This window comes from Corythoichthys intestinalis, chromosome 12, assembly GCF_030265065.1.
Source record: "Corythoichthys intestinalis isolate RoL2023-P3 chromosome 12, ASM3026506v1, whole genome shotgun sequence".
In the NCBI taxonomy this organism is placed as follows: Eukaryota; Metazoa; Chordata; class Actinopteri; order Syngnathiformes; family Syngnathidae; genus Corythoichthys; species Corythoichthys intestinalis.
In genome coordinates, this window is record NC_080406.1 from 38,011,798 (window position 1) to 38,587,939 (window position 576,142).

The 576,142-nt window shown below is 39.0% G+C and overlaps 12 protein-coding genes and 2 long non-coding RNA genes across 38 annotated transcripts; 7 read left to right on the forward strand and 7 right to left on the reverse strand.

Moving 5' to 3' along the window:
- Positions 1-50,968: 50,968 nt before the first annotated feature.
- epb41l5 (erythrocyte membrane protein band 4.1 like 5) lies at positions 50,969-120,798 on the reverse strand. The gene is made up of 26 exons (XM_057852049.1): positions 120,601-120,798; positions 113,681-113,892; positions 102,884-102,988; positions 99,618-99,660; positions 99,377-99,455; positions 95,339-95,383; positions 95,166-95,218; positions 93,998-94,118; positions 90,479-90,566; positions 90,268-90,356; positions 90,092-90,161; positions 80,976-81,145; positions 80,507-80,613; positions 80,160-80,178; positions 77,995-78,040; positions 77,791-77,909; positions 67,807-67,958; positions 67,521-67,612; positions 67,306-67,440; positions 64,721-64,788; positions 64,416-64,538; positions 62,483-62,564; positions 62,316-62,399; positions 57,822-57,884; positions 57,555-57,700; positions 50,969-52,598 (listed from the first exon to the last, which is right to left on the reverse strand). The coding sequence occupies exons 2-26, from the start codon at positions 113,858-113,860 to the stop codon at positions 52,529-52,531; spliced, it is 2,349 nt and encodes a 782-aa protein (XP_057708032.1). The 5' UTR covers positions 113,861-113,892; positions 120,601-120,798; the 3' UTR covers positions 50,969-52,528.
- Positions 120,799-121,469: 671 nt separating this feature from the next.
- On the reverse strand, positions 121,470-262,021 carry ptpn4a (protein tyrosine phosphatase non-receptor type 4a). Its single transcript, XM_057853196.1, has 27 exons — positions 261,535-262,021; positions 218,701-218,855; positions 200,147-200,254; positions 196,251-196,293; positions 195,396-195,474; positions 193,824-193,868; positions 193,495-193,547; positions 180,013-180,133; positions 179,657-179,744; positions 176,663-176,751; positions 164,414-164,477; positions 164,098-164,270; positions 162,552-162,620; positions 162,325-162,459; positions 159,160-159,321; positions 154,306-154,465; positions 148,264-148,347; positions 145,817-145,873; positions 145,561-145,717; positions 143,445-143,611; positions 143,288-143,378; positions 143,132-143,193; positions 141,150-141,296; positions 140,606-140,734; positions 137,328-137,476; positions 133,341-133,476; positions 121,470-133,047 (listed from the first exon to the last, which is right to left on the reverse strand). The coding sequence occupies exons 2-27, from the start codon at positions 218,836-218,838 to the stop codon at positions 132,703-132,705; spliced, it is 3,051 nt and encodes a 1,016-aa protein (XP_057709179.1). The 5' UTR covers positions 218,839-218,855; positions 261,535-262,021; the 3' UTR covers positions 121,470-132,702.
- Positions 170,965-174,374, forward strand: LOC130927391 (uncharacterized). Of its 18 annotated transcripts, XR_009066403.1 has the most exons (10): positions 170,978-171,114; positions 171,525-171,558; positions 171,636-171,734; positions 171,799-171,905; positions 173,124-173,184; positions 173,272-173,307; positions 173,507-173,575; positions 173,687-173,795; positions 173,879-173,948; positions 174,083-174,370. It is a non-coding gene; the product is annotated as an uncharacterized LOC130927391 (long non-coding RNA). The 18 variants fall into 18 exon arrangements; XR_009066410.1 differs by lacking the exon at positions 171,525-171,558 and having other exon boundaries at positions 170,965-171,114; XR_009066412.1 differs by lacking the exon at positions 170,978-171,114 and adding an exon at positions 172,242-172,289 and having other exon boundaries at positions 171,121-171,734; positions 173,124-173,196.
- A 1,812-nt stretch (positions 262,022-263,833) lies between the features above and the next one.
- Positions 263,834-269,650, reverse strand: tmem177 (transmembrane protein 177). The gene is made up of 3 exons (XM_057852862.1): positions 269,474-269,650; positions 268,858-269,095; positions 263,834-264,657 (listed from the first exon to the last, which is right to left on the reverse strand). Exons 2-3 carry the CDS (start codon positions 269,056-269,058, stop codon positions 263,926-263,928), a joined length of 933 nt encoding a protein of 310 aa, XP_057708845.1. The 5' UTR covers positions 269,059-269,095; positions 269,474-269,650; the 3' UTR covers positions 263,834-263,925.
- An 8,018-nt stretch (positions 269,651-277,668) lies between these two features.
- Positions 277,669-310,255, forward strand: mrasa (muscle RAS oncogene homolog a). Its single transcript, XM_057852142.1, has 6 exons — positions 277,669-277,827; positions 289,101-289,295; positions 289,433-289,586; positions 293,476-293,575; positions 294,129-294,208; positions 301,346-310,255. The coding sequence occupies exons 2-6, from the start codon at positions 289,103-289,105 to the stop codon at positions 301,443-301,445; spliced, it is 627 nt and encodes a 208-aa protein (XP_057708125.1). The 5' UTR covers positions 277,669-277,827; positions 289,101-289,102; the 3' UTR covers positions 301,446-310,255.
- Positions 310,256-312,816: 2,561 nt separating this feature from the next.
- Positions 312,817-374,022, reverse strand: LOC130927087 (alsin-like). 4 transcript variants are annotated; one of them, XM_057852625.1, is made up of 41 exons: positions 373,826-374,022; positions 373,303-373,438; positions 367,116-367,276; positions 361,540-361,764; positions 361,256-361,446; positions 360,182-360,214; positions 359,922-360,095; positions 359,728-359,834; positions 359,421-359,656; positions 359,260-359,332; positions 356,804-356,961; positions 354,569-354,707; positions 354,345-354,441; positions 354,106-354,183; positions 350,773-351,000; positions 350,237-350,408; positions 349,066-349,261; positions 348,924-348,989; positions 347,348-347,507; positions 346,995-347,126; positions 343,269-343,397; positions 343,018-343,041; positions 339,979-340,049; positions 337,972-338,038; positions 337,584-337,762; positions 334,688-334,753; positions 334,520-334,618; positions 334,276-334,440; positions 332,754-332,865; positions 332,606-332,683; positions 332,341-332,477; positions 329,307-329,462; positions 329,117-329,231; positions 328,884-329,041; positions 324,498-324,596; positions 324,223-324,405; positions 320,740-320,785; positions 320,548-320,609; positions 317,208-317,357; positions 316,924-317,020; positions 312,820-314,387 (listed from the first exon to the last, which is right to left on the reverse strand). In XM_057852625.1, the coding sequence occupies exons 2-41, from the start codon at positions 373,320-373,322 to the stop codon at positions 314,349-314,351; spliced, it is 4,878 nt and encodes a 1,625-aa protein (XP_057708608.1). In that variant the 5' UTR covers positions 373,323-373,438; positions 373,826-374,022; the 3' UTR covers positions 312,820-314,348. The 4 variants fall into 4 exon arrangements, with proteins under 4 accessions (XP_057708611.1, XP_057708608.1, XP_057708609.1 ...); XM_057852626.1 differs by lacking the exon at positions 343,018-343,041; XM_057852627.1 differs by lacking the exons at positions 343,018-343,041; positions 343,269-343,397.
- A 56,871-nt stretch (positions 374,023-430,893) lies between these two features.
- On the forward strand, positions 430,894-431,981 carry LOC130927041 (frizzled-7-A-like). The gene is made up of 2 exons (XM_057852521.1): positions 430,894-430,940; positions 431,003-431,981. Exon 2 carries the CDS (start codon positions 431,005-431,007, stop codon positions 431,452-431,454), a length of 450 nt encoding a protein of 149 aa, XP_057708504.1. The 5' UTR covers positions 430,894-430,940; positions 431,003-431,004; the 3' UTR covers positions 431,455-431,981.
- Positions 431,982-433,543: 1,562 nt separating this feature from the next.
- LOC130927039 (frizzled-7-A-like) lies at positions 433,544-437,858 on the forward strand. The gene has a single exon (XM_057852518.1). It carries the CDS (start codon positions 434,070-434,072, stop codon positions 435,768-435,770), a length of 1,701 nt encoding a protein of 566 aa, XP_057708501.1. The 5' UTR covers positions 433,544-434,069; the 3' UTR covers positions 435,771-437,858.
- Positions 437,859-466,002: 28,144 nt separating this feature from the next.
- On the forward strand, positions 466,003-467,678 carry LOC130927040 (olfactory receptor 13D1-like). Its single transcript, XM_057852519.1, has 2 exons — positions 466,003-466,251; positions 466,352-467,678. Exon 2 carries the CDS (start codon positions 466,363-466,365, stop codon positions 467,239-467,241), a length of 879 nt encoding a protein of 292 aa, XP_057708502.1. The 5' UTR covers positions 466,003-466,251; positions 466,352-466,362; the 3' UTR covers positions 467,242-467,678.
- A 205-nt stretch (positions 467,679-467,883) lies between these two features.
- On the reverse strand, positions 467,884-472,912 carry LOC130927042 (uncharacterized). Its single transcript, XR_009066341.1, has 3 exons — positions 472,692-472,912; positions 471,497-471,615; positions 467,884-470,248 (listed from the first exon to the last, which is right to left on the reverse strand). It is a non-coding gene; the product is annotated as an uncharacterized LOC130927042 (long non-coding RNA).
- Positions 472,913-475,839: 2,927 nt separating this feature from the next.
- LOC130927061 (putative gustatory receptor clone PTE03) lies at positions 475,840-476,748 on the forward strand. Its single transcript, XM_057852565.1, has one exon. It carries the CDS (start codon positions 475,840-475,842, stop codon positions 476,746-476,748), a length of 909 nt encoding a protein of 302 aa, XP_057708548.1.
- Positions 476,749-479,421: 2,673 nt separating this feature from the next.
- On the reverse strand, positions 479,422-532,969 carry agpat3 (1-acylglycerol-3-phosphate O-acyltransferase 3). 4 transcript variants are annotated; one of them, XM_057852078.1, is made up of 10 exons: positions 532,605-532,969; positions 508,370-508,427; positions 508,058-508,289; positions 507,223-507,392; positions 506,979-507,140; positions 489,986-490,139; positions 489,813-489,915; positions 486,216-486,291; positions 485,928-486,126; positions 479,422-482,720 (listed from the first exon to the last, which is right to left on the reverse strand). In XM_057852078.1, the coding sequence occupies exons 3-10, from the start codon at positions 508,233-508,235 to the stop codon at positions 482,629-482,631; spliced, it is 1,134 nt and encodes a 377-aa protein (XP_057708061.1). In that variant the 5' UTR covers positions 508,236-508,289; positions 508,370-508,427; positions 532,605-532,969; the 3' UTR covers positions 479,422-482,628. The 4 variants fall into 4 exon arrangements, with proteins under 4 accessions (XP_057708061.1, XP_057708062.1, XP_057708063.1 ...); XM_057852079.1 differs by lacking the exon at positions 532,605-532,969 and adding an exon at positions 520,522-520,920; XM_057852080.1 differs by lacking the exon at positions 532,605-532,969 and adding an exon at positions 519,114-519,274.
- A 2,745-nt stretch (positions 532,970-535,714) lies between these two features.
- LOC130927574 (pyridoxal kinase-like) lies at positions 535,715-546,132 on the reverse strand. 2 transcript variants are annotated; one of them, XM_057853511.1, is made up of 12 exons: positions 545,807-546,132; positions 544,310-544,364; positions 540,307-540,360; positions 539,910-540,014; positions 539,729-539,812; positions 539,614-539,648; positions 537,750-537,835; positions 537,586-537,631; positions 537,398-537,509; positions 537,168-537,304; positions 536,999-537,065; positions 535,715-536,858 (listed from the first exon to the last, which is right to left on the reverse strand). In XM_057853511.1, the coding sequence occupies exons 1-12, from the start codon at positions 545,885-545,887 to the stop codon at positions 536,737-536,739; spliced, it is 984 nt and encodes a 327-aa protein (XP_057709494.1). In that variant the 5' UTR covers positions 545,888-546,132; the 3' UTR covers positions 535,715-536,736. The 2 variants fall into 2 exon arrangements, with proteins under 2 accessions (XP_057709494.1, XP_057709495.1); XM_057853512.1 differs by lacking the exon at positions 540,307-540,360.
- Positions 546,133-555,496: 9,364 nt separating this feature from the next.
- chpfa (chondroitin polymerizing factor a) lies at positions 555,497-570,191 on the forward strand. The gene is made up of 4 exons (XM_057853258.1): positions 555,497-555,955; positions 561,040-561,604; positions 565,047-565,229; positions 565,350-570,191. Exons 1-4 carry the CDS (start codon positions 555,678-555,680, stop codon positions 566,610-566,612), a joined length of 2,289 nt encoding a protein of 762 aa, XP_057709241.1. The 5' UTR covers positions 555,497-555,677; the 3' UTR covers positions 566,613-570,191.
- The last annotated feature ends 5,951 nt before the right edge of the window (positions 570,192-576,142 follow it).

A 576,142-nucleotide genomic window follows, 5' to 3' on the forward strand; every position in this document is an offset into this window, starting at 1 on the left:
GCACTGCAGTAACAAATAAAAGGGAGGGCAAGAGGGTGAAACAGCTGGAAATTATAATGAGTACAGATACAAAATTGCATCCCAAAGGTAGGCAATTAATTCATACGGATCGATTCTATTCATTTTGGTCATATAAACAACTAGCAATAAATAGGATCAGTATTGATACAGTTCAAACACCAAATATTATATTAACACAATATTAGACAAAGCTCTTGAGAGCCACTCACTCAAATCGCATTAGCCAGTTAGCTAAAAGACAGCAGCTAATCTGTGACATTAATTTGCGATCAGAGTAGTTTACCGCAGTTAACTCATTCACTCCCAGCCATTTTCACCGGAGCAAGGCCCTTCGCTCCCGGCCATCTCACTGGATTTTGACTGATTTTGCAAGGCCCACAGAAAATTCTGTTCTATTGCTATATATACATGGAACCCAACAAAAGAAAGATTAGACTCTCTTCTTTCAGCAGAAAAAAAAGATTTTTCATTCTTTAGAAATCAGCATTAGAAAATAGCTTAGTTCGAGCAATTTTCCAATTTCTGATGAAAAAACTGAGAAATTGAGCTTTTTGTGAAAGCATACATTTCAAACATAACTTTGACTTTAGCACAGCTATTTTTTGCTTATGTGACATCCCAAACATCTGAATAATGTTTTCGTTCTACGAAATAACAAACAACAAGACAAATAGAGCTTTTGATCGCTAAGTAACAATTTATTTACGCGTAACTAAACTATTGAACTGTTGAACTATTTGAGCACATAACAACGGGGAAGGCTGTCAGCTGCTCCCGTGGCTAATCTGATGAGTCCGGATCAAGATCGGTCTCACTTTTTTCATCATCTTCATCGTTGGTTTCAACCTTTGACTAAGGAGTAACGCGACGTGAGCTCCGCAGAACGCGTGTGGAACTTGAGGCTGTTGTGGACGTCACCGAGTCTCATCATGATAGATTTTTTTGAATGCTTCTTTGACAATGGTTTCGTTTTCTTTTCAAAACACTCATCCAGTGTCGTTTGCCTTTTTTTCCCGATCCTTCTCCACATTTTTCTCAAATTCTCACGTGTCTTCACAAGGTCCCTCCAACTTCCGTTTCCTGACTATTTTTCTTCACTTCCTTTCTAGGCCCGAGATGAGTTCTTACCAAATGCGCTACTGACCTCCAGTGGCCAGTTTTATTGCTTTAAAATGGGTTTTGAGCTTTGTGCATTGTACCTTAGATACATAGGAACCTATGGATGCCTCTTGTAAAAAAAAAAAAAAAAAATGCAAAAGACGTATACATACGTTTCTGGGACACTGAAGCAATAAAAAAAATAGAACGTATTTATACGTTTTTGGGAGCAAATGAGTTAACTGCCTGATGCGTAAAGAGTACAATTGAACCATTTAAATACAACGTGTTGTTGGAGTAATTCCAAAAAATGATTCTCTATTACATGGTAAAAGGCACCAGTCACTCAACTTCTGATGTATCATTGAAGTATTAAAATAGGCTAATCTACATTGTAGCAATCATATTTTTATCCCACATTACGGCTTTACAACGCATCAGAACAATTTTCCAACTTGGGAACTCAGATTTCCTGACATACATGAATGCAACACATCACCCAAAGGTGCTTCGCGGAAGTGTCAACTCATATGCCAAAGTTACGTGTATAAATTACCATATTAAGGAGCTATGTGCAGAGTTTTTGTATATGGAGTCAATAGAGTAATATGACTAGGAGTGGGAACCTCTTGGTACCTCACGATACGATACAATTTGAGATACAAAGCTCATGATAACGATGATCTGACAATATGGCGATACAACGATTATTGATACATTGGTCAGAAAATCATTCTAGGATATTCTACAAACTAATAAACGGAAAAACAAGCTTCTGCTGTGAGTTGGAAAGAGTTTATAACTAGTAGACGTCCAATCCATTTGAACTGGGAGGGACATTCGTTCATTCGCTGCCATCCCTCCCATTTCCAACAGATTGAACGTCTATGGCCGGTAGTGGCAGCCAATGCCAGGCAGTGTGGTAATTTTGGGCCATTAAAGGTCATTTACCTGCTCATTTTCAGTTACAGAACAGGAAATGATGTGGGAATCACCCAAATGAATAGGCAGTGACTCAAACTCAACAGAAAAGGACCTGTAAATGCTCTAAAATGAACAGCAAGTGACCTGTAAATGCCCTGAAAATCAGACAGAATGACTGCGAATGCTCTGGTTTCGAATGAACGAACGTTCCCAGTCTAAATGGATTGGGCGTCGAGCACTATCAATGTAGCCTTCGAGTTAACTGAGACACTATTATGGTGGAAGATTTAGGTAGCAACTTGTTGGTTCATTTTTATTTTATTTTTTTTAGATATTGACACCTTTTTTAGACATTGACACCTTTTTAAAACGATATTTCGATTCTTGGCTGGAGCATATCAATAACCCTTCGGGATACAAAGTATCACGATATATCACCATTTCAATATTTTGTCACACTCCAAAATATGACCATATTTTATAGGCACATTCTGTAGATTATGTTATGTAGATTTAAAACTCCATTCTTACATCATGTACCACTTAATCCGGGGACGGGTCGCAGCGGCAGCAGCTTTAGCAGGGAAGCCTAGACTTTCTTTCCCCCAGCCACTTCAACTAGCTCCTCCGGCGGGATCCTGAGGCGTTCCCAGGCCAGCCGAGAGACAGCATCTCTCCAGCGCGTCCTGGGTCGGCCCCGGGGCCTCCCGCCGGTGGGACATGCCCAGAAAACCTCTCCGGGGAGGAGTCCAGTAGGCATCCGAACCAGATGCTCGAGTCACCTCAACTGGCTCCTTTCAACGCGGAGGAGTAGAGGCTCGACACAGAGTCCCTCCTGGATGACTGAGCTTCTCACCCTATCGCTAAGGGAGAGCACGGACACTCTGCGGAGGAAGCACATTTTGGCCGCTTGTATCCGGGATCGTGTTCTTTCATGCACAACCAGCAGATCTTAACCATAGGAGAGGGAACGAACGTAGATCAACTGATGAATCGAGAGCTTCGCTTTTAGGCTCAGCTTCAACACGACGGACCAGTGCAGAGTCCACATCAATCGAGACGCTGCACCAATCTGCCTATCGATCTCCCGTTCCTCCTTGCCTGGCACGGCCAGACTGTTCTCGCTGTATTTTTCAAACACCGGGAGAACAGTCTGGGACCCAGCTCCTCATTGGCCTCTGGAGCCCGAAATAAAGTAACCGTGCAATCAGATTTGTTTATTTGCGTGACGTATTCTTAACGAGCAACGTCTTGCGCGTCGGAAGTCGTCTCCACAACAACACATATGGCGAAAGGGATAGCCGAGAATATGTTCCAATCTGCGGTAAATGCGGTAAAGTTTTAAATGACCAAAAACACATCGAGTGGCTAAAACCCCAGCAACTGACAGCAATGGAAGCATTTCTTTTAAAAGAAGATGTGCTTCCTCACCCTAGAGTTTCTTGTCGCTTACACGTCACGTCTGCCCGTCGCTGATAGGTCCACTCTGCTGTCTGTTTGCTGTGGCTTGCTCCGCCCTGGGAATTTGATCCACGGAACAGTCGCCAGACTCTATCGCTGGAACAGTGGTGAGTTCTGGAGTTCCAGGCAAGCTTCCTCCTACCTTCACTCGTGAACAACACCCCAAGATACTTAAACTCCTCCACTTGGGGCAGAATCTCATCCCGGACCCGGAGAGGGTATGCCACCCTTTTCTGACTGAGGACCATGGTCTCAGACTTGGAGGTGCTGATCTTCATTCCAACCGCGTCACACCCGGGTGCGAACCGCTGCAGTGAGAGTTGGACGTCACGGCTTTATGAAGCCAACAGCACCACATCATCTGCAAAAAGCAGAGATGCAATGCCGAGGCCACCAACCCGGAACCTCTCAAAGCTTTGGCTGCGCCTAGAAATTCTGTCCATAAAAATTATGAACAGAATCTCTAAAGCACCAAAGTTTGTTTTTTTTTTAACCAGTGAAATTTATACTGGGGCACTGCAGACTAATACTTGGGTACGTGCCTCAGTGAAATATGTCTAGCGACGCCCATGTGCATGAGTGATAGGTTTGTGTGTGTTAAATATTTTCAGCTGCTGTTACGTCCCACGGACAGCTCGCTAAGGGCATAACATAAAACGAGCCACACAAGTTCACAAGTGGCACAAATTTATTTACACAGTCAAACTCGCAATGAACAATACATACAAAATGTGGAAGCGCGGCTTCAGGGTAAGCCCAGGCCAAAACAACAAACAAAAGGAACCTACACTTCAACCCCACCCGCTAACTAAACCCTGATCATAAAAAGGAAAGAACAAAAAGACAGCCACTACCCTAGCTTTTTACTCTGAACAAAACAGGTGAAAACGGGTTGAACAGAAATGGCGGCTTACCCCTACTGCTTCAGTGCTCTTATTTACTGTGGTGAACAAAAACGATCCAAAAATGGCAAAACACAAAAGACCTCACCCAAAAAGCGGGAGTGTATCAAACTAGCGATCAAAGCACCCGAGAGTGGATGGTTCACAGGTGCCTATGTGACATTTTGTTAAAGGAAGTTTTTTTTTGTTTATAACTTAGTGTGAATAGTTTTTGGGTACATCGTGTTTTTTTATGTGTCACAAGTTAACAATGTGAAGGAGGGTTTTTTATGTTTGGGGGTTTTTTGGGGGGGGCGGGGGGGTTTAGATGTGTGTGAAAGGGTTTTTGTGTGTTAGAGAGGTTTTGGATGTAGCAGTGCACTCACTGTTAAGGCCGAGTTATGCTTCCGCGTCAGACCTGCGCTGTCAAAGAAGACCCGATTGACAACCCTGCACCATAGCTTCTCTGGGTCCTTCTTTTTTTTTCCTGACTTCGCGTCGCATCAACATGTTTGACGTGGTGGAAATGGACCATGATTGGTCCGCTCAGACTGTTAATTGCGGTTCAGCGCGAAATCACCACCATTCTCAAACATTATTTTTCTACACGCAAAAATGGACCAAGCCGGCGAGAGTATCAACAAAGAGCAACTACGACAACTTCTACAATGGCTCATCAAGACATTATGAAGATTGCCCAGTGGCAAGCAATTCGTGGGAGTAGATTGCTGAAAATACGGGGCTGGAGGTTAGCCAACGACTGAATAAAAGAATGGAAGGACCACACAAGTATGTGTGTGTGTTCGGAATCGAATGGCCACACGAAGCGGTGACCCACTCGGCCAAAAACTGCCAGCTTTGTATCACTTTATGTCGCACTTCATCATTTATTGTGTACATATGTTTGCTGTGAGTCTGTGACTTATTTACATGTCACACTTAAAGTTTATGAAAAATAAAGCACAAGTTTGGTGTCAAAAGAGTTGTTTTGATGTTAATTTTCCACAACTGACAGTTCACACTCGATACATCATCACTGATTGAGAGTGCCTCGGTGCTTTTATGATAACGTTACGTTAACAACAAGGCTTCAAACGCAATTTGGGAAGTTCCATAGCCGCCATAAATATGCTATGGTTTCCCACTGGCTGGTTGTAGGACACGGCAAAAAAATCGGGCTGGAGGTCTTTGCAGACCTTGGACGCAGTGTTCGACGCCAGTTTGAAGCTAGCCGCCACAGCTAGCTGGTCTCCACCAGAGTCTAGAACTCTCTGTGCGGCATCAAAAGTCAGCCAGACCGCCTCGAAACCGTCTTCTGCGTCGCCTGCCCCTCAACATTTGTATGATCAACATTTATTCAATGTTGATGAGCTGAAGATTTACATTCATGCATTTTGCATTGTTTATTTTTTCTCCGTTAAACTAGACTAGCAGCAAAACCGTACAAACATAACGCCACACCCCTCTAGTGGCTTGGCGGTGAATTACAGAGCAACGCGTTCCTTCACCGCAGAACTATCGAATGCTCATTGACGCCATAGTCACTTCGCCGTCACAGCAACACAGGAGCATTGGTCAGGCTTTACATCCAAAACCTCTGAAGGAAAGAAAAGTATTTTTGGTGGGGTACATCCTGATTTTTTTTGTTTTTGTTTTTTGTGAGTGCTGTTGCCACCAGCACTGTAGACCAGTATAGTCACTGGCGTGAGGTTGCCGGGGCAACAGCAAGGTCCCCGCTCTGCTTATCAGCCGGTGTGTATTATCCAAATGGAGTTTTTTTTTCTTGCCAGCCCAATCATTACACATTGTTGCAGCAATAGAAAAAGGATTGTTTATTCTTTAACAGAATGCATGTCCCCAATCAACTGTCCCATTTTTAGCTTGCTTTATAATTAACTGGCTGCAACCCTACACATACTGTGTGTGTATGTGTCAAAGTTTGGTTCAAGCCCACTAATTAGCTTCCAAGGCCATTATCACTGATCTCTCACTGCATCAGCGTTTTATACTCCTCTTTCTTCTTCTTTTTCTTCATTCCATCACTCCTTAATTATTCATCACTTGTTCATTTCTCCGTTTCCTCCTCCTTAGGTGACTGGCCTCATTCTCACACTTCCCCTGACAGGAAAACACAAATCTACACACAGGTGCGAACACACACTCGCGCGCACATAGCGGAACCGAAATGAAGCATGTCAATGGGGGTCTCCCGAGGTTGGTGTTTGCTCAAAGTGTAACCTACTAACACTCATTTTAACTCGACAACTAAGCACTAATCACTGCGCACACATCACTTTCTTCCAAAGGATAATAAGAGTGTCGGGGGTCTCGATCTTTCTAGGTCGTGGGGCCCCCTGCAGGGGAGAATTTCTTTAAAGGACTCTACTAATAATTCATCAATCAAAAACAGTCTTAACAACTATGTGTACCACTAAACACTATCGGAATTATTTAATTAAAAAAAAAAAAAAAAAAAGTTTCTACAACATTTAACATATAGTTCTACATACAGTACTTTGCATTTAAAGAACTTTTGCAAATAACTTCCTCAATTTGGATTGGATGTCAATCTATTGCAAATTCACTAGGGAGAAATTTGAAAAATCTTTTACATTTTGTTTCTGATTGAAACTAAAATTGGCAAGCTAACTCCAAAATTGCGGCGTCTTTTTTTAAGTAGGTCTAGTTTTTTTCCTCTACAACTTACTTACTTTCCTAAAATTCTAAGCTAAAAATGATAGACATTTCGAATAATAAATTTCATTACTTACCTTCATTTTATGGCTGGGTTGAAACAAAAGCGGTTGTGCGATGTCTGTAAACGGGGGTCTCCAGGGTAAAATGGACAAATTAAAAATATTTTGGGGGCTTAATGTGCCAGGAAACTGTTATGGCAGCATATACTGTAGACATATTGTCCTATAAAACAACAGTTCTTATGGCTTAAAATACAGCAGTTTATTTTAACGAGGGGTGCAAGAGCAGAAACTGCTTTTTCAGCCATGCCTGTGTTGTCCGCCATATATCTAGTCCTTCTCAAAAAATTAGCATATTGTGATAAAGTTTATTATTTTCTGTAATGTACTGATAAACATTAGACTTTCATATATTTTAGATTCTTTACACACAACTGAAGTAGGTCAAGCCTTTTATTGTTTTAATATTGATGATTTTGGCAAAAAAAGTCAAGAAAAACCAAATATCCCTGTCTCAACAAATTAGCATATCATGAAAAAGTACTGTAATGCCCCTTTCCCACTGAAACTAGTGGGTCAACGCGCGTTTTTTCCAAGCCGATGCAACCCACTAGAAATTGGCATCTGGCACCTTTCCCATTGACAAAAAAAAGGCCGTGTCTTTTTTTTTTTTTTTCACCTGTCTAACCCCCCACCCCTCCTCAGCCGTGCGTAAGGTCACGTGACGTCACCACGCTAAGATCAATGTCGACAAGTGCGTTTGTGTTCTCTGTTTTCATGCTTTTTACTGCCCTCAAAATGGTCGAAATGCGGGAAAGGATCAATACTCTGCTTGTGCCTGGGCAACGTAGGCGACGTGAATTCTTCTTTTTCTACTAGCTTTGTTGTTAGCATCGATGTAACTACGGTTGTGGGGAGTGTTAAATGGGAGGCGACTGGCATGTTGTTATGATGCATCACGTAAGAGCCTACGCCACCACGTAGATTAGGGTGTTGACTGTTGACTCGGGGTTTTGCTTTCACACTGCATGACGATCAGAGCCGAGGTGATTTTAACGCGGGTCGCTTGGCGGGTTGATTGACACGGGTCGAGGCGGGTCGCCGCACCTTTCCCGCTGCCACCAAAAGCCGATTGTTAGTGGGTTGACACGGGTTTTTTGGCCAGTGGGAAAGGGGTACAGTGCCTTGCAAAAGTATTCGGCCCCCTTGAACCTTGCAACCTTTCGCCACATTTCGGGCTTCAAACATAAAGATATAAAATTTTAATTTTTTGTCAAGAATCAACAACAAGTGGGACACAATCGTGAAGTGGAACAAAATTTATTGGATAATTTAAACTTTTTTAACAAATAAAAAACTGAAAAGTGGGGCGTGCAATATTATTCGGCCCCCTTGCGTTAATACTTTGTAGCGCCACCTTTTGCTCCAATTACAGCTGCAAGTCGCTTGGGGTATGTTTCTATCAGTTTTGCACATCGAGAGACTGACATTCTTGCCCATTCTTCCTTGCAAAACAGCTCGAGCTCAGTGAGGTTGGATGGAGAGTGTTTGTGAACAGCAGTCTTCAGCTCTTTCCACAGATTCTCCATTGGATTCAGGTCTGGACTTTGACTTGGCCATTCTAACACCTGGGTACGTTTATTTTTTAACCATTCCATTGTAGATTTGGCTTTATGTTTTGGATCATTGTCCTGTTGGAAGATAAATCTCCGTCCCAGTCTCAGGTCTTGTGCAGATACCAACAGGTTTTCTTCCAGAATGTTCCTATATTTGGCTGCATCCATCTTCCCGTCAATTTTAACCATCTTCCCTGTCCCTGCTGAAGAAAAGCAGGCCCAAACCATGATGCTGCCACCACCATGTTTGACAGTGGGGATGGTGTGTTCAGGGTGATGAGCTGTGTTGCTTTTACGCCAAACATATCGTTTTGCATTGTGGCCAAAAAGTTCAATTTTGGTTTCATCTGACCAGAGCACCTTCTTCCACATGTTTGGTGTGTCTCCCAGGTGGCTTGTGGGAAACTTTAAACGAGACTTTTTATAGATATCTTTGAGAAATGGCTTTCTTCTTGCCACTCTTCCATAAAGGCCAGATTTGTGCAGTGTACGACTGATTGTTGTCCTATGGACAGACTCTCCCACCTCAGCTGTAGATCTCTGCAGTTCATCCAGAGTGATCATGGGCCTCTTGGCTGCATCTCTGATCAGTTTTCTCCTTGTTTGAGAAGAAAGTTTGGAAGGACGGCCGGGTCTTGGTAGATTTGCAGTGGTCTGATGCTCCTTCCATTTCAATATGATGGCTTGCACAGTGCTCCTTGAGATGTTTAAAGCTTGGGAAATCTTTTTGTATCCAAATCCGGCTTTAAACTTCTCCACAACAGTATCTCGGACATGCCTGGTGTGTTCCTTGGTTTTCATAATGCTCTCTGCACTTTAAACAGAACCCTGAGACTATCACAGAGCAGGTGCATTTATACGGAGACTTGATTACACACATTTGGATTCTATTTATCATCATCGGTCATTTAGGACAACATTGGATCATTCAGAGATCCTCACTGAACTTCTGGAGTGAGTTTGCTGCACTGAAAGTAAAGGGGCCGAATAATATTGCACGCCCCACTTTTCAGTTTTTTGTTTGTTAAAAAAGTTTAAATTATCCAATAAATGTTGTTCCACTTCACGATTGTGTCCCACATGTTGTTGATTCTTGACAAAAAAATTAAATTTAATATCTTTATGTTTGAAGCCTGAAATGTGGCGAAAGGTTGCAAGATTCAAGGGGGCCGAATACTTTTGCAAGGCACTGTATAAAGAACCTACTAACCTAATCATCTGAATCAAATAATTAACTCAAAACCCCTGCGAAAGATTCCTGAGGCTTTTAAAAACTCCCAGCCTTGTTCATTATTCCAAACCGCAATCATAGGCAAGACAGCCGCCTGACTGCTGTCCAGAGGCCATCATGACACCCTCAAGCAAGAGGCTAAGACACAGAAGGAAATTTTTGAGCAAATAGGCTGTTCCCAAAGTGCTGTATCAAGGCACCTCAGTGGGAAGTCTGTGGGAAGGAAAAAGTGTGCAGGAAACTCTGCACAACCAGAAGAGGTGACCGCACCCTGAGAAAGATTGTGGAGGAGGGACGATTCCAGACCTGGGGGGACCTGCAGAAACAGTGGACTGAGTCTGGAGTTGAAACATCCAGAGCCACCGTGCACAGGCGTGTGCTGGAAATGGGCTACAGGTGCCGCATTCCCTAGGTCAAGCCACTTTTGAACCTGAAACAGCGGCAAAAGCGCCTGACCTGGGCTACAGAGAAGCAGCACTGGACTGCTCAGTGGTCCAAAGTACTTTTTTCAGACGAAAGCAAATTTTGCATGTCGTTCGGAAATCAAGGTGCCAGAGTTTGGTGGAAGACTGGGGAGAAGGAAATGCCAAAATGCCTGTATCCAGTACCCACAGTCAGTGATGGTCTGGGGTGCCATGCCAGCTGCTGGTGTTGGTCTACTGTGTTTTATCAAAGGCAGGGTCAATGCAGCTAGCTATCAAGAGATGTTGGAGCACTTCATGCTTCTATCTGCTGAAAATCTTTATGGAGATGAAGATTTCATTTTTCAGCACGACCTGGCACCTGATCATAGTGCTAAAACCACTGGTAAATGGTTTACTGACCATGGCATTTCTGTGCTCAATTGGCCTGCCAACTCTCCTGACCTGAACCCCATAGAGAATCTGTAGGACATTGTGAAGAGGAAGTTGAGAGACACCAGACCCAACACTGTGGATGAGCTTAAGGCCGCTATCGAAGCATCCTGGGCCTCCATAACACTTCAGCAATGCCACAGGCTGATTGCCTCCATGCCACGCCGAATTGAAGCAGTCATTTCTGCAAAAGGATTCCCAACCAAGTAGTGAGTGCATAGCCGATATAATAAATTGAAGTTTGACTTTTTTTTTTGTATTAAAAAACACTTTTTTTGTATTGGTCGGATGAAATATGCTAATTTCTTTAGATCGGGATTTTTGTTTTTTCTTGACTTTTTTTGCCAAAATCATCAATATTAAAACAATAAAAGGCTTGAACTACTTCAGTTGTGTCTAATGAATCTAAAATATATGAATGTGTAATGTTTATCAGTACACACTACTGAAACAAACTTTGCAGACAAAGAGAAAATTTCCAGCGACAGCCCAAAAAAATCCCTATATCAAACGTGAGATCCAGCTCAATTTATCACATTGTATTTTTTTAATATAAATTGTATTTGTCAAAGAAAATATTTAAATTCTACGGTTTCGAACATTGATTTCAACTTGTCAGGTTTTGACCCCTGAGGCACTGTTCGAGTGACAAGCTCCATCTCGTGCCCCAGTTTGGACACCCCTGCTGCCAGTCATTTTTGATCGTCGTTCAAGATTTGTTTTTCAGTCTTCCGTCATTGTCTCCCTATAGGCTAAGCAGGCGTCTGTAGCTCTTTTATGAGCCGCCTCCATCTCGCTGGCAGTATAACGGACCCGCAATATTGTGCCATTTGTCACTACGCACGCAGCTGGAGGCGGCGCGTAGCTCAACGGACACCAAACTAAATTTACTTGGGCGTGTGCCGCAGAAGGACGGATGAATGATGACGGAAACGCAAAGTTGGAAAAGTTGTTTTGGGGAATAACAGGATGAAGCAAAGGGAGATGCGAGAGCGGGAAAATAAGCAGAGTGAAAGATTGATGAAGTGAACGTGAAGGCTAATGAGTCTTACTGATTGAAAGTGGAGTGCGCGCGTGTGAGAGACTAGCGCTTAAAGGCTAGCCGCGTGTCCATTAGGTGTTTAGTAATGCAATGTAATGAGTGAGCCTCAACGGTCGCCTTCGATAATCACGTGTCAGCGTGACTGATGCTGATCGCGTGGACTGTTTAAACATTTACAATCTTTCTGGATGTGTGAACATTTGGAGAGGAATGCAGACACGTTAAATATGCCCACATTTCATGTCATTCATCAAACTGAGAGATGCGCTTAATATTTTAGAGCAGTGCGTGAAATTCATTGAGTTTAAGCAAAATCTAAGGAATAGATCTTCGTGTGATCTCTTGTGGTAATATACCACTGCAAGTTACAATAATGAAAAGGAACGTTTTATAGACAGTAGCTGCGTTTCCATTACCCCTAGTAATTCGCAAAACTGAAAATTCACAATGAAAACCTGGTAATAGAAACAAAAGAGTATTGCAAAATATGAGGTTTTTCCAGATGTTACAATAATATAATATATCGCAAGAGCGCAACGGAAACACTTTTTTCAAATTCCTATGCCACAGGGCGCGATGTACCAAGTAACATGATCATTTCTCCACAGACAACAGTTTTGGGTAAAGTTGTCCAATAAAGACGCTGCCACAACTAAAAATGTCATTCTCTATAAAAGAAATGTTACTACAGTAAGATTGTTGGCAAAATCAGCACATTTTTGCCGAAAAAACTCAAGTGGCTTATGACCGCAGTTGGCGTGTAATATCTTTTTAAGACCAAATGTGAAGTAAGTTCAAAAATAGACCCTTAGGTAGACATTTGTAAAATTACCCAAAAATAAGGAGAGAAGACACTCAGTTTTCTTGGCCAAGGAGAGCAAGGAGGGACTAGACAGAGAAATGCTAGATTACGCTGTATAGTCACCAAAATTGATCTAAAGAAAAAACGTCCTTGCTCTTTTTATTAGGGGTTTGTCCTAACACAGAAGGGTGCCGCCCTAAAGGGAGGGGGAAAGCAAGCTGGAGACACCCATGTGATTTTGGTTGGCTATGTGTAAGCATGTTGGTGGAACTAACTAAATACGCGTGTGTAAGCAAGGGCACTTAGGTAAAATGGTCAGAATGACCCAGACACTTCAGTTATGCAACGCTGCGGCCATGGAAAATGTCCTCGAATGGAAAATTGTCCTCGAAAGTCTAGACAAAAGTCCAGACGTGAGATGCTGAAGATGTCCTAGAAGGTCTAGTTATGCAATGTTGCGGCCATGAAGCAAGGCAGTTGTCACACCGACCCTTTTTAACACTTTGTAACACAAACATTATACCTAGTATAGCAAGCAATAATCATATACTGGTTATATCAAATAAGAACAAATATGGCAATATGTATTATGTATGTATTAGGTATATATGAACACAAGCAAATATTCAATCAATCAAGCAAACATTCAATCAACCCTCGATAATTAACTCAACAGTTGGCCAACCATGCTTTTGAATAATATCAATGGCTAAACAATTATAAGTAGGGTTGCTCTGATCATGTTTTTTTGCTCCCGATCCGATCCTGATCGTTTTAGTTTGAGTATCTGCCGATCCCATTATTTCCCGATCCGATTGTTTTTTTTTTTATGCTACCGATTCAATTCCAATCATTCCCGATAATTTTTCCCGATCATATACATTTTGGCAATGCATTAAGAAAAAAATGAATAAAACTCGGACGAATATATACATTCAACATGCAGTATATAAGTACTGTATTTGTTTATTATGACAATAAATCCTCAAGATGGCATATACATTATAAACATTCTTTCTGTGAGAGGGATCCACGGATAGAAAGACTTGTGACTTTGTATATTGTGACTAAATATTGCCATCTAGTGTATTTGTTGAGCTTTCAGTAAATGATACTGTAGCCATGCCCAAATGCGTGATGGGAAGTAGAACCATGACTGTGCGTAGTGCTACCAATTGATATATCTTCTCTGCGTTGGGAAATAACATAAGGTGTTAAGAAAAAGATCACTCGCTACCTTGCTTCCCCACATTGCTTCCCATGATATTTCTAATCGTAGGGAGAGGGATTGTAAGACTTTAGCCAATTAAAAAAAAAGGCTTCAAATGCTGCCAAAATTCACTCTACTCATCTTACGCTGCCTTTTATCTCTCGATATAGGTAAAACAGTGCCATTACAGATTGAGCGCGACAATGCGTGAGTGGGTTGTGCAGCGCATGCATTAATTGCGTTAAATATTTTAACGTGATACTTTTTTTTTAAATTAATTATCGCCGTTATCGGGATATATTTGATAACCCTACCTTAAGCCTAAACTAAAGACTCTGGATGAGGGTAACATATTATGTTTGTAACGTTAAATACAATAAGAAAACGGTTTAATTAAAAAAAAAAATATATATATATATATATATATATATATATTTAAAAAAGGCATGGCCGATATCTTTTTTGCCGATTCCGATACTTTGAAAATGATGTGATCGGACCCGATCGATCGGTGACATCTCTAATTATATTTTCGTTATTTTTTTAACGCAACCCTTCCAGATTCTTTGTTTAACCCATAGCAATGCCCTTGACACAAAAATGCTTTTCTTCGACAATCTTCAGAAATTATGTCACACAGAGAACTGCGAGGGAAGTCCGCCATAGAACAGTATTGTTGCATTGCTTCTCGGTAAGATGCCACGGCGGTGTGTGGCGATGTATTGTTCTCAATCTAAAGAAAAGTTGTATGAGTGGCCAAAGGATAGCAGGGCACGTAATGGACATCTTTTGTTCGCACGAAGCGAATGAATTTCACGCCATCATCAAGTAGTGTTCTCTGCTACAAACACTTTGACGATGCCTGCTTCCTCAACCGGTCTGCTTATGATCAAGGATTTGCAAAAAAGTAAGTGTGATTTTTGGATAGATGACTGATTACTTTGTCAAAGCAGAGCTGCCAACTGTTGTGGAATGAACAGTAGAAGGTAGCGACGTTAGCCAAAAGGTAACTTGAGGCAAAACCCCGATCATGTTGTTGAATGAACAGTAGAAGCTAGCGGCGTTAGCCGAAAACTAACGCGTGGAAATCCCCGATCATAGTTGTATTGAGTTCATTTTGCCTACATTTATAAATTCATCAAAACTTTTCTTTTATCCCAGGCAATAGTAGGTGGTTTATTTACCTGACATGTTTCGGCGAACACTTCCGCCTTCGTCACAGGGTCCAAAGGCGGAGGTGTTCGGCGAAACATGTCAGGTAAATAAAAGCTAACGTCGCAAGCTTCTACTGTTCATTATACAATATGATCGGGGATTCCTCAAAACTTTTCTTTTATCCCAGGCAAAAGTAGGTGGTTTATTTACCTGACATGCTCCAAATCATAAAAATAATAACAGCCTATATCTTACCAATCTTGCAATCTCGATGGGTCTTGTTTCCATTCCATGTCAGGTAGTCTGGGCACATTGTGTGCATCCTGATTGGCATCTGGCTAATACATGTACGGTCCAACATAAAATTCCAACCTCCCCCTCTTCCTCCAACTCTTCAAAAACTTGGATCTCCTCACTTGTGTACGATCTATCGCTCATATCGCTGTTTGAATCATTGTTTGAAGGGCTTTGTATGGCGGCCGTATGTATGGAGCTGCCATCGCTGTTCCCGGTGTGACGTATCACTTCCGGGTTCATCCCCTTTCAGGCTCGAACTTCGGAAACGCGATTATTTTGTCAAATATACAACATATATATTATTTTTTCATGCTTTATTTGTTGGACAATGTTTAATTACATTAATTGTGACCCTATTTACATTTTATGAAATTACTTCACATTTGGTCTTTAAGTAATGCCTTGTCTGTCGGAAATGTTCTCATCTCCCATCATAGTCACAGTGAAGCATAGCATATGTGCACTTCCCCATGTTTTCTGGTCTTAGCTACTACTTAGCTACATACTTTCCTTTTAATCATTATTGCCATCACTCTCCACCGTTTTTACAGTGCATCACAAAAGTGAGTACACCCCTCGCATTTCTGCAGATATCTAAGTACATCTTTCATGGGACAACACCGCCCGTCTCATCAAACCATAGGACATGGTTCCAGTAATCCAAGTTCTTTGTTGACATGTCTTCAGCAAACTGCTTGCGGGCTTTCTTGTATACAGTCTTCAGAAGAGGCTTCCTCCTGGGGTGACAGCCATGCACACCAATTTAATGTAGAATGCGGCGTATGGTTTGAGCACTAACAGGCTGACCCCCCACCTCTTCAATCTCTGCAGCAATGCTGACAGCACCCCTGTAACGAGTCACATGACATTTTGGAGGGAAAATGACAAGCAGTACTCAATTTGGACATTTAGGGATGTACGTAGTTTCTATGGGGTGTACTCACTTTTGTTGCTAGGGGTTTAGATATTAATGGCTATATTTTGAGTTATTTTGAGGGGAAAAACTATTATATAAGCTGCACACAGACTACTTTTCATTGTGTCAAAGTGTCATTTCGTCAGTGTTGTCCCATGAAAAGATATAAATATCTGCAGAAATGCAAGGGGTGTACTCACTTTTGTGATACACTGTAATTTCTTTTCTAAATATTTCGAAACATGCTCATTATCCCAGAAGGATCCATAAATAAACTGCTTCGTTATTAAAGCCGCAGGCATCAAATGGAGAGAAGTAACGACTTATTCAGGAAAATATAGTATATGATCAATATGTTGGGAATTACAACAGATTCCCTAATGGAAGAACTGCATCCCCTTACACTGCCCAGTATATTAAACAAAGTTATTATGGAGGAAAATATTGATCTCACATCACACACTTTAGATTGCATACGTGTGTATAAAACACTGACTGCTACAGTCTGGATACCATCTTGTTCTCAGGCTTGACTTAAGCAAGTGGTTCCGCTATGTCAAGTTTAAAAATGAGCTGCCACACCTCCTAATAAGGGCGTCGTGGGCGCTCAGAGGGATTATTATGTCCACACTGAACTGAGAAAAGAGATTATTCATGCCATTAAGACGAAAACTTTTCCATTTCCAATAATCTCTGTCTATACAGCTCAAACGCGAGACACGCTTTTGGAGCGGATGAATAGAAGCGGCACAAAGAGCGGCGAAGGAGACGGACAAGCAGCAGAAAGGAGTCGGAGTGTGGAGCAGACACGCCCCGTCACCCAACAACGGGCTCCAGACATCCTCCATTCTCTCCATCTGTGCCGACACTGCAGCTGGCCTCTTCACTTTCTCTGCCTCTTTTACCCCGCTCGTAATTCCTCTTCCTTCTTTCTTGGCTCATCTCCTGCTTATTTTCTGAATCTGAATAGTTCTTTCTCTCTTCACTCTGCTTCTCGATAGATTCCATCTGTACTTGTGGCTCTTTTCACTTTCACTTTGTATGGGCTTGTTCTTGTTAGAGTGGTGTATGAGCTTGGGTCTTTATCAGATGATTTCAGACGAAAGAAGTGGGTACACCACGGACCCCTCGTCACCCTCATGCCCAAAATTGGGCAATTTAGTGTCACCTTTGAATCGAATGCAAATTTTCTGGACTAAATGTCGCACAAAGTTAACAGGAACGTCAATGAGCTGCAATAGCGGTTCCTGGCACGGTCGGGTTGGGCGGTCACCCAGGACGCAAATTTCTCAGGGCGCATGCACACGACTGATTGTCTACTATTATAATTGGCACCCCTAGCTGTAACATACTTATGTCACACTGCTGTTGCCATAGTTGTGCACTCCCTGTTGTTGCGGTATTACAATAAAAAGAAACCTAAGTGATGAGTCGTGTGCACATGTGATGAGAAGCACACTGAATAAATACAGTGGGGTAAATAAGTATTTAGTCAACCACTCATTGTGCAAGATCTCCCACTTGAAAATATTAGAGAGGCCTGTAATTGTCAACATGGGTAAACCTCAACCATGAGAAACAGAATGTGGAAAAAAACAACAGAAAATCACATTGCTTGATTTTTAAAGGATTTATTTGCAAATCATGGTGGAAAATAAGTATTTGGTCAATACCAAAAGTTCATCTCAATACTTTGTTATGTACCCTCAATAACGGAGGCCAAACATTTTCTGTAACTCTTCACAAGCTTTTCAAACACTGTTGCTGGTATTTTGGCCCATTACTCCATGCAGATCTCCTCTAGAGCAGTGATATTTTGGTGCTGTCGTTGGGCAACACGGACTTTCAACTCCCTCCACAGATTTTCTATGGGGTTGAGATCTGGAGACTGGCTAGGCCACTCCAGGACCTTGAAATCCTTCTTACGAAGCCACTCCTTTGTTGCCCTGGCTGTGTGTTTGGGATCATTGTCATGCTGAAAGACCCAGCCACGTCTCATCTTCAATACCCTTGCTGATGGAAGGAGAGTTTTTACTCAAAATCTGTCGATACATGGCCCCATTCATTCTTTCCTTTACACAGATCAGCCGTCCTGGTCCCTTTGCAGAAAAACAGCCCCAAAGCATGATGTTTTTACCCCCATGCTTCACAGTGAGTATGGTGTTCTTCGGATGCAATTCAGTAATCTTTCTCCTCCAAACACAAGAACCTGTGTTTCTACCAAAAAGTTCTATTTTGGTTTCATCTGACTCGCAGTCCTCTTCTGGATCATCCAAATACTCTCTAGCTAACCGCTGACGGGCCTGGACATGTACTTTCTTCAACAGGGGGACACGTCTAGCAGTGAAGGATTTGAGTCCCTGGCGGCGCATTGTGTTACTGACAGTAGCCTTTGTTAATGTAGTCCCAGCTCTCTGTAGGTCATTCACTAGGTCCCCCCGTGTAGTTCTGGGATTTTTGCTCACCGTTCTTGTTATCATTTTGATGCCACGGGGTGAGATCTTGCCTGGAGCCCCAGATCGAGGGAGATTATCAGTGGCCTTGTATGTCTTCTATTTTCTAATAATTGCTCCCACAGTTGATTTCATTACACCAAGCGTTTTACCTATTGCAGATTATTCGGTCTTCCCAGCCTGGTGCAGGTCTACAATTTTGTCTCTGGTGTCCTTCGACAGCTCTTTGGTCTTGGCCATAGTGGTGTTTGGAGTGTGACTGACTGAGCTTGTGGACAAGTGTCTTTTATACCGATAATGAGTTAAAACAGGTGCCATTAATACAGGTAACGAGTGGAGCCTCGTTAGACCTCGTTAGAAGTTATGTGACCAAATACTTATTTTCCACTCTAATTTGGTAATAAATTCTTTTCTGTTTTTTTTTCCACATTCTGTCTCTCATGGTTGAGGTTTACCCATGTTGACAATTACAGGCCTGTCTAATCTTTTCAAGTAGGAGAACTTGCACACTTGGTGGTTGACTAAATACTGTACTTATTTGCCTTACTGTAAGTGTTGTTCCACTTGTGTCGGCCTTAAATGGACTTCACACATACCTGAACACCGTTTAAATCCCGGGATTTAAACGGGTAGCCTCTATGTGTGAAAGCAATTTCCCGGGTGGACTGACATAGAGATTATGCGGACATTTATCAGGTCAGGTCCTTGGATAATGTCCAGGACTTACTCGGGACGCGGCATGTGTGGAAAAAGGGTTTTGAATTCCCGGGTCACAACGCAAAGTCTAATGACGTAAATATCATGGTGGGCCGATCGTCATTTCCTCTTTCTTCGCAGTAAGACGAAAAGCGGTAAACAAACATCCCAATTATAAACATAGCAAACTGAAATAGCAAAATCAAACTGGAAACTTAACGAAATTAAATTGCTACCGGATCGTTGAGCCGAAGAAGAGCCAGTCCATCGTCCATTTATGCAAATTGTCATGTGCCTGGCCCCCCTCTACTAATTGTCAGCATATTCCATCAAAGCCATGCGTCACCAAGACAGCATCAGAAAGACTGTGTGCTCCTTAAAGTGTCACAGAGAACACAAGCATGTCACAAAGAATAAAAAAAACGACAGTTACCAGCTCTGTATATAAGGCACGGACGCATATTATTCAGTGTCAGGACATCAGCGATTTAGCACACTCCTCCATGTTGACTGTCCATTACCACTTGACCTGATTGTATTATTTGCCTGCCAACATCAATAACAACCTGTGTTCGCGATACGCAACTGGTTCCTCCGTCTCGTACCTGAAAGTACAACCTGACCAACATGGAACCAGCGTACGAACCCTCCCTCGGAAGGGGAGGTCTCCCGGATGTCTGGCGACATCGCATCTTTAATCCAAATCAGCCACCAACACCAGCAACTACTCCAGCAACAGCAACAACAACTGACTCAGGTGATCCAGGCTCTCCACAACCTGGCAACCTCATCCTCACCACTCCCTCCAGAACCCAATCCTCTGGTCCCAGAAGCCCCGGTTCTGGTGACCCCAGCCTCAGCTATTGATGCCACAGAGCGCAAGATTGGAAACCCCGAACTATTTAATAGAGATCCAACGCAGGTGTGAGCCTTTTTGACAAGTTGCAAAGTCCAATTTTCCCTGCAACCTCGGACCTTTGCAACCGAGGGTGCCAAAGTTGGGTACGTAATCACCCACCTGACCGGTTGGGCTCGGCTTTGCGGAACAGCGGAATTTTAGAGGCAAACGCCAGCCTCTAGCACCTTCAATGCCTTTGCCGACGAAATGATTTCTAACTCCGAGACATCCCGCGCACTCATGACCATCCGTCAAGGCAATCGGACAGTGTCGGACTATTCGATTGACTTCCGAACCCTGGTGAGGCGCAGCAACTGGAACACGAAAGCTGTGATCGATTGCCTGGTACACCAGACTCGCCGCTGTTCCAGCTATTGAGTCTGGCCATCATTCAGCGGATACAATTTCCAGGGCGGAGCAAGCCACAGCAAACAGACAGCGGAGTGGACCAATCAGCGACGGGCAGACGTGACGTTAGTAAAACAATGAGTGCAGGACGAGGGACTTGCGCGCGAAAGGAAACATACGAGGAGAGCGGAGTTTATTCGACATGGCTAGCGCGAGACAGACTGTTGTCAATGACACGTGTCGATGTGTCTTTGGTAATTTAAAACAGATTTTACCGTGGATTGGAACATATTCTCGGCTCTCCTGTTCACCGTCTGTGTTGTTGTGAAGACGACTTCCGACGCGCAAGAGTGACGTTGCTCGTTAAGAACACGTCACGCAAATAAACGAATCTGATTTGTCGATTGATTTTGTACCTGCTCGAGAGGCCGTTAATGGGATGGTTCCCAGACTTTTCTCTCGGTGTTTGAAAAATACAGGGAGAACAGTCTGGCCGTGCCAGGCAAGTGATCGACGCATTTTATCACAGCCTGGCGGACTACATCAAAGATGAGCTCGTCTCCCATGATCTACCCAGCACCCTTGACGAAGCCATTGGCTTTGCAACCAGCATCGACCATCGGATTCAGACTCGACGGCAAGAAGGGGGACGCCAGAGCCAGCATGCCGCCCCTGGTCGGAGTGCAACTTCTGCCTCTCAGCCTTTTCCAGTTTTTGCTCCCGCCCAGTTAAACCAGCCTAAGCCCATGGAGACTGGCCGTGCTACCCTCACTCCTGAAGAGCGCCAGAGGCGTTTCACTTCTAACCTGTGCCTGTACTGCAGGGGTGAGAGTCATCAAGCCAGAGCTCACCAGGTGCCGGGGAGATCCGGGTGAGCTCAACGTGTCTTCAGCCTCCCCCCATTCGTAAACCCTTGCTCCAGATTTGCCCTCTGCTGAGCGACGCCCCCCATACCCTGGCCGCTCTCATCAGCTCTGGAGCGGAGGCCAACATCATGGATGTGGATCTTGCCCAGTGGCTCGACATACAGGGTCACCAACTGTCCCCACCTGTTCCTGCACAAGCTCTGGATGGAGATCACTTGGCACAGTGACCCACATCTCAGTCCCAGTAACCATGCTTCTTTCCGGAAACCACCACGAGTCCATCCAGTTCCATCCGCTCCGCTCACCAGGTCAGCCCCTCATCCTTGGTTATCCGTGGCTGCGCCAGCACAACCCCAACCTCTACTGGGAGACTGGAGTGGTATGAGAATGGGGCAGGAGATGCCACTAGACCTGTCTGAGGGAGGCGGTCATGCCCACCAACCCTGAACCTGCCAGTCCTGTCCCAGACATTTCCAACGTGCCTGCCTGCTACCATGTATTCACTGATGTCTTTAACAAATCCAAGGCCACTTCGCTGCCACTCACCGGCCATGTGACTGCGCTATAGACCTCCTGCCTGCACAGGGCCACCAAAGGGCCGTCTGTACTCTTATCTGCACCAGAAATAAGGGCCATGGTGAAGTACAATAACGAATGCCTAGCTGCCGGATTAATCCGTCCATCATTGTCGCCTGCTGGAGCTGGATTCTTCTTTGTCGGGAAGAAGGATGGCTCTCCGCCCATGCGTAGATTACCGTGGACTCAATGACACAACCATCATGAACCGCTACCCCCTGCCGCTCATGTCGTCTGCTTTTGAGCTTCTCCAAGGTGCCACCGTGTTCACTAAACTGGACCTGAGGAATGCTTATCACCTGGTTCGCATTAGAGAAGGCGATGAGTGGAAGACGGCATTCAACACACCCTCCGGACACTATGAATACCTGGTCATGCCTTTTGACCTAAGCAACGCTCCTGCTGTATTTCAGGCCCTGGTGAATGACATCCTGCGAGACATGCTCAACATCTTTGTGTTTGTGTATTTAGATGACATCCTGATATTTTCTAAAACCATGTCAAACCATATAAATCATTTCCAGCTGGTTCTGCACAGTCTCCTGGAAAACTCCCTGTTTGTCAAAGCAGAGAAATGTGAATTCCACACCAGATCGGTACCATTCCTTGGATAGATAGTGGCAGAGGGAAGCCTTCCGATGGACCCTGCAAAAGTGACGGCAGTTACATCCTCGCCTGTACCGGAGAACTGCAAAAACCTGCAACAATTCCTGGGCTTTGCCAACTTCTACAGACGATTCATCAGGAATTACAGCACAGTGGCATCTCCTGTCACTGCTCTTACCAGCACCAAGGTTCCCTTCAGGTGGACTCCAGCAGCCGACAAGGCCCTCCAGATGCTTAAGGTGCGCTTCACTTCTGCCCCAATCCTCTAAATGACTGACTCAGAGCGACAATTTGTGGTAGAGGTGGATGCGTCCAAAGTGGGGGTCGGGGCTGTGCTTTCACAGCGTGCCGCATCAGACGGCAAGTTACATCTGTGTGCCTTCTATTCTCAGTACTCTACAGTAAATTACATTTTTCTTAAAAAAAAAAAAAAAAAAATGATTTTCAAAAATTTGTTGAAGCATATCCAACATTAGTATGAAAATCATTCTTTTTAATAAAACGACTAATCTAAAGGATGACAATATGTTGCATGTTTTGCATTTTGATTGATTTCCATTCAATTGTGCTTAACCAATAGATACAGTGGGGCAAATAAGTATTTAGTCAACCACCAATTGTGCAAGTTCTCCTACTTGAAAAGATTAGACAGGCCTGTAGTTGTCAACATGGGTAAACCTCAACCATGAGAGACTGAACGTAGAAAAAAAAAAAAAACAGAAAATCACATTGTTTAATTTTTGAAGAATTCATTTCCAAATTAGACTGGAAAATAAGTATTTGGTCACCGACAAATAAGCAAGATTTCTGGCTGTCAAAGAGGTCTAACTTCTTCTAACGAGGTCTAACGAGGTTCCACTCATTACCTGTATTAATGGCACCTGTTTTAATTCATTATCGGTATAAAAGAAACCTGTCCACAACTTCAGTCAGTCACACTCCAAACTCCACTATGCCGGAGACCAAAGAGCTGTCGAAGGACACCAGAGACAAAATTGTAGACCTGCACCAGGCTGGGAAGACTGAATCTACAATAGGTAAAACGGTTGGTGTAAAGCAGACATGTCCAAAGTCCGTCCCGGGGGCCAAATGCGGCCCGTGGTCAAATTTCATCCGGCCCCCAGCCTCTGTCATAAAATCAATAATGTCTGGCCCGCACACACTTAATGAATTGGTCAGCAGTACTGCTACCAGCAAATGAAGTAGTTTACACACTAAATGCTGCTCCTCATTTACCCACTAAAAGGCAGCAGCACTCTAAGCAACATTACCCCGTGTGACCCTTTACTTACAATTTTCTAAAATGGCGACAATCAACAAAAAAAAAGTTGACTGCGACAGCCAACGCTTCAAGGATAAGTGGAAATTGGACTATTTCTTCACTAAAATATGCAACAACTGTGTCTGTCTCTTTTGCAAAGAGACAGTCGCTTTTTTTAAAAGTTCAATGTGAGGTGATATTACCAAACATGACACGCTGACATGTGTGACAAGATTACAGGGAAGCTACGCGGCGAGAAAAGAAGCAACTTGAAGCTAGTTTTTCACAGCAGTAGTATTTTCGAGTTCGAGAGTCGAAAGAGAGCGCTACAAAGGCTAGTTGCGAGATTGTTGAAATTATTAATTAAAAAAAAAAAAAAAAAAAAAGCAAATGTGACACATAGAATGGGTTGCTAAAATTTGCTTAAATATATTCTTCTTCCTAAAAGACGTCAGCCAAGGTCGGCCCCCCACATTTTTACCAGACCAAATCTGGCCCCCTTTGCAAAAAGTTTGGACACCCCTGGTGTAAAGAAATCAACTGTGGGAGCAATTATTAGGAAATGGAAGACATACAAGACCTCTGATAATCTCCCTCGATCTGGGGCTCCAGGCAAGATCTCACCCCGTGGCATCAAAATGATAACAAGAACGGTTAGCAAAAATCCCAGAACCACACGGGGAGACCTGGTGAATGACCTACAGAGAGCTGGGACCACAGTAACAAAGGCTACTATCAGTAACACAATGCGCTGCCAGGGACTCAAATCCTGCACTGTCACACGTGTCCCCCTGCTGAAGCCAGTACACGTCCAGGACCGTCTGCGGTTCGCTAGAGAGCATTTGGATGATCTAGAAGAGGACTGGGAGAATGTGTTATGGTCAGATGAAACCAAAATAGAACTTTTTGGTAGAAACACAGGTTCTCGTGTTTGGAGGAGAAAGATTACTGAACTGCATCTGAAGAACACCATACCCACTGTGAAGCATGGGGGTGGAAACATCATGCTTTGGGGCTGTTTTTCTGCAAAGGGAACAGGACGACTGATCTGTGTAAAGGAAAGAATAAATGGGGGGCATGTATCGAGAGATTTGAGTGAAAATCTCCTTCCATCAGCGAGGGCATTGAAGATGAGACGTGGCTGGGTCTTTCAGCATGACAATGATGCCAAACACTCAGCCAGGGCAACAAAGGAGTGGCTTCGTAGGAAGCATTTCAAGGTCCTGGAGTGGCTTAGCCAGTCTCCAGAGCTCAACCCCATAGAAAATCTATGGAGGGAGTTGAAAGTCCGTGTTGCCCAACGACAGCCCCAAAACATCACTGCTGTCGAGGAGATCTGCATGGAGCAATGGGCCAAAATACCACCAACAGTGTGTAAAAAGCTTGTGAAGAGTAACAGAGAACGTTTGGCCTCCGTTATTGTCAACAAAGGGTACATAACAAAGTATTGAGATGAACTTTTGGTATTGACCAAATACTTATTTTCCACCATGTTTTGCAAATAAATTCTTTAAAAATCAAACAATGTGATTTTTTGGTTTTTTTTCCACATTCTGTCTCTCATGGTTGAGGTTTACCCATGTTGACAATTACAGGCCTCTCTAATATTTTCAAGCGGGAGAACTTACACAATTAGTGGTTGACTAAATACTTATTTACCCCACTGTACATGAGACAAGATTGATGGATTGTTACCCCTCTACTATTGACTGTAGTAGCAACTTGGCGAAGACAAATAGCAGACGACATACATTTTCCGCAAAAATTGCGACTTATGGCCTGACATTTTTAATTTTTTTTCACGTGACGTTTTAACTAGTACGACAAACTAGGACGACTTGGAAAATACACAATAGTTAAAAAGTGGGAGAAATTTGTGAACAAGCAGCCTCTTGTCCAGTAAAGACATTTTACTTTCATGCTGAAAAAGTAAAAGTGAAGATCTTCAACGTTCCCAGAACGTTTGCTCCTTTCTCCTTCCTTTTTTGTTTCCATTGCTGTTTCCTCCTATATCAGAGACAGTCACTCTGGCTTGCTCGAGTGAGTCCGGTCTGCTCACACAATGTCAGGACCACTCGGGGACCTTTTGAAAAATTCCCGGAGGGGTCCTACGCAGAGGCCATATGGCAAGGCATTGAGCGGGCAGCTCAGCACAAGCAGACGGAAGACAAACACAAGTTTGTGCGCGGGAATAGATGGTGACCCCGGATGGCTGCGGGCGAGTCCGACGCTCATTAGTTTCCCATGGCGAATTGATATTGTTCTCGCTAGCTTTTGGCTCACAACACAACACATGGCTGACTGCATGAATAGGTCACTCAAATGTGTGTGTGCGTGGAGGAGTTGGGCGGGGGTGCGAGAGCAGGATTTAGGGTCCGTTTGCTTTTGGCAACAAAAAACAGTTATGTTTGTTTGCGGTCCTGTTGCACTAGCGTGCTAACGTACAACAACAACACATGTTAACTCATTAGCTGCCATTGACAGCGATGGACGTTCAATCCATTTTGATTAGGAGGGCTGACCGCTATAATTGCCGATAAAACTAGATCAGTTTTCCACAAAAGCTTCACAACAGATTACTGAAAATTTGACCCAGAAAGATAAAAGGTAATTTGCCAGACTGTGTTAAATTTATTTACTTGTTTTTTTTTTTGTGTGAAGAATTAGGCCATGGTTTTGTTGTTTCCATACACAAATACTGATCGTGTTTGTATTTGGCCCTGATGCCTCTGACGTTCCGAGTTGAAATTGTAATGATTTCAATGTGACTTTATTTTGTGATGTCTCCTGATACAAAGACCACATTGTGTTAACCCCAAATTTTGTAACATTCCCTTAATGAAATGAACAAGTAAACATAAGTTCTAAAACAATTACACGTCAATCTGTAGACTTGGTAAACAACACTTTTCGTTATTCAATGACAAAAGCATTTACCATATTTTCGCACTGTAAGTCTCAGTTTTTCATAGTTTGGCAGAGGTTGTGCCTTATACTCTTACTTATGTGTGATTATTTACGGTCGGGTCGGGCCGACTTCTCTCTCGCTTTTTTTTTAATACATATATATTCATATATTTATATTAAAACGATGTATGGATGTTAAATAAAATAAATAATTTGGATAAAGCAGAGAAGGCACTGTGCATGCCTGCGCACGTGAACGCCGTGGCCCCGGTCTATTTTCAAACTTCACCTCCACGAGCATCCTGGTATTTCCTTTTAGATATGGAGCAGCTATAGGAGTGAAAAACAAACTAAAGACGGGGGAATTGAAAAGCAAACAACTGCGGTAGGAATGGGATATGGAAAGGATTCAAATTGATTGTTGAAGAATATACGGAAACCTGTGTCGGCTTCGCTGAATGTGAACGAATGTGGCGCTTTGGTCCCATACGAGAAATATACTTAACAAACTTTTACAGCGTTATTTCGTTGTGTAAATGCATTTATAATGATCATAAAAAATATGTACTATTTAAACATTGAGAAAACTTGCGTTTTTTTTCTGCCTACTCGAGAATAAAATAAATGTCAAATCCACTACCCACCTTTTAAAACAGATACGCAAATATAAAAGATGTTTATTGTTATTGTTTATTATTAAAATGTTTATTGGATATCCATCTTACAGTCTTGTTAAACTCATTCACTCCCATCCATTTTCACCGTTGCAACCCGCTTCGCTTCCGGCTGTTTTACTGGATTTTGACTGATTTTGCAAGGCCCACAGAAAATTCTGTTGTTTTGCTATATAAACATGGAACCCACCAATAGAAAGATTAGACTCTATTCTTTCAGCATGAAAAATTTTAGTTCATTTCTTTTTCCATTCTTTAGAAATCAGCATTAGAAAATAGTTTGAGAAATTTTCCAATTTCTGATGAAAAAACATAGAAATTGAGCTTTTTGTAAACACATACATTGAAAACATAACTTTGACTTTAACACAGCTATGTTTTGAATATTGTTTTCCTTTTACAAAATAACAAACAACAAGACAAATAGAGCTTCTGATAGCAAAGTAACATTTTATTTACATATAACTAACTGAGAGATGACGCTGTTCTGGCTGCGACAGCCAGGGTAAACTTTTCCCTCATCACCGCCTGTCTCTCATAAAGATGGATTTTTTTTTTGTCTTTCTTTTGTGGTGACCACTGCCTCATGGCGGAGTTGGCCTGGGGAACTTGTGTTCCTGTGGGGGAACTGGTTTTGCCGTGTGCGTGTTTCCGGCTGAGTCGCGGGACACCGGAGGGTGCGGGGGACACGAGCGGCCTAGGACGGCGGCGCGGGCTTTGCTCGGCGAGCAGCATGGACTCAACGGCATCGTCCGCTGCACTGGTGGTCCCGGTCGTTCTGCTCGGTCGTCCGCCGACTGGCATCCCAGACATCCATTCGGTCGTCTTCCGCCAGCTCCCCGGCCGTGCGGCCCAGCTGTTCGTTCCGTTGAATCGGGTTGCAGGTCTTATCAAATGCGCTACTGCCCTCCAGTGGCCAGGTTTATTGCTTTAAAATGGATTTTCAGCATTGTGCTTTGGAGCTAAGTTGAATCAGAACCTAGAGATGTCTCTTGTGAAAAAAAACGTAAAAGACGTATGAATACGTCTTTGGGACACTGAAATAATTAAAAATAGAACGTATTTACATGTTTTTGGGAGCAAATGAGTTAACTGGGAGAATTCGTTACAAAAGACAGGCTGAAATTTGTTATCATTATGCATGTAGGCACCGGCATCGTCACAAAGTGATCACACAAAACGTAACCACGCATCGCATCCCCGCATTTCCTCCTTCTCCTGATTCCCCACAAATAAAACATAAAATTTTGTTTTTTTTCGGGCTCGGGCAACCAAATCAAGTTAATTGATCGGGCCGGTCGGGTCGGGCTGGATTTTTTAGGCCCAGTCTTCTAGCGTCATGTAATGTTAGCATACCATACACCTATTCAGCCAGTTTTTTTCTATTGTATTTTAATTTGCCTTTCAAGATGACATGTCTGTTCTTGGTGGTGGATTCTATCAAATAAATTTCCCCCCAAAAATGCGACTTATACTCCGGTGTGACTAATATATGTTTTTTTCCTTTTCATTGCGCATTGTTTGGCTGGTGCGACTTATACTCAGGTGCGACGTAAAGTCCGAAAAATACGGCATGTAACTTTTTATTTATTATTTATTTATATATATATATATATTTTTTTTTTTGTATTTCGGTTATTGAATTTCTTTTTTGCTTCCACTACTGCAATGACTGCTCTTATTGCAGCTCATTCCACATTTCCCGCAATATGTTGCGGCCACTTAAATAATTGCAGTTCCAAGGCTTTTGATGAATATGGCTATTATGAATTTCATGAATATTACTGCGCAAAAAGAAGCAATGTAACGAGCTGAAGTCAATCTTTTTGAATGTCCCACTCAGTGTGAGCTCAGTGCTGAAGAGCTACGCGGTAATGACCGATGACAATTGCACGAAAGGGGGGCATATGCCAACTTTTATTACCTCCAAACTGCAACTGCCCAAAGGAGAACTATTGCTGAAACATAATATGGACTGTACATATGCTCACTGGACGCAATTTCAGCTCCAGTTGCACAGACCAATAGAAGAGAGAAATGTGTCACAACATTAGCCTCTTGAAGCCTAAGCGGGGTGCGCGTATGACAATAATCGAGCCTAATTTTAGCATTTCAATCAAAGCTGACAAAGGCTTTTTTTCCTTAACCTGCTCGCAGCAAAGTTGGGAATGATCATTTGCAAATGTCAGAATTGTTTGATTCATTAAAGCTGACTATGACTAACTCATGGGCATCTTTTCCGTACATGCAGTAATTTTGCAAACACCATGCACACTCGCAGCACTAGGGATGTATAATTTTTTTTTCTTTTCTGTCGCTGCTCTCACAAATACAGTTTGAATATTTAAATTGTGCAAAGTGGTGCTGCCACAATTAATCAACAACTAATCAAATTACTAGACAAAAACATTGATAGTTATCATAGATTATCTATTAATAGACTCAAACCGCAGAAATTTTCATTTCAATATTTACATTAGAATTTGAACAGCTTTTGCATCAGCTATGCAATATGCAAATGTAACACCCTGGTTTTCCATAAATTATCAATAATCACATTTTTTGGGCCATTTTCTCACATTTTATGATCTTAAACCTTGAATTTTAAGGAGAATAGTTTTAAGTTTTAATATTTATGCCGTTTTGGAAAGCTCATCAGGCATGGAAAGTACAAAAATCATATCACTTTCCCTCCTTTTTGTCCTCGGCTATCGAGCCCCCACTTGGTGTCCACCATATATAGAATTAGCTAACGATAGCACCACTATAATGTAATAAATAATATATATCTAGTTGTTGTTTGTTCTTCTCCTCTTCTGTCTGCTCCCTTCCTTTCTGTTCCCCCAAAACATATTACTGTTAATGAACAACCACAATGGGATTATATCAAACTAACATGAGATACATGAAAACTGTTCAGACTATAAGGACACTCACATTCCTATTCTCCGTGTCAAGGCAGCTGAACAGGAGACAGAAAAAAAAAACCAACACCAACACTATGCAGCACTACGTAACTTTTCAGTTTAGTTCGATTTTAGCGACACCGGTGGACAAAAGCGGTAGTGTTTTGCCTTAGGGAAGACTGCATTTCCCATGAGGACCTTGTCTGGCTCTGCCAGACTATTCTCCCTGTATTTTTCAAACACTGAGAGAAATAGTCTGGGAACCATCCCATTAACGGCCTTTCGAGCAGGTACAAAATCAATCGACAAATCAGATTCGTTTATTTGCGTGACGTGTTCTTCACGAGCAACGTCACTCTTGCGCGTCGAAAGTCGTCTCTTCAACAACACAGATGGTGAACGGGAGAGCCGAGAATATGTTCCAATCCACGGTAAAATCAGTTTTAAATGACCAAAAACACATCGACACGAGTCATTGACCACAGTCTGTCTCGCGCTAGCCAGAATAAACTCCGCTCTCTTCGTATGTTTACTTCCGCGCGCAAGTCCCTCGTCCTGCCCTCGCCATTTTACCAACGTCACGTCTGCCCGTCGCTGATTGGTCCACTCCGCTGTCCGTTGGCTGTGGCTTGCTCCACCCTGGAAATTGTATCCGCATGAATGGTGGCCAGACTCAATAGCTGGAACAGCGGTGAGTCTGGTGTACCAGGCAAATGAGGACCAACCCACACCCGCACAATGTCATAAAATCATGATTTCCCGGTAGCCTGCAGATGGATTAAACAACATTTCTGTTACAAGTGGCTGTGTGATGGATGAATAGTAATAAGGTAATGAATCCAGTGTGGCTTAACAATAGCATATGACTGTTAGCAACAGTGGGGCTTAGCATGGCTAACCCCAGGGTTTCCCCAACATAAAAAAGATTGTGGGGCACAGCCACACCAAAATAAAAGCCGCCACGCCCTGCAATTGAGATTTTTTTTGTTTGTTTTTTTAGGCCGTTTCAAACTAGCGGCTGCCTAGTGTGAAGCGTTCAGCGGTAACCTATTCATTGTGTATTGTAATGTCCGTAACCAAGCGTGGCCCCATTAAGAGACGATTGGACTGGGGAGCTGGGACGTAGGTGGAAGAGACTAGAAAGAATGGGAGAACAGGCGAGATAGCGACTGCATGTCGCGGCAGCCCGCTGTCATTTTGTTATTCTTTTTCTTTATTATTGTTGTCACAATAAAGTGGGTAAACCAATACAGACCCCCCCCCCCCCCCCCCCCCCATCCGGGGCATTACAGTATTTTGGATCAGACTTTTCGGTGAAAGTGAGTGGTGGACGGCCGTCTTGGACGGAAAGGCAAGTTTGAATGAATTTGCGCCAAGAGGCGGTGCCCTTACTCTATTTTCAGAGCACCACCACGCTAACGTCAACAACGCATCCAATAGCAGAGGAGCAGGCATACTTATATCTGTGCTGTCAGGCTGTTTCGGCAGGCGGATATACGTAATCAAGGCTGACCAAACCTTGATAAATGCGCTTTTTTTCCAAGTTTCGCGAGCTCTGTGAGACTCGAAAAATGACTCTCATACCTCTCCTTTCCAAGTTAAATGGTACCTCAATGTGTGTTTGTGTGGAAATGTATTTCATGAACAACAACAAAAAACTATTCACCTTCTCACCGAAACTAGTAAAACTCTTTACACGGCTAATAGAATTTTCCCCCTACTCCTTGAAATGGGTCAGTTAACAGAAGGACTATTAATGTGGTATGTATAGTACGTATTAGGGCCAGATAAAAGGAAAAACAAGGGCTACGAGACGTAAGTCATACTATTACGTAGGGTAATGTAGCTGTAATCAGCAACGCATTTTACGTACATGTACCGCAGCTAAGTGCTACGACATTGGCCTAGCTAATGAAATATTTCAAATAGATCTTTGTTATGGTTCTTCTTGGGAATTTTTTTTTTTTTTAAATTCTCATTTGTCATGATATTGTCATGACAATTTCGCCGTGGCTGTCCGACGCCGATGCAGCCCACCACCACAGCTTCAAAAAATCCTAGGGGAAAACCTGAACCCCCACACCACCCGAACTTGTCAGTGCTGACAAGTGCAGTTGGGGTGGGGGGCGAACACACGTAATATAATTAACCAGGGAATAGTATCATTTCTCATATTTACTGTAGGACTGCACTACTCTAACACACCTAATGTAAAATAAATAGCACACCATTCTTTAAAGAAACAGAATAGATACACAACGCCATCTTATCACAGAAGCCCAACGTGTGCGTGACGAGCAAGATTGACGCACTAACTCTGGCAATCAGCTCTCCCGACAACGAACAAGGACAAAGACCAGCGCGCTTTGTCCTAAAACAAGTAGCGCCAGCCCGGATAACAAAGTTGATAGCGGGCGCTTGGGACGTCAAGACCAGCGTCGGTCGCTGTGGTAACCACGTCCCATCCGCGCACGAACCAAAACCACCCAAGGCCGGCCACAGAGGGATGGTCCCGAAACAACACGCAGTCACACCTTCGGCCCGGCCCTCCTACACCACGGACTTAAAAAACACTGGACACTGAGATAAGACAGATTTGCTGCTTGGAAACATTTTCTATGTAGCCTTTGGATCCGGAATGGTCCCTCCGTCGTCTGTTTTTGCCTTGTTTTTGACCATTGTCGACGTATAAATTGTCAACCTGCTTTCGGCGAGTCTTTTTCAAACTTTTGGAACATTGAGTCAGTACAAAGGGTTAACATCAGAGATGAACGCGCGAAATTCCGCCTTCCCGGTTGGCGCGCGCATGGCAGCATCGGCAGAGCGGCACTTTGTTTGGCTGTCGCTGTTTCTGTGCGGCTTAACTGGGGAGCCGAATTTCAACACCAGTTTGCATTATTTATTGCAGTGTTTTTCCTTATTCAGATTTGTTTCAAGACTACAGTTACAGTTAGATTTCACTTTGATGGTTAATGCAGTTATTGCAATTTAGTTTTTTTATAACAATAGATTGGTTTATTTACATTTCAAAAACCAGAAGCCATTCATTTACGAATGTGATTGCACTTTACATATTTAAATGTTCAGATATTAAGATTTGAATGAGGCAAAATAACATGCTTTTTCTCTCAAATATATTGTTATAATAATTTGTTTCGGATGTACTGTAATTATTTTCTGTATAAAAATTAATTTGGTGTTCGAAAAGTCTTTTTTCAAACTTGAGTCTTGAAAAAGAGCGCAGTCTTATATTCGGGCCAATACGGTATTTTTGTGTGGCAGGGTTCCTGCCACCCTCCTTAAAGTTAATTAGTGCTGGTGAAAGCAATACAGACCCCCTCAAGATATAAAAGAGGTGTCATTCAACTAGTTGTCAGTCGGCATATCACACAAATGTCATGAAAATATTTTATAAAGGTTGAAAAGTTAACTAGTGTTGCTTTAAGATCATACATTTCACTTTCCAAGCATTTGGTTACTGCGTCAAAGTGTTAAAAATCAACATTTATTGCTCGTTTCGGTGCAAGTGCCAAATGGATGGGCATCAATGGCAGCCAGGGAGTTAAAATTACGCATTTCGTGCTCATTTTCCAGTGCCATTGACATCACTGTTTAACTCATCGGCTGGACTTCACAACAAAAGACCTAAAATCTGTTTTCACTTCATCTGATCATTTTATCCATTTTTAACTGACATATACTGTACACAACATACACTGTGGCTCACAATATAGTGCTACTTTCAAAGTTCACTTGCACAAAGTTATGTCTTGTAGGGAGCGATTTCACTTGGAAAGTCATAATTATGTGTTATTTTCCTTCCGGATAAAACTTAAGACGCAGACATAAACACGATATATTTTCCTAATTAGCTGTCTTCGGAGCAGATGGTCTCCGCGGCGGATTCGGAGACCCTTCTCTTGACACACTTTGTGATCTACTGCTATCATTCAATGTGTGTGAGAGATAAAAAGGCATGGAAATGAGTAACTTAGCTCTATTTTACGTTTGAATTGGAATGCAGTATTCAGTTGACCTACACTGTCATTGAAAATTTTACTCTATATGCATGCGGTATTTGCAAGGAAGGTGTGTGCGTCCGTCAATGGCCGTGTGTGTGCGTTTTTGCCTTTCTAGGGAATTGACTATCCACACAAAAAGTACTTGCCTGTCACAATAACGGTTGTTATGGTAACGACGTTTGTCGCAAAAGATGTGTTTGTGGCAATTGGGACGGGATGAAAAAGCACAGATAAGAGAATAAAAACAATTGAATGTACACGGCTGGCGAACGCATTCATTTCAACAAAAACGAAGGATTTCGTGTCTTAATTGTCTTGTGAAAAATGTGTTGAGCTGCATTGTGATTTTAATGTGTTTAGAGAAAGAGACTTAATTAAAGATAAATGTCATGTTATCAGCTGAGCATTCCCTGTTGAGAGGAATTGAAATTCCAAGCGTGACAAACACTTTGCACTGTATTAAGAGTACTTTGAGACGTTTGGAACCAGATGAGTAAATAGCAGCAAAGTCGCATATGAGACCGCTTCCAAATGTGCCATCTGGCTTCTGCAGGTCATGCTAGCTTCACGATGCTAAACTTTTTGTGATCTTACTGCCCTGGTTCCTGGTCCCGGCTCTTTTTCAATTGCAGCAAGTGTGTCATTGTCATTAGTAATTTGCCAGTTGCCACATTTGATCTGAAAACATTTCAATGCACTTCATTTTACTTTAAATGTGTGGCTACCCTACTATCAGGAATCTAGACAGAGGTCCTCCAGGAGGCCATTCATGAGCATAACACTACATACTCTTACTGTAAAGTAAGTAAACCCTAGCTGAATGGCATTCATTGATTGAAAAGACGCTTTGTCGAGATGATAATGCAGTCCAATGGTTGCCCAAGGTGTTCAATTGCTTTAACTGAGGTGTCTGTGTCTCTTTACTTTAACTTCAAGAACCTATTATCTGCTTAGGTGTTTTTATTTTCTTCTCCGAATCCCAAAAAAATAAAAATTTGGGGAGGGGGGAAAAAAAAACAATTTTGTGAGGCTACCCTACTTTAGCTTGGACTACTTCAGTCTGTGGCACAGACGTATTTAAGAATATTTGCTTTAATTTGTTACATAGGTGTTTGAGCTATGTTTCTTATACGATTTAACAGAGTTGTTTGATTGGTTAGAGTGAGTACGCATTTCTAAAGATTAAATATGTCGCTTATAGTCAGGGGTGAAAGTGGTTAGAATTTCTTGCCGGAACTCCCCGAAGTGAAGGGCACCACAGAGCCAGAAATTTTATTTATGTATTTATTGGGGGGTTTAAAAACTACTGAAATGCAAAGAAAACTGTTTTGGTCAGTTATTTCTATAACACATACAAGCAGTGATTTTCATTCAAAATTGTATTTTTTTCAATGATTTGCAAAATAAAACTTAACAAAAACAGCTATAACCCCAACCTCCATCTCCTAATTTCTATTTTCCTTCATTTCTTCACATACTACATGCCAAATCTCAATTTTAATTACTTAAGAACATAAGATGTATATTGAAATTGAAGAAAATGTAAACATTTACTTTTTGTTGTGTTTTTAATAATAAAGATATAAGCATACATTCAGAAAAAATAAGTACAAATGACTTATATTAGCAGAGTGAAATGGAATATACTTTGAAGATCGCACAAACATTTACTTTTTTTAAATCATCAGGAAATGAATAGGTAGCCTAACACAAATTAACAAATATAATTTCAACGTGCACATTGACAGCTAAGATGTTCTGAAGCTCCCCATCAGAGCAAATAAAACAAAATATGATAAATAAGCAGGGGTCGCGTTAACCGAATATTTTCCGTCGTTGACCGGTTTTTTAAAACGGTGACGGAAAAAACTGAAGTCCATCCGTCATTTTGACAGGTTGCAATTCACACCCCAGACCACAGGGTGGCGGCGAGTGAGCATATTAATTAGCTATTGTCTCTCTTGATGCATTACGTCGTTGGCCTTACTCGGAAAAATGTCAAGGCAACTGAGTGTTTGCCTAGCACGGCCAGACTGTTCTCCCTGTATTTTTCAAACACTGAGAGAAGTCTGGGACACAGCCTCTAGAGTAGGTACAAAATCGATCGACAAATCAGATTTGTTTATTTGCGTGACGTGTTCTTCACGAGCAACGTTACTCTCGCGCGCCGAAAGTCGTCTCTAGAACAACACGGATGGCGAACGGGAGAGCCGAGAATGTTTCAATCCGCGGTAAATTCAGTTTTAAATGAGCTAAAACACATCGACACGAATCATTGACAACAGTCTGTCTCGCGCTAGCCATGTTGAATAAACTCCGTTCTCCTCGTATGTTTACTTCCGCGCGCAAGTCCCTCGTCCTGCCCTCGTCGCTTTGCTAACGGCACGTCTGCCCGTCGCTGATTGGTGCACTCCGCTGTCTGTTTGCCTCTTGTTAAGCTTGTCCGGACAGAATATTAATTTTAAAAAATGAAAACTAAATACTATTGAATATGTCATTATTATCATTTTAAAAATGTAAGTGACGGGTAAAAATAGATTATGACCGGATTTTTATGACACTGTCAGTCAAAATGACAGACAACGAAAAAGTCTAGCGCAACCTATGTAAATAAGCCACCTTAGCTTTTTCCTTGCTCTTAAAGATTTGATCCATTTTCTGTTGTATTGCCCTATTTATTTATTTATTTTGCTTTTTCAGAAAAATTGCACATCTGAACCAATCAGAGCTAACTATCTCTGGTGATCACATGTCAGTATGTCAGCCAATTGAACAGATAAATGAGTCCAGGCATTTTGCTTTGCTGTGTGGATTCGTCACTCAGATAACTGCAGCAGCTGGGGAAACCTCCATGCCGTCCGTTGAATAAAATAAATAATAAATATCGGTGGAAACTGATTACCCTACACAGCACTTTATTATGCTTGTTGTTAACATTTGTGTATGTAAATTTGATGTTGGTAGATTGTTTTCTTCTTGGAGATGAAATGCATGTGTGGCAGCTTTGTATTTTTCTTTTTACATAGCGTTTTGACAGTTGCTGTCATATTTTCAGACTCAAAGCACCGTATACCGGAACAGCGTTCCTGCCCTAAATCTTTTCTTATCTTATCTGCGTTCCTGACCGTTCCCGCTCACTTTCACCCCTGCTTATAGTGAATGCTTTTACTTTGTACATGGTTTGTTGTTTCAGGTAATAATAATTTCAGGTTTGTCTGTTTTTTTTTTTTAAACTTTATTTCCTAGTTCTCAGCAACATGTCCGTTAAATTGTTTAAAAAAAAAAAAAAAAAAAAAAGCTTTAAAAGTGTTATTATATATATACATACTACCGTAATGTATAGCCTAAAATAAGTGTCAATCCTATTTTCAGTTTAAGCTATTTTAATTTTTTTTGAAGTCAAGCTATTTTTCTTAAGAAATATAATTTACTAAAATTGACTTAAAGCACTGGTAGATAATTTCCCTTAAGTAGATTTACACTAAGAATGAGCAAATTTATCGAAGTAGATTTACACTAAGAACAAGCAAATTTATCTAGTTTTAAGGAGGCCTGTTTTTTATTTATTTAAATATGTTTGCCACTTACAAAAGTCGACGTTCATTTAAACTGGGAGGACTGGCTATGAATGTTCCTCTTTCAGTGCCATTGATGGTGCTAGAGAAGGGGTCGGGAACCTTTTTGGATGAGAGAGCCATGAACACCAGATATTGTTAAATGTAATTTCGTGATAGCCATTCAATATGTTTAAAACTAAAAATACAAGTAATGTGTGCACTTTATGTAATGTCAACACTTTTAAAATACAACAGGTCTCAGAATTCTTTGTAATAACATTGTTATGCTGTTGCTAATCAATGATGAGTATTTCTTACCATTAATGCGACGTCTGGTGCTGCGTGGTTTTGCTGACGGCTTTGTAGTCTGGTTGATACTTGGTGTGGTTAAGCTTCATGCAGGCGTTGAGAAACTTAGCGTCTCTTTTCATGTTCACGGAAAACCGCCATGTATCCTCTGTTTGGCCCACTATGCATGGACCACCATCAGTGCACACCGAAACAAGTTTATCTATTGGTAGATTTTTTTTATTTAGCGCACTTAGTGAAGGACTTGAATAAATCCTCCCCTCTTGTTGTTCATAGTCAAAACCTTGCAATCACGCTAAACTGGGATGAATTGCTTACATCTGTTGACTCATCCAAAGGAGAGAAAAAAACGCTGCCGCATTTATGTCCTTCACTTGCCTTGCTTCAATTTGATTTGACATCATGATGGTACGATCGTGAACAGTTCTTGCCGACAGAGGCATGTCTTTTATACGTTTGTCTTTATCCGAAAAGTTGTCAAAATGTTCATTGGCAACATCAAGCATGAATGCTTTGGCATACTCCCCATCCGTGAATGGCTTCCCGTTTCTCACAATTGTTAAAGCGCCAGCAAAGCAAGTCGAATTCCAGTCACCTTGTTGGGTTCAAACACGGAGTTGCTGCTGACTACCTTGCACTTTTGATAGTAGCTCTTGACATGCTTTCTTCCTGCTGTCCCCCGCAGGATATTTCGATGCAAATGCAGTATCGCGGGTGTCGAAGTGCCGCTTTATATTTGACCTTTTCATAGATGCGATTTTATCATTGCATATTAGACACGCCGCAGAACCTGCTCTCTCCACAAAGGCAAATTCCTCTGTCCATTCCTGCTGAAAAGTACGATACTCCTCGACTGTTTTTCTTTTTTCCATCTTCTCAAAACGGTTTCTATAATTAGCTGACAACGCAGAAAACGAAACTAAAAATCAGGGAAGTGTACTTCACGCACATGCGCACATCAGCCACAAAATACGGCACCACCACTTGAACAGTGTCTCTGCCTTATCTGCGTTACCTATGCGATTGATAGATAGATATACAACGACATTTATGTTTGCCACTTTCCCGCTAAAATTACTGCGAACCGGCTATCTGGTCGCCGGTGACCATCGCTGTTTCGCGCAATGCGCAAAGGAGTATAATAAAGCTTTTGCTTTTTTTTTTTAAATAATTAAAAATTTGTCTGCAAGCCAGATGCAGCCTTCAAAAGAGCCATAGGTTCCCGACCATTGTACTAGAGCCTCCCCCTGTCAAAACAGATCAGACATCTACGACCGTCCGTCAATGAACAAAATGAGTGCCCTAGAACGGGTTAAATTTGCCACTGCAGCTTCTGTTAGCATGATTACACTGTACAAATAACTGACAGGTAAATTAGGAGCTGCTGCTAAAGATGGACACAATGCAAATTGCCAATTAACAATTGCAGTCGGCGTGTGCGAGTTCTCCTCTGAATAATGAGGCTTTTTTTCGAACCTGGCACATCCCCATCTCACCTGGCACGTACTCGAGCATGTCCACGTACACACATAGTGTTAAAACGCAGCCCTTTAGGGATCAATTACCTCTCACTCACAATTGTATCATCCCAAAGCTTTGATTATGAATGCATACTCTAACACACACACACGTCGGGGATATAAAGCCATTTTTACAGTTGAGATGTCTCAAGCTCCTTTTCAAAGCCACCTGTCAGAGAGTGTTATCTCTGACAACAGCTAGCCAGACAGCACAAAAGCTTTGAATGTGATGACGATGACAGAGTTTACCTCCACGCTTCTGAATCGCCCTGATACGAGCTGCTTCACGGCAACAGGAAAGAAGATTTTTTTTTTTTTTTTTTAAATCTTTTTTATTGGGGTCCTAAGCCTCTGATAGTTGTGAAGTAGAATGAACAGTGGATATAAAAAGTCTACATACCCTTGCTTGTATGCTAAGTTTGAAATAGTGTGCTGCACCGATATCATGGACGATGGCAAAATGCATGCGCCGGTATCGGCTAGAATTACGAAATAGTGCGCCAATACTCTTCGAGATTTCGTGTTCAACCGCCAGTCGCCATTCCAAAGATGGCCGCTAATCACAAATACTGACTAAGAAGTAGAAGAAGAGGCAAATTCAATTTATTTATTTTTTTAGCCTTGTAGAGTTATTATTCTGGTAAGATATAATGAATGTGCTCAGTCATATTTTCCTCAGTGATCCCTCGTTTTTCACGGTTAGTAGGGACCGGAACCCGACGAGATAAGTGAAATACCGAGATAGGACCCCCCCCCCCCCCCCCAAAAAAAAATTATTTGTGTGTTCAATATATTTTTTAGATTTTGCATTAGAAAGAGACACATATAAGAAATGTTTCTTCACTTTTTTGCCCACAGTATAATTTTTTTTTAAGTATACAGTGCCTTGCAAAAGTATTCGGCCTCCTTGAACCTTGCAACCTTTCGCCACATTTCAGGCTTCAAACATAAAGATATAAAATTTTAATTTTTTTTCAAGAATCAACAACAAGTGGGACACAATCGTGAAGTGGAACAAAATTTATTGGATAATATAAACTTTTTTAACAAATAAAAAACTGAAAAGTGGGGCGTGCAATATTATTCGGCCCCCTTGCGTTAATACTTTGTAGCGCCACCTTTTGCTCCAATTACAGCTGCAAGTCGCTTGGGGTATGTTTCTATCAGTTTTGCACATCGAGAGACTGACATTCTTGCCCATTCTTCCTTGCAAAACAGCTCGAGCTCAGTGAGGTTGGATGGAGAGTGTTTGTGAACAGCAGTCTTCAGCTCTTTCCACAGATTCTCGATTGGATTCAGGTCTGGACTTTGACTTGGCCATTCTAACACCTGGATACGTTTATTTTTGAACCATTCCATTGTAGATTTGGCTTTATGTTTTGGATCATTGTCCTGTTGGAAGATAAATCTCCGTCCCAGTCTCAGGTCTTGTGCAGATACCAACAGGTTTTCTTCCAGAATGTTCCTGTATTTGGCTGCATCCATCTTCCCGTCAATTTTAACCATCTTCCCTGTCCCTGCTGAAGAAAAGCAGGCCCAAACCATGATGCTGCCACCACCATATTTGACAGTGGGGATGGTGTGTTCAGGGTGATGAGCTGTGTTGCTCTTACGCCAAACATATCGTTTTGCATTGTGGCCAAAAAGTTCAATTTTGGTTTCATCTGACCAGAGAACCTTCTTCCACATGTTTGGTGTGTCTCCCAGGTGGCTTGTGGCAAACTTTAAACGAGACTTTTTATGGATATCTTTGAGAAATGGCTTTCTTCTTGCCACTCTTCCATAAAGGCCAGATTTGTGCAGTGATTGTTGTCCTATGGACAGACTCTCCCACCTCAGCTGTAGATCTCTGCAGTTCATCCAGAGTGATCATGGGCCTCTTGGCTGCATCTCTGATCAGTTTTCTCCTTGTTTGAGAAGAAAGTTTGGAAGGACGGCCGGGTCTTGGTAGATTTGCAGTGGTCTGATGCTCCTTCCATTTCAATATGATGGCTTGCACAGTGCTCCTTGAGATGTTTAAAGCTTGGGAAATCTTTTTGTATCCAAATCCGGCTTTAAACTTCTCCACAACAGTATCTCGGACCTGCCTGGTGTGTTCCTTGGTTTTCATAATGCTCTCTGCACTTTAAACAGAACCCTGAGACTATCACAGAGCAGGTGCATTTATACGGAGACTTGATTACACACACGTGGATTCTATTTATCATCATTGGTCATTTAGGACAACATTGGATCATTCAGAGATCCTCACTGAACTTCTGCAGTGAGTTTGCTGCACTGAAAGTAAAGGGGCCGAATAATATTGCACGCCCCACTTTTCAGTTTTTTATTTGTTAAAAAAGTTTAAATTATCCAATAAATGTTGTTCCACTTCACGATTGTGTCCCACTTGTTGTTGATTCTTGACAAAAAAATTAAATTTAATATCTTTATGTTTGAAGCCTGAAATGTGGCGAAAGGTTGCAAGATTCAAGGGGGCCGAATACTTTTGCAAGGCACTGTATATATTAATAAATGGTTTTCAAGAAATGTTTCAAATGTAATAATTATGTTGTTTTAAAAATGTTACCTTTCCACTGAATTTTAAATAACAATAAAGTAGAAAAATGTTTGTCTTTATTAAATGCTTCAATATATGAGTCCACTAAAATCCGCTCAAGCTGCTCACTCACACAATGAGTTGCCACGGCAACTGTTTAACAAGTTAAACAATAATTGACGCATGCGGCGCTTTGAAGCTTCGGCTTCCAAACATCTGTGGCAAGATCAAATATTAAACGTCTGTCAATCATCGTTACCTCTCATAAGCAACTCCAGTGCACTGCCTGACCAACAAAGAGCAGCAGGAGGGAGAGTGAGACAACGTGATCGGTTCGGGATGGCTCATCTGTATTTGTTTATTTTTTAATTGAAAAAAAATCTGTAATGGAGGGATCACTGTATTGGCCTATACTTTATATATTAGTGGATAAATGTACATTTTTAACGGTAATACCAGCCAGGATTTGTAGTTTTATAAACACAGACATCTATAATCTTTTTAATAACTAATTAATTAATAATTAATTAATATCTTATTGATTTGATACATTGGGGAAGGCTAGCGAACTTGTGTCCTCTGCTAGCATAAGTGATGAGTAGATCAACTAAGCCACTATGCTGATGCGGTATATTGGCACTGACTTTGGAATTAATATGCATATCAGGCTTGATACCAAATGGAACAAACATTAAAAATACAACATTTTGACTGGGAGAGGCTTGCAGCGAATGACTGCCGCCACTCTCCCAGTCAAAATGGATTGGACGTCTAGCATCATAAATGGCAGCCAATGAGTTAAAGCGCAAGACGAGGTTTACATCAAGTACATTCCAGTAGAAAGGATGTAATTTAACAGTGGTGGAAAAAAGGTAAAGAATAGCCAACATTTCCCAAAAGTAGACATATACAGTGTATCACAAAAGTGAGTACACCCCTCGCATTTCTGCAGATATTTAAGTACATCTTTTCATGGGACAACACTGACAAAATGACACTTTGACACAATGTCTGTGTGAAGCTTATATAATAGAGTTAATTTATTTTCCCCTCAAAATAACTAAATATAGCCATTAATATCTAAACCAGAGGTCTCAAACCGGTCCTCAAAGGGCCGCAGGGGGTACTGGATTTCATTCCAACCAAACGAGACAAATACCTTTTCACCAATCTGGTTTCTTACAAGTGTAATCAGTTGATTGCAATCAGGTGCTGCTTATGTTAGTAGAAACCTCATTGGTTGAACTGTTTGTGCTGGATCTGTTGGAACAAAAACCAGGACCCACTGCGGCCCTTTGTGGAGTCGGTTTGAGACCGCTGATCTAAACCCCTGGCAAAAAAAGTGAGTACACCGCATAGGAACTACGTACATCCCTAAATGTCCAAATTGAGTACTGCTTGTCATTTTCCCACCCAAATGTCATGTGACTCGTTACAGGAGTGCTGACAGCATTGCTGCAGAGATTGATGAGGTGGGGGGGTGGGGGGTTTCCTCACCTGGTCGCCGCCGCACAACCTTGAGACCATTGGAACCAAACAAATTAATCTTCATCTCATCAAACCATCGGACATGGTTCCAGTAATCCATGTGCTTTGTTGACATGTCTTCAGCAAACTGTTTGCCGTCTTCAGAAGAGGCTTCCTCCTGGGATGACAGCCATGTACACCATTTTGATGTAGAGTACGGCGTATGGTCTGAGCACTAACAGGTTGACCCCCCCAGTAATACACTGTAGCCGTTGTCAGACATTTTGAAATATTTTAAATGTTGTTGCATGCAAAGATCTATTGTTGTATTGAGTTCATTTTGTCTACACTTATAGATTACTTGAATTTATCTTTTATTCCTGTCTGGGATAAAAGAAAATTCAACTAGTCTACAGTTTCTTGTCACAAAAGGATAGCATTCTTATCAAAAATAATAATACTATAAATAAAACAAGCATATTTCGGTGTGGCTTGACTAATTCACTTCAATGGCATTTGCAACATTTACCAACATAAAAATGACTCAAAACAATGCTCACTTACTGGAATAAACAAATATAAGCGGTTAGCTAAACAGAAAACCCTAGTTGCGTAGGCTTAAGTTAACAACACTAATTCAAAATTAAAACTGAGCTTGGGGTCTTTTTTGGAGGGCACAAAAGCACTTGATATCTCCCTACACATACTATATAGTAAAAAAGGACTATTGTTATTCCCAGCCCAGGCTGAACTTCACATCTCCCATTTATTTTTCTACATGAGACTATAAAAAATGTGTGTGACAGAACGTCAACATACGTAAAAGAGGGCAAGGAGACAGTTGCGAGGACCGGACACAATGTTTGATGAGCGTGTGCCTTGCTCTCGGCTTGATGAATGATCAACTCATTAATGCCGGTGAGGAAAAGCAGCATGGTTGACCCAGGGCACATTGATGAATTCATTTGTCGCCTTTATGTAAACTCATCTCTTCCTCTCATGATGCAGATTAATAAGGTGATGGAAATATTAGGAAGAGCTCTGGGCATGAAGTTTTGTTTTTATTTGGTTAGTTATAGACATTTTAAGTCATTCAGTGCTAGTGACAGTAATAGGCGTCCAATCCATTTGAATTAGCGTACCGCACGAATGCTATTTTTAGACCGCAAGGCTGCTTGACGTCACCATCGTAAACCGGAAGGGGGTCAACATAGAAGCACGCTCACATACAACTCATGCTTTTGTAGTACTGCTTGTTTTCTGCTGGTAGTCTTTCAAAAAAGGAACATGCCGAGTAAACACTGCTGTTATGGAAGTTGTACAAAACGACTCTAGACATTACAACATACAGTATGAAGGATGTTTTATTCATACTTTTTCCGAAGCCAAAAATTCAGAGGATAAAATGTGAACAATGGATCAACTTATGTGGAGGTCCAAAAGACCAGTTTAATTCATTTTCATATGCAGTAAACATTTTGTTGGGGGTCATGATCCTATAGATGACAATGCCGATCCATTGCCTGCCACAGCCTGCCCCAAAGAGGTAAGCTATTTTGATATTTTTATTTATTTTTTAGCGTGCCGTTTTGCCGTACTCCTTGTCTGACAATTAGTGACCAGAAAAAATTTTAAACGGTGTCTGATTGCCACTGTTGTTACCTTTTCTGCTGTAAAGAAAGAACTTTAATAAGGGGGAAGATTAAATAAATTAGTAGAATTCAGATTTGTTATTAAAAATTATAAGTGTTCGTTGGCTGTCACTGAGTAGCATTTGCGATCGCTACACAAAAATGGTAATATAAATTACCCCCAAGAACAGTCAGAGATGAAAGACAACCAGAGAATATAAGACAGGGCATATGGTGGTAACGGATACCTCGTTGAAACAGGAGAATTTCATTGTCAGTGGCGTATGGCAATGCTCACAAGAAAAAGGTGTCGATAAAACAGCTACCTCTGGATCAAGTCGGCACTTTTTCTAGTCTTTTTCAGCCCTCAACACTCAAGCCATCTCTTTAACTCAGTACTTCTCAAATAGTGGGGCGCGCCCCCCTCGGGGGGGGCGCAGAGCGATGCCAGGGGGGGCGCATGTGACCTCGGGGAACATGTTTTTTTTTTGCCGTACTGGAATTAAGTGTACTTGCACATCCACTCAGTAGGTGGCAGTGGCGCTCTCATTTTCAGAGTGCGCGCAGTATTTTTGAATTTAGGAAGAGCACTGAGCACACACAGACAACAGATATGAAGAGCAGTGTGCCACCGCCGTTTTCGAAAGCCGTTTTCCGACCGGACTCACTCACGCAGCGACCCACTGTCTTGTCCGGTTCTCACGTCGCCGCCCGAGAAGTGCCGTTTTCGGCTTGGGATCGTCACGACGACCGCCCTCACCTACGGTTCTACTTCGGCCGCCGTGAATGCGCTTTTTTCGTGCCGTTTGCCTTTTAGCTTTGACTTTTAATACAGTGGGTGATGATGAAAGACCACTGTTTACTGTGTCCAAAAATAATTATAGCAGACAGCCAGAAGCCAAATCAATTAAGACGCCACTTAAAGACATTAGACCCCAATCTCATTGTTAAGCCGCTTGATTTTTTCAGTGAAAACGTGCCGAATATTGCCAACAATCGTCCTGCTTTGTCAGTGTTATAACAGTAAGCTAGTGAGCATTGTTAGCATGCTCATTGCAAAAATAACTCCACACCATTGCAAAGGAGGTAAATACTGTGAGCAGCAAAAATAAGAACTGTCCTGTCCAAGGACACTTTTTTTTTTTTAATTCAGATTTGTTTTTTCGGTCAAATTTTTTGGCACATTGTCCTCATGAGTGAATGTTTTTAATCAATTTTAATTTGTTATTATTTACTGATTTTATGACATTTTATTTTTCTGTATCAAATGGTCAAAAATGTACCTTAAGTGTATTTTTTAGTTTGGCTGTGATTTTTTTTTTAAAAAATTCAGGCAAATTGATGCACGTCAAGTCTTCTCTGTTACAAACAAAACAATGTTAATAAAGTTATACTTTATTATAAGTTGATCTACACAATGATCTACACACAATGTTAGGCAGATGCGTATTTATAATAGTAATTTTATAGACAAATGATACTATTTACAGTGGCGGCAGAGAGTTTGGGGGGGCGCGAAACATTTACGTCTTCCTTGGGGGGGGCGTGACAGAAAATAATTGAGAAGCACTGCTTTAACTGAACATCTGCATGTTCTTCCACATCTTTACCAGTGAATTTGGCACCAGGGACATCATTTTCGGACAGAATTGGTAGGTTTAGCTCAGTAAACACCTCATTCGTACACTATTTACATGCATCTAGCATGAGGGAGGAACGCAAGTTTACCCCCCCCCCTAGCAACAGTTGCTAACGTCATGAATATTAATGAGCAAAAGTGACGTGTTACGCACGGTACGCTATTGGGAGGAGCTGAACGATCGCTGCCACCATCCCAGTTGTAATGGATTGGACGTCTATCGCCGTCAATGGCAGCCAATGAGTGAACATTCTGTCCAATTTGAACGTCTAATCTACAGTTGTCAAACTCAAGGCCCAAGACCAGTGTTGTTAATAACGGCGTTAGAATATAATGGCGTTAGTAACGCGAGAAAAGTCTGAGGGAGACTGACTCACGAAGACGAGAGAGCAGAGCAGGAGTGGGGAGGAGGTAAGGGAGTTGTGACGGCGTAGCAAACGCGATGCTAGGAGGCTCCAATAATACCTAACTGTAGCCGATAGCCTACAAACTACGCCCACATAATGCTATGGTAGATATCACATAATATAGAACTAAACGCAAATGACAGAAATGGCGGAATTTGCAACATGTATAAAGAACTAGATGCATTAGTAAACAGCCGCCATCTTAAAGCAGACCTCTCAGAAAGGCTCTGTTGTAGAGAAACTTCCTAGCGAACCTAAGTGTTTTTAGCTAAAATGCTCCTAAATCGGCCAAATCTTGACTTAAAATCTATCTTTAAATGACGAAACAGTTTTAAAACTTACACATGTCGAAAGTAGACAGAAGGGAACTAATGCAATAACGGGAGCAATTTTAACAACTTTAACAGTTGATTAACAACATTAAATGACTTCCACACATAGCAAAGGTTACTATTTAGTTATCGGAATATCCGCAATACCGCTGTGTCTAGTTAAGTTTAGGGTAAAGAATTGGGCAAGGGCCAATTGTCCCAAAAAACCTTTAAACATTGTGTGACCAGTTTTTTTTTTTTTTTTTTTTTTTTGAGAAAAAAAAAAACATGAAAATTATCACCAGTTACTTTGCCAAGTAATTAATTACTCTTCCATTCAGGTAACTGAGTTACTAACGCAATTACTTTTTGGGAGAAGTAATTTGTAACTGTAATTAATTACTTTTTTAAAGTAAGATTAACAACACTGCCCGAGAAAAAGACAAAAAGACAAAGTTGGACATAATGCTTTTTTTTAATGTTGCGCAACTTTGAACATTGCTTCAATGAAACTAATGAAATAACCTATGATCAGGACATTATAAAATATCCACGGAAGCTTTGAGCATACTTAAGCAATCACGACCTGGCACAAGGTCCATGTCCGGAAATCAATTATTCATTTAAGAGGCGTGTGTATAAGTGTGTGTCACCCATCTGCTGAGGGGAGCAGTCCTGTCTGACTTATTGAGCCACTGTGGGCTGTGGCTGTGCTTAATAATGGCCCCAACTTGCATGCAGCAATCACTCAAGTTGCAATCACTTTCCACCGAATGGAAAGCGAGGTGACAGCAGTTGACAAATCGCAGCCTCTCTTTTCAGTTCCTTCACCCAGCTAAAAGACCCACTATCGAAATAACACGGATGTAGTCTAATCTTGCTAATCCAACTTTTGTGTGACAGTTTTCAGTTTAAACGGTACCCGTGAGGTGTGAAGAGACACTAATCTTGAAGGCTGGATATGGTAGAAAGACGGTAATGGAAGTGAACAGAATTTAAGGATTTGGATGATGTTAAACCTGAAATGATTGTAACTTCACTAAATTTGTTGATGCAGCAATATGATTCCCTACAAAGGAATGACTGGTTTAATGTGCACATTTTAAATATGCAGACGGTCAAATGAAGTGGACAATTGGATTGAAAGTACATAAACGGGACTTTGCTGTCACCTAGTGGCAATCGAATATAATGACACTTTTTTTTTTTTTGTAACTTTGATGGAGTTTAAATATGCTAAAAACCAGCCATGTGAACTCATTCAATTAACATTAAATTAATTTGAACTGGGATTTCTGGGATGCCACTCTAACCACTTTGGGGGATCACCATGCCATCCGCCATTGCCAGCTGAAAGCTACAGTGCAAAGACATCATTTCTAAACAGTTATAGAAAAAAAATTAGGTTTAGTGGCCTGTTTTTTTTTCTTTGGGGTGGTTGTGGTATTTGGGTCAAGCAGGTACTTGCTTTCTTTTCCAAAGGTTGAAGGTCATTGGAGAGAAGAAAATATAAAGCGCAAAACACAGACAAGGCTGAAAAAGCAGTTTCTGCTCTTGCACACCTCTTTAAAATAAACTGCTGTATTTTAAGCCAAAACAACTGTTGTGTTTGATAGAACAATATGTCTATATGCTGCCATAGCAGATTCATGGCGCATTAAGCCCCCAAACTATTTTTAATTTGTCCGTTTTCCCCTTGAGACTCCCGTCTACAGACATCATGCAAACGCTTTTGTTTCAACCCAGGCATGAAAAGATTAAAAGATTTAGCTTAAAATCATTAATTGATGTCTAATATTTAGTTTAAAAAAAAAAAAAAAAAAAAAAAAAAGACTTTAAAAATTATTCACTCGCATATTTTAAACAAATTACGTCACAATGAAAAAATTGTGTAACTAAGTCACGGATATCTACCTCATAACTATCGCTTAATTCTATTTTTTTTTTGTTACCATCGCATTTCCCCCCGAGATTTTAGATGATAAATAATTGATCCAAACAAAGAAAAATTGAAAGAAAGAAGAAAAAAAAACATTTAAAAGGGTAAACATACGGGGGGGGAAAAAATCTCGACCAATCCTTGATGTCTGCGATTTCTGCATTGCGACCCTTGTTATGTCACCATGTTTCACCCATAAAATCCCCCAAAAATCCAGCTGTGGCCATTCATAGCTGTGTCTTGACACTCTGTGATACATGCTACATGGAGTTTTTAGGTCGATACAAGGTAAGTATGCGATAATATCTCGTTGAAATCATGGTGTTTTAAATTATGCTCCCTCATGCTCTCACCCACAGTTAAGGTTTTGCCCTGTTCCAAAAAATTTTCCCCCTAGAAAATTGAGATTTTGAGCTTTCCAATGATGTATCACACATTCATATTGGACAATTTTGAAATTTGGCCAAATTGGGGGTCTCGGAGCGGAACTTCAAGTCACCTGAGTGTTTTCTGCCATATCTAAATAAAGAGTCATGATATGAAAACAAGCAACCAGAGAAGCAGAAAATGCAACAGTCCCACCAATATGTTCATATCTTAAATTAGGGATTCAAACTAGGGGTAGGGCTTCAAATTAGGGTTCATACTAGGCCTTAATGGTCTCAAATTAGGATTCCAATAATAGGGTTTGAAGCTGGAGTTAGTGTTCTACGTATTGTTTCAAACTAGGGTTTAAAATTAGGGCTGAGGTTCAGAAATAGGGTTTCAAACTAGATTTAGGGTTTTGAATTTATGCTTAAAAGTAGGGTTAAGGGTTTCATATCAGGTTTTGGTTCTCAAATTAGTGTTTGAAACTACAGTTTAAGTATAGGGTTTATAATCAAATGACCTGTACATTGAATGACCTTGAAATTTAATGGTTTGAAGTGAGGTAGTTTAAAGTTGATTAATTTGTAGTAGTAACTAGTAGTTTAATTTAAACCTATTCATTTAAGTAGGACATAAAACAAATAATATAATGATAAACAAAATAATATTAAGCTTAAAAGTTAAAAAAAAAAAAAAAAAAAAAACCTTTTTAAATGGTCCATTTTATAGGGTGCCTACTACAAAGTGAATCATGCTTAAATGAGTGTTAATGTTGTTTTCCCAACTTCAAAAAATAGAAAAAGGAATTATTGATCAAGTTGATCAAATAATAATAATAATAAAGACCAGCATCACAACAGATGTTGACTTCCATTTTGTTTCCTACATCTTTTTAATGACATCGATGCTGTTATGGTCCACCGTGAAAGCGCTAAATATACTTTACAGTCATATGAAAAAAATATATATCACACTGTATCTACAGCCAGCTGAATACTTCACAACCATGACCTACCCACATATTTTGACATGTAATAGGTGAACACCGAACGGGCACATAAATAACTGCAATAGTCAATTTCCCTTATCAGCTACATCATCAAAATGATGGGTAGTAAAAAACAATCATAAATTTAATTCACTGGCTGCCATTGAGAGCGATCGATGTCCAATCCCTTTTTGACTGGTTGGCACCCAGTCAAAAGGGATTGGTCGTCCATCGCCATCAATGGCAGTGAAACTATTGACTCAATGCCAGCCATGAAATGGATTGGATGTCTATCACTGTCAATGGCAGTGAATGAGTAAAGAATCAATGTGATATACAGTACACTCATTAAGTCATTAATATAGTCCAAAAATATAGAATTAGATCTTCATTTCACAAGTATAAAATTACATTTAAGATATTTGCGAAGTAAAACAATCAGCAATTGAGATTGAAACAGATAGTTTAGATAGTTTCCACAAGATGGCAACGTCGTAGCTACTTCAATTTAACAAGTCAGATCCATAATCGGAGCATTTCTCAGAAAATATGCAATGTAATAAGACATAAAAAACATTTTGAACTAAACATCTCATGAAAAATGATCGATCGAAAAGTCCAAATAGTTGTTAGTGAAAACCTCTGACCCTAATACAGCGCTCAACTTTTTGAACTTATTCCTACTAAATACTCATTTGTATCTAGCATAGGGATAATTTACAGTGTGAAAATCCAGCATGCCCACCTGAGCACCTCACAGCTCAACATGACTGACAAGTTACATTCCTCATTTAAAAATAGAAAGTAAAATCAAATGGAGCACATAAATGCCAATGACTCCAAAAAGTAGTTCCAATTGGAAATCAAAGAGAAGATCACATTCAGTCCAAACAATAAAACCTCACATTATAGGGTCGAATGAGAGAAAAACATTGAAACCGCAATGCTAAAAAAAACAAAAAAAAACTGTCATCAGGTCAATCTTCATTCATGTCAGTTTCAAATGATCCAGTGTTGCAAAAGTAATCCAGTGACAAAGAAAAATGTTCAATCCAGTGACAAAAAAGGGCTTTAAAAAAAAAAAAAAAAAAAAAAAGGCTTCTCATGGAAATGTAGAGAATCATATTTCAAGAGTCCAGTTGTTATCATCTCTTCAACTAAACACGGTCATCACCTTTCGTGGCGCTTACGTCCAGTGGAATGCATTAAAGAAATTAAAGATGACGCACAAAAAGACTATTTGCTTGTCAGTGTCAAAAATGGATGGAACCAGTTGCTTTACAGATAAAGAACTTGAGTTGCGTTTTCCACTAAACCTAATTGTGACTGCGATGAATACGTTTTGTGGCGAGTCCTAACAACAACAAAAAATGTTAGTGTGTGTTGTTACTTTCAAACTGCATGCTGTTTTGCCCACTCAGCTTATCTGCAGGTATTAGAGTTCAGTGGTCAGGAGGCCTCTGTGTGTGGCTCCATCCTCTGAGGCTGCCTGCTGACCCATATTGCTGTTGGAAATTAAAAAAAATATATTAGGTTTAAATTTTAGTTTTTCAGGGATAAACTTTTAAGAATGATTCTTTTGTGCAATGTGCTGAGCTTAAAGTGGACTCACCAAGCAGATTTAGCAATTACCGTAATTTTCACACTATAAGGCGCACCTGAGTATAAGCCGCAACCTACCAAATTTGACATCAAAATGACATTTGTTCATAGATAAGCCACACTGGACTATAAGCCGCAGCTGTCCTCACTGTATTATGGGATATTTACACCGAAAGATATTAACCGGTAACACTATTTGACAGCTGCATTATACGACTGTCATAACACCAAATGAACCACCACGAACCTTTGAACCAATTAGGTGCAACGCTTAATTGCTTCAAGAAGCTTCATTTGGCCATCACTGCTCCCTTGGGGGAGACAGTCAACCTCTGCTGCCACCTGTTGTCAACACTGTTGTAGTCTGACATGCCTCCTAGCATGTATTGCAGCGCTACAGATGTAAATGAAAATCAAAATTCTTTTTCGGTGCTAAATATTTCTTCAATTACTGTTCCATTTGTTTCATTAATTGGTAGTTATGGTATTTGGTAACATTTCATTTGACAGTGGCGCCTGAAGACTGTCATTAGACAATCATAATTATGACATGACACTGTCATGAGCATTTATGAATGATTATAACAGATGTCATTTAGTGTTATCCGGCAAATTATCTCACTTTTAAATGGATGTAAAAGATCTGAGCCGGACATAAATGGAGTTAGTGACATAATTTGCTGGATGACACTTAATAAGATCTGCCATAAGTATTCAGTAATGCTCATGATAGTGTCATGTCACAATTATGACGGTCTTATGATGCCGCTGTGGAAAAAGTGTTACCTATTAACCCTAATAGATCACCAAATAAGCCGCACTGGACTATAAGCCGCAGGATTCAAAATGAAGGAAAAAAAGTAGCGGTTTATAGTCCGAAAATTACGGTAGATTTAGCTAATACTAGCATGGGTATTTTGAAAGAACAAAAGCGTTTGACATTGGAATGGTTTAAATCGGTTGTGAAATGTGGACATTTTGGAGAAAAAAAAACAGGGGAAAAAGTGGAGAATGTTTTAACTTATTTGTTGCCATTGATGGAGACAGACGTCCATACTGGAAATGGGACAGTAACGATACCTGCCAATCTTCAGTTCAAATTGATTGGACTGCTATCGCAATCAATGGCAGCCAATAGAAATGTGCCGAATATCAATTTCAAGGTTTACTGCGGTATGAAAACATCAAGGTTTTAAAACCGCCAAATTTTCCATCTTACCATGCCTAAGGAATTAGCTATTTTTTTCTGTCCCAAAAATGCATGAAGAAATCCCTCCCTTGCAGCTGTAAGGCTCAACCCTCCTCCACCGGTTGTTGCTCAGTGTCAGTGAGTCAGCTGTGCTACACTATGGCTGGAGGAGGTGAAACTCCTGAACTTTTTCCACCATCAACGAAAACAAAATCGCTGGTATGGGAATACTTCGGCCACAAAAAAGTTACAGACGGCTTCGAGAAGGAGAGCCAACCGACATGTAAAACATGTTTGCGGAGGGTGGCTGCCGATGAGGCAATACCTCCAACATGATTTCGCATTTATACAAACTTAAAGGTTAGTAAACACTGTAAATAACGTTTCCCACTAGCTACGAGCGTTAACTCCAGCGTGCTTAGTGTGTCTAGCGGTGGTAAAACGTGTTTTTTTCTCTCTGGCAACTGTCTGTATTGAGAAAAAGAGTGTGTGTCTAATTTAAACATGATACAAGTCATACACACATGCTTTTTATAGAAAATAATTATTTTTGTTCTGACTGTATTAATGTTGAGCAGTGGCTGTGGGTTTAGGCTCATCTAAAGGACTGCATTTATTTTAATTTTATATTTAAACCCAGATACAGTGGGGAGAACAAGTATTTGATACAGTGTATCAAATACTTGTTCTCCCCACTGTATCTCAAAGTAACCCATTTTAGAGCTGTAATTGCAGTACCGTGAAGGCTTGGCTTAAAGCAGAAATGTGAAGTAATTTCATAACATGCCAAATAGAGTCACAATTTAAGTAATTAAACATTGTCCAACAAATAAAGCATGAAAGAAATAATTTATATGTTGTATATTTGACAAAATAATCGCGTTTCCGAAGTTCGAGCCTGAAAGGGGACGGACCTGGAAGTGATACGTCACACCGAGAATACGGCCGCCATACAAAGCCCTTCAAACAATGATTCAAACAGCGATATAAGCGATAGGTCGAGCGCAAGGGAGGAGATCCAAGTTTTTGAAGAGTTGGAGGAAGAAGAGGAGGTTGGAATTTTATGTTGGACCTAACATGTATTAGCCAGACGCCAATCAGGATGCAAACAATGTGCCTAGACTACCTGACATGGAATGGAGACAAGACCCATCGAGATTACAAGATTGGTAAAATATAGGCTATTATTATTTTAATGATTTGAAGATGCAGGCATTTGCACAGAATTTTATGTTTTTGTCTATCTGATGACATTGTTTAAAAAATAATAATCAGACTTCATTTTCATTTTGGCAGATCTGGCCACAGTCTTATTCGATTAGACGAGCGTGCGTAACGTGTAAATTAAGAGACAATTTGTGCTAGTTAGAATTTTTAAGAGAATCGCTTGATATTCTGCCAAACGATTCCATGGAACTGTAACGGACGGAACCGATTCTCGATTTTCAACCCTAGTTATCCTACTGTCAAAATATCACACCGGCACATACCTAGAAGCCACTGTATTAAAAATCTCCATTAGTTTTGGTATCACTCTCATGGAAAATGTGCAGTTCTTCACATTTTAGGGTGACTTTGTTTTTTAATTGATAATTCTTAAATGGCTGAAATATTGCATATTGTAGGGCAACTTGTAAAATTGGAGTGGGTTGAAATAGTAGTAAAATTTGGAATGTCAAAATAATTTTATGGAAAATCTAAAGAGTGACTTGTATTTGTTTTTCTGACTGAAAATGTGGATTTCTTAAAAAGCATATCACACGAGTTTATTTTTCTTTCAAAACGGAATGAAACAATTGATAAACTTTCAATTTAAAAAATAGTTTACTTTATTTGCACGTTTGTATCTTATGGCCAATTTACAATTATAGAAAAAGTAGGCCTTTCTGGCATGTGAAAAACACTAGCCTATATATACTGGTCCTTCTAAAAAAATTAGCATATTGTGATGAAGTTCATTATTTTCTGTAATGACTGAGACTTTCATATATTTTAGATTCATTACACACATCTGTAGTAGTTCAAGCCTTTTACTGTTTTAATATAGATGATTCTGGCAAAAAAGTCAAGAAAAACCAAAAATCCATACCTCAAAAAATTAGCATATCATGAAAAGGTACTCTTAAGAAGCTACGTACTAACCTAATCATCTGAATCAACGAATTAACTCAAAACCCCTGCGAAAGATTCCTGAGGCTTTTAAAAACTCCCAGCCTGGTTCATTACTTAAAACCGCAATCATGGGCAAGATTGCCGACCTAACTGCTGTCCAGAAGGCCGTCATTGACACCCTGAAGCAAGAGGCTAAGACACAGAAAGAAATTTCTGAGCGAAGAGGCTGTTCCCAAAGTGCTGTATCAAGGCACCTCAGTGGGAAGTCTGTGAGAAGGAAAAAGTGTGGCAGGAAACACTGCACAACCAGAAGAGGTAACCGTACCCTGAGAAAGATTGTGGACAAGGGCCGATTCCGGACCTCGGGGGACCTGCAGAAACAGTGGACTGAGTCTGGAGTAGAAACATCCAGAGCCACCGTGCACAGGGCGTGTGCTGGAAATGGGCTACAGGTGCCGTATTCCCCAGGTCAAGCCACTTTTGAACCTGAAACAGCGGCAGAAGCACCTGACCTGGGCTACAGAGAAGCAGCACTGGACTGTTGCTTAGTGGTCCAAAGTACATTTTTCAGATGAAAGCAAATTTTGCATGTCATTTTGGAGGAAGACTGGGGAGAAGGACATGCCAAAATGCCTGAAGTCCAGTGTCAAGTACCCACAGTCAGTGATGGTCTGGGGTGCCATGTCAGCTGCTCGTGCTGGTCTACTGTGTTTTATCAAGGGCAGGGTCAATGCAGCTAGCTATCAGGAGATTTTGGAGCACTTCATGGTTCCATCTGCTGAAAAGCTTTATGGAGACGAAGACTTCCATTTTTCAGCACGACCTGGCACCTGCTCACAGTGCCAAAACCACTGGTAGATGGTTTACTGACCATGGCATTACTGTGCTCAATTGGCCTGCCAACTCTCCTTACCTGAACCCCATAGAGAATCTGTGGGATATTGTGAAGAGGAAGTTGAGAGACACCAGACCCAACAATGTGGATGAGCTTAAGGCCGCTATCAAAGCATCCTGGGCCTCCATAACACCTCAGCAGTACCACAGGCTGATTGGCTCCATGCCACGCCGCATTGAAGCAGTCATTTCTGCAAAAGGATTCCCAACCAAGTGTTGAGTGCATAGCTGATATAATTAATTGAAGGTTGACTTTTTTTGTATTAAAAAACACTTTTTTGTATTGGTTGGATGAAATATGCTAATTTTTGAGATACGGGTTTTTGTTTTTTCTTGACTTTTTTGCCAAAATCATCAATATTAAAACAATAAAAGGCTAGAACTACTTCATTTATGTGTAATGAATCTAAAATATATGAAAGTAATGTTTATGAGTACATTACAGAAAATAATGAACTTTATCACAATATGCTAATTTTTTGAGAAGGACTAGTATATATATATTTCTTTTTAATGATTTCAAAACTTTCATATCAAAGAACAAAAAGTAGGATTCAACAAGTTTCCACTTGAGTCAACAGGGGGCAGCAAAGCCTCAAAACGTGCTTTAAACAGCAGCAGCTCAGGGCAAACATGGTGCACATCTGCAAAGACCTCACTTTACCTCACTGAGTTGGTGTGAAATGTATGAGCGGACTGAGGGAGGGCTGAGGTGAGAGCGGCTCCCCCGTCCACGGGGGGAAGAGGAGCGGCGGCGACCTTAGCAGGGGGCTCAAGGTCGAGCAGGCCGTTAGTAAAGATACCAGGAGGCTGCATTAGAAGGGGAAGGCGGTCAGCGTCTAATTCCGACAAGTCAAAGTGATCTACCAGACACTTTTGGACAGACAAGAAGCGCACATAAGGGGAAAAAGAAAAAATAATGAGCACTCACAGCAGCAGTAGGAATGATCCAGCGAGGAGTGATGGGAGCTTTGGGCGGCTGCACCGATGGCATCTGAAAAATAGCAACAAACTCGCTTTTGTGTCCCTTCATTTAGGAATAAAAATATACTTTTACATGACTTTTGCATTGAAGTTTGGATAGTTTGAGCTTAAGGAGGTCGACATGTTTTCAAACAAGTTACCGGTACTTCCCTCCTGGGGTTTTGACCCCTTCAGAGTTTAAACAACAACCCTCAGGATGAAGAAAGATTCAGCAGAAGCTTTTTTTTATTCCTAGCTGGAAACAGACGGTTTAATAAAAGATGTTTGTAGTTTTCCTGCCAATGTCTGTTATTCAGTCTGGTATTTCACATTTGCTGCTTTGTGAATTTTTAGGCTTCAAGAGAGGAACACTGGACAAGAAGTCAAAACATATGTCTCACAGAACTGTGATTCTGGGTTGGAATCCAAGTTACACTGCCAATTTTTAGACACCTCCGAGGGAGGTCTCCAGGTGTCACTCGCTTTGTTCTTGGTGAGGATATTAATTCAAATGGCTACTATTCCATTACTATGCATCCATTTTTAGTAGACTGGACTATTGGAACGGTATATTGACAGGTCTAAAAAAAATAAGTCAGGAAGCTGCAGCTAGTACAGAATGCTGCTGCAAGAGTCCTTACAAATACAAGGAAACAGGACCATATTACACCAGTTATGAAATCGATACACTGGCTTCCAGTGAGTCAAAGGATAGAATAGACATGTGCCGATTACCGGTTTCAAGGTATACTGTGGTATGAAAACGTCAAGGTTTCTAAACCGCAAAAAATTTCCGTCATACCATCCCTAAGGTATTAGCTACTTTTTATGTCCCAGAAATGCATGGAGAAACTCCTCACTTGCAGCTGCAAGGCTCAACTCTCCCCCACCGGTTGTTGTGTCAGTAAGTCAGCTGTACTACACGATGGCTGAAGGATGTGAAACTCCTAAGACTCTTTTCCCCCCATCGAAGAAAACAAAATAACTAGCATGGGAATACTTCAGCTACAGAAAAGTTACAGACGGCTGCAGCTTAGAGGAGGAGGGCCAACAGACATGTAAAACATGTTTGTGGAGGGTAGCTGCCGAGGAGGCAATACCTCCAATATGATTTGGCTTTTATACAAAATTAAATGTTAGTACTGTCGTGAACGTTTCCCGCCAGTTACGAGAGTTAACTCCAGCGTGTTATAAAAGTATAAGTTTATAGAAAATAATTCAATTATTTTTGTTCTGATGGTAAGAATGTTGAGCTGTGGGTTTAGGCTCACCTAAAGGACTGCATTTATTTTAAATTTATGTTGAATATATATATTTTTTCCTTAACATTATACTTATGTTCCAATTTGCTAATATGTTTTGAAAAATAAAAATCCTGTTCAATGGAAAAAAGTGTTTTTTTGTTTTGTTTTCTAACCCAGATATCTCAAAGTAACACACTTTAGAGATGTAATTGCAATACCGTGTTATCGTGAAACCGTGATATTTTTGCTTACCGTCAGAATATCATTCCGGCACATGCCTAAGATAGACTATAGAATACGACTGCTCGTCTACAAACACTTAATGTCCTTGGACCAAAATACTGTACATGCTTGATTTGTTGGATCCCTATGAAGCATCTAGACCCTTAAGGTCATCTGGACCTCCCATCCTCCTTCTCCCGTCTGGAACAAGTTACCTGAAGGTCTGAAGTGTGCTCAAACTGTTTAATAAATTCTTTAAATCAGGGCTAAAAATGCTTTTGTTTACTACAGCATATTCATAACTAAGCCTGAACGATATATCATTTAAACATCGCCATCGCGATGTGCGTGTGCGCGATAGTCCCATCGCAAGCACGTGCGATAGTTTTTCTATTTTTTGATCCACATACGCCTCACTTTCTGGTCTGCGCACAGCCTCCTACCCTCCCTCTCCCAGCCTTTTGATCCTCTCAGTCACTGCGGCACAACGATGGCTTTGATCTGGCCAAAGAAGCAGACTTCAGACGGGCATCTGTCAATCATCGTTTAACTTGTTAAACAGTTGGAAGGAAGCCGCGCTGGAATGAATGTGTGTACTGAGGGGACGTTGGAGACATTTAAAAGCCAGAAGTGATCATGAGGAGTTTGAAATTTCTGCATGACCCAGGCAGAACGTTGAGTTGGCTTTCACTGTGATAAACTCAAAAACACGCTGCATTCTCACGCAGGATTTAGGTGGAACCAGGACGAAGGTTTTACTGCATACAAGCAGGCAGGAGTGTCTCAAGAGTGATTTGGTCGAGGGTTCAAGGTGATTATTATATTAAGTAGCACCATGCATACACTTTGAAACGTGAAAAAAAATCATCAATGTATAAAATCAGTGTAACTTTGGCTTAAAATATTTACGTAAAATGAACGATAACTGCCTGTTTTTCCCTTTTAACCAAAAATCTAGACTGTTTTATGCTCATATCTATAGAAATTGCGTGATTTAAGCATTCATTTACAAGCATTTTCAAATGAAAAAGCTCTTTGTTTCGTGACGGCCGCCATGTTGGATTACACAATACCGTAACTTTGGTTTGAAATATTTACATAAAATGAACGATAACTGCCTGTTTTTTCCTTTTAACCAAAAATCTAGACTGTTTTACGTTCATATCTATAGAAATTGCACGATTTAAGCATTTGTTTACAAGCATTTTCAAATTAAAAAGCTCTTTGTTTTGTGACGGCTGCCATGTTGGATTACACAATACCATAACTTTGGCTTGAAATATTTACATAAAATGAATGATAACTGCCCTTTTTTGCTTTTAACCAAGAATCTAGACTGTTTTACGTTTAAATCTATTGAAATTTCGCAATTTCAGCATTTATTTACAAGAATTTTCAACTTAAAAAAGCTCTTTGTTTTGTGATGGCTGCCATGTTGGATTTTGTAAAAAAAAAAAAAAAAAATAAGTTGCTATTGCTGGCAAACTTATAAGATATGGTAAATATTGCTATTGATCCTGAAAAGATAGGTGATTATCCCTGCATTTAGTGATTTTTGAGCATCTAGCATAAAATCTGAGAATTTTCTAGCCATTTTAAGTTTTGTTATATAAAAATCAATTAGTCAGGATTTTATTGTGGAACAACTTTGAATTTTTTGATGCCGCAGCTCATGGAGACTCATATGCCTAAGGGAAGTGCCTGTTTTGGTTTTAGGTTGCTACTGGCTTTGAAAATATTTCAATTTAAGTTTTTTTTTTTTTTTTAAAAAGGCCCCCTACAGATCGGCCCGAGCCCCGTGCTTTGCCTATTAATAGACAAGAATGAAGTATATTCTAAGGATGTGTACGATCCTCAGAGCTTGATTTTCATTTTTTATGTCTCAGGGCTAATTATTTAATGTGGACTTATTGTTGCCTCTCCGTGTTGAGATGATTTGGGAGCAAGCTGGGCAGTCGCAGTTGATTTTGAATTTGTTTACAAAAAAAAAATTGCAAAAATATATTTCTTTATCTCATGAAATCACTTCCACACCTCCACCTTTCATTAATGTAATTAAGCAGACTGGAGTCGCACTTTTTCTTAATCTAGACAAACAATTAATCAGCTCATATATTCATTGTGATTTTGAACGATAGCCGCTCCAGCAAAGAGTAATTACTATTTAGCTAAAAGAAAAGAATGACTAATTGTTCATTTAAATAGTTGTTGATTAGCCGCTTAATCGCGGCAGCCCTACCGTGAATTCATAAAATGTGAAATTCTCAATTAGAGGATTGCATATTTTATGTTCAGCCTTATGTTTCACCCATTTGTTGATAAATTGCTCAATAAACACAAGCTGCATCTTCCCCACATTCCAGAAACGTAAGGTTCAAAAGACAAAAAATTGTCACTTTTGAGTATAGTCGAGCAATAAAAAATGGATCAGAGTTAATAAAATTATCCGAAACTAACTCAAAATGATTGCCTAAAATTTGTCATTACGCCCCAAAAGTATCAGAATATTTTAAAAGCACCAGATATAAATTCCAATATTCCAAGCAACCTCTGATCCAAGCACGTCTTTCCAGCGACTCTTTTGTTGGAAGGATCAAAAAGAATTTCAACACAGGATATTATTTCTTCTCTGCTTTTATCCTTTTGCTCTTCCAAAAATTCACAGAAACCAGGCCATGGAGAAGGTCTCCCCTGGACTGCTGTTGAAGATCCCTCGAGGTTGTGTGTTAAGACCAGCCCTATGAAAACTATGATCCAATGATAGCATCAGAGGCCAGGATATGAGTTCAAAAGAACATCACATGCGCGAGGAGTGTTTGATGATAAGGTTCAGATGTCCTTTTAGGCAGCAGTCATTAGCAGGGGTTGGCGGCGAATGATCGTGTTTTAATGCCATTGACGGTGATAGACGTGCAATCTCTTTGGACAGTTCAAATGGATTGGACGTCTATCGCCGTCAATGCTGGACTGTGAATTAAAAATGTTAAAAAACTTACAGCAGGGGTGGGATCAGTGAAGTCAATCAAATTATCAGAGAGTGGTAAAGTTGTGTTTGATACATCAACTTCCTCTGCTTTAGCCTGTAATGTGACATGAATATTGTTAAACACAATCCATTAACAGCATAAAAAAAGCCAAAATCTGTGAAGCTATTATACATTACCATAAGTGTGGTGCCTTCAACAACAGAGTCTGAGGGCAACTTGGCTAAAGGAGGGTTAGAATCTTCAGCTAACCTTTCAGCACTGTTCAATAAGAAAAATATTCATAATTTACCTGGATATTTGAACGTACTAATAGTATAGTAAGCAAACTATTCATGTTCAAGCTACAAGCATGAAGCATCCCTTGCACAAGGTAAGTATTTTTCCACTCGCCTACTTTTTCCACCAGATAAACATTAGGAGCGTCTGAGCATTTTCTGCATCAGCAAGCCAGCAGACATATAAGCTTCATGAATTGAGCGCTCAAGCGACAACACACTGTCTGTAGTGGCACCCGACTGTAAACTCTATGGGGCTGGGATAACAACAGTATCTAGGCAGAACTTTGGTCATGTGACTTAGCGTGCCCAACCAAAAGGATGGGCACAGATGTCTACTGCATGTAACAATAATTCATTTTTTTGTTTATTTTCGTACCCAAAACACATTTAAGTTATTCATTGCCATTGACAGCGAAAGATTAAATGATCATGTTTCAGTGCCAAAGACAGTGACTGATGTCCAATCCATTTTGACTGAGAGGGGCAGACAGCGATTGAATTATGTTTTCTTGTAACTGTTTAAATTTCTCCCACTTAAAAAATCACTAAAACATGGCCATTCAATGTCAGGTCCTCCCCTTTTTTTTTTGTTATCAATTGTTATTATTTTATTCTTTTTTTCCCCCCTTAACACTGTAACATTTTTTCCACTGTAATGATGGCAGCCAGTATAAACTTTGAAGGAAGAAAATTAATTATCAAATGCTACTTGAAGTATGAAAGTGCAGTTCAAGTGTGAACATGTCAAATTATCAGTGCAAAAGGGTTTTCATCTGAGGACTTGTTACTGATTGCAGCCAATAAATCGAATAGATCTTTATAAGGAAAATCATGACTCCTACATCACGTGGACGTATAGTCCTGTGGTCTACGCACTCGTCCGTCGCATGGAGACCTTCATTTAATTGCTTTTGCTGCTCGTTTTGTGAAATATTGACAGTGCTGTCCTGCTCATCACTTTTCCGTTCAAGTTCAGAACCGATGACATGTTTATGTAGCTAAAGAGTGACACTGTGGAAGCCTGGCAGCACCACCCAGTGACGTCACTGCCCAGAGTGCATTGCGTTGTCAACAACATTGGCAAGCTACTAGTTAAACTAATTTTCCAAATTTTATTAAAACGAACACAGTAAGAGGGGTTCTAATATCAAATTATTATAACTCATACTAATATTTAGCTTTTAAGAATTACATGTCTTTCTAACCGTGGTACCCTTTAAGGTTTTAATTTTTTTTCTGGGGGGAAAAAAATGGCACTGAAACATGATCATTAACTACTAGCTCCTCCTATTCCAAATGGGTTGGATTCCTTTCACCATCAATGGCAGCCAAAAAGTTAATTTAATGAAATAACATTCAAGCAGTTACAGCAGTGGAAGGGTTGTTGATCTGTTTTCATTCAGACTTGAAGTATCGTAGTTTTTGGACAATAAGTCGCACCTGACTATAAGCCCCCACCCACCAAATTTGACACGAGAACGGCATTTGTTGATAGATAAGACGCACCGGATTATAAACAGCAGTTTTCCTTACTGGGATCATTACACCAAAAAAGATATCAACCGGTAAAACTTTATTTGACTGCGGTGTGATAAAAGTGACTAAACCCAAATGAATCAACATATAAGCCGCACTGGACTATACCCCGCAGGATTCAAAATACGGGGAAAAAGTAGCGGTTTACAGTCCAAAAATTACAGTAATTGGTAATATAACAAAGTTACTGTGTGGTAAATGCAAATACAGTTCATTTTTAGAGCAGATTTGGTTTTTCTATCACCGTCAATGGTAGCCAATGACTTAAATGCATCTCTCAAAGATGCAGCCTGACCTGGTGCCAGCTGATGAGACAAGTGAAGAGGTTTTGAGCAACTCCCATGAGTCTTGTATGTCAGGGCGACTGCTAACGGGCAGAGATGAATTGCTGCCCATACGGCCGGGGCGTGACTTCAACCTGGCGACAGAAAAGATCAAATACTTGTTCTCCCCACTGTATATATTTGAGACCCTCCACCTAATTTCTGTCTCAACATTAAATATAATAAACATATAGGACGGCTGACATGAAGGTAATCATGTATGTATTCGCTTATCCAGGAAAATGTAGAATCACAGTTCAATGGAGGCCATTCATACCTTGAGGATGTTTCCTGCAAATTACAGTTTTTATCTCCCATCATTGTGACAGTTTCCTCCAAAGCGACCTATGGAATAGAGAATCAAACAATGAAATATAATAAAAATAAGTTATATAATACAAGAAAATAAGAAAATACGTTGACAAATATATAAATAGGCTTTTGAACAAGAGGTTGCTACAAATGATTATTTTGATAGTTGATGAATCACTGATTCCTTTTGCAATGTGTACGAAAATTAGTTCATATACAGCGTAAATCACGTGCTTTACCGTACTATTGCTCAGGGCTTTACATTTTAGAGTGGCCTGGCCATAAATGGATCTCATGAATTGAGTTTTTTATTGTGGATGTTTTAATTTTAAAAAATTAATACATTTATTAATTTATTGCTGAAAAAGTCCAGCAATAAGTTATCAAATGGATTATTCCATGATAAAAGTTTCTTTCTTTGTGGAGTCGTTACTTGTATTTGAGGGCTAATACCAAAAATAGGAGGACACAAAAAGATTATAGGAGTTTTGCACTTTATTTACACTACTTTTGTTCAACATTTAACTTTTTTTTTTTTTAACTTGTTTTGAGCTTTACTATTTTTGCCTTTATTGTCCAGCCCTAATTTTGGTGGGAAATGTGCTTTGGAATCAAAAACACATGCTAAGAAAAGTTGGATTTTAGATATTATGTAACTATGTTTCCTAAAGCAAAATCAACCTTTTGTTTTTATAAATAAAAATAATATTTATCGTTTTTTTACTTTTTCAATTGAAAAAAACTTTAAAAAGAAAATTAAGGGCTCAATTCTCAAAGAGAATTTGGACAATTTCAATAATGTCTCTAAAGATTAACAGTGGGTCAAATAAGTATTTAGTCAACTACTAATTATGCAAGTTCTCCCACTTGAAAATATTAGAGAGGCCTGTAATTGTCAACATGGGTAAACCTCAACCATGAGAGACAGAATGTGGAGAGAAATAAAAAACGGAAAATCACATTGCTTGATTTTTAAAGAATTTATTTGCAAGTAATGGAAAATAAGTATTTGGTCAATACCAAAAGTTCATCTCAATACTTCGTATGTGATTCCACTCGGTCAGCTTTGACGGCCACGCCAACAATGTGGGCCTCCTATTAAAAAATTGTTATGCACCCTTTGTTGGCAATAACGGAGGCCAAACGTTTTCTGCAACTCTTCGCAAGCTTTTCACATACTGTTACTGGTATTTTGGCCAATTCCTCCATGCAGATCTCCTCTAGAGCAGTGATGTTTTGGGGCTGTCGTTGGGCAACACAGACTTTCAACTCCCTCCACAGATTTTCTATGGGGTTGAGATCTGGAGACTGGCTAGGCCACTCCAGGACCTTGAAATGCTTCTTACGAAGCCACTCCTTTGTTGCCCTGGCTGTGTGTTTGGGATCATTGTCATGCTGAAGGACCCAGCCACATCTCATCTTCAATGCCCTTGCTGATGGAAGGACATTTTCACTCAAAATCTGTCGATACATGGCCCCATTCATTCTTTCCTTTACACAGATCAGTCGTCCTGGTCCCTTTGCAGAAAAACAGCCCCAAAGCATGATGTTTTCACCCCCATGCTTCACAGTGGGTATGGTGTTCTTCGGATATAATCCAGTTTTCTTTTTCCTCCAAACACAAGAACCTGTGTTTCTACCAAAAAGTTCTATTTTGGTTTCATCTGACCATAACACATTCTCCCAGTCCTCTTCTGGATCATCCAAATGCTCTCTACCGAACCGCAGACGGGCCTGGACGTGTACTTTCTTCAGCATCTGGACAAGTCTAGCAGTGCAAGATATGAGTCCCTGGCGGCGCATTGTGTTACTGATAGTAGCCTTCGTTACTGTGGTCCCAGCTCTCTGTAGGTCATTCACTAGATCCCCTCGTGTGGTTCTGGGATTTTTGCTCACTGTTCTTGTTATCATTTTGACGCAACGGGGTGAGATCTTGCATGGAGCCCCAGATCGAGGGAGATTATCAGTGGTCTTGTATGTCTTCCATTTTCTAATAATTGCTCCCACAGTTGATTTCTTTACACCAAGCGTTTTACCTATTGCAGATTCAGTCTTCCCAGCCTGGTGCAGGTCTACAATTTTATCTCTGGTGTCCTTCGACAGCTCTTTGGTCTCGGCCATAGTGGAGTTTGGAGTGTGACTGACTGAAGTTGTGGACAGATGTCTTTTATACCGATAATGAGTTAAAACAGGTGCCGTTAATACAGGTAACAAGTGGAGCCTCGTTAGACCCCGTTAGAAGAAGTTAGACCTCTTTGACAGCCAGAAATCTTGCTTGTTTGTAGGTGACCAAATACTAATTTTCCACTCTAATTTAAAAATAAATTCTTTAAAAATCAAGCAATGTGATTTTCTGTTTTTTTTTTCCACATTCTGTCTCTCATGGTTGAGGTTTACCCATGTTGACCATTACAGGCCTCTCTAATCTTTTCAAGTAGGAGAACTTGCACAATTGGTGGTTGACTAAATACTTATTTGCCCAACTGTAATCAAGAGGCCAAACAATGAAAATGGATGTGAGATTTCTCTCCAAAAATATTTTCTCTGCACCTTGAGTGTGGCGGCCTCAGCTTGCGCTTTGAGGATGTTACTCTTCAAATTGTCTGGGGCTCGCAGTGGCGTGATGACAGGACTGCTGTCTGCACTGTTCAGACAGCGTTTCTCTCGGATTTTCACAATGTCCTCCTTTTGATGTATGTAGATCAATATCAGATATCACTTGTTTGATTTCATTTGTTGCTTTAAAGACAACCAAACACACCCACCTGATTATTCATGACCATATTGATGTTGACATTATTCTTGGCCAGACGTGGACTACTCTCCAACTCCAACTGCTTGAGACGTGCAGCTGTTTCTACATGGGGCGAGAAAAACAACTTTAAACTGTATGTATAGTTAATTCATTGGCTGCCACTGACGTCGCTAGACGTCATTTTGAGGTCCGGCACCGAATGATATGCCAGCCTTACTCGTCAAAAATGGATTGGACGTCAATATTATTGTCAATGTTTTAAATAGTACAAATATTGTTTGTGAGCATTTACAGACCATTGAGGCTGAGTAACTCTTCGCCAGTCGCAACAGGAGGAGAGTAGGCTGTACTCGGTCCCGCCTCATCGACAGCCTTCACGGCTGGAGTGGCCGAAGCCCTGAGGACGTCGTCAATGCATGTCTCGATAAGGTCAGCAGCCAGCGGTAAACTACAAAGCAGATGAAAGGAATAGGTTAAAAGCCAAAGAATAGAAATTGGCAGAACATAACATGATTCCTTCTGAAAAGATATCCAATGAAAAGTTAATTGATGAGTTAAATACAGAAAAAAAAATAAAAAAAAATAGGGTTCACATTTGGACAACTTACCAGCATGATCCATAAAATAATCTGGAAATAAGTGTTATGGTGTGTTATGAAAATTTATGACAAAAATTTTGTTAAAAAAAATAGAAAAAATCTAATCCACAGTAAATATAAATGATATACGAGAGTAGCAGTTTTTATTCTCTCCATATAATACAATCAAAATAAGTTGTATTAGCTCTAATACAAGACTTCATTAACTCAAAATCCACAAAATATTTGCATATAATGCGACTTTAAAAGTACAATAATTTTTAATCATCCTCAGGACATTGGTAAATAAATTAAGATTGCAAGATTTTCTTCATAAAGTCTAGTAGGACGGCAACTACAGTTTGTCTACAGTCTACAGCAGCGGTCTCAAACCGACTCCACAAAGGGCCGCAGTGGGTCCTGGTTTTTGTTCCAACAGATCCAGCACAAACAGTTCAACCAATGAGGTTTCTACTAACATAAGCAGCACCTGATTGCAATCAACTGATTACACTTGTAAGAAACCAGATTGGTGAAAAGGTATTTGTCTCGTTTGGTTGGAATGAAATCCAGTACCCCCTGCGGCCCTTTGAGGACCGGTTTGAGACCACTGGTCTACAGTCAATTCTGTCATATGGTAGGCATTTTAGAGAAATACATTTAAATATCACAATCATGTCAAAATAAAAACAAATCATGCATCAGAATTTGCATATTAATTACAAGGTAAACTAAATATAAGCGGGTTTGGCTGAAGATTAAAAACAGGTTTCGGACAAGTAAGAAAGGTTTTTAAAAAATGGTTAACTTTAAAAAATGGTTAAACTGGTCAGAACTCCAAAGCGGAACAGATACTGTATCTGGTATCCAGATACCCAGATGCAATTTTTGGTGAAATGACATTAATCAACATTTACATTGATCAAAATAAACACAAAAACATTTGGAATAGTAAACACTTTAGGAAATGATCATCAGTAAATGAGTTAAATTATGCATGTCTTACGTCTTAAAACAACATGTGACAAAAGCGATTCTGGAATTCCTGATGCTGATACCAGATCAGTTCATAGATAAGAGAAAGATGAGACACGAAAAACCTGACTATTTCTTTTCATCAGCAGGGTCAGGAAGAAAACAGATGATGTGGAAAGCAGTACAAATTCACAATCTGATTGAATTACATCTCACAAAGAGTTCCCCAACCACACTAATTGCATAGTGAATGCATCAATCATGCAAAGCTTCATATAACATTTGTGCAACAACTATTGCAACTAGGCATGTGCCGATAACCGATATAAAGGTAAACAGGTTTTAAAAAGTCAAGGTATCAGATACCACAGATAATCGTCATACCGTTAAAGTGATCCATGGATGAAAGAATTGTATTTCTTAAAAAAATAATCATATATGAGTTATTATGATATTGAGACCCCTCTTCATGTTTTCGGTTTTGTACAATTTGTAAAGTTAATGTAATTTCCGGACTACAAGCCGCTACTTTTTTCCCTCATTTTGAATTCTGCAGCATGTGCAATGATGCGGCCAATTTATCGATTTTTCTAATGGCAGCCAGGGGCGCCCGAGGATAAAATGTAAGAGTGAGACACGTGGAATATATGTGTCGAGGAAGACGCTAGTTTGCACTATTACCGGTAATTTAACTTTGCGCTGTGTACATTATAAAAAGTAGTAGACCCTCATCTTTGTGCATTAGTAAAATTAGCAGACCCGCATCATGGAAAATGGTAAAAGAAATTAAAGCGGCACTCCGAGTTGAATGGGAGGCTTGGATGACCAGCGGCGAGAGATCGTTTACCAAAACTGGCCACATGCGAAGAGCAACATTTGCACAAGTCTGCCAGTGGATCCTAACGGCGTGGAGCAGTGTGAAAAAAAATCCACCAACACCAACCGGTTTTGAAAAGCCGGTCTACTGCGTGATGAAGAGGACGGCACAAGCTCAGGAGTGAATTTGCCTCATTATGAGAGACACTGAAAGCGACAACGAAAAACAGACTGAGAAGGTGCGTGGCGAAGTGTATCTGAGCCTATTCCTATCAGACACTGAGGGTGAAGACTTCCATGGTTTCAGTGCACAGGAGGAAGATGAAGATGGCTAATAAGAGTGTGACAATATCTCGATACAGCGATATATCGCGATATTTTGCAACCAGATCGGTTATCGATACGCTCCCGCCAAGTATCAATACTTTTATTTAACATATTGGCCATACAATGGAGTATGGATGCTGTAAACTGCTCAATGTTTGTTGAGCAATTCCTTGGCGGTCCACTAGGGGCGCTCGGGAGTGGCGGTGAAGGTAAAGTGCGCACAATTCGTTTAGAGAAGAAGAGAGGAAGCTCCAAGTGGGTTGAAAAAATAAAAAGCTTCGTGAGAACAGTGGAAAATTGAGAAAAATATTGCTACAAATTGCACATGGGGACACACTTTAGATTTTACACCAACAAGAAAGGATTTAAGGTGAACAAGGACTTTGCTGTATGCAAGAATTGTCTAACAAAAATAAGGTTCACTGGCAGCTGGTGACGAAGTGCACACCGGATTTCTTCACTGCTTCGCTTTCATCACTTGAGGTAAGAAAGTTTTGCAATGTAATTGATTTTTAATTCACATGTATTATTTTGTGACATTTAGTGTTGAATGATATAAAATAAACCAGGCCCCTAAACTGGATGAAAATGAAGATCGAACAAGCCCAGATGAATTTACCAATTTATCGAACAAGCCCAGATGAATTTACCGATTTATTTGATATTCTTTGAGAACGACTTTCCATCTAGTTTACTACACAAACTGCTATTACTGCCATTTTGATACAATAAGCTACAAAAATGCTTTGAATAGCTTCCAAGATATATAAAGTGATGTGCATGATAATTAATGTAGCCTGCATATTAAAAATAGGTAATTATTGCATTTTTAATTTCTATACATTCAATTCATAATTTTTTTAATTCCCTCAATACTTCCAACACAAAAAAAAATCAGGGTTTCAACTCAAAAGCTATTAAGTAGCTAATATTTTTTGTTTTATTTTGTTGTTTTTAAGGTGAGGAAGAATGTGACTCACCAAGTCTGACATCTCAAATGCTGAAGCAGATGGTGGAAGTGCTCAAACCAACGCTTTTGGCAACAAAGGTCATATACGAAGAAAAGACCCACCAATTTTATCATTGCCCCACTCCAAGCTCAACTGCTGACTGACACCTACAGCACTGTTTTTTTTTTTAATATTTAAAACTTTAAAGAAATTAAGGGTACCATTCATCAAGATCTCTCCAAGAGATATCAGTGGTTGTGGTTGGTTTCCTCTATATGTGTAGGTGCACAATTTGCATAGATTTATATTTTACAGCAATGTTGCACAGAAAAGGTGTCACTGTTTAATAAATGATTCAAACAGTATTTTTTCTATTTTGAAATATATATTTTTTTCGTTTCAACAGTTGTATCGTACAATATCATGTATCAAATTTCTGACCAATATATCGATAATCGCTGTTTTGTGATATCGTGAGATAATCGTTATCGTGAGCCGTGTATCGCGAATCATATCGTATCGTGAGGTGCCCTGAGGTTCCCACTCCTAATGGCAAACAAAGACTTTTATGTTTCTAATAACCAGCCCAGTTAGTGCTGCACTGCAGCGTTGCTGCTATGTAACTGCCATGTTGCTGCCATGTAACTGCCGTGTTGCTGGCGCTGTTTTTGAAAGAAAAGTTATGTTACTAAAAATTAGAAAACTGTATTTCTTTAAATATCTCATGTTATTATGTGGGCACACGCTGCTTATAGACAGGAGAGGCTTATGTACAAAATGGTTTTTCCCTTTAAAAATGTACTGGGTGAAGCTTGTAATCAGGGGCGCCCAATAGTCCAGAAATTACGGTAGTTTAACTAGTAGGTAGCCATCCAATAAAAGGCGAATTTGACAGCCAAAGTACTACCATGCGCTTTCAGCTTGTTTTGTTTAGGTACATACAGACAGAACATACCAAAGGTGCTTTATGAAAATACTTAAACGCAGTAATATCAAATAAGGGTGGTTTAAATATGCTACGTGACTAGCGTGGTCAACAGATCATCAAACTGCTTTAAAGCTACCAAAAGAAAACACTATGCTTAAAAGTATGAGAGGGAAACGCATGCAAAAAGTATTTTGAGGCAATGAAAAGGTAATAAAAGACAACCTAACAAGGTACAAGGTAACCCCGAGCGACTATAAAACATGGCGCCCTCCGTAGGTCAAAACATGTACTAAATATTATAGATTTGTAAATCAACGGCAATATTTAATGTGTTTCTAATAACATACTTTAGTAAAAGAGAACAATTGTGGCTTATTAAAGCCTACAAGTATTTTAAGTCCGAGGTTCCCTATAATGAGCAAATTTTGGAATTTACACTCTGAAGAATGCTTTTGAAGTAAACAAGGACAGTCATAACCACAGATGGAACAGTGGAATGGGTGGGGGGGGGGGGGGGTCTTCACTATAGACTAGCCAAGTAGCTAACCAAGTACCAGTATTTTTTCCCCCTTTTGGTAGTACATTTTCTTTCGATTGTATGTTTTATCACTTGATCTCACAATTTCAACAGGACGTTTTCCAACCCCAAATTTTCAAAATCATACATTTTAGATCTTTGATTTTGATATTATGATATTTTTGCTCAATGTAATCATACCGTGAGAAACTGATATCGGCTCATGCCTAATTACAATGCTCAGAGGTTTTAAAAAAAGCCCAAGCTTTCCAGACTTCATGACCAATTGTCACACCAGCTTTTAAGATACCGTCACAGTATTCTCGAAACACAATTTATGAGCTCGCAACCAAACCTAGAAAGTAAGAGGAAGAAATAGCACTTTTCGCAATCTTAAAATCAATTCAAAAACACAAAGTCAGTAATAAGGCAGCTGGCAAAATGAGGTCTAAAATTGTTTCAATTTTAACCCATTGGCTGCCATTGATCGAATGATCGCTGCCAACCCCTTTCAGTTCATATGAATTGTACATCTACCCTCGTCAATGGCAGCCAATGAGTTAAATAAAAGACATATGCATTCACGGTCATGAATCACGTCTGAGTCGAGAGCACGTTGTCCGAATCACGCCAAGGTGAGATGACAGTCTGTTGCTCGCCTCTGCCCAACTCTTTATGAGGAGCTTTGATGAGATATGAGCGAGTAGGATGCAGGGGAGAGGGCACCTGAGGAGATTGAGGTGGGTGACAAGCATAAATGGGAGGGGGCACAGAGGAGGGCAACCATGAGAGGCCAGGTAATGGAGTGTAGATGGATTGAACAAGGGAAAGGAAGCGATAGAAGACAAAGAAAATTGGATCAAGAAGGAAATCCTATGCCATGTGTGTCAGTGTTACTAATAACTCATCCGACGGGAGCAGCGGCGGGTTAATGTGAAGCAGCATGTTCCATTCCATGACTGAAAAAAATAGTCTCTGAAGCCTCACTGCATATAGATTGGTCATGTACACACTATAGTCAGCCATGTCTACATAGCATTTCCCGTCTCCAGTGAGATTAAACTAATCGATGCCAAAGAAAAGCCTCCCATGAAGAACCAAGAGTCACCTGCAGTTAATGGGTTGGCGTCACATGCTCATCAAAGGAATAAAAGCAGTAAATCATAAGAGACAAATCCACCTTTAAAGAGATATTTTTCAAAGGTAAAAAAATCATTAAAAGCCCCCACACAATGCAGCTATTGATTGGTTATAATAAGAGCTTTTGCAACAACAACAAAAAAGCTCAATATGCAATCATACCTACCTGACCTCCCTTAGTTCAGACATTTCTTCAGTACATGTTAATACTGTAACACAGAGGGGAACACATACATTTGCTTGTGTTCGGAACTATTAGCAAGTTCACACATCAGATAAAAAAAGGATATAAAACCTTGCAGTGCAGGTTTAAGCGCCGGATTCGATTTTGGGGATGTTTTTCTATTACAATTTTTCTGTATATTCAAACACCAAAGGGCATCAGTTCCTAAAGCAACACTGGGCAGTAACACTAAGCAAGTAAACAATAGTACTACTTTTTCCTATCTCTGAACTCAGATATTTTCCTTCTTAATCCATGGACATATTTGTAATGCAGCAATGCAATTTTGTCTATGGTGTTTCCATAGACTTCATAATGATATCGACGGGACACGGGGTGCGGGGCCGGTTAATAGGGGGCCTGCATTGTTGGCGTGGCCGTCAAAGCTGACCGAGTAGAATCACATACGAAGAGCTTTTTTCATTGAAAATTCTTGTGAATAAATGCTTAAATCCCTGAATTCTTTATAGATATAGGTGTAAAACAGTCTGGATTCTTGGTTGAAAGCAAAACAAACCGTGCAGTTAGCATTTATTTCATGTAAATATGTCGAAGTACGATGCTAGTCTGTCCGTCAATGTGGCGGCCGCCATATGTAAACAGAGCTTTTCCGGTGAAAATTCTTGTGAATAAATGCTTAAATCCCTGAATTCTTTATAGATAATGACGTAAAACAGTCTCGATTCTTGGTTAAAAGCAAAAAAAAAAAAAAAAGTGCAGTTAGCATTTATTTTACGTAAATATGTCGAAGTACGTAAAATAGTCTCGATTCTTGGTTAACTTGTTATCTGGTATCCAAATACACAGATGCAGTTTTTGGTGAAATGACATTAATCAACATTTACATTGATCAAAATAAACAAAAAAACATTTGGAATAGTAAACACTTTAGGAAATGATCATCAGTAAAAAAGTTAAATTATGCATGTCTCACGTCTTAAAACAACATGTGCCAAAAGTGATTCTGGAATTCCTGATGCTGAATTCTTTATAGACATAGATGTAAAACAGTCTCGATTCTTAGTTAAAAGCAAAACAAACCGTGCAGTTAGCATTTATTTTAAGTAAATATTAGGGCTGTCAAAATTATCGCGTTAACGGACGGTAATTAATTTTTTTAATTAATCACATTAAAATATTTGACGCAATTAACGCACATGCCCCGCGCAAACAGATTAAAATGACAGCAGAGTGTAATGTCCGCTTGTTACTTGTTTTTTGGTGTTTGGCGCCCTCTGCTGGCGCTTGGGTCCAACTGATTTTATGGCTTTCATTGTTGACATCAACAATGGCGAGCTATTAGTTTATTTTTTGATTGAAAATTTTTACAAATTTTAATAAAACGAAAACATTAAGAGGGGTTTTAATATAAAATTTCTATAACTTGTACTAACATTTATCTTTTAAGAACTACAAGTCCTTCTATCCATGGATCGCTTTAAGAGAATGTTAATAATGTTAATGCCATCTTGTTGATTTATTGTTATAATAAACTAATACAGTACTTATGTACCGTATGTCGAATGTACACATCCGTCTTGTGTCTTATCTTTCCATTCCAACAATAATTTACAGAAAAATATGGCATATTTTATATATGGTTTGAATTGGGATTAATTAATTTTTAAGTTGTGATTAACTCGATTGAAAATTTTAATCGTTTGACAGCCCTATTAAATATGTCGAAGTACGATGCTAGTCTGTCAGTCAATGTGGCGGCAGCCATATGTAAGTCTCGATTCTTGGTTAAAAGCAGAAAAAAAAAAACAAAAGGCAGTTAGCATTTATTTTACGTAAATATGTCGAAGTATGTATAACAGTCTCGATTCTTGGTTAAAAGCAAAAAATAAATAAATAAATAAACGTGCAGTTAGCATTCATTTTATTTGAATTTAAATAAAAATCGAGAATAACTACTTTTTACCATTTTTTTCTGCTGGGCAAAATTTTTTTTTAAATCTAGAGTAAAATTTAGCGCAAACACAAGAATAAAGTGCAATTTTTTTAATCGGGATATTACATGCTTTCACTGGTCATTTTTAATGTTAATTTGTTTTTAATGTGTGTTTAATGAGCACTTTACATTATCCTTTTTGAAGTTGCGTTTGATCAGCATTTTCAAAGAGCCTAAAATTGCAAAGCGGGCGTGCCTAACCTCCCGATTTGATTTCGATGGGTAAAGTTTTATCCGATCCTCTCCCAGAAGTGGCAAACGCAAATAAGTTCAGTGCATTTATTGGTTTAGAGACGTGAACGAGTCATGTCCTTCAGCAGCATGCTTAAGTCTGTAGGGGTTAAATACATATTTAACATTCCCTTTTTATTTTTCATTAAATATAGTTTTAAAAATAAATATGCAAACACAATTTTACATGAATTAACAAAAATTTAGTCAATACATTTGTGGCAGCCCTAGACCGATATAAGGATAACATAACGGCTATGTGGCAGTCACCAAAGATGGGTTTCTATGGAAACCCCAAAGTCTCTAAATTAAAGGAATAAAAACAACATTTTGAAATAAATATTTTGATAAATAACCGACAAATTGTGTAATAAGGCTCTGTAAAATAAGTTTATATTATTATGAAAAAGATTTTACAAAATACTTATTTCATAATGCCTTTTTCAACAATAGCCTGTTTATTTCATAATGTCATTTTTTTCAGCACAATGAGATTTTAGAAGATAAAAAGCGTTTTCCATAAAGTTTTTTTTTTTTTCATACTGTCTTTTCCCACAGTGGCATTTTTATTTCACGATGTCATTTTTAACACAATGAATTGTTTTCTGGCAATCTAATACTTACAGCTGTGTCAGTTAAGTGATTAGTTGGATTGTGGAGTCCGGTCGTTAGCATTTGGTAGCGTCGATGAACAGTTAGGTAAACTTCCAGAAAGCATCTAATCAAAAGCTGCTGAAATCCTTGGCTGAGGTAAAGGCCTTTCATTACTATCCAAGCGGTTCGCAACCTGTAACTCTGAAAGTGATGCTACCAAATGCTAGCGCAGCTAGCCAGACTCTTAGATCCAGCCAACCCCTTGACTGACTCCGCCTTATGTATTTGATTGACAGCACACGCTTCATTGTGCTGAAAAACGACATTATGAAAAAAAAGGCCATTGTGGAAAGACACATTATGAAAAAAAAAAAAAATTCTTTGAGAAAAATGCTTTGATTTTGTAAGATTTCATTGTGCTGAAAAACAACATTATTAAATAAAAAGGCTATTGTGGAAAAATTAAATATTGAAAAAAAATATATGTACTTTGAGAAAAAAGCTTTTAAAAATGTTTTTCATAATAATATTACCTTATTTCACAATTCAGGGGCCATTTGACATAATTTGTTATTTATCAAAAAAGTATTTATTTCAAAGTTGTTTTTATTTATTAAATTTTGACCCTTTCAGGGTTCCATCAATTTGACACCTTTGAACTATTGAGTAATAAATGAAACTATAAAGTTGTAACTCCAGCCTAACACAAATCCAGAATAATCAGTGCAAGAACATTTTTATGATAGTCATTGGCCCACAAGTTATGAACATATTAATGAAACTCAATCCAACAGCTCCAAATCATGTGGTGGTTAACATTTCATTGGATGGATGGGTTCAAGCAAGGGAAAACTTCTTTATTCCAGTCAACACAGAACAAGTCCTGCTCTCCTGAATTGCAGCAAGTACACAATATACCTCTACTTCCTTACTCTCTGAATCACAAGTCTAGTCCTCACACAGTACATAGTGTACACCACCGCCTGTTTTTCATAAATCAGAAAACCTCTCAAACAAGTCAATGCTTCAATAAAAAAAAAAACATACCTTCTCTTTTCCCCTCCTGGACTCCTAGGCAGAGGCTCGATTTCCAACGGGCCACAAGCAGAAGCAGGCGCAACGTTCACAACCGGCACACCCGACCAGGCGCCTCGACTGGGAGAAACCTGGTCAAGTAGTGAAAATCATTAGTTTAAAAAGTGTTGATGTTTTGATTTTGTACAAACAACCAAGGGAAGTGGCAGTCCTCACATGCTTGTCTTTGCTGGAGTTGACTCCATTGCCTGACGAAAGGACTCTGAGCAAAAAGCAAGAGACACATTTACATTTCAATCTACATAAATAATTCCACCACATGAGTAGACCATATTTAGCATTTACACGCAAGAGTGGCAATTAATTATTAATATCCATGGGTGCATTGCAAAGTTCATAAAATAAATAAATCAAGTTTTCAAAATATTCAATATTTTTAAGTCTTAAGAAGTATGACTTGAAAAGTAAATAAATATTTCATAAAGTGTGACACCATTTAGTCAGCTGACTTAAAATCCTAAACAAAAGACAACTTGTTTTATAATCTGGCCTGACAATGTGACTCAATTTTAGTCAAATGAGTCATTCTCGCCAAAAAACAATACTGCCAAATGTGGATTTCATCCCTACTCTGAATGCTATAACAGCAATTAAAACGAAATTAAGACATATGTCTTGCAATAGCTACAGTGGTATGAAAAAGTATCTGAACCTTTTGAAATTTCTCACATTTCTGCATAAAATCACCATCAAATGTGATCTGATCGTCAAAATCACACTTTTCACTGCTATGCCAACGCCACCCAACTCTACCTCACTTCCGAACTTTCCTCCTCTTTACCACCCTCATCCCTGATTGACTGTATCACAGAAATAAAAAATTTGGTTTACACACAATTTCCTAAAACTCAACAGCAATAAAACAGAAGTGCTCCTCGTTAACTCCAAATTCACCATCTCAAAAAACCATAGCCTATCCCTTACCATTGACAACACCATTGTTTCACCCTCCCCCCAAGTCAAGAGCCTAGGAGTAATCCAGGACAACACACTTTCCTTTCAATCGCACATTAATAACGTTACCCAGATTGCCCGCTTTCACCTACGCACCATTAATCGCCTCCGCCCTTCCCTCACCCCACATTCTGCAGCAATTCTGGTTCACAGCCTTGTCACTTCCTGCCTGGACTGCTGCATCTCTATCCTCTTCGGCCTCCCTCATAAAACTCCATAAACTCCAACTGGTCCAGAATTCAGATGCCTGCATCATAACCCGTACGCCCTCCATCCACCACATCACTCCAGTCCTCCAACAGCTTCATTGGCTCCCGGTCCACTTTCGAATCCAGGTCAAAGTTGTCCTCCTCACATTCAAGGCCATCCATAACCTCGCCCCTCCATACCTTTCCGACCTCATTCATGTTACAACTCCCTCCTGTGCCCTTAGATCCTCCTCCTCCATACAACTGTCTGTCCCCCCCGCTCGCACCATCACCACGGGGAGCCGAGCGTTCAGCCGCTCGGCTCCCCGGCTTTGGAATTCACTCCCACCCGACCTCTTTTCAATCAAACACAAAACTCACCTGTTCAGACTTGCCTATCCACAATAATCACTAAGTTCCGGTGTTTTTTTTTAACTGCCCTTATATCTCCTTTAGTATTTTAATATTGCATTAAACATTCAATACTTTAATTTTCTCATTTTTAATATGTTTAAATGTTTTAAATGATTGTCTTGAGTGCCAGAAAGGCACCTTCAAATAAAATGTATTACTATTATTATTATTATTATGAATCGCTGTCTTTAGGTCATGCCACAGCATCTCAATGGGGTTCAAGTCGGTTTTGTATCCTTTGCCAGCTTTATACAAATCAACAATCCTTGATCGGAGGTCTTCAGACAGGTCTTTTGACTGAGCCATGATGCACATCAGATAATGTTCATCAAGACAGTTCTTACCAGGTGTGTGTTTTATAGTGAGCAGGGCAGCTTTAAACCACCCATAAGTGATTCAAACCCGACTTAAATTGTTTGGTAAAATTGGTTTCAGTTGATCTTTAAGTCTCCTTAGGCAGGGGGTTCGTATACTTATTTTTCCCCCTTCTGTCATTGTTTGCATGCTATCCTCATTAAAATATGAATATTTATAAATGTTTGGGTGGTTTTAGTTAAAGCAGACACTTTTTTTTTCATCTACGTGATTTTGACAAGGATCAGATCATATTTAATGGTGATTTTACGCAGAAATGTGAGAAATTCCAAAAGGCTCAGATATTTTTTTATACCACTGTATACAAAAGCTGATTCAGTTGTGATCATATTTCATTTATATATATATATATATATATATATATATATATATATTAAAAACAAAACTTACTCCTGAGGATGCAAAGGTCCTGCAAAACAAACAGAATAGACGGTAAAGATTTTTGTCAGACAAATTTGACAGCGACATACGAATAGTAAAGCCAAAACTACAGACACTTTTGTAAATTTTAGTAAGATTTCTGTACATCCATATGATAAAAATGAAATTAATGCAGCCAAAACTTCATATAAAAACTTTTGAGTTGAACATTTTTATAATCTTTCAACCATAGAAAAAGAACAGTTCAAATAATGTAAATCATTAACAGCCTTATATTTACATTTCTGTCATTCTGTCCATGATGAGCACTGACGTTAACTTCTAACCACAACCCAGCAATTGACAGTGTCACTCACCTCTGTTGTGCATTGTTCTTCTTGAATAGCGTCGACTCGGCCTCCTCTCAAAGGAGGCTGAGCGTCGGGCTTTATTGGACTTTGTTGTCTGGTACTCTGTGTTTCCACTGGTCACACAAAAGACACAACATTTCAACTTAACAAAGAGCAGAGACACGTAACGATCCATTGTGTCTCAATTGTCAGACTAAAACACTGAAAAATGGTTCATAATTTCATTTTCACAACTGACCCCGATTGAACTCTGAAAGCATTCAAGCGATAACTCTCTCGTACCAACAAACTCGCCAACCCTCCGCTTACACAAACATGACCGCTGGTGCTTATCTGAATGGGTAATGTTTGAACACACACGTCCACACAGGAGAAGCACTTTTCGCAGCAACTAAATTTGAAGGCAATTTTGGGTTACCTGTATCGGAAGCGCGATCCCATGCGAATGAAACCAGAGCGCGCAATTTTGGGTTACCTGTATCGGAAGCGCGATCCCATGCGAATGAAACCAGAGCGCGCAGAGTTCTTTTGTACTGGACCCCTCAGCCGGAAGAAGGCGTGATGTTCCACAGCACACTTCCAGAGGTGCTTACAGGCCTTCGGATGGTCCATTCTGAAGACAAAGGTGTGCTCCTGCTCTTTGCCCTAAAGATTGTCGTAAAGAAAAGTTTTTAAATAATCTTCAGTGATTCTTTTTTAGAGAGCTATTGCATGTGCAGTGGGGAAAAAAAGTCGTTTTTAGGGTTAGTGGACAACGTTTTATAATTTTTTTTTTTAAAAAAACAAGACTGATTCCAATGTTACTATGGCTGCAACTAATGATTATTTTGTTTTGGCATGCTGGAAGAACAGTGGTACCTCGACATATGATCGCTTCGACACGCGATATTTTCTACATACGACGTAAAATTTGACTCGTCATTTGTTTCTACATCCGACGACATGCTTTAAATAGATTTATGACAGCACCACAGATTTTGGGTTTTTTGGAAAGACTGATGCACGACAGATTTTCTTGTGAGAGAAATCGACATGGGTTTCAAGAATGTTAGTGCAAGTGGTGAAAAAAAAGGAAAAAGGGGAGGCTTACCATTGAAATGAAGATTGAAAGGATAGAAAAATGTGAGCGTGGTGTGCAAGTTCATGAACTGGCTCGACAATACGGCCGTAGAATGTCTACGATCTCGACAGTCCTCCTCAGTCCTCCGTTCGGCAGTCTTTATACAGTGGTAAGCTGATATAAATGATTAAAAACCTGACGATGTTGACGATTTTTTTGGCGATGTTAAAATAATAATAATTGTCACCTTAACTTACAGTGGTATAAAAAAAGTACCGTATCTGAACCTTTTGGAATTTCTCACATTTCTGTATAAAATCACCATCAAATATGATCTGATCCTTGTCAAAATCTAACAGATGAAAATACAGTACCTGCTTTAACTAAAACCACCCAAAGATTTTAGGTTTTCATATTCTAATAAACAATGACGGGGGGGGGGGGGGGGTAAGTGAACCCTCTGCCTAAGGAGATTTAAAGAGAAATTGAAACCAATTTTTACCAAACATTTTAAGTCAGGTGTGTGCCCAATCACTGATGGGTGGTTTAAAGCTGCCCTGGCAACTATAAAACACACACCTGGGAAGAAATGTCTTGTTGAGAAGCATTGTCTGATGTGCATCATTGCTCGGTCAAAAGAGCTGTCTGAAGACCTGCGATCAAGGATTGTTGATTTGTATAAAGCTGGGAAAGGATATAAAACCATCTTTAAAAGTCTGGATATTCATCAATCGACAGTCAGAGAAGTTGTCTACAAATGGAGAGAGTTTGGCACTGTTGATTCGCTCCCAAGAAGTGGCCATCCACCAAAGATGGCTCCAAGAATTCAGTGCAGAATACTCGGAGAGGTAAAAAAGAACCGTTGAGTTTCTGCTAAAGACTTACAGAAATCACTGGCACAGTCCAATATCTCTGTGCACACATCAATTATATGTAAATGGTGTTCATGGGAGGACTCCACAGAGGAAGCTACTGCTGTCTAAAAAAAAATTTTTTTTAAACCTTGTTGCTCATAAATTAATGTTTGCAAAAAGGCACTTGGACACTCCGCAGATGTTTGGCAAAATATTTTCTGGACTGATGAAACCAAAGTTCAATTGTTTGGGAGTAATACACAACGTGATGTGTGGAGGAAAAATGGTACAGCTCACTAACATCAACACCTCATCCCCGAGCATCATGATTTGGGGCTGTTTTGCTATCTCAGGGCCTGGACAACTTGCAATAATTAATGTAAAAACGAATTGAAAAGTTTATCAGGATGTTTTGCAGGAAAACCTGAGGCCGTCTGTCAGACAGTTCAAGCTAAAAAGAGGATGCTGCAACAAGACAATGATCCAAAACACAGAAGTAAATCAACTTCAGAATGGTTTCAGAAGAACAAAATACAAGTCCAGACTTGAACCCTATTGAGATGCTGTGGCATGACCTCAAGACAGCGATTCATACAAAATATCTCAGGAATCTGACTGAACTGCAACAGTTTTGTAGAGAAGAACGGGCCAAGATTAGTCCTGATCGATGTGCCTGACTGATCTGCAGCCACAGAAAGCGTCTGGTTGAAGTTATTGTTGCCAAAGGGGGGAGGGGCCACAAAATATTAAATGTGATGGTTCACTTACTTATTTTTCACCCCTTTTGCATTGTTTGCATACTATCCTCATTAAAATATGAAAAACTATACGTGTTTGGATGGTTTTCGATAAGCAGACACTGTTTTTTCATCTGTGTGATTTTGACAAAGATCAGCTTACATTTGACGGTGATTTTATGCAGAAATGTGAGGAATTCCAAAAAGTTCAGATACGGTACTTTTTCATACCACTGTAAGTTAAGATGACAATTATTATTATTTTAATATCGCCAAAAAAATCGTCAACTTTGTCAGGGGTTTGATCATTTACCTCAGAACTTGTGTAACACAACATGCCCACTGTCCGCCGCAGCTAAACATGAAAAGTGAAAAGTCCTCTCTAACCTTGGCACGTCAGCCACGCAGTACGTTCAGGTACACCACGCAAAACACAACCGCCACATTAGAACCAGATTCGCTACATTATTACAGGTATGATTATCATTATTATTACTATTATTATATTAATATTCCAATTTGTATTAAAAATTTATTTGTAATTGCTATTTGCAATCGTAACATCAGTATTCATTAAGGATTTAGTGTAAGTTTTTGGGCTGTGGAATGAATTAATGGAATTATCATGTATTCTTCTGGGAAAATCCTGCTCGACATACAACCACTGCTGGACTGGCCATCGGGCATACCGGGCATTTGCCCGGTGGGCCGATGGCGATTTTGGGCCGGTCCTGAATTTTTTTTTTTTTTTTACCTAACGGCATTAATCACATTGGTACACAAAACTGGTAGATCGGCCCATCAGTCAAGATTGGTTATGGGCTGGACCAATTACAAACGAGGGCCGATGCCCCCTCCCTCTTGATCAGAGGTATCAGATATACATTAATCAGACATAGAGAGAGAGGAGATAAACAAAATGGATAACTACAAGAAAAGGAAAGGAGGCGCGGAAAAAATTAGAGATAGAAAGAGACAAGCCCTTCATGCGGATGCCGCTAAATGTGTTAAAATAACACAGATGTTTGCCGGTGGCGGAGCTTCCTCTTCAGCGACAGCAACCGCAGGTTACGATGGCGGGGGTGGCCGTCAGGTGGATGAGGGGAAGGGGAGGCAGGAGGAGAGACCCATGGCCGCCGGCGGTTCGAGTGGAGGGGAATCTGAACTTCAGGTAAGAAGTGTTGAACTGCAGTCTATCTGGTTCAGATATGAATTAAGCGTGGGTGTAGTTTATTTTCATTGCGCTCGCTAACTCTTAACACCGCCAGTAGTTATAATTAGGCCGTTAAGCAATGTAGCTAGCTGTGCATGCAAACTAACATGATGGGGTTTCTCTAATGCTGGACGGTTTCTATGATGCTATTCTAGTTGTAATTATGTTAGTGCTTAAGTAACTTTATTTTTATTAATTTAGTTAAGTATTATCTCTATTTGTTAGGTAGTTAAAAACTTTATAAGGTCGAGCGGACGCGCCAGCGCGTCCGAGCACATAACTTTTTGTAAGACAACACAGGCAAGATCCAGCCTGGTAGTTTCCATTCAAACTTCTGTCAAAAGTGCGAAATCTCAACTATATGACAGTTTATGAGTGGTCTCAATTGGCAAAGTTCAACCATATTTATGATAAGTCGATCACTCCATTTGGAAGGCTGCCGTGGTCACATTTTGATATTCATCTCATCTCTGTTCCTCTCTGTCCTTTTTTCAGGATCCCATCATGTTCTATGTTTGTTCAGGAGGTTCACTTGACCATGCAGACTTTTGGATTCCTCTAAGTAAGTACTGTATAGAATACATGATTCAACTGAGTAAAAATACCAGCACTGTGATCATCAGAGCAAGTCCATCAGGTGACATTCTTTTTCACCTCTGTCTCCTTTCACTTTGAAGGTTCCCATGTTTGAGGAAGCATTTGGTGTTGCTGTGCAAAGTGTTGCTGCAGTGGAGGTTCAAGGTTACTGTTTATTGATATGGTAAGTACATTGGTCTGTGAAAATATCACTTAATTACTTCTGCTAAGTTGGTTTGTTTGTGTACGGTACAATTCAAAAACTTATGGACGGATCTTAATGAAATTTTCAGGAAATGTCCACTCTGGGACAAGGAAGAGATGATTCAATTTAGATTTAGAGGTGATCCGGATCACTGTCTTGATCCAGGATTTTTTTTGAAGGATTCTTTATCATTGCAGGATAGGGCGATTTTCAGCATATGTGTATGCAACTCCAAGAAAATTGCCCAGATTGCTTGTAAAAAAAAAAAATAATAATACAGGACATGGCCATGGTAGTTGCTATGAAATGACACATTATGATTTGAATTCTGCCAATATTCTGGGTACTGTGATCCAGTACATGAGAAAAATAGGGGCTTATCACATTTTTTTGACAGTGAGGTAACAGATGAGGGTACAGACATACAAACAGGTCTGTGCTCTGTGTTTTTATAGTTACAGTCTGTAATTTACACATTTTAATATTCATCTCAACTCTGTGCCCTATTTTTCAGGATCCCATCGTACTTTGTTCATTGTTTGTTCAGGAGTTTGCCCTAAGTAAGTCCTATATGGAGTCAGTGTTTCCCCTAGGATTTTTTGAAGCTGTGGTGGTGGGCTGCATCGGAGTCGGACAGCCTCACCATGTCGTGCCACAGCGAATTTTTTTCTTCTTCATTTTTCCCCCCAAGAAGAACCATAACAAAGATATATTTGAAATATTTCATTAGCCAGGCTAATGTTGTACCTCTCAGCTACAGTACATGTATGTAAAATGCGTAGCTGATTACAGCTACGTTACCCGATGTACTAATGCGACTTTTTTTCTCGTGGCAATAGTACGACTTACATCTCGTAGTGACTCAGGGTTGGCAACCCAAACTGATGAAAGAGCCATATTTGACCCCAAAAAAAAAACAAAAAAAAAACTGATACAGTATGTCTGGAGCCACAAAAAATTAAAAGCCTTGTACAAGCCTTATAATTATCGATACTAGCTATATTAGCCTACTATAGAAATGACTAAGTTGGCTAGAAATACGTAATTAGCCTTCATGATTAAATGTTTATTTTCCCTGCAGTGGATCCTATAGAGAATGACGCACCACGTGACTACTCTGTTGTACTATGCCACCACAAGTTTAACTTCATTACAATATTAATGAATTGAAAGAATGTTTGTGTCATGTTTGTCCTCCTAGAAATCCTATTAAAACAAAAAAATATATTTCCCTCCCCCATCTTTTTCCATTTAAAAAAAAAAAAAAAAAAAAAAAAAAAAAAGCGCCGAAGCATCGCTAAAGAGCCGCATGCGGCCCGAGAGCCGCGGGTTGCAGACCACCGTCGAAGTCCTCCTTTCTCCTTTTATTTGACCCTCATAAGTACTACATTACCACAACAGTAACAGTCCTTCTGTCAACTGACCCATTTAGAGCACTGGGGGAATTCTAATAGCCGTGTAAAGAGTTTTACTTGATTCGGTGAGAAGGTGAATAGTTTTTTCCCCGTTGTTCGTAAACTAAATTTCCACACAAAGGCACGTCGAGGTACCATTAACTTAGCAAGGAGAGGTATGAGAGTCATTTTTCGAGTGTCCCAGAGCTCGCGAAATTTGGGTGGGGGGGCGCATTTATCAAAGTTTCGTCAGCCGTAATTGTCTGAAGTTGGCGCGCCGGTGTTGTGCCGAAAAATAGCCACTCCACGTGAAATGTCCCCCCTGACGGGAGCGCCCACACGTCACTCGTACAAACAGCCTTTTCTTACCAATCGATGGAACCAGAAACGACGTTCTTGTACCGTGAATATGTATCATTTTACTCTGCTTGAACTGATAAATCGTTTACTGTGACCAACGCTCTGAAAATAGAGCAAGGCTTTATTTTGGGCCCCGCCTCTCCGCAGTCTCTCAGCGCAAGTTAGTCAAAGTTTGCTTTCCGTCCAAGACGGCCGTCCACCGCTCACTTTCGCCGAAAAGTCCGATCCAAATTATTGTAATGCCCCGGATATGGGCAAGAAGGAGAGAAGTCTGTATTTGCTTACCCACTTTATTGTGGTAACAATAATAAAGAAAAACAATAACAAAATAACAGCGGGCTGCTACGACATGCGACCGCTATCTCTCGCTATCTCGCTCGTTCTCCCATTCTTCCTACTCGTTCCCCTTGCGTCTCTTAAGGGGGGGCCTGCATAGTTACGAACATTAGGCTACAATACACAATGAATAGGTGTCCGCTGAACTCCTCCCACTCGGCTGCCGCTAGTTTGAAGCGGCCTTAAAAAAAAAATTTTTTTATTTAAATAAATAAATAAAATACATCTCATTTGCCAGGCGTGGCGGCTTTCATTTTAGTGTGGCGGTGCGCCACAATCTGTTGAATATAGGGGAATCCCTGGGAGTATATGATGCAACTATTTTCCCAGATTTTTTCTAGAAACCAGTACTGTGATCATACAAGTCCATAAAGTGTTATTCTTTATCACTTATCTTCCTCTGTCTCCTTTCACTTTTTAAAGGTCTCCGTGTTTGAGGGCCTATTCTGTGGATATATTTATTTGCACTTTTATTGATGCAGTAAATAAATAGTCTATGAAAAAATCACTAAATCTGTCATTTATTCATTTTAATATATTCATCAATGATCATGTCTCACCTCTATTCCGTATTAATCCCTGTCCTAATTTGAGGATCCCATCATACGTTGTACATTGTTCAGGAGGTTAACTAGACCATGCAGCCTTTTGATATCCGCTAAGTACTGTATAGAATATTGGAACTGGAAGGATGGTGTATGTTTAAGTTTATGTTTAAGTATATATACACCAACAAGACAGCGTGAAAGCATTGTCACAAGAAAGTTTGTTTTCATTCATAGGCTTAATTGTCTTTCCATCAATACCTGGTGGGCCGGTCTCGGCTCAAAATGCCCGGGCCGATTTTTTGTCCCAGTCCAGCCCTGCATACAACCATTTCGACTTACAAACAAGGACTTGGAACGAATTAACTTCATATGGGGAGGTACCACTGTTGTTATGAAAACAAAATGGACGACTATTTCCTTCAACTATATCGATTATCAAATTCGTTGGCAACTAATTTATCATTCGATTAGTTGTTGCAGCCTTATTAAGAAGCTAGTTTAGACATTAAGATGTCCGAAAATTGGCAAAAACGTGAATTGTTGTTTTCCAAAGTAAAAACACGTTTTTGTCCATGTCCTACTTTGACTTAACAAAAATATAATGACGAAATCTGATGCTATTGACAACTCAAAAGTTATACATAAATATATATGTTATAATTTCAAGAATTTAGACAAGTTTAAGGTAAAGAAGGTCCTAAACGATTAATCTGTTTTCAAAATAGTTGTTGATTAATTTGCTAATCGATTAGTTGTCGATTAATCGTTGCACCTCTAAATGTAAGAGTTGCATGCTGGTGTTTATGAAAATGAATTGGGATTGGCAAAAATTGATATCGGCAAGTGAGGCTTTAAAAAATATTGGACCAGAAAATTGTGATCAGTACATTCCCTAAATACAAAAACAAATAAACTAACTTTTTTGAGGGGGGGGGTTACATCAAGTGCAAAAGACAAAACTTTTCAGGAAATAGCTCATCAGTAACTCAGCTGTGCAATCGTGCAGTCTGCTTCGACTCACTGCAAGACTGATAAAAAGGGGCCATGTTACTCAACCTTATCAGCAGTTCTGTGACTTTGAGGTCAAATCCGCACTTCACTTTAGGAAGAAACCATTTACTTTGTTCAACTCAGAATTTTCTGGTGTTTAGAGTGCCTTTAAGCTCATTCTATGCGACTGGCCGAGGTAGAACATCTGATTCAATTTGACTGGGAGGGTTTGCAGGAATCATTCAAATACTGTCAACCCTCCCAGTTCAAATGGATTGTTTGTCGCCATTAATGGCAGCCAATGAGTATAAACTTACACCTACACTAACAGCCTGTACACTAACACTGGCCGTCACAGTCATGGCGATAAAGCACCCACGAATGAGTAAATACAAGCAGTAAGCAGGAACCAATACATTATACAACTGTCAAGTGGGGGCTGAGCAAAAAGGCCAACGCTCCGTGTACAGTGCGTGCGTGTGTGTGTAGTGGGGAGCATGGATAATGCATACCAGAAATACCAGAGAGGAGGCTTCTTTATTAACCTCCCACACGGACCTCCAGGATGGACATAAACAAGCTCTGCTGCTCCCTCACATACACTTGCCTCTGGGCAACCTAACAACAAGTCCACTTTCATTTTTATTTGGGAACGGGAGGCCTACAGAGCACTACATTATTCTTCTTTTATTAGGAAACAAAGCTCTGTATTTTTTTTTTTTTTTTTAGGTGAAGCAACAGACTCATGTGGGTTTTAAGGGGCACTGATATGAGGTCAATATTATACTATGAAGATGGGGGGGAAAGTAGTATTCCATAAGGTGCATGATATAAAATGGCCGAGTGCTGACAGTATAATGATTACGATTAGGTGCAATATGCGCGAAGGATTGGTGCTAAATAATTCAAGAGCAAATGAAAGCTCAGGGGGACATTTGACTCAAATTTGGAGAGGAAAAGATATTAACAACAATAAAGGGACTTTGCTACTCACCATTCACTGCTGTCTTATAACTCCTACATCACATCAACATATGTTACTAAGCACTTTTTTTTTTTTTTTTTTTTTTTTACACATTCACTACCAAAGACATACAGTATGATGTTGTTTATGATGTTCAACTGTGCATCACTAAAGAATGAAAAAGTAGAAACAAACTTTTTTTCATGATGAAAGATGGGAATCTAAACTTTCTTTTTGAAGGTTCTGTGTTCATGTAGCCATAGAACACAATATTCTGAAGAAGGGGATGTCTTGTAACATAATATTTGGTAGTGAATGAATTAACCACTTGTTGTACATTTTTGAAATATTCACCTGATCATCATCCTCCACAACCACAAGAGTCAGCTTGCTCTTTTTGAAATCAAGACGAGTGATCTTTGGCCTGCAAACAAGACACAAACAAAATACTCAAAATTTGGCGTAAAAACAGGATGAAAATTAAAATTGCGTCCCAGGCATTTAAGCAATTGGGTCATAGTCAAGCATACCAAAAAAAGAGGCCAATCTTGGTTTGTCCTTCAAACACCAAAACACCGGTTGGTGTCAAACCCAAACTGTACTCATTACCATCTCGTGCCTGAAAATTGAAAGGAGGATAGAAAAATAATGAGAAAAGAAAAGTCAGTATTACCTCTGGAGAAATAAAAGCATGATTGTAGACTACCACAATGTATCATTAGTGATTAGTGGGTCACTTACCTGAACCATATGCATGTCCACACCATACATTTCCAGCCATTTTGCTTTATTCAAGTAGTTGATCTCAGCCTGTGCAGGTGTTTGACCTCTAGATGTGGGGGGAAAAAATTATAACAAAACAAGTAGCGACTTTCTAACAATTTGACACAATACACTTTAGAGAGGAAAAAAAGTTGTCTAAACCAGAACTTTCAACTCAACAAATTTCACCTGCTTATTCAAGCTTTCATTGAAAAATGACAAAAATAAAATAAAAAAAGGTTAACGCTTTAAGTTCTACATTTTAAGTAAACTGGACTTCTGTTTAAAGGGAACCTTGGACTTAAAGACTTATATGCTCTAATAAGCCACAATTGTTCTCTTATACTAAAAGAGGTTATTAGAAACAAATAAAATATTGCCATTGATTTAAAAATCTATAATATTTAGTACATGTTTTGACCTACGGAGGGCGCCATGTATTATGAACACTCGGACTGATGACGTACTGTATATTGTCACTGTCACTCAACAAATACTACCGGGTTTCTGCAATTACTTCTACGCGGCGAGACGTCCAAAACATGCACTTATCGGTTAAAAGCGGTGAGTACTTACTATTTGTGTTTTTATTGAGTCTTATTATCTTTCCATTGCCTCAAAATACTTTTTGCATCTGTTTCCCTCTCATACCTTTAAGCATTATGTTTTCTTGTAGTAGCTTTAAAGCAGATTGTTGATCTGTTGACCACATTAGTCACGTAGCATATTTAAACCACCCTTATTTCATATTATGATGTTGAAGTATTTTCTTAAGGCATCTTTAGTATGTTCTGTCAGTATGCATCTAAACAAAACAAGCTGAAAGCGCACAGTAGTACTTTGGGTGTCAAATTTGCCTCTTGTAGAAGTTTTTCCGGTGTAGCACATTTTGGCAGCGCACCCTTTTTTTCTCTCCTACTCTCGTCTCATCCAGTCTTTCTTGTTCATTTTTCTTTTGCTGCTCGTTTTGTAGAATATCGACAGTGCTACCATACTCATTAATGTTCCTCTCGGGTTCAAACTGAAAGGGTTGAACAGATGACATGTTTATGTCGCTAAAGTCATACTCTGAAAGCCCGGCAGCGTAACCATGTGACGTCGCCCCCCTGCGACGTCAACAACAATGGCGACCTACTAGTTAAACTAACTTTACAAATTGTATAAAAACAAAAACATCAAGAGTAGGGTTGGGCATCGTTTGAAATGGAACTATTCTGGTTCCGATTCCATGTTTCGAATCCGTTTAAAAATGTATTAGTTTATATTGATATCTTAACATCTCGATTTTTAAAAAATTATATGAATTTACTATTATTTTTATATTAATTTAAAATTATTATTATTTATTATTATTAATTAATAATGCAACGCAGGTAATATGAAATTTATATATTGTACGAACTTCTCAGAGGGTTATTTTTAACCTGTATATAAATATCAGTCTTTGAACTCGAATGGGATGAAGTTTCTTTCCACAGTAGTGCACTACCACAAAGATGTTTATTTTTCAAAAGCTTATGGAGAAAACATTTACAGTACTTATATTCTTTTGCCATACATGTACCTTAGCTGGGAGCTACAACGAAGCATTAGTATAAATTTTTCTATTGATTATAATTTGATGTACATGAGGCAAAATAATGTTTCCTTATTTGTAAAACCGATTCTGTTGTGTTTACAGACACATGCAATGTTTATGTTGTGACAATACCAGTTAGGCCAGTGAGTAGCACTTGTGTGTGTACATACTGTATAATGCGGAGAAGAGATGACTGCATCTGGCTAGGATGGATTGTGATGTGAGCTATGTTTTCACTGCTACGAGTTCATTAAAAAAGTAATCGAATGCTTCATATGGCTGCTTCTTTCTAAATAAGCAACACAACAGATTCAAAAACAAAAATCCTTTTAATACTGTTGATTTTAACGGAGGCGTCTACTGCTTTAAGATGGCTGCTGTCTACTACCGCCAGCGAGTGTCATTTTGCATCTATTTCTCTTTATATGATCTAACACCGCCGAGTCTGTCATTTTGCATCAAGTTCTATATACATGATATCGACTATAGCCCGACGTAACAATACGACTTATTCTCGTACTATTTTCCATCCATCCATCCATCCATCATCTACTATTTAATCCGGGGTCGGATCGCGGGAACAGCAGAAGACAGACATAATGTATTGTTTTACCTACCTGGTTCTGACTGCGCAGCATGTCAACTACGTAGCACTCGGCTAGCTTTGCACTTGGCACTTAGGTTATATTCCATGAAACCGGTCCTGCATAATTGGTCGTGCAGCCACCTTTGCATGATATAGTTGTGTTGCAAATGTTGCACTGAGCTGACTGGTCTTTTTTTTTTTTTTTTTTGTAAAGTTAAGCCAAACCTTTGAGCACCGCCACACCGTATCCATGGTTGTAATCAAGTTGCAATGCACAAAACGCGCTTCTGGTGGCTTCTTCTTCGTGGTTTTCGGCAGCATTTTTTTTCTGCTCGATGCCCAACCCTTATCAAGAGGGGTTTTAATATCAGATTATTTTAACTCTTAATGACGTTTATCTTTTAAGAACTATAAGTCTTTCTATCCGTGATTGTCATTAAGACCAGGTTTAGGACTTGTTTGCTCCCAATTTACAGGCTTAATCCATTTCTTTTAACTGCTAGTCCTCGATCTGATGGGAAGAGTAACTGGTTTGCTCAGTGGAAGGTTGACTCACACTTGGTATGAGGGAATACAACAGACCAATGGGCAGCGTGGTCGCAAATTTTTACCTGTTTATAAAACATGATGTCAAAAGGAGAAGAATTTTGAACGGGAATTTGCTAAATTATTAGCTTGCTTAGGTTAGAGATATTGGTTTTTAATCAGAAAAAAAAATGGCTTTAATATCTAATTCCGAACGTTTATATTTTAAGAACTACAAGTCTTTCTAATCGTAAATATATAGCAAGTTGCTCTTTGCGAAATCGAATCAAGGCTGCAGAGTGCGCATACTACTGAGCAAAACCCCTGAATGGCTGCTCAATTGCCAGCTTGCGCATTTGGAGGCTAAGACTAAGTTCACAAAACTTATTGTGTCAAGTTCAGTAAAATCAGAAATTTCATTATGGCCCAGAGATTGATCATGGAAATTAAATGGAAAGTATTGAATTGTTGTAATTTGAACCTAGAGTCTGTTAAAAAAAATTAAACAGTCAAATCTAAATTCAACTAATTAAATTCAGCTTACAATAATAACTATCAAATGAGTCTGGAATATTCAAAATTAGTTACTGAAGAGAATTTACGAACTTGTGATATGTCTACTCAAAATCTTAAGTCAGCATGACCGATAGGAAATTTAACCATTTAAAGTGTAGTGACCAAGTGTTTCAATGGCATCTGAAGGTTGACACAATAATAGCAAGGTGTTATGTAATATTATGACGACTCTACCATGTACAGAATTAGAAATATTCAAATGAAGTAGATTTGTAGTGAAAACCAAGGCAACCTGCACTCCTTCCATGCGTTGTAAATAGCCAGCTCCACATCTTCAGTCTGTTCAGGGATAAATCGAAATTCTGATACCAGGTCCAAATTGTGTTCCAGTGGGTCACAATCACCAAGTTCCGCTGGAAACACAAACATCACAATCATCAGTTTGTGTAAAAGTTGTTAAATTGCACACACAAATCGGACACAGTTTTGGTCACCATTTGTTCCGAAAGTGTGTTAACCTTCCACTTGTACAGTGAAACCAATCCAAAACATTGAGAGAACATACTTTCCTTCACAAATTAAAAGCATAGTGCAAGTGTCGTGACAAGGAAGGAAGCAGTTCACTAATTTAAGAAGAAAACATGCGATAACTTTGACGTGTGTTGAACTTGAAAGTGAGATGCAATGAAATCAAAGCTCCTTATCATTGGCGGAAGGAAGGAAGGACGTTGTTGACGTAACTTTCAATCTTGGAAACGTTTCCATCAGTGAGAAAAGTCTTAGCGTTTGGATAAAATGGAGGAAGAAAAAAACAAACATTTTCTTTCCTTTTTTTAAGAGATTGCAAAATGGAGAAAGGGGGAGGAAACAGAAAAGACAGCGAGGGCACTGGATTAGGAGGCCTCTGAAGAGAACGGAGCACTAATGAGCTGGCATTTACCCTTGAGTGACTCTGGAAATGTGTGTGCAAGCTGGTCACAAAGGTCCGTCAAATAGCTTATTCACGCTAAACAGTGAACAATTCAGTGGGTACTAGAAAATGTCAGGTTTTTCTCAAAATTCCTTCCACCATTAACTGCGATAGACATCCAATTCGTTTTGACTGGAGAGCTGGCAGCGTTTGATCAATGCCAAACCTTTCAAGTCAAATGGATCTGACGTACTGTATATCCTCTATATTTGGCCATGTTACGAGAAAAATGAGGCTTATCATGACTCACATGGTAATCCACACTCAAATGACACATAGGTTACATTTTATAATCTCTCCAACTAGAAAATACCAATAGGAATAGAAAAAATCTCTAAAGGACATGAAAAGATTTAACCTTTGTGAACAAACAAAATGGAATGTGGGCCAATATCCTCCGACTGGAAGCAAACAAAGGCTTTGAAGGCTAAAAGCCTAAAACCACATAAAATGTTGAGTGACAAACCCCACTTTTTTCATTCCTACTTACCCTGTAGTGAGAAGGCAGCCAACTCCACCGCTGTTTCAAATGGGCATTCTAGCCTGAAATTTTAGACAGCATTGGTAAGAGGCAGAAAAATGGGCCACAAGCTTTATTAGCTCAGATAACATGTCATGCCAAAATGTGAGTAGGGAGAAGATATCAGTGTTTAAATGGCTTACTTTCCACTGAGGATGTCTTGTTTTAATTGCAACACAAAAAGGTATCTGAAAAATGAAAATACTTATGTTATGAAACATGACCAATTTCATGTTTTGGACAACTACAGTATATACATTTTTTTAATAGCATTTGCAAAAAAAAAAATTGTACAGTGCTGGCCAAAAGTACTGTATATTCTGTCAGCTAATGCTCATTTTCTCCCAGAAAATGATTGCAATTACAAATGTTTTGGTAGTAATATCTTTATTTATTTTGCTTGCAATGAAAAAACACAAAAGAGAATGAAAAAAAAAAAATCATTTTACACAAAACTCAAAAAATGGGCCGGACAAAAGTATTGGCACCCTCAGCCTAATACTTGGTAGCACAAACTTTAGACAAAATAACTGCGAACAACTGCTTCCAGTATCCATCATGAGTTTCTTACAATGCTCTGCTAGAATTTTAGACCATTCTTCTTTGCCCAACTGCTCCAGGTCTCTGAGATTTGAAGGGCGCCATCTCCAAACTGCCATTTTCAGATATCTCCACAGGTGAACTATAGGATTCAGGTCTGGACTCATTGCTGGCAACTTTAGAAGTCTCCAGTGCTTTCTCTCAAACCATTTTCTAGTGCTTTTTGAAGTGTGTTTTGGGTCATTGTCCTACTGTAAGACCCATGACCTCTGAGGGAGACCCAGCTTTCTCACACTGGAACCTAAATTATGCTGCAAATTTTGTTGGTAGTCTTCGGACTTCATATGCACACGGTCAAGCAGTCCAGTGCCAGAGGCAGCAAAGCAACCCCAAAACATCAGGGCACCTCTGCCATTTTTTCCCTGTAAATTCTATGTTTATGCCTTTTCCCCAAAAAGCTCTACTTTTGTCTCATCTGACCAGAGAACATTCTTCCAAAACATTTTTGGCTTTCCTAGGAAAGTTTTGGCAAACTCCAGCCTGGCTTTTTTATGTCTCTGGGTCTGATGTGGGGTCTTCCTGGGTATCCTACCATAAAGTCTCTTTTCATTCAGACGCCAACGGATAGTACGGGTTTACACTGTTGTACACTCGGACTGCAGGACAGCTTGAACTTGTTTGGATGTTAGTCGAGGTTCTTTATCCACTATCCGCACAATCTTTCGTTGAAATCTCTCGTCAATTTTTATTTTCTGTCCACATCTAGGGAGGTTAGCCACAGTGCCATGGGCTTTACACTTATTGATGACACCGGTAGACTAGACATGTGCCGGTTACCGGTTTCACGGTTTACCGTGGTGTGAAAATGTCGCGGTTTCAAAACCACTAAAATTTTCCGTCATACCTTAGTACGGTATTCGCTATTTTTCATGTGCCAAAATGCAGCCGAAGTGGCTTGGTGCGGCAGCACTCACCCCTTCCCGTTTGTTGCCGTGAGTGTCAGTGATGCTATTCTGCTAAACAGCCAGCAAACCCAAAAACAAATCCTCCAAATACAAGGCGTACTTTTCTTCAACTTATTGAGCTCTCAAATCGTGGTGAAATATACAAATGAATACATTTAAAACATTGTACAATTGTATTTTTCCACGTGTGATTAGGTTCAACAGGATGTCAGTAGCACCATTAAAAAGTTCGCCAAAAACAAAACGCACATTTTCCTTTCAAATTCAATATACAAACTAACTAAAACTTACAAAGACGAATGTTAGCCTAGGCTAAGCTGGGAGACCAGCTTCGTCGAGGTTTTATGTCTCACAGCCGCTGAGCGAGAGACAAACTTGAATGAAGGGGGGAAAGAAAAAGAATCGCGTCAAAGATCGCTAATTGAGAAAGGAGGTCTCACTCCTCACTTTTTTTTGTTTTTTTTTTTAGATGAAACCTTTCCTCAACAATATTTACATTTTAACTAATTTATAAAACTAACTTATACATTTTTAACTAACTTATTAACTTATGAATTCTTTGTTCTTTTTAACACAAAGGCATGGCATCATATAGACTAGAGTTGACAAAGTGGCTGAAAATGGCGAAACTTCACTTGAGCTTCCCCCCTCAAAAAAAGTCATACAGTATATATTTTTAATTTTATTTAGAAGTCTTTTTACTCTTTTTAGCAATTATTTTGTTCTTACTCTTAATATTGAGCAACTTGAGCTGTGGCTGTGGGTATAGTCTAGGTTCTATTTATTTTAATTTTATATAAAATATTTATTTTTTGTTTATTTATTTTCACATTATATTCATGTTCCAATTTGCAAATATGTTTTGAAAAAAAATCCTGTTCAATGGAATTTTTTTTTTTTTTTAAACCCATACATCTCAAAATTTTGGAGCTATAATTGCAATACCGTGATACCGTGAAACCGCGGTATTTTTGCTCACGGTTATCGTACCGTGAAAATCTCATACCGGCACATGCCTACGGTAGACACAGGAATATTTAGGTTTTTGGAGATGGACTTGTAGCCTTGAGATCGCCCATGCTTTCTCACAATTTTCCTTCTCAATTGCTCAGATAGTTCTTTGGTCTTCTTTCTTTTCTCCACTCTCAATGTGGTGCACACAAGGACACAGGACAGAGGTTGAGTCAACTTTAATCCATTTTAACTGGCTGCAAGTGGTATTTAGTTATTGCCACTCACTGTTATGTACCACAGGCAAATTAGACAAGCATCAAATTATTTTTCAAAGGGTGCCAATACTTTTGTCTGGCCCATTTTTGGAGTTTTGTGTAAAATGATAATGATTTTGAAAAAAAAATCCATTCACTTTTGTGTTTTTTAATTGCAAGCAAAATAAATGAAGATATTACTACCAAAGCATTTGTAAGTGCAATCATTTTCTGGGAGAAATTTAGCATTATCTGACAGAATTGCAGGGGTGCCAATACTTTTGGCCAGCACTGTGAAGAGGTATTTCACGTAACGTAGACAGGAAATCCACTGCTATATTAAAATAAACAATATGACTGACTCTAAAAGCGGTAGTCAAGAGCCCCTTTCAGACTTATAGCCCGCTAAATTGCTGTGTAGGGTAATGTGGGATTTACCCGTGTCATGGCTTTCAGACATGGGGAGATGTACCTGAAATTACCCGGGTTGGACCCTTTTGACTTGTCCCGTGTTGGCGACTTGCTGCTCTCTGTGTGTGGAAGGTGGGGGGGCGGGTTTTTATTACCCGGAAATTACGTCATTTTTGGTCGGCATCGACAACAAAATAAACCACAGATTTCCAAAGATGGATGATGGACTGTCTGTTCCTCGGCTTTAAGATCCAGTAGCAATTTAATTTCGTTATGTTTCCAGTTTAATTTTGCTATCTTTCCAGTTTGTCATGTTCATAATTGCGATATTTGTTTACAGCTTTTCATCTGACTGCGAAGAAAGAGGAAATGACGATCGACCCGCCATGATATTTACGTCATCAGCCTTCGCGCTGTGACCTCAGAATTAAACGGCTCTTTTCACACATGCCGCGTCCTGGGTAAGTCCCGGACATTATACTAGGACGCGACCCGGTTAATGTCCGTGTCATCACCTCGTCAGTCGACCCGGGAAATTGCTTTCACACATAAGTGCTACCCATTTGAATCCCGGGATTTAACCAGTTCATCTTATGTCTGAAAGGGGCTCAGGATAAACATGAATGACAGTTATAAAAAATAAAAATGTTGAGGTTAGAGGTGCAAAGATTAATCGAGATCTAATCTATTGTCAAAATAAAAAACAATTTGGATAATCGATTAATTGTTTAGAGACCTACTGTAGCTTGACTTAATATCCTAAATCTTTGGAATTTTTGTCATCTACCATGAAAGTAAACTCATTATCCTTGATAGGAAAAAAAGGGTGACACCATTTCATTTATATTTTCATTTTTGTTACCAACAGCTCTGAATCAATTTATGTTTGCGCATTTTCTGGAATGTAAATTTCAAATATTGTTTTGTTATTGAATAAAGAGATGGATTCCCCCCCCCCCCGAGATTCATTGATTAATTGAAAAAATATAATTGACAGATGAATTGGTTATTATAATAATCTTGAGTTGCAGCCCTAGTTCAGGCTGTGTTACCTTACCTGGTAAGCTCCTCATGCAAGTTGTTTGGCTCAGAGGAGTAAAACTTGACTCGCATGTGAAGGCAGTATGGAGGGCCAACTAAAAAATGAAAAATTTCAGTAGCGCTAATATTAAATAAATAAATAAATAAATAAATAAAAAACAACAACACAGCCAGATGAGTAATTCACAGAAAAACATTTTTTTCTAACTTGCTTATTAAAATGTCAAGTGAAAAATAACTAGGAAGGCTACACTTACTTTTCACTTGCTTTTTGATACTTTTTGTGATATCCAGCCAATGCTGAAACAAACAAACAAAAAAAAATCATTTCACTCCGTTGCAAAACATCAACACACCAAAAAAATCAAATGGTTTACTTATTAAACTTGAGCCAACCTCCACCCACTTTACTTTGTTCTAGACCAGACATGAAGGAGGCATGAAGGAAGTCAAGAGAGGAAAAGCTGGCGACTGTGATGGAGCACGTGTAAAGTGAGTGAAAGAGCGAGGAACTGGGAGCACCGTGGAGTCCTCTCCCCCGCATTCCTCCTTTCAGCCTGAGACAACCTCCAGCCCTCAATGATGTGTCCCTCCCCCCTCTTCTAAATCTTTCCCACTTTTTTTTTTTTTAAATGGTGTGAAGCATCGGTTTTACAGACACACCAATCATTACAAACAAGTCTGGGTTTAAAAAGCACCTGATTTTCCAAGATGACACAAGCGCCAGAAATAATCCCTTTAGTCGGAATTAACAATGGTTCACTACCATTGAGGCAATAGAGCTCCTATCCATTTGGACTTTGAGGTTTCACTGCCAACCCTCCCTGTCCAAATGGATTGGACCTTTATTGCCTGTCAATGGCAGTCAATTAGTTAATTGCTTAATACTGTCATCAAAGTCCAGCCAAAATCAATTAAATGATGATTATTGATTTTTGTTCAACACATTAATGTACTGTACTTCCCAACCAGTTTCACAGGGTTAGCATAAAACACATTAAAAGCTTATTGCAAGATACAAGATTTCTAATCAACATAACGAGCACATTGCCACGATCGACAATGGACTATTAGCAAAATGAACAATCAGAGGGGATGGTTATTATGAAAAAAAAAAAAAAAAAAAAAAAAAAACGAATCATTACAAAATTTGAATGTCAAAAATTGATATTCGATATTTTCTGCGTCCTATATGGTATACTGGGGACGGGTTTCAATAAGCTTCGGCTTCTCGCGTCAGCCCTTTTCTTTTCGGGTTAAATTAATTGTAAACACATATAAATGCTTTATGTTTCTTTGGATTTGTCATGCCTGAAGGGAAAATAAATAAATCAACTAAAAAACAACTCGGTATTATGCTCAACTTGTGCTTCTGTGCTTAAAGTATTGGTCTTAAAGGGGAAGTTCAGGATTTTTGACACTTTAGGCCTAATCTTCAAATTAGCGAGGGTCTAATTAGTCGGTGAAGTTGATTTCAACAAATTCCGTGTAGTTTGTTAGTTATTTGTTACTTTCAGGGCTCCGGAGTGGCTAAGCTAGCGCGAGTCTTTTGGACCTTCTTAGCATGACAATAAAAACAACATATGCAAACATGAAAATCATCGATGACCCATGGAATCAATCGTGTTGGCTATATTTTCAGGATAAAGTTATTAAAACTTAACATTGCATGTCAATAATTGCAGTATGAATGGCTACATTTGTAATCCAGAAGCCCTGCAGAGGAGCAGAGTGGAGTGATATTACATCGTTTTTTTCACTGCTGATTTTTTATGTAGTAGCCAGCAGCAAGTAACCAGTTTATATTGTTCCTCGTTCTTCATTGGAAATTTGTGGAAACTTTCCTATGCCCATTTCCTCTGTCTGTTTCAACAACCTATAAATGCACATTTTGCCATGTTGCCGTCTGTCAGTTAACCCAGCAGACTGATGTTGCATTCGAGGAAGGTGGGAAGTCAGAGTTTCCAACCTCCGATCTGGAAAAATATCATTGGAACGCCTCCACTATTTGATCGCTTACGAGAAGGCAGGTTTGCTAGAGCAGGGGTTTTCAACCCAGTCCTCAAGGCACACTGTGGGTCCTGGTTTTTGTTCCAGCCGATCCAGCAGAGACAGTTGAACCAATGAGGCTTCTGCTAAAACAAGCCACACCTGACTGCAATCAACTGATTGCACTTGTAAAACACCAGATTGGGGAAAAAGTGTTGTCATCTTGTTTGGTAAGAATGAAATCCTGCACCCACAGTGTGCCTTAGTGGAATAGGTTGGGGACCCCTGTGCTAGAGGTCAAAATGTCTTTTGATGGTCAAAATAAAAAACAACTTGTCGCGATCAGCCATCTTTGCTGTTTACATTCGCTTAGAACGCTTTAAGGTCGCAATTGGTACCTTCCGAGCCGGATAAGTCCGACTTCGCACCCTCCTCGAACGCTGCGTGAGCACGAGTGGCCAAAGAACTCCTCTCTATTGTGGTCTTTTTACGTTTAAAAAAAAAAAAAAAAAAAAAAGTCCTGCAGAATGAACTGAAGTTTGGTGTGAGATCGTTTTAGCCGCATGAGTGTTTTGGAACAATGATCTGTGTTTTGAATTTATTTGACTAATTGGCTCTGTTTAGATCTGTATCATTTTTTTATTGGCATGCTATGAAGGTGCCATTGACTTGCGCTAGCTTAGCCACTCAGGAGCCCTGAAACTAACAAATATCTTCCAAACTGCACGGAATTTGTTGAACTCATCTCCACCGACTAACTAAACCCCTGCTAACTAGAAGATTAAGCCTAATGTCAAAAACTCTGAACTTCCGCTTCAACCTGGGTTGGACAAACCTCAGGGGATGGTTAAGTAAGTCCAAGGGGTTTGGTTGAGATTAAAAAACGCAAGCTCAATATGGGGATGAAGACCGCTGACTCATTTGCACCCAATCAACAGGCTTTGTTCCATTTCATTCAACTGCTAGTCCTCTACGTAACGGGAAGGAAAAACTGGTTTGCTCAGTGGAAGGTTGACTCACACTTGGAATGAAGTACAGCAGACCCGCCACAAGTCAGTCTGCTAGGGCACAGTTTTGTTGTTCCAGTACGCTGCAGATCTACCAAATTTCAAAACGTGCAGCGTGGACAGTTTGGCACAAAAAAACAAGTCGCATTTCATGCCACTAAAATACGGGTTCGGTGAAGGTGATTGTAAAATTTACAGAGTTCGGTACCTTTAGTAAGGTAAAGAACCACTGGCAAAACTGTTAGTAAGATTGGAAATTGTAACCATGCTACCCCAACAATTGTTTGTGGTATGTCTTGCATATTTCATAACTGTATGCCATCATATTTTTTATTTACCATTTCCAAATATAAATATCATTCAGTAGTATGGCCTGACTGTGACGAATGATACATGTTTATGTGTGCTACGGGTTTTCATTATCACAGTTGTTGCCCAAGATTTTACTGTAATTCTTGACAATTGTACAGTATTTTGAGAAAGATGAACTTGTTTAAATTTGTGGAAAAGAAAAGAAGGTGTGTTACTGGAACTTGTGCAGAGTCCATGAAGCGCAGTCCGAAGTAGTCTTTTTCTACTATGTCCAGGTGGTACATGATCTGGTCAAACAGCTCCTCACCTTTGGCTTTTTTCTGATGAAAAAGCGCACGAAAAGAAAGAAACTGAGCAGTTACTTTGTGTTTCACAGTGCTAAATCACTTCTTTATTTAAGTCAGAACATGCTGCAAGCAAAAAACAAAAGAGTAGAAATTCTGTTTTTTTCCCATTGTGTTCATTTTGTGGTTATTGTGATTTATTTTGTGTTTTTTTATTTATTTCACTGAATACAGGTATGAGTAAATCTTCCAAATAGCCTGAATAGGAGTTGCCTTTTCTAACAAGGCTGTACCAGTTACTGCCTGTGCTCTGCCCGGGACTGGAAGATCTCTTCCTCACATACATACACGCACAGACATTTGTCTTCCGAACCTCAACTTGAGGCATGGCGACAGTGTTGCCATGACGATGAGAGGGTTTAAGTGCCCCAGACAGCTTGGAGCTAAGTGAAATAGGGGAAGCTTGACTCACCATGTGATCACCTGAATATTTGTGGCTATTCAACAGTCATTTCACGCGAAATGTTTTTTTTAAACATTTTTTATCCTAGAACAAAAATGACATTATCTAATACAATCACACACACACACAAAAAAAATAATAATTTTGAAGGTTTCTTTTTTTCATGTAAATACCCCTTTTTAAATTTCACTGTGTAACCACTGTTAGGACACGACCCGTCATCAGTGACCAATGTTTGTTCACACACACAGTTAATAGTGCAGCTCAAGGGGGGTGAATTGGCAAAACCGAGGAGGCATACTGCGCCCCTACAGTACCCTCGGGAGGGAAATAGAGAGAGTACAAAGGACTGATTGTGCATGTGTGTTTGTGTGTGAGCATGTGTGCCATGCTTTGTTACAGTGCTTCAAGTTTTTTGTTCACTTCTTTTTTCTCTCGGCATGTGATCACACTAATGTGTCTCCATCATTGAGTCAGAGGGGTGCAATTTAGACAATTGATAAAGATCTATCGAAATGTTGAATCAATGAAACAACTATGGAAGAAAAAAAATGGGAAATACAAACCGGTTTCACAACTGTGGTCATGCAAAATGATTTCCTGTCTCGAAAGTCTAAAACTCAATGATGTAGCATAGAACAGTTCTAAAGTGATTAGGTCAGGACCATCAGGTGAAGCAACACCCTTGAGCTCTAGAAAATGCCATAAACAACCACAGTGCAGCTCGGCCTCTGGCTTGTAGATGTCATGACTTGACAATATGCGTCCAGCAGTATGCCAGCCAACTCATTTGAGTCGGCATCACACAAACAGGAACTTGGATTGACTGCTCATATTACCCAATAGTAATACCATCTAATTAGTGAGCTGCACATACTACATGCGTTGTCACGTGAAACTGCAAGAACCCCTTGTAATCAACCTAAAGAAATTTCAAGAAATTCCATCCATCCATCCATTATCTTCCGCTTGTTCCGGGGTCGGGTCGCGGGGGCAGCAGCTTTAACAGGGAAGCCCAGACTTCCCTCTCCCCAGCCACTTCAACCAGCTCCTCCGGCGGGATCCCAAGGCGTTCCCAGGCCAGTCGAGAGACATAGTCTCTCCAGCGTGTCCTGGGTCGTCCCCGGGGCCTCCCGCCGGTGGGACATGCCCGGAACACCTCTCCAGGGAGGCGTCCGGGAGGCATCCGAACCAGATGCCCGAGCCACCTCAGCTGGCTCCTCTCTACGCGGAGGAGTAGCGGCTCGACACCGAGTCCCTCCCGGATGACCGAGCTTCTCACCCTATCTCTAAGGGAGAGCCCGGACACTCTACGGAGGAAACTCATTTCGGCCGCTTGTATCCGGGATCTTGTTCTTTCGGTCACGACCCAAAGCTCGTGACCATAGGTGAGGGTAGGAACGTAGATCGACTGGTAAATCGAGAGCTTTGCCTTTCGGCTCAGCTCCTTCTTCACCACTACGGACCGGTGCAGAGTCCGCATTACTGCAGACGCTGCACCGATTCGCCTGTCGATCTCCCGCTCCCTCCTTCAGTCACTCGTGAACAAGACCCCAAGATACTTGAACTCCTCCACTTGGGGCAGGATCTCATCCCCGACCCGGAGAGGGCACTCCACCCTTTTCCGACTGAGGACCATGGTCTCGGATTTGGAGGTGCTGATCTTCATCCCAACCGCTTCACACTCAGCTGCGAACCGCTCCAGTGAGAGTTGGAGGTCACGGCTTGATGAAGCCAACAGCACTAAATCATCTGCAAAAAGCAGAGATTCAATGCTGAGGTCACCAAACCGGACCCCCTCAACGCTTCGGCTGCGCCTAGAAATTCTGTCCATAAAAATTATGAACAAAATCGGTGACAAAGGGCAGCCTTGGCGGAGTCCAACCCTCACTGGGAACGAATTTGACTTACTGCCGGCAACGCGGACCAAACTCTGACACCGGTCGTACAGGGACCGAACAGCCCTTATCAAGGGGCTCGGTACCCCGTACTCCCGGAGCACCCCCCACAGGACTCCCCGAGGCACATGGTCGAACGCCTTCTCCAGATCCACAAAACACATGTAGACTGATCGGGCGAACTCCCATGCACCCTCGAGGACCCTGCCGAGGGTGTAGAGCTGTTCCACTGTTCCACGGCCGGGACGAAAACCACACTGCTCCTCCTGAATCCGAGATTCGACTTCTCGGCGGACTCTCCTCTCCAGCACCCCTGAATAGACTTTACCAGGGAGGCTGAGGAGTGTGATCCCTCTATAATTGGAACACACCCTCCGGTCCCCCTTCTTAAAAAGGGGGACCACCACCCCGGTCTGCCAATCCAGAGGCACTGTCCCCGATGTCCACGCGATATTGTAGAGACGTGTCAGCCACGACACCCCTACAACATCCAGAGCCTTCAGGAACTCCGGGCGGATCTCATCTACCCCCGGAGCCTTGCCACCGAGGAGCTTTCCAACCGCCTCAGTGACTGCAACCCCAGAGATCGAAGAGCCCACCACGGAGTCCCCAGACTCTGCTTCCTCAAAGGAAGGCATGTCGGTGGAATTGAGGAGGGCCTCGAAGTATTCTCCCCACCGGCTCACGACGTCCCGAGTCGAAGTCAGCAGTACACCATCTTCACTATACACAGTGTTAATGGTGCACTGCTTTCCCCTCCTCAGGCGCCGGATGGTGGACCAGAATTTCCTCGAGGCCGTCCGGAAGTCGTTTTCCATGGCCTCGCCGAACTCCTCCCATGTTCGGGTTTTTGCCTCGGCGACCGCCGAAGCCGCAGTCCGCTTGGCCAGCCGGTACCTGTCAGGTGCCTCCGGAGTCCCACAGGCCAAAAAGGCCCGATAGGCCTCCTTCTTCAGCTTGACGGCATCCCTTACCGCTGGTATCCACCAGCGGGTTCGGGGATTGCCGCCACGACAGGCACCAACCACCTTACGGCCACAGCTCTGATCGGCCGCCTCAACAATGGAGGTGCGTAACATGGCCCACTCGAACTCAATGTCCCCCACCTCCCCCGGGACAAGGGAGAAGTTCTGCCGGAGGTGGATGTTGAAACTTTCTGACAGAGGATTCTGCCAGACGTTCCCAGCAGACCCTCACAATACATTTGGGCCTGCCAGGTCTGGCCAGCATCTTCCCCCGCCATCGGAGCCAACACACCACCAGGTGGTGATCAGTTGACAGCTCCGCCCCTCTCTTCACCCGAGTGTCCAAAACATGCGGCCGCAAGTCCGATGACACGATTACGAAGTCGATCATCGAACTGCGGCCTAGGGTGTCCTGGTGCCAAGTGCACATATGGACACCCCTATGTTTGAACATGGTGTTCATTATAGACAAACCGTGACGAGCACAGAAGTCCAATAACAGAACACCACTCGGGTTCTGATCGGGGGGGCCGTTCCTCCCAATCACGCCCCTCCAGGTCTCACTGTCATTGCCCACGTGAGCGTTGAAGTCCCCCAGTAGAACGAGGGAGTCCCCAGAGGGGGCGCTCTCTAGCACACCCTCCAAGGACTCCAAAAAGGGTGGGTATTCTGAACTGCTGTTCGGTGCATAAGCGCAAACAACAGCTAGAACCCGTCCCCCCACCCGAAGGCAGAGGGAGGCTACCCTCTCGTCTACCGGGGTAAACCCCAACGTACAGGCGCCAAGCCGGGGGGCAATAAGTATGCCCACACCTGCCGGCGCCTCTCACCATGGGCAACTCTAGAGTGGAAGAGAGTCCAACCCCTCTCGAGAGGATTGGTACCAGAACCCAAGCTGTGTGTGGAGGAGAGTCCGACTATATCTAGTCGGAACTTCTCTGCCTCACACACCAGCTCAGGCTCCTTCCCTGCCAGAGAGGTGACATTCCATGTCCCAAGAGTTAGCTTCAGCAGCTGGGGGTCGGACCGCCAAGGCCCCCGCCTTTGGCTGCCGCCCAGCTCCCTACGCACCAGACCCCTTTGGCCCCTCCCACAGGTGGTGAGCCCATGGGAAGGGGAACCCACGTTGCCTTTTCGGGCTGAGCCCGGCCGGGCCCCATGGGGACAGGCCCGGCCACCAGACGCTCGCCTTCGAGCCCCACCTCCAGGTTCAAGAATTCTTTACTGCTTTTTACCTATGAGCGCATATGGAGATATTTTGACACAAGTATATTAGAGATTAAACAATAGCTACGTTAGCATGTAGCCAGTAGTCAGATTACGGGCAATAGTTGTGTTTTTAAAACCTTTGGAATATCCCATTTAGAGGGGCCAGCGTACAGGGTTATAATTAGAGGTGGGAATCTTTGGGCACCTAACGATTCGATTATGATTCAGAGGCTACGATTCGATTATAAATCGATTATTGATGACACCCCCTGCTATTAGCTTCTTTTAATGTTTTGTACATTAGTTACTAAAACTGTTAAAAAAAAAAAAAAAGCCTTGCAGGCTTAAATAAACGACTATTTCAGTATCAAGTTAACAGTTAAAAACAATAAATAATATACTCAAATCCCCATTCTGTATCAGCAGCTTTAAACTACATTAAATTAATTTAATGTTGTGAATCAGTCGTTAAAGTTGATAAAATTGCTCCCGTTATTCCATAATTTCCCTTTTGTCTACTTTCGACATGTGAAAGTTTTAAAACTATTTTAAAGATAGATTCAAGTCAATATTTTACCGATTTAGGAGTATTTTAGATAAAAAGTTAATTAGGTTCACTTGGAAGGTTCGCTACAACCGCCTTGCAGGGAAGTCTACTGCTTTAAGATGGCGGACGTTAGGCCTGAACGATATATCGTTTAAACATCGCCATCGCGATGTGCGCATGTGCAATAGTCCCATCGCAAGGACGTGCGATAGTTTTTTAATTTCATTTTTTTTAATCCACAAACGTTTGTTTTGAGGAAGGAGAGGGGAAAAAAAGCGCACAGCTTCTCTTTCTCTCCAGCAAGTCATCGGCTCCTCCCCCTCCCCCTGCAACAGCGGAGTGGAGGGAGGAGGGGCCAAACAGCAGAGCGGAGGGAGGAGGGCCCGTTCTCAAAGTGAAAGCAAGCAATCAACACGTTGGAGGAGCAAGGAAGACTGTATCCAAAAGGAGTTTTGGAAGTATTTTGGCAAGAACAAGACTATAAGGGACAAAAAACAGCCCTGTTGACAGTGCCTCGCCATGGTTGCCTCAACAAGAAGTAATCTGTCAAACATGTGGGACCATTTAAAACGCAGGTATCTATGCATTCCTGCTACGAGCTCCCCATCAGAGGCTTTTTAGCACAGGTGGGAACATTGTTACGTGCCAACGTTATTGTCTCAAGCCTGCTATAGTGGATAAACTAATAGTCTTGGCCAAAAACCTATGAGACCCAGTTGAGAATTGCTGAGCAAGGAAGGTGGACGATATGCAGACAAATACATAACACAGCTGAAGGAATGTCTTTTCTTCTTTTAATGTGACAGCTATCAGGAAGGCAGGAAATTTGGGAGTTAAAATGGTTCTGTTATTCATCACAGTTATTTGCAGTTATTCAGTTCAATTATTTACAAGTTCAATTGAGTTTGTTTCTTTTATATTTAAATTTATTGTAAACCGTATTTTTCAAATAACTATATATAGTACAGCTGCACATAAAGTTTTGATACTTAATATTTTTGTTGAAATATTTTTACAACTTTGTTGCCGTTTTGCAGTTTTATATTGTTATATTTTGTGTAAACAACTCAGGGGACTAATGCACTTGCACTTTTATTAGTCAGATTTAATATTTAAGTTCAAATATGTTGACAACTTTGTTGTTTAACTGAGGTTTTTATGTATTGTTATAGTTTGTGAACTCTTTTGTCATATTTAATATTTTTGTTCAAATATGTTGACAACTTTGTTGTTTTACTGAGGTTTTTATTTATTGTTATAGTTTGTGAACAACTCTTTTATTTGTCATATTTAATATTTTTGTTCAAATATGTTGACAACTTTGTTGTTATTTTACAGAAGTTTTTATTTGTTATATTTTGTCAAAAACTAAGGGGACGAATGCACCTGCTCTTTTATTTATCATTTAATGTATTTGCTGCTGTTGAAGTGTAAAATATTGTATTCAATAAATGATCTATTTTGTGCAGACATGACTTCCTGGATACCTTCATACAGAAATCTTCATCATTAACAAATTAAACGGTATTATATGAATACACTGTGGTTACGGTGTGTTATGTGAAGTATTTCCAAACAGCTATTCAAGTCATTTAGTGAAAATTTCTTTAAAAAAGATAGTTTTTTTTTTTTTTTGATATCGCAATATAATATCGCAATATATTGCAAACCTAAAAAAAATCGCGACAATAGTTTTTTCCAATATCGTTCAGGCCTAGCGGACGTTTACTAACGCCCGCATCTAGCTTTCTGTACATGTGCTACTGACGCCACCAAGTCTATTTTGCATCTAGTCCTATATAAATATGATATCTACCGTACCATTATGTGGACATACTTTGAAGCAGCTGTCAGCAGCAGTCAGGTATGTTGTTGTTTTTTTATCTCGCAGCATGAGTTGAGCTAGAGCCGTGAGTTGAGCATTGGCATTACCCGAGGGGCCGGGTAATGACAAGCATGATGTTTAGCTACTCTCGCTCCGTTCCTCACTGCGTCCCGAAGACCGCGCGGCGCGCTGAGTGTGTTTTACTTCCGCTTTACTTGACATATTTCAATAATCGGAATTTGGATGTTTGTGAATCGTTCTCGAATCTTCCACGGCCGAATCGCAAATAATCTAAGAATTGGAAATTTCGCACACCTCTAGTTGTAATCATTCAAAATACTCCTGTCCAAAATGTTTTTCAGTTGTGATGCAGCAATAACTACCGTAATTTTCCGACTATAGAGCGCACCTGGATAGAAACTGCACTGCCCAGATTTCTCATAATTTCAGAAAATATCCAGATACAGTGGTACCTCGACATACGATCGCTCAGACACACGATCTTTTCGACATCTGACGTAAAATTTGACTCGCCATTTGTTTATACATCCGATGACATGCTCGAAATCCGACGATTTATTGACAGCCCCGCATTTTCTTTGTTTTCTCGCTAGACGGACGCACGGCGGATTTTCTTGTGAGAGAAATCAACATGTGTTCCAAGAATGTTAGTGCAGGTGGTTTAAAAAAGCTGACGCTTTCCAGTGAAATGAAGATGGAAATGATAGAAAAATATGTCTGTGAACTGGCTCGACAATACAGCCGTAGAATGTCTATGATCTCGACAGTCCTCCTCCGACCTCCGTTCGCCAGTCCTTTTGCGTCTTTAGTCTTAAGGTGACAATTATCATTGTGGTAACATCGCCAAAGAAATCACCAGCTTTGTCAGGTTTTTACACATTTAACTTGTGCAACACAACACGTCTACTGTCCGCCGCAGCTGACGCCAAGTTTGCCAACGACAGAAAATGAAAAGTGAAAGTAAAGACTTTAATGCACCTCACTTATTCAGCCACGCGGTGCGTTCAGGTACACCACGCAAAACACAACCGCAGCATTAGAACCTGATTCGTTACATTATTGCAGGTATTATTATTATTTATGTTATTACTCCGATTTTTATCAATAAATTATTTGTTTTGCTCTGTGTAATTGCTACTTGCTATAGTACCAGCAGTGTTTATGAAGGATTTAGTGTAGGTTTTCTGGCTGTGGAACGAATTAATGGAATTATAATGTATTCTTATGGGAAAATCCCGCTCGACATACGACCATTTACAAACAAGGTCCTGGAAAAAATTTACTTCATATGTAGAAGTACCACTGTACACTGCACCTGACTTTTGACCTGAATTTTTCTGACCCTCCTGTAAAAAAATTCATGGGGGAAATATTAACTAACATGTCGTTAGTTAGTTAGTTAAATGGACTTACGACCGCCCCCCCCCACCCCCTAAAGATTTTCTCCTCGGATCTACACAATTCACGTAGGTCACCCTTTTTTACTTCAAAACGCCGAATTTCGCCGAAAGGTGAGTGATTTTCATGGCTGCATAATACAGTGAGGACAGCTGCGGCTTATAGTCCAGCGCGGCTCATCTATGAACAAATGTCGTTTTCGTGTCAAATTTGGTGGGTGGCGGCTTATAGTCAGGTGCGCCTTATAGTGCGGAAATTACAGTAATTAGGGTTTTTAAATACCAGAAACTTGGCATATCTGGATTTTTGAAAAATGTTCACATGGCCTGGCAAAACCTGGCTAGTGCCAAAAAAAACAATTATTGGCATTAGAGCTGAAACGAGTACTCGAGCAACTCGAGTAACTCGAGTTTAAAAACTGATCCGATTCACCTCGAGTAATCGTTTATTTTGACAGCTCTAAGCATCACGTTTTGCTCGGACTACTTTTAATGCGGGACAACGCGCTGTCACGTGCGGAGAGGAAGAAGGGGGAAAAAAAAACTTACTGCAGCCGACAGCCGCCACAAACGACGCCGACGTTGCTAAATACTAGCCCGCACGATGCTACGTTGGTACAGGTAGCGTCTCATAGAGATCACATGTATGTTGAACTAGATGCTAAATGACAGACTCGGCCGCGTCTGGGCAGCTTTAGTAAACAGCCGCCATCTTAAAGCAGTAGAGCGCTAAGCGCTAATAAATAAGATTAACGTTACTGTTCTGAAGTAACGTTAGCCCTGCGGAGGGCTAGGTTTCTATTAATTATGACCACTGTCGATGCTTGGCTAACGTGTCTTACATACAGGCTTTAACATAACATAGCATTGTGGAGTGATGAGGGTGTAAAATAAAAACCTAATCATGCTAACTATCAATTTTAGCTCAGTAGTCATTGCTGGGTAAAACACCAAGTAGCACTGGTGCTAATGTGCTCCAATACAGCCTGTATCATACATTTATTTTGAACACTGCAAAAACTCAAAATCCTATCAGGACTTGCAGTTTAGACTAACTTAAAACTTAACTAGAACTTAAAAATGGCTTGACACAAAGAGAAATTCAATTGAAAGACGTGGGAAAAAATCCAAACTTTTAAGTGATGTGTGTTATCAAGCGTAACGGCATTTTTAGGTAAGATATATATATATTTTTTTGTAATAAGATCTAAAGTTTTTTGAGTCAAAGCAGTGAATTAGTCTTTTTTTTTTTTTTTTTTTTTTTTTTTTTTTTAATTCTAGTTACATCTGAGATGCAATTGTTGGCTGTTTTCAACAATATACATCGAAATAAAGACATTGATTGACTGAAAATGGTTCAAAATTAGATGAAATGTCTTGTTTTCTCATGTATATTTATAATTGCTCTTCACCTAAAAATATATTTGTTTTATCCGATTACTCGATTAATCGATAGAATTTTCAGTCGATTACTCGATTACTAAAATATTCGATAGCTGCAGCCCTAATTGGCATATTTGACCAGTGCCCCAAGCTGGATTACAGCTGACCTTCAAAGCTCAACTGTAACTACATTTCTGGACCAAAGCCGCAAATATTTTGAAGAAAAATAAGCAGGTCAAGTATGATGAAAATACCTAGCTTGGGGGGCAGACGAGGGGAGTCATGCAAGAAAACCTGTCTGGACAGTGCATGCACAAATTGCCGCAAAAACGGGTATAAAGTCCCAAATTATCTAAGTTTTTTTTGCCACATAGAAGAAGAAACCCAACTTATGTGCAGACAATTTCCGGAAAAGTAAATATATACTCAATAAGAAGTTATACAAAGAAGGAAACCTCAACAGTTCTACATTTGAACTACAAGAAACAAATTAAAACGGATGATTATAAATACTTTTAAATGCATACGTGAGGCAGAAAACATTTTTTTTATGAATTAAGAGGAAAAAAAGAGGAAACGACAAAGCAAAGCTCAGAGTCAAAAAGGCAGCAAGAGTGAAGTCTGCCATCTGAGTGTCAACCTGGTGACGAACTCAGCGTGTCATGTGACGCTGTCATGTGATTAAGCGTGTTGTCCAGAGAGGATCATGGAATTACAGGTGATCAGCCACTGAAGCATACACACCCACATGTGAATAAGCTCCGAGGGGCTATGCTTCTAATACAACAACATGGTGGTCAACACTGTAACACCTAGGCCTGGGCGATATATCAATTTTATAAATTAACATTTTTCTATGGCGAATGATTAAAAAAAAATTATTCAATCTGTTTTGTTATTGTTTGTTTTTGCCAATTATTCCAATTACAACTTACCAACTACCAAAAATTCAACAGAATATTCCAGGAGACAGAATACAAATGCAAGAAAAAAACAAAAATAAGAGTCTGTCCATCTTACCGGCAGGTCGACGCTGACATCGGTCCCGTCCAACAAGGACACACGGCAAGTAATGATGGACTTGGCATCACCAGCAGCCGGAATGTGTGTTGTAGCGCGCTGGGCCTCCCGTAGCCGTGTTTTTTCTGCATGTTTGCGGATGGAGCGTCGCCCCAGGGTCCTTCGCAGGAAACTCAGCATGCTGGCAGTGAGGGAGGTTCACACTACGCCACCTGCATCACACAAGCGTGATTAAAAGACAGGCGCAGGTAATGAAACAGACGGAAGCAGTAGTGTAAGGTGGCATAGGTATACAATATAGATGGTAGGGGTGTGGCAGTACAGTGGTATGAAAAAGTATCTGAACCTTATGGAATTTCTCACATTTCTGCATAAAATCACCATCAAATGTGATCTGATCTTTATCAAAATCACACAGATGAAAAAACAGTGTTTTAACTAAAACGACCCAAACATTTATAGGCTTTCGTATTTTAATGAGGATAGTATGCAAACAATGACAGAAGGGGGAAAAATAAGTAAGTGAACCATTAATTCAATATTTTGTGGCCCGCTCTATGGCAGCAATAACTTTAACCAGACGCTTCCTGTAGCTGCAGATCATTTTGGCACATCGATAAGGACTAATCTTGGCCCATTCTTCTCGACAAAACTGCATTACATCAGTCAGATTCCTGGGATGTCTGGCATGAATTGCTGTCTTTAGGTCATGCCACAGCATCTCAATGGGGTTCAAGTTTGGACTTTGACTTGGCCACTCCAGAATGTGTATTGTGTTCTTCTGAAACCATTCTGAAGTTGGTTTACTTCTGTGTTTTGGATCATTGTCTTGTTGCAGCATTTATTCTCTTTTTAGCTTTAACTGTCTCACAATAGGCCTCAGGTTTTCCTGCATAACATCCTGATAAACTTCTGAATTCATTATTCCATTAATGATTGCAAGTTGTCCAGGCCCTGAGACAGCAAAACAGCCCCAAAACATGAATCTCCCTCAACCATGCTTCATGAGGTGTTGATGTTGGGGAGTTGTTCCATTTTTACTCCACACATGACGTTGTGTGTTACTCCCAAACAATTTAACTTTGGTTTCATCAGTCCACAAAATATTTTGCCAAAACTTCTGCAGAGTGTCCAAGTGCATTTTTGCCAACATTAAACGAGCAACAATGTTTATTTTTAGACAGCAGTGGCTTCCTCCATGAACTCCTCCCATGAACACCATTCTTGTCCATAGTTTTACCTAAAGTTGATGTGTGCACAGAGATATTGGACTGTGCCTGTGATTTGTGAAAGGTCTTTAGCAGACACGCTAGGGTTCTCTTTTACCTCTCTGAGTGTTCTGCGCTGAACTCTTGGCGTCATCTTTTGTGGACGGCCACTCCTTGGGAGAGAAGCAACAGCGCCAAACTCTCTCCATTTTTAGACACCTTCTCTGACTGTTAATTGATGAGCATCCGGACTTTTAGAGATGGTTTTGTATGCTTTCCCAGCTTTATACAAATCAACAATCCTTGATCGCAGGTCATCAGACAGCTCTTTTGACCGAGCAATGATGCACATCAAGACAATTCTTACCAGGTGTGTGTTTTATAGTGGGCAGGGCAGCTTTAAACCACTAATCAGTGATTGGGCAAACACCTGACTTAAACTGTTTGGTAAAAATTGGTTTCAATTGCTCTTGAGTCTCTTTAGGCAAAGGGTTCACTTATTTTACCACCCTTCTGTCATTGTTTGCATGCTATCCTCATTAAAGTATTAAAACCTATAAATGTCTCGCTGATTTTAGTTAAAGCAGACAGTGTTTTTACATCTTTGTGATTTTCACAAAGATGATCTCATTTGATGGTGATTTTATGAAGATGTGTGAGAAATTCCAAAAGGTTCAGATACTTTTTCATACCACTGTATATGAATAATGATCATTTTTATTGCGATAGGTTATCGATATGCTCCTGCCAAGAATTGAGACAATATTTGTAAAAAGGTTCCCCTTTTTAATAAAAGAACCGACAGGCTGCTAACACAACTTCCCACTCCAAAAGTGTGCATGTTAAAAAGACATTCATTTTTTAACAAGAGTGCTGCAATAATAGTGTTGCTGTATTTATTTACAGAAATGTTGGACTTTAACATTCTCACTGTGTGTGAGGAAGAGGTTTATGACAGATTGTCTGTGAAAGTGCAAATATAAACATTTTTCCATTTAGAAATATCTTTCATGGTTGTTTCACTGAATATCACAGGTTGCTTTTCTGACTCATGTATCGATATTGTTGTATCACCATATTTTGATACTTGTCCCCCCCCCAATTGATGGGCAGGTGCCTGCACCGCACTGATAGTGTAGTGTTTCACTACTTAATGTGTAACTTTAAATGTGTATTTTAAAAGTGATTAAAAAGGGCACTAGATAAAAGAAGCAGTGAGAGGCAACACAGGTTTATATTACAGATGGCCACGGGCTTATAAATGTAACATGTCACTGTGCCTGTAGTGGTTCTTTATAGAGATAGACAGATTATCGGCTGGGCCAATTACACAGTGGTACCTCGACATACGATCGCTTCTACACACGATTTTTTTCGACATCCGACGTAAAATTTGACTCGCCATTTGTTTCTGCATCCGACGACATGCTCGAAATAAGACTATTTATGACAGCGCCGTAGTTTCTTTGTTTTGCCGCAAGACGGACGCACGGCAGATTTTTTTGTGTGTGAAATCAACACGGGTTCAAAGAAGGCTAGTGCAAGTGGTGAAAAAAGGTGAGGATTACCATTGAAGATGGAAATGATAGAAAAATATGAGAGTGGTGTGCGCATCCATGAACTGGCTCGACAATACTCCTCCGACCTCCATTCGCCAGTCTTTATGAGTTAAAGAGCATACGACACCAGAAAAAAAGTCTTAAATGGCATTATTATGTGAATTAGAATCATATTTTGAGACGATTCGACCATATACAACAATTTAGCAAAGCGCAGATGACGAGAGATTAGTCTTTTAATCTGCCGGTTAGCCACGCCTACAATTATAGGGCTTTAGCGTCCCCAACAGGTGGATGACGTCAGCGGTAGACTAGGCTCATCGGTTTTACTATTCAGCCCATTGAGGGGGAATTGTTCAGAACGAGGAAAACGAGACGAAGAGAGCTGCAAAATGTCATTGTTTCAGTCTCTCTACTCCCAATATTTTTACAGGATATTCTTTTTATCCAAGTATTTTCCCCAATAGCTATATAAATGGCTTGAGAAGGACCAGTCAGCCCGTCGAGGGGGAACTATTCACAATGAGGAAAACGCGACGAAGAGAGCGGCAAAATGTCATTGTTTCTGTCTCTTTACTTCAATATTTTTACAGGATATTCTTTTTACCCAAGTACTTTCCCCAATTGCTAAATAAATGGCATGGTCATGACAAATAACTTGTGCTAAATGGAATATAAAATAATAAAAATCCATTTATTCAAGACGACATGGCAAAATTACTCCATAATGGTCAAAACAGTCGACTTTACCTTTACTGTCACACCTGCCGAACGATATTTTATGACACCTAAATCGGACATATGTCATTTCCCTTCCCCGGCTTCGGAGAATGTAAACAGACCAGAAGGAGTGACAGCTAGCCGACATGCTAACCCGAACCGAGGGATGTTTCAAAGTCTTCGAAGTGGAAAATCACACATAACTAGCCTGGATTATTTGACATGACGACCCGGTTGTCGAGTTTCTTTGCGGATCGGCAAACCGCCCGGCGGAGAGCAATTTACAGTTCGTTCCCTGGAGGAGGGTGGCTGGAATTGTTGTGTAGCTAACGTGCTAACAGCTAACTGCTAATGAGCGTGAGGATAGCTTTTTACATGCCTATCAATGATCAAACGTAAGTAGTCCTTTATTTAAAGGAATTTTATAGTGTTTACTTTGTAATCACTGTATTCGTATTTGACATAATACAAAACAAGATGTTTACTCACTTCCTTGTAAGTCCAATGGTCCCACAGTAAATATCCACGGTGAATGGGAACCTTTTGAAACTCCAAAAAGGCGCATACGCCTCTCCCGCATACAGAATGATTTTTCTGCAGCCGTTTGGCTGGCGTGATGCAAAAAATAAAAGTATTAATCCGCAAAATCAGCTGAATCCTTCCTCCTCATACACAACAGTACACTGAAGCGAGAAGAGGACGTCTTCTACCGTACACGTCACAGCGCCCTCCTCCTCAATGCGAGACCGAAGCCGGAAGTCACTCATTTTCCTGGCGCGGGATTCAAAAAACTAAATAAATATAGCGATCGCTTCCACACACATCCAAGCGGTCCATATCATTCAGGAGCATAAAATAACGCGTGTATTATGAAATAAACATGCTTTTTCGTGTCACAAGCACTTTAAGGTCACAATTATTATTGTGGTACCATTGCAAAACAGATCGCCAGCTTCGTCAGGTTTTTAATCATTTCTTTCAGTACTTTTGCAACACAACACGCCTACTGTGCGCCACAGTTCACGCCAGCAACAACAGAATGTTAAAAGAGAGAGTAAAATCTGAGCTGCACCTTTCTTACTGTGATGTCAGCCAAGCAGTGCGTTCAGGTACAGCAGGCAAAACACGTCCGCCACATTAAAACCCCATTCATTACATTATTGCAGGAAATATAATTATTAATCTATTATTATTCCAATTTTTATTTATAATTTAATTGTTTTTCTATGTGTAATTGCCATTTGTAATAGAACCAGCAGTATTTAATGAGGATTTAGTGTAGGTTTTCGGGCTATGGAACGTATCAATGGAATTATAATGTATTCCACAGAAAAATCCTGCTCGACATTAGACCATTTCGACTTACAAACAAGGTCCTTGAAGGAATTAACTTCATATGTAGAAGCAAGCCCGTCAACGGGGTGGGGGGGGGGGCAACCAGTTATGCTGTCCCGGGCCTCAGGACCGTAGGGGCCGCTGAATGACCCTTAATTTATTTTATTTTACATTCACATAGTTCTTTATTTAAATCATTGCCTGATTAAATATTATTATGTTCTACTCGATATTACTTAAAAACTAACATATTAAAAATTTCAAATATATATTTTTTCCTTTATTTGCACAACACCCCCAATGCCGCGTTGAACCGAGGAGAAGGTGATGGGAGATTAGGGATATACTGTATGTGAGTCTGTGGGGAGCATTGGCGCAAAGCTGAACAGACTCGGGTCGGGCGGCTGGATTTATTTTGGGTTTACAACCCACTGTGTATTATAGCAAACGCTAATACGAATCCATCACTCCAGCACAAACGAACCTGTTAACAAACTAGCCATGCTCTCCATTGAGCGTGAGCTTGCTCAAAAACTGGATTTCACTGATGTTATAAATGACTCTGCTGTCAAAAAATCTAGGCGCATCACTGTTTGAGGGCTTGATAACCCCAGAGATATGGAGGGGGCAGGCACAAGATGTTTAGTAATACTGTTTTGTTGTTTACCAGGCAGGCAAAGCACTCTCAGTTGTATTGTACTGTAGCCTACATGGGATGATAGAAGGAAATTGTTTCTTTATATTGCGTCAAATCACATTACGGTCTGTTAAATTATCAGTCCGTCTTAAATTAAATAATTTGAAAATTTACACTGTCGTTGCTTGCAAAGCGTTAAAAGTATTGCGTATTTTGTCCTAACAAGCTTGTGGCAGGGGTGGGGTGGATGGGCCCAAAATGGCATCTTGTCCCCAGACCCCTGCAAGTCTGTTGACAGCCCTGTGTAGAAGTACCACTGTATTTGGAAATTTGACGTATATTGGTATCGGCCTTTTTATTTATTTATTCATTTTTTAATCTGACCGCCCGATATGAAAAAATCCATTAAAAATGGGTTATTTCGGCTCAGATGCTGCCGTGCCTCTCTCTCTTTCTCCTGCACTAGCATTTACCCTGTCCTCTGATTGGTTATATGGCGTTACACTTGTATTGCGCCTTTCCACCTTTTTAAGGCCCTCAAAGCACTTCACACTATATCCTCATCCTACTGGTGATGCAGCACCAGGAACAACGTGGGGTTTACCCTCTTGTTCAAGAATACTTAGACGAGGTCATCAGGACGGATAATCGAACCCACAACCTCCTGGGTTGGGGAACGACTGCTTTCGGCATTTCAAAAAAGTTCAGTGTTTGCATTGTTTAATTTTTACAACATTTTTAAAATTTTTACTGCAAACGAATATCGGCTCCAAATATCGGATATCGGCCCCTCTAACTATTAATAAACGGTATCGGTCCTGAAAAAAAAAAAAAAAAAACGTATTAGTCAATCTCTAGTTTTTTACTTTGTTTGGAAAGCAAAGTGTATTTGAAAGTGTTTAAAACATCAGTGGCAGTGAAAGATGAAGAAATGTGATCATAACAATAACGTGTTGGGGTAATTTTGGGAGTTTTCATTCTAAAGAAGTCTTTCAAGATACTTTCATGGACAAAATCTGGCGAAACTGAGACGAAGCATATCAAAATTACGTTGTCCAACAAAAAAAGTCGCAGCTATATAGAAGCAATACAGTGGTCCAACTTTTGACTTTAAGGCTCAAAAACATTTGAAAATTTCGGAACGAATAATGAAAATACTTCATTTTAAATAGGAACGCAGAAGGAGGTGGGGAAATGTGATTATTAGCTTGATTTTCTACTCAGTCAAGGGCCTTAAAGTACCTGTTAGGAGCGAAGCAACAGGTGTGCGCTCGATTTGGAGTACAAGCTACACCGTAGCAAGCTTGCAACTGTACTAACAAGTGTAACACTCCACTTGGTTGATATAAAACAAGCGCCACCTGGAGCTCGCTTTGGCCAGAAGCAAGATACACTTGCCCGGCTGTGGGAGCACTTGTGGGTTCCGAGCAGGGTCCGGATGAAGACGCTAGGGATACTTACCGAAGCTCCACCGTTAAATCCAGCGCGAAAGCACGCCCGCTTGCATTTTGGACGACCGAAGAGCAACATGGAGCATTTTCAGAGTTGGAAGGTTCCTTCTTGTTTTATTCCGTCCGGCGACCCCCTGCGCAAGATTTTCCTCCCTTAGGTCCCAACAAAAAAAAAAAGTAGGAGGCAAAGCTTTCCCAGGAAGTGACGTCAGGTTAAACCTAACAACAACGTGACGGGCATTTTTTAAAGAGACAGACTACACGCTTAATAATAAAAAAAAAATCCAAATAATAAAGATTATTTAACTTTTTTAAATGTTTCCTATTTTGTGATATACAATTGTATTTAGTTTGCATTTTTATAGAAACAAACCAGTCATTCTTTGTAAGGTCAGCAACATTTTGAGGCTACGAACAAGTAAGTTTAAAAAAGTTTGACTTAGTTTTTGCATATTTTTGTACTTGCATGACCTAAATGTGTTTATAATTGAAAAGTACTGTAGTTTTAGCCAGTGTTTCTACGAACGCCTCTTATAGATGCTTTTCGGTAATCATACGCCCTCTTCTGGACACAATGTTTACTATCGGGATATTTGGCCTTTAGATATAAATTTGCAAATAAACCTTAATTAACGGCCATTGACAGTGACCGATGACCCAAAGTCTCTTAGAAAATGAACTATTTTTACATTGACGACACAGTAACTTTGTCAAATAAGCATCAAAGAAACTTTTTTTTTGGGGGGGGGGGGTTCAAACCTCTTAAACTACTGAAATGCAAAGAAAACTGTTTTAGCACAGTTATTTCAATTACACAAAAACTGATTTCCATTCAAAATTGTATTTTTTCAATGATTTGCAAAATAAAAGTTGACAAAAACAGCAATAACCCCAACCTCCATCTCCTAATTTTTATTTTCCCTCATTTCTTCACATACCAAATGCCAAATCTAAATTTTAATGACTTAAGAACATAGGAGGTATATTAAAATTGAAGTTAATGTATAAGTAACATACATTCAGAAAAATAAGTACAAATGACTTTTATTATGCCGAGTAAAACGGAATATATTTTGAAGATCGGGCAAACATTGACTTTTTAAAATCATAAGGAAATGAATAAGTAGCCTAACATAAATGAAGAAATGTAAGTCCAAAGTGCACATTGACAGCTAAGATGTTCTGAACCTCCCCATCAGAACAAATCAAACTAAATATGATAAATAAGCCTCCTCACCTCTTTCGTTGCTCTTAAAGATTTGATCCATTTTATGTTGCATTGCCCTTTTTTTGTCGCATCAATTCAACAACCTTTTTTTTTTTTAGCTGTTCCAGAGACGTGCACATTTGAACCAATCAGAGCTAACTATCTCTGCTGATCACATGTCAGTATGTCAGCCAATTGAACGGATAAATGAGTCAAGTCGTTTTGCTTTGCTGCGTGCACATTGACGTGACTCATCATCGTCTGACTCCGATAACTGCAGCAGCTGGGGAAGCCTCCATGCCGTCCAAGGAATAAATAATAAATATTGGTGGGAACGGATTACGCTACACAAGCACTTTATTATGCTTGTTGTTAACACTTGTGTATGTAAATATGATGTTGCTAGATTGTTTTCTTCTTGGAGATGCTTTTTTTTTTACATAGCGTTTTGACAGTTGCCATCATATTTTCGGAATCAAAGCACCATGTAACGGAACAGCATTCCGGCCCTGAATCTTATACAGGAACAGCATTTCGGCCCTGAATCTTATACCGGAACTGCGTTCCTGACCGTTCTGGCCCACTTTCACCCCTGCCTATGGTTCTATTAACTCATTGACTGCCATTGACGTCCAATCCAAATGAATCGGACCTCGATCACCAAGAGCCACCCATGTTCAAATGGATTAATTTTCATCACTGTCAGTGGCAGTGAATGAGTTAATTTGACCTATAAACACGTTTCTTCCCTCTTATTTTTTAAAATGAATTAACGTGGTCCTGTTTTCATATACAGTGAGGAGCAGAAGTATTTGCACCCCTTGTGATTTTGCAAGTTCACCCACTTAGAAAATAGGTAGAGTATGCATTTCCACTCAGAGACATAATCTACCGTAATTTAAAAAAAAAAAAAAAAGAAAAGAAAAAAAAGAAAAAACTGAATACGGAACCCACATTGTATGATTTTTCAATAATTTATTTGTAACTTACTGAGGTTCATAGGTATTTGTACCCCTGAGAAGCAGCAATAATTATGACACTCAAAGAGCTGTCAGTCTACCTTTTAAAAAGTCCACATTTACCAGATGAGTAACCCACCAACGTTTTTTTGGTTTTTTTTTTTTTTTGTTTGTTTGGGGTTTTTTTGAGTTTATTATTGTCACCTATGCACCCCACAGTCAGTCATAATCTAACAGCTACCATAGGCAAGACCATAGAGCTTTCTAAAGACACCAGAGAAAAAAAATGTTGGGCTCCTCAAAGCTAGAAAAGGCTATGGGACAACTGGAAAGCAGGGTGGTGAGATTAAATCAACAGTTGCACCAATTGTTACAAAATGGAAAAGGCTAAACATGACCTTAGGCTGGGGCTCCATGTAAAATCCCTCCTCGTGGGGCATCACTCATGATGAATAAAGTGAGGGCTCAGCCTAGAACAACGCGGCAGGAGCTGTTCAATGACCTGAAGAGAGCTGGATGCACAATTTCAAAGGCTACTGTCAGTAGAACACTACAGTGCAATGGTCTAAAGCAGTGTTTTTCAACCGGTGTGCTGCGGCACACTAGTGTCCAGTGAGAGATTGTCAGGTGTGCCGCGAGAAATTATCCAATATTGCATTTTTTTTTTTTTTACGTCATCGGTTGAAGTTGTAGAAGGAAGGAAGGAAGGACTAGGTAGGTTTCGGTTGTGTGCAAATGAGCGAGGTATTGCTCGTGTCGCGTTAAAGAACTGCTCGGATTTCTAGCCACCTTGCTGTCCGCGACAATGTGGACCCCAGCACGTCTACTGTACATCACTGGATTACACTGGTCAAGTGTCGATATACACGAAAGTGTCCTTTCCATATGTAACGACCGTCAATCCTCCCCCTGTGTTTTGTTCCAACACATTCTCGAGGACGGCAAGGTGGCCGATGGCTAGAAATCAGAGCAGTTCTTGAATGCGACACAAGAAACTCTCCAACAGCGCCATGGTGCCAAGCAAGCTTAAACGTCATCTCCAAACGAAACGCCCGTCGCTTCAAAACAAGTCGATGGACTGTTTTGTTTGCCTATGTGACAACAGAGAAGCAGGCAACTTACAAAGGTAAATAAGAAAGCCATCAAAGCCAGTTACCTTGTTACTGAACTTTTTGCTAAATTCAAAAAGTCCCACACTGTGGCAGAGAAATTAATACTACCTGCCTGCAAAAGTAATTGTCAGCGAGATGCTCGGTCCTGATGCGGTTAAAGACATTGATAAAGTCCCCGTGTCCGATAAGTCTGAGCTTTTCAAGCCTAACTGCGATAAAAAAATAAAAACTGAGAAAGAGCTGTTAAAGAAGAGCTTCGTGTGCGTCTTTCTTCAATTTCAGCCAGGATATCTGCTTTGTGTTCATCTAAACAGGCTCAAGTCACACTGAGTTAGAATAAATATTGAGAAATTTTGGGATAATTTAAGATTCTGGAACACTTTTGGTTTGTGGTGTGCTGCGACGTTTTTTTTCCCATGTAAAAATGTACCGTGACTCAGAAAAGGTTGAAAAACACTGGCCTAAAGTCATGCATTGCTCAGAAGGTTCCCCCGTTGAAGCCAGTACATGTTAAGGCCCGTCTGAAGTTTGCCAGGGACCATCTGAATGACGCAAAGGGGTCATCATAGGAGAAAGTTATGTCCAAACTTTACTCGTCGTGTGTGCAAGAAAAAGGAGTTTTAGTACAATCCCAAGACCCAACACCATCCCCACTGTGAAGTATGGGGGTGGAAACCTCATGCTTTGGGGCTGCTTTTCGGCACAGCGGGCAGGACGACTGTACTGTATAAAGCAGAGGATGAATGGTGAAATGTATCGTCAAATTTTAAGCCACAACCTCCTCCCCTCAGTCAGAGACTTGAAGATTAATCATGGCTGGATCTTCTTACATGACAATGATCCGAAGAACACAGCCAAGCTGACAGAGAAGTGGCCGCGTAAAAAGCATATCAAGGATCTGGAGTGGCCTAGCCGGTCTCCAGACCTCAATCCAATAGAAAATCTTTGGATGAAGCTAAAACTTCGTGTTTCTTAACAACAGCCCCGAAACCTGACAGATCTAGAGAAGATTTGTGTGGAGGTATGGACCAAAACCCCTGTTTCCATATGTGAAAACCTGGTGAAGAACTACAAAAAGCAACTGACCTCTGTAATTGCAAACAAAGGCTTCTGCACTAAATAGTAGCACTGATTTTCTAATGGGTACAAATACCGTATTGGCCCGAATATAAGACTGCCCTGATTATAAGACGACCCCCTCTTTTTCAAGACTCAAGTTTGAAAAAAGACTTTTCGAACACCAAATTTTGATACAGAAAATAAAGTACATCCGAAACAAATGATTATAACAATATATTTGAGAGAAAACGCATGTTATTTTGCCTCATTCAAATCTTAATATCTGAACATTTAAATACGTAAAGTGCAATCACATTCGTAAATGAATGGCTTCTGGTTTTTGAAATGTAAATAACAACAAAATTGCAATAACTGCATTAACCATCAAAGTGAAGTCTACTTGTAGTCTTGAAACAAATCTGAAAAAGGAAAAACATTGCAATAAAACAATGCAAACTGGTTAAACTTGAGAGTAGCTGAGAGCTGTCATGACAGAACATCGCTTCAATGATATCTGGCGCCATCTAGCATCGTGAATGGGGAGAGTAGCTGAGAGTTGTCATGACAGAACATCGCTTCAATGATATCTGGCGCCATCTAGTGTCGTGAATGGGTAGAATGTCTAGACCGCGAATATACGACCCCCTCTTTTTCAGTTTTATTTCAATGCTTGCAAAATACACCGTCTTATATTCGGGCCAATACGGTATTTATAAACCCCAGTAAATTACAAATAATTTAAAATATCATACGATGTGATTTCTGGATTTTTTTTTTAGATTATGTCTCTATGAGCGGAAATGCATCAGTGATTGAAATCTCAGACCTCTACCTATTTTCTAAGTGGGTGAACTTGCAAAATCACAAAGGGTTCAAATACTTCTGCTCCTCACTATATACACTAAAAACCTGCAATTTACACATAACTATCCACTTCTACAATTATCATTTGATCTGAATCACTTGTCTTTACCTTACTTTTGCGGCGAGTAAAAGCAAGGTGATCTGAAGTGACATCTCCATGCTTTGACAGACAAGCTTTAATTGTTCACAATCAAGCTTAGAGACACGTCCAAAGCACCAGTAAAACCAGGGTTCCAGTCAAAGAAACAATACAATTGTACGACACACAAAAAGCTTCATTTAAAAGATAAAACATCGGGGGATGTAGCATACTCGCTGTTATAGATCGTATCAAATCAAATCAAGAGGATTGAAAGTACACACCAATAGTGGAACATTTGAAGCATCCAGAGGAAACCAACAACAAAATCACAACTGATTTTCCCTTTTATTTTAAAGATTTTTTTTTTAATATACAACATTGTATTTACAGGGTCTAGCATTATTTACACAAAATTAACAAGTGGCACTGTGTAGTTAGAAGGTCTTTTCTTTACCCCCTACTTGTGTCCTTATATTAAACAAATGGAAATAAATTCTAAAAAAAAAAAAAAAAAAAAAGATTTTTTTTCAGTAGCACTACTTGCCACTCAGCATTTCTACAAAGTGCTGCCCTTTTCCTAGCATTCTAAAACAGGTTTCATCTTTGCAAAAAGTACAGCTATACCATTCCTGAACCCCACTAAAACTACCTTTGATCAGTACCCAAAATGCACCAATTATGAGTCATAAAACATTTCATTCATAAAAGCTCCTCGCTAAGTGTTTGGTACAGTCGTATACTCTCCCTCTTTAGTGGCAAGTGTTTTATTTCTTGATAAAATATCAAATGTTTTGTTCGTGTCTCATTAAAGTCACTAAAAAAAATGACCAACTTGCCTGCTGAATGGGAAGTTAGCTGGAAGGAAGCAAAGTAGTGTCGTTCTTTTTGAAAAGAAGCGAGAGAGCGATCTAAAGCATGACAAGCTGGATGATATGTGCTGTGCGAGGCAGTTGAGTTTTTGAAGGAGAACAAAAACTTTTGACAGGGGAACCAACTACGAAAAGCACCACTAGGCCGGTTTCTTATAGCAGACTTAAAAAAAAAAAAACTTTTAAAAGAAGAACAAAATTTTTTTATGGCACCATGTTCCATTCCAGTTTAAAGACAAGCAGGCTTAGAACAGACAGCTCCAAATATTCAAATGTGAACAAGGAGAGGGGCTATACAAATGCATCTCAATGAAATAGATAAATATGTTGGAAAATGTATTTCAGTAGTTCAATTTTATTGTGTAGATTGTTTGTGTTGATCTTTTCCTCATGCTAATGCAATAAAAATATTGCTTTGCGTTACCTTGGTGTCGATGAACGACGTTAAATGACAAGCATGTGCTAAATAAAGACAAAGTTGTAACATGGCACCATCTTGAGGCACCTGGGTGCCACAAACTATGTCAAAAAAGGGTTGTGGAGCGTCATTTTTTGACCAGTGGTTCTTAAAACATTATACAGCAAGATGGCTGCCAACCCTCCAGGTCAAAATGGACTGCACAGGGTTGGCAGGCAAGAATTTAAAATGTTAGTGGACTAGGCCAAATTGTTGACGAAAAAAAATTCAAGAGTTTCTAGTTATTTTTATAAGTCACAGTTTGAGCATTACCGCTGCACTTAGATTTAAGAATTAATACATACAGTGGTATGAAAAGTATCTGAAACTTTGGAATTTTTAAAATTTCTGCATAAAATCACTATCAAATGTGATCTGATCAAAATCACACAGATGAAAATGCAGTGTCTGCTTTAACTAAAACCACCCAAACATTTATAGGTATGAGGATAGCATGCAAACAATGACAGAAGGGGGAAAATAAATAAGTTAACCCTCTCCCTAAGGAGACTTAAAGAGCAATTGAAACCAATTTCTACCAAACAATTTAAGTCAGTTCTGTGCCCAATCACTGATGAGTGGTTTGAAGCTGCCCTGCCCACTATAAAATACACACCTGGTAAGAAATGTCTTGATGAGAAGCATTGTCTGATGTGCATCATGGCTCGGTCAAAAGAGGCGTCTAATGACCTGCGATCAAGAATTGTTGATTTTTATAAAGCTGGGAAAGAATACAAAACCATCTCTAAAAGTCTGGATGTTCATCACTCAACAGTCAGAGAAGTTGTCTACAAATGGAGCTTCTCTCACAAGGAGTTGCCGTCCACCAAAGATGACACCAAGAGTTCAGCGCAGAATACTCGGAGAGGTCAAAAAGAACCCTAGAGTGTCTGCTAAAGACTTACAGAAATCACTGGCACAGTCCAATATCTCTGTGCACACATCAACTATATGTAAAACTATGACCAAGGATGGTATTCATGGGAGACCTCCATGGAGGAAGCCACTGCTGTCAAAAAAAAAATAAATAAATAAATATATATATATATATATATATATATATATATATATATATATATATCGTTACTCATTTAATGTTTGCAAAAAGGCACTTGGAAACTCCACAAAAGATTAGGCAAAATATTTTGTGGACCAATGAAACCAAAGTTGAATTGTTTGGGAGTAACACACAACATCATGTGTGGGAGAACAATGGAACAACTCACCAAAATAAACACCTCATCCCCACCGTGACGTATGGTGAAGGGAGCATCATGATTTGGGGCTGTTTTGCTGCCTCAGTGCCTGGAAAACTTGCACTCATTAATGGAAGAATGAATTCAAAAGTTTATCAGGATGTTTTGCAGGAAAACCTAAGGCCGTCTGTCAGACAGTTGAAGCTAAAAAGAGGATGGATGCTGCAACAAGACAATGATCCAAAACACAGAAGTAAATCAATTTCAGAATGGTTTCAGAAGAACAAAATATTAGTTCTGGAGTGGCCAAGTCAAAGTCCAGACTTGAACCCCATTGACATGCTGAGGCATAACCTAAAGACAGCGGTTCATGCCAGACTTCCCGAATCTGACTGAACTATAGCAGTTTTGTAGTGATCGATGTGCCAGACAGATTTGCAGCTACAGGAAGCGTCTGGTTGAAGTTATTGCTGCCAAAAGGGGGGCACAAAATATTAAATGTTATGGTTCACTTACTTACCCCCCCCCCTTTCTATCATTGTTTGCATACCATCCTCATTAAAATATAAAAGCCTATAAATGTTTGGGTGGTTTTAGTTAAAGCAGACACTTTTTTTTTTATCTGTGTGATTTTGATAAAAATCAGATCACATTTGATGGTGATTTCATGCAGAAATGTGAGAAATTCTAAAAGGTTCAGACTTTTTTTATACCACTGTAAAATGGTACTTAAGGATCGAGTTAAATTGAATAGGTTCTTGTTAAACATTTGAAACGAAAGTTCTTGAACATTAAATGTGGTTCATTGTTATAAGTTAAATACATCCAAACTGTAGTTGATAAATGCACTGTTGTAGATTTAAAAATGTTGTATGAATCTTTTGCGTACCACTAAAAGGAGCCCATGTACCACTGGTAGTACTCTTACCACACTTTGAGACATATTTGCGTCAATCTTGATGGATTTAAAAGCAAATATGAAATATTTCAGGCTGGGTGGCAATAGCTGCCTATCCATTCGTTTTTTCGCAAAATAAAAGTGATACTTTAATTTTTGGGAGGCAAAGTATAATTGCAATTTAAGCGTGTTTCAATTCAAGTCTCGTGAGATCTCATCCCGTGAGATTTCACTGAAGGAAAATGCCTGTCCAAAACCTGTTGTGTGAGAAATCATTATGACTTGTTATGTCACATTCTGTGTTTCTTTTCATTTCAACATGTCTGAAAATGTATTCATTGTGAAATTTCAGATTTGTGGATTAATGGGGGCATGGTAACAGATGTTCAGTTTTTTTTTAATGACTGCACAAAGGTAAACTGTGTAGCACGCTCAAGTGTTTAATCCAGATAATGGATGAATGGGCATGTTCAATTGACACAACTGAAATTTCTGTGTATTCTAATTTATTGAGATGCAACTGTAGAGAACCAAAAACGGAAGCTTGGGATTAAATTCATCCAGTCATGGAAAAAATGCGATGAACTTTTACATACAACTAGCAACAACGGTAAACCACTCAATGAAAAAAAGTCAAAAATAATCATGGTGTCTGAAATAAGTTAAAAAGTCCACAGTGGAATTTATCACTTGGGCTGGTGTACACGACTACCAAAAAACAAAACTAGCTTGAAATGTACCAAGAGATATTCAAATATTATTTTTTAAATTATTATTATTATTATTTTGAAGTGCTGCATGTTACAAATAGGAAAAAATCCAAAGGGGACTTTGTGTGATTTCAATAGTGTGACCCGTTTGTTTTTCATCTGGATGGATAGCCAAATGGCTCCACTCATTGGGAATAAAGGAGGAACATCCATTTATATATTAATTTTTTTAGGGGTCCTTTATCGGGCACTTATTTAACTCATCGGATGCCAGTGATGCCGCTACACTGCGAATAAATTTTGATCAGAGGTTTGCTAGCATTCTCCAGGACGTCAGTTGACGTCACTTGCACTGAAACTAGAGTTAGAAATTCCAGTTTAAATGAATTAGCATTTATCGTTGTCAACGGCATAAAATAAGTTAAATACTATTTTTTTAAAAATCTAAATTTAAAAAGCATGTTATTGGGGGCCATAACCAGTGTGTATTTCTTGTTATAGTCATTTTAATTTTAATTAATATTTTATTAATGAAAAAAAAATAAAATAAAAAATAGGGATGTCGACGATCTGATCATGTGCTTGGAGATTGGGCCAATTTTTCAGGGGATCCGAATTGGGTAAAAAGATCGGGTTTTTAAATTAAAAAAAAAAAAAAAAAAAAAAGACAATCAAGGGCTAAAAACTACCAAAATAATCAATGAATACAATGGCATTGCCAAGAGAAACAATAGTATGTATGTTTTTTGCAACACTCCCATAAAAAGAGGGAGAGAAAGTACTGTAAACAGTACACTACTGTAACATGTTTGGAACTTTTGTTCAAATTATAAAAAAAATTTTAAATACCGGTATCGGACCAGGACTCTGTATTGGCAGATTCTGAAAATCAGGTGACTGACTCGGGTGCAAAAATATGCAATCGGGACATCCCTATATATAAAAAAATATATAGAAGAATAATGCAATAAGGAATAATAGAACAAAAATATAGTGTATATTTAATAATTGCGACCTGGCGTCCACATTCGTCGACAGCAAATTTTGGGTCATGTAGGCCATACTTGTATACCAAATGCTAATCGTGATGCCTCGTGGTCACTTGCCTTATAAAGGATTAACACCCAAAAAATTCACTTTGGTACCCCAGGAAAATAACGAAATTGGTTGGACATCTGAATACAGGACAGCTGGAAACGCCTCAACCATAGACATCACATATACAGAGCTAGATGCGAATAGGCAACGGTTTAGTAACCACAATGTTAAATCTGTGGACGTCTCTGGTGTTTTTTTTTTTCTTTCGCATCCAAGAGTTTCTCACCTAAATTACTTTTAACTCCGAAACCTAGAGAGATTTTCAAACGGTTTGGTTCATAACATTGCTATGATTCACACCAGATTCTGAAAAAATGCATACATTTTTAGGGAGGTTTATGAAAAACCAAACAGTTTAAAAAATGGAGCAATTTATAGCAATTACAAAGTACACGCTCCATTGACTATAAACAAATGACACTGACACAAAATGGCCAACAAGTGATAAAGATTAAGGACCATCCCGATTGGCACATTTAGCTCTATATAGAGTATCTGTAATATCTATGGTCTCAACGGACCCATGGTAAAACAATTAACGGGAAGTCGGCCTTTTTTTATTTAAAGCAGCCATTTTGCACAAATTTTAGGACTTGCGACTCGTATTAAGAATTCCCCTGAGCCATCCAACGAGGGTGTTTGATGAGTACTTCAGGGGTTAAATTTAATCTGACATTGACTTCAACTGCTTCATGCACACAAATGAATAAAAAATGGCTTCCCCCAGTGAACGCATCCTGAAGATCTTGAACCTGTTTTGTTCTTCCCTGCGCTGAAAAAAAAAAACCCCTGCAAAACAATAAACCAAAGTCACCATGCTAAATTTTTCTCCCAATGTCTATCCGTCAGTCCGAAGCTAGAAATATGCGAAAAATCAAAACAATAAATTAAATCACTTCTTATTTCATCCTCACAAAGCAAAACAATAAACCAATCCGTTAACTCATTGGCTGCCATTGAGGATGATATGACTGATATGACATTGAATTTAAGTTAGTTTATCACTAGTAGACGTCCAATCTATTTGAACTCGGAGGCTGGCAGCGAATGAACAAATGGTTTGGACATCTATTGCTGTCGATGGCAGGCGATGAGTTAAGAAGAATCCGACTACTACTTAAAAGCTAACCGGGAAAGCATGATGTTCTAAATCGGTACCGACATATAACTCATTTTTGATCAGTGGAAAAGGTTCGACACCAACTAAAACACAATAAATACTCTTCGGGAGGGACAAAAGATAAAGGTTTTATCTCTGTATTAGCTAAAAGGACACTAAAAAAACCGCAGGTCTGTCTGGCAGACGCGCACACGAACGGGGCGGGGCGACGGGACCGAGGGGGAGGCAGGAAGCTTTCCATCCACGGGAAAGCCCAAACCCATTGGTACTTATGGCACAAAAGCATCCACGTTTTTGTAGACTTTGTGTGTAACCTGAACACACAACAGCTTCTAATGGTACCTTATCAACACGGCAGGATTGCTTGTCCATGAGTTTCCTGTTTGTTGTCCATTTGTTCTTTCCAATTTTTTTTTTTCATCATAAAGTGCAACAGTGCGTTTTGTTCTCTCCTCATGTTCCTGCTTCACCTCAAAAAGTGTCACGGATCGTCAGGATCGGGGTCAGGGTTCACGCTGGTCTCGCTGGTGGCGCTGGCGATGCTGGGCTCCTCCACTTCGTCTTCCGTCACCTCCCCGACATCGAGCACCTCCACTTCTTCGTCGTCGTCGTCCTCCTCCTCCTCGTCCAAACCTCCTTCCAGCAGCTCCGCCACAGTCGCTTCCTCATCCCCTGCTTTCGCTATGCCTTCCGTTTCTGTATTCTCCTCCTCTTCCCGCAATCCATCAGCCTTCTCTCGGAGCTGGTAGACTGTAGGTGTCAGCGGTTGTACCAGACCCTCCTCATAGACCTTCAAGATGGCCTCGCACACAAAGCGGTACTGACTCTGGTGGAGACCAACACGAGATGATTTAGATCAGGGGTGCCCAAGTCTGGTCTTCGAGAGCCCCTATCCAGCTTGTTTTCCATGTCTCCCTCCTTGAACACACCTGAATCAAATGATCAGCTCATCAGCAAGCTCTGCAGGAGCCTGATAATGATCCTGATTATTTGAGTCAGGTGTGTGGAGGAGGGAGAAATAGAAAACAAGCTGGATAGGGGCTTTCGAGGACTGGACTTCGGCACCCCTGATTTAGATCAAGCAGGAGAAGCAAGATGGAAAAACGGTGCTCAACGTACGGGTGTCTGGATCATCATGGCTCTCTGGTCTCTCATGGTCCGGACGATTTCCAGAGGGAACACGGGCTGGCCGCACTCCATGAGACACAAGGCGGTTTCCATGGTGATCAGAACACCTGTCCGACCAATCCCAGCACTAGGAGAAAGCGGGAGGATTGACGTTTAATTCATTTTCTTTTTTAATTGATTTTTTGTTTTATTTTTTAATTGTGTCTGGCCATAGACTTTAGGGGTGTGACAAAATATCGAAATGGTGATATATCGTGATACAGTGTATCCCAAAAGGTTATCAATATGCTCCTGCCAAGAATCGAGATATTGTTTTAAAAAGTGTCAATGTTTTTAAAAAAAAAGGAACCAACAAGTTGCTACCAAAATTTTCCACCATAATAGCGCCTCAGTTAACTCTAAGGCTGCCATTGACCTTGCTCGACTCCAATCCATTTAGACTGGGAACCTTCGTTCATTCGACACAAGAGCATTCGCAGTCATTCTGTCTGATTTTTGGAGCATTTACAGGTCACTTGCTTTTCATTTACAGGTCATTTCCTGTTGAATTTAAGTCACTGCCTATTCATTTGGGTGATTCCCAGGTCACTTCCTGTTCTGTAACTCAAAATAAACAGGAGGTGACCCATAAAATACCCCCAAATTAACAGGAAATAACTAAAAATCAACAGGTAAATGACCTCAAATGGCGAATGTTCATTCGCTGCCACCCTCCCAGTTCAAATGGATTGGACGTCTACTAGTGATAAACTCATCCCAATTCACAGGGGAAGCTTGTTTATCTGTTTATTAGTTGTTTGTAAAATATCCTAGAATGATTTCCTGACCAATGTATCGATAATCGTTGTATCGCCATGTCATCAGATCGTCGTTATCGTGAGCTTTGTATCGCAAATCGTATTGTATCGCGAGGTAACAAGAGGTTCCCACTCCTAATAGACTTCATAAGGATATTAACGGGTCAGATTCGACCTTCACTGCGCCATGCCTTCAAGTAGGGGGCCGTCCCACAATCTGCTTCAGTTATTTCCAGTCGGTCGCAGCGACACATGCAGCGATCCAATGCCGGATTTATGTTGAAAAAGTACGAAAGAACCACAAACAAACAAGAAGGATTTTCTCAGGAGTGATTTTGTTTGAGGATTTAAGGTAATTATTATATTTTTCGTTTTTTTCATAAGAATTTTCAACGTAAAAAGCTCTTTGTTGTAAGGCTGCCACCACACTGTCTAACAGACTAGCATCATTCTTCGACATATTTACGTAAAATAAATGCTAACTGCACCTTTTTTTTTTTTTTGCTTTTGACCAAGAATTGGGACAGTTTTACATCCATGTTCCTAAAGATTTCAGGGATTTAAGCATTTATTCACAAGAATTTTTACCGAAAAGCTCTGTTTACATATGACGGCTGCCACATTGACTGACAAACTAGCATCGTACTTCGACATATTTACTTAAAATAAATGCCAACTGCACGTTTTTTTTCTTGTTTTCAACCAAGAATCGAGACAGTTTTACGTCCATATCTATAAAGAATTCAGGGGTTTAAGTATTTATTCACACAAGAATTTTCACTGGAAAAGCTCTGTTTACATAAGGCAGACGCCAGCTACATTCACTAACAGACTAGCATTGTATTTCGATATATTTACGTAAAATAAATTGTAACTGCACTTTTTCTTTTTTTTTTTGCTTTTGACCAAGAATCGAGACTGTTTTACGTCCATATCTATAAAGAATTCAGGGATTTAAGCATTTATTCACAAGAATTTTCACCGGAAAAGCTCTGTTTACATAAGGCGGCCGCCACATTGACCGACAGTAGCATCGTACGTCGACATATTTACTTAAAATAACTGCCAACTGCACGTTTTTTTGGCTTTTAACCAAGAATCGAGACTGTTTTACGTCCATATCTATAAAAAATTCGAGGATTTTATCATTTATTCACAAGAATTTTCACCGGAAAAGCTCTGTTTACATATGACGGCTGCCACATCGACTAACAGACTAGCATCGTATTCAACATATTTACGTAAAATAAATGCTAACGTCACGTTTTTTTTTTTTTTTGTAGCTTTTAACCAAAAATCGAGACTGTTTTACATCCATATCTATAAAGAATTCAGGGATTTAAGCATTTATTCACAAGAATTTTCACCGGAAAAGCTCTGTTTACATAAGGCTGCCACCACATTAACTGACAGAGTAGCATCGTACTTTTGGCTTTTAACCAAGAATCGAGACTGTTTTACACCCATATATAAAAAAAAAAAAATTCAAGGTTTTTATCATTTATTCACAAGATTTTTCACCGTAAAAGCTCTGTTTACATATGACAGCTGCCACATCGACTAACAGACTAGCATCTTTTGTAGCTTTTAACCAAAAATCGAGACTGTTTTACGTCCATATCTATAAAGAATTCAGGGATTTAAGCATTTATTCACAAGAATTTTCACCGGAAAAGCTCTGTTTACATAAGGCTGCCGCCACATTGACTGACAGAGTAGCATCGTACTTTTGGCTTTTAACCAAGAATCGAGACTGTTTTACACCCATATCTACAAAAAAAAATTCAAGGTTTTTATCATTTATTCACAAGAATTTTCACCGTAAAAGCTCTGTTTACATATGACGGCTGCCACATCGACTAACAGACTAGCATCGTACTTCAACATATTTACGCAAAATAAATACTTACAGCACTTTTTTTTTTGCCTTTAACCAAGAATCGAGACTGTTTTACGTCCATATTCCTAAAGAATTCAGGGATTTAAGCATTTATTCACAAGAATTTTTACCGGAAAAGCTCTGTGACATGTGATATGACGGCTGCCACATTGACTGACAGACCAGCATTGTACTTCAACATATTAACGTAAAATAAATGCTAACCCCACATTTTTTTTTTTGTTTTTTTGTTGTTGTTGCTTTTAACCAAAAATCGAGACTGTTTTACGTCCGTATCTATAAAGAATTCAGGGATTTAAGCATTTATTCACAAGAATTTTCAACGAAAAAAGCTCTTTGTCTGTGATTCCACTCGGTCAGATTTGACGGCCACGCCAACAATGCAGGCCCCATATAAATCTGCGTCAATATCATTATGAAGTCTATGGTCTGGCTGATTTTAATATGATGTTAAGCACTTTGAATTACCTTGTGTTGAATTGTGCGATACAAATATATTTTCTTTGGCTTAAAAGTTAATTATCCAGCAGTATTTAAGTCAACTCAAGTCACAAGCATGTTTACAATAGTTTTGAAGTGTTTTACATAGTTAGTTTTAGTTTAAAGAGTTGCTAGTTTTTCTTGAGATTACTTCATTTTATTATCAGTTTTTCATACTTTGTTTTTTTTTTTGGCAGGTTTTGTCAGGGGTAGTATTAAAAAATTACAACTCTCAACAAAAAAAAAATCCAGTTCATTTTAAACACCCGTAACAGCCCTTTGAAAAGCAAAATATATTTATCAATGCATTGCTTGAATGGAATGGAATGAAATTATATTATTATTGCTAGATGTCACAAAATGTATAAATTATTGCCACTTTCTTGGATTATACACAGGAAATACTAAATCTCATATATGGAAATACAGTATATTAATTAGTTACATATTTTCCTGTATACTGAAATATATTTTTGTTTCATAAGGAAGTCCACACATTGCTGCCTAGAAAGCAAGATGTGTGTAAATACTGCTTCTGTGAATAAAATATGGGAGTGTGTGTTTATTTTTTTAATTTTAGTCCATTTACATGTTTTAGTTAGCTTTGTGAACACACAAAACACATTCAGTTTGTGCTTTTTTTTTCTTTTATTATAGTTTGTATTTATTTCGGTTAAGAAAAATGTTTCTTATATTCTGGTTTTGTTCATTTGGTCCGCTTTCATTAACGATAATAACCTTGGTCATGAGCACCATACTTGTGCACCTTGCACTGGTCTGCCTTATTGTCGAGATTCGTACCTGCAGTGTACCACCATTGGCTGGTCCTGTCCAGTCCTTTTGCTCCGGACCAAAGCCACAAAGTCCAAGAAGTCAGTGGAGTCATCAGGGACACCGTGGTCGGGCCACGCCAAGTACTGGATCTGGGTCAGCTCTCTATGCTGCTCACTCTTCAAAAGCGGAACACATACAGAGACATGAATTTGACCGCATGAGAAATGTTCATTCACAAATGTAATTACTTTTCCCTTATTATTCATACAATTAATTCATAATAATAATAGTAATAATGTAATATATATAATCATTTTATTAGTATTATTTTATTTTTCTATTGCTTTCTAGACCGATACATTTTGAAATGCCAATCTACGCAAAAATGGTCAGGGAGTTCAACTGTACATACATGTGCACCCAAACAAATAATTACACATCTAAACATAACAACAAACTCATAAAAATGAACTCTGTTATTATTGTTTCATCTACTCCAGCAAAGACAAAGCAGTAGTCTGTAATTTAATGACCACCACAAGTGCAAGCACCAAACATAAGCAAACATGTTGTTTTGCTTCTGCTTTTTATCTTGCAACTTCACTCCACTTATTTGCTTTTGTTTGTTTCCCAGGAATCTGACTGACTAGGGTTGGTCGGGTTGTCATGGTAACCCAGATTTCAATACGTGGTCCACATGCGGGAGCAGCGGGAGCCAGAAAAAGAACAGCCCACACCTCTCACTATGGCAACACACCTTCTCTGGATCCTCAAATGAAAGTTCTTCTACGGCGGCCGCTCTCGCGCCGTCTTACATCCCTGTTTAATTATGCTCTCACCTCAAGTTGGGGTTTAATTTTTTGTTTTCTTAAATGCCCTCCTGCTCAAAATTTTCCACCAGAATTTTTTTATTTAATTTGAATGAAGCTTTCCAATGATGTATTACACATGCTAATTGGACAATTTTGAAATTTGGCAAATTGAGGGTCTCAGAGCCAAACTTCAAGCCACCTGAGTGTTTATATTTTTTAATGTATATTTAAATCCAGGTATCAGGGGTTAAAGTCAGAAATCTACAGCACTGCGGTTTTCGCCTATTTAGAGTTATTTATAAAATGTAACTGCCGGGATAGCCAAGGGACCACCGTAGTCTATTAATAACCGAATCTAATGTAGTAGTGAAGACATAATTACAGTAAAACACTGCTCGGCCATGTGTTGTCCATTTTTGCACTGCTCTGCAAGCTACTGTAGATAATTGAGCTTTCTTTATAACACCAAAAACTCATCAGTCACAACAGTCGTAAAAAGAGCGGCTCCAGTGGTTGTCTTTCAGCTTTCACATTACCTCATTCAAAAAGGAGAAAGATAACGACACAAAGAAAATGAACATGACAAGGACAAGTGCCAAAACTTGCCGTTTTCTAGGAAAACCCATACAATACAGCATGTTTTTATGCTGATAACATTGCATCATAGAGAGCAAGCTACAAAGCTGTGAAAACATATTTGCCTCCTTTTATCACCCACAGTTGTTTCAATTCATCAAGCCAAATTTAATATCCCACTTTATCCTACAATATTTAAGAATTGAAACAATTCTGCAAAGAAGATTGGTCCAAAATTCCTCCACGGCAGTGTGAAAGACTCATCAACAATTATCGCACATGTTTGATTTCAGTTACTGCTGCCGAAAGGTGACACAACTCAATATTTGATTTAGGGGGCAATTACTTTTTCACAAAAGCCTTGTTCAGGCTGGCAATCAAAATCAGATTTTTAGCCAATCCAGATTGAAACTGGATGGGTTTTTTGTAGTCTGAACAGTCACAAAGCACAGAAATCAGATATGGGATCGAAACCACACACAGTAGGTAATTTCATATCAGATATGGACAAGATGCTTCTCAGTCTGAACAGCTCAAATGGTATTTGACTGTCCGCGACATCATTATGCTGGATTTGCTGGACTCTTTCATTGCACAGCAACCTGTCTGGTGTGTCAATAATGTGGCCCAGTCTGAACAGTCCCTGATCTGATTTGGACACTTGCTAAAAACAATCTGAAGTCAGCCCTAAAAATCAGATCCGAGGAAGAATCAGGAAGAATCCCATTGGAATCAGATCTGCCTGCGGTCTGAACACAGCCATAGTGTCAAATTGGTGAGCGGGCAAATATTTTTCACATAAATAACAGACCATTGTGTTGCCTGATAAATGTAGTTTAGTCAAAAACATCAAATTGACCTGTTATGTTGCAATGCTACCAAACAGCCTAGATCATGTCAATATTTTTTCCGAGGGAGAAAGGAGAAAGTATGTCTGCAGTACAGCAAAATTCATTCAAAAAGATTTTTTTTTCTGGGAAAAAAAAAGTCATCGTGCGGCCTTTCAACTACTGTAATTTTCGGACTATAAGTCGCTACTTTTTTCCGCCTCATTTTGAATAGTCCAGTGCATGTTATTTGTTTATTTATTACTTTATTTGACAGCAGCGTCATAAGACCGTCATAATTATGACATGACACTATCATGGGCATTACTGAATGCTTATGACCGATGTCATTAATTGTCATCTGGCAAATTATGTCACTAACTCAATTTTTTTCCAGTTTGGATCTTTCATATCCATTTAAAAGTGAGATAATTTCCCAGATGTCATTAAATGACATCTGTTATAAGCATTCATTAATGCTCATGAAAGTGTCATGTCATAATAATGATTGTCTTATGACAGTCTTATGGTGCCACAGTCAAATAAAGTGTTACCAAATACCATAACGAGCAATTAGTGAAACAACTGGAACAGTAGCTGAAGAAATAATTAGCACAGAACATGAATTTTGTCTATAGCGCCGTAATGCATGCCAGGAGGCATGTTGGACGACAACAGTGCTGACAGCAGGTGGCAGCAGAGGTTGACTGTCTCCCTCAAGGGAGCAGTGATGGCCAAATGAAGCTTCTTGAAGCAATGAAGCTTTACAGCCAATTGGTTCAGAGCTTCATGGTGTTTAATTTGGTCTTATAATGCCGCTGTCAAAGTGTTACCGGTTAATATCTTTTGGTGTAAATATCCCATAATACAGTGAGGACAGATGAATCCTATAGTCCAGTGCGTCTATGAACAAATGCCGTTTCGTGTCTAATTTGGTGGGTGGCGGCGTATAGTCAGGTTTGCCTTTTAGTCCGAAAATTACTTTAATTCACTGCCATTGACAGTCATTTTTGCCAGCAGCATCAAGCGAATATTTATACCTGTGCTAATTTTGGTAATTAGTTTGAAAATGTTCATCAGTTCTGCTCACCTGTGAGTGCATGAGGTTCATTTCCCTGACCAGGAAGGCCGAATTGCCTTCCTCGTTGTGGCACGTAACAGTGAAGTCTCCATAAGTAGCACTGCTCTCTGGATTAGGCCAGTACTGGTGGCACTTCACCTAGGACAACAAAAAATAAAAAATAAAAATACACAAAACGGCAATCGATACATCTGTTCGTGAAACATTCTAATAAAGTTAAGACTAATTGTATGTATGCATTTACTTAAATGACCAGTATAGGACAATTAATCAAACAGTCTCAGTAACAGATCAGTTGCATGTCAATATATTTTTGTAAACTTTGAAATAAATTCAGATTTTCCTCATTGACAGCCCTGATTTAAATAGGCCAACACCAACCATGACAACTTCTATTAGAATTTGTGATTACTGAAACTGTTGGTTGAAAGAGTAAAATTCCAAGTTGTTGCTTTAGGAATATTTGATATAAAGTACGCAGTAAAAGCAAAATATGCAGGACCAACAACTCTTCAGTCTTAGATCGAAAAAAGAATGAAAATCCTCAACTTACCCGTCCCCTCTCAACCTGCGTTGTGAGCATGACCACCATGGACGAACCTTGCTCCCAGGTCATTTGCCAGAAGTCAGGGCAGGTGTTGGGCAAAGGACCTTGGCAAGCTATGTAGCGGTTTATGAGACTGGAGGCGGGAATCTCCATCTGTATGCACAAGGATTGTGATACAGAGAACCAGAGTTACTTTTAAAAAAATGAAGTTTTTTTTTTCCATTGAGCACACAGCAACTTTGGCATATTGCCAATAAGAAAAAAGTGAAACTATGTTGTAACTATTTTAAAGGGATCCACGGATGGAAAGATTTCTAGTTCTTGAAAGATAAATGTTATTATGAGTTAAAATAAATGTTATTATGAGTGAAAATAATTTGATATTGAAAGCCCTCTTGATGTTTTCGTTTTTATACAATTTGTAAAAGTTGTTTAGCTAGTAGGTCGGCATTGTTGTTGACGTCGCAGGGCAGTGACGTCACATGGTTACGCTGCCAGGCTTCCAGAGTATAACACTAGCGACATAAACATGCCATCTGTTCAACCCAATTTGAACCAGAGAGGAACATTAATGAGCATGACAGCACTGTCGATATTTCACAAAACAACTCGGATGAGCAAAATAAACAGGAAAGACGGGATGAGACGTGACGAGAGTAGGGGGAAAAACATTGTGTTCTGCCAAAATGTGCTACACCTGCGAAACATTTCTACAAGAGGCGAATTTGACACCCAAAATACTACCGTGCGCTTTCAGCTTGTTTTGTTTAGATGCATACTGATAGAACATACTAAAGATACCTTAAGAAAATACTTAAACGTAGTACCATAACATCAAATAAGGATGTTGTTTGAATATGCTGCGTGACTAATGTAGTCAACAGATCATCAATCTTGCTTTAAAGCTACCAATAAGAAAACACGATGCTTAAAAGTATGAGAGGGAAACACATGCAAAAAGTATTTTGAGGCAATGAAAAGGTAATAAAAGACTCAATAAAAACACAAATAGTAAGTACTGGCCGTTTTTAACCAATTAGCGCATGTGTTGGACGTCTCATCGAGTAGAAGGAATCGCAGTAACACAGTTGTATTCGTCGAGTGACAGTGACAATCTACATCATCACCCTGAGCGTCCATAAAACATGACGCCCTCCGTAGGTCAAAACATCTACTCAATATTATAGATTTTTAAATCAATGGCAATATTTTAGTAAGAGTGAACAATTGTGGTTTGTTAGAGCCCACAAGTCTTCAAGTCAGAGGTTCCCTTTAATGTCATTTCATATTTCAGCACAATGGCCGCCATTGATGGCGAGACTTCCAATCCATTTGGACTGGGACGGTCGGCAGCGATACATGATCATTCAATGTCAGCCATCTCCGTTCAAAAGGAGTTGACTATTGTTTTCAATGGCAGTGAATGAGTTAAAGAGCTTTTGCCTTAACTCTTGAAAGGACACTCATTTAAATACTATTAATCAACAGTGAAGAAAGAAATATATAGATAAACTTTAGAGTGTTATTGGGGGCTATAAGCAGAGTTAATCTCTCATGGAAAGGCCCAAAAACAGGAAGTGACCCAGAAATGCACCAAAATCAGCAAGAAGTGACCCAAAAAGAATAGGAAGTGACCAGTAAATGCCCCAAAATCCACAGGATGGGACTCACACGAGTCAGCACCAGCAGAGCAAAGCATCCCCACAATTTTTTCCAGAAATTGCATTTTTAGTTAATTTAGTTTTCATGAACATTTTTTCTCATTTATTAATGTATTTATTAATATAAAAAAATATATGAAAAAATACGAATTACTAATAAAAAGAAAAAAAAAAAGATTTTGTTAATAACAATAATTGAAGTTACGTTTGTTACATTACCCAAAATACAACATGCCCGATTAAGGGTTAGCCATTGTTTTAGATTTATAGAGAGCTATTTAGCGGTAGATGATGGATGGATAAAGAGGTAGGAAAAGAAGAACTCACATTAATGTAATTTGCATTGATGTAGTCATCTGTGCTTTTTAGAATGACCCGCGTGGCATCGTCTTAAAAGACAAAGAGAAAAGCAAACATGTTTATGCAGTGATAAGTGACAGTGTGTTCTTTAGTTTTATTAAAGTTTGTAAGACAATCCCATACAAGGAGAGATGTCTCTGTAGCGATTTTTGGAAACGTTCTGAGGTAATTTGGCACAAAGCATGGTCATCCCTGGCCTCTTTCTGTAAAGTTGCTGTAAGAAAAAGCAGAGAGTTGATAAAAAATACTGCTTTACGACTGTTTGCGCATTTCAACTCACATCAAACTGGGCTAGTATGGCCCCGCTGCTTAGACCGTCCTTTAGCGCAACCATGGAGTCCCTCAGAGCATGCTGGTCTAGCTGGGTGGGGTCCTGAGGGGACTTTTCTGGGATGTACTGGAAATCTGGTTCTGAGTCCACCTTCTCTTCCACTACGTCATATATAGCTGGATGGGGAAAAGAATCAATGTTTACATCCATTTATTCCATTAATACATTCAGTTTTGAACAGAAGTTTACGCACACTCTAAATAAACAGCCAAAATTAATGACATTCATGGCCAAAATGAGTGTATAAACATCCTACCACAACTGTTCACAGATTGTAACATAATGCTGTGATCAAGGTGATGGTGATATTCAAAATGACAGCAAAACAAAATCAAAGCAGACAGATCGTCAACACATTTAAATGTTACAGTACGTATCCGCTTTGATGTTTGACTGCATGTAAATCCCCCTTTGACCTACTTAACGCCAAGAATTCCAATGATTCATCATCTTCAAACACTCCCTGAAGCTGTGGAAGGTGAACACATAGAGCTAAAATTCAAGTATATTTGGAAGCAAATCTATAAAGTGATATTTTAACCTAGAGACAAGATGATGGTTAATGTCATCAGCTTACGGCAGCAGCACCTCCCACTGGTGTATAAATGCGTGAAGAACAGCCTGTAAAGCCGTTTGGGCATTATAATGGTGTAGATAACAAGTAGAGATGTCCCGATCATATATTTTTGCACCTGATTTCGAGTCACCTGATGTTGAGGATCTGCCTAAACAGTGTACCAATCCGATAGGTCGGCAATCTAATTCATTACAAAACATACATTTGTTTTTTCTCTTGACAATTACTTGTCCGTCTTCATTATTTTGGGAGCGTTTTAGCTCAAGGACACCTTGCTAGTAATCGGGATGTTGATTTACATCTCTAATAAATGGCAGAAATTTGAGACTTAAATCCTTAGAGGTGTGTCATGACATTTGGCACAGGTTATTTTCTTTGGCAGAGGTAAATGTATCATCCAAATCATATTCATGATGGAATAAATCAAACACTCTTCAACCGCGGGTTTTAATACACAAATCAAATTTTTTCGTGTTTTTCCGACTTGACGGTATGAACCTCAATTCAAATCCGATCTAGGTCATTTTCGTATGTGGTTAAAATCCGATTTGGCCCCCATTTTCAGAATTTGGCTGCGGTCTGAACTCTCAATTCTCTCAAATCAGAATTCATTGACGGAATTCATGCAGTAATTACATCAGCAAAGAGCAAAAGAGGCAAGGAGTTACAGCAGTGACTGAGCTGTGCATTAGCGTTAGCGCCTAGCTTGAACTCGGCTTTTCGGGAAGCGGTGGGCTTGACAAGAGCTAAAGAGGCAGGGAGTTACAGCAGCGATGGAGCTGTGCATTTAGCGTTAGCACCTAGCTTGAACTTGGCTTTTAGGGAAGAGATGGGCTTGACCACAGTCATGAAAAAATAAAATGGAGTAGGAGGATAAGCCTGAGAATGCTCTGTTTTCTTTCTGTGCGCCAAAAGGGAAATATTTCAATATTGCTTACATGGCCGAGATTCGGGGCAAACTGTCCGTATGTGTGTGTCATGCACGTACAATGCATGCATGAGTTCTGTCAATCCATCAAAACTTTGAATATAAGAGTAAATGGGGATTATTTATGTCTGTTATTTGTGTTTTTGGAAATCAAAATATGATCGCACTAGAATGACGTAGAGCCAGCATGTGTAAGCATTTGTTTTGATGCTTCTGTGCATGCGGGTCAGTTTGTTCACTGCATGTCGGAGTAAGAGTTGGTACACAAGCGTGCTACATTTACGGGCTGAAAGGGAAAAGGCAGTCTGAACGGGCACGCCAAAAAAAAAAAAAAAAAAAAACATATGAAGAAAAATTGGATTTGTGCATTAAAGACCTACGGTATGAACCAAGCCAAGCCACTCTTTCGTAACAATTCATTTAACTACAAAATAGAGAATTTCAAGGTAGATGATGCTAGAGTTGGTGTTTTATTTTTTAATGCTTATTTTTCATTATTTTGTGTGCTTTTGTGAGTTAATTTCTCTCCTGTGAATCAATGATCCTGTTTCACATCTTACCGTTTGGCCTGACCAATAGGATGAGCTCTCCAGAGTGGCTTTCACAACTCGCCTTAATGAACATGACAACCTGGTCATGGGTGTGGTCCGAGATGTCCCGCCCATTAATTAAGACCACCTGGTCGCCTTCATTTAGGCGGGGCACGCATAAGTCAGCCTGACAAAGACAGCGAGAACAATATAGTGAAATGAGAGGTCTGTTAAAAAAATTCATTTTTAAATGTGATCCCAAATGTATAAATGTATGTTCACTTACTGATGTCCCAGGAGCAACTCTGGACACTATAATTGGCATTTTCTGATCAGCTCCACCCTGAAGATTAAAACAAAGACAAGAACAGTAAAAAATGTCAACTTCTGAAACTAACGACTTTAAATTTGCTGCACATACTTTAGAGTGAACAAACCCAAACGCAGAGGTGAGTAAAATAGCCAAAAATTTTACTCAAGTAAGAGTAGCGTTACTTCAAAATAATATTACTCAAGTAAAAGTAGTCATCCAAAAAATGTACACAAGTAAAAAAGTATTTGGTGAGAAGAATACTCAAGTAATGAGAAACATTGTGAGTAACTGCTTATATTTTTGTTGGATTTTTTTTTTTTTAAACAATGGTATTTTCTTTTCTGAGCACAAAGTTATCTATATGGACTGTTGTTATAATGATACTGTAGAATAAATAATCCATTACATAACCACACTAAGCCAAAGAAATACGAAAAAAAAAATTTATATCATTGAATTCCCCACGAGAGAAAAAAATTTTACATAAACGAAGCATTATTCGTCCAAAGAGCATGACTGCCCACTGGTGGACAAAGTAGTTCCGAATTTGAATAGTGAAGAGTTCCTTCATAATTACTATTTTGAAATTAAAAGGATCATATCTCCGTTTTCCGTGGTAACTTAGAGAGGTTAAAATCTGCACTTTCGAGTCATGTTGAGGGCAGCGCTCTATAACAAATACCTTAATTTTTACGGTGCTTTAAAAACACCACATGATTGAACAGGCTGGCTTGAAGATGGAATGGCAAGCTTGTGTCTGATTGGTATAATGGAGTCGTGTGATTATTGTTGCGACGTCTCATTGGTGAAATCGGTGGAGCTAACCCCGTAATACACCAGGCACGTATCTACTCTTGGCATCGCTGACATAAAAAAAAAAATTTTTTTTTTTTTAAATCTAATTTGTACAATAAAGAAGAAAAATGTAACGACATTGGTGTAGACCAAAGTATTGGAGTAAGAGTAGTGTTTTCTTCTTCAGAAATCCACTCAAGTAATGCCCCTTTCCCACTGAAACTAGTGGGTCAATGCGCGTTTTTTCCAAGCCGATGCAACCCACTAGAAATTGGCATTTGGCACCTTTCCCATTGACAAAAAAAAGCGGTGTCTTTTTTTTTTTTTTTTTCCACCCGTCTAACCCCCCACCCCTCCTCAGCCGTGCGTAAGGTTACGTGACGTCACCACGCTAAAATGCGCGTCGACAATTCATTCAGATCAAGGAAGTAAACAATGCAGAGCAACATGGAAGCTTCCTTTCCGTTTGTGTTCTCCGTTTTCATGCTTTTTACTGCCCTCAAGATGATCAAAATGCAGCAAAGGATCAACACTCTACTTGTGCTGAGGCAACGTAGGCGACGTGAAGTCTTCTTCTTCTACTAGCTTTGTTATGTGCATCGACGTAACTGCGGTTGTGGGGCGTGTTAAATGGGAGGCGACTGGCACGTTGTTATGACGCATCACTGTTGACCCGGGGTTTTGCTTTCACACTGCATGACGATCAGAGCCGAGGTGATTTTAACGCGGGTCGCTTGGCGGGTTGATTGACACGAGTCGAGGCGGGTCGCTGCACCTTTCCCACTGCCACCAAAAGCCGATTGTTAGTGGGTTGACACGAGTTTTTTGGCCAGTGGGAAAGGGGTATAAAACTACTCTTATGCCCCTTTCCCACTGAAACCAGTGGGTCAACGCGCATTTTTTCCAAGCCGATGCGACCCACTAACAATTGGCATTTGGCACCTTTCCCATTGACAAAAAAAAAAAAAAAAAAGCCGTGTCTTTTTTTTTTCACCCGTCTAACCCCCCGACCCCTCTTCCTCCGTGCGTAAGGTTACGTGACGTCACCACACTAAGATGCGCGTCGACAAGTGTGACCGAATTCATTCAGTTCAAGGAAGTAAACAATGCAGAGCAACATGGAAGCCTCCTTTCCGTTTGTGTTCTCTGTTTTCATGCTTTTTACTACCCTCAAAATGGTCGAAATGCAGCAAAGGATCAACACTCTGCTTGTGCCGAGGCAACGTAGGCAACGTGAATTTTGGTTTGAAATTGAAAGGAGTTATGACGTATCACGTAAGAGCCTACGTCACAACGTAGATTAGGGTGTTGACTGTTGACCCGGGGTTTTGCTTTCACACTGCATGACAATCAGAGCCAAGGTGATTTTAACGCGGGTTGCTTGGCGGGTTGATTGACACGGGTGGAGGCAGGTCGCTGCACCTTTCCCACTGCCACCAAAAGCCGATTGTTAGTGGGTTGACATGGGTTTTTTGGCCAGTGGGAAAGGGGTATTAGGATTTTTCTCAAAAAGTTACTCAAGTAAATGTAACTGAGTACATGTAACATGTTACTACCCACCTCTGCCCAAACGTAATCATAGAACAGTAAATAAAAAGATACCAGTTAGTTTTTATTTCTTTTACCTTAACATTGAATCCAAAACGTCCATGTTCATCAGGTCTCATCTTGATCAAGACCAGATTATCATGAGGAACAACTCCATTTAGCTGAAAGAACAAGTTTAAAAACACAGTTAACCTAATTTATCTTCAGATTCGTGACACACGAGTAACATTACAAAGTATTGAGGAAAGGAACATTTTGTTTCTGCATCCCTGATATCATTCAAGATTAATGGACATATTTTTATGGACTCTGGAGTCAATATCACAATAAGGTGACTTTGAGACTTTTCGATTACAACTCAAAAGTTGTAATTTCTAGTGAACTTCACCTTCAATTTGTTAAGTAGATGCCATGCTGTTAGGAATGCATATTGGCCAAGCTCATACAGTAAACGCCAACTATCCACTGTTTTTGGTCTCCTATTAACTGCCATTCACCAGCAATAGACATGAATTGCGTTTTAACTAGAATGTCTGGCAGTTCAATTCTGAAGTAACATTAAAGCCACTGGAACAGTAGGAATGCTGTTGATGTGTTTCCTTTGAGTGTTATAAGTGGAAATATACCAACATTACCGTGTGTCATTTTTAGAGCAACTCTGTGTGTCCACGACCGTCAATGGAAACCAATAAGGTGCAAAAGACAAAATGCTGGTGTTGCGCGACTGAAAACATCGAAGGGTCTTACACAGGCTATTAAAATAAAATTGCACAGTGTTCACTAATTACAGAGATGATGGTCCAATGTTATTTGTGGATGTATATTCAAAATTTGAATAAAAATATTTGGAGGAGAAAAAAAAGGTCCGATGTTCAATGCAATTAAGAAAATTCAATACAATTGCATACAAAAAATGTCAAAGACAATAAAAGCAACTCAAATTATTTTTGATTAAATAACCAATTATTAATGTATAATTTAAGATAACATAAATTGAATAAAAGTATACATAAATATTTCAAATGAGTATAAATTACAATTAATTTAGTTTTAGCATATTAGCTTTTTTACATAGCCCTTATATGCATTATTCTTTTTTTAAATAGTCAATTATAATTGACTTGTTTTTGTATTGTGTTCGCTATTTTGTGGTGTCAAGCACTTTGAATTACCGTGTGTGGTATTGTGCTGTAAAAAAGAAATAGCTTGTACTGGGAGCCTATAAAAATACTGCTGAGTTATACAGTAGTATTAAAAAAGTATCTGAACCTTTTGGAATTTCTCACATTTATGCATAAAATCACCATAAAATGTGATCTGATCTTTGTTAAAATAACACAGATGAAAAAACAGTGTCTGCTTTAACTAAAACCAAACATTTAGAGGTTTTCATATTTTAATGAAGATAGTATGCAAACAATGACAGAAGGGGGAAAACTAAGTAAGTGAACCATCCGTTTGGCAGCAAAAACTTCAACCAGACGCTTCCTATAGCTGCAGATCAGTCTGGCACATCGATCAGTACTACTACTCTACAAAACTGCTGTAGTCAGTTTGATTCCCGAGATGTCTGGCATGAATCGCTGTCTTTCGGACATGCCACAGCATCTCAATGGGGTTCAAGTCTGGACTTTGAGTTGGCCACTCCAGAACGTGTATTTTGTTCTTCTGAAACCATTCTGAAGTTGATTTACTTTTGTGTTTTGGATCATTGTCTTGTTGCAGCATCCATCCTCTTTTTAGCTTCAACTGCCTGACAGACGGCCTCTGGTTTTCCTGCAAAACCTCCTGATAAACTTTAAAATTCATTCTTCCATTAATGATTGCAAGTTGTCCCGGCCCCGAGGCAGCAAAAAAGCCCCAAATTATGATGCTCCCTCCACCATGCTTCACGGTAGGGATGAGGTGTTGATGTTGGTGAGCTGCTCCATTTTTCCTCCACATGTTGTGGGTTAATCCAAAACAATTCAACTTTGGTTTCATCAGTCCACAAGATATTTTGCCAAAACGTCTGTGGAGTGTCCAAGTGCTTATTTGCGAACATTAAACGAGCAACAGTGTTTTTTTTTAAAGACAGCAGTGGCTTCCTCCCTGGAGTTCTCCCATGGACACCATTCTTGGCCATAGTTTTACATATAATTGATGTGTGCACAGAGATATTGGACTGTGCAAGTGATTTCTGTAAGTCTTTAGCAGACACTCTTTTCTCTTGAGTATTCTGCGCTGAACTCTTGGTGTCATCTTTGGTGGAAGGCCACTCCTCGGGAGAGTAGCAACAGTGCAAAACTCTCCATTTGTAGACTTCTCTAACTTCTCTGACTTTCGATTGATGAACATCCAGACTTTTAGAGATGGTTTTGTGTTCTTTCCCAGCTTTATACAAATCAACAATCTTTGATCGCAGGTCTTTAGACAGCTGTTTTGACTGAGCCATGATGCACATCAGACAATGCTTCTCATTAAGGCAATTCTTACAAGGTGTGTGTTTTATAGTGGGCAGGACATATTTAAATCACTCACCAGTGATTGGGCACTAAGAGTGTGACAATATCTCGATACAGCGATATATCGCGATATTTTGCAACCCGATCGGTTATCGATATGCTCCCGCCAAGTATCGATACTTTTATTTTACATATTGGCCATACAATGGAGTATGGATGCTGTAAACTGCTCACTGTTTGTTGAGCAATTCATTGGCGGTCCACTAGGGGCGCTTGGGAGTGGCGGTGAGGGTAAAGTGCGCACAAGTCGTCTAGAGAAGAAGAGAGGAAGCTCCAAGTGGGTTGAAAAAATAAAAAAGCTCCGTGGGAACGGTGGAGGGGAAAAAATGAGAAAAATATTGCTACAAATCACACATGGGGACACACTTTAGATTTTACACCAACAAGAGAGGAAGTAAGGTGAACAAGGACTTTGCTGTATGCAACAATTGTCTAAGAAAAACAAGTTTCGCTGGCAGCTGGTGACGTAGTGGACACCGGAGTTTGTGAGCTTCGCTTTCATCACTTGAGGTAAGAACGTTTTGCAATGTAATTGACTTTTTATTTTACATGTATTATTTTGATGACATTTGGTGTTGATATAAAATAAACCAGGACCCTAAACTGGATGAAAATGAATATCGAACAAGCCCACATGAATTTACCGATTTATTTGACATTATTTGAGAACCACTTTCCATCTAGTTTACTACACAAACTGTTATTACTGTCATTTTGATACAATAAGCTATAAAAATGATTTGAATAGGTTCCAAGATATATAAAGTGATGTGCATGATAATTAATGTAGCCTACATATTAAAAATGGGTAATTATTGCATTTTTAATTTCTATACATTCAATTCATATTTTTTTTTAATTCAATACTTCCAACACAAAAAAATCAGGATTTCAGCTCAAAAGCTATGAAGTAGCTAATATTTTTTGTTTTATTTTGTTGTTTTTAAGGTGAGGAAGACTGTGACTGAGCAAGTCTGACATCTTAAAATGCTGAAGCAGATAGTGGAAGTGCTCAAACCAAGCAACAAAGGTCATATATGAAGAAAAGACACACCAATTTTATCATTGCCCCACTCCAAGCTCAACTGCTGACACCTGTATCACTTTTTTTGTTTTGTTTTTAAGTTTCAAACTTTAAAGAAATTAAGGGTGCCATTCATCAGATTTATATTACATATATTATATTAGATTTATATTTTACAGCAATGTTGCACAGAAAAGGTGTCACTGTTTAACCCTTGAGAGTCGAAGGACGTGCCGGCGCGTCCTCAGCGCACGTCGTCTTTGAAGCGCCCTCACGTTTTAATTACGTCACCCACATGCCGTTGGTTAGTCTCGTTTTAAAGTGCGGAAGTTGCGGTTTACTCTCGTTATTATTTAAAGTCAATCGACCAACTAAAACGTGAGATATTGTCATTTCAGTTTTATAGTTTTATTGTCCTCTCAAAAAACATTAAAACCCTGCATGGATCATTTGTTTATGTCTATATTTCCATCATTTCTTGTCCTTTTTCAAAACGGAAGCTCCATGAAAAAAACACAAATCAAACGAACCCTTTCGAAGTCACAGTGGAAGCACAAAATGCGTTTTTTTTTTTTAAATAAATATAACTGCCGTGCGAGGTTCCATCGAACGAGAGGGAGGAGTGCTCTGAAGCAGCGAGGTGGCGAGCGACGGCCGTTTGGATCGAGCAGCGACTTTGTGTGACTTTGAGAATGAACGGAAAACTAAATTTAGCGCAAGCAATTGTGCTTTTTGATCAACTTGAGGAAGAGGATGGTCCAAATTCGTCATCATCGTCTTCTTCGGAAGAGTCCCCGAGTGAAGATAGTGACGGATTTGAACACGTGGGTGACGCCATCGACGAGCAGAGGTAAGCCAACTCACTTTTTTTTTTATTGCTGAAAAAGTTTCTTTTGAAAGTTTCTTTTGATATTGCAAGACAAAGTTAATTTTGATGCAATATAAGAGTGTGTTCGTGTATATAATAAAAAAATGTGCATATCAGATCAAAGTCCTACGTGCACTGTGTGTATGCCAGGCAGGAATTTATAATTTGTGGTGTTCTTCTTTCTATATGAAGATTAGGGATGTAGCACATATTCAGCTATGGTATTCTTTCTATTGTCATACATATAGATTTCCATTATTATTTATTGCTGTATATATTTTTATTTTATACTTTATTATTTTCATAAATACTGACTTTTTCTTCATGTACATTTATAGTGACAATGAAAGTAAAGTGAAATGAAAATGGAAGGGTGGAAAGAGGACCGACACCCCATGGAAGTGTGGGCTGTCTGATGTAGCCCTGTGTCTAATTCCAGGACGAAACTGCTTTTCGGAGTGGCATGCCTGAAAAAAATTTAACTTGTTTATTGTAAATATTTTTGAAAATACTTTTTTCCCCCCAATGTTATATATATATATTTTTTTTCCCCCTCACAATCAGTCTTCTCAATTTGTGTATATAAATGTGTGTTCAAGAAGTTTGATTGTGTGTACATAGTTTTCATCAAGTGATGGGCCGCAATACCTAAACTCATAAAGAGATGGCCTCTAAACACTTTTTGTGTTAGATGGTATATATTTTTTCACTGTTCTTCACTGTTTGGTCTGCTGTATATAACCTGTTTTGACTACAGCATGTATAAAGGCAAAAAACGCCTATGGCTATACCTGTTGTTTATGTTGAATTGTCAAATATAAGACTATTTATTCTAAATTTTTTTGGTTGAATGTTCATCCTAACATGTTGAATAAATATTACAAAGTTTCGAAACGGTTCGTTACGCATGTTTGGTTGTCAATTGGACATCAATATTAAAAATTTTGACAAAACGATTTTGGAATTTTTGGTCTTTTTGGGCCCAAAATGATGATTTATAATTGGTCAGTGAAGGAAACAACTGTTTGGACATGAAGTTCAAGGTGTCACAAAAAAAGGGACCAAACCAGGCCATCGTAAACAATTCTTTCTTTGAAATATAAAGGCAACTTCAAAGGCATGCAAAATCAGACAAAATAGGCCCAGACCTTAAAGGGTTAATAAATGACTTAAACAGTATTTTTTTCTATTTTTATTTATTTTTTCGTTTCAACAGTTGTATCGTAGAATGTCATGTATCCAATTTCTGACCAATATATCGATAATCGCTGTATCGTGATATCGTGAGATAATCGTTATCGTGAGTCTTGTATCGCGAATCGTATCGTATCGTGAAGTGCCCTGAGGTTCCCACTCCTATTGGGCACACACCTGACTTAAACTGTTTGGTAAAAATTGGTTTCAATTGCTCTTCAAGTCTCCTTAAGCAGAGGGTTCACTCACTTATTTTCCCGCCTTCTGTCATTGCTTGCATGCTATCCTCATTAAAATATGAAAACCTATAAATGTTTGGGTGGTTTTAGTTAAAGCAGACACTTTTTTTACATCTGTGTGGTTTTGACAAAAATCAGATCACATTTGATGGTGATTTCATGCAAAAATGCGAGAAATTCCAAAAGGTTCAGATACCTTTTCATACCAATGTATTGTTTTGCGAAAGTACATATTCATAATGAATGGGGATTAATAGATGTGTTTTGTATCTTCTAGTCCCAAGACTAACCGTGGTCTTGTCAGTGTTGGCGGGAACATCATACATCTCGTTCAGGTGGTTGTCCAGGAGGCTCTGCTGCGAGTGAGCCTGGATGATCTGGCTCAAAGTTTTCCTGCTCAGCTGCTTGGGGGGCAGAGCTGGAGGTTGCCCGTCCACCCCTTCTGGAGAACTAGGAATGACAGATTTGCATTTATTTAACAATTCCGCTACTCCAGTACAAAGTAAAGCATAAATTCATTTAAAAACACATCCAAAAAGTAAGACAAGAAGATATAAAGCTAAAAGGAAAAAGGTCTCAAGAGGCTGAGAGGCCTTATAACGGTGACTTTGTCACAATGAATACATTTCAATGTAATGTGCTTTCAAGAGGAAGGAAAATAACCCGGAGCTCATTACAGAGACAATGACAGACATAAATGTGAAAGGTTCATCAGGTAACGCTTCCAACAGCAACATAGCAAGGGTAAAACCAGGGCGCGACACACTGCCACTGTGTGTTTAAGTGAGAGGGTGCGAGGTGGTTGGGGGGGAGTTCTCCTTGGGGTTGGAAACAGCAGTCAAACATTATTGTCTTTGTTTTGACTGCTGCTACTGGTGCCACTTTGTGTCTTTAACACACATGCACGCACACACACATACAATACTTATGTCTTAAAAAAAAAAAAAAAAAAAGGTCACCAGGAGGGCAGCACACAGCAGGCCTGAAAAATGATGGCATATCCTCTATATGTATTTTTCAATGAGTGGATTGCTAAAGTAAAATTATATCCTAAAAAGAGCTGTTCGATCTGCTCAAAAAAAGAATCACCCCCCCCCCCCACCCCCATATCATCCAATCTCGATTTATTTGACAATTTTTTTCTTTTAACTTTTTACTATAAGTTTTTATGTAGTGGTGTCTAAGATTGTATATTAGCATTAAGATAGAGGCAAATTTTTAGTCCACAATATGTGTAAATTTTCTTATCTTTAAAATTGAGCTCACCTTCCGTGTAATTAACCACTTAAAAACTATTAACATTAGGCTCTTCTCGCAGGACTCTTCCAAATCTACCGAAGTAGTCAGTTTCCATCTGCATATGGTCAATTAAATATGACAGGGCAAATGATCATTCGTGGCCCGCTGGAGATAGTTTGGGTGAGTGTGGGCTTATACAGCACAGTATTCCTCAAAAAGTATTAAATACAGCAATCCAATTTTCTGAAACGTAAATCATTTGAAAACAATGGTTCTTTAGAACATGAAGATTTGCTCCCCATCTCTGCAGTATCTCCAGTTGGGTATGATGTCTTATTTTTTTATTTTTGAGCATTGTAACCATCTCAGCAGGTTTTGAGAAAGACATGACTGGATGACAGGATATATGGTATTTTACTTCCATCTGGTGTCACTTTGGAATTATGTTGCAAACAGGTGTAGCTAATTCACTCCGGCTACCTTCTTGACAAACACCGCTGAAGGCTATGCTACCTTGTACTGTAAGTTTTTTTTATATATCTGCCAGTGAGAAAAATCTACAGAAGGAGATTATGTACTCGTTTCCGAGAATGAATGAAAGGATTTACAGTGATCACTACTACTACCCCTCGCTACTTTGCGCTTTAAACTTGGCGCCCTCAGTCCATCACAGATTTTTTTTCAATTTAAAAAAAAAAAAAAAAAAAAAAGATGAGCTGTCCAGAGTGGATCGCGTAGTCTCACTCTCCCTCCTTCCCTCCCTCTTCCTGCTCTTTGTTGGCCAGGCAGTGAGTGCGCTGGAGTAGCTTATTAAAGTTGACAATGATTGAGACATTGATGTTTGATGTTGCCAGAGAAGCGAGCTTCAAAGCGCCGCGTGCGTCAATCATCGTTTAACTTGTTAAACAGTTGCTGTGGCAACACATTGCGTGTAAGTGTAAGATTTGAGTGGACTCACTTAATGAAGCATTTAATATAGCCAAGCATTTTTCTGCTATATTCTTGTTTAAAAATAATTCGGTGGGACAGTAACATGTTTATGCTTATCATAATTATTACATTTGAAATGCTTAAAAAACATTTATTAAAATATATATACTTTGTGTGTGTGTATATATATGGCAGAAAACACCGACAAGGCTGAAAAAGCAGTTTCTGCTCTTGCACCCCTCTTTAAAATAAACTGCTGTATTTTAAGCCAAAAGAACTGTTGTGTTTGATAGAACAATATCTCTACATGCTGCCATAGCAGATTCATGGCGCATTAAGCCCCCGAACTCTTTTTAATTTGTCCGTTTTACCCTGAAAACCCCCGTTTACAGACGTCACACAACCGCTTTTGTTTCAACCCAGACATACAGTAAAAAGAATTATATTTATTATTCGAAATGTCTGTCATTTTTAGCTTAGAATCGTAAATTGATATCTAATATTTAGTAAAAAAAAAAAAAAAACTACTTTAAAAAATTATTCACTCGCATATTTTAAACTTTTAAACAAATTACGTCGCAACGAAAAAAATGGTGTCTGTAAATAAGTCACGGATATCTACCTCATAACTATCGCTTAATTGTATTTTTTTTTGTTACTGTCACATTTTCCCCAATATTTAAAATGATAAATAATTGATCCAAACAAAGAAAAATTGAAAAAACATGTTTAAAAGGGTAAATGTATGAAAATGAAAATCTCAACCACTGCTTGTTGTCTGCGATTTCTGCATCGCGACCCTTGTTATATGACCATATTTCACCCATAAAATCCCCCCAAAATCCAGCTGTGGCCATTCACACATACATAAATACAAGCTACATGTATGAGTTTTTTGGATTGAAAAGTGGTAAGTACGCGATAATATCTCGTTAAAATCGTGGCGTCTTTAATGCTCTCGCGTGCTCTCACTTCGAGTTTGGGTTTTGCTGTTTAAATTTTTTTTTTTTTTTTTTTTAAATGCCCTCCTGTTCAAAGTTTTCTTCCCCCAGAGATTTTAAGCTTTCCAATGATGTATCACACATGCATATAGGACAATTTTGAAATCTGGCAAAATTGGGGGTCTCAGACTGGAACCTCAAGTCACCTGATATGGCAGAAAACACTCAGGTAATATCCGTGACTTATTTACAGACACCATGTTTTCCATTGTGACATAATTTGTTTAAAAGTTTAAAATATGTGAGTGAATAATTTTTTAAAGTGTTTTTTTTTTAAACAAAATATTAGACATCAATTAATGATTCTAAGCTAAAAATGACAGACATTTTGAATGATAAATATAATTACCTTCTTTTTATGGCTGGGTTGAAACAAAAGCGGTCGCACGACATCTGTATACGGGGGTTTCCAGGGTAAAACGGACAAACTAAAAATAGTTCGGGGGCTTAATGCACCATGAATCTGCTATGGCAGCATATACACATATTGTTCTATCAAACGCAACAGCATATAGACATATTGTTCTATCAAACGCAACAGTTGTTTTGGATTAAAATACAGCAGTTTATTTTAAAGAAGGGTGAAAGAGCAGAAACTGCTTTTTCAGTCTTGTCTGTGTTTTCTGCCATTAATACATAAAAGTTTTTTTTTTTAATTATACATTGGGGGAAAAAAGTGAAAAAAAACATAGCGCTCTCTCTCTTTCCAATGTTAAATCCGAATAAATACATGGAACACACAAAAAAAAAATTATGGGAGGGGGGGTCGCTACTTCGCAATTTTTCCCACTTATCGCGGCGGGTTCTGGTCCCCATTAACCGCAAAAAACGAGGAATCATTGTATTATCAAACTTCCATGATATGTTTGTTATATGAAATATAAGAGTTGATTGAATTTTTAGGTAATACTGTCTAATGTTACAGAGGTAAGAAACATAGTGACGCTTTGAATTAGGCTTCTTTCTCAGAATGCTAAATTACCGTAAGTATAAATTCTTGTTTGGGACATTTTTTAACTACAGGGGGATTTAAAGCCAATTCATTTTCCAAAAAGGTTTCCTTAACATTTGTAGAAAAAAATTGTGGACTCTCCGTAACTATCATCTTGATACGAGTGCAAACTTGTAAATGAAGAGACTGCGAAATAACCATAGATAATGTCTGCTATCTTAAGATGAAGGAAGGTGATTATGTCACTGTTTTGGCTCTGGAACAAACGAATGAAGCAACTGGCACTTTCGTGTGCTTGCACGTGCACGTTTGTATGTGTCATGCATGGAATGCATCACAAAATATCTACAGTACAGCAAATACATATTTGATTGTTTATGCATAGCGAAATACTGTACACACAATAGTGCTAACCTATACCACAATGTGGTTGATTTAGAGTAAATGCCGTGCTGTTTTGAATTAATTGGCTGCCATTGGCGGCAATAGATGTCTAATTCATTTGAACAGGGAGGGTTGACCTGGACTGATCACTGTCAGTCCTCCCCGTCTATTGGCATCATTGGCACCCAATCACTTAACCTTTATCCTTTATATTTTAGATTTATTGAATAAACTTCTAGATTGTTCAAAAACTGTACACCCGCTGATTTCCAGTCCTGCTCCCGTTATTTTATCCACTCCACCCTTTCTGTTCACTGTAAGCACATTTTATGGGTGTTTTGACAAAGGGTTAGTTTTTCCAAAGGGCGCAGCTAAGTGTCACTAGGAGAGGGTGTGAATTGTCGGCCACAGACATAGGCAGACATTTAAAAACAAGTCAACTCAGCAGTGCAGTCAGACAGAGCGGCACTAACAAAAGATAAGTTGAATTTAACCACAAAATTATAGGGGTTGCTATTTTTATATGGAAGACAGGAGTGAAATATCTTGCGCAATCCAACGTTAGTCAAGAAACAAGAATTGAAAGGGGGAAAGGTTAAAGGAGTGTCTAAATTTCCTCAGGCAGGTAAGACACTTACGGGGTGGAGTCCAGGCTGATACTGTTGGCCTGCGTGGAGGACGCCGACTTGTGATTGGAGGAGAAGACGGGCAAACTCGGCGACGTGTGTATCACATGATCAACCAGGTGGCCAACAGACGACGGCCGTAGCCGCGTACCCTCTTGTGTAAACAGTGAATTCCTAACAAATGCAGACAAAAAGATCTAACTTGAAGGCCCAAACTTCCAAAACAATTCCTTCTATGACAGCGGTCTCAATACCCGGAGGCCATAATCGGCCTGCTATGACATCGTTTAGCTTAGTGACTCGCAAAATCAACATTTCAGATTGTTGTCAATTTAAAAAGGTTGCGATATTGCAAGTATTTTGTCAATAAATGGAATAGTTGTTGACTTGCAGTTTTAAAACCAGGTATATTGGCTCAAGACCATAGGCGGAGTTTGACTTTTGGGGCTGGGGAGGCACAACATGTTGATGACCCTGAAACGCAGTGTCTGCAATAAAATTAACTTACAAGTATATTTATAATAATAAGTTGACAATGAGCGTTTTTTGTTTCACATCATTCTCGAGGAGAATTCGAAATGAGGCTGCATTGTCAATACTTTTAGCCAAGATCGTCATCCATTGAATATGGTATTTCCGCCGGAGTCGTGCCAATGTAGTTACCCCAGTCAAAAACTGTATTGTATCTAGGCAAGGCAAGGCAAGGCAAATTTATTTATATAGCACAATTCAACACAAGGCAATTCAAAGTGCTTTACATCACATGAAAACCATAAAAATCACATTTAAATCAACACAACGTAAAAACCAAGACAAAAGATCGCATTTAATCACAGAATAAAAATAAATAAATAAAAATAAAACAAAAATAGAAATAAAGCAAAAACTACTACTACTAATAATGATTGAAATCAGCAATGGAGATAAGCACAAGAGGAATAGAAGGCAGGTAGATTGAAATATATAGACAGTTATGGATATGCAGTGCTAAACAAAAGCGGTTTTAGCCCTGATTTAAAGGAGCTAACAGTTTGAGCATACTTCAGACGTTCGGGTAACTTGTTCCAGAGGTGAGGAGCATAATAACTAAATGCTGCCTCACCCTGCTTGGTTCTTGTTCTTGGAACATGCAGAAGACTCGTTCCAGACGACCTTAGGGGTCTAGATGTCTCATAGGAATCTAACAAGTCAAGCATGTATTTTGGTCCAAGGCCATTAAGTGTTTTGTAGACGAGCAGTAGTATTTTATAGTCTATCCTTTGACTCACTGGAAGCCAGTGTAGCGATTTCAAAACCGGTGTAATGTGGTCCAGCTTCCTTGTATTTGTGACGACTCTGGCTGCAGCATTCTGTACTAGCTGCAGCTTCCTGACTGATTTTTTTATCAAGACCTGTAAATATACCGTTGCAGTAGTCCAATCTGCTGAAAACGAATGCATGCATAAGTTTTTCCATGTCTTGTTGAGTCAGAAGCCCCTTAATTCTGGTTATATTTTTTAGGTGGTAATAAGCGGATTTAGTGACGGACTTTAGATGGCTATCAAATTTTAGGTCTGAGTCAATAATTACGCCAAGGTTTCTGACTTGATTTGTAGCTGTAAGTGACATTGTGCTAAGTTGGCTGCTTATCTTTGACCTTTCCTTTTTTGGCCCAAAAATGATCACCTCTGTTTTCTCCACATTTGTGCTCCACCAAGGTGCTCGTCACATGATCTGTTTGAAAAATAATTTTGACCCATTATAAAAACATATTTCTTTATTCATTTAATTCATTTTTGTTGCAGTTTTATTGCTTTACAACTTTTTTATATATAGGAAAGTCAATTTCATGCAACGACACTTTTCGGCCACCAGGGGGGGCCTGGCCCCCCCTTAAAATCCGCTTAAGCTCAAGACTGCTCCTAAATAGGGGCATTTTTCTTCTAAAAATTGACACAGTGCGGGTACTTTTTTTTTTCTACTTGTGCATGCAGCAATTTTGCCAATTTTTTTTTTTTTTCTAATTATCTTTTTTTTTCTTTTTTTTTCAAATTATCATTGAATTTTTTTAGTTGCTGACAAAATGACAACTATGTAACTTTTCAGTTTTGGTCAATTTTAGCGACACTGGTGGACAAAAGCAGTAGTGTTTTTGCCTTAAAGTAGACTGCATTTCCCAGAAGGACACCCACACTGTGTCGTAAAATCAATCAATCAAAATTTAATTTCCCGGTCGCCTGCAGATGGATTAAACGACATTTTTGTTTCCAGCGGCTGCGTGAAGGATGAATTGTAATAAGGTAATGAATCCAGCTGTGGCTAAACAATAGCATATGATGGTTGGCAACTGTGTGGCTTAGTGTGGTTAACCTCCCCACCCCACCTGAACTCGTCAGCGATGACAAGTTCATTAGGAGGGGGTGGGGGGGTCACACCAGCGAGTCAAAGCCGGGCCAGTGTTTATTCTTGAGTATCCTGTTGGCCTTTTTTTTCCTCCTCGGACAAAACCTTTTATCTCTTTTGCTGCTCTGCCATCTATGCAGAGTTTGCGCAAAAGCGTTCGCATCGACTTCAGTCTTCATAATGAATGGGGAAAGGGGGACGTGACCTATGCCGTAAAGCAGTCACCACATTTGGTTACTGCGACCCTCCTCAAAGTTAATTAGTGCTACTGAAAGCGATACAGACCCCCTTGAGATATAAAAGAGGTGTCATTCAACTAGTTGTCAGTCAACATATCAAAACTTTTATGAAATATTTCATAAGGGTTGAGAAGTTACCGAGTGTTACTTTAAGTGCAGTAGTTGGCGATAATGCACAAATGAGTTGCTAAAGGATAGTATTTATCACTAATATAATGAAAACGAGTGGTAACTTCGTTCGTTGATTGATTACAATTGTGTGGACCTAAATTTTCTGCTGAGAACACCAACATTTTAGGTTACAGTCTATGATGTGCCCTGTAGAAAAATAGCTTAGAGCCCTGGGTTCATTCACTTTGTGGTATATTTGTAATAATATGTGGCCATCACACATTTATATGAATTGGCGGGCATAATGGGAAAATATAACCACTAAGTGGCCTGCAACTAATGATGAATTTGACACCCCTGGTCTATGGTCTTGTAATGTATTGAGACATAGCTCCAAATTTACACTTCCATAAGTGTATTATCAGAAGGCTAAAATTTGACTCACTGATTGGGTGTCCCGGGGGGCGAGCGGGTTGGCAGGCTTTGGGTCTCCAGTCTTTCATCTGATAGGCTATTCCTGCTCACTGTTTCCCAGTCAGTTTCCCCCAATAGCTTCCTAGCCAGAGGCTTACTGGGAGATCTGCACATAGGCAAGCAATTGTTATAGCTGCAAATACACTTGAATATAACTATCACAGTATGGATTATGAATTGAAAAGACTTGCTAATTACCTGGCAAACACTCGGTCTTTGATGCCCTTCTCCTTTCCATACTGTACAGATTGTACTTCCGTTCTTCCACTACATGGAACAATAATATTCAAAATGTCATGAGGTTAAAAAAAAAAAAAATTAAAAGGAACAGACAAGAACTTTATCCTGTGCCTTTCATCGGAAAGGCTTTAATTCAACTAAGAAAAAAAAAAAAAAAAAAAAAAAAAAAGAAACATTTCCTTTTGTTCAATATTTGAGAAATACGGAAATAAAAGCTGCCATCACAAGGACGTTGCCAATGAAAGTTGCGGCAGCCATTTTATCAATGTCGGTATTATTAGAGCCAATCAAATGAAAGTCATGAAATCATTAATAATCTTTATCACATGCAGCTGTCCTTGAAAATCAATGCGTATGTGCGCAAGTATAACTGATTTCACGAAATGGCTGTGCTCAAAAGCGGTACAATTTTTGGTGAATAAACATTTTTTCTTTTATCCGAGATTCAAGAAATTCGCCATTTGCGTACTTAAATATTTTGAGCAACTACACTATCATCCATATGAAGGTCATTTATCCTTGTTGTAATTTGTCCCTTTAAAAAAATGTGGATTTTGTAATCCTAAAGTCCATTTTGACATTATGCTCTTTAGGTGAATTGTAAATACATGTTTTCTAGTCCACGAGTCAAACGGTAGGCCCATAAAAGTAAATCATGTCCATCTACCTCATGTTTTTAACTGAATTGATTTTATAAATTTGTTTTTTCTCACTTTTCCGCAGTAATAAACATGTTTTAAACATTTTTTCTTTGTTTTCTGAATGACAAAAGCATTTAAACTAAAGTTATAAAATAGTAGTTAAAGCTTATCCCATTTATTAAAAAATGAAAAAAACTAAAAACAAATTAAAAATGAACAAGTAGAACATTTTTTTTTACACACAAAAAAAACAATATTTAGTTTTTCCTTAAATAAGAAAAGAAAAACAAGAGAATAATGGCTATGAACCCATTGGTGTCTACTTGTGAGAAACAAATTGAAACTAAGCAGACGGATGAAAAGAGCCACATAATTGGAGGTCTACCATCATCAATCATCATCAATCAATACCATCATCAGCACTGAAAGAGTTAAGAGGCTTAAAAACGTGTTCAGAGCTTGTTTATGTCATCAATGTCTCAAAAAATAGATTAGCAAAATAGTTGTCAATTTATTTGAAGATTGATTAGTTGTCAATTAGTCGATTAACCGTGGCAGCCCCAGTTGGCAGTATTCGCCATGTGGCCCGCGACAAAGAAGAGTTTGACAGCCCTAGTCAAAACACATTTTGCAAGTGGAAAATCGCTTTTTAGGTTGGCCATGAATAATTTAGTTGTTATATTCTCAAGAAAAGTAGCATGCAAGGTGCCACAAGCCATCTAGTGTTTTAACCTATAAAACCAAAGTGAAACAACTATGTGTGTCTCAAATAATGCATGTACACCTCCATTTGTCAAAGCCTGACTGTGAAGTAAACACACTTTGGATTGTTGGTGTGCTAAATGCCCCCTGCTGCTTCGTACCAGTAGCGAAACTTTGAGCCTAAGGTAAAGTAATGAGTGAAGAAGTTCTTCTGTGGCGGGAGGGGTCGTTCAAGCCGGAAGAAGGTGTGGTGCTCTACACAGGCTTTCCACAGGTTCTTACAGGCCCGGTAGTTCACCATGTTGAAACCGAGCAGCGTCTCTCGGGTCTCGGTCTGGATCAAAGATAAAGAGAGAAAAGGTCGTAAGGATGACACTGAAGATATGGCACCAACATTTCCTATTCAAGTATGAATCAATGAGCCTGTAGAGTGCAAGGTTCCCTACTGTCCCCCCAGCTTTTACCATAAACACTTACCGCCTCTCTTCTCAACTGGATAAAAAACTGCTTGCACTTGAAGGATATTTTGACTATTTTCAACCTGGAAGGGAGGGAAAAAAAACACAATGTTTCAAATAAAAAGACAAAAAAAAAAAAAAAAAAAACATAACTGGAACTTCATTGTTAGTTTAATGTTCGTCACACTGTAAGCCAAAATGAACTGTTTATCTGTGGGCAGAATTACCCCCCAAAAAATGAAGCATGTAAGTAGTGAGGCATATTTGGATCAATGCAACACTGCACGCCACATCAAGTTTCAGAGCGCTCAAAATAAATCAGTCACCAGCAGGTTTTTATTTTTGTTATAAAGCAAAATGCAGAGGGGGGTAAGGAGCTAATAAAAAGGTAAATATTCTGACTCAGGCCCCACCGGGAATGACTGTGGACACAGATCCTGAGGCGGAAAAAAACTTCCCCTTTAAACCACAATGGTAGAATGATCTTATTTCCTACTGTCTGAATCATCCCGAAGTGTAGATTGACATCAGTTCATTCCAGTTGCACATATCGCAGGCATACGAGAGACAAAGAGATACACCAGGTGGTGCATAGACAACTTGGTCTATGTAATTATTTACTACGAACTCTTGGTCTGCTAGGGAAAATTCTTTCTTACTGGCAAACCTTCATTTTTGACACAGTAGTTGCCATCTATTTCAACTGGGAGAAGCTGGCAGTAAACGATTCCTGCCAGTCCTCCTAGTTTAAATGAACTAGAAGTCTACTGTATGTCTTCAGTGGCAGCTACACTAAGTTAACATTTCACACTACACATGATGAGTCCAAAAACTCTATTGTTGCTGCTCTCTGCTTTTCAAATGTGTGATGCCAATTTTGGATTTGTTATCATAGTTTTGTTTATTAGTATTAGCATAACTTTTAATTTTTCATACATTGAGTTATCGGCAAGGCACAGGATTAAAAACAGAATCATATATAATAGAATTTCAACATAATATTACCAATAAAATATATTGATTGTTTTTATTTTTATTTTGTCATTTTAATTTGTAAATATTCAATACAAAATATTCAATAAGATGTAAAAATGAAGGGATTAGTGTCTTTAATTTTAATACGATGTATTTTTGGGTGTAGTTTCAGTTCATGGTTTTACCTCCACTAGTAGGTAGTTTCTCAAACTGTGGGACACGTTAAAAGTGGTTTTCACACCTCTTCTTGCCAAGCCAAATGATATCTCAATGCACGTTTGTGCGGAACTTAAGTTTACGAACAACAACAAAACTATGTTCTCGCTGAAACTAGTGAAGGGCTTTATAATATATTTTATAGGGCTGTCAAACGATTAAAATTTTTAATCGAGTTAATCACAGCTTAAAAATGAATTAATCGTAATTAATCGCAATTCAAACCATCTCTAAAGTATGCCATATTTTTCTGTAAATTATTGTTGGAATGGAAAGATAAGACAAGATGGATATATACATACAACATACTGTACATAAGTGCTGTATTTGTTTATTATAACAATAAATCCACAAATGGCATTATTAACATTCTTTCTGTTTAAGTGATCCACGGACAGTAAGACTTGTAGTTCATAAAAGATAAATGTTATAGTTACAAGTTATAGTAATTTTATATTAAAACCCCTCTTCATATTTTCGTTTTAATAAAATTTGTACAATTTTCAATCAAAAGTAGAGTTAATATAATAATAAGAAGAATAAAAATAACAATAATAAGAATTGAGTGACCAAACTCTTGAGTAATGCCAGTTCACTTTGCATTGTTGTTTAGCTGTGTGAGAATAGGGCCTCATTACTACAGACTGAAGTGCTTTTCTTTTTGTGAACATTATTTTTTTTGAGAGATAGCAATATTATTTTTGTTGTGCTTTCACTAAATAATACTTCTGTTTGTTGTGAAGGAGTTGCAGGAGCTTATGCCAATAAATGGCGCAGCCCAAAGAACGCCTGTGTCCACTCGCCTTTATAACAGATATATCTCTGTGCATATCTTACCCAAAATACAACAAGAGACACATAATTGCCACTAAAAGAAAGCAAACTTACCGAAATATGTGTGGAGCACAAAGCAACAGCATAAACGTCTCACAACTACTAATTCTCCCACTATTAGAAGGAATAACATTAGTATGGAACGGCGCTGCGCTGCCCCCAAGCGGCCGGTGGCATTCTCTTCACTCTTAATGTCCATAAACGGCGTCATTGAAATCTGTTTGAGGCAATGCGAGAGCGGCTCATTCAGTGCATGCGTTAATTGCGTCAAATATTTTAACGTGATTAATTTAAAAGATTAATTAACGCCAGTTAACACGATAATGTTGACAGCCCTAATATATTATAATATATATTATTCTTTATAATATAATCCAGCACCTCCGCGAACCCTCGTGAGGAAAAGCGGCATGGAAAATGAATGAATGAATGAATTATAGCCGTGCTAATATAATCATCCCTACTCCTTAAAATAAAAACACCTTTGCGGATTTCTTGTGCAACAATGACAAATAAATTCTGGCTATGGTCTATAGTTATTAGGCTTTCCGGAGTCTTCACGTCCTGGCCGTGTTTACGTCAACACTACATGGGTTCCTTCCCTTTGTTGTTGCATTGCACTTTGCCGTCGGACCATTTCAAATTCGGCTGACGCTAGTGTGAAAATGTCTTGAGGCTATTTAACTCAAATTTACACAGTAGGTGATACAAAGTGAAAGGTCGAAGGTCACAGAGAATTGAATTTGAATCTGGCTACAAAGGTGAAAGTCTGCTCTATCAGAGTGCTCCTCTCGGTTTACTGTATAAAATATTTTAATTAGGTAATGTAAACATTTTATCTATTGTGGTTTTCATCATTTCGTTCCTTTTCATTTAAGGTAATAACCTTGGTGTGGTGGACATTAGATGACCACTGGTTGTAGTACCAAAAATGACCAGTGGGAAGAAATTGGTCTGACCAGACTGCTGAAAAATAGTATTGTCATAGAAGAAGAAATGAAGCTAACTTAACTTATCCGGACACTAAATTGATGTTGCTTTGACTTCCCTTTGCCATTTTATTTTTGTTATATTTCAAGACAGGTAATCCTAAACAATTGATGCACGATTATGTGTGCATCCTGCTTGAGGTAGCGAGATTGCATCACAGACTTTCACATGAATATGTCATCTCGTCTTGCAGCTACAGAGGCAGTCGTGTTGTAACCTTATGTTGAAATCAGACGAGCGAACACAGTAAGAGGTGTGCTGATGAGCACCAAAGTAACATAATCCCTTCCTAGAGCTCTGTTGCAAGTGTGACTCATCACCCCCTGCTAAATATATTTCATATGCACACACATGCACACACTAAAGTACACACACATGCTGAGGTTGAGCATGAGTCATGCCCAGCAAAGTGTGCCTTATTTGTTTGGCTTTTTGCTATTAAAAGAAATAAAATAAAAATGAAAGATTTTTACATTACTGATTCAATCATTTATTTTTTTTTTACTACAATTTAGAACATCACTAATAGAGCTGTGAATCTTTGGGCACCTAACGATTCGATTACGATTACGATTCAGAGGCTCCGATTCGATTATAAAACGATTATTGATGCACCCCCCTCCTTTTTTTTTTTTTTTTTTAAATAAAGTTTTGTACATTAGTTCCAAAATTGTTCAAAAATACTCAGGCTAAACCAAACTACTATTTCAGTATCAAGTTAACATATAGCAGTAAACAAATATACAAAAATAACATTAAATAAAAAAACTCCAGTCCCCATTCTGTATCAGCAGCTTTAAACTACATTCGATTAATTTAATGTTGTGAATCAACCGTTAAAGTTGTTAAAATTGCTCCCGTTATTCCATAATTTCCCTTTTGTCTACTTTTGACATGTGAAAGTTTTAAAACTATTTTAAAGATAGATTCATGTCAATATTTTACCGATTTAGGAGTATTTTAGATAAAAAGTTAATTAGGTTTGCTTGGAAGGTTCGCTACAACAGCATTGCAGGGAAGTTTACTGCTTTAAGATGGCGGCCGTTTACTAACGCCCGCATCTAGCTTTTTGCAGATGTGCTGCTACCGCTACCGAGTCTATAATCCATCTAGTCCTATATAAATGATATCTACCGTAACATTATGTAGCTTAGCTGTACTTGTAGCAGCTTTTCGGCAGCAGTCAGGTATGTTGTTGTGTTTTTTTATCTCGTGGCATGAGTTGAGCTAGAGCCGTGAGTTGAGCGTTGGCATTACCCGAGGGGCCGGTTAATGAGAAGCATAATGTTTAGCTACTCCCGCTCCGTTCCGTCCCGAAGACCGCGCGGCGCGCTGAGTGTGTTGTACTTCCGCTTTACTTGGCATATTTCAATAATCGGAATTTGGATGTTTGTGAATCGTTCTCGAATCTTCCACGGCCGAATCGCGAATAATCTAAGAATCGGAAATTTTGCACACCTCTAATCACTAAGAAGTATTAAGATCATTGACAAATGGTAACACCCATGACAAATGGTGACAGCAGTTATTTCTACAGGTATAACACAATTGAGCCATTAAAAAATAATGATATGACACTCATTTCTCAAACCAAATGCCAAAAGTCAGTAGCTGGAACACCACTAAAGTAGAACGAAGGTGCAGTTCTCACTTCATAAAACTGTGCACTATAAGCTGAACAATATGTGTCAACCCATGGCCCGGGGGCCACAGCTGGCCCACTAGATCATTTTGGATGGCCTGCGAAAGTAAATTACCTCATGTTTCTTGCAAAAATAAAATAAAATTTCTGTAGGCCTCGACATAAATCAGAGAATATGAGTGTGCTACAGCACACTAGAAGCTGATGGCTGCGTGCGAATGCTTTCTACTGGCTCATAACCTACAGGCATAAAAAAGTGTGCAATTAAAAATTAATTAACAAAAAAAAAAAAAAACAATCAAAAAATCGGGCTCAGAAAATAGATAGTGACTTATTCTATAGATACAAAATTTCAAGACAATCGGTTCGCGAAAGATGGAGGAGTAAGACTTCAAAGCTGGTGTCTACAAGAAGAAGAACCACAACAACAACTACTTGAGTGGTGTAAATGAATTTATAAAAATTAAAAACTAATTAATGAATAAAACCACAACAACAACTACTACTTGAATGGTGTAAATAAATAAATAAATAAATAAAAATTAATGAACAAAAATGTAAATAAAGTGTTTTCCCTTTTGAAATAAAAAAAAATCACAGCTAAAATGATTCGTTTAATTTTATTAGTCAGTTAATCATGGCAGACTTAGTTGTGCTCTAAACCAAGACTACAGTGTATGGGGGAAAAAATTGTGAGAAGAGATGTCCATATTTCTGAGAAATCTGCTACAGTACAAAAGCCAGTTCTTGGAAGAAAAATGGGCCCCAATATTATCTACCACAACATTTGTGGTTGGAACAAAACAATATATGATGTGAGAGGTGGGTTATAAGTATAAGTATAAATAACTACTTCAACTAATATGTGAGAGGTTATTACTATTTCCCACGCTATATTTCTCAGAAACAAGAATTCCTGGAGGCAGTTCAGGTGGAGTTGTATCAACTAAATCTAACGTTTGATTCATCAAATTAGCGGACGTCTCTTTGGAGGAAAATGAGCAATTGATTTTTTGTTTGTTTTTCTGATGAAAACTACAGGCCAAGCTGCAGAGACCAAAGTCTAAACTGGTCAAGAGGAGTTGCCAGGAATGGTCCTCGGCAGTAAGGAGTGCCCAGTATGACTATCAAAGGAAATGGATTTTTATGACAAACTCCTTTTCTTTATCCACACGCTTCAAGAGTTGGCAGGTTCTCTGCTTTTGGCCACAGAGTCGAAAAAATTTGAGGCACTATCTTTGCTAGGGGGAACCCAAACACTGAAATTGAATGTGTTGGCCTGCTGATCATGCTTTATATTGAGTCACCCCGCAGTATCGTGCTTGAATGAACAATGATTTATTTTAGATGTGATCTACGTTTATACTTCTCTTTCTGTGTATCATGCGAGAATGTAGGCATTTATCATACAAGATACGGGAAATTGTGTTAAAATCAACAACTACGCATTACTGGTCGAGCTTACATTATTGCCAAGCACGTCCCCAGTCCTCACATCTGCTTGCAACACAAGAACATTTCCAGCAATACATGGCACCATGGATGCAACAGGACAAATAAGGTTAGGTCTTTGCTGTACACCAGCCTGTATACTTTAACCAAGGATTTTTCTCAAAGACCTATCGTATTTTTCCGACTATACGTCGCACCTGAGTATAAGTCGCAACAGCCAAAAAATGTACAATGAAAGGAAAAAAACATATAAGTCGCACCGGAGTATAAGTCGCATTTTTTGGGGGGAAATTTATTTGATAGAATCCAGCACCAAGAACAGACATGTCATCTTGAAAGGCAATTCAAAATACAATAAAGAAAAACAGGTTGAATAGGTGTACGGTATGCTAACGTTACATGACGCTAGAAGTTGGATCGGGCTTAAAAAATCGAGAGGAGTCTGGCTGCAGCCCGCCTCTCTCAGTACCCTGCGCCGCTCTTCTCAGTACCCATCCCGCAGACAGGAAATGACGCAATACCGCTGCTCTCAGTCCCCTCAGACCGGAAATGTCGTCAACCCTTGCGACGAAAACAAGTTACGTTATTTCACCTCTCGCGAAGAAAACACGGTAAGTGGCCGCACTGAAAAAAAGTTTTTAAAAGCGTATGCATGTTTAAAAATGTTAAATTGTTAAACAACACTTGCGGTGAAAATATGAAGTGTTTATTCTGAGTTGAAAAGACCGTACTTATATCTAGTATTCTTAATGTAATTTAAATAATGTCTTCCTTTGCTAACTGCATATGACTTTGCTCTACTTATATTGTTTAATACGTACTGATGAATTCAGCAGCGAATTGGCTAATGCTGCTAATGATTTTACTTTTTTTTCACAATGAACAGTCTTCTTTGTGTAGTTTTCATTATATTGAACTCTTATTTTTTATTATGTACATGCCTGCAATTCGCAGCTCGCTGTTTTTGTTGTTGTATGGTATTGTTGTTTTGCCTTCATTTGTTTTGTCTGGTCCTTTGTAGTTTGAATGTTGTCACATGATCCAAATAGGACAAGGTTGTAATTTTTTCTTCATATTGTTACTCTGCTTAGCTATATATTTTTTCATCATTATTATTATTATTTTTTACTAGCTCCTTGATCACCACCCCATTGGGAAGAAACTAAATCACGACCCCCAAATGGTAGTCTTCCCATGCAGATACAGGGATGTCACACAGATCCAAATGGAGGTAAGTAGCATAAGTAGTAATGTACTTTAGATTTTGGACTGTGCTGAACACTTTTTTTTGATAGACATCGAACACTGTAAAACCCACTGTGCAGACAGGACCAATGGTGACAATATAAGACCATGCCGAGCTTCATGGACGGTTCAAACTCATCCTGCCCAGGAACGGCTGGTATGTTTTTATGTCTGAGACAAATGTTGTGCTCAGTGGAAATCTGGATAGGCTTATTATTCCTTATATTAGTTAACAATTGATTATTTACTCTTTGTTTATTTAACCAATCAACATTCTCAATAGCTTATGCAAATCTTGAATATAAAGAGGCCAGAAATGGTGTTGATTGTCTAAAAAAAGAAAGTTTGATTGACACGTTCTGACTTTTGGAACGTTGGCCTGAACAATGAAATGGAATCAACTGTGAATTTTTAGGATTTAGTTTCTCTAAAGAACATAATGTCACTTGTACAATTAAGTAAAATGTAACTTTTTGTGTTTGTTTTTTTGCAGATATGAAATGCATATTTATAACTTGTCTAACAAGTAGCTCATTCAAAGGTATAAAAATGTATTTTTTGGCGTGTGTAGGGTATTATTTTAACTATGTAGCCTACAGAATGCTTGTATGGGCTCATGTAGGTGTCTGCGTACGTTTGTATTTATATAACATATGTCCGTGGGTATAGATTATGTATTTTTCAGGGAAGGACCATATTTGTGGCTGACCCCTATGTTGTTGCAACATGGTGAAAGCCTACAGGATGTGACCCACACATGCATTTGCCTGTAAGGCTGATTAGTAACAACTACAACTTGGAGGATTGGTTCATTTTCAAAGAACAGTCAAATCATAACAAATTAAATGATCCAAATTCCAATTATTTGTGGGAAGAAAAACAGATCCAATCATCAGATCAGAGAACTATTGTTATCTCCAATGAAATTCAGTATCCATTCATATTGGCATGGCGTTTCCATGATGATCCAGAATAGCCTTGTTTGGTTTTGAAGGTATGTTCCAGTCGATCCTTTTATGTTGCCCCTTCAATTAAAGCAGAATTGCACTCCAGATGATTCATCCATTCATTTGAAGCAAAATTCTAAAATGCCACTCTAAAATTACGAATGTTTTGTTTCAAGGGCGTTGGCCCGGTCTCAACATTGGTAGGGACGAATATAAAGCAAATAAGGTTGCTCAAAAGTTGGTGGGGACAACTTTAGCATCCTGAAAAGTTGGTCGTGTTATGTCCCTACCGTCCCTATGCAAACCTACGCCATTGTTTTGTTTGCATGAATCATTTAAACCTGACTGGTTGGTGTTCTTATGCATGGAAACACGTTTGTAATTGTTTAACTACTGTATTTAATATAAACCTATATTTTCAATTGCAGAAAACGTTTACAGTCAATCAACAGGGGAACATGGAAAGAGAGGATTGGAAGTGAAATAGAGGTATTTGGAAAAGTGTGTATATTCATTGATTCAAAACTTGAAGGAAGTGACTCGGTTAAATTCTTACGTTATGGTTTTCCGGGACAGCCATAGGGGAAGGACTGTGGCATCTTCATGTTGATGGTAGGTGAGTTTAACTGTCCAATTTTGTCTTCTGTGATATTTGTATTCATTTATCCATTTGTAGTATGCTCTTTGCACTGTTCTGGATGCTCTCTTTGAGTTTAACCATTGTAAAATGAAGTTCACCTAATCATTCAAATTGGGCTACAAAATATCCTTGTCGTTATTCTTTATTTACACTTGTTTTTAATTTTGTTAGACTGATATGCCAACTCTGAGGAAGTGGTAGTGTATATTGCTAGCGGACAATTTCAAACTTGGGTGCATGGTAAGTCTTTGAAACTGTTGATATGGCATTCATAGGAAAGGTGCACAGCACCTTAATTCTTTGTTGGAAAATGTGGAATACTTATTTTTGTATTTTTTCAACTTATGTGAGCCACAGGAAAGAGTTTGCCCTATGGACAGATGAGGCAAAAGCATTACTGCAGGGTTAAGTGCCACCAGTCTATCAGTTACAGAGGTGAAATTTGAATATAATTGCTGAGGTCAGCTTTTAAAGACTTTTTAGTGTCCATTACTCTGACGCACTTTTGAACATGCCCCCCTTTATTCACTGATTTATTTTTAGGAAGAGGTGCAACCACAGCTCCTTCAAGTTAGTGGTGGCCCACTCCAAAAAGATATGGCGGGAAAAAATGGTAAGATTGTTTATATACCTAGTTTAATGCAATGCCTGAAAAGAAAAATCAAGTATAAAATTAACAAAGCATCATTTTTATTTTACTTATGTAATATTCAAATAGCTCTTTTCTTTCTCTTTTCCAATGAACAGTTTTGCTAAAAGGATTGTGCAAGACAGCACAAAAGCCTCGGACAGGGCTGGGGGTGTGGAATCAATGCAGTAGGAGTTCCCAAGTATCCTGCAGATGGAAGAGGATGAGCACGAACTACAATGTCTTGGAGCCATTCAAGTTCTGTTTCAACCATCTGGAAGATGGATTTACCTTTTTTGAGGAGATTGTTGACTAAAGAAAATATCTGGTGTTCTCTCAATAATAATAAAAAATAATAAAACTAAAAAAATAAAGTTTACCACATTAGAACTGGTTGTATTCAGTTCATTTTTCTACACTTATAAATTAGTTGTTTTTTTTCTTTTATCCCAGATGTTAGTTGTAGGTAGTTTTAATTACCTGTGATGAAGGCGGGAGTGCTTGCTGAAAAATGTCAGGTAATTAAAACAACCTACAACTATTGTCTGGGATAAAAGAAAAAAACAACTAACACATGACAACTATTTTGTCATTTCTGTTTGAAATAAAGGTGCCTTTCCTGGAGCAGAAAGTTTAATATAGTTTCTGAATTAGTTAATTAGGATCTTCACCCACATGAATGAATTTAAGTAGCAAAATGAAAGACAAAATTGGTTTGGTTGCAACATTGAGAGAATATTACGTTTTTGATACATTAAATTGTAATGAAGCTATATTAATGTGTCCGTTCATGAAAATGTAAGGATGACAGCAATTTCTAATAATTCTCAATTGGAGTATATTTTACAATTGACAAACTAAAGTACACACTGTGATAGGTCACAGGCGATCTTTCAGTCACTAATTAAACCTGTATTGCAATAGTGTGTATTTTAATTTTGATGTACTGTAACCGTGTTTTTCATTTTGGTAAAATCAGCAGGCTTTGACAAACTGACCGCGCTTAAAGAGTTAATCTCCCGATTTCACCAAATCAATTTAAGGAGCATGGAAATAAATTATTATTTAAATAATAATGAGTGATGCTGAAACCGAAAATAAAAGACGTGCGAAAAGAAAAGTAAACTAGTATTTACGTTCGAATGGACGCTAACTATTACGATAAAACCGGAAGCTCGGAACTCGAGCGCTACTTCATGTTGTCATTTCCGGTCTGAGAGCTGCGATATTGCGTCACTTCCTGTCTGCGGGATGGGTACTGAGAAGAGCGGCGCAGGGTACTGAGAGAGGCGGGCTGCAGCCAGACTCTCTTGAAAAAATCCAGCACAACCTGACCGGCCCACGGGTATTACCGTAATTTTCCAAATATAAGGTGCACCCGTGTATAACGCGCACCCCAAATTTACTTGTAAAATTTAGGGGAAATTATTGTACCCGTGTATAACGCGCGCTCTAATTTTAGCACCAATAAATAGTAGAATACAAGAAAACAGAGCTCGTGTACAGATACAGAAATATCATTTTACTGACTGGTGAAACACAGCACAAGCATAGCACATTGGTAGTTCAAAACATTATTGTAAACTGACAATATGTACGATAATGATATGATCTGACCGTAAATAATCACATATAAGTCGCTCCAGAGAATAAGACGCGCCCTCTGCCAAACTATGAAAAAAAAATAGCCTGAAAAATACGGTAATTACAAAAGACAGCAATTAGTTGTCTATTAGTCATTTAGTCATGGCAGCCTTGGTTTCACTGCCATTGACGGCGCTAGACGTTCAATCCATTTTGATTCATTTGATTGCTAGCGTCGTCATTGGCAGCACATGAGTTCAATATCATTATGAGTTGGCTGACATACTGTATTGTAATGCTGCAACGATTAATCGATTAACTCGAGTATTCGACTAGAAAAAAATATTCAAATTAAATTTTGTTGCTTCAAGTATTTGTTTCAAGTGACGTTGTAATGGTTCGTTTTGAAAGTGTTTGCATTTAGTGTTATTGATTAGGGTGGATACACTGCTCTCTGGTCTGCCTCTTTTCACATGGCTGAATCCCACTGCTCCATGTTAAGACCAACATAAGCTAACTTTTTGTTTGAGCTAATGTTTTTTTCAATGCATTAATAATTTAGTTTATAGGTATATTTAGCCGATTTTTTGTGGGAATATGTGTCTGAACCATTTGTTAAGCGCATTGTAAAAAAAACTTTGGCATTTTATAGCATTTAAGCTAGCGGACTTTTTCTTTGTAAGTTAGCCAATTGTTCTTTTGTTGTACATAGATCCTCATTTTTTAAAAAATCTATGCCGTTTGAGGCTCAGCTCAGGTAGTATAATTTTTCATGTTTCATATCCGATTACTCGATTATTCGAACTAACTAGTCCATCGATTAATCGAATACTAAAATATTCAATAGCTGCAGCCCTACTGTATTGTAACTGTCCTCTGAAGAAAACCCTAACTACAAGTGGCCAGTGACAAAGATGAGTTTGAAACCCCTGATCTAAAGACTTGGATCTTCATCCATGGATATAAATACATGAAATACCCTCAAGCTCAGCAGCTCCATTACTCCACACTCAGCCCAGATGTCTGTTGACCTCACAATCACAGTCACCTGAATAATGAGTGTTGTAGCCATTGCAAATAAATCTCTCCACATTGTGTGTGTGTGTGTCACTTACCATGGGAAATAGTTGATTCGTACCCTGTTCTTATAAACTACAACGCCGGCAGACATCACCCCAATGAGTATCTCTGTGTTACTCTGATCCTGGAAAAAAGGGAAACAGAATGTATGTGTTGAGTCCGAGTAAGTAGCGTAAGAAAAGACAAATAAAGAGAAACACTGTAGATTGAAGAAAAAACATTTTAAGACAGTTTCAAAGCAATAATGCAGGGGTGGAAACGGTGCTACCTCTATGTCAAAACACCTGACTTCTTGATAACAATAACTGATAGAAAATAAATCACAGGCATAGGTTCAGGTTTTGTAACTTTGAACCATTCTGAGAAGGGGAAAAAAATATTTTAAAAAATAAAACTGTTTAACTTGCCACTGGTCAACTTATCCACATCGTAAATATCTTGTTATATGATACTTCATTTGATATTGGGCATTTCATCCATGGAGTACACATCTGTATTGTTTGTAGCTTAAGCCTCATCTACTCATTGGCTGCCATTGATAGTTATAGACAAACCAGATCTGCTCTAAAAATGAAGTTATTCCCACTGACCAAACAGTAACTTTGGCATATTACCACAATCAAACTTAGGAAAGAGCTCAACAACCTTCTTGCAGTTCTAACGGCTTTAACATTTTTTTTTTTTCTAAATATAACTCATTAGCTGCCAATGACGGCTAAAGACGTCCAATTTCTTTTGACTTGGGAGGCGTGGATAGCGGGTGAGCTGTCATGTGAATGTGTGTGCACTGATTGCACCACTCTTCAAACCAGTTCATTCCGCGCTATTAGTAACCTCGAAACCTTATGTTTAGAATGATCCTTGTAAACTGAGGAAGCCCTGCTTATACAAGCAACCATACACATCGCATGTGACATACTGAAAGTTACAAATTAGGGGTATAACATGTCATTACAGTGGTTTACAAACCTGAAATTCACAGAAAAGTTTCATGCGACCCACTTTCATACCAACTCAAACTACTTCTTGAAAATATACGTCAGTTTATAAGTTTGTCATTTCTAATATTCCACATTGTCCCACAAGGACACCAACCTGTGTTTTGCTATGAACAGAAGTTTTCAAGGTGTGTTACAAATACTATAAGCAGTATGTGTGCTCCCTCTAATGGTACACAAAAGATTGACTGAATAAATGTCCCAAAAAAACGTTTTTACCTCACTTCAGTACATTAAACAAGTTGTATTATGCAAAAGATTCACATTTAATGTTTAATCATTGTTTGTTTTAAAATATCTAGGAACTTTAAGGTGTAATATTATTTAAATCGGGTGAAAACCTGTCCTCAAGGGCCGCTGTGGGTCCCAGTTTTTGTTTCTACCGACCGAGCACAGAACGTTTAACCAATAAGGTTTCCGCTAAAACAAGCCGCGCCTGACCACAATAAACTGATTACACTTGTAAGACACCAGATTGGTGCAAAGGTGTCCTCCTGTTTTGTTGGAAAGAAATTCTGCACCCACTCTAGCTCGATGTGGAATAGTTTGGGGACCCCTGATTTAATCCTTCCTTAATCCTTCGTAGGTTTAACTCACTGGCTCCCTTTGAGGACCCTAGTCACGCAATTAATTTTTACTTGGAGGTTTCGCAGCAGTCATTTGCTGATGATCCTGAAATATGAAACCTCACAGCCACTCCTCCCAGTTTAAACTAATTGGACATCTATTGTAATCAATGGCAGGCAATAGTTAAATACTATGAAAAAAAAACTACTTTAGAGTGTTATTCGGGGCCATAACCTGTGTATTTCTGTTTTTATTCATTTTAATTTAATTTAATTTTAATTTACATTTCATTGATTTTTTTAAGTGCAGCATATACAAATAATGATCCATTTTATGTATGTATGTGTGTATATATATATATATATATATATATATATATATATATATATGTATATATATACACACATATATATTGAGACATGGACGTTACATTTTGGGTCATGTAGGCCACATTTTTTAACCAAATGTTAATATTGTGACCAACATGACCCAAAATGTGATGTCCGCAAATATGAACGCCAGACTTTTATGGGGTTATGTTGTTTATTTTTTAATCATAAGAAGTATTCTAGGGCTGCAGCAATTGATTATTTTAGTAGTTGATTAATCGATGAACTATTTAGTTCAAATAATATAATAATTGTATAAGGAACTTAAAACAATAAAACACCTGAGCTGAGCATCGAAATGTATAAAAAAAAAATTTTTTTCTAAAATGAGGATCGAAGTACAAGAACAATTGGCTAACTTACATAGCAAAACTTAACTGCTATAAAATACTTTTTTTTAACCAATGCTCTTAACAAATGGTTCAAACACATATTTCCACAAAAACTGCTAAATATACCTATCAACTAAATTACGAATGCATTAAAAAAAATAATTAGCTCAAACAAAAACTTAGCTTATGTTGGTCTTAACATGGAGCAGCTGGATTCAGCCATGTGAAATGAGTTATGTCATATTCACTGTTGCCACTAGAGGGCAGTGTATCCACCCAAATCAATAAAAACTAAATACAAACACTTTCAAAACAAAACAATACTCGAAGGAGCAAAATTTATTTCGAATCATTTTTCTAATCAAATTACTCGAGTCGATCGATTACTTGTTGCAGCACTAAACTATTCACTTGCCACATAAAGGTTAAAGTCCATTAACATTAGATTTTTTTTCTAATATTAAACTTTGACTAAAAATAACTTCCTTTTTTTCCTGAACGTTTTGGTAAACTGCTTATGACGGTGACGGCGCTAGACGTCCAATTCATTAGAACAGGGCGGATGGGCAGTGAATGCTCATGCTCATTAGTGGAGAAATTGAGCACAATATATAGACCATCACACTCTCCAGTGACTGTCTACCAGACCATATGTCATTATATATACCAAAAAAAAAAAAAAGATAAATAGAAAAACAAGAACACACGCAGGCATTAGCAGAAGCAGATCAAACTTTACTTACTCTTGCATAGTGGAGCTCTACCCCGTACAGTTCTAGCGTGCGTGCTGTGTTCAGATAATTAAACTCCGACTGGGCAGGAGATAGACCACTGGGAGAGAGATGGGGGAGACAAAGAGTCGAGTAAAAAGACAGGCAAGGATCAGTGATGGTGGAGGAGGGGGGCATGGTGACATTGGAGGGAGGATAATTGTGCATGCTTGTGTGTTTCTGTGTGTAAAATAAGGCATATGGTGGAGGAGAGGAAGAGCCAGCAAAAACAACAACACAAAAACAAGCAGGCAGAAAGTGTCATGGAATCTGAAAAATATATTTTCAAGAACTAAAATCACATTTCTACTCCTCTCGCCTGCATTTACCTGTGCTGCTGGTGATGTTTGGCGACCTCTTTATGGAAATCTTGAGGTGGGTTGGGGATAAAGCAATACTCAGATAGATAGCCCAGAGGATGCTCAGTCTCATTGTAGTCCCCCAATTCAGCTACAACACAGAAGATGACATGAATATAGTGTCAAAATTGATTCAAATTAATCAACAAATATTTTGATAGTCGAATCATCGTTTAGGAACATTGTTGACTCTCAAAAGCAAATATATATATATTTTTTTTAATTAAAAAAAAAGAATAAAATAGGAGAGATTAGAAATATTTCTATATTATATACATATAAAACACGTTTTTTGATGCACATGATTTACTTTCGCGGACCACACCTAATGATGTGACGTGCCAACTGTGGCCCCTAGGCCTCGAGTTTGACACCAGTGAATTACAATGTCAGAAATGCAAATTGTTTTCCTGGTATAACATCTTTAAATAATCCAAGAATGGAGCAATTTTAACAATTTGATGAAAATCTGAATATAATAAGCATACACGTGTTAGTTTTTCCAGGAAAAGACATGTCAGAGGGGAATTGTTCCCTCATCTCTCTTTCATGGCCATCAGAAGAAGGCGGCGTGGATCAAATTCCCAAAGCCATTAGCTCGATAGCTTGCACTTGAAGTTCAAAAGCATCAATTCGCTCAAGTAGTCCCTGGACTAACCTACACGTCTGCAGCTTAAGCATATTGACAAATAAATCCATTCCAGCCTACCCGTTTATTGATGCACGCATAACTCCAGGGAGAAATCCCTGTACAGTCAATCGCTGAAGTCTTGGAACAGTGTTGGTTGCAGTTATTACTTTAACACGGTTCAATTCAGCAAGCATCAGCTCAGGCTTTCAATAATGAGTACGAAAGCATAAACAAGCTGTTAAGCTCTCCATTTCAGATGATGGATTTATATTCACTAATGCTAATTTAGTGCTTGTTTCACCCTTGAACACCTTTGACACAAATACCACCAATTTGTTGACTCCCCCACTGTTGTCAATAATCACACGAAAGATGCTTTATTTGGTAAACACAATTTATTAAGACTGTGCTCTTAGAACAGTTGAATAACCGATTTAACTTTTACCATTTCATTTCATCAGATGGGGTCAACGTCACAACACAGTGCTGTTGGGGAGAAACACTCAGTGAAAATATAGCAAACAACTGGGCATGTGCCGGGATGATATTGTGATGGTATGATAACCTTAATCCAAAATATCACAGTATCACGGTATTGCAATTACAGCTCTAAAATGTGTTACATTGAGATACCTGGGTTTTAGATTTAAAAAATGTTTTTAAACTTTTTTCCATCAAACAAGATTTATATATTTTTTAATCATAAACATAAGTATAATGTTAAGTTAAAATAAATTTTAAAAATGACAAAATATTCTAATGAAAAATAAATGCAGTCCTTCAGGTGAGCCTAAACCCACAGCCATAGCTCAACATCAGAACAAAAATATTTGAATTATTTTCCATAAAAAGCACATGTGTATGACTCGTATCATGTTTACATTACACACACGCTCTTTCTCAACACAGACAGTTGCCAGAGAGAGAAAAAAAAACGTTTTACCACCGCTAGACACACGAAACACGCTGCAGTTGACTGTCATAGCTGGTGGGAAATATTCATGATAGTGTTTACTAACCTTTAATTTTGTATAAACGCAAAATCATTTTGGAGGTATTGCCTCCTTGGCAGCCACCCTCTGCAAACATGTTTTACATGTCTGTTGGCCATTCTCCTCTAAATCGCAGCCATCTATAACTTTTCTGTAGTTGAAGTATTCCCATACCGGTGATTTCGTTTTCTTCGATTGGGGGGGGGGGGGTCTCGGGAGTTTCACCTCCTCTATCCATCGTGTAACACAGCAGACTCACTGACACTGAGCAACAACAGGTGGGGGAGTGTTGAGCCTTGCAGCTGCAAGCGAGGGATTTCTTCATGGATTTTTGGGACATAAAAAATAGCTTATACCTTAGGGACGGTATGACGGAAATTTTTTTGCTGTTTTGAAACCTTGACGTTTTCATACCACGGTATATCTTGAAATCGGTGCATGTCTACAAATAACTCTTTACAAAAATACCAGTTCATGCGCGAGTGTCTTAGAAAGCATTTCCTTTGTTTAAATGCTAACATTAACCAAAAAATGTTCTTCCCCAGTTATTGTCCATCATGTCAATCAATGTTAAATTCTTTGGAAAAAATCTTGATTTTTTGGGGGGGAAATAGAGATGTCTCAAGAGCACCCTAAAAGTGATATTATCTTCAGATCAGTGTTATTTTCGTCAACAATGAAGATAACTACAATATTTAATATCATTTAATAAATTATTTATATTCAAAATATTCATATTTAACATTTATTTGTTATGTTTTGGACGACTACAACATAAGGAGAGATGTGCCAGTTTACATCTGACAAGACGACCTAAAAAAACTTTCTGTCATGTTCGCAATGCCTGACATTTTCGCTTATTGCGCGTGTACTTGGTCAGACTGCATCCCAGTTTTTGTTTTGTCATGTGAACTCTGCCATCAAACAACTCACACTGCACACAACACAAATACAATTGGTGATTAACCATAGGAGGAAGGGGTTGGAGGCTTGGTGGTCGGAAACGACGCAAGGACATATGGTCACAGACTGAAAAGCTTATATGTGGTCATTCTTTACATATGCTTAAACCGAAAGAAAAACAGGATGCATTGCGACAGAGTCGACAGAAACAACTGTCCACAAATACGGAAAAAAATACTCCTTATCTAACTCGGCATCTGAAGGCTCGCCACGCTGATATCCACTCAAACATAAGATGCAACAAGTCATGATAAGATGATAATGAATTAGTTTGTTTGCGCTGCTAAACTGCATCCTCACAATAAGCATGTTTGGTTTATGTGTAAGAACATGCGTACACACTTACACTCACTGGCCACTTTATTAGGTAAACCATGCTAGTAACGGGTTGGACCCCCTTTTGCCTTCAGAACTGCCTCAATTCTTCGTGGTATAGATTCAACAAGGTGCTGGAAGCATTCCTCAGAGAGTCTGGTCCATATTGACATGATGGCATCACACAGTTGGTGCAGATTTGTCGGCTGCGCATCCATGATGCGAATCTCCCGTTCCACCACATCCCAAAGAAGCTCTATTGGATCGAGATATGGTGACTGTGGAGGCCATTTTAGTACAGTGAACTCATTGTCATGTTCAAGAAACCAGTCTGAGATGATTCCAGCTTTATGACATGGCGCATTATCCTGCTGAAAGTAGCCATCAGAAGTTGGGTACATTGTGGTCATAAAGGGATGGACATGGTCAGCAACAATACTCAGGTAGGCTGTGGCGTTCCAACGATGCTCAATTGTAGAGCTGTCCCGACTAGTCGACGTCATCGATGACGTAAATCCGTCGACGAGCACAACATCCCGTCGACGGTTAATGAAGGGTTAAAAAAAATATGTGCGTGGAAAGTTAGAATGTCGGATGCTCTGTTTGCAAGCGGGGAAAGCGGCACAAAGCCAAAAAAAGCGCACCAGAGTGTCCAAAACATTGCCTTATTTCAAAGAAACAAAGGAGAGTACACTCTTCTGTCCTGTCTCTTCAATGCCAAGCTTGGCTGCACGTCGGCCGTGAATAAACACCTCAAGCGCCTTCACGCAGTTTGTAATCTTTTTTTTTTTTTTTTTTTTTGCACGTCGGCCGTGAATAAACACCTCAAGCGCCTTCACGCAGTTTGTAATCTTTTTTTTTTTTTTCATTTTTTGTACACCAGAGGGTGCTGTCGCCTCACTAAATAATAATGTTTCATTGACAATGGGCCTTATAAGTGCTATTAGTATTGTTCTTAATGCTAATTGAAAGGTTTATTTCATGTTATGGTTTATTTTATGGTATAGAAAATTATATAAGGTTAAAAGGTCATAAATATATACAGTATATACAGTGATTGCACTCAAGGGAGAGATTGTCAATGATAAGGTAATAAATTAAGGTAAAGGCAATTCATATAGGCAATTCATTGATATATAAATAAGGTTTAAAAGGAAAAAGGTGAAAAGTTTTTGTTAATTTCTAATTGTGTTGCTTTATTTGTGTGCACCGTAGCTCTTACAGTGTGTTTGAATTGAATTTGAATTTATTGTCATTTGTCATCATCATCATCATCATCATCAGCATTAAAATCAACTTAAAAAAAAAAAAAAAAAAAAGAAAAAAGAAGGAAAAAAGGGGAATATTTGTTTATCCAAGAAGATGAAAAGAGACATGACAAAGGGAACGGAAAAAAGCCAAAGCTTATCGGGACCCGTCCCCCTTCCACCAAGGTCGCACAAGCAACAGCTCCTGATCAGTCCAATGACAGTCTAGCGCCTACTGTTCAAAAAGTCATTAATTTCCATGGAGATTTCACAAATAAATTTATGTAACTTCGATCAGTACATGTCCTTGATTGGTGAGTGGTGAAAGCTAGGGGTGCTTTGGAGGCTCGCATGTGTTGCATCCACTTTGATTTGTAGTCAGCATCCCATTAGGAGTTCAGTCATTGTCATCTCTGGCCCGGTTGGCACGAGCGAATCTCTCTTGATCACGCAGCTCCACGTCAATCTTTGTGGCCAGTCGTGCGGCAGCGTCACTTAGTATTGCCTGTTCCTTCATTAACAGGGCCAACTGGTCGCCGTTACGTCGAACGATCTCCGCTGCGTCATGGAGTTGGTTCTTCATCCTGATCGAGAAGCGACGAACCCAGAGAGCAGCCAGTAGCATCAGGAAGGCAAGCGCCAGCAGCGTGCCAAAGATGTATAGATCTTCAGCGTCTTCTATCAGGAGGGACGTTAGGCATAGCGGTCTCCATTTGCCCCAGGCGTCCTCCACATATCCTGACGTGAAGGTGGTGACTGGGCAAGGCCTTTGTCCAGAGGAGGGTCGCATCGTAGAGAATATTCCATCCATCGAACTCAGGGCCCAGTTAACCAATTACAATTGTTTACATCAAGGATGGAATAAAAGTTGTAAACCATCAGTTTAAGAGACCATCTTTTCAATCGGGATGCTACACTAGTTAATTCTATCAGCATTTGAACTCATTGTTTATTTGTGATTTATTATTGTTATTTACGTGTTTATTTGTACTTTAATAAATAATTTGAGTGTTCCAATATGTTTTTTTGTGAATTGATAAGCGTCAACAAAAATTTCATTGCTAAATTAGTAAAAAAAAAAAAAAAATTTAATTACTAGATTAGTCGACTAATCGTAAAAATAGTCGGTTGACTAATCGGGAGAAAATTAGTCGTTTGGGACAGCCCTACTCAATTGGTACCAACTGGCCCAAAGAGTGCCAAGAAAATCTTCCCCAGACCATTACACAGCCACCACCAGCCTGAACCACTGATACAAGGCAGGATGGATCCATGCTTTCATGTTATTGACGCCAAATTCTGACCCTACCATCCGAATGTCGCAGCAGAAATCGAGACTCATCAGACCAGGCAACGTTTTTCCAATCTTCTATTGTCCAATTTCGATGAGCTTGTGCAAATTGTAGCCTCAGTTCCTGTTCTTAGCTGAAAGGAGTGGCACCCGGCGTGGTCTTCTGCTGCTGTAGCCCATCTGCCTCAAAGTTCGACATACTGTGCATTCAGAGATGCTCTCCTGCCTACCTTGGTTGTAACGGCTGGTTATTTGAGTCACTTTTGCCTTTCTATCAGCTCGAACCAGTCTGGCCATTCTCCTCTGACCTCTGGCATCAACAAGGCATTTCCGCCTGCAGAACTGCCACTAACTGGATATTTTTTCTTTTTCGGACCATTCTCTGTAAACCCTAGAGATGGTTGTGCGTGAAAATCCCAGTAGATCAGCAGTTTCTGAAATACTGAGACCAGCCCTTCTGGCACAAACAACCATGCCACGTTCAAAGTCACTAAAATCACCTTTCTTCCCCATACTGATGCTCGGTTTGACCTGCAGGAAATTGTCTTAAACCATGTCTACATGCCTAAATGCACTGAGTTGCCACCATGTGATTGGCTGATTAGAAATTAAGTGTTAACGAGCAGTTGGACAGGTGTACCTAATAAAGTGGCCGGTGAGTATGTACGTATGAGTCTTTGCTCATATTTTGTTATGTTAATATTCATTGGACCTGAAAACTACTATTTTGAAAATAAATGTGTAAAGTAAATGTTGATCCAAAATTGGTGGAATTATTAATATTGTTTTGTTAGACTAATACCTGTTAATTTTTACTGACTAAAAACTTTTTGAGCATTAATTTCGACATTACTAAATTTAGAAATTGATAAAACATGATGAAAATTATGTGTATTTTTGTCCAGAAGGCTAAAACTTAAAGAGCTGCCAAAAACATCACAGTTTAAAATGTATCCGTAAAATGCCTCCGTTAGAGTATGATGGTGCGACTTTGCAGACACAACCTATAGAAGGTAATGCTACTCATTTTGAAAAACAAATGTCTACACCTTTAAAAGCCAACTAGGGATTTGCTCCACCATTAGTTAAATTGTAGACAACAAATTTGTGGTGTTTAAGAATGAAATGTGGGATTTAGTTTGATCAGTGCTGGCACATGGACCGGGTGTGCTGAATTAGCAGCATATGCAGCTGCTTCAAGCGCTTTTCTTCCCAAAGCAAACATTTATCTGCATAATCTGGCTGGCACAGAGTGAAGTGAGAATTGAGCCACAGAGTGTGTTTGGGTTGTTCTGTATAAAAAGCACCAGTGTCACCGTGTCGGCGCAGTAGGCCAAATCTCCTTTCTGACCTATATAGTGTGCAAGCTCACAAAACCAGAGCGAATGGGGCGGGGGCAAGGGGGCTATGAACCACAAGCGGATGAGCACAAACCAACTCTTGATAGTTTCCTGTGCTTCCACGCATTACAAACAGCTGACAGAAAAACAACCTGCAGTAAAATACGATTAAACCCACATGTGGTGAGTGTTGCACAATGAATAGAAGGTGAAATTATGCTCAATACCCAATTAAAATCATTAATAAAAAGGGAAATTATATGTAATACATAAACAAAATTGTTTGAATATAATTTTAAAGCATGAACAGATGGTGTAACGTCTTGGAAAAAAGTGTATTGCGGAGTTACATTCAGTTGCATATAAGGATTAACTGAGATTACTCGGTCAACCTTGATGTTCTACTGCGAGTGGAATATCTCCAAGTGCTGGAGTCAATACTTTACAAGCCTTTCTGTGAAATCTAATAATACATTTACATGCCGGGTTAATGAAGTCAGAATGAAATAATATACTTTTCAAACATAAGGTGAAGTTCTACATGACAACCATATTTGGGAGACATTGGTAAAGCTCTCTTGTAAAATGCTTTTTAGTAAATAGGTCACTAACACTGCGAAATGCCTTAGGTCTCCTTGTTAAATTACTCGGTCATCAGGAAAATATAAAATAATAATGAAATGCTGAGGTCTTATTAAAAGTGGCCTAACATCTGCACACACAGCACTATAATTAAGTCTCTGAAAATGTGTTTCTTTCATTTTACCATTTTTTCAAATTATTTTGGCATGTCCCAAACACTCCTCTGTCAACTAAATTGTGTTTAATAAGTGTCAATCTTAATTTTCAAAGTTTTACTATCAATTATAAGTTAGATGAAATGAGTCGTTTTGTTCTTGTGTATTGTATTTTCATTATCATACTGAATACTTTGTATGACACCAGTCCCAGTTCACTCTGTCATAGATTTACAAAATTGTAAAAGTCAGCTTGTGAACTGAATCCTGTTGCTACATGAAGGCTCTCCTAATGTTCATAAAATTCTAACTTTAGCAAAAAAAAAGTCCACGGTGTCATTCTCCACTCTTTTGGCAAGTTCATATATTTTACATTTTGTATTTTATATTTTTGCACTTACTGTACGCTGCTTGTAAGCAGCCTTTAGAAAATGCGTAAGTACAGTGGTACCTCGATATAAAATCGCTTCGTCACACGATCTTTTCGACATCAGACGTAAAATTTGACTCGCCATTTGTTTCTACTAGGGCTGCAGTTATCGAATATTTTAGTAGTCGATTAATCGTTGGACTAGTTAGTTCGAATAATCGAGTAATCGGATAAGGTACATGAAAAATTAAAATACCTGAGCTGAGCCTCAAACGTTTTTTTTTTTTTTAAAATGAGGATCTATGTACAACATAAGAACAATTGGCTAACTTACACAGAAAAAGTCAGCTAGCTTAGCGGCTATAAAATGCTACAGTTTTTTTTTTTTTTTTTAACAATGCTCTTAAATGGTTCAGACACATATTCCCACAAAAAACGGCTAAATATACCTATAAATTAAATTATGAACACATTAAAAACATTAGCTCAAACAAAAGCTTAAGTTGGTCTTAACAGGGAGCAGTTGGATTCAGCCATGTGAAAAGAGGCAGACCAGAGGGCAGTGTATCCACCCTAATCAATGAAACAAAATGCAAACACTTTCAGAATAAACCAGTACAACGCCACTTTAATTAAACGAATACTCGAAGCAACAAAATTTAATTTGAATTTTTTTTTTTCCTAATCGAATACTCGAGTTAATCGATTAATTGTTTCTGCACTAGTTTCTACATCCGACAACGTGCTCGACATGTGACTATTTATGACAGCGCCCGTTTCTTTGTTTTCCCGCAAGACGGACGCACGGCTGATTTTGTTGTGAGAGAAATCAACATAAGAATGTTAGCGCAGCTGGTGAAAAAAAAAAAATGGTAAAAGGTGGCGCTTACCATTGAAATGAAGATGGAAATGATAGAAAATATCAGCGTGGTGTGCACATCCGTGAACTGGCTTGACAATACGGCCATAAAATGTCTCCGATCGCGATGGTCCTCCTCCGACCACCGTTCGCTTGTCTTTATAAGTTAACAGATAATTATTATTATTATTATTGTAACATCGCCAAAGAAATCACCAGCTTTGTCAGGTTTTTAATCATTTATTTCAGAACTTGTGCAACATAACACGCCTACTCTCCGCCGGAGCTGACGCCAACAATAGAACATGAAAAGTGAAAGTACTCCAATGCACCTCTCTCTCACTCTGTCACGTCAGCCACGCGGTGCGTTCAGGTACCCCACGCAAAACATATCCGTCACCTTAGAACCTGATTTGTTACATTATTACATGTATTATTATTATTACTATCATTATTATTCAGATTTTACTCACCATATTTTTCCCCATATACGTCCCACCTGAGTATAAGTCGCACCAGCCAAAAAAATGTGCAATGAGAAAGAAAAAAACATATGTAAGTCGCACCAGAGTATAAGTCGCATTTTTGGGGGGAAATTGATTTAATAGAATCAATTTAAAACAACAATTTAAAATACAATAGAGAACAACAGGCTGAATAGGTGTATGGTATGCTCACATTACATGACGCTAGAAGTTAGATCGGGCCTTTTATCAATGTTTAAGTAGTCTACATATTTTTAGGATCATTTTAAATGCATTTACAAAGTGAAATAACGCTGGAAAAGTTTGTTAAATATATTTTTCGTATGAGACCAAAGCGCCACATTCGTTTACATTCAGCGAAGCAGACACAGGTTTCCGTATATTCTTCAACAATCAATTTGAATCCTTTCCATATCCCACTCCTACCGCAGTTGTTTGCTTTTCAATTCCCCTGTCTTTAGGTTGTTTTTCCATTCCTATAGCTGCTCCATATCGAAAAGGAAATACCAGGATGCAGAAGATTGGAAAGAGAGCCACTGCGTTCACGTGCGCAGGCATGTACCTCGCCTTCTCTGTTTTATCCATATTATTTATTTTATTTAACATCCATACATCGTAGTATAAATATATGAATGTATATTTATTAGGGCTGTCAAAATTATCGCGTTAACGCACGGTAATTAATTTTTTTAATTAATCACGTAAAAATATTTGACGCAATTAACGCACATGTCCCACTCAGACAGTATTCTGCCTTTTGGTAAGTTTTACAGCAAGGTTTTTTGTGCTGTCTAACAGTGAACTCTTGTGGTCGCTTTGCGACACGGTTTATTGCTTTCTTGCCAGTTCAATATGGCTGCACGACGTCTCGGGCTGACGCCTACGTTGTAATGTTGTGCTTATATGATCCTTGGACAAGATTTGTCCGTAAGTATGGTTGTTGTAAAGAATGTACATATTATGTTAGTAAGCGAAATGTTATATTTTTTGTATGAGACGCTTTTTGCTTATGTTTAGTGAACCTGTATAGCGTGCTAAGCTAACGTTGTTGCTAAAGCAATGCTTGTGTACTTTTTTTTTGTAGTTTCACTACGGTCTAAAGAGGACAATGGTTTGAGGCCATTTTATTAATAAATCAGATGAAAAAGGAAGAAGTCTGATTATTAAGGCGTCGTTCACTAGCTGTCTAGCTTTGGAAAAAGTAGACGCTTCGGAGTGAGGACAGCATAGACAGATTTAAATGACAGTAGAGTGAAATGCCCACTACAGTCCTTATGTACCGTATGTTAAATGTATATATCCATCTTGTATCTTCTCTTTCCTTTCCAACAAGTTATTTTACAGAATATATATATATAATTTACAGAAAAATATGGCATATTTTATAGATGGTTTGAATTGCGATTAATTGCGATTAATTACGATTAATTAATTTTTAAGCTGTAATTAACTCGATTAAAAATTTTAATCGTTTGACAGCCCTAATATTTACTATTAAAAAGTTAGCAAGAGAGAAGTCAGCCCGACCCAACTTTAAATAATCACACATACAGTAAGTCGCTCGAGAGTATAAGACGCACCCTCTGCCAAACTATGAAAAAAAACGACTTATAGTCCGAAAAATACGGTATAATTATTTGTTTTGCTCTCTGTAATTGCTATTTGCAATAGTAACCAGCATTATTTATTATGGATTTAGTGCAGTTTTCGGTCTGTGGAATGAATTAATGGAATTATAATGTATTCTTATGGGGAAATCCTGCTCGCATACGATCATTTCAACTTACAAACAAGGTCCTGGAACAAATTAACTTCGTATGTAGAGGTACCACTGTATTATGATTTGTGGACTCTAAACCTCACCCCAGCTTTGATTACTGCGGCTTATCGTCAAGTGTGGTTTATTTGTGGATTTTACAGGCTATTGCGGTGCCTATCTTTTGGTGTAATCATCCCGTAACACAAGCTAGGCACCTAGAGCTACCCAGTGCAGTTTATATATTAACAAATACTAGAGATGCACTAAAAATTCAGTGGCAGAAATGTGATTTGATTCCAAAATGGTTTTTTCACCAAAACCCTTCACCAAACCGAAAGTTCCATGGTGCAAGCAAAATGCTCGGTAGCGTGCTGTCCAGTGAATGAGGGTGTGTTGGCTCAGCGCAGCTGTTTGCACTTACTGTGGAACAGCACATTTTACATGCTCTCACAAGAGAGTCTTGACTGCGTTGAGGTCTGCGAAGATGAGAGCTGCCCGCAACATTCACTCCCCACCAGTAGATCTCTCTTCTACCCCCCCCCTTTGAGCAGCTAACTAAAGAGATAAGTTCCCCCTTTGCATCTCTAATTACGACACTCAATTGTCGTGTTCGAAGTAAATAAGTAAGATGAGATACCACGGTGTGAAAACAATGAAAGCTATGGGAGTCTGTCAGTGCACGTTTAACTGAGATCTATTAGAAGTCTGTGTATTTCTTAGCGACTTCACCTGACCCGAGTTCTGAAGAGCATTACTTGGATGTTGGAATAAAAAAAGCAGCCTTACCAGTGAGTGCTGTGGCTCATGTTTCGATGAACAGAGGAACATATGTCAGTAAGCAGTGAAGATACTGTACTTTTCATTTAAATTTAAAAAAAAAAAAAAAAAAAATGCCTCTTTACCTCAATAAGTGGAATTGGCTTTTCTGCGGGGCATATACAAGGGTCATTCAATAAATAAGGTGAATTTTTGGGTGTAAGGACTTCTAATACAGATCGAAGGTTATTTTTTTGTATTTTTCTGTTTTACTTCTTTTTCACATGGATTTAATTTCTTTTGCAGGTTTAAAAAATAAAACTTTTAACAATGCAATTAACAAAGAAGTCTGACGAAGAAGCAAGTTTTTGGTTGCTGAAGGGTGCAAACAAGTTGAAATTCATAGAAGAATGTCAACAGCGTATGGTGCCACATGTTCCAGCCAAAATATGTTTGAAAAAACTGCACAAAGTTTGAAAGTGACCTTGAAACAAAGTGTTGTGAGCAGCTGGCTGAAAAATCAGTCCTAAGATTTTTATGCTGAGGGACTATGAAAAAGATGGGAAATGTGTATGAGAGTGCTGGGAGACTACAATGGGGGGGGGGGGGGGGGGGGGGGGGGGGGGGCACCTTCTATCTGTATTAGAACTCCTTATTTAAAAAAAACAAAAAACAAAAATGCCATATTTATTGAATGACTCATACAGGTAGGTCAGGTTAAACATTTAATTAAAGTTTAATCTTATTGTATTTAATCTTATTTTATGCTGTCTATTGATGAAATGTCAGTACCAATTAATTTTTAGTAAAAACATATTTTTGAATTCTACACTGAAAAAAAAAATAACCGGTGGATTTACTTGACAAAATCGTTGTTACAAATTGCATTGAATCTATTAAGTATATTTTACTGCTTGTGAACTGAACTAAATATTGCTGAGCATAATAGTGCAATTTGTTACAATGATTTTATAAAGTAAATCCACCAGTTATTTTAAAGTAAATTTTACTGCTTGCTATATTAAGTTCAGTTCAGAAGCAGTAAAATTTACTTACCGGTAATAGAAGTGCAAATTGCTACAATAATTTTATCAAGTAAATCCACCAGTTATTTTTTTCAGTTTAAACATTAATAATGAACATTTTAAAAGATCACATCAACAAAACAAATAAAATCTATTTAATAATTGTCTTATTTCTGTGTGTTTTTTACATGCAGTACATATAAAAAATATATAAAACAATTTGGATAATTAATTTTGGTGTTCAGCTTTTGGTTTTTAACCTCAGAATTTTCATTTCAGTGCATCTTTGGATTTTATAGATGTACATTGTAAAAAGACTTAGAAATCAACTAACAAACAAGCTCATTTGCTTGCATCCAAGTCAGATTTTACTAATGTAGTTCCATTACAGAACAAGCAGACTGCGTATCAATCCTTCTTATTTTGATTGGCCACAGAGATAAATATGCCCTAGTGATGATTTCAAAACGGTGGTCTCCACCATGTTGCATATTCATGTGCAGTGCCATTAATAACAGACCACAGCTTAATTGAATAGTAATAGCTTGTGAGCAGCATCCATAAGGGGGCATTGGACCAACCACAGCCATTACGCTTTACAGTGTGTGTACATAAAGAGAAGCCTAATGAATTGGAATTCAATCATAATGAATGGAGGATGTGCCCAGGGAGCACTACTTACATTGAACAGCATAGGAAGCCAAGAGTGCAGCTGTGTTGTGAGGACAGGGCAATCTGGAAGCCGAAAGACAAACATATTCACTCAAATTCCATACGCGGCCAAAATTGAGCTTTGGAGCCTTAAAAAACAAGATCATCACAGTTCTTTTTACACATGGTCGAGTCTCTCCGCGCAATATGGAAACGTGAAAAAAAATGTGTTTGGTGTGAACATTAATAGTATGCCAAAAAACAGAGAGGCTCTAAAATTTGCTTTAGAAAATACAAATATGTAATGATGACTATTACAGGAAGCATATTGCTTAACCAAATCTAAGTTACCATGCTCACCTTCCAGTTAGAATGTCCTGTTTGATCTGAAGAAAATATTGGTACCTGAAGAGGGGAGAAAAAAAGATTTTTGATTGTACTGCGCAGGTGTCAAACTCAAGGCTTGAGTGCGAGATCCGGCCCAACACATAATTGGCCTGCGAAAGTCAATCATGTGCGCCAACTTCAAGTTTCTCACTAAAATTAAATTGAAAAAAAATTTTTTGTCATCCTCGATAAACGACTGAGGACTATATCAATCAAAGAATATTTTATGTGTTTTTTAAATTTTATTTAATATAACTAATAGAACATTTACTTATTAAAAAAATTTTGAACAAATGTAATATATTTTTTAACTATTGAAGAGAATATTTACCGCTTTCCTACCTTTTTTATTCTTTTAAATTAATATTAAAATATTTGCTATTCAGCTCAAAAAAGAAATGTGCTGTGGATTGTTGTATGTATTCAAATTGATCAATAAACATTTATTAAATCTAAAAAAAGGGAATTTTGACAATTTTCAGGTCAACAAGGTCGCTAATCGATTAATTGACTATTGTCAATTGTCTATTGTCATTTCATTTGATAATTGAATAGTTAGGGTTTAGGGTCGATTACTCGATTACAGTGATCCCTCGTTTTTCGCAGTCAATGGGGACCACAACCCGCAGCAATAAGTGAAAACCCGCAAAGTAGCACCCCCATTTTTTTTTTGTTTCTTTTTTTTGTTCAATGTATTTATTAAGATCTATCATTGGAAAGAGATACATATAAGACATGTTTATGTTACCTTTTGCCCAAAGTATAATTAAAAAAAAAAACTGTGTCTATATATATGTTTTTTTTTTTTTAATAAATGTTTTTAAGCACTTTAAATGTAATAACTATGATCAATTTTAAACATGTTACTGTCCCACAGAATTATTTTTAAACAAGAAAAATAGTTGACTCCCAACCTATTTAAAAAAAAGTAAAAAAAAATAAAATAAAAAAAATCTTGTCCTTATTAAATGCTTCATTGAGTGTCCACTCAAATCTGCTCCAGCTGCTCACTTACACACAAAGAGTTGCCACAGCAACTGTTTAATAAGTTATACGATGATTGACACATGAGGTGCTTTAAGGGTGGAGTCTCTGGCAAGATCAAAGCTTAAACGTCTGTCAATCATCTTTTTCTTGAATCAGCAACTCCAGTTCACTCTCTGACCAAAAAAGAGCAGGGAGAGTGAGTGAGGGAGCGAGCGAGCGAGCGAGAGACAATGCGATCTCGGGACAGCTCATCTGTATTTTTTTTTTTTTTAATTGGAAAAAAAAAATCCGAAATGGACTGAGGGCGCGAAGTAGCGATGGATCACTGTATTTGGGGCAGCCATAGTTGGTGGACATAATGGCCCTCCTATGTGGTCCTTGAAAAATTGTGTTTGACACCCTTGTTGTATAGCAATTATACTGTAAGTCAAACGCCACTTTAATTGCCATCACCAATATTCATTTTAGGTGAAAATTAGAATGGATTAGGGATATTAAATAGATTAGGTTTATTAACGTATCTAACAGTTGAACAAAGCAACCAAGAAAATATCTTACCGTGTATATTCCTCCTGAAGTTTACTGGGATCTGTCACAAAAAATTTGACTCTGAAGCTCAAGTTGTGGGGGGAACCTCCTGGTGGAACATGAAGAAAGGTTTGAAGGAGAAAGCAGAGCTTAGTGATGCTTAAGATGGTGTAGTGCTCTTGATTGGTTTAACCTAACAGTAAAATACAAGACGGTGGGTAGAATATTGATTATAGTTGTAATGGCCACACTTTATTTTTTCCAGTGTGATATACTACTATTGCCAAATCCTTCACACCAGATGAGAACAACTGGTGGTTGCTCCTTTCATAATTGGAAATGAGTAGGTGAGCAATACAGCAATATGGACATTATGTATGTACAGTGCATTTGTCATCACGTCTTCTCGTTATTGAATATAAAAGAATACAAGCACGATAAATGTATAAAACAAATTTGCTGACACAGTATGTGCCGTCCTAAATAAAAGCGCCTTAACAAGACAATAAGAAACCCACAGTTGAAATAAAGTTCAAGCTGTGCTGGGGGACTACAAATCTCGAATAGCACTATATCAAAAGCGGTCGTGCTTGATTGTTTCACAACTTGACGTTACAAAATCTAAATTACTCACGAGCAAATATAAGAGCAGGGTTGAAATGGAGTTTAATCATTGCTTAAGGCTTATTTAACATTTGAAAACACACATCATGTGGACTGGATAATTTTGCTGGAGGTGGAGGGCAGATTTGTAGCGTTCGCTCGCTGAAGTTCTGCGTTCAACCAGCTGGTGAATTTGGTATTTCAAGGCAATTTGGCATGAGTGACTGCTGGAAAACTGTCTGTGGTGGTTGGTTAAAGTGCCATGTTGTGGATTTCACCTACTTTTTAACTGCTTCCTGATGGGCTTGTTGGGATCCAGCCAGCGCTGTAAAATATTGATTGAGAGACACTTAGAGACACCATAACGCTTCCACAGCATGACTACATCACCTAAATTATTCATCGGTGGCCACACACACGCACAACTATTGGAAATATGCAAACACTGTGTGCGACAATACAAACACACTTGCATACTGCATGCATGTTAACTCACTGGTTGCCATTGATGGTGCTAGACGTCCAATCCATTTTGACTGTGAGGCTAGCAGCGCAGCCATTCTTTTCTTGTCAATGGCAAGCAATGAGCTAAATGTTTGCCATTTATTCATCTGGATTAATAAAATGTAAGGATGTGAGTTGATGACAACCAATAACCCAATGAATATCTTAACTGTAATCAATCACAAAACCAATCCATCAAAAAACGTTGTTTATTATGATTCCCATAAACTAGTTTCAGTGAAAAGTAAACTGTTGTGATTCGATATGTTAAAAATAAATACATAAAAACACAACATGATCGAACACTCTGAATTGTCCCTAGGTATGAGTGTGTGCGCGAATGGTTGTCTCCTTGTGCCCTGCGATTGGCTGGCAACCAATTTGGGGTGTACCCTGCCTACTGCCCATAGTTGACTGGGAATGGCTTCAGCACCCCCGTGACCCTAATGAGGATAAGCGGCTCGGGAAATGAATGAATGAATGAATGAATGAATGAATAAATAAAAACATTTGAATACAGAAGTTTTGCATTTTAACTGAGTGTGACATTCTTTGTTTAATTATATAGGGCGGAAAACACAGACAAGGCTTCGAAAGTAGTTTCTGCTCTTGTACCCCTCTTGAAAATAAACCGCTGTATTTTAAGCAAAAAGAACTGTTGTGTTTGATAGAAGAATATGTCTATGTGCTGTCATAGCAGTTTCATGACGCATTATGCCCCCGGACTATTTTTAATTTGTCAGTTTTACCCTGGAGACCCTCGTTTACAGACACTGCGCAACTGCTTTTGTTTCAACCCAGCCATAAAAAGAAGTAATTATATTTATTATTTGAAATGTCTATCATTTTTAGCTTAGAATAATTAATTGACGTCTTATATTTAGATTAAACAAAAACAACTTTATTCACACACATATTTTATTTAAACAAATTACGTCACAATGAAAAAAAAATAGTGTCTGTAAATAGGTCAAGGATATCTAACTATCGCTTAATTGTATTTTTTTGTTGTTGTTACCGTCACATTTTCCCGATATTTTAGATGGCAAATAATCGATCCAAACAAAGGAAACAAAAAAAAAACAAAAAAAAAGAAGAAAAAAAAACGTTTAAAAGAGTAAATATTTGAAAAAAAAAAATCTCTACCACTCCTTGTTGTCTGTGACTTCTGCATCGAGACCCTTGTTATATTTCCGTGTTTCACCCATAAAATCCCCACAAGGTCCGGCTGTGGCCATTCATAGCTGTGTCTTGACACTCTGTGATAGATGCTACGCTGAGTTTTTGGATAGAAACAAAGAAAGTACGCGAACATATCTCGTTTAAATCATGGTGTCTTTAATTATGCTCTCTCATGCACTCACTTTGAGTTATCGGAAAGCCACAAAAAGACATACATTGGAGTCTAACGCTCGTGCGATAATTATGGACACAGCAGAATAACTGAATAGCACGCTGTCCATTATCTTTTCGACCCTTTATGCCGTTTGCATTGCTTATTTTGGGATGATATTGATGCATTAGATACATTAGATGCTTAAATCATAAAGCATAGGTCCTACGCTTCAAGGCTAAATACAATAAATAGTCTTATGTACTCACATTTACATGTTCCCTTTATGCATATAAAGCCTTTTATTCTCGGTATCGCTCATTCACATTCTTTAATCATAATTGAAAAAAATATTTTCAAAAGACCACTGCAAAAATTAAAATCTTAAGGTATTGGAATTTAACCCCAAAATTTCCACAGGAAATGTTTTTTCTTTGCACAGATTAAAATCAAGCCAAATCAAAAAATGTATGCAGTAAAGTTATCCTTAACTATACAGCTAACTCCCGTTTAGACATGTTTATTTACAAAATGAAACGCAGGGCTAGATTAAATCTACTGGTACATTTAGTCACACACCATTTTCCTTTATTATTGTAAATCCACCCACGTCTTAGTGGATGCATAATGATTATCAAAGATCTGAGTAGACAAAGGGGATCATCTTGAAGTGTTCATTATTTATTATGTACCAGGATGGGTGTCCAAAACCTTTCAAAAGAAAGAAAATTTCAAAGGTCTCAAAAATATCTATTTTTCACTCACTTGATTTGACCTACTTTTAAGGTCTCAAAAAATGCCCTCCCGTTCAAAAATTTTTCTTCCCTCAGAAAAAGATTTTTAAGCTTTCCAATGATGTATCACACATGCATATAGGACAATTTTGAAATTTGGCCAAATTGGGGCTCTCAGAGCCGAACCTCAAGTCACCTGAGTGTTTTCCACCATATACATATATTTTTTAATTGAATGACAGTGATACCTCAGCTCACGAACATAATTGGTTCCCAGAAAGTGTGTGTAAGGCGAAAAGTTCGTCTTCCGAACATTTATTTCCCATAAGAAACCATTAAAATGAGAATAATCCGTTCCCAGGTCCCCATAAAACATAATTTTCTACTAAATAAGCCTTAAAACTACACAAAAATATACCTTGTTTTCTTTAATGTCTTCTTAGGCTTAACACTAGCCTGTGGTGGGGTCTTTTTCGGTCCCATAATAGCAAAAGTACACTCAATATGGTCCAAAATGTCTATCAAACACAAACCACGTCCGCACTCAACGAAAGGGAGGGGACGAACTGGGACGCCGTGAGCGTGCGTCAGCTTCTCGAGGCGCTGTTCGACCGCGTGGTTTGGTTTGTCCGCCGAAAACTAGTTCATCAGCAGAGACTATATGCTCGCGAATTTAATGTTCTTGAGGTGAAAAGTTCGTGAGCTTAAGCGTTCGTGAGCTGAGGTATCACTGTATTTATAATTTATAAATCAAACATTTTTATGTTTGAAATTTCGAATAAAAAAGTTTTCTATTGAACCTTTTGTGTTGTTTCTCATACTTGTATGAATATAATGAATACAAAAAAAATATTACCATACCACATAAGTGAAACAAATCAGGCACAAACGTGGTCTTAAATTAACTATGTTTATACAACTTTAATAAGATAATAGGCTCACCATGAACAGATGATTAGTAATATAATTACATATGTCTTTAGATTTAACGTTGTCAGGTGTATTCACTCACATTTATCAGCAATGTTGATCTATTGACTTATTTTTTCCCGCGCTGCTCATTTTGAATGCACATTTTCTTTCTACGCCAAGTAACAGAGAAGTCAGAGAGGTCTGAGTGGGTTGGGCAAATTACAATTTGCATTTATATGCTATGGTTGATATGCTGGTTTTCTTTTGTATTTTGTAAATGCAGACCATAAAATCTTCTTGTATGTTTCTCAAGTCCCAAGTGGAGTTCTTGTAGCCCAGAATGTCAACATTTAAAGACCAAGCAGCAAACAGAATGTACCTCCATGTATCCATTTATTCTTATCAAGAATACTAAAGGAAAAATAATTAAAAACGGTTCTTGAGTAAATGTAACGTCCTGCTACCAACCTCTGAGAAAAACTAGTCAAAAACAGCGGACACGTATGTTAGCTCTGGTCTCAATATAAAATGGATACAAAGTGAAGTAGATGTTCTAAAACGTCTTGATTCACTGAAACAAATGTTTCACTTAAACATTCTAATAATGTTCAGCAAAAAAGGACCGTATCAAACACTTGTTTGTATACACACACACAGACAGATACACTCCTGGATTATCTAAACAAGATACTGACTGGAACATCCGAGGAGTCGTCTGTCAAGTGCAGTCCGAAGTAGTCTCTTTCGGTCAGCTCCAAGTGCTTGAACACATCGTCCTGCAAGACCTGCCCATGATCGGACTTCTGCACATAGAGAGAGAGAAAAAAAAAGATATTACAAATATAATTCTAAAAAAACTTCTTAGTAAGCCTAAAACTGGGACACAACCTACTAAGTATGTCCTCGTCTGTTGCCATTACCAAACTCCTTAACTAAAACATCACAAGAGAGTCGGGGGAGGTTACGAAGATGAGGGAGGAACTAATTAAATCATATCTCAGTCAGTGGAACTTCACTGAAAGTGCCATGTTGTATCAAAGCAAAGGGCTGGAAAGAGCATTTTCCCTCCATACTTGTCTGGAATATTTAAGTTCACACAGATAAAGTTATTCACCAACGATTAGTAAGAGACAATGTACAAAGATGGAAGCTCAGCCTGAGGGGTACTGTAGTACTCTTTAAAAAGTGGAAGGGTAAATTGATGCGTACAGTAAAATTTACTTCTAACTGCAATCTGGTTTAAGATTGCTGAAAAGAGCAGACAACACCTTGTACAGGAGAGTCCAAACCAGTCCTCAAAGGCCACTGTGGGCCCTGGTTTTTGTACCCACCGATTGAGCACAGACCGTTTAATCAAAGGGCGTTCTGCTAAAACAAGCAGTACCTGACTACAATCAACTGATTACATTTGTAAGACACCAGATTGATGCAAAGGTGTCGTCCTATTTTGTTGGAAAGAAAGCCAGCACCCACTGAAGCCCAATGGAAAATAGTTTGGGGACCCCTGACCTAGTTTAAGGGCTGATTTATGCTTCTGCGTTCCGTTGACGGTGGAGTGACGGCGTAGACCAGGGGTATCCAACTCCGGTCCTCTAGAGCCCCTATCCAGCTTGTTTCTCATGTCTCCCTCCTCCCACACTCCTGACTCAAATAATCAGGATCGTTATCAGGCTCCTGCAGAGCTTGCTGATGAGCTGATCATTTTATTCAGGTTTGTTAAAGGAGGGAGACATGGAAAAAAAGCTGGATAGCTGCTCTCGAGGACCGGACCTACATCGTCATTGAGCCTTCGAAGGTCTGCCCCAAGGGAACGCGTTGCACTGTAATTCACCGCAAACCCACAAGATCAGTGGTTCTTAACTGGGGTTCGATTGAACCCCAGGGGTTCGGTGAGTAAGCCTCAGGGGTTCGGTGAAGGTTAAGGAACGCAGAGTCCTATTTTTGTACGCTGACTAAATCTAGGCAAAGTGGCGTTTTTAGACCACGTTTTGGGCTGGTTTGGCCTCAATTTATAGGCTTTATAACAGACCTACAGAGAACGTAACTCCGTAGATAATTAAAAAAATTATGTGAATCCACATGTGAAACCTGTAATGCAAAATTTCCCCTTTAATGATCATAAGTTGTATACAGTACAGCATGTATCATATATTGCTTTTATTGCCACTATTAATTATATACTAGTACAAGAAAATGCTGTAGATTTTCAGTCACTTCCTATTAATTTAGAGCAGTGGTTCTTAACCTGGGTTCGATCGAACTTCAGGGGTTCAGTGAGTAAGTCTAAGGGGTTTGGCAAACGTAAAGAAACGCAGAGCCCTATTTCGGTACGCTGAATAAATTTAGTCAAAATGGCTTTTAAGATCATGTTTTGGAATGGTTTGCTCCCAATTTGCAGGCTAAATCCATTTATATTAACTGCTAGTCCTATATCTGATGGGATGAGGAACTGGTTTGCTCAGTGGAAGGTTGACTCGCACTTTCAATCAGGGAATACAACAGACCAATGTGCAGCGTGGTCTCAAATTTTGACCTGTTCATAAAACACGCTGTCAAAATCAGAAGAATTTTGAGCGGGAATTTGCTAAGTTATTAGCTTGCTAGCTTAGATATATTTGTTTTGAATTTGAAAAAAAAAAAAGCTTTATTATCTAATTCCGAAGGGTTCGGTGAATCCTCATGTAAAACTTGTGTGGTTCGATACCTTTAACAAGGTTAAGAACCACTGCACTAGATGTGGCTTTCTCGTTGTACTGTTTTCGGTGTCGAATTCCTCTAGTTTTCCTCCGGTCATAGACAACAAGGGCAATGGAGATGGAACGCTAATCAATATTGAACAACAGTTGAGGAGAAGTTGAGAAGACATTTGCGGAGTTGTTGGAAAATGTCGGTGTTGTTGTGCTGAGCCGAAAACAATGTTCTAAACAGACCAATCACAGTCCTTTGACGTTCACGTCACATTGACGTGACGTGTGGTCAGGCTATGGCGCAGGCTCCAATTCAGGTCTGCGTTAATGTCATAGGTCCGCCGTCATTGCAATGCAGAAATATAAATCAGCCTCAAGTAACCAAGTGAAAGACTGCTTACTGTATTTGTATTTAAATATGCAAATGGAGAATTTCTTGGATCGCTGATAATAGAGGAAAATAATGCTTAAACTAGGAGTGTGATTTTAACGCGTTAATTACGTATAATCAATTATAAAAGATGTTAGGTTTTAAAAAATTAACTCATTTTGTTCGCAGTTTATGTTTTAATCATGGAACCTTTGTCAGGGCATAATTTTACATTACACCAAATAAATTGACGCGCACATTAGTTCAGCAGATGGCTATAAAAATAGAGAAATCCAATTAAACAAGCACGTTTCATTTGTAAACAAATACCTTGAACACTGATTTAAAAAAATGTGAATTTGTGCAAATCTATATACTTTGGATAATGTGCTAGTCTGTACATACAGTAATTTACCCACGACGCTAGGGAAAAGCCAATTGAAAAGGTTTCTTGTTGTAAAACGTTTTGGGGACCATCTAAAGTAAAATATAATAATAAATTGCTCAGGTTATTTGAAGTTTTAGGCCTTTCAAATGATCAAATATATATGACCTTTTTTTTTTCCTCCAAGAAGAAAGATGTGCATTCTTTGTATTGTTTTTTTTTTTCTTTTGACCATTTAAATGTTGGACTGACAGAAAAAAATGTCTCAGTAAACACATTAACTTCAGATTTCTTAGTTTTTTGCCCAGGTTACCGTTTTGTAATGTTATGTATTGAAATGCAATTCATCGCATATTTCCAGAGTACAATATTTGAGACATTCATTAACTAAAATCCTTACAATTAAAAAATTAGTAGCTTTTTGGGACTAATATTTCTACAAGCTTAAACTGTGATTAATCAAGCATAGGCTTCATAATTTATATATTATGAAGTAATATATATATATATATATATAATATATATATTATGAATATAATATTATGAAGTAATATATATATATTATATATGTATAATATATATATTATGAAGTCAATGAATCAAGATTAATCAAGTAGAAACCCTTCTAGTTAATTGAATTAAGTTTTACCAAGTGAGTCCCATTCCTTGCTTGAATACAAAAATGTCACCGTTTACGAGCCCAGCTATTTTCAGACGTGTTTTACCAAGGCGCGTGAACACCAATAGACTTGAAAACTGCTCCATGTGTTAATAACTATGAATGATACTTGTATTTGTTTGGCTAAATCAGCACAGTCTTTCATGTCACTTAAGATGCCCACTTCCTGGAAAAACTGGCTTATATATTTGCCTGTTTCTCTACTATTACACACCAGAAAAATGAAATTCTGCAGTTTTCTTTTTAAACACAATTCCTTCCACTGGAATGCACATGATAAAGGTGTTGTCTGTCCATTAACATATTAACACCAACAATTTTCAACAATTTTACACCCTTTTTTGCGGGTGAGCTTGTTCAAGCACAAGATACATCCTAGTTGTACTGTAGTCACTACGTCCCTGTCAGTATTTATTGAAAATATCTTGAGTACTAAGAGTAAAAAGATGAAATGCAGAAGCACGAGTGTAGCAATTTTCAATATTCACATGTGATCCTGCTAAAATCAAGAGCAATGTGTAACCACACCATTCGCGCTCCCATGGGAGAACACACACACAACCACACGCATCACTAACCTACTGCTTTCTTACACCTCTCTCTTTTTTCCCCCTGGTGACACACTTTTACAGCCCCCGTGTGTGACCATGAACACGCGCCAGTGTGTCAATGTGTGCGCAAGGCACATGCAGCCCGAGAGTTGACAGTTGGCTCGTTGACATGGTGGGCTCAACTATCACCAGCCGTCTATTAAACGTGTGTGCGTCAGCTGACACTGACTCATGCGGTCCGTGTTCTGCTCTTCTTTTCCTGACTGCTCACTTATATCACAATTTACAACACAAAAAATTAATATATATGTACATGATCGTATAGGAGCAACAACTAAAACAAGACTGGGAGAGGCTGGCAGCGAATAACTAATGGATTGGATGTCCATCTCTCAATTTCACTGAAATATGATATGTGTCTGACAAGTGTATTTGTTTATTTTGTGTATGGGAGTAGAATTTGTTTTTTTGCATTTGCTACAATGTATAAAACTACTCATTCTATTTATTTTTATAGAGTAAGATGACACACATTTCCACAAAATGTTCAAAATCCCCTGAGGATGAAACATGTGGCACAACTAAATAAAGTCTTTAAATTAACACCATTAACACTGAAAAAATAAAAGCATGTGAGCCCGCCAGGCTTATAAAGCACCGGGATAGCCGTGAAATGTGTGACCAAAACTTTTACTTTTACCAAAACTTCTTGTTTCTAAATTTCTGCTCTCAACCGCCGTTATTTATTGACTTAAATAACATAAGGCTATAATTTATCACATTTCATCAATCAAAAAATAATATATATGTACATGATCGTGTAGGAGCAACAACTAAAACAAGACTTGGAGAGGCTGGCAGCGAATAACTAATGGATTGGATGTCCATCTCTGTCAATTGCACTGAAATATGATATGTGTCTGAAAGTGTATTTGTCTATTTTGTGTATGGGAGTGGAATTTGTTTTTTACATTTGCTACAATGTATAAAACTACTCATTCTATTTATTTTTATAGAGTAAGATGACACACATTTCCACAAAATGTTCAAAATTCCCTGAGGATGAAACAAATGGCACAACTAAGTAAATCCTTTAAATTAACACCATTAACACTGAAAAAAGAAAAGCATGTGAGCCCGCCAGGCTTATAAAGCACGGGATAGCCGTGAAATGTGTGACCAAAACTTTTACTTTTACCAAAACTTCTTGTTTCCAAATTTCTGCTCTCAACCTGCTTTCCATCCTCATTTTTTGGGTAAGTGGCACCTTTTCATTTTCTTCACTACCTGCACTAACATTCTTGGAACCTGTGTTGATTTTTCTGACAAGAAAATCCGTTGTGCGTCCGTATTTCGAGCATGTTGTCGGATGTAGAAATAAATGCGAGTCAAATCTTACCTAGGATGTCGAAAAGATCGTGTGTTGAAGCGATCGTATGTCGAGGTACTACTGTGTAAGGCTTTGTGTCATGGGTAATTCAGCGATTAAATGTGACATTTTTTTCAAAAATGACTCTCTCCCATTTACCTACAAGAGTTCTCATCATTAAAATGAATGTTGCACAAATACCATATGTTGGCCCCTGATCCCGACACCCGGCTGTATGGTATCGGCTTATGCTGAGAATGTACTGATATCACGTTTTAAAAATATACTACTCAATTGAATATAAAGTAATTGCTATCATGGCATGGTAAGACACTGCTCAAGCCATTGTCTGCCAATGGCAATGCTAGATATCAAATCCATTTGTAGTAGTAGGGTTTGGACCATCTGATAGTGATAAAAACCCATTGAAATTCACAGCACAAGGATGATTGGATGCCACATTAGTGGATGTCTATCATCATCTTGGGAAGGGAGACAAGTGCTGCTTTTGTTAGCAAAGCTGGCAGCGATCTTTGGTAGGGCGACCCAAGAAACTAGATTTCAAACAGTACATGTTGCACAGCATTGGCGCGTTATTTCTTAGTACTCCCCAATTATGTCATTTTAGTGCTGTATCGGTAAACTAATCAAAATGACATTAAATGAACAATTAAATGTTCAACTGCCTTATTTCAATGGTCGATAGCTGAAAATGTCATCATGATTCTGAAAAAAAAAACAAGACTCGAGAGTTGAATTTCCTTTGCGTCATTGGATGGAAAAGCTTGGTTAGCAAAAAACAACAAAAATCGGAAAGGCATCTTTCCTAAAGGTTGCATCACGCAGAGAGTGGATTGTCTGGCCTACCAGATATGCCAGAAAATAATTGCTGCTCCGTGTACCTACAAAAAGGCTTATTTCCATTTTTAAAGCTATTCATAGGCATGCTCACTACTTCCACGATGTATGAAGCAGCTTCCCAAGTCTTTTGTGCAAACACTCCGAGCTTCTTATTTCTTGTTCACAGAAAAACCTTTGCCGCTCCCCGTATGTGTGTTGAAGCGCAGCGGTTCCAAAAACCATGAGAGGAAAAAGGGAGTGAACAGTCGTGCATTGTTAAAACGGAGGCAAGAACAAGGGCGAGCATGTCCACGCATTCTTTCTGGTCTTTTTCACAACAAACTTTGAGCGCAAACTCTGTGTTCTGGAGGGACGCGGGCAAGGAATAAGAATGACATCAAACGGAAACTACTGGAAGAGTAAAGCAAGACAAACGACAAGGGAAAGCAAGATAGAGGCTGTGTGTGTGGAACATACAGTAGTATGAAGACAGAGAGTCACAGAGAAAAAAAGACAAAAGTGAACAGCAAAGAGAAAAGAAGTGATTGACGACGCTGCTGAATGACACAAACGCTCTTTGTGGTTCTCTTCATCAGTCCAGCACAATCACTGACACAAATAGTGTCTCCATGCGTGAGAGCGATGAGACGAGACGCAGACAACAGACCTGGTGACAGAGGGCATCCAAAGTGCGAGGAGGTATTAAAAAGGTTGAGACACAAAAGCAGAACTTGTGGGAAAATTAATTGACAAACAAATACTGGCAATTTGTATAATACACAGCATAACCACAACAAGGCTTTGCGTCTAGTACAACATTTGTTTAAAAGGAAGGGGGAAGCCTCAGAGCGTGTGATATAACACAACGTGACAGGAAGAGAACTGCACTCGGGAAGTGACATTCATATGTCTGTGTAGAACTTGAAAGTCACACACATTTTTAGGCATCAAAAGCTAGGCAAAATCGCTAATCTGTTTATTAGCTGTACCAGAATTTTTATTGAAATCACATGATGATGTTATCACGACAGTTGTCTTGTAAATATAATTGGTGACAATTGACAGTTACTGTAAAAAACTTATTTTTCTTAAAGTTGTTTGTTAGGGCATTTTCTATAACACCAGTAAAGTTCCACAAGAGACTCATTATATTGATAATCCGATCGGTGCCAGCCCTTCCGGTCAAAATGGATTGGCGCATCTACCACTGTAAATGGCACTGAAACATGATCAGTCAATGCCACTCAGCCTAGTTCAAAATGGATGTGACATTTATGACTGTCAGTGTCAGTGAATGTGTTGAGAAATAACACTTAACCCTTTTATAGGCCAAGTGACTATTTCAGTCATTTGGTAACGCTGAGCTTTAACATGATCATATACTTGATGTAATTATTATTTTTCTATATATTTCATTATGAATACATTTATAAACACATAAAACACAAAAAATCATAAAACTAAAACATAGACTTCATAATTATATTGACGTGACACATTCCCCAGACACTGCGTCACGCCTTCAAGTAGGGGGCCGTCCTACACTCCGCTTCAGTCGGTCGAAGTTATTTTCAAACACATGCCATGATCCAACGCCAGATTTAGGTTGAAAAAGTACGAAAGCTGTACCGCATACAAACAGGAAGGATTGTCTCAGGAGTGATGTGATTGAGGATTCAAGGTAATTATTATATTTTTTGTACCATGCATGCATTTTGAAACGTTGCGAAAAAAAACAATGGAGAAATTAGCCACTACAGCATAGGCGTCATAGTTCGCAATATTTATGTAAAATAAATGCTACCCGCACGTTTTTTTGCTTTTAACCAAGAATCGAGACTGTTTTACGTTCATATCTCTAAAGAATTCAGGGATTTAAACATTTATTCACAAGAATTTTCAATGTAAAAATCGTTTTGTTTTCATAAGGCAGCCGCTACATTTGCTTACTAACTAGCATCATAGTTAGCAATATTTACATAAAATAAATGCTAACTGCAGTTTTTTTTTTTTGTTTGTTTGTTTGGTTGTTTTTTTTTTTGCTTTTAACCAAGAATCGAGACTGTGTTTACGTCCATATCTATAAAGAATTAAGGGATTTAAGCCTTTATTCACAAGAATTTTCAATGGAAAAAGCTCTTTGTTTTCACAAGGCGGCCGCTACATTTGCTTCCTGACTAGCATCATAGTTCACCATATTTACGTAAAATAAATGCTAACTGCACGTTTTGCTTTTTTTGCTTTTAACCAAGAATCGCGACTGTTTTACGTCCATATCTATAAGGAATTCAGGGATTTAAGCATTTAATCAAAAGAATTTGCAACGGAAAAAGCTCTTTGTGATTCCACTCGGTCAGCTTTGACAGCCACGCCAACAATGCAGGTCCCCTTTTAATCGGCCCCACGCCCCGTCAGTATATTATGAAGTCTATGACTCAAATCTAGAATCACAATTTGCAAACAACATGAAACCAGCGCAAGACGTAATGTGTTAAATTTTTGTGAAATTTATACAAAATTTTTATCACTGGATTTCTGGACACCTACTCTGCAGTGTACCTCAAGATCACTGATTTACAGCTAGAGACCTTCACTTGAGATACATCAATTGTCCTAGTTGCGTCTACACTTTACAAGACGGATAATATAACTCACAGTATTCACTTTGGTTAACCGTTTTTGTGTATGAAGGCATGTTTGTGCCAGATTTTCTATCGATAATGCCACAAACAAACAACAGATAACTAAATCTATATGACTCATGAGCAAGTCTGTATATATGCACGGGCCATCCACCCCCACTTTCACCACTGATGCTTCTGTTTCCATGACAATAAGCAAGTGCCTCTGGATTTTCACTGGCCCTTAGAATGAAGGCTGGTCAAGGCTACGATCAATAGAAGTATTGTGGCTTTCAGGATGGCTGGTCTTTCCAGGAAGTTACTGCGGCTGCTGGGGCCTGATCAATGACACTGACAGAGACCGAGTCATTCATTCAGCTCCATGTAGGCAAGGGGGACTGTGGGGAATCGTGAGCTGGAAGCAGAGAGGTTGAGATGACTGACTAGTATGTTTCTATTTCACTACTTTAGGATTGTGAAATGAAGAATATACACTGTGCTTGCCAATTGTAATTGGCTCCTTTAAAGCTACTCCTATTTGAAGATGCTAGAAGAACGTAAACAGCCAAAGGTGTGGGCTTGGTCTCCGCAACACACCTGCATCAACAACTGATGCAGGGAAATCCTTCTTTACTGTCAGACTCAAAGCTACAGCCATCGGAATATATTTGCTATGCGTTGAGCATGCATACAGTGGGGAGAGCAAGTATTTGATACACTGCCGATTTTGCTGGTTTTCCCACTTGCAAGCCATGTAGAGGTCTGTAATTTGTATCATAAGTTCTCTTCAACTGTAAGGGACGGAATCTAATACAAAAATCCAGAAAATCACATTGTATATTTTTTAAATAATAGATTTGTATTTAACTGCATGAAATATGTATTTGATACATTACCAACTAGTAAATATTTCGGCTCTTAGTTCTTTTTTAAGAACCCCTCCTGTTCTCCACTCATTACAGGAAGTAACTGCACCTGTTTGAACTTGTTACCTGTATAAAAGACACCTGTTCACATGCTCAAACAAACAAACTCCAACCTCTCCATAATGGCCAAGACCAAAGAGCTGTGTAAGGACATCAGGGATAAAATAATAGACCTGCACAAGGCTGGGATGGGCTACAGGAAAATAAGCAAGCAGCTTGGTGGGAAGGGAACAACTGTTGGAGCGATTATTAGAAAATGGAAGAAGTTCAAGTTGACGGTCAATCTGCCTCGTTCTGGGGCTCCATGCAAGATCTCACCTCGTGGGGCATCACTGATCATGAGGAAGGTGAGGGATCAGCCCAGAACTACATGGCAGGACCTGGTCAATAACCTGAAGAGAGCTGGAACCACAGCCTTAAAGAAAACCATTGGAAACACATTACGCCCTCATGGATTAAAATCCTACAGCGCACGCAAGGTCCCGCTGCTGAAGCCAGTGCATGTCCAGACACGTCTGAAGTTTGCCACTGACCATCTGGATGATCCAGAGGAGCAATGGGAGAGGGTCATGTGGTCGGATGAGACCAAAATATAACTTTTTGGTCTAAACTCGGCTCGTTGTGTTTGGAGGAAAAAGAAGGATGAGGACAATCTCAAGAACACCATCCCAACGGTGAAAAATGGAGGAGGAAACATCATTTTTTGGGGCTGCTTCTCTGCCAAGGGTACAGGACGACTGCACCGTATTGAGGAGAGGATGAATAGGGCTATGTATCGCCAGATCTTGGCTGACAACCTCCTTCCTTCAGTGAGAGCCCTGAAGATGGGTCGTGGCTGGGTCTTCCAGCATGACAACGACTCAAAGCACACAGCCAAAGCAACTTAAGAGTGGCTCCGTAAGAAGCATCTTAAGGTCCTGGAGTGGCCTAGCCAGTCACCAGATCTGAACCCGATAGAAAATCTATGGAGGGAGCTGAAAGTCCGTGTTGCCCGGCAGCAGCCCCGAAACCTGAAGGCTCTGGAGAAGATCTGCATGGAGGAGTGGGCCAAAATCCCTGCTGCAGTGTGTGCAAACCTTGTCAAGGTCTACAGGAAACGTTTGGTATCTGTAATAGCAAACAAAGGTTTCTGTACCAAATATTAAGTTCGATTTTTGTGATGTATCAAATACTTATTTCATGCAATTAAATGCAAATTTATTATTTAAAAATCATACAACGTGATTTTCTGTTTTTTTGTATTAGATTCCGCCCCTCACAGTTGAAGAGAACTTATGATACAAATTACAGACCTCTACATGCTTTGCAAGTGGGAAAACCAGCAAAATCAAATACTTGTTCTCCCCACTTTCGGCACTCGGCACTGACAAGGCTATGTGTTCAATGGGAAGTGATCAGTCAGGATGGATGTTGGAAGAATTGTTTTCTCCATTTCATAAGCCTACAGTGATTTTCTTCATGAAGCGGTCTAGAGCTGAAACAATCACCAGGCTTTTCCCTACACATTAATAATCGTGGCGCTGCGCCACACCAAAATAAAAGCCGCAAAACCTCACAGATGAGATTTTTTGTTGTTGTAAAATTCATTCTAATTATTAATTCGTATTATTCACCATGACGTCTAAATGAATATAAGAAGCTCATTTTTACACACTATTTGCCATAAGTCGTCTGAAATAGCACGACAAATACAAATTGTTCCTTTACACGCTTTATTTTGAAAAGCGTATTCGTTCTCCAACTGAAGGTTTGCGCCTGGAGTACGACGGCGCGGAGATTGAAATGGGGAGAAAAATCCACACAAAGGCATTTGAAGGTAATGAGTTTACCTCTGTCTTATACTGTAAAAACGACCTTAATATTGACATTGACGTAAGTTCTTTATGGCGTGTCATTGACCCGAATCGTCGCCTCCTAGCATAGCATTTGCTCGGCGCTGACGTCACACGTTGTAATTTCAGAGGAGGATTTCGAAGTACAGTATTTTGGAAACACAAAAGTTCCTTTGTTCCCGGAAATAATTAGCCCCCATACGGACGAAGATGACTGGAAAACAGACGTCTTTGGAGATATTTTTACGGCGAAAAGGGCACCTGACGAGCCTTCAAACTCGAAAACCCACGAACTGCGAAGGAGTGGATTCGTGACCCGTTTGTGAATAAACCCAGTGATTCGAGCATGTCTGTGCAACAGTAAGATCAACTTGTAGAGATCGCAACTGACGGCGACCTTATTAAACGTACATTTGAGACACCAAGGTTTTGGATTAAAGTCATTCTGGAATATCCCGACATCGCTACAAGAGCATTGAAAACCTTGCTACAATTTCCAACATCGTATCTTTGTGAAGCGGGCTTCTTAATTATTGTTTAACGACAAGGTGAAGTCGTTAATGGTGAGAGCAGTGTGAAGTTGTTGTGTGCAGCTTACATGGCAGGATGTATCTGAGAAGAACTTTTCTACAATTCCTTCCATGATCAAACGTAACTTAATATTCCTTTCCTTCAAGAAAGTTTGTAGTGTTTACTTTGGAATTTCTGCATTTGCGCATTTTGCGGCTATTTTTAACGTTACGCGCATGCGTAGAACCGCATCGTTGCAATTTTTGATGGGTTGCAAAATTTGTCAGAACACCGGTCCGAGAAAAAAAAGACCCAAATAACACCGGTCTGTGGTGCAAAAAAGGTTGGGGACCCCTGATCTAGACCATCACGTTTCTAAATATTGAATTAGCCTCTGAAGCTGATTAAATATTTCAGAACGTGAGGCACACACTCTCCGGTATTAGCGCTCACGTTCTGAAGAGTAGAAATAACCATATATTCATGGCAAGCGGTGTAGTTTAATGTTTATACAAAGTTTTCAAATGAGGCAAGATCACAGCTGGAGACGCAGATCAGGAAAGCGCACAGTTCAGCGTAGGAGAACTCTCTACTAAGCAAAATAGCAAACAGAGAATCTAGCTGGGACCCAACATGGACAGAAATGGCAAAGTTCAAGTCATGGCTGTACAACACAAATCAAGGTGAGTGTTAAGAATCCTGCACCTATTATATTAATTCATCATAAATTCATAATTGTATTATTTTACCTTAAATTCTGGTGTTGAAAAAGGTTAATTGTCTATAAACCATAGACATTATTATTATTGTCTATAACCTGGCATGTTCCTTATACAAAAAATTGTAAGACAGATGGCGTATTTACATTGAAAGAAGTATTTTTCATCTCATTGAAAAAAATCCTTATATGAATTTGCTCCAACAAAGACTTCAGTTTAAACTGAAGTCAGATTGACTAATGTAAATTAGACATATTTGATTTAAATCCAAATGGGTAAAACATTGAATGTGTTTTAGAATATGGACCAGGTCAGATGTCATGATGTCAAAAATGGCACCACAGACTGATGAATGGGGAGTGCTGCTGACGGCAACTGTCGGCCATTGCGTTGACAGTGCCCATCTCAACAGTGAACTGTGAGACAGATTTATCTGCAATGAACAGAGTAAGACATTTAATCAACTATACAATGTAAGTTAGAGATGCTTGAGTGTCTTTATTTCCTAGATATCCTTTTTTTCTTATTCCTGTGTAGGTGAAGACAGACTTGAGAATCACGGGGACCATCTTGCTGATTTATTTTTATTTATTTTTTTTTTAGTCCAGTAAAATCAAATGTTTGCAGGCAGGATGAAAACTTTGCAAAGGTTAAGGTTCTTAGAAAAAAATTAATGTGAAAAAAATCTTATGTCATGATATGAAACAAATTTGCCGCGGCACATGATGGGGTTGTCCGACTCTAACGCGGCCCACCAACACCACAGCTTCAAAAAATCCTAGGGGAAACACTGTACTCGAATAATTTTAATAATTTTATAACTCAGTTTTAAGAATTGATCAAGGAATTTTCTCCACATCGAGGAATCGTTTAACTTTGCCAGCTCTAAGCATGACGTTTTACTTTTAATGCCAGACAACAAGCTGATGTCTCGTGCGTACAGGAATAAGACAGAGGCGGCGGATATATTTGATTTCAACTATGCATGAATTTAGAGGTTACGTCGAAGAAGCCGACAAAAGCAAAGAGAAAGGCACCAAGAAAAAGCTGAAAATGTCAAAAGTGTGGGAGCATTTCAAGCTGGACACCAAGGCGAACACGGTTTCATGTATTCACAGCATGTCTTCAATGCTGCAGCTCCATCGAAGGCACCCCGTTTACTCCGAGAGCAGAGGAGCAATACTCGGGACAAGGTAAAATTAAGTTAAATAAATAAATAAGACTAACATTACTGTACGTTGCTAACGTAACGTTATCCCTGCAGAGGGCTAGGTTTCTATTAGTTATGACTACTGTCGATGCCTGGCTAACGCGTCTTTCATACAGGCTTTATTTAATCTGTAAAATAAGAACATAATAAAGCTAACTGTCAATTTTAGCTCAGTAGTCACTGATAGATAAAACACTAAGTAGCACTGGTGGTGCCTAATGTGCTCCAATACAGCAGGTATCATACATTTATTTTGAACACTGCAAAGACTCCTATCAGGAGTCACAATTCAGACGAACTTAAAACTTAACTTAAAAATAGCTTGCCACAAATAGAAATTCAATTGAAAAGCGTGGGAAAAACACCTAACTTTTAAAGTGATCCTCTAACTTAAATACATGTAGGCTCTAATAAACCACAATTGTTCTCTTGCGCTAAAATATGTTGTTAGAAACACATAAAATGTTAAATCAATGGCAGTATTTTATAATATTTAGTCCATATTTTGACCGTTAGTTGGCGCCATGGTTTGCGGGCTCGCAGTGATGACGTAATTGGAATCTTTCCAAATGTGTAGCGTGTTAAACAATTGCTTATTGCTGCCTAAACTCGCGAAGTAAAATGCCACGATGTGCTGCTTTTGGATGTAATTTCCAGTCAAATGGAAACAAGGGGATTGAAGTGAGTGGTCAAGGTGGAATTATTATTTTTAGTTAATAAATGTGAAGTGGAAGCTTCTCCCCCTTTTTGGTCCCTGTATGCACGTACCCTACCCATCACGCGTTACAACTGGCGACCGAACATTTTTCCTGGATCCACAGTCAAGTAAGGGATCAGTCTATTTTCTGGATCCGACACTCCCACCACGTCTGCAATATTGGTTTCGGATCTGTCCATTTTTTTTGATTCGTCGATCCCACAGCGGCTTGGGGATCAGTCTATTTTGTGGAATCGACGACTGCGACATTGCCATGGGATCGGTCTAATTCCTGGATCTTCAAGTGAGTAAAAAAACGCAGATTTGGATTACAATTGCTATCTTTTATGTTGACTATTCTTCTTGGGAGTTTTCCCCAAATCATACTAAATAATTAAAGCACTATGGCACGCTACAGTGACGACAGTGACTAATGTGGACCTCACAACAATGTTGGAGTTCGTCAGGGAAACGTGTTTGCTTACTGCTGAGCTCCCAAGTGAAGAGTGGTCAAGGTGGAAATATTATTTTTTTGTGAATAAATGTGCATAGTGGAAGCTTCTCCCCTTTTTGGTACTTTTATAGACGTATCCTAGCTACCACGCGTTACAATGTACAAGACATGGATTACACAAGGTGTGCTCTTTGGCCTGTACTGTATGTAAAGCACACGACAGCTCTGGATGCTAACAATCTACATAATTATATTGGGATAAGTTTGAAAATGCAATATGCTTACCTTGAATATCTGCTAATAAAACCGGAGTTCCAAACAGCATACATACACTCTCGCTCCCAACCGGAGTTCCAAACAGCATACACTCTCGCATCACCAGTTTTGCCCAGCTTTTGTCTTATCAGGTATTTGCTGCTCGCATTTTTCCCTGAAGCTCGTCTTGTGAACGACCGACAGTGCTGTCCTGCTCTTCACTTTTCAGATCTGGTTCAAATAGGAAGGGTAGAACTGACGACATGTTGGGAAAGCTAACGAGTGACACGCTGGAATTTGGGCAACGGGACCAGTCATGCACTGCGACGTAACAAGAATGGCGACCTATCACTTAAAATAATTTTACAAACTTTATTAAAACAAAAACATTAAGAGGGGTTTTAATATCAAATTATTATAACTAATACTAACATTTATCTTTTAAGAATTACTTGTCTTAAAAATAGAAGATCCCTTTAAGTGATGTTTCCTAACAAGCGTAATGACATTTTTAGGAAAAGAAACATTTTTCTTTTGTTTTTTTTTAATAAGATCTTAAGTTTTTTTGAGTGAAAGCATCAAATTTTTTTTTTTTTTTTCCCTAGTCACATCTGAGATGCCAATTGTTGGCTGTTTTCAACAATGTACATCTAAAATAAAGACATGCTCTAAAAATGGTTTAATATTAGGTGAAATGCCTCATTTTCTCATGTATATTTCTGATTGCTCTTTACTTAAAAAAATGTTTTATTCAAATACTCGATTCGAATCGATGGAATTTTCAGTAGAATAATTGATTATTAAAATATTCGATAGCTCCAGCCCTAAACTGGTCATTCTCTATTCAGATTTGAAAAGACAGAGTGTGAATTACCATAAATGTGCTAACACAAAAGTTCCAAACTCATGTTTGTCACAGGCCACATTGTAGTTATGATTTCCCCTCAGAGGGCCATCATGGCTGTGTGTTTGGAGTGTTTGATCAGTATACCATGCACGCTTTTTTTCGGTCATGTGGCAGGAACCCAGAGAAAACGCAGGCACGGAAAGAACATGCAAACCCACGATCCCAGAAATGTGAGGTGGACGTGCTAGCCACTGTACCACCCTGCCGTCTTCATAATGTGAATTATTTTGAACTAGAATAACGTAGAAAAATGCTTGTCTTTATTAAATGCTTCACTGAGTGAGTCCACTCAGATTGAATCATGCTTTGACGCTCACGTTGCCAAGAACAGCCTCTCGACATCTAAGATTGACTATACAATGATTAAAACATCTGTGCCTTTTGTCGCCGGATCAAAGCTACAAATCTGTCAGTCATCGCTAAGTTTAAGTATCAAACGCCAGCTGCACTGCTATCCTAGGAAAGCAGCAGGATGGATTGTGAGAGGCTGTACGAGCATAGAGCAGAAAAACATACAGTATATTTTTTAATTAAAAACCCGATTCTTTTCACCAGATTCCGATCCTCTGAAAAATGGCGCGATTGGCCCGATTTCCAATCACGTGATCGGATCGAAAAATCCCTATGTATGATATACACATACTTCATACATCACAAATTGATTTCTGGTTTTGAAATGAGAAGGAGGACTAAAACAAAAAAACTGCTTCGAATATTTAATGCTGGAAGTTTTTAATACTAATGATATGCCATTTCAAAAGTTCATGCAGTGTCTTCAAAAGTCTAAAATGTTCTTAAATGTCTTTAAAGACATTGGATTTCAACTGGCGGGGTCTTTAATTCCTTTCATTTTATATTGTGCTGCAATGCATGAAATTGTATGTAAGAAATTTTTACGGCATTCTAAGAGTTACTGTTGTTTTTTTGTGAGCTAAGACTAAATTTGCCCTACAAATGACATTAAATTCAGTTGTAAGTGGTCGTAAAAAGGTCTTTAAAAGTTTTAAATATCATTTTTTGAAAACTGTATGAACTAAGGTTTTGCCATTTGAGCTTGAAACATGTAGTCTATGCCAGGGGTCCCCAGCCTTTTTTGCACCACGGACCGGTGTTATTTGGGTCTTTTTTTTCACGGACCGGTGTTCTGACAAATTTTGCAACCCATCAAAAATTGCAACGATGCAGTTCTGTGCATGCGCGTAACGTTAAAAATAGCCGCAAAATGCGCAAATGCAGCGATTCCAAAGTAAACACTACAAACTTTCTTGAAAGAAAGGAATATTAACTTACGTTTAATCATGGAAGGACTTGTAGAAAATTTCTCCTCAGATTCATCCTGCCATGTAAGCTGCACACAACAGCTGCACACCGCGCTCACCATTAACGACTTCGCCTTGTCGTTAAACATTAATTAAGAAGCCCGCTTCACAAAGATACGATGTTGGAAATTGTAGCAGGGTTTTCAATGCTCTTGTCGCGATGTCAGGATATTCCAGAATGACTTCAATCCAGAACCTCGGTAGAGTTGTTGTCTCGAATGTACGTTTAATAAGGTCGCCGTCATTTGCGATCCCTCTGTTTATTCACAAACGGGTCACGAATCCACTCCTTCGCAGTTCGTGAGTCTTCGAGGTTGTAGGCTCGTCAGATGCTCTTTTCGCCGTAAAAATATCTCCAAAGACGTCTGTTTTCCAGTTATCTTCGCTCGTGTGGGGGCTAATTATTTCCGGGAACAAATGTGCAGCACCCGCGGCCTAGTAATGCGTTATTATCGAGGACAAGCGCACATAGATATATTATATACACAAACAAGATGTACTGCTAGCAGTCCAATCAATGGACTTCTATGACAACATTGTAACCTAACCCGTAGTATTATATCTAGAGTAGACAGAGATATTAGTGTGTTAAGCAGGGGCACAGGGTTAATTCGGCCAGAATGCGGTCGTTATTAAATTATTATTTCTGTGCGGCCCGGCAGCTAATGCGCCACGGACCGGTACCGGTCCGCGGCCCGGCAGATGGGGACCCCTGGTCTATGCACACCATTTGTTTTTGCGGGCCATACAAATAGACGTGGTGGGTCAGTTCTCAGTCACAAACTTGATACCCACAATTTATGTGGGGCTCCACTGTTTAGTTTTTACAATACACTTGAATGCATACAGTAACGCAAGTTCCAGGTTTAAAACTCAAGCATCTCCAAGGTAAATGCCAACTTCCACAAAAGTACTTACGCTAACTTTAAATGCCTGGACGGTGTTGTCCAACAGCAGTATGTTGCACACAACCTGTGTGTGGTGCCTGTCTCGCTCCAGCTCCGTCGCCCGGACATTGTAGGATCTGCCTGCAGGCAAGCGGAAGCGTGCGCTCATCACGCTCCTACCAGGGTCTGTGAAGTCAAATAACACAGCAGGATGGTTATATTTCTGACAAAAACATGGAAAAATAAGTACAAATAGAAAAAAAGAGTTTTAATAAAAATCATGTCTGATGATAAGTAACGTATATCATTCTACATTATGGCACAATTTCCCATCACCTCAGCATAGCTCGCAAGATCATACAAGCAAAGACTCGCAGTGCACTGAGTGCCTCATTTCTAAAGAATGTCAACGAGTCCCATAGAAGCTGCAGATTGCCTCTCAAGGAATTTGGAAAAAAACATTTCGACCATATAATAGAGCGCTTCACATAGGCTACTTTAAAACCGAATACCACAAAAAAGTAGAAAGCAAAACAGATTTGAAATGTTTTATTCCTCTTGTTTGATGATCACAGAATGTAACCTTCACTATAATTTTGATCAACAGTCATCAAGCATGACTAGTTTTTGTCATAGATCTATCCCACTCCTCACTGTTTCAAGATCAAAAACCTTGGCAAAAATGTCATACACTAGTTGAACAGATGCAACATTTTTTGGATACATTCCTGACTGGTTAATATCAATTACATTCCACTGAATATGCTCTTTTCATGATGTTGAGCCAAATTCTTATGGTGGGAAATGTTGAGACTAGATTTTACTTGCACTCAGTGTGGCTTTTGAAACTACTGAGCATCACATTTTTGGCCACCCTTAACTTGTTTATATACTGTGAGCCAAATAGATTTAGTTGGTCCACATAAATCAGAGACTGTCCCCTTTTGCTGTGGTGTTCTTCTAGGATCAGTCTATGGGCGAGTTTCACTTGCGCTCTCCTTCCTCACAGATTTTAAGGTAATGTAATTTATCTCAGGTTTCGAGGTATACTGTAACTTATCACTGTTGATGTCTGTTCCTGTAGTAGTGAAATAACCCACTAACTTTGCAGGTAACACAGATAATGACACAGTTTATCACTTATTCTAATGTACTCGTGAAGCTATAATTTTAATAAATGTTTGTATAAATAAGCCATCTGGGCCATAAATATAAAAACCAAGGCACTGGAAGGTGTCATTTGTTGCCTCAAAACTGTGCCCTTTATACAAATGACATCAGGCTGTGTATGGTTCACACATAAATTATCATTCTCAATAAAGATAACGATCTAATCTAACCGAAGAATGTTAAGCGATTTAAAAGCAATCACCTGCACTAAAAAAACACACAAAATAAAGCAATAAATACAAAAAGCAAGGGGAATTGTTGTATTTTGCTGTATTTATCTCTTTTCGAGGTGATCTATAGTAGCTGTAGTCATACTGTATTATATCCCCGTAAGAGTCATGGTCCTGTCAACAGGCGCCGCTTCCCTTTGTCCCAAAGGCTCTGAGAGCACATTACAGTTTGTATCCATGCTGAACAATTCTCTGCATGTGTAAGCTGCTTGTTGTACATATCCTTGTTGGAAAAAGGTATCTTTATCTACATCCAGTGTCAGGAATACGCACTTTCTTGTATGAATAAAATACAGTACAATAAAGATGTGTTACCTGTGGTACCTCGACTTATGAGTTTAAATTGTTCCATGGCCAAGCTTGTGACCAGGTTGCTATAGGCATGTAGCTATGGACACATGCACTGAAGGCTTTGCCTGTCAACTTACGAGATATACAATGAAACAAAGGCAGCGATTGAAGCATTACTGAATGTTGACGGAAGGGACATGTGAACACTCTCCTCTCACTGGATCGCCAGGGTTGTATAAATAATGAGGCCTTACACAAAGACTGTCCACAAAGGTAGGCTTGCCTTCCACTGCTGTATTCCTGTTCGGAGAGTTTTGTGCCATGCTGTTTAACGCTTATCGGGCACTAATTTACCTCAATGGTTGCCACTGACCCCGCAAGACGTCAACCCATTTTGACTGGAAGGGCTTTATTGAATGTCTAGCACCGTCAATGGCACTGAAACATGAGTATTCACAATTAATCCTCCCAGTTTAAATGAATTGGACTTCTATCGTTGTCATTGGCAGGCAACGAGTTAAATACTACGACATTTTTAAAACATTAAAAAATATATAATCATTTTTAAGAGCCACACCCAGAGTATAACTCTGGTTTTATTCATTTTGTTTTTATTAACTATTTATTAATTTGGACCTGAGTGCAGCCTTTGACACAATCGACCATAATCTCTTATTGCAGAGATTAGAATGCGACATAGGCATTAGAGTAGCAGCCCTCTGCTGGTTTAAATCATATTTATCTAATAGGTACCAGTTTGTCAATGTAAACCAGCAATCATCACCGTACTCTAGAGTTAGTTATGGTGACTGTGCCGCAAGGATCGGTCCTCGGGCCCATCTTGTTTACGCTGTATATGCTTCCTCTAGGGAATATCATCAGAAAACATAGCATTAACTTTCATTGTTACGCTGACGACACACAACTGTATTTATCAATTAAACCTGAGTAGATCAGGCAAGTGGACAAACTAAGCACCCGCGTCCGAGATATAAATACCTGGATGAGCACTAACTATCTTCTACTTAATCCTGAAAAGACAGAAGTCCTTATAATAGGCCCGAAAAGTGTGAGAGACTCTTTAGCTGCCCAGATAGTCACTCTGGACAATGTAAGTGTAGCCTCCAGCACCACAGTTAAAAACCTAGGAGTTTTATTCGACCCTGACTTATTGTTTAAAGCTCACATTAAACAAACCTGCAGAACGGCCTTCTTTCACCTGCGCAACATAGCCAAAATTAGAAATATTTTATCTAAAAGCGATGCAGAAAAATTAATTCACGCATTCGTTACATCGAGATTGGATTACTGTAACTCCCTACTTGCAGCTTGTCCTAAAAGTTCTCTAAAAGGTCTTCAGCTTGTCCAAAACACAGCAGCAAGACTTTTAACAGGAACCAATAGAAGAGAGCACATCACTCCTGTGCTCCGGGCCCTTCACTGGCTTCCAGTCGAGTTTAGAATTAAATTTAAAATCCTCCTTCTTACATTTAAGACCATTAATGGGTTGGGGCCATCTTATCTCACCGATGCTCTGGTTCCATACCGCCCCAACAGAACACTCCGCTCTCAGAATGCAGGTCTACTGGTAGTTCCCAGGGTTTCTAAAAGTACTGTCGGAGCTAGAGCCTTTAGCCACCAAGCCCGTTTTATGGAATCAGCTTCCAGCTAATATTAAAGAAGCCGAGACAGTCTGCACATTTAAGATTAGATTTAAAACGTTCCTATTCAACAAAGCTTCTGGTCAGGCTAGTTGAAGTCGGAGTAGACTCAAAGTTTAGTCTAACCTGCACTAGAAGCTATAAAGCTGGGGGAAGTACAGCCACTGAGTTCTATCTCCTTTTTCTCACTCTACCTACCACTTATCTTACTTTATTTCTATTTTCCAATGTTAATATCTAGTTGTCTAGTCTCTTCATCACTAGTCACCCGGTGTCCCCTTTCCCCCATCCCCAGAGGGGAGGGGCTATTTTTCAGCTGCAGCCTCCTGACTTTCCGGACCTCACGCTGGATGGACGTCCTCGTTGCTACCCCCGTCTCATCTGGCTAGATGGACCGCTTCTTGTTCCTTAACTCCACTGCATCTTTACGGACTGTAACTTTGCCTGCTAATTCCCATTAGCGTTCCTGCAGCTTCCTGTCTATCCGTCCTGGGAGTGGATCTCTCCTGACTGTGGTACTCCCCAAGGTTTCTCATTTTTCTCCCGAAGACTCTGGAGTTTTTGGAGTTTTTCCTTGCCGACATGGAGGGTCTAAGGATGGGGGAAACCCAGGACTTGAATTTATTTATTCATCTTTGTTGCTTTATTTGCTGTTTCTGATTGTGTATCATATTGCCTCTGCAAAGCCCTTTGAGACAACGTTGTTGTGATCCAGGGCTATACAAATAAAATTGAATTGAATTGAATTAATTTTGAAATGTATTCACAATATATACAGTGAGAAGCAGAAGTATTTACACTCCTTGTGATTTTGCAAGTTCACCCACTTAGAAAATAGTTCGAGGTTAGTTAGAAATTTAAATCATAGATGCATTTCCACTCATAGAGACATAATCTAAGAAAATTTTAAATAATTTATTTGTAATTTACTGGGGTTCATAAGTATTTGGACTAGGGCTGTCCCAAACGAATAATTTTCTCCCGATTAGTCAGCCGACTATTTTTACGATTAGTCGACTAATCTAATAATAATTATTATTATTTTTTATTTTTTTTTTTTAACTAATTTAGCAATGAAATTTTTGTTGACGCTTATCAATTATAAAAAAAAACATATTGGAACACTCAAATCATTTATTAAAGTACAAATAAACACGTAAATAACAATAATAAATCACAAATAAACAATGAGTTCAAATGCTGATAGAATTAACTAGTGTAGCATCCCGACTGAAAAGATGGTCTCTTAAACTGATGGTTTACAACTTTTATTCCATCCTTGATGTAAACACACCGTAAGAGCTACGGCGCACACAAATCAAGCAACACAATTAGAAATTAACAAAAACTTTTCACATTTTTCCTTTTAAACCTTATATATATATCAATGAATTGCCTATATGAATTGCCTTTACCTTATTACCTTATCATTGACAATCTCTCCCTTGAGTGCAATCACTGTATATACTGTATATATTTATGACCTTTTAACCTTATATAATTTTCTATACCATAAAATAAACCATAACATGAAATAAACCTTTCAATTAGCATTAAGAACAATACTAATAGCACTTATAGGCCAATTGTCAATGAAACATTATTATTTAGTAAGGCGACAGCACCCTCTGGTGTACAAAAAATGAAAGAGAAAAAAAAAAAAACCTTACAAACTGCGTGAAGGCGCTTGAGGTGTTTATTCACGGCCGACGTGCAGCTTAGCTTGGCACTGAAGAGACAGGACAGAAGAGTGTACTCTCCTTTGTTTCTTTGAAATAAGTCAATGTTTTGGACACTCTGGTGCGCTTTTTTTGGCTTTGTGCCGCTTTCCCTGCTTGCAAACAGAGCATCCGACATTCTAACTTTCCACGCATATATTTTTTTAACCCTTCATTTACCGTCGACGGCATGTTGTGCTCGTCGACGGATTTACGTCATCGATGACGTCGACTACGTCGACTAGTCGGGACAGCTCTAATTTGGACCCCTGAGGATCAGCAATAATTATGACACTCAAAGAGTTGTCAGTCTACCTTGAAAAAAGTCCACTTTTACCCCATGAGTAACAACCCACCCACCACCCGTTTGAGCTCAATATTGTCACCTGTGCACCCCACAGTCAGTCATAATCCAACTGCTACCATGTGCAAGACCAGAGAGCTTTCGAAAGACACCAGAAAAAAAAATGTTGCACTCCACAAAGCTGGAAAAGGCTATGGGACAATTGGAAAGCAGCTTGGTGAGAAGAAATCAACAGTTGCAGCAATTGTTACGAAATGGAAAAGGCTAAACATGACTGATAATCTACCTCAGACTGGGGCTCCATGTAAAATCTCTCCTCGTGGGGCATCACTCATGATGAGAAAATGAGGGCTCAGCCGAGAACTACACAGCAAGAGCTGGTCAATGACCTGAAGAGAGCTGGATGCACAGTTTCAAAGGCTACTGTCAGTAAAACACTAAGGTGCAATGGTTTAAAATCATGCATTGCTCAGAAGGTTCCCCTGTTGAAGCCAGTACATGTGAAGGCCAGTCTGAGGTTTGCCGGCAGAGCGGTCATGGGAGAAAGTCATGTGGTCAGATGAGACCAAAGTAGTACTTTTTGATGCAAATTTTACTCGTCGTGTGTGGAGGAACAATAAGGATGAGTAAGATCCCAAGAACACCATCCCCACTGTGAAGTATGGGGGTGGGGACTTTTTTGAGCCATAACCTATATTAACACCGATTTTCATAGGAGTACAAAAACTTAAGAACCCCAGTAAATTACAAATAAATTATTGAACAATCATGGCGGGGGAGGGGGATTATGTCTCTATAAGAGGAAATGCATCTATGATTGAAATTTCAAACCTCTACCTATTTTCAAAGTGGGTGGCCTTGCAAAATCATAAGCGGTGCAAATACTTCTGCTCCTCACTGTGTATGTATGTACAAATGTATGTATGTATGTACATATATATGATAAAAAAATAAAAGTAATAGACTCATAATTAAGATCTGGCATCTACATATGTGTATACATTGTAAATTACCAAAGATTCTGTTATTTTTGCACTATAAGCACCTGACTATAAGCCGCCACCCACCAAATTTGACACGAAAACAACATTTGTTCATAGATAAGCCACACTGGAATATAAGCCGCAGCTGTCCTCACTGCATTATGGGATATTTACACCAAAAGATATCAACCGGAAACACTTTATTTTACATCGGCATCATAAGACTGTCATAAGACCAAATGAACCACCATGACACTTTGAACCAATTGGCTCCAAAGCTTCATTGCTTCAAGAGGCTTCACTTGGCCATCACTGTTCTCTTGGGGGAGACAGTCAACCTCTGGCTGCCACCTGCTCTCAACACTGTTGTCATCCAACATGCCTTCTTACATGCATTGTAGCACTACATACAGTATGTAAATACCAAATCAAAATTCATGTTTTGTGCTAATTATTCAGTTATCTTTGTAGTTATTTCATTAATTGCAAGTTATGGTAACACTTTATTCAAAGGTGGCGCCATCAGACTGTCATAAGACCATCATAATATGACATGACACTGCCATGAGCACAAAGGAATGCCTATGACATATGTCATTTTGTGTCATCCGGCAAATTACCTTTTGAATGGATGTAAAAGTTCTGAGCTGGACATAAATTGAGTTAGTTACCTAATTTGCCAGATGACACTTAATGACATCTGTCATAAGCATTCATTAATGCCCATGATAATGTCATGTAATAATTATGACGGTCTTATGGCAGTCTCATGACGCCACTGTCAAATAAAGCGTTACCTATTAACCCGTATAAATCAACAAATAAGACTCACTGGACTACAAGCCGCAGGATTCAAAATGAGGGGAATGGCTTATTGTCAGAAAATTATGGTAGTCACTTGCCCAAAAAAGTGTTGAGACAAATCACACACTGGAGACTGATATTCACGAAAGAGTTTTAATTGCCAATTTGTATTTTGTCTAAAATGAACTAGTTTGATACAGTAGTGCTCCATTTTAATGACATTTTTTTTTTAATCCTGGAAAAACACCTCTTAAATCCCTCAAAGCTTTGGAGTTAAACCGGCCATATACAGTTCAAAAAGAATGTATGACAGTGACATTTTGACTCGGGAAGGGTTATTACTTTTTCCATTTTTTCCAATGGGGAAAAAATGTTTCCACATCTGAACTTCGTAAAAAAAAAAAAAAAAAAATTAAAAAAAAAAAAAAAAAAACTGGTTTCTCTCAATCGGTTTTGGTCATAACCAGTAAAGAGTGAAATCGCCAAAGCTAGATTTTGCCATCCTTTGATTAGTTTATTTGGATTATATTAATTTCTGGCCATACAGCAGCCATTATAGAATATATTTAGGGCCCGAGCACTAAGCGTGCGAAGGCCCTATTGTTTTGCAAAGGATTATTATTTTTTTTTTTATTATTTTTATTTTTCAGGGCAAATGAAAACGGCCAATTTGGAGGCCTGAACATGCACGAAAAGTCACCAAAATTTGCACATACGTCCGGAAAATTGTAAATTTCGATAATTTTGCAACGTTGCAAAAAAATATAACAAAATGGCTCAGTGGCGCCCCCTTGAAATTTTAAAATTGGCCTATAACATTAGGGTCTGTCAGCGTAGAGCAATGAAATTTGGGGGGTCTATACCTTGTCCAAAACCGCTCCAAAAAAGCATTGACACGCATATTCCAAACCCAACAGGAAATCGGTTATTTTGGATCAAATATGAAATTTTTATCGATTTACAGGGTGCACATTTGAGACCTTTTCGCCGAGGGAGTTAGTTGGATCATCTTCAAAATTGGTGAGACTGTTCAGGAGACATATGAGATCTTAAGTTTCTAAAATGGTGTGTTTTCATTCACGGGTCTGACCTGGGCGTGGTGCCAAAGTCGGCCATTTTTTCGGCAAAACACCGAATTCAGTAAATGGCTAATAATTCCTTGACACAACTTTCAATCTTTTTCATATCTGCCATGTATATGCGGTATCCCACCCTTAACACGAGTGCATTGAAATATTACCCATTAGGTCTAGCGCCCCCTAGTGAGAACAGGAAATGCCTTTTTTTACGAGACAGGTTCCTCCTCCAAGGGAAAAAAATCTGTTGACCTCAAACCTGCATCAGGGGAGCCTTAAGACCTGTGTTCAGATGCCTGATGAAAAATATTGAGGTTTCGTTGAGGCGGAGGGGTCCAAACAGGAAAGTGAAAATGAACGTCAACAATTTGTCACGCAAAAAACTTTGAACAGTCATAACTCGGCAGATATACAACATATCTGCGCCAAACTTCCCGTGTTTGTTGAGAGTCATACCCTGAAGGTTCTTGTAGGGGTCATTTGCATCAACTCTACAGTGCCAACTAGTGGCGACAGAAAGAAGTTTTAAAAAAGGCCTTTCCTATTGGGTTTTTTCAACATAGAGCAAGGAAATTTGGGGAGTAGATACCTTATGCAAAACTGCTCCAAAAAGTCTCATGCACCCATATTCCAAATCCAACAGGAAATCGGGTATTTTGGATCGAATGTGAAATTTTCATGGGTTCACAGTAGGAGTTTACATTTGGAGGCTTGAATATGCACAAAAACTCGTAAAAATTTGCACATACATGCGGCTTTAGATAACGTTCAATAATCTTGCAATGTTACGAAAAAATGTAGCAAAATGCCTCAGTGGCGCCCCCTTGAATTTTTCAAAAAGGCGTTTCCTATTAGGTTTTTTTAACAGAGAGTGATGAAATTTGGGGAGTCGATACCTTGTGCAAAACTGCTCCAAAAAGTCTCTTGCACCCGTATTCCAAATCCAACAGGAAATCGGGTATTTTTGATCGAATGTGAAATTTTTATCGGTTCACAGTAGGAGTTTACATTTGGAGGCTTGAACATGCATAAAAACTCACCAAAATTTGCACATACATGCAACTTGGCGTAAATTTTGATAATCTACAAAAAATTTTAACAAAATCGCTCAGTGGCGCCCCCTTGAAATTTTCAAAAAGGCCTCTCCTATTAGGTTTTTTCAACGTAGAACAATGAAATTTGGCGAGTCGATACATTGTGCAAAACTGCTCCAAAAAGTCTCTTGCACCCATATTCCAAACCAAACAGGAAGCCGGAAATTTTGGATCAAATGTGAAATTTTATCGATTTACATTTGAGACCTTGTCGCTGAAGAAAATAGTTGGATCATCTTCAAAATTGGTCAGACTATTCAGGAGACATATGAGATCTTAAGTTTTCAAAATGGTGAGTTTTCACTCAAGGGTCTGACCTGGGCGTGGTTCCAAAGTCGGCCATTTTTGGGCAAAACACCAAATTCAGAAAATGATTAAAAACTCCGTGATACAACGTTCAATCTTTTTCATTTCTAGCATGTATATGAGATATCCTAGCCTGAACACGACTGCATTGAAATATTACCCATTAGGCCTGGCGCCCCCTAGTGGGAACAGGAAATGGACTTCTTTACGAGACAGGCTCCTCCTCCAAGGGAAAAAAATCTGTTGACCTCAAACCTGTTTCAGGGGAGCCTCAAGACATGTGTTCAGGTGCCTGATGAAAAATATTGAGGTTTCGTTGAAGCGGAGAGGTCCAAACTGGAAGTGAAAATGACCGTCAACAATTTGTCTCGCCAAAAACTTTGAACAGTCATAACTCGGCAGATATGCAACATATCTGCGCCAAACTTTCCGTGTTTGTTGAGAGTCATACTCTGAAGGTTCTTGTAGGGGTCATTTGCATCAACTCTACAGTGCCAACTAGTGGCGACAGAAAGAAGTTTTAAAAAAGGCCTTTCCTATTGGGTTTTTTCAACATAGAGCAAGGAAATTTGGGGAGTAGATACCTTATGCAAAACTGCTCCAAAAAGTCTCTTGCACCCGTATTCCAAATCCAACAGGAAATCGGGTATTTTGGATCAAAAGTGATATTTTTATCGGTTCACAGTAGGAGTTTACATTTGGAGGCTTGAACATGCACGAAAACTCTCAAAAATTTCGACATACATGCGACTTTGCATAACGTTCAATAATCTTGCAACGTTACGAAAACATGTAACAAAATGGCTCAGTGGCGCCCCCTTGAAATTTTCAAAAAGGCCTCTCCATTTAGGTTTTTTCAACGTAGAGGGATGAAATTCGGAGAGTCAATACCTTGTACAAAACTGCTCCAAAAAGTCTCTTGCATGCGTATTCCAAACCCAACAGGAAATCGGGTATTTTGGATTGAATGTGAATTTTTTATCGATTTACAGTGTGCACATTTTACACCTTGGCACCTAGGGAATTAGTTTGATCATTCTCAAAATTGGCGAGACTGTTCATGAGGCATATAAAATCTTAAGTTATCAAAATGGTGTGTTTTCATTCACGGGCCTGACCTGGGCGGGGTGCCAAAGTCGGCCATTTTTTCGCCAAAACACCGAATTCGGAAAATGACTGATAACTCCCTCATACAACGTTCAATCTATTTTAAATCTGGCATGTGTGTGAGGTATACAAGCCTGAGCACGACTGGATTGAAATTTTACCATTTGTGCCTGGCGCCTCCTAGTGGGAACAGGAAATGCCCTTTTTTACGGGACACACTCCTTCTCCAAGGGAAAAAAATCAATCTACCTCAAACCTGCATAAGGGAAGCCTTAAGACCTGTCTTCAGGTGCCTGATGAAAAATATTGAAGTTTCGTTGAAGCGGAGGGGTCCAAACAGGAAAGTGAAAATGACTGTCAACAATTTTTCTCTCCAAAAACTTTGAACAGTCATAACTCGGCAGATATACAACATATCTGCGCCAAACTTCCCGTGCTTGTTGAGAGTCATACCCTGAAGGGCCTTGTAGGGGTCATTTGCATCAAACCTACAGCGCCAACTAGTGGCAATAGAAAGTCACTCGTTTTTCCAATACATGTTCAGTTCTTTTCAGGTTGGTCATTGTAGTTTCAACAGCTATTAAAATACTTATTTACGGCCCATGTCCAAGTGTCTCTGTCTGTTGCCGTGACGACCCTTTGTTCGCCATTTAAAGGAAATATTTTTTTCCAGAGACTCAGGCAGCTTATAGAGCCACAATATTTGGCACACTTGGTCGAATTGGCCCACTTAGAAGATTAATTTTGGGTTTTGAATAAGGGCTTGGCTGCACAGCTCAGTAGTGGCTCCTTTTTTGTAGTACTCTCTCCAATAGGGGTTTTTATCTCTTGGGTGTGGGATTGTATATAGGCGACTTTCGAGCATGTTAGGTTCTAATGAGATGATTAGAGAGGAGGATCTGCCACCACCCTGACCTGCACACAGTCCGAGTTGCGTGACGTCCGAGTTGCGCTAGATTGCGAGGGCCCGTTCAGTCCTGCTTGCAGGCCTAGTTTGTATTGTAACCATTAAAATATTGTTTGAAAGCATTTAGTCTCTTCTCTTTGCCCTGCTAAGCTGGACAGGACAGCCACGCTCCCTAGAGAGAAGGCTCTGCTACTCCGGAAACACGCTAACATTATTGCTTCCTGCAGGCAGCAGTCCTTACAAACTGGCAAGATTGTGTATGTGAGCATGTGTATCAAAACCCAACAGTCTTGTTCACTGGTGGGCTCCTCCAGCGCTCTCTCAGTTTATCGTAAACACAGACAGCCCTGCAACCTTTCCTGTCTGCGGGAACACTCTCATATAAATACATGCATAAAACACCCGTACTGTCGCAAAAACACCAACCGTGGCCTGATACCAAAAGTTGAAGATCACAAGCAATGTAAAATACATACTCGAGACAAAAACATTCAAAACCCGGCCAACTATGAATTCTCCCCAGTTTTATTGCTTATTGTGAAGAATCAGTCTTCAAAGGAAGTTGCACAACAAAAGGAATCGGCCCTTCAATTGCTGAACTTTAAATGCACTGTACATTTTTAATATCCTAACTTATTCAAGAGATCAACCAGATATTGTACGAAATAAATGAAAAAACTGTCCTTGCAACTCTCAAACAATCTATGTAAGCATAACAACACAAACAGGGTTGCCCGTATTGAGACTGAAACATTCCATCTCCAGATTTTCCAGCCAGTTTAGGCACAGTGCTGTGGGTTTGTCTGTCTCCGCCAGAAAATCACATTTAACTTGTAAACTTCCACATAGACAATGACACGAGCCACCGGCACGCAAACCAAAAGAAACTGCGAAGCAGCCGAACTTAGAAGGGTTAGTGGTAAGACTATAATTCCGCTGTAGAGTACGGCCGCCAACAATAATACTTTTTATAATTTCCTCAGGAAGCGGAAGAAAAGTTTCCTATTCCACTGCACTGGATGTTGGTGCTTTGAAAAAAAAAAAAACATATCAAACAAATGACGGTGGCTGGCCCTAAAACTTACTCAAGGTTGAGGTGGAATTCAATGTAGCTTCGAGTCCAAAGGCCTAACACTGCATTTCTGTATAGGGATTTCTATCAAGGCAGCAATACAGCAAATGTTGTACAATACTGCTCTCTGCTATTGACCATACTCAGAACTATAAATCTCTTGGTATCCATGTATTCCTGATAAAACATACGTAGGTGTCAAACCAGTTCCACAAAAGGCCACGTGGGTGCTGGATTTTGTTCCAACTGATACCGTGCAAACAGTTTAACCAATGAATTTTCTGTTGAAACAAGCAGCACCTGACAAAGTTTAACTGATTACCCATGTAAGAGATCAGATTGGTCAAAAGGTGTCCTCTTCATTGGTTGGAAAGAAAACCTGCACCCACTTGGCCATTTATGAAGTTAGTTTGACACCAGTGTGTTAAAACATGGTATTCCTCATGTTCAGACTCGGACATCACAGTCAAGCCTTCAGAAAAAGATGGCAACATAGTGTTCCTAAAACTCAGAAGTTTGTCCATTAGCACTGCCAGTAAATTTCAGGGCAAGAACTACTGTACACTGCTCCCTTGAGGATAAACATTTTGTTGTATGAAAATAAAAACGCTAATTGTGTGACTGAGTCCAATCTTGATTATCCCTCACAATCTTTTCTCAGTATTGTAAGTTTCTTAAGGCTATACAGCTGCCACTGGAATACAGTTACTGAGTAATCTAACAGCTAGGCTAGATTTTTGGTTAAGATCTTTAAAATATGTGTACATCCCATCTAAAATAGTTGTGTAGAAGATAACATTTGGCCATGGGGACACAAGGCAAGGCAAGGCAAGGCAAGTTTATTTATATAGCACAATTCAACACAAGGCAACTCAAAGTGCTTTACATCACATGAAGACCATAAAAATCACATTTAAATCAACACAACGTAAAAACCAAGACAAAAGATCGCATTTAATCACAGAATAAAAATAAATAAATAAAAATAAAACAAAAACTACTACTACTAATAATAATTGAAATCAGCAATGGAGATAAGCACAAGAGGAATAGAAAGCAGATAGATTGAATTATATAGACAGTTATGGATATGCAGTGCTAAACAAAAGCGTTTTTAGCCCTGATTTAAAGGAGCTAACAGTTTGAGCATACTTCAGACGTTCGGGTAACTTGTTCCAGAGGTGAGGGGCATAATAACTAAATGCTGCCTCACCCTGCTTGGTTCTTGTTCTTGGAACATGGAGAAGACCGGTTCCAGACGACCTTAGGGGTCTAGATGTCTCGTAGGACTCTAACAAGTCAAGCATGTATTTTGGTCCAAGGCCATTAAGTGTTTTGTAGACGAGCAGTAGTATTTTATAGTCTATCCTTTGACTCACTGGAAGCCAGTGTAGCGATTTCAAAACCGGTGTAATGTGGTCCAGCTTCCTTGTATTTGTGAGGACTCTGGCTGCAGCATTCTGTACTAGCTGCAGCTTCCTGACTGATTTTTTATCAAGACCTGTAAATATACCGTTGCAGTAGTCCAATCTGCTGAAAATGAATGCATGCATAAGTTTTCCATGTCTTGTTGAGTCAGAAGCCCCTTAATTCTAGTTATATTTTTTAGGTGGTAATAAGCGGATTTAGTGACGGACTTTAGATGGCTATCAAATTTTAGGTCTGAGTCAATAATTACGCCAAGGTTTCTGACTTGATTTGTAGCTGTAAGTGACATTGTGCTAAGTTGGCTGCTTATCTTTGACCTTTCCTTTTTTGGCCCAAAAATGATCACCTCTGTCTTCTCCACATTTAACTGGAGAAAATTCTGGCACATCCATTCATTGATTTGATGAATGCATTTGCTCAGGGAGACTAAGGGACTATAATCATGTGTAGGGATGGGAATTGATAGGATTTTTACGATTCCGATTCCATTATCGATATTGCTTAACGATTCGATTCTTTATCGATTCTCTTATCGATTCTAATTTGGGGAAAAAGAAGAACAAACGTTTTGATTGGCATAGAGTTTGTTTGATCAGAACTCACAACCTTACAAACTCACAACGAAATCAAAAGAGGCCCAAAGCCTCAATGTTAACTGTGGCAATAAGTGGCAAATACACAAGAATGTGTAACATTTTACTGAAACATTTATCTAATAGAAATAAAAAATATTGGTATATATTGGCAGATAGGTTGTTGTTCTGCCTTTGGCAATATGTGTTAAAGCAGGGGTCCGCAAACTTTTTCCTGTGAGGGCCACATAACTTTTCCCTTCTCTGATGAGGGGCCGGGGTCAGTTTGTAACAGAAAAAGTGTGACTATTGCAGAAGTGCATAAAAGTAAAAAATTATTGTTTTTCAGAAAGCCACAATCAAATAACCCTTTCTGGATTCTTCACGGAATGAAAGTAAATAAAATAAAAATAATAATATAATAATAATCATTAATAATAAAAACACTATTAATTAAATAGATAATAACCAAATAACCCTCTCTGAATTCTTCAAGGAAAAAGGCCAGGAAATAAATAACACGATTGAGAAAAAAAAAAAAATCAAAATGGCCGGACCAAATGTGGAGGCGGGCCGTATTTGGACCGCGGGCCGCAGTTTGGGCACCCGAAGAAATGCCGCATCCAAGCGAGTGAGCGAAATGAGAGAGGGAAACACTTCTACGAGCCTACGTTCTTTGTTAATGTTAATATCTACAGAGGCAACGCCTGTATGTATCATCTTTTGTGTTGTTGTTGTTGTGTTTCCACTCGCGATCGGACACTTAAATCCAGTTGTGTAGTGGTTTGAACGATGTGCTAATGCTAGCGAACGAATGCTAACCATACTGTTATTAGCAGCTAATCATCGCTGATTTATGTTGATGCAAACCTGTTATTGGGGACGAAATTGATTTGTTTCATTTCTATTCTTAGTTTCACTCTTCAAGTGATGGTTGAATAAAGTCAGCAAATTATACCAACGTCTTCTACATCGTCATTTGGGAGTTTAGCTAGCTGTAGAACTGAGCTTTAGCCTCCCTGTGAGGACAGCGCAGTCGTATTCCCTCCCGATGCAGTTACCTCCACCTTGCAATGACTGCAAGTCGCTTTGTTGTAATTTTTCCTCGTGAAGTGAAGACACACTTTCGAGCGTTTGAACCTACGTGCTGTCATTGTTATGTTTATGGCTGCAATGCTCGGTCTTACCCGTCGTAACCTTTCATTTTCACACTCTTTCCTGGTGAAGTGTAGTCAAACTTTGGAGCGAGTGGTTCTTGGCGCCATGCTAGTTTGATGCGTCTGGACAACAAGACACGTCACGACGCAATACGCGTCTTTAGGAATCGTTAAGGCTTTTTCATTGTGATGTCGAGGCCTCGAAACACTCGGAACCGGTTCCGAATTGGAATCGGATTTCAATTCCCATCCCTAATCATGTGGGGACACAAAAATGTACAGTTGTGTGTCATCTGCATAGGCGTGATATGAGATGTCATACTGTTCCATTATCTGAGCTACCGAAAGCATATAGATGTTAAATAAGAGTGGTCCAAGAATTGACCCTTGAGGGACTCCACACGTGAATTTGGTTCGTTCTGACTGATATTTTCCTTCGACACAAAGAAATCCCTATCATGTAAATAGGATGTAAACCACTGAAGAATAGTGTCAGTAAGCCCTACCCACTGTTCCAATCTGCTGAGTAGTATGTTGTGATCAACCGTGTCAAATGCGGCGCTGAGATCCAATAGTAGCAGAACAGATGATTTGCCTGCATCGGTATTCCGACGAATATCATTTAGGACTTTGATAAGTACGGTCTCAGTGCTGTGTTGTGGCCGAAATCCAGACTGAAATGAGTTAAAAAGATTGTTTTGCATCATAAAAGTCTGGATCTGTTCAAACACAACCCTTTCGATAATTTTCCCCAGGAATGTCAGATTTGATATTGGCCTGTAATTACTAATGGTTGAGGCATCCAGATTAGGTTTTTTTAGGAGAGGTTTTATTACTGCAGTTTTTAAAGTCTGAGGAAACTCTCCTGTTTGGAGGGAAGTATTTATAATCTGAAGTATGTCTGGGCCTATGCAATGAAAAACAGTTTTGAAAAAGTTTGAAGGAAGGATGTCAAGGCAGCATGTTGTGGGCTTTAATTTCGACACAATTTCTGTTAAAGTGGCATAGTCCAAGAGGCTAAACTGTCTAAGATTGACGTGGGGGACATTTTGGGAGGCGTTTAGTGTAACATTTGTTAATCTGGAGTTGCACACAGTCTGTCTAATCTTTAGTACTTTGTGTGTAAAGAATGCTGCGAAATTATTACAGGACACCTCAGATGCCAATTCCTGAGGTATTGATGCTTGTGGGTTTGTCAGTTTGTCAACAACAGAAAATAGTGTGCGAGTATTGGTGGTGTTTCTACTAATGATCTCTGAAAAATATGACTGTCTAGCATTTTTCAGTTCCTGGTTGTATTTGCAAAGACTCTCTTTGTAGATATCATAAAAAACTAGGAGTTTGTTTTTTCGCCATCTGCGTTCTGCTCGTCTACAAACTTGCTTTTGTTTTATAGATAGTATGCTAGTAGCTGAAAATAAGATAAGTCATGCAGCAGGCAGACGAGTCATGTTAGGGCCTCCACTTTGTGTTTCAAATGCATTACACAGCTACACAAACATCAAGCTTGAACTAGCGCCCATTTGGAATGACCCTCGGTAAATGCATGAATGAAAAGCATGTGTCAGCCTACCTGGACTCAGCAACTAGAACACACGTCTGCTGCTGCAGCTTTTCAAGCTTATTCCTGTATTTATGAATACTGATGTTCTACGGGTTGTGCTACTGTGCCATTTGTACAGTACAGTTGTCCCTGGATCCCACAAATACTGTTGCCATCTTTGTTCTGATATATTACCCTGTCGCTTACAAATCAGCAAACAGACTTGTGTGGCAAAAGGAAAAACAATTTGGATCATTTAAATTCATTTTTAAAAGATCATTAATTTTATATAGCATGCTAGCACACCAGCATACAATATGTAGAAAAGAAACATGACAAGGAGATTTTCTCCCTAATGCTAACTCCAACGCATCTTTGCTGATGGCCAATTACAGCAAATGGAATAATTAAAAAAAAACACACACACACACACACAAACATTATGACATTACTTTGCTCCATGATCTCAGTCACTGTCAAGATGACACAGTGGTCCTTAGAAATTGTTGGTGCTCCAGCAAAATCAAAATCGATAATCTCGCCAAAGTTTGGCCTATTTTACCCACCTGTTTATGCTAAAGATTTATTTCTTTCAAACTCTGAATAATCTTAATCTTGCTCTTTGCTGAGAAATAGAATTAGGTCGGGGCATAAAATTAAAAGGTCGATAAGAAAAGAATACAGGGAAACGGCTTTCATCAACGGCCTAATCCTCAGAGGTCATACGAGTCATACAATGCCTTCTGTGAATGTGCTTTGTTTGTTAGTTTTCCAAAGCACCCATGCTCATCCATCTATCCATTTTCAATGGCACTTTTGTCATTAGGGTAACTGGTAGGTTGGAAAAGCTGACTTTGGGCATAAAGCTGGGAACAACCTGGAAAGGTTACCGAACAGTCTAAGCCTAACCCTTGGATCAGATCACAGATCAGATTTTTTGCCACATCCGATCAATTTGTGTCACGATGGTTCAGAGTACCATTTCAAATAGCGGCCGGAAAAGTGCCACATATGTGGAGAAGAGCAATAATAAGACACACCATAACAATGTGCTTATGAAACTGACCCGTAGATGTAGATGTATAAAAATACATCACAATGTACCACCAAAAACATGCTAAACAAACAGCATTAGAATATTTAACCTGTGCTCAGCAATACAAACTGATGTCTTCAACGGTCACCTGAATTCCGATTTGGAGCACTAGACAGTTCAGACCTTCAAAATATCTCAAAAGAATATAAAATCCGCCATTCCACTGCCTGGAAAATAGTCCCCAAGTGGAGGACATTCAAACCAATTGCTAACATGCCTAGCTCTGGCCATTCAAGCAAGTTAACCCCGAGAGATTATGAGAATTATTATTATGAAAAGAAATCTCCAAAAACCCTGAAATTCCATCACAGGACCGAGAGCAGGCTCTTGCTACGTTGATGTGAAAGTACATGCCTTTGCAATCAGAAAGATACTACACAAATTTAACATTCATGGGAGGTGCAAGGAGGAAACCTTTGCTCTCCAAGAAGAGCATGAAGGTCAGGCTGAAGTTTGCCAGAGAATGTAGACAAAGACCAGCACAGTTAATATAAAAATTGAGTTATTTGGACAACAGAACAGAGGACATTTTTGGTGTAAACTCAATACAGCATTCCAGCATTCCAAAGAACCTCATACAAATTGTGAAGCATGGAGGTGGAAGTGTCATGGTTTGGGGATGCTTTGATGCAGCAGGACCTGGCCAGCTCACCATCATAGACTCCACCATGAATTCTATCGCGTATCAGAGGGTGCTTGAGGAACATGTGAGATCATCTGTGAAAAAAATTTAAGTTGAGACGAAACTGGACCCTGCAATATGACAATGACCCAAACCATACTAGTAAATACCCCAAGGACTGGCTGAGAAGGAAGAAATGGAGAGTCCTGGAATGGCCGGGTCAAAGCCCAGATCTTCATCCAATTGAGATGCTGTTCGGTGACTTGAAACGGGCTGTATGTGCAAGAAACCCCGCAAACATCTCATTGTTGAAAGTATTCTGCGTTGAGGAGTGGGGCAAACTTTCTTCAGACCGATGTCAAAAAGTGTCTCACTGAAGTTTTTTCAGCCAAAGGGTGTGACACTAGCTATTAGGTGGTAGAGTGTTCTAACTTTTTCCTCAGAATATGCATTTTGTTGTTATATTTGGTTTAATGAGTAAAACAATGTAAATTGTTGTTGTTTACTGACAATTAAATCACTTTCTTTTCCAATGACAAAGAAAAACAAGATCAGACATTGATATGTGAACATTTCTTAATAAAGAACTGAATATTTCATGGGGTGTCCTAATTTTTTCACATGACTTTATTTTTGCTTTATCACCACATTCTGCTTCGAACCCGTGATTTTGGTTAAAAAAATCTTTCAGACCGAATCCGAAAACATAATTTCTATCAAATTTCCACCCACCGAATTATCGTGACATCCATGGTTGCAATTGTTTAAAAGACTGTCAGAAGACGAAGGGCTGATTTGTGACTGGGTGAGCGAATCGGGTGTGGAACGAGAAAGAGGTTGGGACCGTGTCTTGAGATTAAGACTGACTGTCGATAGAAATGCTAAACTATTTGGATGACTCAAACGTTCACTACAGTTATTGATCGACCACTGCTTGTCTTCATTTCATTGTCTAAGCAGAGACGACAATCTGTCTTTTCACCTTACAGGAGAGCATCTGGTGAATTCGCTGACATGAGGATTTAAGGCTGCTCGTCAGATAGCATTAGTGGAAGCATTTTTAAATAGGCGGATTTGGAATAAAGTCTGGCACATCTTCAAAGCGCTACCAGTCATATGTTTAGTAAAATCATCTACATAATTGAGGCGCCAGTTAGTTTGGGGAATATCAGTAATGTTTAGTCTAAAATGTATTACTTCTCCAATGCAACTAATTAGCAAGGTTGCTTTTGGCAACAGTGCTGATTCAAAATAAAGAGCCAGGATAGATTTTGGTTGAGGATTTTGAAAATGAGAAGAAAAAAAAAGCTGTGAATGTATTTTTCATATAAAATAACAGTCGTGTGGGACGGGTTTGAGGGCATGTCTTTGTACCACTGGTTGTACAAAGAGTAGAAGATGAAGAGATGTGTGTAGGCGGAATACATTGATGGGTAAACAGGGCCAAAACAGGAAAGCGTGGGCTCACCTGAAAACCACCTCGCATTCGAGTTCAGAGCTAGCCATTGGTTCAAAGCATCCAGAGAAAGCAATTTGGGTCGTTTTTGAGCTAAAAGAGAAGAAATTTATGTCTGGAGTAATCCCCCTTCTTGGCCAGGGTTTGGAGCATGCAAATTACAAGGTGCATGCACAGCTTAATGTGTTAAACTCAAACAGCTGATACAAATCTCCCAGCACCGGGCTTTCTTAGCAAAGCTTTATTTCTGCTGGCATCATTCAACTGGACCAAAGTCCTGACTCAGAGGTGCAACCTTTTATTTTATCAGTGCTGGCACAGCTTTGACACCAAATACTGCATGGCATTTAAGGAGCTTACACAACTTTGACTCGAAAAACTAGATGTATGGCCAAAGTACTGACTGCTCATGAGGGTGGTGAAAAATTCAGTCATTTTGATGTGGATTTTTTTTTTTAATTAATATTAACGTTTGTTCCATCTTTGTTCACAGTTGAAATATAAACTATAATAAATGAAATATAAAATATTATTATTATAAAATTGAGTACATTACAGTTACAAGTAACTGACTTCAGCACATCCAAATCAAATAAGTTAAACATTCCCTGGTGAGTATGTGTTCCTGTTTTATATATTAATCTGATTTTGCAGAAGATTAGTGCAACGTTGGCTCTAAACGTCGGCGAACCAATGAAACTGATTTAACTCCAGATTAATGTTATTATTGTGCAAGGAAATATGACCTTAATCCAACAAAGAAACACCCAGGCCCAATGAAAGATAACATAATGCAATGATGACAAAAGACACCAAGCGCACCTGCATAGATCAGTCACAAGTACACTATCAAATCATCGCGAGAAAGGCATAATTCCTCACTAAAGTGGTATAAAAAAAAGTATCAACCTTTTGGAATTCCTCACATTTCTGCATAAAATCACCATCGAATATGATCTGATCTTTGTCAAAATCACACAGATGTAAAAACAGTGTCTGCTTTAGTTAAAACCACCCAAACATTTATAGGTCTTCATATTTTAATGAGAGTAGCATGCAAACAATAACAGAAGGGGTAAAAATAAGTAAGTGAACCCTCTGCCTAAGGAGACTTAAAGAGCAATTGAACCACAATTTTTACCATACATTTTAAGTCAGGTGTGTGCCCAATCACTGATGAGTGGTTTAAAGCTGCTCTGCCCACTATAAAACACACAACTGGTAAGAATTGTCTTGATAAGAAGCATTATCTGATGTGCATCATTGATCGGTCAAAAGAGCTGTCTGAAGACCTGCGATCAAGGATTGTTGATTTGTATAAAGCTGTGAACGGATACAAAACCATCTCTGAAAGTCTTGATGTTCATCAATCGACAGTCAAAGTTGTCTACAAATGGGGAGAGTTTGGCACGGTTACTTCTCTCCCAAGGAGTGGCCGTCAACCAAAGATGACGCCAAGAGTTCAGCGCAGAATACTCAGAGGTAAAAAAGAACCCTAAAGTGTCAGCTAAAGATTTGTAGAAATCACTAGCACAGCCCTATATCCCTGTGCACACATCAACTATTTGTAAAACTATGCCCAAGAATGGTATTAATGGGAGGACTCCAAAGAGGAAGCCACTGCTGTCTAAAAAAACATTGTTGCTCGCTTAATGTTCGTAAAAAAGGCACTTGGACACACCACAGAAGTTTTGACAAAATATTTTGTGGACTGCTGAAACCAAAGTTGAGTTGTTTGGGAGTAACACACAACATCATGTGTGGAAGAAAAATGGAGCAGCTCACCAACATCAACACCTCATCCCCACCGTGAAGCATGGTGGAGGGAGCATCATGATTTGGGGCTGTTTTGCTGCCTCGGGGCCTGGACAACTAGCAATCATTAATGGAAGAATGAATTCAAAACTTTATCAGGATGTTTTGCAGGAAAACCTGATGCCGTCTGTCAGACAGTTGAAGCTAAAAAGAGGATGGATGCTGCAACAAGACAATGAACCAAAACACAGAAGTAAATCAACTTCAGAATGGTTTCAGAAGACCAAAATACACATTCTGGAGAGGCCAAGTCGAAGTCCAGACTTAAACCCTTTTGAGATGCTGTGGCATGACCTAAAGACAGCGATTCGTGCCAGACATCCCAGGAATCTGACTGAACTACAGACAATGGGCCAAGAATAGTCCTGATCAATGTACCAGACTGATCTGCAGCTACAGGAAGCGTCTAGTTGAAGTTAATGCTGCCAAGGGGGGGGGGGGGGGGGTTGTTTTCATACTACCCTCATTAAAATATGAAAACCTAAAAGTGTTTGAGTGGTTTTAGTTAAAGCAGACACGGTTTTTTAATTTGTCTGTTTTTTACAAAGATCAGATTATATTTGACGAGGATTTTATGCAGAAATGTGAGACATTCGAAATGGTTCAGATACTTTTTCATACCACTGTATATGCAACAAAACATGGAAGCCAAAATCTTTTTTTTTTTTTTTAATTATTGTTAGTTCAAAATAGTGGATGAAATTAAATGTTATTTCATGATATATTGTTTTTTCATCAAATAAAATGAAACTTTAACACAACTGTTTCAACTTGCACTTGAAACAAAGATTTGTGTCAAGAAATGTGGACTTGTGAAAACCAGCACACATTTATCGTTTCCCTTCTGTTGTTTGGCCCATTGAATGTTTTACAGTTAACTTTAACTGGAAGTGACAAACTGCTTGAAGCAAACTGGTTTTCCTCTTGGAGAATGGTTTGTCATCTGCTGAAGTGCACAAAGCAAAGGAGGGCAGAGTAGTCACTGTACTGTAGTAGTATTCCTAAAAACACATTTTTTCATTGCATTTTGACTGCAAGGCATTGAGGTACGTTTATAGCCTTTCTAAATTGTACAACCCAATCAGTTTAGTAGAGGTTCTCGTTTACAAAGTTGTCCTAATTTCAGAGCAACATCCCAAGTAGGATGTAACGTTAAACCATATACAGACTTCAAGCCTTTGCTCACTGTAGTTATTTGGGGGATTTTAGTCTATATTATATTTTAATAATACAGGAAGCGGCACGGTGGCTGAGTGGTTAGCACGTCCGCCTCACAGTTCTGAGATCAAGGGTTCAATCCCGGGCTTCGGCCTTCCTGTGTGGAGTTTGCATGTTCTCCCCGTGCCTGCGTGGGTTTCCTCCGGGAACTCCGGTTTCCTCCCACATCCCAAAAACATGCATGGTAGGCTGATTGAATACTCTAAATTGTCCGTAGGTATGAGTGTGTGCGCGAATGGTTGTATGTCTTCTTGTGCCCTGCGATTGGCTGGCAACCAGTTCAGGGTGTCCCCTGCCTACTGCCCAAAGTCAGCTGGGATAGGCTCCAGCACCTCCGCGACCCTCGTGAGGAAAAAGCGGCATGGAAAATGAATGAATAATACAGGACGTTGTTCACATTGCTGTTTTCTGTTTTTTTTTTTTTGTCACAACACTTTCATCCTTGCCCAAATTTATTTAGGATGTGGAGTTAATTCTTCAACTGAGAAATTTGCTGATGGCACAAAGAACAATGATTTGCAGTTTAAAGCTTTATAGGGCAAGTGACTATTTTTGGTCATTTAAAAAAAACAACCCATAAAGACCTGCCTTCCACATGCATGGAAATCCCATGTAAGCCAAAGTATTAACATTGGGGATACAAGTATGGCCTACTTTACCCAAAATGTGATGTCCATATATTAAATACCAGGTCTTTATAGGTCAATATTATTATAAAGCAAAAAATAATTTAAAATGAATAAAAAAACAGAAACAGACTGGTTACTGCGCACAACATACTGAAAGTTTTTTTTTTCCCCCCATAATATTTAACTCATTGCCTGCCATTGAAGACGACGGACGTCCAATTGATTTAAACTGTGAGGACTGGCTGTGCCACTGATGGGGCAGCGTCATTCGCTGCCAGCCTCTCCCAGTCAAAATGGATTGGACATCTAGTGCAGTCGATGGCAATCAATTAGTTCAATAAGTATCATCTAAAAGGTTTCCTTTTGACATTAATGCGTTTCTGTAACCTTCCTGTTTAACATCGATGAAATGGACTTAAGTGATGCTTCTCTTGTTAATTTCGACCAAAAACAGAGTGCACAACTGTTCTAAAACATTCTGCTAAACAACATTCTCCAACAGCAACATTTGAAAATGTCCCTTTATCAGCCTGAGGAACAAACATGACCTACAAAACTATAAAGAAGTAAGTCAATAGCTGCTGTTAATCAGCTGCTAGGCTAACTTTTAAGTGGTGCAAAAATATGCAAAGACCTGGCCTGGCCTGATGATGCGTTCTGTACAAAAGTGTCCAAGAGCTGTTACGCATTGTCCTCTTTCTTAGCGGCTTTCTGCCTGGCGCTGAGGCGGACAGAGAGAGAGCACAAGCGCTGTGAGTCAGCCAAAGCCGGCCCCCCGCCTCACGCTGAAATCAGAGAAACCACAAGAATGTAACAGCTTCTGTTATTATCCCTCCCTGCTGCCTCACGGCCTGATAGCCTGTCCCACAGTGAGGCTGCCCGTTTCCCCTTCACGTCGTATTCTCTCTTTCCCATCTATCCTTTGCATGTGTGCACACATTCAGTCTGTACGGTGCATACACAACTACATCCCAAATGACACCAATGCATTTTATTTCCCATTGTTAGCTGCTCCAAACACAAGGCTGACTGACACACACAGTCTAACAAACAGATCAAAAGTGAAGGAATATGAGCCAGAAACATTCTTCTTAGCTGTAAGCTATAGCCACTGTCCAAATTTTAATGTGCACACGCAGATTACATTTTCATACTTGTTATCGTTTAAAGAAGCATGAAATGTGTCCAAAATTCTAAGAGCAGTGGATTTCCACTATTAGCAGAAAAAGTGAATCACAGCTACAGCTTCAGCTGTCATGTTCATTCTTAGTATTTCAATATCAGTTATGGTTATGGTGTTATACTTGTATAGCGCTTTTCCACCTTTCAAGATAATACTTTATTCATATATGAAGTAATTGAGAGTTACTTATAAGGCAAAACGAGCATATTTATGTTCGCACGTGACTGGAGTTATCATTTGTATATTAGCATTAAGCTAGTGGGTGTTTGAAAAACAAAATATATTTTGTATTTTAACGCACAGTATGTGTAATTTTCTTTGTTATGTGTGTTCGGTTTTACAGTTCACCTCAACTGCATTGCAATAAGCTATCATGGTACCTCTACATCAGAATTTACTATAATTTGTTTCAGGACCTGGTTTGTTGGTCAAAATGGTCGTATGTCTAGCGCAATGTTCCATCTGAATACATAAATCGATGAATCCGTTCCACAGCCCGAAAACCTACGCTAAATCCTTAATGAATACTGCAGGTACGATTGGAAATAGCAATTACACATAACAAAACGAATGAATTATAAATACAAATCGGAACAATGATGATCATAATAATGTAATAAATCGGGTACTAATGTGGCGGTTGTGTTTTGCATGCTGTTCCTGAACGCACCGTGTGACTGACAAGAGAGACAGAGGTAAATTAGAGTGGAAAGTTTTTACTTACGGTATTTCCATGTTGTTGACATTGGCTACGGCGGACAGTAGCCGTGTTGTGTTGCACAGGTTCTGAAATAATTCATGAAAAACCTGACGAAGCTGGCGACATACTTGCCGATATTAAAATAATATCAACAAAATCAGAAATAAGACGTCAATTCAAAGTGATCAAGCTTGAGAAAACCGCCATTTACACAACCAAGTGCATCAGTCACTTTGTTATCGAATATACCGAGTATACCGAACACTACAGCTAGTACAGAATGCTGCAGCCAGAGTCCTCACAAATACAAGGAAGCTGAACCACATTACACCGGTTTTGAAATCGCTACACTAGCTTCCAGTGAGTCAAAGGATAGACTATAAAATACTACTGCTCGTCTACAAAACACTTAATGGCCTTGGACCAAAATACATGCTTGATTTGTTAGATTCCTATGAGACATCTAGACCCCTAAGGTCATCTGGACCATGAATGTTCCAAGAATAAGAACCAAGCAGGGTGAGGCAGCATTTAATTATTATGCTCCTCACCTCTGGAACAAGTTACCTGAATGCCTGAAGTATGCTGAAACTGTTAGCTCCTTTAAATCAGAGCTAAAAACGCTTTTGTTTAGCACTGCATATCCATAACTGTCTATATATTTCAATCTACTTGCTTTCTATTCCTCTTGTGCTTATCTCCATTGCCGATTTCAATTATTATTAGTAGTAGTTTTTGTTTTATTTTTATTTATTTATTTTTATTCTATTTGTGATTAAATGCGTCTTTTATGTATAATTTTATTTCCTATTTTGATTGTCTTGGTTTTTAGGTTGTATTGATTTAAATGTGATTTTTATGATCTTCATGTGATGTAAAGCACTTTGAATTGCCTTGTGTTGAATTGTGCTATATAAATAAATTTGCCTTGCCTACTTCACATAATTCATGCCATTGAGAGCTATTCTTTACATTACCTGAAGTGCACAATAAATGAGCATTTCAAAATCTGACGTAACCCACAATTTTTTTTGTTTCAGTGTAAAGTTAGAAAAATAATTGTCGCACAGAGCCAAGTAAGACTACACTGACTGCATTAGATGTTCCAGAAATAGTTGTGTCGAGGGTATGGAGAGAGCCAAAATGATAAAAACTGGTTACACATTTAATGGGAATGAGATTGATTCTGCTACTTTATGATTTGTCAAGCACACACTTTGCAGTCCATCTTTTTTTCCAGAATTGGACAGACAACACTGAAAAAGTATGATTGACATAAACTGACACGATCACAAATATTCAACCAGTTGTAGGCAGTGGCCTATCTGACAATATAATACAGTGCGGGAAATTCCCTTAAAAAGTACATGAATTCCTCAAACTTAACATCTTAAAACTTCAGGCCATAGACTTAAAATACTTTGTCTTACCAAATTTTGAATGAGACTCACTGTTTTATTTTAACAAGCTTTCTTTTGAGTCAGACTTCTTCAATTTTGTTTGTTTCACTGGCCTTATCACCAAAACAAGATTATGACAGTGTTACTTGTCATACAAGTGGCGCATTAGCTCGCCTTGTCCTGTCTTGTCCTATTAGTGTCCTATTAGCATTCCATCCCTTCCTCACTTGGTGTATATAGCACTGTCTTCCCAGTCCGCACATACTGTACATTAAAGGCAACGTAATGTTAGCCAAAGTTCTTTCCATCTATCTATAACTTGAATGTGTCAAGTGAACACCAAATGGGGAACAAGTCAAACTGCCACAGTACGAAAGCAACTGTGAACTTTGACCTCTTGGTATTCCGACTACTAATTTAGCAGCTGTGTCAAAAGCCACAAAATAAAATAAATGAATAAATACATAAATAAAGGGCCGTTTACACAGAGACGCTCCAAGAATACGACAAATTTCAAAAGGTTTGCATTTACATGGTTCCATCTCCATTCAAACCATGTCGTAATTCTGCGTGAAAACGATGTAACATTCATGCCAGGCCCTAGGCCTAGAGGGTAGTTTAGTGCTACAAGGCGACAATGATGCACTTCCTTTACAACAACCGCCTCAGCCCGGAAAACAATATACCAATATACCAGTGCACTCGAAGCAATGGTGTTTTTTTTTTTTTTTTTTGCTTTCTTCCTTTTCTTTTACCACCCTACGTTTTATTCACATTTTTCTGTATATTTTCCTTTGTTATTTCTTGTATGTTTGCTGTTCTTTACAATTTTAAATGATTGCATAACAATGCTTGTCAACACATATATGGCGGAAAACACAGTCAAGACTGAAAAAGCAGTTTCTGCTCTTGCACTCGTCTTCAAAATAAACTGCTGTATTTTAAGCCCAAAGAACTGTTGTGTTTGATAGAACAATATGTCTATAAGCTGCCATAGCAGATCCATGGCGCATTAAGCCCCCGAACTATTTTGAATTTGTCCGTTTTACCCTGAAAACCCCCGTTTACAGACGTCGCGCAACCGCTTTTGTTTTAACCCTACCATAAAACTAAGGTAACTAATTATATTACTTATTCAAAATGTAAATCATTATTAGCTTAGAATCATTAATTGATGTCTAATATTTCGTTTAAAAACAAAAAAACGACTTTAAAAAATTATTCACTCGCATATTTTAAAGTTTTAAACAAATGACGTCACAATGGAAAAAAATGCAGTCTGTAAAAAAGTCACAGATATCTACCTCATAACTATCGCTTAATTGTATTTTTTTTCTTACCGTCGCATTTTCTCTGATATGTTAGATGATAAATAATCGATCCAAACAAAGATTAGAAAAAAAAAAAAAAAACGTTTAAAGGGGTAAATATATGAAAATGAAAATCTCGACCACTCCTTGATATCTGCGAGTTCTGCATCGCGACCCTTGTCATGTTTTACCCATAAAATCCCCCAAAAATTCAGCTGTGTGCATTCACAACTGTCTTGACACTGAGTGATACATGCTACATGGAGTTTTTGGATCAAAACAAGGTAAGTACGCGATAATATCTCGTTAAAGGCATGGCGTCTGTAATTCTGCTCTTGCGTGCTCCTGCCTCCAGATAGGGTTTTCCTTTTAAAAAAATTTTTTTTTTTTTTTTTTTTTTTTTTTTTAAATGCCCTCCTGTTCAAACTTTTTCTTCCCCCAGAAAATTGAGATTTTAAGCTTTCCAATGATGTATCACACGTGCATATTGGACAATTTGAAATTTGGCCATATTGGGAGTCTCAGAGCAGAACTTTCAAGAGCATACGACAGGAGAAAAAAAGTCTTAAATAGCATTATTATGTGAATTAGAATCATATTTTGAGATGATACGACAATATACAACAATTTAGCAAAGCGCACATGACGAGAAATTTGCCTTTTAATCTGCCGGTTAGCCACGCCTACCATTATAGGGCTCAAGCGTCCCCAACAGATGGATGACGTCAGCGGGAGACTGGGCTCATCGGTTTAACTATACTGCCCATTGAGGGGGAATTATTCAGAACGAGGAAAACGCGACGAAGAGAGCCGCAAAATGTCATTGTTTCAGTCTCTCTACTCCAATATTTTTACAGGATATTCTTTTTATCCAGAAATTTTCCCCAATTACTAAATAAATGGCATGGTCATGACAAATAACAGTCTTGTGCTAAATGGAATATGAAATAATAAAAATGCACTTATTCAGGACGACATGGCAAAATTACTCCATAATGGTCAAAACTGTCGACTTCACCTTTACTGTTGCACCTCCCGAACGATATTTTATGACACCTAAATCGGACATATGTCACTTCCCTTCCCCGGCTTCGGAGAATGTAAACAAACCAAGACGCGTGACAGCTAGCCGACATGCTAACCCGAACTGAGTGATGTTTCAAAGTCTTCGAAGTGGAAAATCACACATAACTAGCCCGGATTATTTGACATGACGACTGGGTTGTCGATTGTCTTCGCGGATCGGCAAACTGCCCGGCGGAAGCAATTTACAGCTCGTTCCCCGGAGGAGGGCGACTGCAGTTGTTGTGCAGCTAACGTGCAGCTAATGTGCATGAGGAGAGCTTTTTACATGCCTATCAATGATCAAACGTAAATAGTCCTTTATTTAAATAAAGTTTGTAGTGTTTACTTTGTAATCGTTGTATTCGTATTTGACATAATACAAAACAAGATATTTACTCACTTCCTCATAAGTCCAATGGTCCCACAGTAGTAGGGCTTGTTTTGGCCAATATCCACGGTGAATGGGAACCTTTTGAAACTCCAAAAAGGCGCACACGCCTCTCCCTCATACAGCAAGATTTTTCTGCAGCCGTTTGGCTGGCGCGATGCGAAAAATAAACGTATTAATCCGAAAAATCAGCTGAATCCTTAGTCCTAATACACAACAGTACAGCTGTATAGTGAAGAGGACTCCTTCTCCCGTACACGTCAAAACGCCCTCCTCCTCAATGCAAGTCCGAAGCCGGAAGTCACTCATTTTCATGGCGCGGGATTCAAAAAACTAAAATATAGCGATCGCTTCCACACACATCCAAGCGGTCCATATTCAGGAGCATAAAATACCGCGTGTATTATGAAATAAACATGCTTTTTCGAGTCACATGCAATTTAAATCACCTGAGTGTTTTCCGCCATATATATACAGTGGGGCAAATAAGTATTTAGTCAACCACTAATTGTGCAAGTTCTCCCACTTGAAAATATTAGAGAGGCGTGTAATTGTCAACATGGGTAAACCTCAACCATGAGCGACAGAATGTGGAAAAAAAAAACAGAAAATCACATTGTTTGATTTTTAGAGAATTGATGTGCAAATCATGGCGGAAAATAAGTATTTGGTCAATACCAAAAGTTCATCTCAATACTTTGTTATGTACCCATTGTTGGCAATAACGGAGGCCAAACGTTTTCTGTGACTCTTAACAAGCTTTTCACACACTGTTGCTGGTATTTTGGCCCATTCTTCCATGCAGATCTCCTCTAGAGCAGTGATGTTTTGGGGCTGTCATTGGGCAACACTGACTTTCAACTCCCTCCACAGATTTTCTATGGGGTTGAGATCTGGAGACTGGCTAGCCCACTCCAGGACCTTGAAATGCTTCTTACGAAGCCACTCCTTTGTTGCCCTGGCTGTGTGTTTGGGATCATTGTCATGCTGAAAGACCCAGCTACAGTGGGGAGAACAAGTATTTGATACACTATTGGCAGTGTATCAAATACTTGTTCTCCCCACTCTACGTCTCATCTTCAATGCCCTTGCTGATGGAAGGAGATTTTCTCTCAAAATCTCTCAATACATGGCCCCATTCATTCTTTCCTTTACACAGATCAGTCGTCCTGGTCCCTTTGCAGAAAAACAGCCCAAAACCATGATGTTTCCACCCCCATGTTTCACAGTGGGTATGGTGTTCTTTGGATGCAAATCAGTAATCTTTCTCTTCCAAACATGAGAACCTGTGTTTCTACCAAAAAGTTCTATTTTGGTTTCATCTGACCATAACACATTCTCCCAGTCCTCTTCTGGATCACCCAAATACTCTCTACTGAACTGCAGACGGGCCTGGACGTGTACTTTCTTCAGCTGGGGGACATGTCTAGCAGTACAGGATTTGAGTCCCTGGAGGCGCATTGTGTTACTGATAGTAGCCTTTGTTACTGTGGTCCCAGCTGTCTGTAGGTCATTCACTAGGTCCCCTCGTGTGGTTCTGGGATTTTTGCTCGCCGTTCTAATTATCATTTTGACGCCACGGGGTGAGATCTTGCATGGAGCCCCAGATCGAGGGAGATTATCAGTGGTCTTGTATGTCTTCTATTTTCTAATAATTGCTCCCACAGTTGATTTCTTTACACCAAGCATCTTACCTATTGCAGATTCAGTCTTCCCAGCCTAGTGCAGGTCTACAATTTTGTCTCTGGTGTCCTTCGACAGCTCTTTGGTCTTGGCCATAGTGGAGTTTGGAGTGTGACTGACTGAGATTGTGGACAGGTGTCTTTTATACCGATAATGAGTTAAAACAGGTGCTATTAATACAGGTAACGAGTGGAGCCTCGTTAGACCTCGTTAGAAGAAAGACCTCTTTGACAGCCAGAAATCTTGCTTGTTTGTAGGTGACCAAATAATTATTTTCCACTCTAATTTGGAAATAAATTCTTTAAAAATCAAAATGTGATTATCTGTTTTTTTTCCATATTCTGTCTCTCATGGTTGAGGTTTACCCATGTTGACAATAACAGGCCTCTTTAATCTTTTCAAGTAGGAGAACTTGCACAATTGGTGGTTGATTAAATACTTATTTGCCCCACTGTATATGTATTTTTTTTAACTCAAAGCAATGGAATCTGTGTGTTTCTTTTTCTACAAAAGGCACAAAAATAAAATATATTTAAATTAAAAATATTCTAAAAACAGTCAATTGAAGCCGCCGTTCCGCCATGTTTGCTGTTTTGAATGTTTACTAGCGATGACTGCGCATGCCCAGTGACGTGTGCACATGCTGACGTCAACGGAGCGAGGGCTTTCCAAAGTTTTTACTCATAGGGTTTTTACTCAACCCTTGCAGAGCAATCCCCGCGATCGAATCGTTACGCTTTGGAGGTCGGTATCAAAAGTTTGCGTCTTCGCTTTCCGTTTTCACCGTCACCATGTAAAGGCGAGGCCATTCCGCAACACAATTGTTGCGTCTTGCTGTTGCAGTGTCACCACGTAAACAGCCCATAAATAAATCAAACACGCCAAGCTTAGCTTGCACAGAAAGCAGAGGTCAGCAGAGTAGGATTTTGTTTTAGAAAATAAGTTTAGAATTATTATGTATGTGTGCATCGATGTGATGTAGATGTATTTGTGTGGTTCTAAATGTTGATGCAGGGCCGAATTGGCAGAAGACAAGTCAAAACCAGTACTGGAGCATAACTCTAGAGTAAAGAATTGGAAGCCAGATGTACTTACATACTTGAGGTGTGTACATGTGGGGGTTGGGCTTTAGCCTAGAATTCTTATCTTACTGTACACACTAGTAAAAGCAATCTTTTGGGAAATCATATCATATTACCAACAGTATATGACCACAGGGCATATTTTTCTGAATTGGTGTCAGCGGGTATCTGGTAAGGTATGAACACATTTAAGTCATTGGTTACAATAATCAATTTTTACTAAGAGAGAAGCTGGGAGCAAATGACCAATGTCTAGCGCCTGAAACATGAGCATTTACAGGTAGTCCTCCTTTTTAAAATAAACTGGACATCAATCGGTGTCAATAGCAGGCAATGAGTTAATTGTTACCCTTGTTTCACCTTCTCATTAGGGGGCACGGACAAGACTTGTATGTGAATGACTGCTTTGGTTCCTACTATATAGTCATCATAACACTTCTTTGCTATGACTAATACTGTTTGACATCAGCCAAAAAACCCACAAAACACACTTGTGCAGAGTTATGTTCAAGATGCTCAATGTGCAACCTAAAAGTAATTATTTTGCAGCGATGTTAAGGCACTTGCTCCCGTTGACTGCAACTGACATTCAATCCATTTGAACGAGGAGGGCTGGCAATCAATTATTACCGTCAAAACGTATTGGATGTCTACTTTTGCAAACAGCAGTAAAAGAGTTAAAGGTGTAATTTTTTTTCTTTTAATAAAATGTGAACATATTGGGGGGAAAAAGTGTTACATGGTATTACATTTTGATTCTCTCAAAAGCTAGCGTGTGGATCGATTTTGGATGAATGAAATACAAAACATTGTGCAACGGGATGTTTATTGGGTTCTTCTACTGCAAGTGTCAGATTTCTGACAGCAAGGAACTTAGCACATATCCACTATTGCAAACATGACAGTCAAACTGTACGCAGCCAAATGCAACAAAATGTCATTCTTTGTACGCTTGTGTACAGCTCGATGGCAATAGAGTGTCTGAGTGTAAGTTAGAAACGGAATCTAACAGATTTGCAAATTATTACCCCAATACTGACACACTAACGATTTGATCAAAATCTGCTTAAGTCACACTGGGTATGGTTGTAATGTAGCAGGGGCGTTACCGGGGGGCACTGGTGGGCAGTGCCCACCCACAGACACGCTCTGCCAGGGGCGGACTGGTAATCTGTGGGTTCTGGAGGATCACAGAACGGCCGGTGCCCTGGACGGCCGGCGGCCGCCATTCATTATACATCACTGTTTTTGTCCCCCCTAGCCTCTGATTATCTACAGTTCGCATCCAATCCGACAGGTGGCAGCAATGCGCCAGTCTGATAGAAGAACGAAAGAAGCACAAAGTTGCCTTCATTGGTTCCTTGTGGAAGCAAAATGGCGACGAGCGTTAATGCACAATATGGATGGTGGTGGCAAAAAAAGAAAAGAGAAGGGTGGCGCGGAGAAGGTTAGGAAGAAAAAAATTAAAGAAACTGGAGAGCGAAGCATTAAAATGTCATAAGTTGACGAATATTTTCGCAAGCAGCAGTCTGGCTGCAACGGCCACGTCGGGTAACAGCAGCCCAGCCCCGGCGATGGTGAGAGGGGGAGCGGCAGCCGCTCTGACGTGCAGCCGGTGCAGGGAGAGAGAAAAAAAGAGGGAGGGGGTAATGATAAGCTGGTGGAAGTTTGAGAGGGAAGTTCCCTAGACAAGCGCAGAGCAAGTAAAAAGGGATGAAGAGGGTCACTTGCTCGGTATACTGGCAATTGTTATCCACCAGGTAGGTACATTTTAAATGAAATAAATGACAATTAGAGGGTTAGTGCCAGCTAATCGATGTACCCGTTTGCAATCGTGTCAAGTTACAATATGCTAGTCCTACTATCACTCGCCTGAAAAAAAATTTTTGCTGTAAAACAACGTATGCACACGCAGCAGCAATATTAATTCAGAAGAAATATAACAAAATATTAATAAAATGAATGGTTTTACTTTAAAGTTTAGGTAGTTAAATTGATATATATTTTTAATCATTTATATATATCGTTTTGTTTTCTGGTTAATACTTTCCAATGAAGGTTATGTATACAGGATTTGTCTTGAAATGTTTATTGTATTTTCATTGAAATTTATTATTTGTATGGCAAGATTAATTATGGCAGGGGTCTCCAAACCAGTCCTCAAGGGCCACTGTGGGGCCTGGTTTTTCTTTCAACCGATCGAGTACCGACAGTTTAACCAATGAAGTTTCTGCTAAAACAAGCAGCACCTGACTGCAATCAACTGATTACACTTGTAAGACACCAGATTGGTGCATAGGTGTTGTCTTGTTTTGTTGGAATGAAATCCTGCGCCCACTGCGGCCCTATGTGGAATAGTTTGGAGACCACTGAATTATGGCATAAACAATGAAATCATTTTATAGACAGAGATATATTATAATCAATTGGATACATGAATGAATGAATGAATGAATGAATTTATTGTCATTGTCATCATCATCATAATCATTGACAGTTTCAGAATGTGGAATTTGCCCGAATACATAAAACTTGCTTTGGAAAATACATTTTCATTTGTTTATTCAGATCTATCATAGAGCTAGTACAGAAAATGAACCCAACTCCAGTTCAGCCTTGCAGTACTTTGAGCGCCCCAAGTCAGACAGTGACAGTCTAGACATATTTTCTTCATTTTCTCTTAAAGTGCAAGAAATTGATGCATTTTACAATAAAATGTAAAAAAAAAAAAAAAAAAAAAAAATTCTCCCCGGGGGTTGGGCGGTATGCCCCCGGACACCCCTAGGGGGTCTGTTTCCCTTCATATAGCGATTCTTGTGGGCTGGGCTGAGTCAAAGTCCAGGGCTGCTTTTTAGTCCCACTCCACCCCTGCGCTCTGCCATTCCAAAGAAAACTGGATGTAGTACTAACGGCAGTCTGGGCACCGCGTATGCTATCCCATTCATATAGCACTGATGTGTTCTAGGTTTTAACCTTTGCGTTGTTACTTCCGCTTTCACCTTTAAAAAAAAAAAAAAAACAATGAATGAATGAATTGTTCCTAGGGGGCGCTACACACATTTACACTTTTTTTTTTTTTTTTTTTCACATTTTATCAACGTTTTCACCATTGTTTCACCTGGCTGTTGAGTTTGGTGAGTTTTGAAGCATTCTGAGGGGGTCAAAGTTGGCTCAAAGTGTCGGCGGGACAAAGAATGACTGCTAGGGGGCGCTACATAGTGAATTTGTAATTTGTCTTTACACAGTATCAACAATTGCACCTATCTTGACCTGCCTGCCGATTTTGGTGCATTTCGAAGCATTCTAAGGGGGTCAAGTTGAGCTCAAAGGGGCTGCGGAACAAAAAATAACTATAATAATAATCATCATCATAAAACCGAGTAACCACAATAGGTTACCGGTACCTAAAAAAAACATTGTCACCGGCATGTCCATACTGTTCAGTTATGGATGTGTTCTAAGTCAAATAAAATCAATTCAACTTTTATTTGTTTAGACCTAATCACAACAACACTTATCTCAAGGAGAAAACAAAACATGTTTTAAGGTGCAGTAGCCCTACGCTGGATTTCGACCAACTGGAGCATTGTAGGGTTTTTTTTTGTTTTGTTTTTTTAAGTTTTTAATAAATGTTTAAAGTATATAAAAAAAAAAAATCTCAGTACACAAATCAGACAAAAGTCCTATTAATCTAAATTTAAAAAGTGCTGCTGATTGACATTTTTTTGATGTGGGCAAAGCGCTGATATTAATTGTGTCAGAGTCATTTACTTTCTTTAAACTAAATAACAAAATCGATTAGGGAGGAGGCAGACTGTAATGAATCAGTTTTCTTTATCAAACAGTTGTTCATAAATACAATCCATATCCAATTTCAAAGACTCTCTTGTGTGACAATTTACAGTTTGAATGGGAGTTTGCGTTAAAAGGAAACTCCAAGGGTTTATGTGAGCTGTTTCTTTATAAAAGAAATGAGACAAATTTACTATCTAACAATAACTCAAGTGCTAATAAGCTTCTCTAAAACAATACAAACGGACACTGATTAGCATAATCGCTAACTAGCTTAGTGTGTAATGTCACATAAACAAAGAATACAATAGGCTTTATGTACTCACCTCTGACAGGGGAGACACACTGGATCTAACAACACAAAAGACAATCTAACTCTCGACACTTTTTAATATTATTGAGTCAGCAACCCAACCTGAGTGTAACAATGAACTCTCTCGCTCTTGCTCTAATCACTGGCGCGCGCGCGCAAAGCCTCACAATACACACAAACAACGAACCAAATGGGACTGCTCATAGCTTCCGGCAAAAATCGATTATCAAATTCCTTGGCAACGAATTTAATAATCGATTAGTTGTTGCAGCCTTATTCTATTATTTTTCTGGGTGGCCGTGGCGCGTTTAGCAGAATGAGTTCTCCAAGATTTTAAAGTGAAATTCAAGAACACTTCCTCAGGATTATATACTCTACTCTGAATTTTACAGAGATTCTGGTACAGGCAGTTTACAGCCCTAATATAATCTCCGGAAAAAATGCATTCATATCATGTTCTCTGAAAAAGAGCCAAACCAACTCCAAGATTTACTGCATTTCTAATTTATCCAACAGAATATGGTTAAACCTCAATGAAATGACGCAATCCATGTACCCTTAATCTTCTACCCTCTTTTAATATATATACAGTACACATTTTATCCATTTCCAGGGAGGAAAAAAAATTAAGTAAATCAATGGAACATTCAAGTGACAGGCCAATTTTGTTGTGTCAGTTTAAATGCTATTTTAACTGTGTGGCCTCATCAACAGACCAACGGACTCTCTTAAGTAGTAACTCATATTTTAGTACCATTGACGTCCTATCCATTTGAACTGGCTCTATCGATAGCTCTGCAAACTGAAATCCCCCAACTGTACTGACTGTACTGCGAGCTTTCCAACGGGTTCCAGTTGGATGGACAGGCAGCTGGTCCACTTGGTTAAACATGAACAGCCTGCTCTTTGACAAGGCTGTCACCAGCGGACAGCGTCAATCAAAGGCAGCCTGGTTCCAGTTAAAAGAAGGGCTCTTAAAAGTAAACACCACTCCATCTGATATTGGGCATTCAAAACAAATGACCAACTAAACCCAGTAAACAATCTATGACCCTTTAATTTAAAATGTTCATAAAGGTGAGACTTTGTGATCCAAACAGTGATGTTAAAAAGGTGTTAACAGAGGTGAAATATTCAAAACCTGATTATTCATTATCACGAGTTCAAGAGAAAGAAAACACTAGCTAAATTTAAAACCAAGCAGGTGTGACACATAAAAGAAATACGCACACAATGATCAGCAGTTCAAACAGATTTTACATCTATTGCCATCTGTAAAAGAATTAACAATCAATGAGCACACACGTCTCCATGGAAATTTCTCACGACAAGGTCATGTTTGCTGTGACAGCAAAAGATGGGGCATCACTGCAGGAAATCTAATCTGAAGCATCTGGGTCATACTAAGCATACGAGCCGGCAGAAACTGTGAGAAAGCAGGTATGTAATCTCACGTTACCCAGTGTGCAAATCTTCAGGCGTTTGGCGGTATGAGGGTGGCTCATTGCTCTAAAATGGGGTTAACCAACCATTGCGACACTAAGGGAATTCTAGCCTAAATGGAGGGCATCCATGAATACGTCAAACACATCACTTGTGCTGATTTTGCAACTCTGTGTGGAGAGGGATTGTTGTAATAATGACGTACCAACATAAAACTTGGCAAAACCACAAAGAAATAAATGCCTCCAAGTGATTCCTCAATTTTTACAATAGTTGCTGATTAATAGGTGATCATGATTGTTATTCTGATTTTCTTGACTACATTTTGATATTGTATGTTAACAGATAAGATAGGGAATCTGAAACTTAAAAAAAAATAGATCGGAGTTTAAGTTTTTATAAACAGATTTATGTAAATATTAAACACCATGAAAGGTCGCCTCTTGATTGATTGCTGTCATGTACCCCTTTCCCACTGGCCAAAAAACCCATGTCAACCCACTTACAATCGGCTTTTGGTGGCAGTGGGAAAGGTGCAGCGACCCGCCTCGACCTGTGTCAATCAACCCGCCAAGCGACCCGCGTTAAAATCACCTCGGCTCTGATCGTCAAGCAGTGTGAAAGCAAAACCTCGGGTCAACAGTCAACACCCTAATCTACAAGGTGACGTAGGCTCTTACGTGATGCGTCATAACAATTTCGACCATTTTGAGGACAGTAAAAAGCATGAAAACATAGAACACAAACGGAAAGGAGGCTTCCATGTTACTCTGCATCGTTTACTTCCTTGAACTGAATGAATTCGGTCACACTTGTGTTGACTCGTATCTTAGCGTGGTGACGTTACGTAACCTCACGCACGGCTGAGGAGGGGTTGGGGGTTAGACGGGTGGGAAAAAAAAAAAAAAAACACGGCTTTTTTTTTGTCAATGGGAAAGGTGCCAAATGCCAATTGCTAGTGGGTTGCATCGGGTTGGAAGAAACGTGCGTTGACCCACTAGTTTCAGTGGGAAAGGGGCAATGGACATTTCTGCTACATTTCCTTCCACCGAGAGCGTCATTTTCAGAGGAAAATTCCAATTCATGGCAGTCTTTAGAAGAAAGCTTGGTTCCAAGTTTCGGTCAGTTTGTTTATTTCCGATTTGTTCTTAAAGCAGAATTGGAGTAAAAATAGGTCAACTCATATTGGCTTTTGTCATACATTTTTGCTACATTTGATCTAGTATTGTTTCGATACAATTTTTTTCACAACTGATACCAATTCCAAAAGAGGGCTGTGTGGTATTGTCCAATTAATATCACACTGTTTAAAAAATATTTAAAAAAAAAAAAAAATAGATTTCATTGTTTTATATGCTTATAGTCCGAAAATTACAATAATCGCCTAGCCCTAAATTATCAATTTATCAATTAGTTTCTGATTCTCTAATACATAAAATATTAGTATTAATCTTTTTTTTTTCTCCAAATTTGTAATTCCAGGGTGCGATATCTTACCAACTACCAACCTTCATGCTAGTTTACTGTGTCACATCGCAGGACGTGTAATTTTATTTTATTTTTCAACATGTAATCTTTTGTTTTACTTCGTAAAAGCAGCAAGTGTGCAGATCACGTATCCTGCATCCCTTTTATATACACCAAGCCTGGATTAAATGGCATTATATCAATTAGGGATGTCCCCGATCACGTGATCGGAAATCGGGCCGAAGATCGGGTTGTTGATTAAAAAAATATATTCATGTTTTTCTGCTTCATGCTCGTACAGTGCCATAGGCTCTCACCCTCTGTCCTGCTAAGCTGTGTGTTCAAACCGTTTTCTTTGGTCACCAGTGCAGCTCAGCTGGTGTTTGGTACTTAACGTTAACGATGATTGACAGGTTTCATCTGACCGGAGAAACCTCCATAGCTTTACGATCAAAGGCATAAATGTGTTAATCATCATTAAACTTGCAGCCCTGTCTGAAGTGTGCTGTGCAAACTCATTCATTGTGTAAGTGAGTGGCTGTTCTCGGCAGCGTAAGCGTCAAAGCATGAGTGAATTTGAGAGGACTCACTTCATAAAGCATTTAATAAAGACAAACATTTTTCTACATTATTCTAGTTTTAAAATAATTCACATGATGAAGGTGGCACGGTGGGACAGGGATTAGCACGTCCACCTCACAATTCTAAGATCCTAGGTCCAATTCGTCCCATGCCTACATGGGCTTGGTGTTAAAGGTGATGCAATGAAAAATGTGGGTGCACCTACATTTTGTTCTCGTGCACCTTAAGAAAAATTTTGGTGCAACCAATGCAAAAAGTAAGTGTGGAGCCTTGGCTATATATATATATATATATATATATATATCGCACTGTTAATTTTTTCCTAATATCGTTCAGGCCTATCCCAAACAGAGCGATTAGAGTTATTATATGGGGCTTTGCCTTGCAAAGGCCCAGAAAATGAAATTCCTCAACGTTATTCTTTTTGACATACAGTATATAAACATCTTATTCTCTGCATTTTTTGGCTCGCCATACAGCCCGAACTGTTTGACCGATTGGCACCATTCAAGTATCGAAACGACCGTAAAATTCACGCGACGATGGGAAATTTTCGATTGACCACCCAAAATTTTCCGTTCGCCCGTTAATGCAGGTTTTTGAAAAATGTATTATTATATGATCGTCACTTTTTGTCCGCGTTCTTTCGGCACGCCGTACAAGCCGAACCGTTTGACCGATCGGAGCGATGGGAATTTTTTTAAACAGCCCCGAAAATGTTTCCCGATTTTTCAGGGGAAAACAAATGTAATCGCAACCCCCCCACCCCAGAAATCGCTATGGTAGTCTTTTCCAATATCGTTCACGCCTAATCTAAATCATTTAAACTGAGAAGACTAGCAGGGCATGCTCATCTTTCATTGCAGTTGACAGCGCTAGATGCCCTATCCATTTTGACTGGGAGTTCCAGCCACGGTATCTCTCAGTAATGACAATAAATTCAATAAATTCAATCAAGTCCCAGTCAGTCAAAATTGACTGGACATCTAGCACCGTCAATGGCAGCCATTATGTTAAGGTTGAAAACCACAGCTTCTGCTCAACACAACATTTTGTGTATTGTGTTCATTGGGATCATGAAGGGATGAGAGATAGCTCTTTTACTGATCTCTGATGATCCCCATCACACAGTGGTTGGTGTTAAAGAATACTTCAAAGACATATCCCAGGTAGGACTCAATAATGTATCCACCCCCTATAGAAGAATTACTCCTGACCAAAAACTGGAGATTGTGTAAATGCAATAAAAGAAATGGGCTAGGTATGCACAAACGTGGAGAAGCAGATATGATACGAATATGATATCAGCTGCAGCAGGCAGCAGAGGGGCGACTGCGACCCAAAATATGTGGCACGGATGGTGGAGGATTACGTCATCGAGAAAAAAAGGAGGACGCCTCAATTGCATGCAGGCTTGACTGGCATTACTGAACACCGCGCCACTGTTCGATTAGCAACTGTTATGTGCAATTAATGACGCGCATGCCATGAATAAAGGCGACGGCCGAGAAGAAAAGCCATTATGGTTTCACATGAATGGGGGTGGGAAATGCATAGTTTAATTGTCACGGTCCACCATCGCCATATTGTAGTTTGGGGAACGGGGATAAATAAATATGAAGGTGTTATTAATTGCTTCTTTTTTCCGTTTTCTTCAAATCAATGTGCGCCATATTTAAAGGCATACAACTGGCTCCATTCAACACCGACCGGGCTGTCATTGAAGGGGCTTATTGTACACTTGTAACGTTACAATGAATGAGCCATTAACGAAGGGGGCATTTATGTTGACATACGGAAGGCCGAGGCATGGATTCATTAATAGAGGGCGCTAAATGCGATGCAACAGTGCGAATGATTGATCATTTTGTGGTGTTAGGTTTCTCTAACAACTAACTGCGATGTATTTGAATGGGGACAGCAGCGTTAGCAAACAAGCGAGCTACACATTGGTCATGACTATAAGCACGCAGTTATACATTTGAAATATAAAAATAATAATGTGCAAAATTATGTCCATATATTTGGTCAAACTGGAGCTGCGTTATAAAATTCTTGGGAAATATGTAGCGGCGTGAATCAACTTGGAGCAAAGTGACAGCGTCAAGCTAGTGGGCTAAAATAGCTAACGTCAACTGGCTGGAGAAGGGGGAAAATAACTGTTTTTAAAGCTGAAGTGTCTTTTGAATTATTCTTACCGTCATAAACTGCTCCGGGGGCGTCCAGTTTTCAAGGAATAAATTGTTCGCCGTGTGAGGAAATGCTCTTTGTCGGTAGGGCGATGAAGCCCGAACATTCAAGAGGAGTTCGCCCGCAGCTGCCGACGAGACCTGGGCATGATTATTACGGACAGTCGGGTCGGGTCTTCACGGGTGCTCGCAGTCACGCACATCCATCCGGCAAAAAGGGGCCTCCTCCGGCCGCGACCATGCTACCACTGCTTCGGCAGCCACGGATGATAATCCACAAAACAGGAACCCACGCAGAAAGCATTGGCTAAACGCAAACTCTATCGGTCATTCCAGGCTAAGAAAACTAAACGCGTTAAAAAGCAAAAAATAACTAAACCGATCTGATTATATTTAACGTAAATGACTTAATCGATTAATGTTACGTTTCGGACTTGGTGCGCTTGCTCGCGGTTGTCAGCCTCTCTCGGTACTGCAGCTGCCTGTCGGAGCGACACAGCAGCGGTGGCGGCGACGTAATGGCGCAAATGGGGCGCGCGGGGGCGGGGCAACAAAAGCGGGAGGCGCGCTGCTACTTATGGAGCGCACCCAGGTAAATCAAACCACGCGTGGAACTCCTCACAGAACCCGGATGTTGGGAATATGTAATTTTATTACTAGGGGAAGTCACATTATTGTAAACTTTCACATGTTATGTATCTTTTCACAGAGTAGGTATGGTATGTTAGTTAGAAAATCTATATGTAAAACGCCCATTAATGGCAATATACGTCCAATCAATTTGGACTGGGAGGGATGGCAGCGATCATTCGATTGCTGCCAGCCCCTCCCAGTCTAAATGATGAGGACGACTATCTTCGTCAGTGGCAGCCTAAGAGTGAAGTCCTCCCTTTCAAAATGTTTTAATTAAAATTATTACCAATCTGTTTCAATGAATAAAATTGTCAAGTGTGTTCATTCACATATTCAGACCAAGCAGCCGTGTAATTCATATTTCCTGTAAAAGGAGCACACGTTCTAATGTGGGCTCTAGTGGCCTCATGTGGCGAACAACGTAATGGCAGCCAGCGCGTTAAGCAAGACAATGGTCCTTTGTGTCCCTCTCAAAAGCACACTGAGAAGTAGATGAGACAGTGAACTGTTGTTGATAGAAACATCCCAAAGTAACTCACACATGATTGACTGAACCCCAGTCATGAAGTGACAGCCTCCTTTGCATGGATTCAGATACAATACTAGAGAAGCACTGAGAGATCATTGGCCTACTTCCACCTGAGCAGCCAAATTCAAAGCATTGCCATATTTCTGACCTCTGTGATCTTTGACCCTTTCTCTTCATATCACCTACTCGGTAAATTTTAATAAAATCCATCATCAATTTATCACAAAATTTATTTTTCTGTGACCTTTGACCTCATGACCCCAAAATTGAATCACCTCTTCCGTTGGACATTGCGATCATCTTTCAAGTTTGATAATCCTTTATTCATTCTATAGTTATCATGAACACGGACAGATAACCCAATATATAACCTCCTCCTTCTGTAGGTTTCAGCTCCTGACGGAGGTAAAAAGCTTTTTGATCATGTTTTACACTTAAAACATTGAATTTCCACCATAGTCCATTGTACTTTGCAATATTATTCATTATAAGCTGCTATTTTAGTTCAGTCCTCAAGGTATCTGACTAGAAATGTAATTAAAACACGCATCGGAACCTCGTTAATATGCAGACATATGACCTCGGGGAGTGTGGCATGATGAGTTGCAAGGCCCCACAGAGCTGATATTAAGATTATTATCGCTAAACAAATTAGCCAGACATGCAAATGTGTGCATACTTGAGCGTATTTTTCCTCAGTCAAGGTTGCTTCTCTGGGTATGGGTTGGTGAGGGCGTGCATACAATACTGGGGGCGCCACAAGGGAAATGACAAACTTGCACTGGGAATATAATATATTGCGTTAAATCATCTTTGTCACAGGCCACATTGTAGTCACGGTCTCCTATGGAGGGCAATGATGTCTGCCAACTAGGACTGCTACAATTAATTGACTAATCAACAACTAATTAATTGTCAAATGAAATTACAATTTTGATAGTCAATTCATTATTTAGAAACACTATCAATTTATAAATTATCAAAAAAAAAAACTGAAATATTTCTTAAAATGTGTTTATTTAAGCATTTTAAAATAAAATGATAAACACTAAAAATTCTCCAATTTCTGTATTCCTATTGTTCACTGCCAGCCTCTCCAAGTCGAAACAGATTGGACGTTTATCATCCTCAATGGCAGTTAATGAGTAAAAAAAAAAAAAAACAATTCAAACAAATTTGTTACTTAAACTTAAATCTTGTCCTTTTTCATGAGAGTGATTATGCCATCCCTCCTGGAGTTAAATCTTGTCCTTTTTCATGAGAGTGATTATGCCATCCCTCCTGGAGGTGTACGGTGTGTGCTTCAGCTGAATGATATTGGCGGGAAACAAGTTCCCATTGGGTGCGTACATCTCCTCTCCCTTCTGTCCCATGAGTGTGCGCAGTGTCTTGTTTCTAGATAGAATCTTGTCGTAAAACTCTATCCCGCCTTCAGCATAGTCGGACGACACCCCGGCAGCCCGTCGATCCGAGCTGTAATCGGACCACTGGGTGACGGTGTCAGAGATGAGGAAGTAAGACACAGCCCCAAGTGCTAGCGCTACCAAGTTAACGACCCCGCGTAACAAAAATGGGCCGGCGTGAAGGTTGAACACCTGCTTCAGAACCACGCTGTACACCCAAACCCCACTCAGGCAGAATGGAGCAACTGCAGCACTTAGGATGGGTGCGCCCGACTGTGAACGGGCGACCTCTCGAGCTATGGCAAATTTCTGTGCTCGGAGGGAGAGCACCAAAGACTCCTTTAGCGCTGTCCCAGTTTCGCTGTCCCATTCAACCGTTTTACCATTTATGAAAATAGTCCGGTTAGTGATACCATCATGGTCGTCGGGTGTGCTGTTAAAGTTCGCCGGGATGCCTATTTGAGCCCCTGCAGGCAGCCAAGGGACGCCGGCGCTGACTGGGTGGAACCCAAAGGAGGCGAATGCAGAGAAATTACTGGATGGGGTGACACTGTAGTCTTTCAGCACCTACGTATAAAAATAACATGATTTAAATGAAATGTCAATTACCGGTATATGGCGGAAAACACAGACAAGACTGAAAAAGCAGTTTCTGCTCTTGCACTCCTCTTTAAAAGAAACTGCTGTATTTTAAGCCAAAACAACTGTTGTGTTTGATCGAACAAAATGTCTATATGCTGCCATAGCAGATTCATGGCGCATTAAGCCCCTGAACTATTTTTAACTTGCCTGTTTTACCCTGGAAACCCGCGTTTGCAGATGTCGCGCAACCGTTTTTTGTTTCAATTTAGCCATGAAAACAAGGTAGGTAATTATATTTCTTATTCAAAATGTTGTCATTTTTAGCTTAGAATCATTAATCGATGTCAAATATTTTGTTTAAAAATTTTTTTTTAAAAAAACGACTTTAAATAATTATTCACTCGCACATTTTAAACTTTTAAACAAATTACGTCACAATGGGAAAAAATGGTGTCCGTAAAAAACTCTCGGATATCTATCTCATAACTATCGCTAAATTGTATTTTTTTGTTACTGTCGCATTTTCCCCGATATGTTAGATGATAAATAATCAATCCAAACAAAGAAAAATTGAAACAAAAAAAAACATTTAAAAGGGTAAATATCTGAAAATCTCGACCACTCCTGGATGTCTGCGATTTCTGCATCACGACCTTGTTATATTACCATGTTTCACCCATAAAATCCCCATAAAATGCAGCTGTGGCCATTCACAGCTGTGTCTTGACACTCAGTGATACATGCAACATGGAGTTTTTGGATCGAAAACAAGGTAAGTACGCGATAATATAAGAAAGTTAAAGTCATGCCGTCTGTAATTCTGCTCTCGCGTGCTCTCACCTCCAGATAGGGTTTTGCTGTTTAAAAAACATTTTTTTCCAAAAAAAAAAAAGCCCCCCGTCCAAAATGTTTCTTACCCCAGAAAATTGAGATTTTAAGCTTTCCAATGATGTATCACACATGCATATTGGACAGTTTTGAAATTTGGCCAAATTGGTGGTCTCAGAGCGGTACTTCATGTCACCTGAGTGTTTTCTGCCATATTAATTTCATGGGAGGTTCTTTAGTGACGTCATGGTTTACATTTCTCGCGTCGCATCATGGTAGCATCTGGAAAGAAATGGTATTTTACCTCTAGTTTAGAATCTTTTGGATGTTTGGAGAAGGATTTAGTGAGGTAGATGGTTCATTCTTAGTGTGTGGTCAAACGTACAGCCTGATAAAGTTTTTTTCTTTTTCGAATTCCCACGGAAAGGGGCCGTGATGAATGAAAGAAATAGCTGCATGTGATCAGATGATTAAACCCGATGTTCTGTCATATTAGCATATTTATGATTTTATAGCGCTTTCCAACTCATTAAAATTGCTCAAAGTGCTTTATAATACCAGTTTGTTAATTTATGGAAGTAAAAACCCAACAACGTTTGGCGTATACTGAACTGCATTTCACAAAGTTGTGCAGCCAGCACCTTTTTTGTATTAAAAGTAGATCCTATAGTATTGTCACTGTATGTTTTTTAACTTTTTTAATGACCATTTGATAACTGTCAGTGTATTAAATATACTTCAAATTTAATATGACAAATGTTCCATAAATCTGCATTTTAATACGGATATGCAGTAGGTGTCAGCCACAAAACTTATCAAACGCAGTCCAGTCTACGTCACACGGGGTTACTGCACAACTATATCTCTAATTTTAACAAGTATTATAAAGTTGTTTGAGCAACATTCAATATGTGGAAAAGTGCTTTATAATCATTCCATCTCACCAGTCCGAGTGATGTATGATGTCGAAGTGACCTATGGAAAATATGTGCAGTTTCAAGCTGGCTATTTCCTGTCACTCTAAAAAAAAAAGAAGAACCATGCCTTCCGCAGTATAATAATTCTCTCACAATCCCACGTGACAAGGATACCATTGAAGATGCAGGTGCTGTTATTGGTAGTACCATTGGGCACTATCACCCATCGACCTTAACCCTATCGAGAACGTGCGGTGCATCCTTTAAAGGAAAGAGCCACAGTGGCTGTAAAAAGTCTACAACCCCTGTGCAAGTTTCAGGTTTTTATGATATTAAAAAATGAGACTAATAAGAATGATTTCAAAACTTTTTTTACATTGATGTTATCTGTTGGGGTCAGATACAGCTAAATTTAAAAGTTCAAAACTGAAATCTAGGAAAAAATAATGAATGGAATATGTCATTACACAGAGGTGAGTTAAGGTAATAGTGAAGAGGGGCTCCTATGTTAACTTGTTACTTTTAAATTATTTTAATGATTTTATTAGTCGAAACATGCTTTATGTTTTTTTTAATTATATTATCTTAATGCTATAAAATGAACAAACTCTTTCACACTATCACAAGTTAAATTTATGGAACCAATTTACATGTTTTATATTAGAAAAACTTTCCAGGACGCCAAAGAAAACGTTTCCCAAATACGGTGGTACCGCCGCATACGAAGTCAATTCGTTACAGGTCGAAAAGTCGAAAAGGGCGTATGTCAAGCAGGATTTACCCCAAAAAATACATTATAATTCAATTAATTCGTTCCGCAGTCAATAAATTATAAAGAAAAAAAATAATAATAACAACAATAATAATTCCTGTAAAAATGTAACGGATCAGGTTTTGCGTGATGTACCTGAACGCACCGCGTTGCTGGCGTGACAGAGATAGATGCTGTAGAGATTTTACTTTCTCTTTTAATGTTCTGTTCTTATAGGTGTTATCTGCAGCGGACAGTAGGCGTGTTGGGTCCGGAGGAGGACCGTCGAGATCATAGACATTCTACGGCCGCATTGTCGTGCCAGTTCAAGGACGTGCACACCACGCCCATATTTTTCTTTCATTTCCATCTTCAATAGCATACCGCGCAAATGCTATTTTTAGACCGTGACGTAGCCATCGTAAAGCGGAAGTGGGTCATTATAGACGAGCCCTCACATACAATTCATGTTATTTCTGCTTGTTTCTCCGGTAATCTTTCAAAAAAGAACATGCCGATCAAACACTGCTACTATGGAACTTGTAGAAACGACTCTACACATTACGACATATGAAGGATGTTTTCTTCATACGTTTCACGAAACAAAAAACTCGGGAGGAAAAAATGTGAAGAACGGATCAACTTGCACGGACGTCCAAAAGACCAGTTTAACGCCAGCAAGGTGAAGCCATTCACATTTCATATGCTGTAAACATTTTGTTGAGGGCCATGCTCCTACAGAGGACAAAAAGATAAGCCATTTTGATATTTTTACTTATTGTTTAGCAAGGCGTTTTGCCGTGCTGCATTTGTCTGACAATGAATGACCTGAAAAAAATTAAAATGGTATCTGACTGCCACTGTTATCTTTTCTGTTGTCAAAAAAAAACAACTTTAGTAAGGGGTGAGTGTGAAAAAAATGATAGAATTAAGATTTGTTATTAATGAAAAAATTAAATACAAACATACGGCAACATACGGCTATGGTAGATATCACATATATCTAGAACTAGATGTGAAATGACAGACGACGGCCATGTTAGATCATATACCAAGAACTAGATGCGAAGTGACAGACTTTCCTATGGAATAACGGGAGCAATTTTTACAACTTTAACGGTTGATTCACAACATTAAATTAATTGAATGTAGTTTAAAGCTGCCGATACAGAATGGGGACTTGAGTATTTTATTTACTGTTTTTAACGGTTAACTTGATACTGAAATAATAGTTTGTTTAGCCTGAGAGGATTTTTGAACAATTTTGAAACTAGTGTACAAAAAATTACAAGCGGGGTGGGGGGAGATGGGGGGGGGGGGGGTTGTGGTGCATCAATAATCGATTTATAATCGAATCGGAGCCTCTGAATCATAGTCGAATCGTTAGGTGCACTAAGATTCCCACCTCTATTGATTTCTCTCACAGGAAAATCCGCCGTGCGTCCGTATAACAAAGAAACTGTGGCGCTGTCATAAGTCGTCGTATTTTGAGCATGTCGTCAGATGTAGAAACAAATGGCGACTCAAATTTTAGGTCGGATTTTAAAAAGATTGCGTGCCGAAGCGATTGTATGTCGGGGTACCACTGTACACAGGTTAATTGTAGCTTCTGCCATCTAGTGGTAGTACTTTGAATCATTCTTCCTATAACAGTAACAGAAAGATTAACAACAACAAAATCTCAATTACCTGCTGGAAAAGTCCTTCTAGCTTGTCAGACAGTGTCACCGGTTCTCCCTTGTACCAGGCTTGGTAGAGCTGTCGGTAGGACATATCAGGGAAGACGTGGTAAAACGTGTTGGCTGCAAAGATGCCACCACAGCTCGCTATAAGAAGTGGAGTTCTGTACTTCTGAAGAAGAACTGAATACTTCAAAAACCTAGACGCCATGTCTATGCCGTTTGACGTCAGCTTCTGGGGAAACAATCTGAAGAGAGAGGAAATTTCTTAGGATAGGATGCATCATTTATTTGCCATGCATATCATTATTTTTAAGCATAAAAATCCTTTTCCTGGTGACACTTTCAAATAGTCTACTTCTTTTGAAATATGGCCTGAAAATGCTATAGTATATTCGTTTTAAGCGACATTTGCGATCTATTAAGCTTTTTTCCCCCCTCACAAACATGACTTAATGCACAAATATGACATAACGCCGGGCTATCGTAAGATTTCCTGACGTATTGACCCAAAGCTTGTCTTCACCGTGATTTTATAAAATACACTTCATGACTATTGTTTAAGCGTGTCCACAAATGCAAAATTACAGTAAATCACTCACATGCTAACGGGCTATTATACTTACATGGCGTCAGCACCGTAGAAATAAAACCCCACGCTTAAAATAAAAGAAAAAACGACTACATTTATAGTTTAGAGGCGCCTAAAACTATCATGTTGCCCATATCAGTTTTTAAAGGACAGCTGTGCACGAATGTTACATGACAACCATGAAAAGAAATGACCTTTGGTCGTAAATCGATGTCGCTGCCGTATTGCTGTGGCGCGACAGTTTTACGACATTAGGTAAATAGTGAGTCGTGCTCAGGGACCTGGTCATGCTGTCACAAGAGCGATCCTCACTTTTTTACGGCTTAATATTGTTTATATTTTAACTTCTGCTATTACGCGCCAAACACGACAGTCATTGCCAGAAGAGAAATGTTAAAAATTGTGAAAAATGTATTAATTGAATTTCGTCCAAAGTGGCCTTTTAACATTTTGACATTAAATGTCCTACAGGAATTTCCGGAAATCTACTGGCTGTCCTCCATGTCACAACATTATTTTTCATCTTTCTTTAGTTCAAAGCCACCTGTTTAACTGGCTACCATTGACTGCAATAGACGTCCAATCCATTTTGACTAGAAGGGCTGACAGCGGTGATCCGCTGCTAACCGTCCCAGTCGTAAAAGATTGGACATCTTTCTCTGTCAATGGCACTGAAACATGGTCACACACTACTAGTTCCCAGTTCAATTGGCAGTGGCGCCTCCAGAAATTTTTCATAGGGGTGGCCAGATGGGGCCACTTAAAATCTTGGGGTGGCCAAAACTAAAAGCCATAATTTCAGGTTTTCATCATATTATTGCAGTAAAAAGGTCAGAAGAAAACTATCAGAAAGACTTAAGGACACGGCTATATACTTTGGTTTATTGTGTAATATTTGATGTTACTAATGATTTAATGTGCATAGTCCATAACTGTCCAGTCAACATTTTGAGTTCCAAAACGATTGTTTTATTGTGCTGTATGTATATATTAGGCATAAGGTGTACGTTTAATAAGGGCTGTCAAACGATTAAAATTTTTAATCGAGTTAATCACAGCTTAAAAATGAATTAATCGTAATTAATCGCAATTCAAACCATCAATAAAATATGCAATATTTTTCTGTAAATTATTGTTGGAATGGAAAGATAAGACGGATATATACATTCAACATACTGTACATAAGTACTGTATTTATTATCACAATAAATCCACAAGATGGCATTAACATTATTAACATTCTTTCTGTGAAAGGGATCCACAGATAGAAAGACTTGTAATTCTTAAAGGATAAAAATGAGTTTGTATATTGTGACTAAATATTGCCATGTAGTGTATTTGTTGAGCTTTCAGTAAATGATACTGTGGCGACTTAACTGTTCTGCCCAAATGCATGATGGGAAGTGGTGCATCCATGACTGTGTGTGGTGGCTGCAAATGCTATATCTTCTCTGCGTTAGGAATGCTTGCATCTTCTCCACTCACTTGACACTGCCTCTTATCTCTGTATATAAGTAAAACGGCGCCATTGTAGGCTGTTTGCGGCAATGCCTGAATGAGTCCTACCGCGAATGCGTTAATTGCGATAAATATTTTCACGCGATTAATTTTTAAAAATTAATTACTGCGCGTTCAGCGCGATAAATTTGACAGCCCTACATTTGACAAAACAAAATAAATGCATTCATTTGGGATGAAATGCATAACTGATGCTACAACAATCTAACGATATACTGGCAAGCGGGGTGGCCAGTGGGGTGGCCAACCAATTCATAGGGGTGGCTGTGGCCACCCCTGGCCACCCCCTGGTGGCGCCACTGTCAATTGGATTGGATGTCTTATGCCTTCACTTGCACCCAATGACCATTCTGTGGATTTGAGAATGTTGTAATTCGGGATGAGCGGCTGCGTGTCCATATGTGTGTGTTTGTACATATATTAAGATCAGATATTCTGATCCTCGAGGAGAAATCCTCCTCTCATGCTGTCTCCATGGAAACAAGCAGGAGGATGTGTAGGTAGGTGTGTGCGTGAAGAAAGCAAGTGGGCCTGAGAGATAAAACAGTAATTTGGTATTACTGTATGTGTTGGCATACCCACTAGAAGCAATTATCCTCAATAATACTCTTTATGTGATAAACCAAGAATAAAAACAAAAAGAAAAATGTGTCTTTTGATGAGATGAAACCAAGTCAAGACATTTATTCATATAGCCCTTAATAATTACCCTAAGTCCTCAAAAGGGCTTCATAGTTGGCAAACATGAAATAAACCAATACATTTCAACATTTCCTGATTTGGACTGTTAATGTTGATGCACTGTTCATGCACTGGGTAGTAGGCATGTGCCGATAACCGTGGTATGACAACGTCACGGTTTCAAAACCACAAAAATTTTCTGTCATACCCTCCCTAAGGTATTAGCTATTTTTTATGTACAGTAAATGCAGGGAGAAATCCCTAGATTGCAGCTGCAAGGCTCAAACCTCTCCCCTGGTTGTTGCTCAGTGTCAGTGAGTCAGCTGTGCATCACAATGGCTGGAGTTTAGTGAAACTCCTGAACTTTTTCACCCTATTAAAGAAAAAGAAATCGCTTGTATGGAAATACCTCGGCTACAGAAAAGTTACAGACGGCATAGAGCAGGAGGGCCAACTGACATGTATAACATGTTCGTGGAAGGTGGCTGCTGAGGAGGCAATATGATTCCTTCAATATGGTTTCGCAACTATACAAACTTAAAGGTTATTAAGGGAGTTCCAAAAATTGATTGTCGCGATTCAACACGTGACGATTTGATTACGATTCATAAAGGTTCAAAAACAATGATTTTCCCTAATAACTTTTAAAACAACCGCTCGTAGCGAAACGAAATTCAAGACACGTCTGCCGCCTGAACACTTTTAATGGACGCATGCACAACGTTATGATGGATGCTGCCGGTTACTGAGCGAGAGATTTACTCCTTTTTCAAAAGACTGGAAAATAAATTTGTGTATGAGACAGGCAGACCCGGCAGTCACAAGAGGGGAAGAGAGATAATTAATTTCTCTTTGTCTTTCAGATGTCCAGCAGTAGTTTCAAGTCATGTCAATTGAAAAATGTCCTGAGTGTGTTGCTAAGACCCGTGTGCGTCTACAAGAGGTGAGTACATGAACCCTCTTGTACTTTTTAGCCTTTATTGTTGTTGTTTTTGAGATGTTAATAGTTAGCACCGAGCGCTAAGCTAATTAGCTAATACGCTAACATGTATTTCATATGCAGAACGTGTAAAACAATGATTAATTACAGCGGTAACACTACAAACATGCGAAATAGTACAGAAATCTGTGAAAACAAAGTATATTGGTTAAATTGGTCTTATTTTTAAAGACACTTTGTTTCCAGAAAATGTGGAATTCATTCCACCTGTGTAAATTTTATTGTATTGTTGAGAAAAATAAGTACTGCCTTTAAAATGTTTCATGTTTTTGCACTTTCTTGTAAAAAATAAAAAAAGCAGCCTAAGGGCAGCTTATTGTTGTATGGGCATGTTTCCATCATTCCTGTTGAATCATTAGGATGTTTTAAATAAATAATGGACATAAATTTTTTGGCTACTTTATTAATTATTAATGTACAATGCATCGATAATCGTGATAACCATGATCATCGTTCAATAATCGAATCGTAGCACCCGGAATCATAATCGAATCGTGGGGTGCCTAAGATGGCACACCCCTTGTAAACACTATCATGAACGTTTCCCACCAGCTACGAGAGTTAACTCCAGCGTGTTTAGTGTGTCTAGCGGTGGTAAAACATGTTGGGGTTTTTTCATCTCTGACAGCTGTATGTGATGAGAAAGAGAGCGTGTGTGTAATCTAAACATGATACAAGTCATACACACATGCTTTTAATGGAAAATAATTCAAATTTTTTTGTTCTGATGACAATGTTAATCTGTGGCTGTGGGTTTACGCTCCCCTACCCTGCAATTATATTAATTTTAATTTCATTTAGAATACCGGTGTTTGTTATTTTTTAAAATTTATTATAACTTAACATTATACTTATGTTCCAATTTGCTAATATGTTTTGAAAAATAAAAATCCTGTTCAATTGAAAAAGTTTTTAAATTTGTTTTTTTAACCAAGATATCTCGAAGTAACACATTTTAGTGCTATAATACCGTGATATTGTGAAACCGTGATATTTTTGCTTAAGGTTATCATACTGTCAGTATCTTATACCGGCACATGCCTACTGGATAGGTACTTTACAGAAAGCCCACAGTATTGAGAGGTTAATGGGGAGGTTATCTATACTATGTGCTGGACATGTCGGCACTTTGGAGAAGTAGCTTTATGGCTGTCTGCACTGAAAACAAATGGGCGCTTGTGCAACATCACTCGAGCACATTAATATCCATCCTGAAGCCAAAGTTTACCTTATTCACTGGCAGACGACAATAGACGCTAAGTTAGGTCTATTGACATCAATGGCAAGCAATGACTTAAATATGTTTGACAATTTTACAACATATGCAGATTTGAGAGTTGTTTACATTTGTGATCAATAGTGTCCCTTTCTCAAGCACTGCCTTAAAATTATTAACTGGTCACTTTTTAAAGTCCTTCTAGGTTGATGTAGACACTTAGATATGATAGCACTATATTGATTAGCATACATGTATCATAAATAATAATAGGAAAAATACCCCATATTATTCAATTGGCCATTCCACCTAATTGATGGCATTTGCATTCCTGGGGAATAAAATGTCAAAATGTATGATAAATTTAATTTCTAAATGTTTTTTGTTGTTGTTGTTCCACCAGGTGCTCTGCTAAATAATGTGTGATTTTTGTTTTTAAACTATTATTAAAAACAAGTTCAAAATGAACTTCGACCACCCCGCTTTCTTTCTGTAGCCTATAACATATCAGCCCAGATTTATGAAAAGCAGAATCAAAGGGCGTGTATGCCCTCTAGTGGCTAATTTCATATGCAACAATAAGTCTGCAATTAATCAATCGGTCCTGAGACAAAACTAAATGAATTGTAAATAAAAATCAGGCTCTGAGGATTGATACGTATACAGCCCTGGAATACCTAACAAATTTCATCCTGATTCATCCACTAATAACGAAGGAGTACCCATTTAGTTAGTGCCCTCAACCAAGAAACAACAACTCAGTGAGCGAGATCTGGAGCCCTCCCTATGGGCGGACTAAAATAAATTTTTGATTAATCCCTGCAATATGCTCAATGCCAAAATACCAGTAGCAAAAATGTCATTTGCTATATAAAATATATTTGCTAGTTCTATGGTAAAACCTATTCCTGTTTAACTCATTCACTGCCATTAACAGCAATAAACAAACAAACGTCATGTTATTTGGGATTGCTGGCATTTAATCAAGGGCGTAGGTTTGGTCTTAATGTTGGTAGGGACGATAGAACAACATAACCTGCATGTACACTTTTTGCTGGGGACAGGACATTAAAAAGACCAAAAAGATTGGGTGAACGGGGGTCAGGGCTACATTTCTCACCAATATGAACCTATAGGCTAAATGATAATTGATAGGCTAAATGATTAATGCAAAATAAATCTGTATTTAACTTATACTAACTTTCACACTGCATATTTACAACATCTTAATCTGATGATTTTTCTTAAACCTAGTCGAATTATTTTCTCCATCTTGTTTTGATTGTTAAAGGCTAGTTAACAGATTAATGCGTCAGATTTTTCCCTTACTTTAAATGTGAAATTGTTCTTAAGTCCATTCATCTAAAACTTGGTCATTTTTCACCTAAGTCAAAACAAAAATTACTTTCAAATAATGTTTTGATGTAATGTAATGTTTCGAACTATTCTACTACTACTATTCTTGAATTAAGAAAATTTCTGACAAACAAGCTCGTTTTAAAGATTAAATATACAAACTTTTTGCTCAAAATAAGTCTGTGAAGCTTATTTGCAGTCAGCTATTTTTCTTATTTCAAGAAATCTAAATGAGTAAAATTCACTTAAAGCACTGGCAGATAATTTTACTTATTTCTAGTAGATTTACACTGAAAACAAGGAAATTTATGTTTGTTTTGTTTTTTCCAGTTTTAAGGAGGTGGGTTTTTGCAGTGCATATTTATTGGTTGAGGTGATACACTGTTCGATTCAAACCGTTTTTAAAAAAAAACAACTACTGAAGCATTTCGAAAGTGCGTCTGTGGGGCGGGAGGAGGGGGCGGGGGTCAAGTCATCAGCCAATCAAACGTGCGTTTGAGGGGAAAAAATGGACTGGCACATTCAGCCAGTGAAAAGCGCTTAATGCAAGTCAGAACATAATGAAAAATATTCACTTAATAATGGTAGGGTCAATTCTATCCTTAGAACATATGGGAAGATAAGCTAAAATGCTTATATAACTGAAGTAATTATATAATGCAAATACGGTTTTTAAAAGTTGGTGGAGACAATTTGAGCATCCTAAAAAGTTGGTAGTGTTATGTCCCTACCGTCCCTATGCAAACCTATGCCCTAGGATTTAATGATTATGTTTAAGCGGCATTGACGGCGATAGACGTCCAACCATATGAACTGGGAGGGCCAGCGATTCAGCGATCGCTCCCAGCCCCTTCAAGTCTAAATGCATGTGGACCTGTTTTGCAGTCAGTGGCAGCTATTTACTTATTTTATGAAAAAAAGCTGATCCAGGGGTAGGATTCGTAGGAGGTTTGTTGATCTCTTTCCAAAGTTTGAGTGTTGCAAGTGGAATGACCAAATTATTCGTGGTCAGTGGTGTTACCAGGATGCCAGGTGTGGGTGGGCATTAGTCTTACCTGGAAAGCAAAAAAAAAAAAAAAAGCTACAATGCTTAAAACATGTTTTGTTTTCTCCTTGAGATAACTGCTGTTGTGATTTGGTCCAAACAAATAAAAAGTTGATTTTATTTTATTTGACTTAGAACACATCCATAACTGAACTGTATGGACATGCAGGTGACAATATTTTTTTTTAGGTAACCTATTGTGGTTCCTCAGTATACCTTTGTTCCGCAGCCTTTTGAGCTCAATTTGACCCCCTTAGAATGTTTCAAAATGCACCAAAATAGAACAGGTAGGTCACGACAGGTGCAATCTTTGATACCATGTAAAGACAAATTCCAAATACACTATAGCGCCACCTAGCAGTCATTCTTTGTCCCGCCGACGCTTCGGGCCCTACTCTGACACCCTCAGAATGATTCAAAACTCACCAAACTCAACAGCCAGGTGAACACTAGTAAAACTTTGATAAAATGTAAAATAAATAAATAAATAAAATATATAAATAAAAATATGCGTAAATGTGTGTAGAGCCCCCGAGGGAAAAAATTCATTTCAATTTTTTTTTTTTTTTTTTTCTTTTAAGGTGAAAGAGGAGGTAACAACGGAAAGGTTAAAACTTAGAACACATCAGTACTATACGAATGGGATACCATACGCAGTGCCCAGACTGCCGTTAGTACCACATCCAGTTTTCTTTGGGTGGGCAGAGCGTGTCTGTGGATGGGCACTGCCCACCCCTGCCCCCCACGGTAACGCCCCTGTTTGTTCTCAATGTAAAAACAGCTAATTTTTAAAGCGACGCTGGTTTGTTGTGACCCTCAACGGCAGCCACTGTTATCAGTAAATCTGGCGTTTTAGTACAATAAAACAATGATGATAAAAAGAAAAGTTACCAAAGGGGGGAAATATACATTTGTTCAGTGTGCGTATGAGTAGTGGCGCTTGTGGGGGGGGGGGGGGGGGGGGTACATAAATACTAATGGTAAGTTTTTGGGGGAACATAAAGAGTTAAAACTTAAAAAAAAAAAAAAAATAAGAAAAGAAAATAAAAAGGAAAAAAGAATGTAGCTTCTCTCTCGAGTAAAAATGAAGAAAAAAAATCCCCTCTCAAAACCACCACATTCTTTCGTCTGCTCTTCTTTTGACCGTACTATACCCCTTTAAAGACTTGGGGAGCAGTCCATTCCACAAGAGGGGGGTATTCGTTAGCATGGTGAGATTTGTACAAGTTTAACTTAAAAAAAAAAAAAAAGGTTGAAATAAAGTCAGCGTTGTATTTTGGAGGTCATTATGCGTCAGTACACTATAGACAGTTATAACAAAAAATATTGGTCGAAATTATTTTAAGTGTAGAAAAAGGCATCCACCCCTTTTGGACTACTCTATTAATAGCATCAGCTGTTGCAATACAAAGATGAGCTACTCAACGTATTGTTCCGCAGATGTGGGAAGCCCGACTGCAGCGTAAGGGCGAAGGCATGGAGCCGTAACGGACTGATAAAATGACTATTACGTCGCCTTGAGGGCTTTTTCTTGTTAAATTATTCACCTCAACATTAGGGGAAAACCTATCGGTAAGTGTCTGTGCTGCCGAAGAGGGGAAAAAGGTGGGGAGACGTCACTTTTCGTTGATTGTCTTGCCACGATAACACCTTCTTGACTAGTAAATGCTGAGTTCAATTACCGTACTATATGTCGTATAAACTGCTACTAACGTGATGTATTCTTCACTATTCGATTAATGACTGTGTAGTGATGGTTGCGACACGTTTCGCTTCGCGTTCAGAATTGGCACCTTTTGCGGAAATCGCCTATTTTTGCTGTAAAACTTATGGAGAACGACAAAGCCACTTAACTGCGTTCTTGGGCGGCTGCTGTTTGGCTTTTCCACACGGTCGAATAAAGAACCGCACAGTGGGGGGGCTTAAATCTGTCAAAGGAATCAGTGGGGAAATGCTTATTTTGCCTCTGTCATTGGCTGCCATTGACGGCGGTGGACGTCCAAATGGATTGGATGTCTCGCGCCGGAAAAATGAGCATCCACAGCCAGTCCTCCCAGTTTATATGGAAGTCTGTCGTTGTCAATGGCAGGCGATGAGTTTAGGAATCCTCACACACCCCCTTCACATGTACATCATTGAGCCATTGAATAGACGGTTCGGCACACAGGCTGGCGAACCTCTGTGCAGAGGGAACACAGAGATTCTTGTTGTGTTTAATCATAGGATGAGATCATTCAGAAGCAACAGTCTGCACACACACACACACACACACACACACACACACACACACACACACACACACACACACACACACACACACACACACACACACACAACTCTGCTTACGATGATGATGACGCGTCGATGCTGATGGTCAAGATTGAGATGCTGTACCACAAAATGTCAAAATTTTCCTGTCTGGAGCATTAATGTGGTTACCATATCTGTCTCAAAACAAATCTCAGAGCAGGCCTTTTTGTGTGTAGTTGGCATATTCGCTCAGTACATTAGGTTATTTGAGGACTCCTAGAGGAGTAGACGATGTTCAGTGTGTGTGTGTGCTTAATAAGGCATTATGTAATGAGGAAATTTATTAAAATATGTAGTTTATATCAGAATTCAAGATTCCTAAAATGTCTCTCCAGTCTGAGAAATACACTTTTTCATGTCATTACTTTTGTAATAACATGATCCACTGTACAGTGGTCCAGAGTTTACAATGCTGGTCCATTTTATCAACCCCCCAAAAATATTCTGCAAACATTCACATACTTAGAATACCACAGACTGTAGTTTTGTCTTTTTTTCTGACTGAGGCATTCAATGCAGTGTGGGTTTTATTTTCCACTGAGTATTTTCTGAGCTGGGGTGGTAATGATGTGACTGACTGGTGAACAGCTCAGGGAAAAGCTCTATATACGATAAGGCCCATGAATATTTTTGACATCATGTTTCTCCATCAATAGCAATTTATTAGCACTTCAGATCTAATTTGAGGGTAGAGTGTCTACATTCAAATCAGAATTGTCATACTTTTGATTCGGGATTAGACCTGCACAATATATCGTTTGAACATCGGCATCGCAATGTGTGCATGCGCAATTGTCCTGTCCCAGGACGTGTGATTTTTTTTTTTTTTAATGTAAACTTTTGTTTTTCTTATGCACATCAATCTTAATCATTCACAGATAACCTTAGCCTGGATTAAACGGTATTATATGAGTACTAGGGATGTCCAGATCACACAGAGTCCGAGTCACCTCATTTTGAGAGCCGATACCGAAAAAAAGAAAAGTTCTTTTTTTTTTTTTTTTTTTTTTTTTTTTTAAATGCTTTGACACTGCCGAGAACAGCCTATCACTTACACAGTAAATGAGTTACCACAGCACACTTCAGACTCTGTACCAAGTAGGAGTGGGAACCTCTTGGTACCTCACGATACGATACGATTTGCGATACAACGCTCACGATAACGATAATCTGACGATATGGCGATACAACAATTGTCGATACATTGGTCAGGAAATCATTCTATGGTATTCTACAAACGACGAATAAACAAAAAAACAAACTTCTGCTGTGATTTGGAATGAGTTTATCACTAGTAGACGTCCAATCCATTTGAACTGGGAGAGTGGCAGCGAATGACCGAATTTCATTCGCTGCCATCCCTCCCACTTCAAACAGATTGAACGTCCATGGCCGTCAGTGGCAGCCAATGCCAGGCAATGAGGTAATTTGGGCTATTTAAGGTCATTTACCTTTGATTTTCAGTTACTTCTTGTTGAATTTGGGGTATTTTATGGGTCACTTGCTGTTTATTTTGAGTTACATAACAGGAAGTGACCTGGGAATCACCCAAAAAAATAGGCAGTGACTCAAACTCAACAGAAAATGACCTGTAAATGCCCTAAAATGCACTGCAAGTGACCTGTAAATGCCCTGCAAATTGGACCGAATGACTGTGAATGCTCTGGTTTTGAATGAACGAACGTTTCTAGTCTAAATGGATTGGGCGTCACGCACCATCAGTGAGACACTATTATGGTAGACGATTTTGGTAGCAACTTGTTGGTTCCTTTTTATTTATTTATTTATTCTTTTAGACATTGACACCTTTTTAAAACGATATCTCGATTCTTGGCAGAAGCATATCGATAACCTTTGGGGATACAAAGTATCACGTTATATCACCATTTCGATATTTTGTCACACCCCTAGTACCAAGCTTAAGGATGATTAACACATTTGTGCTTTTGATGTAGAGCTATTCAGGGGTCTCTGGCCAGATCAAAGCTACAAACCTGTCAATCATCGTTAACTTTAAGTACCAAATGCCAGCTGCACTGGTGACCAAGAAAAACAGTTTGATTGCACTGCTTAGCAGGAGGGAGAGTGAGAGACCATACGAGCATGAAGCAGAAACAAATAAAACGAGATCCTTTTCGCCCGATTCCGATCCTGAAAAATGGCGTGATTGGCCCAATTTCCAATCATGTGATCAGATCGGGACATCTCTAATTAATGCAGTGTGCTCATCGTGAGTCAACCAAAGTTTTCCCAATCACAGCTGTTCAAGTCATCTGGTGAAAGCTCTTCTAGTTTTAATATCGCAATATATATCGCAAACAGTCAGTCAGTTTTTTCCAGTATTGTTCAGCCCTATTAGGGATGTCCAGATCCGATCACGTGATTGGAAATCGGGCCGATCAGACCATTTTTCAGTGAATTAGAATCGGCTGAAAAGGGTCAGGTTTTTAAATGATGCTTTATAAGGGATGGACGATATGTCCTTAAGTACGTATCACGGTAAATTGAGTAGATTTACCTCGATAACGATAAATGACGATAAATTCGCCCAAGCAGACTGTTATATAATTTAAAAATATGAATCAATGCATGACATACAAATTAACCGTTTCTAGTTGATTTATTTACCAGCTTTCAATTGAACATATTTAACAATTGTACATGCAGTCTAAACATTAATTAAACAGCTTTTTTAATAGCTTGTTTGACTTGAAAAATGTACAACATTATAAAAATCAATACGACGACTGTACAAACATGTCATTATAACACAAATGATTTACAGCTTGAACAGTACACTTTAAACAGACAACTTATTGTTAATGGCTGCTGTAACATAATTACTCTACACAAGTGTTTACTTCAAGGTTTCAGTTTTTTTTTTCTCAGAGCATTTTTAATACATGCACGCACACATGCATCCCCCACACAGACACACACATTAAAGCTATATTGCTCTTATGCCAATGAAACATTTAAGATTTTAAGATGGCAGTAATGACACAGAATAAAGCAAGCGCATACAGAAAAATGGCTGTGGCCATTAAACGGTCATATTATAAGTTTCACAGTTGGATTGTACTTTATGCTGAATGCTGTACCATCATAAAAGCTATCAGAGAAATCACACACACGCAGAGATAGAAATTAACGTGACATACTAATTGCAAGATGCAGTCTGTGCCCAATCCACTTAAGTTCAGCCGTTTCGACAAGGTTAGAGCCGCTATCCGACTCCGTCACGTTCATTTGTAACGTTAGCTGCTAGCGTCAGCCTGTGGCCTGGCTACCAGTAGAAAACATTGTAAGCAATCTCTCCTGAAATCGTGAGAACCATGGAGGACAGCGGGTGAAAGCCCTTCTGGATGCAACCAAGAGTCTACTTAATGTAGGGTGAAAGTTTGGCGAAGCTCCCTTAAGCCTCACTCAATCACTTTTGTTGTAGCGTTAGCCGCTAGTGTTAGCCTACCGGGCTTCTGTTCGACTTCCTGATAACCACGTGACTTCATACGTAAGCACACTGACTACTTTCTTAAAGGGGATGAAAAGACTATATTTTCTTGTTTTATTAAATTACCAAACTTACCGACATGGTCAAAATTACGTCGGTAATCGTGAAGAATTTCGGTAACGGTACATTTTCGGTATACCGCCCGGCTCTATATAATTATATAATACTTAAAAAAAAAAAAAAAAAACATTGTGCTGGCTAGTCGCCAGTGTTTAGAACCAGTTAACATTTTACAGTACGTTACTGCTACCTTGTGGTCATAATAATTCACTGCATCCATCGTGTGACGCAGTTTGAAACGTGCTCATTCACTTTCACAGTACACAGCCTGTTGGTCGCATTGACTCTGTTGAAATGCTTTCTGTTACGTTTCTGCCTTGCAAACTATGTAAGTATTTTACATCCATACCAACCTGTTAATATACAGTATAAGTGTGTTTAGTGGGGAAAAGCAAGACAAGACCGAGCCTTGTGTTTTATTGAAAGACGCGTGTTAGCTGGCTGTCGGGCAGTGCACACAAAGTTTGTTAAAAAAATAAAAAATAAAATTAAAAAATCGATATCTGATCGGCAGGTTCTCAAAATCAGGTGACTCGGACTCTTACTTGGGTGCAAAAATATGAGATGGGGACATCCCTAGTTTTGAACTTTTGATACATGTGACACTCTTTTAGGTGACCAAAAGTAATTGGACAAATGGCTGCTTAGCTGTTGCATGGCTAGTTGAGCATGTATGACAGCGAATGGAACCCACTCCTTTGTATTTTTTGATGGTGTGATTGCTTAATAACTTCTGTTAATATTCAGATGAATGCTTCAGAACTCAATTCAAAATGCAGATTGACAATGACCCAAGCATCCTGTGAAAGCATCTAGACTCTTTCAGTGCCACTGACGACGATAGTCTTCTGCTGTGATTTTAAATTAGTTTGTCAGTAGTTGACATCCAATCTTTTTGAACTGGGAGTACTGACTGCAAATGGACGAATGTCACAACACACAAGTACATCTTGTTAGATTGATTTCAAATCCATTGTTGTGGTGTTTCGAGTCAAACAGATTGTTTGTCTCAATGCCCCAAATATGCCGTAGAAGATTTTTTATATCTCCAGAACTATAAAATCATACTAACTGAAAGCAACTTTAACCTTTGTGTGTGATGAATTAAAAAAATCCTCATCTGCCTTCCAATTTGAAAACTGATGTCTATTATTCTAGTTGAAGGGCAAAGACTCAAAATTTTTACGAATAATGCAGTTGGTGAGGAGCGGACTCAACAGGCAGGGGTAAACAGGGAGGCAAAATGAGGTCAGTGGAGGCAGGTGGAAAACTCTAGAATAATACTTTCTGAATGGAAATGGCATGATTAAAAAATGACACTGCAAAACACACCGTTGTTGCTAAGCCTGTCGCGATATGCAACAGGTCAATAAATTGTACAGTATCGCCCCGTGCATGTTTGCGTGTGCTGCGTGCAATTGGCGCACATGTGTGTTGATTGCATATGAGAATCCATTACCTTTCACAGAGGTCAATTTGTTATCAGCACACCGCAGAATTAAAGTTCAGGCATACAAAAGAAGGAAACACATCCATATCAAACATTGTAAAACGTTAGCATTAATATTGAGGTGAATGGGAAAAATAATGTACTAACTAAGCCTGGGCGATATGAAAAAAATTGTTATCACAATAAAAGTTCTCTTGTCAGTCGAAATCGATAATTATCACGATATATTTTTCTTTCAAATTATTATTATTATTTAAAATTAATGAAGTCTGATCTTTGCCCCTGAGTGAAAGTTGACAAAACCAGATGCTCTTTTAACCAATCTTTAGTGCCAGAACAAAGATGCATGCATGGTGACAAACTACTACACAGCATCTCACAAATTGAATTTTGCATTAAATTAAAAGTTTACAAAATGCAGAACATTGCACAAAAATTGAGGTAGACATGGACTCTCCCAAAAATTAAATAACCACACTGTAAATAACCCACTAAGTTTAATTTACACTCAGCAACTTGTTAAAGTCTTTCGTGCATGAATTCTTCAGGTGTCTGACAATGTCAACAAAATAAAACGTTCAGTTTCAAAAGGTGGGTCTGGTGTCCCGATGGTGTAGTTACAGTTTCAATCAATCGACGTTGATCGAACGTTTTTATTATTTCTGTTGACAAAAATTATATGAGGATCATTATTGTTATCATTTTATCACCCAGGGTTAGGTCCAACCACATTAGCCTGCAATAAAACATTGGCAGTATTTTCGAAAATGCAAACTCGCGATAAAAGGTGACACTTGAAACATGAAAACTCACTGGTTTACAGCATTTGCAAACAATGCGAAAAAAAAAAACAATCTATTACTGACACTACATGCATGAAGAAAATAGAAGTGCTGTAAAAAAATTACCGGTATATAATAATAATTGAGTGTAAAGCTTTCGGTAAGCAGCTTAGCAAACGTACTTCCAGCGAACAAAATTTTAAAAAAATAAAATCATGTTCCACATGTAACTAAAGATTTCTGGAGCTAAACATTTTAGATCAAATATACACTTTTGATGGGCTCTAATTGGCAGAGAACAAAAATGGCGTTGGATTTGTCAATTCATATTCTGCACAAATAACTCGTTATGCATTGTTTATTTTTTTTTAACATTGCTTTTAATAAAGTTTGCGTTTAAGAAAAAAAAAATCATTGCATTTCAATGGATGATTTATATAAAAATAAATGACAATAATATCGCATGTCAGCAATAATTTATAAGACGACATATCGCCGAGTAAAATTTGTTATCGCGACAGGCCTAGTTGTTGTTGAATTAAAAAGCATCAGTAACAAGCTTATTTTACAGCACTGGACTTGAAAAAAAGTCCGTAAAAATGTGCTTGAGCCGTGTTATTTGGATGGTTGAACAAGAAATAGCTACCATGTTAAGTTTCACTTGCATATCATATTGTCTACAGTATAATTGGCTGAAAGATCAACCATAATCACATGTTTAAAACACAACTGATGTAGGCAAGAAAGTTTGTTTTCTGTTCGTTTTCCCAATGCAATAAAATGATCCCAAGCAGTATTTTGTAAAACCATTGCTTTGTATACTTTAAACAACCATCCATACGTGACTCAGGGGGGGGGGGTTTGGGCTCTTAAATTCCCCACCTACTGCTCATACTGACTGGTAGGCTTTGGAAAGGAAGGAAACATCTTCCTTTCCCTCCATTGTGCAGGCCAGGATAAGATGGCCGGTCGCCAGCTGACAGCTGCTGCTTCCCGGTTACCCGTAAACTTGCTAGGCGAAGGTGCGTACGAGGCGTTGTGGTGCGCACAGCATTGAAATGCCAAATTTGAATTTATTAACGAGATTGGTCCGCGCAATATTTTTCCACAGCTTTATATTTTTACACATTGTGACAGGTCTATTGGCAGTCTCCTGTAAAATCAGCCACTTCGAAGGCCCCTCAAAGTCTGAAATCTGCCACTTCAAAAAGCACTCAACTTACGAGTCCAGCAATATCAAGTCCTTGTGTGCCATGACATCATTTTTTTTTTCACACCCGCATTTCATCTCTAGGCTCGCCACCCACTTCCCATTCTTGCTGGCACCCGCTCTTGAATGAGCGTTCTACTGTAATAGCACAATTGAATGACAGTAAACGAAGCGCCTCTCTCATTTTGGCAGATTGATGGTAACCATATGGGTCTCTTGACTGCAAATATGCGACTATTGCTGAAAGTGCTAATACATGACTGTAAACATGCAAAATAAATACATTGTGAAGCTAGCATATCATTTTAAACATGCAAAATAAATACATTGTGAAGCTAGCAAATCATTTTAAAATGCAAAATGAGGACACACCCAGTGATTAAAGAGAACTAAAAAAAAAAAAAAAAAAAAAGAAAAAAAAAGTGAAGCTGTGTGCTCTGAACGTTCAACCACGAATTTCAGAAGAACCATGTTAAGCAACTTTGATTATGAATTTCTGGTGACAGGAGTAAACTGAAACCGAAGCTCAAAGTTACTGTGGTTTAGACTAAAAAAAAAATTTTACTGTCCAATCTCTTGTGGTTTTTATACAATGGCATTTACTATTGTACAGCATATTAGCTTTAAGCAAGTGTGTTTCAAAACAAAAGAAATGTAATTTGTATTTTAATGCACAATATGTGTAAATTTCTTTGTGTAGTTTTACAATTTACCTCACAGAGTTTTATAAACGGCCTGAAAACCATCGCCATTGGATTCTTCCTGACAGACTGTTCAAAATCTGACAAACTAGTCAGTTTGTGTCTACCTTTGCGTGATTAAATATACCCCAGTTCAGACATAATAATAATTATAGCCTTTAATAACTTGACTGAATTATGCCTCTATGGCACTTCTGCTCAGTTGAGTTTAGTCTTATAAATAGACAAGCTGATTTTGAATTGCTTGAATAGAATGGTTTTTGACATGGCTTTACTTCTTTCAGCTTGAATTATCTTCAACTCTGGAGTGGATTTGGGCCAATAATATTTTTGGGGGTTCCAATTTGAATAATTGAAGTCATAAAAATATAGACGATCATAAGTAAATTTGTCAACAGCCTGGATTTACAGATATACGTGTTTTTACAGGGTTCCTGTCCCAGATAGCAAAATATAACTGGAGTGGACATGGGCCAGATGTACAGCAAATTTTGGCTTAATTTCATAAAACGGATCTGCCCCAGTGTCTTTTTGAACAATGGGCCAAACTCGGTAGGGATTCGCTTGCCGGATCAGCAACGAGTTTTGGACCAGAACTGGTCCAAAGTAGCAGACACAACATTAATGTATGGCCCAGATATGGCACACGTTACCCAATCTGGGCCAGATTTGTATCAAAACTGTTTTCAGTATTAAATTTGGGGTCCGTTTTGTTCAGTGTATCATACTGTAATGTGTTTATATCGCAAATTAGATTCGTCCATTAAAAGCAATAATGACACTTCTTTTTCATGCCATTTATTAATGATAACATATTAATGCACAATAACAAGACAACATTGTTTTTTTCACAAAATATTTAAATTGGTACAGCAACTCCACATTCAATATGACCATTTTTAGACTGTAAACAACATATTGTATTTGTTAAGGTTCTGGGGCAAAGGGGGTAAAAATTGTTCATTGACGATGAGAGGGAGTGGCAGGTAGTGTCCGAAGAATCTGGTGGGCAGTTTGATGATAGAACAGGTGAACAGGCATGTAAGCGTCCTGGAAAAAAACAAAAACAAAAGAAAAATGAGGTCAGTATAATGATTAGAAGACTTTTTGTTAGCTGTAAGTCACGTAGTTAAGTTGTTGATCTGGTGATGATGTGAAGCCAAGGACTGGTTTAAGTAAGCTGCTAACGTCAGCGGCACCTGGTCCCAGGCATACCCATCTTTGCAATCAAGGCAGTGACACAAATACACAAACACAAGGAGGAGGAACGGGGCACAGAGGGCAGGGGCCGTAACAGGATTCAAACATTGAAACATTTACAACAACACAGAATAAGTAAATGCTTTCTCCCTCCATATATTGTTATGCAACAAATTTTGAATTACTTGCAGAGACATCGCTGATCACTTGAATACACTGGACTTTTTATTAACGCTTGATTGTATAACTTGTTTAACAGTCAAGCAGTGACTACAAAATGCCATTATGACTTTGAATAAAGCACTTACCCTATTTTTTTATTTTTCATTTGGCACTGAGATGACATGTCCTGAATCTTGCGTGTTCTCCTGTTTAGTGTCGCAGCGGATGCCCGCCTTCAGGGTGCACGCCGTTGTGAGATCACACGTCGACCGTTAAATTTCAGATTTTTAGCACGTCCGGTCTGCACGGTCCGCCCCGGAACATTGCGTAACCTATCATTTGGACTGTCAGATTGATGATCCCGCCTGCTTCTGGCATTCAGCAGAGGTGATTGTTATGTGTGTGAATCTGCCGAGCTGACACCGGATCCGGCGCACAGTGACCTGCTGTCAGGGGTTGGACTGTCAGATTGATGATCCCCGCCGCATCTGGCGCACTGACACTTAGCTGGCGTGATTGCTATGTGAATCTGGCGAGCTGACGCTTGACCCGGCGCACAGTCACCTGGTATCCGGGGTGGGGTCTTAGAAAGTCTGACATTTACTAATCTTGATAAGTTGTCTTAAATGTTTCATGTGAAAAAAAAAATTTCCCCTCAAATATTATAATTAAAAATCGTATAGGACAAAGCAACTTGTGAATAACTCTTTTTTGGAGTGACCTGTCTCTCTGAAAGGGTTAAAAGGCATTGGAATTTCAACTGGTAGGTCTTAAATTCCATAAATTTGAAATAGCAATGAATTGCGTAACATTGTGTTTTGAGAATTGTTCAAAAGGCAAAGAAAAACTATGTGTGCTGATACAAATAAATTCATTTTTTAACATTCAAAGAGTGTTTATGTGAGGTTGAATATCATGAAATTTGCCCTAGAAATAGCATTAAATTCTGTACTAAGTGCTAATGAAATGGGGTCTCATTAAAACTGCTTGGTATTTAAGCATTCTTTTGTAGATGTAACTTAAATTTATGCCTTGGCTTTCAAACAATGTGGAAAATTGGTAATCTTTTAGGGCCAGCTTTCATCACAATGGTAGTTACGCAGTCGCTATGCAACACAGCAAAAATGGGCTGCATTTACAGTAAAGGCTCTTTGTGGGTTGCCAGTGGGAGCTATGCTGAGATTAAAAGCAGCAGCCACAGAAAACACTCTGTGATAGCTAATGCATTGTAGCAGTTTAGTGTTCCCCCACTTTCCAATGTGACTGATAGCTAATGCATTGTAGCAGTTTAGTGTTCCCCCACTTTCCAATGTGACAAAGTAGTCACATTCGCAACTCATTCAGTGACATGCTGCTAGCCTTACCAGTCAAATTGAATTGGACATCTTATCACCGTCAATGATAGAATTTAAGTCTGACGAGGCCTTTACAGCTAAGTCTTCTCTGTTCCAATTCGTAGCCATGGCAACCAGCGCGGTGCCAAGCGACAACCTGCCAACGTACAAGCTGGTGGTGGTGGGAGACGGAGGTGTCGGCAAAAGCGCGCTCACCATCCAGTTTTTCCAGAAAATTTTTGTGCCGGACTACGATCCCACTATAGAGGACTCGTACCTTAAACACACAGAGATTGACGGACAGTGGGCCATACTGGACGGTGAGTGGTGAAGCTGCTGTACTTGGAAAAATCACATCACTATGGAAATAAGAAGTCAATGGATTTTTTAAAAAAGTATTCCTTGAGCATGATTGATCATGTGTGACAGTGTGTGTTTTGCATATGCGCCCACACAGTGCTGGACACAGCCGGTCAGGAGGAGTTCAGCGCCATGAGGGAGCAGTACATGAGGACAGGAGACGGGTTCCTCATTGTCTTCTCCGTGACGGACAAGGCCAGCTTTGAACATGTTGACCGCTTTCATCAGTTGATACTACGGGTCAAAGACAGGTTTGACAACAAACAAAAGCAAACCTTTCAGTCAGGTAGTAATATCAGAGGCCAAGACTTGGTCGAGACTAGAACTCTCCAACACCAAGACAACGTTTGGCATTATATGCTTACTAGCTGGCAGTATGGCCCGGTGTTGCTCAAGTGAAAATAGGCACTATTTCATGCTTTTTTTTTTTTTTTTTTGAGTTTCGAATTAATTTTCGGCACAAAATGGAGGCCCACAGGGATCAAACCTATCTACAGTGCCGGCCAGAAATATTTGCACCCCTGCAATTCTGTCGGATAATGCTCAATTTCTCCCAGAAAATGATTGCAATTACAAATGCTTTGGTAGTAACGTCTTCATTTATTTTGCTTGCAATGAAAAAACACATAAGAGAATGAATATAAAAATTAAACCAGTATCATTTTACACAAAACTCCAAAAATGGGCCGGACAAAAGTATAGGCACCCTCAGCCTAATACTTGGTAGCACAACCTTTAGACAAAATAACTGCGAACAACTGCTTCCCGTATCCATCCAAGAAATTATTACAATGCTCTACTGGAATTTTAGACCATTCTTCTTTGGCTAACTGCTCCAGGTCTCTGAGATTTGAAGGGTGTTTTCTTCAAACTGCCAGTTTCAGATGTCTCCACAGGTGATCAATGGGATTCAGGTCTGGACTTATTGCTGGCCACTCTCCAGTGCTTTCTCTCAAACCATTTTCTCGTGCTTTTTGAAGTGTGTTTTGGGTCATTGTCCTGCTGGAAGACCCATTACCTCTGAGGGAGAGCCAGCTTTCTCACATTTGGCCCTACATTATGCTGCAAAATTTGTTGGTTGTATTCAGACTTCATAATTCCATGCACACGGTCAAGCAGGCCAGTGCCAGAAAAGCAACCCCAAAACATCAGGGAACCTTCGCCATGTTTGACTGTGGAGACCGTGTTGTTTTCTTTGAAAGCCTGTTTTTTTTTCTATAAACTCTTATGTCGATGCCTTTTCCTGAAAAGTTCTACTTTTGTCTCATCTGACCAGAGAACATCATTCCAAAACGTTTTTGGCTTTCTCAAGTAGGTTTTGGTTAACTCCAGCCTGGCTTTTTTTATGTCTCTGGGTCAGAAGTGGGGTCTTCCTGGGTATCCTACCATAGAGTCCCTTTTCATTCAGATGCGGATAGAAAGTACAGGTTGACACTGTTGTACCCTCGGACTGCAGGACAGCTTGAACCTGCTTGGATGTTAGTCGAGGTTCTTTATCCACCATCCGCACAATCTTTCGTCGAAATCGCTAATCATTTTTTCTTTTCGGTCCACATTTAGGGAGGTTAGCCACAGTGCCATGGGCTTTACACTTTTTGATGACACTGCGCACGGTAGACACAGGAACATTCAGGTCTTTTGAGATGGACTTGTAGCCTTGAGTTTGCCCATGCTTTCTCACAATTTTGCTTCTCTAGTCCTCAGACAGTTCTTTGGTTTTCTTTATTTTCTCCATGCTCAATGGACACAAGGAAACAGGACAGAGGTTATGCCAACTTTAATCCATTTTAACTGGCTGCAAGTGTGATTGTTATTGCCACCGCCTGTTATGTGCCACAGATGCTGTTAATTACACAAATTAGAGAGGCGTCACATGATTTTTCAAAGGGTGCCAATACTTTTGTCCGGCCCATTTTTGGAGTTTTGTGTAAAATGATAATGATTTAATTTTTTTTTCCCATTCTCTTTTGTGTTTTTTCATTGCAAGAAAAATAAATGAAGATATTACTACCAAAGCATTTGTAATTATAATCATTTTCCGCCCAGCCGTACAATACAACTATTAAACGGAACCTCGGACTTAAAATAATAATAAGCCGCAATTGTTATCTTTTACTAAAATATGTTATGAAAAACACATAAAATAGTGCCATTGATTTAAAAATCTATAATATTTAGTACATGTTTTGACCGACGGAGGTTGCCATGGTTTATGCGCGTAATGGACGCTCGGGTGATGAAATAGTTTGTCACTCAGTAGACGAACACTACCAGTCTTCTGCAATTCCTTCTACGTGGCGAGACGTCCAATACATGTGCACATCGGTTAAAAGCAGCAAGTACTTACTATTTGTGTTTTTGTCTTTTATTACCTTTTCATTGCCTCACAACGCTTTCCCTCTCATACTTTTAAGCATTGTGTTTTCTTGTGGTAGCTAAAGCAGACTTGATCTGTTGACCACATTAGTCACGTAGCGTATTTAAACCACCCTTATTTGATATTATGGTAAATGGAGAGTACTTATCTACATTTTACCATTTATTTGATATTACTACATTTAAGTGTTTTCTTAAGGCATCTTTAGTATGTTCTAAATGTATGCATCTAAACAAAACAAGCTGAAAGCGCACGGTAGTACTTTGGGTGTCAAATTCGCCTCTTTTAGCACATTTTGGCAGAACACCAGTTTTGTCGTATTCTGATCTGGTCTCATCCCGTCTTTCTAGTTCATTTTGCTTTTGCTGCTCGTTTTGTGAGATATTGACAGTGCTGTCATGCTTATTAATGTTCCTCTCGTGTTTGAATTGAAAGGGTTGAACAGATGACATGTTTATGTCACTAGTGTCATTCTCTGCAAGCCCGGCAATGTAACCATGTGACGTCCACAACAATGGCGACCTACTAGTTAAACGAATTTTACAAATTTTATAAAAACTAAAACATCAAGAGGGGTTTTCATATCAAATTATTTTAGCTCATAATCACATTTATCTTTTAAGAGATACAAGTCTTTCTATCCGCTGATCCCTTTAAAGAAAAAAAAAAAAACCAAGCTTTTCCTAAATGGAAAAATAAACTGTCGCGTCCAATCTGTCAAAAACGTGTCCTTATAGACAATATGAATATTTCAATGTAACATTTCTTTAATAAATACAGCATCACTATATTATTGCAATATTCTTGTAAACAATTGAGGATCTGTCTTAACTTATTGCTTTGATAGCTCATGTTTGAGTGCCATTGACAGCGCTAGACGTCCAATTCATTCTGACCTGAGAGGAGTGTGGCATCAATGGCAGCCAATGAATTTACATGGACACTATTCTAGGGGAAAATTTAAGTAGCAATCTGCTGGTACCTTATTTAAATAGAGACATCTTTTTGAAACGATAAATTGATTCTTGAAAAGAGCGTATCGATAACTTATTGGGATACAAAATTTTGCAGTGTATCATCAAATGGATATTTTCACACTTCTATTGCCAATACAGAGATTATTTAATTCTCACAGTAGATCCTGTGTCGAATTTCTAAATCTTAATTTTTCATGACCCTCAATTGGTTTTTCTGATGATACGAGACAAAGGATGGTTCCAACACTACAGTCAAGTATGCAGTAACATGCTTTTTCATGCCACTGTAATTCCGCATGAGTGGACCCAGGCATTTCACACCCATATTATATTTTCCGCTGTGAAAGCACACTTTCATCAAATGATACCCACAGACTTCAGATGAACAAAAAAAGCGTGCACGCACATCAGAAATGTTGGTGGGTGGAGTTGTTCTCTCACAGTTATAGGAGAAGTTCGGCTGAGAGTTCAAACGACACCGCCCGTTGGAACAAACAGCAACTTCTAAATCTGCAAGTAACTGTGACCAACAGTCACCTCGAAAACGGACTGACGCGGAAGGAAAGAGGAAGTGAAACTAAAAAGTTGTCAATTCATAATAGGCTACATTGAACTTCACCTCATTTCTACTAGCAAATCATGACAGTTGAATTAAACTAACCCAGAGATTTTTTTTTTAATGCAAAATGATTGCCTTTGCTCAAGAAGGGCAACTGTTTTGGAGTTTATTTTTAGGAACATTGGGTTAACAGCTGTGTTTTCTGTGTTTGTATTTCTCCCTCACAGGGAAGCATTTCCTATGGTGCTAGTGGCAAACAAGGTGGACTTGGTCCATTTGAGAAAGATCACCACCGACCAGGGCCAAGAGATGGCTGCAAAACATAATGTAAGCAGCTCCTACAAAATATATACAGTGATCCCTCATTTTTCGCTGTTAATGGGTACCCGAACCTAGACCCGAAAATGCTTGTCTTTAATAAATGCTTCATTGCGTGAGTCCACTGAAATCCGCTTAAACCTGCTCACGTACACACGTTGAGTTTCCGCAGCAACTGTTTAGAGTTAAATGATTGACGCATGCGGCGGTTTGAAGATTCAGCTTCCAAGTATATGTGGCAAGATCAAACATTAAGCGTCTGTCAATCATCGTTAACTTTAATAAGCAACTCCAGGTCCCTGCCTGAGGAACAAAGAGTAGCAGGAGGGAGAGTGAGACTATGTGATTGGCTCGGGACGGCTCATCTGTATTTATTTATTTTTTCAATTGGAAAAAAAAAAAAATCCACGATGGACTAAGGGCACGAAGTTTGAAGTTCAAACTAGCGAGGGATCACTGTATGCAACATGAACAATACAGTACTTGGATAAAGTATGCATCACACTTAGAGGAATTATTAAATCACAGAATTTTCAATAAAATTACGCGTCTAATTGTTTAGATAACGTACATCGAAACCAGTGCCAAGGATCCTCCAATGAATGTGGACAAGGCCTTCCACGAGTTGGTCCGTGTTATTAGGTGAGTCTCGCTTTTTGTCACAGGTTTAATCATTACCTTCAACCACAAGGCATGTATTGTTTCCCATTTGCTGTGGTTGCAACGGTAGGCCAAAACTCGTCTTACCAGATTTCCAAGAATTTTGTCAGAGATGGCCCTAAGATTTTGGTCCTTAACCAGATAGGATACAGTGAATTCTGTACCTCTGCTCAGAATCATTTGTCATACTGATTTAAGATTTTAAGTAGGGCTGTCAAACGATTAAAATTTTTAATCGAGTTAATTACAGCTTAAAAATTAATTAATCGTAATTAATCGCAATTAATCGCAATTCAAACCATCTATATAATATGCCATATTTTTCTCTAAATTATTGTTGGAATGGAAAGATAAGACGCAAGATGGATATATATTTTCAACATGCGGTACATAAGGACTGTATTTGTTTATTATAACAATAAATCAGTTCTAAATCAGTTATAGAAATTTTATATTAAAACCCCTCTTAATGTTTTCGTTTTAATAAAATTTGTTAAATTTTCAATCAAAAAATAAACTAGTAGCCCGCCATTGTTGATGGCAATAATTACTTACACTATAAAATCAGTGGCACCCAAACGCCAGCAGAGGGCAGCAAAACTCCGCAAAACACAATTAACAAGTGGGCCTTTCACTCTAGTGACATTTAAATATGTCTGAGCTGGGCAAGTGCGTTAATTGCGTCAAATATTTTAACGTGATTAATTAAAAAAATTAATTAACGCCAGTTAACGCGATAATTTTGACAGCCCTAATTTTAAGTGGACATAGAAAACTCAAACTGTAAAATGTTTTCTGAAGTAATTTGTAAAAATGAAAGTTAATGTTGTGAACTTGATTAAATGACTAAACAACTTGCATCCTCAAATCAGGATGTACAGCTCAGTTGTCTGCATATTCCACTGCCATTACGGGGGTCTGGATTCAAATCCTGCTTGGGTTAACTCATATTTACATAAACTGAAGTCCAGTTTTCTTAAAATCAGTGTTTTTTTTCGTCAAAAATGACAACGAAAATATTTCGTCAACGAACAATTTTTTCATGACAATGACTAGCTAAAACGTGGCTTGGGAGACAAGAACATGAGATGTATACCAGTTTCCGTATGAAGAGACGACAACGAGACGAAAATGTGACAGTTGCTGTCGTATATTCACAATGCGTAACATTTATAGCTTGTTGAAACAGGAGAATGTCATATTCAGTCGCGTAAGAAAAAGGTGTCGATAAAAAAAGCTATGGCTATGCTTAGGTCGGCTTGTTTTTCTTCTTCTTTTTTAACTGAACATTTTTATGTTCTTTCACATCTTTACAAGTGAATTTTGCACCAGGGACATCATTTTCAGACAGAATTGGAAGGTTTAGCTCTGTAAACATTTCCTTCATACACAATTTCCATTCAGTTTCTATTCGGGACAACCGGTGGTGTGCCCCCCCACCCCCCCCCCATTAGCAACAGTAGCTAACGTCATGAATATTAATGAGCAGAAGTGACATGTTGCTTGCGGTACGCTATTGGCCAACTTGGACAGCAAAAGTCGCTAGCTTAAATCCTATAAACTTCCAACTTTTTTTTTTGACAGAGCTCTTAACAAATCGTTCAAACACATTTTTCCATTTAAAAAAAAACCCTAAATATACTTCCAAACTAAATATCGAATGCATAAACATATTAGCTCGAAGAAAAACATACCTTGTACCTACCTTCAGGAAAGAAGTTGGATTCGGCCATTAAAAGGGTTATGTCATATCCAATGTTCCCACTAGAGGGCAGTGTATCAATTCAATTCAATACACTAAATTAATCCCTTGGGAGGGTTCCCTCAGGAAAGTTAGCTTGTCACCACCCACACACCCAGACAATAGCAAGAGAACATGAGTTACAAATGGCAGCACAAGCCATTTGTATACATCCAAATCAATGAAACAAAACGCAAACACTTGCCAAACAACCCATTACAATGCCACTAATTAAACGAATCTTCAAAGCAGCAAAATTTGAAGATTTTTTCCTTAAAACATTTCGCATCCGCGGCCTCTCTTCCTCTACTGTAAATAGTATCATTAGTCTCTAAAATTATTATAAGTACACCTTCTCATAACATTGTCCTTTTTTATATTAAAAGAAAAAAAGTAATTTAGATCAACTTAGAATAAAGTAACTTTATTAACATTTTGCTTGTAACTGAAAAGACTTAAAGCGCATCAATTCGCCTGAAAAATGAAAAAAAAGACATTCTAACTGTAAAAATACTCAAGGTACAGCTTTTGACCATTTGATACTGTAAAATAAAATTGAATAAAAATCAATAATAATACTGAAAATTTCATATTGATTAGCAACATTAACTTTTGTAGACAATATTCCCCAAAAAATTGACCGAAAAAAACAAAAGAACAAAAACTACAGTGTCATTTTTGCTACAGGGAGTATCAGCTCCTTTGCTATGGCGTGGGGTTATTTTGCACCGGGAATGCCAACAGTGCTCGCTGGTTTACTGATGTAACACTGACAAAGAGGGACAATTGTTGACAATATTCGGCACCTTTTTGCAGAAAAACAATCCAGCAGCTTACCAATGTGATCAGGGTCTAATGTCTTTAAGTGATGCCTCAATTGATTTGATTTCCCACTGTTCGCTGCAAACATTTTTAGACACAGTAAACATTAGGGATGCAACAATACAGTTAAGTCACGGTTCGGTATGATTTTCGATACAAGGAACATTATTTTCGATTCGATACATTTAATGCTCTGAAACAGAAAATATAAGTGTTTTTTTTTTTTTGTTTTTTTTATTTTGCTAACGAGCAAAAATAACAATGCCATCATATAAACGTGCATTATAGTGCATAATATTTATGTGCTTACTTCTTACTGATCTGAAGAAATTTTGTATAAAAGTGCTGAGAACAATCTTTACTGTTTTCAAAGTGAGGCGGGGCACACTGTTGATTGCAACTACTCTCTTAGCATGTATGTTTACCACATGAGAAAAACATCCTATTAGTGGTCCGAGTCCATCTGTGTTACAGTGCCTTGCAAAAGTATTCGGCCCCCTTGAACCTTGCAACCTTTCGCCACATTTCAGGCTTCAAACATAAAGATAAAAAATTTGAATTTTTTTGTCAAGAATCAACAACAAGTGGGACACAATCGTGAAGTGGAACAAAATTTATTGGATGATTTAAACTTTTTTAACAAATAAAAAACTGAAAAGTGGGGCGTGCAATATTATTCGGCCCCCTTGCGTTAATACTTTGTAGCGCCACCTTTTGCTCCAATTACAGCTGCAAGTCGCTTGGGGTATGTTTCTATCAGTTTTGCACATCAAGAGACTGACATTCTTGCCCATTCTTCCTTGCAAAACAGCTCGAGCTCAGTGAGGTTGGATGGAGAGTGTTTGTGAACAGCAGTCTTCAGCTCTTTCCACAGATTCTCCATTGGATTCAGGTCTGGACTTTGACTTGGCCATTCTAACACCTGGATACGTTTATTTTTTAACCATTCCATTGTAGATTTGGCTTTATGTTTTGGATCATTGTCCTGTTGGAAGATAAATCTCCGTCCCAGTCTCAGGTCTTGTGCAGATACCAACAGGTTTTCTTCCAGAATGTTCCTGTATTTGGCTGCATCCATCTTCCCGTCAATTTTAACCATCTTCCCTGTCCCTGCTGAAGAAAAGCAGGCCCAATCCATGATGCTGCCACCACCATGTTTGACAGTGGGGATGGTGTGTTCAGGGTGATGAGCTGTGTTGCTTTTACGCCAAACATATCGTTTTGCATTGTGGTCAAAAAGTTCAATTTTGGTTTCATCTGACCAGAGCACCTTCTTCCACATGTTTGGTGTGTCTCCCAGGTGGCTTGTGGCAAACTTTAAACGAGACTTTTTATGGATATCTTTGAGAAATGGCTTTCTTCTTGCCACTCTTCCATAAAGGCCAGATTTGTGCAGTGTACGACTGATTGTTGTCCTATGGACACTCTCCCACCTCAGCTGTAGATCTCTGCAGTTCATCCAGAGTGATCATGGGCCTCTTGGCTGCATCTCTGATCAGTTTTCTCCTTGTTTGAGAAGAAAGTTTGGAAGGACGGCCGGGTCTTGGTAGATTTGCAGTGGTCTGATGCTCCTTCCATTTCAATATGATGGCTTGCAGAGTGCTCCTTGAGATGTTTAAAGCTTGGGAAATCTTTTTGTATCCAAATCCGGCTTTAAACTTCTCCACAACAGTATCTCAGACCTGCCTGGTGTGTTCCTTGGTTTTCATAATGCTCTCTGCACTTTAAACAGAACCCTGAGACTATCACAGAGCAGGTGCATTTATACGGAGACTTGATTACACACAGGTGGATTCTATTTATCATCATCGGTCATTTAGGACAACACTGGATCATTCAGAGATCCTCACTGAACTTCTGGAGTGAGTTTGCTGCACTGAAAGTAAAGGGGCCGAATAATATTGCACGCCCCACTTTTCAGTTTTTTATTTGTTAAAAAAGTTTAAATTATCCAGTAAATGTTGTTCCACTTCACGATTGTGTCCCACTTGTTGTTGATTCTTGACAAAAAAATTAAATTTCATATTTTTATGTTTGAAGCCTGAAATGTGGCGAAAGGTTGCAAGATTCAAGGGGGCCGAATACTTTTGCAAGGCACTGTACCTACTGAATCGACAATATTTGCAGCATTATCTATAGTCACTGTTATGGATTGATTTGGCAGGCTTAGCTTCCATTCAGTCATGGCGGTTCTTAATTCATCGATGGAGTATATGGACTACGCGTCTCATGATCACTCTAGGCTCACGCAGCCAATGGCATGGGACTTAGGGGGATCTACCGTAGCACATCTAGGTTGCTATTTGATGATATCTAGTGTGTGCGCGCGAGTGATGTAGGGCATTAAAAAAAGTTAACAAACGCCACAGAAGTCACGTCTGCTCATTACTGAACATCACCAGCATTTGACAATCGACTTCCATAAACCGGACAAGTTTAAGTACAGCGCTCTTAATTTGCCACTCATTGTTCATCATGTAACCGTGAGTTAGCTCTCTATGACCCACCGTCTTAACTTGTCATTTGTCAAAGCGAGATTATTCGTAGCAGCCAAGTCGGCAACAATATATTCGCAGACTTTGTTGTACGTATTCGGAAAGACAGTCTTTGTTTTAATATGTACGAGTGGGGATAGCATATCAGTTTACCCAAAATACTGCTAAACAATGGATCTGTATGAAATAAAGCTGGCAAGCTGCCTCCTTAAGTTTCTGCCTTTCCTCACGAGCAATGATCCTCGTACACCACAGCTCCCACCTTTCATGCAGTTTGAGGGAGGAGGGTGGCTGCTAGCGGCAGTTTGTTTTTTCAAGGCAAAGCTGCACCGGACATTTTACCGAGAGAGACAACAAAAATAAATTCGGAAAATACATTTTGGGAGCTTTTCATTTATTTTGAATCGAAGAGGGCGTATCGAATGGTTCAATATAAAACCGAGTATTGTTGCATACTTACTAAACAGACTGGTTTTCCCTCATCTCCTACTGTATTAAAATTCAAAGCCGAATGCTACATTGTCTAGCTCTTTATATCTCCAGGGCTCTTTGCTGTGTGGTCTTTTTTGGTTCCAAAATACTGTGCACACTCTGAAAATGAGGACGTCACTGCTATGTGGTTGTGCAAGTCCACTTTATTCGAGTACGCCAGAAAAGTATGTTTCCCCGAGGTCACATGTGGCGCGCCCCACTATTTGAGAAGTACTGAATAAATCTGAGTTAATCGATTAATTGTAGCAGCGCTACACTGAGGTCCAGTTTATCTGAACTTTCGCGTTTGAGGCATTAACTTAAGTTTTGCATCAAAGCCTGAAAATTCAAATGAAATGGGTTGACATGATATTGCTAGTTCTGCCATTTAGCCACAAACTGTTAGCCACTGTACATTCTAGATGGTACTGTGACCCATATCCTAAATTATGGGATGCTCCTAAACAGTGTTGTTTTTTGGCAGCCCTTTCGATTTCAATCTTAGCGTCTTTTGGATGAAAATACTTATTAGTCTTAGTCATATTTTAGTCATGTCAAAATGTGTTCGTCATCATCTCGTTTTAGTTGACAATTCTCAAAATGATTTCGTCTATAAACTTCAAGTTTTAGTACCGGGGTCTGCAACCCTGTTCCTCGAGAGCCGCTATCCAGCTTATTTGTCATGTCTCGCTCCTTTAACACACCTGAATCAACTAATCAGGATCGTTATCAGGCTCCTGCAGAGCTTGCTGATCATTTAATTCAGGTGTGTTAAAGGAGGGAGACATGGAAAACAAGCTAGATAGCGGCCTTCCAGGACCAGAGTTGTAGACACTTGTTTTAGTCCATGAATAAATAAATAAATGGGTCCAACACTTTGGAATGAACATTACAGACAAACACATAACTAGTCTACAAGGACATCACCATTTTCATGATGATCATACACACAGCAGGAAAACAGCACATTATTCTCAATTAATTAAACTCACCTGGACGCCAGGAACTGTATTGTAAAATGTTTGCCGAGAGTTTAAGAAGACACAAGTCACCGTGCTAAATGCTAATGCTAACACGAACGCTGTGCTGCTGTTTAGTGTGTGATGATCACTCAGAACAGACCTTTAACGGCTAAAGCAACATGGCATATCTAGCCAAGAAAAGAAAGCAAAACTTACCTGAGACGTTTCACAAAAGGAGCCTGGAATGGGCACAGGTGGGGTCTGGCGGGGGGCTCAGCACGTCACGAGTGACACAACCAAACACTGCTAAATGCGTTCTAACTACACATGCAATAATAAAATCACTCATTTTGAATTTATGCCGGAAACTATGGTGGATTTTCATCTTGCTATCGTGTCGTCAGACGACAACTGGCATCCGTCTCGTTATGTTTTAGTCTCGCGAGACACGTTTTTGACTAAATATTTTCGTTATCATCATCGTTGTCGAAAATAACACTGCTCCTAAGTCAATGTAAAACTACTAAAACCCACTAAAAAGTCCAAACGTAATTTGACACAAAAGAATCTTAACTTGCTCTTTCTTACCTCGAGTCCTTCATCGATTCAGTGTTTGTTCTCCTTTCAGGCAACAAGTCCCCGAGCGAAACCAGAAGAAGAAGAAGAAGATGAAATGGAGGGCGGAACGTTCCACGGGTTCCCACAGGTTCCGCTGTGTCATATTGTGACCTTCTTAATCCTCCAAAATCATTCCCAAATACACTTACAAACACATTTGGTTGTCAGGCAGCTCCCCAGTAGCTCATGACTATTGGAGCACAAAAAAAGAGACTTTTGCCACCATTTTCTCATGAAAAATTCTGGAATACTCACGTATTCCATGGTGCGGCACAAAGAAGCAGACAATGGGGGTGGAATGAAGATGACCCACAATAATGTGGGCAAAAAAAAAAGGGAAAAGTACGTTTGTGTTTCACGGACTATTTCTACTAAGCGAATCCACAATTTTGGTGGTTTAGTGTTTTTTTTCTCTGTCAAGTGGACGTGACACTGGGAAGTTTTTGAATTTGGTGAAACGTTAACAAATGATTGTTTTGTGACGTTGTTCGGAATGACGGAAGGACGAGTGAAGGCGATCTATTTAGTGGCCGATAACTTAAATATCATTGTAAATGGAAAGTTGGTCAAGTGTGTGTTCATGCCAGCGACTCGTTTGGGAATATTTTCACAAAAGGGAAAGCAACAGGTTATCAGTGCAAAGAAAAATGTGAAATTGTGATGGGGAAACAGTTTTGTTATCAGAATAAAGTACCGGTAGTAGTAAGGGAGAGGAAGTGATGTAAGAAGAACCACGTAAAATGCCTCATAATAGATGCTTTTTATGCCAAATCTTATTTTTTCCAGTTTTTTAAATAATTTCTTTAAAGACTTAAGCAGTAAGTTCACTATATTTAAATTTTACTTTGTGAAATCAACTTTTTTTTTTTTTAGAAAATTCCACGACAATAAGTACATTATCAGCGTTTTTTCTTCTTCTTAAACTTACGCATAGAGTTCACTATCAGTTGACGGGACACGGGGCCGATCCGTAAGGAAGGGGCCCATTTTAAAAAAACTTAAAAATCAAATATTTTCACAACCAAAGGCACTAGTGACCTAAAACCAAACAGGCACCTTCCTTAGGCAAATATGAGTCTCCATGAGCAGCGGCGTTAAAAAATTCAAAGTCGTTCCATAAAATAATCCTGATTACCATAATTTTCGGACTATAAACCGCTACTTTTCCCCCCTCCTTTTTAGTCCTGCAGTTTATAGTTCAGTGCGGCATATTTGTTGACTTATTTGGGTTTAATAGGTAACACTTTATTTGACGGCGATGTCATAAGACTGCCATAAGACATGGCTCATGGCAGTGTCGTGTTACCAAATACCATCACTGGCAATTATTGAAACAACTGGAACAGTAACTGAATAAATTATTAGAACAGAACAATTTTCATTGTTATTTTCATCTGTAGCGCTGCAATGCATGCTAGAGGGCATTCTGGATGACAATGGTGCTGACAGCAGGTGGCAGCAGAGGTTGACCGTCTCAGTGATGGCCAAATGAAGCTTCCTGAAGCAATGAAGCTTTGCAGCCAAATGGTTCAAAGCTTCATGGTGGTTCATTTGGTCTTAGTCTAATGATGCCGCTGTCAAATCAAATTTTACCGGTTAATATATTTTTGTGTAAATATCCTATTATACAGTGAGGGCAACTGCGGCTTCTCGTGCCATTTTCGTGTCAAATTTGGTGGGTGGCAGCTTATAGTCAGGTGCGCTTTGTCGTCAGAAAATTACGGTAATTATTTTTTATATAAGTATGACAAAACAAAATGGCTATAAAATTCTCCGGTTATACACTAGATGCACAAAAATCACCAAATACAGAGATAATCACCTATATTTTCAGGATCAATAGCAATACTTCAATCATATAAGTTTTTGAGTAGGGGTGCACGATATCCATTTTTTGAAACCGATACCGATATCTATACGATAACCGATAATATATATATATATATATATATATAATTTTTAAATTTATAACCTGAGTTTTTGAACACCTCTAGCTAAAAAATAAAAGTGGTGGATTCGGCATAGATTTGCATTTGACCTAACCAGAATTTTCATGATGACATGAACATTATTCTAAAGAACAAAACAAAGACAAGAAGTTTTGACTTCAAATAAAGTGCCCATATTTATTTTTCCAAGGAAATATAATTGGAATCAATCACAATCAATCAGTCAATATCATTGACGATGTATTCCCCTGAACAATGAGCACTGAACTAAAACAAACCCAACAGGTATTGCGCTTTTGTCAGCAGATAAAACATTTGGCGCAACAGGAGAGGAGACTTTTGTGGTCTTGGTCCATGAAACAACTTTCTTAACATGGCAATTATAGGACAGCAAGCCTATCAAAGGCCTCTCAAGAACTTATGTAAAATGCAAACATTTGCTAATTGCTATTGTAAGGTTTATCACTCAGTGATAGAAAAATACGGTCTCTAGAACAGTAACCAAACTTTGCATACAGGCAAAACCGGAGTGGAAACAAACTCACACATCCCAATCCAAAAATATTAGATATTATCGGGCCTATTCATAATGTTATCCAATTTATTGGGATGACGTCATAATTCCTATTATCGTGCACCTCTATTTTTGGGTTGAAAATTCTTGTAAATAAATGCTTAAATCGCGGAATTTCTACAGCTATGAACGTAAAACGGGAAGTTATCATTCATTTTACATAAGTATTTCAAACAAAAGTTACGGTATTGTGTAATCCAACATGGCGGGCGTCACGAAACAGACCTTTTTAAGTTGAAAATTCTTGTAAATAAATGCTTAAATCGCAGAATTTCTATGGATACAGTCTAGATTCTTGGTTAAAAGCAAAAACGGGCAGTTATCGTTCATTTTATGCAAATATTTCAAGCAAAAGTTACGGTATTGTGTAATCCAACATGACGGCCGTCATGAAACAAAGAGCTTTAATGCTTGAATTGATTTGAACGTAAAACAGTCTAGATTCTAGGTTAAAAGCAAAAAAAAAAAAAAAAAAAAAAAAAAGGGCAGTTATTCATTTTACAGAAATATTTCAAGCCAAAGGGACACAAAATTTTTTATTTTTTTTTCCACAATGTTTCAAAGTGCTTGCATGGTGCTATGTAATATAATAATTAACTCTAATCCTTGACCAAATCCCTCCTGAGACACTCTTGGCTGCTTGTATGCAGAAAAAGTTTTGTCCTTTTTCCACCTAAATCTGGCGTTTGAACGCAGTATGTGTTCGAGTTTATCACAGTGAAAGTCAAATGCTCTGCCCCTGGTCGACCCCCAACGGAAATGCGTGGTGCAATGTCTGTGGGAGCTGTCTTGTCAACTGATAGTGGAGTCAATGAATTACATATCTTATTTAAAATTAGTTTTTTCATTTCAATGTTGGCATTTTCCAACCAATTTATTCCAGAAAAAAACCCCATCAATTGAGGTAGTATTTTCTGTTGTCTTACGGCTAGTAACACTCCCTTGAAAGTGTTTTTTATCATGAATAGAAACTTGAACGTGAACGCAAGCTATGATGTCAATATTAATGCCGTATGTTTGAAATGCCAAACTAAAGTGATGTAACTTTTCTGTTGTTGTACTGTGGAAGTTTTGCAAACCAATGAAATCAGGTTTATGTTGTAAGACCAATCATGCTCAGCAAAGGGACAGCACACGTGGAAATTAAGAGCCCTAGCAACAAGGGATTTTTCAAAGCCTATACCTCCGTGAGGCAATATGACGTCAAAATACGACTTTAGTTTAGAAGCGAGACATTCAAGGAAAGGTCAAATGGGAATGTACAATTTAATAACCTATGAAATGGCTTGTACTGTTAACGCACTAGAAAAAAAACATTCAGGAAAACCTATCTCGAAGAATTCTGCCTGTCAAGGGAAAATATTTTTGCACTTTTAACGTGATGTCGGACGTTCCTAAGAGAGAAATGAAGCGATCCAAACTGTGTGGAATGTCAACTCCAGGAGGAAAAAAAAAGAACAAGTATTAGTGTTGTAGCCCTGTGTGTCTGGCTTGTTGTATTCACAAGGACTGGGAGTGTGACCAAATGTGTACTTAGCAGGAAAAAAAAAGTGAATGGCTCACAGTCACCTCGAAATAAAAGGATCTGGATCAACTTCGGACATTAATGGGACCGAAAAAGGAAACAAGTTACTCGAAAAAGAATTGAATGTGTTCATGACAATGTTGCATCGTGTAAGTTTGATACCATTTTGTATTATTGATATGGAAATGTATGTTGCTTTTCTTTCTTTTTTCTTAAATACAATAATTTATCAATGTACGTTACCTCAGCGTGTTCCAGACCTGGACAAAACACAACAACAAAAAGAAAACATCCCCCCAACTTGGCTCGGTAGCCATTTGAACATTTTTTCCAATTTATTTTCATTGGCAGATCAGATCTATGAGTCAATGCAATTACATACTGCTTCAGTATTTTGGCACGGATGTCCGTCATGCTAAGCTACGCTTGATTTCTAGCTCAGCATTTTTTTTTTTTTTGCTGTGCTAAGCACCTTTTTTTCCCTCTTAGCTCTCTAATGCTACCCTAATGTATGTTCAGCAGGTTTCTTGTTTTGATACTGTTAAGGAACCATTTTTTCAACCTTATGCTGTTATTTAGAAAAGCCCACCCCTTGTACTATGATTAAAAACATCAGTTTTCCTAGCAACTTTTTTTTAAGAGCTTATGTGCCGAACAACTGTTTGCCTTGATGCTCAGCGATCTTGCAATTTAAATAATACAGTGGTACCTCGACATACGATCCTTTCGACATAAAATTTGACTCGTCATTTGTCTCGACATATGTCAACATGCTCAAAATACAATTTACTACAGCGTCGCAATTTCATTGTTTTCCCCAAGATGGCAGCAGGCCAGATTTTCTTGTAAGATGAATCAACATGGGTTCTAAGAAGGTTAGTGCAGGTGGTGAAAAAAAGTATTAAAAGTATTAAATTAGCTGTTGTAAGTCTGGAATTTTTTCACCGTGGTCTTAATTTTCAAGAACATCTCAGTGCAACCTAAAATTATATCCGTGACAAAGTTTTTTTTTAATCCATAACGAAGATGACGCATAGAATTTTTACGATGCACTGCACTACAAATCGAAATGCAACTCGTGCGTGCCAAACCACCACAACCGGCAAAACGGAGAATCCACCCACCTCTGCATTGGGAATGCGTCCGTTTGTCGGTGGAACGAAAACCCTGCAGGCAGAAGTATTGTGGATTCTGAACACCAAAACAGACCACCATTCATATACTTCAAATGAGTCCATTGGTGATCTGTTTCGGATATTATGTCATTTTTGGTCGGCATCCGCTGTCACAATGTTGGTCATATTGCGTTTTGTTCCAGAGGGAGCGTTCCCGATGTCGTAACTGTCTTTTGTAACGAATTTTCAGTTGGCAGGGGAAAAAAAAAGCACATTTTCTTAATGTTTAATCGTCTACATATTTTTATGATCATTATAAATGCATTTACACAATGAAATATCTCTGGAAAAGTTTGTTGAACATAATGTTGGTCAAATCGTTTTTTTTTTTCCCGGAGGGAGCATTCCCGACTTCGCAACTGCAGCCAATTTAAGCTCATCAAGAATTTAAGATAGAGGTAAAATCGGGCCTAAAAAATCCAGCCCGACCCGAACTGGTCCGTGGGTATTAAAGCCCGACCTGTGTTTTGTGTGTTAACATTTGTGACGATGTCTGCATAAAAGCTTTTGTAACGAATTCTCAGTTGGCAGGAAAAAAAAAAAAATAGACTACATATTTTTATGATCATTATAGATTTATTTACACAACGAAATTACGCTGGAAAAGTTTGTTAAATATAAATAAACATGCGGTTTTGCGGACGTGCAGAGGGGAAGATTAAAAAGGGCATATAGGCACGCTCTAGCTCTGCAATGACCATACAGCGCCTTCTTTGTTTTTTATCCAAACTATTTATTTTATAACAAGTATTCCTTAGTTTATCATTCATACATCGTTAATATATAGTTATTTCAAAAAGTTAGCGAGAAAGAACCCTGGCCCGGCCCGACGTAGTAATTGACATTTTAATTTTGGTCATGTTTTCAGTTTAATTTAGCTGTTTCCAGCTTGCTATGTTTATAATTGCGATGTTTGTTTACCGCTTTTCCTCTTACTGCGAAGAGGGAGGAAGTTACATCGGCCGCCGCTATGATATTTAAGTGATCAGCCATCTGCTGTGACCCGGGAATTTAACGGCTGCTTTCACGCACACTGCTTCCAATGTTAGTTGACACAGGAAATTGTTTTCACACACAACTGCTGCACGGTTAAGTCCCGCGATATTCCCGTTGTTTTGAAGTATGTGATAGGGGCTCAAGTTACATCCAGATACTTTAGGTTGCAGTTTATGGGTCACGCGAAGGCAGTGGACCTGCTTAAACATTTCGATTTGCCTTTCGAATGAATGTGAATTTCGCCATTTTAACTCCAGAGTTAGCCATGTTCACTGGGGTCTTGGCAGGTGCACTAGCGGCTAGCCTGTTACAGAAGATGGCTGATCTGACTCCTGTCCTCCTCCTCTTTTTGTCCATAATTATTGTGTGCGTGTGTGTGTTTAAATATAATTCTGACAGACTTTACAATGTTACTTTAAATGTGTTTTAATTGTATCTTCAATATATGTGCATTCTTTTGTCAAACACTCTTAGTAATTGAGGTTAAATTTGATGTTCAGTGCTTTATTTATTTAATATGATGCAATATGATCTATATAATGGGTGCAAGAAGAGTATTAGTTTTCAGTTGAAATGGCATTAAAAAAGTCTTGAATTTAGATTTATCAATTCTGGGGGGACCCTGAAAAAGGTGACGCTTACTACTGAAATGAACTCATTCACTCCCAGCCATTTTCACCGGTGTTCGGCCATTCCTTACTACGCGGCGAAACGTCCTACACAATGCTCAGCGCGCTTGGCGTGCGCACATCGGTTAGAAGTGGCGAGTACTCACTATTTTTGTTTTTATTTAGTTATTTAGAACCTTTTCACTGCCTCAAAGATACTTTTTGCATGTATTACCCTCTCATATTTTTAACCATTGTGTTTTTTTTTGTGTTCGCTTTGAAGCAGTTGACCACATTAGTCACGTAGCGTATTTAAAACGTCCTTATTTGATAGAACTATATTTAAATATTTTCTGCAGGCATTTTTTTTGTAAGTTATTCCTGTATGCGTTTAAACAAAACAAGTTTAGAGCGCACGGTAGTACTTTGAGTGTCAAATTCGACTAATGTAGGACATCTCGCCGATGTAGGATATGATATGTAGGATAGGCAGAACACCGGTGCAACCCCCTTCGGTCCTGGCCGTTTTATTGGATTTTGACTGATTTTGCAAGGCCCACAGAAAATTCTGTTCTATTGCTATATAAACATGGAAGCCACCAAAAGAAAGATTACTCTCTTCTTTCAGCAGGAATAAAAGTTAGTTCATATATTTTTCCATTCTTTAGAAATCAGCATTAGAAAATAGCTTAGTTTGAGCAATTTTCCAATTTCTGATGGAAAAAGAGACATTGAGCTTTTTGTGAAAGCATACATTTCAAACATAACTTTTGACTTTAACACAGCTTTTTTTTGCTTTAGTTACGTCCCAAACATCTGAATGTTTTCCTTTTACAAATAACAAACAACAAGACAAATAGAGCTTTTGATAGCAAGGTAACACTTTATTTACACATAACTAACTGAGAGATGACGCTATCGCGACAGCCGGGGTAAACTTTTCCCTCATTACCGCCTGTCTCTGCTCGGCGAGCAGCACGTACTCAATGGCATCGTCCGCTGCACTGGTGGTCCCGGTCGTTCTGCTCGGTCGTCCAGCGCCTAGCATCCCGGGCGTCCTCCCGGTTGTTCTGCTCGGTCGTCCGCCGCCTGGAATCCCGGACGTCCATTCAGTCGTCTTCCGCCGGCGCCCCGGCCGTGCGGCCAGCCGTTCGTTCCGTTGAATCGGGTTGTAGGTCTTACCAAATGCGTTACTGCCCTCCAGTGGCCAGTTTTATTGCTTTAAAAAAGATTTTCAGCGTTGTGCTTTGGAGCTAAGTTGAATCAGGACCCTGAGATGTCGCTTGTGAAAAAAAACGTAATGTCTTTGGGACACTGAAACAATTAAAAATAGAACGTATTTATACTTTTTTAGGAGCAAGTGAGTTAAGAAGATCTCGAAGGTCCTCCTCAGTCCTCCATTCGCCAGTCTTTATAAGTTAAGGTGACGATTATTATTGTAACATCAGCAAGGAGGTCGCTAGCTCCGTCAGGTTTTTAATCATTTATTTCAGGACTTGTGCAATGCAACCTGGCTACTGTCTGCCGTAGCTGACGCCAACAACAACAGAACATGAATAGTGAAGGTAAAAACTCTTAACGCACCTCTCTCTCGTCAGTCTGTTCAGGAACAGTATGCAAAACACAACCGCCACATTATAACCAGATTCGATAGATTATTATTATTATTCCTATTTGTATTAATAATGTATTTGTTTTGCTATGTGTAATTGGTATATGTAATTGTACCTGCAGCATTGATGAAGGATTTAGCTTACGTAGGTTTTGGGGCTGTGGAACGAATTCATCAAATTATAATGTATTCTTATGGGAAAATCTTGCTTTTGACATACGACCATTTCGACTTACAACCCAGGTCCTGGAACGAATTAAAATCACATGTAGAGGTACCACTGTACTAATCTTAAAATGTTAATAGGGTTCTGGACCCTAGGTTGAGTTAAACAAGTTCTGGCCAATTACGGGCTAAAAAGGTTTGAGATTACCTTTTTTGTTCTATCAAAACTTAAGGGGCGCCATTGAAACTCAAATGGATTGGACATCAATTGCTGTAAATGGCATGTAACGATGAAAAACAACAACAACAAAAACAACCATATACAGTGGTACCTCGACATACGATCGATTCGACACACGATCTTTTCGACATCCAACGTGAAATTGGACTTGCCATTTGTTTCGACGTCCGACGACATGCTCGAAATACGCCGATTTATGACGGTGCCGCAGTTTCTTTGTTTTGCCGGAAAACGGACGCAAGGCGGATTTTCTTGGGAGAGAAAACACGGGTTCCAAGGTTAGTGCAAGTGGTGAAGAAGGAAAATTGTGACGCTTACAATTGAAATGAAGATGGAAATGATAGAAAAATATGAAGGTGGTGTGCGCATCCGTGAACTGGCTCGACAATACGGCCGTAGAATGTCTACGATCTCGACGGTCCTCCGACGACCTCCATTCGCCAGTCTTTAAAAGTTAAGGTGACAATTATTATTGTGGTAACATCGCCAGCTTTGTCAGGTTTCTAATCAATCAATTTGTGCAACACAACACTCCTACTGTCCACCGCAGTTGACGCTAGCAACAAAACAATAAAAGAGAACGTAAAATCTCTACCGCACTATCTCACTCTCACGTCAGCCACGCAGTGCGTTCAGGTACAGCACGCAAAAAAACGTCAGCCACATTAGAACCCAATTCATCATATTATTACATACAGGTATTATAATATTATTCCGATTTTTTAAAATAATTTATTTGCTTTGCTATGTGTAATTGCCATTTGTAATCGTAGAAGCAATTTTTATTAAGGATTTAGTGTAGGTTTTCGGGCTGTGGAACGAATTAATGGAATCATAATTTATTCTTGTGGGAAAATCCTGCTCGACATACGACCATTTCAACTTAAAAACAAGGTCCTGGAACGAATTAACTTCATATGTAGAAGTACCACTGTACTAATACGAGCTTATCGATCACCTGCAGTTATTTCTTGTTGTAATGCTAGTGTTCTGCTCATCTTTGGATTTCTTGCGCTAATGCTAACATACTTTTTTCCTTTTTATCATGCTACGCTAAGCTATTAATGTCAGCTACAGAGCCATGCATTTGCATCCAATTTCCCCAACAATTCTTTCCCATTTTTCCCATATTTTGATATGTCACTGCTGTAACATATCTGTCATTTAGGCCAGTCTGATTTCACTTTTTCACCCCTCAAAACACTCCATATTGCTAACAGTTTGTTTTTTAAAGAAAATGTGGGTGTCTTGAGACAAAATTTTCATTGGTTTCTTAAAGGGTTTAAATCACAAATATGGATGCTATGCTAGCATATTAGTGCTGTTTTGTATTTCCATTTACAAGTAGTTTCTATTTGCATTGTGTTAAATTAAACAGGGAAGATCAAAATTGAAGGAAAAGTATTCCCAGCACTTTTCCCACATTTTGATATGTTACAGCTGTAACATATACAGTAGGTCATTTAGGCTAGCCTAAATTCAATTTTTCCCCCTCAAACACTTCTTAATGCTAACAGAGTTTGTTTGCTTTTTATTATTATTTTTTTAAAGAAAACATTTTGGACAATTTTTAAAAAGAAAAAAAATTGGTGTCTTAAGACAAAATTTTCATTGGTTTCTTAAAGGGTTTTAAATTACAAATATGGATGCCATGTTAGCGTATCAGTGCCGTTTTGTATTTACAAGTAGTTCTCTTTGCATTGTGTTAAATTTCACAGTGAATTTCAATTCAAAACCATTTTTGGAAAAAATTTTATAAGCCCAAGTTTTGGTTTCTTGCTGGTACAAAAAAATTCTGTTCATGAACACTTGGCCGGAACAAATGCAAAACGCATGAATATAATTGAATCAAACATTGTTCAACCCTGAATGTTATGTGAGCTAAACCAAGCACTTTTTTGCTGTTATATATTTAGGAACATGAAAATGAATGGACAAATGAGGCTTTTCATGCCTCTGAAACCAGTCCTGTTTTGTCGTAAGGTCTTTTGGAACTGTGACACTCTGTGGTTCAAAATGGTTTTTTTTAAATGGACGGGTGTTTTTGTCTTTGGTCTGACTGAGGAACTAGTTGAGGCGCAAACGGTGCCTTTATTCTAGCCTCAGAGGGCCATCACAATAAAAGTATTACGACACCACTGACTTAATTATTTTGTCTTAAAATGAATTCTCTCTTTAAATACAGGTAGTCCTTGGGTTACGACAGACCTGATTTACGTGATTTCAGCTTTACGACGCTGGAGTCTTGTCCGCCATTTTGTCTCCAGTCGTTTTTTTTTTTTTTTTGTCGCATACATAGTCCCTTAGTTTTCACTTAAATTGTATTAATATGACTTTTCTGGCCTTTGACGAAATGTGTATTTGATTTGATAATGTTGACTTTTGTTTTGTGATGCATGCTTTTATTTTGGCGCAGGGAGCGCACACCAGGTAGTACTTCCACATGCGAGTAAAACCGCATGTACACACGAGGAAGAGCACATTTGCATCCACGAAAAAGTCGCAGAGCCCAGTGAGAGACAGTTTAGCTTGCCGTCTAGCTAAGATTTAGCTCCAACGTCTTGGCGAGGACATTACAATTACATATAATACATGTTTCTGATAGTTATTTTGAGATTTAGGGGGTATTTTGGGGCACTTAAAGGATTAATTCCGATTTACGTGGAAATTCGGGTTGCATCGCCTGCATAGGAATGGAACTTGTTCGTAACCCGGGGACTACCTGTAATATTACATGATACTTGCTCCATAAAATTTTAACCGATTTTCTAGTTTTTGGAGGAAAGAACAAAACTAAGACACGCAAACTCATGTGAATCCTTTAATTAAGGTGTCAAGCAAAAGCCACTCATTTGATATGTTAAAAAGTGTTAATGTGCTTCAGCAACATCACAAATACTGTACATTGTTCAATCTCCTCTTACAAAAATATTCATCTCTGATTGTTCATTTAGATGAATCTATATTCATTTCTACTGACAAATGATTGTTCTCATCTTATTGTTGACATTCCTCATAACAAAATTCTAAAAATAATCAGACCGATGTATTCAGTCTAACACATTTGAAATGTGTGATGAACTGTCTAAATCTGATATGAGAGTGTGAAAATTTGTTGCATGATTGACAGTGCATTTGTTACTCTGCATTCAAGTACTTCAGATAACCCGTGCTGATTCCTGGAATGTATTTTGTGTGTTCTAAAATGGATTAAGTGCACAAGTCAAAACGAGAAAAAAAAAAATTCCATACAGGATATTATTTGAAAGTACAATTCTCATATATTTAACTGTGAAATGTGACACCCAACAGAAGATAAACACCTGCATTTGCATGTAAAAAGAAAGAATCCAAAAGTGCTTATTTAGTTCATTCGCCTAAATGCAGTAGTGTATCATTCATAGAAAAACTAGTAACAGTGGCTATTCACGCACCCCCCCTTAAAAAAATTGCACGAAATGCTTTTAACCAGTAGTCAGCAAAATCATCATAAATTTAAATCTGAAAGATGACCACACCCTTATAAGTGTTTTCCCTTTTTAATACCTATAACTTTATACTGTACTGATTCCCCGAGAAATGTGTCTATAAAAACTGAAGATTGTGGTGAAAATTCATAAGTCCAAATCAAAAAGAGCCATTGATTATAAAGCTTCACTACAAACCAGTTTGAATTTAGTAGTGTTTTAGTTTCACTTTTTCAATCAAGATACTACAATAAATGAACTTTTATACAATATTGTAGTGATACACAGCTGCATTTTTAGTTTTTAAATTTCCTGAAAAGTAGTGACTTCTCTCAACACTAACAATATATAATTTGTCATATTTTTTTTACATGAAATAGAACTTTTTATCTAGTTTGCAACCAGTGAAATGCTTATAAAAATACTGACTGCTAAAGCATGCAAATATATTTTGTTTTGCTTCAAAAAGCAAATAGTCAGTAGTAATAATCATTTTAGTTGTGTTCCCTTTCTTAAAAACAGCATGAAGAATGTAACATCAGACTTAAGCTTCCCTGAGACGTTTTGTGTTCAGACCACTAGTTCTAAAAGTAGCTGAAAATTGAGAACACCCAATGAGAAATGTTGAAACATACTTGTTCGTGGTTCTGTATGCAAAGTGGAATAATGCTTGTTGCTGGTTCGGTCCTTCTTGCTCATTGCTATGTCACCGACTCCAGTTGGATCTGCATGTAGCAGGCCTGACAAACACACAAATGCACTTCATATTTTCATACGATTATGGAAAACTGAATTTTAAATATTTGCCTACCTACTCATTTGTGTGAAATTAAAAGTCTAAATTGCAGTAAAATCCCACAACAACAAGGCTTATAATTGTTTAAAGGTAGTGCAAGAAGTGTCAAAGGACTACTTTCAGCTTCTCCCCCAACTTTACACTGTAAAACTACACTGCCTGCCTTGTGTTTCCTCATTTTCTTCCCTCAATCTACCAACTTCTGTCTTCTTCATAGCCATGGGACTTAAATACATTGGCCACAAGTCTGAAATTCACTCACAAGATGTATCAGACTTTGATCCCAAGTTCTAGCGAGGTAAAAAAACCCCAAAAAACGGTTGGCACAAACACTACTCTTACTCCATTCCTCTGAAGCATTTCACATAGAGCGCTCCCCTCAACATGACTCAAAAACGGTGATTTAAACCTTTAAACTGTTTTTATTTGGCACCGATTGACCACAGAAAACCAGGGATATGCCTTTCAATGACATAATAGTAACTATGAAGGAACTACACGTATTTATCATTCAAACTAGGAGCTATTTTCTCCACTAGAGGGCACTCAAGCTCTTTGGACGTACAGTTCCCTCCATAATTATTGGCACCCCTGGTTAAGATGTTTTTTTAGCTTCTAATATTTTTGTTTTAATTCAAATAATATGGGACTATAATGGAAAAAAATAGAAAAATCCAACCTTCAATACAAGTGCATTTATTCAGTGGGGAAAAAAATCCCACAAAGAAATAATTATTTGACATCAAATAATGTGTGTCACAATTATTAGCACCCCCTGGTGTTAAAACTTTGTACAACCCCTTTTTTTTTTAACAAAACAAGGTCTGGGGACTGAGATGGCCATGGGAGGAGTTTGATTTTATGTCTGGTGAACCATTTCTGTGTAGATTTGGCCATATGTTTAGGGTCATTGTCTTGCTGAAAGACCCAGTGACGACCCATCTTCAGCTTTCGGGCAGAGGGCAACAGATTTTGATTTAAAATGTCCTGGTATTTCAAAGCATTCATGATGCCATGCACCCTAACAAGGTTCCCAGGGCCTTTGGAAGCGAAACAGCTCCACAGCATCACTGACCTATCCCCATACTTCACAGTGGGTATGAGGTGCTTTTCAGCATGCGCATCTTTCGTGGCACGCCAGACCCACTTAGTGTGTTTGGTTCCAAAAAGCTCAATCTTGGTCTCATCTGACCAAAGCTCAATCTTGGTCTCATCTGACCAAAGCACACGGTCCCAGAGTCTGGGACCGTGTGCTTTGGTCAGATGAGGCCAGGATTGAGCTTTTTGGAACCAAACACTCTGGTGGTCTGGCGTGCCACGAAAGATGCGGTGCCCATGGCCATCTCAGTCCCCAGACCTTGTTTTGTTGGCAAAAGGGGGTTGTACAAAGTATTAACACCAGGGGTGCTAATAATTGTGACACACATTATTTGATGCCAAATAATTATTTCTTTATGTGGGATTTTTTACCCACTGAATAAATGCACTTGTATTGAAGGTTGGATTTTTCTCTTTTTTTCCCATTAAGGTCCCATATTATTTGAATAGAAAAAAAATATTAGAAGCTAAAAAACACATCTTAACCAGGGCTGCCAATAATTATAGAGGACACTGTATAAGTCTTTTTTTCCCTCTCGCCATAATTCAATATTTTTTTTCCTATTTCTTTGGCTTAATGTGGTTATGTAATGAGTTATTGTACAGTAAAGTAAGTTTGTGCTGAGAGGCAAAAACACCTTTGTTAATTAAAATCAAACAAAAATAAGCAGTTACTCACGTTGTTACTCATTACTTGATTTTTTTAGCTGGACACATTTTTTACTTGTACTTGAGTACATTTTTTGGATGACTACTTTTATTAGAGTTAATCAGCGTACGAAAATAGGGCTCTGCGTTTCTTTACCTTCACCGAACCCCTTAGACTTACCCACCGAACCCCTGGGGTTCGACCCTGGAGTCGATCGAACCCAAGTTAAGAACCACTGTTCTCACACTTGGCGGTGTCAGCCACTGTCAAATTTTCACACTAATTTAATGATCGAATCTTGTTAAAAAGTACTCAAAACAAAATTTTGAAGACCCCAAAGAACCATAAAAGTTGAAATCGTGTAATAAAACCTAGACAGACAGATAGATAATATGTAGGGAAGAGTTATAGGTGTTTTTTATGTTTGGGAGTTTTTAGATGTAAAATATAATCGTGACTCGATTCTATCAGCGACACATTTTAATCTGAACTTGAAAATGGGTTACAAGAGGAAGAATGTCGAACAGGAGTAAATTTATTGTTGAAGCAGGTAGTAATTTTACTATTCCAGCTGGACGGGACGAAAATAAAGGCAGGAGCATTAGCTTTATAATAATGAGTGTGATACCTACTTCCACCAAAACACACTAGATGGCGCCAAAGCACTATTTTATTACAGACCGCTTTGGTACTCCAGAGAGATGATGATGATGATGAGATGGAGGAGGCTCACCTTCAACGTGGTGAACATCAGTCCCAACTCGCCATGCTGAACGTTGGGGTCCATCAAGTCTTCTATTAGACTCACTTCAGCTCCTAGGTTTCTGATTCTAAACAACAGAGTAGCGTTTTAACTCTTTGGCTACTATTGGCAGCCATAGATGTCCAATCCATATGGACTGGGAGGGGCTCGCAACGATCAATCTGCTTGTCAGCTGCTCCCAGTCAAAATGTATTGGACGTCTATTGCTGTCGGTTACACTGAAACATAATTTAAGTCTGTGTGCGAGTGTGCACCTGGCCCTCAACACAACGTAGAGGAAGAGAGGAAGCAGGTCGTCCATGCACCACAGGAAGTCACCGTCCTGCGTGGGTTTTATTTCCTGGGTCAATTCCTCAAAGGTATTCTGGATGACTAGGAGTTTGTCTGACGGAGTGAAAGTGGTGCTGTGAGAGTATTGGGGACATAAAAGTGACAGTAAGCAATAGATTCCATTTATAAATCATGTTCTAAATTAGTGCCATAAACTCAGGGAATATTTGGACGGCCACGAACATAAATCATGTGCATCAACTTCATGTTTTGTTTTTTCTTTCTTGCTGGAATCAAACTGAAAATTTCTGTAATCGTCAATGAAATAGAAAGGCATAGAAAAATCAGAATACAGGTAGTCCCGGGTTACGACGTACCCAGACTTTACGACACCGGAGTCTCGTATGCGATTCTGTCTCCAGTCCTTTTTTTGGCCGCGTAAAAGTACCTAGACCCCCCCCCACACACACACACCTCCCCCAGCAGTGTCACTGCCGTCCTGCAGTTCCTGATGGCGTCAGATCCCAATCCCTTCATCTCATGCTGCTGCTTCGTCCCTGCATGGACTCCTCCCGATCCGTTTTTTTCGGATGGCGTTAAGAGACAGTATGCTGGAGACCTGAGCGGTCACAATATCCCCCTTCACGCGCCTCCCTACTCTTTCCAGAGCGCCCTTTTCTCTCAGCAAGGCGACACACTAGCGGGTAAAGCCCGAATGGTCTTTGAATATAACGGCATTTAACACAACCTACCTCACAGTATGTTATTTTTTACTTATCTTATTAATATGACATTTAATACATAATTGAGGACAGTTATTTTGAGGTTCAAGGGGTATCATGGGGTGTTTAAAGGCTTAATTCCGATTTACGTGGAAAATCGGGTTACATTGCTAGCGGAAGTACGGAACTCGTATGTAACCAGGGGGACTCCCTGTAGTTACTGTTTGTTTTCCTATTGTAACAAAAAAAAAAACAAAAAAAACTAAACTAAACAAAAAAAAAAAAATCAAGAAAATTTTTAGATTTAAAAATAAAGACAATATTTTATTTGTAAATATAGATAATATTTAGTTCTTTTTTTTCAGATTAAAAAAAAAAAAAAAAAAAAAAATACATTTTTATAGGGAACCTCTGACTTAAAGGCTTATAGGCAGGGGTGCACTTTTTTTTTTTTCCCAGGTTCTCAGAGGAGGACCTGGAGATGTGACTTGGTCCTCATTGAGCTTGAGAGCCGACCCGCCGACCCGCCTGATGCGATTAAATTATGACAAGCTTTACTTAGAGCCAATTACCTTTAATTAATTATATTAATAATTAATGCTTGATTAACATCAACTGGCACAACAACATTGCCATTACTTTGAAGTGAAATGTAAAGAAATAAAAATAAAAGCACTAATTCAAAATAAAGGGCATTATGCGGCTCCCACATTAACTCCAAGCCTTTGTAAAAGTGGGACGTCCTCCTCATAAGAGCTCATTGAACGTGCATGTTTAACTTTGTGAAATGCGAGCAAAAACACTTTTGTCAGTGCATGGCGCTGTTCTTCATTAACTTTATTCCGCCACTTGTCCATAGGGCGAGCGGGGTCCTGTCTGACATCAATAGTTTGCCACATGCTCTCTGTTTTTTTCGTGCTTTTCAAAGTTTGGATGGCTGAAATTCTTTGACCCTATATAAAATGCGCTGCTCTTATCAGAGACATTGGAATTCTCACGGCAAATTTTGTACCACATTTTCGTGCGAGCATCATTTGCTTCTAGCCATGGTACCTCCTAAAGCCACTTTTCAGCAAAAGTCCTTTTTTTCGGTAGCCCCGGTGACGTCTCTGTTGTATGTCTATCTTTTGACGGGGGTGGGGGAACACGGAAATAATTACTCAGTGGGGCTGGCCTCTTTGACATTTTGAGAAGTGATTTTGTCGTGTCCGCCGCAAATACAGTGGTCAGCCATCAGTGCGCAAAAGCGTATGGAAGCCATTGAGGGCCAGTGCGTTTGTCTCCATCCAGTACGCATGCGGACCACTTATGTGCACCCCTGCTTATAGGCTTGAATAAGCCAGAGTTGTTCTCTTTTACTAAAATGTTATTAGAAACACATAAAATATTGTCATTTTAAAAAAAAAATCTATCATGTTTAGTACATGTTTTGAACTATGCAGTTTTATGGACGCTCGGAGTGATGACATAGTTTGTCACTGTCACTAGACGATCACTACCGGTGATCTGCAATTCTTTCCTACGCGACGAGACGTCCAACACATTCGCACATCGGTTAAAAGCTGCGAGTCCTTACTATTCGTGTTTTTTTATTGAGTCTTTTATTACCTTTTCATTGCCTCAAAATACTTGCATGTGTTTCCCTCGCATACTTTTAAGCAGTGTTTTGTCTCTTTTGTTTCCCTTCTCTTTCTCTCCTTTTCTCTGTTGACCACATTAGTCACGTAGCGTATTTAAACCACCGTTATTTAATATTACTACGTTTATGTATTTTCTTAAGGCATCTTCAGTATTTTCTGTCTGTATGTATCTAAACAAAACAAGCTGAAAGCGCTCGGTAGTACTTTAGGTGTCAAATTCGCCTCTTGTAGACGTTTCGCCGGTGTAGCACATTTTAGCAGAACGCTGTTTTTTCCCCGCTACTCCCGTCTCGTCTTTCCTGTTCATTTTGCTTTTGCTGCTGGTTTTTGTGAATTATCGACAGTGCTGTCATGCTCATTAATGTTCCTCTCGGGTTCAAATTGAAAGGGTTGAACAGATGACATGTTTATGTCGGTAGTGTCATACTCTGGAAGCCAGCCGGCAGCGTACCCATGTGACGTCACCGCCCTGCGACGTCAACAACAACGGCGACCTACTTGTTAAACTAATTTTACAAATTGTATAAAAACGAAAACATCAAAAGGGGTTTCAACATCAAATTATTTTTACTCATACTGTAATAACATTGATCTTTTAAGAACTATAAGTCTTTCTCTCCGTGAATCCCTTTTAATGAAAAAAAGACTACTGAGTTTTCCTTTTTGAATTAAAAAATATTAACTGTTCTTTTCACATTAAAAAAAGAAGCAAATTGATTTAAAAAATAAAAATTAATAGCATAAGAATATTTGTTGTTGTTTTTTTTTTAATTATTTGGACCATTTATTAGTTCATCCATCGACCTAAAAAAATGAATCAACTATCAAAATAGTTGATTAGTCTGAGTTGCAAGACATCATACCCCTCGGATGAAAACCATATCTGCGACAGATCTGACTGACATCGCTGTTGAATGATGCAGCAACATATTTGTTACATTTAAGAGACAAATACAACTTACCTGATTTGTTGGAGTGTTTCAACGGCACCTCCAAAACTGACATCTTTACTGCTGGATACAATCTGTCGGTCGCATTAAGACAACAGGAAAGAAATTTAAAAGGTTTTCTAATGAAATGGCTTTTTTTTTTTTTAAAAACTTATTTTTGCTACATTTTTGTCTTATGTCTCCTTTGAGACTGAATATCAACACCTGTTGTTTCTCCCCCAGAACAGACATCCACATTGGCCAGAACTTCCTGTAAGTTATTAAGAAAGACAAAATCATACATGAGTTTCTCATTATGCTCAATGTGATGATTTTGAACCAAGGGCGTAGGTTTGGTCCCAATATTGGTAGGGACGCTATAACAGCATAAACTGCATGTACACTTTTTGCTGAGGACGGGACATTAATAAGACCAAACAGACTGGGTGGACGGCGGTCAGGGCAACATTTCTCAACAATAAGAACCTAATTAATTGATAGGCTAAATGGTTAATGCAAAATGAATCCGTATTGACTTATACTTTCACACTGCAAATTTACAGTATAACGTTCGAATCTGATATTTTTTTCTTAAATCTAGTCGAATAATATTCTCCATTTTGTTTTGAGTTTTAAAGGCTAGTTAATAGATTACTGTGTCGGATTCTTTGTTCTTATGAAGCCCATACATCTAAAAGTTGGTAAATTTTAAACCTAAATTAAGAAAAAAAAATCTATTCTTGAATTAAGAACATTTCTGACAATAAAGTTTTTTTTAAGATTAAATTTACACATTTTTTTGCCGAAAATGTCTGTTTTCTTATTTTCAGCTAGCTATTTTTCTCATTTCAAGAAATCTGCGTAAAATTGACTTGAAGTACTGGCAGATAATTTCAATTTTTCTAGTAGATTTACACGCAAAACAAGGGGGATTTATGTTTATGTGCCCCCCCCCCCAAGGCAGTGCACGTGTTCAGGTGATACACCGTTCGATTCAAACCTTTGTTTTCAAAAACTACTAAAGAAACATTATGAAAACTTCCAGAATAAATGTCTGGATTTTATTAGCAAATTTAAATTGCGTCATTTGAACACGAATTAATATTAACATACACAAGAAATACAAACTTCTTAATCATCTCTGAAGTATCCAGGAACGCAAAAAAAAAAAAAAAAAAAAAAAAAAAAAAAACATTTGTCTTAATACCAATCAAAATTGTCTAAATGACAAAAAAAAAAAAAAAAAAAAATCTTAGTCACGGAATAACAAAAAAATTAAAACGGAGCCTTCTTTCAGGTAAAACACTACTGCTTTTGTTCAAGCACAGCCAAACTCAACTAAAAAAAAGAAAGCTCCTTTGGACTGCTTTAAGACCACATAAATAAAATGAAAACTGGGGAGAAGGGGGTAAACCTTGGTTCACTGCATTTCTTACAGTTTAATTGACGTTCACAGTAGAAAAAATCTAGAATGATATTTCTCTCAAAGCAGCTTCCTCCTCGAGTTCGAGAAATTCACACAGATAAACGTTATGCTAACTCTGATACAGGTCGGACTTTCAGTAGCAAAATTAGTGGTGTGTTCCTCATCTACACAACATTGACGTCTTTTTACATTACTTACAGTGGCAGCTGCTGGCGGAAAAAAACGTATAAATATATATATACTGTAGACAGTGGGGAGAACAAGTATTTGATAAACTGCCGATTTTGCTGGTTTTCTCACTTGCAAGTCATGTAGAGGTCTGCAATTTGTATCATAAGTTCTCTTTAACTGTGAGGGACGGAATCTAATACAAAAATCCAGAAAATCCCATTGTATAATTTTTAAATAATACATTTGTATTTAACTGCATGAAATAAGTATTTGATACATTACCAACTAGTAAATATTTCGGCTCTTAGTTCTTTTTTAAGAACCCCTCCTGTCCTCCACTCATTACCAGAAGTAACTGCACCTGTTTGGACTTGTATAAAAGACACCTGTTCACATGTTCAAACAAACAAACTCCAACCTCTCCACAATGGCCAAGACCAAAGAGCTGTGTAAGGACATCAGGGATAAAATAATAGACCTGCATAAGGCTGGGATGGGCTACAGGAAAATAAGCAAGCAGCTTGGTGAGAAGGTAACAACTGTTGGAGCGATTATTAGAAAATGGAAGAAGTTCAAGTTGACGGTCAATCTGCCTCGTTCTGAGGCTCCACGCAAGATCTCACCTCGTGGGGCATCACTGATCAGGAGGAAGGTGAGGGATCAGCCCAGAACTACACGGCAGGACCTGGTCATTTACCTGAAGAGAGCTGGAACCACAGTCTCGAAGAAAACCATCGGAAACACATTACGCCGTCATGGATTAAAATCCTACAGCGCACGCAAGGTCCCGCTGCTGAAGCCAGTACATGTCCAGACACGTCTGAAGTTTGCCACTGACCATTTGGATGATCCAGAGGAGTAATGGGAGAAGGTCATGTGGTTGTATGAGACCAAAATGGAACTTTTTGGTCTAAACTTGGCTCGTCGTGTTTGGAAGAAAAAGAAGTATGAGTACAACCCCAAAAACACCATCCCAACCGTGAAACATGGAGGAGGAAACATTTTTTGGGGCTGCTTCTCTGCCGAGGGTACAGGACGACTGCACCGTATTGAGGGGAGGATGGATGGGGCTATGTATCGCCAGATCTTGGCTGACAACCTCCTTCCTTCAGTGAGAGCCCTGAAGATGGGTCGTGGCTGGGTCTTCCAGCATGACAACGACCCAAAGCACACAGCCAAAGCACTAAAGAGTGGCTCCGTAAGAAGCATCTTAAGGTCCTGGAGTGGCCTAGCCAGCCACCAGATCTGAACCCGATAGAAAATCTTTGGAGGGAGCTGAAAGTCCGTGTTGCCCGGCAGCAGCCCCGAAACCTGAAGGCTCTGGAGAAGATCTGCATGGAGGAGTGGGCCAAAATCCCTGCTGCAGTGTGTGCAAATCTTGTCAAGGACTACAGGAAACGTTTGGTATCTGTAATAGCAAACAAAGGTTTCTGTACCAAATATTAAGTTCGATTTTTGTGATGTATCAAATACTTATTTCATGCAATTAAATGCAAATTTATTATTTAAAAATCATACAACGTGATTTTCTGTTGTTGTTTTTTTTTTTGTATTAGATTCCGTCCCTCACAGTTGAAGAGAACTTATGATACAAATTACAGACCTCTACATGCTTTGCAAGTGGGAAAACCAGCAAAATCGGCAGTGTATCAAATACTTGTTCTCCCCACTGTATATAAAACTTATATAAAGTAATATCCCTAGTCTTCGAAGGAGGAGGAAGGCAAGGTGGCATGTTGTATTTCTATGGGGGTAGTGAATGCGCGTGTGTGTGTGTGTGTGTGTGTGTGGGGGGGGGGGGGGGGAGTCATTAACCAATCAAACGTGCATTTCAGGTGGAAAAATGGACTGGCACATTCAGCAAGTGTAAAGGGGTCAATTTAAGTCTGAACATAATTAAAGTACTGTAATTCATTTTATAATGGTAGGGTCAATTCTAATATTACAACATATGGGAAGACAATTAAATTACCTATATAGCTTAAGTCATTATATAATGCAAATAAGGTTGCTTAAAAGTTGGTGGGGACAATTTGAGCATCCTGAAAAGTTGGTAGTGTTATGTCCCTACCGTCCCTATGCAAACCTACGCCCTTGTGTTGAACACTCACTCCTGAACTCCTAGGAAACTGAGCAAGGACTGATCAGGCTGCTTGTTGAGTCGCAAGATGCGCTCCCAGTACTGCGCTTCCTGCTGTTCGTCGTGGAGGCAGTACAACACGAAAAGAGGTTGATAGAGTTGAGGGAGCAGCAGTGGGAGGAGCAGAGCGGAGCTGCTTACAACTGAGACAAAGCTGAGGGAGGAGAAAGGCTTCATATGTTAATAATTTTGAAGCAAATGCGGCAACATAAAGTTCTACTTTTTGGGGGCATTGTGATCACCCACCTTGGCTCATCTGAATATGAGCTGTATCTGATTCTACATGGAGAAACAGGAGTATCTGGTAGAACGCTGCCATCATTTGGTAAACCAGGAAAAAGGAACCTGAAACAAAAGTACGATAACAGTGGTCAACAAAAAGTGTGTTGCTTTGGTACTTTCTTGCACAATGTTGGGGTACTGAAACCAAATCTGACCATAAATGTTTATTTTTGTGAGTGGAATTTTCTGGCCGATCACTGATTTTCGAAAAGTGCCGATCTTGATTTTTTTTTTTTTTTAAATGAACTTTTAAAGTGCGTACGACAGGATAAAAAAAATCTTAAATAGCATTATTATGTGAATCAGAATCATATTTTGAGAGAATTCGACTATATACAACAATTTGGGAAAGCGCAGATGACTCTAGCGTCTCCAACAGAAGGATGACGTCGGCAGTTTTATGGTTTCATCCGATTTAGAATTCAACCCATTGAGGGGGAATTATTCAGAACGAGGAAAATGCGACAAACAGAGCCGCAAGATGTCATTGTTTCAGTCTATCTACTCCAATATCTTACAGGATATTCTTTTTATCGAAGTATTTTTTCCCCATTTGCTAAATAAACGGTATGGTCATGACATATGACAGTCTTGTACTAAATGGAATATGAAATAATAAAAATGCATTTATTCAGTATGACATGATAAAATTACTCCATAATGATCAAGACTGTCGACTTCAACTTTAGTGTCGCACCTCCCGAACGATATTTTATGCCACAGTAGTTAGTCAGGCTTTTGTCATTTCCCTGCCCCGGCTTTGGAGAATGTAAACAAACCAAGAGGCATGACAGTTTGCGGAAATGCTAACCCGAACAGAGTGATGTCTCAAAGTCTATTCTCGGCTTTCGAAGCAAAACAATCACTCAAGACTACCCGGGATCATCTCACACAGCGGCGGGGTTGTCAATTGTCTTTGCCGATCGGCAACCCGCCCAGTGGCAAGCAAGTTACAGCTCGTTCCCCTGTTACAGACAGGCAAGCTCGCCGGGGAAGCAGCTGGAGAGTATCGCTGGACAAACCGGCCGACGGCGGAGGAGCGCGTAGCTGCCACATCGTCAACATGTCGAATATGGCGTAAAATAATGCCTTACTACACGCCGAAGACATAAACAGAGAGTGGCGTGCAGTTGTTGTGCAGCTAACATGGCAGGATGTGTCTGAGGAGAACTTTTCTACATGTCTGTCCATGATCAAGCGTAAGTAAATACAGTGTATCACAAAAGTGAGTACGCCCCTCGCATATCTGCAGATATATATCTTTTCATGGGGCAACACTGACAAAATGACACTTTGACACAATGAAAAGTAGTCTCTGTGCAGCTTATATAATAAGACTTAATTTATTTTCCCCTCAAAATAACTAAAAATATAGCCATTAATATCTAAACCCCAGGCAACAAAAGTGAGTACACCGCATGGGAACTATGTACATCCCTAAATGTCCAAATTGAGTACTGCTTGTCATTTTCCCTCCAAAATATCATGTCACGTTACAGGAGTGCTGTCAGCATTGCTGCAGAGATTGAAGAGGTGGGAGGGTCATTCCCACCACCATGCTTGACTGTAGGCATGACACACATATCTTTGTACTCCTCACCTGGTCGCCGCCACACATGCTTAAGACCATCGGAATCAAACAAATGAATCTTTGTCTCATCAGACCATAGGACATGGTTCCAGTAATCCATGTGCTTTGTTGACATTACTTCAGCAAACTGTTTGCGGGCTTTCTTGTGTACCGCCTTCAGAAGAGGCTTCCTCCTGGGGTGACAGCCATGCACACCAATTTGATGTAGAGTATGGCGTATAGTCTGAGCACTAATACGCTGACCCCCCACCTCTTCAATCTCTGCAGCAATGCTGACAGCACACCCGTAATGAGTCACATGACATTTTGGAGGGAAAATGACAAGCAGTACTCAATTTGGAAATTTAGGGATGTACGTATTCACTAAGGTGTGTACTCACTTTTGTTGCCAGGGTTTTAGATATTACTGGCTATATTTTGAGTTATTTTGAGGGGAAAATAAATTAACTCTATTATGTAAGCTGCACACAAACAACTTTTCATTGTGTCAAAGTGTGATTTTGTCAGTGTTGTCCCATGAAAAGATATACTTACCGTATTGGCCTGAATATAAGACGGCCCTGATTATAAGACGACCCCCTCTTTTTCAAGACTCGAGTTTGAAAAAAAGACGTTTTGAACACCAAATTAATTTTTATACAGAAAATAATTACTGTATATCCGAGACAAATGATTATAACAATATATTTGAGAGAAAAAGCATGTTATTTTGCCTCATTCAAATCTTAATATCTGAACATTTAAATATGTAAAATAAAGTGCAATCACATTCGTAAATGAATGGCTTCTGGTTTTTGAAATGTAAATAAACCGATCTATTGTGATAAAACAACAAGATCTGCAATAACTGCATTAACCATCAAAGTGAAGTCTCACTGTAACTGTAGTCTTGAAACAAATCTGAATAAGTAAAAACATTGCAATAAAATAATGCAAACTGGGTACACTAGTAGCTGAGCTCTGTCATGACAGAACATCGCTTCAATGATATCTGGCGCCATCTAGCGTCATGAATGGGGAGAGTAGCTAAGATGTGTCATAACAGAACATCGCTTCAATGATATCTGGCGTCATCTAGCGTCGTGAATGGGTATAATGTCTAGACCGCGAATATAAAACGACCCCCCTCTTTTTCAATCTTATTTCAATGCAAAAAACACAGTCTTATATTCGGGCCAATACGGTAAATATCTGCAGAAATGCAAGGAGTGTACATTATTTAAAGAAAGTTTGTAGTGTTTACTTTGTAATCGCTGTGTTCGCAGCCATTTTTAACACAAAATTGCAATTTCTGATGGGGTTGAAAATTTGACAGAACACCAGGCACACGAAGAGGGCAATTAGCCTGAGAATTGCCTTCTCCCGGCGGGGGGGGGGGGTGCGACAAGCCGCTGGTCGTCGGCAGAGTGGCATTTTCAATGGACAATCAGCCACAAAATGCAAGCCACCTCCGTATTAAACGTGCGCCATGATCCCAATATTTGACATAATACAAAATACGATTTTTACTCACTTCCTCTAAGTCCAATGGTCCCACAGTAGTAGGGCTTATTTTGGCCAATATCCATGGTGAACGGGAACCTTTTGAAACCCAAAAAAGGCTCATACGCCTCTCCCTGGTGCAGCAACAATTTTCTGTAGCCGTTTGGCTCGCGTGATGTGAAAAATAAACGAATTAATCCGCAAAATCAGATAAATCCGCAGTCCATCTGCATGCTATAAAGCAATGCTGTATTGTGAGATGCTGACCCGGGTGACGTAACATATGCATTCGTCCAGAACCTGAGACTGAAGCCGGAAGTCACTCATTTTCATGGCGTGGGATTCAAAAATTGAATATATAAAACGATCGCTTCCACACACATCCAAGCGGTTCATTTCATTCAGGAGCATAAAATACCGCGTTAATATGAAATAAACAAGCTTTTTGCTGTCATAGGCTCTTCAAATATTCCAATCAATCTTGTTTTATCCTAAAACTTTTGAACAAAACATTTACATAAAACCATTCTTTCCAATTTACTAATTTCTAACTTCCTTTTCTTGCTTTACAAAAAGAAAATCATAAGATTTATGGAAATTAATAAATTATCTTTCTGGATAAGATGGCTACTAAATTAAATCAGATCTTTAACTCCTTTTTTTGCATTTTTATACCTTTTAAATCCGTAACGGTTTGAATGTGAGCGAAATGCCAGCTCCACTAAACGAGTTAACTGCGTGAATTCAATTACAAAGTAAAAGAGAAATGAGGCCATCTAGTGGCCACAAAACAATTATCAAAGAGTGACTTTAATAAACCTCAATACAAATTTCACTCCTCCCCTCATCAACATGGCACTGAGTGATAGTGATTACAATCTTCTCTATTTTGGGGTCACAGGAGTAGGAAAATATCCAACAAGTGGTATTATATGCCAATAATAAAGATCTCAAATGACCTTGACCAAATGCTGGCAGGCTAAAGTGGCTAAGGACTCTAGTCTATGCTGTTGGTGTTATACTTATATAGCGCTTTTCCACCTTTCAAGGCGCTCAAAGCGCTTTACACTATCTCGCCAGCTACCTACTGGTGACGCAGCACCAGGAGCAACGTGGGGTTCAGTATCTTGCTTGACGCGTTCTACAGAAGATCAGTTATATTTTAGCGATCGATTGATCACCGATCCCCCAAAATTTCTGAAAATACCACGGACTGATCAGCCAACCGATCGATCAGTGCAACTGTAATTTAATATTTCTAAGGACAGTGGCGCTACCTGACAATGGAGTAGAGGTGTTTGAGGTAAGCATGCACTTCCTTCACAGCCTCCCTAAGCAACCTATGGTTTGACTCCACACCCAAGTATGTCATCCTATAGACAGTCACCAGCGTCTCCACTAGCCAACCAAGCGGGTGGATTGGGGTCTCGCATGCCTATAATGTACAAACAGGGCTCTGAAAACAAATACACAATACATAAAATCATGCATATTGACATTATTCAAATACCTTAGTGAGGTATTTTCGTATGTTGTCATAACTGGTGCTTGTGACTGCATCTGCGTGGTGAGGAATACACTCCAAACACTCAAGAACTTTGGATTGAGACCTGCTGAGGTCCGGGCTAGACAGACACAGTAAATAAATAAATTAAACAATCAAGTGACAAGTTGTGTTTGCATACGCATTTTGTATCAACCTGTGTCGCCGTGCACTGGTAATGGAAACGGCAATGTTCTCCCAGGCCATTGCACGCTCTCCTCTGCCTGCGATGTCGCAGCCCAGTCGCCGCCAGCATTCGTCAAAAACGCACATCCATCGTTCTTCTGCAGCCACCACATACTGACCCAACCTGCTGCTCGTGAACACAACAAAAACGCAAAAAAAAAAAAAAAAAAAACATTGTACAAAATGTTTCTGTCGTCTGTTTTCTTTAGCACTTTTCCACATGAACAGTTTTGGATAATGCCAGAATATTCGACTTAGCATGACAATATGTGTTAACTGCATGATATAATATTAATATCTGCTGGTCAGGTTATGTCTACAAGTCCACTTGACTCAACTCACTGCCCGACTAGCAGCTGTTTAGCAGACAGTAAACCAACCTACAAAAAAAGAATTTCAAGCAGTTTAAAGTCAGACCAAGTTGCAGTTTACTGTTGAACTAAAGCAGTACTTCTCAAATAGTGGACGCGCCCCCCCCCCCCCCCCCCCAGGACGGCGCAGAGGGATGCTGTGGGTGGCGCATGTGACCCCAGGGAAACAACGTACATTTTTGCCGTACCATAATACAGTGTAATTCTATATTCACTCAGTGGGTGGCAATGGCGCTCTCATTTCAGAGTGTGCACAGTATTTTTGAACCGAACAAGAGCACACAGCAAAGAGCACAGGAGAACTGAAGAGCTAAGACATGGAAATATCACGAAGCGTATGTTGCGTTTGGCTTTTTGCTGTGACTTTTAATACAGTGGGAGACAAGGAAAGACATTAGACCCCAATCACATTGATAAGTCGCTTGATTTTTTATTTTTTTTCTTTTCGGTGGAAACGTGCCAAATATTGCCAAAAATCATCCCGCTTTGTCAGTGTTATATCAGTAAACTTGCGAGCACTGGCATACCAAGTTGCTCAGTGCAAAATAACCTCACACCATAGGAAAGAAGCGGATACTGCCTGTAGCAAAAATAAAACTGTCCGTCTGTCCAAGGACACTCTCATTTTTGTTCTATTTTGTATTTTCAAGAAAATTGTTTGGCATATTTTCCTCATGAGTTAATGTTGCTAATCAATTTGAATTTATTTTTGATTTTATCCAATTTGATTTTTCAGTATCAAATGGTCAAAAGTGTATCAAGTGTATTTTTACAGTTTGGATGTGACGTTTTTGTAGGGCTACAGCTATCGATATTTTAGTTGTCGACTAATCGATGGACTAGTTAGTTCGAATAATCGAGTAATCGGATAAGGAACATGAACATTTAAAATACCTGAACTGAGCCTCAAACGGTATAAAACATTTTTTAAAAATGAGGATCTATGTACAACAAAAGAACAATTGGCTAACTTACATAGAAAAAGTCTGCTAGCTTAAATGCTATAAAATGCTCAAGTTTTTTCTTCTTCTTTACAATGCTCTTAACAAATGGTTCAGACACATATTCCCACAAAAAAACGGCTAAATATACCTATAAGGCAGACCACAGGGCAGTGTATCCACCCTCATCAATAAAACTAAATGCAAACACTTTCAAAATAAACCATTACAAAGCCACTTTAATTAAAAGAATACTCGAAGCAACAAAATTTAATTATAATATTTGTTTCTAATCGAATACTCCAGTTAATCGATTAATCGTTGCAACACTACTTTTTTGTACTTATAATAATAATAATACTTTTACAAAATACTATTTACAGTGGCGGCAGAGAGTTGGTGGGGTGTAAAACGTTTATGTCTTTCTTTGGGTGGGGGGCGTAACAGAAAACATTTTGAAGGACTGAACTAAAGATATCTCAAAGAGAATTACATGTTGTGATTTAAAGCAAAACAAACCAACAAAAAAACCCTATATAGCTTTTGCTAACAAGTCTGTATTGCTAACCAATGCAAAATGCTAAAGTTAGGCTAATAGCACGGTGTGACACTAGTGCTTCAAGCCAGTGTTGTTTTTTTTTGGAAGTCCTTTTAATTTGCGTCTTAGTCTTTTCAAAATGTGTTTGTCTTCGTCTAGTTTTTTGTTGACAAAAACGTTTTGGTCTGTAAAATTAAAAATTCTTACTCAAAAATAAGGCTAATTCTAATGCACGAGTTACACTAGTGTAATGATCACTCAGCAGTGTCGGCACAGACCTTTAAAGGCTAAAGCAACATTGCATATTCTCTCTGGCCAAAGAAAACAAATCTTACAGTGTGTGTAAACCTGCATGGAGACTGGAGACGACACAATGGTGAGTCGGGAAGTGGGGGGGGGGGGGGGGTGCAGCACGTCATGAATGACACAACCAGACACTGCTACGATGCAGGCTAACTACACATAAAATGTCACGCATCGTGAACGTGACAGCAACTATTGCACATTTTCATTCTCGTCTCGTCAGACCAAAACAGGCATCCGTCCTGTTGTGTTTTGGTCTCCAAAAACACGTGTTTAGCTCGTTTTAGTCTCCTCATCATCATGAAAAAAGTGTTTGTTGACGAAATATTTTCATTATCGTCATCGTTGACGAAAACAACGCTGCTTCTAACATTAGAAATTTGAACAAAAATGGTGGTGCAACACATTTAGACAAATGATATAACAACAATACTCAGATATGGTCTACATCCTCTGTGGCGAATGACGACTAATACCGTGTACACAAGAAGTGGAAGCAAACTGTCCATTTAACTGGAGGAATAAAAGTGTCAAAAACGGGTTAATTCTTTAAAATGTTGTTTGGTTTTATTAAGTGCAATCGATGCTTTTTTTCCCCTAAGAAGAAAAATATTGCTGCAAAAATGTTGAATGAATGGAATATACATTTTTTTGCAATGGAGAGAGATTATAGACTAGCTAAAATCTAACATGTATTAACTCGGCGCTCGATAGGTAATTCATTTGAACTGTTAATGTATGTGCTTCAGAGCCACTGACAAGTCTGGCGTCCAATTCTTTTTGATGACACGGATTGGACGTCTAGTGCTGTCAATCACAGAGTTAAAGATGATAGCCTGTCAAAACACTCACAAAAAGTTCTTTCTTTCTTTGTCTTCAATTTCATCACCGGCCAGTCTAGTGTAAATTCCGTCCACTTTCAGGCCTCCGCTCCACTCCCCACTGAAGTGGCCCTGTATAGTGTCACCATTTGCAAGGGACAAAACACCCTAAGAGAAAGAGAGCGAATATAATTATAAGAATGTCAGTCACACTTCTGGAATTAATGACAATCACCTCTCAAAAATCACACCCATGTATTGGAAGCATTTGACAAAAGGGAGCAGATGTCGTCTACCTTTCCGTTAATAGTCCAGTCTTCGGAAAGCTCCCCGTGGAAGGCTGTGTCATCGTCTGATACCAGCAGACCGGGGCCCTAAGAGAACACCCATAGCGCACTATAAAAAAGCAACATTCATCAGAGTAAAAGTAATCCAATCACTTACACTCATCTTGTTTTCCCTGAAATTGCCTTCATAGTACATGCCGTACTGAGTCACGACCACGGCGCTCCCGTGCCTCTCATCATCCAGCCACATTCCCATGTACTTCTCACCCCTGGGAGAATGAAGAAGGGTGAGTGAGCCTCAATACAACAGCAACAACTAATTGCATTTAGAAGTGGTGACAAAAGACTTCATAATGTTAAGTCAAATATGTTGAAAGATGTCGTGAATAATGACGTGTTCATGGTTATTTCCAATTAAACAAATGCAAATAGCAACATTTGTAACTTAACTTCTGTAACTCAACAAAATCATAAAAATTCTTTTTTTATTTTTTACTTTTTTGTTAATCAGGAAAGTAAAATATGGGTGCAAAACCACAATTTCATAGAACTACTGTTACAACTGTATTGCTTGAAAAAAACTGGTATCTCAGCCAGGGCAATTGAACGAAATAATGTAAATCCTCTGAATTTTTCTTGTGTTCATAAGAGTCAATATGATAAAATTTGGTGCCACCTGTCGTCCAATACCTATTGAACAGAACAGTACCTTTTGTTTATTAAGTTGTTTTAGTATTGTATCTCCTTCATTTTTTTAGAATAAGAGAAATTATTTTTTGCACTACATTGCATAGCAACAACCTTTTGCAATGAATGTACTTGGGCTGCAGCTAGCGATTATTTTAGTAGTCGATTGATTGATGAACTAATTAGTTCGAATTATCGAATAATCGAATAAGGAACATACACAATTAAAATACCTGAGCTGAGCCTTAAACAGCATAAATAGTAAATAAATTAAGATCTAAGTACATCAAAAGAACAATTGGCTAACTTACGGAGCAAAACTCTGCTAGCTTAAATGCTATAAAATGCTAACCTTTTTTTTTTTTTTTTTTTTTACAATGCGCTTAACAAATGGTTTAAACAAAATTCACGGCTAAATATATCTATAAACTAAATTATGAATGCATTAAAAAACATTAGCTCAAACAAAAACTTCGCTTATGATGGTCTTAACAGGGAGCAGCTGGATTCAGCCATATGAAATGAGTTACATTCATTATTGCCTCTAGAGGGCAGTGTATCCACGCAAATCAATAAAACTAAATGCAAACACTTTCAAAACAAACCATTACAACGCCACTGTAAACGAATACTTGAAGCAGCGAAATGTAATTCGAATCTTTTTACTAATCAAATTACTTAAGTTAATCGATTAATCGTTGCAGCACTAGAAAGTACACGCCTTGAATTGAAGGACTGCAGTTGACACATTTTCATTATTTGGCATGAGTGAATATAGCATATTGTAGTCTTTTCGTGCATAATAATGTTAATGCAATTTTTAATTTTCACAATAAATGCTCTCAAAATGACACATATTTTTGTTCTTGTGGTTTATAGTTTAATTTTTTATGCATTTTTCTTAGTCGTGGGACCATGTAACTCATTCAGAAAAACATGCACACTTTTGATTTTTAATGCGGTATAGACACTGAGCTCGCTGCAAATCAGACCTGGTGATGTCATCACAGACACCATATCCAGTCCTCTTATCGCAGAACCACTGGCCGATGAAGACGTTTGAAGAATTCTTGTCCATTTTCCCAGAGCGCAGCATGCCATAGCCGTGGCGCTGGCCTTCATTGAAACAGCCCTCATATACCTCACCAGAAGCATACCTGATAAAGTCAAACATCAAAAGAAACTTTTTAATAAGAAAGACCTACATGCCTTTTTGATAAGAAACAGTAAATTTACCTATAAATGCCAAAACCGTGTATCTTGCCATCTTTCCAGTGTCCTTGGTAGCAGCCTGCTTTATTCAGCAATTTGTCAGGAATCATACATTCACCATAACTGGAGGGACAAATTCGTTAACGGAAAAACATCCAGAGCCATTCCATATTGGTTCATAATAAAACTTACCCATCTTCCAGTCCATTTTTAAAATTCCCAGTGTAAGTACGTCCATCCGGCCATCTCATTGTTCCTCTGTAAATGCATATAATATAGAGCTGAATGATTACTCGAACAATTCGAGTAACTATTTTAAAAATTGATCGAGGAATTTTCTCTGCCTCGAGGAATCATTCAATTTTGCCAGCTCCAAGCATGACGTTTTGCCCGGACAACTTTTAATGCGGCACAACATGCTGACGTCACGTGCGTACAGGAAGAAAAGTGAGGCGGCGGATATATTTGATTTCAACCACATATGAATATAGAGGTAATGAGAAAGAAGCTGACGAAAGCACAGAGAAAAGCACCAAGAAAAAGCAGAAAATGTCAAAAGTGTGGGTGCATTTCAAGCAGAAGACCAAGGCGAACACTGTTTCATGTATTCACTGTAAGACAGCGTTTGCATAACACTACCTCGCCCGGCCCGGCTACCCGCGGCCCCGCCAACACTTCCGCACCGCCGGCTGTACCCTGTGAACGATGACCTTTAGCCCCCGCTCCACCGAAGGCACCCAGTTTACTCCGAGAGCGGAGGAGCAATACTCGGGACAAGTTAAAATTAAGTTAACGTAGCGCTAATAAAGAAGATTAATGTTGCTGTTTGCTGCTAACGTAACGTTAGCCCCGCAGAGGGCTAGGTTTCTATTAATTATGATTACTGTCGATGCGTGGCTAACGTGTCTTTCATACAAGCTTTATTTAATCTGTAAAAAGCGGGTGTAAAATAAAAACATAATAAGGCTAACTGTCAATTTTAGCTCGCTAGTCATTGATGGATAAAACAAGTAGCGATGGTGCCTAATGTGCCTCAATACAGCAGGTATCATATATTTATTTTAAACACTGGAAAAACTCAAAATTCTACTAGGACCAGTGTTGTTTTTGTCAACGATGACGATAACGAAAATATTTCGTCAACTAACAATTTTTTCATGACTATGATGAAAAAATGACGTGTTGAAAACATGTCTTGGGAAACTAAAACATAACGAGATGGATGCCAGTTGTCGTCCAACGACACGAGAAAGATGAAAATTCGCCATAGTTTCCACCATGAATTCACAATGTGTGATATTTTCTTATTGTATGTAGTTACAACGCATTTAGCAGTGTTTGGTCGTGTCACTCATTTGATGTGATGCGCCTCTCCCCCGACACCCTCCGCCCCACACACACGCTCCGGTGAGTAAGCCTGTGCCCATTCCAGGCTAATTTTGGGAAACATACGTGTCAGGTGCTGCTTGGTAAGTTTTGCGTTCTTATCTTGGCTAGATATGCCATGTTGCTTTAGCCTTTCAAAGTCTTTGCTAAATGATCATCACACACTGCACTAACTTGTAGCGTTAGCATAGCATTACGTTAGCATTAGCACTTAGCGCGGTGACTGTCTTCTTAAGCTCTTGAAAAACATTTTACATACAGTTCGTGGCGTCCAGGTGAGTTTAAGTAATTGGAAATAATGTGCTGTTTTCCTGCTGAGTGTGTATTACCATCATTAAAATGGTGATGTCGTTGTAGATTCTACAGTTATGTGCTCGTCTGTCATGTTCATTCGAAATTATTGGAAACCTATTTATTTTTTTCATGGACTAACATTTTTCGAGGTTATAGACGAAAACATTTTGAGAATTGTCGACAAAAACATTTTGAAATGGCTAAAATATGACTAAGACTAATAAGCATTTTCATCCAAAACACTAACACGAAAATTAAAATGGCTGCCAAAAACAACACTGATCAGGACTTACAATTTAACTTAAAACTTGATTAGAACTTAAAACTAGCTTGACACAAAAGGTAATTCAAATGAAACCCGTGGGGAAAAACACCTAACTTAATTGATATGTGTTATCAAGCGGAATGGCATTTTTGGGTAAGAAATAAGGTTGTTGTTTTTTAATAAGATCTGAATTTTTTTGAGTGAAAGCAGTGAATGTGTTTTTTTTTTCTCTAGTTACATCTGAGATGCTAATTGTTGGCTGTTTTCAAAAATGTAAATCTAAAAGACATTTATTGTGTAAAAATGGTTCAATATTAGGTGAAATGTCTTGTTTCCTCATGGATATTTACAATTGCTCATTAGCTTAAAAAAAAAAAAAAAAGTTTTATCAGATTACTCGATTAATCGATGGAATTTTCAGGGAGTACTTGATTACTAAAATATTCCATTACTGCAGCCCTAATATAATATATTTTGGTTTGTAATTAAATCGGTAAACTAGCCCTGAGTGGATTTGACAAACACACTCAAGTAAACTTAAACCAAGAGTCAAACTCATCTTTGTCACGGGCCGCATTGTAGTTATGGTTTCATTCAGAGGGCCATTTTAATAGCCATTTATTATACTGTATACAGTACACAACAAATTAAATGATACCCAGGGCGATCACTATACATTCATTATTAGCCTTTCTATCACCTTTTCTTTTTTGCTATCACTTTAAAGTCACTTATTCTAGCATTTCATAGCACCTTTAACCTTCCGTGTAATTAACCACAAGAGGGTTTAGAAAATGTCATGTATATTTTTAAGAAGAACTTCAGTCCGATCGTAACTCATTGGCTGCCATTGATGGCACAAATATTAACGGTTTAGCTGCCATTGACGGCACTAGATGTCCAATGAATTTGGACTGGGAGAGGCGAATGAACATTCTGGTCGTGTACTGGCATCAATGGCACTGAAATATGAGCATTCAAAGCCAGTCGTCCCAGTTTAACTGAATTGAATGTCTATCGTTGTCAATGAGCGGCAATGAGTTAAGGCTGCTAAGCGGCATCACTGGAGTATTTTAAGGACAAAAGCCTGATTCAAGAATGTCTATGAGGTCGGTGGTAATGGAGCAGACTCAATTCTCTGACCTGCCATGAACTCTTCCAGCCAGCCAGCTCCCAGTATACTGTGCATCCTTGAACCGACCCTCTCCTGTGAAAGTATAGGAAGCCGTGCGGGACATTGCTGTTATTCCTGGCGATGACCCCTGACCTCCACCACTCAGCACCCGGTCCACCTCTTGATTAAGAAAATGCAGCCACTTGTTCTACATGGTGAGTGCAAAAGCAACCAAAAAAATACTCTTGTTGAGTGACATCAAGTCATCTGAGACAAATGTTTTTTTTAACCTTGGTTGGGAGTGAATGAGCCTTTCTGGCATGGACAAAATATCAGATTTAGATGAATACAAATTTAATTTATTAAGTTATGACATCCCAACGTGAAGACTGTAATTGTGGCTAAGCAAGCACATACCTTCTCTTGCGGTGTTGAAGCCACCAGTATGAATGTCTCTTCTGGACATGACATTTTGATCGCATAGCTGGAGATGGATGACACATAATTGTAGAGCTTTTTTCCCTGTGCTGATTTAGATACTACAGTGGGGCAAATAAGTATTTAGTCAACCACTAATTGTGCAAGTTCTCCCACTTGAAAATATTAGAGAGGCCTGTAATTGTCAACATGGTTAAACCTCAACCATGAGAGAAAGAATGTGAAAAAAAAAAAAAAGAAAATAATTTATTTGCAAATCATGGTGGAAAATAAGTATTTGGTCAATAGCAAAACTTCATCTCAATACTTTGTTATGTACCCTTTGTTGACAATAACGGAGGCCAAACGTTTTCTGCAACTCTTCACGAGCTTTTCACACACTGTTGCTGGTATTTTGGCCCATTCCTCCATGCAGATCTCTTCTAGAGCAGTGATGTTTTGGGGCTTTAGTTGGGCAACACGGACTTTCAACTTCCTCCGCAGATTTTCTATGGGGTTGAGACCTAGAGACTGGCTAGGCCACTCCAGGACCTTGAAATGCTTCTTACGAAGCCACTCCTTTGTTGCCTGGCGGTGTGTTTGAGATTATTGTCATGCTGAAAGACCCAGCCATGTCTCATCATCAATGCCCTTGCTGATGGAAGGAGATTTTCACTCAAAATCTCTCGATACATGGCCCCATTCATTCATTCCTTTACACAGATCAGTTGTCCTGGTCCCTTTGCAGAAAAAACAGCCCCAATGCATGATGTTTCCACCCCCATGCTTCACAGTCGGTATGGTGCAATTCAGTACTCTTTTTCCTCCAAACAAGAGAACCTTTGTTTCTACCAAAAAGTTCTATTTTGGTTTCATCTGACCATAACACATTCTCCCAGTCCTCTTCTGGATCATCCAAATGCTCTCTAGCGAAACACAGACGGGCCTGGACATGTACTTTCTTCAGCAGGGGGACACGTCTGGCAGTGCAGGATTTGAGTCCCTGGCGGCGCATTGTGTTACTGATAGTAGCCTTTGTTACTGTGGTCCCAGCACTGACTAGGTCCCCCCGTGTGGTTCTGGAATTTTTGCTACCCGTTTTTGTTATCATTTTGACGCCACGGGGTGAGGACGGAGTTGAAAGTCCGTGTTACCCAACGACAGCCCCGAAACCTCACTGCTCTAGAGGAGATCTGCATGGAGGAATGGGCCAAAATACCAGCAACAGTGTGTGAAAAGCTTGTGAAGAGTTACAGAAAACGTTTGGCCTCCATTATTGCCAACACAGGGTACATAAAAAGTTAATGAGATGAACTTTTGGTAAAGACCAAATACTTATTTTCCACCATAATTTGCAAATAAATTCTTTAAAAAAAAATTAAAAAAATCAAACAATGTGATTTTTTTGTTTTTTTTTCCACATTCTGTCTCTCGTGGTTGATGTTTACCCATGTTGACAATTACAGGCCTCTCTAATATTTTCAAGTGGGAGAACTTGCACAATTAGTGGTTGACTAAATACTTATTTGCGCCACTGTACATACAGTAGTGCTTTGAGATATGAATTTACTTCATAATCACCTGCACTACTAACTGAAAATATTCTTAGAACAAATCTTTCAGATTTGAAAAGAACGATAATGCCATTAATCTTTTCCACACTTGAGGAATAAAATGTTGGGTGATTGTTCAAATTACACATCATATAATTTTCACCTTTGTTTAGTTTAACAATATATTTTAACTTAGTGAAGCATTAACCAGCTTGAAGATTCAGATTTGTTCACTATGCAAAAGATAACTGAGTTGAGTTTGTTGCCATTGCATAATGCTCGTTTCAAATTATTGCTCGCAATCTTGAATCTACAGAATAAACTTAGAAACTCATCAATGATGCTCATGATTGGTAGACACCAAGACTGCCCATAAAACTTTTAATCTAGTAAGAATCCAAGTATAAAAATACAATATATAAAATCAATTGCAGTAGCCAAAACACAATCTTACCTTCCACTGTCATTTTCAGGAAGTGGTTTTACCCACAAAAGGTTCACAGGGTAGACGCGATGAGTGGAGAACTGGAAAGAGACATGATTTATTTATCAGGGTAAATCCAAACATTCTTTTTCCTCCTTTTACATATATATATGTTTTTTTTTTTTTTTTTTTTTTTTTGGGGGGGGGGGGGGTGTTTGATCATTGAAAATATTACGTAGACACACAAAATATTACACTCATATTTAAGTTAAAAAAAAAAAAAAAAAAAAGAAAGAAAGACAGGAATCCACAAGACCAGGGAAAGCCACTCCAGGAATAAGACAAGTAAACTTAACTAGTGAGATTTGCCAGCCACAATGCAGCGGTGAGTTTAAGAGCTATACAGGCATTGTCCTATGATAGAAAAAAATACTTCTATCATCACTTCCATCACTTCTAAGACAAAAAGACTCCAAACTTGTTACCAGGGTGACATCCGCAAAATCAATCTCAATCCAGGATGTATGAAATGTTAATCAATGAAAAACAAACAGAAAGAAGGTGTTGATGAGTTTTCTTAGCAGAGGTGGGTAGAGTAGACAAGCATTTTACTCAAGTAAGAGTAGCATTACTTCATAATAATATTACTCAAGTAAAAGTAGTCCAAAAAATGACTCAAGTACAAGTAAAAAAGTATTTGGTGAAAAGAATACTCAAGTAATGAGTAACATTGTGAGTAACTACATATACTTTTTTGGTTGGATTTCTTTTTTCTTAAAACAATGGTATTTTTTCTGAGCACAAAGTTTTCTATATGGACTATTGTTGTAATGATACTGCACAATAACCCATTACATAGCCACATTAAGGCAAATAAATACAAAAAAAAAAAAAAAAAAAAATCATTGAACTCTGCTGAGAGGAAAAAAAAATGACAAAAATGAAGCATTATTCATCTAAAGAGCATGAGCGCCCTCTGATGGAGAAAATAGTTTGAATCTAGAAGAATTCCTTCATAATTACTATTTTGAAATTAAAAGGATCATATCTACGGTTTTTCATGGTCAATCGGTGCCAAATAAAAACTGGGAAAGAGGTTAAAGTCTGCACTTTCGAGTCATGTTGAGGGCAGCGCTCTATATCAAATAGTTCATTTTTTACGGTGCTTTAAAGACACCACATGATTGAACAGGCTGACGTGAAGATAGAACGGCAAGCTTGCGTCTGATTGCTATAATGGAGTCATGTGATTATTGTTGCGACGTCTCATTGGTGAAATCGGTAGAGCTACTTGCTATTACTACAGTTGCTACAGCTACTTAGCATCGCTGGCAAAAAAATTAATCTAACATGTAGATTAAAGAGGAAAAATGTAAAAACTCTAGTGTAGCCCAAAGTAGCAGAGTAAGAGTAGTGTTTTATCTTTACAAATCTACTCAAGTAAAAAAAAAAAAAAAAACTCTTCAAAGTACTTTTTCCTCAAAGAGTTACTCAAGTAAATGTAACTGAGTACATGTAACGCGTTACTACCCACCTCTGTTTCTTACTTTAAATGTTGCAAGTGATAATTTGACAAAATTACAGTCCCTGACAAAAGTCTTGTTGCACAAGGACATAGTGATTTAAATTGGCATATAACTTTATTTCTAATTATTTCATTCATACAATAAAGGGTTAATTTTAAAGTCAAGGGCCTTCACATTAGTGGAAAAGTGGTAGAAAGTTGATTTTTCTGATGAATCATCCATTGAACTGCATTCAAACCACCACAAATACTGCAGAACATCTGTTGGTACCCACATGGACCCATGATTCCTCCAGTAAATAGTCAAGTTTGGTAAAGGAAAAATCATGGTTGGGGTTACATCCAGTATCAGGGTGTGTGAAATATCTGCAGAGTGGGCGGCAACATCAACAGCCTTAAGTATCAAGAAATTCTTGCTGCCCATTACATTCCAAACCACACGAGAGGGCAAATTCTTCAGCAGGATGGTGCTCCCTCTCATACTTCAGCCTCTACATCAAAGTTCCTGAAGGTGAAGAAGGTTAAGGTACTCCAGGACTGGCTAGCTCAGTCACCAGACATTAACATTATTGAGCATGTCAGGGGTAAGATGAAGGAGGACGTTTTGAAGATGAAACTAAAGAATCTTGATGAACTCCGGGAGTCCTGCAAGACTGCTTTCTTTGCCATTCCAAACGAATTCATCAATAAGTTATTAGAGTCATTGCCAGGATGCATGGATGCAGTCCTCCAAGCTCATGGGAGTCACACACGATATGTCCCCCCAACCTTGATTTTATGTTCTGATCTTATTGTAGTATATTTGCGTTTTTTAAATAAAGTATCATTCATTCATTCATTCATTTTCCATGCCGCTTATTCCTCACGAGGGTCGCGGAGGTGCTGGAGCCTATCCCAGCTAACTTCGGGCAGTAAAATAAAGTATCATTTCTACCATAAATTATTTTTGTATGCGACAAGACTTTTGTGCTTGCAAAAACAGATTTTATGGGCTTTACCAAGCTCCGAATGTTGCACTACCTTTTTATGATTTTGTTTTGTACCCAGTTATTAATGTGAAGGCCCTTGACATTAAAATTAACCTTTTATTGTAAGAATGAAATGTTTAGATATAAAGTTATATGCCATTTTAAAATCACTATGTCCTTATGCGACAAGACTTTTTTGTCAGGGACTGTACTGTGTGGTCAATGTAAAAATAGGTCTCTTGTAGAGAATTTCTGATTTGCCTGTCGCCAATGTTGGTAGCCATTCAGTTAAATACGAGTTCATGCTTATACATGGACAACTATTTTTTTGTATTAAATTGTCAACCAAATTACATAGATTTTAATCTAAATAATGCATTTCAATAGGACAAAAAATATTGATTTTATTTGATTCAATATTATGTTTTACAGTAAGTGATTCATTTATCATTTCATACCATCCTGTTTTAAAATAAGTGACCCCCGTGTGGGCGAATAGTCTGACCACTGCACATAGACCAGCCCACCCATGCTGCTTTGCATCGAGCTTGATTAACTGCATCACATAATACTTACAAGACTCTTAGGAGGAGCGGCACGCTGAGTGGGTGAAAAAGAGTCATAGATACATTGGATTGCATTAATATGTGTGACTGAGGCACAACATGAGTTCAAAATTGAGTTATACTATTCAAGTACTGAATACACTCCCTTAATCCAATATAGGGAAAAAAGTTGTTGTGCTAAATATACTGCAGTGTGAAGGCTGCCTAGGCCGTTTGCCATTGATGTACTACTTCCTGAACAATAACTGTTTGCGTGTATACCTGTATGTGAACCAGCGCGTCATTGAACAGTATGAACCAATGGTTGGAGAAGCGGCCGGCGCCCTGCAAGGTGAGAGTTCTGTTGCTGCTTTCACATAACACTCGCCGCTGTGGGAGACGCAGACCCTCCTGAAAGACGCAGTCAGGCGACAATGTGCTAAGCTACATGTTACTGTTGTTTTACTCCAGTTTATTCTCACACTCTCGCCGTCATAGTCTCTCGTGTGTTCATTCAATTTGCTAATGTAAACAACTTCAAAAAGTCAATAATAATGTTAATTTTCCTTCAGGCACGGGACACCAACTAAAACTGGTTAACAGTCACGCCTTTTTAAGACACTGTGCTATGCTAAATAAAGTTTTAACTGACACCTTCAATTTACAAGACTTAATTAATCAACACCTCTTTGACAGCATAAAAAAAAAAAGATTTCAATTTACAAGACTTAATTAATCAACACCTCTTTGACAGCATCAAAAAAAGTATTTAATTATTGTCTTTGAAGGAGGTAATTAACTAGGTCAAAACAGATTAAAATTGTTTTCCTAGCACTATAATTGTCAACAGCTGCATCCAGGATACAATAAGTATTAGGTTATACCTGGGGTCAGCAACCCGCAACTCGAGAGCCGCATGTGGCTCTTTAGCACTGCCCTAGCGGCTCCTTGGAGCTTTTTCAAAAATGTTTGAAATTGGAAAAAGGTGGGGGAGGGAAACACGTTTTTAGTTTTAATATGATTTCTGTAAGAGGAAAAACAAGCTATGAAAATTCTTCTGCAGTAATTCATTAATATTGTGACGGATGTGTCATTCTCAATAGGATTCACTGCAGAGAAAATAAACATTTATCCTATTTTCCACACTATACGAAGCGTCAAAGTATAAGGCGCATCTTCAATGAATGGCCTATTTTAAATCCGTTTTCACGTATAGGGCGCACTGTCATATAAGGCGCAATAGTTGTAGTGGTTGGCGTTATGCATCCACAAGATGGAGCTGAGCTAAACGGAATGTTGTGCCGTGATTAAGTAATATTGACCCATATATAAGGCACATCTGCGTAAAAGGCACACCTTTAATGAATGCCCTATTTTAAATCCGTTTTCATGTATAGGGCGCAGTAGTAGAAGTGGTAGTGGTTGGCGTTGCGTTATGCATCCACAAGATGGAGCTGAGCTAAACGGAATGTTGTGCCATTACTAACTAATATTGACCCGTATATAAAGGCACATCGGAGTAAAAGGCACACCTTCAACGAATGGCCTATTTTAAATTTGTTTTCATGTATAGGGCGCACTGCATTATAAGGCGCAGTAGTAGTAATAGTGGTAGTGGTTGGCGTTGCGTATCCACAAGATGGAGCTGAGCTAAAGAGAATGTTGTGCCATGATTAACTAATATTGACCCATATATAAAGGCACATCGGAGTAAAAGGCAATCCTTCAACGAATGGCCTATTTTAAATTTCTTTTCATGTATAGGGCCCACTGCATTATAAGGCGCAGTAGCAGTGGTTGGCGTTGCGTTGAGCAGCCACAAGATGGAGCTGAGCTAAACAGAATGTTGTGCCATGATTAACCCTTGAGAGTCGAAGGACGCGCCGGCGCGTCCTCAGCGCACGTCGTCTTTGAAGCACCCTCGCGTTTTAATTACGTCACCCACATGCCGTTGGTTGGTCTTGTTTTAAAGTGCGGAAGTTGCGGTTTACTCTCGTTGTTATTTGAAGTCAATCGACCAACTAAAACGTGAGATATTGTCATTTAAGTTTTATAGTTTTATTGTCCTCTCAAAAAAACATTAAAACGCTGCATGGATCATTTGTTTATGTCTATATTTCCATCATTTCTTGTCCTTTTTCAAAACGGAAGCTCCATGAAAAAAACACAAATCAAACGAACCCTTTCGAAGTCACAGTGGAACCACAAAATGCGTTTTTTTTTTTATAAATATAACTGCCGTGCGAGGTTCCACCGAACGAGAGGCAGGAGTGTTCTGACGCAGCGACGGGCAAGCGACGGCCGTTTGAATCAAGCAAGCGGGCGAGCGACTTTGTGTGACTTTGAGGATGAACGGAAAACTAAATTTAGCGCAAGCAATTGTGCTTTTTGATCAACTTGAGGAAGAGGGTGGTCCAAATTCGTCATCATCGTCTTCTTCGGAAGAGTCCTCGAGTGAAGATAGTGACGGATTTGAACACGTGGGTGACGCCATCGACGAGCAGAGGTAAGCCAACTCACTTTTTTTTTTTTTTTTTTTTTTAATGCTGTAAAAGTTTCTTTTGATATTGCAAGACAAAGTTAATTTTGATGCAATATAAGTGCGTGTTTGTGTATGTAATAATAAAATGTGCATATCAGATCAAAGTATAATTTGTGGTCTTCTTTCTATATGAAGATTAGGGATGTAGCACATATTCAGCTACGGTATTCTTTCTATTGTCATACATATAGATTTCCATTATTATTTATTGCTGTATATATTTTTATTTTATACTTTATTATTTTCATAAATACTGACTTTTGTTTCATGTACATTTATAGTGACAATGAAAGTAAAGTGAAATGAAAATGGAAGGGTGGAAAGAGGACCGACACCCCATGGAAGTGTGGGCTGTGATGTAGCCCTGTGTCTAATTCCAGGACGAAACTGCTTTTCGGAGTGGCATGCCTGAAAAAAATTTAACTTGTTTATTGTAAATATTTTTGAAAATACTTTTTTCACCAATGTTATATATATATTTTTTTTCCCACAATCAGTCTTCTCAATTTGTGTATATAAATGTGTGTTCAAGAAGCTTGATTGTGTGTACATAGTTTTCATCAGGTGATGGGCCGCAATACCTAAACTCATAAAGAGATGGCCTCTAAACACTTTTTGTGTTAGATGGTATATTTTTTCACTGTTCTTCACTGTTTGGTCTGCTGTATATAACCTGTTTTGACTAGAGCATGTATAAATGCAAAAAACGCCTATGGCTATACCTGTTGTTTATGTTGAATTGTCAAATAAAAGACTATTTATTCTAAATTTTTTTGGTTGAATGTTCATCCTAACATGTTGAATAAATATTACAAAGTTTCAAAACGGTTCGTTACGCATGTTTGGTTGTCAATTGGACATCAATATTAAAAATTTTGACAAAACGATTTTGGAATTTTTGGTCTTTTTGGGCCCAAAATTATGATTTATATTTGGTCAGTGAAGGAAACAACAGTTTGGACATGAAGTTCAAGGTGTCACAAAAAAAGGGACCAAACCAGGCCATCGTAAACAATTCTGTCTTTGAAATATAAAGGCAACTTCAAAGGCATGCAAAATCAGACAAAATAGGCCCAGACCTTAAAGGGTTAACTAATGTTGACCCATATATAAAGGCACATCGGAGTAAAAGGCACACCTTCAATGAATACCCTATTTTAAATCTGTTTTCATGTATAGGGAGCACTGCATTATAAGGCGCAGTTGTAGTAGTAGTAGTAGTAGTAGTAGTAGTAGTCGTAGTAGTAGTGGTGGTTGGCGTTACGTTATGTATCCACAAGATGGAGCTGAGCTAAACAGAATGTTGTGCCATGATTAACTATTATTGATCCATATATAATATAATATAGCTTAACATAGATACAAACAGCATGTGTTGCCTTCATTATAAGGCTTTCAATTTTTTGCGGCTTGCTCCAATTTGGCTCTTTCAACATTTTGGGTTGCGACCCCTGGGTTATACTCACTGTGTTTTTTCCAGAGTGACTCTTCCAGAAGAGAAGAGTGGCTTCAGCCTCCTTTTTTCTCCTCAACAGTGTTGCAGAAAGCTGCTCATACTGCATACTGCTCTGATAGAGGGACTGATACTCTGTTGTAAGCTAGAGGACAAACAAGAGGCATTCATTCATCATAATTATGCATTTTCTAGCATCTTACATGTCAGAACCAGTAACACAAATTGCCATTCAGATCTTAATCATGTAATTCTCGAACAAACCGGAAAATCATATTTACGAACCGCACAGGCAGTAACACACTTCGCTATTAATTCATCTCTGTATTGTTTGTGCGACAACTGAATGGAGGGCTTTGGCCTCACCACGTCATAGCAGGTTGCCAGTTTAAGAAGAGCTCCACTGTAGTGCTGCAACTGCTGCATAGGCCAGTACAACAAGAAACCCAGATCGACATCGCCGCTCACTGATGGGTCCAGTTCAGGAAGTTGAGCAAGCTTGCTTTGCTTCGATCCTAAACACTCACTGAACAACATTGAGAAACATGAATAACCAAATATCATCTTTTATGAATGAATGAATGACAAGATTGTCAATATTGTGATTGAAATAAATCAAGGTGTCAAAAACTCAATGCCTTGGAGCAGATCCGGCATAGCAGATTATTTAACAACGTTCACAAAAGCAAATAAAGTGTGGTTAACTTGCTGAGTGAATGTGTTCTTTTTGTTTTAGTAGAAAGTCTCAATATTTTTTTAATTTTAACAGGGGCACTATTACTGGTATATCAATGTATTGTGATATTAAGTGACACATTACACACATAGCATGACAACATTCGGTTTCCAACATATTACATAAATCTTTGAGAAATACTTCACAATTATCCATGTATTCTCTTTTTCAATTATCCTTTATAGACGCCATATAACCATGTGAAATCTCAGGTGAAGTTCATGCACATGCAAAGATCGTAAACAATATTGTAGTTCCATATAAGAGTCAAATACAGTGGTACCTCAACATACGATCCTTTCAACATTCGATGTAAAATTTGACTGCTCAATTGTTTCGACATATGCCGACATACCATTTATGACAGTTTCTCAATTTCATTGTTTTCCCGCAAGACGGATGCACAGCGGATTTTCTTGTGAGAGAAATTCACATGGGTCCCAAGAAGGTCAGTGCAGGTGGTGAAAAAAAGGAGAAAAATTAAAATTCAAATTCAAATGGCAATGATAGAAAAATATGAGCCTGGTGTGCACGTCAGTGAAGTGGCTCGACAATACGGCCGGAATATGTCTACGATCTCGACGATACTTCTCAGACCTTCGTTCGCTGTCTTTATAAGTTAAGGGGACAACTATTATTATTGTAATATTGGCAAGGAAGTCGGCAGCTTTGTCAGGTTTTTAATAATTTATTTCAGAACTTGTACAACACAACATGGCTACTGTCCGCTGTAGCCAATGCCAAAAACATTAAAAGAGAATGTAAAAACTCTCCCGCACCTCTCACACTCTGTCGTCAGTCGGTTCAGGAAGAGCATGCAAAACACAACCGCCACATTAGAACCAAATTGGTTACATAATTATATTATTATTCCGATCTGTATTTATAATTTATTTGTTTTGTTGTGTGTAATTGCTATTTGCAATTGTATCAGCAGTATTTATTAAGGATTTAGCATAGGTTTTTGGTCTGTGGAATATATTAATGGAATTATAATATACTCTTATGGGAAAATCCTGCTCGCCATACGACCATTTCGACTTAAATCCTGGAACAAATCAAATTCTTATGTAGAGGCACCACTGTATTTGCTTACAACTAAATTGCAAATTCAATTTGATGTTTAAAAAAATGCAAGCCTAAACACTGAGTGGCCTGCGACAAAAGGATACTGACACCTACAATGTAATCCAATAGGAACCTTACCGTGAGAGTTTATGAAGCAACTGAAACCCACCCATGACCTGAAAGTCCCCTACAGCGGTACAATATCTACATGGAAACACAGAAATAAGTACGAAGTCAATAAAACTCTACATTGTCATTGGTATAAAAGATTTGGCTATACTCAGAAAAGCTGTCCAGGAAGTGCTGAATGTGTGTGATCAGGTGAAGTGAAGTGACATCCCGACGTAGCCCGGTGTGGAGGAAATGGGTGAGCGACGTCGAGTGTTGACCAGTAAGGTTACTCAGGTGAATGAAATTCTTATACATGGCTAGGAAGAGACGCGTGCACGGGTCACCAAGGGATGGATGCACACTCTCTGTGGAGAAACATGTGGCACATTACAGTATACCATGATGTCTTTAAATCTGGAAAATAAATACCGTAATTTTCTGACTATGAGCCACTACTCCCCCCCCCCCCTTTTTTTTTTTTTTAAATCCTGCGTTATAATAGTCCAGTGTGGCTTATTTGCTGATTTATTAGGGTTAATAGATAACACTTTATTTGACAGCGTCATCATAAGACTGCCATGAGAAAGTCATAATTATGACATGACACTATCATGGCCATTAATGAATGCTTATGATAGATGTCATTAACCATCATCTGGAAAATTATGTCACCAACTACGTTTATGTCCAGCTCGGATCTTTTAAATCATTTCAAAAGTGAGATAATTTGCCAGATGACACAAAATGACATCTGTCATAAGCATTCATGCATGCTTATGGTTCATGTCATAATTATGATGGTCTTTATGGCACCGCGGTCAAATGTGTTACCAAAATACCATAACTAGCAATTAATGTAACAACTGGAACAGTAAATGAGGACAATTAGCAAAGAACATGAATTTTGATTGTTATTTACATCTGTCGCGCTGCAATGCATGCTAGAAGGAATGTTGGATGACAACAGTGTTGACGGCAGAGGTTGATTGTCTGTACCAAAGGAGCAGTGATGGCCAAATGAAGCTTCTTAAAGTAATTAAACTTTGCAGCCAATTGGTTCAAAGCTTCATGGTGGTTCATTCGGGCATATGACAGTCTCATGATGCCGCTATCAAAATTAAGTGTTACCGGTCAATATCTTATGGTGTAAATATCCCATAATACAGTGAGGACAGCTGCGGCTTTTAGTCCACTGCGGCATATTTATGAACAAATGCCATTTTCGTGTTCAATTTGGTGGGTGACGGTTTATAGTCAGGTGCGCCTTATAGTCCGAAAATTACGGTAAATTACGGCACCTCATTGAAAAAGCACTCAAGTATTACAAAAAAAATCCTTACCTTTGTTAAAAAGGTGCATGAGAAGCAGCTTTCTTAGGCTGCTCAACCAGTAGTAAAACCTCCTCTCAGTTGAGGCCAACTCATGGAGGGCCGAAATGCGACCAATGGTGTTGTGGTTGGCCAGCAGTGCACACCTTTGACCACCACTGCACACATTGCTGATGTAACCCTTCTAAGAACATAGACATGATCACATCATTAGCGTAGTAATCAAACCGGAAGGAAATTGGTAAACATTAAAGCTGATGTAGGTTAATTCATTTTAGTTTTTTGGTCAGTATTTGGAATTAAAAGAACACTGATGCGAGTGGAAAAAAAAGAAAATAACATGGAATTAAACATGAACATGTTTGGTACACTTGGATTCATTCAAGTCAATTCAAGTCATTCCAGTCTCCTATGCTTTTAAAATAAAAGTTTTTTTGTAACCATAATACACAACCCCTCTTTATTTTCCTCCCACAGGTGAACACCAAAGACTGCCAAGAAGCTCCACATTCCTGCCAACAACTACACATTTTTATAGGACCACACACCTCCATGCTGAAAGGCATCAGCCTGGGTCTGACTGTGTAACTTTCAGCCCTGTTTGGTGATCGCTGGCACGATCTGGCACTCCGGTTGGATTTCTCGCTCGGCTTCGAATTAGGCTCCGGCTGCTTCCCACAGTATAACAAAACGGGCTGGTCGCTGTCTCCGTCTGCCAGTAGGAGGGAGTGGCTCTGGCCTGCTGATATATCCCAAGCCCGGAGACCATCGGGCAACTATGGAAGACAAAACGAGAAAAAGGATTGGTTGCTATTGACGGTGTGAAAGGTCCAATCTATTTTGACTAAAAAAGGTTGGCAGCGAATGGTCGCTGCTAGCCCTCACAATAAAAATGGATTGTACGCCTATCGCTGACAATGTGTTAATATATTTAATGCTTGATTGTTATCCATTTTTGTTTTCTCGTGATGAATAACATAAGTAAACTGTGCAATTTAATATGCAGTTCTATATTACCGTAATTTCCCGCACTCATGTATAATGCGCACCCCAAATTTACTTGTAAAATCTAGGGAAAATTATTGTACCCGTTTATAACGCGCACCCTAATTTTAGCACCAATAAATAGAAGAATACAAGAAAACAGAGCTAGTGTACAGATACAGAAATGTCATTTTACTGAATGGTGAAACACAGCACAAGCATAGCATATTGGTAGTTCGAAACATTACCATAAGCTGACAATATTTACGGTAATAGTATGATTTGACAACTTCAAATCATACTATTATATACTATTATGTGCGCATTATAAACGGGTACATGGATGGAGACAGATATATATATTAGGGCTGTCAAATGATTAAAATTTTTAATCGAGTTAATTACAGCTTAAAAATTAATTAATCGTAATTAATCGCAATTAATCGCAATTCAAACCATCTATAAAATATGCCATATTTTTCTGTAAATTATAAATATTCTGTAAAATAAATTGTTGGAATGGAAAGATAAGTCACAAGATGGATATATACAATGGGGAGAACAAGTATTTGATACACTGCCAGTGGCAAAATCCATTGGCAGTGGATTTTCCCATTGGCAGTGTATCAAATACTTGTTCTCCCCACTGTACATTCAACATACGGTACATAAGGACTGTAGTGGGCATTTCACTCGACTGTCATTTAAATCTGTCTATGCTGTCCTCACTCCGAAGCGTCTAATTTTTCCAAAGCTAGACAGCTAGTGAACGACGCCTTAATAATCAGACTTCTTCCTTTTTCATCTGATTTATTAATAAAATAGCCTCAAACCATTGTCCTCTTTAGACCGTCATAAAACTACAAAAAAAAAGTACACAAGCATTGCATTAGCAACAACGTTAGCTTAGCACGCTATACAGGTTCACTAAACATAAACAAAAAGAGTCTCATACAAAAAATAGAACATTCCGCTTACTAACATAATATGTACATTCTTTACAACAACCATACTTACGGACAAATCTTGTCCAAGGATCATATAAGCACAACATTACAACGTAGGCTTCAGCCCGAGACGTCGTGCAGCCATATGAACTGGCAAGAAAAAAATAAACCATGTCGCAAAGCGACCACAAGAGTCCGCTGTTGTGCTGCAGCACAAAAAGCCTTGCTGTAAAACTTACCAAAAGGCAGAATACTGTCTGAGCGGGACATGTGCGTTAATTGCGTCAAATATTTTAACGTGATTAATGAAAAAAATTAATTATATATATATATATATATATATATATATATATTAGGGCTGTCAAAATTATCGCGTTAACGCGCGGTAATTAATTTTTTAAATTAATCACGTTAAAATATTTGACGCAATTAACGCACATGCCCGCTCAGACTAAAATGACAGCACAGTGAAATGTGTACTTGTTGTGTTTTTCGGAGTTTTGTCGCCCTCTGCTGGCGCTTGGGTGCGACTGATTTTATACGCTTCAGCACCCATGAGCATTGTGTAAGTAATTATTGGCATCAACAATGGCAGGCTCTAGTTTATTTTTTGATTGAAAATTTTACAAATTTTTCTAAAACGAAAACATTAAGAGGGGTTTTGATATAAAATTTTATAACTTGTGCCAACATTTATCTTTTAAGAACTACAAGTCTTTCTATCCATGGATCGCTTTAACAGAATGTTAATAATGATAATGCCATCTTGTTGATTTATTGTTATAATAAACAAATACAGTACTTATGTACCGTATGTTGAATGTGTATATCCATCTTGTGTCTTATCTTTCCATTCCAACAATAATTTACAGAAAAATATGGCATATTTTATGGATGGTTTGAATTGCGATTAATTATGATTAATTAATTTTTAAGCTGTAATTAACTAGATTAAAAATTTTAATCGTTTGACACCCCTTATATATATATATATATATATATATAAAAACACTTTTTTTTTTTTTATTGACACGGCCACGTTGTGTTGAAGAAACGTAAGCGGCGAGCCGTTGCCGACCATTACAGTACGTGACATCACCATTTTGTTTCGGTAATACTTCACTCTGATCGGCCGAATGATTTCATCTTGTCTGTGTTAAATTCTGCTTTTTTCACTCTTCATAAAGCACAGAATTTAGTTTCTTGAACTCATTTGAGTCAATGTTTATTGCAGCTCCGCAACAGACTTCCTGTGTGTGTCCGTCAACTATGTCTGTCCCTCGGGAAACTCAAACCCAAATAACAATAGTTCCTATTGTTACTGTCGTGTCGACAGCGATGAGCTCTCTCGGATTTCCGACTTACGTTCTCACTTTCATTTTACTGTATCAATACATGGAAGAAACATTTATTCTTCATGATGAAACGAGCAAGTTATACAGCAGCCTTTATTAGAAAAGTCACATCTCTTTTGTTTTCTCCTAGATTCTGGTAAGTTGGAGAAGTTGTCAAATCACATTATTACCTTAAATATTGTCAGTTTATGGTAATGTTTTGAACTACTAATATGCTATGCTTGTGCTGTGTTTCACCAGTCAGTAAAATGACATTGCCGTTTCTGTACACGAGCTGTTTTCTTGTATTCTTCTATTTATTGGTGCTAAAATTAGGGAGCGCGTTATAAACGGGTACAATAATTTCCCCTAGATTTTACAAGTAAATTTGGGGTGCGCATTATACACGAGTGCGCCTTATATTTGGGAAATTACGGTACTCAAGTAAAAGTAAAAAGTATGGCTTTGTAAAACTACTCTAAGAAGTACAATTTTTTCCAAAAGTTACTCAAGTAAATATAACAGACTACATGTAATGTGTTACTACCCACCTCTGTTCACATATTAATAGAAACAAAAAAAAAAAACAAAAAAAAAAGCAAAATGCCATTTTTACCTTAGCTTGTTGTGGGACAGTAACAGGACTATTGACATGACCAAGTTGCCCACACATGTTGCTTCCCCATGAGAAGACCTGCAACACGGGAGTGGTATGTCTGTAATGTTGTACTGCATGTTCAAGAATTTAACATTTTTTGTTAGTTAAAGCAGAACAGAAGAAGCCATTGTGACGGCTGAGGTTAAGGTTTGAGGTTACGGGAAAGCATTAGTTAAGCTTCCAAGTGTGACAGTTACCTGGCACTGAGCGGTGAGAGCTAGCGAATGGTGTGATCCTGCGGCGACTTTGATCACTTCCTCGCCTGTCAAAGACTTAATACAAAGAGGCTGGAGTCTGGCAACACACCCATCCACATACCCCCACACACGTTAAATGAACACATCTCTGACAGACTCATTACTTTGTAAAGGAGAGGTCTTTAACTCAGCTGTGAAATGTATCTCTGCGCAACTAATCAGACCTGGCCAGCTGATCTCCATGGCCGAGCTGCCCCTCGGACCCTCTGCCCCAGCTCCACACCTCCGTCTCCAAGGACGGAAACCCGTCTTCTGCAAAAGAGGGTTGCTTACTTCCACAAAGTTGTTGTCGCCTTGGGGTTGCTGGGGACAAAAAAAACATCATGAGTTCGTAGAGAATGAAATCTGTTATGGCTAAAACGGTTGACGAAATACCATGAGTAATATGATTTGAAAAAAAAAATAAAAAATTCAAATCTTTATCTCAAATCTTTCAAGACGTCATTTTTCAAAACATGCTAATGTTACGCCATCTACTGTACTGTAATGCTCCCCCAACAATTGGACAAGGAGAGCATTTTCAACTGTGTTACTGAATAAATACTATTACAATAAACAACCAATAACTCAAAATTCATGAACATCCACAACTCACATCAGCGCACTCAAAAGTAAACAGTAGCTAATGGTTAGCCAGTCGCTAACTTGAGCACACAACAGCCAACTCCAGATGTTTGAACTCTTCACCTCAGTGTCTAAGCTAACTCAAAACACCCTGTAACTGCTACTGACCGGTCAATAGTGCTTCTCTACAACAAATGATCCTTCTCATAGCTAGACATATGCCGATTACCGGTTTCAAGGTATACCGTGGTATGAAAATGTCAGTTTCAAAACCGCCAAAATTTGCCGTCATACCGTCCCTAAGGTATTAGCTATTTTTTATGTCCCAAAAATGCAGGGAGAAATCCCTCGCTTGATCTGCGAGGCTCAACCCTCCCCCAACGGTTGTTGTTCAGTGTCAATGAGTCAGCTGTGCTACACGGTGGCGGAAGGAGATGAAACTCCTGAAGTTTTTCCCTCATCGAAGAAAACCAAATCGCAAGTATGGGAATACTTCGGCTACAGAAAAGTTACAGACGGCCGCGGCTTAGAGGAGGAGGGTCAACAGACATGTAAAACATGTTTGCGAACGGTGGCTGCCGAGGAGGCAATACCTCCAATAGGATTTCACATTTATACAAAATTAAAAGTTAGTAAACACTGTCATGAACGTTTACCACCAGCTACGATAGTTAACTCCAGCTTGTTTAGTGTTTCTAGCGGTGTTAAAACATGTGTTTTTTTTCTCTCTGGCAACTGTCTGTGTTGAGAGAGTGTGTGTATAATGTAAACATGATACGAGTCATACGCGTGCTTCTAATGGAAATAATTCAATTATTTTTGTTCTGATGGTAATAATGTTGAGCTGTGGGCCTGTGGCTGCGGGTTAAGACTCACCTAAAGGACTGCATTTATTTTGATTTAATTTAGAATATTTCTATTTATTTTTTGTTATTTTTAAAATGTATTTACTTAACATCATACTTATGTTGTTCTTTTGTGACCGAAAGAACAACATAAGTATGATGTTAAGTAAATAATTTTTTTTGACTTTTTCTTGTTCTTTTTTGACCGAAAGAACAAGATCCCGGATACAAGCGGCCGAGATGAGTTTCCTTCGCAGGGTGTCCGGGCTCTTCCTTAGAGATAGGGTGAGAAGCTCGGTCATCCGGGAGGGACTCGGCGTTTAGCCGCTACTCCTCCGCGTTGAGAGGAGCCAGCTGAGGTGGCTCGGGCATCTGGTTCGGATGCCTCCTGGACGCCTCCCCGGTGAGGTGTTCCAGGCATGTCCCACCAGCGGGAGGCCCCGGGGACGACCCAGGACACGCTGGAGAGACTATGTCTCTCGGCTGGCCTGGGAACACCTTGGGATCCCGCCAGAGGAGCTGGTTGAAGTGGCTGGGGAGAGGGAAGTCTGGGCTTCCCTGTTAAAGCTGCTGCCCCCGCGACCCGACCCCGGAGCAAGCGGAAGATAATGGATGGATGGATGGCATACTTATGTTCCAATTTGCTAATATGTTTTGAAAAATAAAAATCCTGTTCAATGGAATTTTTAATTTTTTTACAAACCCAGGAATCTCAAAGTAACACATTTTACAGCTGTAATTGCAATACCGTAATATTTTGGCTTAAGGTTATCATACCATCAGAATCTTATAGCGGAATATGCATACTCATAGCTGAAAACTGTTCTGTAACCTTACGAGGGCCACGGCAATAAATAGAACGAGGTAAAGTGCAAATAACTGAAAAGCTATCTGTCTCTGACAGTGTTTCCACATGTTCTGTCCACACAAAATGTATAAGATTTGTTTTGGTAGAGATGGCTATCAGATTTTTCTTTTTTTTGTACCTACCATGAGTCGGAGTTCCAGGTAGGGAGCATCTCCTGTTTCCTGTTTTGCCCTTCAGGTTTATGTCTGTAAGACTAATACTCTTGTGCACTTGCAGTATTTTTTTCTTCCATGGTGAAACCTCTTCCAAGGCCATTAGAGAGGAGGACCGGACTACCTCACTGTTGGAATTAGAAAAAAGATTAAGAATAAGGTACAACATACTATGGCTACGTTCATACTACAGGTCTTAATGCACGAATCCGATTTTTTCGTGTTTTTCCGACTCGAGTGAGGCATTAACTTGACGGTCTGAACGTGACAAGTCGCATAGAACGGGACCATTTCAAATCCGATCTGGGTCACTTTCGTATGTGGTCTAAATCCGATCTGGGCCACATTTTTCCAGACTGTCGCGGCGGTCTGTACTGTCCAGTCCCGCAAATCGGATTTCATGCAGCAATTACGTCATCAAATAGCGAGAGAGTCGTTACCGTAGCGATGCACCTGTGCGTTATTAGCGCCTAGCTTGCAGTGAACACAGCTTTCGGGGAAGGGCTGGGCTTCACAACAGTCATAAAAAATAAAAATGGGTTGAGGATAAGCCTGAGAATGCTCAGTTTTCTCTGTTACAAGTGAGCAATATTTCAACATTGCTTACACGGCCGAGAGAGAGTCGGGGCAAACAGCCCATATGTGTGTGACGTGCACGGACAGTGCGTGCATGCTATCGATCCATATAAACTTTGAATATAAGCCTAAACGGGGATTATTTATGTCTGTTATTTGTGTCCTCCTTTTGAAAAGCAAAACATGATATCCCTGGAATGACGGATGACGTGTGTCATTTGTTTTGATGCTTCTGCGCATGCGGGTCTTTTTGCTTAGCGCGTGTCGGACTGCGAATTAGTGCGCATGCGTAATACTTGAACGGTCTCAATGGATAAAAACAGTCTGAACGGGCACGCCAAAAAAACGGATATGACAAAAAATCGGATTCGTGCATTAAGACCTGTAGTATGAACGTAGCCTATGTCTCAAAACAACTTATGTCACTTGAAATATGACTATCTGAGTGTGACATAAATTCTATATCCGCTATATCGGCTTCTTGACAAATGCATTTTGGGGGATCGGCCGATCACTAAAATTATAATTGATCTTGTCTAGTTTCAATTAGCCACATTAGCCCGATAGCATTTGGTCGCAGACATTAGTGGTCATTAATGAGCATATTGACATTCCCTATAGCCACTGTGTGGTAAATGTTTTGCGGCCGCTAGATGGCCTCATTACCAACTTTCCTTTGTAAGTGAATTTAATCAGTTGATATTTGTTTAGTGAAAGCTCACATTTGGCTCACATTTAAACTGTTCCAGCATTAAAAAGGTATTAAGAAGTGAAAAAAAAAGACTTAAGATAGCTGGTATAATTTTGTAGTTTCCTTATGCAGAAAATCAATTCATTGCCTTAACCCTTGCGATTTCCTTTGTGTAACGCAAAATACGGCATTTTAATTCTTGTTTAAGTACATTAGAATTGAGCTTTTAAAGAAAGGCTTTTAATGTTTGTTTTTTTTTTTTTTGCTGCTGCTGCCTGTGTAGTAATTAGGGCTGTCAAAATTATCGCATTAACGGGCGGTAATTTTTTTTTTTTTAATTAATCACGTTAAAATATTTGAAGCAATTAACGCACATGCCCCGCTCAAACAGATTAAAATGACAGTCCAGTGTCATGTGCACTTGTTACTTGTGTTTTTGGAGTTTTGTCGCCCTCTGCTGGCGCTTGGGAGCGACTGATTTTCTGGGCTTCAGCACCATGAGAATTGTAAAATTGTTGACATTAACAGTGGTGAGCTACTAGTTTATTTTTTGATTGAAAATTTTAGAAATTTTATTAAAACGAAAACATTAAGAGGGGTTTTAATATAAAATTTCAATAATTTGAACTAACATTTATCTTTTAAGATTACAAGTCTTTCTATCCATGGATCGCTTTAACAGAATGTTTATGTTAAAGCCATCTTGTTGATTTATTGTTATAATAAACAAATACAGTACTTATGTACAGTATGTGGAATGTATATATCCGTCTTGTGTCTTATCTTTCCATTCCAACAATAATTTACTGAAAAATATAGCATATTTTATAGATGGTTTGAATTGTGATTAATTACGATTAATTAATTTTTAAGCTGTGATTAACTCGATTAAAAATTTTAATCGTTTGACAGCCCTAGTAGTAATAATAAAATGAAACAGTCTTGTTTAACAGGTAATGTTCAATGTTTTAAGATAAAGCAAGATTGATTGGAATATTACCGGTGCTTGCTGTTGTTTATGACAAAAACAAATCTGGATCAGCAAATACCAAGATCGGCAAGTGAAGATTTTCAAACATCAGTGATCGGCCAGAAAACTGATTGGTGCCCCTATATTCTATACTTCAGGTGAAGGTCAGTGTTCTTGTTCACGTCTTACCTAAATGGCAAGTCATTTTCCCCACTGGGATGAAGTGGTTCATTAGAAGGAGTTGAAGAAACATAGCTGTCATCTGGATAAAAAACATTTCAAATAATAAGATCGAGCAACAAAGAAATCACTCATAAAATATTACATACTGTTGTATATTAACTACCAACCTGAGGTGTGACTGCTGAGAGAGTCTGCATCTCCGAGCCTGCTGCTATGTTGCATCGCTAATGAGTGACCAGAGAGTTTCTGGAGGAGGTTGTGAAGCTCTAGCTCATTAGGCAAATCAGGTTTCTTTTTATCTGTCAAGGCTGGCAGTGGGTACGATGGAGTACAGCTGTCCGTCTGGGTTAGAGGGTCAGCGTGTTCATCAGGCTCAATGTCTGTACCAGCCAGAAGTACATTCCTTGGGTACAGAAAAAGACTGAAATATCAATGGTGGAAAGAAATAAAATGCTCGTTTTTGAAATATTTTACTCTTTATTGTCGGATATGCTGTATGAGAATGGACACAGATCCGTTTGAGATCCATTGCTACTGCCAGCTGGCCGCATTCTTTGTCTGGAGCGTCTCTTGGCTGAAGTCTATAAGAATTGAAACAATAAAGAGTTTAATACTCTCTCCACACATATTTTGGTTTAAAGTGAAAACATTTAATCAATTTTTTTAACCTTTGCTCTCATGCTTTCTGTTAGCTCCACCCCAAGTGGACAGTAGTGTGCATCTTCGACAGCAAAAGGCTCGTTCCTCTGCGATGGCTGCTTAGCGAGCGATTTAGGGGTATCATTGTTTTGTCGATGTAAACAACGGACTAGAGCGAGGCTGTGGTAGGCCCCACAAGCAACCTGTTGGAAAAGAGAAACATCAAAGTGGAAATCTACGCTATTTTTCAATATTTCAATGAAGATATTGAGGGGAAATAAAAGTGTACCTGAATCACATGCCTGCCTGCCAAGTGTTCCACCTAAACCAAAAAAATGAAGTGTATAATTTATAGGTCCAACTATCGATTATTTTAGTAGTCAATTAATCGATGAACTAGTTAATTCGCATAATCGAGTAATCATATAAGGAACATAAAAAATTAAAATACCTCAGCTGAGCCTCAAACGTTATAAAAAACTAAATAAATGAGGATCTAAGTACTACAAAAGAATAATTGGCTAACTTACATAGCAATGGTCCGCTAGCTTAAATGCTATTAAACCAACTTTTTTTTTTTTTTTTTTTTTTTTTTTTTACAGTTCTCTTAACAAATAGTTCAAAAACTTCAAACACATATTCCCACAAAAAAACGGTTAAATATACCTATAAACTAAATTACAAATGCATTAAAAAAACATTAGCTCAAACAAAAACTTATGTTGGTCTTAACCTGGAGCAGCTGGATTCAGCCATGTGAAAGAAGTTGTGCCATATTCACTGTCTCCACTAGAGGGCAGTGTATCCACCCAACTCAATAAAAAATGTGAACACTTTCAAAACAAACCATTACAACGGCACTTTAATTACACAAATACTCGAAGCAGCAAAATTTAATTTGAATATTTTTTCTAATCAAATTAATCGATTAATCGTTGCAGCACTATTATAGTTAGGAAATATTCAAAAATTGCTGCTTCAAGTTGTTTTTTTTGTGACTTTTACTTTCCACTTTTAAAAATAAACAAAAATAAAGCAATTAAACGCATAAAAGTGCAGCAACACATGTAGACAGACAATATAATAATCATATGACTATATTCTTTATCTTGGGTGCATTTACAGTAGACGTCCAATCCATTTTAACTTGATGAGTTGGCAGCGAATTATCATGTTTCAGTGCCAATGACAGTGATAGAAATCCAATCCATTTTTGCCTGGGGGGGGCCTGCCAGCGAATAATTGTAAAATCCATCAAAATTTATTCGATGTCTATTACCATCATTGGGAACCAAATTCTTATTTTATTGATGACATTGTAACAATATACCCCTGTTCATAATTTAGCATTCCGTCATTTCACCTTTTGTGGGTTCCAAACAGGGAAGTTGCTAGTGACAAGGCCGAGCTGGCATCCACTACCCCAAGCCCAGAGCTCATTCTGGGCGGACAATGCCAGAGTGTGCTCCCGCCCGCAAGCCAGATCAACAATTTGAACATTCACGGGAGGAACCACCTCGTCGTCCACCACAGGAAGTGGGTACGGTTCTGCAACTAACATAAACTGTTATTCAGACGCAAAACCTCAAGAATGCAATTTAAGGGAGTCATGTTTTCACGGTGGTGGAAAGAATAACGATGACTTACCAGTCACGTTTGAGTCCTCGTCGGCTTCAGTTGGCCCACACTGTCCTGCAGTGTTCTCCCCCCACATGTACACAATGCCCTGCTCGCTTAAGGCTCCACAATGGAAACCACCGCAAGCCACATGGACCACAGTTGTCCCTCGAAGCGAGACCTCCAACAACGGGGCAGAAGGCGGAACACTGAGCCCCCTCCACAGCAGCTCTCCAAAAGAATACACAAGACCACCTGAATGAAAAACAACATGTGCGGTGAGTTTACCAAACTTTAAATCTTTTACATGAGACACAGTAGTGGTGACAGTCAGCAAAAGCTCATTTACCATTCTTTATTTGTTTTACAACAGGAGCTTAATTATGTAAATTACATGTTACATTTTGAATCTTTTTGTTAGTATGTTTAACGTAGCTGAGAAAACATTTAAGAATGAAACTAGAGCAATCAGTTGCCACGTTTACATGGAGCCAAATATTCCAATTACAATCGGAATATTTGTTCAAACCGAATAAATGTGTTCCATATAAACACCTCATTCGGAATGAACAGGCCCAAACCGAATGGAATTTCATTCCGATTCACAGGGGTGGAATATTCCTTTTCCCAAACCGATTAGAAGTAAAATTATATCATGTAAACAGGGAAGCGGAATGGTGTCTGGTTGCGTTCTTTCTGCGCATGCTCCGTACTGACGTGGTGACGTCACTCGGTGACGTAAGTAACGGCACTTGCAACATGGCTTCCAAGCACACGCACAGCGCACCCACACAACTTTTTAAATGAACGGCGTATCATTCTGAAGTTTTGTTTCTACTCGAAAAGTTAAAACAGCACCTGATCTGACAATCGATCTCCATGTTTTGCAACGTGACGCTTTGTTTTGATTAATCTGCACATGTCAGACGGCAGTTGTCAAACGTCCTTTCGGAATAAAGGCAGTCACATGTAAACGCTGGATCGGAATAGATGAAGTGACATGTAAACAGCTGATGTGAAATTTCCATTCGGAATGATTTGAATCGGTATGAATAAAAGTCAGCATGTAAACGTGGCTAGTGAGCACACTTACGCCAAAACAGTCAAATACAAAGCATCATTATATTTTTGACCTCTGTGACCTTTGACCTTTTCTCTTCTCCATATCACCTATCATACCAATTTGAGTTAAATCGACTAATTTGTTATCCAGTTATTGTGAATTTTTCTTCTGAACTCTGTGACTTTTCACCTCATTACCTTCATATTTAATCATCTCTTCCGTTTGATCTTATTATTAGCCTATAATGCAAGTTTGACAAGAATCTCTTTATTCGTTTTTGAGTTATCTTGAACTCAAATGGAAAAACAGACGGAAATATGGAACCGAATACATAATATCAGTCTTTCGTAGGTTTCACCTATTGGCCGGGGTAACAATACAAGTATGGAGTGAAGCCCGTTTCAAACTAGCGGCAGCATAGGGTGAAGGGTTCAGCAGCAACTAGGGGTGGGCGATATGGCCTTAAGTATGTATCACGATAAATTGAGCAGATTTACCTCGATAGCGATAAATGACGATAAATTCACCCAAGCGGACTGTTATATAATTTGAATCAATGCATGGAATACAAATTAACCGTTTCTCGTTAAATTTATTTACCAGCTTTCAATTTAACAATTGCACATGCAGTCAAAATATTTATATAAAAAAAATGTTGTAAACGATAAGAATTCTATTGTGCACATTTAAAGCAGCTTGTATGACTTGAAAAATGTACAAAATTATAAAAATCAATATGACGACTGTGCAAACATGTAATTGTAACACAAATGACTTGCAGCTTTAACAGTACACTTCAGACAACTTATTGGTAATGGCCTCTGTGACATAATTATTCAACTCAAGTGTTTACGTCAAGGTTCCAGTTTTTTTTTTTTTTCTCAGAACAATTTTTAATACATGCACCCCCCACACAGACACAACCAGATTAAAGCTGTATTGCTGTGATGCCAATGAAACATTTAAGATTTTATGATGGCAGAATAAAGCAATCACATACAGAAAAATAGCTGTGGCCATTAAACTGTCATATTACATATATAGGCTTCACCGTTGGATTATACTTTATGCTGAGTGCTTTACCATCATGAAAGCTTTCAGAGAAATCACACAGAGATACCAAATAACGCAACATAATGATTGCTACATGAAGTCCGTGCCCAGTCCACTCATTAATTTCAGCCGTTTCGACATGGTTAGAGCCGCTATCCGACTCCATTATGTTCCTTTGTATCGTAAGCCGCTAGCGTTAGCCTGTGGCTTGGCTACCAGAAGAAAGCACTGAAAACATCCTCTCCTGAAATCGTGAGAACCAGGAAGGACAGCGGGTGAAAGCCCGTCTGGAACCCGCCAAGAGTTTACTTAATGTTGGGTGAAAGTTTGGCGAAGCTCCCTTAAGCCCGACTCCATCACGTTTACTTGTAGCGTTAGCCGCTAGCGTTAGCCTACCGGGCTTCTGTTTGTTTGGTTTTCTGAAAACCACCTGACTCCATACGTAAGCACACTAACTGCTTTCTTAAAGGGGAATGAACATAGCCGAACAACGCAGAGTCAAAGCGGGATGAAAAGACTATATTTTCTTGTTTTATTAAATTACCGAATTTACCGACATGGTCAAAATTATGTCGGTCATCGTGAAGAATTTCGGTAACGGTAAATTTTCGGTTTACCGCCCTGCTCTAGCGGCAACCTACTCATTGTGTATGTGGGAGGGGACTTCTCGGAAAAAGTGAGCTGTGGGCGGCCGTTTTGGGCGGAACAGCAATTTTAAATGAATTTTCACCGAGATGTGGGAACCAAAATAGAGCCTTGTTCTATTTTCAGAACACCGTCACGCTGATGTTTACAAAGCATCCAATAGTGGAGGGGCAGGCATACTTACATCTGTGCTATCAGGCTGTTTTTGAAGACGGATATACGCGAACCACAGCTGACGATGTGCTTTTTCAGGAGCTCTAGGACACTCGAAAAAAATGACTCTCATACCACTCCTTGCTAAGCTAAATGGTACGTCGATGTGCGTTTGTGTGGAAATGTATTTCACGAACAAGAAAAAAAAAAAAAAAATTATTCACCCTCTCACAGAAACTAGTAAAACTAAAACACTTTAGGGCTATTATAATGCCCCCTACTCAATGAAATAGGAAAAGCCGCTGTTTTCTTGTGCTATAATGAAAAATAAAACGCATTGGTGCTTGGAACTATAGCTAATATGCTTGCCGCTTTTAAATCCTGACAGCGTCTACTGCAGGCTTCGTGGCTCCTCCGGTTTTGCGTTTATCGTGGACCACTCTTCACACTGGGCTGACGCTAGTGTGAAAAAGGCCTTGAGAGTTCAGTTACTTAATTGGGAACTCTCACCGAATGTTACCCTCACCCCACAGTTTCCTGTATAAAATGATTAATAATTTTAAAATAATGAAATAAATAACGTAAAACAAAAATGGAAACTCAGGACTCAGGGACATAACATGTTCCATTTTTCACCGGAACAGTATTAAATATAAATCTTTCAAGAATGGCCATTAGCCAACCTAACTGAACACCTTAATAAATGTAATTTCCTTCTGGATAAATGAATCATTACAGGCTTAAAGGGGAGGTTCATACTTTTTTACATCAGGCTTAATCTTCGAGTTAGCGAGAGTTTAATTAGTCGTTGGAGTTGATTTCAACAAATCCCGTGTAGTTTGTTAGTTATTTGTTAAGTTTCAGGGCTCCGGAGTAGCTAAACTAGCGTGAGTCAATTGGGCTGACTTAACATACCAATAAAAAAAACAACATATGTACACATGAAAATCATCAATGACACATGCAATCAATAGTGTTGGCTATGTTTTCAGGATAAAGTTATTAAAACTTACCATTGCATGTCAATAATGGCAGTATGAAAAGCAACATTTGTAATCCAGAAGCTCTGGAGAGGAGCAGGGCGGAGTGATAGCACATCAGGTTTTTTCACCGCCAGCAGCAAGTAACCAGTTTATATTGTTCCTCGTTGTTCATAGGGAATTTGTCGAAACTTTCCTTTGCCTATTTCTTCTGTCTGTTTCCACAGCCTCTAAATGCACATTTCGCCATGTTGCCGGCTGTCACTTAACTCAGCAAACTGACGCTGCATTCGGGGGAGGTTGGAAGTCAGAGATCCCAGCCTCTGATCTGGAAAAATATCATTGGAATGCCTCCACTATTTGATCGCTTACAAGAAGGCAGGTTTGCTGGAGGTCAAACTGTCTTTTGATGGCCAAAATAAAAAACAACTTGTCACGATCACCCATCTTTACTGTTTACATTCCCTTGGAATGCTTGAGGTCTCAACTGGTACCCTCCGAGCGGGATAAGTTCGACTTCCCACCTTCCACGAATGCAGCGTGAGCACAAGTGCCCGAAGCACTCCTCTCTATTGTGGTCATATTCCGCATCTAAAATAGAGGTGCACGATAATTATCGGTCCGATAATAGGAATTATGACGTCATCCCGATAACATTATATATTATCGGGCATATTAATAGTATTTTTGGCACGGTGTCGGATTGGGATGTATGCGCTTGTTTCCACTCCTCTTTTGCCAGTATAAGTTTTGTTCCTGTTGTAGAGGCCGTATCTTTCCTTGACTGAGTTACAAACCTTACTATGGCAATTAGCAAATGTTTGAATTCTACAGTATTATGTTTGCAAGTTCTTGAGAGGCCTTTTGGTTATGGATAGGCTTGCTGTTCTATAATTGCCAGGTTAAGAAAGTTGTTTCATGGACCAAGAAGACAAAAGTCTCCTCTCCTGTTGCACCAAATATTTTATCTGCTGACAAAGCAAAATACCTGTTGGGTTTATGTTTGTTTTAGATCAGTGCTCATTGTTCAGGGGAACCCATCGTCAATTATACTGACTGACTGACTGTGATTGACTCGAATTATATTTATTTGAAAAAAATAATATGAGCACTTTATTTAAAGTCAAAAGTGTTCTTGTCTTTGTTTTGTTCATTACAATAATGTTCATGTCATCATGAAAATTCTGGTTCGGTCAAAGGCAAATCTATGCTGAATCAACCACAAGTATTTTTTACCTACAGGTGTTCAAAAATTCAGGTGAATATACATTGAAAAATTATATATTTATTATCGGTTACTGTATCGGTTTCGGCCTTGAGGAGCAGGAAGTTATCGATATCGGTGTCAAAAAATGGATATTTTGCACCCCTAATCTAAAAATTTTTTTTAAAAATAGTCCTGCAGAACTAAATGAATTACGGCAGTTTTTTTGTGACACTGTTTTGGCCTCATGGGTGTTTTGGGACAATGATCTCCATTTTGAATATATTTGACTATGTTGGATGTATTCTTAGATCTGTATTGTTTTTTTTATTGGCATGCTAAGTTGCCCCGATTGACTCACGCTTGCTTAGCCACTCCGGAGCCCTGAAACTAACAAAGACTTACGAACTGAACAGAATTTGTTCAAATGAACTCCACCAACGAAGATTAAACCTAATGTCAAAACCTCCGCTTTAAGTACAAGATGTTTTACGAGTAATGCATTTACCTTGTGCAAGCAGGAGCCCATGATGTTCTCCCAGGGCAACCTGCAGGACACGCTGAGACAGAAGTACTCTTTCTGGGCTAAGTGGCTCCCTCTGCCCCCCTGACTGCCAAATGTGGAGCAGTCCTTGCAGGGGAGTTGTGTCGGCCGGTTCTTCTGGAAGGCTACAAATGTAATTAATATCAGTAAACCACAAGAATTGTCCTTCCTGTGTAAACACTGAAAGAATGCAGTAGGTTTGTGAAACTTTGATTAAAGGGCATGTGCTTGATAAAATGCTTGCACCTGTGTGGACATTCACTATGACGTATGCATTACTCCCATAATTCAAATTCTCAACCCAAATGCACAGCAAGTAGTAGGTAGCAAGTGTAGGATATGGACAAGAATTACAGTGGGGCAAATAAGTATTTAGTCAACCACTAATTGTGTAAGTTCTCCCACTTGAAAATATTAGAGAGGCCTGTAATTGTCAATATGGGTAAACCTCAACCATGAGAGACAGAATATGGAGAAGAAGAAAAAACAGAAATCTCATTGTTTGATTTTTAAGGAATTTATTTGCTAATCCTGGTGGAAAATAAGTATTTGGTCAATACCAAAAGTTCATCTCAATACTTTGTTATGTACCCTTTGTTGGCAATTACGGAGGCCAAACGTTTTCTGTAACTGTTCACAAGCTTTTCACACACTGTTGCTGGTATTTTGGCCCATTCCTCCATGCAGATCTCCTCTAGATGAGTGATGTTTTGGGGCTGTCGTTGGGCAACACAGACTTTCAACTCCCTCCACAGATTTTCTTTGGGGTTGAGATCTGGAGACTGGCTAGGCCACTCCACGACCTATAAACGCTTCTTACGAAGCCACTACTTCGTTGCCCTGGCTGTGTGTTTGGGATCATTGTCATGCTGAAAGACCCAGCCACGTCTCATCTTCAATGCCCTTGCTGATGGAAGGAGATTTTAACTCAAAATCTCTCGATACATGGCCCCATTCATTCTTTCCTTTACACAGATCAGTCGTCCTGGTCCCTTTGCAGAAAAACAGCCCCAAAGCATGATGTTTCCACCCCCATGCTTCACAGTGGGTATGGTGCAATTCAGTGTTCTTTTTCCTCCAAACACGAGAACCTGTGTTTCTACCAAAAAGTTCTATATTGGTTTCATCTGACCATAACACATTCTTCCAGTCCTCTTCTGGATCATCTAAATGCTCTCAAGCGAACCAGAGACAGGCCTGGACGTGTACTTTCTTCAGCAGGGGGACACGTCTGGCAGTGCAGGATTTGAGTCCCTGGCGGCGCATTGTGTTACTGATAGTGGCCTTTGTTACTGTGGTCCAAGCTCTCTGTAGGTCATTCACTATGTCCCCTCGTGCGGTTCTGGGATTTTTGCTCACCATTCTTGTTATCATTTTGACACCACGGGGTGAGGAGGGAGTTGAAAATCCGTGTTGCCGAACGACAGCCCCAAAACATCACTGCTCAAGAGGAGATCTGCATGGAGGAATGGGCCAATTACCAGCAACAGTGTGTGAAAAGCTTGTGAAGAGTTACAGAAAACGTTGGGCCTCCGTTATTGCCAACGAAGGGTACATAACAAAGTATTGAGATGAACTTTTGGTATTGACCAAATACTTATTTTCCACCATGATTTGCAAATAAATTCTTTAAAACTCAAACAATGTGATTTTCTTTTTTTTTTTTTTTTCCACATTCTGTCTCTCATGGTTGAGGTTTACCAATGTTGACAATTACAGGCCTCTCTAATATTTTCAAGTGGGAGAACTTGACTAAATACTTATTTGCCCCACTGTATATACAGTACACTCGATGATTTCAGAGTATGTATTTTTTTCTTTAAAACTACATGAAATTAACTCAAGTTCTCTGGGATATTTGATCTGTTTATCCATACAATACATATTTTTCATAGGCCAAACAATAAAATAGAGAGATAAAATAAATACCCTGCTGTCAAATAAACCACAACCATTGATAATATCTGGTTGTATTCAAGCATTAAGGTGCTAATAATAATATTAAAAACAACACAGCACTTCAAGTAACTATCATGTATCCAATATTTATCCAATAGATTTGCTAACAAATCATTTTAAGCTGGAGTTTTTGCAACAAAGGGTTGTAAACTGGTTCTAAGTTTCTGGTTGTGATTCTCTGAACATTAAAAGGACATTAGCTCATAAACTGGTGGGGGTACTATATCTCCATGTTTTAATATGAACTCACAATCAACTCGATACTGTTATAGCTTACCAGTAATTATATTGGGCAACTCTATAAACATAAAAAAATAAAAAATAAAAATAAAAAAAGCACTAGTGCATGGGATGCAAACAACAGTGTATTTGGGGATTTTGTACAGTTATGAAAATGGGGATTTACAAAATGTTGCAATACTCACAAAATAAAAAAAAAAACTCAATGTCATTGATGATAACAGACGTCTGCTCATGCGGCTCTTTTCATCCTTCTGCTGTAAACTTAAATTACTTTGTCACTAATCCAATCCATTTGGATCGGATGCCTATCTGTCAATGCCAGCTAATGAGTTAAAATAGACTGATCTTGTGTCAATCTAGACTCAAGAATCAATCAATCAAGTGTTTCATTGTTCTATAATGCAAATCCCAGTTAGGATGTAGGTGAGCTGGCAGACATCGAAGATTCAATTTCAGGGTACACCCTGCATTTGTCTCCATCATTAATAGGACACACTGACCAATATTGTCAGTAATAAGTAACGCGTCACCGTAATCTGATTACTTTCTTTCAGTCACGAGCAATCTAATGCGTTCATTTCTCCAAACCAGTAATCTGATTAAAGTTAGTTTCCTTAGCATCTGTGCGGTACCATTTTGTTAGTGCCTTATAAAGTATGTAGAATTAAGAATATTGTAATCATGAACGAAGAGCATTTTGAATAGAAAATGTTAGAAAGGTTCTCAAAAGGTTTGTTTCCACAGTAACTGCTCATAGTTACATCCTGTTTTGGTCTCGAGTCACACGCACTAAGTGTTTTGGGACTGAGAAAGGCGTGACGAATGCAGGTGCATATTCAAGCCGAGGGCAGCCACCTGTTGAGATGTGCGAGGGAATGTGGATCTGTGTGTGTCCATGCATGAACATGAGTATTTTTGCTTCAATCTGGAGGGTTCCAGCGTTAAGTTGAAGCCGCTACATGCTCGGCCACTTTGTAGCTTTGCCGCTGCAACAGTGACTAGTCATCGCTCGGCAAGCATTGTTTACATCATATTCGTGTTGCACATTTATGCCGTGAGGTGACGTCTTCGTTTAGCATCTTTGGGATGTGCTACAAGTCCGATTGAGTGTAAAGTGTGCCCGCCCCCACCTTTGTGTTCACCATTTATTGCAAAAAACTGTTTATTGCAAAATTCATTTGTGTTTTGTTGATTATTGTGCAGTCAATTTGCATTGTTTTACATTAGGACTGATTGAGCATGGGCCGATATTAGATTCTGACGGTATGATAACCTTAAGCCAAAATATTACGGTATTGAAATTAGAGCTCTAAAATTTGTTACCTTGAGATACCAGGGTTAAAAAAAACTTTTTTTCCATTGAACAAGATTTTTATTTTTCAAAACAGATTAGCAAATCGGAACATAAGTATAATGTTTAGTTAAAATAAATCACAAAAATAATGGCAATATTCTAAATGAGTGCAGTCTTTTGGTGCACCTAAACCCACAGCCACAGCGCAACATTACTACCGTCAGAACAAAAATTGAATTATTTTACATAATAAGAAGATGTGTATGACTCGTATCATGTTTATATTATACGTACGCTCTCTTTCTCGACACAGACAGTTGCCAGAGAGAAAATAAAACATGTTTTATCACCGCTAGACACACTAAACATGCTGGAATTAACTCTCATAGCTGGTGGGAAACGTTCATGACAGTTTTTACTAGAGGCATGCAAAATTTCCGATTCTTAGATTATTTGCGATTCGGCCGTGGAACATTCGAGAACGATTCACATACATCCAAATTCCGATTATTGAATTTTACCAGGTAAAGCGGAACTAAAACACAGTCAGCGCGGTCTTCGGGACAGAAAATTTTTGCTATTTTGAAACTGTGACATTTTCATACCACAGTATACCTTGAAAACGATAATCGGCACATGTCTAGCACTGATATGCTGTTAACTCTAATCCCTAAACCCTGAACCCTAACCCGAAGTTAAGAAATGTTTACATTAGGCTTAATCTTCGAGTCAGCTGGGTTTAATTAGTCGGTCGAGTTGATTTCAACAAATTCTATGCAGTTTGTCAGTTATTTGTTCGGTCAGGGCTCCTGAGTGAATAAGCTAGCGCAAGTCAATAGCGGTTGAAATCAACTCCATCGACTAATTAAATAACCGCTAACGGGAAGATTAAGCCTTATGTGAAAAATTCTGATCTTCCTCCCTCAGAAAGTCAATTACATGTGATGGCATTTTTCTGTTGACATTCTTATGGTGAGGCAACAAAGGGAGAAAACTTGGTAAAAAGTAACCAATAAATTACTTTTAAAGTAATTTAGTTACTTGGATAACAAAGTAATCATTAAGTAACTACCGATAGATTGTTTTTTTTGAAGCGTAATCAGTACTTATATTACTTTTTCAGGTACTCTGTGACTAAACTGACACGGACTAACAACCAAACTCCATGACATCCTTCTATGTGTTTGTACTAGTGCTGCGACAATTAACTCGAGTATTCGATTAGAAATAAAATATTCAAATAAAATTTTCCTACCTCGAGTATTCGTTTCATTAAAGTGGCATTGTAATGATTTGTTTTGAAAGTGTTTGCCTTTTGTTTCATTGATTTGGGTGGATACACTGCCCTCTGGTCTGCCTCATTTCACACGGCTGAATCCATCTGCTCCCTGTTAAGACCAACATAAGCTAAGCTTTTGTTTGAGCTAATGTTTTTTTTAATGCATTCTTAATTTACAGGTATATTTAGCCATTTTTTTGTGGGAATATGTGTTTTAACTATTTGTTAAGAGCATTGTTAAAAAAAAAAAAAGAAAAAAAAAAAACACGTTGGCATTATATAGCATTTAAACTAGCGGACTTTTACTATGTAAGTTAGCCAATTGTTCTTTTGTTGTACATATATCCTCATTTTTTAAAAATGTTTATACCGTTTCAGGCTCAGGTCAGTAGATGTGGGAATCTTTGGGGACCTAACGATTCGATTACGATTCAGAGGCTCCGATTTGATTATAAATCGATTATTGATGTACCACAACCCCCTCCGCTTTAAATTTTTTGTACACTAGTTCAAAAATTGTTAAAAAATCCTATCAGGCTAAACAAAGTACTATTTCAGTATCAAGTTAACCGTTACAAACAGTAAATAAAATACTCAAGTCTCCATTCTGTATTGGCAGCTTTAAACTACATTCAATTAATTTAATGTTGTGAATCAACCGTTAAAGTTGTTAAAATTGCTCCCGTTATTCCATAATTTCCCCTCTGTCTACTTTCGACGTGAAAGTTTTAAAACTGTTTCATCATTTAAAGATAGATTCAAGTCAAGATTTTGCCGATTTGGGTTTTTTTTTTTTTTTTTTTTTTAGTTATAAAGTAATTAGGTTCACTACAACAGAGCCTTCTCGAGAAGTCCACTGTTTTAAGATGGCGCCTGTTTACTAGCGCGGGAAAGTCTGTCATTTCACATCTAGTTCTTGGTATATGATCTATAACACGGCCGTCGTCTGTCATTTCACATCTAGTTCTAGATATATGTGATATCTACCATAGCCGTATGTTTGTAGCAACTAGGCGCTGTTTGTAGCGGCTGATGGCCGCAGTCAGGTATTTTTTTTTTTTTTTTTTATCTAGCGGCATGAGTTGAACATGATATTTACTCTCAGTCCGTTCCTCATTGCGTCCTGAAGACCGCGCTGACAACATTTTATTTCCGCTTTACCTGGTATAATTCAATAATCGGAATTTGGATGTTTGTGAATCGTTCTCAAATCTTCCACGGCCGAATCGCGAATAATCTAAGAATCGGAAATTTTGCACGTCTCTACAGGTCAGGTATCTAAATTTTTTTATGTTCCTTATCTAATTACTCGAACTAACTAGTTTATCGATTGATCGACTACTAAAATAATCGATAGCTGCAGGCCTAGTTTGTACCTCTGCTCTTTGCTTTCCATCACTTCAGCATCAATCCATTCCAAAGGACAGGGAGGACATCTTCACAGTGGTGTTGTGGTTCTCTGTGGAAATCTTGTGTCATGTCTTGTCAGCATTATGGTCTAACATTCTCTGGCTGTGTGAGGAAATACACAGTGCACTAAATCATTTTACGTAGATCATTCAAATTCACCACACGCTTCATAATGTCTAGTTAAAGGTACGCCAGGTAATACCACTGACATGTTAGGACTATCCACCATTATGCATCAAGTTGCTGCATGTTTAGTAGTGGAAATACAGTACATTTCTCACTTTTGACACGCGGGACGTAAAGAGTCAAATTACTATCAAAACTATTTGCTACACGGGCATCCACGAAACGAGGCTAACTGGTTTACTTACATAATGTTCTTTAGTATGACAAAGCTTAAAGCTTTGTGTTTTATTTTTTAAAAAACAATCAAACACTTGGCTAGCAGAATGCTACAAATGCGGAGCTAAATCTTCGGAGAAAACTTACCAACTATCAAAGCCAATTTGGGACAAGGGAGCAGTGGTTGGCAATGTGAACAAAACGAACTAAACCGCTTAGTGGTTGTGCTTGAAAAAGCCGGTGGGTAGAGTTAATTGTGCAAATGTCAATCAGTGCAGCGCAGTCGAAGCAGAAGTTGTGACAGCTGAGTTCAGCAATGTTATTGTCGGGAGCAACAGGCTACTACGGCGACACGTGAGGATCAAATTTGACCGATTGTTTTCGCAGCTGTGATTCATCTTACTAGCAAACAAGTTTAAAGCAGAAATGTGAAGTAATTTCATAACATACCAAATAGGGTCACAATTAAAGTAATTAAACATTGTCCGACAAATAAAGCATGAAAAAAAAATATTTATATGTTGTATATTTGACAAAATAATCGCGTTTCCGAAGTTAGAGCCTGAAAGGGGACGAACCCGGAAGTGATACGTCACATCGGGAACAGCGATGGCAGCTCCATACATACGGCCGCCATACAAAGCCCTTCAAACAATGATTCAAACAGCGATATAAGCGATAGATCGAGCGCAAGGGAGGAGATCCAAGTTTTTGAAGAGTTGGAGGAAGAAGAGGAGGTTGGAATTTTATGTTGGACCTAACATGTATTAGCCAGACGCTAATCAGGATGCAAACAATGTGCCTAGACTACCTGACATGGAATGGATACAAGACCCATCGAGATTACAAGATTGGTAAGATATAGGCTGTTATTATTTTCATGATTTGAAGATGCAGACATTTGCACATAATTTTATGTTTTTGTCTATCTGATGACATTGTTAAAAAAAAAAAAAAATCAGACTTCATGTTAATTTTGGCAGATCCGGCAGCTCTCGTGCATATAAAATAATAATATAAAAACGCTGGGGGGAAAGAAGGAGATGAGTCGTTGATGGCTTTCTCCACTTTATTGTGGCAACAATAAGAAAACAAAATAATAGCGGACTGCCGCCACATTCGACCGCGAAGTTTTGCTTCTCGCTGATCTCCTCCTCGCCTTCTACTACTCCAGCGTCTCTTAAACGAATCATGCATAGTGTCTTGTTATGAGCTTTTTGTTTACAAATGTATCGAACACATGACGTGCTGACAATTTTGTTTCCTTATTAACACATGGAGCTAACAGTACGAACACAGCTCGGGGCTCTCGGCAGGAAGTGGCATCTAATGGCGTGAGGATATGTAGTTTTTTCACACAAGCGAACAGATTACAAAGCACCACTTCAGTGTTGTCCCAAGACTACATTTCCCATGATTCACTGCGTGACCTGTTGCTCGCTGATTCGCTGCCAGACATTAAAACCAACACGCTTGCTGTTGTCAACTGTCAGCGTCTCTCGTACGTAAAACACAAACTAGAAGGCTATCAAGCGATCACCGTGAAAGAAATGCCGAACCATACAAATGCAATGCAATGCTTGAAGCATGAAGGTGGAAATACAGAATACAAATACAAATAAATGTGCACAAACTCACCGGCGGTGGGTGTCTCTTACGGCAACGTGACCGTGAATTATCGCGACGCCGACCCGCTTACATGCACATCCACACCCCATTTCGGACAAGATCGTAGATGACGCACAATTTAAACACGCTTAACCTAGCGATCTCGCAACAACAACAACTATGATCGGGGATTGCCACATGTTAACTTTCGGCTAACGTCGCTAGCTTATACTGTTCATTCCACAACAGTTGGCAGCTCTGCTTTGACAAAGTCATCAGTCATCTATCCAAAAATCACACTTACTTTTTGGCAAATCCTTGATCATAAGCAGACCGGTTAAGGAAGCAGGCATCTTCGAAGTGTTTGCAGCAGAGAACACTACTCGATGATGGCATGAAATTCATTCGCTTCGTGCGAACGAAAGATGTCCATTTACGTGCCCTGCTATCCTTTGGCCACGCAAAAAACTTTTCGTTTGAGTGAGAACAAAACATCGCCACACACCACCGTGGCATCTTACCGAGAAGCAATGCAACAAACAATACTGTTCTATGGCAGACTTCCCTCGCACTTCCCGGTGTGACGTAATTTCCGAAGATTTCCGAAGATTGCCGAAGATTGCCGAAGAAAAGCATTTTCGTTGTCAAGGGCATTGCTATGGGTTAAACAAAGAATCTGGAAGGATTGCGTTAAAAAAAATAATGAAAATATGGCTATAATTGTTTAGCCATTGATATTATTCAAAAACATGGTTGGCCAACCTTAGTTCACATTTCCGCTTTAACTCTTGTTGTTTTTAGTACGAATACCAATTTTATCCACTCTACATTTACACTGCCAAGTAATGGCTGATGCTTCGAACAGACGAACAGGTTAAGGTGTAATTAGAGAATAGGGGTGTGACAAAATATCGAAATGGTGATATATCGTGATACTTTGTATCCCAAAAGGTTATCGATATGCTCCTGCCAAGAATCGAGATATCGTTTTAAAAAGGTGTCAATATCTAAAAAAAATAGATAAATAAAAAGGAACCAACAAGTTGCTACCAAAATCTTCCATCATAATAGTGTCTCAGTTAACTCTAAGGCTGCACTGACGGTGCACGACGCCCAATCCATTTAGACTGTGGGTTTTCAGGGCATTTACATGTCACTTGCGGTTCATTTTAGGGCATTTACAGGTGATTTCCTGTTGAGTTTGAGTCACCGCCTATTCATTTGGGTGATTCCCAGGTTACTTCCTATTCTGTAACTCAAAATCAACAGGAAGTGACCCATAAAATACCCCAAAATCAACAGGAAGTAACTGAACATCAACAGGTAAATGACCTTAAATGGCCCAAAATTACTTCATTCCCCGGCATTGGCTGCCACTGACGGCCATAGACGTTCAGTCCGTTTGAAGTGAGAGGGATGGCAGCGATGGCACCCTCCCATTTCAAATGGATTGGACGTCTCCTAGTGATAAACTCATTCCAATTCACAGCAGAAGCTTGTTTTTCTGTTTATTAGTTGTTGGTCAGAAAATCATTCTAGGAAATTCTATAAATGTATCGATAATCGTTGTATCGCCATATCGTCAAATCATCGTTATCATGAGCTTTGTATCGCAAATCGTATCGTATCGTGAGATACCAAAAGGTTCCCACTCCTATAAGAGAACATTTGCATCAAGGGCCAAATTTCATATACAGTGCTGGCCAAAAGTATTGGCACCCCTGCAATTTTGTCAGATAATGCTCATTTTCTCCCAGAAAATGATTGAAATTACAAATGTCTTAGTTGTAATATCTTTATGTAATTTGCTTGCAATGACAAAACAAAAAAGAGAATGGGGAAAAAAATTATATCATGATTATTTTACACAAAATTCCAAAAATGGCCCAGACAAACGTATTGGCACCCTTTGAAAAATCTTGTGATGCTTCCCTAATTTGTGTAATTAACAGGACCTGATACTTACCTGTGGCACATAACAGGTGGTGGCAATAACTAAATCACACTTGCAGCCAGTTAAAATGGATTTAAGTTAACTCAACCTCTGTCCTGTGTCCTTGTGTGTACCACATTTAGCATGAAGAAAAAAAAGAAGACCAAAGAACTGTCTGAGGACTTCAGAAGCAAAATTTTGAGGAAGCATGGGCAGTCTCAAGGCTACAAGTCCATCTCCAAAGACCTGAATGTTCCTGTGTCTACTGTGCGCAGTATCATCAATAAGTGTAAGAATCTCATTGATGGATACTAGAAGCGGTTGTTCGCAGTTATTCTGTCTAAAGGTTGTGCTATCAAGTATTAGGCTGAGGGTGCAAACACTTTTGTACAGTCAATTTTTGGAGTTTTGTGTAAAGTGATAATGATTTAATTTTTTTTTTCATTCTCTTTTGTATTGTTTTTTTTTTTTCGTTGCAAGCAAAATAAATGAAGACATTACGACCAAAGCATTTGTAATTGCAATCATTTTCTGGGAGAAATTGAGCATTATTTGACAGAATTGCAAGGGTTCCAATACTTTTGGCCAGCACTGTATATACAGTATTTATTGGAAAGAAGGACCAGATCATTTGTAGGTTTGGTCAAAATAAAACATAAAGTTGAAATGTGAAACGTAATATATATATGTTAAAACAATAAAACAAAAGAAAAAACAATAACTCATAAACAATATTTTGTTCTTATTAATTTTATTTGACTACTACCATAGACTTCCTAATATAATTGTAATGTAATGCAATTTTGAAGTCTATGCTACTGCATTTTTATTTTTTATCTCATTGGCTGCCACTGACGGTGGTAGACGTCCAATCCATTCGAACTGGGAGGGATTGAACATCTACTAGTGGCAAACTTAGTGAAATTAACAGCAGAAGGATGAGAAAAGCCACATGGTTGTACTTGTAAAACCGTCAATGGCACTGAAAGAGTTATTATTTACTTACTCAACTAATCAGGTATTTAATTAAATAGGGTTTCTCAAACTTGCTCTACACGTGGGCCTGCAAAGAGTCTGGGTCACTGTGTGACACATCAAGTCCTCCTCATTCTTGAACATTGCAACTGTTTCTGTGTGTGTATATACTTGTAGCGATACACATTGGAGTTGGGATGACCTTGTACTCGACTAAATAAAATACTTTTTCTGAAATTGGCTATGTTAGGAAGACATAACTGTGCGACAGGATATACATGTGTTGGTGGCAAAATGAAGCTCCTTGAAACAATGAAGCTTTGAATCAATTGGCTGCAAAGCTTCATGGTGGTTCTTTTGGTCTTATGACAGTCTTATGATCCCTCTGTCGAATAAAGTGTTAGCGGTTAATATCTTTAGGTGTAAATATCCCATAATACAGTGAGGAAAGCTGCGGCTTATACTCTGGTGCAGTTTATCTGTGAACAAATGCTGTTTTCGTGTCAAATTTGGTGGGTGTGTGGCTGTTTATACTCAGGTGCTCCTTATAGTCCGAAAATTACAGTAAGTCATTGATTTAACATTTTTGGAAAAATGAGGAAAAAACTTTTTCGCAAAAGTGTTGATATTTTTTGATGATGAAGGCAAAGTGTTTTTCAGTTCTGATTGATCTAGGACAGAGACAGTAAAGCAGGATTATGCAGCAGTTGTGGAAAAGTAACATTATGCAGAAATCTCAATTTAGCAAAAATACTTACACAATTACGGTATTAGGCTAATGATATACATTTAACAAAAAGGAAATACGGTGAGATTAATGCAAGAATAACAAATAAACATCATGACATTTTCAAATTTTTACACTTCCGTTATTATTTTAGAAAGAATTTCCTTTCTTCTACGTCATTGAGTACGGCGGGTTTACTCTAAAGAAAAAAAAACAACAGACTAGGCATGTGCTGGGATGAGATTTTAATGGTATGATAACCTTAAGCAAAGATACTGCGGTTTCACGGTATCACGGTATTGCAAATATAGCTTTAAAATGTGTTATCTTGAGATGTATAGGTTTTTTAAAAATCCATTGAACATGATTTTTAAATAATTCACAACATATTTGCAAATTGGAACATCGGCATGAATGTGGCAAAATAAGTAAATAAAATAACCAAAAAATAATCACAAATATTTTAAATACAATTGAAATAAATACAACTTGTAGACTAAACCTACAGCCACAGCTCAAGTTGCTAAACAATAGAACAAAATAATTATTTTCCATAAAAAAGTAAAAATACTTCTAAATAAAATTTAAAATATCGGTATATGTATATCAGGCACTTCACTGACTTTTAAACTCCATCTCACATTTTTAGAGACTTGCTCATTTTCTACATGTTTCTCTCTCAGTCCAAGTTATGATGCAGGAATGTGAGTCTGTTCACCTTTTCTGGGTTACAGTTTTTCTTGAATGTCAGAACACATTTCAGGAAACTGCCCTCTGTTTTCTCTAAACGCTAAACACAAAACACTTTTCTCAAGCTAGCTCCACAAAAACTCACATTCTCTTTGCAAAACGAAACTCTCACTCCAAATCCCAAACTTTCAACCACAAAACTGTTGCTCCTATGGCCAAGACCAAACTTTGACAACAAAATGGTCCTCACAGCTTGCAAATACTGTATGTAAACACTATTGGATATCTATCGCACACTTCAATAAAAATTGAAAACACAATGTTCAGGGTGTGATGTTTTAAGTACCTCATCATCTGTATAGTCATCAATAGTAAGTCACAGATTATTTTTAGGGGAATTGAACCCCATTTATTGATGACAACCTGTACAAACGTACTTTTCCCATAATAAATATTTCAAAAGAGAACAAAAGCATACATGGGGATCAGGGATGTCCCGATCCAGGTTTTTGCACTTCCGATCCGATACCGATATTGTTTTGCACTTCCGATCTGATACCGATAGTGGCCGATACCAGCCTATCTGAGTATGTGTTAATGTTTAAAGTTATTTAGCCTCCTTACTTAGTTGTCAGACTCATGTTTAAAGGCGTTTTAGTACTCCTGATAACAACTAGCCAGCTGAATTAGGTGAGTTTGAATAACACACAACGTTGGTAACAAGAAACTGACCTGTTTATTCAGTGACAAACACAAAACATTATAAATAACAAACAGAAATGGCATAGTCAGTCAGTAAAACGTGCAAATAATATTGTAAACTGTCTTTAAAAAAGCAAAACACACCAACAACCTCAGTGGAAAATCCCACAAAACCCCCAAGCTATTAGATGCTTTTAATGTTTAGTGCATTAGTTACAATAATTGTATAAAAAGCCTCTCAGGTTTAAATAAAAGACTATTTCAGTATCAAGTTAACATTTTAAAACAGTAAATAAAATACTCAAGTTCCCATTCTGTATCAGCAGCTTTAAACTACATTCAATTCATTTAATTTTGCGAATCAACTGTTAAAGTTGTTAAAATTGCTCCCTTTATTCCTTAATTTCCATTCTGTCTACTTTCAACATGTGAAAGTTTTAAAACTGTTTTGAAGATAGATTCAAGTCAAGATTTTGCCGATCTAGGAGTATTTTAGATAAAAAGTTAATTAGGTTCGCTTGGAAGGTTCACAACAGCCCAGGGAAGTCTCCTGCTTTAAGATGGCGGCTGTTTACTAACGCATCTCATTGTCCATACTTCAATGTTGCTACCGCCGTTGAGTCTTGTCATTTTGCATCTAGTTCTATATACATATGATATCTATTATCTACAGTAAAACGATGTTGACGTAGTTTGTAGCGGCTGTCAGCAGCAGTCAGGTATTCTTGTGTTTTTTATCCAGCGGCATGAGTCGAGCATTGGCATTACCCGGGTCTATGACAAGCATACCCTCATCATAATATCGGGATGCGCGGTCCGTTTCTCATTGCGTCCCGAAGACCGCGCTGTGTATTAGTTCCGCTTTACTTGACATATTTCAATAATCGGAATTTGGATGTTGTGAATCGTTCTCGAAGCTTCCATGGCCGAATCGCTCAAGGATGTAATGACGGCTGGGCATGTTGTACCGTGGTTCTAAGTGTTGGATGGTGCGTCTTTACTCACGAGAGATAATGGCTCGTCATCCAGAATGAATTCTTCGGCAATGACTCTTGTTATTCCCTGGGCTTTGGGACTGTCGAGTGCCAGTTTGTCACGCATAGCAAAAGTTTCTGCCAGTGTTAGTTGGTTAGGACCTTTCTTTTTGTCTTCGGTTTTCTTAACATACTCCTCATATTGTTTGTGGTGGTATTTCGTTAAATGCTTGATTAGGTTGGTTGTATTAAAACTTCTTACAGTTTTACCACCACGCTTGACTTTATTGTGGCATATGTTGCACTCTGCCTCTTCGTCTTTGTCGTCCTTTAAGGTGAAATGATCCCACACAGCTGAGATTTTTACCGAGAAAGTCCCTCGGTAAATTGGGAGATGGTAATGTAGTGTGTTGAAGGTGTGCCGTAAGATGCGGACCGGATTTTAGGGAAACCGAAGCAAAAACTGGAATAGATTATGTAACTCGGTGCGCTGAAAAACCCGGACCGTACTTTCAAAAAAACTGGATCGGAAGTCTGGATCGGAATTTTTCCGTGTCGGCCGATCCGATACCGATGCGCTTTTTTTGCCCATATCGGCGTCCGATCCGATCCAAATATCGGATCGGGACATCTCTAATGGGGATACATGTCACAAATTCTTGTATGTACAGTAAAGCGGTACTATGGGGTCTGTGGGGGGGCCTGCGCGGAGGCCTGCGCATCACGTCGTCGGGTGGGGTCAAGCCACAGGACCTCGTCCACATCGCAGGCTATGTTTTCCCTCCCCAGGCAGCTGGGGAAGAAAGCTCTGGCATGCCGACCCGGCCTGAGTAATCCCCCACATCATCACAGGCCACGTCTATGGCCCTGAGGAGGTTTTCTCCACTATATGGTTCCCGGTCATACACCTTCCACCGTCATGATGAGAAGAACTCCTCTATGGGGTTGAGGAAAGGTGTGTAGGGTGGCAGACATAAATTGAGGAATTATTGGTGTATATTGAACCACTCCCTAATCTGGTTGGTGCTGTGAAAACCGATGTTGTCCCAGATGATGACATAGATAGGAGGAGGCTGTGCTGGAACCAGATTCTGCTGCTCACGGTCAATCAGGATGTCCCGTAGCTCTCCCAGGAATGTGAGGAGACACTGGTTGTTGAAGGACCCAAGGAGAGCATCAATTTTGAGTCGTTATGCATTCTCAAGAGGCCAACGTAGATAGTCTCACGTCTTCAATTTTGAGTCACTGTGTTTAAGCAATGACGCCCGTACTTTCATTGTGTTCAACTTTTGATTTCTGAGTCCACCATTTTGCATTGTGTGAGCAAAATGTGTTCAGTGAATGAGAATGTGTTCATATGATTGCGCAAAGTGTGTTTTATCAAGTGCAAAAGTGTTTAGCATAAGTGTGAATGTGTTTAGAGAATTGCAATCGTGTTTAGAGTTTTGTGAAATTGGAGATTGAGGTGAAATGTGTTTATAGTTAAGCAAACTAGTGGCCTGATTTAATAAATGTGTTTAGGAAACTGGTCATCGTGTTCAGAGATCAAGAAATTGTGCTTTAGCAATCGAGAAAAACTGTAATATACCACTACTACTATTAATATTAATTAGTTGAATATTAATGGAGCGTGAAAGTTAAGAAACGGAGCACGAGTGTATGTCTCGTGTATCATTGTTTACACATTATACACACACACCCCCACACCCTCTCTCAACACAGAAAGTTGTCAAAGAGAAAAAAACACAGGCTGTATTATGAAAATGTTATTTTGAACAGATGTTTACAATGGCGGAAGACTTTACAAAAATACGCTGATAGTGAGGAGATCATTTCCAGTGCACACTACATACTATTTGGTGCGCACAATACAGTGTCTGGTGCGCACCGATTGTTTTAATTTATTTTATTTCTGTTGATTTTCCTTTCACGGGCTCAAGTTATCAACTGCTAACGTGTGTATACATTTAATTGTTTGTTTTAAAAGGTGTGTCAGAAAAGTTTCAGGAGTAGTGTCACAAATGGTGTATTATATATTCAAACTTTTCCCCATGGAAGCAATCCCCCTGGAGTAGAATGCACCTTCCCAGTCTTTCCTGCCACTCATTCATGTACTCCTGGGAGAATTCTTCCAGGATGATCCAAAGCTCCATCATCTCGGGCATCTTTATGTCGTTCATGTCTCCATAACGTGTCATCTTAAAGACTCACTCGAACTTGTTGGAAAACCTAGTCTAAAAATAACATTTATTTTAATAGTCTCGTATGTCAGGTTTCTTTTGTTTGATTGTGTTGTGGTAGTTAGTATAAGATCGAAACAGATTAAATGTCAACCTTACATAAGCCCTGGACTCAACCAGGACTCTTTACTAAAATGTAGGTCTTTTCAGAACAGTTTTTAACTATTAAAACCATTTTTTAATGTAATCGATGTTTGTTTTTGTAGCATTTGTTTTGGCATCCTCATTCAATTGTGAGGTGTACCTTGACACAAAAGACTTTCCTAAGAGGAATTAGAAGCATAATGCTTGAGAACTACATTAGTGGTGAGCTGAAGTGCGCTGTCAACTGTTGACATGATGAGGAAGCAGAAAGTCCCTCAGAGCCGACAGTCTGGGAGAACAGGTTTTCATCCACTCCCTCAACTCTGGTGTTGCTCTTTCCTTCGTTCGTTCATCTCTTGTTTTTTTACCCGAAGACAGCGGCGCCATGTAGGGTTGTTGCTACATTGTCTGCTGTAATCATCTGTCGTGTGGCCTTTTGGAGCACAATTATTCAGATGACTAAATTCTCTTCATTGAGCTTTACTCTTTCAAGCAATAACCTTAACGATTGTGAAACATAATTAACTTGATCGGTCTTAAAGGTTAACTGGGAGAATTTGCTATTTCAGAAGTGTGTATCAGACTAATATCCCTTTGCATTCAGCAGTATGAAAAGGTAGCTCTCAATGACTGGTATTCACAAATTTTAAGCATCAGTATTTGTTCATTCATGTTCAGAAAAATAATAATTCATAAAAAGTGTGTTCGTGAAATAATGATGAAAATCATCTCATTGGAAAATATAATCACATGAAGTAGACAAGCTAAGTGATAGCCTATTGCTGTGAGACTCAAAAAAAAAAAAGAATCCTTTGAAGAATAAGATGTTATGTTGTGAGAGCTATTAATTTCACATTATATCTATTAGAGATGTCCTGATAACATATTTTTGGACCCAAGGCACCTAATTTGGAGGATCTGCCGATACCGAGTCCTGATTTCGATACCATGGAAATAGTGCCGTTTTCGTCAACGATAACGAAAATATTTCTTCAACGAACAATTTTTTCATGGCGATGTCACGATGAGACACTGAAAACGTGTCCTGGGAGAATAAAACGTAACTAGATGGATACCAGTTGTCGTCTGACGACATGAAAACGGAGATGAAAATTCGCTATAGTTTCTGTCATAAATTCACAATGTGTGATATTTTCTTATTGTATGTGTATTTAGCACACATTTAGCTGTGTTTGGTCGTGTCACTCATGTGACGTGCTGCGCCTGCGCCTCCCCCCCCAAGCCCCCCTCCCGCCACACACGAGTAAGCCTGCGCCCATTCAAGGCTCCTTTTGTGAAACAATGTGTCCGGTGCTGCTTAGTAAGTTTTTCTTTCTTATCTTAGCTAGATATGCCATGTTGCTTTAGCTACTAAAGGTCTGTGCTGAGTGATCATCACACACTAAAATAATTTGTAGCGTTAGCATAGCGTTCGCGTTAGCATTAAATGACTAATGGTCATGTAACGGTGACTCGGAGTCTTCTTAGACTCTTGGAAACCAGTTACAAAACAGTTCGTGGCGACCACGTGAGTTTAATTAATTGAAAATAATGTGCTGTTTTCCTGCTGAGGGTGTATTATTGTCATAAAATAGTGATATCCTTGTAGACTCTACAGTTATGTGCTTGTCTGTAATGTTCATTCAAAATTGTTGGAAACCTTTATTCATTTATTCATGGACTAAAACGTTTGAAGTTTATTGATAAAAACAATTTGAGAACTGTCAACTAAAACTAGACGAAATTGGTCTGAGTTTTCGTTGACTAAAACTAGACGAAGACGAACACATTTTGAAATGACATAAAATATGAAAAAGTATTTTTGTCCAAAAGACTAAGACGAAAATTAAAATGGCTGACAAAAACAACACTGTTGGAAATGTATTAAGGAGTACAAATAGTACAGTGGTTGTTTCAACAAAGCGAAAAAAAAACTAAAAAACACAAATATCCTTTATATCAAATTATTTGTGCAGCACAAAATAAGGTTGCAAACAAATTATGTTTAAATACTTGTATTTTGGTATGTTGGTTTCCTGACTTATTTTCTCTTTGTTCTGCAAAGTTTTATTCAGTAGTAAAAATATAAATACACTGTATATAGTATATTGTACTGTATATACATGTTTTTTTTCCATTATCCTTATACAGGTAGTCCGCGAGTTACGAACGAGTTCCGTTCCTACGCTGGTGACGTAAATTGGAATTAAGTTTTTAAGTACCCTAAATACCCCCAAAATCTCAAATTAACTATCCAAAAACATGTACAGTGATCCCTCTTTTTTCGCGGTTAATGGGGACCAAAACCGTGAAGTATCGCCCCCCCCTCAAATTTTTTCCCCCAAAGTATAATCAAAAAACTTTTATGTAAATATATTTCTTAATAAATGGTTTTTAGGCGGCACGGTGGCTGAGTGGTTAGCACGTCTGCCTCACAGTTCTGAGATCAAGGGTTCAATCCCGGGCTTCGGCCTTCCTGTGTGGAGTTTGCATGTTCTCCCCGTGCCTGCGTGGGTTTCCTCCGGGGACTCCGGTTTCCTCCCACATCCCAAAAACATGCATGGTAGGCTGATTGAACACTCTAAATTGTCCGTAGGTATGAGTGTGTGCGTGAATGGTTGTATGTCTCCTTGTGCTCTGTGATTGGCTGGCAACCAGTTCAGGGTGTCCCCTGCCTACTGCCCATAGTTCGCTGGGATAGGCTCCAGCACCTCCGCGACCCTCGTGAGGAAGAAGCGGCATGGAAAATGAATGAATGAATGAATGGTTTTTAATTACTTCAAATGTAATAATTATGATAAGTTTTAAACATGCTACTGTCGCACCAAATTAATTTTAAACAAAAATGAAGTAGAAACATGCTTGGCTTTATTAAATGCTTCATTGAGTGAGTCCACTCAAATCCGCTCAAGCTCCTCGCTTACACACAATAAGTTGCCACAGCGGCTGTTTGACAAGTTAAATGATGATTGACGCATGCGGCACTTTGAAGTTTGCATCTCTGGCAAGGTCAAACCCAAACATCTGTCAATCATCGTTAACATTAATAACCAACTCCAGTGCACTACCTGACCAATAAAGAGCAGGGAGGGAGGGAGAGTGAGACTACTCGATTGGCTCGGGACAGCTCATCTGTATTCTGGACTGAGAGCGCGAAGTTTGAAGCGTGAACTAGCGAGGGATCACTGTATTATACGTAATTGTACGGTCTTCGCCAAGACATTGGAGCTAAGTCCTAGCTAGACAGTGAGCTCAGCTCCAAAAATGATGATGACAGGCTTCCGTGTAGTTTGCTGACTTTATTCAGCTCGTCATGACATCAACACGTGCAGAATTGAACTAAAAATAAATTGAATCCGTTTCATCTTTAATAACAGCAATTCCAAATTTGCGTTCATAACTAGCTGCTGATACAGCAATAACAATCCACACAAACGATTAGCATGTATCAGTTAGCCTCCGCGTATTATCAAAAACAATCACATCAACTTGCCCTAAGTATTTGACCACAATTGAAAACGCACAAAAGGTGTTATATACAGGTGTTGCCTCCGCGGATGCTTCACAAGCAACAAATGTGCGCGCAGGCTTTCCCCTCTCTTTAACTTGGCTGCGCGACATCTTCGTTTGAACAAATGCGCTCTTCCTCATGTGTGCGCGCGACTTCGTTTGTTCATGTGCTGTTACTCTACCTGCTCTACGCATGCATCACAAAACAAAAGTCAACATGATTTAAAAAAAAAAAAAAAAACGAGACCCCGGCTTTGTTAAGTCAAAATCACCTAAGTCGGGTACATCATTACCCAGGGACTACCTGTACATACATTAACTCATTCACTGCAATTAACAGTTACAGATATCAAACTCATTTCAACTGGGAAGGTTGACATTGAGTGATCATTTTTTCACTGCAGCCCAGTTAATACTTAAAAAGAAAAATAACTACATTTTTAAAACCCGTTATTTTTTACCCGATTCCGATCCTCTGAAAAAGACATGACCAAACAAGTGATCGGATTGGGGATATATTTGGGGACAATATCTATCATCAGTGATGAAATTTTCAATCCAATGCATATACCTATAGTCACATCTTGTGATTAAGTTTACCAAAAATATTATGAAACAGCTCTTCACATAAATGAGGTGTCATTCCTGTAACGATAACCAGAAAAATAAACACACTGAAACATCAGACAAGAGCTCCAATTTTGACTTGCTTCTTAAGAAAACCAGATAAGAAAAGTTTCAACCACAGAACTGAGTAGAAAGCAATGATTAATCATTCTTGTTCAATTCCAAGAATTCAAATTACACTGGACTCTCCCTTCCTTTTTTTTTTTTAGTTATTTAACAGCACACACTTGAAGTCAAAGCCAAAACCCACAGGATACTTAAAATCAAATGAGAACACGTAATAGTCAATACTGCACTCTGAGCTGTGGCATGCGGTTGGAAATTGATCTGAGCTGCAAAACAAGATTTGATTTGAACGCCAACAAATAGCTTAACTTTAACAATAAAAGAATAAAACTCTTATCTGTTCTGAATTTCATGACAAACCACAGTATCATGACCACTTGCACAACAGATTCATGGAATTCCCGTTCATTAAAAGAGAGAGACAAAACTGTTAAATTAAAAAAAAAAAAAATTTTTCAATATGTTGATTATTGCGTTTGTAATTTGCAGTTCAGAATTGCACTGCTATATATATATATGTTCATAAAAATCAAAGTGCTACGAGAAATAACAGGATTTACAAGACACTGTGTTCGTTCGTGCATGGTTGGATGTTTCGAGCGGGGAAAACTTGCTGACATGAAGCCATGCCACAGAACATAGCGGATCTAAGACTGTGGTTTGATCAACTATAATAGCGTGAGAAGAAGTCGAATAAAAACACAATCCAGATGTACACTTAATACAGTATGGATTATGGCCTTATCTAGAACTACATCCCCTTATTTTGATCTACAATTCTCATTTAGACTTTTATAAATAAACTGAGAGTATAATGTGTACTAATGGGTGCTCATGCCATTGATGACAACAGACCTCCAATTCCGGTTGCTGAGAAGTCAGCAGTTCACCTAAAACCCTCATGAGGACAAGCACTACATAAATTGGATGGATGTTTACATACTAAATATTTAAAAGTTATATCAAAAGCAGAGCAGTTAATGAATAATAAATACTTTGCATGTGTAAGATGAATTAATGTATAGACTGTATGTATTCAATTTGGTCTTGCGGGATTGAAATTATTACAAAGAACTGAAATATGATGTGAACTTTATCATAATGTTAAATTAGTTAACCCTTTCAGGGACAGTGGTCACTACAGTGTACAGCTATTCAAAAGTTGACACTTAAAGCGGAAGTTCAGAATTTTTGACATTAGGCTTAATCTTCGAGTTAACGGGGGTTAAATTAGTCGGAGGAGTTGATTTCAACAAATTCTGTGCAGGTTGTTCGTTATTTATTAATTTCAGAGCTTCAGAGTGGCTAAGCTCGCGCAAGTTAATGGTCCCTTCCGAGCATGCCAATAAAAAAAAAAAAAAAAAATATTAACTCATTCACTCCCAGCCATTTTCACCAGAGCAAGGCCCTTCGCTCCCTCCTGTTACATCACAAACATCTGAAACTTGTTTTCATTTTACAAAATAAGATAAACAACAAGACAAGTAGAGCTTTTGTTAGCAAAGTAACAATTTATTTACACATAACTAACTAAAAGACGCTGTTCTGGCCGCGACAGCCGGGTAAACTTTTCCCTCTCATAAAGATGAATTTTTGTTGAGTCTCTGCGGGCTCTGCTGGCAAGCACCACAGACTTAAAGGCATCATCCGCTGCACTAGTGGTCCCGGTCGTTCTTCTCGGTCGTCCAGCGCCTAGCATCCCGGGTGCCCTACCGGTTATTCTGCTCGGTCGTCCGCCGCCTGGCATCCATTCAGTTGTCTTCCGCCGGTGACCCTGCCTTGCGGCTTGTCCGTTCGTTGCCGTTGAATCGGGTTGCAGGTCTTCCCAGATGCACTACTGCCCTCCAGTGGCCAGTTTTATTGCTTTAAAATGGATTTTCAGCTTTGTGCTTTGGAGCTAAATTGCATCAGAACCCAGAGACGTCTTTAAAAAAAAACAAAAAACAAACAAACGTAAAAGACGTATAAATACGTCTTTGGGACACTGAAAAAAATTAAAAATAGAACGTATTTATACGTTTTTGGGAGCAAACAAGTTGACAGATCTAACATAGTCAAATAAATTCAAATTGTAGATCATTGTTCAAAATACCCATGCAGCCAAAACAATGTCACACCAAACTGCCGTAATTCATTTATTTCTGCGGGACTATTTTTTTTAGATGCATAATGCGACCACAATAATGAGGAGTGCTTCAACTTCTCGTTCTCATGCTGAATTCGAGGAAGGTGGGAAGTTGGACTTATCCCAGTCGGATGGTACCAGTTGCGACCTCAAAGCGTAAGCAATCAAATAGTGAAGGAAACCCGAGGGCTAAGATAAATAGAACAAACGGTAAACTGCCTTCTTTAGTTTTACTATTGACGATCTGCTTTCGACGGGAAGCACAATTTGTCGAGTGACGTCTGATTGAAGCTACTCTTGAAGTCAGGGTAATTTTTTATTTTCTGACTTTGCGACTGGGGTCATACAGTTCGAGTGGCATTCAATTACATTCCAATTACATTTTTACTGTTCGGAGGTTGAAAAACTCAGATTTCCCACCTTCCTCAAATGCAGCAACAGTCTATGGAGTCTTGACTGAAGAAAGGGAACATAGTGAAATGTGCATTTAAAGGCTGCGGAAACAGACAGAAGAAATGGGCAAATGAGAGTTTCCACAAATTCCATTTGAATGGTGTACCGCACGCATGCTTGCCTGGCACAGCAAGACTATTCTCCCTGTATTTTTAAAACAATGTGAGAAATAGTCTGGGACCCAGCCCATTAACGGCCTCTCGAGCACAGTACAAAATCAATCATCCAATCAGATTTGTTTATTTGCGTGACGTGTTCTTAACGAGTAACGTCACTCTTGCACGCCGAAAGTCGTCTCTACAACAACACAGATGGCGAACAGGAGAGCCGAGAATATGTTCCAATCCGCGGTAAAACCAGTTTTAAATGACCAAAAACACATCGTAAAAAGTCATTGACAACAGTCAACATGGCTCGTGCTAGCCATGTTGAATAAACTTCTCCATTCTCCGCTCACGCTAATTACTTGTCACTTTAACAACGTCACGTCTGCCTGCCGCTGATTGGTTTTTCTTTTCTGTTGTAAAAAAAAAAAAAAAAAAAAAAACATTGGTAAGGGGGAAGCGTAAATAAATTATAGAATTAAGATTTGTTATCAGTGAAAAAATTAAAAGTGTTCGTTGGCTGTCACTGAGTAGCATTTACGATCGCTACACAAAACAATATAAATTAACCCCAAGAACAGTCAGAGACGTAGGACAACTGGCGGATATAATATATAAGAAAGACAGGGCTGGTGGTAAAGGACAGCTTGTTGAAACAGGAGAATATCATTGTCAGTCGTGTAAGAAAAAGGTGTCGATAAAAAAGCTAAGACTTTGCTAAGGTCGGCTCGTTTTTCTCGTCTTTTTCAGCCCTCGACACCCAAGCCATCTCTTTAACTCCACATCTTTGCAAGTGAATTTGGCACCAGGGACATCATTTTCAGAGGCAATTGGTAGGTTTAGCTCTGTAAACATCTCCTTCATACACGATTTCCATTAATTTCCTATTGGGGACAAACGGTGGCGTGTCCTCTTAGCAACAGGAGCTAATGTCATGAATATTAATGAGCGGAAGTGACGTGTTGCTTGCGGTACGCCATTGCTGTTCATACTACAGTTATTGACATGCAATGGTAAGTTTTAGTAAGCGCGTCCTAAAAACATAGCCAACACTATTGATTGCATGGGTCATCGGTAATTTTCATGCATGGATATGCTGTTTTTTTATTGGAATGCTAGGGGGGGCTCATTGACTCGCTCTAGCTAAGCCATTCCGGAGCCCTGAAACTAATGAATAACTAACTACCCAGATGGCAAAATATAACTGGAGCGGACATGGGCCATGGGTACTGCAAATTTCGGCCCAATTTCGTAAAATGGATCTGCCCCAGTGTATTTTTGAACAAGGGCCCAATCTGGGTATGGAGTTACTTGCCAGATCAGCAACCAGTTTTGGGCCAGAACTTAAACAAATTAGCACACACTACATTAATGTATGGCCCGGATGTGGCACACATGTTACCCAATCTGGGCCAGATTTGTATCAAAACCATTTTCAGTATTAAATTTGGGGTCCATTTTGTTCAATGTATCATACTGTATTGATTTTATATTGCAAATTTATTTTTTTTATTAAAAGTAATAATAACACACTTTCTTTTTCATTCTGTTTATTAATGCTCACATATTACTGCACCATAACAATACATTGTTTTTTTTCCACAAAGTTGTTATAATTGAAAAATGCAACTCCACATTAAAGATGACCTATTTTTACAAGTCAGAGGCAAACTGGCAATGGGAAAGAGTTCATTGACGATGAGTTGGAGTAGGGAGTAGGGAAGCAGTAAAGGATCTAGGGGAGAAAAAAAACAAAAGTGAGCTCAGTATCAGAATTTCAAGATACTTTGTTAGCTGAAAGTCACATCTGTCAGTTGTTGGTCTGGCGATGATGTGATGCCAAGGACCGGTTTAAGTAAGTTGCTGACGATGATCAGCCATACCTGGTCCCAGGCTCACCCATCTGTGCAATCAAAGCAGTGGCACAAAAACACAAACACAAGGAGGAGGAGCTCTGTTTGAATTAGAAACTGCAATTTCTGGAGAAATTACTCTGGGTCTTTCCAGTGTGGAGATACAGATCTTAGCCCCGCCCAGGTTGGTTTGGGGACATCTCGGGGAATATATCAGGTCACTACCTGTTGATTTGGGGGCATGTCCTGGTCATATTAGGTCATGGGGACATTTAGGGGCGTGGCCTGGTCATGTCAGATCATTTGGGGACATTTGGGGGCTGGCCTAATCAAATCAGGTCATTAGGGAACATTTGTGGGGCGTGGCCTGGTCCTATCAGGTCATTTGGGAACTTTTGGGGGGTGTGGCCTGGTCCTATCAGGTCATTTGGGCACATTAGGGGGGCGTCGCCTGGTCATATCAGTTCATTTGGGGACATTTTGGGGGCGTGGCCTGTTAAAAAACGCAGAGAATAAGAAGATTAATAAATAAATAATGATAAAGTTGCAGAACAGCACTATCTGGCCTTTCCCAAGAGGGAAAGACCCAGATAATAATAGTATTCAAACATTGAAACATTTACATCAACATAAAGTAAATGCCTTCTCCCTCCATATTTTTGTTATACAAAAAATGTTGAATTACTTAACTTGCAGACATGGCAGATCACTTGAATACACTGGCCATTGTGTTAATGCTCGGTTGAATAACTTTTTTAACAGTCAAGCAGTGACTTCAAAACACGATTATGACTTTGAATAAAGCACTTACCATACAAATTTACCGTCCGCTGATCTGTCGTGAGTCCTGCGTGCTCTTCTGTTTAGTTGCCTTTCATATGCGCGCTGACAGTGACGTCACACGTCAACCGTTAAATTTCTGATTTTGAGCGCGTCCGGTCTGCGCGGTCCACCCCGGAACAATGTGTAACCTATCATTTGGACTGTCATAGTGCTGATCCGTGCCGCATCTGGTACGCAGTCGCCTGCTCTTGGGGTAACTGCACGGAATTTGTTGAAATCAACTCCACCGACTAATTAAACCCCCGCTAACTCGAAGATTAAGCCTAAGGTCAAAATTTCTAAACTTCCCCTTTTAGACCGTTAACCCTTTATAGGGCATGGTGCTATTTTTGGTCATTTAAAAAAAAGGTTAAATATTAGCTATTTATATACATATGTATGTTATTATTTATTGTAATTTGAAATCTTTTTATAAATAATAATATTAATACATATATATATATATGAATACAATGTTAATAAAAACTAAATTAATGACATTAAAATGAATAAAAACATAAGTATAAACTGGTTATGGCCCCAAGTAAAACTATTTTTTTCCCTTATAGTATTTAACATGACGACATAGACGTCCATTTAAACCGGGAAGACTGGCTGTGAATGCTCATGTTTCAGTGCCATTGACGAGACTGGACGTCCTTGGATGTATTTAGCCCTCAATGACACTTAAATAGCCAATGAATTAAATGAGTAGCCTGTACGGGTTAAAAACAAAAAAAAAGAATCATAATTCGTGCATGAAAAAGTTAGGAATGCAAACTTACCTTTCATAATTCTTCTTATCTTTTGCATGACACGGAAAAATGAAAGTGTTTTTGAGACAATATGGGTGGAGCAGATTTTCAATCTGACAATGGAGGTTGAGCACATATGTGCAGGCATGCCTTTTAAGAACATTAAAAACACATGTCAGGAGCTTTGGAAAAAAATCTTCTGGGCATTGGTATAATTGTGTATAATGTATACACCGATGAAAGAAAATCCTACCTACTGACATGCATGGAGGAAGTTGAAGATGGTGAGGAAAATAGAAAAGATAGGCATGAATAATGAAAACAAACTAAGTTGCAGTAAAAACTATTTTAAATTTAACAAGGCACTTTCCATTTTTACAATTCTGTTTTAGGACCATGAAGTAAACCGAGTTAAAGTCCAATAAATTCTAAGTACAACTTGTCCTGAGCAGGGATCAGATGCCAGGATGGCTGCCAGTCCAGCAAATTCAAAACTGAAGCGCTCTTGTATTTTTTAATGACGAAAATGCGGAAGAAATGTCAAAAGATTCAAAATAGCTGAGTGAATAGCACAAAAGGCTTCAGTGGAAAATATACTCATCTGAAACAGTGACACTAAAAAATGCAGATAAGATCGTTTAAAATGCTTAAAATAGGGGTGAAAGAGTACAGCTCCTCGGTGACCCAAATGAGGAAAGACTATCGAAAAAAACGGATCATGGATGAATGTTAAGCGACTCATAGTGTACTGCATTAAGTTACACACCAATAAAACAAAAACAAGTACTGTATTTTTTTATTATAAGTCGCACCAGTAAAAAATGCATTATGACGAAGTAAAAAACAGGTCACGCTAGACTGTAAGTAACATTTCGGGAGGTTAATACTTTTCAAAAATGGGGACTAAGAAAAAAAAAATTCATTTTGAAATCCAATGTATAATAATACTGTAACAGAGAAAAAACAACAAACATAGTATTTTTGCTTTCTTGTGTACCGTCTTCAGAAGAGGCTTCCTCCTGGGGTGACAGCCTTGCACACCAATTTGATGTAGAGTGCGGCGTATGGTCTGAGCACTAATAGGCTAACCCCCCCCCACCTCTTCAATCTCTGCAGCAATGCTGACAGCACTCCTGTAACGATTCACATGACATTTTGGAGGGAAAATGTCAAGTAGTACTCAATTTGGACATTTAGGGATGTACGTAGTTCCCATGCGGTGTACTCACTTTTCTTGCCAGGGGTTTAGATTTTAATGGCTATATTTTGAGTTATTTTGAGGGGGAAATAAATGTACTCTATTATATAAGCTGCACACAGACTACTTTTCATTGTGTCAAAGTGTCATTTTGTCAGTGTTGTCCCATAAAAAGATATACTTAAATATCTGCAGAAATGTGAGGGGTGTACTCACTTTTGTGATGCGCTGTATAAGTGTAGGCAAAATGAACTCATTACAATTGAAAAGCACAATGGTACTGAAAACATGCGACTAATTGATCGGAGCCGACCTTGTGACCAAATCAAATACTCCAAAAATAGCCTTATCGGGCGCTGGATACTGAGTATCAGATCCGGACATCACCTTTACAATGTACAACACTGAAACTAAGGAAACAGATCAACAACATTCTTTGTTTTTCAACATCATGGCTTTAACGTTTTTTTTCATAATTTAACTAATTGGCTGCCACTGAGGTGACATCCAATCCATTTGGACTTGCCAGCCTCTTCCAGTCCAAATAGATAGGACTTCTGTCGCCGTCAATGGTACTGAATCATGCATGGGGTAGGTTTGGTCTCAATATTTGTATGGATGATATAACGGCATAACCCGCATGTACACTTTTTGCTGGGGACGGGACATTAATAAGACCAAACAGATCGGGTGAATGGGGGTCAGGGCTACATTTCGAATATGAATCTAATTAATTGATAGGCTAAATAATCAATGCAAAATAAATCTGTATTGATTTATACTAACTTTCACACTGCAAATTTATAACGTCCTAATCTGATATTTTTTTCTTAAATTTAGTTGAATCATTTTTTTCCATCTTGTTTTGAGTGTTAAAGACTAGTTAACGGATTAATATGTCAGATTATTCCACTTAAATTGAGAAAATATTACTATTTGTTCTTATTAAGCCCATACATCTTAAAAGTTGGGTCATTTTTTTTTTTTACCTAAATCCAGAAAAAAATGCTTTCAAATAATGTTTTGAACAATACATATTCTTGAATTAAGAACATATCTGGGAAAAAAAGCTTTTTTTTTTTTTAAGATTAAATGTACTAACTTTTTGCTTAAAATGTCTTTTAAGCTTTTCAGCAAGCTATTTTTCTTATTACATGAAATCTGAGTGAAATTTACTTGAAGCACTGGCAGATCATTTCACTTATTTTTGTAGTAGATTTACACTGAAAACAAAGTAATTTAACTAGTTTTAAGGAGATGTGTTTTTGCAGTGCATATGTATTGGATCAGGTGATACACCGTTCAATTCAAACCTTTGTTTTCAAAAACTACAAAAGAAACATTTTGAAAACTTCCAGCACAAATTTAAATAGCAATATTTGAACATAACTTAAATTATGTTAACATACACAATAAATACAAACTTGTTAATTATCTTTTAACCATCCAGGAATGCAAAAAAAATAAACATTTGTCTTAAGATCACTCAACATTAATATATAAATTAGATATAACTGAAAAAATGTCTTTGCGTATAACAAAAATAAATAAAAATGGAGCTTTCATTTAGGTAGAACGCTACTGCTTCTGTCCACGAGCACAGCCAAAGTTAACAAATAAAACAAAAGCTTCTTTGGGCTGTATAAATAAAATAAAAATGAAAATTGGGGAGAAGAGGCTAAACTTTGGTTCACTACATTTCTCACAGTTTAATTAACGCTGACAGCAGAAAACATACAGACAGAGATTTCTCTCAAAGCAGCTTCCTACTCGAGTTCGGGAAATTCACACAGATTAATGTTATGCTAACTCTGATGCAGGTCGGACTTTCAGAAGCAAAATAGTGGGGTGTTCCCCACTTCCACAATATTGACATCTTTTTACATTAAAAGGCTAGCGTAAAAAAAACCTAATATTCCTTCTCTTCGAAGGGGTCAGAGGAGGTGAGATATTGTATTTGTGTCGGGGCAGTGATTGCGCGTGTTAGTTTCAAGTCATCAGCCAATCAGTCGTGCGTTTGAGGGGGAAAAAAATGGACTGGCACATTCAGAAAGTGAAAATGGGTCAATGTAAGTCTGAACATAATGACAGTAATTTACTTAATAATGGTAGGGTCAATTCTATCTTTACACTAATATGGGAAGACAATCTAATGACCTATATAACTGAAGTCATTATACAGTATAATGCAAAAGTTGGTGGGGACAATTTGAGCATTCTGAAAAGTTGGGTGTGTTATGTCCCTACTGTGCACCTATGCAAACCTCCGCCCTTGGAATCATGGTCAATCAACGGCATCCATCCGACTTCAAAATGATTTCATGTTTATCACTGCTAATGGCAGTGAATGAGTTAACACAAAGAGCTGCGTAATGGAATTGTGTACTTAAGAGGCTTTAGTTATAGACCTCACACAAATGTGAAATCTTTATAAGTTTATTTTACTAATACACCGTCTATTTAGATTTACTAATTGATTGGCTCATTCACACCACAACGTAACGCTGCTGTTTTGAAATGTGGTGCACATTCTTGAGAAGCTAGGCGTGGACACTGCAAAAGAAAAAAAATGGAAAAAGAAGAAAAAAAGCAGTGTCATAAAAAGAGCGACGGCCATCTGGCTGAGGTCAACCTCCCACCGAGGGTGATGATCACAGTAGTTTGTGTGTGTGTGCGAGTCCCTCGCAGTGAAAGGTGATGACCACAGCTGTGTGTGTGACCTCCAAACCGCAGGAGGCCTCCCCCGACACACCCTCGCCTAATCCTCTTCCTTCTCCATGTTCCCCTCTCTTCGGCCCTCTGCTCCTATTCTTTGGCGTTCCCCTCCCCCCGTGCTCCTTTATGACAAAATCCTCGAGCAAATACATAATAATTAATAATAAACATACGTATTTGAACTTATCGTGAACACAAGGACCTCATATTGATAACTATTGCAACATCACCTCCCCCATTACTTTGCATCAATTAGCACATGACCTCCAAGACTGCATGTGTGCGTTGTGCGGGGGGAGGGTAAATAAATAACAAAGAATTATCATGCTGCTATCTTTTGAGTGGAGTCATCATTGAGTCAAGGCAGTGCAATCTTTTAAAATGGATGGTTTTTTTGGGGGGGGTTGCATTTTTCACATATCTGTTGACTAAGCCTGCAAAAGGTCAAGAGAACTCTTTAAGTACAATCGTGCTAAAAACACGGGAGATTAGACATGTCCAAACTACACTCTAGGAGTGATTTCTTTAATTGGAAGTTCTTATAATTATGAGCAATGTTGGGAAAAAGAAGAAAAAATTTCTCGATAGGTTTCACATCCTTACTTTCCACCATCCATCAACACACACTGGCCAGTCACCACATAATATCTATATGAACTATTGTTATAATGACACTGTACAATAACCAATTACAGAAATAAAAAAAATGTAAAAAAAAAAACATTGAATTCTGGCGAGAGAAAAAAAAAATGAAGCATTATTCATCCAAAGAACATGAGTGCCCTCTAGTTGAGAAAATAAGTCCTTGTCTGAATAGTGAATACTTCCTTACTTCGTTACTATTAGGAAATTAAAAGAATCATATCTCCGGTTTTCCGTGGTCAATCGGTTGCAAATGAAAACTGGGAGAGAAGTTTAAATCCGCGCTTTCGATTCATATTGAGTGTAGCGCTCTATGTCAAATACTTCATTTTTTACGGTGCTTTAAAGACGCCACGTGATTTAACAGGCTGGCGTGATCATAGAATGGCAAGCTTGCGTTTGATTGGTGTAATGGAGTCATGTAATTATCGTTGCGACATCTCATTGGTGAAATTGGTAGAGCTCGGGGCATCAATGGCAAAAAAATAATAAATCTTATATGTAAAATGAATACGAAAATTGGAATGAGCGATTTTTTCTTCATAAATCTACTCAAGTAAAAGTTAAAAGTATGGCTTAGTAAAACTACTCTTAGAAGTAATTTGCGTAATTTTTTTTCTAAAAAAATTACTCAAGTACATGTAACACTTTACTACCCATCTCTGAATGAGACTAAATCATGTTTTAATATATTTTAATTCGGGGATCTCACCCTCAATTTATTCGGGGGCACATTCGGCTCGCACATCATTTTGTGTGACCTGTGAAAATCAACTAAATCAATGATTAACAGAATGGAATATTATACTGATGAATGTTTCCGCTGTTTTTAAAATTTAAACTAATATTTAAAAATAAATCTCTACTGCTTTTAATTTAAAAAAAAGAACTGTTTTGTTAACAAAACATTTTTTTTTCTTCACGAAAATGATTGCAATTACAAATGCTATTGTAGTAATATCTTCATTTATTTTGCTTGCAATGAAAAAACACTAAAGAGAATGAAAAAAAAAAAACTAGCATCATTTTACACAAAACTCCAAAAATGGGCCAGACAAAAGTATTGGCACCCTCAGCCTAATACGTACTTGGTAGCACAACCTTTAGACAAAATAACTGCGAACAACCGCTTCCGGTATCTATCAGTGGTATTCTTACAAAGCCCTGCGGGAATTTTAGACCATTCTTTTTTGGGCAACTGCTCCAGGTCTCTGAGATTTGAAGTGTGCCTTCTCCAAACTGCCATTTTGAGATCTCTCCACAGGTGTTCTATGGGATTCAGGTCTGGACTCATTGCTGCGCACTTTAGAAGTCTCCACTGCTTTCTCTCAAACCATTTTCTCGTGCTTTTTGAAGTGTGTTTGGGGTCATTGTCCTGCTGGAAGACCCATGACCTCTGAGGGAGACCTAGCTTTCTCACATTGGGCCATACATTATGCTGCAAAATTTGTTGGTAGTCTTCAGATTTCATCATGCCATGCACACGGTCAAGCAGTCCCGTGCCAGAGGTAGCAAAGCAACCCCAAAACATCAGGGAACCGCCGCCATGTTTGACTGTGGGGACCGTGTTCTTCTTTAAAGGCCTCGTTTCTTTTCCTGTAAACTCTATGTTGATGCCTTTTCCAAAAAAGCTCTCATCTGACCAGAGAACTTTCTTCCAAAAAGTTTTTGGCTTTCTCAGGGAAGTTTTGGCAAACTTCAGCCTGGCTTTTTTAATGTCTCTGGGTCAGAAGTGGGGTCTTCTTGGGTATCCTACCATAGAGTCACTTTTCATTCAGATGCTGATGGATAGTACAGGTTGACACTGTTGTACCCTCAGACTGCAGGACAGCTTGAACTTGTTTGGATGTTAGTCGCAGTTCTTTATCCACCATTTGCATAATCTTTCATTGAAACCTCTCGTCAAATTTTCTTTTCCGTCCACATATAGGGAGGTTAGCCACAGTTAGTCGAGGTTCTTTATCCACCATTTGCATAATCTTTCGTTGAAATCTCTCATCAATTTTTTTTCCCCGTCCATATAAAGGGAGGTTAGCTACAGTGCCATGGGCTTTACACTTATTGATGAAACTGCACACGGTAGACACGGGAACATTCAGGTCTTTGGAGATGGACTTGTAGCCCAGAGATTGCCCATGCTTCCTCACAATTTTGCTTCTCAAGTCCTCAGACAGTTCTTTGGTCTTCTTTCTTTTCTCAATGCTCAATGTGGTACACACAAGGACACAGGACAGAGGTTGAGTCAACTTTAATCCATTTCAACTGGCTGCAAGTGTGATTTAGTTATTGTTACCACCTGTTACGTGCCACAGGTAAGTAACAGGTGCTGTTAATTGTACAGATTAGAGAAGCATCACATGATTTTTCAAAGGGTGCCAATACTTTTGTCCGGCACATTTTTGGAGTTTTGTGTAAAATGATAATGATTTAAGTTTTTTTATTTTTGTGTGTGTGTGTGTGTTTTGTGTTTTGTCATTGCAAGCAAAGAAATGAGGATATTACTACCACATCATTTCCAATTGCAACCATTTTCTGGACGAAATTGAGCATTATCTGATAGAATTGCAGGGGTGCCAATACTTTTGGCCAGCAGTGTAAGTGTTCCGTCATCTTTCTCTCTTTACAACGTTATTGAGAGAGCAAAAAATTAAGAAAGCTTTAAAAATAAAAGCCACTGTGGAATCTAACCTTTTTTAAATTTAGGGTTTATATTTCATTATGTAGGCATGCCTCATATGGAAAGGATGTTGAAGGATTAAAACTAAGAAAAAATAAGGAGCTGGATGAGGGTGCTAAAGACAGTGGATCCCTCATCAGCTGGGTGAAGAGCACAAAAGGTAAGAATATCACAGTTTGCAAGAATATTCAGGTATAAAATACAACAATTGTTATTGTTCAATAACTTTTTATGTGTCAAATATTGAAAATAATGAAATAATAGTTTTGAGAAAAAAAAAAACTGCTGATGATGGCTGACTGAACATCTGATGTGGTTTGTTCTCAAATGAACAACAATTTGAGGAAATCATTTTGATACAGAGGTTGAAGGAAGAAAAGTGGCAAAGACTGAGTCACAGCCAGGAAGTGTTGATAACAGTTTTGTTTTCTATTCGCTATTCCCAGCTCCCAATTAAGGTCTGTCACAGTCACAGCCAATTATACTGTAAAGCTGGTTAAATTGAGTTATAAGGTGTGCTAAATTCTTCTGTGCCTCTTTTGATCTGTTGAGCACCTGCCCCTCCATCGGTCTCTGTACGGCCCTGGTCTGCACAAACACTTAACTTGGAAACCAAACCAGGGGCCGATAAATACTGTCCTGCAGGTTGCAATTGAACCGTGGGCTGAAAGTTTGATAGCCCTGCTCGTATTAATGGAATAAACTGTTATTGTTTTCCTTTGCATTCAAATGGCTCCTTGGAAGATATATGAGTGTAAGATTAAAACACATTTAACTTACTCAATTGTACCTAGTGTTGTGATGTCCGTGATTTTGACTGATTTGCGGTGTGCCAGCATGGTTTGTAAACCTCTCCTACCCCTCTTGTGACTACAAAGTCAAAACAAATGTAGAGACAAAACAACCCTTATGGGCAGGAAGTGCTAAACAGTTGGTGTCTGACAACCTCACCGTGGAAGCATCAGTCAGACGACCAACCCCCACTGCATAAACACACACACGTGCGCACACAAATATCTGATGAGTGTCAAAAGTTTCAGATTCCTTGCTGGGGACTAATGACCTCTAACGCTCGACAGTTCACACTGAAATGTTGGCTGCATTAAGAGCTTAGTGGAGAACAGCTTGCTTCTTACTCAACTCTGGTGCAACTGGGATCCTGTTCAGCAAGTCAAAACTAGTGTGAGGCAAGAACGTTGCAGTATATCATGAGCAGAGGGCTATCCGATGATAATGAAGTATGTACTTATGTTGCTGTTTTCAAGCGATTGTTCAACTGGCAGATGGATATGAACAGACTGTAACATTCAACTGGATTTATTTTAGAGCACAGGAACTTTTTCACAACTGTTTCCTTGACAACTATAACGGGTCATTAGTAATTTGACGTTATTTTGGGTTAGCACATCGCAACAATGGACTTGCATGAATAATTTATTAAATTAGAAAATTTAAGTTCAAGAGCAATTGCATGGGAATATTTTTGGGATAGCTCCAGTTCACGTCTTGATTTTGAGGCACTTCTAGATCACTTCCTCTTGATTTATGTGCAATTCCTGGGTCATTTCTGCATACCTGTCAACCGGAGGCCTTTGGCAATCTTACAAATAGTGACGTATGCCCTTACAAATTGGTGACTAATCTTACAACGTTGTATATAGCTGGCAATATGAAACAAAAATAAAACTCAATTTTTCAAATAAATATTGTATTTAAATATTGTCACATACAGTATAACCTGGTGCAATCAAAGAACAATCAATATCTTCAGCTACATCATGATTACTAAAATTGAACAGTGACTTTTGTTATAATTGTATGTAGCACTTTTGGCAATTTCTATCATGTCTTGATGGCTGCACTTCATGGCACTTCAGCTCACAATTTAGTTTGACTTGAAGGTAGCTCATTAGTGGGTCCAATTTTAAATTAAAAAGGTCAATTGATAAAATTAACTTCCCGGTGCAATCTTTGAGTCAGGGAACATTTCTTTTGCTAATTCTGAGAAGTGATAAGCACTAGTTGCAGGCAAATTGTGTTCGGCAACAAATTGGCAGAATAAAATCTTCGCTTTCGTCACTTTTCATTCAGCAGACTGCATCTTTATGACCAGTGTTGTTAATCTTACTTTTAAAAATTAATTAATTATAGTTACAAATTACTTCTCCCCAAAAGTAAATGAGTTAGTAACTCAGTTACCTGAATGTAAGAGTAATTAGTTACTTGGCAAAGTAACTGGTGTAACCTTCCATGTTTTTTTTTTCTTTATTAAAAAATAAATAAATAAAAAACATAGTAAGCCCTAACCTTTGCTATGTTTGGAAGTCATTTAATGTTGTGAATCAACTGTTAAAGTTGTTAAAATTGCTCCTGTTTTTGCATTAGTTCACTTCTGTCTACTTTCGACATGTGAGTTTTAACACTATCAAACTGTTTCATCATATAAAGAGAGATTAAAGTCAAGAGTTTGCCGATTTAGGAGTATTTCAGATAAAAAGTTACTTAGGTTCGCTATGAAGGTTCACTACAACAGAGCCTTTCTGAGACGTCTACTGATTTAAAATGGCGGCTGTTTACCAATGCTGCCGAGTCTGTTGCATGTGATATCTAGGCGTAGAGTGTAGGCTGTCGGCTACAGTCAGGAAATATTGGCCAATATACTAGCCTAGCCTAGTCACAACAAACACTCTTCTCTCTCCATGTCTCTGACTTTTCTCGCGTTATTCAACCAATGTAGTAACGCATAGTAACGTATATTGTCTCGTTGCCGAAACGGTGACAAAATCCGGAGGAAAAAAAAACGTAATGCACGAAAAACGTACAGATTTTGAACGTACGGCGTACACATTTAAAAATCAGTGCTCACTTGTACAAATCACGCCGAAACCGTACGACTTGACAGGTATGTTTCTGATATTGGGGCAATTTTATGTCACTTACTGTCATTTTTGGGGCATTTCCTGGACATTTGTTAATTTTTTGGGGTCAAAAATATGAAGATTTATTTGTATTCCACCAATGCAGAATGCAGGAGGCGGTGATGATTGGCTAGGTGGCTCAGAGCGTCAGCATAGCATTTGCGTTCTCGTTAGCATTAGCATTGACCGTGGCGAGCATCATTAAACTCTCAGGCAACTTTTTTTTTTTTTTTTTTTTTTTTTTTTACATAAAGTTCGTGGTGTCCAGGTGCATACAATTAATTGAAAATAATGTTTTGTTTTCCTGCTGAGTGTTATTATCACCAAGTTGGCGTCCTTGTAGGCGCTACGATACAATAACAATAATATATATAATTTTTTTAATGACCAAAAATAGTCACTTGCCGTAAGCGTTTATTGAATGACATATCCATGAACCTTGTGTGTTTTTAATCAAAAAAACTACAGCAAAGACAGGAGAGGCAGGAGATTCAGAGCCTCACCTGCAGTTTAAAACATATATTTACATATTTATTAGGCGCGTGAGGATACACAGAAGTCACGGTTCAGTACATACAGTGGGGCAAATATGTATTTAGTCAACCACTAATTGTGCAAGTTCTCCCACTTGAAAATATTAGAGAGGCCTGTAATTGTCAACATGGGTAAACCATAACCATGAGAGACAGAATGTGAAAAAAACCAACAGAAAATCACATTGTTTGATTTTTAAAGAATTTATTTGCAAATCATGGTGGAAAATAAGTATTTGGTCAATACCAAAAGTTCATCTGAATACTTTGTTATGTACCATTTGTCGGCAATAACGGAGGCCAAACGTTTTCTGTAACTCTTCACAAGCTTTTCACACACTGTTGCTCGTATTTTGGCCCATTACTCCATGCAGATCTCCTCTAGAGCAGTGATGTTGTGGAGCTGTCGTTGGGCAACACGGACTTTCAACTCCCTCCACAGATTTTCTATGGGGTTGAGATCTCAACACTGGCTAGGCCTCTCCAGGACCTTGAAATGCTTCCTACGAAGCGACTCCTTTGTTGCCCTGGCTGTGTGTTTGGGATCATTGTCATGCTGAAAGACCCAGCCACGTCTCATATTTAATGCCCTTGCTGATGGAAGGAGATTTTCACTCAAAATCTCTCGATACATGGCCCCATTCATTCTTTCCTTTACACAGATCAGTCGTCCTGGTCCCTTTGCAGAAAAACAGCCCCAAAGCATGATGTTTCCACCCCCATGCTTCACAATGGGCATGGTGTTCTTTGGATGCAATTCAGTATTCTTTCTCCTCCAAACACGAGAACCTGGGTTTCTACCAAAAACTCATATTTTGGTTTCATCTGAACATAACACATTCTCCCAGTCCTCTTCTGGATCATCCAAATGCTCTCTAGCGAACCGCAGACGGGCCTGGACGTGTACTTTCTTTAGCAGGGGGACACGTCTGGCAGTGCAGGATTTGAGTCCCTAGCGGCGCGTTGTGTTACTGATAGTAGCCTTTGTTACTGTGGTCCCAGCTCTCTGTAGGTCATTCACTAGGTCCCCCCGTGTGGTTCTGGCATTTTTCCTCACCGTTCTTGATATCATTTTGACGCCACGGGGTGAGATCTTGCATGGAGCACCAGATCGAGGGAGATTATCAGTGGTCTTGTATGTCTTCCATTTACTAATAATTGCTCCCACAGTTGGTTTCTTTACACCAAGTGTTTTACCTATTGCAGATTCAGTCTTCCCAGCCTGGTGCAGGTCTACAATTTTGTCTCTGGTGTCCTTCGACAGCTCTTTGGTCTTGGCCATAGTGGAGTTTGGAGTGTGACTGCCTGAGGTTGTGGACAGGTGTCTTTTATACCGATAATGAGTTAAAACAGGTGCCATTAATACAGGTAACGAGTGGAGCCTCGTTAATCCTCGTTAGACCTCGTCAGAAGAAGTAAGTCCTCTTTGACAGCCAGAAATCTTGCTTGTTTGTAGGTGACCAAATACTTATTTTCCACTCTAATTTGGAAATAAATTCTTTAAAAATCAAACAATGTGATTTTCTGTTTTTTTCACACATTCTGTCTCTCATGGTTGAGGTTTACCCATGTTGACAATTACAGGCCTCTCTAATCTTTTCAAGTAGGAGAACTTGAACAATTGGTGGTTGACTAAATACTTATTTGCCCCACTGTACCTTGGTACAGAGGTCACGGTTTGGTGCGGGTTCAGTACAACAGGAAAACCATAAACGTTTTTCATAGACTCCACCATCAGTTGACAAGACAGCTTCCACAGACATTGCGCCACGCCTTCCCATAGGGGGCCGACCTAGGCAGAACGTTGAGTTTGCTTTCACTGTGATAAACTCAAACACACGCTGCGTTCTAACGCCGGAGTAAGGTGGAAACAGGACAAAGTTTTCGTTGCATACAAGCAGGTAGAAGTGTTTTGAGTGATTTGGTCGAGGATTCAGCACCTCGCATGCACTTTGAAACCTTGTGAAAAAAAATCATTGGATAAAATTTGTGAAACTTTGGCTTGAAATATTTACATAAAATGAATGATAATTGCGTTTTTTGCTTTTAACCAAGAATCTAGACTGTTTTACGTTCATATGTGCAGAAATTCTGCGCATTAAGCCTTTATTTAGAAGAATTTTCAACTTAAAACGTTCTTAGTTTTGTGACGGCCGCCATGTTGGATTACACAATAACGTAACTTTTCCTTGAATTATTTAAGTAAAATGAACGATAACTGCCTGTTTTTTGCTTTTAACCAAGAATCTAGATTGTTCTACGTTCATATCTATAGAAATGCTGCAATTTAAGCATTTATTTACAAGAACTTTCACCTTAAAACGCTCTTTGTTTTGTGACTGCCGCCATGTTGGATTTTGTATCTCTACACAATAGTGGAATTCAACCTAAATAAGTTATGATTGTATATAGAAATTGAGTAACATTAAAATGATTCTTTATGTTTTCCTCAAGTATTAAGTTTCTGATGTGAAAATTGAGTGATTTATAAGCTGTTGAAACTTAACTCGAAATTGCTCACCAAAAAAATATTAAGTCACTATTTCAGGAAAAAACATATATATGTTAAATATTGCTATTGATCCTGAAAATTTTGGTGATTATCTCTGCATTTGGTGATTCATTTTTGTACATCTAGCGTAAAATTTGAGAATTTTTGTTGAGAAGTTGATTTTTTTAATTTGAGAAGTTTTATACTTGTATAAAAAAAAATAATTGATAAGGATTTTATTAGGCAACAACTTTTTTGATGTCGCTCTCATGGAGGCTTGTATATGCCTAAGGGAGGTGCCTGTTTTAGTTTTAGGTTGCTAGCGGCTTTGGTTTTGAAAATATTTGAATTTTAAAGTTTTTAAAAATAGGCCCCGTACGGATCAGACCCGTGCCCCCGTCAACTGATAGTGAAGTCTATGTTTTTTTTTTTCTCACAGCATTTGAAAGTTTGTGTGAGTGAGTGTGAATACCGTTACACTCTTATATAGGTGAAATTAAAAAAAAAAAAAATTAAAAAAAAAAAAAACGTAAAAAGTGTAACCTATGTTTTTGTGGGAATGAAAAAATCTGTTCAATTCAATCAGTTAATATAAACATATTTGATGTGAAAGATGTTATAGAATGCATAATGTAATTATGTATAGAACATGAGACGTAACGTCAGTTACTTTGCTGAGTAAGTAATTACTCTTACATTGAGGTAACTGAATTACTGTTACTTTTTAGGAGAGGTGATTTGTAACTGTAACTAATTACTTTTTTTAAAAGTAAGAGTAACACCACTGGTTGCCCCTGAACCCTTCATAAGGCATTGCAAGGATAGGCTGCCACTAGTTTGAAAAAGCGCGAAAGGTGAAGTTCAGAATTTTTGACATCAGGCTTAATCTTCAAGTGAGCAGGGGTTTAATTAGTTGGTGGAGTTGATTTAGACAAATTCCGTGCAGTTAGTTAGTTATTTATTAGTTTCAGAGCTCCGGAGTGGCTAAGCTAGCGCGAGTCAATGAACCCGTCCTAGCATTCCAAAAAAAAAAAAAAACATATGCATGCATGAAAATTACCAATAACCTATGCAATCATTTGTGTTGGCTATGTTTCAAGGAGGAAGTTATTACATTTTACCATTGCATGTCAATAACTGCAGTATGGACAGCAACATTTGTAATCCAAAAGTTCTGTAGGTAACAGGTTGCAGAGCGGAGTGATATTTTTTCCACCGGTGTGTTTAAGTCAGAGCCAGCAACAAGTATCCACAGCTTGTATTGTTCGTTGTTCTTCATAGGGAATTTGTGTAAACTCATTTGCCTATTCCTTCTGTTTCCACACTCTCTAAATGCACGTTTCACTATGTTGCCGTTCTTCAGTCAAGACTCTGTAGACTGATGCTGCATTCGAGGAAGGTGGGAAATTGGGAGTTTTCCAACCTCCGGCCAGGATAAATATCATTGGAATGCCACTCGAACTGGGGGGCTCTAGTCGCAAAGTTAGAAAAAAAAGTACCCCGACTTTACGAGTTGCTTCAATCAGGCAAAATGTGCTGCTCGTCGAAAACCAGACCGTCAACAGTAAAACTAAAGAAGGCAGATTACAGTGTTGTCTAATTACCTTATCCTTCATTTTTCCTCCACTATCTGATCGCTTACGAGAAATAATGTTTGCTATAGGTCAATATGTCTTTTGATGGCCAAAATAAAAAAACGCTTGGAAAGCTTTGAGGTCGCAACAGGTACCATCCGAGTGGGATAAGTCCAACTTTCCACCTTCCTTGAATGCAGCATGAGCACGAGTGGCCGAATCACTCCTCTCTATTGTGGTCGCATTATGCACCTAAAAAAATAGTTCCGCAGAAATAAATGAATTACAGCAGTTTGGTGGGAATTTGTTTTGGCCGTATGGATATTTTGAACAAAGATCTGCATTTTGAATTTATTTGACTATGTTAGATCTGTTAGTATTGTTTTTTTTTATTGGCATCTTAGGAAGGGATCATTGACTCGCGCTAGCTAAGCCTCTCCGGAGCCCCGAAATTAATAACGAACAAACTGCATGGAATTTGTTGAAATCAAACCCACCGCCTAATTCAATCCCCGCTAACTCGAACATTAAGCCTGATGTCAAAAATTCTGAACTTACGCTTTAAGTAGAGATGTCCCGGTCGATCGGGATGCCGATCGATCGTCCGATCACGTCATTTTCAAAGTATCGGAATCGGCAAAAAATATCGGACATGCCTTTTTTTAATATATATATATATATTTTAATTAAATCGTTTTCTAATTGTATTTAACGTTACAGACATAATATGTTACACTCATCCAGAGTCTTTAGTGTAGGCTTAAGGTAGGGTTATCAAATGTATCCCGTTAACGGTGGTAATTAATTTTTTTTTTAATGTATCACGTTAAAATATTTAATGCATACGCTGCACGACCCACTCACGTAATGTCGCGTTCAATCTGTAATGGCGCCGTTTTACCTATATATAGAGCTAAAAGGCAGCGTAAAATTAGTGAATTTTGGCAGCCTTTGGAGCATTTTTAAAATTGGCTAAAGACTTACAATCCCTCTCTCTACGATTAGAAATATCAATGTGGGCAAGAAAGGTGGTAATTGATCTTTTTCTTAACACCCTATGTTAGTTCCCAACGCAGAGAAGATACATCAATTGGTACCACTACGCACAGTCATGGGTGCACTTCCCATCATGCATTTGGGCACAACAGTTAAATGGCTACAGTATCATTTACTGAAAGCTCAACAAATACACTAGATGGCAATATTTAGTCACAATATACAAAGTCACATTTATCCTTTAAGAATTACAAGTCTTTCTATCCATGGATCCCTCTCACAGAAACAATGTTAATAATGTAAATGCCATCTTAAGGATTTATTGTCATAATAAACAAATACAGTACAGTACTTATGTACTGTATGTTGAATGTATATATTCGTCCGAGTTTTATTCGTTTTTTTCTTAATGCATTGCCAAAATATATATGATCGGGAAAAATTATCGGGAATGATTGGAATTGAATCGGGAGCAAAAAAAAAAAGCATTCGGATCGGGAAATATCGGGATCGGCAGATACTCAAACTAAAACGATCGGGATCGGATCGGAAGCAAAAAAACATGATCGGAATAACCCTGTCCAATCCATTTGCTGTCATTCATTTACTGCCACCCACCGGCTTCATATACATTTGATGACTACTAGTGATAAATTAATTGGTGGGATGGTGAATCTTGGCCAGAGGAAGAACACGTTTTATTTTTTTTTTTAAAAATTAAAATAAAAAATCTTTTGTGGTTGTTCTTAAACTTAGTTCTGTGCTGCCTTGTTTTCATTTGTATTTTAATGCTGCAAAAGGCTTTTCTTGCATACAAACGTCTGAAACAATGCAATTTTTATTTCATAAGCAGCTGCAAAACATTGTCGTGTCAACAGCCCACTGCATACTGTAAACCCAAGCTCACGGCCCAGCGGACCAACACATGGATCAAACCCCAGCCCTCTCGTATAAGCTTCACTCTCAGGCATGTAAGACTCCTGTAGTCCCAAATGACCAATCCTTATGCTACATGAATCTCTCTCAAGCTCAAGACCATCTTTTCCGTGCGAGGCCCTCCCAATTACCATCATTCCGCACGTCACTCCTCACTGGGTTATTCAGATCCTGCGCGGAATGAGGATTGCAATTCACAGGGGGATCAGCTGAGGAAGTTCACGCATCTGATTACATCTCCTAAATGCTTCCAGTTCAATGTTCTGGTGTGGACTCAAAAATTTTTTTTTAAAAAAATTAAAAAATAGCTGGTAAAATTACGTGTTCGGGTTGTTCTGCAGAGAGAGCACTTGCAGTTTTTCCTATGGGTTTATTGCAACCATGACCCAGTTCTTAATAAGCGCTGAGAAATAATGGATAGATGCAGATGATGGACAGATCAGAAAGAGAAGGGTAGTAGTACAGTATTAGTTATTCTTTTTTTTGCAGGCTAATGAGTCTCTCGCTGCGCAACACACACTCTGCTGGCCCAAATAAATAGTTCTTTCAGGACTCTGCATGTGTTTGTGTGTGTGAGAGAAAGGGGGGGTTGAGGAGTCCAGTACTGTGAGCTCTCTGTGTTGCACTGACAGACATTAACCAGCTGCCTGCATTCCTCACTCGCATTCTCTCTCCTGATTTCTTCCTTGGCTCGTTTGCTCTGCCCTTATTCAAGATTGACTATAGAATACGAGTCCACCGTTTGCTAGAAAATGTCGTGATTTTGTGTCAAGGCAAAAATGTTTACTCTTAACGCTTTAAAGGCCATTCATTGAACTCATTGGATGGCAGCGAATGACCACTCTCAGCCCTCCTAGTCAAAATGGATTGGACGTCTAGTGATGTCAATGGCAGCCAATGAGTGAAATATTAAGATTTTTTTAAAAATAACTTTTTTGTTAAAGGGATACACAGATAGAAAGACTTCTACTTTTAAAAGATAAACATTATTGTGAGTTAAAATAATTTGATGTTGAAACCCCTCTTGATGTTTTCGTTTTTATACAATTTGTAAAACTAGTTTAACTAGTAGGTCGCCATCAAAGGTGTAGGGTCTGATCTCAACAAAGGTTTGATCTCAACATTGGTAGGGACAATATAACAGCAAAACCTGCATGTACACTTTTTGCTTGGAATGGGACATGAATAAGACCAAACAGATTGGGTGAACGGGGGTCAGGGATACATTTCTCAGGAATATGAACCCAATTAATAGATATGCTAAATCAGGGGTGCTCATTACATCAATCACGATCCACCAGTCGATTTCAATGGGTAGCTCGCGGCATCACCCCCAAATTTTTTTTCTTTTAATGTACATAGTAATTATGATTACCTTAATTTCCCGAATATAACGCACACATTTTTCCCCAAAATCAACTTGTAAAATCATGGTGCGCATTAAAAACGGGTACATGGATGGAGACAGATATATATATATATATATATATATATAAACCGACTTTGTTTTTAATTGACACGGCCACGTTGTGTTGAAGAAACGTATGCGGCGATCCGTTGCCGACCATAACCGTACTTGACATCACCATTTTGTTTCGGTAATACGTCACTCTGATCGGCCGAATGATTTCGTCTGTGTTAAATTCTGCTTTTTTCACTCTTCATAAAGCACAGAATTTAGTTTCTTGAACTCATTTGAGTCAACGTTTATTGCAGCTCCGCAATTCGGACCATAACAAACGTAACAAACACAGACGTCCTGTGCGTGTCCGTCAACTATATCTATCCCTCGGGAAACTCAAACCCAAATAACAATAGTTCCTATTGTTACTGTCGTGTCTGTTTTATCTTGTCTTGAAAAAAACTAGAATACTTCGAGCGCTGTGTTCAACGTTTTATTTCTTGCTGTCAATGAACTTAAATGCCGACAGTCCGGCTATAATGCGGCGCTCTTTTTTCTAGCCTCAGCGCCCCTCTGGCTCATAGACAATCACAACATAGATATGACAATACAGCAACATGGATCCACCAGTGCCACAACATAGAACAACATAACATAGAATACCAATATATGACAGTGTCAACAGCGATGAGCTCTCTCGGATTTCCGACGTACATTCTCACTTTCATTTTACCGTATCGATCCATGGAAGAAACATTTATTCATCATGATGAAACGAGCAAGTTATACAGCAGCCATTTAAAGAAAAGTCACATCTGTTTTGTTTTCTCCTAAATTCTGGTAAATTGGAGAAGTTGTCAAATCATATTATTACCGTAAATATTGTCAATTTATGGTAATGTTTTGAACTACGAATATGCTATGCTTGTGCTGTGTTTCACAAAACAGTAAAATGACATTTCTGTATCTGTACACAAGCTCTGTTTTCTTGTATTCTTCTATTTATTGGTGCTAAAATTAGGGTGCGCGTTATAAATGGGTACAATAACTTTCCCTAGATTTTACAAGTAAAATTGGGGTGCGCATTATACACGGGTGCGCCTTATATTCGGGAAATTACGTTATGTTTTGTGTATGTTGTGTTGTGTGAGCAACATATGAGAATAGGCAGCCCCCGTCGCTCTCTAAGCAGCTTCTTGCTCACATTTTTGTGGTCGTATAGTGTCCAGCAGAGTTCATTACATTTCTAACAGTTTAATTAACGTTAACAGTACAAAACACAAACAAAAGGACACTTCTCTCTAAGCAGCTTCCTACTTGAGTGTTGCAGGTTAGCAAGTTCACACAGTTTAATGTTACGCTACGTCTGATGCAGGTCGGACTTTCACTAGCAAAATTGATGGTGTGTTTCCCACCTCCTAAACATTGGTGATTTTTTAAATTACAGTGGCTGCTGCTGGCCGAAAAAAAAAAATTCTAATATCTCTTCTCTTCGAAGGGGGCGGAGCAAGTGGCATTTTGTCGACATGTATTTCTGTCAGGGCTGTATGAGTGTGAGCATGCGTGTGTGTCGGGAGTGAGTCAAGTCATCAGCCAATCAAACGTGCGTTTGAGGGGAGAGGGATGGACCGGCGCATTCAGCAAGTGAAAGTAAGTTTGAACAAAATAAAGATCATTTAATAATGGCAGGATCAAGTCTATCCTTACAACATATGGGACGACAATCTAAATAACCTTAATGAATTATATAGTTCATTTAAGGTTGCTTTAGGGTTGGTGGGGACAATTTGAGCATCCTGAAAAGTTGGCAGTATTATGTCCCTTCCATCCCTATGCAAACCCTTGGTCGCCATTGTTGTTCACGTCGCAGGGCTATGACATCATATGCTTCAAGGGTATGATTCTAGTGACATAAACATGTCATCTTTTCATCCCTTTCAATTTTAACCCAAGAAGACGATTAATGAGCATGACAGCACTGTCGATATTTCACAAAACGAGCAGCAAAAGCAAAATGAACAGGAAAGACAGGATGAGATGAGACGAGACTGGGGGGAAAAAAATGGTGTACAGGCAAAATATGCTACACTGGCGAAACGTCCAACCAGAAGCAAATTTGACATCCAAAGTACTACCATGCGCTTTCAGCTTGTTTTGTTTAGATGCACACAGACAGAACATACTAAAGATGCCTTAAGAAAATACTTCCACGTAGTTATATCAAAAAAGGGTGGTTTAAATATGCTATGTGACTAATGTGGTCAACAGATCAACAATCTGCTTTAACGCTACCACAAGAAAACACAATGCTGAAAGGTATGAGAGGGAAACACACGCAAAAAATATTTTGAGGCAATGAAAAGGTAATAAAAGACTCAATAAAAACACAAATAGAAAGTACGAACCACTTTTAACCGACGAGCGCATGTGTTGGACGCCTCGCCGCGTAGAAGGAATTGCAGTAACCCGGCAGTATTCGTCGAGTGACAGTGAAAATCTACATCACCCCGAGCGTCCATTGCAGGGATAAAAACATGGCGCCCTCCCTTGGTCAAAACATGTACGGATCAATGGAAATATTTTATGTGTTTCTAATAACATATTTTTGTAAAAGAAAACAATGGTGGCTTATTAGAGCCTACAAGTCTTTAAGTCCGAGGTTCCCTTTAACATTTTATTCATTTATAACTGTGTTTATATTAATTAAAACATATATATTAAAATAATGATTATTAATGAAAACAAATGTATAATTTTAATGAACCTACCATCCACATTTGTCCACACACGTGAACACCTATAAGTACACAAGAAAGTATAAAGAGGTTGAAAATATAAAGAATATATAAATCTAGGAGGCAAATCATACAGTCAAAATAAAATCTGATGAAGTGCTTGGCTATATTTGGCAAAATAATATGTGCACGTGAAGAGGCAGTTATCAATTCATGCAACTGACAACATCTCAAACAAAGAAAGAGAAAAACAACAACAACAACAAATAAACGACTATTTGAAATTTTAACTAAATAAACCATTGGTTTAATAATGGCAGTCTTTCAAGTGTTTTTCTAACATTTTTAATTGATATTTTCAAAATATTGGTTGAATTATTACTTTTTGTCACTTATAGATAAAAAATAACACCTCTATTTTTTTATTTTATCAAGCCATGGGTTCATTATTTACCATTCAAGCAGCAAATTATCATTTTAGCTACCTTTTTTTTTTTTTTACCACATGCACATTTCATTCATTCCTTTTTTCCTTGGCTCATCAGTCCATTTTATAAATCATAAGTGGCCCTTGATCTCTTAAGTCTGCCCCCACTTCCGACATATCTCAACATGTTTTATAATGATCCACTGCTGTTTCCAGAAAGATAAAATAACACTTTATTGATCCCTCACAAAATATTTTACAAGCATAAACAAGCCCAGGTCATCATATGCATTTCACTAGCTGCCAGATGACACTGGCTGAAACACTATCATGCATGAAAAGAGTACACATCCCCCACACCCTGCTATCATGTCAAAGCTAGAAGGTAAGCAGACCAGTTGTGTTGAATGCACAGATAAGCGGCACAAACGTGGATGCTTTGAGATACAAGTTCAATTCCTTCCATGAACGTGTTTGTAACACAAAACAATCATGAAAGCTTATTACATAAATGCTTGTTTAAATCATAGACAACATGTTACTTATGCATCATAGCGGAAAGATTTGTATTTAATAAATTGAAGAAACAGATTTTTCTGACGTGTAAAAACATCAATAAAAGCCAGTATTTTCAGGAAACGGCAGCCCGACATGGAGCCAGACATTTTATCAATGCTAGTACAATTTTAGCCAATCAGATGTGAGTATCCCAAACTACCCGCACTTTGTCGTTACGTCATTAATGCCGATTATCACATGCACCTGCCCTTGAGTCTATCAGTGTCCATGTGCATGGGTTATGTCACAAAATGTCTGCGCTCGTGAGTGGTGTCATTTTTTTGGCCAGCCTTTCCAGTTCAAATGGATTGGATGTCTATTAATGATAGACTCCAGTCATGTGGCTCTTTTCATCCCTCTGCATTTAAACAATCATCGTCAATGGCACTGAAAGAGTTAATTTTAAATGAACAGATCCACCCCAAGACGTTAAGCCTTTCGTTTGCTACATTTAAGTCCACAGAGCAGAACCTAGCGTGAGTTCGGCATGTATTCAGTCCGTTGGTGGACAACACATGTAGGGTCACTCAGAGTGTGCTACTTTTCTATACAACTATACAGTGAGGAGCAGAAGCATTTGCACCCCTTGTGATTTTGCAAGTTCACCTACTTAGAAAATAGGTAGAGGTCTGAAGTTTCAATCATAGATGCATTTCCACTTATCGAGACATAACAAAACAAAACAAAACAAACGGAACTCACATCTAATGATTTTTCAATAATTTATTCGTGATTTACTGGGGTTCATAAGTATTTGCACTGAGAATCAGCAATAATTATGACACTCAAAGAATTGTCAGTCTACCTTAAAAAAAAGTCCACCTTTATCCCATTCGTATACCACCCGTTTGAGCTCTTTATTGTCACTTGTGCACACCACAGTCAGTCATAATTCAACTGCTACCATGGGCAAGACCAGAGAGCTTTCGAAGTACACCAGAGAAAAAATTGTTGCGCTCCACAAAGCCGGAAAAGGCTATGGGACGCTTGGAAAGCAGCTTGGTGAGAAAAAATGAACAGTTGCAGCAAGTGTTAGAAAATGGAAAAGGCTAAATATGACTGATAATCTACATCGGACTGGGGCACCATGTAAAATCTCTTCTCGCGGGGCATCACTCATGATGAAAAAAGTGAGAGCTGAGCCAAGAACTACACGGCAGGAGATGGTCAATAACCTGAAGAGAGCTGGATGCACAGTTTCAAAGGCTCCTGTCAGCAGAATACGATGGTGCAATGGTTGAAAATCATGCATTGCTCAGGAGGTTGCCCTGTTGAAGCCAGTGCATGTGAAGGCCAGGGGTGAAAGTGGGCCAGAACGGTCAGGAACGGAGTTCCGGTATAAGATTCAGGGCAGGAACGCAGTTCCGGTATAAGGTTCAGGGCCGGAACGCAGTACCGGTATAAGACTCAGGGCCTGAATGCGATTCCGGTACACGGTTCTTTCATATACATGTGATTCCGGTACACGGTTCTTTCATTCCAAAAATATGATGGCAACTGTCAAAGCACTATGTATAAAAAAATAAATAAATGCTAAGCTGCCACACATGCATTTCATCTACAAGAAGAAAACAATCTACCAACATCAGATTTACATACACAAGTGTTAAGAACAAGCATAATAAAGTGCTTGTGTAGTGTAATCTGTTTCCACAGATATTTTTTATTTATTTTAGTCCACGGATGGCATGGAGGTTTCCCCAGCAGCTGCAGTTATCTGAGTCTGAAGATGATGAGTCGCGTCAATGTGCGAATGCACGCAGCAAAGCAAAACGCCTGGACTCATATATCCGTTCAATTGGCTGACATACTGACATGTGATCAGCAGAGATAGTTACCTCTGATTGGTTCAAATGTGCATGTTTTCTGGAACAGCAAAAAAAAAAAAAAAAAAAAGTGATGAAAAAAAAATTGATGCGACAAAAAAAGGGCAATGCAACAGAAAATGGATCAAATCTTTAAGGGCAAGGAAAGAGTTAAGGAGGATTATTTATCATATGTAGTTTTATTTGCTCTGATGGGGACGTTCAGAACATCTATGCTGTCAATGTGCACTTTGGACTTACTGTATTGGCCCGAATATAAGACGGCCCTGATTATAAGACGTCCCCCTCTTTTTCAAGACTGAAGTTTGGAAAAAAGACTTTTTGAACATCAAATTAATTTTTATACAGAAAATAATTACAGTACATCTGAAACAAATGATTATAACAATATATTTGAGAGAAAAAGCATGTTATTTTGCCTCATTCAAATCTTAATATCTGAACATTTAAACATGTAAACTAATGTGCAATCACATTCGTAAATGAATGGCTTCTGGTTTTTGAAATGTAAATAAACCAATCTATTGTGATAAAACAACAAAATTGCAATAACTGCATTAACCATCAAAGTTAAGTCTAACTGTAAATGTAGTCTTGAAACAAATCTGAATAAGGAAAAACATTGCAATAAAACAAAGCAAACTGGTTAAACTTGAGAGTAGCTGAGATCTGTCATGACAGAACATCGCTTCAATGATATCTGGCGCCATCTAGCGTCGTGAATGGGTATAATGTCTAGATCGCGAATGTAAGACGACCCCCACTTTTTCAGTCTTATTTCAATGCAAAAAACACCGTCTTATATTCGGGCCTATACAGTATATTTGTTCATTTATGTTAGGCTACTTATTCATTTCCTTATGATTTAAAAAAGTCAATGCGCGATCTTCAAAATATATTCCATTTCACTCTGCATTATATAAGTCATTTGTACTTATTTTTCTGAATGTATGTTACTTATATCTTTATTATTAAAAAAAAAAAAAAAAAAAGAAAGAAAGCAAAAGTAAATCTTTACATTAACTTCAATTTTGATATACATCTTATGTTCTTAAGTAGTTAAAATTGAGATTTGACATTTAGCATGTGAGGAAATGAGGGGAAAATAAAAATTAGGAGATTGAGATTGAGGTTGGGGTTATTGCTGTTTTTGTTAACTTTTATTTCGCAAATCATTGAAAAAATACAATTTTGAATTAAAATCGGTTTTTGTATGTATTATAGAAATAACTGTGCCAAAACAGTTTTCTTTGCATTTCAGTAGTTTTGGGAGGTTTGACTAACCCCCCCCCCCCCCCCCCCCACACACACACACACACACACAAAAATAAAATAAATATATAAATGAACAAAATTTCTGGCTCCTTCACGTTGGGGAGTTTCGGCAAGAAATTCTAGCCACTTTCACCTCTGGTGAAGGCCCGTCTGAAGTTTGCCGGGGACCATCCGAATGATGCAGAGGGGTTATGGGAGAAAGTCATGTGGTCAGATGAGACCAAAATAGAACTTTTTGGTGCAAACTTTACTCGTCGTGCGTGGAGGAAAAAGAAGGATGAGTAAAATCCCAAGAACACCATCCCCACTGTGAAGTATGGGGGTGGAAACCTCATGCTTTGGGGCTGCTTGCCGGTAAAAGGAACAGGATGACTGTATTGTATAAAGCAGAGGATGAATGGTGAAATGTATTGTCAGATTTGAACTACAACCTCCTTCCCTCAGTCAGAGACTTGAAGATGAGTCGAGGCTGGATCTCCCAACATGACAATGATCCGAAGCACACAGCCAAGCTGACCAAGGAGTGGCTGCGTAAAAAGCATATCAAGGTTCCGGAGTGGCCAAGCCAGTCTCCAGATCTCAATCCAATAGAAAATCTTTGGGTGGAGCTGAAACTTGTTGTTTCTCAATGAGAGCCCCAAAACCTGACAGATCTAGAGAAGATTTGTGTGGAGGAATGGGCCAAAATCCCTGTTTCCATATGTGAAAACCTTTTGAAGAACTACAAAAAGCGTCTGACCTCTGGTAATTGCAAAAAAAGGCTTCTGCACTAAATATTAGCACTGATTTTCTCAGGAGTTCAAATACTTATGAACCCCAGTAAATTACGAATAAATTATTGAAGAATCCTAAAATGTGAGTTCCGGATGTTTTTATTATTATTTTTTTTTTTAGATTATATCTCTATAAGTGGAAATGCATCTATGATTGAAATTTAAGACCTCTACCTATTTTCTAAGTGGGTAAAACTGCAAAATCACAAGGGGTGCAAATACTTCTGTTCCTCACTTTATATGCTACCTTGCTATTAGTAGCAAAGTAGGAAGGGATACACATAATAACCGATAAGACACGAAAAGGGAAGTCAGGATCTGACGATTACTACTGTATTTACATCTTTTGAATTATTGATTTGTGTGTATGAAAATGCGATCAATCACTGTTAATTGCAAGAATCTCATGCTACCAATTGGGAATTTTTTTTTTAATTGTTGCACGGTCCAGGTTTTTATTGACTAATTTAGTGACATTTTATTAATTAAAAATTATCTATTCATAAGATTCAATGAGAATAATCCATAATAAAAATCATTTTAATAATTCATCATATTAATGTTTGTGTTTTTAAAATACCAAATATAGTTACTTGCACAATCAGAATTGCTCTAAAAATTGGCCACATAGTAACTACAACAATCAAACTAAGAAAACACATCAACTGTCTTCCTAATGTTCAACGGCTTTAATATTATTTCATAAATTAACATTTTGCCTTTCATTGACGGCGATAAAAGTCCATTTTATTTTGACTGGGAGGTCTGGCATTGATCGAATGATCACTGCTGGCCATCCCAGTTCATATGGTTTTCACTTCTAATGCAGTGAATGAGATAAACACAATTTAGAGTATCCAATTAACTTGAGTTTTTGGGATTCAAACTCTATGCAGGATAAATTCCAACCCAGAACCCAAAGACTGTGCGGCAGACCTAATAACCACTAACCACCGTGCTTCCCCGTAGTTGTTCAAATAAAGCATAAATTTCACTAAGCCCGATCCAGACTTCTGTACACAGGATTTATTTGCCTTCTAATCACATGATACACACATATCGGCATGGGTGAAAGCGAAAGATTAGACTGTCAAGGTAAATCCTCTCAAGCATGTTGGTTAAAGTAATGCGGCGAGCCCACATGCCCCGAGAGCTGCCCGCAAATTGAATAACCTCCTTAGCAAAAGTCGAAACCTCGTGTTTGTCCACATCAGGGCCATGAATTACACAGGGCTCGATCGCTGCTTTACACCTGGAAACTCAAATACTTGGCAATACTTTAATGCGTCTGGTTATTCTTAAAGCGTCCAGCATTGGCTGAATTGAACTCTTCCTTTTTTTTATTCCATGTTGGTCTCCAGTAAATCTCCAGCTGCAAAAGGCAGCCGTCCAAACAACAGCAGGCTGTCTGGAAACCTGTTGGCCTACCACCATCTGCCCAGCACCACAGACATACACAAGCAAACAGCAGCAGTCACACACGTTGGAGTGTATCTAGCTGACCTGACATGGCTACTACAGTACATGCAACAATATGCTGTGAGTAAGAGAGGTCACATTTTACTTGCTATCTTTTGAAATGTGTCCTCTGTGTGATATAGAACGACAATGCGAATTTAATGTTACAATTCTACAATTCTGTGTTGCGTCACAGCTGAGACCTCTTTAGCTTGGCATTAGCTTCAACGACAAAGAATGCAAAACAAACAATTTACTACAAGTAATACACATGCTTTCTACCCTAAATGCATACATTCAAGTGTTACACGTTTTTTGTTCGTTTGTTTACAGGTGGAAAACACTGTTAGGCAACAGAAGACAACTTGTTGTGCCTCACAACAACACTCATGTTGATGGACATTTTTCGAGACTACGGGCGTTCTACCTTGATAATGGAAGGCTTGACGTATGCTCCACCTTTGTTAATATTTTTCTAATTATTTTGTAAATTGTGATTTATTGAACTGTTTTGCACATGCACTAGTTGTTTTAAATAAAAAAATGGAATCATGTTGTCCAAAACTTTTATAGCTGCCTCTTACATTCCTAACCATGACACATTCTGCAGCAGGATGGTGCTCCATGGCATACTTCAATCTCTACCTCAAAGTTCCTCATGGCAAAGAAGATCAAGATCCTCCAGGACTGGCCAGCCCAGTCACCAGGCATGAACATCATGGAGCATGTCTGGGGTAGGATGAAAGAGGAAGCATGGAAGACAAAACCCAAGAATGTTGATGAACTCTGGGAGGCATGCAAGACTGCTTTCTTTGATGTTCCTGATGACTTCATTAATAAATTGTATGAATCCTTGCCGAACTGCATGGATGCAGTCCTTCAGGCCCTTGGAAGTCATACAGAATATTAAATTTGGATCTCCCAGCACCACTACGTAATTCACTTATGATATGTCACATATTTTTGTATTTGAAGTACATTTTTGTTCAATTTTTACACTACTTTCTGTAGGCGACAAAACTTTTGTCTTGCCAAAATTTGACCTTTATGTGTCCATCAACTGATAAAAAATTTTTCAGTGAAACAAATATATTTTTGTACATTCAACATGATTTGTGAGGGTCTTAGCTTTCATATGAGCCATTTCTGAAACCAAGTGAATAATTAAAAGTCAGGTTATTAGCAATTGTTTCTACAAAATGGATAAGCGACTCGACTTTTGTCAGGGACTTTATATTCGCCACTTCAAATTTTAAAATTTTCATTTTATGTTTTATTTATGTAGTGATTTATCACACCCCTGGTATATATCGGGATATCTAGTGGCCATTCTGCTTCATTGATTTAAGTAATATCAGCACTGTAGTTTATACTACATAATTTCTTTAATTTACATACCAGTACCGTAACTAAAATTAACAATAATCGTGATATCAAGTCTTTATCACAATAAAAAAATGTACCGTATTTTTCGGACTACAAGTCGCACCTGAGTATAAGTCGCACCAGCCATAAAATGCCCAACGAAGAGAAAAAAACCATATACACGTCGCACCGGAGTATAAGTCGCATTTTTGAGGGAAATTTACTTGATAAAATCCAACACATAGAATAGACATGTCATCTTGAAAGGCAATTTAATATATAAATACAATAGAGTACAACATTCTGAATAAGTGTACAGTGCTTGAACAGCGAAATGCGACTATACTGTCCTCACCAGGACGCTACGGCTCGGTCCTGGCTATTCAGCGGGCTAAACTCCCAAATGACGATGCTGGACGTCCGTATAAATTGCTGAATCAATTTCGTCCTCGGTACCAAACAGGTTCGCATCGACGTAAATAAATGACAATTAGGTGCTTTTACAGCAATGACATGACAAAAACGGTTAGCATGCGTTTGCTAGCATTAGCGCATCGTTCAAACAACCACACAACTTGCTCTAAGTGTCCGATCGTGGGTGGAAAACACACAACAACAACAGAAAAGATGACACACACACAGGTGTTGCCTCTGTAGAGATATTTTACAAGCATAAACAATAAACGTAGGTTCTCAGCCGTGTTTCTCTCTCGCTAACTCGCCCACTCACTCAGCTACGTAGCTGTCGGTCTTCTTCTGGCGTGTGAGCGCTCCTCTTCACGTAAACAAGTGTAAGTGCACCCCCACATGGGCGTGAAAGCGCCACAAACTAACAGCATGCATTTCAATATAAAAAAGTCAATAATACAATTGAACACACATTCCCAAAGGCAGAACGCGAACGTGGCCATTGCTATTAAGTTATTCAAATAACTATAGCATAAAGAACATGCTAACAAGTTTACCAAACCATCAGTGTCACTCCAAAGCACCAAAATAACATGTGAAATGATATCATAATGTGTTAATAATTTCACACATAAGTCGCTCCTGAGTATAAGTCGCACCCCCAGCCAAACTAAGAAAAAAACTGCGACTTATAGTCCGAAAAATACAGTACTATCATTTTGCTGATATACAGTATATTTTCATATCGCCCAGCACTAGTTTTGTATATAATGTATGTAACCCGCTGGTGGACACCAGCGGTAAGGGATGCCGTCAAGCTGAAGAAGGAGGCCTATCAGGCCTTTTTGGCCTGTGGGACTCCAGAGGCAGCTGACAGGTACCGGCTAGCCAAGCGGACTGCGGCTTCGGCGGTCGCTGAGGCAAAAACTCGGACATGGGCGGAGTTCGGCGAGGCCATGGAAAACGACTTCCGGACAGCTTCGAGGAAATTCTGGTCCACCATCCGGCGTCTGAGGAGAGGAAAGCAGTGCACCATTAACACTGTGTATAGTGAAGATGGTGTACTGCTGACCTCGACTCGGGACGTCGTGAGTCGGTGGGGAGAATATTTCGAAGCCCTCCTCAATTCCACCGACACGCCTTCCTTTGAGGAAGCAGAGTCTGGGGACTCTGAGGTGGGCTCTTCGATCTCTGGGGTTGAAGTCACTGAGGTGGTTGGTAAGCTCCTCAGTGGCAAGGCCCCGGGGGTAGATGAGATCCGCCCGGAGTTCCTAAAGGCTCTGGATGTTGTAGGGCTGTCATGGCTGACACGCCTCTACAACATCGCGTGGACATCGGGGACAGTGCCTCTGGATTGGCAGACCGGGGTGGTGGTCCCCCTTTTTAAAAAGGGGGATCGGAGGGTGTGTTCCAATTATAGAGGGATCACACTCCTCAGCCTCCCCGGTAAAGTCTATTCAGGGGTGCTGGAGAGGAGGGTCCGTCGGGAAGTCGAATCTCGGATTCAGGAGGAGCAGTGTGGTTTTCGTCCCGGCCGTGGAACAGTGGAACAGCTCTACACCCTCGGCAGGGTCCTCGAGGGTGCATGGAAGTTCGCCCAACCAGTCTACATGTGTTTTGTGGATTTGGAGAAGGCGTTCGACCGTGTGCCTAGGGGAGTCCTGTGGAGGTCGCTCCGGGAGTACGGGGTACCGAGCCCCTTGGTAAGGGCTGTTCGGTCCCTGTACGACCGGTGTCAGAGTCTGGTCCGCATTGCCGGCAGTAAGTCGAATTCGTTCCCAGTGAGGATTGGACTCCGCCAAGGCTGCCCTTTGTCACCGATTCTGTTCATAATTTTTATGGACAGAATTTCTAGGCGCAGCCGAAGCGTTGAGGGTGTCCGGTTTGGTGGCCTCAGCATTTCATCTCTGCTTTTTGCAGATGATGTGGTGCTGTTGGCTTCATCAAGCCGTGACCTCCAACTCTCACTGGGGCGGTTCGCAGCCAAGTGTGACGCGGTTGGGATGAAGATCAGCACCTCCAAATCCGAGACTATGGTCCTCAGCCCTCTCCGGGTCGGGGAGGAGATCCTGCCCCAAGTGGAGGAGTTCAAGTATCTTGGGGTCTTGTTCACGAGTGAGGGTAGGAGGGAGCGGGAGATTGACAGACGGATCGGTGCAGCGTCTGCAGTGATGCGGACTCTGCACCGGTCCGTTGTGGTGTAGGAAGGAGCTGAGCCAAAAGGCGAAGCTCTCGATTTACCGGTCGATCTACGTTCCTACCCTCACCTATGGTCAAGAGCTGTGGGTCGTGACTGAAAGAACAAGATCCCGGATACAAGCGGCCGAAATTAGTTTCCTCCGCAGGGTGTCCGGGCTCTCCCTAAGAGATAGGGTGAGAAGCTCGGTCATCCGGGAGGGGCTTGGTGTCAAGCCGCTACTCCTCCGCGTTGAGAGGAGCTAGTTGAGGTGGCTCGGGCATCTGGTTCGAATGCCTCCTGGACGCCTCCCTGGAGAGGTGTTCCGGGCATGTCCCACCGGCGGGAGGCCCCGGGGTCGACCCAGGACACGCTGGAGAGACTATGTCGCTCGGCTGGCCTGGGAACGCCTTGGAATCCCGCGGGAGGAGCTGGCTGAAGTGGCTGGGGAGAGGGAAGTCTGGGCTTCCCTGCTAAAGCTTCTGCCCCCGCGACCCGACCCCGGACTAAGCGGAAGATAATGGATGGATGGATGGATGTAATGGTTAGGGTTAAAATATTGTCTCCAATTGAGGAGATAACAGAGTCCTTTTTTTGTTTTTCCCCTTTCCTCTTCTAAAAGCACTTCAGTCATCTTTTCACAGCCCTGACAACCTGTTTTTATGTGCAAGTGGTTAAGTTTTATATTACACTGTCACTAAGAACTAAACAATAGAATACCTTTCCACTACACGCTGACGCTGATCCTCAAAGGCTAACTGGACTGACTCCAACATTTAAATTCAATAGCCTGTATTGGTCTTAACACGATAGCAACAGATAATTTATTGGAAAACAAAATGTTCATGAGTTGTTTGGATCCAAAGAGGCGGGCTTTGCCATTCTACTCCATTTTGTTTTCTCATGATAAGAACAAGCATGTTGACAATTTATGGATGTAAACGGTGAGCGCAAATGGTTGCCAAAGTGCCAAAACATTTGGTGACTAGAATGGCTATTTATGAAAAAAGCAAGAAGGTCTCCATCCTGCCGTTAATAATCACATTCCATTCATTGGTTGAGTTGAGGCACTCCGGAAGACTCATAAACAAAATCACAGCGCGCTAACATTTTTAATTAATAGCTTAAGTGGCCGATGTCTTTAATTATTACACAATTCTGTTTACAGACATTTGACCCGAGTAATGACAACAAGTTGTCTGCATGTCAAAATAATCCCCCACACGCATTGATGTAGTTCATCAGCAAGGCAGGCGTACACTTTTTGTCTGCTACCATGAAGCAATTTCATTGTTTTACATGGACAAGCTTAATCTCATTATCGATGCAATCTGTTTTGCTTCACACTGGGTCAACAAGATTTGGAAGATTTAGAAACACATATTTAGAAGAGTTATATGACGCTAAATTCTGTCCATGTGTATTTTTAAAGGGAACCTTGAACTTTTAAAGACTTGTAGGCTCTAATAAGACACAATTGTTCTGCTTTACTAAAATGTGTTATTAGAAAAACATAAAATATTGCCATTGATTAAAAAATGTACAATATTTACTACATTTTGATCTACGGAGGGCACAATGTTTTATGTGCGCAATGGACGCTCAGGATGATGACGTAGTACTTACTATTTGAGTCTTTTATTACCTTTTCATTGCCTCAAAATACTTTTTGCGTGTGTTTCCCTCTCATTCTTTTAAGCATTGTTTTTTTTTTTAAGGTAGCTTTAAAGCAGATTGTTGATCCGTTGAATACATTAGTCATGTAGCATATTTAAACTACCCTTGTTTGATATTGCTATGTTTAAGTATTTTCTTGAGGCATCTTTAGTATGTTCTGTCTGTATGCATCTAAACAAAGTAAGCTGAAAGCGCACGGTAGTACTTTGGGTGTCAGATTCGCCTCTTGTAGGACCAGTGTAGCACTTTTTGGCATCCATTTTGTCCTACTTTCATCTCGTCTTATCCCGTCTTTCCTGTTCATGTTGCTTTTGCTGCTCGTTTTGTGAAATATTGACAGTGTTGTCATGCTAATTAATGTTCCTCTAGGGTTCAAATTGAAAGGGCTGTACTGGTGACATGTTCATGGTTAGGTTCATACCACAGGTCTTAAAGCACAATTCCGATTTTTTTGGTCACATTTTGTTGGGGTGCCCGTTCAGACTGCATGCGCACTAATTTGCAGTCGGAGATGCACTGAGCAAACTGACCCGCAAGCGCAGCAACATCAAAACAAATGACAAATGACGCACGCACACACACACGGACAGTTTGGCCCGACTCCCCACCGTGTAAGCAATCTTGAAATATTGCTCATTTGGAGCAGAGAGAAAACATAGCATTCTCAGGCTTATCATCAACCCATTCTATTTTTTTTTTATGACTGTGGTCAAGCCCGCTCCTTCCCCAAAAGCCGCTTTCAAGCTAGGCGCTAACGCTAATGCACAGCTGCACTGCTACCGTAGCGCCCTGTTTCTCTCGCTCTTTGCTGATGTAATTGCTGCATAAATTCCGATTTGGGGGACTTGACAGTTCAGATCACAGCCACATTCTGGAAAAATGTGGCCCAGATCGGATTTTAACCACATATGAAAGTGACCTAGATCGGATTTGAAATGGCCCACTTTTATGCGACTTTTCCCATTCAGACCATCAAGTTAATGCCTCACTCGAGTCAGAAAAACACCCAAAAATTGGATCCGTGCATTGAGACCTGCAGTATGAACATAGCCTATGTCGTTAGAGTCATACTCTGGAAACCCGGCAGCGTAACCCAGTGACGTCACCATCCTACGATGTCAACAACAATGGAGACCTACTAGTTAAACTAATTCTACAAATTGTATAAAAACGAAAACATCAAGAGGGGTCTTAATATCAAATTATTTTAACCCATAATAACGTTTATCTTAAGTCTTTCTAGCCATGTTTTCCTCTTAATATATGAAGATTTCAGTAATGTAAATCAATGCATCCGAGTATTGAAGTACTGTGTTTCTCAGACCATAAATCCCACCCAAAAAATGCTTAGGGCTGTGCTATCCAGCACAAAAGCTGATCATGAATTTTTTTTAATTTCATCCCTATCACCCAATCTAAATTCATTTCACAATGTTAATAACTTGTTTGTTTTTTCCAAGTAGTTTTTATACTATGGCATCTACCATTTTATATTAGCACTAAGCTAGCAGGCATTCGAAAAAAGCCCAGTAGTGGTGTGTAAATCACTTTTTGTTTTTTATGGGGCATAATTTTTTAAAAGACCAATAACAGGTCAATACCAAAAAAATAAAGAACAACTAAGCGTCTCTTAACGTAAAATATTGACAGTTAATCATATAGCCTAAACAACATAACTTGTTTACAAAAATTGATCATTTAATTCTTCATTTTGAGTATCAATTCTGAACAATACACTGTGCTGTAGGGTGGGAACCTCTTGTTACCTCACGATACGATCATAGGCGAATCTACTATTCAGGCAAAGTATGCGATCACCTTAGGCCCCCAACCAGTAGGGGCCCCCCAACCAGCTGCCCTTGCCCCAACGAGCAAGGGCTTGGGCCAACGGAGCCAGCAGCACCCCCAACTATTCGTCATGTATTATTATGTAAGCATACCAAACAAACAAATAACAAAAGAAAAAAGAAAGCCATTTGAATGCTGCATTTATATTATCTCTCTTCCACACACACGCACCACAATGGAATGTTCCATGACGAAGGACTGAGTATCAGTCGCTTAGCTTCATTTAGCGCCGTTTAGCTTCGCTTAGCTCCGTTTAGCATCGCTTAGCTCCGCTTCACTTAGCTCTCCCGGGTTTTTCAAACCACTAAACTCGCTATTTTTACAGCCCATTTGCTACTTTGCATGTCAGATATCATTTATTTTGAACACATGAGCAAACGTGCTCTCCATGAGAGCCAAAGTGCAGTGAGGGAGAAGTTGAGAACAGGCCACTAATGCCTCTTTTAACTTTTTTCTTCTTCACACCGAACATGAAATGCACGACAGCATACCCTGTGGCGAAACAATGCAGTACAGTTCCAATCAGTCATACAATAACACTCAACAGCTGGTTAACAGCATTTGCTAACGTAAAAAATTTTTTTTTTTTTTTAATCTATTAGTGACACCACAGGCAATGACGAATAATGTTGTTTTACAGAGTGTAAAGCTTTCGGTTAGCGGTTTAGCGAACGTACCTCCGGTGAGCATTTCAAAATAAAAGCACGTCATGTTCGTCATATAAATAAGGAATTCTGGAGTTAATCCCACATACTTCAGAATTAATATTATAATATGTTGAGTAAATACTACAGAATACAGATTCTACACTAAGAATAGCTTTCAAATGACACTCTTTATGACAAATATGATTGGCAATGAATAATTATTATAAATATTATACTACTATTAAATATAGTAGTATAGTAGTATACTATAATAATGCTCCAATTTTTTTTGAAGAATTGTTTCGAATAATGTTGGAAAGGCAAAGCCAATGTTCTGAATCTGTTTACTTTCCATTATTTTGCACTAGTAAATGCTATCAGTATTTAACCTCATTGTTTATTTGTGATTAATTATTGTTATTTACATGATTATTTGTACTTTAATAAAAAATGTAAGTGTTCCAAAATGGTTTTGTGAATTAATAAGCGTCAACAAAAATGTCATTGCTGAATTAGTAAAAAAAAAAAAAAAAGAAAAAAAAAAAAAAGAAAATTATTAGATTACGTAGTCGAAAATTTTTCGTTTAGTGTACCGGAACATATTTTCTCCATACCCTTCTCACCTTTTTAACCCCTGACCCATGAAGAGGGCCCCTGGATATGCTCGCCTTAGGCCCCCAAACTGCCAAGTTCGCCACTGGATACGATACGATTTGCGATACAAAGTTCACGATCACGATAATCTCATGATATATCGATAAAACGATTATCGATACGTTGGACACGAAATCATTCTAGGATATTGTCCAAAACAACTGATAAACAAAAAAACAAGCCATCTTCATACTTCTGCTGTAAGTTTATGAGTAGTAGACGTCCAATCCATTTAAACTGGAAGGGTGGCATCGAATGAACCCCTCCCTCTTCAAATGGGCTCCCCCAACGTCTATGGCTGTCAGGGGCAGCCAATGACAGGCAACAACTCATTTTTGGGCCATTTCAGGTAAATACCTGTTGATTTTCAGTCATTTCCTGTTGATTTTGGGGCATTTCAAGGTCACTTCCTGTTGATTTTGGGTTACAGAACAGGAAGTGACCCAGGAATGAATAGGCAGTGACTCAAACTTAACAGAATGTGACCTGTAAATGCCCCTTAAAATCGGAAAGAATGACTGTGAATGCTCTTGTTTCGAATGAACAAACGTTCATTCGTCTTTCCAAGTCTTAATGGATTGGGCATCAAGCGCCATCAAAATGGCAGCTATGGAGTTAACTGAGACACTATTACGGTGGGAGATTTCGGTAGCAACTTGTTGGTTCCTTATTATTATTACACTGACACCTTTTTAAAACGCTATCTCGATTCTTGGCATGAGCATATCGATAACCTTTTGGGATGCAAAGTATCACGATATAGCAGCATTTCGATATTTTGTCATACCCCTACTGTGTTGAAAAAAAAAGCATTATGAGTATATATTGCAAGTCCAGCCAAACTATGAAAAATTGTCCAGAAATGACAGTACATTTCCGTGTCTTTTGAAAATTCTTTTACTAGTGCGAAAGTTAAATCAATACTTTTCCTTTTACCAGTCTTTTGTTTCTCACATTCGTATTTGTAGAAAAAATCTGGCTACTTTGTTGTTGTGAAAGAGTGGGCGTTTTCCATCCACCCTTGGCTGTAGAAATCGGAGTGGGTTGCCTAAGGACACTTCAGTGGAAAGCCTCAAAAAGTCACTGCGGAGGTTTTACTTTGGTTGTGAGTATCTCGGACCTATAGATTTTTGTTTTTCTAACCATTTTTTCTCTCCTCGTCAACAGCTATGGAGGCAGGCAGATCGACCGCAAGCTGCGTGCTTTTGCTCTTGCTGTTCGGGCTTTCCATCTCGCAATCTGACCGTGAGTGGGAGGGAGACCTTAAGCTCCCACTTTGCAAGCCCATCTCCATCAAGCTGTGTTCCGACATCAAGTACAACGCGACCATCATGCCGAACTTGCTGGGCCACAGCACCCAAGAAGACGCGGCGGTGGCGCTTCGCCTCTTTTACCCCTTGTTGGAGGCCCAGTGCTCGGCAGATCTTAAGTTCTTCCTATGCTGCGTCTACGCTCCCGTGTGCACGGTTCTTGAGAAAATTGTCCCCCCTTGCCGGGCTCTGTGTGAAAGTGCATACTCGGGTTGTGAAGCCAATATAACCGCGGGAGGCCTCCAGTGGCCGGAGAAGATTCGCTGCGACAAGTTCCCGGTGGCTGGATTGTGTGTCGGAAAAATCTAGCTGCTCAAGGAATGCTTCATTTTCAATTCAATTGAAATTAAAATCAACCACTGTATCCTAATGCATGTTATGAACATTTAAACTGCCTAAATATATGGAAATCTGCTTTTAAAATGGGTCATTTATGCATCTTTTTCGTAAAAATGTCAAAGTCACAATAATTCTAATTCAAATCAATCATTTTAAAAGTTGTACGTGCAAAAATATTTCCGTTCAACTCCTGCAAAAATGGGAACGTGGCCTTTTTATGCTAAAAAAAAACAGTTATAATTATGTAAATGAAGGCCAATATAACTGTTTTGATCTCCTCTTCCTAAAAAAAAAAAAGATTGGCTTTGGTGTGTCTTTTTCTGAGACGTTCTTAGCTTTTGGTTGTGTGACGGTTCTATTATTAGAGGTACTAAATTTACTCCATTTCATCTTATGACACCAGTGTTACAATGATCACCTTGACATGAGTTATCTTCTTTTATTTGATCTACAATAATTCTATTTTCCATTTTAGATGTTCAACACTATATTTAACTTTTAAGACAAAAATAAATCTTTTTGCAAAATGTGGCAGTATTGTGACTTGACTGAAGCGTGTACACACTACTTGCCTTTCTATTCAAATCTTGCACAAATGACATTTACAAACTCACGTGAGTCACAATTGATGATTTTATAGAATGTACCGAAAACAATTTTATTACTGAAAAGTTACCGCTTTGGCCTTAGTTATACTGAGTGTGAGAATTACTTGAATGAATTGTATGCAGTTAGAGTTTGGTATGTTGTGAAAGTGTTTTGAGATCATCATTTAGGGTATAATTAGGATTTAAACTTAGGGTGTTCCACTTGTTTAGAATGTAGATCATATCGTAGTTATGGTTGCCCTGAGGGGCCTGGTTAAAATGTATAGTTGTTAGGGGTGTGACGAAATTCACATAAAGTTCTTGGTTCAGTTCAAATTGGATACCACAAAGGAACAATGCAAAATTTCTCAGCATAAAACTAAAGGTTTTTTAATTTGTACTTTGTAACTTATAAAACATCATTCATTTCATGTCGTTTAGGTTAAAGTGGTCATAGGATTCCTTGGAAAAATGCATTTGTTAAGATTCCCTAGAGTAAACTAATAACAAAGGCAGTTATTAAAATTTACGACTATTTGTGCGCAAAATGTTCCACTTCGTGATGGCTCACGAATCGTGAAGGTTGAGAATACAATTGAAGAGTGAAAAAGTTCTCAATTTACTCCAAAATAAAACTCCATTAAGTTTTTTTTTGACAAACTTGCGTTTGCGGGTCCTCAATCCAAATTGACCTTTTGGCCCACTTCTATACAAGTTGTTTGGAGGCACGGTGACAGCAAGGAACTCGACTGACTTTTCTTTTTGGGGTTTGAGCGTCACCCCAACTGGCTCTCCCACTCTTTTCTCCCCCCTGCTCTCCGACCTCCTCTCTTCTTCCTTTCCTGCCCCCTCCCCCTACGCCGAACTACCCCCGCATCCTTTCATCCCACCCAGGCAAGAAACCAAATGCGGTGAGGCCACCAAGAACCGCCTACACCACTACCCTCACTTTGTGGCCTGTGTGTGCGCCAATCGATTGTGTTGTAAATTTGACCCAGTGTTAGTGTTTGTTCCCACATTGGTTGTTGCTGGAGGTGTTGCAATGGCCTGTTGGGATAGTGGCTGCTTGCTTGGAAGTTTAGACATTTGAAACATTTGAAACACCCTACGTTTGCCTGAGGCCTCAAAATTGGATTGGAGACATACTGTACTATGGTCAGACAGACAACAAACTAGCTAGATTGCTAGATAATTCAAGATATGTAGCTAGATGGATAGATAACGTATTGGTTTGAGTTAAAAATAAACTTCATTCTCTAATCTCTGTCATTTTGTTGTGAAATTGGCAGGAGTCGTGATTGTGATTATTTCGGTAAAATCTCTAGTGTAATTTAATTACTGTAGCATATTTTCTTCCAACGGGGAGTAAACGGCCAATCAGCGACGAGTCCGGTAGGAAAACAAGCGCAGCGATTGGCTGAGACGCCGCAGTCGGTTTCCAGGCGCCCAGCAGCTCCCCGAAGAGGGGGAGGGGGGTGTAGTGAATGGAGGGGTGCCTTGAAACCGAGCAAAGTGACGAGAACGAGCGAGCCTGCGGACTCCCAACCGCCTGGAGAAGCCGACACTTGGACGAGTCGAGCCACAAAAGATGCTAATTTAGGACGTTTTTCGCTCGCGTTTTTTTCACCCGAGCCACAGCCGAGCGTCCAACGCACCTGGAGAGCTTTAGCTTGCGTCGTGCTTCTTTTTGGAGAAAGAGCAGTACGTGTTTTTACCCCCCCTCACACCGGAGAAGTGAGAGTGGGCTTGCTTGGAGTCACTTACAAAGACCATCAAGAAGTCATGACACGACGGAGGATTTGTTTGGATGAAACGGTTTGAAATAAGGCGGAATTTAACCGTGGGTGGACGCGCTCAAGTTGCACGGACTACCAGAGACGCGCGGGGACGTTAAATGTAGATCAGCGACGCTTTTTTTGGACCCTTTTTGAGTCGCCCTACTTGGATCAAAGTTTTTCCTTCCTTCCCTCCCCCCTTTCCTCCTCCTCCTCCTCAACTATGGCGGCGGCCAGGTCCACCACTGGCTCCGCGCTTGTGCGGATCATGTGGCTGCTGTGCGGGTTGTCCGTCTCACCCGCGTCTTCTCAACACTACAACAGCGAGAGCGGAATTTCCATTCCGGAGCATGGATTTTGCCAGCCTATCTCCATTCCTCTATGCACCGACATCGCCTACAACCAGACCATCATGCCGAACCTCCTGGGCCACACCAACCAAGAAGACGCGGGGCTGGAGGTGCACCAGTTCTACCCTCTGGTGAAGGTCCAATGCTCGGCTGATTTGAAATTCTTCCTGTGTTCCATGTATGCTCCCGTGTGCACGGTTCTAGAGCAGGCCATCCCTCCTTGCCGGTCCCTATGCGAACGCGCCCGTCAAGGATGTGAAGCCCTCATGAACAAATTTGGTTTCCAGTGGCCCGAAAGGCTTCGCTGCGAGGCCTTTCCAGTCCACGGGGCCGGCGAGATCTGTGTAGGTCAGAACACATCAGAACCCAGCGGTCCTGGCTCCTCTTCTTCTCCATATGCGCCCGAGCTGGTGACCCTCCCCCCCAACATGGACCGACCCAGGGCCCCTCCGCACAACCAGTACCCGGAGTTCTCCTGCCCGCTTCAGCTGGACGTTCCGTCCTACCTTGGGTACAAATTCATGGGGGTCAAAGACTGCGGGGCTCCCTGCGAACCCACTAAGCCCACCGGGATCATGTACTTCCGGGAGGACGAGGTGAAATTCGGGCGTCTCTGGGTGGGAATCTGGTCCATCCTATGCTGCGTGAGTACTCTGTTCACGGTGCTCACTTACTTGGTGGACATGCGGCGCTTCCGCTACCCCGAACGACCAATCATCTTCCTGTCGGGCTGTTACTTCATGGTGGCGGTAGCATACGCGGCGGGGTTCTTCCTCGAGGATAAGGTGGTTTGTGTGGATAAATTCAAGGAAGACGGCTACAGGACGGTGGCCCAGGGGACCAAGAAAGAGGGTTGCACCATCCTCTTCATGGTTTTGTACTTCTTCGGCATGGCCAGCTCTATCTGGTGGGTCATCTTGTCCCTCACGTGGTTCCTGTCGGCCGGCATGAAATGGGGCCACGAAGCCATCGAGGCTAACTCACAGTACTTCCACTTAGCCGCCTGGGCCGTACCCGCCATTAAAACCATCACCATCCTAGCCATGGGCCAAGTGGACGGCGACGTCCTGACCGGCGTGTGCTTCGTGGGGATCTTCAATGTCGACGCCTTGAGGGGCTTCGTGCTGGCGCCGCTCTTCGTCTACCTGTTCATCGGCACGTCCTTCCTGCTAGCCGGTTTCGTGTCGCTCTTCCGGATCCGCACCATCATGAAGCACGATGGTACCAAGACGGAAAAACTGGAGAAGCTGATGGTGCGCATCGGCGTCTTCAGCGTGCTCTACACGGTCCCCGCCACTATCGTCATCGCCTGCTACTTCTACGAACAGGCCTTCCGCGAGCACTGGGAGCGCACCTGGCACATGCAAACGTGCAAGCGCTTCGCCGTGCCCTGCCCGCTTCACAACTTTGCCCCCATGACGCCCGATTTTACCGTCTTCATGATTAAGTACCTGATGACCATGATCGTCGGGATCACTTCGGGCTTTTGGGTCTGGTCCGGCAAAACCTTGCAGTCGTGGAGGAGGTTCTACAAGCGCCTTAGCAACGGCAACCACGGGGAGACCACCGTGTGAAGCGGCACGGGTACAAAACTACAATGATAGAGAAATGAGGTCAGATAGCTTTCATTTTTGATACGTTTTTGGACAGAGACAGAAGTTTAATCCTCTCTATATTCGATATTAAATGAAAGAATCTGCATTCTTCTTTGAAACCATCCCAGTTTTTTGTATTTTAAACGCATAACCTCACTGTCATTAACTCCTTGGCTGCCATTGGCGGCGTTAGTCGTCCAACCCATTTGAACATTGAGGGCTGGCAGCGAGTGATGATCATTCGCTGCGAGCCCTCACAGTTCCCACGGATTAGACATCTATCACCGTCATTGGCATTGAACGAGTTAACACCGGACTTGAAGTTATCTCTGTTTGCTCACTCATTACATCCTTATTGTGTTGAATGTACGTCATGAGCGAATACGACTGACGGGCCTAAACCAAGTGTCCACGGACTGTGAATCCATTTTTTACGGCTCGCTCTGGACATTTTAAGTTACTCTGCTCGTAGACTGAAATGCTTTAAATTAAATTGTGCGTTTGATTTGAGAGAAAAAAAGCAGCTCGACGCACAGTTCTCAGAGAAACTATGGATACGTTTATTTTTTACAACTTTTTCCCCGCATTGAATGTTCACTCCGAAGGTGAATGAAGTTACTGTTTGTGTCAGTTTGCACAAATGTTCTTTTTTTTAAAGTGTTAAATCAAGTGACTGTTACACTACAAAAAGGCTCGTCCGACTAAATTCTCCTACGTTGGTCTGTTACTGCCATTATAAGTTTGTGTGTTTCTCACCACTGTTGAGCTGTTGTACTATCTACATTATAAACCTCGAAACTAGTTGTGAAGTTTTTCTCTCCCGTTTCATGACGAACTCATCGGTACCACAGAATGGGTTGAGTACCCATTTTAAAGGCAGAGACCACACACACACGCATACAAACATCTATGTGTGTGGTCCCCACATTGGTGGACTCCATTAGAAAGACTGTAATCCGTTTCTTCTACGGGAGTGGAAATGGTTTTTGAGGATTTTTGAATGTTTTTCTCGCTTTGATATTGACGATTGTTCACTTAAGCCTGCCATTCTTTGTTTTTATTACATATAGATGTGTTTAAATGAATCCATGCGGGGGTGAGGATGTTTTTTTGTTGTTGAAGTTGTTCCACATTCAGACTGAAGGTGCATGTGCTTTATGTTCCGCTAGTGTGTGCCATACAGAAGACATATTTCTGTCCTTGCGTGCCTGATCCGAAATGTCAGAAAAAGCACAGCCGAGTTAAAAAAAAAACAAAAAAAAAACGAAACAAAAAGGTCACTAAGGTTCGCGTGTGGAGACATACCTCGCTGTGTTTAGCAGCCGGGCAGTTGTCATGAGTATGTGCGTGTGCGTGTGGTTCTATTTGCATGACCTCGAAATGTTTACCAGTTCATACTAACGGACATGAACAAAGTGTCTTAAGAAATAACTCCAACCATATGCGTTTTACAATAATGTAATCTGAGTAGTTTCTTAAAAATTGTATATGGAAACTACACTTTCAGGTGACAGGACATTCTTGCACATTGCATTAAAATGATACAATCCACTTGATAGACCTGAAACCAGCCTTTTAGACCATAACTTCCAATAACAGGTCTGTATAAGAGCAACAATCCTATCAGTGCATCGTTTTTTTGCCATGTTGCACATTTTTCTACGTGTAAATAACGCAAAGATAGAGTTTAAGATGGAAGGAGGATGTGTTAAATCCCCCCCACATCGTAAAAACTATATTCTCAACACACTAGACTGCACACAATCTTAGAATGCATACTGTACATATTTTTTATAGTATCATCTTAGTTCATGTTAAAAGAAATCCCCATTTGAATGTGTAAGACTGAGAGTGATGCAAATTTGCCCTTTTTTTTGGTATCATTTCAGATTTATGCATGTCCAGTATGTATGTGTGTGTGTGCGCGCATTAGAACATTATGCAAATTATCAATTTACATGCCCAAGTTCTTATATTTATGGGGATGCTCATCTGTCTCTTCTTTTCTACATGTTTTTAAAGCCTGTTGTATGTGTACAGTCTGAATAAAAGTGATAAGGTTTGTAACATTTGGCCTGGTCTTTGTGGTTTTGTGCTGGAATTTTATCTATATAACACCCCTCTCCGTATCGGGTTGCATTAAAGTTGTTTTGTCAATAAGATGAACGTTTTTCACAGCAGACATTTTGGACCCTCCTGGCATCTCGGGGTAAACAGTCCTGTCTGAACGCATGACTTATTAGACATCAGCAGTCTCACAGAGGCTACATTGTTAGCTAGCGCAACAGAAAATGACGTCAGATGGTGGACAATGCTTATCTTTCAATGCTTTCACTGACAAATATTATTTTAAATCATGAGGTGATTAAATTTGACAACCCACTTTCAGTGTGACACTAGCATCTTTGATAATCTGTGAAAGTGATTTGCTTTAGTTTGTTAATTCAAATACTGTATACAAAGAGTTTAAAAAATTGGTATCCCTATTGAAATGGCAGTTCCTAGCTTTAGCACAATGCTAGCACTTCCATGCCAACAGAGGTCACAGGTGACAAACTTCCAGCCTGCCACGTCATTTTGTGTGGTCCCCGAAAGTACATCGTGTGCTTCGACTTCATGTTTTTCGCGACAATCATACTGTACCAAAATTAAGTTGGTTGTCAATTAACTCATTGGCTGCCAGTGAATCGCTGTCAATAGCAAGTGAAACTTGATCACTTACCAAATATTATCAGCAAGATTTTCTATAACGGTTTTCTTTTTAATGTAAATGCATTTACAGTTTAAGAAGAATTCAACTTTTTTTTTTTGTTACTGTTGCATTTTCCACAATATTTTAGATAATAAATAATCGACGGTAAATATTTGAAAAACAAAATTTCGACCACTCCTTGATGTCTGCGATTTCTGGACCCTTGTTATATTACCGTGTTTCACCCATAAAATTTCCCAAAAGTCCGTCTCTGGCCATTCACAGCTGTGTCTATATACTCGGTCAGACATGCTACACTGAGTTTTTGGATCGAGACAAGTTAAGTATGCGATAATATCTCGTTAAAATCATGGTGTCTTTATGCTCTTTCATGCTTTGACCTCGAGTTAGGGTTGAGGAGTTTAAAAATAAATAAATGCCATCCTTTTCAAAATTTTCTTTCCCCAGAATTTTGAGATTTTAAGCTTTCCAATGATGCATCACATATGCATATAGGACAATTTTGAAATTTGGCCAAATTGGGGGTCTCAGAGCGAAACTTCAAGTAAACTGAGTGTTTTCCGCAACATACATTTTTTTTTAATGAAAAATATATTTACTTTTAGCTAATTCACTACCACTGACAATCACATACATCAAATCCATTTCAACTGGGACGGCCCTCAGTCAAAATGGATTGGATCAGTTAGAGGCTCAAAAGGAGGATTTGGACAATTTATGGGTCCACAGTGTTTCTAAATGATTGATCAACTATCAAATGGCAGCAAGGGCGCAGGTTTGGTCTCAATACTGGTAGGGACGATATAACAGCATAACTTGCACGTACACTTTTTGCTGGGGACGGGACATTAATAAGACCAAACAGATTGGGTGAGTGGGGGTCAGGGCTACATTTCTCACAAAAATAAAACGAATTAATTGATAGGCTAAATGATCAATGCAAAATAAATCTGTACTGACTTATACTAACTTTCACACTGCAAATATGCAAAAATATAACGTCTTAATCAGATCATTTTTCTTAAATCTAGTCGAATAATTTTCTCCATCTCGTTATGAGCGTTAAAGACTAACAGATTAATACGTAAGATTATGCCACTTAAATTAAGTAAATATTACTAGCTGTTCTTATTAAACCCATACATCTAAAAGTTGGGCATTTTTTAAAAACCTAAATCAAGAAAGATTTGCTTTCAAATGTTTTGAACAATATCTATTTTTTAATTAAGAACATTTCTGACAAATATGCTTTTTTTTTTTCGTTTTGTAAGATTAAATATACTTTTTGCTTAAAATAGGTCTGTTAAGCTTATTTTCAGCTAGCTGTTTGTCTTATTTCCAGAAAAATCTGAGTAAAATTTACTTGAAGCACTGGCAGATCATTTCACTTATTTCTAGTAGATTTACACTGAAAACAAGGTAATTTAACTAGTTTTAAGGAGGTGTGTTTTTGCAGTGCATATTAATTGGTTCAGGTGATACAACCTTGGATTAAAATCTTTGTTTAAAAAAAAAACCAAAAAAAAAAAAAACCACTAAAGAAACATTTTGAAAGGTTCCAGAATAAATGTCTGGATTTTATTAGCAAATTTAAATTGTAATATTTAAAGATAAATTATATTAACATACACAATAAGTACAAACTTGTTAATAAACTCTTAACTATCCAGGAAGCAAGAAATAATCATTTGTCTTAAGACCACTCAACAATGTCTGTCAGAAATAAAGAAATTAAATATAATTGAAAAAATGTCTTAGTGAATAGCAAAAATAGATAAAAATTGAGCCTTCCTTCAGGTAAAACTCTACTGCTTTTGTCCACCAGCACAGCCAAATTCAACAAAAAAATGAAAGCTTCTTTTGGCTGCGTTAAGACCACATAAATAAAATAAAAATTGGGGAGAAGGGGGTAAACCTCAGTTCACTACATTTCCCAGAGTTTAATTAACGTTAACAGTAAAATACACATGCAGGAGGATATTTCTCTCAAAGCAACTTCCTACTCGAGTTCGGGAAATTCACACAGATTAATGTTATGCCAACTCTGATGCAAGGCAAGGCATATTTACTGTATTTATATAGCACAATTCAACACGAGGCAATTCAAAGTGCTTCACATCAAATGAAGATCATAAAAATCACATTGTATCATTAGAACGTAAAAACAAAGACAATCAAAAGAGGAAATAAAATTATACATAAAAGTCGTATTTAATCACAAATGGAAAAAAAAAATACTACTACTACTAATAATAATAATTGAAAACACAAGAGGAATATAAGGCAAATAGCTTGAAATATATAGAAAGTTATGGATATGCTGTGGCAAATAAAAACGTTTTTAGCCCTGATTTAAAGGAGCTAACAGTTTGAGCATACTTCAGACCTTCAGGTAACTTGTTCCAGACGTCAGGAGCATAATAACTAAATGCTGCCTCACTGTGCTCCATTCTTGTTCTTGGAACATACAGGAGATCGGTTCCAGATGACCTTAGGGCAGGGGTCCCCAACCTATTCCACTAAGGCACACTGTGGGTGCAGGATTTCATTCTTACCAAACAAGATGACAACACTTTTTCCCCAATCTGGTGTTTTACAAGTGCAATCAGTTGATTGCAGTCAGGTGTGGCTTGTTTTAGCAGAAGCCTCATTGGTTCAACTGTCTCTGCTGGATCGGCTGGAACAAAAACCAGGACCCACAGTGTGCCTTGAGGACTGGGTTGAAAACCCCTGCCTTAGGGGTCTAAATGTTTCATAGGAATAAGAATCTATGCAGGTCGGACTTACAGTAGCAAAATTAGTGGTGTGTTCCCCACATCCACAACATTGACGTCTTTTTACATTACTTGCAGTGGCTGCTGCTGGCGGGGGAAAAAATATTGTCTTCGAAGGGGGCGGGGGAGGCGACATGTTGTATTTGTGTTGGGGCTGTGATTACGTGTGTTTAGAAAAAAAATGGACTGGCACATTCAGCAAGTGAAAAGGGATCAATGTAAGTCTGAACATTATGAAAGTAGTTCACTTAATGACAGTAGGGTCAATTCTATCCTTACAACATATGGGAAGACAATCTAAATGACCTCTATAACTGAAGTCATTTTATAATGCAAACAAGGTTGCTTAAAAGTTGGTGGGGACAATTTGAGCATCCTGAAAAGTTGGTAGTGTTACGTCCCTACTGTCCCTATACAAGCCTACGCCCTTGAATGCCAGACATAATGGCCCTCCAAATGACACCAGAACTGCAATGTTGCTCACGACAAATATGACCTTTTGAATTACTGTCAAAAGGTTCAAAGTTATTCAATCGGATTGTGAAAAAAATCTTGAATGTATCATGATAATAATGCTATATTTAACACAGGCACTTTAATCCGATGTCACACGACAAAAGTTTAGTTGATACTATCAACTAAACTACTCCAGTAAAGCATGATGATGGCAGCGAGTGTGTGTGTATTGGGGGGGGGGGGGCAACATTAAATAGAGACATCAAAAAATGTATATTCAGTGCTTTCTACAAGTGACTTTTCAAAGGATTGTGGGTGTAATTATGAGTAACGATTATTACTGGAAATTTGTCCTAAGGGGTACAATAAACTTAATGTTAACTACTAAAAATATACATTGCCATGAGGAAATATTCCATAAAAGAGTTGATTTAGGAGGACTTTTAACTATCTTGACTGTGTAATTTTACGTGTGTGGTTCTGTGGGTGTGCTAGCTTGTCTCGCCTTGTTACGTCAGATTGCTTCACGACAGTGCCCTCTAAAGGATATGCATTGAAGTACACCAAAAACCATGACGTTCTCATAAAGATTTAAAAACAATAATAATAATAATTAATAAACAAATAAATAAAGAAAAAAGTGTGTAACGAGGCCGAACGTGCACGTGCAATGAGTCAGGCTAATTAGCAATTTAATGAGAACACGACAGTAATCATTGCCAAGTTAATCAAATAAGTAAAATGTTGACATTTTTATATCTATGGAAAGTTTATATAGCAGATTTGAGAATACTGAATAATTTTGGACAGTAAATCCGATGTAAATATAACTGTAATTGTTTATACTAAAAATGCAGCCAATTATAAAAATCAGTATATACTTTAAAAGTTGCATAATGTAGAAAACCATCACTGGACACTAAATTTTAGATAGTGCTGCTACTACAACAGAGGAAAAAGTTGCATGTCATTTTGTTTCAGAGGGCTCAATTTAAATCAATAAACAAACCAATTTATAATAATATTAATTTAGGCTTAACTTACCTGTCTCTCTTGTATTTATGTCTTTTTTTTTTTTTTAGGTTGTGTTGTCATCTGCAAAGGTTGAGGGAAAAAAAAAAACATATTTTGAAAGTTACAGATTTCCACCACTGACTATTGGTTTACAACAGTATTGTCATCATACATTAACGGATTTGTAATATTTTACACACAGTCCTTTTTTTTTTTTTTTTTTTTTTAAATTTTTGCCTACATTGGAGTGGGAAAAAAATCAGTATAAAGCATGTCGTTCAGTGCATCCACACTCAAACACATGTACAGTGGGGCAAATAAGTATTTAGTCAACCACTAATTGTGCAAGCTCTCCCACTTGAAAATATTAGAGAGGCCTGTAATTGTCAACATGGGTAAACCTCAACCATGAGAGACAGAATGTGGAAAAAAAAAAAAAAACCAAGAAAATCACATTGTTTGATTTCTGAACTCCATGTTGCCCATTGACAGCCACAAAACATCACTGCTCTAGAGGAGATCTGCATGGAGGAATGGGCCAAAATACCAGCAACAGTGTGTGAAAAGCTTGTGAAGAGTTACAGAAAACGTTTGGCCTCAGTTATTCCCAACAAAGGGTACATAACAAAGTATTGAGATGAACTTTTGGTATTGACCAAATACTTATTTTCCACCATGATTTGCAAATAAATTCTTTAAAAATCAAACAATGTGATTTGCTGTTTTTTTTTTTCCACATTCTGTCTCTCAAGGTTGAGGTTTACCAATGTTGACAATTACAGGCCTCTCTAATATTTTCAAGTGGGAGAACTTGCACAATTAGTGGTTGACTAAATACTTATTTGCCCCACTGTACATCTGTATGAGAAATATAATCCCATGATACTGTTTTGCAGCAGAGCATCTGACATAACACCATTAATAGATACTATTCTGTCTTTGCTTGAAGTATTTGGATAGATTTAAACATTTGCAGCAACATGCTCCAGCATTTTCATTAGCAAGAAGTTGAAAGGTAATGGCAAGATGGTGAAATTCTTTGCAATCTCTGAGGTAAAGCCTGCACAACCTCTCAATTCTCACACAGGTCTTCTTTTTACTTCCTTCCTTTTGCAGAAATAACCAGAAATTCACTTGATCTAGTAGAGGAAAAGCAATCCAAAGACAAACAAGAAAGTGCTGTTTTAAAATAAACCACCTTTTTATTTCACAGAAATCTTTTGCACGTCTGTCATATCTGTGGAAGTTTGAAACCATACATAAATTGTGATCGCCAGCTAGAAAACAAGCAGATACACTGTAAAAAAGAAACAAACTTTGTTAGGTATATCATCTGTATCGATCCTGCTGTGCAAAATCTTAAAAGTGCACCCAACAAATAAGTTGGACACAGAAATAATATCCTATTTATTTTAGGACATGAGAGGAAAGGGGAATAAACCAGTTACAGCATTTGTTTAAAGATAATATATTCATGCCATATGAAAAAATACTACAAGATTTCCAAGTCAGAGGGGTCAAATTCCTTTAATATAATAAAATCAAGGCAGCCATCAAAAGCAAATTCCCATCACTAACGGGTACTTTAGATCCACCACCTTTCGTAAATAAAATAGTTAAAATCCATCCCCAACAAAAATGAAATACTTTCAAAAGTAAATAAAGCGTTGTCACGTAACAACTCTACCTGTCTACCAATCGAAAAATGGAGTAACGGCCTTTCGGTAACATTAGATTATAATTGCTGGTCCTACATTTGTAAAAATACATTTACAATGACTAAGAATAAGAATCTTCAGCTTATACAGTTTAAAATACTGCACATATGGCATTATACTAAGTCTAATATGTACAAAAGGGGCTTTTTCCAATCCGATAACTGTACAAACTATAACGAAGATACTCCCGATTAGTGCTTCAACAATTAATCGATTAACCCTTGAGAGTCGAAGGACGCGCCGGCACGTCCTCAGCGCACGTCGTCTTTGAAGCGCCCTCACGTTTTAATTACGTCACCCACATGCCGTTGGTTGGTCTCGTTTTAAAGTGCGGAAGTTGCGGTTTACTCTCGTTATTATTTGAAGTCAATCGACCAACTAAAACGTGAGATATTGTCATTTAAGTTTTATAGTTTTATTGTCCTCTCAAAAAAACATTAAAACGCTGCATGAATCATTTGTTTATGTCTATATTTCCATCATTTCTTGTCCTTTTTCAAAACGGAAGCTCCATGAAAAAAACACAAATCAAACGAACCCTTTCGAAGTCACAGTGGAAGCACAAAATGCGTTTTTTTTTTTTATAAATATAACTGCCGTGCGAGGTTCCACCGAACGAGAGGGAGGAGTGTTCTGAAGCAGCGAGGTGGCGAGCGACGCCCATTTGGATCGAGCAGCGACTTTGTGTGACTTTGAGAATGAACGGAAAACTAAGTTTTGCGCAAGCAATTGTGCTTTTTGATCAACTTGAGGAAGAGGATGGTCCAAATTCGTCATCATCGTCTTCTTCAGAAGAGTCCTCGAGTGAAGATAGTGACGGATTTGAACACGTGGGTGACGCCATCGACGAGCAGAGGTAAGCCAACTCACTTTTTTTTTTTAATGCTGAAAAAGTTTTTTGAAAGTTTCTTTTGATATTGCAAGACAAAATTAATTTTGATGCATTATAAGTGTGTGTTTGTGTATATAATAATAAAATGTGCATATCAGATCAAAGTCGTACGTGCACTGTGTGTATCCCAGGCAGGAATTTATAATTTGTGGTGTTATTCTTTCTATATGAAGATTAGGGATGTAGCACATATTCAGCTATGGTATTCTTTCTATTGTCAAACATATAGATTTCCATTATTATTTATTGCTGTATATATTTTTATTTTATACTTTATTATTTTCATAAATACTGACTTTTTTCATGTACATTTATAGTGACAATGAAAGTAAAGTGAAATGAAAATGAAAGGGTAGAATGAGGACCGACACCCCATGGAAGTGTGGACTGTGTGATGTAGCCCTGTGTCTAATTCCAGGACGAAACTGCTTTTCGGAGTGGCATGCCTGAAAAAAATGTAACTTGTTTATTGTAAATATTTTTGAAAATACTTTTTTTCCCAATGTTATATATATATTTTTTCTCCCACAATCAGTCTTCTCAATTTGTGTATATAAATGTGTGTTCAAGAAGCTTGATTGTGTGTACGTAGTTTTCATCAGGTGATGGGCCGCAATACCTAAACTCATTAAGAGATGGCCTCTAAACAATTTTTGTGTTAGATGGTATATATTTTTTCACTGTTCTTCACTGTTTGGTCTGCTGTATATAACCTGTTTTGACTAGAGCATATATAAAGGCAAAAACCGCCTATGGCTATACCTGTTGTTTATGTTGAATTGTCAAATATAAGACTATTTATTCAAAAATTTTTTTGGTTGAATGTTCATCCTAACATGTTGAATAAATATTACAAAGTTTCAAAACGGTTCGTTACGCATGTTTGGTTGTCAATTGCACATCAATATTAAAAATTTTGACAAAACGATTTTGGAATTTTTGTTCTTTTTGGGCCCAAAATGATGATTTATAATTGGTCAGTGAAGGAAACAACAGTTTGGACATGAAGTTCAAGGTGTCACTAAAAAAGGGACCACACCAGGCCATCGTAAACAATTCTTTCTTTGAAATATAAAGGCAACTTCAAAGGCATGCAAAATCAGACAAAATAGGCCCAGACCTTAAAGGGTTAACTCGAGTAATTCGATTAGAAAAAAGATTTGAATGAAATTTTGCTGCTTCGAGTATTCGTTTAATTAAAGTGGCGTTGTCATGGTTTGTTTTGAAAGCGTTTACATTTTGTTTTATTGATTTAGGTGGATACACTGCCATCTATTGGCAACAGTGAATATGCCATAAGTCGTAAGTCATAAGTTGCCATAAGACCAACATAAGTTAAGTTTTTGTTTGAGCTAATGTTTTTTTTAATGCATTCCTAATTTAGTTTATAGGCATATTTAGCCATTTTTGTGCAAATATGTGTTTTAACCATTTGTTAAAAGTATTGTTAAAAAAAAAAGAAACAGTTAGCATTTTTTAGCATTTAAGCTAGCGGACCTTTGCTATTTAAGTTAGCCAGTTGCTCTTTTGTTGTACTTAGATCCTCAATTATGTATTTTTTTTTATACCATTTGAGGCTCAGTTCAGGTATTTAAAATTTTCAAGATCCCTTATCAGATTACTCGATTAGTTGAACTAACTAGTTCCTCAATTAATCGACTACTAAAATAATCGATAGCTGCAGGCCTACTCCCGATAAACACTTGCATAATTTTTGTGAATGTAAACCGGTACAACAGTTCTGGTTACAGGTAATGAAGAAACTCTCATCCCTTTTGAACTGCAGGATCCTATTGTCTCAAAATCTTTGTCTGCTTGGCGATCTGAATACTGTGAATATCTCAAATAAACAAGCCTGCCCACTACTGGCAAGTTTAGTGATAGTCAAAAAACAATATTGCTAAATTGGAAAATCAAACAAAATATTAACACGAGCCAATGGCTAAATCTAATGATTGAGCATATAACATTAGAGAAAATATCTGCAAAACAGACTTGCCCCCCCAGTCAGGCTAAAACAGCGCAACAAAAAAAGTATATACTTCAACCACATTTGAAATACATTTGGTGAGCCAGCGGAAAGCGTAATGTCGCCATCTTATGACCGATATGTGAACAAACCTGTCCCAGCTCTCTGCCGCTGCACTGAATTGCACTGTATTTTTGTTTGTTTGTTAAAATCTTATTTCAAGACTGCCTTGTTGTAAGACTCAACTTTTAAGTATCATTAATAAATGGCTTATAACAACACATAAAGGTCATACTTTCAAATAAAAATCCTGCCGTCGGTGGGCTTCACTAACACCAGGCTTTTCACATTTTAAGGAGGAAACCTTGAACAATGAATTATTAATTTAAAAAAATAACAATAATTGATCAAATTTACTCTAAGTGAAGTTTTTTTTTAATTACTAAAACTAGCCACCTACCCTATAATTGGCAAAGACTATTTGTTTGGTCCGATTTAATCAGCGTGCGTTCATTTTAAATAAAAAAAAATGCTTTTGAGTGTAAATCTCTGATGTAAATTAAGACCTTAGTATTTTACAGAATCAATAAAAGTGCTTTGCAATAAACAAGGATATTTTTATTTTAGTCCTGAATACATGGAAGATTTCTAGTAGTAAATAGATGCAAACTACAACCACGATAACAAAGTCAACTCCTTCACTGCCATTGATGGTGATAAGCGTCCAATCCATTTGAAGTAACACATTCTCATACACCACACTTGACCAAATAATCTCACACCACATACATTCATTTGAGAAATATTTGCTGTCCACTTTTACCACGTTTTCATTGTGTCTAACCGATGTTGTTCTGTCTTTGCTTGTAGCATCTGGATTAACCTAACATTGACAGTAATATTATCAGGTATTTTTATTCATGCGGATTTGAAAGGTGACGGCAAGATGGTGAAATTTCATGCAATCGCTGAGGTAAAACCTGGAGTACTACGCTATCTTCTGAAGAGGTATTTTCCTAACACATTGCTTTAGCAAAAATACTTAGTCTAGTTGCCAAATAGTAGTAGAAAGACAAAACCTTAAAGAGCAGTTTAAAGGGCAGATGAAGAGTTTGTCTGATTTCGGTGTAATTAGCCAAATTTAAACTTGAGTTGATGAGTTCGTCGAAACGAATATGCCATTTCTAATGCGTAACTGCGAGAAGAATTTGTGCATTTTTCGTTTTTTAGCACTTAGTCAATCCTGCCTTCCCAAACCCGGAAGTGTGACGTCATTTACAGAAGGCAACAGAAGACATGGTGGACTTTATCCATAACAGCACCAGCGATAGTCATATTTCCAGTGAAAGTACCCGGATCACTTTTTCATGACATTTGCGAACGGCTCCCAGGAAAGATCATCTACAACTAATCCTCACATGTTTGAACCTGAGGCGTCAGATGACGATTATTTACTCGGCACAGCAGACAGTGGTGATGATGCAAATTGAGGCCTTTGTCTAGCATCGTGAAATCTCTCTGAACCTTTGTTTCCCCAGTCATTCTGTGATATAATTATCAGTAATTGCAAAAACAGACGAGTCGTTATATAAATCTAGTAATGTATGAAATTCACATGAACAGACGACCTGTCAGCAGTCCTATCTACTTACGACAGGCCAGCAACAACAAAATAAAAACAGGTCACACACTTCAATGAACAGGCAGTAGGATTTGCCCTCCTATAGACAAGTTTCCGAGGAAATTCCGCATTTCTACAAGCAACTTCCTTTTTTAAGTTTTTTACCATTAGCATCACTCAATAAAAACCCTGAAAAAACGCAATTTCGAAATAGCGCATCCTTCCGCCATCTCGACATGGTAAGACAACATTAAGAAATGGCTGAGGGTGACCACAAGTAAAATATTATCGTTTTTTATTGACTCTAAGGCAGTGGATGAAAACGCCATCAGGAACCTGAAAAGCTCCGAGGCATTTCAGTACCTGCACAGCCACAAAGTTGGATGTGTCCTCTAAGAGTGGGACAATATCTCGATACAGCGATATATCGCGATATTTTGCAACCCGATCGGTTATCGATATGCTCCCGCCAAGTATCGATACTTTTATTTAATATATTGGCCATACAATGGAGTTTGGATGCTGTCAACTGCTCAATGTTTGTTGAGCAATTCCTTGGCGGTCCACTAGGGGCGCTCGGGAGTGGCGGTGAGGGTAAAGTGCGCACAAGTTGTCTAGAGAAGAAGAAATGTAGCTCCAAGTGGGTTGAAAAAATAAAAAAGCTCCGTGAGAACGGTGGAGGAAAAAATGAGCAAAATATTGCTACAAATCACACATGGGGACACACTTTAGATTTTTACACCAACAAGAAAGGAAGTAAGGTGAACAAGGACTTTGTTGTATGCAAGAATTGTCTTAGAAAAATAAGTTTCACTTGCAGCTCGTGACGTAGTGGACACAGGAGTTTGTGAGCTTAGCTTTCATCACTTGAGGTAAGAAGGTTTTGCAATGTAATTGACTTTTTAATTTACATGTATTATTTTGATGACATTTGGTGTTGAATGATATAAAATAAACCAGGACCCTAAACTGGATGAAAATGAATATCGAACAAGCCCACATGAATTTACCGATTTATTTGATATTATTTGAGAACCACTTTCCATGTAGTTTACTACACAAACTGTTATTACTGTCATTTTGATATAATAAGCTATAAAAATGGTTTGAATAGGTTCCAAGATATATAAAGTGATGTGCATGACAATTAATGTAGCTTACATATTAAAAATAGGTAATTATTGCATTTTTAATTTCTATACATTCAATTCATTTTTTTTTAAATTCAATACTTCCAACACAAAAAAAGAAAATCAGGATTTCAACTCAAAACCTATGAAGTAGCTAATATTTTTTGTTTTATTTTGTTGTTTTTAAGGTGAGGAAGACTGTGACTGAGCAAGTCTGGCATCTTAAATGCTGAAGCAGATAGTCGAAGTGCTCAAACCAAGCAAATAAGGTCATATACGAAGAAAAGACCCACCAATTTTATCATTGCACCACTCCAAGCTCAACTGCTGACACCTATGGCACTTTTTATTTTTATTTTTTTTTAAAGATTTAAAACTTTAAAGAAATTAAGGGTGCCATTCATCATGATCTTTCCAAGCAATATCAGTGGTTGTGGCTTGTTTCCTCTATATGTGCAGGTGCACAATTTGCAGTAGATTTATATTTTACAGCAATGTTGCACAGAAAAGGTGTCACTGTTTAATAAATGACTTAAACAGTATTTTTTTCTATTTTTAATTATCTTTTTTTCCCCCCGTTTCAACAGTTGTATCGTAGAATGTCATGTATCCAATTTCTGACCAATATATCGAAAATCGCTGCATCGTGATATCGTGAGATAATCGTTATCGTGAGCCTTGTATCGCGAATCGTATCGTATCGTGAGGTGCCCTGAGGTTCCCACTCCTAGTGTCCTCATACATGAACACAGGAGTTTAGTCTTCATGAAGACGGATGTAGAACCAAGCTAGTGCCTCTATGCTCCGTACCACATATCATGGGTGCTGGTAACAAAGGAGGGAGACGTCGAAACTGCAGGCTGTACATCTATCGCGGGTCCCAGGCATTCGTGTAGTCATGCTGTCGCTATTATGGAAGGTAAGTGCTCCAAAAATGTGAAACATAAAATCTGGAGCATGAAACGGCTTGTTGCCTTTGCTATTGATATTACGATGAAGAAGTTAAACAATTTTTGCAACAACTATTGCTGCTGCTAACCTGTTGCTAATAAGTACGTGTTGGATGGCACCGTATAAATGCAAGTGTTACAATTTTTTTGTTCGTGTTTACAGGTGGAAAACGCTGTTAGGCAAGGGAAGATAAGTTGATGTGCCTCACAACAACACTTAATGTACGTTGATGGACATATATCGAGACTACATGCGCTCTACCTGGTGGCTGCCAAGAGGCTGGGGCTGGAGACGGCGGCTTGCCTCGCGGCAGCTCGATGCTGAAATCCAACTTCAAGCTTTTGAACTGCAGCAACTTTAAGATACGCTTTTGGAGCTGGAATTACCGAGGACAGTTGCAGAAAGCCCGTCTGGATGCTGCCGAGGGTCACCGTGATGTCGGGTGAAAGTTTGGAGACGCTCGCTTAAGCTCTGCTGTCTGATAACACATTCCTCGTATGCTCAACTTTTGTTAATATTGTTCTAACAATTCTATAAATTGTGATTTATTGACTTGTTTTGCACATGAACCAATCGTTTTAAATAAAACAAGAAATGGAATCATGTTGTACAAATGTTTTATTGCGATCAATATCAGCAATAAAACAGAATGACATATTGTTTTTGTTTATATGTACATACCTTGTAGTATTTCCTTGTAACAACAAAATACGTGTCAGCCCTTGTGCATTAGGCAAATAAAATATAACGTGTACTTTCACCTCATTTTGGTCGCTCAAATGGCCCGCGTATCAATCTATTCCTTTCGTCAACACAGGCTGACAGGTTGTAATAATTTTGTTCACGAATGATCAACGAAAGGATAAGAACAATCATACAATCTCATTTACGTCTCATCTACGTCGTGCTGAATCCATTTTTGGACATTCCGTGGGTTCCTCTGGCTTTATTTTGCAGTTTTGACTTCGTCAACACACTGCTAACTCCAACCGCAACTCATGAGTTTTTTTTTTTTCTAAACCGGAAGTTCGAAGCAGAAATTTTCCAAGATGGCACCGCCCATATTTCGTTCAGGAAACTTGTCTATATCAACAGAATTGCATCAAATGTTTGAAATGGAAAAGCCAGTAAGGGTCTACTTATGTGTTTTAAAAACCAAGGTTGTATTCCCATAGGCTTTCAAAGCTGTCGTCGCTGAAATGTTGGAAACAAAGAAGCGATCGATAAGCCGGGTCGAGTTCTTCCGCTTGATTCTCACAAAAGATGTCCAAATCCCTGCAGAAGAAGGTTTTTTGGGCCACTGAGAAGTCTCGAGCCTTCATGTGAGCAATTAATCGCTACACATCGAGATGGAATGATGAATCTCGCGAGTAAAATCCATAAATTTTTAATATATGATGAGGATAGTGCAGTGCTATACTTCCGTATTGGAGTGCTGGCAAACTCCTCTGTAAAATATGTCATCAGGTAGCGGCCTGCAGTGAGGCACGTCTCTCATTGCTTTTTTTTTTTTTTGTAATATGAGTGTTGACACAGCGTATAATACATTCAATACATTTTAAATTAGTAAAATGTTCAAGAATTCAACTCTTCATCTGCACTTTAATGTAAAGCAGCAGATCGCATAACCATTGCCCGATTTACATGCAAAGCTTTTCCAAACAAAGATGGCTAGGTGATGCATTCTGTAAAGGATGAAAAAGACTGACCAGATGGATAACTGTTTTATCAACGCTAGATTCAAGAAAACAAGCAATCTCAGATTTCCCAGGCGGGTTTCAGCATGCCTCAGTGGTTTGGGATCAGATCCAAACTACCTGGATGGAGAATAAAGACCTGCATGTCATATGTCTTGATTTAGGGCCTGCGCCACATCCATGTATACTGAATCTCTCTTTTTTTTACTTGATTGTCTTTATCACTGCCAACATCAAAGCCGTAGTTTTGAAACACTTCCAATACCACTAAATTGGAGTTACATGCCTAATAAGGGCTGCACTGGCTGGCCACCATTTGAAGTGGGGATTGCGATGGGCTCGTCTTAGTGGAAACAATTGACCTGAAGGAGAAGGTCAGGCGGGTGATGGAGTTAAGGGACTCCCTGCACGGTTCTCTGATTTATATGCAGACGAAAAGTGGCAACTGGAAGGAACATGAGTGCCAAAAAGGAAGCTCTGTAAACAGTGCTGATGTGACTTGCCAAAAAGCTCCAGACATGTGTTCTAGTTTTAAGTCAAGGAGTTACTGATCTTGCTCCAAATCCATCAGGTTTTAAGGTTGTCGCTTGGCTATTCCAATGTTTAGCCAGTCCACAGATGTTTTTCACAGGCCTACAGACCATGCTATCAATGTTTTATTTTTATATTTTTACTTGCTTTGGAAAAACCTCGTCTTTGGCAGTATTTTTTGGCTCATAGTCGAAGATCAGACCACGAGGAATTTTCAGTCTTCTGGCAAGGGTTTTCATTCAAGATTTACAGTACAGTACATGGACACATCCATCAATTCTTTATTGCTGTGCCAATAATGTTTAGAATGGAAGATTTAAACATGACCCTTTGAGATTACGAGCGTTTTTTTAAAGAGACATGACTGATGTGTGTGTGTTAGGGTTGCATAAAGGGAGTCAGAATTTTTGCTGGTTGGAAGGTAATCAAACACTTGTTCGATTAGATCACAGGTGTCAAACTCAAGGCCCTGGGGCCGGATCCTACCTGCAACATCATTTTGCGTGGCCTGAGAAAATAAAAATATAAATAATAAAAATAATATGCATTGAATTTGTGTTTCTTGCTAAATACATTTTTTGTAGTCTTTCAATGAAATATCAGAAATGATAAAAATCTGTAAATATTTAGTTTCTATTTTTTTCATTCAAAAAATATTTACGTTTTTTCGTCATTTTATTGTTTTGCTTTATATTTTAAAAAATCTATGACAAATTTAAAAATATAAACTTTTTAAATGAATTTTAAAATACTCAATATTTTCTGTTGTCACTTTTTATTTTGTATTTTCTTTTTAATTTTTCACTTTTCTGATAATCAAAAATATGTAAATACATTTTTAAAAAATGGTTTAAAAGAATTTGGGCAATTTCAGGTGAATGATGTCTGGACACTGAACTAGTAATGAAAATAGTTGTCAATACATTTAAAAAGGATTAGTAGAGTAATCGTGGCAGCCCTGGTTGGCAAATACAGTGATCCCTCATTTTCCACACTTAATGGGGACCAGAATCCGCGGTAATAGGTGAAAAACCGCGAAGTAGCGCCCCCCACCCCAAATTTTTTTTTTGTTTTGTTTTGCTTGTGTGTTCAATGTCTTTACTATATTCAGATTTAGTATTGGAAAGAGATTCATATAAGACAGGTTTTTTCACTTTTTCCCCCCAAAGTATAATTTTAAAAAATGTTTATGTGTATATATATTTTGATAAATGGTTTTTAAGCACTTCAAACAAATGTATTAATTATAAGTTTTAAACCCACCAAATTATTTCTAAACAAGAATAAATTATAAAAATGCATGTCTTTACGGAATGCTTCATTGAGTGAGTCCATTTAAATCCACTCAAGCTGCTCACTTACACACAAGGAGTTGCCACAGCAACTGTTTAACAAGTTTCACGATGATTGACACATGCGGCGCTTTGAAGTTTCGGCTTTCAAGCATCCCTGGCAAGATCAAACCAAAACGTCTGTCAATCATCGTTAACTTTAATAAGCAATTCCAGTACACTGCCGAACCAAGAAAAGCGGCAGAAGCAAGAGTGAAAGACTGCATGATCGGATTGGGACAACAAATAAAATACTCCATTTATTTTTATCTAATTAAAAAAATATCCACGATGGACTGAGGGAGCGAAGTTTGAAGCCCGAAGTAGCGAGGGATCACTGTATATATGGCTTTCTGAAGGAAACCACAACTAAAATGTGGCCCGCGACAACAATGACTTTGACACCCCTGCACGAGATCAAATGCCAGAAATTTATAATATATCTTGGGCACTTTCATGCTAAACCAAGAGGACCAGGGTCTGGTTGGAGAGCTACCTCGCAACAACACTTGCAAATGATTTATTGAAAAGGTTCAGTATTCAAACTCCGCCGACTGAACTTTCCGAGTAGCATCACGTGGACAAAAGGCGCACTCACTGATTGGACAATTTAAGAAGATGAAATAACCCCTCCAAGGGAGGAACCCAATGCGATCATTAATTAATGCTATCATTGGTTTGCAATACGTAACTTGTCTTAATGCGATAATTGATTTGCAATGATAGAAACAGTCTATGCAAGCTAAAATTACCCACTAATAGCCCTAGAGTATATATTTTCCTATTCATTTATTTTATTTAATTAAACACATATTTTTATACTGGAGTGCCACATCAAATTTCGTTGTCGACCATTTTCATTCGTTGCTGACAATGACAATAAAGTTCTATTCTATTCAATGATAGAAGCGAATTTTGATGGTCTGGGATATCATTATTCCTACAATTGAGCTAAGCTAAACTACATAGAAACATCTAATGCCGGGTTCAAGTGTTGTTCGGGCTGTTGATTTGATCAAGATTGGATTTCAAAAGGCAATGAAATATTACCAAACAATCATAATCACCATAAAACGATTATCATCGCTTCCTAACTGATAGCTGTTTTTGAAAGACGAAGACAGTATATCGACACAAGTTGTTTTGCATTCGTCCATCCCTCTCAAACGATGCACTGCAATGTAGCATAAGCGCACCTGACTCCGGTTGCATTCTAAAGCGAAACAAGGTGCGCTTAAAGCGGAACGAGACCTACGATTTTTGAGAGGACCAGAGTTCGTTTGCTTGGTCCAAACTAGAGTTCGGATGCGCGTTCACATTTACAAAACGAAGCGGACTATCTGAGAAAAAGAACTCTAGTCTGTTTAAAAAGGACCAAACGGTGCTAGTGTGAAAGCGCCCTAAGTCTCCATGACTAAGGCATAGCATAGCATAGCATAGCATAGCATAGCAAAGCATAGCATAGCAAGGCGGGGTCACTCCCTCCTGACTCAATGCCGAGCGAACTGGAGTATATAGAAAATACATAGGGAAAATTAAACCACGAAAGGGAACCGTGTGGTACCCCAAGCCACATCCAGGAGAGCGAGATTCACGAAACGGCCACAACAAGAGGCTCCGCCTGTATATGCCACTGTCACACGGTACATTCAGCAACAGCATGCAAAACACAACCGCCGCAGTAGAACCCAATTCTGTGTATCAAATGCAACTGCTTAGCGCAGCACAACAAGATTTGGCCATGGCTAATCATCTGTCATCTTGACATTGTTGATCTGGCCTGCACTTAAAGTCGCAAAAGCGGGCCCTGCTCCGGTTGCATTCGCAAGCAAAACGGTGCGCTTCAAGCGGACTGAGACCCACAGTGCTAGTGTGAAAGCGCCCTTAGACATGGAGAATTCACACCACGAAAGTCCATAGTTCGGTTTCTTTGGTCCGAACCAAAACACATTTGATTTGGACTTTTTTGATGTGGTTCCTTTTCACATTGCAATTTGGGCAAGCGACCCAGGATTTGACAACAAACCTACGCATGTGCAAAAATTGTTCAATCATTGGGCAAAAACGGTCTGTGCGGGGTAACGTGCTAAAATAAGGAAGTAAACAATCAAAGAGCTCCCGAGTACCGCAAACGTTCTCATACTGATTTGTTTTATCCAATTATTAACATTCGTGGGAAATTTTGAGCATCAGAGGCCTCTGATGCCATGTTCATTTTAGTAGGACAGTAGACATTCTGCTCCTATTTGCTCCACGTTGAACCCAGTCTCATTATAGCCGGCATACTGCTAACCACAGACTGTGATGCTAACCAAACCAAATTTTCTGGCTATGGAAGCCTGTTAGGTGCAAAAGGCTATGGGATTTAAGCTATAGACTGGACCACGGAGCGTTCGCTTTCACACCTTTAGCGAACCTCACCACGGTCCGCTTGAAAAGCGAACAGAGACCACCTCTCCGGCAAGGTCTCAGACCGGCTGTTTTGTCCACACCAGAGTTTGCCGGTTTGTACTCACACCACTCAACTTTTTTGGTTTGGTCCGACCAAACAGGGCAGGTGTGAATACGCCCTTAATAAAGACAGAATCACAACTTATGTTTACAATCATCAAACAAATGAAAATAAACCCCAGGAAGTATAAAATGCAGTTTTTGAACAGTGATTTCATTCACCAAGCGAAAAAACTATTCAAAGGTTCCTTCCCTTGTTTAAAAAAAAAAAAGTAAGTGCCCCCTAAATCTAATAACTGGTTGGGCCACGCCACCCTCAGCAACAACTTTAATCAAGCGTGATAATGATTTCTCTGTGGAGCTATTTCGGGTCACTCTTCCTAGCAAAATTGCTTTAATTCAGCAACACTGGAGGGTTTTTCAGCATGAATGGTCTTTATAAGGTTATGCCGCATCTCAATCAGATTCAATTCTGGACTCTTGAGAACTGAAACATGCAGTGTGGAGAAGCCACATTCCAAACCCGAGACAACTTCAGCATAACACTCAAAAAACTGTGCAACTAACATATAAGATTCAAATTATTTAACTTACTGGCTCTTATCGACGGTGATACATGTAAATCATGTGTCTATTTTCATCCTTCTGCTGTGAATTGAAATTAGTTTCACTGGTAGACATTCAATCCACTTCACTGCCAACCCTCCCACTTCAAATGAATTGGATGTTTGTCACCATAAATGGCAGCCAATTGGTCAAGTATGCAAATTGTGAATTTCTTTGACATCTAACAACGGACAAAATTATAATTAAACACAAAAAAATGATACTGCTTATGGGCATAGCCATTTGTTATATCAGTTATACCCACACACATACACCCTGATAGACTCGAGCACATGTGCATGTGATAATGGGTATTAATGAAATCATCAGGAAGGGCTGGCAATCAGGGAAACTCGCATTTGATTGGCTAAAATAGTACCGGCATTGATAAAATGTTTCCAGGAAATATTGGTTGTTATTTACGTTTATCTCCAATAATACACATCAGAAAAATGAAATTCTCTGTTTTTCATAATTACAGTGGGGAGAAGAAGTATTTGATACACTGCCAATTTTGCTGGTTTTCCCACTTGCAAGCCATGTACAGGTCTGTAATTTGTATCATAAGTCCTCTTCAACTGTGAGGGACGGAATCTAATACAAAAATCCAGAAAATCACATTGTATAATTTTTAAATAATACATTTGTATTTAACTGCATGAAATATGTATTTGATACATTACCAACTAGTAAATATTTCGGCTCTTAGTTCTTTTTTAAGAACCCCTCCTGTTCTCCACTCATTACCGGAAGTAACTGCACCTGTTTGAACTTGTTACCTGTATAAAAGACACCTGTTCACATGCTCAAACAAACAAACTCCAACCTCTCCACAATGGCCAAGACCAAAGAGCTGTTCAAGGACATCAGAGATAAAGTAATAGACCTGCACAAGGCTGGGATGGGCTACAGGAAAATAAGCAAGCAGCTTGGTGAGAAGGTAACAACTGTTGGAGCGATTATTAGAAAATAGAAGAAGTTCAAGTTGACGGTCAATCTGCCTTGTTCTGGGGCTCCATGCAAGATCTCACCTTGTGGGGCATCACTGATCATGAGGAAGGTGAGGGATCAGCCCAGAACTACACGGCAAGACCTGGTCAATGACCTGAAGAGAGCTGGAACCACAGTCTCGAAGAAAACCATCGGAAACACATTACGCTGTCATGGATTAAAATCCTACAGCGCACGCAAGGTCCCGCTGCTGAAGCCAGTGCATGTCCAGACACGTCTGAAGTTTGCCACTGACCATCTGGATGATCCAGAGGAGCAATGGGAGAAGGTCATGTGGTTGGATGAGACCAAAATTGAACTTTTTGGTCTAAACGCGGCTCGTTGTGTTTGGAGGAAAAAGAAGGATGAGTACAACCCCAAGAACACCATCCCAACCGTGAAACATGGAGGAGGAAACATCATTTTTTGGGGCTGCTTCTCTGCCAAGGGTACAAGATGACTGCACCATATTGAGGAGAGGATGGATGGGCTATGTATCGCCAGATATTGGCTGAAAACCTCCTTCCTTCAGTGAGAGCCCTGAAGATGGGTCGTGGCTGGGTCTTCCAGCATGACAACGACCCAAAGCACACAGCCAAGGCAACTAAAGAGTGGCTCCGTAAGAAGCATCTTAAGGTCCTGGAGTGGCCTAGCCAATCACCAGATCTGAACCCGATAGAAAATCTATGGAGGGAGCTGAAAGTCCGTGTTGCCCAGCAGCAGCCCCGAAACCTGAAGGCTCTGGAGAAGATCTGCATGGAGGAGTGGGCCAAAATCCCTGCTGCAGTGTGTGCAAACCTTGTCAAGGACTACAGGAGACGTTTGGTATCTATAATAGCAAACAAAGGTTTCTGTACCAAATATTAAGTTCGATTTTTGTGATGTATCAAATACTTATTTCATGCAATGAAATGCAAATTTATTATTTAAAAATCATACAACGTGATTTTCTGTTTTTTTTGTATTAGATTCTGTCCCTCACAGTTGAAGAGAACTTAGGATACAAATTACAGACCTCTACATGCTTTGCAAGTGGGATAACCAGCAAAATCGGCAGTGTATCAAATACTTGTTCTCCCCACTGTATTAAACAAGATTCTTTCCGCTTGGAGGACATGATTAACTCATTGCCTGTCGCTGACAACGATAAACATCCAATTAATTTAAACTGGGACGGCTGGCTGTATATGTTCATGTCGATATGATTATACCCAAAAAATCTGATAAAGTAATGTTCAGCTGTCATAGGCAATTTTTTAGTAATTTTTATCATGACAGCACTAATGTCAAATTCTTTCTTTTTTTTTGTTTTATAATTGGCATTGGTTAGCGATGCCTACATGGTTAGATAGTGATCAAAAGCAGTGAGGCAGTCTGCTACACCACATTTTTAACCTTTCAGCGCAGTACAAAATTGATTAAAAAATATTTCATTAAAGTTTACAACAGAAAAATAATATTCTTGCAAAACTACGTTCAACGAATGTACACAATAATATACACAAAACAAAATGGCAACAGAGGCTCCTATGTCTGTTTGCTATTGTTTTTGTCACATAGCCATTAATAAAAGGGTATGATTTCTCTTAAGAGACACAGACCAAAACATGACCATTTGAGACAAACATGTTTTTCCCAGTATTGATAAGGAAGATTATTAGCTGATGTAATTCCCATTTGTTATGATGTTATGACACAGTCAGCAGCAACATACACGATGTAAACATGATGATTAAACCTCAGGGTCATGCGTCCACTATCCCCAGGACATCAGTCGACTGTCAGCGGAAGCTCTGGGACCACATGTCCCCAAGTGGAGCTGTCACACAAACAAGTGTCCACAGTCACTCCATACATCACTGTGACAACAAAGGAGTATAGAAAAAAAAAAGACTGCACTTCCCCCGAATAAAGAATAATTATATTCTTCAAGAAAGAAGTTTCATCAGGATTAAAGAATGTTATTAGGTCTCCAAATGGACTGGAAACTGACAGAATAGTTACAAGGCGTCCAATGCATTTAAACTTGGAGGGGCGCATGAAAGAATGTTCATTCGCCCTCTCCAAGTCAAAATTAATTAGACGTAACGCACCGTCAATGGCACTGAATGATGAGCATTCACATTTAGACCTAAGAGTTTACATTAACTGGATGTCTAACGCTGTCAAAGCCAGGCAATGAGTTAAATACTATGGAAATAAAAAATTTGGAATTGCACTTAACCCATTCGACTCATTGGAGTGATAACATTGGAACCATACCATTTTTTGGTTCCAAATGCCAATTCCGACACCCTGCTGTGTTGTATCGGCTAATGTCGATACTGTACCGATACTACTTTTTAAAAATAAAACATATGAATTTAATACTAAATTATTGCACACTCACTTTACTATAGAATAGAGTAATAGCTTTTCATGGCTTGGTCAAAACTTCTTAACTCATTGTCTGTAATTGATGGTGCTAGACATCCAAACCATTTGAAGTTAGAGGGCTGGCAGCAAATGAACAATTCGTCCGCTAAACCGCTAACCCTTAAAGAGCATACAACAGGAGAAAAAAAGTCTTAAATAGCATTATTATGTGAATTAGAATCATATTTTGAGACGATTTGACTATATACAACAATTTGGCAAAGCGCAGATGACGAGAAATTAGTCTTTTAATCTGCCAGTTAGCCACGCCTACCATTATAGGGCTCTAGTGTCCCCAACAGGTGGATGACGTCAGCGGGAGACTGGGCTCATCGGTTTTACTATTCAGCCCATTGAGGGGGAATTATTCAGAACGAGGAAAACGCGACGAAGAGAGCCGCTAAATGTCATTGTTTCAGTCTCTCTACTCCAATATTTTTACAGGATATTCTTTTTATCCAAGTATTTTTCCCCAATAGCTAAATAAATGGCTTGAGAAGGACCAGTCGGCCCGTCGAGGGGGAACTATTCACAACGAGGAAAACGCGACGAAGAGAGCTGCAAAATGTCATTGTTTCTGTCTCTTTACTTCAATATTTTTACAGGATATTCTTTTTATCCAAGTATTTTCCCCAATTGCTAAATAAATGGCATGGTCATGACAAATAAGTCTTGTGCTAAATGGAATATGAAATAATAAAAATGCACTTATTCAGGACGACATGGCAAAATTACTCCATAATGATCAAAACTGTCGACTTCACCTTGACTGTCGCACCCCCCGAACGATATTTTATGAGACCTAAATCGGGCATATGTCATTTCCCTTCCCCAGCTTCGGAGAATGTAAACAAACCAAAAGGCGTGACAGCTAGCCGACATGCTAACCCGAACCGAGTGATGTTTCAAAGTCTTCGAAGCGGAAAATCACACATAACTAGCCCGGATTATTTGACATGACGACTGGGTTGTCGATTGTTCTCGCGGATCGGCAAACCGCCCGGCGGAGAGCAATTTACAGTTCGTTCCTCGGAGGAGGGCAGCTGCAGTTGTTGCGCAGCTAACGTGCAGCTAATGTGCATGAGGAGAGCTTTTTATATGCCTATCAATGATCAAACATAAGTAGTCCTTCATTTAAATAAAGTTTGTAGTGTTTACTTTGTAATCGCTGTATTCGTATTTGACATAATACAAAACAAGATGTTTACTCACTTCCTCGTAAGTCCAACGGTCCCACAGTAGTAGGGCTTGTTTTGGCCAATATCCACGGTGAATGGGAACCTTTTGAACCTCCAAAAAGGCGCACAAGCCTCTCCCTCATGAAGCAAGATTTTTCTGTAGCCGTTTGGCTGGCGTGATGCGAAAAATAAACGTATTAATCCGCAAAATCAGCTAAATCCTTAGTCCTCATCAGGGGTCGCGTTAACCGAATATTTTCCGTCGTTGACCGATTTTTTAAAACGGTGACGGAAAAAACGGAAGTCCATCCGTCATTTTGACAGGTTGCAATTCACACCCCAGACCACAGGGTGGCCAGTGGGCAAATTAATTAGCTATTGTCTCTCTTGATGCATGACGTCTTTGGCTTTACTCTGAAAAATGTCAAGGCAACTGAGTGTCCGAAGTTTCTTCAAAAAGCCCCAAAACGACGATGGTGTTGATAAAAGAGGTGAAAAAACAGGGACTGCACAAGCGGGCACGCAATTCAAGTCCATGCGCACCAGGAGGAAGACTGCGTTCAGGCCACAGCAGGTGAACTATTAATTTCATTGTTCCATACCGACCTGGGCCACAGTCAGCTGTTTTTGTCACTGCGGAGAAAAAGTTACATATTCTTCTGCTTGATGTGTGATGGCAGGGTGTGGATTCTCTGTTAAGCTTGTTCGGACAGAATATTAATTTGAATGAAAACTAAATACTCGTGATGGGACGAAATGGGCCGAGGTTCCGGAGCTTGTGTCGAGTAATGGGAGGAGTGTTTCCACGAAGCTTGTAGCGTGGCGCACGTCATTTCGGCAGAACCCGGAAATTATGTCGTGAGAAGCCTCACCGGCCGGTTGAATCTAATGAACGCTTCAGAAGTGATCCGACGTTCGGCGCGCATTGCAAACACAGTAGGCTACAGACTACGGTATAAATTGGTTGCAAAACGCAATGGCGATCGCCTGTTATCTCACATTTTGTGCATTTCGGGCTCCTGTACTTGTTGCATGATCTGTGCGCAACAGTGCAACCAGTGCAATCTTTTTTCGAGCCATGTCCTTTGCTTGCGATGGAAACTGCGCAAAAAAAGCGACCCTCCCCTGTATGGGAACATTTTCATTTGATTGCTTTCAATAAGGTAAGGGAGAAGAACTACATTAATATAAATGTGAGTGTGTGAACCTATCTGAACCAAACATCAACAGAATGAACAATCCATTAGTGTAGCCAGCCACTGTGGCAAAGCTATTATTTCTCAACAAAAATGAATAACAAATTATCCTTAGCACTTGTTGTATTTTGTTCACATACTAAATTACTAACATAAGCACATTCATATCTTTGTCATAATCAAATAACCATTGAATTCTTAACAATGTTGACCACTTGGGCTTGTAGACCAGGGGTCTCCAACCCAGTCCTCAAGGCCCACTGTGGGTCCTGGTTTTTGTTCCAGCTGATCCAGCAGAGACAGTTGAACCAATGAGGCTTCTGCTAAAACAAGCCACACCTGACTGCAATCAACTGATTGCACTTGTAAAACACCAGATTGGGGAAAAAGTGTTGTCATCTTGTTCGGTAAGAATGAAATCCTGCACCCACAGTAGGCCTTAGTGGAATAGGTTGGTGACCCCTGTTGTAGACCACTTGATGGCGCCATTGAGTAAATGAAGCACAATGAAGCTTCATTTGGCCATCACTACTAAATACTGTTGAAGCGGTATGCAATGTTAAGAGTCTTGTTAGCTCGAATTGCTGTGTCCAACCGCTGAAGCTCTGCTGCTCTCTGTGAACTCTCTATTCACGCCGGAACGCGCGCGGCTCTTAAATGTCTCTGTCACGTGACTGTGTCGTAGCCGGTAACGCGCTCAGCCAAATGGACACACAAGTACGGAACGTGAATTATGCCAAACAAAGGGTCACCACAATGTCATTAACATCATTTAAAAAATTTAAGTGACTGGTAAAAATAGATTATGACCGGATTTTTATGACCCTGTCAGTCAAAATGACAGACAACGAAAAAGTGTAGCGCAACCTCTGGTCCTCATACACAACAGTACGGCTGTTTAGTGAAGAGGACGCCTTCACCCGTACACGTCACAACGCCCTCCTCCTCAATGCAAGACCGAAGCCGGAAATCACTCATTTTCATGGCGCGGCATTAAAAAAACTAAATAAATATAGCGATCGCTTCCACACACATCCAAGCGGTCCATATCATTCAGGAGCATAAAATACTGTGTGTATTATGAAATAAACATGCTTTTTCGTGTAACATGCGCTTTAAGCTTTACACTCCGCAAAAAAGCAATTTTCGTCATTGCATGTGGTGTCAGTAAGAGATTTTTTTCCCTCCATTTTTTTTCGTTTGCAAATATTGTTAACCATTGATTTTTCATGTTTGAAGTGTCACCTTTTAACCGCATGTTTGCGTTTTGGAGAAGACTGCCAATGTTTTACAGCAGGCTAAAGTAGGTTGTCTTTTTCCCCCCATTAGCCTCAATGTAGCAATGCTAACATTTACAGTGTTTAATATAGATGTGTGTCCTTATTTTGTACGTAAGAACTTTAATTCTACAGCATGTTGATGACCAATAAACATCTGTGAGAGGAACTGGTACCTCATATGCCATCAACACGCATGCACATATGTAAGCACGCACGCATGCAGCGATAAAACGCAGCCGTGAAAATGACCGCCCTCATTTTTATTTACCGTACGATAAATGGACTTATTGCATATCGCGACAGGCTTAGCAACTTCAATAAAACATGTCGTTAGTTAGATGAACTTACGATCTGCCAGCTTGTTGTCTCCAGTCATCTTCCAAAATTACAACTGGGTGACGGCGCTTTAGGTCTTCATTCACGACCGACGCGCAACCAAGCTTGGTATTGAAGAGACAGGACACAACAGTGTACCCTCCTTTGATCCGCTGAAATAAGTCAATGTTTTGGCCACTCGGGGGGCTTTTCTGGCTTTGTGCCGCTTTCCCCACTTGCATACAGCGCGTCCAACATTCTCAACTTTCCACATATATATATTTTTAACCCTTCATTAACCGTCAACAGGATGTTGTGCTCGTCAACGCATTTACGTCATCGATGACGTCAACTACGTCGACTAGTCAGGACAGCTCTAGATAAAATGAAAGAAATTCACAGCACAATGATGACTGGAAGCCACACGATTCAAAGTCTATCATCACCTTTTTTTCTACGGTGGTGTGCGTATCTGGCGGCCGTCTTGAGTAGGATGAACAGCGGTTTGAAACTAGGTTTCAAAAAGTAGAAATTGCAAAGCGTAGGCATGTAAAATCAATCGTATTTCCCCGATACCGATTTTAGTGCCGTATCAGTACCCAGTATCGGTATCAATGCAACATTAATACTAACTATATACATTTTTTATTGCATTAATTGACATTTCACTGTGACAAAGAGGACATGTTCAAATTCAACAAAATGGAATCGTTTTCTTCTCCAGCTACACACTGTTCTGTGTGCTGGGGTCATGATGTCTTGTTGTAGACGACAATTTTAAGGACATGACCTATTTTATCAAATAACTTGTCAAGCCTGATCAAATTACTGTCCGTCCAAATTGGGATTTGTTGGTTTTTAAAGGCATCGGTAGCAGTAAAATCTTTGGAGAATTTGAACTTGAGCAAATTTCATTACTGACTCTGGTCAACAAAGTCTTTGTTTTTGCCTTGATCCAGATCACTGCCTCTTGAGATGGGACACGCGTGATAAGAGATTACAGACCAAAACAGTGATAAACGACAGAATCATCTTAAAGAGAAGCACACCTTTTTTATCTGAGAGCCACAAATAACTTATTTCTTTTTGTAAAAAAACAAGAATAGATCTAATTCCCTGAGTGAACAAGTGCTGTCTGTGGATTGGCTCGTTGCAGTGCTCAGCAAAGCATAAAAGGAAGGGCCCTATTTGACAAGTGGGGACATCTTCATCCCCCTCACCCTGTCCACCAAGTAAGGAAGCGGAGAAGATGGAGAAACCAAGCAGGGGCTGAAGTGAGAACTGGATAAACAATGTCTAACGCAACTGCATTTACCTTTATTCACTTAACAGGACTGAGTCACATGACCCAGAAGCTCCGAGCGATTCTGTTCGGCGTCACCTCGTTGTGTTATGCGGCCATTTTACTCGTCAATGGTGTTCTTATTGTTACCATCATATGGGATAAAAGACTCCACGAACCCATGTACTTGTTTTTGTGTAATCTATGCTTTAATGGCCTTTATGGAACTGTTGCATTTTTCCCCAAATTCCTTTATGATCTGTTGTCTACGAGTCATGTTATTTCTTATGTTGGCTGTCTGTTGCAGGTTTTTGTCATCTATTCTTATGGGGCATCGGAAATCGCCATTTTAGCAGTGATGGCTTATGATCGCTACGTGGCTATAGGCCGACCGCTGGAGTATCACTCCATTATGACCAAACGTAGGGTGATGTTCTTGGTGGCCTTCTCCAGGGTTTTGCCTTTGCTCTCCCAGGGAACAGTGGTAATCATGACCTCCAAACTGCAACTGTGCGGTTCCTTTATTGAAAAACTCTACTGTGATAACTGGTCTCTTCTTCAACTGTCCTGCAATCAAATAACAATCAACAGCACCGTGGGATTCATTTCTATTTTAATTTCCTGTGGACACGACCTTTTTATCATGTACTCCTACGTGCATCTGGTTAAAATAGCTTTCAAGTCAAAAGAAGGGAAAAAGAAGTTCATGCAGACGTGTGTGCCACATTTGTTGTGTTTGATAAACATCACAATAGCTTTGCTCTTTGACCTCATGTACGCTCGCTACGGCACCACGTCCATGCCTAAGAGTCTCAGGAATTTCATGGCTGTCCAAATTCTCACCATGCCGCCATTGCTCAATCCCATTATTTACGGCCTCATACTTTCCAAGGTCCGCAACAATATTTTACAATGTTTTAAAAGAAAAAAAGGCTTTTGAGGAAGTTGAATGAAGATGTATTGTATATGAATTAACAATTAAGAGTGTTGTGAGCTTTTAAATGCTGTTTTATACATTAGTCGGGTAAAAAGACAATTTTCTTAACTCTACCTATTTTCATTTGCAATTCCATCTACAAAAACATCATATCTCAAAGGTAGATAACCACTTCATATGCCGTTCCCTTATCTGTAAAATAAATAACTAAATAAAAATACCAATTTCAGGAATTATTTGCAGTTGGTGTTCACTGTTTCTCAACGTACAAATGATTACTGATAATGTACAAAAACTATACCTGACGGTTTTCAGCATTTAAACATGTTAAGCTTACATTTGAGCAATGTAAATGTCAGTTAATCTCCAGGGCATTTTATATGTGTTTTGTCATTAGACTCATGATCAAAACCTTTCCTCATCTAACTGTAAAAGAGGACACAAAATAATAATTATAAATTTTATTTCTATGTGCCTTTCAGGACACTCAAAACCTCAATCTAAAGAGGACAAAAAAGCACTTATATTATTTTAAACATTCATTGACCACATTATATTAGAGAGTAATTTTTTAACAAGATTACGAAGGAATGAAGTAAAAGATATATATACACCCACACACCCACACAAACACACACGGTGCGTATGACTTTCCATCATAAAAAATCTGTATCATATACATGATATAAATCTAAAAAAAAGTATACATCAAATATGTACGGTACATTATATCAATAAGTTTCAAAAGATAAGTGTACCTCACAGATATTTTATATTGCTGTAGTAGTGTATTATAAAGTTAACCAAAGGAAAACAGTAAGATTAAAATCTTAAAATGCCATGCTGTTAAAAGTATATTTCAATGAAGAGTGAACAATTAAAAACTCGTTTATTCAAAGTGGACACTTAACAACTTCACATCAAATCCTTATTTTCTCAAGCGCCCCCAAAACCTGCCTGGGCCAAAACAGTATTTAAAACATGCTTTTTGAAGTGAGACAGCTGACTAAACTGCACTTATAACAGTGTTGAACATTTTTCATACAAAAAAAATACATAAAACAATTGATTTCTTCTATAAAATAGCTTGAGAAAAGTCCAAATGTATTGAATAGTCATTGCTAAGTCATAGACTTCATAATTGTATTGACGGGTCAATTCGGCCAGCCACTGCGCAACGCCTTCAAGCAGGGGGCCAGGCATCCCACAATCTGCTTCAGTTATTCGCAGTCAGCCGCAGCAACACATGCAGCATTCAACGCCGGATTTAGGATGAAAGTACGAAAGATGTATGCGCACAAACAGGAAGGATTGTCTCAGGAGTGATTTCTTCGAGGATTCAATGTGATTATTATATTTTTCGTACCATGCATTCATTTTGAAACGTGAAAAAAATAAATGGGAGAAATTAGCTGCTATGGCATTGGCATCAAAGTTCGCAATATTTACGCAAAATAGGGCTGTCAAACGATTAAAATTTTTAATCAAGTTAATCACAGCTTAAAAATTAATCGTAATTAATCGCAATTCCAACCATCTATAAAATACGCCATATTTTTCCTGTAAATTATTGTTGGAATGGAAAGATAAGATACAAGACTGATATATACATTCAACATACTGTACATAAGTACTGTATTTGTTTATTATAACAATAAATCAACAAGATGGCATTAACATTAACATTCTGTTAAAGCTATCCATGGATAGAAAGACTTGTAGTTCATAAAAGATAAATGTTAGTACAAGTTATAGACATTTGATATTAAAACCCCTCTTAATGTTTTCGTTTTAATAAAATTTGTAAAATTTTCAATCAAAAAAAAAAAAAAACTAGTACGTCGCCATTGTTGATGTCAACAATTACACAATTCTCATGGTCATAAAAGCAGTCGCACCAGAGCGCCAGCAGAGGGCGACAAAACTCCAAAAAACACAAGTAACAAGTGCACATGACTCTGTGGTGTCATTTTAATCTGTTTGAGCGGGGCATGTGCGTTAATTGCGTCAAATATTTTAATGTGATTAATTTAAAAAATTAATTACCGCCCGTTAACGCGATAATTTTGACAGCCGTAAAAATAAATGCTTACTGCTTTTTTTTTTTTTTTTTACTCTTTTGACCAAGAATCTATACAGAATTCAGGGATTGAAGCATTTATTCACAAGAATTTTCACCAGAAAAGCTCTGTTTACATCAAGCGGCCGCTAGCTACAATCACTAACAGACTAGCATTGTACTTCGACATATTTACGTAAAATAAATGCTTACTGCATGTTTTGTTTTGCCTTTAACCATGACTCAAAACTGTTTGATGTCCATATGTATGAAGAATTAGGGGATTTAAGCATTTATTCACAAGAATTTTCACCATAAAAGCTGTTTACATCAGGCGGCCGCTAGCTACGCTCACTAACAGACTAGCATTGTCCTTTGACATATTTACGTAAAATAAATGCTTACTGCACGTTTTTTTTTGCTTTTAACCAAGAATCGAGACTGTTTTATGTCTATATCTATAAAGAATTCAGGGATTTAACCATTTATAATTACAAGAATTTTCAACGAAAAAAGCTCTTTGTCTGTGATTCCACTCTGTCAGTTTTGACTAGGGGTGTAACAAAATATTGAAATGGTGATATATCGTGATACTTTGTATCCCAAAAGGTTATCGATATGCTCCTGCCAAGAATCGAGATATCATTTTAAAAAGGTGTCAATGTCTAAAAAAATAATTAGATAAAAAGGAAACAACAAGTTGCTACCAAAATCTTCCACCATAATTGTGTCTAAGTGAACTCTAAGGCTGCATTTATGGTGCATGACGCCCAATCCATTTAGACTGGGAACGGTTGTTCATTCGAAACCAGAGCATTCGCAGTCATTCTGTCCGATTTTCAGGGCATTTACAGGTCACTTGCGGTTCATTTTAGGGCATTTGCAGGTAGTTTCCTGTTGAGTTTGAGTCATTGCCTATTCGTTGGGGTGATTCCCAGGTCACTTCCTGTTCTGTAACACAAAATAAACCAGAAGTGACTCATAAAATACCCCAAAATCAACAGGAAGTAACTGAAGATCAGATGAATGACCTTAAATGACCCAAAATAACCTCATTGCCTGGCTTTTTCCCCCATCGAAGAAAACGAAAACGAAATCACTGGTATGGGAATAATTTGGCTACAGAAAAATTCCAAACGGCCACGGCCTCGAGGCCAACCGACATGTAAAACATGTTTGTGGACGGTGGCTGCCGAATACCTCCAATATGATTTTGCATTAATACAAAATTAAAGGTTAATAAACACTGTCATGAACGTTTCCCACCAGCTACGACAGCTAACGCCAGCGTGTTTAGTGTGTGTAGTGGTGGTAAAACCTGATGGTTTTTTTTTTCTCTCTGACAGCTGTCTTTGTTGAGAAAGGGAGTGTGTGTATAATGTAAACATGATACGAGTCATACACCCCTGCTTTTTATGGAAAATAATTATTTTTGTTCTAATGGTAATAATGATGAGCTGTGTGTTTAGGCTTACCTAAAGGACTGCATTTATTTTAATTTTATTTAGAATCATTTGTTATTTTTATAACTTATTTTAGCTTAGCATTATATTTATGTTCCAATTTGCTAATATGTTTTGAAAAATAAAAATCCTGTTCGATGTTTTTTTTGTTTGTTTTTTTGTTAAAACCCAGATATCTCAACGTAACACATTTTAAAGCTGTAATTGCAATACCTTGATACTGTGAAACCGATATATTTTGGCTTAAGGTTATCATACTGTCAGAATATCAAAAATCGATATCGGTGCTACACTAGTACGGACACTTCCAAATATCTAAAGAGGAGTACACAAGCAAAGTATTTGTACTTTGTTACTTCCTGCCACTCCAGTAAAGCCCCAAGAGTGCAAGACAGCGGCATTAAAAGATGCGTGCACTCATGATGAGTGTCTCAATGTGCGCAGTCGACCAGCATGACGACACGACTTAGTAAGTATACGTACTAGGAAATTAATGTGTTGTGATTTTATCCTTGTATTTCAGTTTTTTCACTTTTTATCCAAGCTCTTATTGGAGGCAAGATCTCTGTTTCAATGTCAGGTGCATGAAAACGACAACAGATTATACCCTGTTAAAGGCATTTGGCAGCTAGATAGGTTTTGATCACATTGAAATGGAACATGGTAATATTTGTAAATGTGTTCCAAAAGTATGCAGCAGACCTTGGAGTCAATGAAGGTTTGGTTAAACACTCACCTGACTTTGGTGCGTGCAGCAAAGGTTCAGTGATGGTACTCCATGACATGCGACCAGTCCAGTGTTTAGTCTGACTTTCACCTAAAGTCACCTGGGCTATGCTCCAGCTCACATTAGACCTTGAACAGAAGAAGGGATCAAGATATTGATACATGAGTGCACCAACTTCAGTCTTATGTATTTTTATTATTGAATATGAATAATAATAATGAATAGTTTGACAAAGTTCTAATGAATAATGGCAAATTACCTTTCAGGACTTTGTAAATGAAGAGCAATTTCATGGAAGAGCTCACTTTTGTTTTATTACTTCCCAAAAATATAAACATGGAAACTAGTTGGGAGAGAAAGCTGCTTGTGTGCACTCGAAGCTCTCCTTGCTCGCCTGCATTTGTGTTGTCTGCTTGTGTTTTCTGTGCATAGCAAGATGCATAGCAATGAGGCGCATATGAATCAGAGCCAGATGTTGATGTTGAGTTACATCAAGACGAGCAAGTTGAGAACACCAGAGGGAGTGAACCAGAGAACTAGGGAGACAAAGGTGTTTTGTTGTTGTTGTTTTCTTATGCATTCAGACATCAGGTTTGTGATAATTGACAAAATGCCTGCCAATGTTTTTGTGTTACCTTTTATTTAAATGACATGCAAATGAAAATGGAATAAATGTTTATTTAACAAAAAATGGCATCAAATTGGTGTCCTTTGCATGTTGTAACTCAACCCTCCCAGTTGGACTGGACGTTTACTAGTGACAGACTAATTTTATGATCACAGCAGAACGATGAACGGAGCCAAATGACTGAACGTCTATAATAGTCAATGGCAATGAAAAAAGTTAAAACACACCTAAATGTGTGTGGCAATGCACAGAAATATGTACTGCACCGTGTCATGTGTGTCAGCTTTAATACTATAAATCACTGTTTCATTGTACTGACATTTCTCATTTGAGTTACAGGAATGAAACGAACATGAGCGAATTTTTACCCTGGATATAGCCAATATATTCAATATGGCTTCATGGCATTTATGCTAAAACAGTATGGACACTCGGCACATTGTAGTAACTCCACAAGTGTTTGAAAATAAACAAAGACAAAAAACAAAATAACAAAAAACAAACAAACAAACAAACAAAAGAATTAACGTAAGACGACTGAGAAAAGTTCAAAGAAAAATAAATTCGTGAACTTACGTTTGGATTTCCGGCTGTAGGGCAGGTGAATGATACAACTTCGACGTGGTTTGACGATAATTCCTAATTAATGTCACGATATGGGAGGTTTCTGAAAGTGGAAATAAACTAAATTATGATAAATCAATGTTTTAACTGTTTAGAATTTGCTTTTGAACATGATTTCATAAAGGCGTTGAATTGTTGTCACCACTTTTCAGGTGTTCAAGTCGTCGCAAGTTAACGATTGTACAAATTTCTACAGGAAACGTGCTGCTGGCCAACTTCAGAACAAAAGCTTCCAACCAAACCGACCCGAGGACACGAATGCCTCATTTTACGTTTGAGATTAGCTTTTATTTTGAAGTTGAGACGCAGTTCCTTGGTTGCACGCAAGCTAAACATGGGAAACAAAAGTGCAAGAATGAAATAAATAAAAAGTGAAATTAATGTTGAAATAAATAAAATAAAAATTGAACTAAACATACAAATGTTTAAATGAATAAATAAATATTTAAATAAATAAATAAAAATGAAAAATTTTATGAAAAAATATAAATTGAAATGAATAAATAAAAGTGGAAAAAAATTATTGAAACAAATTTAAAAAATAAATAAATAAAAAGTGGAGAAAAAAATGAAAATTGAGATAAACAAAATGAAATACATAGATATTGAAATAGATACATAAATAAATGTTGAAATAAATATCAAAATAAATAAATAAATTTTGAAATAGAGGCATTTTGATGACACATTTAATAATTTATTTAATTGTGTATTTATTTTTAAAAATTTTTGCACTCCTGGTCCTCCATAAGCTAAATGATTCAATTCAAGTTGTGTTTAAAAAAATATTTAAAAAAAAAAAAAAAAAAAAAAAAGCTACAATGAACACATTAATTTGCAAATCCCCTTGGTGATTTCTCCAGCAATTGCAGTTTCTAGTTCGAACCGCATCATTAAATCAATAAATAAATAATGAAATAAATAAAAATTAAAATAAATATATAAATGTTGAAATAAATACATAAATAAATGTTGAAATAAATAAATGTATATTGGAATAAATACATACATGTTGAAATAAATAAATAAAAATGAAATAAATGTTGAACTGATTAAATAAAAATCAAAATAAATAAAAGTGGAAAAAAATAAATATTGAATTAAAAAATAACATTAAAATTAATGAATTAAAATAAATGAATTAAGAAGTGAAAAAAATAAATGAAAATTAAAATAAATTAATATAAATTGAAATATATAAATAAATAAACCAATGTTGAAATAAATATTGAAATAAATAAATATAGAAACAGAAGCATTTTAATGACACCTTTAATCATTTATTTACTTGTGTATTTATTCATTTAATTTTTGCACTACTGGTCTTCCATAAGCTGAATGATTCCATTTAAATTGTGTCAAAAAAAAACAAACAAACAAAAAAAAAACAGCTACAATGAACACATTTATTTGCAAAGCCTCATGTAATTTCTTTAGAAATTGCAGTTTCTAGTTTGAACCGATATATAATTTAATTAACTAGAAAGATGTGATATTTTATGTTCAAATTGATAACGTTGATTTTTGTTGTTGTTGAAAATATTCACTCGTTTTAGCAGCACATAAGTGTTTTGGAAGTCAGGATACTAAATAATTGTTGAAACTTTATAGGCTTAAGCAGGTTGTAGGTCTTTTCCATTTTTGCTTGACAAAATATTAAGTTGTCCAAGGTCTCCAGTGTTGTATTTTGCCCTTTATAATGCACCGCGGTGTAGTATTCACACTGGTTTACTAGTTTAAGCGACACTATCTCAACATGGCATTGTCATTGTCATGGCATTTGAAATGTGTATCTCTCAGACGATCGGACCGAAGCACATGTGTACACCTTTGCGTCAATCCATCTAAGATTAGCTGTGTTGTTAATAAAAAGTTACTTTTAGTCCATCTAAAATGAGCTGTGTTGGTAATAAAAAGCTACCTTTAGCTTAGTATGATGTTGTTTTATTGCATTAGTTTTCTAAACAGTTCTTGAACCCACATATCAATGTCTTTTACACACATATATATGGCAGAAAACACTCATGTGACTTGAATTTCTGCTGTGAGACCCCAAATTTGGCCAAATTTAAAAATTGTCCTATATGCATGTGTGATACGTCATTGGGAAGCTTAAAATCTCCATTTTCCACGGGAAGTAAAAATTTGAACAGGGGGGCATTTAAAAAAAAAAAAAAAAAAAAAAAAAAAACCTAACAGGAGGTGAGAACACGCAAGAGCATAATTCAAGACGCCATGATTTTAACAAGATATTATCGCGTGCTTACCTCTTTTCGATCCAAAAACTCCATGTAACATGTATCACCAAGTGTCAAGACACAGCTGTGAATGGCCACAGCCGGAATTGGGGGATTTTATGGGTGAAACATGGTAATGTAACAAGGGTCGCGATGCCAAAATCACAGATATCTAGGAGTGGTCATTCATTCATTCATTTTCATAAATTTATCCTTTTAAACGCATTTTTCCCCAATTCTTCTTTGTTTGGATCGATTATTTATCACCTAAAATATTGGGGGAAATGCAACAGTAACAAAAAAAATAAAATTAAGCGATAGTTATGAGGTAGAAAACTGTGACTTATTTACAGACAGTCATTTTTTGACGTAATTTGTTTAAAAGTTTAAAATATGCGCGTTAATAATTTTTTAAAGTCGTTTTTTTAAACTAAGCATTAGACATTAATTCATGATTCTAAACTAAAAATGACAGACATTTTGAATAATAAATATGATTACTTACTTTCTTTTTATAACTAGGTTGAAACAAAAGCGGTTGGGCGACGTCTGTAAACAGGGGTTTCCAGGGTAAAATGGACACATTCAAAATAGTTCGGGGGCTTGATGCACCATGAATCTGCTATGGCAGCATATAGACGTATTGATCAATCAAACACAACAGTTCTTTTGGCTTAAAATACAGCAGTTTATTTCAAACGGGGGTGCAAGAGCAGAAACTGCTTTTTCAGCCTTGTCTGTTTTCTGCCATATACATTTTATTGCAGTGTTGCCTGAGGTTGTTGAAGGTCATGAAATATTCCCTTTTCTCTGTTCACAGATGTTATAACACCTTACTATGGGTCATGAGAGGATATGCAGGGATGTACAACACAAGTCCTTACTTTAACCTCACCATGTTTGTCAACATTGACTCGTACCGCTACCCTGCGTTGGTCACATGCCTCCTTCTCTACATCTTCATCGTGTGCGCCAACAGTGCCGTTGTGCTGACTATCTGGCGTGAAAAAACCCTTCACGAGCCCATGTACATATTCGTCGCTAGCTTGTCCTTGAATGCCCTGTACGGCTCCATGGGCTTCTTCCCCCGCTTTCTGTTGGACCTATCGTCCAACGTTCACCTTATTTCACGTGCCGCCTGTTTCACGCAGATTTACATCATCTACTCATATGCGGGCCACGAGATGACCATGCTGTGTCTCATGGCCTACGACCGCTACCTAGCCGTGTGCCACCCGCTTCACTACCACACCAGGATGACGGTGAAAAAGGCCTTGACCCTTGTCACCCTGGCGTGGGTTTTGCTAGTCTTCTTCCTCATCATCATCATCTCCCTTTCCGCTCCGTTACCCTTGTGTGGCAACGAGATCCAAAAGGTGTTCTGCGCCAATTGGAATGTGGTTAAACTGTCATGCGTGCCCACAGTGGTCAACAATATTGTGGGCATGTTCATAACCATCAGTACCGTTTTTCTCCCGTTGGTTTTCGTCCTTTTCACATACACACGCATTATAAGTGTCACCTGGAAACGCTCGGCGACTTTCAAAAGGAGAGTATTTCAGAGTTGTTTGCCGCACGTTGTCTCATTTGTCATTTATTCTATTGCGATATTTTGTGATATCTCCTTGAGCAGGTACGACGTGGATGAAATGAACCCCGTTGTACCTATAATCTTATCTCTGGAGTTTGTTGTGATTCCGCCACTTCTCAACCCTTTGTTGTATGGTTTGAAGCTGTCCGGTATACGCAGAAATATCTTCAGGATGCTCTAATTTTGTGAGTATACGGCACTTAACATCCAATCCATTCCGATTGGCAAAGAAGGTTCAATGCCAGTCTTCCCATCCCAGTCGAAATGGATTGGACGTCAAGAGCCGTCAATGGCGCGTTATTTTCGGCTCGTGCTAGAGATGACGGCTCGGGTTGGCCCGACGAGTGGTGGCCTTGATTCCTGCTTCAAGCTTTTCAGAAATATGCCATTGGTGTAACTACTTGTCACTCAAACATGTCTGACCAATAGAGAAGTGCAACATTTGTGTCAAAATGATTCAATCAAAAAAAAAAAAAAAAAAAAGTGAGTGCAAAACTTTTTGCATTTCAATAAAAAATAATATATATTATTTTAATTTTTTGGGGGAAGACAATTCAATTTTTGCAAATGAATTTTGTCCCTGATTAAAATTTTTTTTTTTGGATTGAAGCAATTTTTGGAGGGATTAAATGATTTAGACACAAATGTCCTACCCATAATATGGCCAAAATACAAAAAGCATTGCTTTAATCAATGAAAACATTTTCAATGAAAAATTGTTCAAATGCAAATTTTTGAGTCTCAAATATTTTTTTCACATTCAATTTATATATATATATATATATAGGTATATATATTATATATATATATATATTTTTTTTTTTATTGAAGTGATTTGTTTTGTAAATATTTTTTGTTTGTTTGAAGCAACTTACTTTTGATTGACTAATAACGCCACAAATGTCCTAGCCAAAATGTAGCCCAAACGCAAAACATTACTTCAATCAAAAAAGTTGTTTCAATCAAAAGAAAAAAAAAAAAAAAAACTTTACTTGAATCAAAAATAAATAAATAAATAAATTATAGTAATTGAAAGAAAAAGTTGTCAAATGCTTTTTTTTTTGAGTCTCAAATTTTTTTTTGCATTCAAACACATTTTTTTGTGGCGGGAATGGGCTTCCATAGAAGTGACTTTTCTTGTTTGAAAAACTATATATTGATTGAAGCAACTTTTTATTTTGATTGAAGCAACTTCTTTTCGATTGAAGCAACATTTTTTTGGATTGAATAATAAAGACACAAATCTACCTCTCTAGCCAATGAGTGAATGGTAGGTTCAAAGAGCAAACTTTAAATTTAATCTTTCTTGGTAAATATTCTGTATCAAACTGCTGATTATTGAAGTGAGATGAGTTCCCTGTCACCAAAAGTGAATACACCCCGCGCATTTCTGCAGATATTTAAGTATATCTTTTCATGGGACAACACTGACAAAATGACACAATGAAAAGTAGTCTGTGTGCAGCTTATATAATAGAGTTAATTTATTTTCCCCTCAAAATAACTAAAAATATAGCCATTAATATCTAAACCCCTGGCAACAAAAGTGTGTACACCTCTATGAAAAAATGCACATCCCTAAATGTCCAAATTGAGTACTGCTTGTCATTTTCCCTCCAAAATGTCATGTGACTCATTACAGGAGTGCTGTCAGCATTGCTGCAGAGATTGAAGAGGTGGGGGGTCAGCCTGTTAGTGCTCAGACCATACGCCGCACTCTCCATCAAATTGGTGTTCATGGCCATCACCCCAAGAGGAAGCCTCTTCTGAAGACAGTACACAAGAAAGTCCGCCAGTCTCATCAGACCGTAGGACATGGTTCAAGTAATCCATGTGCTTTGTTGACATGTCTCCATCCAGCTACCTGTTTGTGGGCTTTCTTGTGTACAGTCTTCAGAAGAGGCTTCCTCCTGGGATGACAGCCATGCACACCAATTTGATGTAGAGTGCGGCGTATGGTCTGAGCACTAACAGGCTAACCCCAACCTCTTCAATCTCTGCAGCAATGCTGACAGCACTCCTGTCATGAGTCACATGAAATTTTGGAGGGAAAATGACAAGCAGTACTCAATTTGGACATTTAGGGATGTACGTTTTTTCAAAGGGGTGTACTTTTGTTGCCAGGGGTTTAGATTATTTTGAGGGGAAAACAACTCTATTATATAAGCTACACACAGACTACTTTTCATTGTGTCATTTTGTCAGTGTTGTCCCATTAAGAGATATACTTAAATATCTGCAGAAATGCGAGGGGTGTACTCACTTTTGTGAAACACTGTATTTTCTAAATTCTGTTTAAAAGTAAATAAAAATGTACACACACACGCACTGAGATAATAACCCTAATAAAGGAGACTACCTCAATTTCTTGCTACTTCTTGTGTTCCTTTATCAAACACCATGACAGCCTTTATCCAAAACCATTACTTCCCTCAGAAGAGTGCGGGTAAACTACTTTACTAAATGGTCGCAGGGTACCAAGAGGACTGAGGTTAACTTGTACAAAAATGACAAAAAAACAAAAATTGAAAAATCCTTTTTGTTGGGAAATAAAAGCTATTACTGAAACTAATGTTATGTTCACTAAACTAACAAAAACATCGAAATTAAACACACAACCTTTTGCTTTATTGTGATCCCCAGAAGAATGAAATTATGATTTTTTAAAACTAATAAAAACAATCAAATTCACTCATGAACCTAGTTAAAACTAATCGAAAATAAAGTCTTTTTTCACCTTGCTCACAACTGCTAAAAAAAAAAAAGAAATAAACACCAAAGATAGAAGACAAAATGACGATTGCGACTGCACCACTTTCCAAAATAAACACTGTACAAACGGACAAAAATACAGTTTCCTTGTGATTGAAGTCTTTTAATAACAGGTGGGGAGGTGTTGGTGAAGGACCCAAATACCAAAACATAAAAACAGCCTAGGAAACAAAAAGCGGATGACTTGTGAAGATGGACGTGATTATCGTGATTTCTTTAAAAATAAAAACATGGGCATGTCAAGATTTTAAAGAAAACAATCCAAATTTGTGTTTTGAGTGCTTAAAAACAATCAGTGTCCAATGCGAGCCTGTGATTTTTCTCTTGTGATAGAACTGCGCTTTAAGAAAGGAAGTTTATCAGTATTGCCACATTTTCACAAGTATACCAAAGTATACTAGTGAGTGTGAGTATATAAACTGTCACAAGTTTGCCAGTGTGTGAGCATACCAGTTTCCACAAGCACTAACCAGCTTTGACAAGTATGAATAAGTACAACTGTCTGCTGAAAAGACAAGAGCGGTCATCTGTTTCTACTCCGCATTTTCCATTTTAGTGGAGCAAAGGGGGCTCAGTCAGCTTTTTATTCAACAAAAATAAATCAAAAGCAGCACTGTCTAGTTTAAGGCTTGCATGAAATTGTATGGGTGGAGATTTCTCTGTCAAAATAAGAATCACGCTGAATAAAAGAAAAGTTAGCATGGTTAGCATGAACGCTACTAGCTAGCGGTGCAGGAGGGACAGAGGAAACTAAGATCAATGTGGTTACAGTCCTTAATTTCCCTGCTTTAGCTGCATTTTTTGTTGCACATGACAATGTTTGCAAGACGTGATTTTCTTCAGTGATGTCATTTTTGACATGGTCGCAAGTAGTCGTCGAGAGGGAGGACGCTGGCCCCTTGCCTGAGCAAGCATGATTTAAGGCAAAGGTTCATTTATCACTATTGCAGTATATATGTGGCCACTTGAATATTATGTCAACAGCTGCGCAGTGACAGCTGGTGACCTTTAGAGTGGAATCTTGTAGCACATCCCCCAACTTCACCTGTCATGGCTGCCATTTGACAAACTGCAGTGTTTGAGACAGGGGTCCGCAACCCTGGTCCTCGAGAGTCGCTATCCAGCTTGTTTTCCATGTCTCCATCCTTTAACACACCTGAATCAAATTTTCAGCTCATCAGCATGCTCTGCAGGAGCCTGATAACAATCCTGATTATTTGATTCAGGTGTGTTAAAGGAGGGAGACATGGAAAACAAGCTTGATAGCGGCTCTCGAGGACCAGGGTTGCAGACCTCTGGTTTGAGGGGTAAATAAAAAGACAAGTCATATGTTTGAATGTGTTGGGGAGGATAAGAAGTGAAGCCCTTGGATGGGAAAAAAATGAAGAGATCGTTGCGAAATTCTTAGGGCTGAATTTGTTTTGGAATTCAAAGTACTTTTATTTCAAATTAATCGCACTACTTGATTGAGCAAAAAAACTATCAGCTCGTTAGTGGGAGGCGTAGCACAGATGCTAGTTGTATTTTTCTATTGTTTGTAACAAGCTGTCAGGCTATTGTTAAGGCAAAGTAATGTGGTCGTTTTATAAACACATTTAATTCTATTTGGTTCAATTTAAGTTGAATGGGAGCAGCAATAAACAACTGGAAGCCTCTTTTTGAAGAATTGTTCATATTATATTCTATAAACTAACAAATTCTAAAATAAAAACTGGTTATTAACTCTTTAGCTGACATTGGTGGTGAAGACAAACCTGAGTTGCTATAAAAATACACTGGACATATCAGCAAATTTCCAACTGTTCTAATGGTTTTAATGTTATTTCATAATTTAGCTGCAATTAAAGGTGATCGACATCTAATCAATTTGAACTCGGATGACGTCTATTGTAATCAATGGCACTAATACGCGCTCATTCAATGCCAGCCATCCTAGTTGAAATGTATTTGACGTCTATCGTTGTATATGGCAGTGAATGAATTTCAAGCATGTATTTGCAGGGAATGAAAAGTTAATAAAAATAAGGTATATAGGTTTTCTTCAGGTCTCTTAATTTTTTCCCCAGTGCTATGTGACTTATTTTAATGATAGCACACACGTGCACAGCCCTTATTAAATGCTCCCCGCCTAGCAGGATGTTAACATTGTTAGCATGATCACAAAAGCTAATAAAATGAGACTGAGTGACAGTAGTCTGAAAACAAAATACCTTAGTCCAACGCCAATGCAGTAATAAAGTCATAACAAGGTTTCCCCAAGTGGTGATAAGCCAGGCGGGCCGCCAGCCTAAAACAAAGTATACAGATTTTAACGTCTTGTGACATCTTACGGTCAAAATGTGGACAAGCCTGTGCCGTTGCACTGAACGCATTAAACTTGTTTGTTGAAACTGTATTTCAAAACAGTTTTTTAGCAAGACTTTTCATTTGAGTATTGTTAATAATTGGCTTATAACAACATTATAGTCAATTTCAAAATTCATATCGACTTAATATTTTTCATCTGTATTCATGTTTTTTTTTTTTTTTTTTTTTTTTTACCCCCAAAACTGCCAGTGGGCTTCTCTGTTTTCTGGGGGAAATCCTACATAAGTAAAGTCAATTTATGTGAAAAAACTGTCGAACTTTAATATAAAAGAAGACAAACTAAACAAAATGGTAGTAAGTAATTGAGTGTGCCATCATGTGCCCCCTATTCCACAAACTAGTTTATTGTGGTAAACTGAACACTCACCTACATATTTTGACCTGGTACAAAATAGCCCATAAACACTTCTTCATCCTACTGTTCCATTTGCGCTTGGTTCTTATGGCTGACAGTGAACACTCAAGTTTCCATGGTATATTGAAATGTGGATTTAAAAATTAGCAAAGCAGGTGAGTAAAAGGTGTGGATGGAAGGCCCTGTTCTGACCAGTACTACGTCACCGCTCCCTAATTGCATGGCGACAGGCAGGAAGCGGGTTTGGAGGGGACGTAGTGTAAAGCGGGACGCGGGCTAAGTCTGCTGTTTTCCAAGTGACCGCAGGTAGGTTAGGAGGTGAGAGGTTTAAGATTGCTGGGATTAACGGGCCTTGGCTGCGGAAAGTGGGTCACTAGTTGGTTTAAGATGCAGTAGAGCGTCCCCCCCTGCCCGTCATGTCTTGTGGACCTCCAGTGCTCTTTACTCATTAGTATTTCTACAAGTCTGCTCTCTGTTGTGGTTTCGAAGCCGGCCGGGTCTCCTCCCCGACCTGGCGACCGATTGGACGGAAGGAGGAGCGTGGAGTCGGTCCGGGGAGGCGTGCTTCTAGTTTTGTTTCTTGGTCTCCTGGTCACCGTAACTAGAGCCCGTCTTCTTGACTTCGGTGACGCCTATTAGGCGGCGAATCACGATGGAGGCTGGAGTGAAACAACAAGACATGAAATAAAATGGAAAATGTAATGGAAAACTAAACCAAAAAAATTGAGTGTTCAGAACCCAGGTGTCAAACTCGAGGCCTGGTCCAGCACACAATTTTGTGTGGCCCATGTAAATCTTATACATAGACATTATTTTTCTAATATTACAACATTTTTTGTTGTCCTAAATGAAAGAAGACTACAGAAATCAGAACACCCCCCATCCCTAAAGAAATCTGGTTTTTCCCCCTTACTTTCTTTTAAATCAAACACTAAAATAAATAATAAAAAAAAAAAGTAATACTTTTTTCTTTTTCTTATTTATCCAATACATACACACACGCACACGCGCACCCACACACACACACACACACCCACCCACCCACCCACCCAAACCCACACACACACACACACATATACAGTGCCTTGCAAAAGTATTCGGCCCCCTTGAATCTTGCAACCTTTCGCCACATTTCAGGCTTCAAACATAAAGATATGAAATTTAATTTTTTTGTCAAAAATCAACAACAAGTGGGACACAATCGTGAAGTGGAACAACAAATATTGGATAATTTAAACTTTTTTAACAAATAAAACACTGAAAAGTGGGGCGTGCAATATTATTCAGCCCCTTTACTTTCAGTACAGCAAACTTACTCCAGAAGTTCAGTGAGGATCTCTGAATGATCCAATGTTGTCCTAAATGACCGATGATGATAAATAGAATCCATCTGTGTGTAATCAAGTCTCCGTATAAATGCACCTGCTCTGTGATAGTCTCAGGGTTCTGTTTAAAGTGCAGAGAGCATTATGAAAACCAAGGAACACACCAGGCAGGTCCGAGATACTGTTGTGGAGAAGTTTAAAGCCGGATTTGGATACAAAAAGATTTCCCAACTTTTAAACATCTCAAGGAGCACTGTGCAAGCCATCATATTGAAATGGAAGGAGCATGAGACCACTGCAAATCTACCAAGACCCGGCCGTCCTTCCAAACTTTCTTCTCAAACAAGGAGAAAACTGATCAGAGATGCAGCCAAGAGGCCCATGATCACTCTGGATGAACTGCAGAGATCTACAGCTGAGGTGGGAGAGTCTGTCCATAGGACAACAATCAGTCGTACACTGCACAAATCTGGCCTTTATGGAAGAGTGGCAAGAAGAAAGCCATTTCTCAAAGATATCCATAAAAAGTCTCGTTTAAAGTTTGCCACAAGCCACCTGGGAGACACACCAAACATGTGGAAGAAGGTGCTCTGGTCAGATGAAACCAAAATTGAACTTTTTGGCCACAATGCAAAACGATATGTTTGGCGTAAAAGCAACACAGCTCATCACCCTGAACACACCATCCCCACTGTCAAACATGGTGGTGGCAGCATCATGGTTTGGGCCTGCTTTTCTTCAGCAGGGACAGGGAAGATGGTTAAAATTGACGGGAAGATGGATGCATCCAAATACAGGAACATTCTGGAAGAAAACCTGTTGGTATCTGCACAAGACCTGAGACTGGGACGGAGATTTATCTTCCAACAGGAAAATGATCCAAAACATAAAGCCAAATCTACAATGGAATGGTTCAAAAATAAATGTATCCAGGTGTTAGAATGGCCAAGTCAAAGTCTGTAGGCCTGAATCCAATCGAGAATCTGTGGAAAGAGCTGAAGACTGCTGTTCACAAACACTCTCCATCCAACCTCACTGAGCTCGAGCTGTTTTGCAAGGAAGAATGGGCAAGAATGTCAGTCTCTTGATGTGCAAAACTGATAGAAACATACCCCAAGCGACTTGCAGCTGTAATTGGAGCAAAAGGTGGCGCTACAAAGTATTAACGCAAGGGGGCCGAATAATATTGCACGCCCCACTTTTCAGTTTTTTATTTGTTAAAAAAGTTTAAATTATCCAATAAATTTTGTTCCACTTCACGATTGTGTCCCACTTGTTGTTGATTCTTGACAAAAAATTAAAATTTTATATCTTTATGTTTGAAGCCTGAAATCTGGCGAAAGGTTGCAAGGTTCAAGAGGGCCGAATACTTTTGCAAGGCACTGTATATGTGTATATATATATATATATATAAATATATATATGCGTGTGTGTGTATACAGTACAGGCCAAAAGTTTTGACACAACTCATTCAATGCACCACAAATGAAGGTCCCAACCCCATTGATAAAGCAATAAATTCCACTAATCAGCCTTGAAAAGGCATACCTGTGAAGTCATTTTAGGTGACTCCCTCTTGAAGCTCATCAAGAGAATGGCAAGAGAGTGCAAAAAAGTAATCAGAGCAAATGGTGGATACTATAATATTATTTATATATTATATTATATTAATGAAAGTTTTTTTTTTTTAATTTCACCTTTTTTTGCTAAGTACGTAATTGAACACGTGTTCATTCAAAGTTTTATTACTTTCAGTGAGAATTTACAATGTAAATAGTCATTTAAAAAAAAACACACACACACACACGAATGAGGTGTGTCCAAACTTTTGCCCTGTACTGTATATATATATATATTCTAATTTTTTAAAATTTCTTATATCTAGTTAAAAAAAATTGCAACATTTGAAACATGTTTATACACATTTTTTTCCCAAACGAAAAGAAAGAAAAACTATGAATAATTAAAAATAAAAAATACATTTCAAAACTCAATTGTTTTTTTAATTTAAATCCCAAAACTGTAAAGTAAGTAAGAGAAGGTTTACCCTCCCCTCCTTTTTAAAAATGAAATAGATGTAAATGTACAAAAGATAAAAATGAGAAGCAAATAAATGAAAACATAATATTCAAATGTTTCCTTTTTTCCCCTTTTTTTTTTAAACATTAAAAGATACACGAAAAGAACTGAATAATTAATCCCCCCCCCCCCCTTTTTTTTTTTTTAAATAAAAAACTAAAATGAGAAAGAAATAGGAAATAAATTGTGATTAAGAGGTTCAAAATCACGATTTGGACAATTTTCAGGTCAAAAATGTCTCTGCCGTCTCACTGTGTCGATTAATTTTCCAAACAATAATATGTAGCCGTGATTGTTTCACTGCCATTGACGGCGCTAGATGTCCAATCAGTTTTATTGGACGGGGCTGGCAGCTCAACCCTCTGACACCATCAATGGCAGCCAGATGAGCTAAAAATGTAGCCAAGTATTGCTGAAGGAATCCAACAGGTTTGACACCTTTGATTTATAGCATGACCGTACCTATAATGAGGAAGATGATAAAGCCGATGATAAGAAGTGGAGAGCCGCTGACCGCCACCCCGTACGCAAAGTTGATGAGTGGCGATAGTAGCAGCATGGCCCAAAACAGGAAGTTGAGCAGCGTCCATGGACGGCGAGGAGGGATTATTGTGGGTCCTGGGAACTTGCCTTCCCTGCTGTACATCTCTTGTAAAGCATCCTGTAAAGGGAAGTCATTCTTATATCAAATGGGACTCAGTGAAACATCAGTGACCGAGCTCGCTCTATGTGAAGAAATTGAAAATGGACCTTCTCTTGATAGAGTTTATGAAGCCAATTAGCACACTCAGCTTCATCGTCTGGAATTTCCTCCACTGGAAAGCGTCTGCAAGTTAATAATGACACAAGACCATGAGTTAGAAGCCTTACTTTATAAAGGCACGATTAATTAACTAATGGACAAATAATCCATCATTTAATAACTTGAAAACTATTTTGATAGTTGCTTAATCGTTTCAGGGACCGTATTAAAAATATGTTAAAATGTTTTTGAGCCACTCAATAGTGAATCTTATTTTTTGTTTTTTTATTTTTCCGTATTTATGTTAACAATTAAAAAGCCTGTTAAGATTTTTTTTCCATTTATTTTTTTTGAAAAATGTTTTAGTTTAAAAAAAAAAAAAAAAAGGCACTATTCTATTTTTGAATGTATTTTTTGAATAAACAAAATGGCAAATGACCGTCAATATTCTTTTTGTAGATATAACTTATTTTCGGACTATAGACCCTACTCACCTACGTCACAAAATGACATGTCGCTGTATCCGGCCGCCATATTGTCCGTATTTTTTAGACTTATTCTCATTGTTTTCAATTAGTCGTGCAAGTTATAGAGCAATTCATTGAAGCCCCGGTGTTATCTGACGCTGTAAACTCATTGGATGCGTTGCATAAAATGTGGAAAAGCTTCAGTTTATCCATTCGCCAGATCCATATTTGATGCCTAAATCGATGTTTTTCGACCCGCTGTCTTCGCCGTCTTTGCCTGACATCTGCTAGCTACCCTGATATTTACAACTATCTTGTCCACACAAAATCAGCCTATTCTCACGAAAGTTTGAAAAACTTTTAGAGCTTGGAGGCTTATAAATACTTCGTTGCTGGTTGGGTAAAACAGGTCCTCGTCCACGAAAATTCGGCAGGAATCTATCGTGTGCTCGGGAAGGTGAGTTACGAAATTTTCAATTCAAAATCTTTTGTTCTTGCTAACATCCACTGTCAAGTCTAATGTATTTCATGTCATTTGTCAATGGAGCTAGGGCTTTTAATGTTTATATGGTTTAGCGATAGCACTCTCACTACATACATATATAATACGTAATAAATACGAAGTGCGATAGCCCTACTCCAGATTGTCCCTAGTTGAATTTATTTTTTGGCTTTTGACCTCAATAGTGAAATTGTAAATTAATTGTATGACAACTGTCTGATTATCCCCTTATAATTATATATTTTCAGGTAGTTCATTCACAGCGTCTGAGTGTATGTTGTCGGCGATTAGCCTAGCAATGATCTTAATTGTGGTTATCAGCCCAAAAATATTAAATGCATCTTACCAGATATAAAATGACTACTACATAATCTGTGGTAGTCGTTTGGAGCCCAGTTTTCTCGTCGAATTGCAGCAGTCAATCTCAGTCTCCTCTCCGGGTCTCTCGGAATACGGTAAAACTTCAAGTCTCTCCGTCTATCTTCTCTGTTTTTGCAACCGACCGACACACACGACTTCACCATTTTGATTATTAATGTTAACGAGCAGAAAAACACGCCATAATAGGAGGAATTTACGAAGCGCTAATGCATTAAGATGACGAGTATACGGACAACATGGTGCGGGGGCGTGGCTGTGACGTCACGTGAGTAGGGTCCATAAGGCGCACCTGACTATAAGCCGCCACCCACCAAAGCTGACACAAAAACAACATTTGTTTATAGATAAGCCACACTGGACTATAAGCCGCAGCTGTCCTCACTGTATTATGGGATATTTACACCAAAAGATATTGACCAGTAACACTTTGACAGCGGCATCATAAGACTGTCATAAGACCAAATGAACCACCATGAAGCAAATTGGTTCAAAGCTTCATTGCTTCAAGAAGCTTTATTTGGCCATTACTGCTCCCTTGAGGGAGACAGTCAACCTTTGCCGTCACCTGCAGTCAACACTGTTGTCGTCCAATATGCCTCCTAGCATGCATTACAGTGCTACAGATGTAAATGCCAATAATAATTCATGTTTGGGGCTAATTATTTCTTCAGTTACTGTTACAGTTGTTTCTTTAATAGCTAGGGTATTTGGTAGCACTTTATTTGACAGTGGTGCCAAAAGACATATCATTTTGTGTTATCCGGCAAATTATCTCACTTTTGAATGGATGTAAAAGATACGAGCTGGACATAAATGGAGTTAGTGACAAGATTTGCCGGACAACACTTAACGACGTCTGTCATATACATTCGTCAATGCTCATGATAGTGACGTGTTATAATTATGACAGTCTTATGACACCTGTGTCAAATACAGACTTACCCGTTAATCCAATAAATCAACAAATAAGCTGCACTGGACTCTAAGCCGCAGGATTCAAAATGAGGGAAAAATGCGGCTTATAGTGCCAAAATTACAGTATCTTTTTTGAATACATATTTTAAATAAATAATCCTAAAAACCCTTTCGTTTTAATGTTTGAAAACATTTTTAGTTTCATTATTTACATTTTTAATAAAAAGGATGAAAACGGTTTAGATTTGTAAAATTTTGATTACATTTACATTAGAAAAGGATATAACACACAATATTTATTATTTTTATTTAATAAAACAAATCTTGTATTCATGTTCTTACCATTTATTTAAATAAAATGTTTAAATAATTTAAAGCTATTTTCTATTGTTTTAAAATGGAAAAACACATTAAATGTTATTGTATACTAAAAGATAAAAAGTATATGTAGTCAATATTAAAATTTTTGCTGTATTTTCTATAACAAATCCAAAAAGAATTTTTTTTTTTAAATACCTGTATGTAATAATTCAATAAATAATTAAAACAAAATGCTGTCCAATTTATTTGTTGTAAACTTTTAAATAAAAGGGGGAAAAAAATTCCAGTCTTCGATGAAAGCTGATCATTAACTTAATAAATCAGAATCAGATATGAGCAAACATTTGCTTTCCAATGCTAATTCCAGCTAACCCAATAATGCCCGACCCCAGAAATAATGAACAGAAAAATCAGATTTTTTTTTTTTTTTTTTACATTTGAAAACTTTGTGTTCTTAAACATAATTATTTTTAATTAAAAAATAATATGCATATATGTTTTCAAAATTGTATCATAAATAATACATTAAGCTATACATATGTGGTCAAATAAAAATAACTCAAGTGAGGCTGAAGACAAAGTTTTAAACAACGTTTTTTACTGCGCGACAATGCAATGAGGTGCAGAAATGCTTGCATCAAATTTGATAGGTTTGGCAAAATAGGACCAAAATGTAAAGCCCAAAGTAACATAACAGCAAATAAGGAGGTTTATATATGAGCTGATCATTTAACAAACCTAAAAATAATCGTTAATTAATTGACTATCAATGTAAGCGTTTGAGACAGCGATTGCCATCAACTGTACTGATTATGATGATTATTAACTGCCAGCCCGTTTCAAATAATGGCAAATTGTGAGCTATTACACTCTCCTGCCACCAGGGGGCTCACTTGACCAAAAGAGAAGACTATTAAAATAGTCGGGGTATGTTTAAGAGCAAAGATCTCATGAGAAACAATAGCCAAGAGGTTTGTGTTCAGTCAAGTCCGTAGCCCGTATCAGTGTCATGTTCTCACCTTACGCTCATATCAGCTTTGTACTTCTTTCCGTTGACGATGCCCAGGAGAGTCGGTGTCTGGTTGTCTTTGAAGTTTAATGTCACGTCATAAACGGCGGTCACTGGGGGAAAAGCAGGTGGCCTTCATCTAAGATATTTAACATATTGCGCGTATGTATTTCTACGCTCTACCTGTGCCCTTGAGACACTTCAGCGTAGTGGTGAATCCCTTTGTACGTGGCAGGAGGTGATATTTGAGCTTTGGCAGGCCTTTACTCTCTGCGACCTGCATGCTTATCTGGTGCTTCTTCTCTGTAAAGCGTGTGCCTTCACAATATAGTAGAAACTGGGGAAGAGAAGACATTTGCCATGTTAGTGCATATTTAGTCCCAGTGCTGCAATTTACAAGGGATTCAAAGATTATACGAGAGTGATCGCGAATTAGGTCTCCTGCAGTGACATGGTAAATACAGCTGGAGCAGCCACAGTGCCAAGAAATATTGAGAAAAAAAGTGGGCCAAAGGGAAGAATTTACTGATCAAGGACATTCACTTTGAAATCCAATGACATATTTGTACTTCATTCAGCTAGATCAAAAATAATTCTTGTCAATTTGCTGAACTATTACATTTTTGTCAAGCAGCCATACACTATTTCTTACTGTATTATATCATTTTCATCTACCATGTTTGAGCTCAGATGGACATTTACCATTTCATTTCATTTATTTTCCCTTCAGGCATGACAAATCCAAACAAACATACAGCATTTATATGTGTTTACAGGTAATTCAACCCGAAAAGAAAAGGGCTGACGGGAGAAGCCGAAGCTTATTGAAACCCGTCACCAGTATACCATAAAGGACGCAGAAAATATCAAATATCAATTTTTGACATTCAGATTTCGTAATGATCACAAGTTTTTTTTTTTTTTTTAAATAATAACCATCCCCTCTGATTGTTCATTTTCCAAATAGTCCATAGTCAATCGATGTGCTCGTAATGTTGATTAGATCCTGTAGACTAGTTCATAATTTAGTACTTAGTTTATTCAGTTGATTCGATCCAGAAGATAGGGAATAGCTGAGGACCAAAGGTAGGCCGTGTCTGCCACACTCCTTTTGTTGACTTAATCCTCGTCGCAGTTTTCGTTCCTTGCTGACTCCCGACGAACATTCATCTCAAGGTTGCGCAGCTTCGTAGTAGGTTGCATCGCCATTTCGGTTGTGGACTCATGGCCTGGGGGACTGGCGTCGCTAGGTCCTACAGAAGGACCGTCCCAGCGATCACTGTCCCACCTGGCACAATCAGAAGCTGCCAGCAGCGCACCAAAAGGAAACATCCTCGATATTGTTCCTCTTCGAGTGTGGTCAGACACAGCGGCCGCCATCTACCCCAGCTATCCTCCACAATATCCAGACGTTAAAATGTTTTCCAGGCAGGCACGTTGTCCAGGTTCTGGCAGGACAGTGGCCAATCGACCAGTCCCATGTTGTTGCAAATTTGAAGAATTTGAAGTCAGTTGTCTGTGCATTTACAGCCAACAGATGATATGTATGTCCTTGTGAGTTCTGATTGCTTTGAGTCCCCCCACCCCCCCCTTTTTTTTTTTGCCTTCCATTGTTTTGGGTACACTCGGTTTTGCTTCCAGCTTTGAGTTGCCACCCAGACATTATTTAAAATTTGTACAAACCAGACATTATTTAACATTTGTACAGTTCTTATAATGTCCGAGTTAGCTTGAGTCAGCAACATAATTATTTAATAAGGTTTGTTTATATCTCCTCTTAAAAACAGCCAATGACCCTGAGCTGGTCACTGCAGAATCTAGTTTGTTCCAAAGCTTTACACCAGAGTAAGGAACCGAAAATGATTTTAGTGTTGTTCTAGCGTAGTGAAGTTTAAACACATTTTCTCCCCTCAAATCGTATTTCGATTCCCTAGCCTGGAAACGACTTTGCAAGTTATACGGAAGGCTATTAGTTGAAGCTTTGTACATCATCTGTCCCTTTTTGAAATTTATTAAATCATACAGCTTCAATAATTTGGATTTGATGAACAACTCATGAGTATGTGCTGTGTTTGCCTTATGAATAATCCGTATTGCTTTTTTTTGGATGACCAACAGAGGGTGTAATCGAGATTTGTAGGTGTTTCCCCAAATCTTGGCGCAGTAAGTCAAATACAGCAAAAATAGTGCACTATAAATTATTTGGAGGGCCCTGTGATCTAGTAGATTTTGAGCTCTGTAAAGAATGGAGACACTCCTAGCTAATTTATTTTTCAGTTGTCTTATATGTGCATTCCATGTTAATGAATCATCAAGTATTATACCTAATACATTGTGTTCTCTAACACGTTCAATAGCCACCTGGTTTACTTGAATGTCTAGATGTTCTTTCAGACCCAGGCATGAAAATGGGTCAGGGGTTAAAAAGGTGAGAAAGATGTGGAGGAAATATGTTCCGGCGTTATGCCAAAATGTCCTCTGTCGGCGAAACGTCCTACATGTGGCGAATTTGACCATTTTAATTTTTCACATAAGGCTTAATATTCGAGCGGGGGTTTTTAGTTACTTGAAGGAGTTGATTTCAACCACCATTGACTTGCGCTGGCTTAGCCACTCCGGAGCCCTGAAACTAACAAATAGCTGGCAAACTGCGCAGAATTTGTTCAAATCAACTCCAATGACTAATTAAACCCCGGCTAACTCAAAGATTAAGCCTAATGTAAAAAATTCTGAACTTCCCCTTTAAAATAAAGACCATTGAATATGACCATTAAAATGTTGTCTATAAAAGTTTTAGAGCAATAAAATAAACAACAAAAATGAATGAAATGAACAAGAATCTTTCAAACTACTGTATTTCATAATGGGTCCAAATTATTTTTTGAACGGATCATGTGACCATAGCACCTTAGAGACAGCCGTTTGCATTGCTTAGCCAAAACTACAGCTGAGGAGGCAAAATGGATATTTAGAATTTCTTTAAACCTAAGCTTTCAAAACCTTCAACAACAACTGAGCTTGAACCCAGGATTGAGCACGAGCAGTATCAAAAAGTCCTGGCTTTCGTGTTACCTGTTGTGCTGTAATTCCAAGTGGTGCTTGAATTGGATGCTTGTAGCGGTTGACAGTCTTTTTGAGCCAGCGCAAAGTTCGCAGCGCATGGAGATATTTTTGTCATCTTTACTGGACAAAAATGTGAAGTAATGGCTGTGTTTCCAGTGTGCAAATGCAGCCGTTTGTAGTGTATCTCCTGCCTATTTCATTGTGTCCTGGCGAGGAAGCAAGGCTATGTTGTTTTGGCCGCAAACTCCCAGCGCTCATGGCTCACGCATCATGGTAATACACGTGACCCTTTTTTTTTTTTTCCATCCCCGATTAGAAAATGTAGCATGTGATGTCACTCCCATGACTACAGTATTCTTCATTCTACATACATTATGGGGTAATAACAAAATAATAACGTACAGGCATCAAGGAAAGTAATTTTACTCAGATTACTGATTTAGAAAAATGAACGCGTTAGATTGTTCTTTCCTGAAAGAAAGTAATCAGATTACAGTTACGCATTACTCACATAACGCGTTACTGACAACACTGCTTTTATATTACCGTTAAATACACAAGCTTGAAGCTACCTTAACGGGAGCTATTTTTTCACCGGACGCTCTGGCAGTGTTCAACGCAAGCTGCAACAAACGGCAGTAACTTTGTCATACCGCAAAATATGAAAACGATTAAAACCATTACTCACCAAATTCAATATGCTGGCAAATGCATTCATCTAAAAAAAAATTGGGAGTGAGACCTCACCTCGTCCAGCGAACGTGAATTTGTGCTTAGGACAAGATCATCTGTCGCAATTAGCGATCTTTGACACTCTTTTTTTTCCTCCCCGCATACAAACTTGTTTCTCTCTTAGCGGCTGTGATTAACCTCAATGAAGTTGCTCTCCTAGCTTAGCTAAGCCTTGCATATCATTCGTCTTTGTAAGTTTTTAGTAACTTTGTGTACTGAATTTGAAAGGAAAATGTGTGTTTTGTTTTTGGCGAACTTTTTCATGAAGCTAAACTGTTGAAGCGACTCACACGTGGAAAAATACGATTGTACAACGTTTTAAATGTATTTATTTGGTATATTTCAGTTACCACGATTTGAGAGCTCAATGCATTGCAGAATTTACGCCTTGCGTTTGGAAAGTTTGTTTTTGGGTTTGCTGGAATAGCGTCACTGACACTCGCAGCATCAAACGGGAAGGGGTCAGCGCTGCCGCGCCAAGCCACTTCTGGCTGCATTTTCGACACATGAAAAATAACGAATACGTAGTACTGTATGACGGAAAATTTTAGTAGTTTTGTAACCGCAACGTTTTCATAGCATGGTAAACCGTGAAGGTAACCGGCACATGCCTACACCCAACCCCCCCGCACCCCCCTTAAAAGTTTTCTCATCGGATCTACACGATTCACGTAGGTCATCTTTTTTTACTTCAAAACGGCGAATTTCGCCGAAAGGTGAGAGATTTTCATGCCTGAGACCTTTTTTTGCCAAATAGCATATATTTAGTTTTACTAAGGTTTAGTGAACGTTTATTGGCATTGAACCATTCTTGTAGCTTGTCTAATTCCTCATTCACTTGTTGGGTCATTCTGTTGAAGTCGTTACCTGAGAAAAAGATATTGGTGTCGTCTGCAAAAAGTACCATTTTTAATATGCTGGATACCTTGTATATATCATTTATATATAGTAGAAACAATTTTGGTCCCAAGACAGAGCCTTGAGGTACTCCACATGTAACTTCAAGTTTTTCCGACCTTTTCCCACTAATTGTCACATATTGATGCCTTTTAGATAGATAACTACGTATCCAGTCTAGAGCTATTCCTCTAATTCCCAGTCGCTCTAATTTATCAAATAATATATTATGATCTACTGTGTCAAATGCTTTTTTCAAATCCAAGAAAATTCCAACAGAATACTGTCCTTGATCAATCGCATCCGTAATAATTTCCCTTGACTCCATCAGCGCTTGTGCAGTTGAGTGGTCTTTTCTAAAACCATACTGGCTGTGATTTAGTAAGCTATGCTTTGATATGAACTTGTCAAGCCTGTTATTAAAAAGTTTTTCGAGGATCTTGGATACTGTAATTGTGGCAGAATGGAGATAGGCCTATAGTTGTTAAATACATGTGCGTCCCCTCCTTTATATACGGGGACGACTTTCGCTATTTTCATATCATTCGGAAATGTTCCAGTTTCAAAAGAAAGATTTAAAATATGTTAAAGGCTGAATAATGTCATCTATTATAAGTTTTATAAGCCTCAGGTCCAAGCCTTGCACGTCTGTCGAGGATTTGTTTCCCAGTGTCCCGACCAGACGCCTTATCTCAGTGTCCTTCACAGGGTGCAAAAATAAGGAGCGCAGGGCCCTTTCCTGTTTGTTATTGTATTGCACATGTGGTATGTTCTCCGCTAATTTAGGAGCGATTGTAACAAAAAATTCATTGAAATTATTTGCAATTGCAATTTGGTAGGGTTTGGTATGCTTTGCTCATATGCTTTGTACTTAATGGGTACTGCAATACAGTCAAGCACATGATTTTATACACACGTCAATTACAGTTAACCACGGGTGAAAGTGGCTAGAATTTTTTGCTGAAACTGGCTGACATGAAGGGCGTCGCGGAGCCAGAATTTTTTGGGGGTGGGGGTCAAACCTCCTAAAACCACTGAAATCCAGAGAAAACTACTTTTGGCACAGTTATACCCAAGGGCGTAGGTTTGGTTTCAACAAGACATGTGCCGGTTACCGGTTTCACGGTTTACCATGGTGTGAAAACGTCGCGGTTTCAAAACCACTAAAATTTTCCGTCATACCTTAGTACGGTATTCGCTATTTTTCATGTGCCAAAATGCAGCCGAAGTGGCTTGGTGCGGCACCGCTCACCCCTTCCCGTTTGTTGCCGTGAGTGTCACTAAACAGCCAGCAAACCCAAAAACAAATCCTCCAAACACAAGGCGTACTTTTCTTCAATTTATTGAGCTCTCAAATCGTGGTGAAATATACAAATAAATACATTTAAAACGTTGTACAATTGTATTTTTCCACGTGTGATTAGGTTCAACAGGATAGCAGTAGCACCATTAAAAAGTTCGCCAAAAACAAAGCACACATTTTCCTTTCAAATTCAATATACAAACTAACTAAAACTTACAAAGACGAATGTTAGCCTAGGCTAAACTGGGAGAGCAGCTTCTTTTATGTCTCACAGCCGCTGAGTGAGAGAAATGCTTGAATGAAGGGGGGAAAGAAAAAGAATCGCGTCAAAGATCGCTAATTGAGAGGGGAGGTCTCACTCCTCCCTTTTTTTTTTTTTTTAAATTTTTTTAGATGAAACCTTTCCTCAACAATATTTACATTTTAACTAATTTATAAAACGAACTTATACATTTTTAACTAACTTATTAACTTATGAATTGTTTGTTCTTTTTAACACAAAGGCATGGCATCATGTAGACTAGAGTTGACACAGTGGCTGAAAATGGCGAAACTTCACTTGAGCTTCCCCCCTCAAAAAAAAAAAGTCATACAGTATATATTTTTAATTTTATTTAGAAGTGTTTTTACTTTTTATAGCAATTATTTTGTTCCTACTCTAATATTGAGCAACTTGAGCTGTGGCTGTGGGTATAGTCTAGGTTCTATTTATTTTAATTTTATATAATATTTGTTATTTTTTGTTAATTTATTTATTTTCACATTATATTCATGTTCGAATTTGCAAATATGTTTTGAAAAAATCCTGTTCAATGGATTTTTTTTTTTTTTTTTTTTTTTTTAAACCCATACATCTCAAAATTTTGGAGCTATAATTGCAATACCGTGGTACCGTGAAACCGCGGTATTTTTGCTCACGGTTATCGTACCGTGAAAATCTCATACCGGCACATGCCTAGTTTCAACATTGGTAAGGACGCTATCACAGCATAACTTGCATGTCCACTTTTTGCTGGGGAAGGGACATTAATAAGACCAAACAAATTGGGAGATACATTTCTCAAAAATAGCTGGTTCCCACATAAAAATGTAAAGTTAAAATTACTTTCATGGGAGGAAGTCATTTTTCAAAATGCTTGCCTCATATAAAGGAAATGTACAGTGGTTGTGTTTTTGTGTTATTGGGTAGGGTGAGATTTTAAAAAATGTGTATAGGCTGCAAATAAAAATATATTTTTTTAAATGATGCAGAAAATGTATTTTAATTAATGAATAAATGCACAAAATGAAGTTGAATTAACGTTAACAGAAGAAAACATACAGGAAGACACCTCTCTAAGCAGCGTTCTACTCGAGTTTTACCGGTAAGCAAGTTCACACAGTTTAATGTTATGCAAATTCTTATGCAGGTCAGACTTTCACTAGCAAAATTAGTGGCGTGTCCCCCACCTCCACAACATTGATGTCTTTTTACATTACTTACAGTGGCTGATGCTGCTGGCCGAAAAAAACTTCTAACATCCCTCCTCTTCAAAGGGGCGGAGGAGGCAGAATGTTGACATGTATTTCTGTCAGGATTGTGTGAATGTGGGGGTTCTAGTCATCAGCCAATCAAACATGCGTTTGACGGGGAAAAAATGGACCGGCACATTCAGCTAGTGAACAGGGGTAAATGTAAGCCTGAACATAATGAAAGTAATTCGCCTAATAATGGTAGGGTCAATTCTATCCTTACAACATATGGGAAGACAATCTAAATTACCTATATCCTGAACTCGTTATATAATGCCAATAAGGTTGCTTAAAAGTTGGTGGCGAATATTTAAGCATACTTAAAAGTTCATAGTGTTATATCCCTACTGTCCCTATGCAAACCTACGTCCTTGGTTATGACACACACACACAATTAAAATGGTTTTACGCATGCATTAGGCTACTGCATTACACATTCTTTCACAATGCATACATGAGAAACTGATTTTATTATAAAGATTTTACTGATATATATTTCATATTTTTCAATGATTTGCAAAATAAGTTAACAAAAACAGCAGTAACACCAACCCCCCCATGTGCTATTTTTTATTTTCCTCTCATTTCCTCACATCTTAATGCAAAACCCAAATTTCAACTACTTAAGAAAATAGGATCTACATTAAAATTGAAGATAGAAGATATAAGTAACATACATTCACAAAAATAAGTACAAATGACTTACATTATGTATAGTTATATGGAATATTTTTTGAAGATCACGCAAACTTTTGAAATGATAAGGAAATAAGTGGCCTAACATTAATGAACAAAAAATAAGTCCAATGTGCACATTGACATAGAAGATGTTCTGACCCTCACCATCAGACCAAACAAAACAAAATAAGATATAGCCTCTTCAACTCTTTCCTTTCTCTTAAAGATCTGGTCAATTTTCTTTTGCATTGTCCTTTTTCATCGCATTATTTCAACAAGATCGGTCTTCTTTTTGCAGTTCCAGAAAATACGTGCATTTGAACCAATCAGAGATAACCATCTATGTTATGATCTAATCAGTCAGTATGTTAGCCAAATGAATGGACAAATGAGTCCAGGGTGGTTTGCTGCGCGCATCGTCAGACAGATTAAACTGCATCTGGGGGAGAGTTACAAGGTGTGCATCGGCACTGTCCTCACGATTCGATTCGATTACGATTCGGAGGTTCACGATTCGATTCGATTCAGAGGGTCACGATTCGTTTAAGTTCGATTCGGCAATGCATCGCGATGTATTAAAGCCTGGGATGCATTAAAATTCTAAAGCAAAGCATATTTTTCGTGAATCATGAGGCAACAAAAGCGGTCAGACATTAAACAACTTTTTATTGGCTCTTGTGTCACTCCTGGTTGACGTCAAATGAAATTAGTATACCTTCATAAACACATATCACAGCATTTAATTTGTGCTTTGAATGAGACCAGCACTCCCTCTTTCTCCGCTTCAGCCATTGTTATGTTATGTCCTACGTCTCTGCTCTCTCGATTGCAACTGCGCATGTCTGTGACGTTACTCCGGTGAGGAAGCGGATTTGGGTTCCTCGTCTCCCCTGCATTGCTTTGAATGTATAGTAGCTTCCTCTACAGGTAAACATGAGAATAGTAATACAAATGGGAAAACCAAATCCGTTGCATCACCGGAATTGCACAGGGAAGATTTTTTAACGTACTTATATTAGAGCCTAGTTCGGGCCAAAAAAAATCCAGCCTGACCAGGCCCGCGCGTATTAAAGCCCGACCCGGCCCGAGCAATTAACTTACCTTGCAGGCTCGAGCCCGAAAAAACCCTCAATTTCATTTTTTATTTGTATGCCCGAAGCCCGAAACCCCCCCCCCCCGAAATTTTACGTTTTATTTGTAGGATGTGATGCGTGGTTGCGTTTTTTGTGACGATCCCATGTGCATAATGATAACAAATTAAAGCCCGTCTTTTGTAACAAATTCTCCCAGTTAAACAAAACTGTAAGATGCATTACGAAATAACGCTGGAAAGGTTTGTTAAATATATTTCTGTGTGGGATATTTTGCTCACTACATGCCTCTATGGCAATGAGAGGAACCGCAGCATATACAAAAATAAACTAAAATACTTTTAAACAACATTCTTTATTTTAATGACTCGCATTAGAACACACAAAAGAGTAACTTGCCTTAAAGAGCATACGACATGAGAAAAAAAGTCTTAAATGGCATTATTATGTGAATTAGAATCATATTTTGAGACGATTCGACTGTATACAACAATTTAGCGCAGATGACGAGAAATTAGTCTTTTAATCTGCCGGCTAGCCACACCTACCATTATCGGGCTTTAGCGTCCCCAACAGGTGGATGACGTCAGCAGTAGACTGGGCTCATTCATTCAGCCCATTGAGGGGGAATTATTCAGAACGAGGAAAACGCGACGAAGAGAGACGCAAAATGTCATTGTTTCAGTCTCTCCAATATTTTTATAGGATTTTCTTTTTATTCAAGTATTTTTCCCCAATAGCTATATAAATGGCTTGAGAGGGACCAGTCAGCCCGTCGAGGGGGAAATATTCACAACGAGGAAAACGCGACGAAGAGAGCTGTAAAATGTCATTGTTTCTGTCTCTTTACTTCAATATTTTTACAGGATATTCTTTTTATCCAAATATTTTCCCCAATTGCTAAATAAATGGCATGGTCATGATAAATTACAGTCTTGTGCTAAATGGAATATGAAATCATAAAAATGCATTTATTCAGGACGACATGGCAAAATTATTCCATAATGGTCAAAACTGTCGACTTCACCTTTACTGTCGCACCTCCCGAACGATATTTTATGACACCTAAATCGGACATATATGTCATTTCCCTTCCCCGGCTTCGGAGAATGTAAACAAACCAAAAGGCGTGACAGCTAGCCAACATGCTAACCCGAAAAGAGTGATGTTTCAAAGTCTTCCAAGCGGAAAATCACACATAACTAGCCTGGATTATTTGACATGACGACTGGGTTGTCGATTGTTTTCGTGGATCGGCAAACCGCCCGGCGGAGAGCAATTTACAGTTCGTTCCCCGGATGAGGGTGGCTGCAGTTGTTGTGCAGCTTACGTGCTGCTAATGTGCATGAGGAGAGCTTTTTACATGCCTATCAATGGTAAATGGTAAATGATGTTACACTTATATAGCGCTTTTCCACCTTTCAAGGCGCTCAAAGCGCTTTACACTATCTCACCATCCACCTACTGGTGACGCAGCACCAGGAGCAACGTGGGGTTCAGTGTCTTGCTCAAGGACACTTAGACGAGTTCATCAGGGCGAAGAATCGAACCCACAACCTCCAGGTTGGGGGACAATTACTCTACCACTGAGCCACGCCACCCCACGATATCAATGATCAAACGTAAGTAGCCCTTTATTTAAAGAAAGTCTGTAGTGTTTACTTTGTAATAGCTGTATTAATATTTGACATAATACTAAACAAGATGTTTACTCACTTCCTCGTAAGTCCAATGGTCCCACAGTAGTCGTCGGGCTTGTTTTGGCAAATATCCACGGTGAATGGGAACCTTTTGAAACTCCAAAAAGGCGCATACACCTCTCCCTCATACAGAATGATTTTTCTGCAGCCGTTTGGCTGGCGTGATGCGAAAAATAAACGTATTAATCCGCAAAATCAGCTGAATCCTTCGTCCTCATACACAACAGTACGCTGTATAGTAGGGTGGTCCATAAAAACTCATTTTTTAATTTTTTTGCTCCCTGGGTGGATTCTGTTTCCATTTTGGAAAAAAACAATGTGTGCAAAATTAGAAGCTAATCAAATGATATTTAGAGGTGGCTCAACAGTCTACAAGTTTGAGATTTTCCCTCAGAGTGCATATTGCATCATCATTGCTTGGGCAAGCATCTAAGTGTTGTAGTTTAAGCCTAAACTATTGTTATGCTCATATCTTTCATCCTTTAAACTTTCGAGATGCCTAAAACACGCGGTTTTTACTTGCTAGAAGAAACATCTAATACGATTCTGGGTGCTAAACTCCCTAGTAAAGAACAAGTGTTAAGTGTATTCTTGCATCATCACATAACAAAAAACAAAAGTGTTAGTGAAAGTGCAGCTACAGTTACAAGTGAAATAGAAGGTTATTGGAAAAAAGCCAGGATTCCTGTTCAAAGAAAAGACAAAATTATAGAAAAAATAAAGAAATTATTCTATCAGTGGAAACTTTTGAAGAAAAACAAAGGGAGAGGAGGAAAACAAGAGGCAAATGAGAAAGAATTCAAAATTGCAAGGAAGGACCTATTTGATGTGGCACATGCTAATGCAATGTCATTAATTAGCATTCAAGAAGACAAAGACTTCTTAATTGCACAACGGGAACCTGGCCGCCGCGGCTCAATGGGTGCATTGGACACCAAACTTGCTGCAACTGAAGCAAGGTCACAACAGCGAGAAAATGAGCTGAAGAGGCGCAGACAAAAACACATTGATGAAACTGAGGCATCTACAAGTCAAGTTGTATTGGAAGAATCCTCATCAGCACATACAACTGATCTAGATGAAGAGGACTCTTCATCAACTTTGGATTTAGATATAGAACAAAGACAGAAGAAAGAAGCTCCGCAGACGAAGCAGTGTCGACCAAAGAATGTTTGGACCCCAGAACTCACAGCAGCTCTGGATAGGACAGGTATGACAGATAGGAATGCTCTGTTTGTAGTGGCTGAAACTGCCAAAAGTTTGGGACATGCTCCCAGGGAGATTAATATCAGCCGTTCGAGTGCTAAACGATACAGAGAAAAACACCGTCGCCAACAATGGATGGATCTACACAATGCATTCAAAGCTGAAGGGAAAACTTGCATTGTGCATTGGGATGGCAAATTATTGCCATCTCTCCTTTGTTCAACGAAGCTCATTGACCGTCTTCCAGTTTTGATTACAGATGTCTCTACTGGAGAAACTCAGCTTCTTGGTGTTCCAAAATTGACTTCAGGAACTGGCGAGAACCAAGCTACAGCAGTTTATGAACTGTTACAGGAATGGTCTTTGGAAGAAAAAGTTGCTGGCTTTTGCTTTGATACAACTGCATCAAACACAGGACGTCGGGCTGGAGCGTGCATTCTTCTAGAACAGAAACTTGGACATGCAGTCCTTAATTTAGCATGCCGCCATCATATTTATGAAATAATTCTTGGTGCAGTATTCTCTACATGCTCAGGAGCTTCCTCAGGTCCTGATGTCCAACTATTCCGTCGGTTCCAAAAGAACTGGGAATCCCTTGACAAGTCCAAGTATCAAACTGGGGAGGACTTAGAGGTGCTGCAACCTGACAGGGAACGTATCCTAGAGTTTGCAGAATCCAAGTTGGCACAGGGTAATCACAGAGATGATTACAAGGAATTCTTAGAGTTAGTGGTTGTTTACCTTGGAGGAAACGTTCCTGATTTCAATTTCAAGAAACCTGGAGCTTTTCATCATGCCAGATGGATGGCAAAAGTGTTATATTGTCTCAAGATTTGGATGTTCCGTTGTCAAATTAGACATCTCACTAAGGCTGAAGAGTCATGTGTTTGTGATGTGAGTATTTTCTCAATCCTCATATATGTGGAAGCATGGTTTTCTGCCCCCAATGCAGCAGTTGCTCCTCGAACAGACTTGGAGACACTGAGGAAACTGCACTCTTATCATAATGACCGTGTTGGAAGAGCAGCCAGGGACAAATTGCAGAATCATCTGTGGTATGTATCAGAGGAACTTGTGGCATTGTCCTTGTTTGATGAAACTGTTTCAACCGAGACAAAGCAGTGTATAGTGACAGCCATGATCCCTGAAGAATCAGATGAAAGCAATCAGTCTGCTGATGAGGATCCCCCAAAACGTGTTGAATTGAAAGGTGCCGTGATTCCACCACTTGAATCCTTTGCAACTCACAAGTCCATCCGGTTGCTGAAATACCTGGAAATCAACAGCGACTTCCTGAATGAAAACCCTGAAGACTGGAAACATAATGCTTCATTCAAAGCAGGTCTAACAAAAGTAAAAAATCTTCCAGTTATCAATGATGTGGCAGAGCGAGGGGTCAAACTCATTGAGGATTTTAATGCTCGACATACAACAAAGGAAGACCAACTACAGTTCCTTCTGGGTGTTGTATCACAACACCGTAAGATATTTCCCACATCTTCAAAGTCTCTTCTAGCATCTGGACAACAATGAGTGCTTGGCAAGCATGATAACACGTCTACGAGCAGCGAATACCCAGTTTTCTGACGAACGCTGGGGGGGATCCAGGTACCTGCTAGATAGGGACCTTGAGCCACCCCTAAATATTAATTGATTGACTTCAAACTTTACACACATTGTTTTCTACCTAAATGGAAACAGAATCAACCCAGGGAGCAAAGAAATTCATACTTTTAATTTTCACCCTATGGTAGTGGACCACCCTACTGTATAGTGAAGAGGACGCCTCCTACCGTACACGTCACAGCGCCCTCATCCTCAATGCAAGACCGAAGCCGGAAGTCACTCATTTTCATGGCGTGGGATTAAAAACACTAAATAAATAAAGCGATCGCTTCCACACACATCCAAGCGGTCCATATCATTCAAGAGCATAAAATACCGCATGTATTATGAAATAAACATGCTTTTTCTTGTCACATGCACTTTAAGGAGCACTGAAACAAAATGAATAATAACATTTAAAGGAACACCACGATGTCCTGCTTAGCACGCAGAGGTGCAGCCCTCGAAAGAAATGATAATAACGATGTTTGACTAATATAATCTTTTAGGCCAGTACAGTTTTTAAAATGCCTGCTCAGCGTCAAGGTGCCAGTCTTTCTGCTCTAGTACGAGAGCAAAGCGCCACATTTGTTGCATTCGGCAAGGCCGACATGGTTTTTCTGTAGCATCTTCCAATATCGATTTAAATCCTTTCCACATACCACTCGTGGATTCTTGCCTTTTCAATCCCCCCGTCTTTAGTTTGCTTTTCACCTCTTGCTGCTCTATATCGAAAAGGAAATAAGAGGATGCAGTTGCAAACACGCGGAGAGGCCAAAGCGCGAGGGGAAGATTAAAAGGAGGGCGGGGCCACGGCGTTCATGTGCGCAAACAATGCACTGGCTCTGCTGCGGCTCATGTTTGGGTTTACCAAAGCGCCATCTCTCTGTTTTATCCAATTTATTTATTTTTATAACAAATATTCCTTAGTTTAACATCCATACATCGTTTTAGTATACAAATAAATATTTATTTAAAAAAAAAGTTAGTGAGCGAGAAGTCCGGCCCGATCCGACCGACCGACCCGAACGTAAATAATTGACATTTTGGGCCCAACTCGGCCCGAAATTCGGGTGGGGTTCGGGCTCAAGATCTAGGCTATTAGTCTTATATATTTTAAAATGCGCTGAATCAATTCGGCTTGTTGCCCGCATCGAATCGAATCGTCCATGCCCCGCATCGGGATGCATCGCCGCATCAATTATTGTTGACACCAGTAAGAGTTATGTGGAATAAATAAAAATACCGATGGATTGGAAACTGATCACGCCACCCAAGCACTTTTTTAACATTTATGTTTGTTGTTAACACTTTTGTTAGTAAATCTATCAGACATCGGTAGATTGTTTTCTTCTTGGAGATGAGATGCAGGGGCGGACTGGGACTAAAAAGCAGCCCTGGACTTTGACTCAGCCCAGCCCACAAGAATCACTATACGAAGGGAAACACAGACCCCCTGGGGGGTTGGGGGGCATGCCCCCCAACCCCAAGGGGTGATTTTTTTTTTTTTTTTAACATTTTATTGTAAAATGCATCAATTTCGTGCACTTTGAGAGAAATTGAAGAAAATGTGTCTAGACTGTGACTGTCTGACTTGGGGCGCTCAAAGTACTGCAAGGCTGAACTAGAGTTGGGTTCATTTTCTGGTCTAGCTCTATGGTCAACCTGAATAAAGAAATGAAATGATTTAATTAATTTAATAATTTGAAATAATTTATTTCTTATCTATTTAAGTTTTATGTATCCAATGGATTATAATATCTGTGTCTATAAAATGATTTCATTGTTTATGCCATAATTCAGTGGTCTCCAAACTATTCCACATAGGGCCACAGCGCGCGCAGGATTTCATTCCAACAAAACAAGACAACACCTATGCACCAATCTGGTGTCTTAAAAGTGTAATCAGTTGATTGCAGTCAGGTGCTGCTTGTTTTAGCAGAAACTTCATTGGTTAAACTGTCGGTACTCGATCGGTTGAAACAAAAACCATGCCCCACAGCGGCCCTTGAGGACCGGTTTGGAGACCCCTGCTATAATTAATCTTGCCATACAAATAATACATTTCAATGAAAATACAATAAACATTTCAAGACAAATCCTGTATACATAACCTTCATTGGAAAGTATTAACCAGAAAACAAAATGATATATAAATGATTAAAAATATATATCATATCAATTTAACTACCTAAACTTTAAAGTGAAACCATTCATTTTATTAATATTTTGTTATATTTCTTCTGAATTAATATTGCTGCTGCGTGTGCATACGTTGTTTTACAGCTAAAATATTTTTTCTGAGAAGAGTGATAGTAGGACTAGCTAACTTGACACGATTGCAAACGGGTACATGGACTCACTGGCGCTAACCCTTTAATTGTCATTTATTTCATTTAAAATGTAGCTACCTGGTGGATAACAATTGCCAGTATACCGAGCAAGTGACCCTCTTCATCCCTTTTTACTTGCCCTGCGCTTGTCTGGGGAACTTCCACCAGCTTGTCATTGCCCCCTTCCTCTTCTTTTCTCTCTCCCTGCACCGGCTGCACGTCAGAGAGCGGCTACCGCTCCCCCTCTTCCCATCGACGGGGGCTGGCCTCCTGTTACCCGACGTGGCCGTTGCAGCCAGACTGCTGCTTGCGAAAATATTTGTCAATTTATGACATTTTAATGCTTCGCTCTCCAGTTTCTTTAATTTTTTTCTCCCTAACTTTCTCCGCGCCACCCTGCTCTTTTTCTTTTTTTGCCACCACCATCCATATTTTGCATTAACGCCCGTCGCTATTTTGCTTGCACAACGAACCAATGAAGGCTACTCTGTGCTTTCTTTGTTCTTCTAACAGCCAGGCGCATTGGTACCACCTGTCGGATTGGATGCGAACTGTAGATAATCAGAGGCTAGGGGTGATAAAAACAGTGATGTATAATGAATGGTGGCGGCCGCCGGCCGTCCAGGGCACCGGCCGTTCTGTGATCCTCCAGAACCCACAGATTACCAGTCCGCCCCTGATGAGATGCGTGTGTGGCAGCCTGGCAGGATTTTTTTTTTTTTTTTTAACATCGGGTTTTGACAGTTGCGGTCATATTTTCGTGATCAAAGCACCATTCCGCCCCGTTCCGGCCCCGAATGCTTTATCTGAACAACGTTCTGGCCCACTTTCACTTCTGCAGCTAATGGTTAACAGCCCTACAATTTGGAATTCAATAAAATTTTACTGGATAAATGGAAATTAATACTAGGTGTCGTCTGCTGCTTTAAGTTTTTAACCGTTGTCAAGTAACTTTTTATTTCAATGAAGAGCATCAAAAAATGGATAATGCACAAGAAGTCAAGTATATTCAAATTCAAGTATGAAAGTCCCTGGAGTATTTGGTATTTTACTCACCCACATTTTTTCAGGATAGTCTTTAAGCCTGTTAAGTCCACTGAAAACAGTTTTGCGGTCCTCCTCCCACTTTCTCTTGCAAAAAACTATTTCTAAGAAGTACCAGGTCCAACCAATTAGAGGAACCTTCAGCAGCTCATGTTTGGCTAGGACCTTTGAACTCTAAGAGGAAATGGACACAAAGTCAGTCATTAGTGAGTGTTTAAATTTTGAAAGTTACAGCTATATTTTCAATTCAGCTGACCCCAAGAACGCCGTATCTTTCACACATGGTCCAGCCACACAGAAAGTCGATTTCATAGTTGTGGTTGAGAATAATGATGACGTGTTCTTTGCCAAATTTGTCCACCGTAGCTTGGTCCGTGTACAGGGTGCAGTCTGTGCCGGACCACCACTCCAGCAGCATCACTAGCTCTGTTTAGAAACAATAATGTAATATTTATGAACAAAGTCAGATCCAATGTGTTACAGAAAATAGGTTTGGTAAGATAAAAAGTTTAAGTTTATTTTGCGTTATTTAACCCTTTAAAGGGCAACTGACTATTTTTGGTGATTAAAAAAAACTTGACATTTGGTATAGAAGTGTGGCCAACTCAAGTGTGGCCGACATGACCCAACATGTAATGTCCACAAAGGTGGACGCCAGGTCTCAATTATTGTCAGGGTTTTTTCCCCGATATATTATTATAACTGTATTTCAAGACTGTGCCTTTTTGTAAGTAATAATATGATATTTGTAATAATATACAATTAATATGCTGTTTTCCTGCTGAGTGTGTATTATCATCATGAAAATGGTGATGTCCTTGTAGACTCTACAATTACGTGCTCATCTGTCATGTTCATTCAAAATTGTTGGAAACCTCTTATTTATTTAAAACTAAAACTTTTGGAGTTTATAGACGAAAACATTTTGAGAATTGTCTACTAAAACTAGATGAAGATGAAGACATTTTGAATTGAATAAAATATGACTAAGACTAAAAAGTATTTTTGTCCAAAAGACTAACTCGAAAATTACAACACTGGTTCTAAATGTCATCAGTTTACCACAGAAAAAAAGATTATATTCGACTTACGACTCCATAGCGAATACGAGAGTCGGCAGTTGATTCTGCGATAGAGCTGCTTGTTGAATGGCCAGATGACGCATGTGCACAGTTGGATGAAGTTTATGATGAGGCCGCTCACCACAAATACAAAGCCCATCAACAATTGAAGGATGAACAGGCTTTTGAGGTAGGCCAGGAGAGCCATGCTTGAGAAACCCGGGGAGCTAAAATAAGCTCCTCTTTACACACGATCACCAACCTGAGGGATAAAACACACATGATTTAGAAACCACACTGAGAGAACAGGCACTACAATTAATATCAGTGTGGCTTTCTTACCACTGTGGTATGCTTTTACAGCCCTCGTTTGCACGGTCCTTCAGCCAATACTACAGTCCTGAAACGAGAGAGTCAATTAATGATAAAGGAAGCTGAAATAGAGTGTAAAAATGCAAGTGAACCCCAAAAAAGTGTATAACTAGTACTTTTCAGAAATTGGACACTTTCAAGTCTCACTCATCCATCATTTAAAGAATATATCCTATCAATGATGCTGACAAAACAAAAGTAGTCTCTAATGGTCTGCTAAGGCAATTTCCTGCCTCCTCCAGTCAAGCTTATGTGCAGCTCTCCACTCCTCTTAGACACTAATTTTGACATACATCTTGCTGACAATGGCCAAGACTACGTACTACATTCAGAATTGCTCAAATTAGACATGTCAGGGACCTTGAGACATCCTACAGTAGGTTTGAGTTGACAGTGACAAATCTAACACAGTAGCTGTTGGCAGGGCAGCCTTTTTAAGTTCTAACATCAAAAGCACTCCAAAGTTTAAGGTCTTAAAATGCCCCAAGCAATGGAAAGACAACAATACCAATTCCCAATTTAAGTAAATAGATAAGGAATAATATAAGTGGTAGCGTTTGCATTACATACAAAGCTACAATCAATAATATAGTGCTGTTCTCAAGATCACGGCTGAGAAAAGACTGCATATTTTGAGGATCAAATTCTAGACTAGACTAAAACATTCAGAATGTAGGCTTGAGTGGAAGGACTGGCAGTGATCAGTCACTAGCAGCCCTCCCACTTCAAATGGATTTGACGGCAATACCTGGATGTTAAAGCGACAGATGAAACTTTTATCATGCGCAGCCCCAGTGGAACAAATCCTGTTTAATAAGTTAAAAAAAAGATGAATAAAAAAGATGTGTAATAGCGGCGAAAAGGTAGGGGTGCAACGGTTCAGTTAGCCCATGGTTCGGTTTGAACCTCGGTTTTGGGATCACGGTTTCGGTTTGCGTTTTTTTTTTTTTTTTTTTTTAAGTGCCTTTATTTTGCTTTTAAAAAAATGAAATAAACACTTAAAATGTAAACATTTTTGACTTAAAATGCCTCCTAGCTCTTTGGCAAGTGTAGTGACTGACTACTGAAATACGCACACAGGAGTAAAAAAGTTACTTGGCAAAGTAACTGGTGATACCTTTCATTTTTTTTTTCATAAAAAAAAAAAAAAAAAAAAAAAAAAAAACCCCAAAACATAGTAACCTTTGCTATGTTTGGAGGTCATTTAATGTTGTGAATCAACCGATAAAGTTGATAAAATTGCTCCCGTTTTTGCCTTAGTTCCCTTCCGTCTACTTTCGACATGTGAAAATTTTATAACTGTTTCATCCTTTAAAGATAGACTCAAGTCAAGATTTTGCCAATTTAGGAGTATTTTGGATAAAAAGTTGCTTAGGTTCGCTCGGAAGGTTTACTACAACAGAGCCTTTCTGAGAAGTATACTGCTCTAAAATGGCGGCTGTTTACTAACGCTACCGAGTGTCATTTCGCTTGTAGTTCTATATGCATGAGATATCTAGGCGTAGATTGTATGATGTCGGCCACGGTCAGGAAATTGGAGCCACCTAGCCTAGCATCGCGTTTGCTACAGCGTCTCAACAAGCACTCTTCCCTCTCCGTGTCTGACTTTTCTCGTGTCATTCAAGTATTAACGAACATTGGCTCCTTGCAGAAACTGTGACCAAATCCGAACGGATGAAAAAAAACAAAAACGCAATGCACGAAAAACGTGCAGATTTTGAACGTAACGGACGGCGTACACATTTAAAAACCAGTGCTCACGTGTACAAATTACGACGAGACCATACAACTTGACAGGTATGAATTATAGTGGACCGTCACAGTTAGGTAGTAGCACTCTGTAGCACGGGACGTCCAACTATCAGCGGTCAGGGCGAAACTATGTGCTTTCGTGAAATCATCTTCAATGGCTTTGCGTGCCATTTCTTAAATGTCGGGGATTATGTTGTGGGCGAAATATGTCCGCGAGGGAACAATATAACGCGGGTCAAGCGTTGCAATTAAAATAACGAAGCCCGCATCTTCAACCACGGAATATGGTTGCATGCCTTTTGCAATGCAAATCCCCACTGCGTGGGTTGTTTCTTGTGCTTTTCTGACCTGATATTGTAAGGCTTTTGGAACGCCTCTTCCATTGACCGGTGTGTTTTCACTGGTGTCATCTTCGGGGTTGTCCTGCTCTGAGAAAACGATGTCTGTGGGTGATGCCGGTGTTCTGTCAAAATTTTCTCCCTTATAAAATTTTGCTTCCAAAGCTTTCGTGGCGCTGAAAAACCCCTCTTTTACATTCAATTGGACTCTCAATGTTATCCAAAGTGCTAACTAAACTAGATACATCATAAACATACATGTGCAACACGAAAATGGCGTAAATTAATAATACTTAACGACGCGGCAAAGTTGTTAACAGTGAGAGCGCGGAGTGCAGTTACTGTGTGCAGCTAACATGGTAGGATGTGTCTGAGAACTTTTGTACATGTCTTTACATGATTAAACTTAAGTAAATATTCCTTTCTTTAAAGAAAGTTTGTTGTGTTTACTTTGGAATCGCCGCATTCGCGGCCATTTTAAACGTTACGCGCATGCGCAAAACCCGCAAGGTAGCAATTTTTGATGGGTTGCAAATTTTGTCAGATGGGTTGTTTGGTCAGATGGGTTGCACATTTTGTCAGAACACCTGTTGAAGTGCTGTTAGAAGTCTTGCCGTTAGCAGAGGGAACAAGCGCTGAGCAATGCTTGCAAATTGTTTTATGTTTTTTTCAATATTTTCTCTCCATCTGCATTGTAGTCCACGGGGAAACCGAAATGTTGCCACGCCGCAGATTTGAAAGAAGCCGGTGCTTCCTCAAAATTCGGTCTGTCGACTCCTCCGCTCGCCATAACTTTTTTTGTTTTCTTTCTTGTTTCACTTTCACCTCGCTCGTAAGCGAGAGAGGGCGTTACTCGGCTCCTATTACACAGGTGCTTGACAGCGATTGGACATTTACTCGTGGGGCGGGGATTTCTCCACAGCTGCGCTTCACGTCACACACAGGCACACAGAGTTTAACCAATTCATTCCACAAGCGTTCGGAAAAAATTACTGTAATTGCAAAACCAAAAAGGCGCGGTTCATAAAGGCGTATTGAACCGAACAGGGCGAACCGTTCGGTTCGGTTTTGAACCGCGAACCGTTGCACTGCTACGAAAAGGGTATGTAAAGGCCAATATTTCCAGGAAGTGGCCTGTGCGGGCAGTCATTTTATCAGTGCCGGGAATATTTTATCCAACCAAATGTAAGTATCCACCTTTCTTTCCTTGTGACGTCAATAATAATCATTATCTCATGCACCTATGGCCGAAACTTTCAGGGCGCACTAGTATGCGTGTGGATATCAATGACTTCACAAAATGGCTGCGTTGCTAACTGGCGATTTGCATATTAAAATGTAAAGATACACGATAATGTCCGTTATTAATAATTATCGGCCGATAATGCCAATTATGACGTTACACCGATTGTCCAGATTTTAAATAATGCAACCGATAATGTAATCCGATCATTATATACTTAGCCTCCAAATGTGCGCGATCCACGCAGTTTTGTCAAATCTGCGCTGGCACCTCAACCCCTTCTAAAGGCATTTTTGTCTAATTAAGTATTTACTTTGTAAGTATTACAAATATTTATTAATATACTGTACATTGTTTAGATCACTGGTTCTTAACTTGGGTTCGATCGAATCCCAGGTGTTCGCTGAGTAAGTCTAAGTGGTTCGGCGAAGGTAAAGAAACGCAGAGCCCTATTTTCTTACACTGATTAAATCTAGGCAAAGTGGCTTTTAAGATCAGGTTTTGGACTGGTCTGCTCCCAATTTATAAGCTTAATCCTTTTATTTTAACTGCTAGTCCTTCATCTGATTGAACTGGTTTGCTCAGTGGAAGGTTGACTCGCACTTGGTATGATGGAATAGACCCTACTCACATGATGTCACAACCACGCCTCCGCGCCATATTGTCCGTCAACTCGTCGTGTTTACGCATTACCGCTACGTAAATTCCTCCTATTATGGTGTGTTTTTCTGCTCGTTAACATTAATAATCAAAATGGTGAAGGCGGGTGTGGCGGTTGGTTGCAGTAACAGAGAAGATAGACAGAGAGACTTGAAGTTCTACCGTATTCCGAGAGACCCGGAGAGGACAGCGAGATGGACGGCTGCAATTGACGAGAAAACTGGGCACCAAACGATCACCACAGATTATGTAGTAGTCATTTTATATCCGGTAAGATGCATTTTATATATATTTAGAGGGTTTTGGGCTGACAACCACAATTATGATCATTGCAAGGCTAATCGCCGACAACATACGGTTTCAAATTCAAGATGCTTATTTCTTCCACCATCATTATTTTTTTAATAATATTTAGCTGGTACCAAGTGAAAGAAGCTGGCCTCGTCTACGGATCATCAGTTAAACAGGTGTGTCCAAACCTTTTGCAAAGGGGGGCAGATTTGGTGTGGTAAAAAAGCGGGGGGCTACCTTGGCTGATTTACATAGAACAATATATTTGAACAAATTTTAGCAACCCCATCTGTGTGTCACATTTGCTTTATTATTATTTTTTTTAAATTCATAATTTCATCAATCTCGTCTTTGTGGCATTCTCTTTCGACACTCGGGCTCTTGCGAAATACTGCTGCTGTGAAATTAAACTAGCTTCAAGTTGCTTTAATTTCTCGCTGCGTATATCTTCCCTGTAATGTTGTACATGTTAGCTTGTCTTGTTTGGTAATATTGCGTCACATCGAACTCTTTGAAAACAGCGACTGTCTCTTTGCAAATGAGGCAGACACAGTTGTTGCGTATTTTATTGAAGAAATAGTCCAATATCCACCTATCCTTGAAGCGTCGGCCATCGCAGTCAACTTTTTTTTTTTTTTATTGATTGTCGCCTTTTTAGAAAATTGGAAGTAAAGGGTCACACGGGGGTAATGTTGCTTAGAGTGCTGCTGTTAACGTTTGTCAAACTTTCGTGAGAATACGCTGAGTTTCTGTGGACGAGATAGTTGTAAATATCAGGGTAGCAGATGTCAGGTAGAGACGGCAAAGACAGCGGGTCGAAAAATATCGATTTAGGCATCAAATATGGATCTGGCGAATGGATCGACCGAAGCTTTTCAACATAACGCCTTTTATGCAACACATCCAATGAGTTTACAGCGTCTGAAAGCACCGGGGCTTCCATGAATTGCACTATAAATTGCACGACAAATTGAAACCATTGAGAATACGGATAAACAATGACGGACAATATGGTGGCCGGATAAAGCGACACGTCATTGTGTGACATTGGTGAGTGGGGTCTATACAACAGACCAATGAGCAGTGTGGTCTCAAATTTTACATGTTTATAAAACATGCTATCAGAATGAGAAGAATTTTGAATGGGAATTTGCTATATTATTAGCTTGCTAGGTTAGATATATTGGTATTGAATTGAAAATTTCTTTTATTATCCAATTCTGAAGGGTTCGGTGAATCCACATGTGAAACCTGTGGGGTTCGGTACCTTTAGCAACATTAAGAACCACTGGTTTAGATGTTGGAATTTACTACTTGTTCACATTTGATGTGGAAAAAGTAGCAGTAAATTATATTTTTGCAGAGTAACATTTGCTCTTGTGTATAATTTAAAATTGTATATATACACCAGGGGTCGCGTTAACCGAATATTTTCCGTCGTTGACCGATTTTTTAAAACGGTGACGGAAAAAACTGAAGTCCAACCGTCATTTTGACCGGTTGCAATTCACACCCCAGACCACAGGGTGGCGAGTGAGCATATTAATTAGCTATTGTCTCTCTTGATGCATGACGTCGTCGGCCTTACTCTGAAAAATGTCAAGGCAACTGAGTGTCTGAAGTTTCTTCAAAAAGCCCCAAAACGACGATGGTGTTGATAAAAGAGGTGAAAAAACAGGGACTGTACAAGCGGGCAAGCAATTCAAGTCCATGCGCACCAGGAGGAAAGTGTGAGACTACGTTCAGGCCACAGCAGGTGAACTATTAATTTCATTGTTCCATATGCTACATATGGTAGGCTACCTAACTACTGGGGCCACAGTCAGCTGTTTTTGTCACTGCGGAGAAAAAGTTACATATTCATCTGCTTGATGTGTGATGGCACGGTGTGGATTCTCTGTTAAGCTTGTTCGGACAGAATATTAATTTTAAATGAATGAAAACTAAATACTATTGAATATGTTGAAGCGGTATGCAATGTTAAGAGTCTTGTTAGCTGTAGGCGCACTATCCTAGACCCCTCACTATCCACTCGTGGGGGCCTGCGCTTGTCAGTGACGTTCCTTATTCTCGCTAGATGATTATACAACTTTAACATTTGTTAATAATACGCTCTGTGTGTAGTATCATCCATCGCTTTTCCTTTTTAAATGGGCACTTATAAGCGAACGCAAGAAGTAACAACGGGAACATTTTTAAACAGGCAGTTCACGGGAGAGCATTTCGACTCTTCGGCCAATCATATAGCGAGAGCGAGTGGATAGTGAGGGGACCGCGCGCGGCTCTTAAAGGCTCAAACACACCAGCAACGTGAACGTCGCGTCAACGATCTCGCCGCGATTACGGTTCGAAAAAACGCGGCCGTTAAAGTCAATCAGCCAATGCACACCAGTCGCAGTGCGTCCGCGTGTTAAGCCCGAGTTATACTCCCGCGTTGCGGTGACGGCGTAGCGACTACGGCGTCATTCGACATTCGATAGTTCTGCGGTGAGGGAACGCATTGTTCTGTAATTCACCGCCAAGCCACTAGAGGGATGTGGCGTTATGTTTGTACGGTTTTGGGGCATGCTTGTTTACTTCCGCTAGTCGGAGAAAAAATAAACAATGCAAGATGGAACTCTTGAAAGTAAATATTCTGCTCATCAACACTGAATAAATATTGAACATACAAATGTTGACGGGCAGGCGACGCAGAAGACGGTTTCGAGGCGGTCTGGCCGACTTTTGATGCCGCACAGAGTTTTAAAGACTCGGGTGGAGAGAGCTAGCTGTGGCGGCTAGCTTCAAACTGGCGTCGAGCACTGCGTTCAAGGTCTGCAAAGCCCTCCAGCCTGATTTGTTTGCCGTGTCCTACAACCAGCCACTGGGAAGCCATAGCAGATTTCTGGCGTCTAGGGAACTTCCCAAACTGTGTTGGGAGGCTTGCTCATAAAAAGCACCGAGGCACTCTCAATCAGTGATGATGTATTGTGTGTGTGAACTGTCTGTTATTGAAAATTAAAGGTCAAAACAACTCTTTTGACACCAAATCTGTGCTTTATTCTTCATATACTTGAAACATATGTACACAGTAAATGATGAAGTGCACCAACCAAAAATACGACATAAAGTGATAAAAAGTTGGCAGTTTTTGGCCGACTGGGTCACCGCTTCATGTGGCCACTCAATTCCGAACACCCACGTCTCGGTGGTTCTTCCATTTTTTTTTTTTCCCGATCGCCAACCTTGCCATTTGGCAATCACAATAATAATGTCTTGACGAGACTTGCTCTTCGATGATACTCCCGTCGGCTTGGTGCATTTTTGCGTGTAGAAAATAATGTTTGATTCTATTCTACAATGGCGGTGTTTTCGCGGTAAACCGGAAACAACAGTCTGAGCGGACCAATCACAGTCCGTTTTCGCTACGTCATACGCGTCTACGCGACGCGAAGGTTAGAAAAATCGAGAGGCGCGCGTCAGGCTACGGCGTAGGGTCGTAACTCGATTCTTCCTTGACGGCGTAGGTCTGACGCGGAAGTATAACTCGGCCTTTAGACGCGTCCCAGAAGCGCTAAACGCGACGCACGCAAAAAGAACAGCAGAGTTTGTTTTTTGACGCGAGACGCAGCCCCCCTGCATCAATACTACTAGGTAGGATCGAGCAGGCCGGAAGTCACTCGTGTAAAAATACGGTGGATCCGGTCGATTTTCAAAATAATATGCAACCGTAACTTCCTATGTAAATATAATAAACTGAAATGAGCTAAAACACCTGCAATTAATACGAATAATACACAAATCCTGCTACACAATAAAATTAATTCCTGCGTGGTGCTTTAACTTGAGAAAAAAACATCAATAAAGCTTAGAAAAATGTTCATAAGAAAAAAAATGTTAAAATATTTGTCAATGGGATTGCTTTTTGCTTTAGCACATGACTTCTTTTTTCTTCTTTCAAAAAGAAAGCTCGCCAATACGCGGGGTCTGAAAGGCAAAGTGTTGTTGTTTTATTACCTTTAAATACCCGCTATTCTCGCGCGATCTTGCAATCCTCGCGTGAACAGATCGAGCCGCTCCACAGACGCGCTGCTCGTGAAACGCGTCCTATGGAAATTGACGCCGAGCGTCACTGGTGCGTAATCGCGGTGAGATCATTGACGCGACGTTCACGTTGCTGGTGTGTTTGAACCTTAAGTGTCTCTGTCACGTGACTGTCGTAGTCGGGAACGCGCTCGGCCAAATGGACACACAAGTACGGAAGGTGAATTATGCCAAACAAAGGGTCACCACAATGTCATTATCATCATTTTAAAAATTTAAGTGACAGGTAAAAATAGATTATGACCGGATTTTTATGACCCTGTCAGTCAAAATGACAGACAACGAAAAAGTCTAGCGCAACCTCTGATATACACAGTACCTTTTAATAGAATTATCGACTTGACATTATTGGTTATCAGCTCGGAGGAGGTGGAAATTATTGGTTATTCGTATCGGTTGAAAAATGCATTATGGTGCTTCACTAGTAAAATGTTTTGAGCAACATATTTCACATGAAAGTTGTATAAAATAGGGGTTTTCTTTCCCTTTAACTGAAGGCATGTACAAACTAAAAGCATCAATTTGACAGCGTCACTCATAACTGACCATTTTTATTTTTGTTAAAGCAATGCTCACGGTGTTTTTTCTTCAAATCTTAGCAAAACTAGGAAATGTCAATTTGATTCCTCACTTGTGTTATAGTTTAGGGCTGCAGCTATCGAATATCTAAGTAGTTGATTAATCGATGGACTAGTTAGTTCAAATGATCGAGTAATTGGATAAGGAACATGAAAAATTAAAATACCTGAGCTGAGCCTCAAACAGTATAAATTTAAAAAATTAGGATTTATGTAAAACAAAACAACAATTGGCTAACTTACATAGAAAAAGTTCACTAGCTTAAATGCTATAAAATGCTACATTTTTACAATGCTCTTAACAAATGGTTCAGACACATATTACCACAAAAAACGGCTAAATATACCTATAAACCAAATTATGAACGCATTAAAAAACAATAGCTCGAACAAAAACTTAGCTTACGTTGGTCTTAACAGGGAGCAGTTGGATTCAGCCATGTGAAAAAAAGACAGACCAGAGGGCAGTGTATCCACCTTAATCAATAAAACTAAATGCAAACACTTTCAAAACAAACCATTACAACGCCACTTTAATTAAACAAATACTCGAGGCAACAAAATTTAATTCTAATATTTTTTTCTAATTGAATACTCGAGTTAATCGATTTATTGTTGCAGCACTATTATAGTTCAAAGGTGCCCTGTTAGAGAAACCAGTCCAGTACCCGGCCTAAACTCCAGCTCACCAACAACTCTCTATAGAAAGCTCTCCAGTGGAATAAGACTGATGGCAAAAATGAATTATGTGTTATGTCCAATATTGTAAAACTTTAAAAGCACTACTAACTACATACAGTTGTCAATCTATTTTAATAGGACAACCTTGGGTTATTTCATTATGACATTGTACTATTATGCAGAATAGTGACATTCAAAATGATGATTGATCAAAATTAAATGAATTGGAATTGTATAAATTTCATTACTTATAAAAACACTACCAAAGAATGCACCATTTCCATCCTTTGGCAGATATTGGATTTCTGTTTTAAATATAATTTCAACAGTGCATGCACAACAAATGGTTTCTCGTAGGCATTTTAATTGGTTTCCAGGAAATTACCCGGCAACGGTGACATCATTCTCATCTCCACATTCCGACTGCAGAAGGCATGAAAATAGTCAGGAAAAGTTGCTGATCCAGTTTTGAGTGCCGTCATAACAAAGCCAGGTGCCTGATGGCCGTGGTGAATTTAAGGACATCTCATTTTTCCCAGGGCACATTGTGATTTGATCAAATCTGGACATTGGAGTGCATCGGGCCAAACTTGCAGTCAGAATAGGTCTGACAACAGTGGTGTAACACATCAGGTCCCATCCAATCAGATGTCAGTCCCTCAGGGGGATATTACGACATGCAACGTGTTGTAAATACAGTACATAATATTTCTTGTAATTAGATATGCTTAGGTGGACAGCTAATTGGCTTAGCTAGAACTGCCTTAACCAAACAGATATCCATTACACAAATCTGGCCATGGGCCAAGTGTGCCTTCATGACCTTCCATACAAAGACCCAAAGTGAACATATCAGGGCAGATATAGACGAATAAACATTCACAATCACATTTAACAATATAGTTTTACACACCAAAAGAACAGCACAGAGAGCATAAAAAGATGAACGCAATAGGTTCTCCTTAACATATTTCATTGAAGTTAGCAACACATGAAAATCGACAAGAAAATCCCCATTTGAGACTTGGGGGAAAAAAATAGCTGAAGAAACAACAAATGCTGGACAAATTAAGAAAGTTCTACATTACCTCAGCTCAGTTTCTGTGACAAACGGACAAGGAAGTTTCAGAATGATAAAATACAGCCACGTGACTGTGTTGTAAATCAATTAAAAACATCCAAAGAGGGCTCCTATCATGTGTTGCCGTAATGACCTTTGTGCAAAATGGGAGTAGTCAAGTCACCCTATCACTAGTCACTGGTGGTGCCTGGAAAGTAATTGATAAGGTCTGAAAAAATAAAACGACTGTGAATCTGATCTTTTCACACACACACACACACAAAAGTTATTCTGTAAATGCAGGGGGCTTCCATTACAAATGGCTTATCGCCTAATGCTTAACAAAGCTTGCATACCTATTAAGTTTAGACCTTTTACGTGAAGACCACCAAGTAATAATTATAGAAACCTGGAGTTTCTTATCTGAACTTATTATAACTTAGCACACCAACCTTTTGATTTAACTAAATTGATTTAGACATTTCATAGTAATATTCACGTGATGCATTTTAAACAATTTCGTAACCTCAGTTTAATTTATTGCGAGACCTCCACACTTGCCAAGACCTTTGCTCTCATTTCCTCTTGACACACTTTTCTCCTTACCTCACATCTTTGTACTTTGTACACACATCACAAAATGCCACTAAAAGCAAGACCTAGACTGGATTTTACACTGCCAATGAGTAAAAGTGCCATTTATGGTAACTTATGAACACTGAAGTGTCCAAAAAAAAAAAAAAAAAAAAAAAAAAAAAAAAAATCACTTTGGAAAATAAATCCTAGGAATTTCACAATACCATCCCCTGCAACTTTTCCCTCCACTTTACTTTACAGTACCACCATTGTGTGATGAGATACAATGGTCCATCAGTGATATAACTTAACAAATTCACGCTTCTGCTGTTTCGTGGAAGTGCCAATGTATGACCTTTTTCATGTCATTTAGTGCGTGTTTATTATCTACAGTGGGTGTTTTCATTGTTAGTTTGCATACTGGATAGGATAACAAAAACAACTACCACTCTCAAAAAGCTAACTTTGTACTAAAACTTGAAACTGTATTTCCAAAAACGGAAATTTGTATGCCAGTTTATTGGTACATCATTTCAGCTCAACTAAAACTCGTAAAGAACGATTAGTAGACCAACTGGGTTAAAGCTACTTAAGGCTGGACAGCTGTTTGTCTATTAGCAACAAATAATCACCATTTGTTTACAGGTACTTGTTGGTGTGAACAATACCACTTTGTCTACTTTCCTCCTCTTTAAATGGGAAACACTTCAATCCACTCAAGAATTTTAAGTCAAACAATGAGGCCTTGCACTTTATGCATTTCAATTTACCTTTCACTTAATCTATTACACATTCTGATCAATTAAGCAATACCCATTGTATTCACCAATAACCAAAACCTTACTGTCTCTTTTACTCACCAGTAGACATAGTAGGCCATCGCCATGAGCACCAGTGCCCCACAAATCCCAGTGAAGAGCATCACAGCACTCTGGTTCAGCATTTTGGCGGGTGGCAGTTCACCAAATAAGCGCCACAATAAAAACAAGATGCCAGGAGCAGCTCTTCAAAGGTTACCCTGTGCCATATTCATTATAATCCCACCGAAGAAAAGAGATTATGATGACAGCAACACCTTCTGTTGGAAGAACCGCCTAATCAGCAAGTATTTACTGGAGACTGAAGTAGCCTTGTCGATTAAAAAAAACAAAGCAAAACTTTGATTTCCGATGAAAAAAAGCAGAAACCAAAACAAATAACGAACAGTCACCGTAGACTGTGAGGAGATTGAACTAATGGATGAAAGGTAGGAGGTAGGCACCCGTCCTGTTGGAACCGTCTGACTGTATTCTCATTCTCTAATCCAGCGGATTAGATTAGTGACGATTAGCAAGCGACAGGCATCCTGGATATGTCGCATTTCATTACCATTAACCAACAGTGTTCATAGGACCAGTTGCCTGGTAGTTTGTCATCCCATCTCGCTACTGGGCTTTATTTCATGTTTTCTGGGAGCACCTACAAAATGATGAATGTGGTAATAATGTACAGCAGTTTAAGATATTGCCAGTATTTAAGAACATTTTAGTTGTCATCATGTGATAATCTGTCATCAAATTACAACGGTTGAGTTCAGTATCATGAATATTTGATCATTATTTCACCCAAAACAAAGGGATGTCTGAAATGTCACTGTAACACTGTTAATGAATCAATTTTCATCAGCAGAGGTAATATAAACCATTAAACGAATTATTATTCTGACAATAAGCAGCAGGCGTATATAGCAGCCAGCCAGTCATAGGCTAGGGACCTAGCATCTGCTGCGAGAAGGAAAAATGGCAGCCTACAGCTTTTTTTTCAGCACACCATCATACATAATACAGAACACAAACATAAATTCTATGACAAAATCAACAATCAATAGTCATCAATATGGCAAGCAGTATTTGTCAGTATATGACCGGTATATGACTAACATAGCTGTGTCAACACAATTATCTTCTGATAAAATCACCCAACAATCAAATTTTATGATGGTTTAAAGTTTATCTGCACTTTATATACTAGTGTATGCAAGTCCAGAAAACGATTTCCATTCATGTTGTAACCTACCTACCTTCAACACCTTATCAACTAATCTTTTTGGACTTTGAAACAAAAAAAAACGCAAAGTATTGTGTTGACAGGAATGCTAACTTTGCCGTTTAAATTAAGGAAAAAAGGAGGGAAATAGATTGGTAATAAAGTTGGAATTTCCTGAAATTAAGCCACCGCAAGATGCGTGTTGACGGTTGACCTTCTATTTGTTTAGAATTTGGCCACTTTCACCCTCATAAAACCTTTGTTTGTTATTCAGGCAATGATGCAAGCCATCACAAAATGTCAGTGAAACAAGTTAACAACTAGGGGTGAACAATATTGGAAAAAAACTGACAATACGACGTTTTGGGGGTTTGTGATATCTTGCGATATTAAGACAAGAAGATTTTTCACCAGATGACTAGAATAGCTCTGTTTGGGAAGACCTTGGTTGGCTCACTATGGCCACTTGTATTTATTAGAGATGTCCCGGTACGATCACATGATCAGAAATGGGGCCAATCGCGCCATTTTTCAGAGGCAAGGCAAGGCAAATTTATTTATATAGCACAATTCAACACAAGGCAATTCAAAGTGCTTTACATCATATGAAAATCATAAAAATCACATTGAAATCAATACAACGTAAAAACCAAGACAATCAAAATCGGAAATAAAATTAAACATAAAAATCGCATTTAATAACAAATAGAAAAAAATAAATACAAATAAAACAAAAACTACGTCTAATAATAATAATTGAAATCAGCAATGGAGATAAGCACAAGAGGAATAGAAAGCAAGTAGATTGCCCTGATTTAAAAGAGCTAACAGTCTGAGCATACTTCAGACGTTCAGGTAACTTGTTCCAGAGGTGAGGAGCATAATAACTAAATGCTGCCTCACCCTGCTTGGTTCTTGTTCTTGGAACATGCAAAAGACCGGTTCCAGACGACCTTAGGGGTCTAGATGTCTCATAGGAATCTAACAAGACGAGCAGTAGTATTTTAAAGTCTATCCTTTGACTCACTGGAAGCCAGTGTAGCGATTTCAAAACCAGTGTAATGTGGTCCAGCTTCCTTGTATTTGTGAGGACTCTGGCTGCAGCATTCTGTACTAGCTGCAGCTTCCTGACTGATTTTTTTATCATGACCCGTAAATATACCGTTGCAATAGTCCAATCTGCTGAAAATGAATGCATGCATAAGTTTTTCCATGTCTTGTTGAGTCAGAAGCCCCTTAATTCTGGTTATATTTTTTAGGTGGTAATAAGCGGATTTAGTGACGGACTTTAGATGGCTATCAAATTTTAGGTCTGAGTCAATAATTACACCAAGGTTTCTGACTTGATTTGTAGATGTAAGTGACATTGAGCTAAGTTGCCTGCTTATCTTTGACCTTTCCTTTTTTGGCCCAAAAATGACCACCTCTGTCTTCTCCACATTTAATTGGAGAAAATTCTGGCACATCCATTCATTGATTTGATGAATGCATTTACTCAGGGAGACTAAGGGACTATAATCATGTGGGGACACAGAAATGTACAGTTGTGTGTCATCTGCATAGGCGTGATAGGAGATGTCATACTGTTCCATTATCTGAGCTAAGGGAAGCATATAGATGTTAAATAAGAGTGGTCCAAAAATTGACTCTTGAGGGACTCCACACGTGAATTTGGTTCTTTCTGACTGATGGTTTCCGATTGACACAAAGAAATCCCTATCATGTAAATAGGATGTGAACCACTGAAGTATAGAGTCAGTAAGCCCTACCCACTGTTCCAATCTGCTGAGTAGTATGTTGTGATCAACTGTGTCGAATGCGGCGCTGAGATCCAATAGTAACAGAACAGATGATTTGCCTGCATCGGTATTCCGACGAATATCATTTAGGACTTTGATAAGCACGGTCTCGGTGCTGTGTTGTGGCCGAAATCCAGACTGAAATGAGTCAAAAAGATGGTTTTGCATCATGAAAGTCTGGATCTGTTCGAACACAACCCTTTCGATAATTTTCCCCAGGAATGTCAGATTTGATATTGGCCTGTAATTACTAATGATTGAGGCATCCAGATTAGGTTTTTTTAGGAGGGGTTTTATTACTGCAGTTTTTAAAGTCTGTGGAAACTCTCCTGTTTGGAGAGAAGTATTTATAATCTGAAGTATGTCTGGGGCTATGCAATGAAAAACAGTTTTGAAAAAGTTTGAAGGAAGGATGTCAAGGCAGCATGTTGTGGGCTTTAATTTTGACACGATTTCTGTTAAAGTGGCATAGTCCAAGAGGCTAAACTGTCTAAGATTGACGTGGGGGACATTTTGGGAGGCATTCAGTGTAACAATTGTTAATCTGGAGTTGCACACAGTCTGTCTAATCTTTAGTACTTTGTGTGTAAAGAATGCTGCAAAATCATTACAGGACACCTCAGATGCCAATTCCTGAGGTATTGATGCTCGTGGGTTTGTCAGTTTGTCAACAACAGAAAATAGTGTGCGAGTATTGTTGGTGTTTCTACTAGTGATCTCTGAAAAATATGACTGTCTAGCATTTTTCAGTTCCTGGTTGTATTTGCGAAGACTCTCTTTGTAGATAACATAAAAAACTAGGAGTTTGTTTTTTCGCCATCTGCATCCCGTCTACAAACCTTGCTTTTGTTTTAAAGCTAGTATGGCATTTCTCCGGGTGACCTCTTCTTTCTTGACAAAGTTTTTGTCTTAATCGGGGCAATAGTGTAAATTATAGTCATCACGCTGGAACTGAAATTATTTCTAAGTTCTTCCACTGGAGCTGATCAGATTCGGGTGAAAAGGATCAGCTTTTTATCCTCATCCTCCCTTTCTGCCAAGCAGTGTGACGAGGCTTGTCGCGATAAATTTTTGTGTGCGATAATTTTTCTCATAAATTATTTCGATATGCGATATCATTGCACCCCCCCCAATTAAAAAAAAAAAAACAATTTACAATAACACAGTGAGAATACAGTGTAAATTAATAGATCAAGTACACCCATTTAAACGCGATAAATATTTACTCTTAAATTCAAAAATACTTTTTAAGACATCACAACTAAAAACAATAGACCATGCCTCTTAAGTAAAAGACAACAATATTAATACCGCACAGAAACACAGAATAAATGTGTTTTTCAAGAAAAAAAAAGATAAAATTGCATTTAATAACTTAAGCATTTAGGCAAATGAAAACTTTTCCCCTCATAGCTTCTGCTATGGTGTTCCATAGGGATGCAACGATACAGTTAAGTCACACTTCGGTACGATTTTCGATACGTGGGACACGATTTTCGATCCGATTCAATACATTTAATGCTCCGAAAATTTTTTTTGCTCACGAGCAAAAATTAAATTGCCATCATATAAACATCCATTTTAGTGCATAATATTTATGTGCTTACTTCTTACTGATCTGAAGAAATTTTGTATAAAAGTACTGAGAACAATCTTTACTGTTTGTAAAGTGAGGCGACACTGACACTGTTGATTGCTACAGCTCTCTTAGCAGCTAGGTTTACTACATGAGCAAGACATCCTATTTGTGGTCCACATCCATCTGTGTCACGTACTGAATTAACAATATTTGCAGCATTATCTATAGTCACTGGTATGGATTGATTTGGCCTTCTTAACTTCCATTCAGTCACGGTGGTTTATAATTCATCGATGTAGTATATGGACTACGTGTCCCATAATCACTCTGGGTTCACGTAGCCATGGCAAGGGACGTAGCACATCTAGTCTGCTATTTCATGATATCTAGTGTGTGCGCGCATAAAAAAGTTAGCAAATGCCACAGTCATGTCTGCTCATTACTGCACAACACCAGCATATGACAATCGACTTTCATAAACAGGACGAGTTTGAAGCACAGCGCTCTTAATTTACCACTCAATGTTCATCATCTCCATTCAGCTGTCCGTTGTCAAAGTGAGGTTGTTCGTAGCAGCCAAGTCAGTCACAATGTTTTGGCGGACTTCGTTGTAAATATCTGGTGTTGTGCCAAAAAATAGCCGCCCTGCGTGAAAGGCACTGACGCGGTCGGTATACGTTGAAGAATAGGATATAATGGGAACGATTGGCTCCGGCGCTATTTTTTGCCGGACCTGGAACGAAGATGCATTTTGCGTAGTTGGTAACAAAGAGTTGGAACTTTTAACAGTACGTCTGCCGCACGCGTGCACGTGCGATATATCGCAGTGGAAAAATAACCGCCTTCATCTTTATTTATCGTGCGATAAATGGAATTATTGCATATTGCGACAGGCTTAAGTGTGACCAAACTATTTTTCTTGGTCAACAGTGCAGCTGGCGTTAGATACGTAAAGTTAACGTTGATTGACAGGTCTGTAGCTTTGATCTGGCCAGCAACACCTCTGAAGCTTTACGATCAAAGGCAAAAATATGTTAATCATTGTTAAGTGTGGTGCAGTCTAAAGTGTGCTGTGGCACCTCATTCATAAGTGAGAGGCTGTTCTCGTCAGAGTGAGCGTCAAAGCAAAAAAAAAACCCAAAAAACAAAACAAAACACTTTTTTTCAGTATTGTATCGGGACTCGGTATCAGCAGATTCTCAAAATCAAGTGACTCGGACTCGGGTGCAAAAATATGCGATCGGGACAGCCCGAGTATTCATCTAATACTGTTTAATCCAAGCTAAGCGGTTTATATGTGAATGATGAAGATTGGTGTATATAAAAGAGATCCAGGAAGCCATGTCTCTGCACAATTGCTTTGATGAAGAAAAACAAAAGTTTACATTATTAAAAAAAAAAAAAAAGACAATCGTACGTCCTTTGATGGGACTATTGCGATAGCAATGTTCAAACGATATACTGTGCAGGCCTATTAACAACTGAATCTGATTGTATGAGGAGTAAAAACAAAACATTTAGACAACCATAAAGGTGGTACTGACAACTAGCATAACAATCGATAGATGACATAACGGTTTGACCAAAGCATAGTATCTATACTTTTATTTTTTTAACAATTAAACATGCCTGTTATTGAGGAACACTACTTTCCTTGATGAGAGTGAAATAAATTCATTGGTATCTCGACATACGATCGCTTCGACACGCGACCTTTTTGACATCCGACCTAAAATTTGACTCGCCATTTGTTTCTACATCCGATGACATGCTCGAAATACGACGATTTATGACAGCGCCGCAGTTTCTTTGTTTTCCTGCAACGGCAGATTTTCTTGTGAGAGAAATCAACATGGGTTCCAACAATATTAGTGGGGTGGGGGTGTGCATCCATGAATTGGCTCAAAATTACGGCCTTAGACAGCTATGATCTCGGCGGTCCTCCTCCGTTCGCCAGTCTTTATAAGTTGACAATTATTATTATTGCAACATCGCCAAAGAAATCGCCTGCTTCCTTAGGTTTTTATTTCAGAACTTGTGCAACACAACATGCCTATTGTCTGCCGCAGCTGAACAAATGAAGTGAAAGTAAAAAGTCCTCCCTCACCGTGAGGGACCAACCACAACCACCCGGTGCGTTCAGGTACACTACGCAAAAGTACATCTGCCACATTAGAACCCGTTTCGTCACATTATTACTACTGGTGCACGATAATTATTAGTCCGATAATAGGAATTACGACGTCATCCCAATAAATCCAATAACGTTATTAACAGGACCGATATTATGTGCTGTAATATTTTTGGCACAGTGTCGGTGGATTGGAATGTGTGCGTTTGTAAATCAAGCGCTCCCTTTCTGTGATGCCACGCTCAAGTGTGCCGCACGGCTGGCGAGAAACACATCGAGTAAGCCACTTAAAAGATGACAATCGTTTCAATGGTGTTTTAAAAGAGTAAGAGGACGTGGGAGCTGGGAACGAAGCTGCTCATCCAATTCCAAAGCCAGTTTATAAACCGGGGTTGTACCATTTAACGAGGCCTTTGAAAAGTTTCACAATGGTGACCGAGGGCTATAGCGATCACAAACATTTTCGCAGAAATGATGGCGCTAGACAACCAACCCTTTTCCCTCGTAGAAGACATAGGATTCAGGCGGCAATTGGAGCCAGGTTCATTCCAAGCCGCCGCCACCTTTCAGATGAAGTTTTACCGGCAAAGTATGATAAGATTGACACACGCTTCCATACTTCAATCGGCAACTATGCACGGCACGTAGGTTTTCCCCCCGGATGTACAGTATAGACGTGTAATGTTAGTCCTGTCAGCACACTTGGTAGGATTTCGTGCTATGCAAAGAAACCTCATACTTTATTGAAAATGGGTTCACTTAAGCCTGTCGCAATATGCAATAATTCCATTTATCGCGCGATATATAAAAATGAAGGCGGTAATTTTTCCGCTGCGATTTATCGCCTCACGTGCACGTGTGTGTGCGCGTGCGGCAGACGTGCTGTTAAAAGTTCATTACCAACTGCGCAAAATGCATCTTCGTTCCAGGTCCGGCAAAAACTAGCGCCAGAGCCAATCGTTCCCATTATATCCTATTGGTCAACGTATACCGGCCGCGTCAGTGCTCCGGAGTGACTGTGGACCATCTATGGCGCGCCGGTGTTGTTGACGTGTGGGCGCTCCCGTCAGGAGTGACATTTCACGCGGGGCGGCTATTTTTCGGCACAACGCTGGATATTTACAACAAAGTCCGCCAAAACATTGTTACCGACTTGGCTGCTACGAATAACCTCACTTTGACAACGAACAGCTGAATGAAATTAAGAGCGCTGTGCTTCAAACTCGTCCTGTTTATGAAAGCCGTCATATGCTTGCGCGCACACACTAGATATCATGAAATGGCAAACTAGATGTGCTACGGTCCATGCCATTGGCTACGTGAGCCCAGAGTGATTATGGGACATGTAGTCCATATACTAGAATTCTAAACAGTCATCAGTCATTTGTCATATGAGGTTAAGAAGTCCAAATCAATCCATACCAGTGACTATAGATAATGTTGCAAATATTGTTAATTCAGTACGTGACACAGATGGATTCGGACCATAAATAGGATGTCTTGCTCATGTAGTAAACCTAGCTGCTAAGAGAGCTGTAGAAATCAACGGTGTGCCCTGCCTCACTTTACAAACAGTAAAGATTGTTCTCAGCACTTTTATACAATTTTTTTTCATATCAGTAAGAAGTAAGCACATAAATATTATGCACTAAAATGCATGTTTATATGATGGCAATTTAAAAAAAAAAAAAAAAAAAAAAAAAACGTTTTTTTTTTTTTTTTTTTTTTTTTTTTTACAGAGCATTAAATGTATTGAAACGGCTCAAAATTCGTGTCCCCCATGTCAAAATTCGTACCGAACCATGACTTAACTGTATCGTTGCATTCCTATGGAACACCATTGCAGAAGCTATGACTGGAAATGTTTTCATTTTCCTAAATGCTTAAGTTATTAAGTGCAATTTTTTTTAATTAAACACATTTTATTTATTCTGTGTTTCTGTGCGGTATCAATATTGTTGTTTTTTACTTAAGAGGCAGGGTCTATTGTTTTTAGTTGTGATTTCTTAAAAAGTATATTTGAATTTAAGAGTAAATATTAATCGTGTTTAAATGGGTGTACTTGATCTATTAATATATACTGTATTCGCACTGTGTTATTGTAAATTGGTTAAAAAAAATTGGGGGGGGGCGCAATAATATCGCATATCGCAATAATTTATGAGAATAATTATCGCACACTAAAATTTGTTATCGCGACAGGCCTAGGTTCACTCACTGCCGTTTATATTGATTATTATAAGGCAAGCCATTAATCCTTTTTCTACCATATTTTTCTTATGAGGAATGAGTGATGAACCTTACTATATAATGTTTGCATTTTACAGTGTTAGTTATAAGTTACTAGGTTATTGAGGCCTTTTGGTTATGGATAGGCTTGCTGTCCTCACCTGTCTCACAAGTTAAGAAAGTTGTTTCATAGACCAACACCACAACAGTCTCCTCTACAGTAGCACCAAATATTTTATCGGATGACAAAGCACAATACCTGTTGGGTTTATGTTTTAGTTCAGTGCTCATTGTTCAGGAAACATATGTTCAATTATATTGACTAATTGATTGTGATCGACTCAAATTATATTTATTTAAAAAAATAAATATTGGCACTTTATTCGAAGTCGAGACTGTTCTTGTCTTTCTTTTGTTCATTATAATGATGTTCATGTCATTATGAAAAATCTAGTTAGGTCAAAGGCAAATCTATGTTGAATCCACCACTAGTTTTTCTTAAACCTCCAGGTGTTCAAAAACTCGGTTGAAAATACATTTAAAAAACATTTATTATTGGTTATCGGTATCGGCTTTGAGGAGCAGGAAGTTATCAATATCGGTTTCAAAAAATGGATATCGTGCACCCCTAATTATTAAAGGTATTATTTATTATTATTACGATTACATTATTATTCCGATTTTTAATCATAATTTATTTGATTCGCTCTGTGTAATTGTTATTTGCAATAGTACCAGCAGAATTTATTAAGGATTTAGTGTAGGTTTTGGGCTGTAGAACAAATTAATGGAATTATAAAGTATTCTTATGGTAAAATCCTGCTCGACATACGACCATTTTGACTTACAACGTCCTGGAACGAATTAACTTCGTATGTAGAGGTACCACAGTACTTTATTAAGTAGCAATTTCTAAAACGGTTGGCGACCCCTGTAGGCGAGTAATGTTGGCAACTTTGTTTTTGCTTTATATCAAACACTTCATATAGACCCTACCCACCTACGTCACAAAACCACGTGCTCGCTGTATGGTTCCGCCCACTTGTCCGTCATTTTGACTCTGTATTAGCATTGTTTTCAATTGATGGCGGAATTTAAAATGCATTTCATGGAAGACCTGGTGCTTTTTGATGCCGCAAACTCACTGGATCTGTTGCATAAAAGGCGTTATGAGGAAAAGCTTCGTTCCAGATCCATATTTGATGCCCAAATCGATGTTTTTCGACCCACTGTCTTCGCCCTGTCTGCCTGACATCTGCTACGCAGATATTTACAATGATCTTGTCCACACTAAATCAGCCTATTCTCACGAAAATACGAAAAACTTCAAGAGGCTTATAAATACTTTGTTGCTGGTTGGGTGAAACAGGTCCTCGTCCACGAAAATTCGGCAGGAATCTATCTTGTGCTTGGAAAGGTGAGTTACGAAATTTTCAATTCAAAATCTTTTGTTATTGCTAACATCCACTGTCAAGTCTAATGTATTTCATGTCGTTTGTCAATGGAGTTAAGGCTTTTAATGTTTATATGGTTTAGCGATAGCACTCTCACTACATACATACGTGTATGTTGTCGGCGATTAGCCTAGCAATGATCTTAATTGTGGTTATTTGTCAGCCCCGTAGACGAGGCCAGTTTCTTTCACTTGGTACCAGCTAAATATTATTCAAAAAATAACGATGGTGGAAGAAAGGGAAGTCACAAACATCTTGAATTTGAAACTATGTCGTTCTACGTCGTATGTTGTCGGCGATTAGCCTCGCAATGATCTTAATTGTGGTTATTTGTCAGCCCAAAACCCTCTAAGTATATCTTAAATGAATCTTACCGGATGTAAAATGACTACTACATAGTCTGTGGTGATTTTTTGGTGCCCAGTTTTCACGTCGAATTGCAGCCGTCCATTTCGCTCTCTTTGGATCCCTCGGAATACGGTAAAACTTCAAGTCTCTCCTTCCATCTTCTCTGTTAGTGCAACCAACAGCCACACACGCCTTCACCATTTTGATTATTAATGTTAAGGAGCAGAAAAACACGCCGTAAATAGGAGAAATGTACGTAGCCGTAACAGGTTAACACTATGTTTTGACGGACAAGTGGGCGGTACCATTCAGGAGAGCGGAGTTGTGACGTCACGTGGGTAGGGTCTATACCTAACAGCATAACATTACAATACATGAAATGGGAAAAAAATGTGGAAAGAACATTAGAGCTAGTCCTAAGTGTTAAAACGCTGATTGACCTTAGACTGCGTAGCACAAAAACTATATATATATATATAAGGCAAAACATCCAGGGTCATATTTAGTTAATTCCGTTGGCATTGTCCCCAAATAATATTTTATTGTGAAACGTGCCAATATATATATATAAGGCAAAACATCCAGGGTCATATTTAGTTAATTCCGTTGGCATTGTCCCCAAATAATATTTTATTGTGAAACGTGCCAAGTTCCAAAAATCCAACTACACAGTACTGCAGATAATGTATTCCACAATACTCGTTACACAGCCGTCACAACAAAGAGATGATGAATTACAAATGTCAAATCATTGCATTTTATTTACTTGCGTAGCTTTCTCACACGTCACTTGTTTTGGAATTCGGTTGAGAAATGATTAACGAACATTTTTAACGAGAACAGGGGCGCACGCTTACTAAATAGTGTGCTTAATACACTTGCGTACAAATAGTGTTCTAGCTTTAAACTGGCATTGCTTAGCGGAGTAAATCATCCGTACACACATAGCTGATAGCTACTAGCATACCGCTCATGTGGTGACCGTTAACTGTGACCTATGTGCCCGGGACGTCACATGCGAGTCCTAACAACTCACAGTAGCAAGAAACACGGCTACATCAATATTTCCTAAAATACAACAATTCAAATATTAACAGAGCTGCTTTGAAGCTTTTCAAGCAAACGAATTGCGGATTCGAGCCTTGTACATTAAAGTGCAACAATTCCCTCCCAAGTACAAACCAGGAGAAGCTACTCCACGGGTTAGCACGTTGGGAGTTTTTATTTTATGAACCAAAAAAAATGACAGAAAAGACCGAGGCAATGTTTGAAGCTGAGGTGCCGGCGAACCAGTGCCGCTTCCGTGCTAATGTTAAATGCTACGCTAGTCTGCTAGCCATAGCTAGCTGATGGTAATGCACATTCTCAGTGGGCTTACCTGCAAATGGACCGTTTAGGAGGCAGACCAGCCCCGTGGATAATGTAGTACTATGGTCACCAGTCCGGGCCCTTTTGATAAAAAAAAAATACGGACCCCTTCACGGAGCCCCTCTATCTCGCTCTCCACAATGTGGCTTTAGAGACCGCACAAAGATGACTTGAGGTCATGCGATTTTCAGGAGCACTATTGTTTGTCGGTTAAAAGCGCCACGTTTCCTCACAGCCCCCATTTGAAGATGTCCATCCGGTCAGTCTGGACAACCCCCGTTCACCCATTCTCATAAAAAGTAAAGAAATATGATAAATAACCTCGCTGCAACACCCTTGTCTGAGTTAACTGTAGTCACAACGCTACAATTGCCAAACATGTAGTTGCTCAACTAGTAAACATCTATCCTTTATTCCATTCATTCATTTCCATGATTGCACTGACATACTTGCATTTTTAATACTACCCTGTATAGATAACGTTTATATAAAACTATTACACATACTTCTTTTTCAACATCGCAAATATTTTCTAGCATATTTTTGCTAGGTTTCGACTCCGAAGACAGCTGTAAATTAATTCATTGGCTGCAAGTGCCATAACGAACTAGAGCTGCTCCTAAATATACTAGTATATTTAAAAAATAATAATAATAAATAAATAAAAAAAGATCCCACTGTTACAAATTAAATTACCATTTACAACACGCAGCATAACGGAACGCATGAGCAACCTTCCTACTCTTCGAATGGCTTTATGTTACTTCATAATAATTCATGTCCTTATTCGCTGCCATTGACGACAATAGACATCCAATTCATTTCAATTGGAAGGGTGGCAGGGATCTTTCAGTTTTGAGGCATCTCGTGCTCATAGCACAAAGTTCACTCCTGCGTACTTTCTGCCACCTAGTGGAAGAGGATTTACATATCTTGCATCATTATACAGTTTTGAGATTCATTTTTAGAAAATAAATGATCTCCCACGGCCAATCTAATACCTCACAACAATTGTATGTGTTGTGGGGAAATATTGGGAGTCACTGATTTGAACTGTATTGACTGTTTAAAATATATTTCATATAAAAATGCCTACTACAAAAATCAATAATGCACAGACATAAAATATACGTCACACATATTCATTCAGGGTGCATACTCTGTGTTGTCTTGTGGGGTTAATTGAGTACATGTCAGCTAGTAATACAGTGGATTAGTGCTGGTACAACCATACCTGCCCCTAATCACACAGTATTAAGCACATGGTCTGACAAGAATATTGATTACTGTGGATGCCAGTCAGGTTTATAGATGTATTAACCATCATCTTAAATGCAAATTTTGACCGCGTTAGTTGAAATTGGCATGCTGCATATTAGATATAGTGGTATAGAAAAAGTATCTGACACTTTTGTAATTTCTCACATTTCTGCATAAAATCACCAACAAATGTGATCTATCTTTGTCACACAGATGAAAATACAATGTCTGCTTTACCTAGAACTACCCAAACATTTATAAGTTTTCATATTTTCATGAAGATCTCATGCAAACAATGACCGGGGGGGGGGGGGGGGGGGGGGGGGGTGAAAATAAGCAAGTGAACCCTCTGCCTAAGGAGACTTAAAGAGCAATTGAAACCAATTTTTACCAAACATTTTAAGTCAGGTGTGTGCCCAATCACTGATGAGTGGTTTAAAGCTACCCTGCCCACTATAAAACACACACCTGGTAAGAAATGTCTTGATGAGAAGCATTGTCTGATGTGCATCATGGCTCGGTTAAAAGAGCTGTCTGAAGATCTGCTATCAAGGATTGTTTATTTTGTATTAAGCTGGTAAAGGATACAACATCTTCTCTAAAAGTCTGGATGTTCATCAATCAACAGTCAGAGAAGTTGTCTACAAATGGAGAGCGTTTGGCACAGTTTCTTCTCTCCCAAGGAATGGTAGTCCACCAGAGATGATGCCAACAGTTCAGTGCAGAATACTCAGACAGGTAAAAAGAACCCTAGAGTGTCTGCTTAAGACTTACAGAAATCACTGGCACAGTCCAATATCTCTGTAAAGCTATGTCCAAAAGTGCTGTTCAGCTTTTCAGGTGTTCAGCTCCACTGCTGTCTAAAAAAAAAAAAATCATTGTTGCTCGTTTAATGATTGCAAAAAGGCACTTTGACACGCCACATATGTTTTGGCAAAGTATTTTGTGGACTGATGAAACCAAAGTTGAATTGTTTGGGAGTAACACACAACATAATGTGTGGAAGAAAACTGGAACAGCTAACCAACGTCAACACCTCATCCCCACCGCATTGTGGAGGAAACATCATGATTTGGGGCTGTTTTGCTGCCTCAGGGCCTGGACAATTATTAATGGAAGAATGAATTCAAAAGTTTATCAGGATGTTTTGCATGAAAACCTGAGGCCGTCTGTCAGACAGTTGAAGATGGATGGATGGAAAGAGGATGGATGCTGCAACCAGACAATGATCCAAAACACAGAAGTAAATCAAGTTCAGAATGGTTTCAGAAGAACCAAATAACCATTATGGAGTGGCCAAGTCAAAGCCCAGAATGGAACCCCATTGAGATGCTGTGGCAAGACCTGAAGACAGTGATTCCTGCCAGACATCCCAGGAATCTGACTGAACTACAGCAGTTTTGTAGAGAAGAATGGGCCAAGATTAGTCCTGATCGATGTGCCAGACTGATCTGCAACTACAGGAAGCATCTGGCTGAACTTATTGCTGCCAAAAAGGGGGCCACAAAATATTGTGCTGGTTCACTTACATACCCCCCCCCCCCCTTGTCATTGTTTGCATACTTTCCTCATTAAAATATGAAAACCTATAAATGTTTGGGTTTAGTTAAAGCAGACACTGTATTTTCATCTGTGTGATTTTGACAAAGATCAGATCACATTTGATGGTGATTTTGTGCAGAAATGTGAGAAATTCCAAAAGGTTCATATACTTTTTCATACCACTGTAGCTCCGCACTCCTTAAATTATTAATTAGAAAAGCTGGCATTTATTTGGAACATTTCCATACTTGTACTTGAGATACAACCGTTTTGTGAGATTAGCCGGCTGAATGCCAAAACAAAAAAATACCACACATGTAGTTATTAAATTGTATTTATTATGGTAGGTCTGTTTTCTGATTTGCTCTGTCAGAGCAGCGGCTTTATGTTTTGGCCTTGAAACATGACTTGTGATGAGCAACTAATACAGTTGTACACAAAAACATTCATTACCTGTTTAGATTCCCAACTGCTTTAAGGCTATTGCCCAGTATGGAGATATGGCAATGAAGAAAATAGTGATCATCAATACAGTTAAAACTCTATTAAAGATTATCTGTGCAAATACCTCAATTTGAGATGTTTTAAGACAAGGACCTAATAAATTACATCTACTACTTTGATAGGGGTGAATTATAAACAGGATGGATTTTAGGACATATAATCAGGATTGGAAGCAAAACTAAAATTCTAAAACAAAAAATGGGTAATGAATAACAATTAAAGTACCAATGGACCATAACAACTTCAACACCAGTTCAGCTGCACACATACCGGTACCTTAATTCCTTAAATGTCAATGCCTGAGCTTGCAACATCCATATTTAATCTAAGAACATTATACACCTGCAATGTATATTATGTTTTTATACAATCACGTCAGAGGACTGCCAAATGTTGACATCATTATTATTTATATGGAGTGACTAAGTTGTGACATTTCTCCAAACCTATTGTGTCAAGTGTTTACAGTTAAGTTCAAAGATCAACAATCTTAGCGATGACATGAGTTATGACAGCAGAAGCATGAGCAAGCATGCATCACTCGCTAACAGTGTTTACTCTATTGCAGTGCATTTAGTGGTCAAGTAAACGGTCTTTAAAATCAAGCCCTATTGGCTAATATCGATAATAGCTTTCTTTAAAATTATGCAAGGGAACGTGATATCTACAAAAGTCATAGTAGAGAGATACTGTATATGGCAGTGATTCTGAAGGGGCCATTAACAGTTGAACATCGTCAATTTGGAAGGATGCAAATACGTGACATGAATTGGAAAATCCTGTATATACCCATCCAGATGTTCAAAATTTGTTCTGGAATGTTGCTATCCTAGATATTAAGAATTGTGTAAAATATTAGCTTCCACAACGATGGCAGGATTCTCAATGTCGCCTTTGCTCTGAACCATTCTTAACTCCAGCTGTGCAGGGCTTGGCCTTTTCCCTGGTCCGGCTTTATCTGAAACATTACAGAGCATAAAGTTAACTTCAATAATACTGCAGTAATTTACCTCCGATAATTGTAGTGATTGCAGCCAACCCGTACAAACAAAGGTGGAAACTCATTATATTAAATGGCCACAAATAAAAATGAAATACCATTAGCATAAGTAATGGTCCGCTTAATTACGTGGTGCATGACCGAAACAGTCTTTTCACAGGCAGCCTGAGGGGAAAATAGAAAGAACAGTAGAATTGGCTGATCTGTCATTAGTAAATTTTAGTAGCTAGTCAAGAATTGAAAACTGGTAGATGTGTGTGGCTAAACCTTCAGGTCCTTGGGGTGATGGTGAGTCCAGGCAAGCAACAAAGCAGCAAACAAGTCTCCCGTCCCCACGAACACAGCATCAACTTTGGGGATGTTCATGCAAATCTTCTGAACAGTAAGGCTCCCATCTGGTTTTACTACACGTCAGAATGGACGGAAATATCAGTGTGTAACCACTGTTAGAAAATATTTGACTGCTTTACATGGCGAAAGCCACTGTAGTTCTCTACCTATTTTTTGGCTCCCAAGGGCCACCAGGTGCTGATCTCCTTGATTTGAAGGCAAGTCAGTACTAGTGAGTACAACAGTTTTTGGACCCATTTTGTGAAGTAGCTCCATTGCCTGAGGGTACATGACAAAATTAGATCACACTTATTGGATTGGTTTGTATAAAAAAGGCCATTAAATCTATACTCACCTCAAGAGCATCTTCTATTGAGCGGATTTTCCGTCCAGTTAACAGCCTATTGAAGAAATGGAGACATATACTGTAAACTTTATCTGTATTACTTATAACCATTTACTACCACATTTGTCCCATATTGCTTTATCCACCTTTGTACTTATTAAAAGGGAACTCACTCTGCCTCAAACTGATTGGGGGTAAGGATGTCGGCCAAAGGCACTACTTTGTCCCGATACACTGGCAGAAGTTCTTCTGGGACATACTGGAAAATGCAACAAATTGAATTTGAATGTATTTTCAGTTGAATTTTTCGCTTTAAAATTTAGACATTTATAATTATATTCATTACATATTGCTCTTAGGTATTTTGCAGGCATGAAAATGGGTGTTTGAAGGGTGTGGAGGAAATATGTTCCGGTACACTGTACAACTCGGGCTGTCCCAAACGACTAATTTTCTCCCGATGAGTCAGTCAACTATTTTTACGATTAGTCAACTAATCTAATAATTTCCCCGTATCCCCCCCCCCCCCCCCCCCCTTTTTTTTTTTTTTTTTTGTAAAAACTAAATTAGCAATGCAATTGTTGTGACACCTATTAATTCACAAAAACATTTTGGAACAGTTAAATTCTTTATTAAAGTACAAATAAATACGTAAATAACGACAATAAATAACAAACAATGAGGTCAAATGCTGATAGCATTAACTAGTGCAAAGGAATGGAATGTAAACAGATTCAGAACACTGACTTCACCTTTCCAACATGATTCAAAACAATAAAAATATCTAGCATTAATATTATACTATACTACTATATACAACAGTAGTATAATAATTATTCATTGCCAATCAGATTTTTCATGAAGGGTGTCATTTAAAGCTTAGTGTAGGATCTGAATTCTGAAGTATAAATAAGTATTTTATTATTTTATAGTATTTATTAAGTAAGCATTTTCATGTTTGAAGTGACACCTTTTAACCGCAAGTTTGCGTTGCGGAGAAGACTGCCAAGGTCTGATAGAAGGCTAAAGTAGGTTGTCTTTTTCCCCCCATTAGCCTCAATGTAGCAATACTAATGTTTACAGTGTTTAATATAGATGTGTTTCCTTATTTTGTATGTCTAAACTTTAATTCTACAGCGTGTTGATGACCATTAAACATGTGAAAGGAACTGGTCTCATATGCCATCAGCGCGCACGCGCGCACGCAACGATAAAACGCAGCTGTGAAAATTACCGCCCTCATTTTTATTTACCGTGGGATAAATGGACTCATTGCAAATCACAACAGGCTTAGCAACTTCAATAAAATAGTTAGTTAGTTAGTTAGATGGACTTACGATCTGCCAGCTTGTAATTGTTTCCGGTCGTCTTCCTAAATTACAACCGGGTGACGGCGTTTTAGGTGTTCATTCACGGCCGGCGTGTAGCCAAGCTTGGCATTGAAGAGACAGGACACAACAGTGTACCCTCCTTTGTTTCGTTGAAATAAGTCAATGTTTTGGCCACTCTGGTGCGCTTTTTTGGCTTTGTGCCGCTTTCCCCGCTTGCATACCAAGCGGCAGATGTTAAAAAAAATCTCCCAACCCCCCCTTTAAAAATGTTCTCCTCAGATCTACACAATTCACGTAGGTCACCCTTTTTGACTTCAAAACGGCGAATTTCGCTGAAAGGGGAGAGATTTTCATGCCTGATTTTATGTACATTTCAAGGGGTCGTGAGTACTTAATTGGTTTTGGTTGTTACTGTGTACAACTCATATTTCCCCTATGCCGTCTGTTACTTTGTGAAAATTATTATACTGTGAGCAATTTTACCACAGAAAATGGTGCTAAAATTAGGGTGCGCTTTATACACATGTACAAGAATTTTCCCAAGATTTTACAGGTAAATTTCGGGTGCGCGTTATATTTGGGGAGTTACTGGGTATAAAGAAAATGAACCTGAGTGAATACTGTCATAACTTCATCAAGATTTATAAGAAACCATTTCTGTTTTACATTCTACAACGAGATTGAAAATAATTTAAATTATGCTCACCATTGCACCATGGTCTCCCAATACAGGGTCACAAACTGTTGAAACCAGAAAAAAAGCCTTAACTACCAGTAGTTATATATTTGACGTTTTTAAAATTTGATGGTATTGTACTCACCATATACCAAACTGGGATTGGCCTTCTTCAACTCTTGAATAATGTCAACAACGGCCATCAAGAAGGACGTGTCCCTGCTGTACCCTTAAGGAAAAACGTAAAAACTAAACATTTGCTTTAAACTATATGCAAATGTAAACTTAACTTGAACTTGTAAAAACTGTACGAGAATTTCACAAACCTGTGAGAATGTAGTCATAGTGGTTGACCTTATTGAGCTTGATGCCCTCATACAGCACATTGAGCTCATCAGCTTTCAATACTTGACCCTTCCAATGGGCGTAGCCTAGAATATGAAACTAAAGTTGTAATACTGATTTTTTTTTAATGACTAACTCTAGATTCCCAAACAGAAACATACTATTTGATGGGCTGTATTTTTAGAAAAAAAACAACTTTTCTTTTCTTTCTTGTCATTGACCTAATGTAACACAATCTTTCATAAACAGAGCCTCCACACTGACTACAAGGATGTCTTTATCAGGCTGCCAGTTTCCCCCTTTTTAGGTGCCCCTTCACCATGAACCCACAATAAACCCCCACAGCTGTGCAGACTGCAAATGAATGGAGATACAAACATGCAAACAGAGCACCAAGTTCAATATGGGCCCTTCGCTGACCCAGAACACCTCCTGTAGTGAGAAAGCTTTTAGAGGAGAAAACACTCAGACATACGATGGAACATTTTTAAAGGACATTTTCACTTATGGGATCACATTACAGCAGGGCATTTTACCTGTATAAAACAGTTTTCCCTTTTAGAAGAGCAGTAATGAAAAATCAATCTTACATGCTTCTTTGTAAATTCTTTCCATATTTAGGCATTCACATTCTTCACATACTTTGGTGTACAAACACATGATCTAATTATAATTCTCTCGGAACCCTGTTTTGACCCTAAGTTTCAACCATGCATCAGTTTACCATGCTGCTAATGCTCGCTAGGGTTGTGTGTGAATTGAAATTTACTCTAGCTGACTTTGGCAAAAATGTTACACACAGGACTGGTTACCAGCCAGTCACAGGAATACTCTGACTGTATGTGGAAAGACTAAAACAAAGGAAATACAGTGGTACCTCTACATATGAAGTTAACTCTTTCCAGGGCCGTGTTTGTAAGTCGATATGGTTGTATGTCCAGCAGGATTTTCCCATAATACATTATCAACCCATTAATTCGTTCAACAGCCCGAAAACATACACAAAATCCTTAATAAATACTGCTGGTACTATTACAAATGGCAATTACACACAGCAAAACAAATAATTAATAAAAACCGGAATAATAAAATTATAATGATTATTCCTGTAATAATGTAACGAATCGGGTTCTAATTTGGCGGACGTGTTTTGTAGGGTTGTTCCGATCATGTTTTTTTGCTCCCGATCCGATCGTTTTAGTTTGAGTATCTGCCGATCCCGATATTTCCCGATGCGATTGCTTTTTTTTTTGCTCCCGATTCAATTCCAATCACTCCCGATATTTTTTCCGATCATATACATTTTGGCAATGCATTAAGAAAAAAATGAATAAATCTCGGACGAATATATACATTCAACATACAGTACATAAGTACTGTATTTGTTTATTATGACAATAAATCCTCAAGATGGCATTGACATTATTAACATTCTTTCTGTGAGAGGGATCCACGGGTAGAAAGACTTGTAATTCTTAAAGGATAAATGTGACTTTGTATATTGTGACTAAATATTGCCATCTAGTGTATTTGTTGAGCTTTCAGTAAATGATACTGCAGCCATTTAACTTCTGCCCAAATGCATGATGGGAAGTGCAACCATGACTGTGCGTAGGGCTACCAATTGATATATCTTCTCTGCGTTGGGAAAGAACATAGGGTGTTAAGGAAATGATCAACTCCTACCTTTCTTCCCCACATTCCCACGTTATATTTAATTACTGAGAGAAGTATTGTAAGGCTTTAGCCTCTTAAAAAATGGCTCCAAAGGCTGTCAGAATTCTCTCTACTCATTATACGCTGCCTTTTAGCGCTATCTATAGGTATAACAGCGTCCGTATAGATTGAACGCGACAATGCGTGAGTGGGTCGTGCAGCGCATGTGTTAATGAATAATTACTTAATGTGATTAAATTAAAAAAAAAAAAAAATTACCGCCGTTAACGCAATAAATTTGATAGCCCTACTTTAAGCCAAAACTACTCTGGATGAGTGTAAGACATTTTGTCTGTAACGTTAAATAAATTTAGAAAACGATTTAGATAATATTATATATATATATATATATATATATATATATTTAAAAAAGGCATGTCCGATATTTTTTTGCCGATTCCGATACTTTGAAAATGACATGATCGGACCCGATCGATCATCTTTAGTGTTTTGTGTGCTGTACTTGAAAGCACCGCATCGCTGACGTGACAGAGAGCGGGACAGGTGCGGTTGAGATATTACCTTCTCTTTTAATGTTTTGTTTAGAACACCGTCACCTGCGGCGGACAGTAGGCGTGTTGTGTTGCACAAGTTCTGCAATAAATTATATAAACCTGATGAAGCTGGCGATTTCACCACACTAATAACTGTCACCTTAACTTATAACGACTGGCGAACGGAGGTCGGAGGGTGACCGTGGAAATTGTCGACATTCTACAGCAGTATTGTTGAGCCGTTCATGGATGGGCACCCCACGTTCATATTTTTCTATCATTTCTATCTTCATTTCAATGATAAGTCACCATTTTCCTTGTTTCACCAATAGACGGATCTCCTATTCAGGCGAAATAGACGATTGCCTTAGGCCCCCAACCAGCTGCCCTTGCCCCAACGAGCAAGGGCTTGGGCTTTGGTATAAATTCTTTTTTAGGATGAACATGGATTTTTTGATTTTTAAAAAAATATTGTTTAGACATTGTTTTTTTCCTTAATTTTTATTCCTTTTTCTTGCCTGCTCGTATGGCATTGTTTCACTTCTGCTTTTGCTGTATCAACTCAAAAGGGGAAGTGACTGGCCATGTTGGCTTGCAGTCAGTTTGTTTTGTACTTTTTAGATGATTTTCTTGTGTAATAATTTTTATGACTGGGGCAGATATAATACGACTAGTTGTTTTCTGCTCCTTTTATTGTTTCTGATAAGATTATGTTCTAGTGGGGAGTTTTGGGTTTTTTTAGTGAATGAGATGAAGAACAAGAGAAAAATGTCCATTTACTCCCTGTCATTTTTTTACAGTAAGATGTCGCACTGATTTATGTTAAAGAAAAATATTTTGTGTGACTAATGTTGGTTATGAACAATAGAATTTATCCATTTTATTTTTAGTATTATATGATAAGGATGGACAGATTTCCAAGACATTTTAGACCTTTAAATTTTTGTATTCAGGCTACAAAGAAGATTTTGTTTTGAAATATTTTGGGGGTATAATTATATTATGATGTTGGTTGGTTGGTGTTATACTCATATATAGCGCTTTTCCACCTTTCATAGTAAACTACTATAATATAGTAGTATACTATAATAATATTGCCAGATTTTTTTTAAATAATTGTTTTGAATAATGTTGGAAAGGCAAAGTCAGTGTTCTGAATCTGTTTACTTTCCATTCTTTTGCACTAGTAAATGCTATCAGCATTTAACCTCATTGTTTATTTGTGATTAATTATTGTTATTTACATGATTATTTGTACTTTAATAAAGAATTTAAGTGTTCCAAAATAGTTTTGTGAATTAATACACGTCAACAAAAATTACATTGCTAAATTAGTAAAAAAAAAAAGAAAATTATTAGATTAGTCGATTAATCGTAAAACTAGTCGGCTGACTAATCAGGAGAAAATTTGTCGCTTAGGACAGTCCAAGTGTACCAGAACACATTTCCTCCACACCCTTCTCACCTTTTTAACCCCTGACCCATGAAAAGGGCCCCTGGATATGTTCACCTTAGGCCCCAAAATTGCCAAGTCCGCCACTGGTTTCACCACCTGCACTAGCTCTCTTGGAACCTGTGTTGATTTGTCTCAAGAAAATCTGCCGTGTGTCCGTCTGCAGCGCTGTCATGTCGTCGTATTTCGAGCATGTCGAGGATGTAGAAACCAATGGCGAGTCAAATTTTACGTTGGATGACGAAAAGATCGCGTGTCGAAACGTTCTTATGTCGAGGTACCACTGTACAGTACAATATAAAGTTGGACTCTCACAACACAAAAAAAAAAAATCAATGACACCATCGTCCTTGTTACAAACTAGTGTGTTACAAACATTAAACTAATTATTGGCAGTTGATTATTTTTTACTTGTTTAGTGGATTGATTGTTTAATAACAGTAAAAACAAAAACAAGCACTAAAGACGACATGTATTGTATGTAGGGCACTCTGAAACAACATGGTGCTGCTAGACAACTATCATGCGTGTTGAACATCTACTCAACCTCAAACTGTACACGTTAACGGCATTTTTCTTTCGCAAGGGAGGCAAAGTACGAAGGGGCAGTTGTTAACTAGTACGCTATATAAGATCTTTATCTACACATTCATGTTGACTGGTTAAAAAGGGGCAATGGACTTTCCATTTAGTAGGGCAACTGTCAAAACAAACCAACCTGTGTGGTTGGAGAATTGCACAGAGTTTATGGAGTCTACTTCAAAGCCCAGAACCTGACAAAAAAAAGAGACAAAAGAGCAGCGATTTAAAAAGCGAACAATCATGTTGCTGGAAAATCAGTGATGAGCTTGGGACGACCACTAGGAATGTCAATAATGTACAAACACATTTACACATTATACAACACCGTCAGAGGCGGGCAGACTAGCCAAAAATTGTACTCAGGTACAGGCAGAGGTGGGTAGTAATGTACTGCATGTACTTCGTTACATTTACTTGAGTAACTTTTTGAGAAAAATGTACTTCTAAGAGTAGTTTCACTAAGCTATACTTTTTACTTTTACTTGATTAGATTTGTGAAGAAAAAACGCTATGCTACAGTTTACTCCGCTACTTTGGGCTACACAAAAGTCCTTACATTTTTCCTCTATTCTACAAATTAGATTTATTTTTTTGCCAGCAATGCCAAAAGTAAAAATTTGCCTGGTGTATTACCGGAGTAGCGCTACCGATTTCACCAATGAGATGTCGCAACAATTATCACATGACTCCATTATACCAATCAGACACAAGCTTGCTGTTCTTCAGAAGAGGCTTCCTCCTGGGGTGACAGCCATGCACACCAATTTGATGTAGAGTAAGGCGTATGGTCTGAGCACTAACAGCCTGACCCCCCACCTCTTCAATCTCAGCAGCAATGCTGACAGCACTCCTGTAACGAGTCACGTGACATTTTGGAGGGAAAATTACAAGCAATACTCAATTTGGACATTTGGGGATGTGCATTTTTTATAGGGGTGTACTCACTTTTGTTGCCAGGGGTTTAGATATTAATAGCTACATTTTGAGTAATTTTGAGGGGAAAATAAATAAACTCTATTTTATCAGCTGCACACAGACTACTTTTTATTATGTCAAAGTTTCATTTTGTCAGTGTTGTCCCATGAAAAGATATACTTAAATATCTGCAGAAATGCGAGGGGTGTACTCACGTTTGTGATACACTGTATGTTTAAAAAAAAAAACAAAAAAAAAAACAAAAACAAATTGGCATTGCAAAAATTGCACAAATTAATTCTAGTAGAGATGCTGGCATTTGAGAAAATATTCAATATAATAAAATCTTTACAAAAAAGTTTCGGTGGCTTTAAGAGACAAAAAGGCTATGCACATGTAAGACTTTCGTAACTACTGACGCTGTTCAGTTACATTGAACGCATCTGCTCTCTCGAAGCCGATCGTATGCTGCGTTCACGGTACAGTGTTAGAAATTATCTCTCGTTTGCATTCATTACTTTTCATGCATTATCCAATTTTATTTTAATGTGAAATGTGTGGACAGGTCCTGAAATATATTAAGAATAATTATGCTAAAGTAAATAAAAAAGACAACGCTCTTAACGACAGGAACTATTAATAGTTTCACGTGATATTGAGACAAGAGCAGTCATGTTAGCTAAGGAGCTACAGACATTGGAACAAAAACCAAATTCACCTGCAGAGGGAAAGTCGCCGACTTATTTCCAACGTATCCTCGGACCACATGACTCTGAATTGACAACACGCGACATTCCATCGCTGCAATGGGCCAAACTGGATTTAAAAACAAAGAACGGAGAGAACAGAGAGGAACCGTCCAAGAGCACCAGGTACACTTTGCACATCCCCGGACGCGCAGAAAGTTAACATGGAGCCTGTCGAAGTAGTCAGCTGAAAAGGGCGACTATAGAAACGCCCACCTCCCACACTGAACTCTTGTTTTTTTAACCCATAGGCTGTCCCTCAAATTGCTTTCTCGTGGGTTGGTTGAACCATCCTCTTCTTCTATTGTATTTAGCAGGATAAGCGCTACAATATGGGGTATTACTGCCCTCCTCAGGTGAAATTTGTCAACTACAGTTAAACAAACCTAGTTTTGAATCGTTCAAAAACATAGCCTTACGTCGAAACTTTCAGAAAAATCCACTTTCATTTGTTAAACAGAGGATCGGAATCGATTTAAAAAAAGTTTTAAAAATGTATTTATTTTCAAGTATTAATTCATTAGCTGTCATTAATGGCAATGGACGTGCAATCCATTTTGACAGGCAAGAGGTCGCTGCCGCTGCCGACCCCAGTCAAATTGGATTGGACGTCCATCACCAACAGCAGTAAAACATGATCACTAAATGCCAGACCTCCTATTTGAAATGGATTTGATGTCAGTAACTGTCAATGGCAATGAATGGGTTGAGGGCTACAAGCAACAAAATAACAGAAAAATCGAAGTATAAGGATACTGAAAAATATGCATACTGTATTTATATTTACTCTACTGAACCAAACTTTGCAGAACAAAGAGAAAATGTCCAGCGATAAAATCAAGAAAATCACGAGCAAGATAGCTGAAGTGATTGTTTATCATTGTTTTGATACAAGTTAATTTATACAAAACAAAATACTCAAATTCAGCAGTTTCTGACACTAATTTCAACATGTCAGATTTTGACCCCCGAGCTAATGACGAGGCACTGTTTAAGTGACTAGCTCTAGCTAGTGTTAAAACTGAAAAGTACAACAGAATGTAGGCTGAATTTAAGCTTTTTGGGCAGACTATGTTCAATGATAGTTTCGTCATATGCTGCGGGTCAATAAAAACTGGGCAGTGGGCCACAGTTAGCCCGCTGGTCGAAGTTTGGACACCACTGCCTTATATTGTATAATGTCAATATGGTCTTCCCAACTGCCCCCATTAACACGAGACAGAATTTATCAACATTTTCACAATTCCTTCACTCATAATAAAGATTTTGCCGAGTGAGCATTTCAATTCATTCTTACATCAAACCGAACAATCAAACACCTCCATCTTGAAAAACTTTTAGCCTGTCGAATTAAAATTCTACCTACGCAAACTTGCACATACAGGTATGTATACCATAAGATGAAAAGAACAAGCTATAAATATTAGTGGTGTCAACAATAATCGATGCGGCGATGCATCCCGATGCGGGGCATGGACGATTCGATTCGATGCGGGCAACAAGCCGAATCGATTCAGCGCATTTTAAAATAAATAAGTACGTTCAAAAATCTTCCCTGCGCAATTCCGGTGATGCAATGGATTTGGTTTCCCCATTTGTATTATTATTGTCATGTTTCATTTTTTACACACTACATAACTCTGGTCAAGTTTCCCACCAACCTCATAGAAGCCAAAATGTCTCCAGATGTCAGCTTTCAATGTCTTAGGTGCATCAAGAATCTTTCTTGCTCCCTCTTTCTCCGCTTCAGCCATTGTTATGTTATGTCCTATCTCTTAGAGGTTAGATCTTGTGCCTGAGTTCGGGTTCGGGCCCAAAATGTTAAGCATTCACGTTCGTGTTGGGTCGGGTCGGGCCGCCCCGCGCCGGACTAATAAATTATAAAAAAAATAAATTAAAAAAAAGGGATAAAACCGAGAGCAGGCTCTCTGTATTGTGCATTTGCTTGTGCACTCACATGAAGCAGTGGCGCCGCCCGCTTTTTCATCTTCTCCTCCGCTGTGGCGCTTGCGATTCGTTACGAAAGACACTTTTATTTATGCACACAAAGGCAACACAAATGTGATCCTTTTGAATCCTCTCCTCTGTGTTTCTGCAAACTGTTTTTTTTTATTTTTATTTTTTTTTATTAAACTTTCCCAGTGTTATTTCGTTGTGTAAATGATTTTATAATGATCACAAAAATATGTAGACTATTTAAACATTAAGAAAACTTGTGTTTTTTTTCTGCCAACTGAGAATTCGTAACGAAAGACACTTTTTTTATGCACACAAAGGCAACACAAATGTAATTCTTTTGAATCCTCTCCTCTGTGTGTCTGCAAACTCGTTTTTAAAAAAAAATAAAAAAAATTAAACTTTCCCAGCGTTATTTCGTTGTGTCGTTGTGTAAATGATTTTATAATGATCACATAAATATGTGGACTATTTAAACATTAAGAAACATACGTTTTTTTCTGCCATCTCGAAGAAATGGACATAAATTGCTGCTGCTGCGTTTTTTTTTGTTTTTTTTTGGTCGCGTCACTCCAATCCGGGTCGGGCTTCAATACCAGCGGGCCGTGTCGGGTCGGGCTGGATTTTTTAGGCCCCATCTAACCTCTACTATCTCTCTGCTCTCTCAATTGCAAAAAAATGATATTTCCTCATGTTGAAACAGATTGTTATGGCTGCTAAAATGCTGCTGCGCTTCATTTTAATTCATTATTTTTTATTGTTATGTGGTCGTTACTGATTGCATTTCTAAGTTGATTGCACATATATAGTGGGCTAGGCCAACATTTTACTTTTGTTCTACATTGCAATTTAGTTGGATGTTTTGTTTGCAACTGAACTGATCCCTGGATTGATATTGCGATAAAGATGCTGCTGCACTACAATATTTTCTTTGTCGCTTTCTTTAATATTTAGGTCAATATTTTTATCGATGGGTTGTTGTGACTAAAATACAGTGGCTGTTATTACTGATTTTGCACAGGAGTTCAGATGTTGCACTGTGTGAAAGGCTGCTACTGTGTGTTAAAAAAAAAGAGAAAGCCCTGGTCTCATTCAAAGCACCAATTAAATGCTGTGATCTGTTTTTTGTTTTTTAAAAAAATATATACATCTAATAGTATTTTCATTTGACTTCAACCAGGAGTGACACAAGAGCCAATAAAAAGTTGTTTAATGTCTGACCGCTTGTGTTGCTTCATGATTCACGAAAAATATGCTTTGCTTTAGAATTTTAATGCATCCCAGGCTTTAAGGCATCGCGATGCATTGCCGAATCGAACCGAATCGAATCGTGACCCTCTGAATCGAATCGAATTGAATCGAATCGTGGCCCTCCGAATCGTAATCGAATCGAATCGTGAGGGCAGTACCGATGCACACCTCTAATAAATATTATTTTGCCACAACAATAGTACATGTAGTATATCACAGTTTTGCAAACAAAGTCTATAATTCAATTATGGTTCCAAAATTTTGGAACTGTAATTTTTCAACCGGATTTACACAGAAATATGAAGTAATCAATCGTGTCATGCAGTACTCATTAATCCACTGATAGTACGATGATTATAACCTTAGCCATCTTTGCTTTTCAACAGCCTGACTAAACCTGTCTTTTGTTCATTTTACCACCAGATGGCAGCTCAAGCCTTGAACAAGCCCTTTCATTCGGACAAAATTTTTCAACCAGAAGAATCCATACTATTTACTTTTGTTTTCTGATTTCTGTTTTTGATATTTTGTATCGCAGCTATTGTCATACAAACAAGAAGTGAAAGTCCAGCAACATGAAGCACTTTACCTGAATGCATTCCAGCAATGCAGAACAGATCTGAGGAATTTCAGTTACACTTTATATGAATGGTTCTCAAGACCGCCATTAGACTGCCATAATCATGACATGACACACGTGATGAATTTGAATGAATACTAAAGACCAATGGGTAAATTATGTCACTTTTGGTGGGAAGTTGATGCTGTTTCAAGTGCCTAGGGTTTAGGGTCAGGACACTTTGTGACATCTGTCATAAGCATTTATTCATATCTATGACAGGTGTCATGTCATGATTATGATAGTCTTATGACATTATCATAAGAAGCATTAAAAAAAAGCAGGGGTGTTAACACCGGTGTAAGTACACGATCCGCTCAGGGTACACAATCTGCTCGGGGGCCTGCGCCTGCTGATGACGTCACAACAACACTCGTGCAGCATTCGGGGATGTGGGAAGTCGGACTTTTCCAACGTCCGACCAGGAAAAATATAATTGGAACGCCACTTGAACTGGGAGATCCTAGTCGCAAAGTCGGGGGAAAAAGTACCACTTCTCGAGTTGCATTAAAATGCCTATTACAGCAAAAAGCATGTTTATTTCATATTTCACGCGGTACTTCATGCTCCTGAATGAAACGGACCGCTTGGATGTGTGTGGAAGCGATCGATTTATTTGTTCAATTTTTTAAATCCTGTGCCATGAAAATAACTTCCTGGATTGAAGAAAAGGACTGTGAAGGTGACGTCAGCCGGGTCACCATCTCACAATACGCAATTACTATATAGCATGCAGAAGGAATGCGGATTCAGCTGATTTTGCAGATTACTTCGTTTATTGTTCGTATCACGGCAGCCCAATGTGCTGGAAGCTTTTGTTGCTGCACCAGGGAGAGGCGTGTGAGCCTTTTTGGGTTTCAAAAACTTCCCGTTCACCGCGAAGAATGGCCAAAACAAGTCCGACAACTGTGAGACCATTGGACCGACGAGGAAGTGAGTAAACAACATGTTTTGTATTATGTCAAATACTGGGATCATGGCGCACATTTTAATCAGGAGGTTGCTTGCATTTTGTGGGTGAAAATGCTCCCTGTCCACCGAGAAGGCCACTCGGCCAACGACTGGCGGGTTGTCACACACTTTGGTCACTTCCACCCCCTCGGTCCTCTGCGTGTGCCCGGCAATAGACCACCATTCTCGGCTTGGGCTTGGGCAGCCACACGCTCCTCCGACGTTGGCCAGTTCATCCGGCAGTCATTCTCCAGCTGCGTCCCCGGCAACGAGCACTCCAACCGGGGCCGCAGCAGGGGCACGACAAGCCGAAACTTGCTTGCCACCGGGGGCTGACCGATCGGTGAAGACAATCAACCCTGTCGCCGTGTGTGACATGTGATTTTTCGTTTAAGAAAGGCGAGATAAAGACTTGGAAAAGCCGCTCGGTTTGGGTTAGCATGTTGGCTAGCCGTCACGCCTCCTGTTTTGTTTACGCTCTTTCCTCCGTCTCCGAAGCCGAGGCAGGGAAATGACAAAAGCTGGACTAACTTCGGTGGCATAAAATACCGTTCGGGAGGTTAAGAAGTCGGCAGTTTTGACCATTATGCAGTCATTTTGCCCTGTGTCACTGAATAAATGCATTTTTAATATTACATAGTCCATTTAGCACAAACTGTTATTTGTCATGACCATACCATTTATTTAGAAATTGGGGACAAATACTTAGGTAAAAAGAATGTTCTGCAAAAATATTGGAGTAGAGAGATTGAAACAATGATGACATTTTGCTGCTCTCTGTCGTATTTTCCTCATTCCAAATCTTCCCCCTCAATGGGCTGAATTCTAAATGAGCTGAAATCTTTACTCTGCCGAGGTCATCATCCAGCTGGGGACGCTAGAGCGCTATGACAGGCGGGGCTAAACGGCATATTAAAAGACTAATTTCTCGTCATCTGCGCGTTGCCAAATTGTTGTATATAGTCAAATTGTCTCAAAATGGGTTTTAGTTGACATAATAATGCTATTTAAGGTTTTTTTTAATGCTGTCACAGGCACTTTAATCTGACGTCACTCGACAAAATGGCACTCAAGGCAGCGTATCGATGACACAATTATGAAGTTAAATTAAGTTTGTTTGAGGTGCCATGAATGTTTTCCTCATACAGTAAATTAGCTTAATGAACTGATATTTTTATATTGCCTTTCAGTAGGGATGTAAATGAAGAAGGCAGTTACAGTGTGTCCAATTCATCTCAACCGTAATTTTTCCTCCACTTTTTGATCGCTTATGAAAAGGCAGGTTTGCTGGAGGTCAAAATGTCTTTAAATGGCCAAAATAAAAAAACAACTAATTGTCGCCATCAACCATCTTTGTTGTTCACATTCGCTTGGAACGCTTTGAGGTTACAATCGCGTCCATCCAAGTGGGATAAGTGCGACTTCCCACCTTCCTCAAATGCAGCAAAAGTGTTCGGGTTGGTTTTTCCATTGTGTCAATAATGGACGATTTATATGAAGAAACATTTCATTATTTAAAGAAAGGAACATACAACACCAGTAATGATGTCAAAAGCAAGAAAGCAAAACAAACAAACAAACAGATAAACCGTTAAGAGATTAAAAGAGTTGAGTCCGACGCAGGGTTAAAAACCAGGGAATAAAACGGATTAAAAAAAAAAAAAAACTGGTTTTAGAGATGGACAGTGATTGGCCCTGATATTTAATGTCCGAGAGACAGGTGTGCGCACACATTTGCTCTTTTTTTAACTTTCACATTTAATTGTGAATAATCATCTCTGTGTGTGATATCATCAATCGCTTTACATACGCATTTTTTTAACTGGCACTTTTAAGTGAACGCATCACTACGACTCTCAAGAACAACTGTCACACTTTTAAACAGGCATTTTACAGGAGAGCACGGCTCTGGGCGTGCATTTCGACTCGTCGGCCAATCATATCGCGAGAATAACCAAGCGTCACTGTCAAGCGTAGGCCCCCCCAAGCGGATTGTGCACTGTCATTAACATGCACCTACACCAGTCTTCAAGGACCGATGTGGGTCCTAGTTTTTGTTCCTACCAATTGAGCACAAACAGTTTATCCAATGACGTTTCTGCTAAAACAAGTAGCACCTGACTGCAATCAACTGATTATACTTGTAAGACACTAGATTGGTTCTAGATCTTGTTTTATTAGAATGAAATCCAGCACCCACTGTGGACAGTCTGTGGCCCTATATGGAATAGTTTGGACACCCCTGAAATAAAGTTTTACCCAGCTTTCTAACTGAATCAATTATGCCTGTAGGCCTAAACAAATCTGAACCAGTTTGTATTGCTTCCGTAAACTGAAAATGATCAATTATGCTAATCTGTACCGATAAAATGATCGATATTGGGAAGTACTGAGAAAAAACATTTTCAAGATCGTTTTCAATGCTTTTTGCCCTAACCAAAATGGCTACTGTAAAAAATAAGAGCACTTGCCAAGTTGTCGTTTTCCCCAAGATTATAGACGTTCGTGTGGTGTCCATTCGTCATTCTACAGTGAATTTAAATGAGTTGATCACTAGTAGACTTCCAATCCATTCTAAGTGGGAGGGTGGCACTGAATAAATGGAGCAATTACTAGTCCTTCTAAAAAAATTAGCAAATTGTGATAAAGTTCATTATTTTCTGTAAGGTACTGATAAACATTAGACTTTCGTATCTTTTAGATTCATTACACACAACTGAAGTAGTTCAAGCCTTTTATTGTTTTAATATTGATGATTTTGGCAAAAAGTCAAGAAAAAAAAATCCCTATCTAAAAAAAAAGTGTTTTTTAATACAAAAAAGTAAACATTCAATTAATTATATCAGCTATGCACTCAATACTTGGTCGTGAATCCTTTTGCAGAAATGACTCATTCAATGCAGCGTGGCATGGAGGCAATCAGCCTGTGGCACTGCTGAGGTGTTATGGAGGCCCAGGATGCTTCGATAGCGGCCTTAAGCTCATCCACAGTGTTGGGTTTGGTGTCTCTCAACTTCCTCTTCACAATATCTCACAGATTCTCTATGGGGTTCAGGTCAGGAGAGTTGGCAGGCCAATTGAGCACAGTAATGCCATGGTCAGTAAACCATTTACCAGTGGTTTTGGCACTCTGAGCAGGTGCCAGGTCGTGCTGAAAAATGAAATCTTCATCTCCATAAAGCTTCTCAGCAGATGGAAGCATGAAGTGCTCCAAAATCTCCTGATGGCGAGCTGCATTGACCCTGCCCTTGATAAAACAGTACATCAACACCAGCAGCTGACATGGCACCCCAAACCATCACTGACTGTGGGTACTTGACACTGGACTTCAGGCATTTTGGCATTTCCTTCTCCCCAGTCTTCCTCCAAACTCTGGCACCTTGATTTCCGAATGACATGCAAAATTTGCTTTCATCTGAAAAAAGTGCTTAGGACCATTGAGCAGCAGTCCAGTGCTGCTTCTCTGTAGCCCAGGTCAGGCGCTTCTGCCACTGTTTCAGGTTCAAAAATGGAATGCGGGACCTGTAGCCCATTTCCAGCACACGCCAGTGCACAGTGGCTCTGGATGTTTCTACTCCAGACTCAGTCCACTTTTTCTGCAGGTCCCCCAAGGTCTGGAATCTGCCCTTCTCCGCAATCTCTCTCAGGGTGCGGTCACCTCTTCTGGTTGTGCAGCGTTTCCTGCCACACTTTTTCCTTCCCACAGACTTCCCACTGAGGTGCCTTGATACAGAACTCTGGCAACAGCCTATTCGCTCAGAAATTTCTTTCTGTGTCTTAGCCTCTTGCTTGAGGGTGTCAATGTTGGCCTTCTGGACAGCATTCAGGTCAGCAGTCTTGCCCATGATTGCGGTTTTGAGTAATAAACCAGGCTGGGAGTTTTTAAAAGCCTCAGGAATGTTTCGCAAGGGTTTTGAGTTAATTCGTTGATTCAGATGATTAGGTTAGTAGCTTCTTTAGAGTACCTTTTCATGATATGCAAATTTTTTGAGATAGGGATTTTTGTTTTTTCTTGACTTTTTTTTTTTTGCCAAAATCATCAATATTAAAACAATAAAAGGCTTGAACTACTTCAGTTGTGTGTAATGAATCTAAAATATATGTTTATCAGTACATTACAGAAAAATAATGAAATTTATCACAACATGCTGTTTTTTTTTTAGAAGGACCAGTATTTTATATTCAAGTGAGTATGCAGTAATCTTTTAAAAATGTCTATTTTTTTTCCAAAAAACGTGGTCTCGGTACAGTATCGGCCGATACCACACAGCTGGGTGTAATCGGTATCGGAAGCCCAAAAGGCATGGAATCGGTGCAACACTACGGTTAACCCTCGTAGTGTGTTGGGTCAGGATTGACCAGTTTTCAAATTTTCGTAAGCAAAAATCAGTGGTACTTTTGACATACCCAAACTTGAAAACCGGTCAATCTTGACCCGAAAATAATATACTGCAAATGTTTAGTATTTTCAGGCCAAGGGAATTTACAGATCAAATTTAATTAACTAGCAAAAATATTGGCTCATTTCTAACACAAGACGAGGTTTAAGTAGCCTACCTTTGAAACTTAAATTGACCTATTTTGATTCAAGTTCACACCAGCTCTACAACGATTATATTTCTTCGCATTTTGAAGCATGTTTAAACGGCACTGTTGCATCTTCGATTAACCAAACAAGATTATATAACAATCTATGCCAACCAACCCTGCTGACCATTCGTGACTAGGGATTGTATTGTGGACGTCACATGGCAACGCAGGTGAACTAAATAAATATCCTTCCGCGCTGCTGTGCGCGCACGGTCACCGATAGAAACTAGTCCCGCCTTCCTGGCTGCCTCCGGGTTTGTCACGCTTACGTCCGTGGAGGCGGAGCTATGTAAGAAGCGGTCCTGACACGTAAGAGACCCACGCAATATTTTAAAGGAAGAAGTTTCTTTCTCAGAAGTTAGATGAGGAAACATCTCGGACTTGATGTCGTTGACCAGTAAACCCTCTACAACCCCACTGGAGGTTCCTTAAAACCGCACCGGGACGCTCCGGGAGTAAGGAACCGACGTGCCAACATGAGATTTTCAGCCCTTCTCTCGGCTCTGCGGTCAATGGGCCCGGTGGTAATCGGCATTTCTTTAGGATTCACCTTGAGTTTACTCAGTGTAAACTGGACAGAAGAAGCGTGTTACCCGGACGAGGATGCTCCTCTGGGTCAGGATGAACAACTCAAAGGAGCTCGTAAACCCAATTCCATTTCAGTCGTCAGCGAAGGGGAGTCAGAAGCGGATTTCGAACCAAGAATAGTGCCCTATAAACAAGTCGCGCCGAGTACCGCTAAGAAAGTTTTCAGGTAAGCATGCCGACTAACTTTTAACCCAATAACAATTGTTGTTTGTTTTTAATCATGTTTCTACCATTTCAGTATAGATTACTCGGATGAACACAGTTAGGCTATACAGTATACCACTCAGTGGCCACATTAGGTATATAATAGTACATAAACTCAGTCGCTGTGACAGTCTATCTAAGATTTATTTTTAAAATTGACGGATGACATCATTCATAGAAAAGGTGAAAAAAAAAACGTATAAAAAATTGTTTAAATAAGTATTAACTCATTTACTACCACGGTATTCACAGTGGTAGACATTAAATCAATTTCAACTGGGATGGCTGACATCGAGTGATCATGTTTCACGAGCATTGACGTCCTATCCATTTTGACTGGGAGGGCCAGGCCCCCAGTCACGTCACGTCATGTCACGTCTATCACCCTTCAATGCAGCCATTGATTTATTAAAAGAATAATACACTCTCATTAAAAAATCTATAGATCTAGTTATTTTAGAAACTATGACACTTTCTGGTCATGAGTGAATCTATCACAGTTTGGGGGATAGATACGTTACACCCTGGACAGGTCGTATTATCACTCAACCAAGTGTTTGATGAAATAATTTTAAATGTACAGTAGATGTTTATTTTATGGTTTTATGAATAACAAGTTTTACAAAAAAAACCTCATAATTTCATAAAAAAGGACATTTTAATTAACTAATTTTATGAAAGAAAAAAGTCCTCAAATAAAACGCCCAAGTAGGGTTCCTTGATCATGTAAAGCAGGGAATCCCCAACCACTGGGCTGGGGACCGGTATCGGTCCGTTGCGCATTTGCTACTGGGCCGTAGAAAAATAATAAATAATTTGTTACCGACTGAAGTCTGGCCTGTGCCTCTTGACACATCAATACAGTGATCCCTCATTTTTTGCGGTTAACTCATTCACTCCAAGCCATTTTCACCGGCGCAAGGCCCTTCGCTCCCGGCCGTTTTACTGGATTTTGACTGATTTTGCAACGCCCACAGACAATTCTGTTCTATTGCTATGTAAACATGGAACCCACCAAAAAGAAAGATTAGACTCTCTTCTTCCAGCAGAATTTTTTTTTAGTTCATATCTTTTTCCATTCTTTAGAAATCAGCATTAGAAAATAGCTTAGTTTGAGCAATTTTACAATTTCTGATGAAAAAACGGAGAAATTGAGCTTTTTGTGAAAGCATACATTTCAAACATAACTTTGACTTATACACAGCTATTTTTTGCTTTAGTTACATTCCAAACATCTGAATAATGTTTTCCTTTTACAAAAGAACATAAACAACAAGACAAATAAAGCTTTTGATAGCAAAGTAACAATTTATTTACACATAACTAAGTTAAAGATGACGCTGTTCTGGCCGCGACAGCCGGTTAAACTTTTCCCTCAGCGCCGTCTGTCTCATAAAGATGAATTTTTTTTTGTCTCTGCGGGCTCTGCTCGCGAGCAGCACGGACTCAAAAGGCATCGTACGCTGCACTAATGGTCCCACTCGTTCTGTTCGGTCGTCCAGCGCCTGGCATCCCGGGCGTCCTCTCAGTTGTTCTGCTCGGTCATCCGCCACCTGGCATCCATTCGGTCGTCTTCCCCCGGCGCCAGGCCGTGCGGCTTGGCCGTTGAATCTGGTTCCGGGTCTTACCAGATGCGCTACTGCCCTCCAGTGGCCAGTTTTATTGCTTTAGAATGGATTTTCAGCTTTGTGCTCCGGAGCTAAATTGAATCACGACCCAGAGATGTCTTTTTTGAAGAAAAAAAAAAAAACGTAAAAGACGTAGAGTGGGGCAAATCGTCTGGCAGTGCAGGATTTGAGTCCCAGGCGGCGCATTGTGTTACTGATAGTAGCCTTTGTTACTGTGGTCCCAGCTCTCTGTAGGTCATTCACTAGGTCCCCCGGTGTGGCTCTGGGATTTTTTTCTCACCGTTCTTGTTATCATTTTGACACCACGGGGTGAGCTCTTGCATGGAACCCCAGATCGAGGGAGATTATCAGTGGTCTTGTATGTCTTCCATTTTCTAATAATTGCTCCCACAGTTGATTTCTTTACACCAAGCGTTTTACCTATTGCAGATTCAGTCTTCCCAGCCTGGTGCAGGTCTACAACTTTGTCTCTGGTGTCCTTCGACAGCTCTTTGGTCTTGGCCATAGATGAGTTTGGAGTGTGACTGACTGAGTTGTGGATAGGTGTCTTTTATACCGATAATGGTTTAAAACAGGTGCCGTTAATACAGGTAACGAGTGGAGCCTCGTTAGACCTCCTTGACAGCCAGAAATCTTGCTTGTTTGTAGGTGACCAAATACTTATTTTCCACTCTAATTTGGAAATAAATTATTTAAAAATCAAACAATGTGATTTTCTATTTTTTTGTCCACATTCTGTCCCTCATGGTTGAGGTTTACCCATGTTGACAATTACAGGCCTCTCTAATCTTTTCAAGTAGGAGAACCTGCACAATTGGTGGTTGACTAAATACTTATTTGCCCCACTGTATATACGTCTTTGGGACACTGAAACAATTAAAAATAGAACGTATTTATATTTTTTTGGGCACAAATGAGTTAATAGGGGACCAGAACCCACTGCGAAATGTGAAAATGTATTGTTATCATAATTATTTTTGTGTGTTCAATGTATTTATTCAAAGTTAGCATTGGAAATAGATACAAATGAGTCATGTTTTTTCACTTTTATCCCAAAGAATAATAAAAGAAATATATACTGTACTGTACTATGTATACTGTATTTTAATAAATGTTTTTTAGGTACTTCAAATGTAATAATTATAAGTTTCAAAAATTTAACTGTCTCACCGAATTATTTATAAACAAGAATAAAGAAGGAAAATGCTTGTCTTTATTAAATGCTTCATTGAGTGAGTCCACTCAAATCTGATCAATCTGCTCACTTACACACTATGAGTTGCCACAGCAACTGTTTAACAAGCTAAACCATGACTAACGCCTACGGCACTTTGAAGTTTCGGCTTCCAATTGTCTCTGGTACAATCAAATCTTAATGTCTGTCAATCATCGTTAACTTTAATAAGCAGCTCCAGTGCACTGCCAGACCAAGAAAAGCAGCAGGAGGGTGAGCGAGACTATGTGATAGGATCGGGACAGCTCATTTGTATTTACTTTATTAGTTTTTTTTAATTGAATAAAAAATCCGCGAAGTTTGAATCCCGAAGTTGCGAGGGATCACTGTATGCCTGTCTACTCTTTTGACTATTCCGAGTAGAGATTTGTGTACGTCGCCCTCTAGTGGTTGGCCGCCACTACTGGGGTGTTTGCACACCTATAGCAGCCCAGAATCAGTTAATGTAAACAGTAATGTTAGCTGCTGTTGGCTGTGTGCTGCGGGCGGCGACGTCTTGGGACAGCTTTTTTAAAGGGAAAAAGGCCACCTGCTGGGCCAGAAGAGGAGCCTACAACCAAGTCCATTCTGTATAATATGTGGCTAAAAGCTAGCAAACGATGCAACAAAAGCAAATACACTGAGAGCATCATACCTCGTGGCAAACCGTATTGCTAAATCCAAGAAACCTTTCACGATTGGAGAGGAACTCATTATGCCTGCGATCAAAGATATTTGCCATCAAGTTTTAGGTGAGGCCGCTGTTAGAAAAGGTTGAATCAGCATATGGCGGGTTACATTTTCCCTGCACTTAATGTTTGTTTTTAGCCCCGCCGTGCTATTTTATGTTTACTGCAATTTTCTGCCACACATTGCTGGTCCGTGAAAAAAGGGCCCACATAACACCGGTCCGTGGTGGAAAAAAGGTTGGGGGACCACAGATGTAAAGAGTGGGTTGGACCGACTAAAGAACATAGCAGGCGGAAAAGATACAGTACAAGGGAGATCTGCCAACTCCTGCTGTAAATCAAACACAGTTATATCAAGATGTCAACCTGTCCCTGTTTAGATTGACAGAAGTCTTGTTTTCACAGCAGTATTGCTTCATTGTCTGGCGTTTATGGCGTCTTTGTGGTTTGTGTTTCACTGTCAAGACGTCCAGGGTTTGAATCTTGTCTTGGGCGATTGGCTGGCGACCATTGTAAAATGACAACCAGTTCTTGCCTGAAGTATGCTGAGCTAAGTTTAAGATCATATGCAAACCTAATGAGGTCTAGTGTTATAGAAATTTGATGCATGGAAGTCAGTCAAGAAGAAAGCATGGTGGCTAATGGTTAGCATGTCTGCTTCACAGCATCTGGTTCTGTGTTAGAATATTGGCTCGGGTTCTCCCATGTGGAGTTTGCTTTTGCTCCACGCCCGCTTGCGTCGGTCTGTCTTCCTCCCCCTAATGAACACACATAGACAATTAAAAAAATGGACAGATAGATGATTTATTGTCATTTTAATTGTGTTATTGTGCCATACCCACCTCTAACTCACAAAAAAAAGTTATCCAAATAAGTTAGTTCCTCTTCCATTGCAAGAATATGTGTATTTCAGCATCACCACCCCTACCCAACTAATGTGTAGTTCATAGGCGACACCCACCCATCCCAGTGAGCAAGCGCTTAAATTATACATACAGTATTTTTTCTGTGCTGGGATGTTCAAATATGTTCACGCTTTCCTGGAATCGTTCCCTGTTTAAATATTAGTCTGCACATCCCAAGAGTCCTAAATATTGAACCCCAAAGTTTCGTTCAAAAAGGAAATGCTTTCTAACAGAGGCAGTTCTTGTAGAGTTGTGTTGCAAAGATGTTTGCATTCCTAAGTTTTTGGTTTTTAGCATTAGGCTGCTAGTTTTACTTGGCTCTCCCCATTTAGTAGAAAATATATTATTTTTAATGTACAGTTGTGCTGCAAGGAAATTATGAATATGTCAGTGATTCATCTCCATGTGTAGCTTAATCATCTGTAATCACAGGCTTAAAATGAACTTAAATACTCCCAGCAGATCTTATAATTGCACTTTCTTAGGAAATGTCATCTTACTCATTTCAGACACATATAAGCAGCTTGCATCATAGGTTGTATTGAACCTTTGATCTTCCACAATATTTCAAAGCAGTAAACTAACAATTTTTTCAAATGTTTTTTTTCCAGGGCAAAATATATAAGTACAGAACTGGGGATTCGGGAACGTCTGTTTGTTGGAGTCCTCACATCAAAAAACACCATTAACACCTTAGGCGTAGCTGTCAATCGCACCATTAGCCATCATCTGGACACTGTGGTCTTCTTCACTGGCACACGCAACCGGAAAGTCCCACACGGCATGTTTGTAGTGTCACATGGAGACGAAAGACTGATCTGGAACATGTTTCAGACTATGAAGTACATTTTTGACCATTACATCAACGAGTATGACTGGTTCTACTTCGTCCAAGATGACGTCTACACAGAAGCCGACAGAATCAAAAATATGGTTGATCACCTGAGTATGAATCGAGAACTTTACATGGGCTGTCCAGAGGAGTTCATAGGTGGGGAGATGGAAGGGAGCTATTGTTACGGAGGGTTTGGGTACCTCCTATCTCGAACTTTGCTGCTTCGACTTCAACCCTTCCTGGAAAATTGTAGGAATGACATCCTAAGCGCCAGGCCTGACGAGTGGCTCGGGAGGTGCATAATCGACTATACGGGGACAAATTGCGTCAACAAATTTGAGGTATGATAAGGCATGTCTTTCGAAAGAATATACTGTGGTTTGAATCTTTTTGTTAACCTTTATTTGTGAAGGCATTGCTTGTCAATGTTTGACACTAATATAGCAAGGGCTGGACAATTTTAAGATGGAGATAAAAAAATCGGGAAAAAAATTTAGATCGATCTCTGCGATCAGGCATATCCTATTTTATTTGCCATATGCATATGCAGCTGCAATCTGTTTTGTCGGATTTTGAACGTCCATCAGAATGAGTCCAATGTTGATGGTCTCAGGTGGTTTTATCACACTCCAACGTAAAGCTGAAAACACATTAAAAAATAACTTCATGGCTTTCAGGTGGCCTATTACTCTCCAGGTAAGAAGCTAAAGCTAAACACACATAAAGAAAAAAAAAAAAAGAAAAAAAAAACCACATTGTGCATCAAAATACATCTCATTTACTATCTTAATGCTAATATTTAATAGTATAGTGGTATGAAAAAGTGAACCTTTTGGAATTTCTCACATTTCTGCATAAAATCATCATCAAATGTGATCTGATCTTTGTCAAAATCACACTGATGAAAAAAATACAGCATCTGGTTTAACTAAAACCACCCAAACATTTATAGGTTTTCATATTTTAATGAGCATAGTATGCAAACAATAACAGAAGTGGGAAAAATAAGTAAGTGAACCTTTCTTGCTAAGGAGACTTGAAGAGCAATTGAAACACATTTTACCATAAATTCAGTCAGGTGTGTGGCCAATCACTGATGAGTGGTTTAAAACTGCCCTGTCCACTATAAAACACACACCTGGTAAGAAGTATCTTGAGAAGAATTGTCTGATGTGCATCATGGCTCGGTCAAAAGAGCTGTCTGAAACCTGCAATCAAGGATTGTTGATTTGTATAAACCTGGGAAAGGATACAAAAGCATCTTTAAAAGTCTGGATGTTAATCAATCGACAGTCAGAGAAGTTGTCAACAAATGGAGAGAGTTGCTTCTCTCCCAAGGAGTGGCCGGCCACCAAAGATGACGCCAAGAGTTAAGTGTAGAATACTCAGAGAGGTAAAAAAAAAAAAAAAAAAAGAGAGCGTGTCTGCTAAAGACTTACAGAAATCACTGGCACAGTCCAACATCTCTGCGCACACATCAACTATATGTAAATTTATGGCCAAGAAGTGGTCATGGGAGGACTCCATGGAGGAAGCCACTGCTGTCGTAAAAAAAACAAAAAAAACAAAAAACAAAACAAAACAAAAAAAAAAAACATTGTTGCTCGTTTATTGTTCGCAAAAGGGCACTTGGACACTCCACAGAAGTTTTGGCAAAATATTTTGCGGACTGATGAAACCAAAGTTGAATTGTTTGGGAGTAACACACGATGTCATTTGTGGAGAAGAAATGGAACAGCTCACCAACATCAACACCTCATCCCCACCGTGAAGCATAGTGGAGCCAGCATCATGATTTGGGGCTGTTTTGCTACCTTAGGGCCTGGACAACTTGCAATCATTAATGGAAGAACGAATTCAAAAGTTTTGCAGGAAAACCTGAGGCCATCTGTCAGACAGTTGAAGCTAAAAAGAGGATGCTGCAACAAGACAATGATCCAAAACACAGAAATAAATCAACTTCAGAATGGTTTTAGAAGAACAAATTAGATGTTCTGGAGTGGCCAAGTCAAAGTCCAGACTTGAACCCCATTGAGATGCTGTGGCATGACCTACAGACAGCGATTCATGCCAGACATCCCAGGAATGTGACTGAACTACAGCAGTTTTGTCGAGAAGAATAGGCCAAGATTAGTCCTGATCGATGTGCTAGACTGATCTGCAGCTAGAGGAAGCGTCTGTTTGAAGTTATTGCTGCCAAAGGGGGGTGGGGGTGGGGTGGGCACAAAATATTAAATGTGATTCTTCTGTCATTGTTTGTAAACTATCCTCATTAAAATATATAAAAACCTATAAATGTTTGGGTGGTTTTAGTTGAAGCAGACACAGTTTTTTCATATGTGTGATTTTGACAAAGATCAGATCACATTTGATGGTGATTTTATGCAGAAATGTGAGAAATTCCAAAATAGGTTCAGATACTTTTTCATATCACTGCAGATGACAACTACCACTTAAAAAATAGCAACATAACAACAAATTTTATAGTTTATTATTGTCTTTCGGTTATTTTTTAAGATGGATGAACATTAGATTTTGTAATCATCCATTTTGTCTGACGTCTGCGGTATTCAAGGCTATTGTTTTATTTTAGTTGAAGTTTGTCATTCCTAAATTTTAAATACCATATTTGCAGAAAACAGTAAGTTCTTCACTTCAAGACAGAGTTTTAATGTCATACTGAGATTTCTTTCACTTGGTTTCATAATGTGGAGTCTTAACGTGCAACAGAATAAGGCAGTTGAAAGTTAAAATGAATGAGATGTCTTAAAGAAAAAAAAAATCATGGGAGACAGTCATTCAAAAACAGCTGTGTCAAGGTTATAGTGAGGGTTCCAAACTGTTATGGCCTTGACCTGTAGGTCTGTACTTAAAAGCGAAAGAAAGCTATATAAAACTATAATTACAATGCTACCATTGAGGTGTGTGGTATTTATATTACAGAGTTGGTTGCTAATACTCTGCATTTTTTGTCTACTGTAGATGAAAAAAAAAAAAAAAAATAGAAATAAGTAGTGGGCACTGTAAATCTCCCTTTGTTCCTACTATGTCAAAGTAATATAACTTGTTTTGGAGTTTAGAAATACTTGAAATTGGATGAGTTAAATGTTGTCAGTGCTGGAGAAGTGACGTGTCATCATAACTTTTCCATTTTGACTTCAACTAGTTTGGGATTTTCTTCATCAATCATCCTTGAACGTTCGGAAAACTCTTACATGATTATGAAGTACTGTCAGGCGTGGTACCCCAAGGCTTAACACAATATTCTTCCATAGCTTGTGGGAAGTATGACTAATGGAATATAAATATACATAGGCCTATAGTTTTTTTTCCCTCCTCCTTTTTGATCCAAAATGAAGCAAATTGTATGGAAATATAAACAATTCAAACTTCAACTGGGCTTCACACAATGGGAAAAAGAGGGATGTGGAAAGAAAACATCAATTTAGGCTCTCAGACAAAAATTGCTCATGTCTGGACTGGGGCAGACCTTAAAAGTAGGTCTTAGTTTTTTGCTCTTTTAATAGCTTGATCAATGGGATTCACTTTTGTAATTACTCCAGCGTTTTAGGTTGTTACTTTGTTTTCATCTTAAATGGCTTGGTTTTTGTTTTTTTTTCTTAATTCTAACCCATTATATTCAAAACATGTCATCCATACTCTGTCACTAACTTCATTTAAATGCTTTCAAATATAGATTAATTAAAACCAGATTTTTGGTTACATGCTCATTTTCTTCTAAAGTCTCTTCCTGCCTTGATTTAAGCCTTCCTTTTACCTTAGGGACTCCACTACAATTATTATAAGCTGGGGAAAAACTCAGATCCAGGCAAAGAGCAAAATGAGCAGTTTAGAAGAGCTCTGACAGTCCATCCAGTGTCTGACCCAGAACAGATGTACCGGCTGCACAGACACTTCACCGAGATTGAACTGCAGAAGACTTACGATGAGATTGCTAAGCTCCAGGTAAGCTGATTTTCAAGTGTCACAAATGATCTGTTACCTCTGAGCTAGATTCAGAAACGTGTGCTCAAGTAGTAGCATTGTCAAAATGCTCTATTGATGATTCCATCTGTCGCTCCACAGGAAGAAATCAAAAACGTCAGCGTGGATGCATTTGAAGGCGACCGAATCGCTCAATGGCCGATTGGAATCAACCCACCCTTTGAACCAAAATCTCGCTTTGAGGTTTTAAAATGGGACTACTTTACAGAAGAGGAGATTTATTCATGCATCGACGGAGCTCCCAAGTGTGAGCTACCTGGCATTGATCGACTGGATGTGGCTGATATCATTGACATAGCGATGGAAGAGCTCAACAAGAAGTACAAACCTATCTTGCACCTGAAGAAGCAGAAACTGATTAACGGCTACAGGCGCTTCGACCCTACCAGGGGCATGGAGTACACCTTGGATTTACAGCTAGAAGCGGTCAGCCAAAAGGGTCATAGTCTTTCTATCACCAAGCGTGTTCATCTGGTTCGACCTTTGAGCCAGGTAGAGATAATTCCCATGCCCTATGTCACAGAAGGTACGAGGGTTCACGCCATTATACCGATTACTGCATTGGAGAGAGACTATGTTGAAGATTTCTTAAAAGTCTTTGCCTCCAATGCCTTTGAGACGAATGAAAACATTATTCTGACCTTCCTCTTCATTTATGACCCAGTGGAAGCACAGCAAGTGAACCAGAATGATATATTTGCCAGCGTTAAGTCTCAGATAAACCTCTATGAGCACAAATACCCTACAGTGAAAATCCCTTGGATAAGCGTCAAGACAGAAACACCATCTCAAATCAAATTCATGGACATCATCTCCAAAAAACACCCAGTTGACACGCTGTTCCTCTTAGCTAGTGTCAACACTGAGGTTAATTCAGAGTTTCTAAACCGCTGCCGCATGAATTCTATTAACAACTGGCAAGTGTTCTTCCCCATCCATTTCCAGGATTACAATCCTGATGTGGCCTATCACAGTCAGCCACGTCCGGCTACAATCGATCTACTCAAGGATTCAGGGCATTTTGATCGCTGGTCATTTGACGAAGCTTGCTTTTACAATGCGGATTACATGGCAACACGCACAAAAATGGTTTCGGATGTCCAAGAGAACGAGGAACTCCTAGAGATCCTTGACATTTATGAAATGTTCATAAAGTACTCTGGACTGCATGTATTCAGGGCTGTCGAGCCAGCATTACACCAGAGCTACCGCTACCAAGTCTGCAACCCACGGCTCAGTGAGGACATTTACCACAGGTGTGTTGAGAGCAACCTGGAAGGGATCGGTTCTCGTTCCCAGCTCGCAATGTTGCTGTTTGAACAAGAACAAGGAAATAGCACTTGAGAGAGACGCCTCAACGCTTTCATGTGACATGAAAAGCTGTCTGTTTCTTGAAATGGTTGTTGGGACAAAACAAACATCTGTGGGTCTGAATAGTTCAACACTGAACTTCATACGCAGTGTTGACCAATTTTGGGATGTGGAACAAACTCGCTAAAAATGAATGCAGTAGCGTTCTATGTGCAAAAAAAAAATCTTGTTTACACTTTGCCTTTTTTTTGGTCTGTTGTACACTAAGCAATGGGGCTGAACACGACTGAACTGAACCACAAAAACATGGGGCGATTGTCAAGGAAGAAGTGAATTTTCCTGGCCGGCGTTTACCTAATTTAAATTTTGTTGCTTATGGTTGGCCTCACTTGAAACTGAATCCTACGAACTGTGCGACAGATCAGTGGCGTTTGGTTACGTTGCTCGGTGGAGTAGCCAGTCCCAAAGGACTCTCCAAACATTTTCAGTTGTGATAAGCAACATTTGACCACTATGTTACAGAACCAGGGTGTTGTTTTACAGGTAGTCAATCCAGTTTATATGACCATTATATGATGTTGACACATGCGGTCAGCTACATATGAACAAATAACACCTCTTTCTCTGTACGTCTGTATGTTTCAATATCAACCAAGATCTTTGGTTTTGTGCTTTTAAGTCCTCTCATTTGCACTAGGGGGCAGTCTGCAATTGTTTGTGATAGACAGAGCCTGGCTGCTTTGTCAGTATTCATGGTGGTCAGTCCAAGTCAACCAAATAAGATATTTAAAAGTGGTTTGCACTGTTACACAAGAGGGTCCTTGGTTTAAACGTGTTTGCTTTGGGAGTTTGCGTGTTATTCATATGCCTGCTCCGGTTTTCTCGAGGTGTTCACCACAACTTCGATGACCAAAAACAAAGGTTAATAAACGTGGTCCTTCCTTTTAATGATAAATGTTATACACTCACTGAAGTGACTGTTGTCTATTGATATGGAACTTCTAGCTATGCATCAAAATAGTTGAAGATTCACAGATGTGAGTGTATTCAGATGAAATCGCTGTAATTGTGCCTTGAAACTGATTTTTCACCAGATGGTCATATTTATGTTACGTAATAGTTTTACAAATTAGGTGTTTGCGTTGCTGTATTTTTCATGTGTCTTTATTTTTGTTACACCACGCTTATACAATGTGTGAAGAAGCCTAGGAGAGATGTTGCATGCTGGTTTTAGAGCTCATTTTGGGAATAAGCGCCCTTCCTCAAGTTGTGGATGTGCCTCAAACCACCGACTGGAGTATTTCCTGTCGGCATTTGGTATACGGAGGCGTTGTGTTCCTAATGTAGTGGAGAGTGAGCTACTGTGCGTGTGTTGACTCAATCTTACTGAGGACATACCTACAGAAAGCATCAACTTGTTACATATTAGTTTTTGTGGTTGAGAATGGTGAGAGCCAATGTTTGAACTCCATAAGGTTTTAATGACTCCAATCTAAATCTTACTTCTTATTGAAGTTATTATCTATAATTGCCCTCCATGTTTTTCTCCCTTTTGTTTTCTATTTGCATTTCAAGCAAGTGCAGAGCTTTAATAGCTAAACTTGAGAATGGTAGCAATTGTGTAGGGACGTTTTTAATTGAACTTTCTTAAGTGCAATATTCCTGCTAAAGCCACTGTTGATCTACCAAATGGAGTGCATGGGCGTTAGTTGTGTGTTTATTTTGAACATACGCATGGAATCAAACTGTTAGGTACAAGAGGTTATAAGTAATCGCTGCGTGGCAAGTTTTCAAAATTGCGCAAAATATAAAGATTTTGTCTACTTGTGTAAAGAAGTGCGTGGATGTTGCCTCTCGGCAAGCTTCTGGAGATTGTCCAGTGAGAATTAAAGAGGTTTTTTAGTGAGGAACTGCTCCAAGGAGGTCAAAAGAGGACTGGAGCAAGGATTTTTTTTCTTCCCTTACTGTGATTCATCCAATGACTGAATAATAATAGTAGCACCGAGATGGAAATTATAATGAAACCCTTAGAGGGACAACCTGTAGGCTTCAGTAACATTCAGTTTAAATTGATTGTGTACTGATTCTTGATTGTAGTTCATATAGTTTACATTTAATTTCATTCCACCATCAAGTCTACGTGCTGGTCCTCAGTTTTCATTTCGCCAATGGATGATTATGATTAAGGTCGTTTTCCTGTATGTTTAAAGCGAAACGTTTTTGCTGTATCTTTGTTTTAACTTATAAATCACAGCCCATGGGGTTTCTCTAGCCTTGCGGTCTTTTTGCTGCGTATTTTTGGTTTATTTGATCTCTTTTGTCAAGCACACAGTCTTTTACAGAGACAATGATCTGCTGAACGTTTTTCTATGAAGACGTTGTTGAAGACAATTAAGCAATAGTTGTTAACCTTCCAAAAACCACTGTGAATTTTGGCTAGAACAAAACAAGTTGAGATCTGTGTGTGTGGGTTCACCAAAGCCAACAAAGTAGGACAATATTGAACTATGCTGTAGACTATTTTATAATAACGCACGAATTTAAAAAGCCTTTACAAAGTGTCTAAAATTAAACACATCACTTTATAATACCTGATGACGACATCCCTCACTGTTATGTGCTGCAGTATGCATTTGTTTATTGTGGCTTTGAAATAATGTTTCATTATCAGTCAAGTAATTTTTCAAAAACTAAGTACATATATATATTTTTTTGATTCTTTGATTTTGGAACCAAATGTTTTTGTTTTTTTTTTCCCAATGGATACTGGTACTAATCGAAGCAAACCAAGTGAAGCAGTGCTTTCATTGATGTGCATCACTTTTCATTATGTGCTGTAATTACCGATCAAATGTGAAATGCAATTTTTTTTAACTGAATAAAAAAATTAAATACAAGATTGCGGTCTTTTTATAAGATGAAAATGCCTTTTTCTTTTTTTGTGCTTTAAATTGTACAATCAAGTTTGTCCCATAGGTGTCAGCAGAAGAGCATGTTACTATTTTGAAATACTGAACCAGTTATGGGTGCGAGTATTGAGCAATATCAATATTTATAAATATTTCTTGCACAATTCATTTTATCTGTGTGTTTTAACCTGTACTTTCTTTTAGCATTTTTGCCAATGTCATACCTGAAACATTTCTGTCTGGTTTTGGTAAAAGCAGCGGAAAATTCTGCAAACATAATTACAGTTTTAGTTTATGTCAAGGGTCCATATGTACTCCCCCGAGCCTTGTCGTAAAACCACGTAATTACAGAGCAGCAGGGACTTAATTGTAAGCCATCATTTTGTACTTGGTTTTATTCACTTTCTCCTCCCACACAGGGGCATACTTGCTTCGAATAATCTCAGAACTGATAGACTGTAGGTCTTCCTGACAGTTTGGGTTCATTGTCAAGGCTAAGTTTAAAAGTCCCATTTTTACCTTTAAAAGAAATTCTTTTGAAATTGTCAGGAAATAAACTGTTTTTCCGCTCAACCTTGTTTAACCTCCTTATTGTCCAAAGGTTTCAACTGCTTTTAGGCTTGATGCTATTGTTGCCATATATAACGGTACCCAATTACGCATTTATATACTAGTCCTTCTCAAAAAAATTAGCATATTGTGATAAAATTCATTATTTTCTGTAATGTACTGATAAACATTAGACTTTCATATATTTTAGATTCATTACACACAACTGAAGTAATTCAAGCCTTTTATTGTTTTAATATTGATGATTTTGGCAAAAAAGTCAAGAAAACCCAAAAATCCCTATCTCAAAAAATTAGCAACTGCTTCAGTGTGGCGTGGCATGGAGGCAATCAGCCTGTGGCACTGCTAAGGTGTTATGGAGGCCCAGGAGGCTTCGATAGCGGCCTTAAGCTTATCCACAGTGTTGGGCCTGGTGTCTCTCAACTTCCTCTAATCACAATTTCCACAGATTCTCTATGGGGTTGAGATCAGGAGAGTTGGCTGGCCAATTGAGCACAGTGATGCCATGGTCAGTAAACCATTTACCAGTGGTTTTGGCACTGTGAGCAGGTGCCAGGTCGTGCTGAAAAATGAAATCTTCATCTCCATAAAGCTTTTCAGCAGATGGAAGCATGAAGAGCTCCAAAATCTGATAGCTAGCTGCATTGAACCTGCCCTTGATAAAACACAGTAGACCAACACTAGCAGCTGACATGGAACCCCAGACCATCACTGACTGTGGGTACTTGACACTGGGCTTCAGGCATTTTGGCATTTCCTTCTCCCCAGTCTTCCTTCAAACTCCGGCACCTTGTTTTCCCGAATGACATGCAAAATTTGCTTTCTTCTGACAAAAAGTACTTTGGACCACTGAGCAACAGTCCAGTGCCGCTTCTCTGTAGCCCAAGTCAGGCGCTTCAGCCGCTGTTTCACACACGCCTATGCATGGTGGCTCTGGATGTTTCTACTCCAGGCTCAGTCCACTGTTTCTACAGGTCCCCCAAGGTCTGGAATCGGCCCTTCTCCACATTCTTTCTCAGGGTGCGGTCACCTCTTCTGGTTGTGCAGCATTTCCTGCCACACTTTTTCCTTCCCACAGACTTCCCACTGAGGTGCCTTGATACAGCATTCTGGGAACAGCCTACTCGCTCAGAAATTTCTTTCTGTGTCTTAGCCTCTTGCTCGAGGGTTTCAATGATGGCCTTCTGGACAGCATTCAGGTCTGCAGTCTTGCCCATGATTGCGGTTTTGAGTAATGAACCAGGCTGGGAGTTTTTAAAAGCCTCAGGAATCTTTCGCAGGTTTTTGAGTTAATTTGTTGATTCAGATGATTAGGTTAGTAGCTTCTTTAGAGTACCTTTTCATGATATGCTAATTTTTTGAGATGGGGATTTTTGGTTTTTCTTGACTTTTTTGCCAAAATCATCAATATTAAAACAATAAAAGGCTTGAACTACTTCAGTTGTGTGTAATGAATCTAAAATATATGAAAGTCTAATGTTTATCAGTACATTACAGAAAATAATGAACTTTATCACAATGTGCTAATTTTTTGAGAAGGACTAGGTATATATTACTTTTTAATTTTAAAATACTTAAACCCATCACACACAATAGCAGCTTGGGGCTCTAATTGTTTAGTCTGCTTCACAAAGTTTAGGTTTAAAATCTTGATTCTGAAGTGCCTGATTTCATGTTTCACCTGATCTTGTGTGGGTTTTCAGTCTCTCCCCTTTGCGCTCCCTAAAATGGTTTCTACCATCATCCAAACCTTAAAGGGATCCACGGATAGAAAGACTTGTAGTTCTTAAAAGATAAACATTATTATGAGTTAAAATAATTTGATATTGAAACCCTTCTTGATGTTTTCGTTTTTATACAATTTGTAAAATTAGTTTAACTAGTAGGTCGCCATTAATGTTGACGTCGCAGGGCGGTGACGTCACATGCTTACGCTGATGGGCTTCCAGAGTACGACTCTAGGGCCGGACCACGGCACACCTCTCTGCAGACCCAGACCAAATGCCCCCCCACCCCAAAAAAAAAAAAAAAAAAAAAAAAAAAAACTTTTTTTTTTTTAACATACATTCATTTCCAGATAGATCAAAATCATCAGTATGGTTGACATCGAAAATTTCAACGTCAAGGGACGTTGAAACAACGTTCTATGTTATGTCAGGATTTGGTTGGGTTAACAACGTTTTTTTAGTTGATGAACTCATGTTGACAAATAATTTATTTATCATTGGCTGGAAATATGATTAAAAAGTCATTGAATTTTGGATGAGCGGGCGTTTTGGTCGAAAACATAACATTGAATCAGCGTTGTGCCAATATTATTAATTTTCGAAATGAGGTTTAGGTTTTGTAAGGATTTCAACGTTGAAACAACATTAATTGAGGGTGCAAAAGTGACGTTGATTCAACGATATACGATCGACAGCGGAATGTTGATCCAACATCTTTTCAACGTCTGTCTGCTATCTGGGTTATTTGTATGAATCGCCGATCTATCGCTATGCGCTACTATTCTATCGCTAAATTCTGTTTAATTTTTAGTCAAATATCTTCCATGTTCCCACTTCTGTTGTCATCTCTATGACAACGATGCGCTGATTGGCTGAGAGAGCCCTACATGGATTAACATTAATAACATGACATTAATAAATGGACCCATGCTTGCATGAAAAAAAACAATTGAGTCCTTCAAGATTCGTATTTGAGGACCCTTGCTCTAGGGACATTAACATGTCATCTGTTAAACCCTTTCTATTTGAACCCGAGAGTACATTAATGAGCATAACAGCTCCGTCAATATTTCACAAAACGAGCAGCAAAATGAACAGGAAAGACAGGATGAGACGAGACGAGAGCTGAAAGAAAAAAAAGGTTTTCTAAGCAAAAATGTGCTACACTGGCGAAACGTCCAACAAGAGGCGAATTTGACACCCAAAGTACCACCGTGCGCTTTCAGCTTGTTTTGTTTAGTAGCATACAGACAGAACATACTAAAGCTGCCTTAAGAAAATACTTAAACGTAGTAATATGAAATAAAGGTGGTTTACATATGCTACGTGAAAAATGTGGTCAACAGATAAACAATCTCCTTTAAAGCTACCACAAGAAAACAATGCTAAAAAGTATGAGAGGGAAAAACATGCAAAAAGTATTTTGAGGCAATGAAAAGTTAATAAGAGACTCAATAAAAAACACAAATGGTAAGTACTCGTCACTTCTAACCGATGTGCGCATTGTCCATTGCGTGCTTAATACATGTCACCCACTGTAGGTCAAAACGTACTAAATATGATTTTTCAATCAATGGCAATATTTTATGTGTTTCTAATAACATATTTTAGTAAAAGAGAACTATTGTGGCTTATTAGAGCCTACACCTCTTTAAGACCATGGTTCCCTTTAAAGGGCCACTAAAATTGGACTTTAAAATAATTTTTTTTTTCATTTTAATGGATTTTCTGTTTCCAAAATGATGACATATAATGTTTTTGTAGCGCTCCATAAATAAGGAACTGTGCTACCAATTTAGCAGCCGTGGCTGACGAGGACTACCTAACGTTAGCTTAGCATTGCTAGTGCTGTTAATTTATTGGAGTGAAATATGTAATTTCCTTCGCACCATTATAAACATCCTTTTAAGAGAATTCCATATGCGCAAGTTACAGCGTTGCTAATTTGGGATGACTGAGCTGAGGCTAAATTTATAGTTTGCATTTTTGACACCGCAAACTTTTAATTGTACACCCAGGAATGGCTTGTAATTACTTACCCATAATTTACGCCACTCTTGGTGAGCATGCTTGCATTTGGTTGTTATATATGAAAATCATGCATGCCGCTCCATATGATGTTTTAATATGCATTTGTTTTTGTTCTCACCACTGAATTTCGAGGGAATGCCTCTTCAAAATTCACCTCGTAATGCTGTTTCTTCATTTCAGCTGTTGAGTCGTAGTATACAGTATTATGCATTTTTGTAGGTCTCGTGCAGCAGGGCGAGGGAGAATGCTGATTATAGTCACAGTGACTTCATCTTTTGAATTGTTGATTTTTCTGTTTTTTCTTGAAGCTCCCCCCCAATTTAACTTAAATAATTTGCTGCCGTTGACGGTGAGATATGTCCAAATAATTTTGATAACTCATTCAGTGCCATTACAGGTATATGTATTGTATTCACTTATGATTTGTTGTAGTAGTTAGTAAAAGGAAAAACATTAAAAAAAAAAAAAAAATTGCTTTGAAAGACGTCCAATTCATTTTGACCGCTCTCAGTCAAATGAATTGGACGTCTATTGCCATCATGGGCAGCCGGTTAATTTAATAAATTACACTTTCAACAGTAGGAACCTTGTTGGTCTGACATGTATGTGGTAACATGCATCATTATTATGTGGTTATGTAAAAATACCTAATTTGTAGCACAGATCAGGTTTGCTCATCACTCAATGGCAGCCAATAAATCAAATGACCTATTGCGTTGAAATGGTTCATTTGCATTATATTGTTTTAAATAAGCAACATGTGAGATTTGCATTTAACAGCTTGAATTCTCCTTTTTGAAGAAATCCTGCCTAACTGCTGCTTGCTGTAAAGGGGCTCAAGCTTACTAACACAATGCATTACTGTCTATTTTAAGACTAACTAAATCAGGTTACTTAAAATGCAGGGCACCACTGCAGCTTGTCAAGTGCAAAAATATAAAATATTCTGTAACCAAGTTCAAGCAAACAAGGCAAAAGCAGGGGAGCTGGTGCAAACTTAGAAAGTATTTCTCATAAACTTTTTTTTTTTTTTTTACAACTCAACATAAGAAAAACAAAGACAAAGTAGCAAATCAAAAGCATGTACTAAAGAAACCTAAGTAGGACTGGTAAACATGACGGGATGGAGCACAGGTAATTGTCACACAACAACGATGTACATCAGACAAAGGAGCCGTTTGCATGTTGATGCTCCAAAAATACAACACATTTCATGTTTGCATTTACATGGTTCCGTCTCCATTCGAGGGATGTCGCAATTCTCTGTGAAAACGATGTAGTATTCATGCCAGGCCCTATGGGGCAGTGCAGTTTTACAAGGTGACAGCCAATGAGGCACTTCCTTGACAACAACTTTCTCAGCCTGGAAGACAACATGCCCGCCCACTAGAAGCAACGGCGTCCATGCGTTTTTGTCTTTTGCTTCAAAAGGCACAAATACACAAACATAAAATATATTTACATCAAAAATATGACAAAAACAGTCAATTAAAGCTGATATTCCAGCATGCTTGCTGTTTTGAATGTTTAGTAGCAGCAACTGCGCATTCCCAAAATGACGTGTGCGAGTGCTGACCTCAGGAAGTGTGTTCCATTCATATGGTTGCGTGTAATCCCCGCACTCAAATCGTTCTGCTTTAGAGGCTGGAATCAAAGGGGCAGTTTACGTGGTGACTCTGCGATACGAAGACGCAATGACAGAGTAGCGGAATGGCCTTGCGTGAATATGGTGTTGGTGTAGACGGAAGGCAAAGACGAAAAATTCTGAATCCTGCCTCCAAAGTAGAAGAATTCGATTGTGGGGGATTGAGGGGGGCTTGCTCCGCATGCATATCAAGAGACCGCGCTGATAACGTCAGCACTCATACACGTCACACTGGGTGTGTGCAGCGGTGCTACTAAACATTAAAAACAGCAAATATGGTGGAATGTCGGCTTTAATTTACTGTTTTAATAATATTTTTAAATTAAATATGTTGAATGTTTCCATTTTTGTGTCTTTTTGAACAAAAGAAAAATGCCATTGCTTCGAGTGGGCGGGCATATTTTTTTCCGAGCTGAGGAGCTTGGTGGGGTCAAAGTGCATCGTTTGCTGTCACCTTGTAATCTGCACTACCCCCTAGGGCTTGGCATGAATACTACATCGTTTTTATGCGGAATTGCGACATTGTTTGAATGGAGACGGGCCCATATAAATGCAAATTTGAAATTTTTCGTAGTCTCGGAGAGTCACCATGTAAGCGGCCCCAAAAGTTTGCGTCTTTGTCTTCTGTTTTCCCAGTCACCGTGTAAAGGCGAGGCCATTTTGCAACACAAACGTTGCATC

Bases quoted from the DNA above. Each gene is read 5' to 3' on its own strand.
- epb41l5 (XM_057852049.1), bottom strand. From the start codon at position 113,860: ATGCTGAGTTTCCTGCGAAGGACCCTGGGGCGACGCTCCATCCGCAAA. The intron at 67,613-67,806 runs GTCTGTAAATGC...CGCCCCATGTAG, and splicing joins AGAGTTACTCAGCCTCAATG to AAACAGCTGCACGTCTCAAG. The intron at 64,789-67,305 runs GTGCAGAGAAAA...TCTATTCCATAG, and splicing joins CTGAGGCCGCCACACTCAAG to GTCGCTTTGGAGGAAACTGT.
- ptpn4a (XM_057853196.1), bottom strand. From the start codon at position 218,838: ATGAGCGCACGCTTCCGCTTGCCTGCAGGCAGATCCTACAATGTCCGG. The intron at 179,745-180,012 runs GTAAATGCAGGC...TCTCTCTCCCAG, and splicing joins AAACATCACCAGCAGCACAG to TGGTCTATCTCCTGCCCAGT. The intron at 145,718-145,816 runs GTAAGTGAACAT...TGTCTTTGTCAG, and splicing joins GAGTTGCTCCTGGGACATCA to GCTGACTTATGCGTGCCCCG.
- tmem177 (XM_057852862.1), bottom strand. From the start codon at position 269,058: ATGGCGTCTAGGTTTTTGAAGTATTCAGTTCTTCTTCAGAAGTACAGA. The intron at 264,658-268,857 runs GTAATTGAGATT...TTTTATACGTAG, and splicing joins TAGAAGGACTTTTCCAGCAG to GTGCTGAAAGACTACAGTGT.
- mrasa (XM_057852142.1), top strand. From the start codon at position 289,103: ATGGCAACCAGCGCGGTGCCAAGCGACAACCTGCCAACGTACAAGCTG. The intron at 289,587-293,475 runs GTTTGACAACAA...TCTCCCTCACAG, and splicing joins ATACTACGGGTCAAAGACAG to GGAAGCATTTCCTATGGTGC. The intron at 294,209-301,345 runs GTGAGTCTCGCT...TTCTCCTTTCAG, and splicing joins GAGTTGGTCCGTGTTATTAG to GCAACAAGTCCCCGAGCGAA.
- LOC130927087 (XM_057852625.1), bottom strand. From the start codon at position 373,322: ATGGAAAGCAAAGAGCAGAG. The intron at 359,657-359,727 runs GTAAAATATTTC...TCTGTACCCAAG, and splicing joins AGCATATCCGACAATAAAGA to GAATGTACTTCTGGCTGGTA. The intron at 343,398-346,994 runs GTGAGTATAACC...TGCGTCTTTCAG, and splicing joins GTCACTCTGGAAAAAACACA to GAGGGTCTGCGTCTCCCACA.
- LOC130927041 (XM_057852521.1), top strand. From the start codon at position 431,005: ATGGAGGCAGGCAGATCGACCGCAAGCTGCGTGCTTTTGCTCTTGCTG.
- LOC130927039 (XM_057852518.1), top strand. From the start codon at position 434,070: ATGGCGGCGGCCAGGTCCACCACTGGCTCCGCGCTTGTGCGGATCATG.
- LOC130927040 (XM_057852519.1), top strand. From the start codon at position 466,363: ATGACCCAGAAGCTCCGAGCGATTCTGTTCGGCGTCACCTCGTTGTGT.
- LOC130927061 (XM_057852565.1), top strand. From the start codon at position 475,840: ATGTACAACACAAGTCCTTACTTTAACCTCACCATGTTTGTCAACATT.
- agpat3 (XM_057852078.1), bottom strand. From the start codon at position 508,235: ATGGCTCTCCTGGCCTACCTCAAAAGCCTGTTCATCCTTCAATTGTTG. The intron at 490,140-506,978 runs GTGAGTAAAATA...TCTCTTCCCCAG, and splicing joins ACTATCCTGAAAAAATGTGG to TTTCTACTATATTGTGAAGG. The intron at 486,127-486,215 runs GTCCATTTTCAA...TTCCCTTTACAG, and splicing joins ATAAACTCTATCAAGAGAAG to GATGCTTTACAAGAGATGTA.
- LOC130927574 (XM_057853511.1), bottom strand. From the start codon at position 545,887: ATGGAATGTCGCGTGTTGTCAATTCAGAGTCATGTGGTCCGAGGATAC. The intron at 539,649-539,728 runs GTGAGTACAATA...TGGTTTCAACAG, and splicing joins CAATCCCAGTTTGGTATATG to TTTGTGACCCTGTATTGGGA. The intron at 537,066-537,167 runs GTTTAGCCACAC...TTTTCCCCTCAG, and splicing joins ATCACCCCAAGGACCTGAAG to GCTGCCTGTGAAAAGACTGT.
- chpfa (XM_057853258.1), top strand. From the start codon at position 555,678: ATGAGATTTTCAGCCCTTCTCTCGGCTCTGCGGTCAATGGGCCCGGTG. The intron at 561,605-565,046 runs GTATGATAAGGC...CTTTTACCTTAG, and splicing joins ATTGCGTCAACAAATTTGAG to GGACTCCACTACAATTATTA. The intron at 565,230-565,349 runs GTAAGCTGATTT...GTCGCTCCACAG, and splicing joins ATGAGATTGCTAAGCTCCAG to GAAGAAATCAAAAACGTCAG.